The 488,849-nt window shown below is 36.1% G+C and overlaps 12 protein-coding genes, 1 long non-coding RNA gene and 1 other non-coding gene across 25 annotated transcripts; 5 read left to right on the plus strand and 9 right to left on the minus strand.

Annotated features, from left to right (window-relative positions):
- Positions 1-4,049: 4,049 nt before the first annotated feature.
- On the minus strand, positions 4,050-65,203 carry LOC121733565 (monocarboxylate transporter 3). Of its 3 annotated transcripts, none has more exons than XM_042123853.1 (14): positions 65,074-65,203; positions 36,123-36,405; positions 25,051-25,194; positions 11,686-11,933; positions 10,508-10,636; positions 9,968-10,117; positions 9,435-9,580; positions 9,024-9,093; positions 8,191-8,407; positions 7,670-7,848; positions 6,882-7,025; positions 6,554-6,632; positions 5,212-5,443; positions 4,050-4,440 (listed from the first exon to the last, which is right to left on the minus strand). In XM_042123853.1, exons 1-14 carry the CDS (start codon positions 65,155-65,157, stop codon positions 4,227-4,229), a joined length of 2,319 nt encoding a protein of 772 aa, XP_041979787.1. In that variant the 5' UTR covers positions 65,158-65,203; the 3' UTR covers positions 4,050-4,226. The 3 variants fall into 3 exon arrangements, with proteins under 3 accessions (XP_041979787.1, XP_041979789.1, XP_041979790.1); XM_042123855.1 differs by lacking the exon at positions 65,074-65,203 and adding an exon at positions 59,050-59,567; XM_042123856.1 differs by lacking the exon at positions 65,074-65,203 and adding an exon at positions 49,253-49,405.
- Positions 65,204-67,917: 2,714 nt separating this feature from the next.
- On the plus strand, positions 67,918-69,147 carry LOC121733928. Its single transcript, XM_042124330.1, has one exon. It carries the CDS (start codon positions 67,918-67,920, stop codon positions 69,145-69,147), a length of 1,230 nt encoding a protein of 409 aa, XP_041980264.1.
- Positions 69,148-70,621: 1,474 nt separating this feature from the next.
- On the minus strand, positions 70,622-73,223 carry LOC121733761 (translation initiation factor IF-2-like). Its single transcript, XM_042124110.1, has 3 exons — positions 73,123-73,223; positions 71,147-71,224; positions 70,622-70,943 (listed from the first exon to the last, which is right to left on the minus strand). Exons 1-3 carry the CDS (start codon positions 73,151-73,153, stop codon positions 70,660-70,662), a joined length of 393 nt encoding a protein of 130 aa, XP_041980044.1. The 5' UTR covers positions 73,154-73,223; the 3' UTR covers positions 70,622-70,659.
- A 1,337-nt stretch (positions 73,224-74,560) lies between these two features.
- On the minus strand, positions 74,561-80,793 carry LOC121733872 (glutenin, high molecular weight subunit DY10-like). The gene is made up of 4 exons (XM_042124271.1): positions 80,666-80,793; positions 79,127-79,655; positions 75,913-76,049; positions 74,561-74,704 (listed from the first exon to the last, which is right to left on the minus strand). Exons 1-4 carry the CDS (start codon positions 80,694-80,696, stop codon positions 74,643-74,645), a joined length of 759 nt encoding a protein of 252 aa, XP_041980205.1. The 5' UTR covers positions 80,697-80,793; the 3' UTR covers positions 74,561-74,642.
- Positions 80,794-86,866: 6,073 nt separating this feature from the next.
- On the minus strand, positions 86,867-111,988 carry LOC121733873. The gene is made up of 3 exons (XM_042124272.1): positions 111,875-111,988; positions 89,857-90,060; positions 86,867-87,044 (listed from the first exon to the last, which is right to left on the minus strand). The coding sequence occupies exons 1-3, from the start codon at positions 111,900-111,902 to the stop codon at positions 86,986-86,988; spliced, it is 291 nt and encodes a 96-aa protein (XP_041980206.1). The 5' UTR covers positions 111,903-111,988; the 3' UTR covers positions 86,867-86,985.
- A 1,075-nt stretch (positions 111,989-113,063) lies between these two features.
- On the minus strand, positions 113,064-313,310 carry LOC121733870 (lysine-specific demethylase 3A). Of its 7 annotated transcripts, none has more exons than XM_042124265.1 (17): positions 313,044-313,310; positions 264,048-264,197; positions 263,200-263,313; positions 239,185-239,406; positions 233,265-233,349; positions 230,245-230,312; positions 211,449-211,560; positions 172,188-172,229; positions 138,092-138,542; positions 121,467-121,653; positions 119,187-121,319; positions 118,900-119,047; positions 117,599-117,729; positions 117,035-117,123; positions 115,748-115,961; positions 114,768-115,250; positions 113,064-114,653 (listed from the first exon to the last, which is right to left on the minus strand). In XM_042124265.1, exons 1-17 carry the CDS (start codon positions 313,197-313,199, stop codon positions 113,616-113,618), a joined length of 5,823 nt encoding a protein of 1,940 aa, XP_041980199.1. In that variant the 5' UTR covers positions 313,200-313,310; the 3' UTR covers positions 113,064-113,615. The 7 variants fall into 7 exon arrangements, with proteins under 7 accessions (XP_041980199.1, XP_041980198.1, XP_041980203.1 ...); XM_042124264.1 differs by having other exon boundaries at positions 121,455-121,653; XM_042124269.1 differs by lacking the exons at positions 230,245-230,312; positions 233,265-233,349; positions 239,185-239,406; ... (1 more) ...; positions 264,048-264,197; positions 313,044-313,310 and adding an exon at positions 222,045-222,073 and having other exon boundaries at positions 121,455-121,653.
- Positions 313,311-314,478: 1,168 nt separating this feature from the next.
- LOC121733860 lies at positions 314,479-349,304 on the plus strand. 2 transcript variants are annotated; one of them, XM_042124246.1, is made up of 9 exons: positions 314,479-314,620; positions 325,530-325,602; positions 332,603-332,800; positions 335,374-335,487; positions 339,451-339,590; positions 340,655-340,771; positions 343,592-343,739; positions 344,805-345,933; positions 349,207-349,304. In XM_042124246.1, exons 1-8 carry the CDS (start codon positions 314,589-314,591, stop codon positions 345,906-345,908), a joined length of 1,926 nt encoding a protein of 641 aa, XP_041980180.1. In that variant the 5' UTR covers positions 314,479-314,588; the 3' UTR covers positions 345,909-345,933; positions 349,207-349,304. The 2 variants fall into 2 exon arrangements, with proteins under 2 accessions (XP_041980180.1, XP_041980182.1); XM_042124248.1 differs by lacking the exon at positions 340,655-340,771.
- Positions 333,725-349,661, minus strand: LOC121733865. Its single transcript, XR_006036623.1, has 3 exons — positions 349,603-349,661; positions 339,490-339,496; positions 333,725-333,735 (listed from the first exon to the last, which is right to left on the minus strand). It is a non-coding gene; the product is annotated as an uncharacterized LOC121733865 (long non-coding RNA).
- Positions 349,662-352,390: 2,729 nt separating this feature from the next.
- LOC121733861 (testis-expressed protein 10) lies at positions 352,391-354,640 on the minus strand. Its single transcript, XM_042124249.1, has 2 exons — positions 354,128-354,640; positions 352,391-353,975 (listed from the first exon to the last, which is right to left on the minus strand). The coding sequence occupies exons 1-2, from the start codon at positions 354,491-354,493 to the stop codon at positions 352,416-352,418; spliced, it is 1,926 nt and encodes a 641-aa protein (XP_041980183.1). The 5' UTR covers positions 354,494-354,640; the 3' UTR covers positions 352,391-352,415.
- A 2,297-nt stretch (positions 354,641-356,937) lies between these two features.
- Positions 356,938-358,119, plus strand: LOC121733864 (nucleolar protein 16). The gene is made up of 3 exons (XM_042124254.1): positions 356,938-357,160; positions 357,287-357,547; positions 357,836-358,119. The coding sequence occupies exons 1-3, from the start codon at positions 357,063-357,065 to the stop codon at positions 358,089-358,091; spliced, it is 615 nt and encodes a 204-aa protein (XP_041980188.1). The 5' UTR covers positions 356,938-357,062; the 3' UTR covers positions 358,092-358,119.
- A 353-nt stretch (positions 358,120-358,472) lies between these two features.
- On the minus strand, positions 358,473-360,100 carry LOC121733863 (protein DPCD). Its single transcript, XM_042124253.1, has 3 exons — positions 359,498-360,100; positions 359,004-359,240; positions 358,473-358,692 (listed from the first exon to the last, which is right to left on the minus strand). The coding sequence occupies exons 1-3, from the start codon at positions 359,855-359,857 to the stop codon at positions 358,588-358,590; spliced, it is 702 nt and encodes a 233-aa protein (XP_041980187.1). The 5' UTR covers positions 359,858-360,100; the 3' UTR covers positions 358,473-358,587.
- A 202-nt stretch (positions 360,101-360,302) lies between these two features.
- On the plus strand, positions 360,303-422,983 carry LOC121733862 (RNA/RNP complex-1-interacting phosphatase). Of its 3 annotated transcripts, none has more exons than XM_042124251.1 (9): positions 360,303-360,490; positions 360,638-360,713; positions 386,377-386,411; positions 386,530-386,617; positions 388,190-388,269; positions 409,098-409,138; positions 421,496-421,603; positions 422,292-422,586; positions 422,701-422,983. In XM_042124251.1, exons 1-9 carry the CDS (start codon positions 360,348-360,350, stop codon positions 422,912-422,914), a joined length of 1,080 nt encoding a protein of 359 aa, XP_041980185.1. In that variant the 5' UTR covers positions 360,303-360,347; the 3' UTR covers positions 422,915-422,983. The 3 variants fall into 3 exon arrangements, with proteins under 3 accessions (XP_041980185.1, XP_041980186.1, XP_041980184.1); XM_042124252.1 differs by having other exon boundaries at positions 422,292-422,498; positions 422,613-422,983; XM_042124250.1 differs by having other exon boundaries at positions 422,292-422,983.
- Positions 422,984-432,313: 9,330 nt separating this feature from the next.
- Trnap-cgg lies at positions 432,314-432,385 on the minus strand. The gene has a single exon. It is a non-coding gene; the product is annotated as a tRNA-Pro (tRNA).
- Positions 432,386-457,823: 25,438 nt separating this feature from the next.
- On the plus strand, positions 457,824-458,473 carry LOC121733639. Its single transcript, XM_042123953.1, has one exon. The coding sequence runs from the start codon at positions 457,846-457,848 to the stop codon at positions 458,395-458,397; it is 552 nt and encodes a 183-aa protein (XP_041979887.1). The 5' UTR covers positions 457,824-457,845; the 3' UTR covers positions 458,398-458,473.
- Positions 458,474-488,849: the final 30,376 nt, after the last annotated feature.

Genomic DNA, 488,849 nt, shown 5'->3' on the forward strand with positions numbered 1-488,849 from the left:
TAAATAATTTATATTCAATGAAACAGTATTATATCAAAAATAGTTACAAAAATTAGGCATTTTCGTTGGCACTTATGGCATAAGAATTTTTATTAACGTGAAGGAATGATGGATTCTTTGATTAAAGTGTGTGAAATAGAGAATAAATAATATTATCATTACACTTTATGACAATTCTGCAAATTATATTATGCTTAAATTATTGCAAGTTTTTGACACGAAGGGCTATTATAGAAATCCTTATTTTTTTGTCACTTTATAGAAATTTTATTTTATAAAACTCTATATTTATATTTTAATACTACCCTATCTAGTTTGTAAAATTAGGCATCACATGGCTAGCTTAAACACAAAAACGGAACGTTTAGTAATCAAAAATATACTATTTTGATAATCTTTAAGAAATAATAAATATAATAATATTTTAACAATTACATTGTACCGTTTTTGTGTTTACTCTAAATACTATACAAGCTGTGAGAAAGTATTGAATAAAACGTAAATAAAAGTAACAACAATAGGACACCCGCAAATATTATTAGGCACACTTAGCGGTATAGGCACACACGCTTGGAGTAAAGTCAAATGTGGATAAAATATCATGCTATGGCACTCGTTTTTGTTACATTTTGACGAACGATTATCACTCACCGAAAATAGCTCAAATGGTCCTCAACCTTCTATACATTTAAAGAAAGACGTTTTACTGTTTCAGTACCATGAAGTTAATATACCTAGCGGAATAGAGCAACAATCTCGAGCTGTCTAACGTAACCAAAATTGGTTTACATCTGAGTGAAAAATATGTGTACGTATACACTTACACAGGCATGATTTATACGTGGGAGAGCCATGCTTCGGCACGAATGGGCCGGCTCGACCGGATAAATACCACGTTCTCACAGAAAACCGGCGTGAAACAGCGCTAGCGCTGTGTTTCGCCGAGTGAGTGAGTTTACCGGAGGCCTAATCCCCTAACCCCTACCCTATTCCCTTCCCTACCCTCAACTATTCCCTTCCCTTCCCTTCCCTACCCTCCCCTATTCCCTCTTAAAAGGCCGTCAACGCACTTGCAGCTCTTCTGATGCTGCGAGTGTCCATGGGCGACGGAAGTTGCTTTCCATCAGGTGACCCGTTTGCTCGTTTGCCCCCTTATTTCATAAAAAAAAAACATGAATTCTATGAGATTAAATTGTCAAAGTGCGGCACGTGCCGACTGGACGTCAAAAAAAGAGTGCTGCTGTCATGAATCACACGTCTCTTTACCACGCAGTGTTACTGATAGTGACATCTCTCTTGCTCAGGTATATTAACTTTATGTTCAATACATTCTCACACTTGTTCCAAATCAACACTTGAATCATCATCATCATATTTAACACAATACAAACTGCTATTGATGAAAATTACAAAATATTTTGTCTGGCAGCACCTAAATATATGATTTCATCCACTTTTATTACTTGAAAACAATTTTTAATATGTAAAATAATACACACAATATGGTTGACAAGACACTCATTTACGCGTAATACTATTCCTGTCTCACTTACTCATATAGATAAACAATAACTTCGTCTTGGAGTCGGTTATCCGAACAGATGCGTGTGAAGTATCAAATTATGTTAATTTATCAATGTGTATCCTTTAGCCAAACGATTTATTATGCAATATCAGCTATGTTATGCTGTGGAAAAACTACAAAATCTTTCAAAAAGCGTCTACGATACAATTTAATATGCTGCAAACATTACTGAGATCGTATTGAAAAATTAATTTAAAATACATTTTTGGTACTTATATTTTTATTGTTAAATACTTTTTTGTTTGTTTTTTTTTTCACTTTTTTTTTGCAAGGCGCCTGCGCCGCAGCTTGTATTATTTGATTTAAAATAATTACTTTTTTATCACCTGTTATTAGAAAATGATTTTAAACTGTGATCTTTACTTCTTAGTTTATAAATCAGAGTATATACTTACTGATTATTTTACTTTAACTGTCGGACATGTTACAGAAGAGTCTTTTAAGTTCAAGTAAGTTATCAAATAGTTTTAAGCTACGTAATTCGTCAACTACATTATTATGTCACTCACTTCGTTACGTTCGGATGCAAAAAGTATTTTTTAATTTTTAATCATCTAGTTGAGTCAATCATTTTAGGAAATTTTATAATTATGACAATAGCATCCAAATTGTAATTGACGTTTATAAGCTTTATGTAAAAATTGTAGCACATTTTAATGGATTTTCCCTAACAGCTTATCATTTAGGGCCCGATTACACGTACCGAGTACAGTGGCGATACAGTGCCCTCGGCCGAGCACTTAATTTAGTATGCTCTCGGCCAATCAAATTGTCTGTTTGTACTGTTGCGCCACTCGACTCGGTAAGTGAAATCGAGGCATTACTTACTACTTAGCATTAACAAATCAGTTCGTTCAGTGGACAATACGGAAGACCGACATGAGGTCCTTGTTGGAAGTTGACAACAAATCCCCATTTACTGATGACAAATCTTGCATTTCAACTTGCAGCATGGCTTTGGTGTCTCGTGAGAGTGAGATAAAATATATGGTCATACTGCGAATTGAAATGTTACGAGAATTAGCGCCAATTTCACCAAAGCTTGTTATAACTTATAAGTCAGCACATTCTTGTATGTCATGTTAAAATGTCAATATTTTAACAAACAACTTACACATACTTTAGTGAAATTGTGATGAAGCCTTCAGATTTTTAATCTCAGTAAAACATCACTTAAGCTTTGCTGTGTATGTTTTGTCGCAAAAGTGTATCTTTTGATTTTAATATAATAATGAGATTAAAAATCTAAGTATATGTCATTATAATGCCAATAAACTATCGAGCAATGTAAAGAACTTACGATTTTTCAAAATTCCACAAGTAACTTTACAGCTAGATATACTTTACTGATATTGGTTTTATAACTTTGGATTAGTAAAGAGGGAGTTTGGTGGAAGGACACAGAATGGGGACAGTCAGTACAGCTTGTGGTAAAAATTATGGCTTACAATATAGCACGCAAAAATTCGTAGCGGACATGATTTCTTATTGGTTACAACTTGCACTTCAATGTGATACGCGGGTAAGGGAGGGGTTTTAAGATAAACTGTGCTGTCTTATCGTATACAGCAAACTATAGCGCAATTCCGCCGTATGCTAAGTTGCATGCGGTTTAGCCCGATAGTTTTACTCCAAATCGAGTAATAATTACTGTGTGGACCGCAAAACCGACAGCTCGAAGGTACGCATCGAGCCGGCTTAATGGAATTAAATATATCGATTTAGAATAAAACTATCGAGCAATGCTGAATGTGTGGACGAAAGCCGCGGGTTTTGCTCGACGTTATTGTTCGATCGAGCAAAACCGTATGTGAGTACTTAGCATTACGGATAACACTGCACAGTCCAATCTTTACCCTTTACCAATAAAGATATTGCGTATTCAAGATCCGCTGTCTGTCAATATAGCAGACAAGATAAGCAGTTTAAATATTTTTATTGATAAGAGAGTTACTCCTTATGTCAGATAAATTGAACCGTAGGCAGATGCCGACGTGCATTTTACGATCGGTTTATGTCGCTGACAGATCCTAACTTACATAGTTTTGACATAACCAAATAACGTAGGTCTGCTATGATTTATGAATCAACTTCTATTTACTATCAGAGAAGTTTATTCCTAGGCAGATGGCAGACCTAAGTAATTTGGTCACGTTACATCAGCCGACAATCACAAATTACATTGAATTGACAGAACCCAAATGATCCGACATCTGCATATGAATCAACTTCTATTCAAACCGTAAAGTTAATATACCTAGTGGAATAGAGCAACAAACTCGAGCTGTCAAACGAAACCGAAATTGATTAACATCTGTGTGTAAAAATATGTGTACGTATACTACACTAGCATCTTTCTATGAGATTTAATTGTCAACGTGCCAATAAGTGCCGCATGGACGTCAAAAAAGAATTCTGCTGTCATATATCACACGTCTTTTTTTACCACGCAGTGTTACTGACAGTGACATCTCAATTTGTTTCTCTATTCCGCTAGGTATATTAACTTTATTATTCAAACACGAAAGCTACCGTTGACCTTTTTAACAATTCCTGATCAAATGATCCGTCACCTGCCTATGTATCAACTTCTATCCAAACACGAAAGCTGCCAATGACCTCTTTAACAATTTTATCGGTCTCATAGCACGCTCTCTCTCTGCGACAGCTCCTGCGGCGAGGCGGGGGATGCGGGCGAGGGCGGGTCGGAGGGCGAGGGGGCGGTGCGCACTATCGAGGGGGTGGGGCGCGCCCCCATCGTGATGGGCGTGTCGTCGGGGTCCTCTTCGCCCTCTTCGAGGTCCTCGTCTATGGGGGTCAACACGTCCATCGGTTGCTGGACTTCTTCGACTTTCCTGAACGATATTGTCTTGTTTAAGTATTATTATACGTTTCATTAATTTTATTGAGCTCGGTCGATAAAAAGAGACGCCTATTAACGACCAAACTCAATAAAATTACTATAACAAAAAATTGACGACAAAAAGCACTTTGCTTATAGAGCCAACTGTTGACAAAATATTACTACTTCTATTTTGTTAAAACGGAGAAGGAAGACAGCAGAGTACTTGTACTACAGTCTGAGACTAACGCAAGTAGACAAGTGCAGTGAAAATTAAAAGTTCTTATTACAAGATCACGGTGAACGGAACGTACAAAGAACGCAGACTGCAGACACTATGTAGAACGTCGCGTCGTACGACTTAGTTTCATCGTTAATTCAGCCCGTAAAATAATACGCTAAAGTATCCGCACAATAGACTCAACTACTTAGGTTATTAAATTACTAAACTATGGAACATAGGCAAGGCGAACGACGACAACGTGGCCACTAGGAAGAAAAAGGACGTCATATGGAACGACGCGTCATACGACTTAGTCGCATCTTATACCGCACCGGCTAAAGGCGACTTAACAATAGCCAAACCACGGACTATATCGTTAGTAATTAAAATACCTTACCCATGGAACAAAATAGCGAACGACGTCAGCGTATCCGCTAGGAAGAAAGCGGACGCCAGAACGACGAGTCATACGACTTAGTCGCGTCGTACACCGCTCCCGCTAAAGGCGAATTAACAATAACCACACTACAGACTGTAACGTTAGCAATTAAAATAACTAACCTTCGGAGCAAAGGCGAGGCGAACGACGTCAGCGTGGCCACTAGGAAGAACGCGGACGCCATGTAAAACGACGCGTCGTACGACTTAGTCGCGTCGTACACCGCGCCCGCTAAAGGCGATCCGACGATAGCGGCCGCACCACGGAACAGGATGAGCAGACCAAACGCGTTCGTCAGTTTGTCCAACCCCAGTAAGTCGACGAGGATGATCGACGTGAGAGAGATGTAGCCCGCTGAAATTGAAATTACTCTTAGGGCCTGTTTCACCACTTCCTGATAAAGTGCCGGATATTCACAACTTATATGACAGATTCTCCATACTCTGTCAAGTTAAGTGATGGATAGCCTATCCGACACTTATCAGGAAGTGGTGAAACAGGCCCTCTATCTGTCAAGTTAAGTGGTGGATAGCCTATCCGGCACTTTATCAGAAAGTGGTGAAACAGGCCCTAATTAATACAAATATTTGCATCGTTTATAATTAATAAAGTATCTCAATTTGCTAAAGAAAGACAAACAGATATTCACTGTTTAAATATTTTTATGTGATGATAAGTGCCGGAATGCCTATACATAACTTATCTGATAGATTCTATTTACTTTATCTGTCAGATAATTTGTGGAAAGCCTATCCGACACTTTTCAGGAAGTGGTGAAACAGGCCCTTACTCAACTATAGTTTGTGCGTTTTACACACATTATAATTGACAATAGTAGGGAAGCTACCTAACAAAAATTAATCGATAATTTAAAAATATCGAATCACTTCGTAAAAGAATTGCAATCGAAATTATCGATTTCGTACCGACATTTCAGTGGTGCCGGCGATTTAAGATGGTCGCCCTTTTTTAATCGATTTGATTTCGATTCAACAGAGTCAATCTCTATTGACATAAGTTCCGTTTCATGCATCTGACATTTTTCAAATGTTTTCGTAACAATAATTTTATACTCCTATTTCACAGTTACTTTTCATTTTTATTCATTTACAATTATAGGGAACATTTGTTTTTGTAGATGGAATATAATTTATTACATTTTGTTTTTTTTTTTGTTTTCTTGTACAAAAAACCCGTAGCAAGGAATATAAAAACTGTCACCCATATCATCTTAAAACGCACAAGCTATAATAACAACATTGCTCTCCTCGCCTAAAACTAATAATAAAGCTAGTCACGTTGTGAACGTATTTTCATGTGAGGTTTTAAAAAGGTGGACGTTTTGGGGGTCGTCAGTTTTCAAAAATTATTTATGCGGCTTATAACTCTAATATATTTATATTTCCGTATTTGTTTTTAAACTGTTCTTATAAGAATTAGTTAAAATAACAAAAATATACTCACATATAGCCAGACCGAACGCCATAGCAACCGCTACGAATGCGCCATACGAAGAGCAGAAGGGAATCAAACCAACCGCTACCTGAAATATTTAAAACAAAAGAGATATTAATGACACTGGTATTATAAAATATCTATGCCACCGCTGAAATCTGCTGATTGACTAAGTCGGGTAAAACATAAACCTTTTACTTCAGGGATACCCGAAGACAAACAAGAATCAACAGAATCGGTTCTTAAGAAACGAACTTATTCGCGACCAAAAAAGCATATACGTAACGGTCGTACTGAGAAACCTCTTTTTTTAAGTCGATTAAAAATGCTTTATTACCGTGGCAATAATTAGGCACACATTGTTGAGCAGTAACGAGTCCATCCAGGGGAAGTCAGCCACCCATCCGCACATGATACGGCCCACAGTGTTCGTTATACCGATGATAGACAACAGGAACGATGCTTGAGACTGTTCCACACCCTGAAATGAGATATTTGGATGATTAGTTGTTATATTAGAAAATATTATGTAGGTTGGTAAATTGATTAAATTCGTCTGAGCCCTTATAATAATAATCATTAATATTTCTAGTGTCACAATAATTCTTAAAAAATATGGTATAGTCCGTCAAGAAAGTGAAGAAATTAAAAAGTGGCAACATCGCGTAGTGTCATCCCTTTTTTCTTAGATTGATTTAAAAAGGATGACACTAATATGTTACCACTTTTTAATTTCTTCACTTTCTTGACAGACTATACGTAAGTCTCAGATTTATGAAATTCGGTCCAATTTCAGCAATCTGTAACTTACGTACGTACGAATATATTGCTATCGCATTTACGCGTTGGACTGTGATAATATCGCGGTATATAATCATTATATTGAGGCAATGAAAGTAAGAACTAAGAAGGAATGACGGTTAAAGAATTTGAGCATTTCTACGTACACTGCGACTACACTGACCGGCGTCAAAGAAACATACCGGCCACGTAGGAGACAGAAAAAATAAAAGGAAGAATGCGTCTTAGTTATGTTGTCTCGCTTGCACAACAGCTGATGACAGAATCGAGTCCTGCTCCGAGCGAGACGGCGGGATAGCGGCGTCTCGCTCGCACAATACTCACTGCGGTGTGCGCGGCGTCGACGATATATACGAAGGGCACGTACAGGCCCGCCATGCCGAACACGTTGGACACGCCCATCAGCATGAAGGCGGGGTCGCGCAGCAGGCTCACGTCCAGCATCGAAGCCAGCGCCGACCGGAATGACGCGGGCAGTGACAGGCACGGACATAGGGAGTATTCTGAAAATTGTGATACAGGCATTGTTAAGATGGCGGTCTCAGAGAGTCGTAGATACAGCCTTGCAAGGATCTTTTGCCAACTCGATAGTCTTTTCGCGCCATAATTCATGTCAAATGATATAAATAAGTGAATAACGGTTGTGGCGCAAGTGGCACTTTACAAGATGGCGGCCTTCGTTTTTATTTTGGCTGAGTGTCAAAATACGCACGATTGTATTATCAATTAAATACGCGCTGTGCAGACGGATAAATACGTATCATGTCAAAATATAGTTGTTTGATTGGTTCATTCGAAAACTTGTTAATTTTTTTACATTTCCATAAACTATAAACGTTACTCACGTTCTTGCCTCTCCAGATCTCCCGTCTGTCTGCTCTGCGGCAAGCTGAGTACGGAGTTCCTGTAACCTTGGAGCGACTTCTGGCTCTGGTACTGCGGGAGATTGAGCACGGAGCCGGAATAGAAGATGTCCTTGCGCGACATCGGCCGAACCATCCGCGACGGTTCGCGCGGCGCCGCCACAGACAGCTTAGAGTTGTAGACGCCGCTTTCTGCGTCCTGGAAAAATAACAATTTACGTTAGTTATTTGAAAACAATAAATAAAACTTGAGTGGTGCCAAGGGACACCCGGATGGAACGAAGTTATTAAAACGCCATCTAGTTGAAGCCTAGGAATACTATCAACGCTCTCTGCCCATACTATGCAGGTACTAATAAAAAAGTGTCGTTCCAACTTTTTCCATCTAGCCCCCTTTCGCAACGCGCGATAAGGAACTTCGTTCTAATAAAATCCCCCTTAGGGTCAATTCAGACCGCAACGTGACTCGTAGATGCATTTCTAAAGTAAGAATTTGACAGATTTGCAAACGTTTCACGCAATTGAAATCTGTCAATTCAGTACACGTTGCGTATTCTTTGTATCAAATTATTTAATTAGTAAGATGGATAGAGTATTCTGATGACAGATGTTTTAAAATTGTAACTCTAGTTTATAAGTTTTCATAAAATGGGTTATTTAATGGGACATTGAAATTCGATGTCCCGAAACAATATGGCTTCGCTCTTAAACACTTGCTTTACAATTTTTTAGAGTTACTCATAAGTCATAAACTTATAAATCATAATATTATTATAAATACATAGATTAAAAATATGGTCACGGGGTTTACTTACATCGTTTCGATATTGACTACTCATAGAAGTTTTGGACGTTGCTTTTATTGCTGCTAAGGACGGTTTAAATCTGAAAAAAACAACACATACATTTTATTTACAATTTGAATTCATAGTATCAATCGTAAGGAATACAACTATTCAGCTAGAGGCCGTAAATTCATTGTAAAGTAATACCAATAAATAGAGTTAAACGTTATTTTTTTTTTCAAATAATAAACAAGATGTTTCATTCTTTCATCTGATTCATTCATTCATTTTATGGCGAAAAAGTCTTCTAGACTAGACTAGTCCGTCCCAGTCCAGTGTCCACTCTATATGTGTGCCTATTTACATCAAAAGCCCGGTACTTTCTGAGCCTATTCCATACAGACAAACATCTCCATAAAACATAACTATACATTAACTAACCTATCGCCAGTACTCTGTTTCCTTTGTCTGTCGAAGAACGGCACGGAGCCGTTTTTGGGCAGGCCCGGCGCCTGCGCGCTGAACGCCGGCGACGACACGTTGCGCGACATCTGTGTGGCCGCGCCGTTGCCGTTCTCAGCGATTTTCTGTAATAGACGTTATTAGTTTACTAGAAAATTTAAGTAGTTGAACAAATACATTTTAATATTTGAAACCGGGTCAAACAACGTTTGCCGGGTCAGCTAACCCGGCAAATGTTGTTTTGCCATATAAATTATTTCTAGTATCAATATATTAAAAGAGATAAAAACCTGAACCTGAAGAAGGGAAGAAGTAATGTAGTACATACATACAAAATTCCATTATCCGCGTCCTAGCATATATCCATGCTAGAAAGCGGACGCCCCCTAAGACGCCATAGGACGCTGCCGCCCATAGGCCATGGCCTGTAATGCCTATACAATCATAGGCAGTATGGGCCAGGGTCATAGGATTATGGGCATGGTCATAAGATTATGGAGGTATGCCAATACCTTCTTATCATCATCAGGCACTCTGGCTTCAGTAATAGTGGGCAACGTAGGCACGGTGGGCACGCCGTGCATGTTGGGCACCGTGGGCACGCGCGCCAGAGCCTCCAGGTTGAGGGAGGAGTGGACACCTGGGTCGATGTTAAGCGGCGCCTGGAAATGTTTTTTGTAAGATACACGCGGGAGTTTAGATCTATGATTAATCCCAACGCAATATAAATTATATCCTATGTTACACAAAAAATAACCTATGATCCTTCACGTGGTATACTTTTTATCTGTTCTAAATAACATAAAAATTGCTCCAGTAGTTCGTGAGATAAGCCCTTTCAAATAATTTTCCCCGTTTTTTTCACATTTTCCTGTTTCTTCGCTCCTATTAGTCTTAGCGTTATATATAATATTTTAGAATTCGTTGTATGAAATTATGTGACACCTAATTCGTCCGCACTCTACGCGTCGCATTTCGTGTACTATGCGGTGCGCTCGACGCGTACACTAGTATTTTTCTAGCATTGTACTGTTAGTTCCAGAATATTCTACCTTCATCCGTTTCTCCATAGTGCCGTCTGGCAGCTGCACCACGAAGTATGACCCGCCGATGGAACCGCGCTCCATCTGTAGCCGTTTCTCCTCAGCCATGCGCTGCAGAAGGGGCTTCTCGCCGGAGTTCTGGCATTTATATGGTATCAATCAATTAATCAATCACTATCTTTGTATGCTGGATATCGATAGACAATTAAGGTTAAGTAATAAATAAAAAATAAAATAAAAATAATTTATTTTCAGACAAAGAAGCCCATAAGTATTATAAATAATGTAATAGGTTCTCAGGGCGAGAGAAGCAAGCCCTAGTATATCCCACAACCTTTACATTTTGTGGTATACTTTACGGAAAAACTACCACGCCTATTGATTTGTGCTTTAACATAGTAATTTTTATTTACATGTAGATGTGTTATCATCAGTCAGATGTTTTTATATGTAGGTGTGTTATCATCAGTCAGTATGACTCTTTACACACACGCCGCGGCGGCGGCGCGGCTGCATACATTTCTATGGGCCCTTTTCACACGGCCGCGGCACCGCCGCGTCGGCGCCGTGTGTAAACACGCTCATGGTATAACGACGCGAGCCCTCACAAAGCTCGGCTTTAAGCTACCATAATAAGTGGGTTACTGATCGCGGTGGGAAAATGATGAAGGAATGCGCAGGGTAAGTTTTTAAAGTTTCTTTGGTGGGGTAAGCGGGGCGTATGGAGCGCGCTATTGGTAGATAATTTAAAACCGTCCGTAAGCTCAGTCAGATCAAACAGGACGCTTTAGGTAGATTACAATGAGATGGTAACTCGTTATTGGTACCTATTGTATGATACTGGTAAATATTGTTTAGCGTTTGAGTTTCTAAGATTTAAGGCGTCGCTACATCAAGCGACGCTCACTTTTGGATACACCAGCGGCCTCATGAGGGCTCCGAATATAGCGCAGTTTAGGATAAGGCTAGTTAGCAGCAAGTTCGAGTTCTGCCACGATCCAAACTTTCCTAGAAGGATCGCAGCCAGAGGTGCGAAACTGAAGGTGGTCGAAGTCCACAGGGAACAGACTATCTAGGTCTCTTTCTAATTTTTAACCCATCAATTCCCAAGCGGCAGCCGGTTGAAAATCGATTGTGTCTGCGATACCCACGATGGAGGTGTTAACTCAGCATTAGCCTATACTCACTTTTGGGTACACCAACGGCCTCATAAGAGCTCCGAATATCGCGCAGTTGAGGATGAGGCCAGCGAGCAGCAGGTTCGCGTTCTGCCACGATCCGAACTGTTCGAGAAGGATCGCAGCCAGGGGCGCGAAACTGAAGGTGCCGACTCCAGAGCCACATACTGCGATGCCCGTGGCCAGGGATCTCCGCGTCTCGAAGTAGTATCCAACAGCTACGACTGACGGCAGGTAGATCATACCGAAGCCGATACCTGGAAAGGCAGATGATAGTCATAAGAATAATGGAACAGGGGGGTGAGATAAGATCTTTTCTTTATCGCTTCTTTATAGAATCGATGATCAAAATGTATGGAATTGAAAGACGAGTCATCGAACGTCAACGTCATATTAACGAACGCTTATTATGTCAATTCCATACATTTTGGTTAGTGATTCTATAACGAAGCGATAACGAAAAATTTTGGCTAAATGGCCAGTATCTGGACCAGTATCAGGAGATGGTGCGAAAAAAATGTCTAAAATCGGTCCCGTTAAATTAATCAAATGTAAGCTTAACATGGGTAGACTTTTGCTGTAGGTACAGCTTTTTCGGCAAAGTCTGCCTATATCGTAAGGTGATCATGCAACTTCTCAAGGGACTTTCCGCCCTGTGAAAATCAACCCTGTAAATCCCGAGTATCTTTTAATAGCCATCTAATAGCTATAAGTAAAACATATTAGTCCTCTGCTTTGTAAAAGCGGGAAGAGTCGTTTGGTAACTGTCAGCTGCAGTTTAATTGGCAAAGAAGCCGTATGCAGCCAGCCATTTAAATATCAAAGAGCACCAGCAATCATCTAAATTCCTCGCAAACGTGAGTCAGAGGTTAAATAGGGAATAAAACCGTGTGGCAACAAAAATGTGTCGTTTATCCAATTGATAGCAACGCCTGCTATAGTGTCACATTTCCATCATCTGACATGATGGACTCAAATGAGATCATTGTCACACCAATTGGCGCTGTATGTTTGGGCAATTTGTTCCGTAGATACCGTACTCCTGAGTACGTAGTAATTTTTATTAGCTTCCTATTGAATGGGCGTCTGAGTGTTTTGTTGTGACTTGTGCCCAAATTGTGGCAAAGCGTGAATTGCGAAGAATAATATGTCTCATTCTCATAAAATACGACTTTACTACTACTTGCTGTAAATCATGTATTGACAGCGGTAAACAACAAAAACCTTTTCATATTATTTAAGAGGAGCCTAAGAGACATTTTAAGCCGTCTTTTAGGACCCACAACGAAAAAATCCAGAAGAAGTCATTCATTCCTGATCTTTTATAAATAAGGAAAACAAAAGTGATAACATGGTATAACTTCGAGAAAACAAAAGGTACATTTCCGATATCATCGAAGCCAGGACAACAACCCCTTATGGGAATCCATATGACAGGAAACAGCATTTTTATTAAAAATGCAAGTAAACAACGTGAGTAGCGGAAAGTTTTAAATCAGGAATAATTGATGAGCTATAGCGAATATTCCCTAGCAACTAATAAACAAGTAACTATACTCCACTCGGGCTAACTTTTCGCTAGCGGTCGTTGACTCCTGTCAAAAACTTGTCATTTTCCATATAAAACCACGATTGACAATATCTGACAGTTCATTATCAATCGCGGTTTATATGGAAAATGACAAGTTTTGACAGGGAGTCAATGACCGCTAGCGACAAGTTAGCCCGAGTGGAGTATAGTAAATAAATAAATAAATTCTTTATTGAGAGCTACTAAGGCCCAAATTGTTAGTAACAAATATCTAAAAAACAAGGTTAGTGAGTAGTATTTTATTATTTTTGAGTAACATTTATTTTCTAACTAGAACCCTTAAATGGTGTTCTAGTATCGGCGAGTCGTATTTTTCAGCCAGCATCTTTAGAATACCAAGTGATCTTCGGTTCGTTTACGGGGGACCTTAAATATCAGTATTTCGCTCTTTACAACTTTTTTTAAGTAAAGTTACAACAACTTTTTTTTAACGGGCGTTGGCCCAGCACACATTCTCACCACCGTATCTCTTGTGTCGCCAGGATCGACAGCGGTATCCAACCACGAATACCCTTTGATATGATCTCAAGGATATAACTACAACTAATATGTAGGTATTTCCTACTATAATATTATGTATGTAGGTCGAAGTAAACAAAGAGATAATAAAACCATATAATTAGCTACATAAACACCGAAACGCCAGAAATAAAGGTCCAATTCGTACGAACAAAGTCTTTGTATGAGCAGAGTATAAATACAGAAAAATAAAACACTGTCAGATGTAAGGGAAAAAAATAACAAATGTATTTGTCTTTCCTGCCGTAGTAAAGAACTCTTTCAGTACTGGCCATTCTAAGGCTCGATTTTTAATAGGCTTCCGCGCGTACGAGCGCTACATCGCGAGATCACAAGCAATAGGGATGCAATGGTGACAAGGTCAAAGATTAGTGGATTTTTTAAATAAAATAAAGATATAACGGTAAATAATCGGCCAAGTGCGAGTCGGACTCGCACACGAAGGGTTCCGTACCATCATAGAGCAAAATTAGGCCAAAAATTATGTTTTTTGTATGGGAGCCCCCTTAATTTTTTATTTTATTGTAATATTATTATTTAATATTTAAGTACACATATAATTAAGGATTTTGACAAAAATTCAAGTACCTACCTGTTGCCAATATTGATATAGAGCAAAAAAGACCAAAAAAGTCACGTTTGTTGTAATTAATTTTATTTTCTTTTTAGTATTTGTTGTTATAGCGGCAGCAGATATACATAATCTGTGAAAATTTCAACTCTCTAGCTAATACCGTTCTTAAGTTACAGCCTGGAGACAGTCGGATAGACATCCATGTCTCAGTAATAGGGTCCCGATTTTACCCTTTGGGTACGGAACCCTAAAAATAAGTTTTAACGTGGGAGAGCCATGCTTCGGCACGAATGGGCCGGCTCGACCGGAGAAATACCACGTCCTCACAGAAAACCGGCGTGAAACAGCGCTTGCGCTGTGTTTCGCCGAGTGAGTGAGTTTACCGGAGGCCCAATCCCCTACCCTATTCCCTTCCCTATCCTCCCTTATTCCGTTCCCTTTCCATCCCTACCTTCCCCTATTACCCTATTCCCTCTTAAAAGGCCGGCAACGCACCTGCAGCTCTTCTGATGCTGCGAGTGTCCATAGGCGATGGAAGTTGCTTTCCATTCCGGTGACCCGTTTGCTCGTTTGCCCCCTTATTTCATAAAAAAAAAAAATTCCAAGATTTGAGCTTGCTATGAGCCTTCAAACTTCAAAGTTAGTCAGTGACGTCAAATTTCGTAGCACTTTGTATGGGGCATTTCGGGAAGGTCTATTTTATTAGATTTTTTAATTGTGATAACTTGGAAAGTTTTTATTAAGCTAACATAGTAATTATTTCACTGACGTTTCTACTTTTGAATGGTCCTTTAATTACCAAGAAGAAAAAAAAGTCATCATGCCTATTAACTATTGTATGTAACGCGGTCGGGCCACTGTATACAATTGCTTGGGATTTCGTGATGCAGCGGCCAAACCGCCCGTTCGAGCGGATGCAATCAAGATTCGAGCATAAACGTGCTGAATAACGTAAAATAACAATATTTATTAATTTATTTAAACCATTCTAACACATGCGGTGTCATATCGATAATGAGTCAGTGTTTGTAGGGCAGGCAAATTGAACCAAACAAAGGATTTTGGGGTCAGTCACTCGTGCGTCATTTCCCGGTCGGAATCCATATCAACACAAACCATACTTCAGCCAAGTCTTTGTGTCTTTCAGAAGCTTACAGCTGAGTAAATAAATCAAAATATTTGAATTAGTAATCAATTACTATTTTAAGAAGTTAAACGTAAAGGTAAATTGATTATTATTATTAGGGTGCGATCAGCTGTTATAGTGAGGTCCTGCGCAACTCTAAGATCGGACGGAAAAAATGAAAAAAAAAACGCTGTTGGATTTTTAGGTCTCTTTTGAGCTGTAAGCTTTTTGTTGTAAGTACTTAAGTAGCCTACCTATTATATGTACGTTATTGGTAGATACTTTACGAGTATTAGATAGGTACTTATGTATATTATTGCCCAGTGCCAGATTTATATTTTTGCTGAGTGTAGCCCACACTGCCCACTTTATTTTCGCTGCCCCATCCATGTACGAAATCTGCCACCCCCTAGGACGCTGCCGTCCTTAGGCCGCGGCCTATACGGCCTATTTATAAATCCAGAGCAGTTATTGCCTCCTCCAGTTCCATCAAGGGATCGTATGTGTGGCCTATATTCAATACTGGAAACAAAGTATTATTCTCAGTAGCGTATATTTTTAAACGATATAACTCATAGTGGATAAGGGAGACTAATAAATATTATTAAATCCTATTTATGAATGTCCATAGTACATACGTGTTGCATAAGTAATAATAGTAAGTTTTGTTGGCACCATCGAAATAGAACGTTATTTGTGTTGTATTTTAAATCGTATAATAATATTATGAAGCTTTGATAACATTTTAGGAGCTGTTTCACCATTGCCTTTATTTATCTCGGTCGGCCAGTTTAGAGTAAACAGCAACAAATTGTTGAGAGACCAATTTGTATGCCATCTACAAATAGACCTTGATGGATAACCATGATAGCAGAGCATGCACAATCAACGTCGATCACGGCCAAATTATTATAGAAGAAATTACTCATTTACACGTTCGTAGTCGCTTGTTATCCAACGTAGACATTGCGTAGCGCGTAGAATGTAGATGGACATTAACAATAATCAAACGTCGCAATACTGATTTACGTAATCTACACTGTAACCCAGTAGTAATTACACTGCAGTGTATTATTGATTGAAAAAGCTGCATAAATTGCCTGGGGAGTGGATTTTTAAGTTAATTCGTAGTTGGCATGCTAATGGATGTGTGCGAAATAGCTTTTAAATTACTGGGGCATTTTAAATTCTACCGCCTTTGATGAGAATGGAATTCCTTATGTCCTTTGCATAATTTATTATTCCAATTCAAAGACGGAGTACGTAAGTAACGTAAGCCTTTGTCTACAAAGTTCATTATTTAATATTTTATAATGTCGAATTTTGCATTTCAAATTGCCAATCAAAGGGCTAAATTGCAAACGGACAGAGATAATGACAATGCCATTAAATATTTGCTTCTTAACGACAAAAAAAAGCTGTACGAAAAAAATATTATGCAGCCGAACAAAAAACTTTTCTAGCAGCCAGTTAAAAAATGAAAGTTGTTTCCTTTGCTCCACTAAACTTTCAGCGTTACGTAACATTGCGATCGTTACTAGGACAGGAGTTGGAAACCTAGGGCTATAAATACTAGCGCTTAAAGTTTGAATACTAGATGACGACGTTGCGTCATGCGTCTTAAAACTATCCTATGTTCTTTCCCGTATTTCAAAATATCTCCATAGTCCATACTATCTCGTTTCAGCTGTTTAAAACTCCAATTTCACCAACGACATGTTAGTTAACGCTCGAATTAGTATCACGTTACCTCTTTCGTTTTTCTTATGAATGAAAGAGAAGACATGACATTTTTGCAAGCAGTAAACACTAACAGACGTTGGTGAAATGGAGGATAAGCGTGAAGAGATAACAGACGGACGGACAGATAGATATTTTCGAATTTAAAATCTATATATATAAAACTCAAAGGCATCTCAAAGGTGACTGACTGACATGGTGATCTATCAACGCACAGCCCAAACCACTGGACGGATCGGGCTGAAATTTTACATGCAGGTAGATGTTATGACGAAGGCATCCGCTAAGAAAGGATTTTGATTCCAACCCCAAGGGGTTAAAATAGGGGATGAAAGTTTGTACTTATATAGTAATACTTCTTAACGCGAGCGAAGCCAAGGGCAAAAGCTCGTATTAGAATATATGCTCTCTTTCTCTATCTAACCTTAGTCGATTTGCTACATAACATTCACAGTTTATCACTTCTATTTTCATGAAAATGTTCAGACTTCAGGGCGATTAGCATTGATTTCATTTGGCTCCAGCTAACACCGTTTTCAACACGATCCGCCACTCTCCTTTGTATCTCGAGACGATATTGACTCTGCACTCGAGCCTCGTGATTGTCCCTCACGACCGCTAAAGAATTAACAATATCTACTTAGTACTTAAATATTTACCGGTAAATACGTCTGAAATCCATTTGGCAATCACGTAGCCAGTCAAAAATAAATATTATGTCACTGGCAAATATATTTACGGCTGACAAGCCACAGTTATCCTCCTGTGAAATTGGCTTTTACGCGACGATGGAATTTCTAACACCACATTTAAGCTAAATATTAGTTTTGGGATTTCTCGCGTACCGACATAATATTGTGTAACAGAATTTAATATGAGCTTAGTTCTATTTTTTTGAATACAAACTCATTTAACCCCATCTTCTAATTTTCAAGAAAATGTCATGTTCTTGCAAAATTTCGATTCTTAAAAAGCAGCTCGATGATTTAAATAATTAGGCGTGCTGCGTGCAGTGAATGGAGGAGGACTGCCCTGATATCAGGATAGTTAACGCTCGTTGAGTTCGTTCTACGTTTAGCAGTGGATGGCGCTAGTCTGATGACCATGACTTTTTTTTAATGAAAACGATGTTTATATAATATTGGCGTTGCAAAGCAGAGATTTTTCCCGGTTCTCATTCAATACTTTGTCGCATAGCAGCACTGCTGCAGTCAGTATAAAGTCATTTAAGTTGTCTCTTTAAGAACACGGTAGAATAGAACTTAGTTGTTTGTAGACAAGCATGTGGGCGAATACTTTTTATCGCTATGTTTGTATATAATAATGACATAAATATTTACTATGCTATACTGCTGTTTAAACCACCGCATTAATAATGTATCTAATGTTCATCGCGTTAATTACATATATTACGAATTTATATTACGAACTTGTCATAAATGTCTGGCCAACATAATTAAGTCGAGTTATGACTTATGTCACGCCCAGTCGTCGGAATATCATTCCGATTAACCTTAACATAGCCCGACCATGCAACATATGAATAAACTTCTCTGATGGTCATTCTTTTGTATATAACTTATTTTCTATAGAAAAAACGTGTCTGGGCCAATAGCAACAACCTATCATACTATAATATAGTCAGTAGCATGAAGCGTCACAATTCACAATATAGTCCAGTATGATCGTTTGGCCTGGTCGACCACGCTCGCGCAGTGTGACAAATTACGATCATTAACATTGCAAATTGCTTCATTACGCTCAGTTCCACAATGAAGTCAATGATACTCGTACATTTATTGCCATTTTTGTATTGTAATTTACAGGACTGGGTGTAACGCGCAAACTTCAAGGAACTTGGCCTATCAACAATCAGAAAACATTGGTAATATCTCATATTATAAACCTAAATATGCTACGTATTTGTTAATATATTATATGCTTGCAACTTGCAAGTTTAATATTCTTCACACAATATTGTTTGTGGTTAATTTTTCAGCTTAATCTGGAAAATTACATTCATAAATAAGCATTTCAATCAAAATACAATCAAAATGAAATATTAAATATTCATGTATTTATTTACAAAAGCTAAGCTAGTCTCTGGTGAGAATAGAGGTTTTTATAAAATAGAAAACACTGCAATACGGCAAACATTTTGTTCTATTAAATGATAAGAATCGAGGATGCTCGGCTCATAGAATGTTTACGAAGTTTGAATATAAACGACAGTAGTTTAAACGAAAGTAAAAGTAAGTAAACGAAAAATATAGTACAAAGGGGAAAAAAGATTAAATCCCACAGAAGCTGTGTAATTATATTTATAACGTTGGAGAGCCATGCTTCGGCACGAATGGGCCGGCTCGACCGGAGAAATACCACGTTCTCACAGAAAACCGGCGTGAAACAGCGCTTGCGCTGTTTCACGCCGAGTGAGTGAGTTTACCGGAGGCCCAATCCCTTACCCTATTCCCTTTCCTACCCTCCCCTATTCTATTCCCTTCCCTTCCCTTCCCATCCCTACCCTCCCCTATTACCGTATTCTCTCTTAAAAGGCCGGCAACGCACATGCAGCTCTTCTGATGCTGCGAGTGTCCATGGGCGACGGAAGTTGCTTTCCATCAGGTGACCCGTTAGTTCGTTTGCCCCCTTATTTCATAAAAAAAAAATTGCGGCTATCAAAAACAGCCTACTATGTTCTTCCACGTGGTCTCTATATCTGAGCCCATTAAAATCAGCACGGTAGTTTCAGAGCCAATGCAAACAAACATACTATCTAAACTAATATTATAAAGCGGAAGAGTTTGTTTGTTTAAACGCGCTAATCTCAGGAACTACTGGTCCGATTTCAAAAATTCTTTCAGTGTTAGATAGCCCAATTTTATCGAAGAAGGATATAGGCTATATTTTATCAGTTATCATGCTAGGACTAATAGGAGCGAAATATTTAAATATTTAATTTATTTTGTTTTTTGTATATTTTGTTGTGACGTCTTGTGATAGCGGCAACATAAATACATAACCTGTGAAAATTTCAACTCTCTAGCTATTACCGTTCTTGAGTTACAGCCTGGAGACTTACAGACAGACGGACAGACATCGAAGTCTCAGGAATAGGGTCCCGTTTTTACCTTTCGGGTACGGAACTCTAAAAAGGGATTCGAGACAGGATTTGATGAAGTATTGATTAAGAAATTCATCAGGTATCACCATGGCGCCGCCACGTCTGTGGCACTTGGCAAACCTCCAAATGTACATGACCTTCGCACAAATGTAGTGACAAAAAAATATTAAAATAGATCTCATACGCACACAAATCATTGCCCTATTTATTGAAGGTAATGCCGTATTGCAATCTTGCGTGAAATTACCGTTCGCGCTGGTTACCGCGGCAATTTTCATTCAAATCGTGGAATTCTAAAATAAAACTGAGAGAACGGCGCCATTGAAAGCTTTTGACTTTTGCCAATCAAATATTAATTGAGGGGCTAGGAGGGAAACAATAATCTGAAAACTCAGAGCTTAAAATAAATATGAGAAGCAATTAGAGAGATGTTTGGAAATTGGCAAGAAAATCACCTACTCATAACATGTTTTTCAATTATTTTTCCTTAAAAATAAATGAAAGAAGAAGAAGATGCGGCTCAGAAATCGGTTTTTGCTAAAATCAATAGAAGAAAAAATATTGATACACGTACATAACGTACAGGTTTATTGCAAACAAAGCAGCTGGGTTTAAAAGCTTTGGGTATTCCCAAACAACCCGTATATTTTCAGGTAAGCGATGCAATTTATTCGGAAAGTCCTAAGCCCTTCCCTGGGAAAATCCTGGTAGCTATTAATACCCGAGGGTTGTTCGGGAAACCCGGATAATTGACAAAGGGCTCACGACCATCGATATGAGTGTTTTTAGCACCGATGCTGGCAATCGTCCAATTTCTGTTGCCACCGTTTCTGAATGACTCAAAGGCAATTTGTTGTTATTTTCAGTTTTACGTGGGGCGTATATCACCTGGTATTAACCAGAGTCAGGTATTGCAAAGTTTATTGACTCGATAAAAGAGTGAATTGGCAATATTATTGTCTTTGTCTACCTTTTTGGACGTTGGGCGCAATGCTGTAAGCTCTCATAGAAATATTATTGGAGTGATAAGTTACACGACAAAAGCAGAACATAGAATGATAGGACATAATAAACATATAATATGAATTCAATCTAGAGACACAAAAAGTTTTTCTTGCTCTATCCACAAAGAGGCACAAAGAGGATTTACGCAGAAGGGAGGCAAACACCTATCAATCATTTTCGTGAACATCATCACGTGTTATTGACTGAAATACGTCAAGATCAGGGTTAGATGGCGTTCAATGATTTACGGTCGTAACTGACGCCTGCAACTGAAGCGACTAGTTTGAGTTTATGGATAAATATTATTGAATAGTTTAGAATAATACGAGTATTTGAACATTTACGTGATTGCAGATTCCTATAATACCAATTAATTTCTTGTTTAGTTAGGTATTTCTGTGACTTTCATACAAATCTGACCAATACTTCATAAAATAATCGTTATAACTTCCTTAACTATTATTTACGTACTTAGACTTAGAGCTAAGAAATAATGGAATTTATTTAAAATAAAAACCTCCTCTATATATTTTTTTAAATAAAAAAGAACGGTAGTTTAAAGTGCTAGATTTTTCACAAAAAGCCATTAATACACAATAAAATCAAAAATACACAATTTTGGTTTTTCTATGTTTTATTCCACAAAATTTATAACATATTGTCTGTATAAGCGTAGTTCACAAGTTTAGCTATCAAATGAGAACTTTTTTAACTTCATAGGATATTTACAAGAGAAGTACCGGTCAGATTAGTGTGAAAAGTGAAAGCCCGAGAAAAACTAAAATGGCTGCCATTTTACAACCGTGAGAGACAGAAAAAAAGAGCCAATTTGTTGATAAAATATACATGTTATAAGTAATGACATAAAAGGATCGAACACCGGTGTCGGGACACATTGTATAACTTAGATAACAATTATGTTAGTGAGAGGGGAATCCATACTAATAGTTATTATAGTGTATCTCTGTCTTCCTGTTACCTCTTGACGCCCAAACCGCTGAGCCGATTTTGCTGAAATTTGGCATGGAGATACTTTGAGTCCCGGGAAAGGACATAGCATACTTTTTATCCCGGAAAAATGCACGATTCCTGCAAAATAAACGAATTTCGGCGCAACGGATTTGCGGGCGTCATCTGGTATACCCTAATAATTTAAATACATCGCGTACCTCATACGACGGGAATGCACTAACAGTATCATGACAGTCGACATAGACAAATGATTTCGATTTAATTGTCCGATAGTTGGCTGTAAAGCTCTAGGAAGGATGCCGCCAGCGAGTCGGAACGGCCGCATATTGTGCCAATGTGCCAAGGTCTGGTCATCATTGCGTCTTCTATTGACATACATACGCGCTATTAAATTCCTATTACGACCCATCATTTCGATTTGAGGAATTTGAGAACAGATGCGTAAAGAGGGTATATTATGTTTGTAGCTAAGGACACTACATCATTCTGAAAATAACAACAAAGTGCTTGCTAACCAAACAAAGAAGACGACATAGATGAAATTGTCGCTGTTAAGCATTAGTGTCCTGACCCACAATTTTTGTTGTTAAATTTTGAATACAATCTTGTTATAAAAAAAATCATCTAAAGAACATAACTGTATTCATAACTCAATATGTAATCTTTTTGTGGGCTTGCTGAAATGACAGTCGACGACGAACGAAGAATATTGTGGTCGTGCCAGAATGGCGCAAAATCGTTTGGATATTATGAGGATTGAGGACTACTCACGTTGGCAACACAAGCGGTTACGAATGTGGAAAAATGCATCTTCGTTTATGATTTTCCAGGATCGCCGTCAATCGCATGGTTATGCATCATGACTTAGGGTGGCTTTTTAACTTTTAATTTCTAAGGAAATTGCTATTGCTATGGTGAATCCAGAAGACACTGACATTTGAAACTTGGCACCATTATAGCTATTATTCAGCTCATGACCTACGTTAAGTACTATGTTTTAGCTGAGTTGAAGACAGGCGGAAGTTTTGTAGCATCACATTTTTTTAAACAATACTTCAGATATCAAAAACACAATAGGACTATTCTTTTGCAGTCACATTTTATATATTTTACATTTTAAAAATATAATATTTGTTGTGTACGAGTATTTTTGGCACAACAAAGCCTCTCGAGTCCAAAGGAGCAAGTACAATAGCTGGGAACAGACTCTATAGTCTCTACACAGCACAGAGCGACTCTAAATGTACAAATGCCTTGATTACAGCGACTTTACAACTCTAGAAAATAACAAGTAAATAAAGCTTCTAAGGTAGTCAGTCTGAAAATAATTTTATATATCTTATCGATTTCGATAACGGCGACTTTTGATTAAAAATAATGTGCAGAAAATTATACGTCATTTACCGTCTGATTTTGAGAAACAAGAACTAGTAGTAGGGGAGGTGCTATTTGTGTAGTCAATCGAGAGTCGAGCGTCATGGACACCTAGTAGGTTTTTTACATTAGGTAAAGCTGATAAAAAAATAATAAAAGCGTTTTTTATTTTACCGGTGGGTTCAGAAACTGCATCATTTTAAAGTTTTGAAAAAGAAAATATACTCAGAAAATTGCTTATTTAGGTAAATTATAAACATATTTTAGACAAGGACTAAATCTTAAACAAAAACAAAAAAACAAAAAATCATTTATTTTAGTGCAAAATAAAATATCTACGAATCTTAGTTAGAAAAATATGAAGCTATATTTTTTTATAATTTTAAAATGTCCCTAATACAGGCTTACCTAACCTTTAAATCGTCAGTGCTTTATATGGAAGCTTCTTTGGGGTAAACTAAACATCCCCTATCTTAATCTGACACTTGACAGATCCGAGATGACATTTCAATATTAAAAAAAATTAACCCACCACGTAAGAAATTTGATAACTAGACACATGTCGGAAGCCTATACAACCTTAATCTGACACCCTCGAGCTTGTCCCGAAATCCTCTCTTCCTTTCCCCAACTATAGTAAAGGCCAGTTTTTGCAACTAAGGCCAGTGACCTCAAATCAGCTGACATCGAAATGCATAATTAAAGTGCAGATTAATGAGGAATGCAACTTAAGCGGTAGGATTCAGCTGTACCTCTGTTGATCACATATGTTTCTAGGGAAGTATATTTTCTCTGTTCGTACCGGTTCAATGTTATCAAAATGTAAATAAAAAAATCTTTACCTTGACATTTAAATAGGTCATCTAAAGGCAGCTCATATTATTACTTTCTTTATAATATTACTAGATGACCCGGCAAATGTTGTTTTGCCATATGGATTGTTTCCAGCAACAATATAAAAAGTCAATAAAAACCTATTCGCAGGCCTATCGGATGTACATACAAATACAAAATTTTATTAAAATCGATTGAGCCGTTTTGGACGAGTTCAACCACACGCACCGTGACACGAGAATAAGAAAGCTCAATATAGGCTGCTATATATTGAGTTCATATAAATTACTAGCTAAAAGCCGAGCTTTGTGAGGGCTCGCGTCGTCACACCTTGGCTGACTGATGATAACACATCTACATATAAATAAAAAATACTACAGTATGTTAAAGCACAAATCAATAGGCGTGATGGTTTTTCCGTAGTGTACCACAAAATGTAAAGGTTATAACTTGAGGGATAAGTATACTAGGGCTCACTTCTCTCGCCCTAATTAATTTTGAACTACAGTACTCACCTCCAATAAGACCGTAGGTCACCATCATCATGGTAACACTCTTGCTTAAGGTGGACAGGACGAAGCCGGTGGTGGCCACCAGCGAGCCCGCTATACACACCGCGCGGCAACCGTACTTGTTGCATAGCGCTGATACCACCGGACCTAGAACAATAGACATACAACGTTAAAGACAGAAGATATAGGTATTTCAGGTATTTCATATATATATATATATATATATATATATATATATATATATATATATATATATATATATATATATATATATATATATATATATATATATATATATATATATATATATATATATATATATATATATAGGGGGTTTCGGGGGCGATAAATCGATCTAGCTAGGAATCATTTTTAGAAAATGTCATTTTATTCGTGTTTTATTGAATACCGAGCAAAGCTCGGTCAAACAGCTAGTTTATATTTTATACCAATATTATGGTAAGGAGGTGATGAATATTATAGTGGTTGTAGTGTTGAAATCCAGCTTAATATTATACTAAAGGTGCTGTATCAATATAAAACATCCTTATCTAGGCTAACATAATTATAGATAAGGAACATTATGGTTTCAAACAAAATAATTAACTCGTATGTGATCTATACAATGTAATCTTTTAAATAACAAGCTGATTCGCAAAAACGCATAGTTTCAATAAAAATATATATAAATTAGTGAAGACAATGCTCGACTATGTCACTACAAGTATCGTATATCTTTCCGTTTCATTCAATCTTTCATAATATTGTTTCAGCACGTGTGATAAACAGCTACTGAACAACTGTTTAGTAATCTCTTACAAGTGTATAATCAATTTGTATTGGATGATAGAGCAAAAGAAACTTGTAAACATATTATTTTGCCGAGTTGATATTTCTTGGAAACATGTAGTCATTTTAAAACCACAGAAAAAACAACAATTTTAAAATAACATACAAACAGTAATAATAATAATATAATATCTATGGACGCTTCACACCACGTCAGTCTGGCCCCGTGCTAACAACCCGAAGGACTTGTGTTATGGGTACCAGACAACGGAAATATATTTACTTAATACTTTTATACTATACATAATATATTTAAGATTTTTATTAAAATGATACACATTTTTATTACACATCCATGACCCAGAAACTTTGAAAACTTTTTGTTCCATCGGCGGGATTCAAACCAGCGACCCCTGGCTTGAGCTACCAACAGCCCACCAACTGAGCCAAAGAGGTCGTCTACTAACGACTTGCATGTGTACAATGTACATACAAGGTGTAACAAAACTAAGTGAGAATACTTTAGGGTGTATACTGTATAGGGCCTCTATGTAGAGTTCGCTGTGAAACTTGCAGTGCTGAAAGAGAAACTTTTTTACTTTTGTATGGGAAAATTCATGACGCTGGGGCGTTTTGCTCATACAAATCTTAAAAAAAAACTTGCTCTTTCAGCGTTGCAACTTTTACAGTGAACTATATACTTACCCCCTTACTAATAAACGCTGTATAAGCTTTGAATAGTTATACAGTGTTTTGTCTTCTTCAATCCAATTAAAAATGTCACTTGTGTGACAGGAACAAAACACTGTTTAACTAACTATTCAAAGCTTATACAACGTTTATTAATAAGGGGGTATATATATTGTTACACCTTGTATAAGGTTTTTCAACTTTACAGAGGTCACTAAAGGTAAAAAGTCTCCCCACGATTGAGTTCAATGACTTTTATAACGCACTACAATCGCACGCATAGTCACTAGTTTTCACGAAACGCGTGTTGAAAAAAGCTGTAAAAGTTACAATCTTTTTGTACGTCATTAGAGTGAGACCCTATTGTTACGCCTCCGTGGTCTAGTGGTATAGCGCGGCTCTCGACTCGGAGGTCATGGGTTGGATTCCCGCGTTGGAAACATGTTATTTCCAAATTTGGTTAGGACAGTGCAGGCTGATCACCTGATTGTCTGACAAGTAAGCTGATCCATGCGTCGGATGGGCATGTAAAAAGTCGGTCTTCCGTCCCACTGGGTTATGAGAGTAAAGGAAAAGAGAGTGCTCTTGTGTACTGCGCACACACTTGGGCACTATAAAATTACTGTCTGGGCTGGCCTAGTTTCAATGAAACCGGCCACCGTCACCGAAACCGGTGTGGGAGCTATTATTATTATTTATTATTATTATTGTTACGATTTACGCTGCGATGCGTTGTCGCAACGGAATAATGCTTTGTAAGTTGAATGTCAAATCTGCGTTGCGTTTACGCGCGAAAAGCAATAACGGCCGGTTTTTCTAATCCAGTGATTGCTACTGAAATAATGTAAACGGCTACTGGAATGCACTGAATTGCACTCCACCTCTAGATTGGATCACTGGATTAGAATAAGACCTAGTGCTTTGCAAGTTTATCGACTTGTGATATCGATAGCGGAATGAAGAAACATATTTTATGAAAAAAATGTGCGTTGCTTTGACGCACGACAAACAAAGACGTGGTAAAAAGTCAAAACGCGCTGCTGAGATGGCGGAAATCGCAACTTTTCCTCAAATATTGGACACTGCACAACAATAATATGAGGTACCTCATTTTCAGAAAATAATATTGTCTTTGTCTTATCGACTCTACATAACAAAATATTGTCTAAAATAAGTTATACCGAGATATTTCGTACTTGGACAAGTCAAATTATCTTTATTTTAATCATAATCCTGCGATTTACCTTAATCTTATGAAACATGAGACCTCAATACATTGATGCAGTATGTACCAGTAGCGCCATCGTACCTTGGGCTAAAACCTAAATAAAACTCGTCATGTTATTTGAATACTCGATGCAGTTCAAGGAATTTTCGTAATTATTCGGCTTACGCTCCTCCAAAGTACCTACAACCTTAAACCGTGCTGTTATGTTTTCACGCTCAAACTGCTGAACGGGTTTTGCTGAAAAATGCTAAAGTGTGTCTGTCAGCCTGTTACGTCTTCATGCTCCAACTGCTGAACCGATTTTCTGAAATTTAGCATGAGAACACTTCGCGTCGCGGTTCCCGTCCGATAAACGAATTTTGGCGCAACGGAGTTGCGGGCGTCATCTGTAGCCCTAGCACGGTAACCAGTGGAAATGCGAAAGTATAGACAAACTGGAGTTATGGTGGAGATAAACTTAAGGTGTCGTTCCAAACTTTTTTCGTTCCGATAAATTCAATTAAAATGCCACTTTATGACAGACTATGTCACAAACTGTGGAGATAAACTTAAGGTGCCGTTCCGATATTTTTTCGTTCCAAAAAATTCAATTCAAATGCCACTAAAAATTTAAATAACACCTTACTTTATGACATATACTATAGTCTGTCATAAAGTGGCATTTTAATTGAATTTTTGTCGGTCGCGATTAGCCGCGGTAAAGATCGGAATTCGGAACGGCACCTTAAGTTTACCACACCACAGTTTGTCTATACTTTCGCATTTCTACTTTTCGCCGTGCTAGCACTACAGGACTAGTCATATATAATTTACGCAAACGATTCAATTAATTTGACCCACTTTATTAAGTAGGAAAAATTCTCGTTAGCTCGTAGTAAATTGCACGGCGCGAAATTAAAATATGGACAAAAGGTGAGGTCAACAAAGGAGATGGATTATTTTAAAGAGATATTAATGAACATTTTTCATCCCCTTCGCGTTAGTCGTCGAAGAATGATCTATTTTGTTCTGTATCTATACACCACTCGGGCTAACTTGTCGCTAGCGGTCATTGACTCCCTGTCAAAAACTTATCATTTTCCATATAAAACCACGATTGACAATATCTGACACTCTATTGTCAATCGCGGTTTGTATGGAAAATGACAAGCTAGCGACAAGTTAGCCCGAGTGGAGTATAGAAGAAATGACGAATCTCAATTTTGATTATTAATGCTATGTACACCGTAGTTGTCGTATGCATTAGATATAATGCAAAATTATTATTTTAGTTTGAAGTAAAAAATTAATGCGATGGAAGTAAATAGTTATTTGCTGTATAATTTTGATCATTAAGAAAGCTAGTTTTAGAAAATATTTCGGTTTAAAAATGTATAAATAAGTTACTATTAAATTTCTAAACAATTTCCGTTTTAAAAATTACCAAGCGTTCCTAATTCATCATTAACAATGTATGAGTTTAACCACAGATTATAGAAGAGTATAACACATAAATATGTATAAATATATTTCTCTGTAACATGGTAATTGGTACCTAAACGTAACGAATATGGTAAGTGTAACACATAATATCTAATTAGTTATTAGTTAATGTGCGCCGACGCATATCGCGGACGTCATCTGGGGAACTAACCTCTATTGAGGTTGAAACAACCAGACATACAATATAACATATAGGCCGGCACTGATTAGAACTAAGGGGATGATAACGCATAAATTTACTACCTCAATAAGAGCTATTCGACACAAAGGAGACAGCTGGGCCGGATAAATACAACAGCCTTGCAGAAACCCAGTGTAATGAAACGGAGAAGTTCATTTTCGCCAAGTTTCAGTGAAGTTATTGGAGTCCTAGAGGGTTGCAGATTTTAAGAAACACACGCAATTCGAATGCAAAAGTAATAAGTTAAAGGCCGGCAACGCACCTCTTCTAATGTTGCGAGTGTCCATGGGCGACGGAAGTTGCTTTCCATCAGGTGACCCGTTTGCTAGTTTGTCCCCTTATTTTACAAAAAAAGTATAAATTTTCGGCGGTATTCGCTTACTATAATGCAGTGAGTCTGTTAATACTGGTTCATTTTCATTCGAGGAAAACATCTCCATTTATTTTATTGACCTCGTTACATATTTTGATAGTAAATAGACATTGCAGTTAGGATATAACACCTCGTTTTGGACGCCCCCCAAGATGGATATTTGAATTACCTAATTTAAGAAGAGATTGACGTCATCGTTTCAATAGACAATAATTGTATCAACTAATATTTACTCACAAATCCTACCTAACATATTTAACATAGTAATACTAATCAGGAAGTGTCAAAATGCCTTGCTGTCGAATTACCTAGAGTTGGTACAAAAACGTTAAATGTGGCTAAACATGTGTGAGGTCTAGCCCCAATTTCACCAACAACTGTTAACGTAACACTCGAATTAATATCACGCTACCTCTTTTGTTTTTCTTATGAATAAAAGAGAAGACATGACATTTTAACAAGCTGATAACACTAAAAAACGTTGGTGAAATTGGGACTTAGCCTCACACATCTTAGCAAAAATTACGGGAGTTTGGCTAGGAGATGTTAATGCATCCGCCGTATAGTCCTGACCTTGCACTTTCGGATTTCCACCTATTTCGGTCGCTGCAGAATTCCTTAGGCAGTGTCAGGTTGACATCACAAGAGGACTGTTAAACCACTTGTCGCAGTTTTTACATCAGAAGCCCCAAAATTTTTCTAGCAATGGGATAGAATGGGATGTCCCTACCAAGAAGATGGCAAAAAGTTATCGAACAAAATGGCACCTACATACTTTAGTCAATTGTAAATAAAGTTTATAAAATAAAAGCTTTTAAAAACCTTTTGAATTTTTATATAAAAAATGCGAAGAAACTTTTTCCCCAACATAATATAACGATGCTATGCCTTCACTTTTTTAATTGCTCTAAGTTTACATGACAAGAGTTTAGAGAACGGCCACTGGTCATTCTTTATGTCCTGACTCCTGTCCTCACCAAATCGGCCCATTCGTTAACGGCTATCACGATTTTGATAACGTGATAGAACAGTTACGAGTTCGATTCCAATCGTTTTATTGAGGTCAATAACAACACTGATAAAGATGGTACGGGTTGTTGAAATTTTGCAACCTCACTCAATTGGTTACACAATTATGTACAACCATAAAACAAACAATTTATTTGTTATTGTAAAAACGAAAAAGGTAAACAATCAGCCATTAGTCGTAAATATGCTACCGAATGGAACTCTTTATTATTTCAACTTTATTTTTTAAGGTTTCACCAGAGGCGTGGTTAAAGTTAAGGTTAAAATTATGGTTATAGTTAAGGCTAAGTTTAGCTTTAACTTTAACTTTGAACCGGAGAAATTGATAGATGACAGCTGGTCCAACAAGGTTATAAATGAACGTGGGCGGGGACGCTGCTGGTAAAGGAGAACTGTCAAAAATGGCGTTTTTGTATGATGACAGCTTTAGTTCCTTTTCTCGCCACGTGCATTTAAAACCTTGTCGAGCTCTATGGTTATGGTTAAATATGGCGTCTTGATGGGGTCCATTTTTAGCTTTAACCAAAGATTTGACATTTCGCATTGTAGTTGAAGTTAAAGTTATAGTTAAAGTTAGTTGGTGCAACCCAACCTAAATGAGAAAATTAATTGATTGCAAAGAAATTAACGACTTCAGACCTGCCATTGCCATCATGGGGTTCTTATAATTTCTTTCCAATTGGCTTCCCCACCTTATAAATTATAAATATCGTCATCCAAATCCTCCATACGTATAGGGAAAGGCTTTAAAGAATTACTAGCCTGCGCCATCGAAACCTACACTTAATTTAGAACAGTGCAGTGCCATAACTTCAACATGTCTACAATGTGCGAGTTTTGATGATGAATAACATCAATAATAATATAACACTTCAAAAATGTGCTAAAATTATAAATCTAATCTAGTAATCAAGCAAATTCTCTGTTTGCCTGTTTGCTATCTTCTGATAGACGAATTATCTGTTAAGACTACACGACTTTATTATTATTATTCTACTGTATATTCGCGAAACATAAATAATAGTATAATTTAGTACATTGTAGTATGTTAAGTTCTCACATACGGTTTTGCTCGATAGTTTTACTCCAAATCGAGTAATAATTACTGTGGATCGCAAAACTCACAGCTCGAAGGCTCGCATCGAGCCAGCTCGATGGTGTTGAATATATCGATTTAGAGTAAAACTATCGAGCAGGTCCCTATGGACCCGTTTTTACCCTTTGGGTAGGGAACCCTAAAAACATGCTGGTCCTTTTACTTAGATATGCCTATTTTTAACACATTTAAATACACAAAGTACTCTCTGGCGCTCTTTGACAAAGGAGTTTCTTTGCAACTTCCATTAGCAACAAGGCGAAGTTTGTGAAAGCACCACGTGACACCAGGTACAGCTGGCGAACTTTTAATAGGGCACAACGCTTCTAGGGCGAAGGGATTGCGACCAACACGTGACGTATTCAAGAATTGGGGTTACATAATACATTGTTAATTTACAGTCACCTATATCAACATCAGTTGACAACAAAATCTGTAGGAGTTTTATATAACACTAGCTGTCCCGGTGAACTTCGTGTCACTTTAAAACCTTCCCTGGACTTCTACGAATATTTTAAGACTAAAATCAGCCCAATCCGTTCAGCCGTTTTCGAGTTTTAGCGCGACTAACACATTTGAAAATCCATTTTTATATATAAGAAAATACTTGACGCGACGCGATGGCCGCAACTCGCAACAACAACAAAACCATATATTTTTCGCAACAACAATAATACGTGGGAGAGCCATGCTTCGGCACGAATGGGCCGGCTCGACCGGATAAATACCACGTTCTCACAGCAAACCGTGAGTGAGTGAGTTTACCGGAGGCCCAATCCCCTAACCCCTACAATATTCCCTTCCCTACCCTCAACTATTCCCTTCCCTTCCCTTCCCTACCCTCCCCTATTACCCTACTCCCTCTTAAAAGGCTGGCAACGCACTTGCAGCTCTTCTGATGCTACGAGTGTCCATGGGCGACGGAAGTTGCTTTACATCAGGTGACCCGTTTGCTCGTTTGCCCCCTTATTTCATAAAAAAAAATAAAAAAAAATCTTATGTTCTTTCCCGTCTCCCAAAGTATATCCTTACTTCATCTTAATCGGTTAGGTAAGGTTTACTCGTGAAGAGGTCAGACAAACAGTTTGACAGACAGACCAACAGGCACACTTTCGCATTTATAATAGAAGTAAAAATGTAGGGTATCGCGAATGCCATGTCACTAACGCCTGCCGGGCCCGCATGGACAAACTGTGGACATAAACTTAAGGTCCGTTCCAATCTTTACCGCGGCTAATCGCGACCATAAATTTAATTAGTTAGAATAGAGAAACAAAGGCCTGAGCAAGAGAGATGTCACTATCAGTAACGACAAAAATTCAATTGAAATGCCACTTTATGACAAACTATAATATAATATGTCATAAAGTAGGATATATTATTTGAATTTTAGGACTATATATTTATGTCATAAAGTGGCATTTTAATTTAATCTTTCGGAACGAAAAAAGATCGGAACTTCACCTCAAGTTTATCTCCACAGTTTGTCTATACTTTCGCATTTCTACTAGTGGCCATGCTAGTCCAGCTCGTTTCTAAAATTTGCGTATAAATAGAAAAGTTTAGGAAACGTCGGCATTGGCGGTTACCCTGAAATATTAGAAAACCATAACATAACCTCTGGTGGAATTAGCTACCGTAATAGCAGTGTTTATCAAACAATAGACGCTACCTAGAACTAGCCAGTAACTGGTAAATACTAAATAATCTAAATATACAACTGTCGACTGGTAATATCCTGTACTATGATCAATGTAGCCACTACTACAGAAGGAGTAGATGTTTTTCCCACACCACCTAAAATTACGATGCTCTTATCATAATATATGAGATTTGTTACGTGATAGGTATCAGTATTTTCATTGTGTTAAATAGTAAATTAAGATAAAACCTACAGATTAGATATATTTGCAAAAAAGTTCAAGGCACAGTGAAAAATGTAGGATTTTAATCCATTGCGATTGGAATTCGATAAACTCTATGCCGATAAGTTGCCTTATCATGGAGTTGTCAAGCACAATCCTTATTATCTAGAATCTAGATTCTAGAGCTACTGCGAGTGGATCTATTGAAAATATTAATCAGATCTATTATAAGGTCAATGATTTCATAAACGATGGCACATCTTGGGAGTAGGATGGCTGCTTGCAAGGCTACTTCTACATTATTTTATGACTTACCATTATGTATGTATATTGACATTGTACAATTTTAAGTTACAACATTGTAAATAGGGATTGCAATCCGGAAAACCGGATCCGGAAATTTGCCGGATCCGGCGTCATTTTTCGGGTACCGGATCCGGTACCAATATACCGGATCCGGAGACCGGATCCGGAGTTAGCGATTTGTGGCAATAGTTAATAGAATCAGGCGTTACTTTGCGGAAATCCTTAAAATTTTGTATATTAATATTTTAGCAAAATTCCGCGAAATAAACATCAACTTGTAAGTAAATGAGTGAGTGTATGCCGTGCTGCGCATGAATATGCGTACAGTCAGTTTGCTAAAAATAATAATATACTTTAATTTGTGGCAAACTGATATGGTTGTTACATGAATAACTTACGTTAAATGCGTTACCCCTGGATAAGCTTTTTCTCACTTTTCTAGGGTTCTGTAGTGAACAATGAACCGTTATAGTTTAGTCTATCTGTCCGCGGTTTTGCTCAGAGACTATGTATAGGACCTACAAAGCTGTGTAACAAAATGGTATATAAAATCTTAAAAATATTTTTTTTTATGGTACCTCCCGGCTCCCATGCACATGAAGCGGGGAAGATTTTTTTTTGCGTCCACCCCACCGTGCGGGGTGTTCGTTGGATAGGTTTTAAAAAATATTACGAGTATTCTTAGATCATTTTCCGATTCAGTGATCCTTTTGTGTAATATAAAGTTTTAAAGTGGAAAAAAATCGTTCGAGCCCAGTGCCCCCCCCCCTCTACCAACTAAGCGGTTGCTTCTAGAAATGTGAAAAAATCACGGGAGTAGGAAATGTGCTCAATTTAAAAGGAAAATTATCACGGCTAAGAAGACTTCAAAGTTATTGAGTAATAGTCGACCAACAAAAAAAAAAAATGTATTCGACGAAGTATAAAGGAACTTTTCGTTCAAATTCCTTTGAACGTGACTGAGATGTTGTTGTTAGTAGTGTAAAATACGTCATGAATGTATATTCATTGACTATACAAAAATTATCAAAAACTAGCGGTACTACGGAACCGCAGCAGCTCTATTAGAAGTTATTTGCTAAGTAACGCTTTTAAATGATGAGCAACAAATAAATGTATATTGTTAAATATCAACTCGCCATTGACAACAGCTACGTATGGTGGTGGGGAGGGTGCAATTAACCTGCTGATTCTCCTAGGCTAGGCCGACTCGGTTACGATAATGCCGTAATGAGCTTGAGCAACTATACGGACATTTAAAATATTATTCCATGCTCTACAGTTTTTAAAGAGTGGTTATCTCGCTTTGAAAATATTGCATTAATCAGCTACAAGTATATGCCTTGTTTTTGAATTAGAAAACAAAAATACGATGATTTTCAGTTTTTAGTTCAATTTCATCAATCCGGCCGGATCCGACCGGATCCGGCCGGATTGACAGTAATCCCGTCAAATCCGGTCCGGATTGAAAATGACGCCGGATTGCAATTCCTAATTGTAAACCTTATTTTAAAAGGTTAATTTTTTTTCTCACTTTTTTTGGTAAAAAAGGTGGGCCCCGTGCGCGTTTCTCACGCCGGTTTTTCTCGCCGGGTTAGTTTCCAAGTGGTAGGCATCATGTAGACTTTCAGAGATGTTTTGCAAAAATTTATTCTGAATAAAAAAAATTAAGTTTGAGTTTGAGTTTACAGGATAGTACGTCGTCAGAAAGATGCGAGTAGATTTTCTTTTACTTAAATAGAAGAAACTCTAACTCTTAAAATACACAGTCTCTACCTCTTTCTCAATCCTAATATAGAATAGGTCTCCGAAAGAAACGGATTATTCTATGAAAATCTAAGTACGTATGTACGTATGTAGTTACGTATCGATTTTCAACCCCACAAAACACCGTTATAAGAAAAAAAAAAAAATTTGGGATTAATTGAAAATAACCGTTCTTTTCTTAGATTAGATTCATATGGTTTTAGAACAGTAAGTACTGCAATCTTGTTATTATTGGTTTCCGAGGGAATACTTAATATACAATGACTTACCAGCGGCCAAATACACTCCGGACAGCAGGCTGCCGACCCATGCTACCGTGCCCTTCCCCTCGCCGAAGTATGTCACCAGCTCTGGCAGGAAGATGCCGAAGGTGTACGCTATGCCGTCCACCACCAGGTTGCACATGAACGAGGCGAACACCACCACCCAGCCGTAGCCTCCGTCGGGCGGCGGGGGCAGCTCCCCGTAGTCGTAAGCCTCATCATCATCAGCTTCGGCTGCACCCTCCGCCGTCAGTCTTGCCGCTTCCTCGCATGACGTTTCGCTTTCCGTCTGGAACAAAAGTTAGTGTTTATTTTGGTGTTAAAACTGTTAAGGTGGAAGATGGAACAATTCATAGTAAACCCATGACTTAGCTTGGTGTTTATTTTGAGTGTTAAAATAATTGAGGTGGAGGATGTACTAATTAGTAATTCATGATACAAGATTAATCATTAACCAATTCATCGCATTAAGAGGGTATTAATTTTGGATGTTACAATAGTTGAGATAGATGGGCCAATTCATTATTCACCATTTATGGACCAAGAAAATGCATGGCTTCATGGTTCAAAACAAGCTACAAGAAATAAGAATGAACAACTATAAATAAAGATGACACTCAAAACAAAATCTCAGCAACTAGATATTACCCGCGGATACCGAAGGACGAATACAACTTCCTTCAGCACCAAGTTAGTTGGCAGAAGTTTTAACAAGGTTAGGTCCAATTATTTACATTACTATAAAAGTGTGTCGATCATAAAGAAAACAAACAAAACCCAATACGAGAACCACCGCGGTTACGTGTTGAAACTCCGAACAAATTAAAACTTCAGCGAAGTTTCGAGACTCGAGGGTTGGATGAATCTCAGGAAAAACTCGAAACAACTATCCGTTCACAGTTACTTTACCTGCGGGGCTAAAATGGTCGCTTTAAAGAATCATATTATGAATCGTGTTATGATTCATATTTAAAATCTCAAAATGCAAGTCTGCTTGCAATTCATATTTAGTAATTTGTACTAATTTGACATTTGTCAGTTTTGACAATTCATTTGCTGAATTGATTGAGAGGAATTGCTAAATGTGACCATTTTAGCCCCGCTGGTCACATAGCAATTCCTCTCAATCAATTCAGCAAATGAATTGTCAAAACTGATAAATGTCAAATTAGTACGAATTAATGAATTGCAACTTGCAAGCAGACTTGCATTTTGCGATTTTAAAAAAGTGAATCATATTATGATCCATTATATGATTCTCCAAGCGACCATTTTAGCTCCGCTGTAAGGACTTTTATTATAACCGTTAGGTTTACTCTCATGGAAAATCAAGGATAAAAATTACTCTTCGCATTAGCTGGATACGCCACAAGTCACAACCTTCTCTTCAAGGAAGTTTGTAACGCAAGGAATATGCCTGTGACCTTTACATAGTCGATAGTGTTGAATAATAATCAATAAGTTTCCTTGTTTCCAGTAATTCAGTTATTAAATCATTTAGTTGGCATTTAGAAATTAGAATTCTATAGGTATGGGTTATGAATTGGCATAATGGTTTTTAAGTTTGGCTTTTGTGAACTGTTGGGTGGTTATTACATTAAAAAATTAATCACTGTTTTTTTCTACCAATTTTTATAACATTAGGAGCAGACATAGAGTACGTCGCAGGAAAGGACATAAGTCACTTTTTTCGAGAGGACGTATGTAGTCGCATTACCTACATACAAATGAAACAGTATAATATTTAATGAAAAATGAAAATATGCCAACCAGACAAACTACCAAATTTGAAATCATTACAGGCACCAAAATATGCGATAAAACCTGCCAGTAACACTTAGCCGAAATATGGTCGATAACTTTGTCTTTATGTGCATTAATTCGAGCGCGTCGTAAAATTAAAAGCTTTACGTCATCCCACGTAATCTCATCAAAATGTGTTGTTAAATTAACGACGAGGAGGGACGTGCTCATTATTTTACTCATGCCTGAATCTCACAGGCAGGGCCGGATTTATACGGTCTTACTACAAAAGATTTAAACACTTGTTGAACAGTTGATTAGAGAAAAAATCAGTACAAAACGGTCTCAAAATAAATTTTAGTTTTTTGTGGTAAGACCGATATTTTTATGAGGCGACTTTAATTCTGCCGCCATCCTAGGACGCTGCCGCCCCCCTAGGATGCCATAGGACGCTGCCGCCCATAGGCCATAGCCTATACTGCCTAATGCCTTTTGCCTATACATAAATCCAGAGCTGCGTTGGCACGAGGCACGTGATCTAGACGTACCGTACTTGCATTATTACTACTACGCGCTACGCCTTCATACGTGTTACAACTTACAGTAGCAATACATTAAAAAAATGTTTTATTTCTGAGTAAAGAATCAAATCTTTTCACAAAGTCTACGTGATGAACCACCGACCTAAAGATAGAAATGCACAGTTTTGTACCTTTGGTCTCAGATATGAATGGGATAAGAAATAAGTAGAAGAACTGCCCAGTTATATTGGGGGTAGGAAGGAGGTTTAAACTCTCTCTAATGTCCTAAAACATTTTAATCAGTTTTTTGTAAATAAAAAAAAACAAAAATTTTGAAAATCGGTTCACAAACGGCGGAGTTATAGTTGAAAATACATAAAAAAAATATGCACAGCCGAACATAGAACTTCCTCCTTTTTGGAAGTCGGTTAAAAATAGCTCTTACTGGATCATAGACCACGGTTCACATTATGTATTTTAAATTTTTACACACTTAGTGAAGAAAGTTACTCTGATCAAACCTCAGATGTTAGATAAATATAATATAATGTCACCAAATAATGATCTTAGTGGCAACCATGAAAAGTCATTTATTGGTCCTTTATACCAATTCATACGGATGTTATCGTAAACTTTTAATCGATCACGTTTACCGTCCGAGATTTCCATTGTCCTTTATTACACGTCGTTAGAATATTAATGAGTTAATAATGGTAATATTTACAGATGCCATTTCATAATTTTTATACTTATGATTATTATCGCTATTTTGGTAAATTCTAAATTATAAACAACAGAGCAAATAGGTACAAAAAATATAAAGCCTCCAATTTAAAAGTTAGAAGGGGTACCGCGCCAATGTCCTGTTAACAGGGATGCAGGATGGCACAAGCATTTTTATTAATAAAAAATTTAAAACACCAGACACCAACAACACAGGTACATAGTGTAAATATATAATCTATCAAATTCATGGTCATTGTCAAAGACAACATAGTGAAACCAGTTAAGGTCGAGCACGTGGTATGATAATACTTTGTTTACATAGCGCACGCCCGTGGCCTACAGATATTGCTTAATACAATGCGGTAATACTATGAATCTCACGCAAAACGTTCCATACAAACCGACCGTTACTTTTGTAAATAACAATCTTCATTAATTATGTTGTTAATTGATAAAAATATTTAGTGAAGAGAGGACAGAACTTAGAAGTGCCCAAGGAGTAGTAGCCAAGATTCCTACTGTTTCAAAGTATTGTCATTAGGTACACTAGGATGCTAGGAAATAATAATGCAAGAACTAAAGGAATAAACACATCTTCTGTAGAAAACATGAGTATTGAGTACGTAACGTTTGTATGCGCGGTTTTAGGTGTTTGTATAGTAACTTATTGAACGTTCAATGGCAATAACTGAAACATGGAAAAACTGATTTTCTAAGAATCGGGAAATCTAAAGGTGGCTGTCGAATTATTTTGAGAATTAAAAAAAATACAGTCATAACTCGTACATGATTTAAACCAAGATGAATATTGTTCCATGTTGTTGTAGAGGGAAAGTGTTAAAATAGTCAATAACGTTAGATTTATAACTCACATTAGCTGTGTTTGCAGATAATAATATCAAACATCATAAATTCAAGGCAAACCAACAATGACGGTACAACACAAAGTACCGAGACTAGTAGTGTTTAGTAGCAACTAGTACCGTTGTGCCTTGAGCCCTTTAGATAATCTTTCAAATAATACATATATAGATAATATTCGTTTATCTAATTCAAAAAGTAGGTACATGGCTTCTTAACTTTTACTATACACAAACTTAAATTTTAAATGGAGTACCTATAATCTGTGAGTCAAGTATGACATCCTTAATTGTCATTATAAAAATCTCGGCTAGGTCCACTCGCAAATTAGTGTTTGCAAAAAGTCTCTGATTTCAACAAAACTATGAATTGTACAATACTACCAAGGCGAAAATGATTAGTACTGCGGCTAGAAGTTCACAACATGATATCATAAAGGAGACTAATAATAAATCACTTATTCATTCCACATCAACAGCGCTGGACAATGATCACGTTTTGTTCTTTCCTTATTATGATAAAGATTTATGAAACTTTACATCTTTATTCAATTAAATAAGGATATCACAAATCTCTAAATTATAATAATGTCAAACAAAAAGGATAGATTCTTTACTGGAAGTAATAAACCATTTTTTTTTTTCATTTTTTATGCCATATTACACAAAAGTAATCACGTATTTGCTCCCAAATTGAATTCGCCTTGAAATATGTGACTTTCATACAAAATAAACAAAATCGGTCCCAGTACATATCCTTGCAGAAGCCCATATTTCGCAGAAATACGAAGCAGCCTAATAACAAATACATAGGAAGAGTAGCTGTGTCAAAAAATTTGTCCACGAGTCGACAAAATGTGACCCGAATACATGCATACTTTATGCATGAATTCGGTAGATATACAATTTTGTGTAAATTATAGAAGTGACAATTAATATCAACGGCTTTATTTCGTTTTGAGTGTTAGTTAGGGTTTCCAACCCTCCCGGATTGCCCGGGAGACTCCGGTAATAATGCTTAACCTCCCGTCGTCCCGGAGAACAATAATTTTTCCGGTTAGTTATAACCTAACCTACCCCCTCCCCCCCCTACAATTCTCCCGGGTTGGTCCTTTCAAGAGTTGACAACCCTAGTGTTAGTGTTTCGTTGCTACTGCCATAATATTTTAATGTGCAAAAAGGAACCAAATTCAAAACGGTAGAAGTATGGGAGTTACGTTTCCTTAGTTTTTAGGGTTCCGTACCCAAAGGGTAAAAACGGGAATCCCATAAAGAAATACAATTTTTTTTCTATTTTTGCTCTTAAATGGTACGGAACCCTTTATGCGCGAGTCCGACTCGCATTTGGCCGATTATTATTGTTCGTAGGAAGTAGCATTATATATTTATCCTACTATCCTACTAATATTATAACGGCGAAAGTTTGTTTGGATGTACATAATTATATAGATGTATGGATGTATAGATGTATGGATGTTTGTTACTCTTTCACGCAAAAACTACTAAACGGATTTTAATGAAACTTTACAATAATATAGCTTATACATCAGAATAACACATAGGCTACAATTTTAACCGACTTTCAAAATGGGGCAGGTGTTATGTTCGTTTTCTTATGTTCAACGATTACTCCGCCGTTTGTTAACCTATTTTCAAAACTTTTCTTTTGATATATAGGGTATCATCCCAATTTGGTATTATATTCACAAAAGTGGTGATCTGATGAAGGATCCATAAGTAATCGAGGGAACTCCTCAAAATTTATAAGGAAACATGTGGTGTCTTCGGTTTCGTGAGAAGTATTCTAAGCATATGCTACCAACAAGTAAGATTTTGCACCGAGGTGTACCTAGTATACCGTGGTTCGGAAGGTGCTGAGAGAACTCCTGATTCTTTATAGATACAAGTTTGAGAGTTTCGGCGTTGTTTTAAGAACGGAAAGCATATGCTACTATGCAAATTACATTCATCATCAACATCATCATCACTACAATATTATACCATGTTATTGGTACTTTTCATAGTCTTTTAGATCGAGATTCGAGTTTGTCAAGCGATAATTAAAAAAAAACTATACCTACCTAATATTAAAAACCTGAAGAGTATGTTTGCTTGAACGGAATCGGAGGAACTACAGGTCCGATTTAAAAACTTATTTCAGTGTTAGATAGCTCATTTATCGAGTAAGACTTATAGGCTAAGACTAATACGACCGAAGAAACTCAGGAAATGTGGGAAAAACGGGGGAAATATTAGAAATTACGAACTACTGGAGCAATTTTATGGCAATATTTGGCACAGATATAGAGTAGACCAAGTGAAGGGAGTAGGGTCATAAGAGCTATTTTATATGGGAAAATGTACGGTTTCCGTAAAATTTCTAATTTACGCGGGCGAAGCCGCGCGGGAAATCTAGTTACAAAATATTTTACATAGTAACACCGCGTCTGTAGATAAGAATCAATTAAGGATTAGCTGGCGACGTTGCGATATACATCAATGAAGAATTGAAGATAAACTATCGTTTATCATACATTTGTATTACGTCGCGGTGAAAAATAGAAATACCACACTGCACCTTTTGCGATTGTTCTAACGAGTAATTACTTATCTAGCAGGGCATTTTCAAAAAAATGTGTACCCCTGGTTTTTACCTTGTCCCTTGACTTCGCTACAGATTATTTGTAAAAAATTACATACTAACATTTTGTAATTTTAATGTAGGAGCATAAACAAGTTTTCTTTTATTAAAATACATTCACGTTTGTATATAATTTTATTTAGTATGAGATTTATAAGGGTTTTTAAGTACCGAAACCTATTAAATTCACCTGTCCCCTTCCCAGAAGTTGTAACAAAATCTTTAATAACTATTTTTTTTCTTAAAGTAAGTTACTTAAAAAACATATGTTAGATTCTTAAATACTTAATGTATCAATTGAATGTCTTGTTATTGAAAAATCTAACATAATTTAACTACAAATTAATTAAAATTATAATCATGAAAAAACAACCCGGCCGGAATGTTCGGTTTAGTGACCGTTTTTTTTAGTTTTATAAACATACTACAAAAATATTTTCGGCACTAAATGATAGCACTATATTTCATTGTACATCGAGAAACTTCAATTTAAATTTAGTAGTTAAAAATCTGCTACAAGACGCGGACGCAGGTTGGATGGTTTTTCAGGAACGGTTTATTTGTTCAGATAAGTGACCATATTTTGTAAGCATTATTATACTTTCTCCAACTGTTTTTACTGTTGACACGTTGCAAAATTAGTTTAGTATTTAGTATAAAAAATGAAATTGTGATAACTATTATCGGTTATTTACAAACACTTTAAAAGTAAAAGAAAGTAATATTACGTGACTTCCGACTTGTGACTTTTCGTATGGTCACATATAATGGAACGGACAAGTCACAACAGGCGGAAAGCATAAGGCTTAGTTCACATTTTAAATAAATTATTTTTTTATTCACAGATTTTATTAAGAAAATTGGAGATTTTTAAACTGGTACGATTAACGTACAAATATATTTTTTATTACTTATGTGTTAAGGTGACGCCGCGTTAAAGTAAAAAACCGTTTTGGATATGTTTTAGATTGCTAGTTTTCTATGAAAGGCCGGCCCGGCCTCTCACAGAAAACAAGCAATGGAACAGCAAAAAATGGAAAGGGCGTAAGCGACAAAATAGTTTTGTCGCGTAATTTAAAAACCATAAATACATTTCATATAAGCTATGGGCAAATTAAAGTGTATGCTTGAACCAATCCATGTACATTTTTGGAAGCTTAAATCACTCTCCTCTGTAGGGAAAAATAGGAATCCTTTTTTTTTACACAGGTCTATTTGATTGATTATTCTGTTTTATAAAAGTTGACCAATCGTGTTATGCTATGGGTAAATCAAAGACAAAGACATGATAAATACTGACAATGAACTTTAATTTCTTAGCTTTAGTTATTGCTGAGAAAAATCGATATCGCTACAGCCAAATCATAAAGGCGTCGACTTTACTTAACAATAACAAATATACTATTTAAAATTTAAGTACCTAAAAGTTTTATGTTTTTTAAAAATTTTGATTTTATTTCCACTACTTTTCTATCAGTAAAGTTGAAAATCATTTTGTGTCGTTGATATTTGCAGATTTATAATAACTAGACATCAGATTATATGCATTTGCATACTTGCATATGCAAATGCATATAATCACTTTTTAGGCGATAGTGCATATTTTGGCAATTTTTCGTTGATAGTGCATATTTCGGTAGTTTAACTTCCATGGGCATTAAGATTGCAATCGGAAAATGTTGGTAGAAAATTATTATTGGCGTATAATAAATAAATAAAAAGTCTTTATTTCAAGAAATTAAAAATCCTGTATTTTATGAAATTATAAAAATTGGCGCTTTTATTAATGTCACTACCGGAAAAGTCTTCAAAAAAATAATAAATTTTAATATTAAGTGACTTTTGATTGTGCATATTTTGTGCATATTTCGACCATTTTTCGTGCATATTTGCATGGATATTTCGGCACTTTGATCGTGCATATAATCCGATGTCATTAATAACTTAGGAATTCGTAGACATGTGAACACATCTTTATGATTATGAGATGTTCGTCCCTCTAATTATTGAAGTTAAATCTATGAAATCAAAGAATTTTTTACTTTTATAAGTAGTGCAACAATAAAAATGTTTAAATAAAAGGTTTTTGTGTTATAAAAACTCCTTTAAATATGTTAAATATTACTTACTCATGTAAAAAAATTAAAAATAACCTAGTGGTTGGGTCACATAGTCACACTATGGATTAAAAATAATTGCTACTCTTGTTGATCCTTGAAATTATCAAAATTTTTTTTAATAAACAATTAAATATGCATTTCACTAGATTAAATTAACGAAGAAATCCATTTATTGCTGTATTTTTTTGTATTAAATTATATTTTACATTTAGTCGCACAACGGAATCTGTTTCGTCGAAAATTCGATTTTGTTTCAATAATATCAGAATAATATAACGTTTTCAGCGTTCTTTTTAACTTATTCCATTAGTTCAATATTTTTCCTTGTATATGACATTCAAAAAAAGGTAAATAAATGACCTTAAAAAATATAGACATATTTTTGCAAGGGTACACGTTTTTTTGAAAATGCCCAGCAACGTTTTACTCCTCGTTAGCCCTTTTTCCCACTTCTGCTACAGTTGCCGTGGTTATAATATTACTGAAGTATCGTTATATTAGTTAGGTGAATTCAGGTCAATTTAGGTTCATTTGAGTTCCTTTGATGCCTACTCTAGGCTTGGCATTTTTGTTGATTTTCTATGCCCAGGGGCCATATCACGAAACCGTTTTAAGACTCATACGAACGAATCAGAATGCCGCCTCCTACTTTAACAAACTATGAAATGACGTTGTAAGACTTTAGAGTAGGATTCCGGCATTCCGATTCGATCTTTTGAGTCTCAAAACGGTTTCGTTGTGGGCCTCCTGTTTCTACATTCCGTAATATAGTTGTAAGCTTCAATTTCGACACATGAAACAAACTTTATTTCTAAGAACGCTTTAATTCCTAAGCGGCTTGGTACGTTTACAATTTAAATCGTTGTTTATTTTGGTAATTTATCTGAATCAAAACTTAATTTAACTCGATAAACCTTTGATTTATAAGGCTCGATTAAAAAGTACCTTGGTATTGCTTTGCAACGAATTAAGTTTAGAGAAAGTAATTTTCGAGGAGCTTTATAAGTCCAAGAAGAGATTTAAGCCTGCCCACTGCTCCAGACAAATTATTACCCTACGCTTTCGACGCTTAAAAAACAATACTGATAAAATCCAATAAAAATTTTCACATTTTAAGGAAAAGATAAAGATCTTAAAACGAAACAGTATAATCTGAGAGAAGTAAACAATATTAACTTTCCTGCGATGTTTGCTTAGAGCTCAGCCAACGTATCAGCATGGTATCAGCATATTCAAAGGGACATATTGAAATGTACCGCAGCTCTGCGGTAGGAGCGACCTTGTGATGTTTACACCCATTAGGTACTTGCCCACAACAAAGCCATAGTCATTGAGAACTACAAAATACTCTCATGGTATTAAATCACACTCAGAAGTGAAAAAATAGACGTGGGGTCTTATTGTATCGTTCAATAACAAAAGGAACCGAATATCAACTTCCTACTGTTGCTAGGTCGCTTTAATTGCTCGTTTTCACTAACTTTAGGGAGGCGGGTGGTGAAATAGCTCCTTTAAGCTTAAGGTGGTCAAACTCTAGAGCATATATATCAGCCGATTTCCTTAGACGTTACGTTAAATATTCGTTAATAATTCGGTTCGTTATATGTTTAAATTGTGAAAGCAATATAGATTACGGTAAATTCACAGTTATTTTTCAAGCGCAACGCTAAACCAAACTTTTTTATATTTAAACAAATATAGGACCAATTAAATCATTGTTCAAAGTACTATGAAGAGGATAATTATGACAGAACAATTATTACCGTTTTTATTATTACCGTTATTAGAAATTTGCAAAGACTCGACAAAAATTGCCTTGAAAGTTGAACTTTTAACAGGCATCAGGCACTAACTCGAGGTGGCCACTTAGCTCATTAGCAGGATTTCTTTGATACCAATGCTGATGGATCGAGCAATCTGCTGCTGATGAATCATTTTATTAAATTGACAATAAAATAATATTGTCAATTTAATAAAATGAGTAGTCAATACATTATTACAAAATTTCTCCGCATTCATGAAATTGCTCCGTGGTTTATTAGATGACGGAAGCCAGTCAAGGAAGCGTAACCTTCAGAAGGGTTTGAATTTTTCATTAAGCGCTAGAATGCGGCTTATGAAAAGGAATCTAAGATTTCTAGGACGACATAATTACTACTTTATTATGCAGCCTGTCCAATTTGTCACATGATGGACAACTATTTGCCTTTTATTGCCAATGATCTTCGTCGGTTATGCATACTGTAGACATATCAATCATGGTTTTCCATTATAGACCAACATCAAGTCAAGCCCTTACATAGAGACAGAAAACAGATGCGCCAAACCATTCGCTTAAGGCGACACCTTGATAATTTGGCGGTATCGATTTTTCTCAGCAATGACTAAAGTTAAGAAATTAAAGTTCATTGTCAGTATTCGTCAAGTCTTTGTCTTTGAATTACCCATAGCATAACACGATTGGTCAACTTTTATAAAACAGAATAATCAATCAAAAAGACTTTTTAAAAAAGGGATTCCTATTTTGCCAACAGAGAAGAGTGATTGAAGCTTTCAAAATTTGTACATAGATTGGTTCAAGCATACGCTTTGATTTGCCCATAGCTTATAAGTTATATGAAATATATTTATAGTTTTTAAATTACGCGACAAAAACCATTTTGTCGCTTATATGCCCTTTCCATTTCTTGCTGTTCCATTTCTTGTTTTCTATGATAGGCACATATCCAAAGTTTTTTACTTTAACGCGGCGTCACCATATCATAACAAAGATATTCAGAAAGGTCGATTATCCATGCTCATGCATGTGGCCACTAAACATTTGATAATGACGATAGCTCGTTGAGACGCATGTAAATTACTTTTAATTGATTATAACCGCTCGCTGACTTCCTTCTACATGCATCTCGGATACTCGCCATTACTACACGGAACAAAGAAAATTCTTGGAACAAAAGATAAGGTGTAAAGTTAAGTAAGTAAACCGAAGGAGAGTACGTTTAAACCACTAGCGTTATCTAGGTTTTCTATATATATTTTTTTAAAGTGCCTGAAATTATCTATAGCTTAGTAGAGAAGGCTTCAAACAAAAAGAATTCAGAAAAGAGATAATCGTGACCTACCTCTTCGCATGAAAATATATCTCTTTCGCGTCTATATCTCTGTAGTGCTTGGTACTACTAATATATATTCTGTGGCACAGAATATATATTAGTAGTACCAATCTGTGGTAGTGCGCAAATGCAAGAAGTAATACGCCCATGGCCAAATGTCTTCATTAAAGTTTGACTCTTAGAGCCACCGCAGATTACAGACTTTTAGTCAGCCGATAGTTTGACCAAATTAGGGTTTCAGTACCTTATTATCGGCCGATACAAATCGTTAAGTGGGCGCACCTTCATACATCTTCGTACTTACCTATTAAGCTTTCGATCAAACTATCGACCGACTAAAAATATGCAGTCTGCGGGGGCTCTTAAAATATAAGGTATCAAATAATGTTCTGAAAATGTTAGCTGTAGCTAGGTACTTAGTATATTCATTAATTTTTACTATAATTAAATTATCGCATAAGTTACACGTGTCCAAACATAGTTGCACACTCCTTATATGACACGAAAACACCTATCTCTGTTACTAATGCCCAGTGACTAATGCACGTAATGTATCAACATTAGAACATGCATACAGTTGCATCAACACATACATTTAATATTTACATTGCACTTATATCAAATGCAAAAGTTTGTTTGTAACAAACTTTGTCCCGCGTACAACGAACGTCCGTTTTTATATTATGCCAGACTTTACAATTAATGATCATGACAAAGATTTAACATTATTAGAGCCTTGTAAACTCTATGGTTTATGTTAACTTTTTAGGGCAATTCATCAGTAACCAAAATGATAATTAATTCTTCGATCGTGGATTCTTGGAAATCTATTGTTATTCTATTCACTATTGTGTCTCGCTCGCCGGTGAGCTTATGGGGCTTGATAGGTTAATATTAGATAGATACACTCACAAAGGTTATAGATAACTTTAATACAGTGAATATTTGACATAAACTATAATAATAGATATAATTCGCCATACCCTTTAATAAACAAAGTTAAGTAATTATCACATGTATCCGTATAAATCCGACCAAGGCCGGGAATTATACAGCTGTAATTTTAAAAATATATTAAACAGATAAGCTGCCTAAATGAAATTTCAGATAAAGACGTAAAATAGTAGTTTTCATGATTTTATTACGAACGAGCATATTCTGGCATTCTAACTCTGGCTTTGTTTTGTCCCTCGTATGTTTATTAGGGAGGTTTTGATTTATTCCTTTAATTCATATCCTAATAACAACATTCACGAATAAGGACATTAAAAAAAAATAACTTTAGTCACATTACTAACTTCAGGTGCATACTCAATATAATTTAAGAATTTATATTAGAAACTTCCAAAACTTATATAAGTATTATCTACAACCGCAATTTTTCTTACATCAATATAAAAAGAAAATCTTACCATATTTCAGCGCGAAAACACTTTAATACCCACTTAAACCGCGTAGTCGTCTGATAAGACGAATCGAACCACGATAAATTACTAATCAACCTATCTATTATCAACGTTACATAACCACTTTTTTGGTAGTCGGTTATAGATAATTATTTAGCACACTGCACAGTTCTACGTCCGTTTACCAACTGGTGTAGATAGGGCAAGTAAACTCTTGTGATAATCCACATAATCGCTAGAACATTAATGGTACTTAATGTAGGGCTATTTACTATCGGTAAACAAATATTGTTGTGTAAGTGAAATCATTACGTTTATAGAACTCATTACACCAAAAAGTGCTAAGCTTAATTTGTTTTTAATGTGCTTTTTAAACTAATTAGGTGCCTACTTAATTAATCTATACATATTAATAACAAAGTCGCTTTTTTCCCTCATGTCCCTTTGTTCCCTTTAATCTTTAAGGGGAGGTTATTCCTAAATTAGCAGGCCGATGTCTGTCAGTGCGAATATCGACGTAAAAGACATTACAATAACATTCATATCAGCGCGCCTTGTACAGTGGCGGTTACGACGATCGCCGCGTCCATGATAGGGCGAAATAGGAGAAAAAACCTTTTTACTTAGATAAAAAATAGTATAACTAAACATGTATCCGTACATTTCCCTGTAAAATTTTAATAGTAATCGAACTATCCAAATTATTTTTTGATTGAGTCCCTGTAAGTCCTATAAAACTGAAAATGTTTTTAAAATCGAGGTTGTTTCGGAATTTTTTTTTATCGAGTAAAATTATCTGTATTGTGTTTCTAACCGTAAAAGTCACTAGTTAAAAGATGTATCTATACATGTATATATTTTTCAGTTTTTTTTAATGACGCTTTCTTTAAAAATTACTCATTCTAGAAACGTGAATTTGGAATAACCTAGCCTTAAAACTACGCAACGGATTTTGATGATTCTTTCATTGTTAGGTATCCCATTTATCGAAGAATAGGCTATATATTTTATCATGCTAAGACTAAAAGGAGAATGTGGAAAAAAACGGGGGAAATTATTTGAAAGGGCTTAGATCTCGCGAACTACTGGAGCAATTTTTATGTTATTTGGCACAGATAAGAAGTAGACCACGTAAAGGATCATAGCCCATAGGCTATCGATTTTTCACCATTTTCAGTGGCTATATATTTTATACCCATGCGACGCCGGGGTAGTAGTCAATATCATGAAGTATTTTTATGAATTTTTAAGTACCTAATAGTCAATAGATGGCGCCCGCAACTCCGTTGCGCCAAAATTAGTTAATCGCGCGAGAACCGTACATTTTTCCGTGATGAAAAATATCTTATGTCCTTTCCCGGGACTCAAAGTATCTCCATGCCTTTCAGCAAAATCGGTTTAGCGGTTTGGGTGTAAAGAAGTGCCACACAGACAGACACATTTTCAAGATAAATTATCACATAAAGTTTAAAAAATGCAACATTTTAGGACATATTGTTCTAAATTATTACAATATACTAACAGTATATATTATATCTACTGTATTAATTAGGTAGGTGATATTTTTCTACCAATGTCGAAAAGAAGATATTATAGTATAATCTATACTAATATTATAATTTTGCAGTTTGTTTGTTTGTTTGTTTGAACGCGCTAATCTCAGGAACTACTGGTCCGATTTGAAAAATTCTTTTACTGTTTGATAGCCCATTTATCGAGGAAGGCTTATAGGCTATATTTTATCACGTTAAGACTAATAGGAGCGAAGAAATAGAGGAAAATGTGGAAAAAAACGGAGGGAAATTATTTGAAAGGGCTTATTTGAACGAGCTAATCTCAGGAACTACTGGTTCGATTTGAAAAATTCTTTCAGTGTTAGATAGCCCATTGATCGAGGAAGGCTATAGATTATATTTAATCACGCTAAGACTAATAGGAGCGAAGAAATACAGGAAAATGTGGAAAAACGGGGGAAATTATATGAAAGAGCTTATTTGAACGCGCTAATCTCAGGAACTACTGATCGGATTTGAAATTTTCTTTCAGTATTAGATAGCCCATTTATCGAGGAAGGCTATAGGCTATATTTTATTACGCTAAGACTAATAGAAACGAAGAAATAGAGGAAAATGTGGAAAAACGGGGGAAATTATATGAAATTCCTTATTATCTTAAGAACTACTGGAGTAATTGTATTCTACTATCGTGCCGAAGCATGGCTCTACCACGTAAAAAATTTTACGTGGTAGAACCATGCTTCGGCACGAATGGGCCGGCTCGACCGGTGAAATATCACGGGCTCACAGAAAACCGACGTGAAACAGCGCTTGCGCTGTGTTTCGCCGAGTGAGTGAGTTTACTGGAGGCCCAATCCCCTACCCTATTCCCTTCCCTACCCTGCCCTATTCCCTCCCCTTCCCTACCCTCCCCTATTGCGTGAAATTCCTAAATAACGCAAGCGAAGCCGCGCGGAACATATATATTAATATAATAAAGCGTAGGAAAGTCAATTCTGTACATTGAATATTTTTGTACAATAAATAATACTTGGGATGTGATCTATTATGCTAACGCGGACGAAGTTGCGGGCAACAGCTAGTTATTAATAATTATGTACTTACAGCAATTCTGCAGTGGGACTCCTACTATGGTTACAAGAGGCTAGGCAAATCCGCCGGCAAAACTGGTATTATTTGTATTAGGATTAACAAAAGATAAATGATTTAAAATAAAAGGTTACAACAAAGTGCTAACTGCATTTTTATAACCTTAGTGTTTTCTCATACCTCTTATAGAGGTCATATAAAGTTACGTATAGGTACCTGCTATAAATACTTATTATATTCTTAGAAAACTTGCACAATATAACTATTTTCCTTGACGATAATCCTTCGTAGTCATCTTTATTGTACTGCTGTACGTGTACCTAAAACATGTTAGTACTAAAAGACGGTCAATGAAGCCAACTACCAAAGTCCATGTACCATATTATGTTAGGTAGGTAGATTCTCTGCCGAGAAGTTCATATTGTGAGAAATCTGGGTGTACAGTATACAACCAAGAAAAAAAAATCAAACTTATAGCTTTCACCCCCCATCCCCTAAAATGAGGGGGGGTGGAGGTTTATTCAATTCAATTCATTTATTTCAGATTTAAATGTCAGTAGACCGCATAATATTTTGTCGTAGCTGCAGAAGACACGACGTCCGAATACTTAAGTTTACTTGAATTTAAATATTTTATAAACAGAAAATTGATGTCTTGAGAATTTGTCTGTTAAATCTACAGCTGCTTAACCAATTTAGATTATACTCCAGAAATGGCACAGAATTCATAATTCCAAAAACTTTAGGGTGGGTTGCACCAACTTACTTTAACTATAATTTAACTTTAACCATAACAAAATGTCAAATTAACTGTCAAACCTTAGTAAAAGTCCATAATGGACGCCATATTTGACGATAACTAAAACTACGCCTCTGGTGCAAGTTGCAACCCACCCATAGAGTTTACCTTTAACGAAAATATTATTAACGAAAATTTGAATTTCTTCAAAAGCAAAACCGATTTTTTTTACATACAGCAGATATTTTGCAATATGCTGCCAAATTCCTGTTGTATAGCTGTCGCAAAATACATTATCGTCCTGCGGAATGATCGATTTCCCCGTTAATGGGGGGCTGAAGTAAAATTTGATTGAGACGAGGTAAACGACCGAATCCACTTACTAAACAAACACAACATAAAAGAGGTTAAATTACTCATTTGTTTGGCACTACATTTGTTATTCAATTCACGGAATTATTAAAATACGAAAAATTCTACTGAAATAGTTAATGTAGATTTAATTTGCGTGACAAACCAACCTTTGAATGTTTGTCGTCTTTTGACCTGATTGAAGAAGGAGACATCTAATCTTTATAAATTTATAATAAAGAGAAGGGATACTGGTAATATTCATAATCATTTCCAGGTCTTAACTGCTACTAATTTCGTATCAAAATCATAATTTCAACGCTACACGTTCCTTGGGTTACTTGCTTTTGAGTTTTGGCTCACAATAGATGCAAATGTTTGTAACAAACCTGATTCTGCGACACCTAAGCGTGAGAGTCGAGGTGTCAATCATATGACACTGCTTTTAAACTGCTCATGTTGACACTGGACACTTCGCTTCGCACTTATCACGGGAAATTATGACCGTGTAACTTTATTGGCCAAATATCTACTAATATAAAACTCAAAGGTGACTGACTGACATGGTGATCTATCAACGCACAGCCCAAACCACTGGACGGATCGGGCCTAAATTTTGCGGGTCTTTCGCTGGTTCGCACCACAGAATTTCGAACCGCGGTTCGAAACAGCGAAGAACCGTTTTTGAAATATTTTGTATTCCCGATTCATACCGCGGTGATTGGAGTGGTGTGAAACCACTAATAATTTTTTGCTATGGGTGGATTCGGACCACGAATTTAAGCCAATAATTATAGTAACAAACTTTTTTTAAGTCTCATTTATTTATTTGTACAGACGTATAGAAAAGTGGTTTCAAAAAGGAATAAAAACACATTCAGAAACACACAGAAATTACATTTCTTTCAAAATCATAAAAAATGGGAAACTTTAATAATAATAATAAGGTTTTAATTACATAAAATCACAGTCGTAAATTTTAAATACTCAAAAAGAAAATAATCTTTATAAAAATAATTAAAACTATATAATTGTATAAAAAAACAGTAAAAAAATTAAACAAATCAAAAAAGAATAATATTTAATGTAAATAAAAAAATTTAAATTTAAATTTTAAACTGTATAAAATCTTAGTCGAAAAATTAAAATAATCAAAAAAAAACATAGGAGTAAAACAATCAAAAGGAGTAAAACTATTATTATTATAAATTTAAACCCTTAATTTTTCCAGGCAGTGACCGATTGTTATTTCACCCGCTAATAACTCTTTTCATCATAAAAGAGTTAGATACCTATTCTTTTAAGTCGGGAATTTTTTGCGCCCATCTCGCATATTTTTACATTAGTTTGGTCTTAAGACTTAAAATTAATATTTTCGATTTCTTAATAATTATGTTGAGCTTAACTGTACTTAAAGGAATATGTAATAATAGAACTATCTACACTGCGGTTCGAATCCACTAATTCAAAAACAGGTCTTCTCTGTTTCGAACCGCGGTATGAATCGGGTAATTAAAAAACAATCCTTCGCTGTTTCGAACCGCGGTTCGAAAAACTGTGGTGTGAACCAGCGACAGACCCAATTTTACATGCAGGTAGATGTTATGATGAAGGCATCCGCTAAGAATGGATTTTGATAAATTCCAACCCCAAGGGGTTAAAATAGGGGATGAAAGTTTGTATATAATAATACTTCTTAACGCGATCGAAGCCGCGGGCAAAAGCTCGCGTCTACTAAATTAAACGAAGAAACGTTGTGGTTAGACAAAAATAAAATAATAATGGAAGACTTTGTAATATTTCTTAAATTCTTTAAACGTTGTTTCTTCATTCTTGTAAAAAACACGCCGTTAAAATACTCTAAACACCTCGTTGATAGTTTTATTGACAGTGTTATCTCTACGTAAACCAATCGTTTTCTCTCACAATCCACTGCATAATCATTGTTTTTGGACATTTGCCCAACGTTACACAATTGATCCCACATCTAGACAGTATAGGTTATTTCATAAAATAGCCGGCAAATTAGTAGATTTTTTTATGCAAATATATAATATGAACGACCACTGATCATTAATTTCATCCATGAATAATAATGCATGGATGGACCATCCGTTGAAAAAGAACTGGAAACGAGAGGCCGTTCGGAGGCTTCAAATCAATGTAATTTAAATACTTGACATGAAATTCTTAGGGTGGGTTGCACCAAAGGCGTGGTTAAAGTTAAAGTTATGGTCAAAGTTATGGTTATAGTTAAGGCTAACTTTAACTACAGAATTTGACAGATGACAGCTGGTCCGAGAAGGCTTGAAATGAACGTGGGCAGGGGCGCTGCTGGTAAAGGAGAACTGTCAAAAATGGCGTTTTTGCATGATGACAGCGTTAGCTTTTTTCGCCACGTTCATTCAAAGCCTTGTCGAGCTCAAGGTTATGGTTAAATATGGCGTCCATTTTCGACTTTAACCAAAGATTTGACATTTTGCATTGTAGTTATAGTTAAAGTTACAGTTATAGTTAAAGTAAGTTGGTGCAACCCACTCTTAGAAACTGTGATGCAAATGAAATAATTAATGGCTTTACATTTTACAACATGATATTGTACGCGCATAAATCATAATATTACTATATAACCTCTAAGCGCGAACTATTGATCATACTCGAGTATTATTTAAATCCCAATTATTGTCGCAATATTTTTTAAGACTTACCTATGGCAAAATTTTAGACCCGTAACTTCGTTGTTCTGAAGTTCGTCTATCGCGACTTGCACGCGAGTCCTCATTTTTCCGGGATAAAAATTAAGTAATTATCCCGTGTCCTTTCCTAGGGGCCAGAAATTTCAGCCAGAAATTAATTCCATACACAATTCAGTTCAGAATCTATACTAATCTATACTAATATTATAAAGTGGAAGAGTTTGTTTGTTTGAACGCGCTAATCTCAGGAACTACTGGTCCGATTTGAAAAATTATTTCAGTGTTAGATAGCCCATTTATCGAGGAAGGCTATAGGCTATATTTTATCACGATAAGACTAATAGGAGCTAGGAAATAGAGGATAATGTGGAAAAAACGGGGGGAAATTATTTGAAAGGGCTTTTTTAAACGCGCTAATCTCAGGAACTACTGGTCCGATTTAAAAAATTATTTCAGTGTTAGATAGCCCAGTTATCGAGAAAGGTTATACCTAAGCTATATTTTATCACGCTAAGACTAATAGGAGCCAAGAAATGGAGGAAAATATGAAAAAAGGAGGGAAATTATTTGAAAGGGCTTATCTCACGAACTACTAGAGCATTTTTCTGTTATTTGGATCAGATAAGAAGTAGACCACGTGAAGGATTCAAGGGCTTTTTTTTTTGGACTAATTTTTCTGTGAAATATCTAATTTACGCGGGCGAAGCCGCGCGGAACGTCTCGTCTTTTAATATTTAAACTAAACACCAATAAAATTAAATTAAGAAATTTAAAAAAACCCCCGCCAAACAACTTTAAAAAGTAATGAAATAATATTTACCATCTTTAAGTTCAAATAATTCCTAACTTGTGTAAAGTAATATTTTAATCCATAATTGTTGTCAAGGTGTGTCGGGGGACCGCTAATGTAGATGTTTGATTTCGCATAACATGTTTAAGGATCAATTCACAGCGATCTGAATCGAGATAGGTAATCACCGACTTGGCGGTTGTAGGTTGTAGTTTACTTGGCGGTCCCCCGACACACCGTCCGAGGGACTCCACGGGGTACGTTACGCAGGTATATAGTCACCGGGTAAATCAAGGGTTAAAGTTATCACTGAGGTCGCCATAATAAAAGCAGAAGTTAAAGTTAAATTTAGCCTTAACTTTAACCATAACTTTAACTTTAACCACGCCTCTGGTGCAACCCAACCTTAATGTATAACACCATTTTTTTATCTTTTTATCATACACAGGAAACAGTGATTAATGTAGTTTAAATATGTATTGCAGAAGGTGACAACTGACAATAAAGTGAAATGATCTTTTAATGAAATAAGGGGGCAAACGAGCAAACGGGTCACCTGATGGAAAGCAACTTCCGTCGCCCATGGACACTCGCAGCATCAGAAGAGCTGCAGGTGCGTTGCCGGCCTTTTAAGAGGGAATAGGGTAATAGGGGAGGGTAGGGATGGGAAGGGTAGGGAAGGGAATAGGGTAGGGGATTGGGCCACCGGTAAACTCACTCACTCGGCGAAACACAACGCTAGCGCTGTTTCACGCCGGTTTTCTGTGAGAACGTGGTATTACTCCGGTCGAGCCGACCCATTCGTGCCGAAGCATGGCTCTCCCACGTATAAAATATAGGTATCCATCTATAATATATAGGTATTCAATCCAAGGACAAAAAATATATTGTACACCATAACATGTTTACAAGATTGAGGAAACTTCCATTGATAATAATTGAAGACATGAGTGGATAAACTGGGTAACTAACATTTTAAAACATAAGAGCAATTACTCATTTTTTCCCTTGTAGTTTAAACAAACCTTGTAATTTATCTACTTCATCATCTGGCTAATATCGAATCTAAGCTATACAATATACATCAAATTCACATTTTTTTTTATTATTTCAAATCATTCCGGTCCTAAGTCTCCATTTATGCGAAGAAACAACAATTTTCAAATTGTTACTATTAATAATATTTACAATAAAAGTAAGTCAACCTAATTGTTTTTAAATATCTCAGTAACCACACATAACTTTGCAGAAATTAAATTATTTTGCTAACATGCATTACTAAGTATTTCAATGCTAGACAGTTAATAATAATTATAATCTAGAATACATAATGCACATCCTATCTGCTATCTTTATCCATCTCTCTACGTAGGGCTGCTGGGACAGATTTCTATTAGAAATAAGCAGATCCTTTGTGTCGTCCTACTGTGTAAATTATTGTTTTTTTTATTTCTTGTGCACAATAAATCATTATTCATTACATAAATAACCAGAATAGGAATTTAAAATAATTTATCAGAAATTTTTATTAAAATTTTTCCCATCATTTATTTTCATAGTTTTGAAGCATTAAGGTTAAATTGTACTTTGTAAAAAATGGTGGATTTTTTAGTAAGTAATGATTAAAAAATATAGCACTAGTATTTACACATTCATCACTTCAAAAGAAAGATTATAGAAACTATGTTATTGTTACATGTAGGTAAATCAGTCATTGTTTTATTTAATTCATTAAATCAGTTTTTAAGTAACAAAGGCCATTGTAGCTACAATACAAAACACTTTGTTTGCATTTAGGTTATTGATATAATTTGATTCCTTGTAGTGCATACTATGGGAGCCAAAACAAAATAATAATAATACACATTCTTATTTCACTAATAGTGACACTAGACTTCTTGTAACTATACTCTATCTGATGCCTCCGTGGTCTAGTGGTATTAGAGCACAGCTCTTGACACAGATGGTTATGGGTTCGATTCCAGCGTTGGAAACAAGTTATTTCCAAGTTTGGTTAGGACAATGCAGGCTGATCACCTGATCGTCCGACAAGTAAGATGATCTATGCGTCGGATGGGCATGTAAAAAGTTGGTCCTGCGCCTGATCTCTCGCCGGTCGTGTCGGTCTTCTGTCCCACTGGGTTATGAGAGCAAAGGAATAGAGAGTGCTCTTGTGTACTGCGCACTCACTTGGGCACTATAAAATTACTCCTGCGTAGCTGGCCTGGTTTCAATGAAACTGGCCACCGTCACCGAAACCGGTGTGGGAGCTATTATTATTATATAAGTATATTTTATATATAATATATACTCAGCTTGAGCTCCGATGAATTATAAGGAATGTTGAGGATTGTGAAGTGATCTGTTTAAATCTAGATGAGATCATATCCGTGTACTATTCCTTTCCTATTACTGATTACTCGGGGCTCGCAAATGGCATAATTTGAATGTATGGAATGTCTATAAAATATTTAGTCTTTGGTGCTATGAAATAATACAGACTGTAAGCTGTACTCTGTGTCAAGTGCTGAGTTATGAGCGTGTTAATTAAAATAACCTCAAATCATGGCTGAAAAACTAACCCTGGATTTCAGACAGTAATAAATTACAAATACACTCACTCTGGAAAATGTGCGTAATCGGTTTATTCGTGGGTTCGATGGAATGTTACTCAGTGACACTCTCGACATTTTCGAGTTTTAAAATTTTTCAAAATGTATGAATAATATCACTCCACACGCTATTTATTCGTCAGCAAACTAATAATAGAGGGCAAGGTTTAATAGTTTCCCATTTTAAATGTTCACTTTAAAACACTTCACTGCAAATACGTTATAGAAGCTGGCTTCTACTGGCTATTTCAGTCCAGAGATCTTATGTTATTATTCACAATACACAGTCAAAACCCTGGAGAAGAAAAGCTTTGTTATTGTAATTGACAGATGCCTTCAGCATCCACCTTTCAACTATCACTCGCATTGGTCCTTTCTTCCACAAACGTTTAGCTTTTGGTTCACTGCACTGATTATTTAATCACCAGACATAACATTGAATTCAAATTATAATAACAAATTCAATACACAGGCCACTCTTCGCAACACTCAGCTGGGTGCTGTGAATTTTTATTACGACAGACGACTTTACAAATTACAACTTTACTTCAAATGGACTGTCGTCTGTCAAGACTCAAGTGTCAAATTGTGACCAGTGACAATGACGTTTAAAGTTTAAGATGGTGTTAGTACATTTTACGGACAATAGATGGCGCTCTAAAGACCAAAGTCTAATTTATCAGCCTTTCCCAAGGTGGGCGATAACGTCCGCAGCGTTGCCAGAATGTTACTTTTGTAACATTTTACGTTACTTTTGACCCTTGCATGTTACATTCATGTGACATGACTACAGATGTTACTTTTACGTTACTTTTGGTAATTGAAAATAAAAGATGTTTGAAACCAAAAATGCGAAAACGAAACACACTAGTTTTATTGAGTTTAGTCGTTACAGCTGACAATGCTTTGAATGAACGTGGCGAAAAAAGCAACTAACGCTGCCATCATACAAAAACAAATTTTTGACAGTTCTCCTTTATCAGCAACGCCCCCGTCCACGAGTCTGACTCGCTCATAAAGGGTTCCGTACCGTGATAGAGCCAAAATAGGCCAAAAATTGTGTTTTTTTGTATAAGAGCTTATGTTAATTATTTTCATTTTAATAGGTATATAAATAATTTTAATAATAAAATAATTATACGGAATCCAAAAAATCACTTCATCTCTATATGTATAGTATGTTTTCGTGCATTCTGAATACACCTCCCCCCCCTCCCCCCTCCCCCCCCCCCCCCCCCCCCCCTCCCCCCCATAATCTTTCCTCCATAATATATTCCGAAAAAGGACATAGACAGTGGCGTAACTATAAGATCCGGGGCCCGTGGCAAATTGATGGGGCTCTATATTGCTTTGGAATTAGTTTGTGCTCTATAATTTTTAATTAGGTAAACAACCTGTTTTTAGTAATATAAGTAATAACTAAGAAGATGATCTTACAAATAAATAAATACAAAGTAAAAATCATATTCAATGAATTTGAAAGAATATTTCATGATCGTGTATATTTAATTAAATACAGCTTTCGATAAGTACTGATTTTCCGCGGAAAAAGTCTGCGGAAATATTATTATGAAGTCCACAATCAATAATAATTTGGCTCATTACTTTTTATTGTGCTAAAAATATAAACAATTACCAAAAAAGTGCAGTGACTTGTATGAGAATCATATGAGAAAAGCGCCCGTGAGTAGCTTAGCAACGATATCCAAGAGGCCTCTTCTTACCGACTATCTATAATATTATAACTAACTTTGATACCGTAATGAAAGTTAAAATTTGTTTAAATTACAGAACATAATTGAATGTGACGCCGCGTTAAAGTAAAAAACCGTGTTGGATATTTTTTAGATTGCTTGTTTTCTATGAGAGGCCGCAATGGAACAGCAACAAATGGAAAGGGTGTAAGCGACAAAATGGCTTTTGTCGCGTAATTTAAAAACCATAAATACATTTCATATAAGCTATCCAGGGCAAATTAAAGTGTATGCTTGAACCAGTGCCGGAAATAGGGCGGTGCCACCGGTGCCCAGGCACAGGGCGTAGACTCTGTCACTCTGGGGGGCGCAAGAATGGCCATACCAGACAGATCCTTATTTTTCGAATTGCTCCCGATAAGTTCCCGCTGCGTCCCAGAGATGTTTCCCAATGTAGTAAAAACATATCCACAGCCGAACATATAACCTCCTCCTTTTTGGATGTCGGCTAAAAAACAAAGGTGTAGTTATATAGAAGGCGCAAAAAAGGCTATTTACGGCACTGGCTTGAACCAATTTTTGTACAAATTTTGGAAGCTTAAATCACTCTCCTCTGTTGGCAAAATAGGAATCCCTTTTTTACAGAGGTCTTTTTGATTGATTATTCTGTGTTATAAAAGTTGGCCAATCGTGTTATTCTATGGGTAATTCAAAGAGAAAGACATGATAAATACTGAAAATGAACTTTAATTTCTTAGCTTTAGTCATTGCTGAGAAAAATCGATATCGCTACAGCCAAATTATCAAGGCGTCGCCTTAATATTGTAAGAACTGAAAGCTGTATGGTTCAGTAGTAATAGTGTAGTATTAAATATTAATTGAGTATAATTGCCAACATGTTGCTAACAAATACAACTAGGCGCTCCTAATAAATAAAAAAAGATAATAAGCTACTATACAATAATAATATAGGTAAGTATAAGTGACTCTGATAATAAGTGTGTTGTACTTGTATAATGGAGATCAGTGGTGTTCAGTCACTTTAATAAATTGTATTAATGGGCAAAGCAAGCATAAGTCTGTCATTTCCATAAAGTTAATATTCCGCTAGGTATATTTACTTTATGGTCATTTCACGTATAAAATAGTGATCTGCCAACCCAAAGCCCATAGGTAGCTCTTACTTAACCATACGCCAACTATTTATACGGGCCTGCAGTAGTACAATTACTTATTAAGTTATTAACTTATTACCCTGTACAATAAAAATAGAGACCTACCTGTCTACACTCAGGCAATTGAAGTGGTGCGGCCATCTCTCTCGTATGCCTAACACTGCTGTGGCCAAGCGCGTCTTTTATTCTGAACTTAGTAATGGCAAGCGAAAACAAGGCGGCCAATTCATGCGCCACATGAAGAAGTGTGACTTAGATCCGTCACAATGGGAGACAATGGCTGCGGACCGATCACTATGGAAGCGGACCGTGAGCAAGTGTCAGAGTATGAGAAAGTGCGTGTGGCCGAGCTAGATGCTAAACGCGACGCGCTCAAGGCCACGACGACCACCTGCAGCCATACACTATCATTATGTAGGAGGGGTACTGACTTGCGCTCAATGTTCTCGCACATTTAGTGCAAAAATCGGTTACGTCAGTCACCTGCGAGCACACGAACGACGCTTGCAATAGCCGTAGACCCAAAGTCGCTGTGGCCGAAATCGGTCAGGATAGATATATATATATATATATATATATATATATATATATATATATATATATATATATATATATATATATATATATATATATATATATATATATATATATATATATATATATATATATATATATATATATATATATATATATATATATATATATATATATATATATATATATATATATATATATATATATAATTAATAATAATTTTATGATCTGTCGGCTGGGTTTGACGTAACGCGACCAAGCTACGTAGGTCTCCCGTCTGCCTAGGAATCAACTTCTCTGATAGTAGATACCTGGTGTCACAATTTGTTTGCTGTGGGAAATGGGAATTGTAGAATGTAGAGTTGATGAGGAAATGGCATTTAAAATAAACGAACCTAAATATTGTTTATTGTTACCACTTGTTAAATTGGTGTAATATTGTACAATTCATTTTAGCCTTGAAAATTATGCTAAAAACGATATTGAACTATATTCGTGAGCCCATAGCGCGATGTTATATTATGTATTTCACTTTTATCCCCACTCACTCCTAAAGAAACATTCGTTACAATATGTAGAGATCACCCCTTAATAGCAGTTCTTTATGCGTGCCCCGAGTTGGGGATGTGCAGTGTGCTTTGTAGGTACTGAAGCACGGGGGTACGTACTGGGTCTTATTATTGTCAAGTACACAGGACCACCCTCCACGACCAGCCGGTCATAAGGGACCGGACTTCCACAAAAATAAAGGAACTGTTATATCGAAAGTCAAATGGGGCTATATGTATATTAAAAACGCTTAGTTTTCACTTGCATTTCATAGAATTGCAATTGCAAACTTTTGCTATTTCATTATTTCATTTTGCGGTGTTTTTCATCAGATCGAATTGGACCTTCGTCGGGTGCAGGTTTTCTCTTAAGATTAATTATTAAGTTTTATAAATAAAATATTCCAGTTTTAATAAAAGTTATTTTTTTTAAAGTCTCTCAAGACCCACCAAGTAACAGAACGCTTCGGCAAATTGAAGCCTCGGCGCCGGGACTGGCGGGGAGGTTCCCATCCTCTCCCGGAGCTAAGTTAGACGGACCGGAAGTTAGAAGAATAACGTAGCAACGCGACGTCGCCTTCGCACTCCCGTCCTACGCCGCTGGAACGGAGGATTGGATCATCCTCTAACGCTTTGCGGCCTCTTTTTGTGAATAGACGATTTCACGGAAAGAGACCGCCGCCTGCCAGGCCTTATTTACTCTCGAGCATGCAGCGAACCATGGTCGAGGGCGAGAGGTCCCGCCATAGATAATACAATATTATATGGGTCCCGCCCAAGCACTGCCATGAGATCATGGCGCTGCACCACTGCACGACCCAACGATCGCACACCTCTAGGAGGTGCTGGGCCGTCTTCTGGTTTTAGTTGTAGCAGTTCCCACAATAACTAATAAATAATATATAATATAAATATTTTTTGGAGACATGAACCAGCTTGCAGAATGGAAGAAACCTATTATATTATTAAATTATTATGTACCCGTACGTGAGTTGTCACAATAACGAATGTTTGAAAATTGATTTTTTTATAATAATTAATAAATAATAATACTTAGATAATAATTATATTATAGAATATTATGCATTATATCATACAGGGTATAATAAAAATACTTAAGTGATAATACTTTAGGGTGTGTACGTATTCCTTGTAGAGAGCTCACTGTGAAAGTAGCAGCGCTGAAAGACCAAAATTTTTTTCACTTTTGTATGGGGAAACTCGTGACGCTCGGGCCTTTTCCCATACAAAAGAGAAAAAAAAATGTTCGTCTTTCAGCGCTGCTACTTTCACAGTGAACGCTCTACAAGGAACACGTACACACCCTAAAGTATTATCACTTATTATATTTTTGTTATACACTGTATACTTACTCAGCACTAATTACTCAAAATGTGTTTTATTGACACGTAGGAATGGTACGATAATAATTATTACCAAGTATTAAAAACTACTTAATTATAATGTCTTTTGCTTTTAACCCGCGAAGCACTAAGTTTAACTGCACCACATTAGTGGCTGCTGCATAGTGCAGAGTGCTGCATTTCCTTCACAGCAATGTTTCAAAATATATTTTTTAAATTGATTCTACTGAGTCGATAACATTAATAATTACAGTATAACCAATTTTCCCTCGGCCTACAGTTTATTAACTGTTCTGTTTTATAACACTGGAACTGAAATTGCATGGACCTAACAGGAACTAAGTTATTAAAAACCTTTTTTTTGTCGTCAAGGCTTGGCACATAAAATCGTTATTTAGTCCAAAAAGCACAGAAAAGGCCTTGATGTAGGTATCGACAACATTAATTTCGTTCCGATGCCCAAATGATGTCACAAAAGTAGGCTAGGCTTAGGTGTATTCTTTATTTAACGAACTTTGTCCCTTTAGCTCGATCCTGCATACAAAATATTGTACTTTAAAGCTTAAATCCACTTTAATCATAATATAACGTTTTGCCTATTCAAATTAGGGATGGCATATTCACTAGGTAACCGTATGTTTACATCACTAAATTTCCTACGCAACGGCAAATTCTCGCTCAATTTTGAAGGAAAGCTTCCGTAGGCTTCCCCACTTACCAGAGACCGTTCGGTGGGGTTGACGTGGATGCGGGGCTCCTGGTCATCATCAGGCGTGACCTCGGCGCCAGCTGTCTGTCCCATGGTCACTGGCGACTGTGCGCCGGCCGCGAGCGACCGCCGCGCGTGTGTCGCGCGACTGACGTTTGCCGCGGACGCTACACGGCTCTATCCCTTGCTTTAGGGATTGACGCACGCACCTCGATAAACTGAATTAATCTACTATTAAGAGGAGGTCCACAGACCACACCATTTTTTTCATACAAACGTTGTCCCCTGTTTCCTCCCTGGATAATGCTTTATTATATATTATCGATTTTTTTTTCCTGAATATCTACGGCCACTAATACTATGTTTTCTTTTTTTCATAATTTAATTATTAAATTAGATATGAACGTTCAAAAACCCAAAAAAATGGCCAGATTTTCCGCTGTCCAGAAAACAGATTTGGCTAGATTATAAGTAGAAAAAAAAAATAAACATAGGAGCACAGCTCAGGCCTTTCTCTAATCTTTAATGAAAAAAGTACTTAAATCGGTTAAGTTTTGGAGAAGGAATCAGGGGACAACGAATCGTTTATTTTCTGCAGTTGTCTCTATCGTGTTCTGCTTGAGGTAAGGGAGACAGCTATAGATATTACACGTACTTTTTTTCCATTTCTCCAGCCCCTGGTGTATCCTCGTATTTTTTTTTTCATTTCTCCAGCCCCTGGTGTATCCTCGTACTTTTTTTTCATTTCTCCAGCCCCTGGTGTATCCTCGTACTTTTTTTTCCTTTCTCCAGCCCCTGGGGTATCCTCGTACTTTTTTTTCATTTCTCCAGCCCCTGGTGTATCCTCTTAAATAAAGGATCTATCTACATGACGCCCGCAACTCCGTTGCGCCAAAAATCGTTACACGCGCTGGAACTGTAAATTTTCCCCCGACAGAAAGTATCCTATATTCCCAGGACTCAAAGTATCTCCATACCAAATTTCAGCAAAATCGGTTTAGCGATTTGGACGTGAAGAGGTTGAATTAGATGTGTAGATAATAGTCAGCACATTTTCTCTCATTTATAATATTAGTCAGTATAGAAGTATGGATGTTATCAGATTCAAATGCTGTTAGGATGGGATTCTTTGGAGTTAAGCTACGTCATCGGTCATACATACGGCATACCTACTATAATTGGTCGCTACTTTACCTAACTTTATGTTACAGCACTTTATTTTATATGTCGTATTCTAATAAAATTAAAATAGACAACGAAACAGTAGAGCCTTATCATTTATAACCTGCAGTGGGCGGACTAGGGTTAAAACTTAAAAGGCGGCCACCCTTGAAACTCCATTCAGTACGATCACGAACTCAATTTCGGGAATCATCGGTTAAACTTGTACACTACATACAAAAAAGATACAAAACAACTTGCGGTTTTTTTTAAAACTGGCCAAGTGCGTGTCGAGCCACGCGCAATATAAGGTTCCGTTATCCGCGGTAGTACTTACCGCTAGTTTTTTTAATTTTTGTACGTTCAATGAATTTACATTTATAACGTGTTTTACACTACTTACAATATCATATCAGTTACTTTCAACGGAATTTGAACGAAAAGTTCCTTTATACTTCGCCGAATACATTTTTTTTAGTTGATCGACTATTACTCAATAACTTATGAAGTCTTCTTAGCCGTGATAGTTTTCCTTTTAAATTCAGCATATTTCCTACTCCCGTGAATTTTTTCACATTTCCAGAAGCAACAGTTTAGCTGGTAAAAGGGGGGGGGGGGGGGGACCCTGGACTCTAACGATTTTTTCCACTTTAAAACTTCATATTTTACAAATGGATCCCTAAATCGGAGCCAAATCAAAGTACCATTTTGTCGGCACCATTAACATGTGCCGAATTACAGCTTTGTAGGTCCTATAGTCTCTGAGCAAAACCGCGGACAGACAGACAGACGGACAGACGGACGGACAGACCGAAACTATAAGGGTTCCTTGTTGACTACGGGACTCTAATAAAACAATTGTGATCTCACCAAAAAACCAACACTACAGTCGCATCAATCCTAAGACATCGATAACACCCGTCGTGAGCTAGAGCTTTTATCGACTTCAGGACATGCCTAGCGATAGTGGGTCGATACAGTGAGCGCAGGTCTAAACCGATTCGGGACTCCTCACGACATAATAGAGCTGCTAAATACCGCTCGAGCGGTGCTAGAGGCCACGCGTGTATTTTTTTCTTTTTTTAAACACACAGTTGGTAAGCTACGAAAATTTCCCTAAGGATAACTATTATATTTTATTATATTTTCATAATGCCCGACTGGTAGGTTTAGATTTTTTAAGCGAAAAGATTATGAAAAACGAAGCCCTACTTTAATATTTTTTATGCAATAATTTATAATATCATGATTATGAATCTAGAAAGTTGTTAACCCTCTATCTGAGAATCTGAAATCAAAATTATCAGAATTATAAAGGCTTAATCATAAAGAAGTGACATACAGACACACTTCCGCATTTGTAATATTAATGAATTATTTTTCAAAATTACAATAAAGTAAGTAGAGCTTCTAGGAAATTATATTTTTAAATATATAATTAAACTAATGAACGTGAGTAACAGCTGGGCAGACTTCACTAAGTATTATTCTTCTATGTTCTGAAGGCTATTGTAACTACGTAGTTCTATATCTATGGGATTCGATCAAATTACTTAATGGTTATACAACACACGTTTAATATTCTTGATGTGTCAAAGATAAACAAATTGAACTAATGCTTATTAATAAGTTAATAACTAAATGCACTGCACTCGTCCAACAATATAGGTGAAGACTAGCTGCTTCGAAATAATGTCTCAACAAAACATGAGTGTAATAGTACACAACGTATCTGGGGAAAGTAAGGCAAGAAGGAAAGACAAAAACATGATTCTATTCATATTAAAACCTCTTCTGATCGTCGAGAATTGCTTCGGGGTGTTTCGATTTGGAATAGACGAAGATGATGTTAGAGAACCAAGCAGAAGAATCAAAATCTACAGCGCATTCTTTGTTCTACTCACTACTTCTGTCTACTTGTACTTCTTTAGATACTTCATTATTTTAATAGTGAAGACATTCAATACAGATATACTTATGGAATCACTTGAGGAATTGACGATTGCACTACAACATTTACAACACGTTTTGATGTTTTTCGACCAACTACACCAAAGTAAAAGGAACATTACCATCATCAAGCTTTTGGTGAAAATTGATAAAATACTCGGATTAGACCAAAATCATAATTTCTACGTAAAATTTCGTGGAAAAGTTTGTGTTATTTTATTTATGTTCTTCTGTTTTATTCTCTTGTCGAATATTATTGATGTAATCACAGTGCCCGATCCACGACCTACTGAGTACAACGTGGATGCTATAACAGAATGCAAGAGGTACCTCAGCATTTGTACCCTGTACTTTTATTTCAAAATCATTTTCGTAAGACTAGAAGTAATCAGCAATCATTTGATTAATATCGTACAAAAATTTCAAAGAACTGGGAATTTGGAGGTAGCCTTTGCCGACTGTAAAGGCACAGAAAGTGAGCAATCAGAGAAGAGCCTAAAATTTTTAATCGAAGCCTACATATTACTTGGCAAAGCTTGTTCCTTAATCAATAAGGTTTTCAATTTCCAAATAATGATTTCACTGGTGTTCACATTTGTGTACGTGGTAACACTGCTGTTGGTATCTCTTTATGAGTTTGGTATAACGCACAACTCGTTGTATTTATCGAGTGTATTCATTTATTGTGTATTCCAAATACTGTGTATTCTAATAATGGCATACAGTTGTGAAGGCCTGCTGTCGATGCAAAGTAAAATTAAGGTGCTACTCAATAAAATTGTTATCGATTACAACTTTCCCCAAACATTGAGGGAGCAAGCTAAGATTTTCATCGATTTCATAGATGTGTGGAGGTTTGAAATTAGTGCCTATGACATGTTTTCTATTAATATAGAGTTGATGTTACGATTCCTTAGTATATCTACCACTTATCTTATTCTCATAATTCAAGTATTTCACTTAAAAGTTTGAATTTTTGTTTCATTAAATCAATCGTATTTACCGGCGGCCCAATCCCCTACCCTATTCCCTTCTCTACCCTCCCCTCTTACCCTATTTCCTCTTAAAAGGCCGGCAACGCACTTGCAGTTCTTCTGATGCTGCGAGTGTCCATGGGCGACGGAAGTTGCTTTCGATCAGGTGACCCGTTTGCTCCTTTGCCCCCTTATTTCATTAAAAAAAAGTGATCTGTCGTAACTCGTATGTGTTCTTTTACGTTGATTTATTATTATAATAGTATGTAATACATGTGAAAAAAATGTAAATCACTTTTATTGACTTGAGAGTTTATTGTTTTTACATTTCCCAAAAAAATAGTACAGCTCGACAAGGCTTGGGTGACATTAACGGAGAGCTGCTGCTAAAGGAGAACTGTCAAACACATGTCAAAATGACGTTTTTGTATGATAGAAGCGTTTAGTGCCTTTTCTCGCCACGTTCATATAAAGCCTTGTCGAACTTTAAATAAATATCTACTACCAACAGTACCAACGCATTCCCATATAGTCACGATATAAACTTACAACAGTATATAATCCTTTGAAAAAGGCAGCCTATAATCACTAATTATTTACTGTTTACTTTAGTTTCGTCGGTTTTCGATTGTATAATATTATCACTGACGTAACATAGCACAGTAACAAAATACTAGTACAGTAAATGAAGGCAAAAATCAGGTGCAACCTCCGATTTTGTGGAACCTCCATCGATTTGGATGAAATTTTGGTATTAAGTACGTTAAACTCTCTACTTTAAAAGTACTACGCTCGTATTGCGCTTTTTTATTTTAGCGATGAAATCTTTTGTTAAACCTTTTGTTAAAATAGAAAAAATGCAGATTTAACTATTATGGCTTGTGTAATTGTGTTTAATTTGGTAAATGTTTTTAATGTTTTTATTCATGATTAATGACAAAACATGAGTGCACTGTATAGTGCAGAGGACAGAAAGTCAACAGGAAATGACACATGCGTTTTAAAAAATATCAGCCATTTGTTTGGCAAATAGCCGGACGTAACTGAGTAAAAGGTTATGTTACCCTTTATTCTAACTTTTAGCCAACTTCATAAGGCTTACTTTTAAAAACTCAGAGGTAATACAAGTCTGAATGGACTGCACAGGTAGAGCCCACAGGTAGTTGACAAGGGTACAGAATTTGACATTAGACCTTCGTGCTTTTGAATTTACGTCAAATTATTTTCTTCACCTTAATATTTTGTAACTACCCACGTTACGTGATATTTTGAAAGCTCGTAATTAATAGTAATAGAGAATTTTGGGTTTAATAGATTTAATAACTATTACTAAAACGGTAACATACGTAACTGCAGTATACCATTAAAAACTGACTTAATAACAAATGTTTTGCGTTTACGTTATAAATATTATGTAGAATAATATAGATTATAATTATTATTAAAATAAATTAAAGATTTGTGAAAATATAATATGTCGTTCATTTATTTATTATTTAAAATTCGTGTTTTAATTGTTAAACTGTCCCTGGTCCGAATATTGGCCTTGATTAGAATACTGTCCTTGTTGGCCCTGGAATTGGTCTTGCTGGCCTTGGTTTGGATACTGGTCTTGGTTACCGTATTGACCATTTCCATTTTGATAGCCTTGCTGGTCCTGATTATATTGGTCTTGGTTGGAATACTGGCCTTGTCCTTGGAAATCCTGATTTTGGCCTTGTCCTTGGAAATCTTGATTTTGAACTTGTAAATTTTGGAAACCTTGGAAATTTTGGTTTTGGCCTTGGCCTTGATCTGAAGCGTAAATATTTTTTAATATATTATTTATAGCTATACCTCAAGTCATGATTGAGGACTCTAAAATTACCAAAATTTTGCATCAAAAATCTGTTACTAATAGTTTTATTTTTGAAATTGTTGTAAACATTTTTTAATTTTGAATGTTAATATCATCAACACAAGACTGATAATATTGTATTATTTTAAGAGTACTGTACCATCAGGGACGTTTTCATAGTCGTTTGACTGTCGTTTGTGTCTTGCCAGCATTCCAAACGCTTCACTACATACCAAACCTGGAAAACAAAGTACAAAATATTATATTACAACTAGATGACGCCCGTAACCCCGTTGCGCCAAATTTCGATTATAACGCTAGGAGTCAGGACCGTACATTTTTCCGGGATAAAAAGTATCCTATGTCCTATCCCGAGAATCAAAGTATCTCTATAATTTTCAGCAAAATCGGCACAGCGGTTTGGCCATGAAGAGGTAACAATTTTAGGACATTGTTGAGGTTACTAAAGTTTGAGAGGGTAAAAATTTCGATGCAATAAAACAATTTAAAAAGTAAAATCATGTTGATGTAAAATTTTTCTTACAAAAGTACTTTCGTGCATGCACGAAAAGAGACCTTCTTTTATAGATCGTAGCCCCGTAGCCCGTAGCCCGTAGTACGTAGCCCTCTACGTTCTACGAGCTACGTCGAGCGTAGCCGTAGCGTATCGTAGAACTCAAATAATACGAGTACGTAGAAAGAATTGGATAATTCTACCTTACATACAATAACGTACAATTATAGGGGAGATGCGATATTTTTATTTTTGTGTTTATTTTGAAGAACTCCATGCAGAACAGGCCACAAGTGTATTAAAAAATTAAAACATTGGAATTTACTGCAAAAAATGGGCAATTTAAATTTTGGCGCCAAAACGGGTCTGTATGACGTCACTACTGTTTAACAATAATTATTGACAATGGCCCCACCTGATCATACCTCTCAAAAAGTTGTTATGCCCCGCGTTCCATTTAGCGTTAAAAACGATCAAAACACTCAAAATGAAGGCATTTTGATCGTTTTTAACGCTAAATGGAACGCGGGGATAGCACGTGTGACGTCACTGAACGCTGATTGGTGTTTTGAAATCCGTTCCGTTTCAAGTTTCTTTTATTTCGTAATTTTTGTAAAAAAAAACAACATTTTATAAAATATGAACCTTGCAGTGGCCCTTCTTTTATATTTTTTTAACGTTTTAATAGCAAAATTTTCATAAATATTATATTTGCATGTATGTTCCCTATTGTTTCAAGGAAATTTTAACGTTCAAGAACGCCGTTGCTTTGAAACAACAGAAATTTTAATTACCTACCTTCATGCATTGCTTTGAGAAATTAATGTTAATTAAATTAATTATTATTCAAGGTTTTTCAAATTATTGTATAACAGAACAATAGTTGTTTTGTATGTTTTCTATTTTAAGAAGTTTTTTTTTATTAATTTTAAACAAAAATATTTTCAAGTATTGAAACTTTTTTTCCGCTTGCCTCACTTTAAAAGTATTTATGGTGGATGTCACTATTGTATGCTACATATACATAATGTTATAAGTTACTGGTAACATGTAGAAAAGACAACATAATAATAGTTAAAAATAAAATATGTTTCATAGAATTGCATACATTTTATAAAGTTAAAGTATTTTAATAAAAGACGTGTTAGTAAAATTGATTGTTTAGAGGCCTAAACAATCATTACATAACCTAAACAATTATATTGTGCAATATCACTGAACAATATTATTTGACAATAATATTGAAAGGCGGTCACGTTCAATACTAACCCTAGACGGTCAATGATACTGCGCAATACGTGATATTTCGCAATAACATGGATCTATGGTCTAGGGGCCCGCTAATAGAAATTATACAAGGTGTAACAAAATTAAGTGATAATACTTTAAGGTGACGTACGAGTCCCTTGTATACAGTTCACTATGAAAGTAGCAGCGCGCACAGAGCATTTTTGCCATACATAAATTAAAACATTAGTTACTCTTTCTGCGCTGCTATTTTTTTGTTACAATACATCAAATTTTTTTGTTACACCATGTATAAAAAAACCGCAAAACGCCTAATACTTAAAAATAAACCATTAAAAAAATCAAAAATGTAAGTACTTAACAAAAATTCTTACCAAAAATTAACAGTAGTAATAATTTATTCATTTTGTAAATTCTTACTATAGACAACCGTAACTTAGAAGTTTTCTTCGGTAACTGAAACTGTGTGGACGAAAATATTGTTCTGTATTCGACCTTTACGAGAGTAATAAAATTAATTAACATTTTGTGTGCAAATACGTGAGTGCTACTTATCTTATAGGGAAATACAGTAATTTATTTATTTATTTAATAATAAATAAATAAAGTAATAAATAATAACAATTTTATTCTGGGATGCGAAGGAGAAACCGTTCAAGATTTCTATATAGGTTGTAACAAAATAAAGCAGTGTTTTTCAACCTTCGGGTTGTGAAATTTCTGTATGGGTCGCCAGAAGTTGAGAGAAATATGTTAGGAAAAATAAATTAAACAAATAATTGATGTATAAAGTAAAAGGATTTAAACAAAATATAGGATTCCGCAGTACCGCTAATTTTTTATTGGACTAAGGAGACGCCTTGACAATTTGGCTGTGGCGATATCGATTTTTCACAGCAATGACTAAAGCTAAGAAATTAAAGTCAACTTTTATAACACAGAATAATCAATCAAAAAGACCTCTGTAAAAAAGGGATTCTGATTTTGCCAACAGAGGAGAGTGATTTAAGCTTCCAAAATTTGTGCATAGATTGGTTCAAGCATACACTTTAATTTGCCCATAGCTTACATGAAATATATTTATGGTTTTTAATTTACCCAACAAAACCCATTTTGTCGCTTACGCCAAAGACTTCTATTTAAACTGTTGAATAGATTCTTTGGCTTACGCCCTTTCCATTTCTTCGGCTTCTCATAGAAAACAAGCAATCTAAAACATATCCAACCCGGTTTTTTACTTTACCGCGGCGTCCCCTTAAGGGGGCGACTAACCCAAAGTTTTCGATTTTATACAATTCATTTTTATACTTGAAAATAAGCCCCGAATTGTGTCATTTTCTAAAATTAGATACTACATTATATTTCCGAGAATTCGATCTGAGTAAAAACACAATATCTTAAAAAAAATCACAAAGAAGCATCTAATTTTCACGAATTTTTCATTTATTGCCATAACCGTGCATTGAACTAAGTTAATATTTTAACACATTGTATAAAATTCTATCATTGAGAAACCGACCTAGCGGATTTTCAAAATGTTGTATATTTATTGAGTTATTGAGAAAAAAGTAATTTGGCGATGAATCCGCGTCGTTCTTTTTCACCCGGCATATGAAAGACGGGTGTGAGTGTGAAGAGAGAAGGACGATGTTTGATTTTTTTGGGTTAGTCGCCCTCTTAACACCTTAGTTAGTAATCAAATTCGATACTTTGAGCTTTACGGTGAAATTAACTTTCTGCCATAACCGTTATTCCTCCTTTGACTTCACAGTAGGCTGATTAAAACGACAAACAAATAATTAACAACTAAAATTGGTATCAAAATATATATTTTACGAAAATGTATAAATCAGTCTGTTTAGTATGACATTATTAAGTGACTAATATAATGCGACTAAGAAGTGGGCGTGGCCGCGGTGGTGGCGGGGCAGCGAGAGGTTCTGAACTGGGTGATACCTGAAAAAATAAAAAAATAACTTTATAAAAACTACTGAGTCATAAGAAGTCATGAGAAATACTATTTTTTGGCGCGTGACCGCTGATTCCTCTGTATTGTAACATGTCATTTTATACAGAGAATTCCCGACAGAATCAGAATCGACAATCGAATCAGCTCGATCTCAAAGCTTTTGCTACTTCCAAGATAGTATAATACTAGCTATTTGACCGAGCTTTGCTCGATATTGATAAAACACGAATAAAATGACATTTTCTAAAAATGATTCCTAGCTAAATCGATTTATCGCCCCGAAATCCCCTATATACTAAATTTCATGAAAATCGTTGGAGCCTATATATATTATATACAAGAATTGCTCGTTTAAAGATATAAGATACTAGCACAAAATCGGGCTGCGGCTCAATTTGGAACTAATTCGATCTCAACGGCTTTCCCCACTCCTGACAGCTATACTAGCGCACGATCCTGCTACGGCTCAATTTAAAACTAATCAGACTCGTCAATCAAAATCGTATCAGTTTCGGGGGTAAGACTGCAGTAAGTGATTTTGAATCATGTTAAATACGATAGTTACTATATTATTCTTAATGTCTGCTGCAAATTGTGATGGTAAACAACATAAGATTTTACGCAAGGTTCAAAACAGAATAACTGCAGATGGCGGCATGTCGCTGATCTTAAACATCCCATTTAATGCCATCACTATCATAATTAATATTATGCATAAATCCAGCGCCTTCATGGTAAGACCGAGTCAAAAGTCCACCTCCAGGCTATTTCTGTGGCTTAGAGGTGGGCATTATATGCATTAAAATATCAGAGATTAGAGAGACAAAAACTACATAAGCTGTAAATTCTCCATGGCATTAAATAAAAATCAACCAAATGCGATTTGGACTCGCTCACGAAGGGTTCCGTACCGCAATCACCGCAATAGAGCAAAAATTGGCTGAAAATAGTGTTTTTTGTATGGGAGCCCCCCTTAATTATTTAAGTAGTTTATTTTGTTTTTAGTATTTGCTGTAATAACGGCAACAGATATACACAATCTGTGAAAATTTCAGAAGTCTAGCTATAGTTCTTGAGTTACAGCCTGGAGACACACAGACAGACAGACATACGGACAGACATCGAGTCTTAGTATTAGGGTCCCGTTTTTACCCTTTTTACGGAGCCCTAAAAATTATTTTAAAAAAACACTCACCCATCCCACAGGTCTGCGCGCAGATCAGTCTGCCGGGGTTGTCGTAGGTGACGAAGTCTGAGCCGCACACGGGGTTGTACTCCGACGTCACCGGGCACCGCCTGATGCAGTCCTGGTATTCCGTGCTCTGGGTCAGGCTGGAAAGACAAAGAAAAATTTTTTTTGAAGAAGAATGTAATACTGCGTGAAATTTTAATTGTTGTTTTCCCGCAGTAAAATGATTCTATCTTAGTAACTTACAATAGATTTGTGAAGTTTTTTTTATTCAAATCATAAATAAAATTCGGCCGGGTCACGTCACGGGTCACGGTCAAAGTTGAAAAAAAATAACTTGCATAATTCGATAGTAAATCGTTCTGCTACCGGAAAACAACCCCTAACGTTCAATATAAAATTCTCGTGTCACAGTGGTTGTGCGCAGAACTCCTCCAAAACAGCTCAACCGATTTTAATGAAATTTTGTATGTACATTCGTTACGCCTGAGAATTTTCCTCGGTTTTTACCTATTTTTTTATATTGACACTAGAAATAATTTATTATATGGCAAAATAACATTTGCCGGGTCAGCTAGTTTTTATATAAAACTATATGACCCCCATGTATTTTGATCTATCATACTTCTGTTTCGCAGCCTCAGTGTGTATTATGATAGCTAGTTTGGAAACTACGAGGGCATAATATGGCCGAATGCACTATCAACGAAAAAATGCCAAAATGTGCACTATCGCCTAAAAAGCCCCATTATCTGCATTTGCAAATGCAAGTATGCAAATGCATATAATCCCATGTCTAGTAATAACTAATATGAAACGTCGAACGTCGAATCTGCAATGATGATTTGCATTTCATATTGAATAATTTAAAGGATCTTGGGCATTTTGGTATATTGCTCAACAGAGATAAAATATATACCATTAGATAGCTCTTAGTGAGTAGGTAAGAAAGTTATATGGCGCCCAGCCCCTAGCAACTGTACTTTTTGAAATAATGTACAGTCAACGTACAAGGCCGGCGTTACCGATGTAGTTTTTGTCGTCTATGTGGTAAGATTTATTTGCGCTTAGAAAGGTTACGGATGTCTTGTCTTAGACAGTACACCTTAGATTTACGCTCACAGTAGTAGTTTAACCCCTCCCTCATACTGCTCACCCTTGGATGGCGGAGCAGGTAACGATGACAGAACAGAAAATATAAATAGGAGATAAGTGTAGACATAAGACTGTATTAGTGTTACATAAATTGTATTAAGAACATAAATCCCTCAACTTAAAATCAGGGACAAGAGCATATTTTTCAAATTTCAAATTTCAAATTTTTATTTGCAACCAAGTACATAATATATAAATCAACATACATTGACGAAATATACAACTTATGCCTTGTTCGGGCGTTTGCAAAACAATTACAAAATTATAATTTTAATAATTATTATTCAAGTATATTCTTATTTTTATGGTATTCTAAATTATTAAACTAAATTATCTTGTACATTAGTATTATTACAGCGGTATTATATTATCATAAAATATTAATAATACCTACTTAATATATTTTATGAACTTAACTTTAAATACTCAAATCGATACTAAAATATTCTTCTAATGAGTAGAAGCAGTGTTTTATTAGATATGTGTTTAGTTTTCTTTTAAACGAGGGTAATTTATTTTCTTTTTTTAGGAAATCTGGTAATTTATTGTAAATTTTGACGGACATATAATAGGGACTTTCGTTAAGCATTTTTATTCTAGAGTAGGGTAGGTGTAATTTGTTTTTGTGTCTAGTATTGATGTTGTGAGTCTCTTCTATTTTTGTGAAATGATCTTTATTTTTAAAAACAAATAAACAAATATCCTGGATGTATATTGAAGGGAGTGTTAGAAGGTTATATTTTATAAAATATGGTCTGCAACTGTCTCGTTTTTTTTATTTGGGCTATTATTCGGATGCATTTTTTTTGTAATATAAATAGTTCGTTGCTATTGACACTATTGCCCCACAAAATAACTCCGTATCTCAACCAAGAATATGCGTATGCATAATATGCTGAAAGAGCTGTTTTTGTATCCGTACTGTGTTTTAGATGATATAGTGCGTAGGTAAATTTTGATAGTTTTATTTTAGTTTTTTCTATGTGAGATTTCCAGTTTATGTGTGTATCAATGTTTATTCCGAGTAAATTAAATGTTTCTACTGTTTCTAGGTTTGTATTTTGGAAGGTGGTATTTATATTGAGAGGGGGTTTTTTGTATGATCTAAATTGAATAGTTTTAGTTTTGCTATAGTTTATTTCTAAGTTGTGATCCTGAAGCCAATCATTAATTTTTTTTAGCGTATCTTGAAGTATAGTTCTCAATTTACTATTATTTTCGTATGTCATAAGTATGGATATGTCGTCTGCAAATAAAATTGGTAAAGCTATCTTTCTGTTCAAAATTTTAGGTAGGTCATTTATATATAGTAGAAATAATATGCATCCTAGCACACTGCCCTGTGGGATGGAACATTTTATTTTCTGTTTTCGCGATCTTATTATTGTGATTTCGTTAGTTTTATCGTTGTAATGCTCTATTTGTACTATTTGAACTCTATTTTCGAGGTATGATTTAAACCAGGAGTATGCCGGTCCCCTTATTCCAGAGCCTTGTAATTTTTTAAGGAGAATATCATATTGGACTTTATCGTAAGCTTTTGTCATGTCCAATAGGACACCAATGACATGTTTTTGGTCATTAACATGTTGGAGTGCCATTTGTACATATTTATATACAGCTAAAGTCGTGGACCTAGCTTTCCTGAAACCATTTTGACTGTCATCCAATATGTTATTTTTCTCTAAGAATTTATATATTAAAAAAATATTAAAAAAAAACGTTTGATGTGTAGAGAAAAGGGGGATAGGGGAGTATCATATAAGGGTTCCTTGTTGACTACGGAACCCTAAAAATAATCATGCTATAATGTAACGTGATGTTATCAGCATAAAATGTATGAGCGCTGATGTCACTTTTAACATGGCTTTACTCAAAAAGTACAACGAATCTTGACAAGCGCCCTATTGGTCATTAATGTACATGGGTATACCTTCCTAAAAATATACAATCCATTTCTGTTGAGCCATATACCAGAGCCCATTCATTTTTGCCCATCATCATTTGAGAGTTATTTAGTTATGATCCTCAAATGTATAGAAAATATATGATATAAATTGCTCACCTTCCACTTGTGTTTCCATTGGTACCCTGTTGGTTGTTGTTTTGTTGCCCTTGGTTAGGCTGTTGACCTTGGTTAGGCTGTTGGCCTTGGTTAGGCTGTTGGCCTTGGTTGGGGAATTGACCCTGGTTGGGGAATTGACCCTGGTTGGGGAATTGACCCTGATTGGGGAATTGACCTTGGTTTGGAAATTGGCCTTGATTAGGGAACTGTCCTTGGTTGGGGAACTGGCCTTGGTTAGGGAACTGGCCTTGGTTAGGGAACTGACCTTGGTTCGGGAATTGGCCTTGGTTAGGGAATTGGCCTTGGTTCGGGAACTGTCCCTGGTTCGGGAACTGTCCCTGGTTTGGGAATTGGTTAGGGAACTGATTAGGGAATTGGTTCGGGAATTGGCTAGGGAACCGGTTCTGGTTTCCTTGTGGGTACCGGTTCCAGCCGTAGCGATCTTCCAACTCGCCTGACTCATCGCTGTCATCGGGAGACTGACGTTTTTGTCTGAAGCTCATGCCGAGTGCCTCGCTACTGAGGAGACCTGAAATTATTTAATAAATAAAGCTAAAAACATGCATAAATCGAACCGCTTACTTTTAGGCAATTGCAACAGCTAAAGTTGCAATGGGTTTTTTTTGCGAGTTGAAATGGTCTCTCTAAAAATTGCAACTTCAATTATTAATACTTATTTAAAATAATTATAAATAAGTGTATTTTGAGAGCTCTATGTTTCCTACTGCTATCTTAATTGCAAGTTAAAGTTTTTTGTCTCTTTAAAAAATAGTCATTTTAAAATTCTTTTTAAATATAATTTGGTTCTTTTCGGTAGAAACGCTAGAAACGTTACGTTCGTCTTAGTGGAGCTATAATATTTTAAGATAAATAAAATTGATTTCACATTTCGCTAAACCCGCTACAAGTCAATAGCCTCATTTCACCCTATTCTGTGACTACACTTATTAAAATAAAACTGACAGGTCGCTTGGAACCAGAGTCATAAAAATCAAGATTGTAATAGAACCGGGAACTGAGAACCCAAGACTGATATTATATTATGTTCTATTTTAATGACAAATAACCTGCTTAAGCCAGTAATTTTCAAACATTTTCCTTATTCAGCGTTTAACTTAGACAAATTAGTTTATAAACATATTTTAATGATATCAATAAGCTAATACTTTGTCAAGGTAATAACATGAAGTCAACACAATATATTTTGTCAATTTCTTCATTTAATAAGTACTTAAGTAATCGTTCATTGTCTCTGTGTGCGGCTATTAGTGGCCTAAAGTTATTAAATATAGATGTAGTTAAATTTAATAAATGTAATAAGAAATGGAAAATACACACATATTAGTTAAGTCACACTATAAACATTATATAAACAAGTGTTGCTGATAACCATTTAAACTTCACGATAAAAAAATACCAACACACCCGTAGGTAAGTATAGCGAAAAAAAAGTAAACAAAAAATATTTCAAAACTTTTAAATATAACAAAAATGTATAATCCTTTAGTATTTAATTTAATCTTATAAAGTATAACTTACCGACAATTAAAAACAAGCACAGCTTCTCCATTTTAATTAATTTATTTAAGTTAATTTAGGATGTACGTGGTGTTGTGATGTGCTCTGATGCGACACTGCTTGACCCTGGCTGATACGTTTATAAATATACCATTAACTCGCTTTTCGACCTGCTCTGCAACCGGTTAAGTGATGTGCAAGGCACTTGTCGATATCGATAAAAATAAACTATCGTGCTTATGTTATGTTATTATCGAAAACGTTCCTTTTTTTAATTTGATAAACACGCAATAATTTAAATTTTAATGTATGTCACACAGATATATTTTAGAAATACAACCAATTTAATGTTTTATGTTACTGACGGTAACCTGCAACTAACTTCAAATCAGTGGGGAACCAATCAAATCAACCAAAAAAATCTGACCTGCCTGTAGTATTTAACTAACTAGTAAGTTCTATAACTTCTTCTGTAGTACAACTGGGACAGCACTAGTTAGGAAATAAATGCAATAAATGGTGTGGAACAATCAGTAGTGTGACAAACAAGTTTGTATTTTCTTGTTTGTCTTACTGGTGTGATAACCGGTGTGACCACGAGTCCGGAAGGAAATCTAGAAGTGTCTAACGTCACGCCATCTGGTGCAGATTCTAAAAATTAAAAGAAATGAAAAAAACCCATTATTCAACACTGAACGGGCTGATTTTGAAGAACAAAATAATGAGAAAAACTTATAAAACACTAGAAGTTGCTTCAAACCTTCAATGAAACGGATCAACCCAAATTTGTCAATAAATGAGCAGGATAAGAATGATTTTAGCTATTAGTAATAGACTTAGAACACTGTCGATCATGTGAGCTTTCAAACTAAATAAAACTAGATTAAAATCGGTCCATCCGTTTGGATGCCAAAGCGACGGATATGACTTGTACTGAACGATATTTGAAATCTGAAAATAGCTATACTTTTTAAATAAATTCAAAATAATTAAAGAGCTATAAATTACAGTATTTTATGCTACGAAATAAAAACTAAGGAAACGTAACTCCCATACTTCAACCGTTTTGAATTTGGTTCGCACACAAAAATATGACAATAGCTACGAAACACTTTAACACTCAAAACGAAATAAAGCCGTTGACAATAATTGTCATTTCTATAAATACACAAAATTGTGTACCGAATACATCCACTTAGTACGCATGTATTCGGGTCTCATTTTGTAGACTCGTGAAACAATTTTTTGAGTTTTTGACACAGTTATAACTTATAACTCTTCCTTAGTTTTTATGATTTCTTTGAAGGCGGTACCAGCCCAAAAATGAGATACTTGACATAGAACTTAGCTAGTACCGACTTGAAAAGAATGAAAATTGAGTACAGAATTCGAGATTTAGTCGAATTTTTAAAAAGGCACTAATGAAGAAAAGGAATTATTTCATACTTCTTAAGTCATTTTAAGAATATTGTTTTTTCCTTGGAAGTCGGGTTCAATTTTTTGTTAAAAAATAATATTTTTTTTTTTTTTAGTTATCTACAATACAAGGCTTTATGCGTAGATATAACTATTTGTATTATGTATATTACTTATTTAAAAAATGAAATAAAGTACCGCATTTAAAGTAGTTAGATTTGCAATAATAGTTTTTACTATCGACATAAATCTGACGTATCTCTGTAAGCATTTAGCACATCACTACACTGTACACGCATTTTGACCTACGTAAATTCCCTCAGTATTCTTTCTTTATCACAGGGAAATACATTTAATATTTACATCTACGTATTGAGGACAAACACTGAATTTATCATTATTACTCTTAATTTAGTAGTTTTCGGCTAACTTTGATTAAGTAGATAAAAGTAGAAATAATAATTTAGATGTAATTTGATCGAAGTTGATACAAACTTAGGTATAGTTCATTAAAAACCAATAATAGCCATTCATTCAGTCATAAATTTTCAAAATAAAAAGACTAAAGAGAGATTTTTAAAATCCCACCTCCCATTTTTCCTGAGCAATCTTAAACCTTTACATAAACGTGTCGTTGGTCAATTTTGACCTTGAAATGTCAAAATTGGTCATTGTCTTCTTAACCCGAAAAGATTGTAGCCTACTGCCTAGCTCTATATTTGTAACCAGTTGTAGTAAATTGCACCAGTGATGACTGTCAACCGGTTACACGACCAACGGAAGTGAGGCCATCAAGTTTTGTCACTTTTGACTTATCCTTATACCTACTTACTACTAGTTGACGATGGGCGTGGTCACAATTAACGTGTTATTTCATTACAAGGTGTAACAAATTACGAAACTAAGCGATAATACTTTAGGGTGTGTATGTGTCCCTTGTATAAAGTTTACTGTGCAAATACCAGCGCCGAAAGAACTTTTTTTTTGTATCCAAGATGAGAAAAAATTTACGCTATCAAAACTGCACTTTTACAGTTAAAGGTCAATGTATTCTAGCGCTGAGCGCAGAGTCAAAGCGTAAGCGTATTCCTAAAACAATTCAACCGCTCCAGCGGGGCTAAAATGGTCGCTTTGGAGAATCATATTATGAATCATAATATGACACATTTTTTAAAAACGCAAAATGCAAGTCTGCCTGCAATTCATGTCTAGTAATTCGTACAGTTTTGACAATTCATTTGCTGTATTGATTGAGAGGAATTGCTGGGTCAAGCGCAGAGTCGAAGGCGAAGCGCATCGAAGCGAATTATTAAAACTGAACATAACAAATTCAAACGCGTTAACGCACTTTATTACTTCTGAGAATTTAAAAAGGCATGCGCCCGACCAACGCTGATTGGAACACCTTATTCAGTAAATCAGTACAGAATACTGTAATTTGCAGGCGTCTTAGAATGAAAGTAATCTTGTTAGCAATAGCAAGGAATTGCTAAGGCGAATAATAGGTGTAATAGCATTAATTATTATAGCGTATATAAAATATGTGTGTCAGAACTAGACGTTTAATTTTGTAAAGACTGAGCGTGACTGAGCGGGGTGACTGGAAAATAGATAAAATATATAACATAGCATAATAATATATAGACAATATAAGGTAACATACAGTAGGACAATGTCGATAGACAGTATAAAATAACATACAGTAGTACAAAGTCGATAGAGAATGTCGCTACAATTTAATGAATTGTCAAAAACCATTTAAATAAATTAAAACTTAAAAGCTCTACCGACTGGCGACTACGTAAGGACATAAAAAAAGAACCGTATTCTAAGAAATAGCAATTAGCAACCGTTTACCGTTAATATGTTATGACTTCAGAGTGATGACATGTAAAAACTTAGCTGTCTGGAAACCCCTGCTCTAATTATTCTATAAAAGAAAAAAAAAAAAAGTTGTCTTACCTATATTCGTTTAGTAAACTGTGCCCTGGGATTTCCCTTTGTACATAATATTCGTAATTTGTTTAAGGGTATCTCGTTAAAACCGAATGTTTTTACATTGCATTTAATAATTTTAATTAAAATGACAACGGGACAAAAAAGGTGAAAATTTGTATTAAAAACTCGAATTTCTGTGGTTGTAAATGTTAGTAAATTAACGCTAAAACGGTGATGATAAAGTATAGGTATGTGGGCTGGGGTCATCCATGCTAATATCCATACTTTCATATTAATATTATGTATTATAAATGCGAAAGTATGCCTGTCTGTCTGTTACCTCTTCATGCCGAAACCGCTGAACCGATTTGGCTGAAATTTGGTATGGAGGTACTTTGAGTCCCGGGACCTTGACATAGGATACTTTTGATTCCGGAAAATGTACGGTTCCCGCGCGATAAACGAATTTTGGCGCAACGGAGTTGCGGGCGTCATCTAGTAGTTTATTATTAATTTAGCTCACTAAAGAGCTTCAAAAAATTATTTTTTTGTTTGAATTCAAGATTTTGCTTCATTAAAACATTATAAGCCCTCAGTTAAAAGACAGTAAGTTATTACATTTACGGCCGCACTCAGCGCGCGCTTAATGATGATTAAACTTTGAATTTAATGACGATTTAATGCGGACTTTGACAGATAATTGGTTTATGTCAAAATCTTCCTTTCATTACAGTTAAGAAATTAATATTCGTCTCTGAGTGCAGCAGTGAAGTTTTAAAATAAGTAAGCAAATTGGTTTTTAATCTGTCCCGGTTCCTAGTAAACTCAGAGATAATGTTGAAGAGTTCAATGTCATACTTTGTTATTTAACTTTGTTATTATACTTTGCATCCTACGAATAATAAAAACTATTTGCATCATTTATTGCACCATCAAAGAAATTGATTCATAGGCAGTTGAGTGTTGACATACGGACCTACGTCTTGGTTGGATTATGTCAACTTAATGATAAGTATAGTTTTCACAGAGCCAGTACTGGCTGCTAATTAGACTGGCAGCCAGTATTGGCTTGGCATATGCCGCGTGTGAACAGTTTGGCCTGGCTTGAGAAACTGTTCACACGCGGCATTTACCAAGCCAATACTGGCTGCCAGTCTTATTGGCAGCCACTACTGACTCTGTGAAAACTATACTTAAGTCATCATTTTTGTCGGCTGGGTTTGACAGCGACCAAAATACATAGGTCCGCCTTCTGCCTATGAATCAACTTCTCTGATACATACGCATTAGAGCCAGTCCACACAGCGCTTTGCGTCAGCGCTACGTCGACGCAGCGCTGCCGTTGCGTTGTTTTACATACAAGTAACCAAGGTGTTCAACGCACACATGGCGGACAGCAGCCCCATAAAACTCAAAGGTGACTGACTGATTGACATAGTGATCTATCAACAAACAGCCCAAACCACTGGACGGATCGGGCTGAAATTTGGCATGCGGGTAGATGTTATAACGTAGGCATGCGCTAAGAAAGGATTTTGATAAATTCCAACCCCATGGGGTTCAAATAGGGGATGAAAGTTTGTATATAATAATACTTCTTAACGCGAGCGAAGCCGCGGGCAAAAGCTCGTTTAGTATATAGGGGGTTTCGGGGGCGATAAATCGATCTGGCTAGGAATCATTTTCAGAAAATGTCTTTTTATTCGTGTTTTATCGATAATCGATAAACTGAAAAATATGACTCTTCCTGACATCTATTGGCGAATAATAATACTATGTTGTTAGCAACTAATTGTTTTAACGACCAGCAGATGGCGATATTAAGTAACACGTAGTCAATGAGTGTTTGCTATACCGAGCAAAGCTCGGTCATCCAGGTACTAACTAATAACGCTGCGATGACGCAGCGCCCGTGTGGCCGACTAGACTATGCGTCAAACGGCAGCGGAGAGCGCTGCGTCGACGCAACGCGCCGTGTGGACTGGCTCTTACACACAGGTATTATTTTGTTTGTGTTTTCACAGTGAGTAGTATACTAGGGGACCCATACACATTACACACCCTTAAGTATTGATCTCTTAAGTTTTGTTACACCACGTAATCTGTAGGTATAGAGTTCATTGTATTAAGGTGTTTTTAGAGTAAACTGTAAACTCTTTCTACTGAATTTTTGTTCCCAACTTTAATTTATCGAAATTATATTCGATAATAGATAATATTTATATAATTAAGTAATTAAGGTAACTATAACTTTAACTACAATGCAAAATGTCAAATATTAGGTTAAAGTCAATAACGGACACCATATTCAACGATAACCTTGAGCTCGACAAGGCTTTAAATGAACGTGGCGAAAAAAGGAACTAACGCTGTCATCATACAAAAACGCCATTTTTGACAGTTCTTTACCAGCAGCGCCCCCGCCCACGTTCATTTAAAGCCTTGTCGGACCAGCTGTCATCTGTCAAATTCTGTGGTCGAAATTTAAAAAGTTAAAGTTTAACTTGGCTTTAACTATAACCATAACTTTGACCATTACTGTAAATATAACCACGCCTCCGGTTTTTTTTTATGAAATAAGGGCAAACGAGCAAACGGTGACCCGCACCTGATGGAAAGCAACTACCGTCGCCCATGGACACGCGCAGCATCAGAAGAGCTGCAGATGCGTTGCCGGCCTTTTAACAGGGAATAGGGTAATAGGGGAGGGTAGGGAAGGGAATAGGGGAGGGTAGGGAAGGAATAGGAGAGGGTAGGGAAGAGAAAAGGGTAGGGCATTGGGCCTCCGGTAAACTCACTCACTCGGCACTCATTATTATAGGCTAGGTATAATGATCTTAACTATTTTGCGTGATAATAAAACAAACAATCAAAAAGCAGTTATATACTAAAAGTTTTCATAGTTAGCATACTAGTTAGACAAAGATGAGTATGTTAAAGTAGGTAAAAGGTATAGCAGAAATTTTATAGTTTTGTAGCTGTTTGGTTTAAGACAGGCGGATTCCGTCAGACCCAGTACACTCGCTTTTGCTGATCTTCTTCAGGGCTGAAAATAAAAAAAATGCGTTTAGTAATCTCTTAACCATCTACAAGATAAGTTACAACTATATGACGGCCGCAACTCTGTTGCGCCAAAACTTGTTTATCGCGCGGGAACCGTACATTTTTTCAGGATTAAAAGCATCCTTTGTCTTTTGCCGGGACACAAAAGTATCTCCATACTAAACTTCAGAAAAATCGGCTCAGCGGTTAACAGACAGACATATTTTATAACTGTATTAGTATGGATACCAACATGCGTAATTTAAATTTATAAAGGGTTACAATTTTCTACTCTGCTATCTAAGTACATTGAGTAGTGAGTACTCTTTATTATATTAATACTAGCTGTTGCCCGCGACTTCGTCCGCGTGGACTTTAGTTTATAGCGCGCGGTGTCAACAAAATTTGTGTCAAATTTAAAAACTTTTTAAAACCCTGGTAAGTGGTACCCCTGTTAGGGCCGCGCTACACCGGAATGGCAGCGCTGAAAGTGCTCGCCTCGCCGCTGCCATTCCGGTGTAGAGCGGCCCTTAATTAATCGAAATACCCAAAAACAGCTGTGCAGTGTGCACATAATCTATACTAATATTATAAATGCGAAAGTCTGTCTGTCTGTCTGTCAGACTCGCTTTCACGCCAAACGCCAAAACTACCGAACCGATTGTAATGAAATTTTGTATACAGATAGTCTAAAGTCTGAGAAAGGACATAGGCTACTTTTTTACTGGAAAAAAGGGTTGTCAGGGGGTGAAAATGCGTAAATTTGTTCAAATTAAGTTAGCTCAAAAGTCTTTCTATAAGAGGTGGTATCATCTTACATTTAAGTTTCGATTTTCTTTCGATTGTTATATCTATTCTACGGTATTTAAATAACTCAGTACTTTATCTGTGCAGTGACGTAACCTTAAACCTATCAATGATAAATAGTTTATGGGTAAAGTTGTGTAATTGGGAGCTAAATAAGCTTTACAATTTGGCATAAAATATAAAGTTTAATATAAAAAAATGAAATACTTATTGTGTGCACACTGCACAGCTGTATTGATTTAAGGGGTACCAGGGTTTTTTTATAAAAGCTTTTGACACCAATTTTGTTGATATCGCGCTTTATAAACTGAAGTCCACGCGGACGAAGTCGCGGGCAACAGCTAGTAACTAATAAGTATGATTAGTTCTATGTTACAATGAAGTAAAAAATAAAACGCCATCTGTTGAATCGTATTAGAACTAAAATGTTCATCGCATCGATATATTCCTGAATTTTTCATAATATTAAGTATACATAAAATACATTTAAGATTTTTGAAATTTTATTTTAATACACATCCAAGACCCAGGAACATTTAAAACTTTTTGTTCCGCCTGCGGGACTCGAACCCAGGACCCCCGGGATGAGCGCTGGCCACGCGTAATGCGAATTAATTTTCATCGATATTTTCATGGAAATAAGATATTTTCCCACATCAAAATGTAGCCTATGTCCTTTCTCAGACTCTAGAATAACTGAGTACAAAATTTTATTGCAATTGGTTCAGTAGTTTTGGCGTGAAAGTGAGACAGACAGACAGACAGAGATACTTTCGCATTTATAATATTAGTATGGAAGTATGGATTATGTTAACGCCTCCGTGGTCTAGTGGTACAGAGCGCAGCTCTTGACTCGGAGGTCGTGGGTTCGATTCCCGCGTTGGAAACATGTTATTTCCAAGTTTGGTTAGGACAATGCAGGCTGATCACCTGATTGTCTGACAAAGACAAAGATGATCCATGCGTCGGATGGGCATGTAAAAAGTTGGTCCTGCGCCTGATCTCTCGACGGTCGTGTCGGTCTTCCGTTCCACTGGGTAGTAAAGGAATAGAGAGTGTTCTTGTATACTGCGCACACACTTGGGCACTATAAAATTACTCCTGCGTAGCTGGCCTGGTTTCAATGAAACCGCCCACCGTCACAGAAACCGGTGTGAAAGCTCTCTTTCTTATAAAGTTACATAATATTGTAAGTACAATATGTTTTTTGTGCGACTTGAACTACAGCATTCCTTCAGATTTCTGAATTACATATTAAACTTAAAACTACACAAGATGATAGAATACTACTCGAAAAACTTTATATATACACGAATAAAATATATGGTAGCCATTGCAATGTCATATGAGTATGTTCTGGCGGGTAGTCAAGAACAAAAGCTGTGACGACATGTGTCGTGTCACACTCTACTGAGTACTGACCATGGGGTTGCCCGATGACCGTCATGGCCGTATATTAATATTTTAGACAAGTAAAAGGGATTTAGTAATTCCCAGGATTCTTCTTCACACCTACAATTGCTTGTGTTTTGGTTGTTTGCGGCCAAACCGCTCTCTCGTGCGGACTCATAAATTGAGCCTTTAGGAGTGAGCACACTGAGAAGGGCCGTGCCGGGGCTCAGCGTGCCGGGGCGCACGTGGCGAACCTTAGGAGACTAGCTCTTATGTTCATGCTTACATCTTAATAATTCATGCAGATTACAGACGCTCAGGCTGAACAATAATGATTTTACTCATGTAAAATTATCCTTAATTAAAATTCATCTGATTTATCCAATGACATTCTAGTAAGTACTTATACCCCGGCCGATGTCCCCAATCCGCCGCCCCATGTAAAAAAAAGGTATAGTCTCTACTCTATGCAAACTTTCCCATATTGACGTCGATTCTTAATTCTTATGGTATTTTCCTTTTTCAGTTAAAATACTAGTCCGATCATTTCTTTCGAGATCTTTCCAGATCTTATGCCCAAAATATCCTAAGTAGATTTCTCCGTTAAAACTACTCACTATCTTTGTGCTCGCAGTTGTAGTTGTTCATGACGCACTCGCTGCCGAAGGACTTGGGCTTCTCTCCCGTCTTCCCGGCGCACACCGGGTCGAACGCGACTGAGGTACAGTCGTGGAGACAGGCCTTCTTGCGCGCCGCCTCCGCCTTCAGCTGCTTGAGATCCGGCTTGTCCGGCCTGCAGCTCACCGCCACGATCAGCACGGCTGGAATTACAGATTAGGGATGTCAGAAATCGGTCATGAAAGTGTGATTAAAGAATTGAAGAGTCAATGAGGGGAGAAGAGTAAGCAGGGTTGGAATTACAGAATAGGAATGTCAGAAATTGAATTTAGAAAATTTGGCAGTCAAAAATCGGTCTTACCAGTTGAATTAGAATAAAAGTAAAAAATCGATAATACCAGTACAGTGCCGTAGGGCGGTGCCACCGGTGCCCAGGCACAGGGCGCAGACTCTGAAGGGCGCAAGAATGGCCAGACCAGACAGATCCTTATTTTTCGAATTACTCCCGATAAGTTCCCCCTGCGCCCCAGAGATGTTTCCCAATGTAGTAAAAAAATATCCACAGCCGATCATATTATAACCTCCTCCTTTTTGGAAGTCGGTTAAAAAAAAGGTGCAGTTATATAGAAGCTCGCACAGGGCGCAAAAAAGGCTATTTACGGCACTGTACTAGTAGGTAAAAGAATGTTAAAGAATCGATCATTCTAGATAACATGGCTAGAATTAGAGAGTTTAGCAATGTAAGAAACCGTGCCTAGTACCCACGACAGAATTTTTAAGGTAAAACACGCGTTCCCGTGCAATTTACGAAATTCTCTAGATTGTTATTTAAATTTTATCTATGGATTGACTGCTTTGTACGTTGTTAATGATTTTCTGGAACATTATTTGTTTGTGAGTTCCTACATCGTACTCTTATGTTGCAGTAAATTGATCGTACGTCCGGAACTATGCCTAAGCAAGCCTAAGGGGAGTGGAGCACCATGGGGTTCTAGTAGCTAGACCCGAGGAGAGTCCCACATACCCCGGCCGATGTCCCCAATCCGCCGAGGATGCGCAAAGGCCAAAGCTTTTCTCCATGTAAAAAAACTCTTGTGATATTCCACAAAATAATTGCGTAAAGTTTCTAGCTCTAATGGTTTGTCCTGTGCGATGAACTATCAGTCAATCAGATCTACAATCTATATTTATGGATTTTAGTAATGCTGGCTTTGTTTAGCATGATTCATCCATCGTATCAAATTAATTATTATTTCCGTTGAGTTCTTGTGTATTTTGAACAAAAAACAGGAAAATACCAGAGGTGTAAAGGCTACTAGAGTAAAGTAAAGGCTAGTAGAGTATTTATCAGATATCTACCGATATTAATTAAAGCTAACTTTTTGTGCGGTTTCTGAGAAGCCGCTCGACTCTAGCATTATTGGCAATTTTTTTTATATACGTGTATTATTTAAGGCCATCCCCTGAGCAAACTTGATCATTGGATAAATTTTTATAGGAGAAAAAAGATCAAAATGTCTTATTCCAATTACCCAGGTATTGCTAGTCAATTTATTTTTCTCACTTTTTGCCATCAGATTCTGGTAGACCTATATTACATTTTACACGATTCGTCTTCATGGCAGGAAGCCAAAAGAGAAAATAAAGATATTGCAAGAAATACAAGATTTCCTTGTTTTTTGACAAACGACAAAACTTCTAACCAGACACAGTATTTTGTAAAAAATAATTTTAAGCTGCATTGTAATTATTATAAGTATTATATTTCTTCGCTTCATTCTTCGATATATAATTAACCAAAAGTAGTGCTTTGCATCCCGCTAGGCAATACGCGTTTTTTTTCTTTAGAGTATGTGGGTACTCGACAAAAATATCTCGTCTGGTCACTCGCTCGTCAGCGCCCTCATTCTTTGTTAACGCGAGGCAACGCGAACACAGCGCTCAGAAGAAAATTGGTTATTATTATTAAGATGATTGAGTCAGTGTTATAAGTAACTAAAGTCAGTGTTATTTTATCATGTAACAAGAAAATAAATGTAAGTACTATTAAATTCTTAAATAAACGGCAGGCACTACCGAGGCCTAGACGAGCCAATTATATTCAATACTAACCGGCATGTACTACGACCGCGAGTCAATTAAACGTACAATGTGTTTGGACTGCGAGTCTATCACAATTTATAATATTATGTATGCTTTATCTGTTCTATAAATAGAATTATAAGACTATATGTTTTCCGGATTGGGGGAAACAACTGCAGGTGATTACTGCAATCATTTTATTAACCGGCATGTACTGCGACTGTGAGTCAATAAGTACAGTGTGTTTGGACCGCGAGACCTTTTACACAATCTATATTCTATATGCATCGGAATTGATTGCGGATCTCTGACGATGTTTTACCTATTCTATAAATAGAACTATATGTTTGCCCGATTGGGGTAAATAACTGCAAGTAAAATAACTGCAAGTGTTTAATTATATTAAGTTATTTAATAAACTGCCATAATGTGTGGATTGACTGCGGGTCTCTAAACACAATTTATATGCATCGGAATTGACTGCGAGTCTCTGACGATGTTTTATCTGTTCTATAAATAGAACTATGCGTTGGCTGGTTTGAGGGTTAACAGCGAGTTATTTTATAAACCGCCATAATGTGTGGATTGACCGCGAGTCTAAACACATTCCTTATGCATCGGAATTGACTGCGGGTCTTTCTTCTTCTTTTATCTAAAAATAGAAGTATAATATGTTGGCTGGTTTACGAGGGTTAACTGAGAGTTAATTACTATTTAAATTTAAAATATATTGATATTTCTTAAATCAACATAATGTATGGATTGACTACAAGTCTCCGACAATGTTTAAAAATAAAAATTAGCAACTACCGCACGTTTTCCCGCGCTCTTAGTTTTATAAATAGAACTACATATCTTTGCCGTTTTATAGAGAACAGCTACTTTGAGCTAATAACTAGATTGACTGCGAGTCTCATCAGTTAACAAACAATGCGCGTCCCGCGCGATTCTTTTATTCTAAATATAGAATTACAATTATAATTTATTATGTCTGCCGGTATATAATTATTATTATTAAATAAGTTTTGCACCAATGTTGGGACTCGGGATACACCGCGAGTGTATAACGAAACCTACTTAATATCTACGTAACGTGATAGTTACTACCCTCAATATTTTTTGTAACATATTTTATCGAAAAATAAGTCGATTATAACAAGCAATTAAGCTACCCCAATATTTATTTTTTTGAGGTCACTAAGACCAGACAATCGGGGAAATATAACTAGAAGTGACCGGGGAGGAGCTGGTAACCGTCGGCTGGCGCCGCTAGTACTGTACCGCTACAAAACCTTCGAGTTCGAAGAGCGTTGAGTCGACTAAACGCTCAACACCGCAGCAGTAGTGCTGACAGTTATTTTTATATTTATATGTTTTACAGATGTTACTATTATGATTATTGTGGGCTTAATACAGCTATCAACCCGCAGCCCGCGGGCTGCATGCGGGCCGCCGCGCCGGGACTTTATTTGTAGCCCGCGTGATGTTAAACCATTTTGAAATTCACGCCCACCGGAAAAATCAAAGTCAACGTGAAACATGTAAATCGTTAATTTTGAAAAACGTTATTTTTAAACCTAAAAATATTTGTTGCGGCCCGCGACACCAAGACCAAAAATGTTTGCGGCCCGCATGACAAAAAACAAATAAATTAGGGAACTTCGTTCCAAAAACAAAAAAACAGATTGGGGACCACTAGCTTAATATATTATACATCATGACATCAATAAATTATTAGAATTTAAAACTATATCTTCGTGTTAGGTTACCTTATTTCAAAGATTTTCTTTTCCCCAAACAAAGCGGCGGAAAATATTGTATTATATTTTAAATATTATTTTCGAATTATTTTAAATTTGAAACCACGTCGTAAGTTTATTTCGAAATTACATTTTAATTTGTAAAATTACTGGACAACTTTAAAGCCAATACCCAAAAGTGGATATCTAGCAAAAACAGATTTAAAAGCCTACTTCTTGGTTCCTATTAACTCACTAATCCATCGAAAGATTTTCCGAATTTACAAAATTTTAAGAGCCGTAAGTCTTGACGTACAGACTCTAATCATCTAACTCAGATGCGCTAATATATCTATACTAATCTATACTAATATTATAAATGCGAAAGTATCTCTGTCTGTCTGTCTGTCTGTCTGTCTGTCTGTCTGTCTCGCTTTCACGCCAAAACTACTGAACCGATTGCAATGAAATTTTGTACACAGTTATTCTAGAGTCTGAGAAAGGACATAGGCTACATTTTGATGTGGGAAAATATCTTATTTCCATGAAAATATCGATGAAAATTACTTCGCATTGCGCGTGGCCAGCGCTCATCCCGGGGGTCCTGGGTTCGAGTCCCGCAGGCGGAACAAAAAGTTTTCAATGTTCCTGGGTCTTGGATGTGTATTAAAATAATATTTCAAAAATCTTAAATATATTTTATGTATAATATTATAAAAAATCCAGAAATATATCGACGCGATGCAATGAACATTTTAGTTCTAATACGATTCAACAGATGGCGCTTTTTTTTACTTCGTTGTTACATAGAACTAATCATACTTATTAGTTATTATGTTTTTGTTTATAGTTTTTAATACGTTAGAATATTATGTTTAATAATATTATCACTTGCTATAATAATAATCAATCTATCTTATCTTATAGAACTCCTACTGCATTTCTAAGGAGTTCGAGTGTGTTGTGTTGGCCTATATTCCATCCAGAAAATATATCAATGCAATCAGCAATCAACATTTTAATTCTAATATATGAAAACAGATGGCGCTTTATTTTTTTACTTCATTATTATAACAGAACTAATCATACCTACTTTATTATAAGTATATTATTGTTTTTATTCATAACTAGCTGTTGCCCGCGACTTATAAATACTGCGAAATATACTGCGAAAGTATCTCTGTCTGTCTGTCTGTCTGTCTGCCTGTCTGTCTCGCTTTCACGCCAAAACTACTGAACCGATTGCAATGAAATTTTGTACACAGTTATTCTAGAGTCTGAGAAAGGACATAGGCTACATTTTGATGTGGGAAAATATCTTATTTCCATGAAAATATCGATGAAAATTACTTCGCATTGCGCGTGACCAGCGCTCATCCCGGGGGTCCTGGGTTCGAGTCCCGCAGGCGGAACAAAAAGTTTTTAATGTTCCTGAATCCTGGGTCTTGGATGTGTATTAAAATAATATTTCAAAAATCTTAAATATATTTTATGTGTAATATTATAAAAAATCCAGAAATATATCGACGCGATGCAATGAACATTTTAGTTCTAATACGATTCAACAGATGGCGCTTTTTTTTACTTCGTTGTAACATAGAACTAATCATACTTTTTAGTTGTTATGTTTTTGTTTATAGTTTTTAATACGTTAGAATATTATGTTTAATAATGTTATCACTTGCTATAATAATAATCAATCTATCTTATCTTATAGAACTCCTACTGCATTTCTAAGGAGTTCGAGTGTGTTGTGTTGGCCTATATTCCATCCAGAAAATATATCAATGCAATCAGCAATCAACATTTTAATTCTAATATATGAAAACAGATGGCGCTTTATTTTTTTACTTCATTATTATAACAGAACTAATCATACCTACTTTATTATATATTATTGTTTTTATTCATAACTAGCTGTTGCCCGCGACTTCGTCCGCGTGGACTTTAGTTTATAGCGCGCGGTGTCAACAAAATTTGTGTCAAATTTAAAAACTTTTTAAAACCCTGGTAAGTGGTACCCCTCTTAGGGCCGCGCAGCGCGCTACACCGGAATGGCAGCGCTGAAAGTGCTTGCCTCGCCGCTGCCATTCCGGTGTAGCGCGGCCCTTAAGAGGATACAACAGCGGCTAGAGAAATGAAAAAAAAGTACGTGTAATATCTATAGCTGTCTCCCTTACCTCAAGCCTCTACCGCAGAACGCGATAGAGACAACTGCAGAAAATCCAGAAAATCAACGATTCGTTGTCCCCTGATTCCTTCTCCAAAACTTAACCGATTTAAGTACTTTTTTCATTAAAGATTAAAAAAAGGCTTGAGCTGTGTTCCTATGTTTTGCTTTTTTTGTATTATCTAGCGAAATCTGTTTTCTGGACGTTTGAACACAGTGGAAAATCTGGCCATTTTTTGGGTTTTTGAACGTTCATATCTTATTTAATAATTAAATTATGAAAAAAAAAAAAAACATAGTGACATTGTATTAGTGGCCGTAGATATTCAAGAAAAAAAATATAACTCTACTAGCATTATCTAGGGAGGAAACAGGGGACAACGTTTGTATGGAAAAAAGGGCGGTGTGGAATCCTCTTAATTAATCAAAATACCCAAAAACAGCTGTGCAGTGTGCACATAATCTGTACTAATATTATGAATGCGAAAGTATCTCTGTCTGTCAGTCTCGCTTTCACGCCAAACGCCAAAACTACCGAACCGATTGTAATGAAATTTTGTATACTGATAGTCTAAAGCCTGAGAAAGGACATGGGCTACTTTTTTACTGGAAAAAAGGGTTGTAAGGGTCGTAAATTTGTTCAAAAAATTCATAATAGATGGCGCCGTGCGTCTTCTACATCGCGCTGACGCTTGCTCAAAAGTCTTTCTATAAGAGGTGGTATCATCTTACATTTAAGTCTCGATTTTTTTCGATTGTTATATCTATTCTACGGTATTAAATAACTCAGTACTTTATCTGTGCAGGCAGTGACGTAACCTTAATACCAAATTTCACCAACGACTGTTAAAGTTAATGCTCGAATTAGTATCACGTTAGCTGTTTCGTTTTTCATATGAATGAAAGAGAAGACAGGATATTTTTAACAAGCTGTTAACACTAACAGACGTTGGTGAAATTGGGGCTAAACCTATCAATGATAAATAGTTTATGGGTAAAGTTGTGTAATTGGGGGGCTAAATAAGCTTTAAAATTTGGCATAATATATAAAGTTTAACATACAAAAATGAAGTACTTATTGTTTGCACACTGCACAGCTGTATTGATTTAATGGGTACCAGGGTTTTTTTATAAAAGCTTTTGACACCAATTTTGTTGACATCGCGCGCTATAAACTGAAGTCCACGCGGACGAAGTCGCGGGCAACAGCTAGTATATATATATCTACACTACTATTATAAAGAGGAAAGATTTGATTTTTTGTTTCTTTGTTTGTTTGAGTCGAATAGGCTCCGAAACTACTGGACCGATTTGAAAAATTCTTTTACCATTGGAATCCTGCATTATTTCTGCTGAACATAGGCTAATTTTTATTTTGGAAATATATAAGGTTCCGTAAGATATTTGGGATTTTCGGACGCAAGGTTTAAAAAATCAACCAGAAAAGTTACTTATTTTGCGTACGCTGCCTAAACTATAAAAGATAGAGGCATAAAATGTTCTAAGTAATTATAGATCTTTTAAATATCTACAAAAAAGTCCGCGACACACTATACCTATCTATGTTGAGTGAGGCACAATAACCATTTTTTTATTAAAAAATCTAGATTTTTTTTGGACTATATTTAAATGCGTTTATTTAAATCATGCTATTGACCCTTATCAAAATAAATTATTTCATCACTAAGTACAGTTAATGTAGATAATATTTGGTCTTTGAATGATTAAAATTGGACGTTTGGTTTTAATGTTATGGCGAAATTAAAATATTACGATTTCTGCTGCACGTTGCGAATTGGGCGTCAAGGCGCGATGCGCGGGTGTGCGTGCGGTAGGGGAGAGATTTAATTATCAGTGCCACAGACTCGCCCGGAGAGTCCACGTAAATATTACCTCGATCGTGGGAATCGCAGACACAATAGATTTTCAATAGTTATGCGACAGCCGGGTGCTGCTTTATTGATTTGATATAGACTATCGTGCTTCATTATTATAATCCTAATTTCAAAAAAGCTTTAAAAGTTATGACTACGAAAGTAATATTTTTAGAACTTTTTAAAATAAGTTTTGAATGACTATTATTTTTGATTGCTATTATAATTAATTAATTTCTTTAACTATAAATCTCCAATAGCGGCAGCCGGCTGCCAACATAACAATTGAAGATCTATTGTGTCTGCGATACCCACGATGCCGATGCACGATGGAAGTATTAATGCATATTTTTTAATCCACACTTTTTCTGCTGAATATAGGCTTAGATATTTAATGAGAGAAAAAAGGGAACCGTATTAAGTGTTAATAATTGTGTGAAAAATCTACCAAAATATTCCTTCTTGCTTATGCTTTATAAATTATAGACTATACTTACTTATCGCAAAGTGATGTACTATGGTCTTATAGTTCTGCAGGTAAGGATAAAATAATCAAACATAACACTTAAAATATAAAAATATAAAAAAAAATACAATAAAAATGTGTTATATGTAGGTACATAATAATTATAATATAGTAGTTGCAGGCTAAATAATGTAAACTATTTTTATGTTCTGCTTAACTTAAAGATTGACTACCTTTATTTAAAAAAAATAATTTAAAAACCAATGTCCACCCGTGCGAAGCCGGGCCGGGCCGCTATATATATATATATATATATATATATATATTTAAATCGCCGAAGACTTGTTGCGTCTTTTCAAAGTCGAACCCTATGGCGTCTACCATTCCCAATGACTTTTTAATTGTTGTTCGTGCGAATATAGTTACATTGCTGTCATGTGAATTCTATTGTCGACGAGAAATTTTGTTTACGTACGAAAATAAGATATTCAATTTGAAATAATTCTCGCTGGTTTATTGCTTCCGTTCTCGATGGAAATCATGTGACACATTGTATATTTTTGTATTCGTTCCATGCATTTAATCGTTTTTCCTACATCCATTTAAATGTATGGTTATATTGATACCGTATATTGTACTATATTAATTCCATGCATTCTACTAATTAAATGACTCCTTACTATATTTGAGATTATATCGGTACCGTATATTATTTTTGTATGTACGCCATAAACTGTTGAGTTTGTTGCTTCCTCCTAACCTTATATGTTATATCGATACATACATAGGTACCTATATAATAGATCCCAATAAATTCATACCGTCTACCCCATAGAGGGACAGGAGTGACGATATGTATGTATAAATAGAGAATCATCCCTCTTTATGAAGTCGATTAAAATGAAATACTTATTTCTATAACTTGGAGTACATAACAGACATTAAAAACAAATTATCCCTATATTACATAGATTAATTAAATTTTAAATTATAATTAGGTAAGTCCGCTAGGCTAACTAAAAAATATTAAGAATAATTATGATAGATATGATCATTTTATTTATGTGAGCGTGTTTCTTCTGAACTTAAGTATGAACACAAAATAAAACAATTGTTTCGGTAGTAGGTATTTTTAAGTTTTATTGTTTAAAATCAAGTAGGTATAATAATAAACCCATAGTCATAATAATCAAAGTGTCGGACAGATCAAATACACCGAAATAGGAACATAAAAGTAATTTAAGAAATTAACAATTTTAAGAACGACCAGTTGAGAGGCTAATTTACTCTGACATTGACTATAGTTAACTTGTGTATGTAAGCAATACTAGTTTTCAATCGTGGCTCTGCCCACGTGACAAGTTGATAAAATTTAATAAATTGAAATTCGTTATTAGCCGTTTAGACGTTAAAAAAATAAAACAAAAATGCTTAGAAAAATATTAACCTGAAGAATCACATGTCAGACATACCTATCAGTACAAAGTCTCAAAAAAAGGCCCTTTAGGCGTCGAAAAGAAAAATAAAAACGTTTAAAAAATTATTAACGTACCTATCAAAAATAAGATAAAACAGTCCAAAATCTCAAAAAATTACACAACTACACAAAAATTACACAACAATATATATACTTTGTTTGTAAATTTAAATTATGGTTATTATCTATAATAGTACCTATTATTTCTGTTTATTTGTTTTGTACAAAAAGAGGACGGTATTTGATTATAATACAAGTTCACAATAATAATAAATTTTTTCGTAAGTAGTTGGTTAACGCGCGCGCGTAAACAAACACGACGCGACGTTGCGTTGATAGTCATAGTCAATCATGGTTGTCGTGATTGATGTAGATCGTTTCGATCGTTTTTTGTATTGTTTATTGTATCTTCTTCTTCCTAGTCGTATCCTCATGGCTGAGGGACGTGACCACCAAAATTTGCTTTTTGGGATAGGGCTCTCCACTTGTCTCTATTTTTGGCCTGATGAAATGCCTCCTGGAACGTGCAGTCAGCAGCCTTGACAATCGCGTCTGTCCATCGTGTAGCCACTCTGCCTCTGCCTCTTTTCCCCTCTTATTACCCAGCTAGTATGAGACTCTCAAGATTATTAGGCTCCCGGCGGGCTATGTGGCCAAAAAAGGCAAGTGATCGTTGTAGACAAAGCGTGGACAGGCGGGTGGTAATTTTGAGTTGCTGAAGTATAGGCGTGTTGGTCCGGTATGCGGTCCAAGGGATGCCGAGCATTTTACGCCAGCACCACATTTCAAAAGCGTCAATCTTAGCTCGAGTACGTGCTTTTGGTGTCCATGTCTCGGAGGCATATAAAAATATTGAAAAGATTAGGGAACGCATTAGTGTTATTTTTGTGCTACGATAGATGTTCTTATTCTTCCATATCTTTTCTAAGCGCCCAACCGCAGATTTAGCCATCTGAGCCCGTCGGACAACCTCCCTCTCGCAGTTACCATTGTTGCTAATCAACGATCCCAGGTAGACAAACTCCTCTACGGGTTGGAGATCTTGTAGTAAGGATATCTTTTGTATTTGGTTCAGCTTATCGACGTACATCAGTTTGGTTTTATTGCGATTGATTTGGAGGCCAAATTCTCGACTAATCTTTTCGAGCCGCGCTAGAAGTTTATCAAGTTTCACTTCGCAAGTACTTATAAGCGTGGTGTCGTCAGCGAACCTTAGGTTGTTGAGAAGGTATCCGTTAATTTTAATACCATCCTCCCAATCTTCCAACACTCGACGCATTATATATTCGCCTACGAGGTTGAACAGCTGTGGAGAGAGGATGCAACCCTGTCTGACACCACGCTCTGTAGCAAACGGCTCTGACAGATCATTGTCTAATCGCACCCTTGATCGACATTCCAGATAGAGGTTTTGTACCAAAAATATGAGATGATCGGGGACGCCCAACTCTCTCATCACCTCCAGCATTTTGGACCAGACGATGCAGTCAAAGGCCTTAGCGTAATCCACAAAACAGAGTACTATTGGGACATTGAATTCTCTGCTCTTTTCTATCAGCTGACGGATGTTTAGGGTACCCCTGCCCTTTACGAATCCCGCCTGCTCTTTGGATATCTGTCTAGTTATATAGTGTGCCAATCTGTTGTTTAAAACATGGAGAAGAATCTTACTGGCGTGTGAAATTAGTGAGATGGTCCGATAATTTCCACACTTTTTAGTCGACCCTTTCTTATGTAGTGGTATCACGAGAGATTCTGTCCAATCGTCTGGCCACTGTCCTGTTCTCCATACTTTAAGACATATTGAATGCATTACTCTGATTCCACACTTACCCAAGCTCTTAAGCACTTGTGCCTGTATACCATCTCCACCGCAAGCTTTTGTTTTTAGCTTATTTATAGCTGCTTCTACTTCATGGAGAACGATGTCGGGTTCTTTATCTGTAAAATCTAATCTAGTGTCAGGTTCATCAGCGTCATATTTGTACAGGTCTTGGCAGTAGTTCCTCCATCTTGTCATCACTTGGTTCTTGTCTAAAATCAGGTTACCCTTTTCATCTTCTATGTTCCAAGATTTTGATTTTCGTTCCCGTGTGAGAATTTTTACCTTTTGGAACATGTCTCTTGGATGTAGGGTATCAGAGTGTGTTTGTATATCTCTACATATAGAATTGATATATGCATTCTTGTCATGTCTACAGAGACGCTGTACTAGTGAGTCAAGTTCAGAGTATCGCTGTTGTTCTTCCTTTGAACGAATTCCTCCAGTCTTTAGAGCCTTTCTTTGTGCGATTGCCTCCCAAGTGGTCATCCACTCAGATCTAGGGTGTTTTACTTTCCGTCCATTTGTGATTGTTCTAGTTGTCTCTTCTAATGCGGCCTTAAGCTGATTCCATGATGTATTGGCTGAGTCAAATGGGCAATACGTTTCACTGTCCAGTCGAGTTTGTAGTGTGTCCTCAAAAGCTTTCGCTTCTTGTGTTAGAAGAATATTTTTGGATGGTGGAGGCTTTGAAACTACTTTGAGGCGGACTCTGTATTGAGCTATTAACAGCTGATGGTCGCTGCCACAATCTGCACCCGGAAAAGTCTTTGAGAGAGTTATGCACGACTTCCATCTGCTGCTGATTAATATGAAGTCAATCTGATTTTTATGACCTGTTGGCGATCGCCATGTCCATAAGCGTCTTGGATGTTGTTTATATGCCGTGTTAGTTACGAATAGTCCTTTTTCAATGCAAAACTCTAACAACATCTCACCTCGACTGTTGCGGGCTCCTAAGCCGTATTCCCCAATAACATTCCTTAGGTGTTGATCATTATCAGTGTGCCCTATCTTAGCATTAAAGTCTCCCAGGATGATAGTACATTCCTTCTTTGGTAACGCTTTGCAGGTTAATTCTAGCTCGTGGTAAAATTCCTCCATCTCTTCTTCGGTGGCTGCAGTGGTCGGCGCATAGACCTGTACAAAGTTAATTGGGTGTGGATGGGCTGAAATTTTTAAGGATATAATTCTATTGTTGATGGTATTATACCCCAATACCTTGTCTCGTAGCCAGCTAGCAACTATGAAGCCCACACCACTAAAACTATTGTCTTGCCTGTCAGAGTAGATTACCATATTTCCTTCAGGTGTGATGTGGTATCCGTTATCTTTGACATGGATCTCACTCAATCCTAGTATAGCCAGATTATAGCGCTCCATCTCCGCTTCAACAACTTCGATTTTTCCTGGCCTTGAAAGTCCACGGACATTCCAGGTTCCTATTGTTATTGCCCTTCCCTTGGGTGTTAGTTTGCTAGAGTAAGATGTTATGTTTCCAACTGCAGCCGGTAGCCAATTTCACACCAGTCGGCCCGGAACCAAGCTGGCGCCGAGCGTTAGTCGGGTCGCATGACATCATATTATCTCTGGTGGCGTTCTTAATCATGGTGGTTTTCTTGGGATTATAGTCGCGGTAGTTTCCCGTTGCTTTCCGCGCTAGACTTTTTGAGGGTATTTAGTCCTCAAGGCCACTACTGCCTAGGAGTCAGGTTATCATATCCGCCGCCTGAGACTCGGCGTTGTTACTCGTTTAGCACCACCCGGGAGACACGTGTAGGGTAGTAAAAGGTAATTCCTACGGACGCGAGTAACCACCGCCCCCGTTTATTGTATCAAGTTTGATTAATTTTAAACATTGATTTGATTTGTAATCTAATTTTAATTGCCTGAAATGTAAAATCAGCGATATGCGATCAGTAGTTGGGAAAGGGTCCGGTGGCTTTAACACAGGTTATACTGTAACCTAGCTAAGCTGCCGGTTGCGATCTTAACATTCTAATATAAAAAACCATTGAAAATAAAATAATTTGCATGTTGTAATTGTCTAGATTAAGGTTTTTATGTTATCGAGCTGAATAAAAGTACATTATTATTATTATAAGTATGCCATCACAGTTACTATAAATCTTGTCAAGGGTGTCGATTTATGAATGAACAAAGTCAAGATTTAAAAAAAATCTCAGAACACTGTACAGTGTACAGCCTAGCCCATGACCCGGTAACCACTTGACGTTGAGTTTCGATGCACTTTGGGCTATTTTCTCATTACCGTGGCTTTCTAATAGCGAAAGAATTATTTAAATTGGTTCAGTAGTCTCGTAACTCGTAAGTTAAATAGTAATAAGCAAACGATTAAATATTTCGTGTCTACAATATTAGTAAGTATAGATATTTAAAAATACATTAGTCCCAACCCAATTCGCAGTCTAAACTCAGTCACTGATGGGCTTTTGTTTAAAATATACAATAGGTAAGTAGTTATCAAAGAAAATCATATACGTAGGTATGTAGGTAGGGACATAGTAGTTAATACAATCGATCCAAAATACTTTTAGACAGGTAAGTATATAAACAGTTCAACAACAAACAGGACACTGGACGTCAGGATAATGATCGTAAATTGCATATTTATTTGTAAATAAATATGCTGCACCAGAAAAATGAAGATTTATAAAGCGATTTTATGTTCTTTCGTTTCATAGGTAGAACAAAATTATTTGTAATAATATTGATATTATTCCTGGTCGTTGCACCACAATTAAAACATTTTTTTTGTATTACAAAATGGGTCGACGGCCAAGGCCATTTTATTTTGTCTTTAAAATAGTTTTTAAAATCACTTCTTTTAAAAAAAACGATCTACATCAATCACGACAACAATAGACACGACAATCTAACACTGAAAGAATTTTTCAAATCGGACCAGTAGTTCCTGAGATAAGCGCGTTCAAATAAGCCCTTTCAAATAATTTCCCTCCGTTTTTTCCACATTTTCCTCTATTTCTTCGCTTCTATTATTCTTAGCGTGATAAAATATTGCTTATAGCCTTCCTCGATAAATGGGCTATCTAACACTGAAAGAATTTTTCAAATCGGACTAGTAGTTCCTGAGATTAACGCGTTCAAACAAACAAACAACCTCTCCTGCTTTATAATATTGAAGTGTAGATAACATTTTTACTACTTTTCTTACTATTCTACTACTATTTTTCGAAAATGTGTCAAATAACTACCTAATTGTAATATCGACATTGCATCGATTCGATATATTTGTTCCTGTTTTCCTGAAATACAGTTACAGATTTAATCATTATTCTGAATGATCGTCATTATGTTTTTAGGGCTATTCAGGAAAAAGACGTTCAGGAAAATGAGGAATTCACTAAATTCGTTTATAATTAAGTATTGATATAAAGAAAATTATTAAGAACTTAGAAATGTTGCGGGCCTTTATAACTTGGTATAAAAAAAGTAGTGAAAAACAGACAAATGTTGGCACAGTCGAGAAATGTAAATGACGTCTTATTTGGAAATTTTTGTAGAACGTATTTCAAAGAGAGAGAGAGCATAAAACGAAGACCTCTATCCACACCAAAGCACTGCGATCAAATAAAGTGAGCCAGCAGATTTTATCGCAAAATAGGTTTCAACCCGTCACGTTGAGTATATCGGCAAGGCATTCAAAACAAACAATGCGCAGGACAATGACGCGAATTTTATGAACATTTTAAAAATATAATTTTTAGTTATTTAATGTAAGTTGATGTGTTATTTGTTGGTATCGGATTCTTCTCTTCTTTATCTTCAAATTAACATTAAATTTTTAATCCTTTCTAGCTCATTTTTTTTATAAATAATAAATTGTAAGTATCGAAACGACACGCAAAAATTTCATAATTTGGTACTTTTTTTTATAATAACTTTTGAAATATTAACTCTACTTTCAAATAGTTTTAGCAGCATTTTTGTAAGTTAATTAGACATTGAAATGTGTAATGTTACATCAAATTTACGAAGGCGTTGTGAACCCAACTTTGAAGACATGAATTTAGTCTCTCTCAAATATTCGCCCCACTACACAATATTTATACCACAAGCGTCATTACGTCCGCGCTGGCCGGCAAAAAATATAAACAAAAACATGCCCTTGCATGTCGCGTGCGAACTCCGCCCCCTCGCCTCTGTCACCCCCGCGTCTCCTCTGGGACGATGTCGTTTTGTGGGACGTAATTAAATCACACATTAGAATTGATAAAAACTTTATTATATACAGGAATCCACATTATCGGCGTGTTATACGTAAACAAAGTATCGAATATACGCCACCGATATACGGCGCACAGTAGCGACCTCCAAAATTTGCGCGCCAAATAGCGGAACTAAGAAATACGCCGAAAAGCACTCCGGTGACAAAACAACGTCCATGCCAATATTTCACCCAGCCATTGTACTAACCTTAACACTACTTCTGGCTGAATTTGAGAGATGGTCAATCTTGCGTCCGTATACAGGATGCAACAAGTCAGTCGGACGCAATATCATCGGTAAAAACCGCCATGTAGGACGCGATATCAACTCCGGGGTGGAAATATATATATATATATAATTTTTTTTTTTTTTTTTTGACAAAAAATATAAAAAGGGAAACCAAACCAAGCGTATGCTTTATCACTACTACACTTACCACGCTTTAACAATATTAGTGTTCTAGGCGACAATTCTCCCATGGGACCTGGACGCAAGAGCCCTCGCCGATGTGTACTGGCGTAGCGCAGAAGTCCGCGCGGGGGGCAGCCATCCCCTTCCGGACGCCGTACGTCGGTGGAGGGACGAAGCCAGAGACAGGGCCCTGGAGTTGTGGGAGGAGCGTCTCTTGGAGCCGCGTGTAAGCGTAGACCTCATAGGGGCTATTCGCCCAGTATTCAGAGAGTGGGTGGACCGAAAGAAAGGCGCCCTCTCGTTCCGCCTCACACAGGTGCTGACCGGGCACGGCTGCTTCGGTCGGTACCTGTGCGAGATCGTCGGAAAGGAGGAGACGACGCGGTGCCACCACTGTGACGACGAAAGGGACACGGCCGCGCACACCTTAACGGCTTGTCCCTCTTGGACACGACAACGTGCGGCATTAACGGCCGCCATCGGACCGGACTTATCACTGCCAGCGTTGGTAAGTGCCATGCTGAGCAGTGAGCAAAACTGGAGGGACGTGGAGAAGTTCGCCGAAGAGGTGATCTCCAACAAAGAAGAGGCAGAGCGCGATAGAGAAAGGCGGGCGCTGGACCCTCTTCGACGAAGACGACCAAGGCGACGTGTCATCCGGAATGATAACTTGCCGCCGTAAATGGGGAGCTCAGGGTGGCGGTATGGGGATGCCGTCACTCATTGCACCGAGTCCCCGAGAGGGTCGCGATGCGCAGTGTACTCTTCGCGCATCGCGACGACAGAGAGAGTCGCCAAGCCCCGAAAGGGCTCTGTTTGGTGACAGAAGCATAGCGACAGTGCTTCAAAGAGGACGGGCCCGCCATTGATACGCGGGCGGTCGATTGTCGAGCCACGGAGTAGAGCTCACGCGTTCTCGCGACTCGGCAACGGGAAGACGAAGAGTACCGACGGGTTTTAGTGGGTAGGGCTGCGGTCACTTACCATCCTTACGGCCGCAGCGAGCCCCACATACTCGTGGGGGAGTCCCCAATTCCCCCGGGATGCGTCAATGCATTTCCCGTCGAAAAAAAAAAAAAAAAAAAAAGGCGACAATTCTTCAGCGTTAGGCGCCCCTTTTTTGTTTACTTTGTTGATTGTTAATAGTGCAATGGGTGTATTAAATCCACAACAAATATGTAATAATAAGTCTTAACGTCTATAATTTAAATTATTATAATATAACTAGCTGTCCCGGCAAATGCTGTTTTGCCATATAAAGTATTTCGCCCATATTATTATTTTATTGAAGTGACTAAATAAGTACCTATGCCACCAAGGCAAAGTCCATGATTGCTATCCCGTCACACAAACAATGGTCGCCGTCAGTCTCGAGTTGTAACAATTTACTATTATTTATTCAACAAATTAATATACTTACCAATAATATAAAGAGTGGATGTTGTCCGATTCTCAACCCTAGCCGATATGCTCGCTAAGATTCACGAAAATCGGTCGAGCCGTTTCAGAAGGGTTCAACCACGCACACCGTGACAGGAGAATTTTATATATTAGATATATTACATAATAATATATGCCTATTAAAACGGAATAATATAGAACAGTTAAATCAGTGTACTATTCGTGAGCTAGCTCAACTGATAGGTGTTTTGACACCTTCATATCCTGATTCCTGACTCCCGCCGCGGAATGCAACTGGTTTTTCAGCGATTAAAATTTTTAATACTAAATAAAATATGCAATGATAAATACGATAACAGAATCACACTTATTTTTGAATAATAATTGTTAAAATATTCAGCCTGCAGGTGGACCGAGAACACAATATTCTCAACTTTCAATCATAATAATATTAATATGCAATAATCACATTATCGACGACCACAGAGCCGGACCCAGTTAAAGCAGTAGACTCCTTAAAATTTATTCTAAAATACTTTACTTCGACTTAGATTTTAGATAAATACTCTTTTCAATCTTATTAGTTAATAGACTTATTACAGAGATCTTCGTCCGCTCCATCGGAACCTTAGCCAAAGAATTTGACAATGGCTGTAATACAATATCTTCTACAGCCATCACTGTGCACTGTCATTGTTTATGAACAATGTTGACATTATTAGTTGGTCACAGATGAATGTGTGAAGCATCTTTCGAAAGAAGCTTTCCGGTAATAAAAATCCTAGCCCATACCTGGGTAGTATAGTACCCGGGATCCACTTATAAATTATTTGCTTTTTCTTGCACTCTGTACCTACTGAATACTGGTCATTGACTTAAAACTTTCTGCCTAATACATCTCGGCAAAATAAGAATTAATACGGTTTTAAATAGCGATATCAAAATTTATATTACAAGGACACCAACTCCCGGGCGTGATCGGATCGGTGATGTTATTAAATTATGTAATTCTTTTTTATTAAAAAAGAAGTTATACTTAAATTAGGTACTACGCCGGGCGATGGTTATTCAAGATTATATTAAATAGGATAATGCTACAGTACGGGATATTATTGCTAACGTTTAACGCTCTGCACAGAACAGCCACTTCCCAGTTGGTTAGCCGCTGGATAAAGCAGACCGTGCTGTGCGAGAGCGGCGCGGCGTCGATACGAGCGTCGACACGGGGACTGAGACTCGACACGATTAGTAAGACGACAGTCGACAGGCAGGACTAGCGACTCCAATACTTCCCCTATTTTCCTTAGCCATAATTTTATCGACGAACAAAGTTTCGATGAATCAGTTATAATATAATCACCATGATCCCAGTATGTTATCATTTGAATCACAAACCAAAGAGGTCTGTTAAGTTTTGTTTCTACTGACTATAATTTTTATTTATGGCCATAATGTTAAATTCTTTCTCGAATATAATGATTACTATTTAATTCATAATGTACCAGTACATAATATAATATATTGTATTTTGTAAAAAAAAAAAGATCTTTCTTTCGTTACTCTGAAAATCTACTTTTGGTTAATTATATATCGAAGAATGAAGCGAAGAAATATAATAAATGATCAAACGAACTTACCAAGTGTAGTTCGATCATTATTATATGAGTCGCTTCATTCGAAGATATAATCTCCCTCCCACCCAGTCTGCACGAAACTATGTTTGCTGCAGTACCCAAAGAAAGAAAGAAAGATTTTTTGCATTATCTCTCTCTAAACATAATGAGGGCGCTGACGAGCGAGTGACCAGACGAGATATTTTTGTCGAGTACCCACATACTCTAAAGAAAAAAACGCGTATTGCCTAGCGGGATGCAAAGCACTACTTTTGGTTAATTATATATCTTCGAATGAAGCGACTCATATAATAATGATCGAACTTCACTTGGTAAGTTCGTTTGATCATTTATTATATATCAGAAAAACTGCACAGCAAGTATAAAATTTGTATCAAATTCCGTTTAGTTACAAAGAGTAGCTAACTAACGTTTGAAAGAATAAGGTTGGGTTGCACCAGAGGTGTGGTTAAAGTTAAAGTTATGGTTATAGTTAAATATGGCTTTAGCTTTAACTTAACATAATTATGTCTGTTGCGTTTAATTTTTTTTATTGAAGCTACAGGTAACGGGATTGAGGGTATAAAAACGGGATTGAATTATCCGTAAAAATCGACAGGAAAAATGTAACACTGTAAAACATAGTAAATTTTCAGATATACGTATAAGCGGAGGATATGGCGTCCTTGGACGCCATAGCCCATATTTAACTTTAACCAAAGATTTGACATTTGGCACTTCACACAACAAAAATCTTCATTCCGGGACGCGCGCTTCATTCCGGGAGACTCCGGAATGAAGCGCGCGTCACGTCGCCGTTAATTCGTGATAATTTGTAGTTGTTAAGTTTATATAATTTTTATGTATGTTAGTCATTAAGGTATACATTGTATGGGCCTACGTAGCCTGATTTAAATAAATAAATAAAAATAAAAAAAACAAGTGATAATACTTAAGGGTGTGTATGTGTTCCTTATAGAGAGTTCACTGTGAAAGTAGCAGCGCTGAAAGACCAAAAATTTTTTCACTTTTGTATGGGCAAGCGCCCGAACGTCACGAGTTTCCCCATACAAAAGTGAAAAAAAATATGGTCTTTCAGCGCTGCTACTTTCACAGTGAACTCTCTATAAGGAACACATACACACCCTTAAGTATTATCACTTACTTTTGTTACACCTTGTTTATTCTGTGACTGTAGTTAAAGTTAAAGTTACAGTTAAAGTTAGTTGGTGCAACCCAACCTAAAATCCATAAGCAAACATTCGCCATTATACTATATATAATCTAGTACTACGTTCTAAATTATTACTAACATCCACGTAACGATGAATGATAGACGTAATGCCCAGTAAATAGTTCTGGCCTTAACCACTAGCTCTTAACCTTAGTCAGAAGTTGTATAAAGTTAATCAGATAAACGCAGGAAACTATTTCGTCTACTCGTCTAGGTCGCAGAGATACTTGGCCATTACGTTGAGTATGAGGTCACTTCTATAGAAAAAATTGGCTAAGTGCGAGTCGGATTACTCATGAAGGGTTCCGTAGCCAAAAAAATTGTCGTCGTTCCAAATTGTTGTTTACCAGCTTCATTCATATCAGTGTACTTATTCAGTTATGCCAAACGATAGTTACTAGTTTATATTCGTTTTAATACCTAGTGTAAAACCATCTTTACCGGGAATGAAAAGATAACTCCAAAAACCGAGAAATCAATGTTTCTCGAAATTTTTAGGATTAATAATATAAACACAGCCTACCATAATGGCGCCTAACTACACGGAGTAAAAACAAAGCCAAATCACGACCATATTTCTTTAAAATATATGAGATTTACCATCCGAAAAACCCGTTATAGTCGTTTGGTTTTTATTTACCAACAAACACGGCTTGAGCAAATATTAGGTATCTCGAGTTTTACCGTTATATTCAAATTGTAGGCTATAATAAGTAATGACGTTTTGACGTGGGAGAGCCATGCCTCGGCACGAATGGGCCGGCTCGACCGGAGAAATACCACGTCCTCACAGAAAACCGGCGTGAAACAGCGCTTCCGCTGTGTTTCGCCGAGTGAGTGAAAACTCACTCACTCATTGGGCCTCCGGTAAACACCGGAGGCCCAATCCCCTACCCTTTTCCTTTCCCTACCCTTCCCTATTTCCTTCCGTACCCTCCCCTATTCCCTTCCGTACCCTCCCCTATTCCCTTCCCTACCCTCCCCTATTACCCCTTAAAAGGCCGGCAAAAAAAAAAAAAAAAATTGTCTGTTGACCATAATATTGTCAATAATGCTTAGAATGCATTTCCTTATTCATTGTTAGAATGACATTATTTTACCAAAAGCTTTTTAAAAAGTATGTAGGTACTTATATTAGTACTAACTACTAAGTACTTATGTTGTTGTCAAAAAAACTATCACGGCAACTACTTACACAATAGACATATAATTCTGTCTACTTATTTATGGAATTAGAAAAACAAAAGTTTGTTCAGAACTCTATTAAAAACTAGAGCTCAATACTAGGCTTGCTTTACCAATACTCGTTCCGAGATAGGTACATACATATTATTTTATTAGCAAATATATCAAATACCTAATGCGCAAAAGGTAATCTATATAATTTTAGCCTTAGGTTTCAAATCTAATAATCGATTCCCAATAGCTTGGACGAAAACAAACTATTAAGCCTGTTTTTATAGCAAAAAATACTCACCAAAGAGAACCAAGGTTAGAGACTTCATTTTCGAGATATCAGTGCACCGCGATAGCCTATTGTGTAGACTGACAACGGCCGGCGAGGGGCCTGACTTTATAACCTGTTGGTTCGACCTGAACTTCGCGCTGATTAGAGAGTAGAGATAGCCACGGGCTAGCTCTATTGAATGTAAATACATTTATTTGAGCACAGTCACATACTATTATTAGGATGAAAAGTTTTTTATATTCTTATTTTGCGGCTGACCCTTATTGGGGTCAAGTTAATTAAAGATAATATCGTACTGGTTAGGACTTAGGTATTATACGGATACCTGACGTGTTTGACTTATATACCTACAAATCTTTAAGTATTTTAAATATCTTACCGACAGCAAACTAAGTATATGAAACATTGAATGCTTTTTTATTATATCCTATTCTATTTAGTTTTCGGTTAGGAGCATGATGATATTATCTATTTTTTTAACTATTTTAAAAATTAGTTTCTTAGTTGCTTGAAAAAGCGTCATCTAATAGACTTGTTGAGAACTACTAAAACATTGAGCGACACCTGCCATCTAGCGTGCAGTAGCATCACTAATAATTTTGTTATCATATCTTAGATGGCGCTGATACATACAGTTTTCAGGTTTATCATTTTTAAAATTAATATTTTGTTCTACAGTGATATTATTATTATAGACTTTTTAACATAATATCAAGCCACCGAGGCGTCATTGTATACTTAAATACCAGCGTAGCGTGGCTGATGGCCGGGGTGTACCCATTATATAAATAAATAGACGCCTATACGGTCCTAAGCTTTCATTTATATTTAGACAAAATTAACCCCCAAGCGGCAGCCGGCTGCCGCATAACAATTGAAAATCTATTACGTCTGCGATACCCACGATGGAGGTGGTATATGAAATTGAGGTTCAAGAGTATAATTAATCATTTCTTACCATATTTTTTAGCAATAAACCCTTCTTGTTATCCACTTTACTTACTTGCAATGCTATCACTAGCTGTTCACCCCGACTTCATACGCGCAAAATAAGATCCAGCAGGAATCGTGTATTTAACAAAAGTATATCAATATCTGCGCCGAATTTTATTAAAAACGGTCTAACCGTTTTCACATGACGCTGTGACCAAAAATTTGTAAAGTACTTAACAGTAAAATAATTGAAAATGAAACAAACTTTTAATATAAACATCTTTTTTATTCCAACTTATAACCATACATAATATACACAGTACAAAAAAAAACTCGTTTTCTTCTAATACAGTTAATAAGGACAAAATAAAATTGTCGCTTCTCGTTTAACTATTCACTTTCATTACCGACCAAATTGAGAAATCTAATATAGGAGAAACTTATCTACACGCGCTTCGTTCAATGTACAACGCTTCCAGCGAATACGTTCACTTCAATACAATAACTTAAACGTAACTCTCAGTATGCACTCGATGGAATTCGAATTAAAAAATGTACACATTACATACATAACACTATAACTACTTAAGCTGCTACAATAATCAGAAGAGTTTTTGTATTTCGATTAAGGAACATAAAACATATCCACATCTCGATATCACCATATTCAGACTAATTTACATTGCACTCGCTCCGGCCGCGCGCGGCCGACACTCGCTCCAATCTTACGGTAAATGCGGAACTTAGCTAACGTTACGTTCGAAGTTGAGATCAAATGCCGTCAGTGCGGCGCGTCAGGGCTGCGCGTCGCCGCGCGTCACTGTGACGCCGCCAGCGCCTCCTCGAGGCAGCACAGCGAGTCCTTGACCGCGTGGTAGACGATGTTCTTTATCTGCAGCTTGTCCTCCTTGTTGGCGTGCGCACGCGACAGGCGGCGGAACTGCTGCGCCAGCTCGAAGCAGCGCGACACGTTCTCCGGCGACACGAAGTCCTCGGCCACCTTGATGCAGTCGAGCAGATTGCGGACCTGGTGCGGCGCGCCGGCGGGAACGAACACGGCGTCGCCCGGGCACTGCAGAATGGCGTACCCCTCCACGTCGTACTCGTCGTACAGGCGGCGGCGCAGCGCGGCGTCCAGGTACCAGGTCTGGTCGTGCACGGGGTCGTGCTGCGGCCGCGGGCGCGCGCCGCGCTCCAGCTCCGCGCGCACTAGGAAGTCGCGGATCTTGTCTGCGTCCCTGGCGGCGTAGATGTGCCACAGCGCGGCGGGCGGCCGCTGGCGCGCGCGCCTCCGCGACAGCACGTCCACGCCGGCCTCGTCGGCCGCGCGCTGCGCCTCGCGCGCCCGCTCGGGCGCGTCGGCGGGCGCGCTGGCGTGCACCATCACGTTGACGGCGTCGCTCACGTCGAGGTGCAGGTTGGTGGTGCCGCCGGCGCCGCCGTACGCGGTGTACATCTTGGGGCCGAGGTCAGGGCGCACGAAGCAGTCGGGCAGGCGCGCGGCGAGGTTGAGGCGGCCGGCGCGCGAGGTGTACTCGGCGAGGGGCAGGGCGCGCATGAGGTCGTCGAAACGCGCGGGCAGGAGCTCGGCGAAGTCGTCGCCGGGCGGCCAGTCCTTGAGCTTGAGCACCATAGGGGCGCCGCGCTCGTCGCGCAGCCGCTCCCCGGCCAGCTCGAAACCGTCCCAGAACTTGCGGGCGGGCTGGTTGGGCACCACGAGGCCGGACGCGCAGTTGACGAGGTCGACGCGCGTGTCGCCGAAGTCGCGGGAGAAGGACTCGGGAGACCAAAGCCCGCGGTCCAGCAGCGTCGACAGGTCCGACACCAGCACCGGCTGGCCCAGCTTCCACTGGTCCTGCGACGACAGACAATACGTTCATTAACATTGCATTGAGATAGGAAGAAATAAAAAACCAGCATAATAGTCAACGCGATACTGAACACTGCAACATAATAATATGAGGCCTACCTGGAACGGCTTGTAGTTGCCGGGATGCGCCGGATCAGTGAGATGCAGCAGCTTGCCGTCGCACAGCCAGGCGTGCGGCACGTCGGGGTACAATAGCTTGGACTCTGTCAGCGTCATAATACGAGTGGGAAGCTCCGCGCCCGCCGCGCGATCGTATCGCTTCACCGCGTCCGATATCGCGAACGGTTTATCGTTATCGTCCTTCTTATCGATTATGCTGGAGATGACTTCGTCTAGAAGGTCGTTGTTCTTCTTCTGCTTCTTCTTGGGCGTCGCTTCCCCCTCGGGCGCGGGACGGATGAGCAGCTCTCGGAGCGTGGAGTAGTTCCCCTCGTCGGAGTCGGACGAGCTGGAGTCGGACTTTTCGTCTTTGGTGTCCTTCATCGGCACGTCCGTCAGCCAGCTGATGCCGGTCTTGCCGTTCTCCGACTTGACGGGCGAGCCGTTCGTATTCTCCTCTTTAACTTCCTCTTTCTTAACGTTCTGTAAAAAGAATTAGTGGACGTTTATAAAAAAAAAACAGTAAGTGTCTAAACACACCATGCCGAAGTTCCGCGGCGGAAGTTCGGCATGATTACGTCAGCACTCAGCAATGTCAAACGCATACAATATAAAGCGACATAATTTCGGCATGGTGTGTCATCGGTAATTTAAAATACATTGCAGACGGAATCAAGCCGAACTTCCGCCGTAGAACTTCGGCATGGTGTGTTTAGACACTAACTGCATGGCATCGTCAAGTGACGTCACAAGTCACAACCCTACTAGTATTACAAATGCGAAAGTGTGTCTGCCCGTCTGTTACTTCTGCACGCTTAAACGGCTGAACCGATTTCATCTTTTGGTATGATATTATTGCGGAAAATTTTGCGGTTTCCTCGCATCGAACAAACGGCGCAACAGAGTTGTAGACGTCATCAAGTATAAATCTGAATATCTACATAAAACAGAGGGGAAAACATATAAATATTATAATTTACCTTATTTAGCGCATCGCTGAGTAACCTCCTCGCAGCGGCCTTCTTCTCCGCGTCGACAGGTGGCTGGTGTCCGCAGGCGCAGGGCGGGAGGGCGAAGGCCGCGCGCGCCGCGTGCGCCCGCGCCGCCGCCGCCGCCAGCGCCCCGCCCGCCGCTATCTGCGTCAGCAGTAACCGCCGCGCGGGGTGCGCCGCCCCCGACGTGCATAGTAACCAGCTGAGGACAAACATATTGTTAGTTCACTTTGTGTGATATGCGTGAAGGCCGCAAAGGAAGATCTTCCGACCGAGCGAGGTGATATGCTCGGTCAGGCCGAAGCCCACGTGATACATTTCAGCTGTCGTATATAGTTTAAACAAAGGACTGATAAGTGATATCGTACTTTTTTAATTTATTTTATTTTATTCAGAAAACTCACAGCTTTTCAAAAATTTCACTAAGAGTACAATTATAGAAACATAAAGCCATTTATAAAGTTTTCACATATAAGGATGTAAAATATGTATGTAAATATTCAGTCAATACCTACAGTAAAATATATTAACCTTTTTGAATTTTAAATTAAAGAACAAAACGTTTAATTAAAGTACCTAAATAAATAACGAACTCCAAATTCCGTAATAAATAATTCCACCTTTAAAGTATACAATATAAAGTTTTTCCTTACATTTTAATTATTCATAAGATATCATCGAATAATGTCAAGGGCGTTAGTAATTTGAATACTTTATAGCTATTGTTTATCTTCCGTTAATTCTTTAGAAGCTGCACTATTATGATGTAAAAATGCTATTTTATATTCCTTCCTCGTTTTATTATTAAGTTCCACAGTAATTTGAATTTTAATTACTTATAAATAAACTGATAAGTTTAACTTATTTATCAAATCTTCTACCCAATTTTACACATATGTATACAGGATGTAACGAAACTAAGAGATAATACTTTAGGGTATGTGTTCCTTGTAGAGAGTTCACTGTGAAAGTAGCAGCGTTGAAAGACCATTTTTTTTGTATCGTCAAGCGCCCCAGCGTCACGAGTTTCCCATACAAAAGTGAAAAAAAATTGGTCTTTCAGCGATGCTACTTTCACAGTGAACTCTCTACAAGGAACACTTCATTTTGTTACAATAAAGTATTATCACTTCGTTTTGTTACACCCTGTATATAATATGAACTGCAGTGCAACATCACAAATATCTTTAGGTAATGTAGTAGGCGAGTAGTATAATAATGTGATTATGATAATATGATGATATTAGTGTAAATAAAGTGTGACAAGATATTTACCCGAAAGAATCTCTCTCTCCGTTGGTTGTGACGTTGTTTGTGTTGTTGGTCTCACTTGTTGTGTTGCCAGCTTCACCGGACGTTCTTTGCTATAATAATGCAAAAAGTTTTTATGAGTATTATTTTACTAATAATAGCATGGATTAAATGTTTAATTACTAAAACCTAAAAGTCTATTTGACAGCAACATTATTTCTAATTGCATGCCGCCTAACATGCTGCTAGGATCTTTTGGCACTTGAATGATAGTGATAGTTGGATCTTTCAAAATAACGTTACCCTGAGGTTTAAATTTGGTTACATTAAAAATATACTCATATACATTGACAAGATGGGTAAAAGACGTTCTGATTTTTGGTCAAGATATTGGTCAAGATACATGATCATTCAGTCTCTCATGAGTCAAGTAGCAGTGGTCTTAATCGCTTAGGATAGCTTGGGTACAGAAATGTCAGCAACGCGAAAGCTTTCTGCGAAGTCTATAGATGGGTTATGCCCCTGCATAATGCGCTTTAATGGGCATATTTCCCACTACGACTATTTATATATCCATCTCTCTCTCACCTTGTAGCAGTCGAGACAGACGACGAAGCCGCACTTGCCGCACGTCCAGTGGAAGTTGAACAGCGTGGTCTCGCACACGTCGCACATCTCGCGCACGCCCTGCACCACGCGCTTCCACGCTATCGTCTTGTCTGAAACGTACATGAGTCACTGTCATATATTTTATTTGTTAATTGCTTGATCTTGCAATCAGTTCTCCAACTATAAGCTTTGTCATAGTAAAAATAGGGGAAGTAAGTTATCTTCATACAAAGGTACCGCGCGCGGCTTGTATGTGTGCGTCATAGTATCAATGCGTCGCCACACGGCACTCAACAAAATCTCGGACAATATTTCGGCATAACCAGTCGGGGCTAACACTTTACGCTGCACGCTCGCGCCGCGCCGCGCCACGGCTAAACGAATCAAAAATGTCCGATCATAATCGCAGGAGTAATAGATATTGCTGTGTGTTCGGGTGTTTTTGTGTTTTAATAGTAATGCAACAATTCCAGAATTGTCTTTGTTTAAATTACCTGTTGAACAGGAAAGGTCAGTACTACTCACTTATTCTAGCATAATATAATAATTTTTACTTGATGATCAGATACCTACTTACTTCTTTTTTATTGTATTAGTTTTCTATTACACAAAGGAACTAGGTAGGTAGGTAGGTAGATCTACTTTCCCACTAGAACATAGTATAAATAAGATAATGTTTTATGTACTTTTGATCCGTCAACTAATTTGCCGTTATTGCTTTGTTTACGTAATAGTAATTTGCCGATTTCTCTGTGTTATAGTCTGTAGACCGTATATTAACTAACTACTTACAGTCAATTACTTATTTTAAATCGTAATTAAAAATAAGTAATTGACTAATTGTAAATCACAATACACAGAAAGCATAGTTCGAATCATAACAACAGATTATTCCCACACCAACCCGCCGCGCCTCCGCGCCGCCTAAAATTGATAACCCTAAGACAGTAAGTATATATCGCGGATTGGGCCGGAGTTATCCTACTTCCCCTCCTTTTACTATGGCTTTGTAGTGTGGCTGAAATCACGTCATATATCTTTTTTAATTTTTGCTAAAAACCCGCACTGCATGTTTTGCGTTAGACTATCTACGTTAGCAAAGTAACTTGAAAGACAGTGTCATAACATTCTCTAAGTAAACTATAGTTAAAATGAAATAAGATGGCACCACCGGTCATTGCCCTTTTGTCTAGGAGCGATGAGTAAAATACTTGCACTGTATTCTGTTAGCTTTAACAAAGTCATCATTTCTCATCGAGATATTCCCACAGATCTCTCACCTTCATTTAGATGATGTGACTCCGCTTCCTTCTCCTGTTGTATTAATTGACAGAACTGGTCTCCGATCTCTCGCAGTAGGAAGCAACTCATCTCTATGTCTAACTCCGCGGCGCCCGGCGACGCCGATAACCATAACTTCTTATCATCCTGTAACAAAGGGCAGAGCGCTATTAATAAATCGCCTAGGAGCTTAATGATATTATTAGACATTGATTTTGCTTAAAAAAATTAATGTTTAAAAAAATCTGTCACTGAAATTTAAATTAGATATGGAAATAATAATTACCTCTTCGGCGTCCTTGTAGGGATCCGAAAATCCGGCTATAGCTAATTGCCTATTTTTGGCGTATTTCAGTCTTCGGAAAGCGTAGAAGCGGCAGAATATGTTGAGCATGTCCTTGTCACGCTGCGCGGGCGACCAGCGGCACTCGCGGCACTTGGCCAGGCGCGGCGCCACCTCGAAGCACGGCCCGTTCTGCAGAAACGAGTCGGGCGCGGGCTTGGCGCGGGGCGCGGAGGGCGCGCGGCGCGGGGGCGGCTCCTCCCGCCGCCGCCCGCCTCGCCCTCCGCCCCGCCCCGCGCGCCGTCCCCGCGCCCGCCCCCCGACGCCGCGCCGGCTCGACGTGCTGCCGCTCCCGCTGCCGCTGCCGCCAGACTCAGAGTCTTTGTCGTCGCTCTCCTTGTCGCTTTCGCTGCCGCTCTCGGCGGCGCGCCGCCGTTTGGGATCGTCGTTGGCGCGCCGCACGGCCCCCTTTTTCCGCTTCGCCTTCGGGGGCTTCCTCTTGGGCGGCGACGTCGCCTCGCGCTCTGAGCTCGAGCTGTCGGGGTCGCCAGGCTCACCGCGCCCGTTCGGTTCCTTCGGCTTCCGGGGCTTGGCGGTCTTGCGCGCGCCTCGCGGAATCGAGTCGGTGGCCACGGGGACGACGACGTTGGGGACGGAGTCCTCGGGCTCCGGGGGCCGCGCGATGGTCATCGGCAGCGTGATGCAGGTGCCGCCGCCGCCGGAGCAGTCGCCCTCGCCGATGGGCGCCGTCTCGTGCCTCTGCAGCCAGGCTTTCTTACCGAGGTGGCGGACCGGCGCCGCTCCGTCGCGCGGCGTCGGCGAGGCAATCTTCGCCGGCGTGTCGGCGTCCGCCCCTGTCGTTACGGGGGGCGTGGCGGGTGGCGCGGGGGGCGTCGCCGCAGGGGGCGGCATCGGCGCGAGCGTCGCGGGTGGCGACGTCGAGGGGACGGGGGTGGCGGGCGCGGGGCTCGCCGCGGGCGTCACACGCGGCGCCGGCGAGGCCCCCGCGGCCTTCTCGGGGGTCTCGACGCTGCCGTCGGCGGAGGGTACGCGCACGTCGCAGGGCGGGCCGGGAGCCTGCGGCGCGGGCTCGGAGCCCAGCGGCGTCCGGCCGACGCTCGCCGCGGCCGCGATGAGGGGCTCGGGCGCGGGGCTCGCGAGCCGCCGCCGCTTGGCGTCGGTGTCGGCGGGCTCGAAGGGGTGCCGCCGGCGAGGCGAGCGGGCGGGGTCCTCCCGGCTGACGCCGAGGTCGAGCGGTTGCGTCTGGCAGGGCGAGGCGGAGCCGGCGGCGTCGACGTGCACGCGCAGCTGCGGGCGCGGCTCGGGCGTGCGCGAGTGCGCGGCGGGCGGAGGCCGGGCGCGCGGCGCGGGCGAGTAGGCGGCCGGCGGGGGGTAGGGGACGGGCGGGGGGTCGGCCTTGGTGAGCTGCAGCGCGGGCTCGGCGGCGACGGCGAAGTGGGCGGGGCCGGGCGAGTTGCCGCCGGGCTTTCCGTATATGTGCGGCGGCGCGGGGCTGGACACCTTGGGCTTGGCGGGCGCGGCCTGGTAGTACTGCGCGGGCGAGCGCTGCGGCGGCGGCGGCTGGTAGGCGCGGCGGCCCTTGTCCTGCGGTGGCAGCGCGGCGTGCGGCGCGGACTGCAGCGCGGGGTGCGGCGGCGCGTGCGGCGAGAGGCCGGTCCGGTACGGCCGGGAGGGGAGGTAGTGGGGGGATGGCTCGCTCCGGGGCTTGCTCGGGTACGGATGCTTCTGCTCCAGGTGGATTTGTTTGGCGTCGTGTTTGACTATCACAGAATTCTTCTCGGGGACGAGGGGCGGCGGGGCGGGGAGGTGCTGGTCCTTCAGCTTGTCGTACCGGTAGGGGGGATAGTTGTAGGGCGCGAAGTTGGGCTCGCCCTTGGGGAGGGGGTGGGGCTTGTCCTTAGGCGGGGCGGCGCGGGGCGGGTGCTGGGGATGGGGGGCGTGGTGGGGGTAGTCGGGGTGGGGCAGGCGGTCAGTGGGGTGGGGCGGGTGCGGCGGGTGCGCGGGCGGGGAGTAGTAGGCCCGCTCGGCGGCGCGCAGGCGGTCGTGGTCGGCGCCGGCGCTGCCGCGGTTGGGCGCGAGGCTGTTCAGCAGCGACCACGACATCGACCGGTCCCGCTGCGACAAAAATTTGCCTTATTAATTTGTTACTGGATTCGACGTAATAATAATATATTTTATTCAAATTCTAGTGGTTTACTTATGAAATAAATAAATTGACATAGAAGAAAGGTTGATATTTTTAGTTTTTACCATATTAATCACCTTTTGAGCAAGCCTGAGGGATTCTTCGAAGTGCCTTGATACAAGTTTCGAAGCCGCATTCTCCTGCTCCCGCCTCTCCTTATCCTCCCTCTCCTGCTTCTCCCTCTCTCTTTCTCTTTCCCGCTCTATTCGTTCTCTTTCTTTCTCTTTTTGTTGTTTATCTAAAATTTCTCTTTGCTCCCTCTCTCTGTGGACAATAAAGTAATTTAATTAGAAGAGTCAAAAGAAAGTAAGAATTTAGATGCTTACATTATAACCTCGATCTGAACAAACGCTGTGGACGTGCGTAAGTCACTAGGGTGCATAATGTAAATTTCTGTACTTGCTACCATTATTAATAATTATGAATTATATTAGTTTAATTATAAAATTAACCTTTATATGTTGAAACAAAACACTTTACATTTCAAATATCATTGAATGTCGAAAAATTACGTAATGTGTTGTGTATTTGAAAGAAATCTTGGAAATTGGAATAAGCACTTTTATCTATGTTGATAGTGTATTATTGTATTATCTTATCGTTTATCTGTAAAGTGCTGATACAGTGGGTAAATGTTTTCGATGTTGCGACTTACGTGTCATAGTTATATCTGAATACTTAGATGGTGACTATGAACAGTAATATTTTAAAGACAACAGACAGGAAATAGATAAGTGTATGTTTTGTGTTATTACTCATTTAGTATTAACTATTAAGGCCCTTTTTAACGTTGGGTAAATGGGTCATGAAGCCTTCATGACCCATTACTCTCTCACTGTCTTAGACTGCAGTAAGTAAGATTTTAACTGAATGCACCTCATTCACTAAATGTTCGTCTACGACAGTTGGATAATACGCCAACCTTATTTTTTTTTGATTCTAGATGATTGGATTTTTTTTTAATTCTAGATAATTTTTATTATTGACAATATCGTCTATTGGTTTCAGTTCGGTTGGGGGCCCTCTGTATTCGCGGGGCCCTGTGCCGCAGCCCAAAAAGCCTTATAGTAGATCCGCCCCTGCATGAAGGATACCCATGATTGCAGATGTATTACATTTAAACACAATCGACGTCGATTATGATTCATTGGTAATTGAAAATGTTACGCAAATGTCGGAGTAGAGCTGGTAGGGTGACCAGATGTCAGGAATTTTCCTGACATGTCAGGAATGCGGCCAGAAAAGGGAAATGTCAGGATTTTCGGCAAACAATTGAAACAATAAAATTTAATACACTAAACTTTTTTTTTACAATAACAAAAAAGGTTAAGGCACAAGTACCTACTTTGCCTTACCTTATTAATAATCGTAATAATCTTTTTACGATATAAACATAATAATCGTAATAATCTTTTTACGATATAAACATAAATCAATCAACTATGGGAGTTACGTTTGTTACTTTATTATTCTTAGCATCGAACAAAACTTTATGTTTACTGTCTATGCTGGTGCTGCCTCTAGCGTGAAAACATTGCAATAATTTATTCTATTAAGAGGATACACCAGGGGCTAGAGAAATGAAAAAAAGTAAGTGTAATATCTATAGCTGTCTCCCTTACCTCAAGCCTATAATAATAGCTCCCACACCGGTTTCGGTGACGGTGGCCGGTTTCATTGAAACCAGGCCAGCTACGCAGGAGTATTTTTATAGTGCCCAAGTGTGTGCGCAGTACACAAGAGCACTCTCTATTCCTTTACTCTCATAACCCAGTGGGACAGCAGGCCGACACGACCGGCGAGAGATCAGGCGCAGGACCGACTTTTTACATGCCCATCCGACTTATGGATCATCTTACTTGTCAGACAATCAGGTGATCAGCCTGCATTGTCCTAACCAAACTTGGAAATAACATGTTTCCAACGCGGGAATCGAACCCACGACCTCCGAGTCAAGAGCCGCGCTCTGTACCACTAGACCACGGAGGCGTTACCGCATTCAAGCCTATACCGCAGAACGCGAAAGAGACAACTGCAGAAAATCAACGATTCGTTGTCCCCTGATTCCTTCTCCAAAACTTAACCGATATAAGTACTTTTTTCATTAAAGATTAAGGAAAGGCTTGAGCTGTGTTCCTATGTTTTTTTTTGTATAATCTAGCCAAATCTGTTTTCTGGATGTTTGAACACAGCGGAAAATCTGGCCATTTTTTTGGGTTTTTGAAAAAAAAAAAAGAAAACATAGGGACATTGGGCATGGAGATAGTAGCCGTGGATATTCAGGAAAAAAATTATATTATACTTATTACACAGTATAGCAATATGACATATCCCTACAGTAGTGAAACGAATGTACTTGCGCAGAGCAACGGAGGGGTACCCGCGGGGAAGCGGGCGGCGCGGGCCCGCGTACACTAACTCGCGGAGTTTGTGTACCTGCGCCCACAGGGGTGACGTTGGCGAGTTGTCTACGAATTTTGTGTTGTAAAACGATAATTTATCTTATAAATAATGGGATATTATAATAAATGTTCAGTGTACGGATGTAAATCTGATTCAAAAAACAAAAAGGATTTAAATTTTCATAAATATCGGCTCACAGTTTACACTAATATTGTGTTGGCCTTGGCGGCATGCATTTGCATCTCTGTTTTGTTGTTTACGTTGTAAGAAGTGTAACAAGGAGAGAAACAATATAGAATAAATTAAAAATCTGTCAAATACCCTGTTTACAGTTGTGCTAACATTCTGAAACTATTTAGTGTTTTAGTAGAAACGGCGCACATACCTCACTATTACATCACTCTGTCGCAATAAAACGTTTGCGAACATTAACTACAAAGTTGACGTGTCCGGTCGTGCGCATTTCATACATCCATAATAAACAATATACCGTAAGTACTAATATTATAAATGTTTTTCTGTCTCTCTGCGTCTTCACGCCCAAACCGTTGAACCGTTTTTGCTGGGCATGGAGATAGTTTGAATACCGAGAAAGGACATAGGATACTTCTTATCCCGGAAAAATTTACGGTTTCCACGCGATAAACAAATTTTGGCGCAACGGAGTTGCGGGCGTCATGCATCTCTAGCTAATGTAGACTCAAAGTATGTTCATAGCAAAGAGTAAAATCGGTCCAGCGTTTTGGGCCTAATAAACAGACATACAGACAGGCAGACACACTTTCGCATTTATAATGTTATTATGGATTACAATAATAATAATATAATGTACTATACGTTCGGCATTATTTTTAACTGTGGTAGGACCTATGTCCCAATGACATAGGTAATAATCACCCTTACCTATGTCAATCCTCAAACCAACCAAACCTCAAATATCTTTAGAATGTCGCATTTATAACTCTATTAACGAAAGTGGTAACATACCTAGACGAAATTAAATGTTAAGCAAAATGACCTTCTTCTGAAATTGGTACCTATCTAGTTTGGTCGCGTTACCTCAAACCCAGCCGACAGATCATAATTATTAACTTTGGTGGGAAAATGATCTGACATGATCCGACCAAATGAAGTTGTTTTTGCTCAGATCCAATTCTTGGAAATATTATAATGTAGTACCTAATTTTAGAAAATGAAACAATTCGGGGCTTATTTTCAAGTATAAAAATGAATTATAAAATCGAAAATTTTGGGTTAGTCGCCCCCTTAAGTGGGGTGACACTCAGAGACATTTAGTTACGATTAACCTTCAATTTAATGAAGAGTTTGACAAATAATGTATGGGGCTTATGTCAAAATTTTAAATTAATTACGTAGGTAATTAATGTTCCACTCTGAGTGCCACAGGACCATAAAGTTAATATACCTAGCGGAATAGAGCAACAATCTCGAGCTGTCAAACGTAACCAAAAATGGTATGGTTTTCATCTGTGTGAAAAATATGTGTACGTATACACTTACACAAACATGATTGAACATGAATTCTATGAGATTTAAATTGTCAACGTGCGGCACGTGCCGACTGGACGTCAAAAAAAGAGTGCAGCTGTCATGTATCACACATCTCTTAACTACGCGGTGTTACTGATAGTGACATCCCTCTTGCTTAGGCCTTTGTTTCTCTATTCCGCTAGGCATATAAACTTTATGGACAGGACACACAAAATAATCGGTCGCCCATTAAATACATTGTCGTTTATCACCAGTCACCACACACAAGTCGCTACACTTTGTTAATTATAATGTTGAGAGAATAAGTTTCAAATTATCTCTTTTAAATTTTGTTAGTCTCACTAAAACTCAACTGCTGAACCGAATTGCCAAATTTTAGTATTGAAATATTCGTAGATGTCCAGGAAAGGTTTTTTTTTGTTATGAAATAAGGGGGCAAACGAGCAAACGGGTCACCTGATGGAAAGCAACTTACGTCGCCCATGGACACTCGCAGTATCAGAAGAGCTGCAGGTGCGTTGCCAGCCTTTTAAGAGGGAATAGGGTAATAGGGGAAGGTAGGGATGGAAAGGGAACGGAATAAGGAAGGATAGGGAAGGGAATAGGGTAGGGGATTGGGCCTCCGGTAAACTCACTCACTCGGCGAAACACAGCGCAAGCGCTGTTTCACGCCGGTTTTCTGTGAGGACGTGGTATTTCTCCGGTCGAGCCGGCCCATTCGTGCCGAAGCATGGCTCTCCCACGTCAAAATTAAAAAAGGTTTTTATTAGGATGAAAGTGATACGAAGTTCACCCGGTCATATGGTTTCAAATAGAATCCATACCTCCATACTAATATTATAAATGCCTGTATGTCAGTCTGTCCGTCTGTACTGTGTCTGTCTCCCTGTTATCTCTTAACGCTAAAACCGCTGACCCTATTTTGCTGAAATTTGGTATATTAGATACCAAATTTCAGCAATTTGTGATGTTTATGGACCCAATGCAGTATCTGTGAGAATAGCGCAAATTTGGTTCAAGCGTTTTCAATCCGGAAATTTTGATATCAAAGATGCACGTCGCTCCGGTCGCCCTGTTACGGACAAAACTGATGCAATTTTTGAAAAAGTGGAGCAAGATCGGCATATCAGTATTAACGATGTAGCTGAAGAACTGGGGATTGACCACAATAATTTCATATTAACTAGTATGCCATAATACTATTAACCCAGACCTTTTTCACATAATATTTTAAAAATATAGCTGAAGAACTGGGGATTGACCACAATAATTTCATATTAACTAGTATGCCATAATACTATTAACCCAGACCTATTTCACATAATATTTTAAAAATATAGCTGAAGAACTGGGGATTGACCACAATAATTTCATATTAACTAGTATGCCATAATACTATTAACCCAGACCTATTTCACATAATATTTTAAAAATATAGCTGAAGAACTGGGGATTGACCACAATAATTTCATATTAACTAGTATGCCATAATACTTTTAACCCAGACCTATTTCACATAATATTTTAAAAATATAGCTGAAGAACTGGGGATTGACCACAATAATTTCATATTAACTAGTATGCCATAATACTATTAACCCAGACCTTTTTCACATAATATTTTAAAAATATAGCTGAAGAACTGGGGATTGACCACAATAATTTCATATTAACTAGTATGCCATAATACTATTAACCCAGACCTATTTCACATAATATTTTAAAAATATAGCTGAAGAACTGGGGATTGACCACAATAATTTCATATTAACTAGTATGCCATAATACTATTAACCCAGACCTTTTTCACATAATATTTTAAAAATATAGCTGAAGAACTGGGGATTGACCACAATAATTTCATATTAACTAGTATGCCATAATACTATTAACCCAGACCTATTTCACATAATATTTTAAAAATATAGCTGAAGAACTGGGGATTGACCACAATAATTTCATATTAACTAGTATGCCATAATACTTTTAACCCAGACCTATTTCACATAATATTTTAAAAATAACTTTGTCTATTGTGTTCGAAATAATCGGTTTATTAATTCAATGAAAGTAACTAGAAGGTTTATGCGTAAAAAGTAGAGAAAACAATAGTTTTATCTCATTATTGAAATATTTTAGTAATATGTAATCAAAAAAATTTAATAATATCTACTGCAATAATTGAGTGACGATTCACAAAGATTCGTAGAACCTTCCTAAGGCTTGTATTGACTCAAGGTCAAAAGCTTTGTCAAAAAAACTGTTTTGGCATAAGCTAACTTCTTCGTCGTGGATAAGCAATTTGAAAAGGGCAAATTATTAAAATACTGTTTATTTTTTGATAAAAATGCTTAGACTGTCGATTTAAAATGATAAGAGCTTTCTAAGAATCGACTTTGGTTTATTGACCTTGAGTTTCGTGTCAAGGTCACTAGGGTTGTTGTAAGAATGACTGGTGCGAAATTAATTAGTCACTCTTATAATAGCTAAGCAAATCAACGAACAAAATAAACTTTTGATACCTGCGCTAATACCAAAAAAAGCAAAAAAAAAAGTTTGAGAAGCTACTTCTTTTTGCTTTTTTTGGTATTAGCGCAAGTATCAAAAGTTTATTTTGTTCTTTGATTTGCTTAGCTATTATAAGATTTTGTTCATTGCAACAAACCGTGCTATGTTTTTAATTATTTTATTATATTATGTTATAGATATGTGTATATATATATATATATATATATATATATATATATATATATATATGTATATATATATATATATATATATATATATATATATATATATATATATATATATATATATATATATATATATATATATATATATATATATATATATATATATATATATATATATATATATATATATATATATATATATATATATATATATATATATATATATATATATATATATATATATATATATATATATATATGTATATATATATATATATTTTTGTTCTACTTTAATTACACACACAAATTATATTTTCATGTATATATTATAATGCTTATATTATTATTTACAGTCAATGTTATCTATTTTATTTATGTTTATAATATTTATTAACTATCTTACACACAACCCATACATTTACTACACATAATATTATAATTATTTATTGTGTGCCTCAAGAGTCAAGACGTAGTCTGTCCAACGCCGACAAAATGGGTCCACAGAATATCAGGGACTGTGGAGCCCACAGTCATGAACCTGAGTGGATTCCACTTCAATAGTTTGGGCATTACACCACCAACCAATTCGTATCTGGCGCCTTGCTTAATGCATTATTATGTTTTGTTTTATGGTTATTATTATTATTATTTTTTTTTTCTCTTGCATTGTTGTTGTTGTTTTTTTTTTTTTTTTTTTTTTGTATTTCTGATTACTATCAAGCTACTTGTATTGTGTGGTGTTTTTAAATTTAAATGTACAGAACTTTGTGTAATGTCCAGATTACTGAATAAACGTTTATTTATTTATTTATTTATTTATTTATTTATTTATATCTGTACTCAGTCACTACTCACTCTCTGTCTGTCTATACACTCCTGTGTTTTGACGAAACTCAGACCTCGTTTAATAAACAGTAATAACTAATACCACATCAGCCATCTTCACAAATCACAAAATTAAAAATATAAAGAATAGTTACATTTTCGAGACTTGCGTATGCTTAAATAAAAATAACTTTGGAACCCAAACTAAAATAATTATGTTAGCAGACGTCCAAACTCCAATACAAGGTCAAACAAGTATAATCTAGGTCAAGTGTAAAATAAGGGAACAACCTGCCAAGGAAAATAAAACTGTAAATAATATCTCCTATTACTGATTTTCGGAATGTATTAATAATGATAATAATCTTAATGTGTGGGTACTTTGTCAAAGCGCATTCAATACTTTTACAGCGAATACTAAATAGGGAACACGAAAATATGAAAAAATCGGCCAAATGCGAGTTAGACTTGCACACGAAGGGTTCTTTACCGTCAAAGACCGAAAGTAGGCAAAAAATATGTTTTTTTTTGTATGGGAGCCCCCCCTTAAATAATTCTTTTATTTTAATTTTATCATTAATGTACTTAATTAAGGATTTTGAAAACATTTCAAGCACGTAGCTATTGCCATTATTGATTACGTGCAAAAAAGGCCAAAAAAAAACACGTTTGTTGTATGGGAGCCCCCTTAAATATTAATTTTATTTTGTTTTTAGTATTTGTTGTTATAGCGGCAACAGATATGTACATAATCTGTGAAAATTTCAGAAGTCTAGCTATAGCGGTTCTTGAGCTACAGCCTGGACACACACAGACGGTCAGACAACGAAGTCTTAGTAGTAGGGTCCCGTTTTTAACCTTTGGGTACGGAACCCTAAAAATGATTAGATTTTGTCCATAAAAATGATTAGATGTTGACTTAATGCATAATATCTCTAATATTATGCATTAAGTCAACACCTAGTCTCTGAGGTTGTTCTGTAATGCAATATTCATCTTTCTATCGTATTGCACTACACAGTTAAGTGTTCAGAGCTCGTCTACAAACAAGTAAGCCATCAATACTCAACTCGAACTCACTCCTGACAAAGTTCGAACTAAGTTTGCAAAGAAAACTTCGCACAACTTTGTCAGTTACGTTTGACTCACCGAGACACTCAGAGACATTTAATGATGACTAAAATTCAATTTAATGAAGAGTTTGACAGGTAAGAATATGTTTATTCAGAGAAGTTGATAATTCCTAGGCAGATGGCGGACCTACATAATTTGGTACAAAATGTCGAATTGACATGACCCGACCAACTGTCTGCCTTGGAACCAAGATCTTAATTTAATAACAGTTAAGTAGTCTTGAAAATATAACTGGCGCACTCAAAGACGAATATAAATTACTTAACCATAATGAAGATTTTGGCATAAAAATTTTGGCATAAAAATAATAAAATAAATAAATAAATTATAATGTCTGGAAATATACATAGTACAATGTAACGGTTTAAAAAGATTTTCATTATTAATTTGAACAGCAAGAGCATTACATATTATCAGCAATCCCATCTGACTTACGTTTAGGGTGGGTTGCACCAACTAACTATAACTGTAACTTTAACTACAATGCAAAATGTCAAATCTTTGGTTAAAGTCAAAAATAGACGCCATATTTAACTATAACCTTGAGATCGACAAGGTTTTAAATGAACGTGGCGAAAAAAGGAACTAACGCTGTCATCATACAAAAACGCCATTTTTGAAAGATCTCCTTTACCAGCAGCGCCCCCGCCCACGTTCATTTATAGCCTTGTCGGACCAGCTGTCCATCTGTCAAATTATGTGGTCAAAGTTAAGGTTAAAGTTAAATTTAGCCTTAACTATAATCATAACTTTAACTACGCCTCTGGTGCAACCCACCCTTAAAAATGTTATTATATTTTATGCTGTAGTTTTTAACACGCTTTCAGTAGCGTCGGATAGTAAAAGCGTGTTAATTTATGTAACGGAATCTTTGAGCACGATTTTTATCTATCTACAGTAGTCTAATTAATTCGAAACTTTGCATACGTATTAAAAGACAACGCAATCATGTATTAAATATCTTAACCGACTTCAAAAAAGGAGGTTATCAATTCCACGCGTACTTAATATTTCCGGAACAGCACAGTTTTTGTATGTTAATCTATTTCAGTGTCTGAACAAAATATGTGCCAAATTTCAAGTGTATGTATGACGTAAATAATGTATGTACTCGTATGTATTGTATGTTTTTATGTTTGTTTTCGCATATCTCCGGAACTACAAGTCCGATTTAAGTGATTCTTTTTTTTGTTGTACAAGGTATTGTTCAACTTAGGGAACGCTACAAGTTTCATTAAAATCTGTTCAGTAGTTTTTGAGATAGGGAATTTTAATTCTCAATTACGTACAATTTTGAAGTCAGTTTTATCTTTTTAAAATACTATTTGAAAATAAAATTTTATAAAGCGATTACGTCTATTCTTCATTTTAATTAAAAGCCAATAAATATTTGTAGACTATAGTAAGGCTCTATTAATCAATCTTCCTAAAGTTGTTACCCAGATTTATCATACTAAGTTAGAGAATAATAATTGAAAACGTGAGTGGAAGAAGTAATTTGCCGACATAAAAAACTGCATTTTATGTATAGCCAGATATATTAGCCAGGTGATGAAGTAGATAAGTTACAAGATTTGTTCAAATTACAAGTTCGAATCAAACTCGCGCACGAAGAGTTCCGTATGTAGAGAGAAAATAGGCCAAGAATTGTGTATGGGAGCGCCCAATATTTTTTTATTTTAATTTTAGTATCAATTGTTAAAGTACATATACATTTTATATAATATAATATATTCAAAGATTCTGAAAAAAAAAATGCGGTCTACGTGTTGCCATAATTGATTACGTTATAAGACACGTGGTAATTATTTTAATTGCTCCACTTGAGTAAGTTCCACATGTCGACGGGTGCAAAGTAAAAAAAGTCATCTGCAATTTTGAGTTTTTCGTTTTTTTGTAGAAACTAGCTTAAAATATCATGTTCTACAACATACCAAAAACAAAAATTCAAATATCACCTTATTTTTGGTACTTTTGTCACGTAAAAGAAGACATCTACTCTTGTTTTGTGAAATTGCACGATGTAGATGCGGATAACTACCGCTGGTCGTCTATACGCGGGACGCGCGGGGGTCATGTTATGCGGCATAAGCGGCTATCTGCCATATAGCTTTTTCTACGTTGCGATTGTGATTTAGATGTCTCAATTTACTTTTGCAAATTAGTATTGTTTATTATGTTTATGAGTACCTATTTATGTTAATTCTTATTGTTAGCTATATTAATTGACTTCTAATTTGTTACTGTTATTTTTTACTGTTTTTTCATGTTCAGAAAGTCCAAAACGACTTTTTAAAGAAGTTGAAAGTTTCCGGAACATAAGTGATAGATTTATCGAGCAAAATACTGTGTTGCCCGATGAAATTATTGAACATCTTATAGAAAACCTTGATGTGTCACCGATGAAGACAAATGAATATAAGTTAACTTTGTAAGATAAGTCCCCATGATCTGAATACTCTAGGCCAGTCACACCAGTTCACTCTCAGTCTGAAATATAAAATGATTTTGAAAATTTGTCGATCTCAGCAAATTAACAAATACGCCAACACCCTCAGAATACAGTTCATCACTTCAAGTCCGCCGCGTCCATTATCAGTATTAGATCAAAATATTATATATTCTTTTTTATTAAACAGATACTTTGATCTCATATAATCTATGACCTGCTTGAGTTTATTAACTCAAACAGGCCATCGAGTATATTGTCCCTCTCAAACTTTAAATCTTCTATAGACAACACCATTGATGCTTCTTCGGCAGTGGAGGCATCAAGTGAATGTTCTACGCCTTCCTCGTTAAACGGTAGAAAAAGACGTCAGTTAAATATTGATCTAAAGAAAAGGCGATTGAGAAATAAAGACACGTGTATTGATACGAGACGTAAATTACGACAAAATTTAGGTAAACAATTACATCAGTCCAGAAATGGTAAATTGCAACCTGCGTAACATCATATCCCGGCATTTGCAAGTTCTCGCGAAGTTTTTCTATTAACTTATCTTTGACCGGTTTTGGGATCTCTGTGATCACGAGAAGCAATTGAGAAATCGTTGAAATAAAATTTCATTTTGTGTTTTGAAGAATCGTATGCACCCCTCCGATGGTGTAAAACGTCCGGCGATGCTTATGATGTTATAATGAACCCATCATGCTTACAAGTGCCAAGTACAAAGACTTAATAAGCCTCTGCCTAAATTATAATAATTTACAACATAGTTCCTGTACTGATAATGATACTGAATAACTTTTAAATTAGTTTAAAATAATTAAAGTATTGACACAGAATTTCATTTTAGTTGTGAGAAAATACGATTTTTACGAAAGTAAATGAATGATTCCTAAGTATATCCATACTAATATTATAAATGGGAAAGTATGTTTATTTATTTATTTGTTTGTTTGTCCTTCCTTCACGCTCTAACGAAGAAACAAATCGTATTGTTTTTTGGCATAAACTTAATTGAAAGGATGAAAAGTAACATAGGCTACTTTTGGTCTTGGAAAAACATCATGTTTCTAAGGGAGCTTACGGGAATATTTGCAATTTACGCGATTTTCAAATTCCACGCGAGCGAAGCCGCGAGCAAAAGCTAGTATTTCATATTTTAACTCCCTTCTAAATCGTGTACCTTGCACCGAATCGACAACGTAGAAAAAGATATCTACGCAATTATGTTCTGAACTTGGTGTGTTTAAGATGTAAAACGTTTAACTACATATTTTAATAATATAACTTACTTTTAATAATAATTTTAATAATATAAAGTGTTACACTTTACGTAGTTACTGATAATCGTACTAGTAATCGGTAAAAATACTTTAATAAATATAATTTTTAATTCCCACGTAGAAACGACCAAGTGGTAGTTAACTCAGTTGTCATATTTTCAAGCGCAATGTAGATGCAGACAACTACAATATCTCGTAAATTAAACATAATTAGAAGAAATTAAATATACATGTGGATTCATTAATAAATAATGAAACAATGATGAAAATTTCAATAAATTTGATCGGAAATTGACAAAATGGGAGCATTTTTTCCTATTATGCGCTCTCCTGAAAAGTTGCTGTTTTGTAGATGACTCTTTTTACTTTGCACCCGTCGATGTGTTCTCAATTACATACAGCTGACACAGATGCTGCATAATACAAATATATACCACTACTATAATACGTAGGTATTAAACAAAATAGTAGTATTTACCATTGCACAATACTAATAAACAATTACATCCTTACTAATATTATCAATCTCTGTATGTCTGTCTGTTTCCACTTTACGCCCAAATCGCTGAACCGATTTTGCTGAGATTTAGTATGGAAAGTATTTAACCCACTAATTAATAAAAGTTGCAATATTAACTTTGAAACTAGCTTTTTAGATCTTATTATAATAGTAGATTTACCTACATGACCCAAATAAAACTGTTCTAGCAAAATGTTTGATGTCGCGTTTCTAATCAGAAAAGTTCAATTTTTTTTTTACTAAAATACTAAATGAAATGTGAGAAAAATAAGTAAAAAGAAGAAATAGTACTGCTTCATAATAACTGTTAACATAATATTGTGTAGGTCGTCGTTGTGGTTTATTAACCCAGTTACATCACAAGAGTCAAGGCCAAATATTTTTCTGCTCTACATAAAAAATAAGTCTTGCAAACTAACAAATGTTAAAATATTATAAAGCGAAAGAGTCTGTTTGAAAGCAATAATCTAACGAACACGGCCGGTTTTTATAAAATTTGGCACAAATATACTTAGATCACGAGGAAGAACATAGGCAACTTTTTTGCGGGAAAATATAGGGATCCCGAAATTTTCACAAAACAAATTATGTTTCTCTCGTCATAATGGAAAATTGTAATTGTAAAATGTATTGAATCACAATAAAAGAGCGAAAAAGCTAATTTCGACTTAGAAAACAAAACAAAATCTGGTGCATCAAAACAAAACAATATAAAAACAACAAAAGGAAATGAAAGTGAAAGTGTTCAGAGCTGATACGACAAAACGTATTTCGTCTTCGACTTACGACTTACGAGGCTCTATTTAATGCCGAGGAAACGAATTTCCGCTGAACCCTCGACCACTTCCTATCGATAAGTCAATAACCTATAGAGCGTTTAAAGTTTCTTTGTAAGTCTCTAAGGTTTTTGACTAGAGTTTGTCTTTTCAATAACGTTGTTGATTGGTTAATGTTTTGACGGCTAACAATCATAATAAATCAACGCTGGTGAATAAAAAAACAGCCATTCAACACCCATTATAATCTATCTTGTCAGTTATGGATAAAATAAGGCGTTGAAACATGTTTTTTCACAAATAAAAATTTCATAACATTGGACGTGAAATGTGAATGAAATTACAGCGGCCATGCTCAAAAAGATCCTTGGAAATTAGGCACAGCACAGACCGTTAGGCTTAGCTTTGTCCTTATCACAGTTAAGCGTACTGAGAGTTATCGAATATCTAACTAGCTATTTTGATAACGAACGTAACTCTGAACACCATACAACCTACAATCTCATACAAATCCTGCAAAACCTTCGTAAGAAGCAAATATAGCTCACACGCATACTAATTAATATCCACTTATTAAAGCGAAGGTTAGCCAAACCGGGTAACTCTGATAGCATGCGGTACGATTTACTGGTTACCAGCTAATAGATCCTATTGTCTACCCACTTACCGCTCGCGTGCGGTCACGCGATTCCGCGAAAATAAAACGTAACATACTGCATACTTTTTATATTATCGCATAAAGGGCACAAAGATGACGCCCGCAACTCCGTTGCGCCAAAATTCGTTTATCGCGCGGGAACCGTACATTTATACCGGGATAAAAAGTATCCTATGTTCTTTCCTGGGACTCAAAGTTTGGTATAGAAAAACAAATTTCGGCAAAATCGGTTCAGCGGTTTGGGAAAGAGGTCAGACAGACAGACACACTTTCGCAATTATAATATTAAGTATGGATTGGCATTTTTACAGATAACTGGTGTATACTTCCTTTTATATTATACTTAAGTATATTAAAACGAAATGTCTGTCTGCTACCTCTTAACGCGCTCAAACAGTTCAGTGTTTTAGCCTTCAAAGTGATTACGATGTTTGGATGAAGATACTTTGGCTCCCGGTGAGGACAGGACAGTTCCTAAAGTGAAAAATGCACGGTTCTCGCACGTTAAATGGAAATTAAATCTCATTTACAAATAATTACAATAAAACGAATTAGCGATACTAAATGAATATATGACTCATGACCTACATTAAGCCTGTGATAAAGCTAAGAAATTATCGCGTCTATTTAATACGAATAACCATAAAAGATACTAATCATAATAAACTATAATAAACTAATCATAAAAAATACTAATCATAATAAACTATAATAAACTAATCATAAAAAATACTAATCATAATAAACAATAAACTAATGCAATAAAATCGATTTCAGTGGACGTTTTGGCATTGGCATAGTTATTGTAGAAAAATCCATGCTACGTAGTATTACTACGCCGTAGACGCGCTACGAAGTGCTCACAAGTTACTGTCTTATTGTAAGAAATGAGGATATTTCAAAAACTGGTTTACAATTTGTATAATGTATTTAAGGACTAACTCTGACTAAAAAAAGTACTTGAGAAAGGCTAAGGGCCTGTTTCACCACTTTCTGATAAAGTGCCTAATAGGCTAATCACAACTTTTTTGACAGATTCTCCATACTTCATCTGTCAATTTAATTGGTGGATAGCCTTATCAGGAAGTGGTGAAACAGGCCCTAAGGTAAATAAAGGTCTAGGATAAAAATATGTCATACTAAGGCCTAAACATGTAAATTGTAAACATTTGATGTAAGTACCTAAATTCATTAACGTACTGGAATTTTACACTTATGTTTTATTTTAAGCTTGTTAAAAAGTCTATTTATAATCATATAACCTCGTTCTTAGAGTCGCTTATCAGAGGAATTTGGTCCGGCAATCGCGGCGATAAGAAGGTCAATGACCCACATACAGCGGACTTCTATTTCAGCGTTGTATTACAAGGCCTTCATACATAGCAACAAGAGTTTATGTCTAAGTGTAAACTGTAAACGAGCAAACCGATCGCATAATAAAAAACCACTGTCGCCTAATTAGGTGTGTGACCTAATTCGTCAGTCGTGACATTGGAAGGGCCACAAGAAAGCACATTTCCGGTACTTAACTTTAATGTGCATAATATGGAGTTTATTTTTTGGTTAGATAGCTTTGGTTTCATTGTTACAAAATCACGAAAATTGAATCTTAACTTTTATTTCCGTTTTATACGCACATCAAGGCGAGGCTAGGGGACTTATTCCCAATCGTTTCGGAAAAGTAATTCGACATGAGTTCGATAACTTCTCGCACGGCAACCGATAAGCCTGGCGCGCTCAGTGTTATCGATTGACGTGCGAAAAGGTAACGAATCCGGGGCGAAGCGATTACGAGACGATTGTAATTACAACAACAATGTATCAATACGGCAATCAATACGGCATAATTGCCGTATTCATAGTTCATTGTCTTTGACACCTAGATTGCCCTTGGGATGACCTTGACAAATTATTATAGGAATATCCGTACTAACTAGGACTGTTTTTGGTCAACGTCAAACAAATTCATTTCCTTCTATGTTTAGACATCAACAGTGTCTTGTTCAACTGTTGTAAGCCTGTGGACAAGAGTTAAGTGTAAACTGTACTGTTTAGTGTCTAAACACACAAGTTACGCGGCGTAAATTCCGCATGATTACATCCACGCATACAAAATACAGACGGAACGCGTCGGAATCGTGCGTCGTCGGTAATTTAAAATACATTGCGGGCGTAATCATGCGGAATTAACGCCGGCGTAACTTCTGCCTATAATGTGTTTAGACACTTAGGTGTATAAGTGTAGTCCTATCCGTTCTTGTCAAAACTATTAGGGCTTCAATCCTAACACCTGCCATAGGGGATTTACGCAGCTGACTCAAGCCGCACGGCTAGCAAATCACAGTCTTTTGAGTAGGTCGTTACTTCTTTAACATTCATGAAGCAACCGCAGTCGTGCAGCGAAAATCAACCGCGGCCTATCCCTAGCCATAAAAAGGTTAGGACATACCTTAACAGTCTTTCTTGTCTCTCTCTATCGTAGGTCGCCGCGGCGAGATAGTCGTCGGCGATCGCATGGTGCAGCGGCGCGTGCAGCGGCGGCTGGTAGCGCTGCTTCCACAGCAGCTCGCCGTACATCGCCGGCGGCGGCGGCGGCGGCAGGTGCATCAGCGGCGGCGGCGGGCCGTTGTAGTGCGCCATGCCTCGCCACTCGTCCACCGAGCTGGCGGACCCCCCCGAGCCCCCCCGCACGCCGCTCACGCCCGAGTCGCTGCGCTCGTCCGCATCCCGCGCGCACACTATCACACAGTCGTCCTCCTCGGAGGCCACGGCGCCGGCCACATCCGCGGCACTCACTTCACCCTTCACTTCACCACTGGGGCACTCCGTCTCCTTCGCGCACTTGTTCGTCTCACTTATCTCCACCACATCACCACTCGCACTCACACTTTCAGCGACACCTGAAACAATACAAAACGGCACGTTAGTTATGCAATGAGGAGCCTTTGGCAGAATGTTTCGTTGTTTATATTCACAGTCTTAGAAGTGTTCCGAATTGGGAACGGAAGTAGGTAGATTAACCTAAATTAACGATTCATTAGGAAAACTTTTCATACTAATTATCTCCTGTCATTGGAGTCATTTTGTAATTCGATCGGCGCTAGCGTCTAGCCGCACCGCATTATACAGTATACACGCTCCTGGCAGATCGCCAGCTGAGCTCATTCACACTAAGCCCACGCCCAATTAATCTATATTCATAATCGTCAACAATTTCAACATCCATATCAACATAACAACAAAAAAATACTTTAATAATCTCAGCTAGCATCACCTTGATATTTCATCGGCATTTTTTTTGTTTCGGCAGTTTCGGATATATCTGTCGGCAAAATTGATTGCGTCTTTGGAGCCCGTAAAATGTAGTGTGGCATTTATTTCGGCGGAACAGGAAGTGGACGATACTTAGTCCGGCGCTGGCATATGTTTGGCAATGGCACGGCGTTTTATGCAGCGTGGCACACGTGTACCCCTGGCCTCGTGCCAGACGCGGGCCGGCCAAACGACCGCCTGGCATCGCACCAGAACGGGGGCAATGTGACACAAAGTTTGGACATCCCCTAAGGTCTACGCGAGAATGTTTACTTTGAAACTGTTTACGACACGACTGTATTGGGGTCACGTAAACTCCGCAGACCGCAGTATGGCGATATCTTTTAGGAGGAGCAGATAATATAAACACTAAACAGTACACATCTGTAAACCGACCTCTACGAATTAGTCGTAGTACCGTTATAAACAAATACCGACATTAAACAGCACAAATGTTGTTAAACATCTCAAGGAGGCAATTACCAACAAAATCACATCAAAAATTCCAACGAAAGTCACAAACGCGTATCATAATGGCATAGAAACTGGAGTTACACGTAAATTAATCTCTCAAACGAGCAAAATGGAAACATAAAAATTGCAAATGAGGTTAAAAACGTAAAAAGTCACATCATTATCATAATCGAATAAATTATAAAGTCCATTGGCAATACTTAATTCGATACTACCCACACAGAGCGGCGCTCGGTGAAATTCAAATGAGGTGCCGCTAACGACGTGTATTTACATAATCGCATATTTGAATAATTTATTCATCTATACTAATATTATAAAGAGGTAAACTTTGTTTGTTTGTTTGTTTAATTGTAATGAATAGGCTCAAAAACTACTGGACCGATTTTAAAAATTCTTTCACCATTCGAAAGCTACATTATTTACGAGTAACATAGGCTACTTTTTATTTTGGAGAATATAGGGTTCCGTAAGATATTTCAGTTTTTCGGAAACAACCAGAAAATTTACTAATTTGCGTACGCTGCCTAAACTATAAAAGATAGAACTATACAATGTTATTATATAGGGAAGGGAATAGGGTAGGGGATTGGGCCTCCGGTAAACTCACTCACTCGGCGAAACACAGCGCAAGCGCTGCTTCACGCCCGTTTTCTGTGAGAACGTGGTATTTCTCCGGTCGAGCCGGCCCATTCGTGCCGAAGTATGGCTCTCCCACGTATGAAAGGGTATAAAGCATATTATGATTTAAATTTTAAATGAATATTTTCGAAGATATTACAGATTTAAAAATTGCGGGACGTAGCTTTTGCGGTAGTAGGTACCGACCAATGCGGGCCACGGGTAGTAATTAATATATAAATTATTTATCAAAACTACTGAATCGATTTTAATCATTTTTTAGTGACATAGGCTGTAATATATTTTATACCCGTGCGAAGCCGGGGCGGGTCGCTAGTAACAAATATAAACATGACGCGAATATTTTTAAACGCACACCGATCGAACGCGTTCGAATGGGGAATGCCAATTTTCGTGTCGTGAGCGTGGCAATTCGATTACTCACCGAGATACTTGCGCGTTTTCCTTGTACGTTCGTAAATAACTTACGTAATAGTGTTGTTACAATATTTACCAATATACAAAGTTGAAATCGATCCGCTATTTAAGATTATTTATTGCAGCGATTATTTTAATTATCGTTTTGTATATCTCCGGCGTGACATAAAACTGTTCTGTTCGCAGAAAAAGAGCAAAGCGCCCGAAAACAATGGAAACTACGAGCTAGCCGAACAATACAATGATGACTAGTGAGGATAGAGCACAGCGTAGTAACAACGAGTCCACAGTGTTGGGGTATCGACAAAAAACTATCGATATTCCATAACGTTTACCGGTAAATCCAGATAGTCGTTGAATAATCATGAATGCGGATTTCTGAGAACGGACGAGCTATTTCAGTTAATAAAACTGGTTCCTATAAATGGATATGTCATTGAAACAAACTTGCGTATGTTATTTAGGTTGAACATAATATGCATTTTATTTTTTATAATTAAAATCCACTTTATGGGCAATTAATTGCATATATTCCTTAATACTTTGAATAAAGATAAGGCAGTCGTATCGTTCGGGTTTTATTACGTAGTATAATATTATGCACATAAAATTTGTTTTTGATTCCATATTTAAATGTGCATCATACCTACACGAATGAGGAAATCAAAATTAGCAGGATGATGTTATTGACACATCTGCATTGACTCAATCAATTATCTGAATATTTTTCTGGTAAAACACGTAATATTTGAGCAAATAATATGTATTTATCTTTGTTAGTACTATAACACGACTAGTTCTACAAGTCACGATCTCATAAAAGCTACTAGAGCATGACTGTTCAACATGCGTATAATGATCACTTCCACTCGAACAATAACCACGGAATTGTTGACCTTATAATGACTTTCACCACAATTTGGTAACAATGGTAACATAATACAATAATGTTATCGAAAACGAACCTTCGAAGCAACGAACATCACTAATCATTTACGGGCCTAATCGAAGTTCTGATTTCGTCGCAAAAATTTTGAACAAATTACACAAATATCTTTACACAAAATATTAATAAAAAATCTCTAGTTGAAACTTTGAGTAAACTTTGAAATTATATTAAGCCCTTCATTAAGCATTGGAAAGAAGGTATAGTTTGACTAAATAAGACAGTACAAAGGACGTTCGCCAATCTCTTTAATAGAAATCCCTTTTTAAACCCTTTCAAATAAATCTTATAAGTAGGAGCCATCGGAGTTTAAAGTCGCATCACGATTCACGATTCCTGGCGCTTGGTGGCGCTTTAAAGTACTTCACCTATCTAGATTCTAGAATATACAATAGCCTAGAATAGGCTCTAGAAATTTCCTCGCTGCGGCGGACGATTATGTCGTTACATATTAATTATTATCATTTATCTCACATTCATTGAATTACGAAGTACAATAATTCATACAGACAGATCAGTGGCTGAAAATCAAATGAAAAGTAGGAACTGTTACTGCACCTTTAATTAAATTATCTAGCGTTTAAATTCCAATATTTCAACTATGAGACACGAATTTCTTATTTAAATACTATAGGTCATACTAAGTCGTAGATTACTTTAAAAAGTTTGAGGTAACTTGCACAAAATGAAATCAATGTGAAAGATGAGCAATTCAAAACGACATTAGATACCTAGGTATGTGTGTATTGTATAATCGAGTAATGATTAATGATTATGTTGTTGGATGCGTGACCGATAAAATACGAGACATGTAATTGTGTTAAATTACACGTACTTAGGCCGATATTGAACATGATAACCCCGAGGTTATCGCAACAGCTATGTTGGTGATGTAGCAATTGCTAGATAGTTTCGAAGCAGACGTTTCGATTATAAGGATAGCAAATTTAGTAGCTACAACAAGGTAATTTAATAAATTTTAAATATTGGATTATTACGACAGAGGGCTAGACAGTAGACAAGTGGCAAGCGATTATCGTAAACGCCAACAAAATGTATGGGATTTGTCATTAGTATGAACGCTAGCGAAACGATGACTTATGTCAAATCGCATACAATTTATTGGCGTTTACGATATTCGCTTGCCACTTGTCTAGTAGGGCAGCAGTAGCTACGAAGAGGAAATTTAATAATTTTTAATTTTCGATCTACCAACTATTAACGATGTTATGTAAAATTAAAATAAAATTGGTGGACTATTTAAAATATTGACTATATAAAATGTGCTATTTAAAATATTGTTCAACTAATTACATTAACACAATTATTTATAATAAAAATTTAGAAATTTAGATAATAATATCACTTCAATTCATTATTATTTATTATTCTGAGACTCAGTAAAATCCTCACGATTATTTCTAAAATTCCAGTATACCGTCACTTTTGGAATAGAATTGAAAATAAAAGCCAGCAAAATTATTATAAAAAACACCAAAAATGCACGGATACTCACGTTTGAGAACAAGGTAAAACTCAACAAAATCCTTTCAACAAATATTAATCTTCGCACACTAAAATCACTTGCAAATTCTTCACAATATTTTCTTCCAGAAAACCGATAGTAATCACTCACAAAAATCACAATATCCTCCAAATCCAGAAAGTAGAATCCAATCCGATTCCTGTCCTTGAGGGGTCAGCGTGTGCTACTCGTTCACCTGCAGATACACTGTGTACTGTGTAGTTCGAGCCGATCGCTAGCGGAACAACTCGACGTGCAAAAGTATCGGAGGCGCACAAAGAACTGAAACGCGCGTCGAAATGGCTCGGAGGGGAGGAAGGGCAGGCATGAGGCAGACCGTACTTCTGCGTAGCATTACGTAGCAACAAGTGAACGGATATGCGGGTGTGAGGAGGCCGGAGGGGGGGGAGAGGTCCCCCCGTGCCTCCCCGCGCCCGTCTCGCCCCGCGCGCTACCTGAAAGCGATGCATGCAGCTCCGTCAGGTTCCGTTGCCTGCCCATCTACAATCCATTTGTGTACACACATTACACGTCCCCATTTGATAGCAGGCTCCAGGAAGGACTAAATTATGATTACATGTTGTATTGCCACATTATTTCGTTTCCTAGCGAGTTTAGATATTATAAATATTTAATTCTGCGATGATAAGTGGCCGCAGGAAGGCAAATAATAGTTCCAATGTAACCTTGTTTTAAAAACGATTGTTCATAAAATGTCGGTAAATGAATGTGAATAACAATAGAATTAATTAAAATAAGTAATCGCTATAAGGAAATTATTTGTACGAAGTAATAAAATTAATTAATTCCGACCCAGCAACGACGTAAATATTTAGGATAAACAAAGGAAAATCGACAAAGAAATAACAAGGCAAAATTAAGAATAATAATATGAGAGATGACATAAATTTAAAAGCCTGTCGTACGCAAAGAAATTAATGCAGTAAAACGGAACATTGCATAAATGCAAAATGTATTACAAAACTCGAACGCAATATAAATAATTATGGGTGCGTTGCAGTAATTAAAGGTAAATGTAATTGCTAATGAGGGTATGTATTTAAAGATCATCGTAACACGTCTAATAATAGTCGAGTCGATAACATTTCAGAACATAAACAATATATTGCTGGACTGCATTCTGCGCTCGTTAAACTTTTGGCACGCCTTCAACAATTCACAGGCTATCACTCACGAGCAATAATAAATAAATTCTTTAAATATAATATTATGAAGCTTCATGTTACCGATGAAAATAAAAGTAAATAATACCGAAATAGCTTTTCCGAGAACATCCTACGTAAACTTATTATAGACAGAAATAAACACAACTAGAACGATTTAGGACGTGCCCAAATATTTTGTTTTATATTAATTGGAGATGAAAAATTGACAGTGAATAGTCGTCTACCTGCTTACAGAAAGTCGGGCATGGAACGACCCGAATATAAAAATGGGGAATCAATAAGCCCAGTCTGAAGTCTCATCTGCGATTCCGAGGACATTTATAGGGGTGACCTTTTGCAAAAATAGCTTCGCCTGTTTGAATAACGGACACGTTTTATTTAAATTACATCTGAGATTTATCACTACCCCGATTCTATTTTAATATAACATTAAAGCATTCGTCCCTTCGTCCTAGACCCTAGTCCGTTTCTAAAACAAAACTAAATTGTGATTATCTTATGGCAAGCCAACGTCAAACGCCAGAAACGACGTTAGACGTCGATCTTGGATAGAAAATGGACCAGTCCATCGAAGACAATCAAGGAATAGGATCAACTGTCAACAGGACAATCAGGTCAATTAGGGCGGGATCAAACAACCTAGAACAAAGCTGCATTGACGTTGCACTAAATAATAAAATCAGAGTAGGTATGTTTCATGTGATGTTGGTTCTCATTTGTTTACTGCGAGTTATTAATATGAAGCATCGTTAAGATAACATATCTAAACACGTTTTGAAGTACCCACAAAGAGGTCATGTATCTAATATCTATTACGCCCTTGTGTTAACTGTGCTAGTATTAACAATAAACATCTACTGGCAGAGTTATTTGGCGTGTAATATTTCATTATACTTTATCGCAGTAGCTACTACAAAATAATAATATAGTTCCAGTTTGTCAACAACAAAATATATATCTAGATGTTGGCACTTGGCTATAAGTTTCGCACGTTTTTTCCGCAAGTCATTAATAATAATTATTATTACTACATGATTCCCCAAATTCCATTCGTTTGCGATAAAACAATGTCCTTTTCAAGGACTGAAGGCAGAAACTAAATTTCAATCCAAATCTAATCAGAATTCAAATTCTGATATTTGGATGAGTTCTGTCTGTTACCTCTTTACGCTCAGGCGTAAAAAGGTAACAGACAGGGCGATACTTGCCTAATTATATAAAGTACTGATGACGACACAAAATCTCCAAACCTCTGGCAATTCTTTAACAATGTACAGCGGGGCTAAAATGGTCGCTTTAAAGAATCATGATATAAATCATAATATGATTCATTTTTCTAAGATCGCAAAATGCAACTCTGCTTGCAATTCATTTCTGTATTTTTGTGCTGATTTGACAGTTTTGACAATTCATTTGCTGAATTGATTGAGAGGAATTGTTAAATTGTTAATTGTTAATTGTCAAATTGCTTAAATCATTTTAGCCCCGCAGGCCTGTTTCGACGAATGAAATAATAGCTAAACAGCACGTAACTAAAAATAAGCGTTTATCATGTTTTCTAGATGGATTAGATAACGCACACAAGGTACCCGTTGATAGGAAGCTCAAACACGATAACCTGGTTGCAGCGACTGATAAACAGCTATGTGTACACTGTTCAGCCTATCTAAATAGCGCTAATAACATTGATAAGGTACGGTGCTGTACGCACTAGGAGACACCAAATCATATAATCAGGGTTATACGATTGTGTCTTCAGGCGCAAAATCCAACTAAACTACTAAAAAGGTATACTATAGCGTCCATAGCTTTGGTAAAGTTTTGATGCAGTCTTAAACAATTCAAAGTCAAACTAACATCAAACGCATTTTGATTGGCCAAAACTGCAAAAATAATTGTAGTTTACATTTTGACGATCACTATGAAAAATGAAAATACAATTATTGATCTGTTTGATTAGATCGGAGCCGTAATATTAATGTTGTAATTCCGGGATTTTAGTTTCATCAACTTTTAATTAACTTAACTTTGTGTCTTCTGACTATCAATATGAATTCACCGCTTTTACGTAGTTTACTTTAGATCTATCTCATATAAAGCCCTAAGTACATTTGTCACCTAGTGTGTACTAATAGCTGATAACATAACTTAACGGATTGGGTTTTTTTCTCCGCAAACTGTGACGAGGTTACAACTGTATCGTGTTGAACGATCAAGGTGAGCGTGTACATTTCAATACAATACTAATTAACCGCTAATAATATAATTCAATACGATCGTGAGTCGTGACTGTAGTCCGGACTTCGGTTAGACTGACCTTCACCCATCTCATGTTGGACGGCGTTAGCATAAGACGACCCTTTTGCGATCGATCGTTGCGATATATCGCAAGTGGTGTGAACTGGTTTGTAATGGGGAAGAAACCTGTTCATTCCAATTAACCGGCCGCCAAGTGACCGCCCAAAGCGTTTAGTATTAGTTAACGCGATTAATATCAAAGAACAAGAAGATTCGAGTTATAGCAAATAAGATGCTTTGGATCCGCCTTAATTTTGATCACGTGTTACGACTATTATTTATATCCGCATTATACAATAGAAAGAAAAGAACCGTTCCGTGTATGGAAGTGGTTCATATATAATTCTAATCGCGTGCATTGAACAATGAGTTATTTAAACTATAGATAATAATACAAAGCGGACGCAGGCTGATAGAACACGTCGATTTAAAAACCAAATGTGATGCAATCATATTATGAATCATGCTCATAATTTAGTTAATATTATGTATAATTCTGCACTCAGCTCTTATTCGACTGAATATAGTCGTTATCGCCGAATGCTTACCTACTTATTATAAGACCGTCGTTATAATTCTCGATGATAAACTCAAGGCAAACAATCTAAAACCTTATCTGAAGATAAACGACACTCGAAACATAACGGTTTTCGACTTTGATTAAGTAGCAAGTATTCCGATTCCGTCACTAGCAAATATAACACTAAAGCGAATATTTAGTAGCAATTCAGGTAATATAACACGCGTTGCCAACGTAAGAATGCCAACGCGTGTAGAGTTACAAAGTGCGAAACAATACTATGCTAGGATCGAATGTCAAAAACCGCACGAGGCAATAAGTCGTTGTCTCGTGGAAGTAAACATCTAAGGCGTACTTTGGTCGCATTCATGCATAATTGATGAGGGTTCGTGGCCGCGGCGGGCGGACGGCCGGAATCCAGTCGGTCACGACCGCCGCCATCTTGTGGAGCCGACCACATGGCCGGAGTCATGCCGACAACTCTGGATAACCGGAATCATTCCGACTATGCACTCCGGGTAGCCGGAATCACTTCGAGTACTTATTCTAGATAACCAGTATCATTCCGTTGGATAATTTCGAATACTCCTACTTCCGTTCCGCACGACCGGCCGCACGGACGTATCGCTATCGGCCGCGTGGCACGCAACGCGCAATTAATATCATTATTAGTTTCTTTTGTTGCCGGCTGGGTAAATAGAGCGGATCCGCGATACATAATAAATTTAAAGACAATACGGCCGGCTCTCACGGGCGCCCATTGTGCGCGGTAATTGTAATCAAAAGTATTTTCTCTCGGAACAGACGAGTCGTTAGCGATGATGTGAAACACATTCAATGTAACAGTTTCTTGCGCCTTTACATAAATAACATCACATTATGTTCTCCTACGCTAAGACAATAGAGATCATCAATGGCTTATAGCGAGCTTTTTTACGTTAGCGAAGTCTACGAATTCTACGCACGACCTCAATGAAAAGGAGGACAAGATAAAAGAATTTAATAAAATTGGCAGACATAAAGTTAAATAAGTGGTAATTTGAAAATAAAATGAGCGTGAATTTCGTTGAAAGGTCACCCTCGCAACCTTCAACGCTCCACTTAATACCACTATCGTTTCAGACGACTTCAGACTAAATTGAAAAGACTACAAAGGGATTAGAAACGTAAATAATATCTGAAATAAAATACGATTGTAATTACATAAAACGGACTCGTTCAAGGCAAAATTCGCAGTCTTTCGCAATCGTTACGTAAATGTAGCATAAAAAGAAGACAGCTTTTAGTCTACGTATAGATTATTTTGCCAAGAGCACGCTGCCGCTGCAGTGAGTGTGCACGAGCGGAGCGTACGCAAAAAACTAATGAAGCCGAAGCCCCCGCTCTCGCTATCGGCTATTACATTCGTGCATAATGTCTGGCTCGGTTTGCGATTCAGACGTTGCGGTTTTTGCCGAGGGCGAACACTTATCGTGGATGAAAACAGGGCTGCCAACTGCCAAGTATTGAAGCATCCTGCTCTGATTTATTGATATCCAATGCAGTAAATAAATCTGGCATTGCTTTTGTATTACGTAACAGTCATAGACATAATTATACCAATCAATCAGACGTCGAATGTATAGTATTTACTAACGCCACTTGCACGGATGTTGTTTCAAAATTAAATTTAAACTGGGGATATCTTGTTACATCTTTCACTCTTCGTTCAAAGAGATGTAGCACAGGGTTAGGTTAGATCTATCATCTATACAAATATACTTAAGAATATCACCATTAATGCCCAAAACCATGCTCACAACGACCTTAAAAGGCACGGAATTGCCTCACGTTCCGCACATTAAGTTGACAACCCTGGACGAAAGCGTACCTTCGCCGTAGAATATGAATCGCACCATCGCGCGCATTCGCGACGCGTAGCCATGAACTACGAATTAGTATTCCACGCGGCCTCTGGGAGAATGTTGTATGTATAATTAATTATACGAAATGGGTTTTACGAGTTAATAATAATACTGATATCCGTTTCATTGTTCGATGGCATCATCGAGTCGTTTTAACGACTGCGGTAACTGAAGCCCGAGTACACGCAGTAAATTTATTGACTGAACATTATGAAAGCTGCGTCTATCTATGCACTTTCATTCGACGTTACGAATATCGTCGTGCTTGGGCTAGCGAGGTACAATATGGTTATCTTGGTTGAATGTTTTTTTAATAAACTTTATCTTAAATCTTTATAGTGTATTTTAAATAGCCAGAACTAATCATGATATTAAACACGAAACCTAGATAATTTTAGTTTAAAACAAAATTGGAAATCACAACCTAGTTAATTGAGAGTTCAAATTATTGTATTCGTTACCATTTCACTTTGCATTTAATTTGGTCATGTTGATACAAATCTAACTCATCTGATATTTCAAACTAAGTATGTATAATTTATTAATTAGTGCAGTGTATTACGTGATCACAGAATTGTAAACATTTTATTACATAACAACTATGTGAACTGAATTATATTATTATGTATATGCAAATACGATAGTAAAATACCCGTATGTATGTAGGTATAATTATGATATTTAATTGTTTAGACCTGATAATGATACTGGTTTTCCTTAAACGTTCATCTAGAATCGCGGTTAAAGATCATCTAGTATTAAAAATAACTAGCTATTTGACCGAGCTTTGCTCGGTATTCGATAAAACACGAATAAAATGACATTTTCTAAAAATGATTCCTAGCTAGATCGATTTATCGCCCCCGAAACCCCCTATATGCTAAATTTCATGAAAATCGTTGCAGCCGATTCCGAGATTCCAATTATATATATATATATATATATATATATATATATATATATATATATATACAAGAATTGCTCGTTTAAAGATATAAGATGTGTACTTATCTACTATGCAAGTATGTACTAATATTATGTAGGAATAATCATACGATTAAAATTATTAACATTTGCAAGTAATTGGCTATATCATATTATATTTTGTAATGAATACAAGAGTTTGATTATTTTTGATAATAATAAAAACCAACATTTTAGTTGCCTCAATACGCTTCATTATATAATTAATTAACTTCTTTTTTAATGCCTAAAATAAGCAAAGGATTTTTACTACATCTGTAACAAAGAATAGAATACAATATCTATTCTGGTCTTTATTGATCGCTAAATTGCAGACTAGGTCACCGGAACAGAGCCACTTAAACTTTTACGGCATTATTAATGAACAAAGAAAATACAGGACTACCTATTCCATATTATTGGACGTGTCTTTGTCATATTTTGAAATCCTGGATATAAGTCTTCATAACGGGGCAGCTAAAGGTTTCATAACATTATAGGTAATAACTTTAACACAAAGGTAAAGAGTCTTGTAATTTAATTACGAAAGCTTAAATCCTCTCATAAATATAAGCTTCCGTTTCTGTCGTTGCCATGGCGACGGTGGCCCCAAATCCCCTTCATTTCTCACAAGGGGCCGCCCGAGCAGCTGATTCCCGCAAGAATAATTCCGCTCCTTTTGATACGCTTTTCGGAGTTATTGAAACGTCACAAAAACGAATTATTTTGGTGAGTTTTGTAAAATGAAAATCAATTCTAGCTGCACGCCCCGGCGTCTCATTAATGCTTTGACTACGTTTCTATTGTGACGTCAATGTTTCGATAGTACAATATTGTAATAACATGAACTGTACGCAAGATTTCTATGAAATTTATGTCTGAATAATGTAGCCGTCGAAATTATGATAGCAAAATTTAGATCCCCTAAAGCAGGGGTTCCCAAACTTATTTTGTCTACTGCCCACTTTGAGAAAAATATGTTTTAGGGGCTAGGGCCCATTGTTTTATTCATTACGGCAGTAATCATAACACATACGAAAGTTGTTCAAAGTTCACGCTAGCCTGCAGCGCTGAGTCAGCTCAACATATCGATTATTCAGTCAAAACATACAGTTATGTAAACATCGAATGTAATTTACACGTATCGGATTACATAGAAAAAGTTATATTCAAATTCGATGAAGTGAGCTATTTTCATAAACCTAATTGATGTCCAGTATCCGAATTTGTTTGGACAGATGTTAGAATAGTTTCGTTGATTGGCCAACTTTTTGGTTTTAGTCAATCAAAAGCACTAGTGAATATATAAATTCCGCCTAAAACTGTGAAACCAGACCAGATCAGTTATACAATATATACATTATACAGACATCATTGCCTAAACAAGTACCTACAGCAACTTTTTTACATACTTAGGTTTGAAAATAATAAATTGATTACTGTCATCCAAACATTGAATTCTGAATATTCAAAAATGGAGACAAGATTCATATCATCCGCAGTCTAGACGAATGTATATCCGACTATTAACCTTTAGAATCTGCTCTACATGCTAATATGGGCCAACCGAATCGAGATTCGAACCCACTTAAAGTTGGAACGTTTAACAGAACCGGTTACGGAATTGCGCGGTCAAAACTTCGTGCAATTTAAATGTCAGTCTAAACGGCAAGGCCAGCGCTGGCGCTATCATGCGAAAATCGACAAGTTTTATGTATGCCAGTAGGTAGCTGCTGGCATTCCTTCGCATTCGCGGGCGATTTACGAGCGTGATACTTCCATTTTCACGTTCCAATGAGTTCGGTTCGCGCTTTGTCCGTTTTCGTTCCTTCAATGCGTGACCAATCGCAGCTGGACACATTGGCAAATTGCATTCGATAGATTCGACAGCGAATGTAGACAATCAAAAATGTATGGGATTAGACATGAGGAATCGCAAGCGCCACGTCAATCGAGGATTTTGAAGTTTGTGACATATGACAGCTGTTCGGCACAATAAAAGACACGTCAAAGACCCTATTTATACGAAGCTTCGCCTGGTGGTAGATGGTAGAAAATTGTCGGAAAATTATTTTAAACCGTTTTTGAAAACACGTGTTGATCAGGCAGCGCGACAAATGAAATATCGAAAACCCTCATCTGACTAAGTAGGTACCCAGATCTTTGAGAGATCAATAGGTCGCTTATTTACGGCGTAAATTAGCCGTCTGCGAAGGGGTCCGTCGGTTCCGCCACCGTTTTTTGCTGCGCATGACAGCCGTGACGCGCTAATCTACGGCACAGTTACGCAACCGGTCAGCCGCTTTGTATGCAGCGGACATTGAACACTTCACTTTCTAAGTCCAATAATAAAAGCCGATTATGAATCACGAATACACAACGTGGATTTCCATAAAGTTTGTGGTAACGTTGTTTTGATACTCCAATAGGATCGTCAACAAAAACGAGGATATACGTGGAGACGTTATAAAAACGTTTAACTCAGACACGATAAGGACAAAGTCGATTCCTACCCTTGACACGATGCAAATGAAGAAGGAGCTAAACGAGATACAACTAGTAGCACAAGAGCTATCTACTGTGAACCTTGAGCTTAGATGTCTAAAAACGCGCATACTAATTCTATACCGGTTCATACTGCATCGTCCATTATAATACAAAGCGTAATTTATTTAAATAAATAATAGCACTTATATAAATATTAAAATTAATGACCGTATAAAACTGGTTTCGTGAAACCGGGTCTCGGCTCATTTAAATTGCAAATGAACGGAGTGATTCACTTAATATTTGTTACGTTAAGTTTAAAGGCTAATAAACGGCGAGAAAAGAAAGCAAATGTGACGAGATTGTTGAGAAACGATAATACGGGACCGTTAGTTGCCGGAGATTTAAATTCGTAATGCTCTATCTAACGCCGGGGAGGAAATAAATCGACGAATCACCGCTCGATGTTAATGACCATAATATTATCTGTATTATACTCGTTAGGCGTGAGAACTAAGAACTCGTCGATATGCTAAATTTTCAACATTTTCATCTAAATGTCAGCAGAAAAAGCTAGCAAACTGACGAACCTGTATTATGCAATCCATACTTAATATTATAAATGCGGAAGTGTGTCTATCTGTCCGTTTGTCTGTCTGTCTGTTACCTCTCCACGCCCAAAAGGTAAAACCGATTTTGCTAGCTATAGAGATACTTTGTGTCCCAGGAAAGGACAAAGGATACTTTTATCCCGAAAAAAATTTTGGCGCAACGGAGTTGCGGGCTTCGTTTAGTTTCATTTAAATGTAAGCAAAAACGACTACGAAATTAACGAGCCCGTATTATGTCATACTTCATAAGTTGATATCGAAAATTATAATTATTTACAAAATATACAATATTAAGGGCCTGTTTCACCACTTTCTGATAAAGTGCCTAATAGGCTACTTACTTTTTTGACAGATTCTCATACTTGATCCGTCAAGTTAATTGGTGAATAGCCTTATCAGGAAGTGGTGAAACAGGCCCTAAGTATTTAGTCTAAACTCAAAATAAAATCCGATTATCAGCATAAAGAACATTCTTAGACATAAAGCAAAAAATATGTATTAGAATTTAATCTTATTTCCTGTTACATTTATATATTATAGCAAGACATTTTATTACATCGAGATATCTATCGCAAACATTACTTTCCTCGTCCTCATTTGGGACGAGAAATCAATTTTAGTTGTTTCAACTTCCCACTAAAATTAATAAACAGAGATTTCCTCGCTCAGCAACAGATTTTAAAATCGGTGACAAACACTTACGTGGGTAAAATCATTTTCCTTATGAACCAGTTTCCACGAACAACAAAATCATTTTAATTTCCACGTAAAACCGACCCGTTATGTAATATATTATATTCCAAACGGCGGTTATGACAGATAAGCGGCTGGATACGACGTTCTGAGATGGGATGGACGTAGGTAAGGAAACTATTTTTGTGCGATGACGATTGAAATCATGAAATGAAATCATTCCCCAGATTCTACTGTTGTAGCTTCGTAGGACTAGGAACGAACGAGGACATTCAATTAAGTTCTTTTCCGACTGGATGGAACAAGGAACAAAGACGTATTAAAATTACTGCTCTATTCTTTACCTGTTCTTACGCTAACTTATCATGTAAAAGTACCATGACTGTTATCTGTAGGTATGCAGATTGTAGATACATATTATGTACTAGTATCAATATTAACGTTTAATTACTGTATTAATTTAACTGGATGTCTAATATCCGAGCATTCTGCTTGTAGCGGGAACCACAATATAATTATTAATCATGTCTTCTCTAATCGTAGGCGTTCATAATTCACATTTTATTGAAGAGGTATTCAGCTTTTAAACCTTCTAGTATAGTTTGGATTCTTCATCTGGAAAGAGAGAGTGGATTTTGTGTATTACGACGATGAAGGGACCACTCTAATTTCATCGTTATATTTGAAAGTCGTTACCTCCGTTTTTCGAAATTGTGTAATAGGCCTTTTTGTTTGTTTCGTAATCAAGATTTACGATTTTTGAAATGCCTGGGTTTCTTACCTTGCATATGAGTGAGTAAATAAGTTAATAAAAGTAGATTTGAATAGGTCCCTACCAAAATTTAATCATTCCTTAAATTCCAACATATTTCCTCGTACTTCTAAAAGTGCCTATAATAACTTCAACATTTCAAGAATTCACCAACCTCATCCTCATGTTAATATACTTATACCATTACATACGTAGGCAATTACCGTAACAGTCATTACAATAGTAAATTGTTCCGTACCAAGACCCACATAAATCTAGACCTATTGTCCTAGCTTATCGGCACGAGACCTGAGCTGTCAAAAGGTCATCGACGTTACGGGCGTGGGTTGGACGCAATAACTAAATTGCTATTCATGCCACTCTCTATACGGCTTTGTGCTTACTACATAATATAATACTCTACGTGAAACCGATAGAAGCCATCGTCCTTTGATCTTTCGGCTAGTAGTCAAACCTATTTTGTAATGGAAAGCCGATGATACGTCTACAAATTGGCGTGAAATTCACAATTCAAGCTCGATACAGGTTATTCGTATTATCATAATAGTAGGTAGATATGTAAGATATTCGTAGATGAGATAGAGCTGTCTTACTAGCGAATTGAATTTAAGATTAAAGAAATTCTCTTCTTCGACTTTAAACTCGACTTTTCTTGGATCAGCGGGGTGATTCACAATTTCCGTTCGAATGCAAAAATTTTAAAGTGCGTTTAGTCAGCGCTAGGCGCGGGGCGTTTTTATTGACCGACTTCTAAAAAGGAGGAGGTAATACGTTCGGCTGTGTGTATTTTTTTGTCTGTCTGATCAAAGTCCAGTAAATAGTAATTGTAAATCAGATTCAGGCCTCTGAACACATCGAGTTCAGATGACCAATTTAGAAAAATCGTTTCAAACGTAGCTTCGTTTACGTTAAAAAAATAAGCATCTCCGTTTATAACGTATCTATATTCTATTTACGTCGGGCGGCAACAGTTTATTTGCCAAAAGCCATTAATTACGGTGAATAGAATATCTAAAGACTGTCCAGAGTTATTTCACCTCTGCCGGGACCTTATTCCAATGGCATAAGGATCATAGGAGGAAAATAACGGCCTGTAGCCAGTATCTAATCCCTCCCAGACACTCGCTGCAGACAACGCTGATTAATGCATGCGGGAGGCGTTTAGCCCATTGTACGCCATCTTGTTACGTCATATCACCGGCCCATCATTAAAATCGCAAGAAAGAGAAAGGAAGGAGGATCTTTTGAATTGAAATATAAAATTGCAATAAAGGTGAATAAAATTTAGGTTCACAAAAAATATTCATTGTGAATATATTATGTGACTTCGCAACAAAACAAATATACATCATCACAAAATTTTCCATCTATTACATATTCAAAATAAATAAAACATGATTTTAATCCGGCATCGGGCATTTAAATGCAAAAAAGAAAGTGTCCTACATTATAGGCGCCATTACCGATCGCCGTCAATGCCAATTAACGTAATGTTTTCACTCGGCTGTGGCAATCGGTTGCCTAGCAACGAGCCGGTTGCCTGGCAACGTGCATACGTAGTGCACGCATATGCGAGCATATGCTCGGTCAAGCGTAAGTGCAGTTGAATTCCATATGGTCGTCCAGATTTCCAGACAGAAGCGCGATTTGGACACGCGCTAGCTTTTTTAGCTCAACCTGGGTGGCAATTCTCGTCGAAAAGCTCTTTCATTAATCAATTTGGTTCCAATTGGACCGAATTTGCTGTTGCTCTTACACATAATATTCCATTTGACGAGTGTGTAAGTAGAGATAGTGCTTATGAAGACATTGCAAATGTAAAGGAAGACGAATGATAGAAGTATTTTGCTAATAAGCTGGTTTTAGAACTTGTTATTTTAATTCATAATTAATTTACCATATTACATAATCAGACTTAGTTTCTACTTTAGGTCCTACACTAGGCGCAGGTGTTATTGTTAAAAGTAATTTATTCAAAGTTTCAAATCATTTAATAAAAATGAGAATAAAACTACTGATTATGATGCAGCAACTGATTAGGCTTTAATTATAAATAAACATACTCTAATGAATACGGATTTGATAAACAGAGATTTACTCTAGTTAATCATTGCATATTTGTTATGTTACAACAAACATAACTGCGTATTGTGTGTTATCTAGTTCTATTAACATTCGATTGGGGTGTGTACTGTGTATAGATGATAACTTACTAAGAACAGTTGAATAGTACCCTTTAAATATCAACAACACGTCTTGATAAGACGCACAAACAACAATATGACGACTAAATGGGTACTTACTACTTAGTTGAATAACTTCTAGGTTAATCATTTTATTAGGTACTTGAAGATGCATCAGCGCTCGTGTAAATTATGCTTATGTGTGCGTGTGCCATTTGTAACGGTGAAGTATGAAGTTATAAAAGTGCATATTAATCCACAACAGTGATTTTAAGACAGTGATTTTAAGCAAACGCGATTAATTATTAATGAGTAATGATGTAATTCATTGTTATTTTCGGCAGTGGGATAAATTTACATATTATATGGAATATACAGCGGCGTCACGGGTTTTCCGGACGGAAAACCCGTGAGTTTTCCGGACTGAGTTCTGCCTTTTTAAGCATTGTTTAAAATGGGTTTTACCAAATCGCTGTCGATTTATCGGACGAGACAATCTGTCGTAATATGTGTGATAAAGTGTATAAAAACCCTGAAATGACGATATTTAAAATTATTTAGGTTCTTGTGCCACATTTGGCGCAGATATGGATTCAAAGTTTACGGACTTCTTTCATACAAAATGGCTTCCTTTAGAGATTCAGAAACATCTATCCAAATATCCTGCTTTGAATCTTACAAAAACAACTCCGTGCATATTTGTGCACCTATTTGTGTACATCACAGCGCGAGCGATATAGGTCACCCGGGAGAGGAGGTAAATAAATACGAGTCTCGCTAGACAGGCGGCGCGGCGACGGACGACGAACATTCGTATTCACCTTTATCATCAATCACGTTAATAGTCGAATACTTTGAACGAGACAATCTTATGTTCTATACATATGTATTTCAGCAACGGCTGTAATTTTTTGCAAGAAAAGCATGTAGGTTGTTTTAGGGGAGGAAAAATCTTTAACTTTCGTCTTTGAAAGCGCGCATTTTTGAGTTATTTATGCTTCTTCATTCTTATAGCAAAGGCGACCTGGGACCTGGGTGCTAGCTCAGGTAGGTACATGAGAAAATTAATACTGTATGCTGACAGACGCGGCAGTAAAAATTACCATTTCTCATCTACAACAAGAAACACAAGCGTAATCAAATTATAAACTTTTAAATCAAGTTAGTTTCTTTATCCGTATAATATTATGTACTTTGTTATTGCATACGAGGAAAAATCTTGAATTAATTTAACTCAAGCAAAGAGGATAAACTTTATTATTCTACTCGGCTACATAGTCTGTCCCAAATATCCATATATGTATAGCTACAGCTACGGAAAACAACTGTGATGAATCTGCATTGGCAACAGCTAAAATTAGCATAGAATATCTTGTATTACAATTTACATTACCGAAAGTACTATATATTGTTACATAATTTTTAAGCACCATAAAATTATCATACAGGATACTTTTTGCTATTTCTTGTCATAGGTAACGCCGCGTAATCTTGCTGTAAAAAACTATGAATCTTTGCTTCTACTTTTAAAAACAGTTGAAAACTTGGATCTACCTAAAAATATGTCAATTTAAATATTATCAGGCGCATAACTAGTCGTTCACGTTTTGCAGTTCGTGAGTAAATGAATTCTCATGAATTTTATTTCGTTATGTATACGCGAGTTGCGACCCTTCTGTATAATTATCTCATAAACATATTATTGTGTCACTGAGGTCGTTCTTGATTTACTTACCCGCGATTTTGAAGAACATTTTGAGGTGAAACAAAAATATAATGCTATTTTATAATGCTGATGTCAGTGGCTCATAATAAAACCGTAATTAGAAAAATTAATTATTCAATTAGGATATTTATAAAATTATTATGTTAATTCTAATTCCTATAAGATATTTTAAAAGATAAGAATAACGTAACTAGTGACGTTATTCTTATCTTTTATATGTTTTTTTTTTTCCTATGTCTCTAATAATTCCGTAACTGTGCTGAAATGAAAATGAAAACGGTGATTTGTACCATAGGCTTCTGGCCTAACACAAACACCAGCTCCTCACAGATCTATGAATGTACTATGACGACCCATTGATCGTGGAATAACGAGACACAATAGCTTATATTAAAAATGTTATCTAGCCCTTAAGATTGTTTGTGAGGAAAAATAAAGAATTATTATTATTATTATAATCATCACCCAAAAATCTCTTTCGATCTGCCAGTGAAATATATTTCGATTGGATTTGAGATGAGAGTTATAACTTATAAAACACGTCACGATTCACAAGTAAGAAACAGAGAAAAAACCGATCAATACACGTGTGTTTCGTTGAGCCTGTATTCTATACAATATATTTGGTTTACTGTTACGTAAACAGAATTGCTTTCCCGGAAAATTTTGATAAAGCGCCTACTTTTTATGATAAAGCCCTTGTATTGACGCGAATATCACTCAATCCGAGTAAAGTAAATCTGCTACATAATTAGCTATTTGTAACGGGTTGAATTCATCTTTAGAATTTGACTCACTTTCCGAAAAAAGGCTGAATGAATCTCGAACATTAACCCTTAATTAGGAGCATCAAGAAAGTCACACAAGTAGTCGCATGGGGTCTTTAAATAAAATAGTGAAAATTAAGTTGAAAAAATGAATGAAACGAAGTATCAATTATGCAAATTGTTAGAGGGCCTTATTGTAATTAATATTATTAAACAAAAACCCTGGTTTACCTCTTTAAAACAAAAAAAAATCACTCAACCTCTTTTCTGCCTCGAAATCTCCAAAATATCACCATAGCTGAGATCGAGATGAATAAAAATACTTTTCACTCTGATAACCAGATTTTTTTTGCAGCACCGAAGGAATTAGATCTTGAGATAATATTGACAAACATATTTTACTCACTTTATGGTTTTTTACGCACTTTTGGTCATCACACTCTGATCATCATCATCATCACTATCCGGTGGTCAGAGATAATTTTAATCATTAATGAACCCTTCAATCTTGCTTCCCGATTCATGGCCATGACAAATCGGTGTATAGTTTCGAAGTTCGGAGGCTAGTCTCACAAAATATCTTTCATCTTCAGAAACCTTCCAGCCGCTATCGTACTTTACTGTCTTGACTCATATTGACATTTTTATAAAGCAATTATGTAAAAAAATGCTTTCAATAGAATGATATACTCCTATATTTATGAAACATCCTAAATTATAACAAAAATTAAACATAATATTACAACAATAGAAACTTATCTTGTGCCAAAAAAGTTGCGTAAGTGGTCGCATGGGGTCAGCGCTCAAGAGAATAGCGACGCATGCACCAGCGCTAGCTGACCGGCTACCACTTATTAGTATACCTCGATAGGAGTTAGGAGACTACCAAAAGCGTCATTGCATTCCTAGAATTCTAGCACATATTTTTTTCGGTTTGAAAGTCATTTGACCCCATGCGACTAATTAAGGGTTAAAACTTGAACTTAATAACATAAAAACTTGCAATTACGCAAGTAATTTAGTAAATTGTAAATAATACTGACAAAACATTTCTGAAACAACCCTAGTCTCTGTCTGATTACACAATTTCCTTTAATACATCGATCTTGATGGGTTAATAGATAGATCACTTTATTCAAGTGGTATCGAATATATCAAAACGATCGTTCCCCTTGTATCACATCGCCGGCTATTGTGCAAATAGAGTTGCGTAATCGATCACACACTTTATAGACGACGGCGGCGGCAAGGTTAACACGTCGCATATCAACGACAATTACAACTAAAACTCCGGAAACCAACTGATAATTTAATAAAACCCGATATTCGTGCCATGTAAACTATGTCAGCGATAACGCTGATGGCTGAAGAGATCGCGCCAAAATATCTGTGAAAGCTTAACGTCGGATAAATATCCGCCTCTGCCGGTTATAAATTAGACTCGCATAAAAGACGGTTGAGAATAAAACGAGATGTCGTATAGTGAAAAGTTTACGAGGGCCGCGAGCCTCGCGCCGTCTACGCACTCAGTTGGCGCGCGCTCAACTCCTGTTTGAAGTATTTTGGGAAACTTCGGCGCTGACTGCATGTTTACAAATACTAGCGCACTCGATTCCTTTCCAGAATTTGTAAACACTGTACCAGTAGGAATTGGCTCGCACGATCTGGTCCTCACAACATAGCGCAATATTGAGGAACGCAACGTTAAACAAGAACACAAAACGTCGGTGGAGCCAAATATTATGATTAAAAATAAATAAAAAATGTTTTGTTTTTGAGTAAAACTGAACCAAAATTTTTCAGAGTGTCTACCTGATGCCTACCACCGGTTCGGGAACAACCCCGGCGAGAAGAACCGGCGTAAGAAACTCGCACGGGTAATTGTAAAAATTATCGATCACCTGATTGACAGTCTACTTATGGCTTCTTCAAATATATTAGAAGCTTTTTAGTTGACAACAAAAACAACACAGTAGAAGAACTGGTTACGCAACAGCGACAAGAATATTAACAGACAACCGGTCGAAACTAATTGAGTATTACCAAGTCAATAACTTGAGTAATCGGACGCGTCACAATACGAGCTGCTACATTATTCATATTTTGCCGAATGAATATATTGAAGGACAGACATTTGAATTGCTATTAAAATGTGCAATGATTATTAAGCGTAGCCAGTACGACTCATATTGCGCAAATCAAATTTGAAAGTCATTTAAGACCATTTCATACCTATAATACTAAATCCTAACTTGAAAAAGACGTTCTCAATGTAAAATACGTATTAAATAAACAAACAAAAATCCCACACCGAGTGTAAGAATCGGTCTTAACAAGCAGTTGTGCATTTAAAGTTAGTCACGTTGCAAATTAAAAAGGGAGCGGTAAGCAAAAAACTAAATGCCGTAAATATTTCGACAGAGCCGCAGGCGAGTGCGTTTATATTGCCAGCTTTGATAGTCCCACTAAAGATTCTAGAGCATTGAACCTCGACGCGCCATTATACAAGGTGTGCCATCGACATAAACACACAGATATTACCGGTAATTTATAACATCGCTGAAAAGACTAGAATGCTAAATGACGTCAATGAAGACTTTCTATAAAACATTGCAAAAAATAGTAAAGAACATTAAAAATAGAGCTTACCGTCAATGCTACGATTTACGAAGAATACCCTGCCAAAAGTTACAGTAACAATAAAAAGACAACTGTCGTGCAAAAACTCCCAATAAAACCAGACAACGATCACAAAAACGTTAAAAGTAGAATGCCAACAGAAAAGACATACGGTTCATGTCGCGGTACAATAAAACAGCTGCGTAACCTTGAAAGTGGAAACCTGATTTTATCGTCTAATCAGCCCTAGCTGGAACATGTGTCGGCTCACGCGAAGGGGTATTAATAACCCAACTTTAATTGCCTCTTCGCCGAACTTTATCAGCTCGAATCTCGACAGTTTCGTGTATGAAATTAGTTGGAGCAACGAAACAGGTCGAAGCATTCCTAGTGCCCCCCGAATAGAGGTCAGTGACTCAACGGGGTGGTTAGGAAGCGGGGGGGGGAGGTCGGGGGAGGTAATCACACAGAAAGAGCCCCGAACATCTGCCGCACATGTGCGCTTCAACGAATAATGCAACTTGCCTACCCATTGACTGGATCAAAGTTTTTATGTTTTTATCTGCATCGGAGTCGGAGGGTTATGAATTGTCTCATTTGGGATCGGTTATTAGTTATTACTTTTTAAAAACCGAATTCGTTGATAAGAAGAAATATGTATTACAAATTAATCAGCAGACATTTGGCAAAATTCAAGAACTTCAACGAACATTTGCGAAAGAAAACAAAGGAAGCGCCTAGAAACTAGAGGCAGAAAAACACGAATTTTAAAAAGACGCGAATGAAATGCGCGGCATTTCCGCATAAGTTTGTTATAAATAAAATATTGTAGATGATTTAAACATGTGAATCGGTATGGCGGGCATGACATGAATAATTTAGTGGAGGCGCGTAGTTCCGAGAAGCCGGGCTCGATTTGGACCGGCGCCAATTATCTTTTTATTTGGCTGTGGAGGTCAAGGAGAGAGCACCCAGCTCCCCATATAGTTAGTAGTTTTGACTCACAAACATTAATTGAGTTTTTATTGCTCCTACTACCGTAAACGGTAAACATAACATTTTTATTTTAGGTATTATGTTACATAAAATCATCACTTTCGTTTTTGTGTGCTTCATATTTATTGTGATCTTTTGAAGATAATGATTATGCTCGAGTATTTTGCACCTAAAAGGAGACAAAAATTACTATTCAGTTTTGACAAATTGAATTGATTAGCGATAATGCTTATCAATTCAACTTTCTATCTTCTGTAGCAAATTTTAACAATGTTTAAAATAATTAAATTATATTTTTCGTAATAATAACATAACTTAAGTTGTTTACAAAAAACACTGCGAGCCACACGCACGAAGTCACCCTGCTGTTTAATCATACAGCGAAGCCGGTAAATGTAATCAAATTTATGGCAGCTAAAAATAGAGCCAGCGCTCCCCACGTAAATGTGTTGCTACTGTAAACATGAAGTTTAATAACTCAGCACCAAGTACTCGTTTTTGATCAAAACCACGTACAGAAATAAAAGAATAGCCTCTTACAAAAATATTATAAGCGCTTTAGAGGTGATGATTCTTTGAGGGGTATAAAATGAATAAAAACTTAAAAGATAATATAATTTTATTTTGTAACCTACGACTGAAGGCTAATTACTAAACTGAATAATATTAGGTGAATATATTATAATAAAGACGTCACTTTACGGATGTAGATCGTAGTAAAAAAGTGTGATCGGCAAAAATATTTGTCAAATTTACTTAAAAAACATGTTTTTGTTATTTTTAGATACGACAAGTCTATCTATAATTTTAATAAAATATATTATCAAAAGACGAAGTCGTGATTCGTGAATAAATGATTATAAAGTGTTTTGTTAAGATAGAAGTGAAATACACGGTCCAAAATATTAACAAGCATAATAGAGCACGCATAGAAGGCAAAACAAAAATAAATAGAAAGTACGTACGTCAATCATGCATGTAATCTTATTTGAGATATGGAGATATAAACAAGGTTAAGACATTAATAACGAATTCAAAGCAAAAAATAGACGAATTTATCGAGTGCTCCAAGCTCATTCGGTTTTTTGTGTAGAAACTCTGAGAACTTGTGAGTTTAGTTCGTGAGTCCCCCGGGGCGAAGTCGGGTTTAAGTTTCACTTGTTTTTGTTATCACGAATATTCGTAAGTATCGTCTTACGACTGCGTTCTTCTTGCAATAATAACATTTATATTTTCTATGTATGAAGCTACAAAGTAGTCTGCGGTAGGGCTAGCTGTAACCCTGCCAAGAAATCGGTTCCCAGGTTGATGTTCTGTGAATTACCATTATTTGGGAACTCTACTGCTTTTTTGGAATCTACTAGAATACGTATCACGTCCAAATGGTATTCATATTATCTATACTATTATTAAAGTAAATTTACAGCCTCTGTTTTCTGTGTTATATATCCATATTCCATAGGTCACATCTACCTGGCTTGTCATCTGCCTCATTGATATGCACGTTATTATTTATCCTCATTATGCGCTCAAAACCTGTCCCATTAATTTCATCAAAAAAGGAAGCGACAGAATAAATTAATCCCATAAAATTACATTTATTAAGATAAGTATCGTACTTCGGAGCCGGTATATAATTGGCTGTAAATAAAATTGTTGTAATATTACCTCACGACATAATCTCCCGATCACTATGATTCGATGGCAGACCAGCGCGGGAGGCAGGCGGGGGAGAGGAGATTCCGTTAGGAGAAAGTAGTCGCCCATACCCGGCCCGATCGAACAACGCCATATTAAAACTTGATTCGAAACATTGTAATAAAACTGTTAAGTGATTTTATAATTTTTGAGTATGAAGATTTTGAAATGCAAACTTTGTTATGTTTTATATTAGTTATACTAAATGCTTTTAAGTTCTAATGAGTACATGAATAATTAAGAAATCCGGAAGTAAACTAGAATCTAAAGGACTCAACAACAATAGAGCGATTTAGTAACTTTCATTGTATACTATAGAATGAATAATAACCGGTGGTAATAACAACAGTTAACTATACATAGAAGAAGGAAATGAATTTTCATAAAAACAGTTAATATGATTAGGCGTTAATGATACTTTAGTTCTTGCCACGACATCATTATGCATATTGCTGTCATCAATTTGCCGATGTATCATTACTGGGTAAAGTCCATTTAACATGACAGATGCTTACTGTAATTAAATTTTATGCACTTTTTAAGGTAATGACAAAGTGAAATCCAAAAGAAACAGCTGTTGTTATAAAGTAAATAAAATATGCAGTAGTAATATTTCATAATTGTATAAGTGGAACCAGTAAAACCGGTCTGGCTGGAACCGCAGGTGGCTACGTCGACTTCAAGACACATTATACCACTAAGCTTAACTACCAATCATAAATAAATGGCTGAACATTATTATTTAATAGCTCCAACTCGGTTGTACAAAAGTTTTAGTCTTCGAGAAAGTGCAGGCAATTAGTAATGTTTTATGGCATTCGGATTATCAATTTGGAAGTTTATTGCGGACAAAGAAATATTAAGTTTTATTGTTATTTCTTCGCGTAAAGTTTTATTTTACATACATTGAATTATGTATTTCGCATATTATCTAACATTTAAATAACAAAGAGGACCTTAATTTAGCAATAGAATATGATAAAGTACAAAGCGACAATGAATTATACAAATTGCAAAATGAATTAGGTAGGGCAATCATAAATTCAAACTTAATACAACTTTAGCCGATAGTAGCAGGAGATTAAGGTAACTTAACATTTACTTAAGAGGACAATTGCCTGCTGATTTATTGCTTGGAGATAATGAAAGCAACAACCGAATGACTGAGCAAAGTTTTAGAGTAAATAATGATTGGAGAACAGATAGTCATGTCAGATAAGAATAAATGAATAACGATACTGAACTTGATGTTATCCGAGACATTAATGCTATTGAGTACATTATTGACAAAAGTATAAAATCGATGTTCTTAAGATAATAAATCATAACTACAGCATTATTAATATCAACTTATTAAGGCTATGTCGAAAATGTAGTACAAGTATTCTACATAAAATGTATTTTATAGTTTTTTAAAAGTATATTCATCATGCATAGGCTTTACTGTGCACCTACAAGGGTGTACAAAACTTTACGAATACGTATACCAAAGAATTTAGTTAATATCACAATAACTGCATTAGTCACAATTTAATGGTTGCGTAAATTTTAAAAAGCTAAATAAATAATAAGTGCACATTTGTTTGGCAAGCTCTCAAAAATTGTTCTTTTCAAAACAAAACATATCATGGCAACATAATTTACTAAGTTGCCAGAGATAGATTCAGCACTTTGTAAATACATGATGCTAAATATTTTTATTCGAAAAAATGCTTTGTGTAATAGTTGTCTGACTTCTCGCACCTATTCACTTAGTAGTTACACAAAACATAGCAACATTAAAAAAAAGCAAATAAAATTTGTCATGGTAGACAACATGAATTGTACGTGTTATTCATTTCTTGTAATTCCCCAAGTATTTATCCACGAGTGCATGCGTAACTCATGTATATTTTACTTCTTAGGAATTTCTTACAAAAAATAATTTACTTTGCTTTGTTAAGCTAAACCATTTACATAAAATCCCCGAGGTAGCCTTTAAACTCGCGTACACGCCAATTAGGAGCTACGCATATTATACAATACAAATAGAGACCGTAAAGTGTATAATATATTATATAATATACAAATTGAAGTAAAATATAATTGGCAAGTCATGTAGGAGCGAGGGCGACCGACATGAACGTTGATAGAAAGTCATGCGAAATTGCATGTTCCGCGAACCGGTTGCGGGGGTCGATGCCAGCACTGCCAGCATTGCCAGCATGTGAAACTTGAGTATTAGCCATGTAAACCAATTTTGATGAAACAAATACTACGCTCAATTATCATAAAACGAAAATATGTGTTGCTGATCAAGATTTAAAATCGAACGTCATCTTAAGCATTTAAAATAATGGCGGAGGAGAGGCAGCCGCAAAAAGAATTGAAACTTATAAAAATTCCACACGAGACTTCGTATAAAATAAATGACTCCTTTCATTGGCAAAGATAAACCCGTTACTGAAATCAAACAACCAATTTTCTGGCAAATGATACACGTTAAAACTTTTTTGGCACATTCGTAAACGCTGATGACGCAAACGTGTTAGTATCACTCATCAATGAAAATTGGACCGAAAATAATATCTCATTTCCTTTACAATTCTTCTTTCTATCTAAATATTTATTTAATGCTACCAAAATTCAAATAACATAACCAAAGGACATTTCTTCTACGACTGCTATAAAATGTAGAGAAATTCTCGTCACGTTGACAGTACCGTAGCGTTCGCAATAATGCCGCGAGAATTGGGCTAACAGCCTAGTCGCGAAGATAAAATTTAAATGGAATTTAAAATAATATGACTTTATATCCGGCAGCGGGTCGATAAACTCCGCGATGCGGGTTCATTAAGAGGAGTCCACACCGCCGTTTTTCCATACAAACGCTGTCCCCTGTTTCCTCCCTGGATAATGCCGGTAGAGTTATGATTTTTTTCCTGAATATCTATGGCCACTATAAGCATGTCCCTATGTTTTCTTTTTTTTCATAATTTTATTATTAAAAAAGATAAGAACGTCCAAAAACCCAAAAAAATGGCCAGATTTTCCTCTGTGTTCAAACACCCAGAAAACAAAACTGGCTAGAATATACAAAAAAAATAAAACATAGGAACACAGCTCAAGCCTTGCTTTAATTCTTAATGAAAAAAGTACTCAAATCGGTTAAGTTTTGGAGAAGGAATCAGCGGACAACGAATCGAAGATTTTCTGTTCTTTTATTAGAACTTTTGTCGTGTTGTCTTTATCGCGCTCTGCGGTGGGAGACTTGAGATTGGTGAGACAGCAATACATTTTCAAATACCTATTTTCAATTTCTCTCGCCCCTGGTGTATCCTCTTAATGCTATAAACACGGAGCTTCCAGTGCGGGAGCCTGCCAATTATAACGGTATCGTAACTGCTATCGATTCTTACCTTCCTGACAACATTAATAAAGACTTTTTGTATCGCCTTTGTGCCGTACGCCATTAACGCAGCACACGTCGAAGCGTGGAATGAGCTCGACGTTTGGAACAGATGATTGGAGTGTTTGGAGCGAAGCACTTCCCGTTTCTACGCAAATTACAGCTTCGTGCATGCTCGTTGCGTTCTTTTGCATTTTTGTGTTTTACAATTCCGATCCGTCATTTTGATTTTGGATTGCAAATCCGGGACAATAAATATAAGCCCTCTGTTTTCGAAAATGAATTCTAACAAACGAGTTTCTGACGAGCCAATCGCTTGAGCTAGATTCAGTATTCACTTATTTATTCTGTATCGATCTACATATTTTATTCATTGTTTGCTATTCACTGTTACCGTGCTACAAAATAAACATTGGAAATAGGTAATGGCATTGAGAGTTGGGAATCGAGACTGATCGTTTCGTGATAAATCCCCCATTAATTTACTCACGCGTGGACGCAAACGACCATCTATTAGTCAACACATCTAATGACGATCAATAATGTTGGATTTTCCCGGGTTATTATATGCACATAATATTATAATGTTGTTAAGATTTATATGATATTGAATGTACCGTAACTTCTTGGTGGAAATTCATGTTTCACAGTAATAATATACACTTTTCATGCACTTTTTCCACTTTTATTAATAACAATTATGTTTTACACGACCAAAAATACGACCCGGTCTCAAGACGCGTCCAAATTTTGACAGCTAACCAATCACATAGCCTGAACCGTGTCTTGAGACCGAGATGCATCATGAGTACTGACCAAAATACGGGCCTAAATACATAGAATTAGAACGTAGCCTGAATACATAGAATCAGAACGTAATTAGTATTTTGATATCGTTGCATAAATAAACCTCGTCTGAGCCGATGATTATAGCTGTCAGCCATTTTGTTGAAATGGACAACATTTAAAAAGTCGTGATGTCGGAGTGAACGTCAACGGTTTACGTAAACATAAATAAATGTATTTTTGAAGTTGACAAAAATATCTTTATCTGCCAATTAAAAGCTCTCTCGTCGCTGTCGCAACACTGTCCAGTTTCCGGAAACATTATGTTTATCTTCATCTTTTATTAATTAAACTACATTTGCATTAAACGGGTTTCAAGCATCGGCTATATTTACTGTATCTTTAATAAATCCTCTCTGACAAAAATAATAGAGAAGAATCGTTCACACATCTATTGAGTAAATTGAAGTCCATTCTCAGCAATCACGGTTACGTCTATTAAATCATCAGTTACGTAACGCATACGGACCGGTAGTTTATGACATAAAATTATTCATTTGCCGAGGGAATTAGTGGGTCGCACTTTCACCGTCGACTTTCTTAAACCGGCTTCGGCAAAAACTCGTTCAGCTGACCCCGAACACGCTATTGTGGACATTCTTTTGTCAATCCACTGTCGACATCTTTTTGACTTAAAAATAATTCTTGTGATTGGTGATAAGATAAACTTGATTGATGAATTAATGATGACACATTACAATTTTCAGCAAGCCATAAATTATAATCCTGAACATGTTAATTTTGAAGAATAATAATTAAGACAATTTATTAGATACAAACATTTAAAATATTTATTACAGTCCAACATTACTACACAAAAATTTGCTAATTTATGTATGTACTGAAGACTGAGGTACAAACTTATTATTTCACATACTTAACTGGAATTATATTAAATAATAACCTCATTCCATCTTTGCATAAATAAGAAATAACTATTATAAAATTAATTAAGGTAGCCACAACAAAAATGAAAATGAAGTGTTTTGAATAAATTAACGTTATTATTCGTATGTTGAAATTGTAATAGGATACAGAATCTCCACAATATTCTGCTGAACAAGTTTTATACGATATTAAAATAATTTAGTTCGGAATTGGTGTATACTATAATAACGAAATAATTTAGATGCGGAAACAATAAATTATCAGTATTTACTATTCATGAGAACATTATAAACAAGATTGGAATTTTGTATTTGTGAATGTATAATAATTTATAAAAGGACTGGTTTATGATGGGCGCCAATTCTGTTATTGATATCATTTTATATTTCATATTTATTATATTCATTAATCTTACTATATTTCATAGTTATTTATCACTTTGTTTTAATTTCTTGTATTCTTTAGATCTAAAAATTGTACACCATTAGCATATTTTTAGTTTTTATAGATGAACCCCTAGTTACTAGTAATTACTTTAATTATGGCAAAAATAACTTTTTTATTTCTTCATCACATACCATTAGAATTCTCTTCGATTCATTTACATTACTAAGGGCTTGTTTCACCACTTCCTGATAAGTGCCGAATAGGCTATCCACCAATTATCTTGACAGATCAAGTATGGAGAATCTGTCAAAATAGTTGTGAATAGCCTATTCGGCACTTTGTCAGAAAGTGGTGAAACAGGCTCTTAGTATTCAAAGTTATACCACAGAAATAAATAATAGTTTATTATACATCGTAAGTATTGTAGCATTCAGACTAAGAACTCGAAGAATGGAGTTTAATTTATTCAACACCATGTTAATCGCTATAAATAATTACAACAATTTTACGTCAAAAGCAGTTAGCGTCATACATGGAAATAAAAAAATTGCATATTAACCGCCAAAAAAATAGTGTTTCCATATTGATTACTAATAATTTAAGTTTAATTACTTCTAAACTTAGACGCAATAACATTACGTACTTTACATATCGTATCTTTACTTCTTGTACATTCGTCTTTTTCATTTACTTTAATTATTCTATCATCTAAATCTTGTTCGTAAGCTTCAGCTAAATTTTAAGCTAAGTTATGTAAAGCCGTACCGCCCGCGCCATATTGAACGCTCGCAATAAATTAATCATATGGTATATATTAATCATATCCGCCGAAGCAACACTCAAGCATATAAAAGCAGCTGGTCATACTATCGTAGCCATAACAGGCATAATTGCTCGACGCACGACGAACAAAAAACCATAGACCGGTTCGCCTCGCCATAAAATTGTTTCGGGGCGTATCGCGTTGAATATTCATACGTTATACGAGATTCGTGATGACGCATCCCCGCCGCTGGTATCTGTAGGCCTACTACGAAACCGTTTTGAGACTTAAACAATCGAACGAGAATGCAGCGTCCTGCTCTAACAACGTCATCTCACGTTTGAGTAGGACGAGGTATTCGTACGATTGTTTGAGTCTCAAAATGGTTTCGTGGTACGGCCCCTGTTCCTTGGAACTGTTCCCTTTCTTGTTATTTATGAGTCGGATCGATCGTTAATCGTTAGCGGCACAACTGAAGTCTCCCGTCATACATTTTACATGTCATTGTAATTTGGTCGATATTTTGCATTTACATACGAACTAGGCCGCACCGGTTAGTTTCTCTAATCGATAGAATTGCTAATGTACGTTGCTATTTTTAGCTTCCCTAAAGAATGTCTTTTTGGACATCATATACTATGTAGATACGCATTAACAAATGTTACTCTATATATTATTATTTCCATAGATTTTTCTATATCTGATGCAAATTAAACGCGTACTCCTGATATAGTATTCTAGGTAGTCGCTATTACTAAATAATTACATACGCAAATTGCAGTTCATGGAAGTTTATGAGTAGAAGTTAGAACAGTTTCCACTGTTCATAATGTATTTGAACGTAACGATATTCAATTGAAACGCATACATATGTAACGCACGTTTTACATTAGTAACGCCTCGCAGCGTTTACATACACAAAGAATTATGTAAAAATTATTCATCGAAAACGACGTGACCCCGTTACTTCGAGTTCCAATTGAAATTTAGATCTCAAAATGATAATAACAAATTTATTTTTGTCGAAGTGACCTCCGTTATTAAACTGTGGATGAGTAAAATGTGAGCGGCTCATACATACGCAAAACGACTTCGTGAACAAACAAAGTCTTATTTGAATGTTAAATTAGCGGCGGTTGGTCTCGTTTTTAAACCGGTTTCAGATTAAGAAATGTATTTCATGGTAGGTACAAAACATGATAGCCTTCTTACTATACGTTACAATTATTTTTGAAATAACACGTCTTATTTTTTATTTTGGTCTTTCAATTTTTAATCTTATCGAAAGCCACATCAAAAGCAAACATGTAATAAAACTTTTAATGATCTTCATAAGCCTTTTTTCCATACTCAAACGAAAAGAATTCGAAAATGTCGAACCCAAAGTCTTTCAAGTTTACTTTGAATATCGTATATAACTACATCGACAACAAGCCTGCGCGGTGTGCCGCGGTGCTTATTAAAATTCGACAGCAGCTCAAAACGGTGTCGGACCGATGAATAATGTATAGCGGTGGAAATAAACAAGTTTACCTTTTTTACTAATCTCGACGGCTTCACGCTCCGGTGGTGAACCTGAAAAAGAGAAATCCAATTAATACTATTTCAGCTATTTATAGACGATACTTTCACATACTACAAACTGCCGATAACAATTCACGAAATAGACAAAATGTTGCCAGAAACTAAAACAATTTTTTTAGCAATTTAATTTTCACATTCTAGCAACTGCGCAAAGTCTTTATAAAATATGATTTATGATAGCATAAATTGAGAAGAACAATTAATGTAGAATTAAAAGTTTTACACAAGTCAAGGTATATCTATAAAACGTAACGTTCGAAACTCAAATATTATTAAAATTGTAAAATTTAAAAGAACTGACACAGAAGCCGCAAAGGAAAATCGAAGAGTAATACAACGAATTTCCGCTTAAAGAAGAGAATTCATCAAAGCAAAAGCCCAATAATTGGCCACAGAATATTTTAATGTTGGCGAAACCGGTTATGACAATGCTTCCAAGAAAAGTAATCTCCTTAATTTTTGTTTTATATTTGGAAATACAATAGAAATGAAATTCAAATGATTGTTAAAAATTTCCTTTATCTACTTGAGATCAACTGTTGTTTTACCTAATTTCAATCTTCTAGTACTTCATTGGTATTTTTACCATTTTAGAATCGCTTCACCTGTTATCGTGGACAAAGAAAATTACTCCTCATTCAGAAAAAGGTCGCTTACGCAATATCTATATAATTTAAAAAGTTAGCCTTATTTTTTTTATTTCGCGCTCCTAATTATTGTAATATATTTCTTATTTTATCATCTACGTAACAGATATTTTACGATCGGAATATTTTCGGTGTTATTTGTTACATTTTTGTCCGGTAGGTTGGGTTTTTTGTTCGCAGAGGAGGTGTTTACGATCGGTTATGTTATTTGCGTCACATTTGTCACATTTTATATGGTTTTATTCAGTCTACAACAGATTTTTGGAGCTGTTGTTATTTTGAGTAAATATTTTCTGTATTTGGAATGCAATTTTTTTCTGGTTTCAAAAGCAAACTACGGCTAACGGCATAGATAAAAGTATTTCATAAATTTTAATTTATCTAGCTCCAAGTAGAACTCACATAAGCCAAGCTAAATGACGTGTATTTTGAAGACCAGACATAACATTATGATGTTCAACACCCCACCGCAAACAAAAATCCTACGCTCTGTTTGACTTTGAACCAACGGAGACTAATAACAATTGTCTTGAATGATTGATCGTGAATTAGCTCAAGCAAATGACCTCCAAATTCCAAACACGTGTCTGTTATTATTAGAAGGAATTGTGGCCCACTTAAAATTATTTTTAACCGACTTAAAAAAAGGAGGTTATCAATTCGACGCGTATGTATATGTAATATTTCCAGAGCTGCCCAGTTTTTGTATATTATGTTAGTCTATTTCAGTGTCTGAACTCTGAACAAATGTGCCAAATTTCAAAAGTGTATAATATGTATATTTAATTTTTATGTTTGTGTTCGCATATCTCCGGAACTACAAGCCCGATTTAAGTGATTCTTTTTTTGTTGTACTAGGTATTGTTCAACTTAGGGAATACTGCGAGTTTCATCAAAATTGGTTCTGTACTTTTTAAGATAGAGAATTTTAATTCTTAATAATTACGATTTACGTACAATTTTGAAGTCGGTTTTATCTTTTTTAAGTACTATTTTTTTCTACCAAATATTTAATTGTATTGTTTCTATTATACGCTACTAAGGTAAATCGTTTTATTAGGAAAATAAAAGCTTAATCATTTAGATACCTACATCAACATCAACTATATATATATAAAAATTATATTGATCCAGTTTTGCTTAAAGAAACGTATTTTATAGAACAAGTTTTTACGATGAAAAGTATAAACAGAGAGCGTGGAGCCGTAATGAACAGTAAATATAAACAATTTAGAAAAAATAGAATCAAGAACAGTCGACGCGGAGTCATTGTCCTCGTAGCAGCTTTAAAAAGCGGGATTAATGTATCCTCCCCGTATCAAGGGCATAGCAGGTGTTTAGATAACCACATAGTTTCTATTTCTGCCGCCCGGGTGCCCGCATCGGCTGTCATCCTGTCGCCTGCACCTGGCCGGCCACTAACCCATGCGTCACCCAGCGCACCCGAGCCCCGACACCCTATTGGTCTCGTGATTGCGCTATAAATAAGGGGGCGAACGCCCTTCATGCGTACGGCAAAAAAAAAACGCTCGCGTGTAAAATGGCTAGCATTAAAACGCGAATTCTGAATTTATTTCTGGGATATTATTCGAAAACATGCCATCGCTATCGTGAAACGAAATCACGCCATTCCGATGTAATCTTGGGAAAATATCTTTATACAAAAAAATTAACAACAGCCCGAAATGAATGTTATTGCGAAACATTTCCCCGGTCGGGGACCGGTATCGAAACGTAGCCATAATATGTGTCCACAGTCCACTTCACAACCTCAATTTAGCGTCCACATATGGAAGGACTCGGGGGGATAATTATAATGCGAGGTAGGCGCGACAGTCATCTGGTTAAAATTTATGGCTCGGGCGAATCTCGATTCTCGTGACATTTCATCGAAACAGGTTTTAAAGTTATGCAACGCCGTTAATGTTATTCGTCGTCTGGGTGTTTAGCATAATCACCTGTCAATTGACGTGAAATATACAGGCGGCTTTGATACGAGCACGCTGCACGACTGGTCTATTTCGAGCGGGGAACCGGGGGAAGTGTATGTCTGGCCAATTTATTTTTTATTCCGCCTCGTATCGACTCTAGTCTCTGGGCCTGCCCGTGTTTCTCACGCCGAGCCCGCACTGTGATGAATTGTTAATTGATGGTAATGATGATAACATCTATAGCCAATATCCCATAACGCTAGTAGAACGTTGGCTGCTCGTTGTAAAAATGGACCATAACTTTGATACGGGTTAAGATTATTCAGGTGATAGTTATGTCGCAGTCATCTGGTTTAATCTGCGATTCGATTGAATGACTAGCGCATGAATCTTTGAATGACACCATTTAATTGAATGACTTAAGGACAACTCGTCAAGACGTTGACTGTGACGTTTAACGTCTTGACTATAAGTCATATATGTATATATATATAATGAAGTCGTTAAATGGGATGCTATAATTTTTTTTTAGTAGCCATTGACGCTATCTTCAAAGGGCTATATTACAAATCCCTAACTAGTTGGACGTTGAGTGACGATTGTTCAATCAACGTTCGGCCGAGTCATTTAATTGAATGGTGACATTCAATGAATGCGCTAGTCATTCAATCGAATCGCAGATTGAACCAGATGACTGCGACAGTTATAAACAAGATAGAATTCGGAAAGTTATTTTCTGTTTTGGTCTGAATAATAAAGAAAACGTCACTATGATATGTTTAATCAGTTGTTGCGTTATTATAAAATACTTTTAATAACATAAATCAGTGTCAGCAATAAACGATGAACATAGTAAGTAATAATGTAGAAAACAAAAAGCAAACAGTTAAGTACTTGAAATAAAAATAGGCAGTTTATTGACCACATAACAATAATGTTACCACAACACATACACCACATATTAGTGACTAATATCGTGATGGTGCACTAGAATATGAAGGAATAACCCCTTAATTTTAATAATAACTCCACCGCCTACCTCCTGCGGTGAGCCACAATAAAATAATGACCCAACCCAGAAATAATCGCGCTCATTAAACAACAAAAACCTTAATTAAATTAAAATGTGAAACTCGTATGTTATGTACATAATATTATATGTTGACACACTGCCGTATGTGTTTTATTTAAGACAACAAGGTCCATACAGGGTCGACTTGTTTTTAAGGACAATACTTAATGTTTAAATAAATGTATACAATCTCTACCTGAACAAATACACTTTATTAAGTATCAACATAATTTTGACGACGATGAACTTTTGAATCCTTTTCGTAATGTGCTATAAAACTTGTTAATAAAACTTCATGACACACATAATCGCTACTTTTCGACAGTAATACAATTATCTATACGCAGTATCTGCAGCGGTAGATAATTAATCGATTGCATATCAAAACAAATTATTATCGATCCGTCTGATTTGCGATAAGGTTCCTAGTATCGTAATGTTACCACATTGTGTTCAGATTTCAATATAAAATATAGTTTCCTGTTGTCCTCGTTCCTGGTAAAATGCAGAGGTACAGTACAGAGTTGAGAAACATCTAAAAGATAAGAATCTATCCCTCGTTTATTACTTTATCTTTTAATTTCCTCTTCTATTCGTCTAATTCACCTTCTGATATAACAAGCCAAATCCGATTCAAGACAATATTGATTAGATTAAGAGCGGAAGTGTAGGGAATTAAAATTACAATAAAGCAGATGGCACCTTACTTTACAATTTACGGGCCTTTATAGTTCTCGATAAATTTGATATGGGGGTAACCACAACATCTGTCTTAGACAGATGGTTGAAAACGATTGCAAGGATGATCGGCCGATTATAACCTGTGTGGGTAGTATTAAACAAGTTCTATTACCAAATCAAGCACTAGACAGACTACAAAAGCAGGTGGATACAAACCGGTGAGCCAACATTCAACTATGAATTTAGAATCAGCTTCTTGAGTCAGGTGAATAATTTCAAGCAAACAATCCTCATTTTATTATTCTTGACTTTTAATGATTACTCTTTGTTGGTAAACTTTCCGACACTTCATTTTTTACTTTCTACGACAAAGAATAGTCAGGAAGATCACTATTTAACCAAACCACATTTTATTTCTAGACGCTCATCAAAACCCTTATTCGTACCAGGCACGTAAAACAAATGAATTTGAATGAGATCATATCCTTACTGAGAATGTAAAATATCCTCTATCAGATAATTTATAACGAACAACAATCTACCTGCGGGCAAAAAAAGGGCTGCCATTTTCCCTTGTGGTGGCGCGGGCGCCTTTCTTGTTCGGTATGCAGACCGACCGCTCGGAACCGGTCCTGCGAGAAATGGGCAGCCCGCGGCGAGCATTGCCCGATAAACCTGTGGGTGGACTAATTTCTTCTTCGTCTCAAGTGGGAAGCTATATATAACCCGTTTAAACCTCCATTCTTGAGCGTAATCGAGACCCGTGGAATGTACTCTAAACGATATTAAATCGATGAGTAATACTTATGATATAGCCATAAATACAGATCGGAAATTCGAGATAGAAAGTGCTTTATATAAGTAGGAGTTATTCGATTTGGTTTTGAGATAATCATTATTTATAACGAGGATTGCGTGGTTAAAGAGTATTCAAAAGTTTGTAAACTTTAGGCAACAAGGTAAAAGTTTTGGAATACATAGCTCTTTTTGTTTGTTTTTTTTACCTCAGTTTGGCCCAGTTACACTTTTATTACACGTTGCATATCCAATCTTAGAACAAATTATTTTATGGCAATGTAAAGCAACTTTGTTATTAATTCCCTAACTATCCGAAGAACAATGTTGGAGCAACAAAAGGCTCAAATCCCATTTGGAATGTGTGTAGAAAATATACGCTGAAACAACGAGTAAGTTGGAAACAACATTACATAATGAAATCGATCGAGGTGAATACTGAACAAAGAACACACCCAAGAGAGTAAAAAATATTTTGGGATTCTTTATAAAATGGTAATTATTACTTTGTAGACTTTGTTTAATTTATTAATAATACTTTTTGGATGACGAGGAGTATATTTAAAAAAAGTAGAGAGCATTTGATGAATAATCCAACAAGATTAAAATATGTGTGATTAGTGAAAATAGCTACAAGTAAAACCACACACGCTAATACAGATGAAAGAATAACAACGAGACATTATTTAAGTAGACGTTAATCCGGTAATGAATAAGCAGTTTAGCCAGGCACGTTGTTAGTAATGTTACAATTTGTGGGATTAACAATATTAATGGATATCGTGACACATATGCTCACGTTCTAACTTAACTTATTTAAAAACATTGTTATCCATCTTGGCAATGACGAATGCAGAAGTCATTACGAAAATAATTTTACTAATGCCATAAAAAGTACCACCTTTGTTATAAGGGACGCCGAATTGTATAATATAGAATACTCACAAAAACATTAGTGTTTATATTTTACTTCAAGAAACATAAAGAATGTTTAATGTCAAGACAAAGTTTACAACTCACAAGTGGAGGAGTTCCAAACTTAATGAAATAAAAAAGTTACCATAATTAAAAAGAATAGAATTCTTACAAAAGTTAAATCGACTTTCATAAAACAAAAAACAAGTTCGCAACGAGGAGTCAGAAACTTAAACCTCGGCAGTCTGTTAAAATATTCTGCTTGAGAACTGTGTGTTCTTGCTTCGAGAGCATAATATGGAATATTTCAAAGCGTATTCGAATGAGATGGAATAGGTACAGGGATCAGTTCTCGCATCGATTCATATACATAATAGATACACGATCCACATACTCTCGTAGTTTGTACCTATCAGTCGTCACATTGTGTTTATCGTAAATTCAGCTGGAGATGATAAGTAGCTATCGAAAACCGCTTCGCTTGGCACACGCTCCAGCTGTAAAACAGACAAATTATCCAGTGGTGGTCTGGTGCAGATACGGACTAAAAATAGTAATGTTTTCATAAACCCAATATGAGTTTACGCCGAGCTAGCGTTCACGAATGAGGTCAAACGAATTGGCATACGTCCCCGGTCTTAAGTCTGTTGAAATTAAATCAACATGGCGCATTACGTCACTACACTCTGACTCATAGATAAAAGTAATGAAAGAATATTTATCGATTTAACCCTCCGTTTGGTCATTAATTACTAGTTAAGAAGCGACAGCAGATGATGCGCGTATTCATTTCGTCTTCATTTGTTTCAATTAAACGGGAAGCTATTGTTAGAGCTTACAGTGTTAGCTCGTTTGCGAAGCTTCATTGCTGTTGAGGGTTTGTAAATAAATTTATGTACGTACCTACTTACTATCTGCATAATTTACTTTCGCAGAAACAACCGAAGGCTATAAAAAGTATTTCATTAATAAAAACAGCAAATGTGAGTGACATTTACGTCCACATGCATGTAAATATCAGCATGAAATTATCTTAAACGAGGCCAACATACCCGTTTGCAAATAGGCAGTAAATAAGACCACATGTGTCGCATTATTTCACGTGCAACGATAACACGGTGGCCATGAATTCTAATTAATGTATTCGAAAACTTATCAGCATGTTTTAACCTTTTACATAATATTAACCACCGCCAACTGAAAAGAAAAACTTTACTGAAATAATTACACATTGAAATCAAGAAAATCTAGATATTTAACATTTGAAATAATACAAAAAGTATGTATGTAGAAATGAGAAATAGGTAAATGAGAAATTTGTTTAAGTTAATATAAATATTTTATCCATGTAGTAACAATTTAAAACAATATACCACATACTAAAGATGTTTTTGCCGCAAATACATACGATATCGATATAATGTAAATAGATCAAGGTAGAAGAAATTTTCCAGTATCATCACAGCCTCTGTTGACTGAATTACAATGATTTGCGTCAATCGCACATTAGAATTTCAATCATATACAACACGGAGTGCTAAGATAGCGTAATTATATTCAAATATCAGAATATCAAATCTGACTGTTTTAAAAAAACAACATTTGTTATTCAAATATTTATGTAACGTCTCTGTAACATGTCTTCGATGTCTGCGAAACAGACAAATATTCTTTATAACATTTTAGTTAAGTAGGTAAGTATATTAAAGGGAGCCCATATGACCCTAACTTGACTACATACTTTAACCTAGATCTCAAAATCTGTAAGGTCTAGAAAACTGATTTTTGGACACAAGTAACTTCAGTTCATAAAGATTAAATGCTCAAGACGAAAACACGATTACTCAAAAAATGCTCGATAGTTTCTTTTTTACAAAAAACCTTGTTTTAGACACATTTTTGCTTGGATCTTCGAAGTTTGCTGTCTTTTCTTTAATATTTTTTAATATCTAAAAAGGTATTGATAAAACCTAAATTTGCTCAAAACACTTTTTTCGTAATCATTATAGTTCGTCTTTTATTCAAGTAAAACTAACTCGGCGATAATTCCGTCCTTTTTCACCTGGCATATGAAAGACGGGCGTGAGTGTGAAGAGAGAAGGACGATGTTTGATTTTTAGAGTCAGGTGAGCTCTTAACCGAAGTTTTAACATTTTATTTCATCGTCGAAACAAACCTTTCGTCTTTAAAGTAAATTCATTGATGACTGTTTTCCACTAAGCAAGTTACTTACTATAGATTAGCAAATGACGGTAAAAACATTTATAGTACTTCAAATAGCAATGAAATAATAATGGTTACGTGGGAGGTATAGAGGCAATAAAGGTCAACGATACTCCTTCGCAGGTTTATTACTGCACCATCGAGAACAATAACAAAATTGGAGTTCGGAGCGCATAAAACAGAACAATCGCCCGGCTGGAAACAGGAGACCGGGGAGCAAAATAAATCAAAGCGAGCATTGCGTGTACTGAGCCTGCCATAGATTTTCGCATTTCGTTCTGCACGCCTTCCGCCGCCCGCTCATAATTACGAAGTACTTTCGCCAATCAACGGCACGACGCCATATTGCTATTTATACTACAAAATGGCGGTGTGTGCAACACGTGCTCCTTTTCTTGGGTTATTTGCGGACATTTACAAAAACATTGGATGTTATTGTGCACTTCGTCGGCGTGTTAAATTATTTAGCACTCGATATTGTGAATTCTCTCACAATTTGCACGGCGCGGCGTGGCGTTCTAAGTGATCGTCGACGAAGGTCACCTTGAGCACCAGACCGTAGTGTTTGTATGCCGCAGAATTTATCTGACATATTTTTTTAATTTAATACAGATTACACCATTAGCAACAATTTATTGATAACAGCTCTAACGGAAGGCTACATGGACACAATTTACATATAACCATATATAAATATCTGAATCATGTTTATTATTAATATTATTCGAGTCATGTAAAATGCAAGAATTTGCATCAATAACTCGTCAGTGTTTTTATTGCTTACTTAGATGGTACAACAACCTTTCCACTAAACATATCTTTAGCACGCAAGTGATTTGTGTCTTTAATGCGAACAACAATTTATTTTGATCAATAATTGTTTATTTTGATCATAAATTGAATTTAGTAGTAATAGATTCCAGTTCCACTTATAAGTATATCGACAATTATTATAGCTGTTGGTAGATTCATTCGTAACATTATGTGAGTCTATTGTACAGGGTACTGTAATTTTTGTGAGAGCTTCCACTCGAGTGACTTGGATGATAAATTTAAGGTTAGTGCCGAATGTACTTAAATCAAAATTATCATTATTAACTCTACTGTCTATTGTAGCTTCTCTTTCGAAACTAACATTACTTTTCGAAGTCATATTTCCTCCGGCATCATATCAATATGAATTCGCGTTAGCATTACGTGAATGTTGATAATTCTTATCAACTTGTCGCTAACTGGGTCACACAAACAACATAATACGGATAAAACCTTCGCATGTCCCGCTATAGTATTTTATTAAATAACGTATTACACTGAACTCGTCGGAGGAATTCGTATTCCAATACTTCGAATGTTTTCGTTCCCCGTTTCGATAGAGCTATTTCTTTGTACACATTATTTGCACAAAAATGCCTGAGAGGCTTTTGTAACGGAGTTATTTTGTAACCTTTTGAGCGTATATTTCTGTTCCATACCTACGAGGTTTAGAATACATATTATAATGTATCATGTATTGTAGATGGAAAATTTTATCTTATATTATTATAGTTGGTACGTAGGTTCGGTGCAAACATAATGATTGTAATATGTATAGAACGCAATTATTTTTTTGTATCCAACTTCTCATAGCTCAAAGTGCAAATATGGCACCTGACAAAATATTATAGTCTGAACGATTTCCTGCAGCGAAGTTCGCAATTGCGATACAGGAAACCGAATCCGAAGACCATTTCTATGCAGATCTTGCAGAGACGATTGTTTAGTATTCTGCGAGTTTTGCGGGCCAATGGCGGGCGAGGAGCACCGTCCAGCCATGTCCAGCGTCACTGAATATGTATGAGGGGGCACTTAAACACTCAGTACACACGCCGCGCAACCATGACACACATCCTTACAATGAATTCAATATAGTGACTTGAAAGCGTGATTTTTATTGCGAGCCGATTCGAATGCTCACTTTTAATCCTTGACGTAAGTTCGCAATGAGGTTAAACTGTGAATCCGTATAAATAAATTGTACCTCAACTTGAATTGGCTATTTAAAGTTTACCGTACGATTCGTACGTTGAGGGATATCTATTATTTCATGTTGTAAAACTTTATTTCAATCACGAAACTCCAATAAATTAGGATGTAATCGCGTAGAGTATTTTTAGAGTTGATCACGACTTAATTACTGTACAAATAAATGATATGTACTTATATAATATATAAGTTCAGTGCTAACGAGAAGCAAACATCCTTCTACAGAAAACTCATAAACACCAACTATCCAAGGCAGTTTACATATTTACAGATGTGAGCTGTGAGTTGTGACGCACGATAAAATAATCTGACAATAGGGCGTAGAGATAAAAGCCGATATCTCTAGTGAACCTCTAATTTAGGTTAACGAGCTACAGTTGCCGAGGAATTAGCCTCGGTAGTACGTGCACGACGAAATTAATGCAAAAAAAGTAAACAACGACGATGCAACACAAAAGGAACGAGAATAAAGCATGCAGCATGGCGTGCGACGTGGGAAAGCGAATGGCGTGCGGCGGCCATCTTGGAGCCGGTTCAGAAACCATCACGTGTCCACACATCCGCCTAGCAACAGAGTAAACGGAGCGGAACAATTTGTGCACACAACCACGTGCTTTATTTGTGCAACATTCCTCTCGCTGGAGCACAATTGATTGGCGGCGGCGACGGTTTCATTTATATGTTTTATCTTTTGTTATTTATGAGTTACGTGCTCGCCAATATGTATGACGACAACGAGCAGAAATAAACTTCCGAATGAAATACCTATCGTGTTTTATGATACGACGCATGTTTTGTCACTTCATGCCAAACGCTATTTAATGTTTGTTTCGCAAACTATTTTAACACAGTCATAATAGAGTAAGAGCCTGCAATGGTCAGACACCTTCCTCCGTTTCGTAAACCTGAAAGTTTACTGGTTTGTGGCCTTTACAGAGGTAAGAACGACCAGCAACTATGAAGTTTCGGTCGCCGTTATTTTAAGAGGTACCCAGTTCTGAAGATCTACCTGACCTTCCAGAAAGAGTAAAGCTCAATTTCATAGCTTATATTCTTCTACTAAAGGTCTACCTGACCTTCCAGAAAGAGTAAAGCTCAATTTCATAGCTTATATTCTTCGCAGTAAGTGGAGGAATCTCGTCTTCCAGTGCCGGACATTTTTGACAGCTGCCAGACACCCTTTAACTTTAAAGTATTAAACTTTGAGGGTGTCTAGCAATGGTAAGCAACTGTCAAAAATGTCTGGCAATGGAAGACGATATTCCTTCACTTACCACGAATAATATGAGCAATGAAATTGAGCTTTACTCTTTCTGGAAGGTCAGGTAGACCACCAGAAGTAGATAGTAGATACCTCCTAAAATAACCGCGACCGAAACTCCATAGTTGCTGGTCGTTCGTACCGAAGTAAAGGCCACAAACAGGTAAACTTTCAGCTTTACGAAACGGAGAAAGGCTATCGCAGGCTCTTGGTCCATAAACGTAAGTAGTTTGTATGAAATATAATAATATTATGTATTATTAATGTTGCCGTTAATTCTTGTGATAACTTTACTAACCGTTTTAATATTTCTATCTAATTATTTAATCATTTCAAGTTATAATTTCCGTGCTGTTAGTTGTGACCTATTTATACATTAGATATAAATTGAAATAATAATAATCATTTGTACCTATTTGTTGACTAAAACCATTGTTGACTAAAACCACTGTCATAAAAATACGTTCGTTTAAATGAGATCTTTACTGTTAATACCAAAATGTTTATCTACATGAGCAGAATCGTCTAGTGCTCCAATCATTTAGAGTTCACGAACTTCGAAGTAATTTATCCGACATCAAAAAAAGTTGATGACAATGTTGCGTGTGGGCACTGGGCGTATATTTTAACGATCGAACAACAACGTTTCTCGTGACAAACATTTTCTCGTTCTATCCGTGATCGAAGCCGCGCGTGACTCGCGCTTTACAATTTTTTCCCCGAACAGGCAAAGTTTAGAAGGTTGGGTGAGGAATTCGTGATACCGTCTCGTTCGTCCTCGGTCCAGACATGAATATTAACGTTCCCTTCTGAGGTAACGGACTCGAATTATGCATATTCAAGTATTCACGACTTCGTGGAAAAGAATCTACTTTAGAATCTGTGAGAATAAAAAGACGGTTAGTTAAACATCGCTAAATGCCAACTGTGCCAACAATTGAAACTTTATAATTAGCGACTGCTATTTTAGTCCCATTTCTTTTATTTCTTTTCCTGCGAGTGGCGTCGGTTTTCAAGTCGTTTCTTTGTCTTTGTAAAACTTGAAGTTCTATTTCATCTTTTTAAGGCTATACACTATACAGTATACACTATATCAATCCTAACATATTATTCGTCCGTCCTGTAATTTTCTCAGTATACAGACCCTCGTGGTTTATGCAAAGAGTGTATATAGAGAACGGACCCTCTTTGTAACTGCAAAGGCATTCATTACGTGAAGTCTCGCTTTAGCTCTAATGTATAATGCTTTTGTAAATATGCATAATGACTGCATATTTGTACTTATTAAAACATTTTCATGTTATTGTGGATATTTACAGTGTGTTCAGTCTCATCTGAGTTAAACTGGTCGTCACTGACAGTAAACTTAAAGACTTTGTTGCTTTAATAGGTGTCTAAAAGGTTTGTCATTTACCTCTATATTTTCTTAGAACAATAATAATTCAGAATTCATGGAAATATTCTTGAATTCCACGCCACGGTTTAATGGACAAATTAAGTTCCCATTAAAAACATTGTTGGCTTGTATTAATTCCATGCTATCTATATACTAACGACACTCTATTTCTTGTATTTATTTATCTAATAAGTAACATAAATCTTAATAAGTATAAGTATTTGTAACTAGTGATCAAACAATATCATCTGACGCCATTTCATATCGCAACAATCATCACGTGACGGACCTATTTATTCTCGTTACAATTTAACTTCGAAGTTGTATCGTTATCAAATAGCTATTAATAATAAAAATATTTCGCTTGTCGAATGTTGTGAACCAGGCAAACCGATAACCTTCGATCACATTTACCAATGTTGAGCCACTATTGCGATACTTTTTGATAAAATAAGATCAAATTCAGAAGCAATATCTTTTCATTCTGTTTGACTCTTAAATAATGATTGAAATGACACTTTTACGAGTGCACAAAGTGGTAAAATAAAAAAGGAAGATAAAATTCAACTATAACGTAAAAAAATTCCTAAATTATGTTTGCAATTGTACAATTTTTTTTTATGAGATAAGGGGGCAAACGAGCAAACGGGTCACCTGATGGAAAGCAACTTCAGTCGCCCATGGACACTCGCAGCATCAGAAGAGCTGCAGGTGCGTTGCCGGCCTTTTAAGAGGGAATAGGGAAGGGTAGGGATGGGAAGGGAAGGGAATAGGGTAGGGTAGGGAATAGGGGATTGGGCCTCCGGTAAACTCACTCACTCGGCGAAACACAGCGCAAGCGCTGTTTCACGCCGGTGTTTTGTGAGAACGTGGTATTTCTCCGGTCGAGCCGGCCCATTCGTGCCGAAGCATGGCTCTCCCACGTATAAATACAAGGATAACCATAAAAGTATTAACTCTTTAACTGATAAATGGTGTGAAAAGATACGTTACAAAAGCAAATATTGCTGTTTTTAAAAAGCCGCCACTTTTGCACATTAGTCATTACTCATTACATAACATGATCCAATGCAACACAGTTGTCAACGCGTACTGTATAATGCCCGATGCACGCGAGTTACTGTAGTGCGTTGCTCCACTTACGAGTTAACTCCACTGTCCACTTAACCCCATTAACGTCCCAACTGGAAGTCAATTAGCGAGCCAATAGTTTTGAACTTTTGACAGCCGCCAATGAACACAATTGCTTTCGAAGCGGCAATAATGGCTAGCGAATGGCGATTCTAACTCGGTCATGGATATCGGTGATCTAAGCAAACGGTTGTGATTTTTTCCCTCTTAATTGCAGCCGATTTAAAAGCGAGGCTTATCACACAGATAAACGAAGGTCGCGTATAACACGACTCTATTACGGACTGAATGTTTGCGTTTACGAATTCGTGACTGAGGTTATTCCTTTGTTTAATGAATACCTTATGAATTATGATTGGAAGGTTAATAGCTCTTGCCTCGTCGGAACGACTCGTACATTTCGTATTACATAATTAAGACAGGTCAGTACTCAGTGATCACAGAAGTGTTATTTAAATATTTATTATAACTACTAGTTAAATTACATCATACTAGAAAAGATAAATTTTGTAATGATGGCAAACGTTCTGTTTGCCATTAAATACGTTCTATCTTTTGAACTTGCCAAGGTCTGAATGTTTACTTGCACTTCATAAGATTTATCGTTGTCAAATACCACCCTACATTATTTAAGCCGTACAACTGCAAATAAACTCAGACCATTGAAATCAAAACTGAGAGAATAAAGGGACTATAAATTAACTCTAGTAATGTAATACAAAGTTTACTCTCAGCCAGACAGCAATTACTAGGGAAGTTTAAGCGCTGTTCGCGAGCGTAGAGATGACGAAACTCCCCACACGGGTGACGGGCCCCACCTCACCCCTTTCAAAAGATTCAAAGTGGGAGCTAAAATTGACAAAGTTTCACCCTCGCTTCTATCCAATTATTTTAGAATCTTTAAGATATAACTTTCTTTGACAGAGTAACGCCGGCGACTATTAAATTTTTATTAAACTTCCTAACTTGTATATTTATGACACTGATTATAATGTACAAAAGGGAGGTAATAAAGTTACCTACAAAGATTGAAACGAATAAAATTTCCATCCGAATATATTTTAATGAAGTTATAAACTCTGATTCGAACAATTCCGATGTTTAATAGGACCCCCAATCGGCAATCCCCATCCTAAAAAAATTTACAAAATCTTTCCTTATGGTCGTAAAGAAAGATTTATAAGCTTAAAGATAAATATGAATATTAAAGGAGTATTAATTATTCGCGTGTGTTTGTGTTTGTTTGTTGCACATTGTACATACCCAAATTAAAAATTTTTAGGCACAGCTAGGGAATGTTATTATTCGACAAATTTACTATTTGAATAATTCGAATATTTTACAAAACTTTTCGAATAATTCGAATATTATTCGAATAATTAAAAAATATTGAAAAACGCTGAAAACTCTGAATAAAAGTAACAAAAAGCTTCGTACAGCCATGTACAACCTATTTTGTTAATACTATAAAGTAAGCAATTCTTATTTTTACTTTTATCAACATAAATCTTTATAAATGACATAGTTAATTTTTATTGTTAAACACTTTAAAAATGTATATTTGAAGGTAACAGCTGGGCAATAAAAGAAAGGCTGTAAAGTGTAAACCGTTTTCGATCGTAGCACCTTTTACTTTTCTCATGCGATTATTGCTTAAGTCTTGCTAGGTAGCAGTTGAGATTAAATAATAATTTGATATTCAACGTTATGATATCAGTTCATTAATACTAAGCCAGCTTACCCGTCTTTTTGATATTTATATATATTGAAATTATAAAAAAGGGCCACTAGAAAACCAACCCCACAACAAAGAAAAAAAATGAAGCCCTGGTGAAACAATCCTAGAGCTGGTGAATTTAGTAACTTGAAGTTTGATAACACCAATGACATGATATTAAGGAGCCATCGACATTTTTTGATACTGTACTAACTGTTTCAATTATCAGTCGAGGACTGCCGATTATTCGAATAATAAAATCGTCGAATATTCGAATAACATACCCTAGGCACAGCATAAAAAGATGTAAAGACGTTGTCTTTCTTGATTGAATTCTATGATTAATAATAATAATTATTATATTTATTCCAACGTTATAACTTTTACTTCCTTCGATGAAAGGATTATCTCATTCAATAAATTAACATGTGCAGTTTTTGTTTTTATTACTTAGGCGACGTCTACGTAAGGTTCTTATAATAGAATTGGAAAAGCGCCAAGTTCAATTTGTGGTAATCGTGTTCCAAGTGGCTGTATCAAATAAATGTTGATTGATGGTTTCCCTTCCCAGTAGCTCCTATTGACCTCTAGGTTCGGTCGACCACTTTCAAATCTTTTTACGATCGTCGTCGAAATTGGTTATGGCATTAGATTAATCTTATACGTCACAGCAGCAGTAACTCATGTCATCAATTTTAGAACCATTTAAAGGCGAAGAGTTTGTACAACTTTAACAGTAAAATGCAATAAGTACTCCAGGGAAAATAACGAGAACAAAGAAACTAGAAGATATAATTTTAATTACTTCAAGAAAGCTGTACGCGTTCACATAAAGCAAAACTTTTCCTTTCAGCTATTGTTTCATAAACACAAAAACCAATAAAATCGTTTCGAAAACAATTTATGTAGCGACCATAAATTGTTCAATTGAAGTTTGGCAGCGTAAAATACTATTAGTATTTACTGGAACATTCCAGCACTCCCCAACTAAGCCGAGACTTTAATGAGCTTCGGGCTTAATTTACTGTTATTGTTTTATCCTTTCGACCGTTGACTTTAAACACAAAACATCCGTTGAACAACTCCCACAAACTTCAAATGGTCACGTTTAGTTACATGTTTGGGACTACTCTCGCGTACAATACAATCACCTTTTGTTATCCCCGACTACCTGATAACGAAACTATTTTGAAAAGTTATTGTATTCCTGCAATTGCCATGAATATACGAATAGCAATATTTCTGTGGTTAACGCACATTGTCAGGGTTTTTCACAAGACCTGTTTTTACAACCATTTTGTTAACAACTTCGGAAATAAAAGATCAAACACCTACAACGCGACGGTCAGTTGATTTATTCTAAATCCATTATAATTTGAACAAATATAAACAGCAAATCAAAAAGATTGAACGTTGCAATCAATATTTACTCACGATTAGCGTTTGTTATTTCATCAAACTAAATTATTACAAATCAATAATGAGTCAACTTGTAAACAAAATATGTAGTAAAATTCTTGAAGTAAGTATCCGGGAAGGATCGTGATTCAGATTGTTGAATGTTTACGCTCGAGCCTGACTTAGCACAAATCTTAATAGTAAAGAATACAGAACAGTGACTTATTTACAAAACATTGGAGTCGTAACTACAATCATCCATTTCGAGAAACATTTATTTCGATCTAACTTAATTCTTTGCATAAATCTAGAGAAACGCCCTCCCACTTATATCAATCTTGTAGCATTACAGTTAGGAAGGTGCAAATTTTGTCGGAAACTTTCAGTTCCCAACTTTGTTCCAGAAGTCGACTTTGGTAAAGTTTGGGCAACTAAAGTTGTTTGTTGAATTTGATAAAGTACTTAATATCTTGGTTCGGCACTGTCGCGGAGGTTATAAAAGCAATTATAAATGATTAATCGGCTCAAATTTATGCTCAAGTCTAATCGCATTAACCAGCTGAGCTAACAAACATCTGATCATTATCAGTATCACGTTTACAACCTGTTTCCCGACTTGGCTTGTTTATGTAGGCTCTACATTAGGTAGCAATAGCAACCTCCTTTATTTACGGACCCATAATATTCCTTATTGTGTCACAAATAATATCACAAAAGAAGAATGTTGAAACACCACCTTTTCATCCTCCGGCTTATCAATTTCCTCTTAAATTTCGATTTAGACGACCTTCGGTGTTATCACACAAAAAATATCTCATTTTATTCATGTCAAATTTCGATAGCCGGGCGACCTCTATTTAGAGGTATCATAATAATTGTCCATTTTGCGCTCGGCGATGTGGAAACATATAAACAAGCTAAATTAAAATGTTGATAACATTATGTTTGAGGTTATTAAATATCTAGATTCCAGATCGGTTAATATAAACATTTACATTAAACACTCGTAAATTTTTAGTGCCCTTGAGTCGGTATAATCGCGTTGGCTTCACGCCAGCCCACGCTAGATCCGGCCACGATTTCCTTATTATTAATATTATTTACATTTTTTATCATATGAACATTAATAGTAATATTTAATAATTTTAAAAACCGGTGGAGCTGGTATTCGTCGGAAAATATTATCATCGTCAACACTTCATTTGCGTCACATGAATTATGTTATTTCCACTACATCTATTGACTTGGCTGTTCTTATCTTGTTATATTTTTTGTATGGCAATCCATACAAAAAAGATATTGAACAACATCAACATTTACAATATAATCGACAAAAACTGACAGCTCAGTGAATGCTTCGTCTTTGGAAATAACACCAATTTTTCCTAAAAAATAAACAGCAATTCTAAAATCAAAATAGGCTATGCTCATAATCAGTGAACTGTAAATCTACAGTAAGAAGTTCGTTGCGAAGTCACATCGAATTATAATCGTATCACCGACCGAGACTAATCCAGATTAACAATAAACTAGGATGAATAAATTAATGTCCACTTAATTTATGTCCGCGCGGATTACAGTGTAGTAAAAAGCGAGAGAGTTTTATTTTTGTACAGGTGCGTCACGTTTGCGTCACAAGTCACAAATGTGTTTAATCACAAGCGTCTGGCATGCAGCCACGGTCACCGATTACTTATCCTTGACCAAGTTCGCGATAACTTGACAGGTCCGCAGTAAATTTCATCGCATTGTGTGTGCAGCCGCGCAGACTGACAAAAATGTATTGTATGGTTCTTGAACATATTATTTAAAGCTTTATTTTTCCTGTTATGTGTTGCCAATGTCGCATTTCAAAATTTTTTCATGCAAATCGTAATAACCAGAACGACCTGTAGGTTTTTAGTTATAACTAGATGTCCCGGTGAACTTCGTGTCACTTCAAAACCTTCCCTGGGCTTCTACGAATATTTTAAGACTAAAATCAGCCCAATCCGTCCAGCCGTTTTGGAGTTTTAGCGCGACTAACACATTTGAAAATCCATTTTTATATATATATAACTCTTATATTATGATTCTATTTTATACCGAGGTTTGTACTATCCAAAATATGAATTTGTATTTAGACTAGTTAACTATTAAACCACTGTTTCATGTTAGTCATAGAGACTTGCAGCATTTACAAGCGAGTCACGTAATTGGCTGTGTTTGGCACAGATAAGGACAGCAATCAGGTCAGCGACCAGCCTACACGGCCTCATGGGAAATTAATCGCAGCCTCTCGCAGCCGCTACTCTACGTGGACGACCTCGCGCCTCGCGGTGAACACCACGATCGGCGATAAATCGACGATTTACCACTTTCGTACTAAAATTTACTCGCTTGTTCATTTGATATTTACAATCGTATGGGTCAAAAACCAGCCAGTTCAAATGCTATAACTTCATTAAAGTAAAAAAAGAACATTTAACACTTTGGAGAATTGTTTTAATCGCTTATGTAAATTTGATGAAAAGACTACAAAGGCTTTTAAATTAAAATGTAACGACCATTTAAACGTGTAAACTAAAATAAATCGGCAAGTAAACTTGAATAACATTGTTCAAACGGCATTTTTGCACACTACTAAAATTACGAAACACGTTTTTAGGATATTAAATACGAACTAGAGCACAAACGCGATAAAAGGTAAAATAAAACGCTTTAAACGTTCTCAGGGGTAAAATATGAAAAGTATTTCGTAATACATATTGCACATAGCCGCCACTGCAATGCAGTAAGGCGCTTATCTGTGCTCATAACGCCATACGATGGGTGAAGGACGAAGGTCGGTTTCGTGCCATACGCGATAGAGGAAATTTAATTATGTTCCAGTATGACTGTCACTCGGCTATCATTTGCGAATGGTTCTCCTCGCACGTAGGAACTATCGATATCAATGATTAGATTATAATGTACCCTGATACCTTTTTTTGAAACGTAAAATATAAAATCCCCACCGAATATCTATCTAAAAGTAGATAAAAAAACGTTTGGAGTAAAATTATACATAAAATCAAATTGAAAAATATAAGGTTAACCCAAATAACGCAGAATTATTATGACCAACAAGTTAAAGTGGGAGAGCCATACTTCGGCACGTGTGGGCCGGCTCGACCGGAGAAATACCACGTTCTCACAGAAAACCGGCGTGAAACAGCGCTTGCGCTGTGTTTCGCCGAGTGAGTGAGTTTACCGGAGGGCCAATTCCCTACCCTATTCCCTTCCCTACCCTCCCCTATTCCCTTCCCTTCCCTCCCCTATTACCCTATTCCCTCTTAAAAACCGGCAACGCACCTATAGCTCTTCTGATGCTGCGAGTGTCCATGGGCGACGAAAGTTGCTTTCCATCAGGTGACCCGTTTGCTCGTTTGTTTTTATTTCATTAAAAAAAACCCAAATAGTAATTAAAATATATTCACGTCTTACGAATCTTATTATGAAGTCTCTAACATACCTGCAACAAAAACACAGTCATTAATAAAATAACCTTTGTACGTCTTATTATTACGATAAAATTAAATATCTTTGATATTAATACCAACTCTTTATATGCGGACGAACAGGTTATACCACAACATTAGCATATTTCTATCTAACAACTTAATGATACGATGAATGTTCTTTGATATTGTGAGGGGTCAAAAGAAGTCATCGGAAAAGGTAAAACGACTATGGGCGGAGACCGTCATAACAACAAAGAAATCGTGTGAATAAGTTCAACAGAGGTTCAAAACGACAAAGTTTATTGAAAGAGAGATTTTGAAATGGCAGGAGCTGAAGAGGTGATTCGTAATTTACACCTTAAATAATAGGTAGAAGATATTTCAAATAATACATGACTATTTCATTAATAATTAATTAAGTATGACAAATTGTTGTGTAGGTAATAGTAATACAGAAAACTATTTTCAAAAACGCTAGAGATAATGAAGCAATTAAGATTTTTATTGATAACACAAAATTATATTTCACAATAAATAGAGTTTTAATATCTTATCTGGAGTGTACAATATCAACAGTTATTATCAGGCCGTATCTTGTGATAACGTAGATAGCACCTTATTAAAGGCACTCTTGTTAGTACGAGATATTGTGTTTACTTTAATAAACATTTGCTTATGAATCAAATTTTTAAGGTCGACATTCCATGTTACCACTTACACTATTTTCAATGTTAGAAAGTATTTTGAGATACGCTTCACTTCGTAATACAATAAATTTTACCTAACATTTTAATGTAAACTGATACATATTATTTTTATAGTTGATAAGATTTTAAATACAAATTCCTAATATTATAAATAGTGTGTTTTTACTGCAAGCGACGTTTAGAAACATACGGTCTTACTACAAAAGATTTAAACGCCTGTTGAACATTATTTTGATTAGAAAAAAAATCAGGACAAAATGGCCCCAAAACAGCTGTTCTGTTGTTTAAATCTTTTGTGGTAAGACCATTAAAGTCTTGTTTAAAACATAAGATTCACTATGTCGCTATTTTGCTTGAAATGTTAAAATAATTATTATCAAGATTCTAAGAATTCAGAAGCAACACCGTAACGACAACGACTCACGGCTGAGTATAAGATTATATTTTCAAAGGCAGCTGGAAATTGATACCATTAAGAACGTGTGAACGAACAACAATGGCGATGTAAGAAAATAGGAGGATATTGTTCGCAAGTAAACAACACTTATTAATTAACAACTCGTTAAAGAGGTTTCACCTGCATTAGAGATTCATAAGACCTCTTAACGTTACTACTTTTACCTATTTTTATAAATCCGTTGAATATTATTAATTATAAAAATAGCAACGTGTAGGTTAGGTTAGGTTATTGAGTATAGAAAACACTTTGTCGTATCGTTTGAAGAAATAGTGAACAATAATGAGACCTTGGAGTACGCCTAACGTGATACCAAGGATTTATCACTTGCTAAACGACGCGAGTTACATTCCTATAAATCGAAATTTTGCTTATCGCCATAATATGACTAAGCTCAACTAATTAAACGCCATAGAAATCGAAAAAGCAAGTCTAAACTCAACTATTATGCTGAATACAAAGTATGCCTAGTAAGTCCTGGCCATAAAAATTGTGATCGCTCATGTTTGAATGATTCTGTTACCTTTAGTACTCCTCTTGAATGATTCTGTTACCTTTAGATACTTGTAGCTGTGATACTTATTGTTTATGTGAAATTGCTAGCCACTTAAATGCGATGCCATTCTAAAAGATCACGTTACAAATGCGGAATCAACTGAACAATAGAATTTCTGGTTGACCAACGCTGACTCCGGTTGCCCAATCAATAGTTTAGCAATATATTGTAAACATTGATCTAATGACACGACACGTGTAACAATAGCTGAATTTTCAGACAATGGTATGAGGTTATTCGACAAAGTTCCTTATTAGAAATACACGTGAATAATGAATAAATTACAATTATGACCTTCGCCTTTGTTAACGTTCTTAGTTATTTTTAAAACGTATAAATCACTCGGTCACAGTGACAATGTTTCAAGAAAACTTGCATAACTAAGTAAATATGCATAAGTAAGAAATATGTATAGGCAATAAATCATGTCCATAGCAAAATGTATGCCTGTGCGCTACGTACAACTATCTGGATATCTTGGTATCTACAAAGACTTTACTATCTGCCTGTACAGGTTGAATAGGTCAATACAACCAACAACCACAATTGCCACTTGTCAATAGTAACTTAACACGGTAAAGGTTACTAAGTAGTTCTCTATATTTTATTCGTCGGTCGTATTCTTATGCCAGTCATTCCGCTTTCTCGAAGGGTCGAGACCTAAGCCCGAAGCAGGGCCGTTTGATAAATTGTAAAAGCTTCATGCAGGCCATTAGGGCTAACAATATATATAAGCTAGGAATAATTTTTAGAAAATCTAATTTTATTCGTGTTTAAGCGAATACCGAGCAAAGCTCGGTCAAATAGCTATACTTGATATAAAGCAAAAACATCAGACGTCATGTATTGTATTTAGACATGATAATTTTGCGTCAGCATCATATCAAGTATCACAAAAATTCTTTAAAATATCTTTATGATGTGATACGCAATGAGATTACATAAGGAAAATGCATGATTCAAGGACACCAAAGAGCAAACTTAGTTTGAGGCAGCAATTAAATAGTAAGTACAAATGTGTAGAGTTGTTTTGAACATTTCATTGAAACTATTTTATAATGTTTTTGAAATGTTTAATATGTATTAAGAAGGAAAACCGATCACTACCCCACTTGCCATAATGTTGTATATTTGTCAATTGATTATATTTTTGAATTACCTGCAGAAACATGATAAGCATGAATTGAATTTTTAGAACATTTTCATCATTATTCCGATTATAAAACACCTATCCCAATATCATCATTATTCCGATTATAAAAATAAATAATCCTGTAATTAATATGATAATATCGTTATCTGGTATTATGTGCACGTCACTCAAACATGTTGCATTAGTTATTTTTGTATCGAGTTCAGTGTTTACAGATAATTATCTCATAGTATTAGCGTACAATTCCAAAAATTATAGCAGTTTTTATCAGGGCAACATTAATAATTTTATTACGTTTATTTTAATAAAAATGTTTATCGTCGTATTATATATAATATAAAGAGTATAAATTGCATTCGTTGGATGCAGAAATATGATACGTAATAATACTTTTAGATTACATTTAAAACGTTAATGGGTTTAACGAATATTATGTATCTCTATTCTCTACCAATAATTTTCGAATGTATTATTAATTTAAAACAACTTTTAAGCAGCTTATTATTTTAGGAGCTGGGATGAAAAAAAGCATTAACACCCCACGAAGCAACTTTGTTTTATGACAGTTCACACAAAAACTAAAATCCATAAAAACAGCAGAACATAGAAAAACGAGTTCTCATCCCTTCTGAAACGAATTGTTTACATTTTTTACACTCGGACAAAAACGCAAGAGCAGATTTACGGGTCATGTTAATACGAAGAATGCCCTTTCCGTAGCGAAGGGCACTTTTTGCCGGCGAACAAAAAATTATGCTTTCCTCACACAATGGCTTCGGGCATAATTATAAGAATAATAATAACTTTGGGGATGTCTTTTGTTGGGAGGGGAGATTTTACCGAGCGGGCGACCGTGGCAGGTGGCACATGAGCGGTTGTGCTCCAACAAAGAAAAAAACGCCACAAAAACCGGTCGAAATGTGTCTGCTCGGTGCTCACTCGCCAATGTCATTTAAAGGTCATCACTACGATATCATACCGACTGTTTAAACTTGCAAATTGAGTACTTATTGTACTACAATTAAATCGCTTTCAAGGATATTGAATAATTAATTTCGTCAGCAAGCGGAACCGTCGCCCATTTTACATTGAAATAAACAGGCTTAAATAATTACCATTAATTAAAATTGTTGTAATCTTTAAGCAATTTGTATCAATCATCATTCGTATATTCATTTAGTATAATTACCTTCTTTGAGAGAATTATCGTAACTCTTAATCAGAATGAGGAAATATCAGACTTTTAAGTAAATCTAAAACAATTCAAAGTCATATAACTAACAACTGCAACGTCTATTACAGATGCAACACCAGGCGACATTATAGTGCACGTATCGTACACGCAATAAAGTTTAAAGTCCTCGTGTATTCATCCTGCGGGGCCCATTAATATAATGAAGCATCACGTTCGCCGCGGCCCACGTCCGCATGAGCCACAAAAGGAATGCTCACTATTATTACCACTAAAAAAACCCTGACACTATATTTTTTCCAGACATCCAGGTAGCGCAACGAAACAGAACCGGTCCGGGTGAAAAAACTCTTTGTAAATGTGAAGGCATAAATCATCCGCACTCACGATCTCTCAAACCTAATGAGACTTCAATCAAGGTCGACTCTTTCAAATGCCAGTGAATAGTCTCTCGATATTAAAACCAGTCCACTTTATCGCGTAGTTATTCAGTTTTTATAATTGAATCTTTTTATAGCATCTGGAGGTCTGGCAAGGTTAAATACAACACTATCATGTATTATGCAAACAAAATACGATATGATAAATTCTGTAGCCAAGGTTGTTAAAATCGTTTGTGTTATGAATTATGATATCGCACTATTGAATACATACAAGGACTTTATTAGCGTCTCCCTGAATTTGGCTGTTCAAAATCATAGATATGCTAAATTGTCACAAATACTAAATGTTCAAGGCGAGAAACAAGAGTCAAATTAAACTTAAATAGCACCTCGAAGAACAAGTAATTAACTCCTATATAAGCCTAATTGACACAAAAAAGGAAATATCGTAAGATAAAGAATATGAAACTGGAATTTTAAATAAAGCACAACTTGAAGCTGAGCGCTAAGAGCAAAAACACGATACTTTTAATTAATGCTTCGGGTACTTAAGTCGAAGTGCTAGAGTGGATTAGCTGATGTTTTCAAAAGACAATATTATTAACGTTTTAAAACGAGAGAGCTCTCCAGGAGGTAATAATGAATACGGCAATAAGAGCAGCCATTGTGTAAAATTGAAAAACAAACATTTCTCATTAGGCGAGTAGCTCGAACCCGACCATTGTTCTCCGAGGACATAACGGACCGTGTCGGATTTACGTCGACGCTTCGACCGACGACCTATGAAATCACACAACCTTTTTACATATTACTTCTTCTGCACTTCCGCATATTCAAATTTTACGTCGATCTACGCTGTCGACTTAAATGCATGATTCGTTGGTATTTGAACGTAATATTTAACGACAAAACTATAAATTGTATTACTACATCGAAAGTAATCTCATCGACGTTATGTAACTCTCTCTCCACGAACAGAAAATATCACAACGAGCATCGCGGCTGGCATCTACATTGTCGTAAGTCGTGACTGTACATTTGTTTTATCAATATTCTACCGGAACACGAACAAATGGAATGGTTATGTCGGTTCAACGGCCGACAGACCTCGGACCAATTCGCGACATGAGATTGAATAATAAGTTGATTGCTAACAGAACCAAGGCCGGCGGCCATTACCGAGCGCGCCGCCATCTTGCGCACTCACCAGCCTCGTTAATATTAACATCTATTCCAATAATAGACCACATATTAACATTTTAATAGAGTAGGATACTACAAAATTGAAGATCCAGAACACGATTTAACTTTATTACGGAAATGTACTTGAGGGCGTTGGAATCAAGAGCGGTTTTAACTTTTAGTAGCATATATCATTTCCAGGCAATTGTGTACGTATTTCATATTTAAAGTTTTTGAATTTTGAACAGTGAATTTTTTTTACATAAATAATAATCTATACTAATATTATAAATGCGAAAGTATCTCTGTCTGTCTGTCTGTCTCGCTTTCACGCCAAAAATACCGAACCGATTGTAATGAAATTTTGTATACAGATAGTCTAAAGCCTGAGAAAGGACATAGGTTACTTTTTCACTGGAAAAAAGGGTTGTAAGGGAGTGAAAATACGAAAATTTGTTCAAATTAAGTTAGTTCCAAAAATTCATACTAGATGGCGCCGTGCGTCTCTTACATCGCGCTAACGCTTGCCCAACATCTTTCTATACGACGTGGTATCATCATACATTCGAGTTCCGATTTTTTTAGATTGATATTTCTTTTTTACGTTATTTAATAAGTCAGTACTTTATATTATATACAGTGACGTAACCTTAAACCTATCAATGATAAATAGTTTATGGGTAAAGTTGTTTAATTGGGGGGCTAAATAAGCTTTAAAATTTGGCATAAAATAAAAAGTTTAATTTTAAAAAATGAAATATTATGTGCACACTGCACAGCTGTTTTGATTTAGAGGTATCAGGGTTTTTTTTTTATAAAAGCTTTTGACACCAATTTTGTTGACATCGCGCGCTATAAACTGAAGTCCACGCGGACGTAGTCGCGGGCAACAGCTAGTCTAATATAAGTAGATTATTTATCCTCTTATGCCCTAAGCGATCGCATGCGACCGCGATAACAATAGAATAATAATAGATTTCCAAGAATAAGAAGAATTAATTCGAATTTTATGTTTTATTTTTATGATGTTAGGCTAGGTACCTAAGTATTTCAGCCTATGCCGTTTATGAAATCTTAGGATGATGAAATTACTATGAATAATTGATTGAGTCTGATAAAGTGTTATTAAAAAGTAAATCATAAAATAAAAATATTGTGCTGGCTTAGTTTACAAAATGTACTTTGTCAGTTGTTTCTACCTATCATCAAATGCAGCGTACCTGAAATATAACATGCAGACATGTAGATTTTTTAAGATAATAAGAGACAAGCTTTAAATTCCCTAAATATCAAAATTTATCATACACATAAAATAATAATAATTGATATATCACCAGCCAACAAAACCTATTTAAGACATACTGAAGTAAAAGCAGGAGAATGGTTGACGTCTGAAAATTCAAACAGTAGGTACAGACTCGGAATGATACGCTATATGGCGCATAATATTCTTATAAGTTGTAACAGACCTAGTAGACTGACTCCCTGTATTAAGCGCTATTATGCAGGATGTGTGGCCTTAATTAATCAATTACAATCACCCACGTATAGGTCGTAGTAATAATAATAGTTGCATAAGTGTCGAATACACTTACATATGTGATCTAAACGAATCCTATTAATAAACATTTTATTTGTGCAATGCCTCATTTGTTGCATGACTAACGACGCACGGCAGTCCTGTTAGCATTTTAAACGACTTATCGTATAATCTAGAAGTCTTCGAACATGTTACGGTCCTAGCATAATTAACCCAAGGGCCAGCTACAGCCAGGTTTTCATCATTTTATAAAAGCTGTAAATGTCTCCTGTAGTTTCGGTCGCGGTTACCTTAGTAGTTTCCATTACTAGAGGTCTACCTAACTTTCGGTAAAGTGTAAATCTCATTTTTTTCTTATTTTCTTTGGGATAGATGTAGGAATCTCGCCTCATACTGCAGGCCATTTTTGACACTTGCTTTCCATAGCCAGACACTCTTCAAGTACTAACGAGTAGTTAAGAGGATACAACAGGGGCTAGAGAAATGAAAAAAAAGTACGTGTAATATCTATAGCTGTCTCCCTTACCTCAAGCCTATACCGCAGAACGCGATAGAGACAACTGCAGAAAATCCAGAAAATCAACGATTCGTTGTCCCCTGATTCCTTCTCCAAAACTTAACCGATTTAAGTACTTTTTTCATTAAAGATTAAAAAAAGGCTTGAGTTGTGTTCCTATGTTTTGCTTTTTTTTGTATAATCTAGCCAAATCTGTTTTCTGGACGTTTGAACACAGTGGAAAAACTGGCCATTTTTTTTGGGTTTTTGAACGTTCATATCTTGTTTAATAATTAAATTATGAAAAAAAAGAAAACATAGGGACATTGTATTAGTGGCCGTAGATATTCAGGAAAAAAATTATAACTCTACTAGCATTATCCAGGGAGGAAACAGGGGACAACGTTTGTATGGAAAAAAGGGCGGTGTGGAATCCTCTTAAGTGACCTACTTTAGAAATAGAAGTAGAAAAGGTCAAACGTCTATTTACATATTCGCCTCGCTTTGTCTGAAAATTAATCAATATTACATAGCACCGTCTACTACCAATCATTTAAATAAAGCCTCGGATAATAAAAATAAAAAAAAAAAAATAAAAAAAATAAAAAATGTTTTATTTCTGAGTAAATTTGAATCAATTTTTTTCAGAATGTCTACCTGATGCCTACCACCGGTTCGGGAACTACCCCGGCGAGAAGAACCGGCGTAAGAAACTCGCACGGGTTCCACTTTTTACCAAAAAAGTGAGAGAAAAATTATTCTTTTAAAATAAAGTTTACAATTTTGTAACTTAATATTATATACAATGTCAACATACATAATTGTAAGTCATAATATAATAATGTAGAAGTAGCCAAGCAAGAAGCCATCCTACTCCCAAGATGTGCCATCTTCTATGAAATCATTGACCTTATAATAAGCTTTGGCACACAAACGCTCTTTGACTACTTTTTTAAATTTATTAATGGAAAGATTTTGAACGTTTTCTGGGATTTTATTGTAAAGGCGTATACATTGACCTTTAAAAGATTTACTGACTTTACTAAGTCTGATCACTGGCATGTCCAGCTTGTGCTTATTTCTAGTATTTCTACAGTGGATGTCACTTTTAACTTTAAATTTATTTATATTTTTTCTAACATATATTACATTATCCAAAATGTATTGAGAAGCAACAGTTAGAATACCAATTTCTTTAAATTTATCTCTCAGAGATTCTAAAGCAGACATTTTATAAATAGAACGTATGGCTCGCTTCTGCAGCACAAATATTGTATTAATGTCGGCAGCGTTTCCCCATAAAAGGATTCCATATGACATCCTACTATGAAAATAACTAAAATATACTAATCGTGCCGTGTCTTCGTCAGAAATTTCTCTAATTTTTCTGACTGCATATGCTGCAGAACTGAGCCTACCTGCTAGATTAGCAATGTGAGGACCCCACTGTAATTTACTATCAAGTGTAATACCTAGGAATACAGTGTTATCTACCAAATTCATCTTCTCATCATTTAATAGCACATTGGTTTGGACTTGCCTAACATTGGGCAAAGTAAACTTTATACATTTAGTTTTACTAGAATTTAAAAGTAAGTTATTAACATTAAACCAATGTACTATTTTTGAGAGAGCACTGTTTACCTCGTCGTAGTTCGACTGTTGTCGCTTCACTTTAAAAATAAGTGAAGTGTCATCAGCAAAAAGCACTATCTCATTATTATTATCCTTTACTAGATAAGGTAAGTCATTTATATAGATGAGAAAAAGAAATGGGCCTAAGATAGATCCCTGTGGGACACCTAATTCTATTTTGGTTCCATTGGACCTTTTACTATTTACCTCAACCCTTTGAGTCCTATTTTTAAGGTAAGAAGTCAAAAGGCTGAGAGCAGAGTCCTTTATGCCGTAGTGGCGCAGTTTCCTGATCAATGTAGCATGCTCAACACAATCGAAGGCTTTGGAGAGATCGCAAAACACACCTAAGGCATCCTGCGACTCCTCCCAAGCTTCAAAAATACTACAAAGAAGTCCTATACCAGCATCCGTTGTGGATCGACCCTTAGTAAATCCGTATTGGTTATCGTGCAGCAAATTATTTGAATTAAAATGCACTAGTAATTGTTTTAAAATAATTTTTTCAAATATTTTACTAAAGGTCGGTAGAATCGATATAGGCCTGAAATTAGTGGGATCCGATTTAGTCCCGGCTTTAAATAAAGGAACAATCTTGCTATGCTTCATCAAGTCAGGAAAAACACCATTTTTTATGCAGTTATTAAAAATCATTGCTAGATGAGGAGCTACGATATCAATTATTGATTTAATAATTTTTGTAGACATGCCCCAGAGATCTGCAGTATTTTTAATATTCAACAATTTAAAGGTATCAATAATATCTCTGGGGTTAATTTCTCTAAACTTAAAATTGACATCACACTCCTTTACATTGTCTCTGAGTAGCTTTTCGGCAGCTTCAGGTGAAGAATTTAAATTTTTAGTCGTTGAGACCGGAATGTAAAAACTAATAATATAATATAATATCTATGGACGCTTCACACCACGTAAGTCTGGCCCTGTGGTAAGTACCTGAAGGACTTGTGTTACAGGTACCAGACAACGGAAATATATTTAATACTTTTATACTATACAAATGTTTAAGATTTTTATTATATGATACACATATTTAATACACATCCATGACCCAGGAACTTTAAAAACTTTTTGTTCCGTCGGCGGGACTCGAACCCGCGACCCCCGGCTTCACCTACCAACGCGCTCACTACTGAGCCACAGAGGTCATCAAAAACATTTAACATTGCGTGAAGGACTTTTAGGCTGTGTAATTATAACAAAAAAATCAATACATATATTATTTAAAACAATCTAACTCATTTTCTAATCCAGTTACGAATGGCCGAAGCAGAAAAGGTGTATTTTATGGTAATTTTAATATCAATAATTCACGAGGTACAAATAACTAATGTAATCGAAATAATAAAACCATAGACACTAATAAAATACAGAATGCAGAAAAAATTGTATTAAACAATGACTACCACTGCAGTCTCCCATTTTCGTGCAAACGAATGTGGCTTTAAACAACGATAACAGCTAAAAGCACATAAAAAGTGCATAAAGTAGTTTTCGACTGCAATGAAACTAAAGTTTTATTGCAGCCATTTATAATGGAACAAGCAATCACTCGAAATCCCCAAAGACTTAGAAAGGTCAACAAAAAAACAAAAAAAATCCATCTAAAACTAAACCAAGTGGATCGTTTACAAAACGGATCCCGGGTATTATGTTCCCTAATCCCCAGCCAACTTCAGTCGTTACGTCTATTCAAACTCGCCTCTTTTGTGAAAAGGACAATAAGTTCCCTGAATGAATGCAGAAAAATACTATAGACATAAATACAGGTGGAACTATAACAATGCGACGAAAGAAACTTAAGTTATAATTATTTTTTTATGCATTGATATTAAATTGCAATATAATCTTTTGAAAAGTGCACTCATCTACAGGTCGATTAAGTATAATATGTATTTAAATGATCTAAGTCAAGAATCTATAGAGAAAAGCAAAGTGTTGTATCACAGATTTTACACTTAAGTAATGTTTACACTCGAATTTAAAGTGACAGAATTAGTATTCGTCATTCTAACTTGACCTCCTTATTTAGTTCGTGTAACTTATACTAAACGAATACACAACATGAATAGAAATTAGGATTCTTAAGCATTTATTCTTTTGTTTATTGAATTTAATTCTGGCATTATGTCGAATGTAAATAATAATTGTAAGTGGACATTGTATCACTAATTTTCATAAAATAATTTATGCATTAACATGCACTTACACGTCACTATTTGATAAAATTCAATTCAAGTTGAATCATAAAGGTCAAACATCTTTTAAAACTATAAAATTCGCACACACTCGTAACAGGAAACCAACTGGTTTGAAAGGAAATGACAAAAATACATATTAAATATTTATATAACACACTTTCTAAAACAAGTTAGGTGGGTACTTTAATGTTATTGATTCCGATCGCAGCCAATAAATATTGTTGGTTTCCTGTGCTCTTATTAAATTAAAAGATATTTGAGAACCGTTTCTTCTTTATCCAAAGCATTGTTTTTCGATATCTTACCGTTTATTGCAGTTTGTTGTGATCTCATCCAATTTTTTAATAATTTTCATTATAATATTTATTAATTTTCATTACCATCGCAGAATATTCTCCAAGTATTTCATAACTTTTAAGGATCATCTCATCTCTTCATGCGTTATGAAATACAAGGAGAATATTCTCACGAGCATAATAAATCCAGCCAAAATAATATGACGAGAAAGCGCTATAATATCAGGTCGGGTAACATTGAATAATCGATCCACTATCGGGTTCTAAATTATGCGGCGGGCGTTCAATCCATCATCAGCGGACGTGTTTCGTATATTTCATGCGCACTTAGCTATAACAACATAGGTGAAACAACACGCCCCTGTAGTATCTACGAAGCTAAGGGATGAGCGCGGAAAATGGGTTAAAATACCCAAACAAGATATATTGTGGATTAAAGAGATATGCCATGACCGTATTGAAAATCAGGCCGAGTGGAAAACCTATGGAGGGCTGCTTAAATGTGGAGCCTGAAAATCTGTTTCGCACACTTTTACAAAGTATATAATATTATCTACTTCAAAAATGTTTCGTTTATCATTGGTCTTTACATTTCTGCTAATACTTTAGTTTCACATAGTTTCTCCCCCTTCTCTTGCGTTATTTAATATTCAATATTTACTTTAATGTAAACTGCTACTCGTATATCACAATAATCAATAATGTATATAACGTGGTGTCACAGATACCATATAAGCGTGATAACAGCTCGTATAAGGTGACGATCATTATCGCCGACCACCGTTTTGGTTACGTAATGTCCGCCATCTTGGCCAACATTTATCGATTTCGCTAACAATACCGACGGTGGGCTCATTAAAAAAACGAACACTTTCTACACTTAACTTATGAAATAATATTCTAAAGGACTAAAGGATCTAAAACTTTTTCAAGATAAAACTTGTGTAATAGTTATTTTTTTTAGACGTAAAAGATAGTCATAGTTTGTTACATTTATATAACTTAATATCCAAGAAGAATACCTTGTAGAAACTTTTTATATCCTTTTTTGATTTCGAATTTTTCATGATTAAAGATAATAATTAATAATAGTCGTAAAAAGCGAATAAATAAAAAATCTGAATACCAAGAAATCTCATTAAAAGTTAAAACTTAGCCTTTAAAACTGTAACAAGAACACAACAAACAAAAGCGAATGGGTCTGTAAAGTGTAAAGGGTTGTGATAAATTCTCCCGAGGAACGATTAGGAGTAGACGGCGAAATTCCTTTTACGTGCACCATGAATCTTCCCGTTCGGGGCGATTAGAGAGGGACGGGAACAAAGAGATGATCCCGATAGGGACCGCATACCCCACACCGGTTATAAATCCGGTCGGACATGCGGAGGACAAATAAAAGTCATAACGGAGAGTAACAGCCATAGCTGTATGAATAATGTATTAACACAACTCTGTTGAATTCCTAGAACGCGTTGTTTGTGAAGCGAGTGCCACGTAGACCTGAAATTGCTGTCAAAACAACTAGTAAATTCCACGGAAGTGCAAAAAGAATACACATGGAAGGTAAAAATTTTAAAGAATAAGGCATCATGGCAAAAAGCCACTTATATAAATAAAAACAAACACCAATGAAAGACTTCAACAGTAACCAAAGAACTGTGTGGGTATAATTATTGTATGCAAACTATCCTTATTTAAATACGCATTGCTGAGTATATGTTACGCTCAAAGACCGAAATCGCTCAGTGAGCGAAAAAATAGCTCACAACCCGTTGTGGTCACAGAAAACAGCCACGACGCGAAATTCGCGTCGCGGCTCTAATGAAAACGGCCACGACGCATTCTGGCAATCACAAAATGACCATAACGCGAAATTCGTCTTGTGGCTGATATGCTATTCGTTTTTCTTGATTTGTTCTTGATTGATTAATAATTAATCCATAGGTATAGAAGATTATATTTGAATTACCACGCGTACTACAAAATATTTTTTCTTTTACTTATTATTTTTTTTTTTAATGAAATAAGGGGGCAAACGAGCAAACGGGTCACCTGATGGAAAGCAACATCCGTCGCCCATGGACACTCGCAGCATCAGAAGAGCTGCAAGTGCGTTACCGGCCTTTTAAGAGGGAATAGGGTAATAGGAGAGGGAAGGGAAGGGAATAGGGGAGGACAGGGAAGGGAATAGGGTAGGGGATTAGGCCTCCGGTAAACTCACTCACTCGGCGAAACACAGCGCAAGCGCTGTTTCACGCCGGTTTTCTGTGAGAACGTGGTATTTCTCCGGTCGAGCCGGCCCATTCGTGCCGAAGCATGGCTCTCCCACGTATAAAATTCGTGTCGTGGCTGTTTCACTGTGACCACAACGCGTTGTGAGCCATTTTTCGCTCATTGAGCGATTTCGGTCTTTGAGCGTAACATATATACTATTACGGAAGACTTAGGCAATATCCGAGAGGCAGCGGCGTGTGACAGAGATGGAAGATATCAGGTTAAAATAACTGTAAAGCGAGGTGAAAGTACCAGCACAGCACAGTAGCTAACAACAGACCTTAGTTAGAATTAACCAATAAATATAAATTAAGCCGAGTCCGACGTGTCTACTTCCTCCTGTAGTTTACAATTTAACAGTTTGCATAAATTATTGTAACCTTGAATTTGAGTTTCCCGTGTAATAAACTCATCTACATACTCAAGTATATTAATTTGAATAATGTATTCTTCAACACCCAAATTAAGTTAGAACGAGAAAAACTGTGAATCGAGGTGGAACGATGTGGATCGATACTGGAATTTAAGTGCTAACGAACAACCGAGTGATTGTCGAAGACGATCACGCGTCAAAAATATGCAAATCTGTTTATACATCGACCAGTCGGCGGAAACGGTATACCCGATCGCAATTCACAAACGATATCAAATAAAACAGTGGCCCGTATGAATAAATAAACAGAATAACAAGTAAGAATTCGCGTCGCGTTCACGGTCGCGCTCCCAGCCGGCCATTGTTCTTTACGTAACGTGAACGTGACGCGGCCGATGCGACTCGCGTTTATTATGCTTACGCAGGTGCCTACTGCCTGCCGCCTGCTCCTCGTCCGCGTTTCACACCGCCGATTTCCCTCACTATTGTTCTCGTAATCTCGAGCTAGTGATGTTTATGTTCTCAGTTTTACATATCCATTGTGATTTTTTGCTTATTGATTACATTTTCCTAACATAAATGCATTGATGATGTATTTGTGCGCATTATGCCGTATGCGAAGACGACACAAAGAATCTGCTTTACATATATTCAAAAGTGTCACCAATCGAAGAACGGAAAAATACTACGATCAAGTTTTGCATATTATGATCGGACGTCGGGCGATATTTTTTATTCAGAGACAAAAGTACAGTTAGATTTAACGTTAGGCCATAAATCATTTAAATCACTCTCATTTTGTTCAATATGGAATGGAATTGTTTATGAAATATATACCTCTGTCGTAATAAGCGAGTTAAATTCATGATTCGAGTATTTGTGAATATTTCGAGAACAGCTTAACAACATAATTTGAATATTTAAATTAAAGTCACGATTATTCAAAACATCGACAATAACTTGTAGTAAAATCAGGTGGCCATTTATATAATTCTCTATGTCGCAACCCACATCCTTATTAGGTCGAAATGTTTGTATTCAAAGTTAATTCCCGATTCTGAATAGAATGTAGATACAAAAATCCATTTAATAAATGCTCATGCCGCTATTATTCTCAAATGCGAGTATAAACTCAGCGTGTTTTATAAATTAGTATTTTCGTGTTACTGACCTTCTCGTAATTATATCCGGACGCGATTGTCAATCCTGCCGACTGCACCGAATGCCACGTTCCGTTTCACACGAGTGAGCTCACAAACAAAATTCATTTGGGTCGTTCCGACTTGCCGCGTTTCAAAATTTTAATCCACATCATTAAAGTCAGGTGGCATCGGGGTACATTCCTGCACGATTCGTGAGGCCACCCCTGAAAACGTGCATTTGACGTGTCACAATTTTCCCCTACCTCCCTAACATCCATTTAAGCCCGAGGGAGCCACCCCGCCCTGCTTCGTTTCGTCTGAATGCAAATTTAATTTTGTTATCTTTTTTGACTTTACAAGGGCACTGGGGAATATTAAGGCGGTGAAAATTTAAAGTAATGAACAGGTTTGAAATAAATTAAACTAAACGTTAATGGTGATGAAAAATACTCATCATTCTGACTTTTATTTAACAGTGTTTTAATTTGTCCACCGTCCAACAAAAATGTCGGTGCCCTAGCATTATTTCATGAAACAAAAACTTCAATTCGCAATTACAAACCACAAACTTGCAGTTTATGAGCTGCACGAGATTTCACAAGAATATTCAAATGTTATATCGCAGTTCTAGTTGATATGAATTTACATTTAAATTTCCGCCGAAGCTCAAACTCTCGAATATTATACAAGTTGGATCCTATCTAAATTTCGTATGTAAAATACACTAAAGCCACCGATACGGTGGTGCATTTAACGGTAAATATGTAAAGTTATGCAGAACACGTCGAGGTAGGCATGCACGCAAAATTCGACGTGGGTACACCTCGCCGACGGAATGCAGATAGCTTCGTTAGCGAATAAAATTATTTTATCAAACATTCTAAATCATTCTGCGCGTAGATAATTGAGCTACGTGGTTCAGATACTGTTGTATCTAGATGATCATTTGTTTCAGCTGACACAGGGCTAGATTATTTGCCAAATGGGCCATCTAATGATGATCCTTTTCTATAGTGATTTCTAGTTTCATTGCTCTAAAATCTAGTCTCTTTAAAGCAATTCCTAGTTCCTTGGCTCAAATATCTCGTTTCTTTATTATAATAAAACTTATTCTGTTGAACTGTCATCCCATAATGCCCCAACGACAGCTGACAGGACAAAGGTGGAACAGGTATGGAATTGCTGACGTAAAACATCCCCAAAGCTTTAGGGTCATTCAACTTTTATTTAGAACAGCTGTTCTATTATTTTCCGTTTTACATTAAAGTTTAGTCTCGAGTAAATATTTTGTGACTTTGGATTTAAATTAATAAAGCAGCAAATTAAGCATTTAATCATGCCGGTTAGGTCTACATCCACTCAGACTTCGATTGGGCCTAAAATATCACTTAATCAGGCATTAAATGATAGTAATATAAATATCATGCTCTTTTTAATCAACCAGTAGAATGTACGTAAAGAGTAGTTACTATGCTTATTACTATAAATTATGCAAAACAAATTCAAACGCAACGTAGACTAACACTTAATACTGACATAATTGAATAAAATATTATGTAGAGTAATGTACACAAAGAATCCAATTAGCGTACGCGAATCGATCACACAAGTGATTACAATAACACGGCAATGGCTCTGCAGAAAGCAATTAAAATGAAATTGTTCAGTAAACAAGCGGAGCGCGGTCGGTGATCCAATATCCGAATCCCGCTTACGGACACCGAATTCCGAACGGACACAAAGGGCTGTCGTTTCCACGCCGCTTTGTGAATCCACAAATTACGTAGGTACTCGTTAGTCTGTTTAATTAATACACGTCTAATTGAGGCAGTGTGTGTTCTGTCTGTATTATATTATCGTCATTATTATGATCATCCCTAGCAACATTATTATCGTCCACTTAGATACTGCTAAGACTATATTCTCTGCTATACCCAACCTAACATAATCTTCATCGATTGGATGTACCCTATAAATAGCACCTAATCCTAATTACATTTCCCAAATTCTAATTTAAATTGTTTCCTTACCCTTTTACCGTCTGAGTAGTGACAAACAACCTAAAATACTCTACAATTAGAGAAACCTTGTTTTGATAGATGATAATACATACCAATCTAGTATTAAAATACTTCGTATAAATCTAATCTATTTTCTATAACCAGCTCCAAAATTACACTATCTCCATAATTGAGAATCGTGGGTTTAACTTGGCCTTCGCTGAATAACCAATTTGCAATATACTGTTAGTTGAGAGTTTGGCGAATTTGGTTCTCAAACTTCAAACAATTCGTATATTGCTGTTGATCGCAATTTACGATCAACTATGTGTTAAGATCTATTTCAACTTCTAATTTCTTAATAAATTAGAAGAGTTGCTAATTAATTCGAAGGAATGTCACTACTCAAATACTTGGAAGATCACATTCTAAATGGTCTAAGTTACAGATCTAAAAGGACAAATCATTTAAATTCCTTTCTACCATAAACACAGTTAGGTATTTGGTTTCACGACGCATTCTCTGAGGTCAAAAAGGTATAAATGAGTTCTAAGAATCATTGTGAAACAGGTCTCAAATGCCTGATGCTAGAAACTGTAAACCGGTTACACTTTATAAAGATAATAAATGAGTAACTATTTATAAGACAATAAGAAGGTATGCATATTATATTAATATTATGGTAATAAAGTTGTAAAGTAGGTAAAAAAGATATAATAGAGCAATTATAATATTAAGTATACTAGAAGTTTTATTATTTTTCATTTCATCAATCTCATTATTCATCGAATTTCAAAAATATACAAAGAAATTCTTAAATACCTATATAGATTGTGGGAGTATCATGTTGGATTGATCGTTTGACCCATGTCTCTTTTCCATGTCTATTACCCTAACAATATTGAGATGTAATTCTCAAATTCTTTTCTCTTACCTGCAGGCTGCGGCGCAGGCTCTGATGATGTGATCTGTCCGTTGTTCCTCACGGCTGCCTTTTTCCTGCCCCCTGTGGTCGCTGGACTCTTCGTCACTTCTCTGTCCACCCGCTGAAACAATTCAAATTTGCATAAGTAATTTTGCTTTAGATAAAGAAGTATGAATGCTCATTGCACGAAGGAAAAAAAAACATTTAACGCCAATGGTTAAAATAAAAAACTTATTGTTCTCTGTTCTCTACCTGTACTAGTAGATTCTACAACGACAACGATTTTTGGCATTTTTTATTTAAATTAACCATGCACCCTGTTTTAGGATTTATAGCGTATTATATTTTATAGAGCAGTAAAACGAAGTAAGCAACGTAAAGTAAGACAACTATGTGTTTTTATGATGTTAACATTACTCATGATATCAAAGTCGTCAACTCTGTCGTATTACATAACAAAACAAAGATAATGTTACACTTATCGCTGATCGAACGAGTTCACGGTAAAAGTAAACATCAGCATTCAGCTTTGTCGACCAACGCTTAGTGTTACGTCATGATGGCCGTTACACGTGACCACGAGTCATTCGGCTCAAAGTTCCAACATTACCTTTAACATGTGGTTACAGTAACAAGAACTTTGTTACACGTTTATGTTAATTGCTGCAGCAACATTAACGTTAAACTAGCAGCAAAATTCTGGGCAACGCATCAATAACGTTTTAACGCTACGCTTGCGCCGCGCTGCAACGCTACAATAACATTTACGGTAGCACAACTTTTCAATGTTAATTATTTTCCTAGCCACGATTAACAGACCGTTGATTCTGCGCTGTTTCATTAAAATGCAATTGAGGTCAACATCTAATCCGGCGTGTGTACTTTGTATTATTATTAATGGAACATAAACACCCACTGTGTACACGGCATAATTTACTGTGAAAGCATACGAGTGTTCCGCCCGACGTTTTGTATGGAATCCTTAATGAAAGTTTACTTAACATTTCAGACACTTAATTAGAACGCTTAATTAAAAATTAAAAAACAACATCATAATTAATTTTTATTATGGCCTTATTGACCTTATAAAATTTAATGAATTGCTATATTCGTAATATTTATATAATTTTTTTTTCACAATTTATTAAAAACGGAAGCGAGAGACAAAAAATACTAAGGTTGGGTTTCACCAGAGGCGTGGTTAAAGTTAAAGTTAAGCTCAAAGTTACGGTTATAGTTAAGCTAAATTTAACTTTAACCTTAACTTTGACCGGAGAAATTGACAGATGACAGCTGGTCCAACAAGGTTATAAATGAACGTGGGCGGAGGGGCTGCTGGTAAAGGAGAACTGTCAAATATGGCGTTTTTTTTTCACAATGTATGATGACAGCGTTAATTCCTTTTTTCGCCACGTGCATTTAAAACCTTGTCGAGCTCTATGGTTATGGTTAAATATGGCGTCTTGATGGCGTCCATTTTTAACTTTAACCAATAATTTGACATTTTGCATTGTAGTTAAAGTTACAGTTATAGTTAAAGTTAGTTGGTGCAACTCAACCTAAATCTCTAAGACACCGCGTGACATTATATTAACAAGTGAACTGTAATTATATTTTATAATCGATGTAGTTAGATTTACCCCGCCAGAGCCACAACAAAATAAATTAAACGAGTTGCATGAGAGGCTCGCGTTTGACGTTCGTATTTTCTCCCGACCCGTTTCCCGATCGAACAATAGAACAATGGGAGAGCTCGTAATGTATGAAGCATCGAACGGGAAATGTCAATAACATTTCAAGGGTACCAACTACCAAATAAAAAGCAATTTTAACTACGTAGCAAATATTGCAAACGAATAAAGAGAATGCTGTAGTGTTTCCATCAATATTTATGATGATAAAAAATATATGAGGATGTAAATCCATTATACACACACTGGCAAAATTAGCGGAACATAGGTAAAAAGGGCCAAAACTTGAACTCAAGTGGGTCGGGCTGTCTGAAAGCCTTTTTTATAGCTTCTAAGCTCATTCAAGAAATAAAATATTGAACAAAACTGGCAAGTTGACAGGTTTTTATAGCAATTATGCCCTAATAAGTGTTTTTCGATTATTGACGTTGTAAGTGTTCCTGATAAGAATGGCGTTTTAGCGGGGTGCAAGGTGTGCTCAGCTCATTTGATTGTTTGGTTTTTGGAAGAACACATTGCTTAGATACAAAATTAGTGATTTCCCAGCATCTGCAACAGCTAGAGCTGTAACCAGGATAGAGAAAGGTCACACCTACCGTTCGGTCAGTCAGGCCTTAGGTATGTCAGTTTCCGTGGTTCATCGTAACTTTCAACGCTTCAGAGAGACTGGATCTTACGTTCGGAGACGAGAACAAGGCAGATATCGGGTGACAATGGTTCAGGATGACCATTTTGTAAGGAAACAAAACTTAAGAAATCGACCTCAAACTGCTATGCAGACACGAAACCTGTCGGAACAGGTCCAAGATGAACGTGTAAGTGATTGTACAGTAAGAAGAAGACTCAAAGAAGTTAAATTAAACTCAAAAGTGCCAGCAAGGGCACCAAAACTTGAGACAGGACACCGAAGAGCCAGGCTAAGATTTGCGCGTGAACATCAAAATTAGACAAGTGAGTGAAATCTTGTGCTGTACAGTGATGGGAGCAAATTCTGTGTACATTGTATTGACAGGCGATAAAGAATGTGGATAAATCATAAGGAAAGCTACAGGGCATCAAACTTACCGGAAACAGTGGCCTATGATGCAGGCTTCGTAATGGTTTGGAGTTGCATATGATTTGGAGCCCGCATGGAGCTGATGATTATAAATGATGGTACTTTGACAGTACAGGGCTATAGCACCGACATCCTGGAACTGCATGGTGTGCCTTTTACACAGTTTTAGGTAGTAATTTCAATTTTATGTGCATCCATAGAGTAAGAAAATCGGGCATTGTTACCTAAACGATGCTGGCGTAGCCCAGGTGGAGAGGCCAGCGTGGTCTACGGATGTGGATCCGATTGAAGACGTGTGGCACATCAATGGGTGAACGGTACGAGTTAAAACTCCAGTCCAAAATGTGTCCAGGAGCTCGAGTTGGCGCTACTGGAGGAGTAGGAGAATATCCAACAGGAAATGATTGACAATTAAAATGCAAGCATGGAATGGCGTATCCAGGCCCTCTTGAGATCCATAGAAGGCATTACACGCTTTTAACATGGCATTTCTTTAATAAAAATGGAGAATTTATCCTAAAAACTTACTACTGAAATTTCAAAGATTTTCTTAATTTTTTGATTTTTGCTGATTTTTTTCTAGTTTTCACGTTTTTATGCCCTAAATTTATATAAAATTTATTTTTTAATAATCAATTAGTAAATAAATAAATAAATATATAAAAATCAGTGAACAATTAAAAAAAATTTTAATATTTTGTTATGTTCCTCTAATTTTGCCGGTGTGTTTATTATATTTTTTGTATAAACTAGAATAAACTCAGTATTAAGGAAGGAAACTCTCAAACAATATTTAAAAGGTGCATTTTTCACTCTAAGACAAACAAGAAGACAAGACCTTGGAGTAGAACCACATATAAATATTATAATAAAGATTAATCCGAAAAGCCACATTTAAAGCAAGTCGACGAAACAGACGAAAAAACTCCCAAATTACAGCAGCGGCGTGCCATCCATGACAACTTAGTCACTGCTTACACAATATTGCGAGCATCAACTTATGGCTCATTAAGTAACCATTATGAGAGACGTAATACCCATCAAGCTGAAACAACACAAAGAATTATTACCAAAGAGTTTTAAAACAGAATCGTTGGATCGTGAAGGCGTAATCCACTTATTTCGTCCGACGATCTAGGGACGAATCGCGCTGAGTCATGTCTCGTGCTTTCTAGCTGAGTCACGAGCGATCTCCACGGCACGATTATTATGCTGACTGGACGAAAACTTCACATTGCAAAGGACGGTTGATATGAGAATGACGAATTACATATCAGCATCATCTGTTATCGTACTCTACTGTGTGTTGCTCTTGTAGTTTTAAATACCATTTTTCTGGTTTTGGGCCGATGGGTTTTTATGAAGTCTTTTCTAACAACATATTGTAATAATCAAAATTCTTAAAAGCAAGCGTCACTACTCACTAGAAAGTTGACATTAGATACACCCATAATTTCAACATTGCAGCTACTTAGTATATTATGGGACAGTGATAAAGTTTTAGAATTTATGACCACCGATAAAATCTTAATCGAAAACGATAGGGTTGTTTACATTGTTCAAAACGGTAAATTAAGTAGATGCTATCATTTAAACTATTAATAGGAAGTGATTCACCGAAAACGCTAGAATATATCAACATGACTCACCAGCTAAATATATTGTCTTTTACATTAATGAACTCGTTAAAGGCATAGCACTCTATCAAGGAACAATTAAGAAAGACTTAATACAATGACCCGTCAATATAAGATTGGATACGAGCCAACTATTCGTGTGCTATTTGACATCAAGGTAGAGACTAGAGAATAAATTCTGGTGGCCTACGTTTAAATTTGGTTATTGGTTACCTAGCCCGAAATTTAAAATCGACGATAAACATGACAAGAACAACTCAACACTTAGTAGAGTGATTAAACTGTCATTAATCAGTGTCAGCTCTATACATATACGAAGATTGTAGACTATCTATAACAGCTCCTCTAATTAGGCTTGGTGTAAAAACAAAATGAACAATGAAGTGTTAGCTGTCACTAAACGTTTCTGACTTTAGAGTTAGACCTTTTGACCTTCAACGTTTCCGCTTAACTTCAGATAAAAACTTGTTTTTGTTACCCGATGACGCGCGATTGTGCATGTAAGGTAAAATGTATAAATTCCTTTTAAGTTTCGTACCTCAGTTTTCTTTAGAAAACTTCTTTAGAAATGTAACTGTATACTAATGAAAGAAATTATTAAAATAATAAATAAACAGTATTTTACAGGCCAAAATTAGTCGAAAGGAGTTACTTGACTTTAGTTTCCTGTACACAAGATCTTAATTAAGCGTATCGTGCAACTGCCTGCAACTTACCACAATGATACAATATTTAAGAGGAAACACTGTTGTTCGTAAGATAAGGTTTCGACACAGAATTTACTTGTGGGAGCGACTATTATCAGATTGACCTCATTAAAATTATCAGAAACATACTTCCATGTGTATGAAAATCAATTCGATTGAGTGTGTATCATATCAAATAAATCCATCAGATATCGAGTGAAAGTGAAATGCAGAGAAAGTGTGCCCATTTGCTATATGACTGACCTACGCAATGTGAGTTGTGACTCGCGAACTGGGACAGCTACTTATGAACCGACTAGCGATTAATTACCATTAATAAATGCACCTACTGTATAATATATGCCTTTAACTAGGATCTTTACAAGGTGCAATATTATTTTATCGTGTTGCAATCGCACGACATGAAGTATTTATGCCCGCTTATATGCACGTAACTTGACTAACCTGTTGGCAAAGACAACTTAATACATAATTAATGCTGAGAAACTGTGAATTTATGTAAAACGATTTAGGGACAGCTGTCCTACTTAAATATCATAAAAATCTAAAGCCTATCAAGTCAGACCAATTAATATCGATCTATCAAAATCACACGTGAAATCTGTTGCATAAAAGCAATCACCAACAATACAAAACTTAATTGATACTACAATATAACACAGTGAATTAAAAATCATCGATCCCACACACGTATCAGAAGTAATTTCGGCTGACAATGGCGAAGCGTACACAGACGTGAGAGGTAACGATGCCATACATCGTAGGAGTCTGCTTTGTGCGGCCTTTGATATGCACAATAAACAAGCCGGGCGTTGTGGGTGTGGGTGTAGTGAACCGTACAGGTACAGTTCAGAGCAATTTTACCCCTGACAGCACCTTTATGCCAACGACATAAGTATTACTCTCAGAATCTCATCGAGGTAAAATAAGTTTGAACGGTCCGTTAGTTGTAACGTAGAGCTCACAACAACAGAATCCATTAGCGATGCTCAAATCAACGATGATGAGATAGCTTCCTTCGTTTCAAATTAGCTAGAGTTTGGCCGTTGGCGTTTGAATTCTATTATAAGCAACTCTAAAAGTTTTGAGTATTAAGTTAGTAAGTTGTTCTCAGATTTTAGTCGTGTAATTTTGACTTTTAGTTCGTCTTAACTTTTAACTCTTAACAAGTGTTAACTTTTAAGTTCTTTACTTCATATTCTCAGCAGTATTGACCCAAAAACAAATGTTCCTTAAAATTATATCCGTACCTACGTTACCAAAGTTTAAAAGTCAAAATTGAAACGCTCATACATCCAAATTGAACGATGAAAATTGAAAACCCTACACGATATCCATCACATAAATTTACAAAGTATGTTTACGCATACATTTTAACGTTCCTGCGTATAAATCGTAAACGGTTGGCAAGTTTAATATTAGATCAATAAACAACGTCTAATAGCTAGTGAATGGGCCTGTAAATTCTCCGGGTGATTTATTTTATTTTGCCCCTCGCTCCGGTGACTCGATACTCGATAGCCCCATCAGGCCATCACACTAAATGCGTGACTTTAATTAAAATAAGTAGCGTTCTGTTGACTCACTATAATTGTAATCCACGGAACGATTTCCGTTGAACACAAAACCTACTTGGATTATGTATTACAATTTACAACCCTAAATTCCTAACATGTACCGTTTGATATGTACTGTATGTAATAATAATTGTGAAAATTACCTGCAACTGAAAAGCAATAAAATTACTTCTGATGATAGACTTTAAAACACCGATTTAAATTGTCTTTTATTAGGTAACAGGTTGCTAAACAAGCAACCTGTTACCTAATAAAAGACAATTTAACAACAAAAATATCATCGGTATAAATAAGAAAAGGAAGCAAAACAAAAATGGAATAGAGCTCTCAAAGGCATTAAGTACATTCATAGCCATATGTTATAACTTATAACTTAATAATATATCCGTTCATTTCAAACGCATTAATATAAATTTTAATGCGTTTGAAATGAACGGAGCTACATTGAATTTTCTACATACAATATTGCAGTTTTAGAATGAATTGACAACTCTATCACGATTCACGAAGAAACTACTTGAGAATGGATTTATCAAACATTGAAATATATTAAGCAATAGTCCGACATTTAATTAAAAGACACATAAACTTTAGTAGTAGAAATAATCGGCCAAGTGCGAGCAGGACTCGCGCATGAAGGGTTCCGTACCATTATAGAGCAAAAATAGACCAAAAATTGTGTTTTTGTATGGGATTAAATTTTTATTTTATTATAATATTACTATTAATTATTGAAGTAGATATATAATTAAGGCCTTTGTGAAAATATCAAGTGCCTCCCTGTTGCCATTATTGATATCGAGCAAAAAAGGCCAAAAAAAATCACGTTTGTTGTATAGGATATTAATTTTATAGGACCTTAAATATTAATTTTATTTTGTTTTTAGTATTTGTTGTTATAGCGGCAACAGAAATACACAATCTGTAAAAATTTCAGAAGTCTAGCTATAGCGATTTTTGAGATACAGCCTGGAGACAGACGGACAGACATCGAAGTCTCAGTAATAGGGTCCCGTTTTTACCCTTTGGGTACGGAACCCTAAAAAGGAAAGGAAGAAACAGAAAGAACAGGTTATAACTTATAAGTGATCGAAAACACAAAAAACCCATAAAAAACATTTGCTCCACTCCATCATCGTGAATTGATGCTGTAAAAATTACATAATAACAACTATTAAGTTAAAATGATTACATAATAGCAGCGCTGCCGGCTGCACGAGTCGTTTGACCTTTCTCTACTAGTTATAACGGTATACATCCATGTACATTGTACAATGCGATGACTCTTCACCATACAACTTTCGCCTTTACACCATCGTGATAAGGTTCAGAGCGGAATGTTCAACAAACTCTCCGGCTAATGCTGTATCATCTAAATGCACTTAATATATAGCCTCGGCTCGGTTGTATTATAAACGTTAACGTTGTTAGAACGAGCATCATATCTCTCATTATCTACAATTAGTGACTTTTACTTTAGGTAATGATTTGCTTTTGTAGCACCAAATGGATATTCCTATTAGTAGCATTAGGATTTGTAAACAGAATTCTGTTTTGAAAATATGTGCATACATATTAGAGAATGTTTAAAAATGGAAGTGTTAAAAGACGTATCACGTAAAGATTGACGCCATTTTTTCACATGTAACATTAGCAATAATATTTGATGATGTTAATTATAAACATTAAACTAAATTGTTGTGTGACATCAAGACATAACTGGATATTTAAATGTCATTGTGCATCTAGCATGTAATAAGGTCAACACTCTTTTGTATACACTCGTTCTTACATTAACACTTATTATAGAAAAAGAAGAAGAAGAAAATAAGTTTATAAGTAAGAGATTAATTCAAGAAACTTTGTAACCATCACTTACTGTACACGACAGATCACTTAAAGCAAAAACTCCGTACATCTCCGAGCAATCGTAAGCACAATTTCACAAAAACTTTCCCAAGCACATAAAAAGAAAAACCATCCAGCCTCGGGCCGTACCATATTATGTTCGTACGAGCGTCGTATTCCCGGTACATTTATCTCAATCTCGGAGGAGTGCCCGAGGGCAGGAGTGCAACACGACTCGCCCGACCGGTACCTCCCTCCCGAGCCTCACAACCGGTCCTAGAGCACTCCCAAGACCTTCCGAGCTAGTTAGAGAAACTGGAATCTCGTTATAGCGTTTTAGCTACCGCCGGTCTCGTTTCGACACTCATTAAACGTAAGCTTCCCTCGCATGCACGGATAAATTAGACGATTTACGACGGTCTCGCGTGAGATACGAATAGTAAAAGTATACCTAATGACGCCACACGTCACGCAGAACAGACGAAATTTGGAATCGTCCCAAATATATTTCGTAGACGATTTATGCAGATGTCCGAATTGGAAATGGCTAATTAATTTACAGAAACGGTAGTGTAAAGTGGGTCGAGCGAGTACAGTTAAATCGTACAAACAATGTACATAAAATACTTACACGTGGCATATAGCGCAGTCGTGAGTCAACGTCAGACCACGGTTCAAGACTTCAATTACGACTTACGACTTGTGTTGTAGATTATTTCCGTAGTGCTCACAACTGTGAAATTGTTGATGCACGTGATTTATTACATACCAACATGAAGATAATAAATGAAATTGCAAATAATGATGGCCATGACGAAAAGGGTGGCAATTACAAAAGTTACAAAAATGAATGCTCACGAGATCTAAACAAATTGAAACAATCCAATATGTATAACCAAGTTATTGTATAAAATTAACTTGTTTAACAAATTCTCAAAAATTCGAGACAATAATGTCTTTATTAAATACATTGTGAAAGATCAAAGTAAATAAATCACAAAAGCAGAAAACACTTTCTAATGTTGAGATTAAAAGTAAATTCACCCACACAATTCGAAGCAATAACCTTCAAACGTCCAAGTTATTGGAAATGTGAAGAAAGCAATATAACAATCGTGTGTAATTTATATAGCGTGGTATGTTGTCAGGTGAGATTTATTCACGTAAGTGATCCGGTGGGCGGACGTGGGAAGCCGGCGGACGGTGTAGTGTAGACAGCAAAAGTAAGAAACGCCTCTGCGATGTCGTGTCTGGACTGTTTAAATGCATTTATAGTTCCACCGCCTTCAACGGAAACCATTTTTATAGTCCGCGTCGACGGATGTTTGATTAATGTTAATATAAACATCGGGAATGTAAAACAAAAGAGGAACTTTGATAGTTTTCATTCGAATTGCATTAAGAAAGTTACGACGATACAAAGGATTCCAATTAACGAGCGAATGTTTATAAATAGAGCCTGATGGCGGTCGCTTTATAGCACCGAACAAAAGAACAATAATGATTTACAAAGATGTTAGAAAAGAACAAAAGCAAACATCGAGGCGAGTTAAACAGCCCGTTTCCAATGCGACGTAATAAGAATAACAATATGGCCGACCGTAATGTGTCTGCGATGCGCTTATTATGCAACAGACTCTTTAATAGCATTCAAATTAAAGTCTCAATCAGTCATGGGTAACGTCAGTAATTAAAAAGAGATAGTATCACGTTTTGCATGAGTGGGAGGGAGATAGAGCTTTATCAGGGTGTGGCTATCAGGAGGTGCTTTGTATGCGCTGCAATAATTTTACGGGTGCACTGTAGTGCATACTATGTAGTATGCGCTACAGCTATATGGCTATGTATATATATAGATTTATACAGTAGATCGTTAAAGATTACTGAGCTTATTATACGCTTACAAGTAATAAACAATAATATTTATAATAAAATTAATAGAACGTTAAACCTATAGTAATAAAGCAGAATTTTCTACAATATCGAAAAAAGAAAATTTAGTGCTGACTCTACAAACAAAAGAGACAGATATGAGGATATTATTTCAGAGCAAGCAAAATAAGTATACAACGTCAATGACCAACTAACCGGCGCCAGTTGTCGTTTGCTAGGCTTCGCTCCTGGCGTCTCCAAGGCCACAAATCACCAAAATCACTTCACAATGTCATGCGGAACATTCGGTAAGAGCATGCGACGATATTGTGGTGAAAGGTAAGGTGCGTTCCGTAAACCGTTCCGTGTAACGAGTCACCGAGTGTAGTGCCGGCGCGGGAGAATGGCGCAAACTGGGGCTCGCGGGGGAGCGGGGGCAGGGGGCCGGCCCCCCGCGCCCGCGCGCATCCAGACCTGACCGGGCTACCAGACAGGCCTGCATAATTAATTACTACACTTCCAGTATTGTACCTTTCTCACACAAGGTCACCGTTATCGTCAATAAGGAATTAACACCGCATTATCGCGAAGTACGTGACATAATGTTATTGTTGGGAAACGTAATGCTAGAGATAAAGATAAAAAAGCCGTAACTAGTCACTTTATTGCCGCGATATAAAATAAAAACAAAATAAATACCGAAAGATATATATGTTAGCTCAAAACAAATATAATAAATGTAAGATACCCAGCATATCTAACAACGAAGCGTAAAAGAAATCTTATGATTCCTAATTTTTTGGAAGATGAGGCTTCAGGTTAAACGAATACATAATATTAACCTTCAAACAAAACAAGAACAAAGTAGTGGCACGTTCGAGCGGGGTCCTGTGGGATGGGTGCGGGGGCGCGCCAGACGAATCCCGGCGTCCCGGCCGTCGCGATCGATATCCATATCCACTGCACGGGAACTCGCATTAACTAACTGATAGAGCCGGAAAGTCGGAAAGGTGTTGCAAACTTTGTCGATTACATTTACGCAACTCTGCCCGTGTTGTCGGGCAAAATAAGCGAAAACTATCCAATGTAGTTCTATCAGACATGCTTTCTATACATCGTTATGATGAAGTATAGCAAGGGCAAGAAGTTATTAATATTGATACTAATAATATTATATCCAAAGTTCTGTTTACTAAAGCACATTAAGCTAGAGAAAATAATGGTAAGATTTTTTTTTATGAAATAAGGGGCAAACGAGCAAACGGGTCACCTGATGGAAAGCAACTTCCGTCGCCCATGGACACTCGCAGCTTCAGAAGAGCTGCAGGTGCGTTGCCGGCCTTTTAAGAGGGAATAGGGTAATAGGGGAGGGTAGGGTTGGGAAGGGAAGGGAATAGGGGAGGGTAGGGAAGGGAATAGGGTAGGGGATTGGGCCTCCGGTAAACTCACTCACTCGGCGAAACACAGCGCAAGCGCTGTTTCACGCCGGTTTTCTGTGAGAACGTGGTATTTCTCCGGTCGAGCCGGCCCATTCGTGCCGAAGCATGGCTCTCCCACGTATAAATTTATTATTATTCTTTCAGAAATGATTTTAAAATCTATTTAATAGGATACGAATATTGAATGCACAAAGCGAAGCTTTATAAGGACTACAAAGGGAAGATAAGTAACTGCAGGAGGAGAAGGTTTATTGAATATAGGATAAGTATTTTATGAAAGAGGAGAAATTCTTCAATAAATTTATGTGTAACAAAAGTTTTAAGAACATTTTCGAAAATAAAACATTAAACAATAGAAGCACAACGACAAAGATAAGGAGAATGAAATTGATTAAGTGCCTAAAAGGTTATAATGAGCCTGGTTTTCTGGAAAATAGCACAGAGCGTGGAAAATAAATGTTGCAAGTTCCACGAAATAATAATTATTTATTTCGCTTATAGCTACTACACAAACTCACTAATCCTTTATCGGGCTAAGCTTATGATTCGACATTCCGATTTTAGAGTTGTCTGTCTATAAATAAGTTTATAATTATTACTTTCGAGATTTTGTGTAATATAACAGAAACTAAAGGATCCTCTTTTATCTACAACTCTATCTTCTTATGTATCTAGAATTATATCTAGAATCTTCTTAATATATCCAGAATATATCTAGAATCTTTTACCCACTACTCTTACGTTTTTTTTATTTTTATATATCTATGGACGCTTCACACCACGTCAGTCTGGCCCCGTGGTGCTAAGTACCTAAAGGACTAGTGTTACAGGTACCAGACAACGGAAATATATTTAATACTTTTATACTATACATATATTTAAGATTTTTATTATATCATACACATCCAGACCCGGGAACATTGAAAACTTTTTGTTCCGTCGGCGGGATTCGAACCCGCGACCCCCGGCTTGAGCTACCAAAGCGCTCACCACTGAGCCACAGAGGTCGTCATTTCACACGTTTGAGATGATGTTGCAATTATTTTTATTTATGCTACCATCTTATCCTTTTAAGATTCTGATTATTTATCACTCTTATATTCAACGTAAGACAGAAACTGTTTATACTTCATTATTACAGACTAAGAGATTAGCATATAACGAAGAACACAAGTAGACGAGAGTCGAGCAAAAACAAAGGCAGAACTGAAGCCAATTCCGCAGTAATAGGAAAAGTTTGGATCGATCCGGCGACTCTCACGGAGCGCTGTTATGAGAAACTTGCTTGCATTTTAATGTACACTTCTCGCTTCCAATGAGAACGTTTATATTGATTTTACTGCTGACATTGAACTTTATTTAACACTTATTTTAGTTCGACTACTTTTACACCACTCCAGGTTAGCTTTGTTTATGATTGTAATTTTTGCTCATAATATGTAAAATTTCTAAATCTACTCAATTTGGGTTATTTCATAACTTAATATTTTCATAGTCTGTGGTCTGTCTGTACCTTTGTCTAATTTATTACATTGATCGGTGATCTTGTGAAAATATTAAATTTAAAATTTTAATTTATCCGAGGTAGAGGAACAAGTTGATATCATTAAAAAACAATACAAAAATTCTGAAACCAAACGAAATTCTAAAATTAGAAACAAACAGAAATATTACAAAACAAGCAGATTAAAAGTTTAAAGCACAAAGAAGAGTGTTAAATATCAAAAACAAACATGTATAATGTATATGTATATCATAAATAATTTATTTGAACTGGCCACGAGGTGGAAAGTGCTGTTGGCATCTCTCCAATAGTTCTCTGAAAATGTTTCTGTTAATGCAAGTTAAGATGACTTCCTCGGCGAACGCTGCATGAGATGTATATTTAGATTATTTAATGCATTGCACAATTGCGATGATTCACTCCGTTTTACGATACTATTAATCCCAATTTGAGAATTTATGTTCTAACAATTCATTAAACAGAACCAAATGATGTTGAATTCGTTTTGTGATTGCTAATTGACTGGCTTTTACAAGCCTCAATTCAAAAGCGCTAAATCTATTACAATGCGCAGCATTTTACGAAAAGAAATAAAAATCACTACATATTTCTGTCATTTTTTTATGTGAAAAGTGGACCATAATTAATACAAACTCTGTTATGTATAAATTTTTAAGTTAGGTTAAAATCAATTAGATAAAGTACCTACTAACCTACGCACATAATCAGCACGAAACAAAAAGCAGTGACAACTTCAGTCGTGCTCCAACCATGAATAGGTCGGATGATTTAAGCGCACTTTACAAGTAAGATGAACATTTATTATGCTCGTTCGTGACGCGTAGGTTTGGGAAGATGAATTGTTTATGGATTTGTTCCAAAAGGGTACATTGAACCGGACAAATTGTCCCCCTCCCTGTCACGAGACTTAATCGCATTAGCGCGGGATTTGTGTCGAGCTTCAATTGCAGCGCTATGCGAATTGCGAATATGACCCAACATGTTTAATCCATTAATCTCTTTAGCACTAACGTTTTTCAAAATAAACCTATTCATTATAGTATCACTTGTTTTATAAGCAAATTGTAAATGCTCTACAGCAGCCTTTCCCAAAGTTGGCGATTTCATTTGATCTGGATGCATTTTGAATTGAACCAATGGGGGCAGTATAACATAATTTTTTCTCAAAGTGGGCAGTAGACAAAATAAGTTTGGAAACCCCTGCTCTACAGAATCAGTAGCATCTAAACTCGATACATAATTACGACTAAAACTAATTTCATCTGAAAAAACTCGCAAACTTGATGAAATAGGAAATAAACATTCAAATCAAAAATCTATCTTGATGAAGAACGCTTAGCTTAAGAGCTATTATTCTAAATTCTAACAGATGATGGATGTTATCAACGAAGATTGATCAATAATGGGGGGCAGTGAACGCTGAAGCACTATCACTTATCAGTGGCATACGTGACACACATACGGACTGTACAGTCTGTTCGCTGTTATTTTACCTTGAAGCTTCTATCAGAGTAATCCTTACGTCGTTTACATAAAGGTCCTGTCAGATAAGCCTGGACAGACTGTGTACGCTCTCAATGTATTGGTGACACGTGCCTCGCTCGTCCCTGTTTCTGCGATAATCTCTATTTATGCCCCTTTCATGTCTGCAATGGCTATGTACGGAGATAAAACGTGTATTATAATGCTGGAATCTAGATAGAGCGGTATGTTGATATAATAAACATGATTAGGTGTACATCGTGTCTTCTCTTTCTCACTCACACACGTGTACTTTAGGCAAAGAGAGAAAGAGGCCCCTTTCAAAACTCGAAGTCTGAAATCTAGATTTGGATGGGACTTAAGGCGACGCCTTGATAATTTGGCTGTAGCGATGTCGATTTTTCTCAGCAATGACTAAAGCTAAGAAATTAAAGTTCATTGTCATTTGTATTCATCATGTATTTTACCCATAGCATAACACGATTGGTCAACTTTTATAACACAGAATAATCAATCAAAAAGACGTCTGTAAAAAAGGGATTACTATTTTGCCAACAGAGGAGAGTGATTTAAGCTTCCAAAATTTGTAAAGTAAATATAAATTGGTTCAAGCATACACTTAAATTTGCCCATAGCTTATATGAAATGTATTTATGGTTTTTAAATTACGCGACAAAAACCATTTTGTCGCTTACGCCCTTTCCATTTTTTGCTTGTTTTCTATGAGAGGCCGGGCCGACTTCTCATAGAAAACAAGCAATCTAAAACATATCCAACACGATTTTTTACTTTAACGCGGCGTCACCATAAAGCATTTTTACTGATTGCATCGTAGTCTCGTTGATAAAAAAAAAATTAACTTTTTTGCATTAAAACTTAATTCAGTAGCTATCTGATCTGATAAAATCATTACTTTTACCTGTTATCCACGTCCCTTATCATGCTATAAAATATCTTAAAACAAAATTCTTTGAAATCTTAAAAGAGAAAATTGTCAAAAAAAATGATAGTAATTCTTTAATTAAATGTTTACAACAACGTACTTGTTACACAAAGTCTCCTTGAGAGTTCCGAACAAAGATGAATACGATTTCAAGGATTTATAAGATTAAATCCTGTCTAACCTTCAAGGAGACTGGAAAATTTATGCTTTGAACGTGTTTGGGAAATATATTTAATTAAACATGTAGTTATAGAAGCTATATAATCTGTCATTCATACTTTGTAAATAAGTGACACTTTTAAAGACTCATAAATTGAAAAAACGTAAAACTACAAGTATTAATATGATAATAATACATATTGTATATATAACAATAAAACAATCAACAATACATTGTCCTAATACGCGAACCAAACAGTAAAATACGTATATAAGCACTAAGCAGCTTTACACAATCCAACAAATACCAAGCAAATACAAAATCTGACGATTTAATTAATCAAAACTTTGCTGTATACATCATTAAAGTGGAATTTAAACATTTTCGTATATCAAAAAGCGGGCATATTTTTGTAACAATAGAGCCAAGCCATATAATTAGCAGTCAGCGACCGGCGTGAATGGGCGCTTTATGACTAATAAATTTGCGCAGTTCAGCGAACTACGGACGAATCGATATCGAAAAACCGTAATAATTTGAATCCTCTATTCATTTACGTAAAGGTATTTTCTCATTGAGAGAAATATAACGTTACGTAGAGCCTTACATATGATAGAGAAGAACCAAGTATTACTGAAAGTAATGTCACAGATTGGAGTTTGGAGTATGAAAAGCATTACGTTGGTGACAGTTAAGTAGCCGAAAAAAGAGAAGAGGCAATGCATGACAGCGCTTAATCTTTGATGTTGTACTGTATCCGTATTCTCTAGAACCAGGCATTAAGATACATGAATATTATTATATCGATGCTCAAAATCTTATCCACAACCGTGAGGAAGCACCTTAACTTCCAAGAAACCAACATGATTCATAGCATAAATGAGTTTGCACGTCAAAACACAAAACGTGTGTGGCGTCAACTGAAGTACTGCTCGTGTGATGTTACAGCTAATTATGCCCCGCATGCGATCTAAATTAGATTTTCGCAAGTTTTCCAACTAATTGGAGGGGTTTATTCCGCTTGCGTCCAACTCAAACACCCGCCGATTAACATAAGTTTGGAACAATGCCGAACCCTAAACTAAGTTCCGGCTGCTTCTATATTCAAATGAGTTCAGTAGCGCAGAAACTCAATCGTTTAGTGCTCGCTCCATATGTGATGCTACTTGTACTACTTGGACTCGAGTGTTGCAATATTAGCACAATATGAAAGGTATTTTATGATAAAAATACTTTATATCTAGGAGATGTGTGCATCTAACAGTAGAACGGGCTTTTTAACCGACTTCCAAAAAACGAGGAGGTTATATGTTCGGCTGTGGATATTTTTTTTTGCGCTTAGATTTAGATATTTTATAGTTGTACTCATATTTTGTATGTTTATCCAGTAAATCCAAAAAATTAGCAGACAGAGTAGTTAAAAAGACAAATAAAAAGAGAATTAGTTCCACGTTTATGTTTAAATTGAGTCCTCAAATCTTTAAATAAGCTTAGGCAACTTCATCGACATAAATTCAAGCGCCTGGTGGATCAAAGCTGATTAGACAGATATTAGTCACAAATGCCATATTTAGCTAAGCCAGCGCTCGGGCTACAACTGTCGCGTGATTCACCGACCGCCCATCTCTCACAGTTGACACATTCAATCTCCCACAATATCGAAATCCACGATTTGAATAAAAACCAATTTACTTTTATACGCCAATACCAACCGGAACGTAAAAATAGGCTATGGTGTGTCTATCATCACCAGTGTTGTTTGTTGACGTTTATAAAATGGAAAAATATTCGTTTAAAAAACGTTCACATTCGGGAATGAAGGAATCCGTGCTCTAGGATTGGGGAATTCAGAAACCGTTAACGACGATGATAGTGATAATGAAGATCATGCCAAAAACGAAGCTGATAATGATAATTCCATCGAGCTTCAAGTTCAGGTTAACACAACTCATGAGTTGCAGAATTTAAACAGTGTACTATATAAATAAAGGATAGTTCGAAATACGAACCCTGTAGAACCGTGGCGATCTCCGGTCATCCGGTTATTGTAACTAAACCGGTAGCACCGAAATAGCACATTTGTAAATCAATTCCAGACATCAAAATTCTTAAAAGGTGTTTAATTTACATAAACAGGTCGTCCCAGACGAGTCAAGTAACATTAATTAACATGCATATTCATCAGACGCGAGGTTCACGCTCAAGCCGGTTTCGGTTTTGAACTGTGTTGGCATTTGTGTAACCATTAACTCCGATATTTTGAGTACAAATAATGATCTCAAACGAGTTTTTTGCCGTATTTGTACAACTCTAACAGACCTCTCGTTTTTTGTTTCGAATGAATAAAGTTTGTATAGCTCTCGTACCAGTTTCTTGGAAATCATCTGTATATTCAACAAAGGCATTTTAAGCCTCGAGTAAGCCTGTTTGATTTGCAAAATGTTTCTGAATAATTCTATTGTCTGTAGTCATAATCGGCATTATTATTCAAAAGTGAAAACGTTATGAACATTTAACGATGAATTGTCAGTGTTTTCTTTATAGGTTGGAAATAAAATTTTAACAATTCATCGTTAAATGTTTCAGAAAAATTTTAGTATAGCAAATTTCACAGCGCCTCTAGCGGTTACTTGCGGAACTAAAATCGCCATACTAAATATTAACGCAGTCGGTATCGAGTACCGATAAATACTAGTCTATAGCTTTAAACTCATGGTAGAGCTACAAAAGGTTGCAGTAAATACCCATATCACGTAATTTCTAACCATCAGACGTTGTGATTGATGGTATCGATCATGGCAACTCGGTCCATGCAGCTAGCCAACTACATAGAATATTTGAATGTGGTATAAATAAATACTACTCACTTGTAAATTCGAGCGAGATCGCCTTGGCATTACACCAACAACCTCCCCTCGCATTATTGATTCGATAACTGCAAATAAAAATATCAATGTTAGCAACTCTATATTATTATTGACTAGCCGGTGGCCAATGGACTGTAACACACAACATACATCGATATAGATAGCTTCATACATGCACTGAACCGTGATGCAAATAGGTAAACATTTGATAGTGTGCAAGTTAACGTGGAAAATAATCAATCAAATTGGATAGTAAACAATGTTGAAAAAATGTTGCCAAAGCAATTTGCGGAATTGACGTACGTTAAAAACATTCGATAATTCTACATCAGAATTAGCCTGTACTATTACGAAACGTTATCTCGTGATAAGAGATAGTGCTATCAGTTATCACAATAGTAGATTCCATTCCCCGAGCTGAGCACGCACCGCACAATAGTTTGTATTGGGGATTTGCTAACTCAGTGCATATTGTCGGCGTACGGCTTCCTATATCCAATTATGCGAGAGTCGAGTTCTTGTTACCCTAACAGGATGTCTGTTGTACTCTGAACATCGAGGACATACCCCAATAGTGTCGTTAGAGCATTCATTTTGTATAACTATTCGGCAATCTGCAGTAACGACGAATTGTTCCTAGATTTATAGTGTTTTTAACAATTTTAATTTGCCGGCAATCAATAGGGATTTTTTGGTTTTTCGAGCAGCCATTCTTCTCTATTCGCGAACATTACAAAAACTTACGATGCTTTAGTTGATTAATTATTACTATCGTGCTTAACACAGAAAAAAAATCAAGACCGAAACTTTCTCCGCATTGGCTTACTATAGGTAAAGAGTTGTTTTGAATACAATTTAATTTGTCATAATTATAACCAAGTATCACAATTACGTTTCAATCTTACTGGAAAGTCTCTACAATTTTCCTTCTAGAAAATAAAACTATTTCAATATAAAGTATTTTTATTGCGCGCTGCACTACAAAGAGAGAATTTTATAGAGTAAAAATTTTAGTTTTAAAGCTCTATGCTTTGTATTTTATCGTAGAAAGTGTATATCGTAAAACACTATGTTTTAGAATCAATTGTTTTTAGATGTTATCAAATCATTGTCTATTACTGTTATTGTTTTCCTATTAAATAATTATTTATTTTTAGTAATTGGAGGTTGGAATTTTTTGTTACAGTTTTATTTCTCCTTACAAGTTACAGGTATCTCCTTTTTATAACGTCAAAAATATTATAAAATTGTGAATCACTTTTATGCAAATATAGTCAATATCTATTTCCTCCATTACCCTTTCTTTTAGCTTAGCCATAGTCAAATAAGAAGATACACGTGTCCACAATAACCCCAATACATAATAATTCAGTTTTGCATGTTATAATTTAGCAAATTTATTTAAATTATGAAAGTTATGTAAATATTTAACATGTAACATGACTAACGATTAACGGGAAAAAGGAAACAACTGTTTGTACCATTGGCCTTTTAATTTGTGGTATTCTAATTTAAAGGAACGAACAACATCATAACTTTCTGATGTTATATGTATATGTTATAGAGTTTAGACATGTTTAGACCATAATTCTTGGTCAAGATTCGCCAATATTCTTTTTAAGTAGTTTTACTCCACACTATAATTATTATATTCCATTTAAAAGATATCATATTCCGTACTCTATTTATTTATTCATTCTCTTTATTTATCAATTTATTGTACACAAGATTACATCACAATCTCTACGAAGAGAGATGTCTTATCTTTCCAATTACTACCAAATTTTAAATAAGAGTTTAACTTTAAATCCTTGACGAGAATAATTACATTCAGGTATAAGGAAAATCGCAGAAGCCTCTTAAACGGTGTTAAAGGAAAACTTGGTTCTTTGCATAAATACATAATGAATCGTCCTCGCAGATGATGCAATCGCTATCATACTGCAGACACACGTGATACATACAATTGCAAACACTTAAAGGCTTGTTTATTGCCTACTTCACCTTATCTCGACTATTTATTGAAACGAGCGCTATCGCTAACCCCATAATCGACCTTAGTTGTTTATTTGCAGCCTGTCCAATTGCGAATAGCTTTGGCTTCGTAGTTTTTCGTTTCGTTCTCTTTAATTTTGTTTTCTTCGTTTAGAATAGTTAAGAGTGTGAGATTATCACTTCTAAGGTTGGGTTGCACCAGAGGCGTGCTTAAAGTTAAAGTTGTGGTCAAAATTATGGTTATAGTTAAGGCTAATTTAACTTTGACCTTAACTTTGACCACAGAATTTGACAGAAGACGTTGTTGGTCCGACAAGGCCATATAAGAACGTGGGCGGGGGCGCTGCTGGTAAAGGAGAACTGTAAAAAATTGCGTTTTTGTATGATGACAGCGGTAGTTCCTTTTTTCGCCACGTGCATTTAAAGCCCTGTCGAGCTCTATGGTTATGGTTAAATATGGCGTCTTGATGATGTCCATTTTTAACTTTAACCAAAGATTTGACATTTTGCATTATAGTTAAAGTTATAGCTAAAGTTACAGTCATAGTTAAAGTTAGTTGGTGCAACCCAACCTAAATTTTAACATTACTAAATCACACTATTTAAGTTTTGTCTGCCACTATGGTACTGTTATAAATTCTAAATTATATTCTTTTTACGGCTTAGCAACCCAAAAAGTCCCTTGTTTTAGCAAACTTACAATAGGTACGTCTTATAACAGCATAACTTTTGGATATTTTGCCAAGGAACTAAAAGTGACTCTATTAACTATTGTAAATGCTATCGTGTTGGCCTCGTAAGAGCATTGTGCATCACAATTGTAGTATTTTATTGACCTGCATTTAACTGTTGTGTAGGACTATCCTATTTAATCTTTATTATTAACTTCTCCCACAATACAAAAAAGTAGTACAATCATTAGGATGTAGTTACAAATTATCGTAGGAGACTGGTGCCCTAACTAGGTTGCCCTTGTAAATGGGTAACCAAGCCCCCCATTTAATTAAGTGAACTAGGTTTTTTACCTCCATCACCAAGGAGTTTCATCTGCACCAGGGCGGGGTCTTCGCTGTGCTCCTCCAATACCGTGTCGTCAGTCACAGTGAGCTCCTGTGAAGAACAAAACGTCAAATTTATTTTAGAGTCTGTGCACTAAACAGTTGTCTTATTATGCAAGATATACGCTTATTGCTTAATCATTATCGTTCCTAAATTATGTGGCAGTTGGAGGTCAATGTCCTCAGTGCTTAAAAGATCTACATATTTAATTATAAGTACTAAACTTTAGAACATAATGCAGTAAGTCAACAAAATTAACAAAATGACTACTTACTTAAATTTTACCCAACTACTATGTAACAGTATGTACCTACCTTTTTATTTGGTTTTAAATTTAGGTAGTATAATATACTATAATAATAATTTTTAAATAGATATTTAGCCTTATCATTATTGGTAACCTCACCATATTATTCGTACTATTCACTAGTCTCAAACAGACTTGAGCAAACAATATTGAAATCGATTTTCGCCAAGTTTAAACAAAGGCGGAGTTTTACGAGCGCCTCGAGCCGAGATCAAAGGGCTCAAACCTGACAAGTGACTGTTGAACGTCGAAATGGCAATTAAAGATAAGTAAAGATGTCGGAACGTGGAAATTGGAATTAATTCTGTTGTTGATATTGAGATAAAGGCCTTGAGAAGTCTGTAGTTGTGTTGAACAAACTTGTGTATTAGACTCTGCATTAAGGGGGGTTGAATGTGGACTAAAGTCGTTTTCTACCCTTGGGCAACATATTGGAGTTTAGGTGGGACAGGAGTAGAAACTAAAAATAAAGTTAAACGCTAACAATCCTCATCTATATTGGAAATTGGCTATGTTGACGTAATAACGGTAACGGAAGTTTATCAAGTAATAGAGTAAAAAGTAAAGTTTATTCATCTTTCAAATCAATGGGACAATAACTGAATAGATAAAAACCTGTTAAAAAACCTCGAAACTAGTCTCCGAAGATATTTATAATAGTATAAGTAAGTACAAAAATTCCAACAAATCAAGCAGACCTAGGCATTCACCTAAACACTGCAAGTTTATCTCATTCGCACAGCTATTTAGTTTAAACGAAATCCCCACATTCTCGGATGTAAATAAAAACATTGTTTGAAACTTTCTCACGCGGGAATTAACATAAACAGAGTCTGTTTCGTGTTCGTTATATCCAATCAATAACAAATTACCCTCGCTCTATTGCGCAACTATGATTGATGAAGCGCTACTGAAAATATTGATAGCCAAAGTTTGTTAGTAATAAAATGTATCAAATAGCGTTGTAAAGTACCAATTTAGGGTACCTGTTTGTTTAGTGTTAGGTGTATACTTGGTAGGTTATTTATGTTGTAGGTACAAAATGTTTCTTTTTGATCTAATTTATTTAATAAAATCACATCATGGTTGAACGATATACAAAATATTGTAAGTGATATAACATAAAAACCATAAAAAAGCCATACCCTACACTATATAATATATTATATACCCTAGTCCTTTAAAAATCTAGGATCTAATGTCTGACTATGATAAATTATTACTACAAAGAAAAATAGAGATCACTCATAAATAATTATTCTAAATCATGGAGAATCACAAAGTAAAATTACAATACAAGTTATCAAAATTCAAATTACACCCACAACATAATAACCTTGATACAAAAATACAACTTCAATAGAGTTGAGCCCTCGATAAACATATTTGTGAGCCAAAGACAAAGTTACGGAAACTTTGTTGAAACAAAGAGAGAACTTTCGGAAAGTTACTTGGGTTACCAGATCCCCATCCCCCCCTCCTCCGGGGCAACGGGCGAAATGCTCCGAAACTTTGACATCTCAGATGGACAAACTTTGCTACTCGCTAATTCGAAATATAAATTTGTTTAATGCCCTAACTTTTTAACTATAATTACAAAGCAAAGTTCGAGATTAATTTAAGTGCTTTGCGATCTTATCCCGAACTTTTGCTATCGACGAGATCGGGATAAAAATAGCACTTAATGTTATGATTGGGAAAGTTCGGAAGCCTTTTGTATGATGTATTATTTAAACTTACAAATTATTTTGTTATTACACTTGTTCTCAACATTATTCTAGTATTTAGACTTGGTACAATACGCAACTCGAAAGTACCATGTCACTTATGACCTGTTTAGATCATTCCAATCCAGTGATCCAATCCAAAGCTGGATTGATCACTGGATTGACGCATTATGTCTTATCCCATAAATTGGATTACTTTGCTGATGAAATTATCGATGCGATTATTTAACTACCTCCAAAACGTTGCTGTTGGACGCACGGTTGGATACTCAAAGGAAATACTTATATCGCCTCGGGACTCAGGTACATAAGGTAATAGGATTAAATTTGATTTGTAAACATCACATAACCTTTGGTAAATTTGAAGAAAAATACCCCCGGCGCAAGATATTCCGGTTCAAAGGGAAGGATGAAAGAAAAATAATAAAGTGTTTCAATAACGCAAAACAAAGTTTCTCTTTGAGTTCGTCTCACCCCCTTGAGGTGGAATCGAGGGAGTTATATTTATATAACGACATTTCTCCGACATAATTTAATACAACCCATCTTTGCTAAACATGTAACGTATTATAAAGTTGAAGGGTTATTTAGTAACTTGATTACTGTTTATGACAAAACTGTGAGCTTATAGCAAATACGGAAGAGTCTAGGCTAATTTTACATATTTTAAGTTTTACACTAGTCAGCTCGATCAACATACGTATTTTAGACTAGGCTACCTCACAGGTAGGAGTAGAATTAAACGTACTTGCATCTGAGTTCATTAAATGCGAATGCGTTATAAATTATAATATACTAGCTGTCCCGGTGAACTTCGTGTCACTTTAAAACCTTCCCTGGACTTCTACGAATATTTTAAGACTAAAATTAGCCCAATCCGTTCAGCCGTTTTCGAGTTTTAGCGTTACTAACATAATTGAAAATCCATTTTTATATATTTGACTTTTAAGTATTATCACAAATCTTTTGTATGGGAGTATAGAAAAGTGTTGTTTTAGACTTTTTCAGGAAAAAAAAAAAATTTTTTTTAGAATTTTTCTCTCCGTAAGAACCATCCTCGTACTTCAAGGAATATTTTAAAAAAAGAATTAGCGAAATCGGTCCAACCGTTCTCGAGTTTTGAGCTTAGCAACACATTCAGCGACTCATTTTTATATTATAGAAGATAGATTATAACATATTATGTAGAATGCGCTACATAATATTTGCAATTCTCCAAGGATTTATTGAGAACCAAATTAACGCCGCCATTTTGTTGCTACGTCATGTGATCCTTGTAGATCTGTATCAATTAACATAAAAAAAATCTAAAACAGTGATCCTTTTGTTGTGGGTTTCTTTGGAGTAACATAGTTCTAACTCTATCTACCAAACATACTTTAGCAATAATTGACAATAACATGACTATTACAAGAATACAATTATTATTATCTAGTAATTCTAGCATAATAATAGCTCCTTGTATGACACCGAGCATTGTCCGGCATCCGAGGTATTTTAAGCCGCCATAACACTCGAACCAGTTTGTTGATTAATTCAACGATCAAGCCTAATAAGTCCATGCGTATAAAAACCTGGGCGAATGGAAAGCGGCATTTATGTCTGGTCGTCCGCTTATCTTCATTTAACGACTTTCTTAAAAGTGCCTCGTAGTACCCCGATCACACTTCTTCGATTTCTAGTATGACCTTTGATATTTACAAGAGAGTCCATGCAAAAGAGTTATCTTATCGGACTCAAGAAATTCAGAATACAGAGCCGCTTCTTTGTGTAAAATCTCGTTATCGAAATATTTTACTTCAGGTTACAGGAAATACTTTAGGTAACATGAAATACTTTTTCAGTGAAAAAAGTATCCATATCCTTTCCATACCAAACTTCAACGAAGTCCTTTCAATGATTTAAATATGAAGAGGTTAGAGAAAAAGGTGCGAACAGACAGAATTCACACTTATAATAATTATAACTATGAAAATGTGGATATTATGCAAACAGTTCCCGTGTAATGGAAGCATAAGGCGTACGTCCTTATAAAATACCATCATTACTAAGCTGGATAGCGTCGTTCAACAAACAGGTTTAAAACAACTTCCCGCTTTGGACTTGTAGAATGGCTTTACAGTTACCTATACACGCTTATGGCCATTCTAGAAACAGGACATGATTATTGATAAACGCCGTATGCGGTCGTATCGCATGCGTTATCTAAATCGTTGCCATTTCGACATTCATTTATTCAAATCGAAACACCGATTTTGGAGCTTATTTAAATTGGTATGGCGAACCGCGAAAACTGGTGAGACTAGACTAGATTTTATAGTCCTAGCTAGGCAAATCTTGTATATTTATAAGATCATCTTATTTTTTACGATATGTTTTTGTACATTTTATACATTTTTTTTACGGGATGATCTTTATTACTATATAACGTAACAATTTGGTTTTTGGACTCTCTGCAACGGATGTATGTTGGTAGAGATTGACGAAAGAGTAATTTGTGCGTATAACGTGCGTGTAAAGTGGACCTTTTACCTTTGTTCGACCAAACTTTTTATGTAATAAGAATGAAAGTCCCATTTCTATGCAAAAATATGATTTTAATCGTCACTCAAGCAAGCTGCTATTTCTACTAAAACTCCTTGCATCGATCTCCTAGGTACTTAGTTTAATAATATAACATTTAAGGCCTACTAAGCACCACGTAAAATCAATACAAACAAGCTATTTTAGGAGCGCCTATCAAGTGTAATACCGTCCAATTTTGTCAAAACGTCGATGTCTAATTTAGTCCCATTCTCCCCCGGGAAAAACCATCTGTAAATAATAATTCACACGCATTGATGACTATATTAGATGCCCTCGTTTCTTGTGGAACAACAAATTAACAGAAAGTAAAAGCGAAATATGTACTTCTTCTAAGTATAACAAAAACTCGCGATATTTTTTTAATTGACATTGGCAGTAAATATATATTGACTTTTTAGTTGTAGCAAGTAAATAATTAATAATTAGACTTTGTAAATAACTCATTAGTCATTACACAGTGTTTTTATTTTATTTTGATAATAAAGGTAAGGCTGAACAAGAAATTAATAAATTTTTAGACTTTTGGACGAAAAAAGGCCGTTTCTTTATCAAAAACATCTGCTTTAACAGTTTTCCGATAAATACGATAAGAAATAGAAATCTGATTTCCATTAACCGGTTTACTAAATTTTTGGATATTTTCGTTAATTTATTTTGGGAAAGTAATTGGTTATTTAGGTTCGGGTCTTATAATCTAATCTGGATGAAATATAGCCTAACTTAGGCCTCGTTCGACGGGCGATATAGTTTAATCTGACGATAAATTTTCAATTTCATCTAATCTTTAGGATACCTTCCATATTTTATTGTAAATATTTGAATTTTTATCTGGTAGCTTTTTTCTTAAGCACCACAACCGTAGGAATCTACGATTGTGCTGCTATGAATTTTATGTTTCCGTCGATTAAACCTACTAAGTAGGTTAGGTTAGATCTTTCTTTACGATTCATTTAGTTTTCTAAAATGTAAATAAAGCTTAGTATAATGATACCAATTTGTTTACCGCGCAATTTAGGAAACTTGCAGAACCCACGGATGTAATAGTTCTGAATTTTTGACGCCATAGGTACAGTAGACGGCACTTTGTATAAGATACGTTTAGGATCTGTTATATTTATGTGGCCACTGGCAGCACTTAGTACGTTTTGGATTGGCGATAACAGTTCACAGCACCTTCGTTGCGTTGCGTCCGAGATAAATTGAAAGGTAAACCTAACTTTAGTAAATGAAAGGTAAAGGGCCTCATTTGAGGACAGTACCACCTACCCCGGTATGCTCATTGACGCCAACGATGACCGCGGTGTACCACTGCGTGGCGCCGGCGACGCGGTACACCTGGGCTCGGCAGCCGCCCAGCACAGACGGGGTGGTGGTGAGGATGCGCTGGCCGTCCTGGCTGGTCCGCCACTCCGCCGCCTCTGCGGCGAGGGCGGTGATGGTAGCGGCCTCCACGCCAGCCTCCGCCCCCGCTAGTTTCGGCTCCCAGTTCTGAAAGAGAACAATGTTACATGGTAGACTTTGGGAGACGCTTAGCAGTTATTGACTAATGGACGATCAACACAGGGAAATACATAGGAAATTGAAGATTTTTCTAAAGCACAGAAAATTTGTCATTGGGCAGCTACTAATTTGCGATAGATCGTTTCGATCAGTCGTAAAGGAACTAGATAGAACTGAGTTTCTATGACTACTGAGGGTTTCACAATAACATCAATCAATGGTTTCTAAAAAGCAAAGGAACCACTTCATACTTTCATTGTAAATGAACTATTTACAATGAACAGAAAGGATCTAATAATACCTATCCTAAACGACGTGTTTAACTATTATAGAGGTGCTACTATCCAGATTCTAGATTTTAGATGTCTGTAGATGTCTTTGTAGATGTCTGTCTAACTATAAAATTATTCCTCAGACAACATTTAATAAGTTATCAGACAATCAAAATCGCATTACAAATGCATCCATAACATTTTATGAAGTCTGCTCCGTGTAATACATTACACAAGCACTTGACCTTTCGCTTAAGTGCCGCGGGTCACGACCTCACGACAAGTGTGACCTCAGTCAGACCCACCGGCCACAGCTGTCTTATTGAGCAGCCATTTTTCAAAACAAATGATAATCTTAATAATGAAAGTATGCTCAGAGTTCAGACCAATTACTGATAATGTTAATAATGAAAGTATGTTCAGACCAGTTTAACAATTTTCTGAACAATTACTATAGATAGGTCTTCTTTTTTCACTAGTCTTGTTGAGCTTAAATACGTTTTTGATTAACTATTGTAGGAGAAAAAAGAAGACTTTTTTCTTTAGTAAACTACTTCACAAGCACGATTATTAGTGTATACTTTATATTAAATGCGAGTACGGTGTAGTATAATAATAATATATTGCAAAATAAGCAACCCCATTTAGACACATACTACGAGAAGACTAAAGAAAATATGGGCCACATAAAAACATTCAAGATACTTCTGGGAAAGGCATTTTACTGCAACTTTAAATTTAAAACTTAGCGAACAGATAGAGCCCTAAAATTTATGTATCTGTTAGAAACTGCAGTTATCTGACCCAATTTAATATATTGCCGCACTCCCTGCACATTTGACCGCGCTGGCCTTATTTCAAGATAATTACTCTACTCCACGAGTTCTAAATGCGGAACTCCAATATATCAATCGTCATGTACCTAATTACTCTTATAAGTATAGTGTACAAAATGATACTAATTCAAACCCAAGGAGTTTTAATTTCATATTAAAATGAGACTGATAAAAAAACTAAAAGGATAATGAATTCCCTATCATTGAATTACATAATCTTTTGAATTACTTACAAGTCTTCAATCTTTGTAACTTTTCGGGACAAAAATATTTTAATCGAGACTCCAACTAAACCTGTATGCTATGCCTGTTAAGTAGTAAAAAACCGCATAGTCAAATAGTCAATAGTGGATAGTACGTATATAGCCATATTTACAAACTGTCATAATGATATAATACTTTGATAAAATCCAATTCATGTCAAGAGAGGCAGACATAATAAGCCAGTAGGCAACATACGGGCAATCGTAAATGTCCATAAATAGTGCAATTACCTCAGCCGATAGTTAGCTATGTGACCTCGTAATCTGCGACCCACATTATCAATCACCCACATACAATTATCGGCCTATCTGTTTACACTTTACTGAACGTTCGGAAAGGTACTTCAGTGGAAAACTAGTGATTAGATACGTGTGAATATGCATCAGTTTCTGGCAGTGCCGTAAACAGTCTTTTTTGCGCCCTGTGCGAGCTTTTACAACTGCGCCCTTGCTTTTTTAGATAATATTATAGTACCCAAAATATAGGTCTACATATTTTACTGTTGGAATCGTGCTCTAGGCGCGCAACGGGAACTATTATCGGGAGCAAACCGAAAAAATAATACTCCTGCCTGGTTTTGCCATTTTTGCGCCCCCCCCCCCAGAGTCTACGCCCTGTTACTGGGCACCGGTGGCACCGCCCTATTTACAGCACTGGTTTCTAGACACTTAGATTATGTTTGATGTTTTCTATACTAAAGTTATATCATAAGACTTGTTTATATAAATATTTGTTTTTAATTATGTGCGTGGCGACCGAAAAGAAAGATCTTCCAAGTTCCGACCGAGCGAGCTCGGTCAGGCCGAAGCCCACTAACGTCATTCTAAGTGTACACATGCGGTTTTCCTCGATAGTTTTACTCCAAATCGAGTAATAATTACTGTGTGGACCGCAAAACTGACAGCTCGAAGGCTCGCATCGAGCCGGCTCGATGGAATTAAATATATCGATTTAGAAAAAAACTATCGAGCAATGCTGAATGTGTGGACGAAATCTCGAGCCGCTGGTTTTGCTCGACGTTATTGCTTGATCGAGCAAAACCGTATGTGAGTACTTAGCATAAAGCTACGGTTTTGCTCGATAGTTTTACTCCAAATCGAGCAATAACCACCGTGTGGACCGCAAAACTGACAGCTCGAAGGCTCGCTTCGAGCCGGCTCGCTAGAATTAAATATGTAAAATAATATGTCATTTCCTTCGATTCGGAGTAAAACTAGCGAGCAAAACCGTATGTGAGTTAGTAGTTAGCATAAGACGTTGTATATGCCGTTGTATTGCCGTGTTGCGATGTTATATCTTGCCGTGCTCAGAAACTGCGATAGCGCGATGCAGGATTATGGAGCTTGTAGGTACCGTCACAGATATATATCAGTTATGCAATTGCATTGGAAATCGTGTAAAGACGCATATTAGTCTACAGTTGCCCAAGATCGATGTCAATTAAAAAAGGTACAGACAGCTACGCCATCATGGTAGCACCGTAGCAATCATGCAACAGCTGTGGTTAAACGTGAAAAAAGGCCTTTAAAAATGCAAATAACCTTTATATACAATTGTAATAGAATATAATGCGTACATATTTATGTCAATGTTACAGCAGGCACCTGTGTGTGACGTGTCCGGTACGTTGAACCCGCTGGTCTTCTATAATAACATGTAGCTCTTTCTAATCTACAAAGCTAGGTACCTAGGTATTGCTAGGTATTATGCTAATACTTAGGGTGGGTTCACAAGTGTACTGTGAACCCACCCTAAGAGCGTCCGTGGCCTAATGAGTAGAACTTCGGTTCGCACTCCTAGAGGGTGCAGGTTCGAACCCGGGTGGAGGCGTGTACCTATGAGACATTTTCTGATCTCAAGTACATAATACGGACGCTCGTACGGTGAAGGAAAAACATCGTGAGGAAACCCGCACATAGTTGGTCCCAGACGTATTGACTAGTTCTTTCCTCTGGACTAGGCCGACTATGATGCGAGAATGCCGTATGCGCTTGGGCAACCATACGGACATTTAAATCTTGTCCCAGGCACTACAGTATTTGAGGAGTGGTTACTTCGCTCTGAAAAATACTGTATAAATCATCCACAACGGATGTAAAGGCCTAGTTTTTTTTTTAGGGTGGGTTGCACCAACTTACTTTAACCATAACAAAATGTCAAATGAACTGTCCCTGTGAAATCCCTAGTAAAAGTCTACAATGGACGCCATATTTGACCATAACCTTAACCTAAACTATAACTACGCCTCTGGTGCAACCCACCCTTAGGGTTATAAATACGAAAGTGTGTCTGTCTGTATCTGTTACCTCTTCAAGTCTTCACGCTTCAGCTGAAGAGATTAAGATGGATATGGAGATAATATTATGGTATGCTTGAAAGCCTGACCGCTTATGTTAATAGCCATTTATGATAAGAAAAAATCAGCCAAGTGCGAGTTGGACTCGCGCACGAAGGGTTCCGTTATCCGTACCGTTATTGAGCGAAAGTTAGCAAAAAATTGTGTATTTTGTATGGGAGCCCCCCTTAAATATTTATTTAATACTTTTTTTATTAATTATTAAAGAACAAATATAAATAAGAATTTTGTGAGTATATCAAGTGCCTACCTGCTACCATTATTGATTACGAGCAAAAAAAGCCAAAGAAAATACGTTTATTGTATGGGAGCCCCCCCCTTAAATGTTCATTTTATTTTGTTTTTAACCGACTTCTTAGTATTTGTTGTTATAGCGGCAACAGGAATACACAATTTGTGAAAATTACAGAAGTCTAACTTATAGCTATAGCGGTTCTTGAGTTATAGCCTGGAGACAGACGGACAGACATCGAAATCTCAGTAACAGGGTCCCGTTTTTTACCCTTTGGGTACGGAACCCTAAAAAGATTCCGACAAATGGGGAACCTTCGCCAATCGTTAAAAAGGCGTGATCATTACAAATTGCATTAAAACAGCACGAGTAACATTACAATGAGAGCCTAACTTTTGTTCGGTTAAAAATACACTTGCTGCTCACAAAGGTATTGCACTGTCATCTTATTTGACGCTCCCGGCTTCCATAGCCAGGGAGGTTCGCTTAAATTATCGACTAACCATGACAAGCTAACAAAATCCTGACCGAGCTTTTTTAATCCGCTAAAAGGCAGTAAGTAATTGTAATTAATAATTAAATGCTTAAAGTAACATTTTTAAGATTACTTAAAGTTTTGTGTTTTATGTTTCATTATTAATATTACATAATATTAGGCATAATTAAAAAAAAGGATAGACGCAGACTGGCGAATGACTCCACGATAAAACTATGATGAGACTGTCTGCCTGATGATTGAGGTCCATGAAGATATTTCATAAAAATTAAAATTACTGATTAATAATTGAAGTAAATCCCACAACAAAACTTTCTCAATATTAATAACAATTAGTTAGAAAACGAAAGCCGAAAGCCCTTCAAAGTCTTACAATACAAATTAATTAAGTTCGAACTTCCAATAATTATTACATTCACCCATTAGACAAGAGAATTAATATTTTGCAATTTACTTTCTGGACAATAGCCTACGCAGCACGCAGCTCGCATCACGCAGCACGCATCACGCAGTAGGCTTACCGCTAAGTACTAACTGTGAAAAAACTAGTAGTTAGACAGCTTAGAGTGTGATTTTTGCAATGCAAAGTTTTGTATGAAAGTTAAAATAGCTGTGGCTATACGACACAAAAACCACATAGACGAATCTATCTTAAAAACCAAAGCTGCCGTGAGAAGTCTGAATAGCGCTTGTCGACATTTTTCAGGCTGTCACAAAACTTGTCACTATACCAAGTCAAGACTGACTAAATATGTATTGTCCTACTCCTACCTTTAAGGTGAGCGCCAAGCCTACGTCTCTCACTTACTTGAAACGCGAAAATCTTAAAATTTAAAGGTGCACATAGAAACAAATATCTTGTAAATTAATAACTTTACAAGATATTTTTTTCTATGTGCATCTTTATGTGATTTTTATGATATACTATATAATACCTACTAAATATTCCGCGCGGCTTCGCCCGCGTAAATTAGGAATTTCGCGGAAACCGTACATTTTTCCGCAAAAAAAAATGCATATGTCCCTTCACGTGGTGTATTATTCATGTGTGCCAAAAACATAAAAATAGCTCCAGTAGTTCTTAAATAAGCAATTTCATATAATTTTCCCCGTTTTTTCCACGTTTTTCTCTGCTTCTTCGCTGCAATTGATCATAATAATATATAGCCTATAGTTTTCCTCGATAAATGGGGCTATCAAACACTGAAAGAATTTTTCAAATCGGACCAGTAGTTCCTGAGATTAGCGCGTTCAAACAAACAAACAAACTCTTCAGCTTTATAATATTATAGTAAAGATCACTGAGGTATAAGTACTACGTACGTAGTACTTAATCTCAGTGGTATAGATATAGATATTAGTATACGTCTGACCTCGTGTCTGTCTGTCTGAAGTGAACGACTTAAGCAGCCTCCACACGTTGGCCGTGTTTGCCGAACAGAAGAGGACGGCGCTATACTAAAAAAGAGATCGAATTATTTGCGTCTTTCTTTCTGGTATAGCGCCATCCCCTTCTGTTCGGCAAACACGGCCAACGTGTGGAGGCTGCTAAAGGTATCGTGCTCAAAAAACCAATACAACTTTCTCCAACACAAACAATAAGCTAATATGGCGCGCGTTTTTCACGGTCAAAGCAATTTCGCTTCTACCCACGTAACTCGTGTCACGCTCCGCGGACCCTTTCCCTGTGATTCAGCATTACGCAACGCTGACTCGTGAATCGTGGCTTCAATGTTTCATTCCTCCTCATGGCTTGATTACACCTACCGAGTAGCCTAGCGTGACAGTGCACTCTGCCAAGGGCACTGTCTCGCCATTCTACTCGGTAGGTGTAATCAAGCAATAATTATTAATTAGTATAGTCGGTCAAAAACGTACATAAACATCATTCTGTAAAGAAATTGAACGATTTAATATTCTATTTACAGTCCCTATGTTGTTATGTCTCGCAGTGCTTTTGCCTTTGAGTTTGTTATCGCAAGGTTTTTGCTGATACCTAATAGGAATAAGCGATTATGGAGTTGGATTGCGTTATTTTTGCTAAGACATTGATTAAGATATATGTATAGAAAATAAAGCCGCAGACCTGATTTTATTTGCAGTAAGAGTGCACTGTGAAGACATGACAGGTTAGAACAATAAATTGCAATACAACAAGACGCGCTACGGAAAAGCTTCATTCATAAGAAGAAGAACTATCAAGGAAGACAACAGATCGAATCCATAATATGGACTTCTAACTGCAAAACCTATAAAAGTAACATCGGTTAGTGAATAAAATAAACTCATCTAAAGTCTGTAATTCGAAAAGCCAAAGGTTAATGAAATTCAAATATTATTTTAGGTGCTTCGTTCCATGACCACCTATGACAGTTTTTACGCCTACGTAAGTTCATGACTTTGAAGATACAAATTATGAAAGCGACTGTTCAAACGTTTTAAGTATCTAATAATTTATTTTACCCAAAAATTGGTAAATTGATACTTAATTAAAATTAGCAGGTTTTTAAATATTAATCACGAAATAATATTTATTAAGCTTTAATCTTGCTTATTAAAAACTGTCTCGAATTTTTCTCTGGAAATAAGTTTTTAAATTCAGATTATTATAAAATTATTTTAGGCTCCAATTTTTTATATAAATGTATCATCATCACAGCACAATAAGAATAATCTTATATCTTTAAACGAGCAACTCTGTGGTTCAAAAAAGGTGGCTGTGATGGTACAGTTGTGAATATAGTTGTTATGAGGTGCCCCAACCCAATTGAAAATTCGAAAAATACGAATTTTTTGAAAACATTGGTTTAGTTTTGACAAATAGTATTTTTCTATATTTGCTGTTTCTTGTAAAAAAAAACTACATTGTAATACAAACCTGATGCCTTAGCCAAGACCTTTTCTTTATCGCTTTTCTATAGAATCGCCGCCAACAAAATTTAAGGAATTGACTTAAAAATTCGCGAATATGACGTTGACGTTCGACTCGTCTAATGTCAATTCTATACATTTTGATCGACGATTATATAAAGAATCGATAAAGAAAAGGTCTTGACTACAGGCTCTGGTTAGTGGTATCAAAGTATATATATATATATATATATATATATATATATATATATATATATATATATATATATTTATTATATATATATATAATTGGAATCTCGGAATCGGCTCCAACGATTTTTATGAATTTTTTTTTTTTTTTCAATTTATTATTTTTAAGTATATAGGGGGTTTCGGGGGCGATAAATCGATCTAGCTAGGAATCATTTCTAGAAAATGTCATTTTCATCGGATACCGAGCAAAGCTCGGTCAAACAGCTAGTTATAATTATTATGGCACAGAAATCTGCTTTTTAAAAAAACTTCGACTAAATTTGGTATTTGTACTGTTTTATGCAGCTATGGACCGAAAAACATATAGGCTACACTTTTGATCCCAGTAAAAAATGGATTGTTTTAAATCTTTTTAACAATTATACTACCTATGTAATATACTTAGCCTTAATGGGCAACAATTTTTGCGGTACAACAAGCCTGTTATGAATATCGATTGTAGTCTGTTATGATAGCAATACCGCCCACACTGCTGCTACGTCAGTTCGTTCGGAACTATATTACCTCCTCCGGAACCCTTATGCCAAGGAGATAGGAACCACTCTAATAGGTTCAGAGGTAAAATATTTGTGAACACACGCGAAAGGGTGTCGAGCTATATTACCTCTGACAGGACCCTTATGCCATGGAGATAGGAACCACTGTAATAGACTCCGAGGTAAAATATTTCTGAACACAAACGAAAGGGTATCTCGTTACTAATGGGATGTACGTTATAACGTTACCTATTCCACGTTATGTAATCGAATAACAATGGTCGAGTGGGCTGAGGTGATGATAACATCAGCCTAATATAGTCTAATCATGTTAAGAAGGCATCGTGCGAACATTATATTATAATGTCGAAATAATTCATTGCTCCATGAATGTTGACATGCATACTGCATAGGCAATTTTGTTATTTAATATCCGTATTGTTTTTTTCTTTTGCTCAGTAATATACTGAGAAAAACAGAGTAGATTAAAGAAGAATATTTAAATATTATTGGGCAGCCAACTTGATTCTAGTATTATATTGAAAACCGGTGTAAATCCTACTCCTAACATTAGTTACGACTAGGTAATGATAGGAATACACAATATGATGTAATATTATGTATACTTACTTAGTTAAGAAATCATCCTCGGTAGATAAAGTTTATATTACTTGATCATGCAAAAACCACTTTAATACTTTTGCTTTGGATTTAATTTGGCATAAATTGATTATTTGCATCTTACCAATATTTTTTGTTCACCTAAAATACTTGCCATTGATCTTTTCTTCTTATTCTAAACAAAAAAAAAAACAATACCTATACACTACTATACAGCTCGAAGGATAACCGTATAAATAGCGGTTATTTGTTCCCCTGATAAATTGTTTGAAACCGAGACGACACGTACCCCCATTAATCATATCAAAGGTCTGAGAGCTACGAAGGGTCTTAGGGAGAAAATGTCCTTGAATATAAAGAAAATTGTGAGCAGTGAGACGAAACAACGGGAAAATTTGGATTTTCTGGATCGCTTTGCGGCTATTTTTAGTAGTACTAATAATATTAATTCCATTTTTTACGCCATTAAAATATTAAGTAAACTTGCACCCATAAGTAAAAATAAGCCAAATCACCTTACGTTCCTCAACGTTTTGGAACATCATCTGTATTTTATATTTTTATGAGCTTTGTGTTGAAAGGCAATAATGGATTACCATGATTGCGAAATTGTTTATAGCGTACAGTCTAAGTCGATCGCAGGCAATCGATCGAATAAGCGAATAATGCTCCTCTTCAGTTCACGTTGGTAAAGAATGCTTGTTTTAAGCCTTCAGAATATGACGACGCAAACCAAATTGTATACGCAAAACGCAACGCAAAAAATGCTTGTTAAGCCTTCATAAGGACGCGAACATAACATTGCGCTAATCCTAGATAATAGTAAACAGAACATTAAAAAATCATAGTTTCATCTATGATTTTTTAATGTATTTTATTACGTAATGTAACATCCAGTATCTTTTGCTCCACTTCTAATATCCTCTTCTAAATGGCTTTTAGCCGTTTGTGCATTCAAGGTACACCTGGCCATTCCTCAGTCCTTTAACTGGGTCTCTATTGGGAGAGTGGAACGTGCACAACATTTTAATAAGCCCTTGGTTATAAAACTGTCAAAACTCTCCCCCTATTTTGATTTTTTGCAGATTTTAGGAGTGTCCCTCCAATGCCTACCTCCTTTTTATACCTGACACAGTATACTGTATACTGTTATGTACATATTGCAGTAGATCTGATGAAATAAGACGTTATGCCAATAGTTTGAAAAAAGTAGAAACTCCCGATGTATTATTATTCAATTCATATATTTCGGACTTACAATAAGTTTGCATAGCCAATATAAATTATTGATGTCACTCTGGCAGTAACTCTTTTAAATGACCTGTCACTTGTCAGTCAGTCTGTCTGTCAGGCTAAAACCGCTGAACCAACTTCGAAGAAAAGTATTTTAGTCCATAGATAAAATACATACTGACACTTAATAAGGACTTATATACTGATAGTTTTTTTCCCGAAAACTGTAACCGTGCGACAAACATATTCTGACGCGACTAAGATGCTAGCAAGTCCTAGTCATAAAAATACGTAAAACACTGACCATAATATACATAACTCAATGTGCAAAGTACACGGATGACATATCCGTGGGAAAAGATAAGGACATTCTTGACAAACATAGAAGCTTTTACTCGGCAAACAGCCCGAACAGGAAACACCCAAGCTCGAAGAAAACATTAAACGTGCCTTATCGCTGACCCCAGCTCAATTCGCAAATTATCTCTTAGCTAAGCCTCTGCAAATGTACACGGTTCACAATCGTCTAAAATGTCACTTCAATCGCAGGCTGTCTCTCTCGCACTTTTATATGCTGCCTCACGAGAGAGTGACATAGCCACTATTATATATTCCGTGGGCATAGCCTAGGATCGTAGCAACATTCCATGAATGAGAATTGGGCCTGCTAAGCACGATCCGCCATTAGATGGCCCAAAATCCAAAATGAAAAATCTAAAGACATTTATTTATTGTAAACTCCAACCAAAATAATGGCTTAGCTACAGTGCTGTCAGACAATCAATAATATTAAGGTAAGCAATTCCTTCAACAATGTTTTACAAACCATTTCTCAAATGATACCAAGGACTAACGTTTCCACAATCCTATCACCATTTATATTTGCACCAAATATTTTACCAAAAAAGTGTAACGACTTTCGTCAGTACCACTAGCCACTGTTGTACGCCACGCTCGAGTGCCCCGCCCATCGAACCTTGTACCCCGTGTGCCCAACAAACGGAAACGTTTTTTGTACCCTGAGGCAATTTTAAGTATCCTCGCTTTTTGCTGGGAATTACGTAAGTGGAATTGGTCTCAAATCGAAGAAATTTGGGTCTCATTTTTGATAGATTAGGTAACCCGTAAAGCTCTTTATGTATTAACATGGTCCATGATAGATATTATCTAACATGGACCATAGTTATTAATACATAAATTATGTATGTATAATAAAAAAATGGTTTTAAACCATGATTGCAAGCAGACGTCGATCTTGGACAATCATAGAGGAATATGCCCTTGTTGATGTTCGTGATAACTTGTAATTAATAATTTTATTGTTTTCTTTTAAAAAGTTTAAATATGTATAATGCTAATTTTTGAAGGTGTTGAAAAAAAGTAATGACCAACATATTGTCAGCAAAAAATTACACAAAATACACCCTGTATTAAGTAACCTGTAACAAAAACAAGTGATAATACTTTAGGATGTGTACGTGTTCCTTGTAGAGAGTTCACTGTGAAAGTAGCAGCCCTGAAAGACCAACTTTTTTTTTCACTTTTGTATGGGGAAACTCGTGACGCTCGGGCCCTTGCCCATACAAAAGTGAAAAATTTTTTTCGTCTTTCAGCGCTGCTACTTTCACAGTGAAGTCTCTACAAGGAACACGTACACACCCTAAAGTATTATCACTTATTTTTGTTACACCTTGTATATATACGAAACCCCCTATATAATATATATATTATATAGGGGGTTTCGGGGGCGATAAATCGATCTAGCTAAGAATCATTTTTAGAAAATGTCATTATAATTGTGTTTTATCGAATACCGAGCAAAGCTCGGTCAAACAGCTAGTAAATATAATATGAAAAAGTAATGGAGATTATTATATATTACTTAATGCGAATTGCGATAAATTACATATACATTAGACGACATAAAAATACAAACCTAGCCAAAAAACAAAAGCAACTATCATGAATATAAACATTATGATATTATGTATAACTATTTACTACATTATATTATGTACAACTACATTAGTATTATTATTACCTTATGTAAGCATAACAAACACCTCATAATATTCCTACTACAAAAACACTAAAATATTTAAATCTCACTGAAACATTATCATACAAAATTGAACGTTCGTCGTAAAGGCATCAACAAATTACCCCTATCTGCGGCCGCTCTCACACCTACATCAATGTCACGTTGTCCCACTTGCCCCCCTACACGCGCCCGAGGGGGGTCCGGATACTGGGGTAAGAGTACACACTACGCGATCAAGTGTCGCGGCAAATAACTTTTGCTATTACAGTACAATATTGGCATTACATCTACAGAGCGAATAATAAATAACTTTTTGTATAATTTGGAAATCTCGTAGTAAGATATAGTAGAAGATACATAGATTACTTATGTAGAATATTATACTAGATTGTAATAGAAATGTATAATATTATGCTGATATCAAATCAACGTAATTTGATCCGGTTAAAACTTATGACAAGCCCAGCAGATCATGTAAACGTAACGTACGTCCGTCGAGTGCCTACTACCTACGCCAGTATTATAGTACTCTGTGCTACTATATAATAGTGTCAATTTCCTAACAACTTGTGTGTGTAGAATAATGTACTACATAAATATAGAGAGGCGGTCGATTGTTACATAGCCGAGTGCAAACTTCGACCCGGGTAAAGTACCCGGGTCGAAGTTAACTCGTTTAGTGTAGCAGGCAAAACCTTATTAATAAGGTCATATAAGTAACCAAGGTAATACATAGCCAAGTTCAACTTGTAGTCCAAAAACTTAATAATAATATGTCGATTGTAAATTTCCTGTATTGTCTATGGAACATTCGATTGTTATTTGTTGCATAGCCGAGTGCAAAAACTCACTTTACCCGGGTCGAAGTTTACTCGTTTAACGTTGCGGACAACTGTCTGCGTACCGAGCTCGCCGTGATAAACTTTTATTGGCGGTCTATTCCGTTTTTAACGATTGTTTGTCTGGTACTTTTGGCTATCGTTTAATTATGATTAGAGTTAGGTACTTGGATGTTACATAAAGTATAAATCGCAGCATGTATTTGGCTCGTTCTAAGAATTTCGTTCGTTGTACGCACGATTTTTACATGATATTATGTACAATGTGCAATGTACATGCCATCACATGATATATAGAATTATTGCAATAGTTAGTTTTAAGTTTTTAAAACTGAGAATTTTAAAATATTACGTAACTTTTAAAAGTAGTGTTAGTCTGTTACAAATACCATTTAATTAAAATTTCTATCATCACGAAATAAACTTTTAGTAAGTTTCACCCTTCATGGTTTCACCAGCGTCCCTGTTGTTATTTCTATTTTATATAATTTTTATATGTATACCGATATTATATATAATATTGCCGAAGTCGAACTTAAAATCCTTTTTTGTGAAGCGTAAAACATTGACAGTAAAATTGGAAATAAAAGTAATAAAAATTGGGGATGAAAAGTTCAATAAAGAATATTCATTTTTATTCCACTTACAACACATTTTCCATGTTAATAAAAAGAGAACAGTTTTCGCAATACTACACATAATAAAAACCATATTTTATCGAGTACTATTTGACGCCCGTAACTGCGTTGCGCCAAAATTTGTTCATCGCGCGTGAACCGTACATTTTCCGGGATAAAAAGTATATTTTGTCCTTTCTCGAGACTCAAAGTATTTCCATACAGAATTTCAACAAAACGGTTCAGCGGTTTGGGCGTGAAGAGCTAATAGACAGACACACTTTCGCATTTATAATAACTATTAGAGTATACAACGTGACATTTTAGTGGTTGCTTTCCCGCAGCAGAACGATTTGCCTATAGCTGTTATATTGATAGTACCTAGTACTATCGAATCATGCAAGCTATTTTTTGAAAATAAAAAATATTTTGTACGACGTACGTGGCAACTTTATGCCGATAGGCGCGAGCGGCTATGACCCGGCCGAATTTTATTTATGATTTTAATAAAAAAAAGCTGCACAAATCTATTATACTACTAAGATAGAGTAATTTCACTGCGAGAAAACAACCATTAAAATGTCACGTAGTACAGTTGTATCATACACAAAATTAGAAACGTGCATCCCATTAACTTATCGACTATCGTCATAATTAACAAACTAATTAAACCAACAAGACGTATCAAACAAGTTACGACAATTACAACACGCGTAAGGTAACCGTTGACAAGAGAGTCAGAAGCTAATCAATCATAGCTTTACCCGGGAGCTCCCCGAAATAGCGTAACCACCTGGTGTGAGGGTGGGGACAGGGTACGGAAAATCAATATAGCGGGCGACGACCATCAAAACATGCCCCTTCCCCGGGACTAGGGCTGCCAGCGCGACGTAACTCGTAGCTGGTTAAAACACTTTATGACCATTTCTGGGGTTTTTGCAAAGGAGTTTATCTATTCAACAGCTTTGATTGGTTAATATTTTGACGTTTGACAATCAAAAGCGGGAGTGATGATATAAAGAAAACTCAAACTGTTTTCAGATAAAGACAGCTCAACTTTTGACTCAACAGTACGTTAATGGGTTCAAAATTGAGCGTACAGATTATCTGTCTAATATTAATTGTAAAACCTCCTAACATTCGTAGGATTTTCATATTATCAAACTAAAATATAATAAAAAGCAGCTCAATGAATTAAGTCGTACATAATTTGGGTATTGTAGAGCTCGATATAGAGTTCGATACCTATTACCTACCATAGAAATACTTCTACGTCTATTTAGAACCGTATTTTCACGGGTTAATATATTGCGAAACTACTATATCCGGCTCTGGCAACCCTACCCGGGACTGCCCCCCGTCGCCAGGGGAACCCCCCTTGTTTGGCAGACGCCGGCCTTGATGCCCCCGCGCCCCCCGCACCCCCCGCGCCGCCCGGGACCGCAAGTTTGGATAAACACTCGTGTCGTCTCGAAATTGGGTTATACGAGTTTTTATCTACGAATTATTTCACTTGTTTTGACTGGGGCGAGCGATTTAAAATTATGTTATGATTTATGAGTTGTGCTTATGAGTTATAACGCCTTTGTATGTTTTACTTTGCTATGGTATTTGCTAGCATTGTTACTTCTATGTCCATACTAATTTTGTAAATGTGAAAGTGTCTGTCTGTCCATCTGTCTGTCTGTCTGTGTGTTACCTATTCACGCCCAAACCGCTGAAGTCTGAACCGATTTTGCTGAAATTTGGTATGGACTATGGAAATACATAATAATTATATGTATGTACCTTGAGTACATACATATAATTATTATGTATTTCCATAGTCACAAAACAAAGGATTGAAAATTATTTCAATTTCAATAGATGGCGTTAAGATTATATATTTTAGAGTTCGGGTCATTAGACCCGAACTCTAAAATAGATAATCTTAACGCCATCTATTGGCTTTACAGTAAGGTTTATAGTTGGGGAGGGGAAGAGGGGATTTCGGACAAGCTCGAGCGCGTCAGATTAAGCTTGTATAGGCTTCCGACATTGTGTCTAGTTATCATGGTACAGAAATCAGATTTCTCACGTGGTGACTGGTGGGTTAAGATTTTTTTTTAAATATTGAAATGTCATCGGATCTGTCAGATTTAAGATAGGGGATGTTTAGTTTACCCCAAAGAACTTACCTTACCATTGAATTGTCAGTGCTTTATCACTGACGATTCAATGGTTAGGTAAGACGGTAGCCTGTTTTAAAATAAAAAAAAAATAAAGCTTCATATTTTCCTAACTAAGCTTCGCAAATATTTCATTTTGCACTAAACTAAATGATTTAGTCCGTGTTGTCTAAAATATATTTATGATTTAATTTAAATAAGCAATTTTCTGAATATATTTTCCTTTTCAAAACTTTAAAATGGCTGCAGTTTCTGAACCCACCGCTAAAATAAAAAAAGCTCTTATTATTGTTACGGTACATGGTATACGGACACGTGGTGCGCAAGTACATACTCGAACCTTCTGGGAAGGTCCAGTGTTTGTTTACGTGTTTACCCTTTATTTGTTAGCGTGTTTGAATTTAGACCTTATGACTGAGTACATAAGGTCTAAATTAAATTCAACTTACTGCACTTATCGCAGGGACGGCAGTTTTATTGTGGTACATTCCCGGGCCTCCTAGAAATTTCCCACGGTTGTTTACTTGTTTGCGTGAATCGGGAAATTTCTGGAATTCGTCTCGCCATATAAAAAGAGCCGCAGGCGCGCCCGGCTAGTCAGTTTGTTTCGAGCTTTCATCAAGGCGATTTCGGAGTGAACACAAGTGATCAATAGTGAGTGAACCAGTGAAACCTGCGACTTGGCTACGACCTAGGACAGTGATAGTGCTTAGTGATTGGACCTAGTGCTAAGTGTTGTGACCTAGTGTTTAGTGCAGTGTTAATAAAGTCTTCAAGAGAGTCACCAGGTCTTTCTCTCCAAATCCTCGAACCCTAGCACGTAACAACTGGTGTCAGAAGTGCGATTTGGAGATGCCATTGACTCCGAGAGAGGACTTCAAGGGGAGTGTCAGGACAAGGGCGCAGCGAGCTGCTGCCATTGACTCCGAGAGAGGAGTTGCGGAGGCCACACCCACTGGGGACCAAGCTCCGCCCACTGAGGGACAGGCCCCACATACTGGCCCCGCCCACATGGCTCCGCCCACTGGCCACGCCCACCAGGATCCGCCCACTGGCTCCGCCCACCGGGACACGCCCACTGGCCACGCCCCTCTGGCTCCGCCCACCAGGCCACGCCCACTCAGGCCACGCCCACTGGCCCCGCCCACCAGGCCCCACCCGTAGCTCCTACAGCCCCCCAAGTGGCCCTTCATTTAGAAAGTTTAATTGAATTAATGGAGCTGCAAAGGGCTGAAATCAGAGCGATTCGAGAGGCACAAGACCGCAAGCTCGGCGCTTTACAGGAGTCTCAAGAGCAACAAAAGGACCTCCAAGAGAAAGCGCTTCTGGCCATAAAGGATGTCAGTGACACGGTGACTAAGCTTCGTAAAGATGTCGACGTAATGGACGAACGCGTTACCGGGTTAGGAGTGGATGTGGAAAATGTGAAAACCGGCCTCACTGAACTACAGAAGAAAGTAGTGCGCCTGGAAACCACAGGAATCGCGGCGTCTAGTGGAGCTTCCGTAGTGGTACAAGGACCAAGAGTTAAAGTGCCACCATACGACGGTACTACTTCCTGGAACGCTTATCGTCAGCAATTCCAGACGGTTGCTTCTGCCAACGGGTGGACTGACGAACAATGCCTGACCGCTCTCACTGTCGCGCTCAGAGGGCAAGCCTTGTCAGTCCTGGAAGCACATACAGGAAATGGGTTCAAAGACCTGATGGAAGCCCTTGAATCCAGATACGGGGAGCGACACCTGGAGCACGTGTTCCGTGCTCAACTTCGTGACAGAGTCCAACGCTCAGGAGAAGGATTACAACAATGGGCGTTGGAAATTGAAAAACTCGTCAAGAAGGCACACCCAGGAGCTGACGCCAAGATGGTCGACACGAATATTGTGCAAGCATTTGTCGACGGAATCAGGGATCTGGAGGTCAGAGCGGCGGTGAGGCTTCGTCACCACACCTCGCTTAAGGAAGCATTGGCGCATGCCTTGGAAGTCGAGGCTGTTCGCCGTGACATACGACAGACCCATAAGATCCACGAGGTCTCTGAGGAAGTCAAGGAGGTCAAGGCTCCCATGAAGAAAAGTTTTGGAGCCATGTGCTACAAGTGCGGCGAGAGGGGCCATCTTCAGCTCAACTGCCCGCAGAAGGAGACCCAGATGGCAAGAATGAAAAGGCTCGAGGAACAAATGGAGGAGCTGAAGAAGCAAGGGGCTTCGTCCCCTGTCCGGGAGCAGGGAAACGAATAAAAGCCAGGACTAAGGGGCGAGTGCTGGCTGACACGGAGGAAGCCCCAATAACGGTTGTCTCCCAAGCAAGTAGCGGGAATAGTCTGGTGATTCAGGGGACTATTAACGGGATGGACTGCAAAATGACTCTAGACACAGGAGCCTCTAGAACAATAGTGAACCCAAATTTGATAAAAGCCGCAAGGAGGCACAAGAGGAGAATTAACTGTCAGCTTCTTACCGCCTCCGGTCAGCCAATACCCGTCCTGGGAGAAATGTCAGTTACGATGAATGTGGGGGAGTCCTCATACCCTCATGACGTTATCGTGGCTGAGATTATGGATGATTGCATCTTGGGTTTGGATTTCATGAAGAAGCACAACTGCAGAATTAATGTCGCTGACGGAGTTTTCAAGTGTGGTGAAGAAGAAATTTTCATCCTTGGAGGGGCCTGCGGGAAAGTTGAATGTGTAAAGAAAGTCATAATACCTGGACGTGCGGAAGCTCGGGTGCTGGTGAAACTACCGCCAGCTGGAAAGAAGAAGTTGAATAGATGCGTGTTGATCGAAGACACACCTACCAAGACATCAGCGCAAAAACTGATGACGGCGAGAACCCTTGTTAGTGGAAGCAGTAACGCTGTGGTCAGGGTTCTGAATCTTGCTGATCGCGAGATCTGCTTGAACAAAGGTGACGTCATTGGAAAGTGCGAGGAAGTTGTCTGGATGAGAAAGTGTAGTTCGATCACAGGCTCAGACTCAGCAAACACCAGCAACTATGGAATAGTGACTGAGCTACTCGATGACTGCAAGAGTAATCTGACTTATTCGCAGGGCATGAAAGCTAAGAAGTTTTTACAACGCCACGCGAATATCTTCTCCAGTCAGGAAGGCGACCTTGGAAGAACGTCGATGGTTCAGCACAGGATAGATACCGGAAGCGAGAACCCAATTCGTCAACGAGCAAGACGGATACCCATTGCAAAGGAAAAAGAAGTTGAAGGCCTTTTGGAGGACATGAGAAGGAATAAGATAATTGAACCGTCTGCAAGTCCGTGGTGCTCACCAGTTGTATTAGTGAAGAAGAAAGATGGCAGCACAAGATTTTGTGTGGACTACAGACGTCTCAATGATGTCACTAAGAAGGACAGCTATCCATTACCTCGAATCGACGACACTCTGGATACCTTGAGTGGCATGAAATGGTCTGAAATCTGGATACTGGCAGGTGGAAATACATCCAAAAGACAAAGAGAAGACAGCGTTCTCCACCGGTAAAGGTCTATGGCAGTTTAACGTCATGCCCTTTGGATTGTGCAACGCACCTGCCACATTTGAGCGACTCATGGAGTGTGTACTGGCAGGCTTAGTTGGAGAGGCTTGCTTAGTCTACTTGGATGACGTCATCATTGTTGGCCGCGACTTCGAGGACCATTTGCGAAACTTAGAACGAGTTTTCGCCAAAATAGAGGGGGCCAAGTTAAAGTTGAATCCGAAAAAGTGTCGTTTATTCAGGAGTAAGGTGAACTATCTCGGCCATGTTATCTCCAGTGATGGAATTCAGACGGACCCGGAGAAACTAGAAGCAGTCCAAAATTGGCCAACCCCTAAGAACAAAACCGAAGTGCGGGCATTTCTCGGCCTATGCTCCTACTACAGGCGTTTTGTTAAGGGATTCTCAGAGATAGCCAAGCCATTACATCGGCTGACAGAAGATAAACGACAGTTTATTTGGGACGAGACTTCCGAAGATTCTTTTCAGAAACTAAAGAAACATCTGTGTGAAACACCAATCCTGGGGTATCCACAACCTGAAGGTCAGTTTATAGTCGACACGGACGCAAGCAACACGGCCATTGGAGGGGTGTTATCTCAAAAACAGGGTGAAAGAGAAGTTGTAATTGCATATTTCAGCAAATCTTTATCTAAGCCAGAGAGAAACTACTGTGTGACAAGAAGAGAACTCTTGGCTGTCGTAAAGACGCTACAACATTTCAGCAAGTATCTCATCGGCAGACAGTTTCTACTGCGAACTGATCACGCAGCCTTGAAGTGGCTACTACAATTCAAGAACCCAGAAGGCCAAGTAGCTCGATGGATAGAACAACTCCAGGAGTATGACTTTAAGACGGAACACCGCAGCGGAAAGTCGCATGGGAATGCCGACGCACTCTCACGAAGGCCGTGTTCAGAAGACTGCAAACATTGTGTTAAGCAGGAATCTAATGAAGTAACATTAAAGTTAACGAAAACAAGTCCTTTGGGTCCATGGGAGAATGATGGTATGAGAGAGGCTCAAGAAAGAGATGACGACCTTCGACACATCATCACATGGAAGAAACGGGATGACGTAAAGCCAATCTGGAGTGAGGTTGCACCCACTGGCGCTGTCACTAAGGCGTACTGGGCGCAATGGGACAGTCTGATTCTTCAAAACGGAATACTTTACCGGAAATGGGAGAAGACCAACGGCAGAGAGTTCCATCTTCAGATAGTTGTCCCAAGAACGAGAGTACCGGATGTTCTCCGTGAAATGCATGATGGCGTATCAGGAGGTCATCTAGGAGTAAAGAGGACGTTAACGAAAGTGCGAGAACGATTCTACTGGTTGCATTGTCGAGATGATGTACAGGATTGGTGCCGCAAATGCACTACTTGCGCTGCAGTGAAGGGACCACTGACAAGGAGCCGTGGGAGCCTGCGCTTGTATAACGTTGGCGCACCGTGGGAACGAATCGCAGTTGACGTAGCTGGGCCATTTCCTGTAACGGAATCAGGAAACAAGTATTTCATGGTTGTCATGGATTACTTCACCAAATGGCCCGAAGTGTTCGCCATACCAAACCAGGAAGCTACAACAGTTGCTTCTAAGCTAGTCGAAGAAGTAATATCTCGCTTTGGTGTGCCTCTAGAAATCCATTCCGATCAGGGCAGGAATTTCGAATCGCAGGTCTTCCAGGAAGTGTGCAGAATTTTGGGAATGCATAAAACGAGGACCACCGCGTACCATCCACAGTCTGATGGAATGGTTGAGAGATTTAACCAGACCCTTGAGAGGCATTTGGCGAAATTGGTAGATGACAAACAAAAGGACTGGGACAAGTATATACCACTCTTCCTTCTGTCGTACCGTACCGCCGAGCATGAGAGCATAAAAGCTACCCCGGCGTATGTCAATTACGGTAGAGAACTACGAGTACCAGTAGACCTTTTGACAGGAGGATCACCGGAAGAACCAAAGACCGTACCAGATTATGTCTGCGATTTAAGGGAAAAGATGCGTTATATACACGCCATGGTTCGGGAAAATGGGTTACAGTCAAGTGAGAACATGAAGACCAGATACGACCGGAAATCGAATACAAGCGGCTTCGAAGAAGGGTCACTGGTGTGGCTGCATAACCCAACTCGCCGAAAAGGCAAATCTCCAAAGTTGCAGACCAAGTGGGACGGCCCATACAAAGTGGTTACCCGATTGAATGACGTGACTTACAGGATTCAAAAGCAACCAAGAGGGACATTCAAAGTGGTACACATAGACCGTCTGGCGCGTTACCATGGCAGTAACAATGATGCTCGGGACGAGCATCTCTAAGAGGGGAGTAGTGTTACGGTACATGGTATACGGACACGTGGTGCGCAAGTACATACTCGAACCTTCTGGGAAGGTCCAGTGTTTGTTTACGTGTTTACCCTTTATTTGTTAGCGTGTTTGAATTTAGACCTTATGACTGAGTACATAAGGTCTAAATTAAATTCAACTTACTGCACTTATCGCAGGGACGGCAGTTTTATTGTGGTACATTCCCGGGCCTCCTAGAAATTTCCCACGGTTGTTTACTTGTTTGCGTGAATCGGGAAATTTCTGGAATTCGTCTCGCCATATAAAAAGAGCCGCAGGCGCGCCCGGCTAGTCAGTTTGTTTCGAGCTTTCATCAAGGCGATTTCGGAGTGAACACAAGTGATCAATAGTGAGTGAACCAGTGAAACCTGCGACTTGGCTACGACCTAGGACAGTGATAGTGCTTAGTGATTGGACCTAGTGCTAAGTGTTGTGACCTAGTGTTTAGTGCAGTGTTAATAAAGTCTTCAAGAGAGTCACCAGGTCTTTCTCTCCAAATCCTCGAACCCTAGCACGTAACATTATTTTTCAGTTTTACCTAATGTAAAAAACCTACTAGGTCTCCATGACGCTCGAGTGACGACTAAATTAGCACCTTCCCCTCCCCTACTATTATTAAATGATATTGTAGTACACTGAGTATACAGATTAAAGAACGATTTAGAAACCAATTACGAGACATTTAAAAATCCAGTTCACATATAAACTAATCATACTTGAAATTGAATATAGAGTAAATAGTAATGTTATGTTGCCTGTACCAAATAAAATAAAAAACAAAAACGTCGTCGCACTGCAGCTGCTAACATCATTTTAATTCAATCCATCCGGCTTTTGCAACGGTTTTACCAGGTAACTAGATTCCCAAAATTTCGTTCACGCTGAATTTTTTTATCTCGCAGAAACTATGCCTTTTGCCACATAAAACCATTAAAACTTGTGTTTGTATGTGTATATAAATGTATTTTTAATTTTGCATGTGAAGCAAAATAAATAAAACTGATGATATTGTGATTATTGTTTGTTTAGCTAAATTGTTTCCACAAATTCTCAGTCTCATCAAAGCAATTATGAAGTTAAACAAAAACAAAGCATTATAAAGGTAAAAATAATAAATATTTTACATTATTTTTGGCAAATTGATTCGTCTGAAAATAAAATATCAAATTTTATTCGTTATTTCGTTGGTAAAATATAAGAGGTCAACAAACGTTATTCCTTGACTGAATATAAAAACATAATATTAATGTTTGAGCAGTATCATGGTCTGACCGTGCCAGATGATGAATATTTGAATTTTTCATTTTGAGATTGCTAACAATAAGATCTATACAGATTGATTGTCTAGTAGGGCATGATATGTGTGAAGTTAAATTGTAATTTTTAAGTAAACTCAGTAATTCTCGTGTATTTTTATTGTTTTTAAGAGTGTCTAAATTCCAATCACCCTGACACAGTTAGGGGGATGAGAAATTATAAAAAAAAAAAAAAAAAATTCCAATCACCACATAAAACTGTACTTTTTTCTTTTCTTTTGTTATTTATGTTATGTAGTTTGTTATTTATGTCATGTATAATAATATATTTTATACTCATCTTGTGTGTTTTGGTTTATAAAATAAAAGGGGATCTATAAAAACCTTTTTTTATTTAGGGAATGGCAAAGTAGAATGTGGTAAATGAAGCTAAAAAGAGTTGCCATAGCCGCCTCTAATAATTTAACATTACATTCTTGCAATGTTACACCTTATAGTCCTTAGGAAACTGACATTGTGTACCAATCAGGAAAGCTGTGGAAGACCCTTAACCTGGGTACATAGTCCTTGATCATAATTCTTACCGTCCTGATAAAAAGAGCTTCGCACGGAATCAGACAAAAATATGAAAAATTAAAAAATGTGCGGTTACACTTAGGAAGTTAGGATGCCGGGGAACTACTTTTACACCCCAAGAACTCGATATAATCTCAATTTCACGGTAATGCTTGCAGTCGTTGCCTAATAATATGCCATATAAGACTATCTCTAAAATAGTATAAGTCATAACTCATAATATATGTATAGTTAATCAGGGTAAGTTCGGATACAGGATAAGTCCGAATAATCTGTGTCCGAACTTACCCTGATTAGGTTTAAATGCTGGCTGTACTCTGTCGGTAGTACATTTAGGGCCTGTTTCACCACTTCCTAATAAGACTATCCACCACTTAACTTGACAGATGAAGTATGGAGAATCTGTCAAAAAAGTTGTAAATAGCCTATTCGACATTTTATCAGAAAGTGGTGAAACAGGGCCTTAGAATATTATTTTACCCCTAACATGACCTTTATTCTAAGGATATAAGGGTCACTATTCAATATGCCTCACCTGATAAGCCTGCAGTTTGGCATAGTCTAGGAACTGCAGGCTCTTGTCGTGTAAGAACTCCACAGGCTGAGCGTCCGCCTGCAGCGTCACGTCCGGCGTTAGCTGGGTGAACGTCTGAAATGTACAAAATACAAATACAAATAATTTACTTCACAAAAAAAACACAATTCAACGCCCCCAAGCTAGGGCTAATGGCATCAAATGTTCATCATTCCAACCCAGTAGAATGGTAATAATAAAGGTTCACTGGAAATATATAAAAATAGTTAAAAACAAATGTTTTTAAATCCTGAAAATTTTCAGTTTTTCGATTACTGGGTTATTGCTCGTAGGCGTCAAATTATATTATTGTAATTCAGTTTATATCATTGTGTACGTGACACGCTAGGCGTAAACTGTCCTGTGGTATGTGGGGCATATTAAAATATTTTCTTCAAAAGGATTAAAACATAATATTATTATACTTAAATATTTAATGTAAAGGGTTAGTTTAAATTGCAACATGACGAGACGATGCGATGCGTAATTTTATTCAACTCACGAGGGGACATTGAATTGACAGACTTGTCGTCGAGGTACGTGAATACTGAATATCAACATTATAATATCAATGCAATAGAAAAAATCCAATAAAAAAAATGAAACAAATAACGCATTTTTCGTCAATTTGTGTTATGTAGTGCCATCTAGTTTTTGTTTACGCAATTAGCGATTGAGGATTCGAACCTCCTAGCGCCATCTAATTACAGAACATAGCAACTTAGCAACATTAATTGGAAACATAATATTATTATCTTAAAATTAATGCAGATTTGCAGAAATTATTATGCAGAAAACAAATAACTCACCAACGCCGGCCATTTTATGTCTTCATTTTCTAATTTACGAGGTGCCCACACTAAAGTTCGCTCCACTAGAAACACACGAAACGTTTTACGCGAATACACTGGCACCCATTCCCGACGCTGCCAATCTACACCGTCGTATTCCACTAACACCTGAAACAAGAAAACACCAATTAAGGTGACCAAATAATGAAAAATTCAATTTATTTAATGTCTAGTTCGAATTGAGGTTTGAAAGCAGGGCGCTATCTAAGCCCGCTGCAGCGCCATCTAGTAGCGAGTAGCAAAAGTAAAACGGATGACTGTGTGCTTTGACTCTTCAAGTTTAATATCATGTGACGATAGATGGCGTTGCAGGAAGCATTTCTTGTTGTAAATACTGCAATACCCCGCCCATTTGAAATGTTCCACCTATAAAAACAAAACTTAATAGCGACTTTAATGAATTAAACAATTAATTATAAATGTTTTATCATACGTAATTATAACTTAAAACAAGGTTAATGCATGTCCCCAGCATAAAAATGCATTTAATGACATAGTTATTAAGTATTTAAATTTAAGGCAAAAAACACGTACACTCGTACTTTTATTCACACACGTAGGTATTGTGTTTTAAAATAACTTGCAAATGCGAACCGTGGTCCGTGTCAATCAATTTAGGTAAGAACACAAAACTTTTAGATAAAAAATTTACAATAATAATATCAACATGGCTATTGCCTATTACATATATATATTTTAAACTTGGATATATATTATTTCAATTAAATTTAAAACTATAGAATACCCACTCCTATCCTTTTTTTGCGATGACATTAAGCCTAAGGTCCTGTCAGACGGGTTAGTGAAAAGGTTTTGTAGTTTAAAAAATAATAATTAATGAAAAAATAATAATTTCTTAACTGAAATTGTATCCTCATTGGCCCATGATCCATTACAAACGTTAACAAACGTACTATATTCATCTACGATCGTCGATTACGTGTGGCAAACATGGCTATCATGGCAAACATGGCATTTCCAAGGATCCGCGATCAAAGGATTAATTACTACCAGAGACCAGACAAAGATGTATGAAGGTGTGCACACTAAACGATGTGTATCGGCCGATAATAATGTATTGAAAGTTAAAACTGCGGGGTTCTAAATAGTGAATGTGGCCTTACAAATGTGTAGGCGTGGCTGGTACCAACCCCGTAAAAACCCTCGATTAAAGATACCGCATCCATTAGGACGGATGAAAGGACGGATGTAATATTTGATTAATTTTGATATGTTCAAGAAATCAATGCGTGAGTCTAGAGAACGCCGTACTGTGTGGTCCTCACACCGCCATTTTTCCATACAAACGTTGTCCCCTGTTTCCTCCCTGGATAATGGTAGAGTTATGATTTTTTTCCTGAATATCTATGGCCACTATAAGCATGTCCCTATGTTTTCTTTTTTTTTCATAATTTTATTATTAAAAAGATAAGGACGTCCAAAAATCCTAAAAAATGGCCAGATTTTCCTCTGTGTTCAAACTCCCAGAAAACAAAACTGGCTAAAATATAAAAAATAAAATAAAACATAGGAACACAGCTCAAGCCTTGCTTTTATTTTTAATGAAAAAAGTACTTAAATCGGTTAAGTTTTGGAGAAGGAATCAGCGGATAGCGAATCGAAGATTTTCTGTTCTTTTATTAGAACTTTTGTCGTGTTGTCTCTATCGCGCTCTGCGGTGGGAGACTTGAGATTGGTGAGACAGCAATACATTTTCAAAGGGATATTATTAAATGCACATCAGAATAATTTTGCAGCACACTAGCTTAACTCCGCTAATTAACTGAATGCATACCAGAAAAACTAATGCTGATCAAAAAAACAATTGATTAACTGAACATGTCCTTAAAAAAAAAACTTAAACATCATACAAAACGAAACGACCTTTATAACCGAATTCACACCAAAAATATGGTTCATACATCGGATATATTATTTGTAAAACTAAAATTTAAATTGTTTATCAAAAATACAAACTTGCACTCTAAATTGGACAATCTTACAACGGAATTTCTAAAAACGATATCGAAAGGTGCATCACAATAAAATCAATTTCTATTATCAAAACAAGTCTACAAATTGACAAATCGTGCAACTAAAATATTTTTAGCCTAACTTTATTTTCTTTTTGTTTCTCTGCTTTACTGAAAAACATGTTGGGGCCTCCTCATCTAACGCTGCACTCACTCCTTTGCGCTCGCTCTTTACTCTTTAGCGACCACAGATATATCTTGATCTATTTCTGTGTTAGCGACAAAGATTTTTGGTAATTATGATGAGATATGGTGAAAGATTTTATCATTCCAAAACTATATAATTCAAGGTTTCTTGATAAAAATTAAGAAAAATTATCAAAATTTACAACTGTATTGTAATTGTAGGTTAATAAATTTATTAATGATTCTTAAACAATTAATAGCTATGTTGGCCCAATACGACTTGATTGGGTTAGGTTAGATGGCTAAGGCAGGAGCGAAGCGCAGCGTATCTCCCGCCTTAGCCATCGTGGTTATTTTTTTGTGAACCACCCAGAAATAGGAGCCCAGCGTAGCGTTGTTTTTCTTTTTTTTTTCTTTAGTAGCTTGTCAACCCCTAGAGTGCAATTCCTAAGCCAGAGGCTTAATTATTTTGCAATATATCGGTAAGGAACCCTTTGTGCGCGAATCCGACTCGCTCTTTGCCGATTGTTTGTTATTATTGTTTATAAACTGAGTTACCATTCACTGTGCCAAAGTTTAGTCCATGTTAAGTTAGCACTTGATGATTTTTATTTGTTCTTAATTATATTATGAAGATAACAGATTAAATTGGGTTTTATTTAGAATAAATGATGTTCCTAAAAGTAATTTAGGTGATGGTTTTCCTTTAAAAAGTTGTAGTATGTTTGTTGAACTAAGGAATTGTTAGATATACAATTTTAATAATAGTTATTTGTTCAGTAAAATAGTTTTGCAAATAACTTTAAATAGTATGCTGAATTCGCATTATTTAGGGTGCATAGTTAGTGTGCAAGTCAGTATTTTTGGTGAAACTTTCAAATATTTTGATCGAGAAAAGGGAATATACAGATATTGATTTAAATACATGCCATTTTCAAATACCTATTTTCAATTTCTCTCGCCCTTGGTCCTCTTAAGAGGAGTCCACACCGCCCTTTTTTCCATACAAACGCTGTCCCCTGTTTCCTCCCTGGATAATGCTAGTAAAGTTATATTTTTTTTCCTGAATATCTACGGCCACTAATACAATGTCCCTATGTTTTTCTTTGTTTCATAATTTAATTATTAAATAAGATATGAACGTTCAAAAACCCCAAAAAAATGGCCAGATTTTCCGCTGTATTCAAACGTCCAGAAAACAGATTTGGCTAGATTATACAAAAAAAGCCAAACATAGGAACACAACTCAAGCCTTTCTTTAATCTTTAGTGAAAAAAGTACTTAAATCGGTTAAGTTTTGGAGAAGGAATCAGGGGACAACGAATCGTTGATTTTCTGCAGTTGTCTCTATCGTTTTCTGCGGTATATCATGCGGCAGTCAATTCAGTTCGTTTCGAGCTATCATCAAGGCGATTTCGGAGTGACAACAAGTGATCAATAGTGAGTGAACCAGTGAAACCTGCGACTTGGCTACGACCTAGGACAGTGATAGTGCTTAATGTTTGGAGTTAGTGCTAAGTGTTGTGACCTAGTGTTTAGTGCAGTGTTAATAAAGTCTTCAAGTGAGTCACCAGGTCTTTCTCTCCAAATCCTCGAACCCTAGCACGTAACAACTGGTGTCAGAAGTGGGATTTGGAGATGCCATTGACTCCGAGAGAGGACTTCAAGGGGAGTGTCAGGACAAGGGCGCAGCGAGCTGCTGCCATTGACTTAGCTGACTTAGGACTCGGTAAGTTTCGCTGGTTTGTCGTTAGATGGCACTACGTGTCCGTATACCATGTACCGTAACACTACTCCCCTCTTAGAGATGCTCGTCCCGAGCATCATTGTTACTGCCATGGTAACGCGCCAGACGGTCTATGTGTACCACTTTGAATGTCCCTCTTGGTTGCTTTTGAATCCTGTAAGTCACATCATTCAATCGGGTAACCACTTTGTATGGGCCGTCCTACTTGGTCTGCAACTTTGTAGAATTCCCTTTTCGGCGAGTCGGGTTATACAGCCACACCAGTGTCTCTTCTTCGAAGCCGCTTGTATTCGATTTCCGGTCGTATCTGGTCTTCATGTTCTCACTTGACCGTAACCCATTTTCCCGAACCATGGCGTGTATATAGCGCATTTTTTCCCTTAAATCGCAGACATAATCTGGTACGGTCTTTGGTTCTTCCGGTGATCCTCCTGTCAAGAGGTCTACTGGTACTCGTAGTTCTCTACCGTAATTGACATACGCCGGGGTAGCTTTTATGCTCTCATGCTCGGCGGCACGGTACGACAGAAGGAAGAGTGGTATGTACTTATCCCAATCCTTTTGTTTGTCATCTACCAATTTCGCCAAATGCCTCTCAAGGGTCTGGTTAAATCTCTCAACCATTCCATCAGACTGTGGATGGTACGCTGTGGTCCTCGTAGAGAACTACGAGTACCAGTAGACCTCTTGGTCAATAGGGGGTTTCGGGGGCGATAAATCGATATAGCTAGGAATCATTTTTAGAAAATGTCATTTAATTCGTGTTTTATCGAATACCGAGCAAAGCTCGGTGAAACAGCTAGTTATGTTTACACTCTACGTGCTATCGGCGCGGGCCTCTGATTCCCTATACCATCAGCACTAGTGTGAAGCCACAGAATAGATAATAGTACAAGTACCTAAACTACTGAACTACGAGTAGTTCGCCCTCAATCCTAATGTTGTGATAGGCCATAGCTCGTTACCTGTCTAGTCTATACACTTGTCTATCGTAATCACCTATTATTGCATTGTCACTAGTTTATCCACGAATCACGATTGTTTATCAAGTGCGATAGTGGGTATCATATTATTGGTGTTGTCAATAACTCTTTAGATGGAAGCCCCTAGCCTGCTGTGATTATTGCGAACTTCAGCCAGCGGCCAGTCACATTAAAATAGATGTTTCTATAGCTAGCAAGCGACGAGAAGGAGAAGCCAAAGCAACATTGATGTTGATGCAGTTTTGGCTGCACTCCTAAAGTCCAATGGTCGACGAATGGCATGTCTGCGGGGCTAAAATGGCCGCTTTGTAGAATCATAATATGATTCGTAATAATATGATGATTCATTTCTTAAAATTGCAAAGTGGTCACTCTGCTTGCAATTCATGTCTACAACCCAGTAGGTATACTAGCCAGTGCTAACGACGCGACGCGACGTCTAGAATCGACGCCATACTAGTAACTGTTTTTTTTTTTTATAAAATAAGGGGGCAAACGAGCAAACGGGTCACCTCATGAAAATCAACTGCCGTCGCCCATGGACACACGTAACATCAGAAGAGCTGCAGATGCGTTGCCGGCACTGACATATAATAATAATAATATCTATGGACGCTTCACAAATCACACCACGTCAGTCTGACCCCGTGCTAAGTACCTGAAGGACTTGTGTTACGGGTACCAGACAACGGAGATATATTTAATACTTTTATACTATACTTACATATATTTAAGATTTTTATTATACATAATACACATATTTAATACTCATCCATGACCCAGGAACTTTGAAAACTTTTTGTTCCGTCGGCAGGATTCGAACCCGCGACCCCCGGCTTGAGCTACCGACAGCCCACCCACTGAGCCAGAGCGGTCGTCAACCTCATAGGTTGCCGGCCATTTAATAGGGAACACGCTTTCTACTAGTTTATTAATCTGTGTCCATACCTAACTACATCATCTACATCTGAAAACGCCAATTGCATTGACTTTGTGGGGATGTCCATAAAATAACCTCATGACTTATCAGTTATCATACCAGTGGCACACCTACAGTACCCAGTATTACCCAGTAACGGAAATTCGGAACCCAGGCATCTTATACCGTTAATCGTTATTATAATAATATCTGTCACTAGTTCACACATCACTCCCATTTTTGGACCTAAAGCAAGTAGTAGTATAATAACATAGACTGATAGTTTTTCTCTTTTTGTCGTTAATTATACAAAGGGTAAAAACGGGACCCAATTGCAATGACTTGGCTGTTTATCTGTCTCCAGGCTGTATTCTCAACTCTCAAGAACTCCGCTAGCCAAATAGTTGAAATTTTTACAAATTATGTTTTTCTGTAGCCGCTATAACAACAAATACTAAAATTAATTCGACAAGATAGATCTGGCAATTTAGCTAATAGCTATAGGTCTGACTTTAAAGCGCATGCAAACGCGCAAACGGGTCACCTGATGGAAAGCAACTTCCGTCGCCCATAGACACTCGCAGCATCAGAAGAGCTGCAGAATAGGGGAGGGGAGGGAAGGGAATAGGGGAGGGTATGGAAGGAAATGAGGGTAGGGAAGGGAAAAGGGTAGGGGATTGGGTCTCTGGTAAACTCACTCACTCGCCGAAACACAGCGCAAGCGCTGTTTCACGCCTGTATATAATAAGTATATAATAATTGAACCCATCAATCCCCAAGCGGAACCCGGCTGTCGCATAACAATTGAAAATCTATTGACTGCGATTCCCACAATCGAGGTATTAATTAATAACGACAGAATTTCATCGAATAAATTTAACTTAATGAAGATGAAGCTAGATAAATATAACTTTATATTTTAATAATAAATAACTTAACTTCGATTCAGTTATAAATTCTAACTTGGATACAGTTTAAATCCACTTAGCATTCCAGCTTATTGTAGTTCAAGGTCATTAATTCATCCTTCATTTCATCATCATTGTTACGAATTTATGTATGTATATTAGTTTTTTCCTGATGTACAGAAGTCGGATTTGTTCCACTTCTGAACATCGGCTGCGCTTTGCCAAAGGGAACCAGGAAACAGTATGGAGAAATGGATAAATAAAAATTTATACCAATACCTGCGTTTGTGCCATTTCAATCCAACATTTTTACAGATTCGATCCAGTTCGTATTTACAGCAACATAGAACTTAATATCATGTACTTCAAGCTTCAAGCAATTGATTTCTGGAGTTAACAAGAATAGTTTTGATTAACTAGAACGCGTCACACATTAGTTTGTCCGACAAACTTTGTCGTCTACATAATGCGTTTCGTTGAGAGGTTTGTCAATGACGTCTGTCAATAAACCAAGACAGCATAGAAGCTGTAGGTAATGTCGGATCATACCAGCAGAATAACTGATATCCTCTTAAAGTAAACAATGTAACATAACGATAATAACTATTATGAATGTCATCACGAATGCACGTTTGCACGTGCATTCGGGATGACGCTCCACGACATCGGATCCTCTATTTATAATCGCAACTGAAGTCTGTCTAAACATCCCTACTAGAGGTACAATAATTAATAATTATAATTTACTAAATCGTAAGACTAGTCATACACACACAATTTCATACACATTTCATAATAGTTTCGGTACAAAGCACAAACATTCAGAACGTGTATTCGTCGACAGACAGATCTGCCGTTCCATTTGTTACCTCTTCACTGATAAGGATGAAAATAGGTACAAGTATTTTTTTACCGGATAAATGTTACTTTCCACGCGGTAAACATCTTTCTAGTATTAAATACAAGAGATAGGTTTTTATACATAATATATAATATTATCACAGATATGATCATAGTTTCAAGAGCTAGAGGTACACCCACAAAGCCAAGAACCTCTCATAGTCATCAAAACAAACTACGCACTAAACGGTGGACAAAAAATATAAACATTCAAGTTCACCTTGCTCATTTTATAGTTATCTTGAATCGTATGATTACGTAAGGTTTAAATACCTTATATCTGCATAGTACTATTTAGAGTACGTACTACGTGCTAATAGTATCTGTTAGGGTTGTTCATGGGGGCTTAATTTTTCCAAGTAACTTCGAAAATATTCCTTCAAAACGAGGCATTTACTTTCATAGTTCTTCCCCAGCCTTTCTTAAAGGTTCCAGTAACTTTTCCCTATATTTTCCTCTGCTGAATAGAAGTTTATACGTGGTAAACCACATGAAGGTGTCAGCCCTGGCGCCGCCGTCCTACTTCTCGAAGCCCTACCATTAGCGGCGACCTTGTCACCGTATCAGTTACACGTTACTGCATATACTATAGAACGATCCACTCACGATATTATGTACTTTATTACCTTTCGTTTATTATTATCACACCTGACTTCTTCAGATTTCAAAGATTAGAAAAAACTAAAATATCTATATCAAGGTCGTTGTAGTTCAAGGTCCACCAATCCTTCATCATCATTGTTACGAATTTATGTACATACTAGATGTCCCGCGCGGCTTCGCCCGCGTAAATTAGGAATTTTACGGAAACCGTACATTTTCCCATAAAAATAGCTCTTATGTCCCTACTCCCTTCACTTGGTCTACTCTATATCTGTGCCAAATATTGCCATAAAAATTGCTCCAGTAGTTCGTAATTTCTAATATTTCCCCCGTTTTTCCCACATTTTCCTGAGTTTCTTCGGTCGTATTAGTCTTAGCCTATAGTCTTAGTTCTTACTCGATAAATGAGCTATCTAACACTGAAATAAGTTTTTAAATCGGATCTGTAGTTCCTCCGATTCCGTTCAAGCAAACATACTCTTCAGGTTTATAATATTAGGTAGGTATAGATTTTTTTAAATTATCGCTTGACAAACTCGAGTCTCGATCTAAAAGACTATGAAAAGTATTTACCAATAACATGGTATAATATGGTAGTGATGATGATGACGATGTTGATGATGAATGTAATTTGCATAGAAGCATATGCTTTCCGTTCTTAAAACAACGCCGAAACTCCCAAACTTGTATCTATAAAGAATCAGGAGTTCTCTCAGCACCTTCCGAACCACGGTATACCAGGTATACCTCGGTTCAAAATCTTACTTGTTGGTAGCATATGCTTAGAATACTTCTCACGAAACCGAAGTCACCACATATTTCCCTATAATTTTTGAGGAGTTCCCTCGTTTACTTATGGATCCTTCATCAGATCACCACTTTTGTGAATATAATACCGAATTGGGATGATACCCTATATTTATGATGATACCCAAAAGAAAAATTTTGAAAATCGGTTAACAAACGACGGAGTAATCGTTGAACATAAGAAAACGAACATAACACCTCCCCCATTTTGAAAGTCGGTTAAAATTGTAGCCTATGTGTTATTATGATGTTTAAGCTATATTATTGCAAAGTTTCATTAAAATCCGTTCAGTAGTTTTTGCGTGAAAGAGTAACAAACATCCATACATCTACATATACATCCATGCATCTATACATCTGTGGGATAATGCGTGGCGACGCTAAAGGAAGATCTTCCGACCGAGCGAGGTGTTATGCTCGGTCAGGCCGAAGCCCACGTGATACATTTCAGCTGTCGTATATATACCGACGCGCTCAGAAAACTTCGATAGCGCGATGCAGGAATGTTAGGCGATTTGTGGGTACCGCCACACATCCAAAATTTTTCTCACCTTTTAAACCTTCCCTAGACCTCCACGAATAATTCAAGACCAAGATAAGATAAATCCGTTCAGCCGTTCTCGAGTTTTAGCGAGACTAACGAACAGCAATTGATTTTTATATATATAGACTAGCTGTCCCGGTGAACTTCGTGTCACTTTAAAACCTTCCCTGGACTTCTACGAATATTTTAAGACTAAAATCAACCCAATCCGTCCAGCCGTTTTCGAGTTTTTTGAAAATCCATTTTTATTTCATTACTAGATGTCCCGCGCGGCTTCGCCCGCGTAAATTAGAAATTTTACAGAATCCGTAGGTACATTTTCCCATAAAAAATATTTCCCCCGTTTTTCCCACATTTTCCTGAGTTTCTTCTGTCGTATTAGTCTTAGAGTAATCTATATATATAAAAATCAATTGCTGTTCGTTAGTCTCGCTAAAACTCGAGAACGGCTGAACGGATTTATCTTATCTTGGTCTTGAATTATTCGTGGAGGTCTAGGGAAGGTTTAAAAGGTGAGAAAAATTCGAATAATTGCCGGGAAAATCCTCAAAACAGCATTTTTCTATTTCCCATACAAACGTTTTCTAAATAAAACGGAGAGTCAATTTGTAATTTATTACCGCTGCATAAAGTTCAAATTCGCGTGCGCGTTGGAGGACCTAATATCGCGTTCTGAAACTCAACAAAAGTGAAAGTGAATCGCGAACGCGACAAAATTGCATAGTCTCAAAATACATAGTACATAAATAAACACAATTTTAGCTAACTTCAGTTGTTACTCTGTCCGATTATTTTTTTATTTTAGCTAACTTAAGTTGTTACTCTGTCCGATTATTTTTTTAATAAGACTATATAGAAATCGAAAGATAAATCTTCTATATATATAAAAATCAATTGCTGTTCGTTAGTCTCGCTAAAACTCGAGAACGGCTGAACGGATTTATCTTATCTTGGCCAATTTTGATGAAATTTTTTGTGTGTGTTCGTGGAGATTCGAGAATGGTTTAGATTTACAGTTTGGTCTACTGGAAAATGTTTTTTCAATTAATTTCTTATTTATAAGGAGTTGTTGATTTTGGAATGTTTTACATTAGATCCGGCGGACGGCGTTATCATCGCATTCAATATTATTCTATTTCAATTTTAGTTTGTCCTGACAGATGGTGCTACGATTAATTTGAAAAAAATTTTGTTATTCAATTCATGTGCTGATTAAAATATTAAATAAATAACACATAGGCTACAATTTTAACCGACTTTCAAAATGGGGGAGGTGTTATGTTCGTTTTCTTATATTCAACGATTACTCCGCCGTTGGTTAACCGATTTTCAAAATTTTTCTTTTGGTATATAGGGTATCATCCCAATTTGGTATTATATTCAGAAAAGTGATGATCTGATGAAGGATCCATAAGTAATCGAGGGAACTCCTCAAAACTTATAGGGAAACATATGGTGACTTCGGTTTCGTGAGAAGTATTCTAAGCATATGCTACCAACAAGTAAGATTTTGCACCGAGATATACCTGGTATACTGTGGTTCGGAAGGTGCTGAGAGAATTCCTGATTCTTTATAGATACAAGTTTGGGAGTTTCGGCGTTGTTTTAAGAACAGAAAGCATATGCTACTATGCAAATTACATTCTTCATCATCATCATCATCATCATCATCATCACTACCATATCATAGTCTTTTAGATCGAGACTCGAGTTTGTCAAGCGATAATTAAAAAAAATCTATATCTACCTAATATTATAAACCTGAAGAGTATGTTTGCTTGAACGCGTCAATCTCAGAAACTACAGGTCCGATTTAAAAACTTATCTCAGTGTTAGATAGATCATTTATCGAGTAAGACTCATCATTTATCGAGAAGGTTATATTATATTATTACTCTAAGACTAATACGACAGAAGAAACTCAGGAAAATGTGGGAAAAACGGGGGAAATATTTTTTATGGGAAAATGTACCTACGGATTCTGTAAAATTTCTAATTTACGCGGGCGAAGCCGCGCGGGACATCTAGTAATGAAATAAAAATGGATTTTCAAAAAACTCGAAAACGGCTGGACGGATTGGGTTGATTTTAGTCTTAAAATATTCGTAGAAGTCCAGGGAAGGTTTTAAAGTGACACGAAGTTCACCGGGACAGCTAGTAATATAATATAACCTTCTCGATAAATGATGAGTCTTACTCGATAAATGATCTATCTAACACTGAGATAAGTTTTTAAATCGGACCTGTAGTTTCTGAGATTGACGCGTTCAAGCAAACATACTCTTCAGGTTTATAATATTAGGTAGATATAGATTTTTTTTAATTATCGCTTGACAAACTCGAGTCTCGATCTAAAAGACTATGATATGGTAGTGATGATGATGATGATGATGATGATGATGAAGAATGTAATTTGCATAGTAGCATATGCTTTCTGTTCTTAAAACAACGCCGAAACTCCCAAACTTGTATCTATAAAGAATCAGGAATTCTCTCAGCACCTTCCGAACCACAGTATACCAGGTATATCTCGGTGCAAAATCTTACTTGTTGGTAGCATATGCTTAGAATACTTCTCACGAAACCGAAGTCACCATATGTTTCCCTATAAGTTTTGAGGAGTTCCCTCGATTACTTATGGATCCTTCATCAGATCATCACTTTTCTGAATATAATACCAAATTGGGATGATACCCTATATACCAAAAGAAAAATTTTGAAAATCGGTTAACCAACGGCGGAGTAATCGTTGAATATAAGAAAACGAACATAACACCTCCCCCATTTTGAAAGTCGGTTAAAATTGTAGCCTATGTGTTATTTATTTAATATTTTAATCAGCACATGAATTGAATAACAAAATTTTTTTCAAATTAATCGTAGCACCATCTGTCAGGACAAACTAAAATTGAAATAGAATAATATTGAATGCGATGATAACGCCGTCCGCCGGATCTAATGTAAAACATTCCAAAATCAACAACTCCTTATAAATAAGAAATTAATTGAAAAAACATTTTCCAGTAGACCAAACTGTAAATCTAAACCATTCTCGAATCTCCACGAACACACACAAAAAATTTCATCAAAATTGGCCAAGATAAGATAAATCCGTTCAGCCGTTCTCGAGTTTTAGCGAGACTAACGAACAGCAATTGATTTTTATATATATAGAAGATTTATCTTTCGATTTCTATATAGTCTTATTAAAAAAATAATCGGACAGAGTAACAACTTAAGTTAGCTAAAATAAAAAAATAATCGGACAGAGTAACAACTGAAGTTAGCTAAAATTGTGTTTATTTATGTACTATGTATTTTGAGACTATGCAATTTTGTCGCGTTCGCGATTCACTTTCACTTTTGTTGAGTTTCAGAACGCGATATTAGGTCCTCCAACGCGCACGCGAATTTGAACTTTATGCAGCGGTAATAAATTACAAATTGACTCTCCGTTTTATTTAGAAAACGTTTGTATGGGAAATAGAAAAATGCTGTTTTGAGGATTTTCCCGGCAATTATTCGAATTTTTCTCACCTTTTAAACCTTCCCTAGACCTCCACGAATAATTCAAGACCAAGATAAGATAAATCCGTTCAGCCGTTCTCGAGTTTTAGCGAGACTAACGAACAGCAATTGATTTTTATATATATAGATTAGTTTTTTCCTGATGTACGGAAGTCGGTTCGGCAACATCAGTTGCGCTTTGGCGAAGGAAACCAGGAAACAGTATGGAGAAACGGATAAACAAAAATTAATACTATCAAGCGGTATAATAGTTCCCACATTATGGAACAAACGTCAAATTACTGTTTTGAGGACTTTTCTTCAAAAAAACGCCCACCGGTAGTGTCTTGACAGAGCGAATGCGTATAGACTATAGAGAAAGACCATTTTACGGAGATAATAATAATAAACAAAATACAAACCCCTAACAGAGTAGACAGTGCCCCTAAGATCTCTAAATGACGTTCATCTCTAAAGTACTTACATGAGACACGATATTTCACAAAACGAAAGCGTCTGATTGAAACCATCGTAATGAGGAAATAAGAATATAGACGTCTGCCGTCGCGCGTCGTGGACGTTACGCAACGATGGAACCGACGACAGAAGGAAATGATTCAAAAAGTGGACTAAGGAATTGAATCACCGCTGCAGATCGAAGGCCGGTACTGTCCACTCCACACTCCACACTCCACACGAGTCCACTGAACTAAGTTCAGTGGACTCAAAACCTGAAAATCGCGAAAATCACTTAGCGGCCTTTTTTCTTATGACGGCAGGGTAGGTTTTGTATTAGCCTGTATTCGATGTTTTCTACACAAACGTTTACAGATTTTAATGCCTTAGAAGGTATCCTACTTATTCATCATAAGTTAAATCAAATTTTGAGGTACTTAAGTTCCTAATTCCTACTTCCTACTTCCTAGTACCCACCTAAACTTCGGTGTTTCATTTTTAAGCTAAGTATGACCCAGTACCTATAATTGTGAGAATATAGTATAAAATCTGCTGTTTTTCTTAGACTTAGGAACTTTTTAGATTTTAGATATTTTATAAATGAAAGTAATAATATGTGACCTCTTTGTTTTAAAATGTACTTCGAGTAACCTGTACAAGAATCAAGATAATTAAAGCGCACACGTAAATATGGAAACCCGCAGGCCGCACTACTACAACATAAAGGAGTGCCTTGTGAAAGAAAACGCTGATTAAGAAACCCAAAGCTTTGCATGCTGCTGTAAATAGTTGTGTTGATACAGGCCACGTACACCATTCATTAAAATCCAGGTTTTATTACTTGAAGATCTGAAAAACACAGCGACCTAAATTACAGTAATAACGCGCCTGTTCAAGAATGGAGCTGAGGAATTTTTAAGCAAATCCTCAACATGAGTTATTTATTTCTTAGCCTAGCGTGGTAGACGGATTCTGTTATTTAAATTTAACATTAGCACAGCTCTGATCTATTCAGAATCCAAAAAACGAACAGAAATATACCTCAACAATCAACATATTATGATACATACATAATATTACAATATTATATGATACGAGTATATCCTATAAAGTAATTTCGTAAAGACCATTCGACTATGATGAATTATTAAAGAAGCAGATTGAGAGTTGAAATTAAATTAAATTCGAGAAGGACTAAAAAGAAAGTCAATCAAAATTAATAAGGACGGATTCTTCTCTGGACTTTAAAATATTTTTACTCCCCACGCCAAAGCGCGTTAGAAATAGAATACCGTTCACGTTGGCTTATCAATAGGTCCCAGAGGGCAGGTCGCAGGAGGCAAAAAACACATCAAAAGCGGGGGAGGGTAAAATTTGGGTCAATGCGAGTTTCCCCTACCTCAGCCCTTAAATATATTACTCCAAATTGACAGTATCACAGACGCAGGACAAACCAACCTCAATGTAGCTAAGCACCAAAATATTTCAGAAAGATTTTGGCAAACATTTTTGAATTTTTTGGTCAACGTTGTGTGTACAAAAAAACTATTTACCTTTGAAGAAAATATGAAATGATATAAAGGATCCTGGACTAAAGAAAAAAGGGAAAGATGTTGGTAATGTTTTAAAAAATGTCTGTGCTCAGCAGGCTTTTAGACGGGCCTTTTCATAGGGATTACTGAGACGCTCTTCAGTCCGAAAAAGTGTTTCCGCGCAATTTGTGATTTGCCTCTGATAGGATTATTTTATAAAGCAAAAAGTAAACGTAAATAGGTGGGTTCTTATTGGTAGGTTTAAACCTGAAACTTTTAGCCCAACAAATTTTTGCGACTGAAATTCCCTGACTCACAACTCACAAAACTACGCTCGTGTGGCAGTCCAACAGCATTTCTGCTGGGCAGAATTTCTGCTGGAAATTCTGCGACTCACAACTCACAAACTACGCTCGTTTGGCTTCACCCTTATGGTTTGAAGAAATTCCTTCCGTAAGGCTGCGTTTCCACCGGAGCTGAGCTAAGCTGCGTTGCGAGGAATGTGTTTCTAAGAACCAATAGAAACGCTTCATTTGACTGGCCTCGTTCAGCGCAACGATTTTATTGGTTCTTGTAAAACACATCCCTCGTAACGCAGCTTGGCTCATCTCCGGTGGAAACGCAGCCTAATTCGAGTGTTCGAGAATCGAGAATTATCGGTACAAGTTGGAAGCCGGCTACATGAAGTTGCAGCAGACAACGTGACGTCGCGACACTACTGGTTTCTATGTATTTCTATGAATAAGTGTCGCTAGCTTCGTGTCGCTAGCTGCGGACCTGCGGAGGGTATTTCATAAAAATATTTTTCACGACAAACCAGTTGTATCGCTGCGACAGGTCGTCTGCGGTTGCTTCAAGTCGCCCGCTGCCAACCACCGCCTTTAAAGCTTACGGAGGTTTGTCAAAGAAATCCCTTGAAACCAGTAGTGTCGCCACTGCACTTTGTTTGTTGCAGCTTCATGTCGTTCGTTTCGTGCACCTTAAAAATACCATGGCAACTATACCAAAACTTTAACCACACGTTTATATTCCATTTAGCACTATGTAGCAGATATTGGTTTGGTTCCAAAATAGCGCATTCGGGATGCGGCTACGTAAGCCGGCGTAAACAGACGGCACTACAGTGCAGCGCAAGCCCACGCCTCGCCGTTGCCAAACCCTTGACTGGATACACCGGTTATCTATAAAGCGTCAGCCAACACGAAGCTAGCACCTTTATCGGCTCTAAAAGATGGGTAGGGGATTAGGAATTCAGACTGTTTTGCACTTGGAAACAATAGCCAAAATCTTAAGCAATTTTCTACCATATTTGACTGTTTTACTCCAGGAAAATCCGATCTAGTGTTTTGGGTATGATCTCATCATTGGTATTATGTGATAGTACAAAATCAAAAACCGCAATTTGCTATATATATATAACTGATACAGCAAGTTCCGAGGATTCCGAGAAGTCAATTAATTCTTATCTACGCTTTCTTTACTAACACAATACATAACATATTAATCAATGAGCATAAAAAATCCATCCGCGGCGGTGACTGATAATTACTCTCGTCGAGAATTTCTATTTGTGGTATCATGGAGAGCATTTTTGTATCTGACAATCAGCTGGAGATGACAATAAGCCCTTGTGCCTGCTCTCGTTGAGCATCATTATACAATCTATTTGTGTTCCAGATCTGTGTTACGTACTGCCAGGTAACAGAATGACCTATTTGACGCAAATCGTAACATTGAAATATTTAAAGCTCCCATTTCAACTACTGATGTAGCTTGCTATTTGGACTTGACTATGTAACAAGCTAAATAGTCCAAATCCTTAGGTACGATGAAGGGTACGATGCTGTTTATTCTTGAAAAACATGTAAACAATACTTGTCTCCAAAAAAAAAAGGCAAAACCACATCAAAGGTGACTTTTAACAAGGGCTTTTATTCTTTTCAGCAAACCCATAAAACATTATTTGCGCCTTTTGACCTGAGCTTAAAATCATTTTACATTACGTTTACTTTTGTTCCACTTTGGTATTTGGATCAAAGTCGCTAAAAAATCTTTTGTATGGAGTATGGACAATAAGCTTCTGGCAAAGAATTCAATTAAAGTTTCTACTTAACTACCACTAGGCCCGGGCCTAAAGAAAATATGCGTTGCCAATGGAAGTACCTGCTTAGAATGTTTAGATTCGCGGATGCAAGCAGCAAGACCATCAGACAAGAATGCGAACGTACGAGCACCTGCGTTTATAATAACACGAAATCTGCTTCGTGTTATTCCATCGGTACTTCTTTGCGGGCGTGCGGAGAAACTGGTTCTAATAATAGAAACAGTGAGTACTTAGTCAAGGTTGTGAAACTAGGCCGCAGCAAATGCAAAAGATTTTAAAAGCAGCTGCGCCGGGCGTAGTGCAACTCGACGCGACGTCGCATTCAGACGATTTACACAGCCGTCAACTTATATCATAGAATGGAGATGCATGTGCCGAGTAACTACTTGCGCTGCTACCTACATGAGCAAGCTTCTCAAAGCATTATACAAGCAGATTTGCCCAAACTTTGCTGGGACTTGAGGATCTTTTTAGGGATATGTTATCGTGAGTTGTTGACGCGCGGAAATCCTACTCATGTTTGAGAAGAAACTATGATCCTACGTCTGGATTCAAAGTACCTTCATACACAATTTCCAACCCATCAATCCCCAAGCGGCACCTTCCTTCTATTGTGTCTGCCATACCAACGATAAAGTTTAAAAATTAATATGAAACAGTATTATAGGCAAGTATGGATTTTTAAGTAACCGGGGAACGCGTAAAAGCATTCCCCTAGCTAACGAAAAAAAGTATGGATTTTATAATACAGTCGTAATTAGGGTACTTATATCTGACTTTCTTAAACTCAGTCGTTATCAAAATCTTAATTCGATAACTATTCAATACTAAGTTCAAACATTCCCAATTCCTACGTAATAAGCCTTTAGAAGAAATACTTAAAATTGTCTCCGTCGAAACTATTGTACGGAATATTCTAAATTTCAAATAAACGACCGGTCTGTTACAAAGGACGTCTCTTGGTCCCTGGATGGAGCCATCAGGATCGTCGGATCGATAATTCTCGCCTCGTGTTTGCTATCGTAAATGTAAGTGAACAATTACATTAACTTACACATAAGTTGCAATTATTATAAAGTAATTATAATGTATAGCATTAAAATATGTTAAGAGATCAATCGAGGATCATCGGACGTAAAATTTTTTCTTCATTTGAAACAAGCACAAAAGCTCAGAAACATGTCAGGTGGAATTTTATTACTATATTTCTATATTTTAATCAAAAATTAATTTAAAATTTTGTTTATTGAAATTGAAAAACTCGAGAAGTGCTTAACCAATTTTGTTAATTTTAATCTTGAATAATCTTGAATTTTGTAGAAGTCTAAGGGTAATATTATAATTTAATACAGGAAAGGAAAGGACAAGGTATGTAGATACTTTGAGCCCAGGAAAGGACAAGGTCGCGGGCAACATAATTATAGTTTACAATAGATTTGGTTCTGAGTCTCCTAAAACAGAAATGATTGATAACTTGTCATAACCACGACTCATACAAAACATTAATTTATTAGGAGGCTTCTATTTGTGTAAATACCCCTCTGTCGTTCACTATAAATGCTCCTTATATTAATTCAGCATCTAATAATAATAATCAGCCCATTACCACAGAATTCATATTAGTACAAGTACCATTACCAACAAAGGAATCTCTAATCTTGCCTACAAAGGGAGCTACTGCATTCTGATGACATAAATAACGAACCCGATAGTATATTCTTCATAGTAATTACTCGGACTATCAGAATATAAATGGTGCAATCACATGCAACGATTTGTATTAACAACGGGGTGTTGATAATAAATACGAGGGAAAATTAGATATAAGACAGGCTATTATTAACTAACTGTGAAGTGGTTTAGTGGAGGTAATACTTTCGCTAGAGGTTTGAATCAGATATAAAGTTAGAGATCTATTCGATTCTAACTCAAAAATAAAATATCATACGTCACCGATTGTTTAAACCCTGTGTTTTAAGCATTTTGATGATATACCTTCGTCCATAATATGATGAATCGTAGAAATCAAAGATGTACTGCTGCATTACCTGCAAAAGAATAAATTTATATTAATAAGGGTAAACATGTAAGTATTTATGAGACCTAGGATAAATGGTTATGCACTGGAATGACATTTCCCTTAAAAACATGATTCTCCAGCATTCATTTGCAAAGTGACAACAGCTAATTATAAATGTAGGATTGATGTAGGTATATTGTGGCATTGCATGACGAGATAATGTTTGTCTTCAAAACAAGTGAAAACGACAAAGCTGGCAAACGTGCTTGTTTTTAAATTGACAAAATGTAATGTTATGGTAAAATTTACAGAGCCTTCGCCTTGATACTATCCTTCCTTTGTACTGCTGCCGTGTGAATAAAATAATAATCAATTATTTTAGAAATAAACAGTGCCTCAACCTACGTGTTTTACAAGAAAAAATATTATGGGATAACGCAATATTAGTGATCGAAGGATAACGCATGCGGCATGCGTTGTTAAAGGACACAATATTGAACATACAAATGTCAACAGTAGGATGCATAATATTTAAAAAGCCTGTTGTTACCATTATGGTAGCTAAATAAAAATAATTAAGTAAACTTATTTGCTGTTGCACAATACAAGAGAAAGTAGAAAGTTAAACAATGAAACTATTACTAAGTCTCGAATGTGCGTCAGGTGAACAACTTGTAAACAATCATAATTACTTTATTAGTCATGTTATTGACTGATGATGGAACTGAATAGCAGTAAGATTTTTAAAAAATCTGACTAAAGAATCAAGAAATGACGTAAATGGTCAAATAACTAAAAATGCAGACTCTTCACAAGAAATCTACCTCTAGAATAACTTTTGAGTTTCTATGTGAGTGATCAGGAGTGATCCTAATATCATTGGTATAAGGCTGTGAGGTCTAGTCAGAGGCAGAATGACTCCAAATGGAGCATAATGACGCCAAACTTCTCTCCACCACTATCTAACTGTATCTTATATCTCACTTTTATATTTATTTTCTTATGTGCAAAAACTGTATAGTTTTCATGGTTTCGATTTTTGACAAAGTAAAACCAAAACTGACATACTATGTTGATTCTGAAGAGATAACTACATATAATAAAAAGATGATCATAAAATATTTCATTAGTCGACAGCTGTTGGCAACGTGTTCATTTCCTTATCTCTAAATCAGAGGACAAATCCATCATTTTCAATTATTTATGATTCATTAATTATACCACATAATATAGGTAGCTTAATCATTTGTTAAACTATAGATAAATGCTCTAACATCTAGCATCATAAATCTATCTTTCTTTCATAAAGCAACATCAAAACATGTTTTATAATTATTCCGAGCGTCCCTCGTAACGCATCCCTTGCTTTCAACTGCGGAAAAAAAGGGGTGAAGAATTTTTCCCGCGCAATCATTTCCGAGTGACAGCTCTAGACGAGACCGTTTCCCGCTCGCGGGTTCACTGGGTCAACGAACGCGAGAAGCGGACCTGTCGTACGATCGGTTGCGAAACACAACCTTGTGTTTTGGTACCGCGACTCGACTCTATCAGACCTCTTTTTGTTATCCATATTAATACTTTCTCTTTATCAATTTTTAACGTGCATGGGCGTTTAATTGCCAAAATCATTAGTGTGTAAACGAAAAGAACATTTAAAAACTAATAAGTTTAAAACTACAAAAAATATATAAAATGTAGAAAAAATATTATAGCCTATCATGTCACCCGCGGCATCCGAGTCTATGGACATCTCATAATATGTTGTTAAAATCGGTCCAGTAATTTAACAACTACGAAAGCACAGGCTACTACTGCAGATTGCCAAAATCATTAGATACCCTTCTTTTTGTCTTGACAGTAGTCGAGTAAAAGAAAGAACATCTCAGAGATAAAAGTAACCTAAAAATACAATGTAGCTCAGCCATAAATATCTAGTTATGTCTAATTTTATAACATGTTATGTCACTGATAATGCCTAGTAGATAAGTTATCAATATTTGCATAGCCACGACTAAAATAGGGATCAGTGAAAATACACAATGCTTCACAATATTTAAATAGAGCATTTTAAAAATAAAATAAACCATTTGAAATAAAACCAATTAAGTCACCACTAAACCAGTTTTGTTTTGAGCTGTGAACAACATCTGGATAGAGCAAGTCGTTTTTGAAAACTTAGTGAACTTTAATATTAGAGTGATGATGATGGATCATAGTGCTCAAAGTTAAATCCATTTCTCCGGAAAACTCGGAGCCGTTACATAAACATACAAGAAATAAATAACAGATGGAAAACCAGAAACACGTACGAAATAGTGAAAGTACCAGAGGAATTTGCTTTTACATCAGCCTCAAGACGCACAATAGAGGACTTTATAGAATAAACGAGATACTGTCGTAGTAGTAGGAAATAAACTTTAATAACTGGGTAGTAGCTTTCCCGTTCAGACAAGTTTACGTGTACAACTTCACAATTTATACACCAACGTAGTAAAATAACTTGTAAATGCCCAACACAAAGTAATTTAAAACATACAAGCACAAGACGAAAACCACAGCAGTCAAGACTGTTTTAAGAATATTAAAATTCAAGAGAAACCATAAAAAGTCATAAGTTGCTTTATTTACAGAAATTGCGAAACCTCGAAAGAAAATCACAAGAAATAATGGAAGAACACATCATAATTAGTTCTTCCGGGCAATTGTTCAAAATTAAAATACTTTATGAGGAGTAGAACAGAATTTTTCAATTTCCCGCCGCTCTTTTTACGACTTGGTCTTATTGGGCGCCATGGAACCTTGGAATAAATAATTTAGTGGTGTTTAGGGATAAAAAAGAAGGCGCCTCGTGATGGCTGACTGCAAATAGAAATGAAAGCGAGTATAAAGGCGAGCTGTACAGTGTACATTAATTTGGGGAACAGACTCTAAATAGAGGAAGCGTTGAATTGAGAACACGACGTAGCAGTATTAAATTCTCCGCTAAGGTGTGTTACTGTCGACTTGTAACTTGTAAGCAAGTAACAGTATGAATCACTAATCGATATTAATATTCACTGATTGATAGTCAATAATCAAATAATGATAAATGCAATTAGTTTGGTTGATGAACTAATGACAAAACTTCTTTCATAGACAAGGAACATTAAACAAGACCAACAATTTAATCTGGTAACGACTAACGATAAAGTAAATCCTCAAATACGGAAGTAAAATCTTCATTAAGTTTTTACTTCCTAGAATAAGCAAGATCGAGGCTTAGAAGAACTTTGAATCCAATGCCCATACAGCCTTTTATTTAAATAGAATCGAAGGCTCTTGAGTGGGCACTTACTATGTTTAGCACGTTTGGAGGCGAAGGGAACAGTATGCGGCGTAATCATGATTCATGCTGCTCAGGATTTTCTTGTCTCTATACTGGCGCTGCATAAAATGGGTCTATTGGATATAGACCGCTTAGTACTTCTACGGTGTATACATCATAGAAGTACTAACCGCCTTCATAATATTATTAGGTGGTACAATATTTTGAAGTCACAACATGATGTACGGATATTTTACTGTTCAATTTAAACTTTTACTCGGTATGTCCTAAATCCTAATCGATACGCGTCTACCTAAATCGCTCTATTGTTGTGACGTTTTGATTTAATGTCCTAGAGTTGTCACAGGACGTATCTTGAGCAAAATATCGCTGAAGATAATTGACTGTTTTAATTTAGTTATTTTTATGATAATAAAAAAAATCTGGTGATTTGATAAATTATGAGTTTTGAAGATATAAAGGAACATTCTGGAAAGGAGAACGAAAATTGAGAGAAGGCGATATTGGTATTATGGTCACGTTGGTTATGACTCAGACGAGAGATTGATGCAATACTACCTTGACCTCGTAAGCAGTGAGCTGTGTACGCAAACTTATCAAGTTAAATAATATTATTACATTCTTATAATACAATTATTTGTCGGAGATCCATTCTATGTCCTTGATAGTAAAACAAAGACGGCTGAAATATAATTAAACAATAAAGCTGTACAGATAGGCGATAAGATTTTGCAACATCCATTTATGTTAGATATATTATAATAAAGATTTATTTAGAACATTGAGTTAAACTACCTTTAACTATAATATTATTACTTATAATATTCCGAACAAACACTGCACATATCGTGTTATTTTCCGTGATTCATTTCAAAGTAAAGGTACGTATGGTAGCATGAATTACTCGCAGTGACACTACAGTTTTCATAGTCAAGTTGCGGATAGATTCAAGTCTACAATGAATAGAAATTACTCTCAAAGATCCCCAATGGAATGAAACGCTCCAGAGAAAATGTCTAGTTTTTACAAGATTATGGAGGCGAGGCCTTTATAATCTTTAGAAAAAGGGCAGGCTGATGGACACGCTGGATGGCTCCGATTATCTCGCTTCACTGATTGACATAATTGCTCAGAGGCAGCGGTCGAAAAAATGAGCTCTTTGACGGTTTAATGAGGAGGCGCTAAATTTTTCAAACCTCCTTACGGATTAATAAAGTATGAATAATTAATTCATTGTTTCATACTAGCTAACATTCAAATATGTCTAGATATCATTATCGTTTTGTATTTTATGGTTCGCTATTTAGATAATTTATTCCATTTATATTATTAATTGCGGCTGATGTAAAATATTATGATCATTTAAAGGTGATTGACTCGTTGGCTCTTTAAACTTCACGCTACTCTGCAAATGTATAAATAAATCTTGAACTCTAGGTAGACAATTTATTTACAGTTATGAACTAACTTACTAAAAAACCTAATGTAAGCAGCCAATCTCTTTTATGATTTGTATTGCAAATTGCCGTTATGAAAAGTTGCAGGCATATAGAAAGATCATTAACATGCAATCTACACGATGATATTATGAACTGTGAAATATTGTTTTAGTAGCGGCACTGTGCTTCGTCGATATTATGATTTTAACAGTGGATGAAGCTCTAAATTAATTTTCCTGCAAAAGAATAACTACCAAAGTGTCTTTAAGATTTACTTGAAGTACACAAATCCTTGAAACGTAATTAATATCCTTCCTTTACCGTTTATCCTATCCGTATTCCCTATAAATCCATTAATACGAGAAATACCCAAGATAGCTATAAAACTAGACAGAGCGAAGTATATTGTCAACTATTTCGTTGCAGGTCCCAGTCTCGCGAAGAGTTTTCTCGTTATTCTATCGTCTAGACTTTAGACTCCATCGTCTAGACTCTACATTTTGTAGAATGTATTCTGTTAATAGTATATCTAGCGAATAAACAAATTATTGCCTAGCCGAAGCATTTAGAGGTAAAATTGAATAATACTTGGGCTGTAGTTATCGTGAATGTTTAATTATTATTGATCAAATACTAAACATGACAAGTAAAAAATGATATTAGGTGATCCATAGAGCTATTGCAAAGCAGAAAAACATTTACCCAGCGATTCCAAAGCAATCACTCAAGTCGCCACTTTAGATATGTATCTGTGAGCATTAAGTTTATCTATTTAAATATCAAGATCGAGATTTGTGAGGACGTCATTGGAGCGGCGAGAAACAGCTGTGGATGCGCGTGCGCTGCATACATTCTTTGCGGTCAACGCACGCAGCGCTTGGCGCGCGCCCGTTCCGATTGCGTTCACATACGTATATTTATATCAATCTTGTAAGCATTTTCTCCTTGTATTCCTGGTTGGTCATGACTTGGATAATGTGGAAGGGCTCTGACTTCTGCTCTATCTCAGCGAAATCAATAATAATTAATAAATATCGCACCAGCAAGACCAGAAGTTCTTAGATTTAAATATATCTGGTATCTCAAATGATGTCTTCTATTGAATAAGTTAGTGATAACTGGTGCCTTACTCCCGAAACTGATATCGATTTCGATTTTCGATTTCAACGGTTTTTTTACACTTTAGACATCTAAAATATATGTCTAAAAAATGACAAAAAACCGTTGAAATCAATAATCGAAATCGATGTCAGTTTCGGCAGTAAGGCACCTGATATCAAAAAAGGAAGTGAAAAGTTTCCTAATACAGTTTACATATTTTAGATGAACTCAAACTAAGAAAATACCAAAGACAGGTTAGTGACTTCTCTCTGTTCCGTATGCTCTTATTTTTCAAGCAATACCTTTTCTGAGTTCACGACAAACAAACCAATAAAGTGGTTTTAAAATACTCTATAATATATTATTATACTTATCAAGGTTGGATATCAGCGGGGTTTTGTAAATTATTGGTCTGTTTACGTGACTCCAGAAGACTTAAATCCGGATGTGCATGCACGAGACACTAATATATTCAATATTCAGCAACCTGTTTTATAAAACCTTGGATCTCATGATACGGTTAGCACGTAAATAAAAATCAGAGAAGCAAACAAAACTCGTATCCATAATATTTAAACAGGCCCTTCAAAGGAATTTCATAGTGGAAAATACCTCAGACATGTCAAAATCATGACACAAGAATTTTAAATTTTACAATTTTGCTTAGACCAAATATTTAAAATGTTTAGACAAAATTAATAGATAGATAAATTGAGATATTATTGCGATTTATGAAAGATAAAAAACGCTAAAAATGTAATAAGCATCAGAAACACAGGAATATAAAACAATTTAACACACTTTCAATACCGTAATAGTCACAATTGTATCAAAGAGGAAGAAAAAACAGAAACCATAAAAGTGACCTTCAAGGTTACCGTTTACAACTCATAATAAAGACAAACGTAAAGCAAGTATTATATCAAATAGACATCAATGAATTATTCAACTCAATGTTTGGAATGAAAATAGAAGGAATACTTCTCAGACTTTACAATAGCTAGATGACTTTATTACTTCTTATAGTAAGTTTCTTTTGGAGACTGCGAAGATATTTAGTGGCTTATTAATATTCGCGGTTGTGTAAGGCATTATGTAAGTTTACGCGACTAGTTACTACGAGCCGTCTACTTCCTATGTTACGTATGTACCAGTGAGGAAGTCGATTCCTAGGCAGTTGACAGACCAACGTCATTTGGTCGGATCATGGCAATTCAATGTTATTTCATATTTGTGATCTGTCGGCAGTGTCGGCTGGATTTGACGTAACGCGACCAAATTACGTTGGTCCCCAATCTGCTTAGGAATCAACTTCTCTGTTAGTACATCGAGACACTCATTTATCAATGCAATTTACTTTAGATAAAATTCCACGTTATCTTCCAAGAATTGTATGAGAACTCTGCAATTATACGTATTGTCAATATAACTATGATGTCCCAGTCGTTTGTGATTAATAGCTAAACAAAGAGGAGGCTAATGCCCTGAAACGGACGACAATTTGAAGATCCGAAAGGGGACTGAGCCCATTATTGGATTATGCTCAACAACATCCGGCAGACAAGTGAGAAGTCTCGTTAGTACAACCTAAATGTATAAGGTGATTTGCAGGTACCCTAAACATGCGAAGTATGTAATTTGAAGACGCATTATGTAAGTACATGGAAGAAAAAAAATCCAAGGTCAAACCAAAACTAGAAAATTATTCGTCTCATCCGTCATTAAAGATATGTTGAAAAGTAGGTTAAAATTCGGACTCTTAACAAGACTCGAATTCCAAAATCTTATATAAATTCTGCCTGATCTACGATTTATTCAAATACGCCAATAATACAATTGCTGCGCAAGGTAAATTTAAGAATTTTCATGACGAATCAATTAAAATTCTTTAACAATGCCTGTAGACACGCCTTTCAAGGCAATCATTTATCAATTTTTCTTTTATTTTTCATATAATATTATGTGTTTTAGAAGTAAACATGCTAGAATCTCTAAATATCTTTAAAAACCTCGTCTATAACCACTTACAACCACAATAAAAGAAAGATAATAACAGCACACAAAGCGAAAATTATATTATTATATTCAACACTAGAATATAAGGCTATATTTAATTTAAACTCGGCGTGGAGTGAACCCTTTGAGCCGATGTCCACAGTCTCCCCTAGAGCCGACCCAAATTCAGCCCTCCGCGTTTTGACCTACTTTAAAAGAACCGCTCAATGAGAACGGGCGGCATAAATTGGAGTTTCGCTACCTTGTCTCTATAAGTGTAGTGTACATTTGTGATAAGCTTCGCTATTAATAAATATGGAATCTCTACTCTCTACTCATTTTATTTAAAAGAGGAATTAAGTAAGATTTTGCATAGAAATGGCTCTGACACTATTAAGCCGATTTTGGCGAAATTTCTAAGGACATAGGATACTTGATAAAGATTGCATTTTTTAAGGAATATCATATTATGGATATATGCAAAGGTACCACAGAGTCAAACTTCGGTAAGCAAATTGCCCGCATAAATTAGGTACATTAAAAGTTTACAACTTTACGTTGGCTATGAATCAAGTGGTGGACCGGTTCTTGGTGGAGGCCGCATTTGGGATGGCAAATAAGTGATAGCAACTGATCAAGTGATCGAGTCACCCAATGCAAATGTAAGAGAAATCCATGTGTCAAGTCAAGCAGTCAACAATAATACTCGTATATAAATAAAGAATCGTCGTGAAAAACGAAAAACCAAAAGAAACAACCATTAGCGACAAAAAAGAAATACATGTTCAAGGGAAATTAGTTTGAAACAGCGTTGAATTCAAAGCACATATAAAAACATGGTCACTAACCCCAGCTAATGTCTCAAAAGCATTTATTACAGTGTCGTAACAATCCACAAGGCCGCCACTATTTTCGATGGACGTTGCAACACAGACATTATGGACGGTTGTAAATGTTCTCGTTAATTCGTTTTCATTCATTACACTCGAGTTATATACTCGTGATTCGCCAGTGTCTTCATTACGTAATAAACTAATAACTTAGCGTACTACTTGAGAAATATGGAGCGGAGCAGAGAAAGTACGCGAAATGTAATAGTCCATTCAGGTTTAAATAATTTTAAACTTGGAATTTTTAAGATGCCTCTTGACTCAAAGTCAGTCATAAATAGGGGATGATAAGACTAACGATAAGACTCGTTGTAAAATAACTTTGAAATCTGTATCTGTAAGGCATAATATCACTTCTTAGAAAATAATTTGATGAATTCCTGTGTGAAATTACACATCTACAGTTATAACAATCATCAATTAACAAAGCTGTGAGTCTTGGAACAAAAAACATAAATAATTTGAATTCAAAGTAACAATACCTAGATGTGAATAAGCAATTTGCTATCACTATTATCACCTATTATTCGCAATCAAAATATGACGTATAAGTTATAAGTTATATCAAGCAAGTGTACTAAAACCAGAACACTTTCTCATGGTTAGACTTTCTCTAGAAATGAGGATTCTTTTAAAAGACAGTCTTTGGCTGCATAGCGAGAACTACAGAAATAAATCAAGATAGAACGGCTAAGCGGGTAGAGTACGCGTGTTTCAATCTTGCACAAGTGAGCAAGATTTGTTGAACGTTCATTTAGTCAGCGCGCACGTCTCGACTTGTTTACACCGGAGCGGTTGTGCAAAAATGCCTCATTGTGCAGTTTCTAATTATTGTAAAAACAGAAGTACGAAAGTGAATCGGTCAAAAGGAGGTATTTCTTTCCACGGGTAAGTTATTTGTTCGTACTAAATGCAAAGCAAAAATTGACACGACCGATTCCTTAGCAACGCACGCGCGTCGCCGTTCTATCTTGATTTATTTCTGTGGCGAGAACCGTCACTCTAGTAACGAGTAACGACATCCGCTTGAGAGAGAGCTTCATCAGGTCACACAAAAGACTTGCTTTTGCAACTTTATGTAAAAATGCTACACTAACAAACCCAGCCTTTTCTATTTACTCAGTAAAACGTGTAATAGACTTCTATGCTGGAAACTGTTGACATAAATACTTTTTATATTAACGAGGCCTCTATTCATTTTGCTTCCACCTCTACTTGTTCTAGCAGTGTTAATTAAGAGGAGACTTCACTATATTTTGCCGTAACTAGGGAGATTCTTAATTATCTACGTATTTTACTTTTTCGATTTAAATTTATAACATAACTAGCGACCCGCCCCGGCGTCGCACAGGTATAAAATATAAAGCCACTAAAATTATTAAAATCGATAGCCTATGATCCTTCACGTGGTCTACTTCTTATCTGTGCCAAATAACATAAAAATTGCTCCAGTAGTTCGCGAGATAAGCCCTTTCAAATAATTTCCCCCGTTTTTTCCACATTCTCCTATTAGTCTTAGCGTGATGAAATATAGCCTATAGCCTTCCCCGATAAATGGGCTATCTCACACTGAAAGAATCATCAAAATCCGTTGCGTAGTTTTAAAGATTAAAGGGAACAAAGGGACATGAGGGAATAAAACGACTTTGTTTTATAACATGTATAGATTTACGTATACTTATTGTTTTTCTGAAAATCTCAAAAATTGCATATAGACTAGCACGAGTCGGCGCATGAGTACCGAAAACTATTCCACCTCAATTTTTTTTATGCGATCCTCTTCAAATTGCCCTCCTGATGATATAAATGCATGTTGCCAGGGCGCAACCCGGTGCCATATTGTTTAAACAAACATTGTTTAAAAAGCGGTGACGTAGTCAAGCAAGTTTAGTCATTCAACAATGCAAATCTGTTATTTTTCTTTTCTTTTATGATCTCTTATTGTTCCAACACGCTCAGCCGAAAGCCTTTATCGTATTTATGAATATATCTTAGCTATAATTCATCATCATCAGCCTGCTCAGTCCTGGACAATCAGGGTTTATCTGGTTCATGAAAGGCCGTTAGCAACTTGTAGTCGTTTGATAGGTTTTATATTTCCTTCTAGTTCGTGATATTTGTGAATATACAATATACGTATATACATAATAATGGAAAGGTAACCTGGTAATCAATAGGATATCCAACTCCTCGCCAACTAAGAGCAGAGGTTTCGTGTTTGGGCTCATTTTAATTGTGACAACCAGTAAGAAGTAGATAATGTATAAACAGTAAATATTTACATGCTGCTGCTGCAGCATCACCTGGATTCTATAGGAACCGAGCTTCGTATGAACCCAAAGTGGAGGTTTCATGTTTGGGCTCATTTTAACGGCCTCATCGAAAAGGACATTGATAGATGGTAATCATGAGAATATGATTCTGTTGATAGGAATTATTCTGCACTATAACCAACACAAGTTTAAAAAGTATGAAATAAAATTAAATTAAGAAATTTAAAAAACCCCCGCCAAAACAACTTTAAAAAGTAATGAAATAATATTTACTCCCTTTAAGTTCAAATGATTCCTAACTTGTGTAAAGTAATAATTATTTTAGTCCATAATTGTTGTCAAGGTGTGTCGGGGGACCGCTAATGTAGATGTTTAATTTCACTTAACAAGTTTAAGGATCAATTCACAGCGATCTGAATCGGGATAGGTAATCAGCGACTTGGCGGTTGTAGGTTGTAGTTTACTTGGCGGTCCCCCGACACACCGTGACAACAATTATGGACTAAAATAATTATTACTTTACACAAGTTAGGAATCATTTGAACTTAAAGGCAGTAAATATTATTTCATTACTTTTTAAAGTTGTTTTGGCGGGTTTTTTTTTTAATTTCTTAATTATATTCTTTATTGAAATACCAATAAAAAAGGTCCTATGACTTTTTACGATAAAGGTAATATTTTTAAAGATATGAATTTTTAAAGGATCGAAAAACCTCAAATTTGGGTACTTTCGACCGATGAAAAATATATAAAAAAAATAATAATGTCAATGTAATATATTTTTTTGAATTCTATATACAATAGTTAATAATATTGTTAATAAAGATTTCTAAAAATTTAATTGTTTATATCTTTTTGTTATCTTAGCAAAAAAAGACAAAAAATTGTGTTTTTTGTATGGGACAATTACCTATACCCTTAAACAACATATTTATTTTTCATCGGTCGAAAATACCCAAATTTGAGGTTTTTCGAACCTTTAAAAATTCATATCTTTAAAAATATTAACTTTATCGTAAAAAGTCATGGGTCCTTTTTTATTGGTATTTCAATAGAGAATATAGAAAAAAATTGTTCGGTTGAAAAATAACAATTCCTTGCAATTGTTTAAACAATGTTTGTTTAAACAATATGGCACCGGGTTGCGCCCTGGCAACATGCATTTATATTATCAGGAGGGCAATCTGAAGAGGATCGCAAAAAAAAATGAGGTGGAATAGTTTTCGGTACTCATGCGCCGACTCGTCCTAGTCTAATAATAGCATTGCAAATATGAAATAAGATTCTTGAGGACGATTTGACTGTCAAATGTGTCAATGTCTGGATAACCTATGTGAGATTAAGACAATGGAATGAAATAACAATTGATTACAATTGCAATAAGATTTATGTTACAGACTTCAAGAGACTAACAAGATAATGACACCAAGGCCATGTAACCGAGTAGATATGGGCGGATGGTGTATCATATGATCACGAATCCATACAATTCATATACAATTCTTCATGTTTGATATTAGACATACCATTATTACTTCCTTTGTTATAGGAAATATTACGCAAAGGTGCAGAGGGTGCTACTACCACATAAGTACAGTAAATCATTCAACTAAAATCTGACACGTCATATCAGAATACTGACAAAAACATTGTCAAACGCGTAACAAACATTTTGTTTACTGTATAATATGGAGTGCGGCGGTCTAGCGTGAAAACATTACAGGAATATATAATTTTCTCAGTTTTTAGGTACTTTTAAAGAAACTGATTCATAGCATGGTGAATCTACGTAATTAGGTCTGATGTTGACTTGACTTAACCCAAGTCCCAACCTAAAACCGTCCACCATCCTATGAATCATTTGTCTGACAAGTACATTAGGTTTTTTTTTATGAAATAAGGGGGCAAACAAGCAAACGGGTCACCTGATGGAAAGCAACTTCCGTCGCCCATGGACACTCGCAGCATCAGAAGAGCTGCAAGTGCGTTGCCGGCCTTTTAAGAGGGAATAGAGTAATAGGGGAGGGTAGGAATGGGAAGGGAATAGGGGAGGGTAGGGAAGGGAATAGGGTAGGGGCTTGGGCCTCCGGTAAACTCACTCACTCGGCGAAACACAGCGCAAGCGCTGTTTCACGCCGGTTTTCTGTGAGAACGTGGTATTTATCCTGTCGAGCCGGCCCATTCGTGCCGAAGCATGTCTCTCCCACGTGTAAAGGTATAGAAGGAATCATTCTCTACATTCAATATCATTGGGACTTGAATTGTATATTGTTAACTCTTGCTCCTATTTCTCAAATTTCCTAAATCCTAGATTTACCTAATTTAAAATATAATATATGCTACGATCTAAGACACGTTTAGATATTCGCTGTTATACTTTCTCAAGTCTGAAGTCTGAGCACCAAGAATTCAATCTTGCTAAGTACATATTTGCTGAAGCTTTCAAACTATTTACTCACGAGTCTCAACACCATTGTTTTACGTACTTATTTACTTAATATTTAATACATAGTTGCATTGCGTAGGTGGATTACTTTGTAGAACAAGAAAATTTACTTTATGCTATGATGAAAGTACCAAAAACCGTTTTAATAGATAATATTTTTCAATTCGATTTTGTAATTAAAAATATTTTTATTGAAAGATTATAATTACTTGCAATAACGGCGTTTAAAATTTTAATAGAATGAAATTTAGTTTAAAATGGAATAAAAAAAAATTAAAGTTTAAAGAGACCTTTGAAATTTTAAGACGGTTTTGGTTTTAACTTCATTCTTCTCGATAAATGGGCTATCTAACACTGAAATAATTTATCGAATCAGATTTCTGAGATTAGCGGGTTCAAATAAACCAAACAAACTCTTCCGCTTTATAATATTAATTATTAAGTATGGACAAGATTTTACGATACTTGAATAAATATGTATTGTACTTAATTGAATATTAAAACAGTTTTATAGCTGTGTTCACTGCTGTGTAGTACTGACTACTGAGTGAATTTATAAGGTTACAAGATGACCCTATGAACTTTGTATCATTTCTTTCCTAACACAAACCTTTCCTGGACATCCAAGAAATATTTGAAGACTAAAATTAGCCAAATCGCTTCAGCCGTGCTCGAGTTTTAGCGGGACTAAGCAAAACATAAAATTTGAGAGGTGTCAAGGGACACCCGAATGGAACGAAGTTATTTCTTATGTTCAAAAAAACCTGTAAATTATACATAATACAATAAACATGACTCAATAAAAATATTTAAAAAAGCCATCAATTGACGCCCAGGAATAATACTAACAACGCGTCGCTGTTTATTTAAAAAAACGAACGCCATCTAGTTGACGCACAGGAATACTTACTATCAATAATCTGATAAACACGCAGGTACTAATAAAAAAGTGTCGAGGTCAAATCAAGGTCAAATATCGTTCTGTCTAGCCTTCAGATTTACGCCGAATGCGCGTTAAGGAACTTCGTTCCAAAATTCATTTTTATTTATTTAAAGATAGATAGATCCTTCAATATTGTCATTCATAATATGAACGACTAGAACATAGACGTGAATGCACAAGTAACCTCTGTTCTCGTGATAACTATAAATAATGTCTAGATAAGGGCGTTATCACACAATTCAATGAACGCACAAACACGCAACAGTTACATCTTACGTCTTTCAAAATAAAAACACAACGAGCAACGAGCAATGTCAAATAATATAATATGTTATTAATCGCTTCATTTTAGTTTAAAAATTCTGTTTAGAAATAACTCCAGCTAAGTATTAGTCTTTAGTGCGTTGTTCAAATAAGACCTAGGTATTTCATTTTCCTTTTTTTTTAATTTACTTACCAAATAAGACATACAATTATAAACTTAATTTAAACAACAATAAAAACCAATGAGGTTTGTACAATGCTGCGAATTGCGATACAGTCCTGTTCACAGGTGTAGTTATAAATTAAACAAACTACAAAATATATTAGCAGTTGGTACTGTAAAGTTATTTTATACGTTAATGATTAGGAACAAGATAGATAAATATTAGGTACTTAAATGTTTATTTGAAGGAAAAAGGTTTTTAGTTTAGATTTGATGCTATCCTCAGCTAAGTTATTTGTTACATCTTTAGGTACTGAGTTTCTGTTTGTGAAGATAAATCCGTGGAATAATTATTTTTACCAGTTACTTCTTTAACGAATGAAGATTTTGCAAATTCATCCACAATAGAGCATAATTGATACGCTGACATCCAAGTGTAATTCAAGGGTATTTTCGGGCATTTGATTAGGTTGTTTAATTTATTTTTAATTGATGATTGTAACTAGGAAGATGGCCATGTTCATTCACCTTCTTCTATCTCTATCATAGTATTATCTTTAATCAACAACCATCATCATCATCAGTTCTCTAGACTCTTTCTTTATGTTCGTTTACAATTTACATCACAAAATGCTCCCAACGAAGAACTTAACATTGTAAAGGGCTCTTATCGGGCAGTTATTTGCGACATCGACTCAGCGAAGCAATTTAAATTCCATGTAATGATCACTGCATTAGTGCTACCTTAACGATACATTGTTTTTAATTGTAGAATGGCATCATGATTATGCACGGTATTAAAAGGTACTAAGTACTATTTGTCTTAAACTCTATAAAAGTCTCTTTTAACGATTTTTCACGCAGGTTTTCCATAACTTTGTACAATGTCACCCTCAATTGTTTTAGTGATAAGCAAAATTGCTTGATTGGTCTTGCAAAAAAAGTAAGACCAAGAACAATTTTGCTCGACACCATAGAGCAAACTGTACACTGCTTTTTACGTTTTCATTTACGAGCATTAAAGGGTTCGTAAGAAGGCTCAACATTTTACATTTTGGTTATTGAATACTACCAATTAATGTCTTGAAACAATTTCGCTGTACTAAAAGCTATGGATCTCACGAAAAAGTAAAACAGCTAATCTTAACAGTTTCAAATTTTAATATATAAACGTTTAAATATTAAAATACTATGGTCGTGAAAGAACTTAATAAATTAGGGGCGTGTCTTACTGGTTTCATTAATGTAACCGGTATATTAACTGTATCCGTCCGCGAATAGCAAATTCTAAGCTCTTTTCTCTGTTAAAGAATGTCATTGTTATTTAAAACACCTTTTTTAACTTTAAGACAATGATATTTTTCTAATTGTTTCAAGGTTTTCTCTCTAAAATCACCATAGCCTGACATAATATTGCTTTACTATAATATAAGAATTTTGTAATCACTATTCTTTATCCCTTGCGTAATCAATAGGTTAAAAGAAAGACTATTTTGCCTTTTCAAACATTAGCACAGAAAACATATTAGTACAAACATTAGCCTCGTGGAAAAACGAGACACAATAGAATTTCTATTGTGTCTCGGTCACCGGTGACCATACGGTCACCCCATCCCATACGGTGCTTGATGGGTTAAAGATAAATTGTTCGCAATGTCTAGGCTTCTAAGCGTTGCATAAAAATATATCGTGCTTTCCATATTTTCTAAGAATATGATTTTCTATGGAGTAAAAAAAAACTTTTCAATGGACTTTTTGGTATTTAAAGGTATTTTACGCATGCTGCAATGCTGTGCAAAGTCTCTTATTCCAAAAAAGAAAACATTAACAAACACGGAAAATCAAAACATTCAAATTGTTGTATTTTGTCGTACCAACACAGCTTGCTTAGCTATCATACTTAAAAAAACTTAGTTGAGTCATACTGTGTGACAACAAAGCTACGTAAATAAATCATTTTGTACTTAAGTCATGAGTCATTTGGTAGAGGTCTGACTTAATAATCCACTCAAAAACAGGTGTCACGTTGTAGATCAATAAAATCCTCTCCTCTCTCCCCTCTTCTCGATCCAGTTAGCAAATCCAGCATCAGCCTGTAGTGCTAATTCTCCATCAATTCCGATATTACTGGCAGCAGCTTCTGGATTCACAAACAGTAAACATGACCTTATTAGAAAGATCACACAAGTTCTTAACATTGCTCTGGATGTGGCTTACTGCTTACATTGTTTGTTCCAAACAAACTTATTTCCACAATTAATTACCAAGTCTCCCCGCAAAGTAAAACCTTGGCCTTTGACGCGTCCCTGTACCTAATGGTCTCCCTAGCGTATAGTGTGCAACATGAACAGTAAGGGACTTTACGTTATTTCTTCGTACATTGCCATTAGCTACGTAGGTACGTTTAAGTAACAGTTAATTTCTACTGTCACGCTCCGTTAGGTGGCGTCGCGTGGCCAATACGCTTCCTACATACTTCAATATTCTTAATGCCTTGTTATTTTATAAGTCTGTAGCGGCAAAAACAATACGATATGAACTTTTTTCATTGTCTTGTTATCTGTTACCCACCATACCATTGTAACCTTGTTATAAAGTGTAAAAATTGACATCAACTTCTTAATTTAGACACTCAGTAGTTACAACATAATAAAGTTCTTACCTTTTTTAAAGAAGTTTAAAATTGGTTAGTGTAGAATCATCTAATTTACAAACAATACTTTGAACCAATTCCTAGTTCAGTAAGGCGTTGTAAATTAAATTAAGTAGATCACTGATTTGGGTAAACGAATAATGTCGAACCGTCTTGAAATCTTGATCCGTTCGCGCAAAAACGTTTGTTTTTTAAATCAATACGACATTGTTAATTATGGACCCGACCAATTCCACATATCTTTGCTTTTAAAAATATTTATGTTTTTTAGTAATCAGACAGTCGCGAGACTCTTTTGAAATTTTTGCCAGGAAACTGTCATGTCGACTTGGAACTGAAGTAAGCACTACGCATAATATATTCCAGTGCCAATCTCCAACCTCACTATATTATTATAACGAGCTTTTGCCCGCGGCTTCGCTCGCGTTAAGAAGCATTATTATTTATTATATACAAACTTTCATCCCCTATTTGAACCCCTTGGCGTTGGAATTTATCAAAATCCTTTCTTAGCGGATGCCTACGTTATAACATCTACCTGCATGCCAAATTTCAGCCCAATCCGTCCAGTGGTTTAGGCTGTGCGTTGATAGATCACTATGTTAATCAGTCAGTCACCTTTGAGTTTTATATATATAGAAGAAGAAGATATAACGTTTTCTAATTGATGTGGAGTTGATGTGTGAAGTGAGCCGGTTATTACGGAGTATTCTATAATAATTCTGGCTGCGTTACCTTTTGGCACGCGATCAGTATCAAAGACCCAAATACTGACGTCAAAACAATTCTCATACCTTGAGAACACCTTTCAAGGTCACTACAATTACACCTTTTTTACGAATCTTATGTTTTAATGACATAACATGTTTTAAAGATAGATAATATTTTGGAATTCACTCTATACGGCATCAATGAAGTAAATACTTCGTCACTCAGCTTTCAGATAGCTAAAGAATAGTACTTTTTATGTGCGCTCAACCATACTAAGACAAAGAACATCCCACAAATTACGCGTTTGAAATGGAAACTCCCACATAAGAAAAATTGTGCAATCTGCCCTGAATACTCCGAAAGGTACGTTGACAACCGGTTAGACTACACTGTACAAGAATAAATTATACCATTCTCAGCGCCTTAAACGTATAAATATTCCATAAATACTCGTTTTCATGACAAAGAAATCCACGACATGAGAACAGAGAATGTAATACTGAACATCCGATTTTCGATGAATATTCAATTGAACTCGTAGACAGCTTACACTCCTGATTGCTGCAGTTACAATAGCATACTCCTGATAAGGTTATCTATCATCTATCTTGAGCTGAACACGAGATTCCATCACATTAATGATTAAATGCTTCTTCAACGTTGGATCCGCAATTTCAGGTTTTATTGCGTTCAACTTTGTAGACAGAAAAAAACGAAGGGCAAAAGCGTCACTACACAAAAAAAACAATTAGTAAATATTCAAGACAAAGCAAGATTTTAAAAACATACAAAAGTACGTAGGTATTAATACGAACTACGAAGCAACCTTGACACAGACCCAAGAAATTTAAGAATTATAATTGACCGACATACGGGACACGTAATACTCGACGATTTTTTACGTCAATAAAATGTTTTGTATTACCACTGAGTTAATAAAACATTAATTAATGCAAATATCTACGCAATTCCTTTATTTGAAACACATTATGCCAAAGAAGACAAATGATTTGTTTGTAGGAAACACCTGTGTGACCTATACTGTATTGTATCCGTAATCGCCCATCAGTGTTTATTTTTATAAATTGGTAGGAAAAGCTGAATTAGTATGATAAATCTACTATGATGTTTGTAAAAAGAAGAACGCTACACAATAGGAAAGCAAGAAACCGCTTCAGAACTAGGTAGATCATGAAACTATTTCTTCCATAAATATACATATACTACTTGAGGCGATAATAATATTACATGAGGTTATGGTTAAAGTTCTTCTGATAGCAGTTTAAACTAAGTTTCACATGTTCATGGTTAACCATTTCTTAAGATTTAAAAACTAATAAAGAACGCAAATTTTGAATTACATGATACAAAAGATCCTTAGTTACATAAGTCTTGCGATCATCGTGCATGATAAGAATTAATGACCTACAGCAAAGCTAGCTGGGATCAGCATTTCTTTTACTTGTAATAAGTAATAACCGTTAAGTCATAAAAGGGCAATAAAGTCCAAGGCCATACGAAGAGGCACGATAGCCAGAGAACAATCCTTATCTTGGAGGGCTATTATCTAATATATTCCTGCGCATGCCTGGTACCATTTCTGTACATCGTTCTGGGAACAAAGAAAGGTTTTTGTGAAAGTATAATCGTATCAATTTAATGCCCACTTAAAAATTCACACAAGCAAAGTCCACAGCGGCTGAATTGGCCAATCGGAGCAGAGACGTTTATTTATTATAATAAAATCGCATTGTCTTCAGTAGATGTCGGTACTGGGTAGAATGAGGACAGAGTGTGACCTCGCCCAAGCCCTTCGGCTTCTGTGGACTGTGACCTTAACGTTTATGTCCAAACAAGTTTTTATTGATCTTTTTTGCTTGTCATTAACAGAAAATATGTTTTTATTTGAAACAGTTTTGTATTTTACAGTTATTATCATATTAATTTATGTAACGCGTTTCATGCTACTGCGTGCTGTGTAATGTTTTCTGAGGTATTTTATGAATGTCATAACCGTTAAGTCATCGGTAGAGAATAGAAACATGAAGTGGGTATGGGCACAACACACAAGATTTACTTACTGTATAATAAAGGAAAAATTAAAATATTTAAAGTTTTAAGTAGTGTAGTGGAGTACAGCACTCAACGCCGTATGTTCACCAAAAGTGTTAAGTAAATTTTCAAGGAATATTCCTAATTTAAAACTACAGGGCCCGTTTCTGATAAGTGTCAGATAGGTTAGCCTATGACCTATCCAGCACTTATCAGGAAGTGGTGAAACAGGCCCTTAGTAATTTAATTTTTAGTATGTGATTCATCAACCTAAAACAAATAATTTGTTTAAAGTCTTCTTAAGTTTTGAATCTTAATTCTTGGGTATGCCGTATGGCTCTCGAATTGCGAACCTATAATTATTTGCCCTAGCCAGCTGAAGATCTAAAGACAGAGTTGGACTAATTGAAAATAAATTAAGATGAAATTGCTACAGGCACTTAATTCTAGAATTTAGTAGCGGTAAACAAGCCAGTCGTAAAACAATAAGAAATCTTTTACGACATAGACGAATCGCGGAGGAAGTACTATTTGTTTTATGCCCGTCAAAGAATAGAGAGTGATTACTATTCTCTTCAATTATTTATAGACGTGACTCGTGACTATTCTGCACGTAGTATAGGTATTCTAATACAATAAAATACGTAATATATCACTCGAGATCTCCCACATTCGACATCTAGGTTATCGTCGGTATTGCAAAATCGTCAGCGATTTATGAGAGAAAAATCATAAGGTGCGTCTGAAATAGACTCCGCTGATGTCAACGAGGTTGGAGATCTTGCGTAAATATATGGATTTTTTAATAAAAAGATAGATCTGGATATATATATAGTGTTTTGGTAGCAAACACTTAAAATTGTAGTGACCTTAGATATAATTTCTTCAATTTTTTTTTATCTTCCAGGATGAAGTTAATCTCTTAGATATCTTTTAGACTGTCATTAATTAAATAAAGGGAAACGTTTAGATTACGGAAACCAAACTTAAAAGAAATACCGACTAGCATATCGGGCCTCTTACAATAAAACACGTCTATAAATTCTTATCAAATATTCATCTTAAAAGATCGTCGATTGAAAAATACCAATTTTAAATAGTTTTAAAAGCTATTTTTATGTTCCAGCCAAATTCCGAAGTAATATTTTACCATACCATGAGGTATAAGGGAGAAATTACTTCAAAGTTCAAAATAGTTATAATTTGAAGTAGCTTTTACTAACACAGCATTCCTACCGCATATATGAGGTACAGGTACCGACACGATTCCTGAACAGGTAACAGGTTCTACAGGGCAAAGACCACAACGTATGACCAAATTAGAGCACAGGTCTGCAAGTCATTTTGCAAGTCATAATTGAATGAAAACGATTATAAGATGCACAATAATGTGAGGAGTAATTGCAACCTTACAATATTGTAGTGTTAAAAATTCTTATATAAGTTAGTGATCAACTTGAAGATACATCAAAAAGGTCATCCACATAAAAATCAAAACATTTAACAAATATTTGAATAACTTCTATTCGTAGGAAAGTTTTAAACAGCATCACTGATCAGTGATCACAGTGAAATTAACGGGCAGACAAACCTTCAAAGACACGCTTTCCCCGCTAGCCGCGGCCCCGCTCGTTTGATAAGTGGCCTAAAGGGCTCCTCCGCCGCCCGCGCCTCTCTGACCCACTTCCCTCCCTCGCCCTAGCGATCTTTGTGCACGCCATCGCTACTTGCACAACACCGCTCATATCAGCTGAATGATTACGGCGAATCCACTGTACAATACACGTCGGAATACCGTTCCACAGATACAAAAAATGTATATTACACTTGTTACCATCCATAGTACTTATATGGTAATGTATATAACAGTTGCAATGGTAATTACCAATAAGTAGGTATTTATATGTACATGAAGGTAAATGGGCAAAACAGAGATTTTACTAAATAGCTATATCCACGGATTTGGCAGAGATACTGAAAACGCTTCTCAAGACGCTAAACCTTCTAACTCTGAATTCATGTAAACTTCTCCACATAAATCCGACGCAAACGGAGGATCGGATGTGGAATACCAGAACAGAAATAAACCCGATGAGCCACGAACAATTACAAACGAAATTATTGTTTGGGAAAGTTGTTTACAAACTCGCAGCGCTGCAACAGTGCGAGTTGCGACCCACGAGAGTGTGAGAGCGAAGTTCAGGTTGCGTAACCAATGAATACACGTGCCATACAGCTACCTGTGTGTTTTAATGTTTAAATAATGTTTAACTGTGTAGCAGCATCATACCATTGTTTAAAAAAATTAACTTCGTTCATCAGAAACATGACTGAAAAACGATCTCGTCTATCCTTTATTCCAAATCGTACATCGTTAATTTTATAGATTTTATTGAAATAGAATTTTAAATATTAGGTCCTTACTCCTTAGTAAGTATATGAAATTGGCGTTTTGTTTTACAGGCCACTATGATCTCAAATTCATTTATTTGGTACATTTGAGTTTCCAAAACAGTCATTCATTTGTTTTTTTCTTGAATATTTTTTCTTTGGAGTCGTTCATATATCGTACAATGGAAAAATTGAAATATCGCTTTATTTACGTATATGAGTTACCGTGGCACGAGTGCTGCAGAAACAGCCAATGTGTATGGCGCTGGTGTCGCAAAAGAAAACACGGTACGGTTTTGGTTCTAACGTTTTCGTTCTGGAAATTTCGACCTTCAGAACAAGCCCCGTGGACGACCCGAGACCAAAATGAATAATGAAGAATTAAAGGCTATAATTAATTGTGCAAGCGGATCAATCGCAAACCACTTCATAGTTAGCAGCATGCTTCGGTGTAAGTGATAAAACTGCTTTAATCTACTTGAAGCAAATTGGGAAGATAAAAAAACCTGAAAGGCAAACCAGAAAACATGCGTCGACTGCTGCGTTACATTGTTAAACCGACACAATAATGAAGGGAGTTTAAATCGGATCATTACTGGTGATGAAAAATGGATCCTTTACGATAATCGGAAGCATTCGTCGCAATGGCTGTCCCCTGGATAATCAGCCAAATCCTGCCCTAAGCGAAAATTTACTCATATAAAGTTACTTGTGAGTGTTTGGTGGACTATGCTGGTGTCGTTCACTACAGCTTTCTAAAATCTGGCCAAACGGTTACGGCAGATATCTATTGTCAGCAACTGAAAACCATGATGGAAGAACTACCTGCTAAACAACCAAGGCTGGTCAATCGCACTAGGCCACTGCTACTTCAGGACAATGCTAGCCCATACACTGCACAACAGACGGCCGCAAAACTGGATGAGCTGCAATTGGAATGTCTGCGACATCCACCGTTGTTCCCCGGACCTTGCTCCAATAGATTACCATTTTTTTCGAAATTTGGATAACTTCCAAGGAAAAAAATTAACTCTGATGTTGCAGTCCAAACCGCATTCAAAGAATTTATTGACTCTCGTCCCTCTGTTTTTTTTAATAGTAAAGGGATCAACGAACTACCCTGAAGATGGCAAATATGCTATGAAAACAATGGTACATTAATTTGATTAATTTTATATTTTATACAAAAAAAAACAACTTTATATTCCTCCGATACAAAACGCAAATTTCATATGTAGGACCTAATTACTTTAGAATCTGACCTTACTAGTTAAGCCAAACAATAATAGTTTAAGCCTAGGATTTTCTGCTTAATGTATTTGTGGCTTCGTAGTTAATCTAGCTGCGATTAGCAGAAACAATAGCGCAATTTTATTTACAAAGAAACATAAACATTATCTTTACAAAATCGTACCTAGTAAATTATATATACCACCGACACGTTCCAATAACGTTTCAAGGTCTAATCCGAATACAAAAATGTAATAGTTAGGTCTTAAACGGTCAGACTTAAATGAGGACACGATAGTCACGGTAATCATTGCTAAATAAAACAAAAAGCTTTAAATGACACAGTCGTGAGGGAACTTAACATTGAAGTAGGACATTTTTTACAGATCAAGTGTCTACTTAGAATTCTGTGGTACATAACATAGAAGGACCTCAATATCCAAATGTGCAATCGGGCAAAAAATTATCTCAAGTTTTTGCTGATTTAGTATTCACTATAGATGAACCTTTTTCTAAATATGACGATGACTTTCAATAACGCGTACATATTATTAGAAAAAATTCAGCAGCAAACAGATACGGCCATTTTGGAGGCAGGTAGCCAGGGGCCGGTGGCCTCATTCCGAATGCGCATTGCAATCACTCAGCTGAGCTACATTACCATTTCTAACTCATTCCAAATGAAAGTCTTAATGTCAACTTTCCCATTTCATATTCATGATATGCCGTGTTATGAAGTAATTTAAATTGTAAAGGCTCAGCATGCACATATTTTGGAAATGCTTCATATTTCGGATGTCTGTTGTTTACAAAATGCTAAAAACGTTGCGTTTCTTTGTTTTAATTTATTCAAAAGACAATGATACAGATTGGATCACTTCCTAACTTTATGAAAATGCAATCATCCTTAATGGGTCATAACTCATAAGTCATAAGTAAACTGTTCCAAAATTGTACAATCTTACATTAGTCTTGGCTTTCATTGGGAAAAATCTTTAAAGAGCATTTAGCATCTTTAAAACATTAAACAATGCACTAGCCGTAGCGTGCATTTCTGTGACACATTCCTCCCCTGCTTTCCATCCCATGTAAATTGCGGGGCCCACATTCGTTAATCTATGTAATGATGTCATTGATGTCAACAAGTTCGAGTCTATCAAGATCCAATTGCTTGTAAATGTTACGTCCGTACAAGGTTATCAATTAATTGCTACCACTTGTTACTACTAGATATGAGATACTAGTCACAAGGCAAGCCATATCTTCATTTCCAATTTGGAAACTGATTTGATGCAACAGCCGTACAGATCATAAAAGGAATCTTTTGAGTATCCCTTTATGGGTTTTCTACTATTGATTGGATCCAAAGAGTTCCCGTCTGTGATATACCTTCTGGTTGCGAATTAACATGCTTTACTCGAAGGAATCCAATACCCATAGTAATAATGATAACTTTTATAATGAACAGTAATTATGGCATTAAGAGGAGTCCACACCGCCCTTTTTTTCCATACAAACGTTGTCCCCTGTTTCCTCCCAGGATAATGCTAGTAGAGTTATAATTTTTTTCCTGAATATCTACGGCCACTAATACAATGTCCCTATGTTTTCTTTTTTTTTCATAATTTAATTATTAAATAAGATATGAACGTTCAAAAACCCAAAAAAATGGCCAGATTTTCCGCTGTGTTCAAACGTCCAGAAAACAGATTTGGCTAGATTATACAAAAAAAAGCAAAACATAGGAACACAGCGCAATCCTTTTTTTAATCTTTAATGAAAAAAACTACTTAAATCGGTTAAGTTTTGGAGAAGGAATCAGGGGACAACGAATCGTTGATTTTCTGGATTTTCTGCAGTTGTCTCTATCGCGTTCTGCGGTATAGGCTTGAGGTAAGGGAGACAGCTATAGATATTACAAGTACTTTTTTTTCATTTCTCTAGCCCCTGGTGTATCCTCTTAAAAACATCTCTGCCTTTAGTCATTTGAAGTCTCTATTTCCCGAGGCAGGAAGTTGTTTGCCAAGACATTTTCATTAAATTACACTAGTACGAGATTTTTATACGCATAATATTTGTAGGAATTTTAATAAGGAGCAAGTGCGCCTTCAGCTGCCGGATCTGCTCTGAATTATTAAAAGAAAAGCTGATATATAGCGTATTAGAAATGAGAACTGCAAGAAGTCATGAAGACTTGTTACTTGGCCTAATCGAAGTAAGGCATATTCTACTCCTTAGAAAAGACCTTGAGAGTTGAAGTCCACGTCCTTATATCAGAAAGTCTTCGGAGTCGTCGTGAAGATTGAATCACAAACAAATTGTATGCAGTAGTCAGATAAAAGGTCAATTCAAATGGTATGTTTGCAAGCAAGCCCAGTCTACAATGCAAGCAATGATTCAAACAAACTGGTATTTGTACGAATCGGTACTTTCACAACGCCGTATTGGATATACATATCTGTTATATTACAGCATTGTTTAGCTGACCAAAGCAACTTCGAGATAATATACTGACATTTCCGTGTGCCAGGGGGATAAAATATAGCCGAGCCCACCGGGAATGTTGGTTTTAATAGTTGTCTTTAGCTTGGAACAATCTAGAATTTTGCGCTAAAGCCTATTTATTAGATATTAGGTATCTTGTGAATAAGTAAAGTGCTTGTTTGGTGTGTCTTGCTAGCAAGCACCTAAAATTGTAAGGCGTACCGCAATAACCAGACTAAAGAAATGTCTCATACGGTTTAAAGATCTTTATTTCCCATTAAGGCATTTCGTCACTTGTATGAGAACAATAATAGGTACTCATTTCTCGAACATACTCATTACTTATCTATATGCGCTTTACTGCATTATCTTCTTATTTCTCGTAATTTCAATATTCTTAATTACTTCTTGATAGAAATCTACTTGGTTATGCGACACCCCTTTTAAATAGACATCCTAATATTTCTTGATCTTCTACCACATTTTTATCATCTTTTATCACGGCGTCAATAATTACAAGGTAATAGCTCGATTTCTCTACATTAAATAAAAAACCAGTTATAGTTTCTGGTTGTTACGAAACATACTCGGTATAACCTACTGTATCTAGCACGCGTCTGCTGTCTTGGCGGGAGGCGTACGCCGAAGGATATCGTCTATTTATACCGGCGTAGCGGGCGATCACTACACCTATGACCTATAACTAGAATATACTCATTAATCATCATCATCGCTCATCAAAATCTGTCAGCCACGCTCCAATTTTTAATTTGCGAAAAACTTAAAAAAACATACTAAATTACTAACCTAACCTAAGTTTTAAATCTGATAGTGTCTAATCAGCTGTCGGCAGAATCGAAAAAATTCCATTAGCTCAGATATTATAATATAAGATTACCTGCCCGAAATCGATATCAGTATCACAATTTATAACGCATTTGAATCTCCAAGATGTCAATGCCTTTATCGCGGCTGATACGAATCTAAAAAAAAAACGGGTATCATCGGGCCTGTTTTTTTACAGGACTTTGGGCAAGTCCGGTGCGGCGAGTCTCGCTCGGTGCATCGAACGAGGAGCCGGCCTGGCATCAGGTCAACGAACTTCCAGTCATGTGCATTCGGTTTTCTTGTTACGCTTATAAATAATCTCGATTCTATATGCGGGGCAGGTGCCAATTAATGACGTAACTATAGTCGAAACCATGAGACATGAAACGGGAGATAGGACTTATAAAATTGTTGCGTACTGTGCGGTGTGAATACAGGCGCCAAAAAGTGGGCGCGTAAATTACATTATACATTATGTGGTTTCACGGTTTTTACTATGGTAAAACAAGGTTTAAAGTTTAAACCTGCAACGTATACCGTTCGGCGTACACCTTCAGGTTCACTTGTGCGTACGTTGCGTGCAACGTAATGTGCCCTTCTACTTTAACCCACGATAGAAGAAATGGTCTGAAATGCATCATTGTTTCACGACGGATGACGAATGACGATTGCGGATTGATGGAGTTGGAGAAAGCTAATATTACGAAAATTTAGAGGGCCATATTACATAAAAATGATTACCCATGATCGGCGTATAATGCATATTATGCATGCTATAGAGTATAGACAGCTTCGCAATCATGGCAAATGCTAATCATAGTTATACTTATCCTCTACGTGAACTGTGAAGAGACACAGAGAAAACATGACCGCGTCTTACTCAAAGGAATGCCAATAAATTCCGTTTACTGGTCGATAAGAATTTAGATTCTTAATTTAAACTTAACAAAACTTCGAAAAATTTAAAAGTCGTTAAATAAATGAAACTCGTTAATTTGCCTATTGGCCAATTTCAACTAACTTTCCCTCCTATTCAACAGATTTCATAGAAAGAGGTTAGAGTAAACCATACTCTTTATAATTTGTGTTCTTTTTTTTTTGAAGACATCTTCCCCTATCCCCATACTTCCAGTGTACCGCTAATAATAATCATTATACTTACCCACCCAGTGTTGCCAACTTAGTGGAATTTCCACTAGATCTGGTGGTTTAGACGTACCTTTCGGCGGGAAAAATTTGGTTTTAGTGGCTAGTGGATTTCTCAGTGGATTAGATTATTTAAGTTAGTGGTAGCTTCGACGTTAAACCACTAGTTTTTTTATTATGTTTCTAACACTTGAAGACGCACACTGGAAACTTAATTATATTATTATCATCTTTATTCGTTTTGCCGCATTCTAACGCTGATATAGAGAAATTATTAAGCATGATGGATGTTGTCAAGACTTAACAGAGAAACCGGATGAAGTTTGATCGCCTTTCTTTCGTGCAAACTGCAAGGTTAGCACGCGAAGGCGAATGCTGTAATAACAACATAATACCAAATACCGTATTACAAAAATTAGAACTAAAGAAATTTATTCCTCACAAACTGAACAAGTAAATGATAATGATTCCTCGAAAGACGTTCGACTTTACTCTTTAGTTATGTACCTACTTATACATAGGTACATAGGCAACTAAAGTTTTCCTTTTTGTAGTAACAAAAATAATTATTTCATAATAATAATGACGTTGTTGTTGTATTATTTTCAAATTATATACAGATAGGTTGTTGTTGTCTTTACATTATTTCGTGGAATTCTGGTGGTTTGAGAGGCCATTTAGGTTTTAGCGGTTTCTGGTGGTTTACGCTGCTGAATTTGGTGGGTTGGTAAAAAAAAAGTTGGCAACACGTACCCACCTAATTGATTTCCAAGACTGGCAAATCATAATGGTACCTTGATGGTACCTAGTTTTAAATCGTGGCCAACTGGAATACGATAATATCTACTAGATACATAGGTACTTACTAAGTAACTAGGGAGTTACTACACTTCCAGAATTTTCTGATCTACTCAAATAGAATGCATACATTTTCCTAAATATCACAATTCACAATGCAATCATGCGCATTTTATAGTAAGTATAAAATAGGTTGATAGGCGGCCGCCATTTCAAAATTCCATTTTCGATCTTCTCATATAGAAATTAGAATAGAACCCGAAACGATTGTGGAATCTGAATTAGTAACCAGATTATATTATTATAATTTATAAGTAATTAAATACCTATAAAATTACAACTGGTTACTGTGGTCTATTAGAGTAAGGTTTGTTGTAGGCAAATGGAATGCGCGCGCTCTTTCAAACCTGAATTCGTAATCACGAAAACGTTTCTGTAATTAACTATACGTGACGTGTACGTGACTTGTTAAATATTGCAGTAACATTAAAGTATTTTAATGCAAACAGATTTAAAAGTGCATAGGTACCTAAAATCATTTTAAAACAATTGTACGAAACTCTCGTACCACAAAATATGACTGAAAAGTATAGTTTTACTAGATAATTTTGCTTTATTATACATTATTATTACCTGAAGTTCCTTATTCTTGTTATCTTTCAGCGATGCTGCTCTGATAACACCAGCTTTCCATCCCCATTCGGAAACTTTATTCACGTTTATTTTTGCAACACCACTCACTGAGAGAAATCTCTTGCCAACTAAATCTTCGCGATATCTAAATGCCATAACGAACACAATCACATTATTCACGGTAAAAAACTACACAAACGTTAGGAAAACACAAAACTCAAACGCATAACACACTGCACTATACGTCGAGCAGGGGAAAACTAGGTGGAAATCGAAATACAAACGACAGCTATCAATTGCAATAATACGAATAAATAGAAAAGGTACCTTATCTACGGCACTAATGTGTAAAACTTGGGACTTTTTACATAGTCGGATAATCGGTTAGGCCTTGTGTAAAGCGACCGAATGAAATAGAACATCAAACAACAATTTGGTCCGTATAAGAAGTTACATTTTGATTTTGTGGCATTATATTTGCATTGTAGTTCTGCTACTCAACAATAGGTAGCGCTTTTACAATAATGTTATATACTTATATCTCTGTAAATTAAGGATGTATATAACATTTATAAATTCAAAGATTCTGACCCAAATTCGAAATATATAGTAGAATAAAACATCCTGCATCGATTGATACCAAAAAATCAATACCATACCGACAAGTTACGTGAAATAATTCATTTTAAAATTTCCATTTATCATACGTAATGTTTGTCGGAAGTGTTACAATTTTTGAGAATTCGTCAGAATTGGGAACTTTGTATCAAAGATAAACAGCTAAAAAACTGCTTGTTAATTTCTTTGTACGATTAGCGATTTTTGAAGCCCAAAAAAAAGTGGGTTCACCGGTAATTCTGAGGAAATATTTTAAATTGAAATTTATGAAAATTATTCTTCGAAGGGTGCGACAAGACTTTATATGAACTTGGGCCGGGGCGCTGCTGGTAAAGAAGAACTGTCAAATATGTCGTTTTTGTATGTGCCAGCGTTAGTTCCTTTTTTCGCCACCTGCATTTAAAGCTTTGCCGATCTTTCTTGGGCCGCCATTTGCGGTAGTCAAATTACAACAATTTTCTTTCAATAATAATTAAATATCGAATAGTTCTTTAAAAATCTATTATAAAAATCATTATAATTAATAATAAGTGTCTGGGTGTCCAATTTTTTACATATTTAGTACTTTCATAATTTAATTGGATGTAGTACGGAATTTGACCTTATATACATCCTTAAGTATTTCCTATATAGTATAGTACTAAATGTACTAAGTTTTATTAAAAAAGGGTTTATTTTTAAGTATTTATACAAATATTTGATTTATTCTATTACAATGTACTACTGCAGGTACTTAGTACTTACTATTTAGTTTTTAAACGAAGTTAAATTTCTGAACGTAAACTAATATTGATTATTGACGTCACGTGATCAAAACACAGGCTAAATTCAATATGGCGGACGTGACTTACTGCTGAGCGGTTGTGTTTTTGTCATGTTTACCTTGGTTAATATTTTAAACTAGATTTTTCTTATGTGATTATTAATATGATATCGTCTATAATTTCCCGACTGGTCATGTAAGTCCTTTTTAATTTTTATCAGTATAAAAATATTTTACATAATTTTTGTGCGTATTTGATTAAGTAATTATTATTGTGACATAAATTTCCAATAATGAGTAATGGAATCCTTTGTTTGAATTTTTGCGGTTATTCTATAAAATAGGCTTTTGATTTTGTAACTGCAAAACAAATAATATTATTTGAACGAAGACCGAAGTCTTGCACTTTGGGCAAACATGTCAATATTATGTGTAGGTAACCAAAAAAGTAATCGCATTTTAAAATTAGATTTTTCATATTGAGATTACAATACAAGATTCTTATGGTTTTGCCAAGCACTAGGTTTTATCTCATTAGTATAACATCACCAATCCCATTTGCTAGGATTCCAATATGAAAGCCTTCTGAGATTAATTAAAGCAATTAAACTTAATACAATTAAAATTAATATCAAGCTCTAGTATTCATTAAGCAATTTTAATACTATAATTTGCCTACCATATTATTTTCTATCTTTATGAAGACACTACACAATAAATTTCATATCTATATAGTGCATGTAAACATGTCTAGTCTGAAATGGATGGAAACGTTGATTTTAATTCATTAAGCCCTATACGGTCACCGGTGACCGAGACACAATAGGAATTCTATTGTGTCTCATTTTTCCGCGATCGGCGGGTTAGTTCGAACCCATATTAGTCCTTAAAAAACTTATAGGAATGTATTTGGAACATAAACAGTCAGTGAAGCTTGGAATGGTATAGTCCAGAGAGAAGCTCTATTGGTGCGATGAGCCTTAAGGCCTGATTATGAGCAGCGGCAGCATACTAGGGGGTGACAGCATCCTAAAGGGGCTACATTGTTCTAGGGGGTGGCAGATTTCATAAAGTGGCACATAAAAAAAATATAAATCCGGCATAGTCAAGTGGCGAGTCATTGCCTTCGACCTATTACATCCACAATAAACATACCAAGTGCTTTGCCGAATGCACTGTCTCTTTACTTGATAGGCGTAAGGCATATGTTTTAAGAAATAATAATTTGTATATTAGGTACATTGTTAAAAATGCTGCACCTAAGTAGCTATTTTAATACTTCAATACTAAATCTTTATATTGGCAGTTGGTCAAATTTCATGACATTCAATTCAGTCAAGGTAACATTTAACATGCTGTTAAGAAAATAATAACCATCAATTATTCATTGAGTTCTGTAAGGTTGATTGAATTTTTTAAATACCTTGTACAATTTTATGCTAACTTGTAAAACCAAATCCCCTACAGACAATCTAATAACTATGAGTAGTGTCAAATCTTTATTGGCTGATAAAACTTAAGTTTAGAATTTATTTAAGTAAAGTCCGAATGTTATTATGTGACAATCGGCAAACCACGGTAACAGCTTCTTTCAATTAGCTAGATCCATTGCTTATTGGCATTTTCCAAATCCTTTTAGGGTTCCATGCCCACAGGGTAAAATTGGGATCATATTACTGAAACGTTTACTATCTGTCTGTCTGTCACCAGGGTGTATCTCAAGAACCGTGATAGCTAGACAGTTCTTATTTATAACCTTAGAGCATTAAAAATGTAGTATGACAATACTTTATAGAGTGTATTAACATTTTCATTGTTGCCAGTAATAATTTTTGAATCTCTTTAGAAAATTGGTTGGAATGCAATTAAAAATATTATTTTCTATTATGTCCAGTTTATATTATTGCATATAAAATTAGTGTTAGCTACTTGCCAAACCTAAATTATGCATTTTTTGTTTGTCCTATAAATATTATGTTACTGAATAGCTGTGCGTTCACCACAGTTGGCTGTGATCCAAATATGTTTGAAATGGAACAACTATCCATCGTAAAGTTTGGCAGGCTCCCTGTGCACATGTGTTTTGCTCTTATTTTCACCTTTACGCATCTTTTTGTAGACCAAGTCTTTGTTCTCTGCATATTTTAATTTAAGTGGTGGATTAGCAATTGCTGTAACAAGTGTCACAATTCACTTGCTGTGATTGGCTAATTAGTGAAGTTTGTTTTGTGGATGGAACTCGAGATTTCAAGAATTGAAATTTGTTCCAAGTGTTGAAATTTACTTGAAGAGTTGAAGTTTGGTTTCCCAGTGGGCTACTGCACTGCCGGGTGCTATTTTCGTTTAGTTCTGGCGCGGGGCGTGCAGTTGGGCTCTTACTTCGTGACGATTGCTGCGCATACGCACAGTGCATTGACTCCTAACTGTATTGTATTGTGAATCATTGATTGTCATACCGTGGATATAAGTGTAGTGTATTTTTCATAAGGCTCGGTCTACCTTGACAATGTTCATAACGAGAACACTTGTCTTACCTTTTTAGGTGTAACCTCGTTGTGTACCTTTACCTAGTTTTGCGGTGACGTAGCCTTTATGTCTTCTCGGTCGAGACTTGAAATTCGAATAACAATTTATTATGAGGACCATGTGGTCGTTATTTATATCTGATAAAATATTGTGATTTGTGTGTATTCCTTTCGTAAGTTTACTAACGTACTAATATTGTGTAAATGCAGTAATAAAGGGGCAAAAACATGGCCTTTAGGTACGCCAATCCACGTCACTGGGTATTTAGAACGAAACAACAAAATAAATGTAAATTAGTTTTTACTTTTTATATTCATTTGGGTAGGTAAAAATGTAAAATGATACAACTGCACATACCATGTACCTAATCTTTCAAATTCCTTAAGTTTTATGAGTGCATAATTTTAATAAATTTTATTTTATAATGGGTTAATACTTTTTCAAAATTTTCTTGTAAGTAACTAATTTTAATAAAATTCACCCATAATCTAGCTAGCTGGATATAAAACCACAAATAGGAGTAGGGACTCAAAAACATAGTAAAAAATTCTTATTTCCTTCTTAACTTCATCATTGTAAGATTGGTTCCAAATATGGTTCCCAATTAGTGTCAATTTCAAAGGTTGAGGTCATACTGATTACTGACCTTAATATACACCTACAACCTACGGTCTTAAAGCAGCACTAACACTATTATATTGACTTCTTTACAACGATTATAAGCCTTAAAAGTATTAAAGATTTTTTTATTACACATTTAAAACATTTTGTAAATGAAACAAAGACTTTTCCTTTTAAAATTCTTTTTAGTTTGGATACATTTTAAATTTTACACCATTCTTTTTACATTACTGTCTTCTATACATCTTATTGTAATTAATGTATATTTCTGTAAGTATTATATTTATGTAATAATATGTATTATATAATATATTTATTATTTAATAAAGTCTTTAAAGTATTAAGTTTTCATATTTTCTCGCTAATATTTAGTACAATTGCAACGCTTATTAAAGTTTATAGTTATAGAAAGTGGGATCTATGCTTCAGTTGATGTTACCGCATTGAATTCGGAATGCACTGTGCACTCCATATTAGGAGGCGTACGTGTTTATAGTAGGGTTACCAACCTTCAATTTTTTGTCAGGATTTTAAATGGGATAACCGCGAAGTTTCGGTCAAAACAGGACGCTTAATCTATACTAATATTATAAATGCGAAAGTATCTCTGTCTGTCTGTCTCGCTTTCACGCCAAAACTACTGAACCGATTGTAATGAAATTTTGTACACATATAGTCTAAAGCCTGAGAAAGGACATAAGCTACTTTTTAACCGGAAAAAAGGGTTGTAAGAGGGTGAAAATGCGTAAATTTGTTCAAATTAAGTTAGTTCCAATAATTTATAACAGATGGCGCTAAGAGTCGTCTACATTGCTCTATCGCTTGCTCTTACGTGTTTCTACAAGAGGTGGTACCATCTCGAATTAGATTTTTCGATTCTTTAGATTGTTTTAACTCTTACACGCTTTTGTATAACTCACTACTCAGTACTTTATCTATGTACTGAGTAGTGAGTTAGTGACGTAACCTTCAACCTATCAATGATAAATTATAGTTTATGGGTAAAGTTGTGTAATGGGGGGCTAAATAAGCTTTAAAATTTGGCATAAATAAAGTTTAATTTAAAACAGTGAAAAGAAATGAAATGTTCTTCTTACCAAATTTGATCAGAATCGGTTCAGTGGTTTGAGCGTGATGAGGTTACAGACAGACATAAAATAGACGGGCATACTAGCATGATTATTATAAAGTTTTGATAGATTGCGTCCGCAAATTCATGCGCTCAAAAGGAAGTACCATAAGATACGTGAATCTTATTGCTTAAAAAAGTAGCCTGTGGGCTGTGTCCTTGGGCTGTCTCCAGGGTAACTCTATATTCTATGCCAAATTTTATTGAAATCGGTTCAGAGGTTTTCCAGCATTTTTAATACTGTATACAAATTATTTCTTTAAATTTATAGTATAACTTAGTAATACACTGTCGATTGACTTGAATGATATATAGTATATACCCTCAATACGAAAATAACTTCAGTAATCCCCAATACCCTGTAAAGTGCATGGAACTTATGACAATAACCAGTAAACGCTGAAGGCAAACAAAGCTAAAATACAGTTGGAATAATTAATATGCACGGAGCATCGCTCTGCCTTCTAATGAGGATGGCTGTTTCTTTTTAAAGATAACCTATATATCGTTTGCAGCACGTTATTTTAGTCGTAAATCATGTTCTGCTAACCGATAGGCGTAAAAGTTTAAGGATGTTGTAACATGCGTATAGTTTCGGGTTAATGTAACCAGCTGATATTTTTTGACGCTAAAAGTATCGATTTAGCAATCCCATCCTGGATATTAGTCATTCTGTTGCGGTTTTTACCGTCTTAATCATCAGTATTTTTAATTCCTTTTTCACTGGTCCCAACAGCTGTTTTACCATGTCCGAACTCACTGTCATTTTGATTCTGATGCCTGGCTTTTTCTGCAGCAGTAATTACTTCTGTAAGTAAGTACAGTAAGATAAGTTACTATGATTTTATTATCATCAAAGTTTTGTTCTTGAAAGTCTGTCTGTATAAATTATTAGTGCTAATAAGTACCAATAAAAATTACTGAACATTGTTTAAAATGTTGCCTCTATCTTTAATGCCGTGTACAGCATTATTTTTAGAAGAATAGGAAGCAGTTAAATCGTGCATGCGTGATAACCACGCTCATGATTTTCGACCCAGTTGACTGAGTTTCGTGTTCAGTGATCCTTTGTTCAAACCAATTAATACAGAAAAATCGACTCAAATGTTACACTGGCCTAGAATTTCGTTCCTTACTTTCCAACAATTTATTCGTTCGGTGTAATTTTTCTTTAATTGTTACGCCTTTTTCTGGTCGACTCATTAGTCTGCAATCGCGCCGGAAAATTCTTTTAATAGTTGCGCTTAGACTTTAGACTCGAGTGATTTTGCGAAATTCTTTGTTCATTATCTTCTGCCTGCATTATGAAATATTTAATGTTGCTTGCAGCTTTGTTGAGCAGTTGTGCTGAAATTCGTTCGGTTATAAAACTGTATGTTTGATACATTTGTATTAAATATTGTGAGCAATGATTTGGATCATAGCTAACTAGAAAAGTGTGACGGTCAAAACCTCAAGACGGATCGTTATACTTCATATGTCAAAATGTAAATGGTGTCTACCTTCATGACTTCCACCATGTTAGCTCGGTACAAATCTTGATTCAATGCTCCTATTCATTTCTCGCGGAGCAACTTTGTGCATAGTATACAATGCAGCATGCACGACAAGTGGGTGTGTGCTTTCAGACTCAAGACACTTGTCCGTGCATCTGTGCAGTCTTGTTATTTATTTATAAAACAAGCCAGCCAGGCCGACAGTCTTGCTCTCAACTCGTTGATCCGTACTAATATTATGAAGAGGATTTGGTTCTTTCGAATAGAGAAAAGGTATGAGACGGTGAACTTTTTGTTCACTTTTCTTTTTGGGCATCCGTCAATCCAACTAACGCTTCAAAGAAATGTAAAATATTTATTCAAAGAAAAATTAATTCGTTCCAAATTAAATAGTTGGAATCCGTCTAGTATTACACATCGTGGACTAAATTTGATTGGGCACCGATAAACTATTAGGTAGACCATCAGAAAATACTATTTAAACCAACAACGCACGTTCTGTATTGTAGACCATCAGAAAATACTGTTTGAAGCAACAAAATGTACGATTCTTGCCAGTAGCCTGTAACATCTAGTATCCTCATACCCATAAAATGCAGAATTACGGCTGAAATAAAACGGGTTGCGTGATGATGCTCCGGGTTTTATTGGCCGTCTCATCTCCTATAAACATTTTCTTCCTTACCGGATCAATTTTCTCAAGTCCACGTTGGATGCCCACTTAATGCTTTATCAATAGATTTTCTATCAGTCTTTAATTACACGTTATCGTGCTCGATCCTAACTGCGCATATCAAACGAATTTGGTAGCCAACTGACTGTGGAGAAATGGTCACGCCAGCAGTCGTTTATGTTCTAATTACTCTGCTTGAAATATGATACCTCGTTTGCCGTGAACATTACAATAAATAGTAGCAAGTGTGCTAAATCCCGGTCGCGGGATGGAAAATTTAAAAAACACTGAACTCTACTTTGTCTCGTTTCGTCGAGGCTGCATAAATCTGTGAGCGGTTACGCAGGAGTAATTTTTACAGTGCCCAAGTGTGTGCGCAGTACAGAAGAGCACTCTCTATTCCTTTACTCTCATAACCCAGTGGGACGGAAGACACACAGAGATCAGGCGCAAGACTGACTTTTTACATACCCATCCGACGCATGGATCATCTTGCCTGTCAGAAAATCAGGTGATCCGTGATCAGCCTGCATTGTCCTAAGCAAACTTGGAAATAACATGGTTCCAATGCGGGAATCGAACCCACGACCTCCGAGTCAAGAGCCGAGCTCTAGATCACTGGACCACGGAGGCGAAGATAGCCTAGTGTGCTAGTGTTAGAGATAAGTAGCGTTAAAAACTATCAAAATTTCTCCTAGGTGACGGATGTCGATGTTCTCTATTGTCTTTTGTGGTGTTCTCTAAAAGTTTCAGCAGAACCCAGAAGAACAGTGTCAAATAATACTGTTAAAAGCTTTTTACAGGTTTAATGCCGTCGTTGGACTAGAGCCATATTACACGGGGATAATCCAATTGAGTACCATATAAGTTGTATCCATGTTGTGTCTGATTGAAATTATTGACGAATGACGTCATTATATTGTAATGTAGAGAGAGCGATTTTAATGTTGTTAATAATTGTTGCAAGTGAATGCTTATATCACACTGATTCTTCTCACCGGACTTCCGAAACGGTATTTAGTAGTTGGCACCCACTATCCACGAACCATTTTTAATTGGAATTTAAATGATCAAAATTTCATAAAATGTAACTACAGACATCTTGCAGGTATAAAAGTAGTTTCATAAATGAATGCGAAGACACAACCAACCATATGATAGCACTTAAGACTGCATCCTCCGTGCTAAAACACAACACTCGTAAAACAAGGAGCCCGCTCGTAGAGTTCAAGTGTAGCTAGGGTTGGTAATAGTTCAGAGTCTATCCTCTAGCTGCTATAAATAAGCTATATCAAAACATGAATGTTTTGTTATTTACAAAAATACATCTTTATACAGGGTGTAACAAAAATAAGTGATAATATTTTAGGGTGTGTACGTGTTCCTTGTAGAGAGTTCACTGTGAAAGTAGCAGCGTTGAAAGACCAAAATTTTTTTTCACTTTTGTATGGGTGAAAAAGGGGAGTTTAATAAGTCAAGATAATCTTGCTTGAAAAATTAGTTTTAATGATATTGATGAGCAAGATAATATTGCTATCAACATCATTAAAACTAATTTTTCAGCAGCAGTTTGAACTATTTGTTTAGGTGCACTTAACATAACTTTTTTAAATCTTTTAGGGCCTGTTTCACCACTTTCTGATAAAGTGCCTAATAGGCTATTCACAACTTTTTGACAGATTCTCCATACTTTATCTGTCAAGTTAAGTGGTGGATAGCCTATTCGGCACTTATCAGGAAGTGGTTGAAGCAGGCCCTTAATGAGTTAGTCTATCTGTCCCTTTGCTGACTGAAATTAAAAAGTTATTCTACATGAAGTACCAGCATATAAAACTGGCGATTTTCTGTGTCAGTACAGAACCGCTTCATGCAATTTAAATTGGAGACGATAAACGTACAGTCCGGTCGTTTATTGTTCATCATTCGTTGAATTGGTTGATTCCTCTTTTTTTATATGTATCATAAGCGGTTCTATTTGTGGACGATCCCTCTGTAGTTTCGAAGTGTTCATTCATCTATGGTCTTTTTCTAACTTTTTTTTTAATTCTCTGTAGTTTGTTCTATTTTTTCTTTCATCTATGATCTTTATATGTTTAGGGTTCCGTACCCGAAGGGTAAAAACGGGACCCTATAACTAAGACTTTGTTGTCTGTCCGTCTGTCTGTCTGTCTGTCTGTCTGTCTGTCTGTCTGTCTGTCTGTCTGTCTGTCTGTTTCCAGGCTGTAACTCAAGAACATTAATAGCTAGAGACTTGAAATTTTCACAGATTATGTATATCTGTTGCCGCTATAACAACAAATAGTAAAAACAAAATAAAATTAATATTTAAGGGGGGCTCCCATACATCAAACGTCATTTTTTGGCCTTTTTTGCTCTATATCAATAATTGCATCAGGTAGGTATTTGATTTTTTCTCAATGTCCTTAGTTATATGCTTACTTTAATATTTAATAATAATATTAAAATAAAATAAAAAATCAAGAGGGCTCTCATACAAAAAATTGAAAAAACACAATTTTTGGCCTAATTTTGCTCTTGATACGGAACCATTCGTGCGCGAGTCCGATTCGCACTTGGCCGATTATTTATTTATATCTTTGTATATTAAGAGACCTTTCACGCCCAACGGATGTCGGTCTCATCGTAACTGTTGTAAAATGTTCATCATTTGCTTCATCTTGTATGGGTCCAGGGTCTTCTTCCAGATGTCCTGAATTTTTTGTAGGTAAATTTCTCTACACGAGATCTATCAACAGCAGGAAATTAAAAAAATCGCGAAATCCAGTTCCCATTAGTATTTTTGCTCATAGTTAGGTTTGCTGGGCTGGGCTGTGAATAACACATACAAAATATTTCGCGTGTCCAGATATTATTACGTGTACTAAAATTAATATTTTATGTGCGAGTTTATTGTTTTAAAAGTATAACCTTACATGTTCTCTGTATTTGTTCCTACTTCCTATTAATTGCGTTCAATCAATTAGATTAAGTTTAGAACTGAGAGATTAAATTTTGTGGAAGCAAAACACTGAGTTATAGAATCTACAATATTTCTCTCAATTAGTAGATAATCCTCTCAAATATGTCTTCTCCAATCTACCTAAAGCTCTTGTTTCACCGTAGATCTATCTTCAAAGACTGGTTTTATTTTCCAAAACTCGTAAATTTCCGTAACTCGAATGCCCATAAAAGTTACTCTAAATAAAGTGTCACCTAAATATTTATATTCGGTATAATGTCACGCTTCTTGGTTAAGTCTATGTGGGGGATGTATACGTGTATAATTTGAATGAGAATAGCACCGGATGGTATAATTGAGAGAGGACTGACGTCTCTATTATTTTAACTTCAAAGTCCTAAATAACATGAAATATGGATGCCGATAGGCTGAGACGAGTAAGGAACTTATGGCATAGAAGACGCGCTAAAGCGAATATTAGGTATGTCTTCAGGTATATGGATATTGAATTCCAATTTTATGACGTTGGATCTACGACTTTATTGCATTATAATCTCGTTACCTTTCAATTAGTAGCGGTAGTAATTTTAGATACCAAACTGGGACACTCTTAGGAAAAAGCGAGCAGGAAAATATATGCCTTTCTCTTTCACTCTAATGGGTAAGGCCCTAGATGTATTGTAAAAAACTCACTGTTTAACTTTAAGTATGTATTACTTTTATGTTCTTATTTTTATCCTTCCGTGGGTAGAGATGATCACAAATGTCAAACTATTTATACGGTCGGCGTTTCTAAGTAGTCCTATGCTATATTTGTAAAATTCTTGTTAGTGTGTCCTGCCGCATTGCTGCATCTATTTCTATATGAGATTTGTTTCAAATAGGTCAGTGATTATTACTGATGCTAAACAATAGGAACCGCATAGCTCATCAGCTCTATTGTAGAGTATCTGATCAGTAAAATAAAAATGTGGATTAAAACATAGAATTGGATATTTAGAAACTGGTATTCGATCATTTCGACAGCTTAATTTAACTTTGCTGTTAAAATTATCAAATGCAAACTGCCAATCAATGCAAATATTGTTATGGATATGTGGTAACATATCCATAACAATAAAGATTCATACAGCGCTTCTTTTATATCCTACAAATCGTCATAATAACAATTAACAACGCTAAACACTGCTAACAGCCACCTGATTTGTTTACAAATGCGCATATGCACATGGACTGATTAAACGAATCTTCGAAATGGTCGGAGCACGCAATTACACGGAGCAATCTTGCTCAGTCTCGGTAGAACTTTAAGAGTGGTAGCATCTATTCGTGCGCTCTGAGATGTGACGGGCAGCGTATGCCGGCGTATATATAATCAGTACTAAATGTATCCATGGAGACGGCTCGTAACCGTGACAACGGCTTACCGACTCTCAGCCTCGGATTGTCCAGCGTACGGCAAATAGTCCGAACCTTAGAAGCTAAAAGCGCAAAAACTGACGCAGAAATCGTCAGATACGACCCAAATTTTGAATATCCTTTGAAAGGAAATGCTCTGAGTAGAATCGCTGTCGCTATATTCGATGGCCTCAGCAAGTGTATACCCAGTGTTACCTTCGGTAACTTTGGAGCTATAGCAGTTGCTACAGGAGTGTTAGCGCCGAGAATGATCTCTTATATGGTGATATATCCGTTTTGCAGATTGGTTTTTGGGACGTTGTATCCGGCGTATGCTTCCTACAAGGCTGTGAGGACGAAGAATTTGAAAGAATATGTAAGTAACTTGTATAATTTTTATGCAGAAAGATAAGATAATAATTTATTTTTTTGAGATTGGGTGCATAGTTGTAGATACGTAACTAACAAAACGTCAATATTTAGGTGGATAGTTTGTTTTAAAAAATGCGCTAATTGTTAAATATTACATCAATTTTAAATGTTTCATAAGTAACTAGTTTCGAGCCGCAAAATTACTGTCGTTATTTTTACACTTTCTAGTTTTAAAATAGTTATTGAAGTTGTAGAGTTTGAACAACGCTGAAATAAATGTAATGTACAGAAGATGTATCTTTAGTTAAAGAATGAATCTTTAGTTAAAGAATATGATAAATACGAAAGCTTTTCAAAAGCTCTAAAATCAACATTAACTTAGTTTTTCAAAAGCTCTAAAATAAAAAATTGTCCCCAATTAGTAGGCAACTTTTAAAGCTTCCACGATGTAAAGTTTGACCACGGTGGAAATGCGAATGAATCGACTTGCAGTGACTCAGTTGCACTTTGACTATTTTTAATTTTACTGTAGAGTAGCCCTCTCTTGGTAAAGTTGTGTGGGATTATATTATCGTCTTAGTTAATCGAAAGCGCGATTCAGCATTATGGCGCTGTAGATAATGATTGTAAATGAATGGCCAAAATGGGGGTCTGCTTGGAAAAGTCGAAAGCAGAAATTTTGACTTTGGTACTTTGTTTAGACTAGTTAGGAGATAAACATACTAAAAGTCCTGACCCCTCCGAGGTGAGCCCGAGGGAGAGGGGGGGGGGGGGGGGGCAAAGAATGTCCCGTTTTTTGTTTTTTTGCTTTTTTATCAAAAATAATAGCTATAATAAATAAGAAACTCATAGCGAGGCAATGATTGGAGATAGATACAAAGTGTAAAGGACAAAGTTGTAGAGAATTTAATTAGCTTTCATTATGTAGTACAAGAGAATTTCGTACGAAGCACCGTTTTTGAAGAGTAGGTAAGCAAAACACCAAAAAACGGGACCTTCTTTGACCGCCCCCTTCCTCGGGCTCACCTCGGAGGGGTCACGACTTTTAGTATGTTTATCTCCTAACTAGCCCAAACAAAGTTCTGAAGTCAAAGTTTCTGCTTTCGATTTTTCCAAGCAGAATCAATCGTTTACTAGGCTACTGATGGTCCGCTACAGGTGTTAATAATTAGAACAATAACAGAACTAAGAGCATTAATCAGCGAGGAACCAGTGGAGCGGTGAAGTTACAAAACGGCCTTGTATCGGGCGACGGGCGCTCGCAACCGAAACGCTTCAGTTACTGCCGTGTCCTTTGTATTACTTTTATTAGATTTCCTTTTACTGACACTCGATCTGCAAGTGTCTGTTACATACAAAATGTACATAACATGAAAAAAAGGCGAAAACTAAAAAAAATATTGATATACCTACGAGGTGTTAACTCAAGTTACAAATAAAGGAACATACACTAGTAAAAATGTTAAAATACTAAATAACCGTAGGATTTTGATGTCGAAAGCGCATGTTACTTTAAAAGAAAGGTAATCATTACCACTACCAATAGTAAAAATACCAAGTCCCTAACCCGTGGAACTTTTGAATTCTACGACTTTAAAAAATCCGGGATTGGCGGGATTTGTGGACTTTGTTTTTTATTACACTATTCGATCGTATTGCTAACAAGGAACAAATTCTGCGAAGTAACTATAGTTGTCAAACTCTAAAAAGTATCAATTTTCTAAGAGTGACATTTTTTGACGAAATATCTAAAGAAAATGTGTAAGAAGTTAAAAATTTGTATAGAATTTGTACACAAAGTTTTATTTCTGAGTATTTAAATACTTTTTTTCAGAATTTTACATGTTGACCTACCACCGGTTCGGGAACTAGCCCGTCGAGAAGAATCAGCGTAAGAATCTAGCACGGGGCCACTTTTTAAACAAAACTTTAAAATTATTCTTTTAAAAATAGGATTTACAACTTAATCTATAATATATATATATATATATATATATATATATATATATATATATATATATATATATATATATATATATATATATATATATATATATATATATATATATATATATATATATATATATATATATATATATATATATATATATATATATAGGTCTAATATATATATTAGGGTGTCCCAAAAAAAATAAAGTTGTTTTTTCATAACGCATACCCTCTTATTTTGTTCGAATAATGTCAAAACTACCGTATATAAAATTTCATGTCATTTGAAACACGGCAACCCGTGCCGACTTACATCGAAACATGTGGGTACTTGTTTACTAGGCGCGCGGCAGCGATCGTACCGATATTCATGTTAGTACTTGTTTGTTTAATCAGTGAACGCATTATTTTCGTACAATCAAGATGTCGGTCGAATTACGCAGTTCAAAAAAGGATATTTTTTTATTAGGGAACGTAAAACACCAAATTACTGGTTCAAAACTTCCCTCAAATGGACAAATACTCGCAGTTCTATTCTTTTTCTTTCTTTATACTCGCAGTTCTATTCTTTCTCTTTCTTCTCTTCTTATTATTAAGATTGACGAAGATAGGATGTTCTTACAACGACAGAGAGAACCAGGACGGCCTGGTCACTTAGCTGGAGTAGACAAAAAACTGGTTGAAAAGGAAGAAAAAGCGCGCGTTAGAAGCATCGAAGAGCAAAACCGTCGTGCTAAACACTATTCAAAAAATGTTCAAATTGTTCAAAAAATTCCGAGAAAACTGGAAAAACATAAATTCTGAGGGAATAGAGAGTCACAAAGAAAAGCTATCATGCCTGAGTGATGCAAAGATTAAGAAACTGTTAGGGTTTTACCGGAGAGAATTAACTAAATATATTGTTAGAGATGACTATCGCGAATTAATAGAGCTTCCAATAAAATTTCTTGGCGGTGATACAGAAAATAAATTTAAAATCCGGCCTCCAGGCGCTATGCACCAATCTAAGGTGGATAGCAAGAGCTATTTACTCTCTCAAAATATCATTTCTAAGCTCGCAATGCAGAATAGCAAAAAAGGAAAAAGAAGCCCTCCTCGACGTCTGTCTATTCATCGTCACATCTTATGTCAAACCTTGGTTGCAATGTATTTTGGCAGTGAAAGCTCCTTACCAAGACCTCTGCTTTTTAAAAGCCATGAAGGCCTACGAAGCAGTTCACAAAAGCATCTCAAAGGCAGCTTTACAGAAGTTCTGTCAGCACCTGTGGTATTTGACCGATGAGGTGACTATTTTGTCTCTTTTTGATGATGATGTAGACCAAGAAACTAAAACTAAAATGGTTGCTAACTTATCCAACACAATTCCATCAGCTCATGGTAAGCGCTACATGCCATCAAAACAAGAACTCTGTGGCCCACTTTACAAGAAAAGCCTCGAAGACTTTATTTCTGTCAAGAGCAAATCTTTGTTTATTCGCCTAAAACTTGATGACAGCTTTCTTAACGAGTCTCCCTCTTTGTGGTCAAATATTTCTTCGTTTCAACAGGCTAAAATGAAAGTACAGACCTTAAGAGCAGTAAACGATACCGCCGAAAGAGCAGTCAAGTTAATGCAAGACTTTCATGGCTTGGTCACTGTCGAAGAGGAACAAAAGCAATTTCTACTACATTGCGTACAAGAACACAAGCAAATGTATCCGGACTGTAAAAAGCTTACATTGAAAAGAAAATATGAAAAATAAAGCCCTGTTTATGTTTATTATGAGAAAAATACAAGTTACTGATAAAAATTTGTTTTATTAACTGAATTAAAATTAAGTTCTTAAATTCTCCTATATTACCTCCATACTAACTTTCTGGTTCAAACTTTGGTGCTAAGTCGGCACGGGTTATCATCATCCGATTGCAATAATATTTCATATTTAAGCCTTAAGGGTCAAATCGAAAAAATATAGTGGGTATGCGTACCCAAATTCACAAAAAAAAATTTCGCCCTTATAGCTTGGGACACCCTAATATATATTGATGGGACTTGATACACCAAGCCTACGTCATTAAATTGGGATGCTGTTAAACTCTTCCATGGGTCAATGTATGCGTTTTTATAATAAAACTTAAAAAATATTTCAAAATCTTTCCATTAATAAATTGAAAAAGGTAGTCAAAAGAACATTTTATTTTTGCTAATACATTCAACGATTTCATAGGCGATGGGCGATGGCACATCTTGGCAGTTGGTAGCTGCTAGCAAGTCTACCTTAAAAGAATATTTTTTATAATTTTGTGACTTACACTGTTTACTTATATGTTAATTTTTTACATTTTATAGATTAAGTTGTACATCCTATTTTACAACTTAATCTATAAACTGTTATAAAGTGGCTTTTTAATTGAATTATTCGGAACTAAAAAAGATCGGAACGGCTCCTTAAGTTTATCTCCACAGTTAGTAATTATAGTCTGTCATAAAGTGGCATTTTAATTGATTTTTTCGGAACGAAAAAAGATCGGAACGGCACCTTAGGTTTATTTCTACAGTTTGTCCATACTTTCGCATTTCCGCTGGTCGCCGTGCTAGCACTACTGGGTGTTTTACTCGGGGATTTGTAATTAAGTACTCTTTCGAATTAACAAATAAAAAGACGATGTCCGTTTTTTGGGCTACAATAAACACTGTGCGGCGCGATATACTAGCTCGGTCGCAATATCGCAATAATTATTATTAACTTATGAAGTGACCATTGTGCATCGATTTTTTTTGGGATAAAATATGTTATTGTAAAAATATTAACACCCTATTTTTTTTGGTTTAATGGACTCACCTAATGATACCTAAGCCCCAAAAAAAATTTGGCAGGTAGGTTGAATTGCACCCTGTATGATTCATTTTTATAAAATCGCAAAATGCAAGTCTGCTTGCAATTCATTCGTACTAATTTGACATTTGTCAGTTTGACAGTTTTGACAATTCATTTGCTGAATTGATTGAGAGAAATTGCTAAATGTGACCATTTTAGCCCCGTTGGGTGGAGAGCGTTCCAAATAACTATACAATATACACGCTCTCGAAAAACATAGCTATCCAGGTGCAGTCGGGTAAAAATTATCAAAATTGGTCCACCTACTGTGACAATACTCTAGAGGAGTTTCAAACGGAATTTCTAAGGAAACAGTTTAATTAAACTTTGTGCTTAAGAGGATACACCAGGGGCTAGAGAAATGAAAAAAAAAAAGTACGTGTAATATCTATAGCTGTCTCCCTTACCTCAAGCCCATACCGCAGAACGCGATAGAGACAACTGCAGAAAATCCAGAAAATCAACGATTCGTTCTCCCCTGATTCCTTCTCCAAAACTTAACCGATTTAAGTACTTTTTTCATTAAAGATTAAAAAAAGGCTTGAGCTGTGTTCCTATGTTTTGCTTTTTTTGTATAATCTAGCCAAATCTGTTTTCTGGACGTTTGAACACAGCGGAAAATCTGGCCATTTTTTTGGGTTTTTGAACGTTCATATCTTATTTAATAATTAAATTATGAAAAAAAAAGAAAACATAGGGACATTGTATTAGTGGCCGTAGATATTCAGGAAAAAAATTATAACTCTACTAGCATTATCCAGGGAGGAAACAGGGGACAACGTTTGTATGGAAAAAACGGCGGTGTGGACTCCTCTTAAAGACATACATAAAATGATTAAATATTGTACACTGGCTGTGCGTTAATCATAATGAAACAATTTTAGGGTTCCGTACCCAAAGGGTAAAAACGGGACCCTATATTTACTAAAACTTCGTTGTCTGTCCGTCCGTCTGTCTGTCTGTCTGTCTGTCTGTCTGTCTGTTTGTCTCTCTGTCTGTCTGTCTCCAGGCTGTAACTCAAGAACCGCTAGAGCTAGACTTCTGAAATCTTCACAGATTGTGTACTTATATCTGTTTCTGCTATAACAACAAATACTAAAAATAAAATAAAGTTAATAATATTTAAGGGTGGCTCTTATAGAAGAAACGTGATTTTTTGGCCTTTTTTGCTCGTAATCAATAATGATAACAGCTAGGCACTTGAAATTTTCTCAAAATCCTTAATTATATTTGTACTTTAATAATTAATACTAAAATTAAAATAAAATAAAATAGCTTCCATACAAAAAACAATATTTTGTCTACTTTCGCTCTATGCCGGTAAGGAACCCTTCGTGCGCGAGTCCGACTCGCATTTGGTCGATTATATGTATTTTCATTTTCTAGATGATCCAAAAACCTAGGTATTAGGAGATTAAAATACTTTCCCATATCTAAAATCTAGGTAAACAATTAATATTCAAGTACAAAAAGTTTTGAAAAATTGTTCCATAATTAGAGCCATTTTTAATAGTGCTTAACTATGCCAAACATAATAGTATATATATGGAAATGTTTAGATGTCGCTTTGCATAATGCAAAAATGATTTCAACCATTGTAACTCTACCATGGTCAGACCATTCACTGTGGTAGTGAAGGTCACCATATTGTTTTGGGTTTTGGTACCTCTACCGTCAAGCTGTGGTGGACAAAGTAATAATTCTCTTTGTAGACCATACCAGTCAAGATTTTCAATTCTATTTAAATAAAAATTCAGAATAGAGTAGGCCTAGGCCAATAGCAAAAATCAAAGAAAAGGGAAGTTGTTTTCTGGAGATGAAGGATCAGTCTGAATCATGTAATTTTTTCGCGTCGTAAGCATTGCTAACTTATCCTGTAAAATAAATTATAGTTTTCGCATCCAAAGTAATAATATTATATTATCTTTATATGTTCGAATATATTATATTCTACTGAGCGATCTACAAGTCATGAACGGTCTGTAACACTAGTTTTTCAAGTACAAAAAATATTCAAAATAGGATATTTCTCATCCATTTTGAAAGTTGAGTCTATATGATGCTTTTTTTAAGGAGGGAAAATAGAGTTTACATGGTAGGTACATACCTACCACCGATACTTAACTTTTATTAATAACTTCTTTCTATAATAAATAACTTTTTTCTATAATAAATAACTTCTTTCTAACTTTCCAGGTAAAATGGATGATGTACTGGATAGTGTTCGCGCTGTTCACCTGCACGGAGACTTTCACGGATGTCTTCCTATCATGGTTCCCCTTCTACTACGAGGTGAAGATCGTGCTGGTGCTGTGGCTGCTGTCACCAGCGACGAAGGGCTCCTCCATATTGTACAGGAAGTTCGTACATCCGGCGCTGTGCAGACGCGAGCAGGTGATAATCCTTGTCCATACTAATATCTAGTTGTTAAAGTGTGTCTGCAGTGTGTCTGTCTGATGGAACTTAGAATGGGGATATATTTTATACGAATGTCAGTGAAATCCGTTTTGCTGACATATTATATCTATTATCTACTACAAGACTCTAGTATGTATTATAGTAAAATCATTTGCAAAATGTGTGTACTAATAACTCCAGCACACGTGGCCGGTTTTATTGAAACCAGGCCAGTTACGCAGGAGTAATTTTATAGTGCCCAAGTGTGTGCGCAATACACAAGAGCACTCTCTATTCCTTTTACTCTCATAACCCAGTGGGACGGAAGACCGACACGACAGGCGCAGGACCGACTTTTTACTGTAGTCCATTCGATGCATGGATCATCTTATTTGTCAGACAATCAGGTGATCAGCCTGCATTGTCCTAACCAAACTTGGAAATATTTAACATGTTTCCAACGCGGGAATCGAACCCACGACCTCCGAGTCAAGAGCCACGCTCTTAACCACTGGACCACGGAGACGTAACGATATTAAAAATCCATGTGTGTACGATAAACCATTAATGATACAAAGAATATTAGAGAGGCTAAAAACTTTTATAAATGAGGCTGAGAGCAGAGAGATACTGAGAAATGTTGATAAAAACTAGGTAAAAACAAACTTCTGCTGCAAATAATATCACTTACTCAGCTGTGTGTAGTGTGACTGTGCCAGAGTTACATATAATGTCCCTCTTGGGAGATTTTGCAATTAGCTGTTTGAAGTCAATGACCGTCTCAGCCTGGAAATTTTATTGTTCTACCTCACAAGCCAGCAAAGAATGTAAAAAATGCTACAAAATTAAATATCACTATTATGTGATTACTTAGGTATCTCCATTCTAATTTCCACCTGTGGATAGCTTTAGAATCAAACAATATATAACATCTTCTGTAGTACAAAATGACACAGAATCACTTAGGTTTTAATTAATATAACAGTATTAATCAGGGTTTTAAAATCAATTAGTGCTACACGCCAGAAATATCTCCGTTAAAAGCTTTTAACTATAGTACAAAGTTGACTTTATGGGCGCTTCCCTTGCCAGGTAATTTCGTTTAAAGTACTTTAAAGTGTTTTACCTGATAGGTCTTTATAATAATAAAACTACCATCTTAATAGATTTGCTAAGGAAGCTATTTATTACGATTAAAATATGTTAGATTAAAAAGAACTATTAAGTAATTATTATGATTAAAATACTTTAATTAACGGTAATGAGACAGGCTGTTAATAATAATGATTATTTACAGCCTGCCTTTTAATTAAAACCTACTTATTATTATTTATACAGTAGGCATATCCTAATTCCTTATGTATATGAAAACCCATTTCGTGCTTTATAACGTTTACAAGATTCAATTTTAACCGACTTCCAAAAAGGAGCAGGTTATATGTTCGGCTGTGGAGATTTTTTATTTTTTTTTGTTTATAAGTAAGGTGTTATTGTAAAAAAATAATGAAAAGGGTACGTAAATGCGGTCCGAGAAAATTCTATAAATTGCATAAGTTCTTACTTGCAACTATAAACAAAGTGAAGTAATTTGACGTTCTCTTTAGTCTGATTCATTCGATACTTCCAGCCTCTAGGGTTGCCCTGTATTTCGACTACTGTTTGTACTAGAAAGTACAAACAGTATGGTTATAAAGCAACAAAGTGCTATAGTTAGTAGCCCTGGCTGATGGGTTTTCCACATCATAAAAATTAAAATATACAAGGACGCCGGTATATTTGACGACCTCTGTGGCTCAGTGCGTTGGTAGCTCAAGCCGGAGATCGCGGGTTCGAATCCCGCCGACGGAACAAAAAAGTTTTCAATGTTCCCGGGTCTGGATGTGTATTAAATATGTGTATAATGTAATAAAAATCTTAAATATATTATGTATAGTATAAAAGTATTAAATATATTTCCGTTGTCTGGTACCCGTAACACAAGTCCTTTAGGTAATTAGCACGGAGCCAGACTGACATCACACCATACGTCCATAGATATTATATTATTATTATAAAATAATAGTCTGTCCTTGTAGTAGCCAGTTTTTTCCTTTATTTGAATGTCGAATTATTACTAACTACTTTATCGAAGCCTTTAGTGTAAACATAATGAAAGCTAATTTGTAGTAGAGTTTAAGTTCTTACTTATTATGTTATGAATATAGAATAAATAATGAGAATATATTATGATGGATTATTTATAAGAATATATTAAGGCATAGATTACATTAAGTCATACTAAAACTGCGATTCATAGAGATTCTCAAACAAGAGTAAAGTGTTGCCAGAATATAAACATACAAACACTTCTAGTTTTGCAACCATTTATCATAGAATTATCTTCGGTTAAACAAGGACTTAAAACGATAGACACTCTAATTCTAGACAAACTGCTGTCGTCTTATTGAACATACTAATAAGTGTGATAATTAAACAGTATTTTCGCTAACACACCAGCTTCTGAAATTATTATACCAATATAATATAATGTGATAAGTACATAATTTAATACATTATTTATCACGTTTCAGGAAATCGATGAATATATAGCCAAAGCCAAAGACCAGGGTTACCACACCGTGCTGAATCTAGGCACGAAGGGTGTCAACTATGCCACCACTGTTATTATGCAGACTGCCATCAAGGTAAGAATAATATATTTTGATTATAATATTTATAATCTGTTTCCACATCGACGCCGCGAATCGCGATAAAGTTATTCCTTTTTCTCTCTATAATTGAGAGAGAGAGAGCGAGAGATATGTTGCATCTCGCCTAATAGAGATAACTAATAAGCGAGATACAAAATAAGTAATTTTTACTTCTATACCGATGTTACACTGCAAAAAATCGATAAAGCGAGATGCAACATAACGTTTTCTTGTTGGACACAATATGAGACAGCAAATGTGGCAAAAAATAATAGAGCGTGATGCAAGATATCGCTTCGCTGTTTCACATGAGACAGTAAATATGTTAGCCTCTTTTTCGCGGTTGGCAACTTCGGTGTGCAAATAGCCTTAGGTAAACGCATGTTTAAATGTCTATTAAAATCTAAATTGTTAATGTGACTGCAAAAAGGTAGAAAATAGCATATTTTGTATTTTTTGCAATACACTTAAACCTATAAACAAAAATACAACATTACATTAAAGATAAAATTTTACATTTTTAAATTACCTCTTGATTGAAATATTGCAGTTACAAGTTTATCACATTTACTTACATAAAAACTTCGTTTCATTTAACAAGCAAGGATTGCGGTTGTAACCCGTTAACTAAATTAATAGTCATTTCTAATTGTTGTTGCTGAGTAGCGAACGATGAACTAGATAAAAAAATACTCTTATGGCTTACTCAAACTAAAACTATACTGTAACTTATTAGTACGAGGTTTATGTTGTTTTAGTAAATTAGTTGTAGTGCTTTGTTTATCCAAGTAGAAGCTAACGGTCTTACTACAAAAGATTTAAACACCCGTTGAACAGTTGATTAGAGAAAAAATCAGTACAAAATGGTCTCAAAACAACTGTTCAACCGATGTTTAATCTTTTGCGGTAAGACCGTTAGAGTTTCCAATGTAAACCTAGAGGCTTATTTTTATCTAGATCACCGTAATTTTTTTGTTTTCACGATCTTGTGTGTAGCATGCTTGATCACGAAACACGAACACCGCTCGCGCTAGTCACAAAATGCTTGTAAATATTAATATAGAAAAGGCTTATAATATAGACCGATCGCAGAGCAGGTAGAAATGTGTTCGTTGACCCATACATCTCTTTCACTACCAAATATTGCATTGTTGTATCCATGGGAACGAGATAGCAAGATTATTTTGAGCGAATAAGAGAGGTAGCGATAGGACAATGGGTAAATACCTACGTGCTCTGCGACCGTACTCTAGCTACACAGCAAGCCGTTTCGTTATCATGCATACGCACATTCACTTATCCGTAACTTTTTTTTATTTTATTAACAAGCTTTTTTTAATTTCCTCCTACCCTCCCGACTCCCTAACCTTTTGAATTTAGAATCTCAACTTGCCAATTCAAGAAGACGGCGTTAGGCGAGCTATCGGTGACGTCACAGATTCGCCTCAGAGAGTCGAAAATGAGTACCAGAGATTCGAAGATAACTTAGGAGTAGTCGAAATAGTAGAATTGGACCCCGAAATCGATGTACCGGACGCCAGTGACCCAGACTATGTCCCGGAATCCTCGGCTCGAAGCCGCGGTGTACCTCGGAAAAGGAAGGTAGTTAAGGAAAAAAGACCAAGAAGTAAGTCAAGGGGCCGAAGAACTAGGAGTCAAGCGGCTAGTGAGGAAGTGACGGTCGACTGAACTGTGATTTAGTGCCTTAGTTTAGACCAAGTTCGTAGTTTAATGTTGGGTGTGTTCCCTTACCTAGGACAGTATACTGGCTAGTGCCATCTGACGTCTCGATAGCCAATCGAATCTCGTCTAATCGAACTGGTCAGTATACTGTTACGGCCCGAATAAACAAAGAAGAGAGTAGTGCCCGATTCCGAGGTATTTTGACAGTTTACATACTGTTTAGCACTTTTGATTGGCTGACGTCAAAACTGTAACTAATCAAAAAACCTGTTAAATACAAGTCATGTCAAGAAACCCCAGAAACTAGACATAACTAATTCATATTGCCATCGTTGTTTGTCTTCTTCGCTAATTAATAAGGACGGTTATAGTTTCGGAACACACTCATCTGTGGTACTTTTTGTTACATAGCTTTGGTAAATAAAAAGTAACATAGGTAAAATTAAGGTTGTAGGTAATAGGAATATTCCTTAATACCCTTTATGCGTTTTCTGTTTTTGTTGTTTTTCAAACCACATTTTCGTAACTTTTTCGAAGTTGTTTTCTTATAAACTTTTTATGTATAACCTCTATGTTTTCTGTCTGATAAGTATATTCCATAACCTGTAAATGATTTGACTTAAGTATAATAATTTTGTCAGTTTGATTTAATAGTTTGAGGCAGATGATTTAATGGATTAATAATGTGCTGCATGTTTGTCCAAACTTTTTACTTTTTAAACCGCTCTTTTTGGCTCCATCTTGATAAAATTTTATATTTTTACGCTTGAGTTACCTAATGTCACTACACTTGTTTTTTGTTTTAAAATCATAAGATTAATTTTAGAACAAACAAGTAATCTTACCTAATTGTCTTTTTCTAAATGAATTCTAAATTCAGAACTCAAAATTGGTGAGAGAGAAGTAAAAATCGCGCGTCTTTAAAAGCTTACACTTTATGTACTCACCATAGACTAAAATAAGACGGCATAATATTAGTTCAATTTTTATTTAAGGTGAAATGATCAGTGATTGGACAGTACTAGTCATTGGACAGAGCACAAAAACACAATATTAATTACATAAAGTTGCTTTAAAAACTACCTGTTTTTCTTTAAAATCAGGCGTTCTATTACTTTAAAAACAGGTAGTTTTTAAAGCAACCTTAATAAATATTATATTTTTGTGCTTTGTCCAATGACTAGTACTGCCCAATCACTAGTCATTTACCTTATGTATTTCTAGTAACTTATATGTCATTTTTGTTTCGTGTAATTTGGATAACGTTTTACGTAGGTCATGAATTAAAAACATATTTTTGTCTATGGTCGATTGAATGTTGTGTTCATAGCTTTATGCAACGTATGACTGATGTAGTTTTATATGTTTTGTAACTATAATAAATATATTTGTATTAAGTCGTTTATCCATTGCTTAATCGACACTTCACCACATTGGGTCTGGGCTCATAAGCCAATGAAAATTATGTAAGTAGCATTTTTCTTTTTTTTTTGCTAGCTAACCCTATTTGTAAGCATGTTAACTTTCCTAACACAAACGCCATATTAATTCAACACTTTAAATACACTGAGAATTGCACTGTGATAAATTTTATTATCTACAACGCCACTGATTGTGTTTCGTTCAAGGAAGCAAACATTTGACAAGTACCGATATAAAAACATAGTCTATTTGAGTTAAGATGTCATGTCAGCTGATTTCTACTGCGCAATGTGACCAATGACGCGTCCTTATCGACCACTGATTAAATTGCGTCTTTGGTCATAACTCATTATGAGTTATTAAAATATTATATGTATTATTATAAAGACGTTCCGTCATTGGTTTTTAAACTTGTAAAAACCTATACCCCCTCACTAATAAAAATATTTACACAGCGAATAATTGTTCTAGGTCTTTGTATATCAAGAAATCTTTCTTATGTGTCAGATAAACAGACATTGTCATACGCTACGCAAATATCTCTATTAGTAACAGGGATAGTAAATAACAGAGATGGCGAACTTTTTCGTATCGACGTGCACTTTTCTAAAGAAGTCTTGAACGTGACATTCAATTTTTGTTGTGAGTCGGTGCGTATTTCAAAATTTGTCTAATTTGGTGTTCACCATGTTATTGTAGAGGTGGATCTATAACCTTTATTTTAGTTTCGATACTAGTTTTGTGACCAGTAGCGTGCTCCTTTTATGTCACGTGCCACTGATGCCATTGGTTCGCCATCCCTGGTATACAACACAAATTATAAAATACTAATATTATGACGTCACGTTTCAGGGCGGCGGCGGTTTGGTTCAGCAGCTTCGCAAGAGCTACAGCCTGTCTGACCTGACTGAGTGTGATCCGCGCGACGAGAGAACTGACGAAGTCGACGATGTGCTGTCTGAACCGAGACTGTTACGACGTGCCATTAAAAGGTTGGTTAGAACTGAGTTTGGGAAAAATGTATGGTTATGTTGTACTAAAACTAACTTAAGACCCAATTTCACCAACGACTTAAAGTAATGCTCGAATTAGTATCACGTCAGCTCTTTCGATTTTCATATGAATGAAAGAGAGGAAATGACATTTTAACAAGCTGTTAACGCTAACAGACGTTGGTGAAATTAGGGCCTAAATAGGTAGCCCGCCCTGATTAGGGGAGACTTATGATTAGATGATATATGGTACCTATACCATATCAACTTTTATTCAAGAGGTTGGTAATTATATGTCGTAATAATTGATTGTCAGATCGGCTTTACATGTTATCCTGTGTGATGCTTAGTTATTATTCAAATTGATTGATTATAAAGGAGTGGTGGTACTAATAAGAATATGTCTGATAATTATTGCTACTAATAATACGTCAGGGTTTTAAATATGTTTGTAAGTATTAAAATTCGCTTCATATGGCATGGGTGATGGGATAATAAAACTAAAAAGCAACGCATCAAGTGCAAAAAGTGTTCTAGGGAAATATAAAGGTACAAGTTGGAAGCCGGCTACATGAAGCGGCAGCAGACGACGTGTCGTCGCGACACTACTGGTTTCTATGTCTTCTATGAAAAGTGTCGCTAGCTTCGGGTCGCTAGCTGCGAAGGGTATTTAATAGAAATACAGAGATACCAGTATTGTCGCTGCGACACGTCGTCTGCGGTTGCTTCATGTCGCTCGCTGCCAACCGGCACCTTAAGACAGAAAAGTTGTCAAAAGTCACTTGTGAGTTGTGGCCAATGTGCAAAGTTTCCACAGAACAGTGTTTTTAATATTTTTTATGATGCGAGCCGATTGGTATGAAAAAATATTTCGCGACCCCCTTTGCTTTTTTATCATGTTTAAAATTCTCCTACTTAATATATCGGTATATTTTATCATTATTTTTTTTACTTAAATATTTTTTTTAACCTCTGGCGGCTCCCCTACAGCTTTACGACCCACATGTAGAAAAACACTGGCATAGAATGATAGTTTAATTTGACATCATTGGTTGAAATTTTAGTGGGTACGCGGCCCGACGAAGCGCCTCAGAGTCTAACAGCAGACAACCAATGTACTTTCCCGAAGTCGATGTTGACGTAAGAACCACGAGGAATAGAATGGACGAGCCTGATTTTAGGTAATAGAAATTGTAATGTGGCAGATAAAATCGCTCACTTCACTGATTGTAGTTCGTTCGATGTCTTAAAAAAATCATGCACAAATTCATCCATAAAATATGTTTTTTAGGAAATCCTGTAGATTTTAAAAATTCCCTGCACTGAGTCCACGATTTTTTAAGTTAAAATGACGCTTAACACCACCTTTAATTATGAAAACTAAAAAAATAGTTTTATATCATAAATCTAACTATATCATAAAGCTTCCTTCTAACTTTATACATGTATGTAATTTAATATTGTATACTTATGAATTAATATCTAAAACAAAATTTATATTCTCCATAATATTATATCAGAAATTAAATACCCCAATCACATGTTTCACCGATAACCAAAATTATAACACTTACCGCCGTACTCAGAGACATTTAATTACGATTAACCTTAAATTTAATGAAGAGTATGACATAATGTATGGGGCTTATGTCAAAATTTTGAATTAATAACAATTAAGTAAATAATGTTCTACTCTGAGTGCGGCAGAAAGTCACCATAATTAAAGGCTATATTGATGGTTTCTGGGTTTGCATTACGCATATTAAGGGTCAATTTATACTAGCGCAGAGTCGAAGCGCATTGAAGCGAATTATTAAAACTGAACATTAACAAATTCAACCTTAAGAGGATACACCAGGGGCGAGAGAAATTGAAAATAGGTATTTGAAAATGTATTGCTGTCTCACCAATCTCAACCGCAGAGCGCGATAAAGACAACACGACAAAAGTTCTAATAAAAGAACAGAAAATCTTCGATTCTTTGTCCGCTGATTCCTTCTCCAAAACTCAACCGATTTAAGTACTTTTTTCATTAAGAATTAAAGCAAGGCTTGAGCTGTGTTCCTATGTTTTATTTTTTTTGTATATTTTAGCCAGTTTTGTTTTATGGGTGTTTGAACACAGAGGAAAATCTGGCCATTTTTTGGGTTTTTGGACGTTCTTATCTTTTTTATTAATAAAATTATGAAAAAAAAGAAAACATAGGGACATGCTAATAGTGGCCATAGATATTCAGGAAAAAATCATAACTCTACCGGCATTATCCAGGGAGGAAACAGGGGACAACGTTTGTATGGATAAACGGCGGTGTAGAATCCTCTTAACTCCAAAGCGTTAACACACATATTACTTCTGAGAATTTAAAAAGGCGCGCGCTTCCGTGCGCACTTTCGCGAATTCGCTTGACCACCGCTTTTTGGTGCGCACGTATTCTCGCGCATCCAAGCGCACACAAGCGAATCTACGCGTTATCACTGTGGGCACTCTGGCGAATCCGCGCGCATTCGCTCGACTTGTTGCGAATTCTACGCTTTGACGCGCTTCGACTCTGCGCTATTATGAATTGACCCTAAGTCGTTTTGACCCCAACTTGCACTTGCAACTCGCAACTTGTCTCTTTCTCTCGTCTACGAAAATAATACTATTGTGATCCTGTCGTGTGGGATACATTTTAGGGTTCCGTACCCAAAGGGTAAAAACGGGACACTATTACTGAGATTTCGATGTCTGTCCGTCTGTTTGTCTCCAGGCTGTATCTCAAGAACCTTTATAGCTGTACTTCTGAAATTTTCACAGATCGTGTATTTCTGTTGCCGCTATAACAACAAATACTAAAAACAAAATAAATTAAATATTTAAGGGGGGCTCCCATACAAGAAACGTAATTTTTTTGCTATTTTTTACTGGATATTAATAATGACAACAGGGGGCCACCTACAACCTCTTATAGCAGTATTATTTTAATCTTACTTTATGATTTCGTACCATCACCTTTTAAAAGTAAGATTACTTTATGATTGTTCCGTCAAGACGTTTTGTGACGTCATGTCCCGATATCATTCGCTCTCAGCGTACCAATGAGCTCCATTTTGACACCGTTTGACAGATGAGCATTATTACTTTAACGTCAAACTAGCGATCTTAAATCCGCTGTGAAATATCAACTTTTTTAAGATTGTTTTGCATTTTTTACTGTTTTTAAGTAAAATTATATTTGAAAATTGATTACGGTACGACTTTAAATTACGCATATTATGTGTTAACAAGAAAAGTCTTAACTTTATTTGTATTTAAAGTTAACCATTTACATAAAAAACGGCTTTTGTTTTGAGATAACCAATGAATTAAATATTTACGTACCTTCTATTTACCTTATAATAGAAAATATCGAAACAGTCTTCAAAGTCGCGCAACTCACACACCACTTAAAACTTTTTTGTTTTAGCGTACCACAACAACACTTCACGTCTTAATTGGGTTTCAGCATTGGTTTTTCAACAATTTCACTATTTGATTTAATTCTTATTCTTAACAATTTAGCGCTGAATCGGTTTAATTTATTGAAATATTTAGGTTTAGTACCATTCAAATTCTCTACAGTCACTAATAAGTTTTTTCTACATTTGTTTAGACTAATTAGACACTTCATTTGTTTACACAATCGTGTGAGAGTGACAAAAAGCTTTATAGCTGCTTATCTCGCTTCCACCCATAGCAAGATGTAAACAAATAATTTGATATCTTTCGTTCTTTCCCATCCCTAAGCCGGAATAAAACAGGATTGTTTTCATAGACTTTAAAAAGTTCATGGTACGAATCAAAGTAAGGTTATTGTAATCTTACAACAAAGTGTTCTGGAAACATGATAGTTTTAGGAAATCCAACCTGGCGGCCTACCACAAGGCCGCCAGGTAGGCACTTGATATTTGCACAAAGGCCTTAATTATGTCTAATTCAATAATTTTATAGTCATGCATGCTCTAATCCATGTAACTTTCCAGCCACATCAAGTCGACTGAAGACATCAGTTCGGGCTACTCGAGCGCGGAAAACTCTGCGTCGTTGACGCGCGCGGGCTCCATCGGCGCGCGGCGCGTGCGCACCTCGCGTACCACAGTCACTACCATCAAGCGCCCGCAGGCTGCTGAGGTCTGGTAACATTGGTTATAGTAGTGGCTTCCTTTCATATTTACTTTTCATATTAGGTATAACTAAGTGTACCTAGTAGGTACTACCTACCTACACTCTTTGAAATATAGTACAGAGTGTAACAAAACTAAGGGCCTGTTTCACCACTTCCTGATAAGTGCTGGATCTATTCTATCTATCCACAACTTTTTTGACAGATTCTCCATACTTGATCTGTCAAGTTAATTGTTGGATAGCCTATCCGGCACATATCAGGAAGTGGTGAAACAGGCCCTAAGTGTTATAAGTTTATAAGTTATAACCAATACTTTAGAGTTTAGGGTATATTCACTCCTTACTCTTTATGACTTATGTGTTTACTGTAATAGAAGCAGCTTTGAAAAAGTTACTGTTGATTTCTATAGGGCATAGGCTATAGTTTGACCAAATGTAGGTCTGCCATTTCCCTATGAATTAATTTCTTTCATGGTACTTTGTAACTCATGTTGTATTAACGTGTAGGATGTATTGGACTAAAATGATTGTTGGGGGTTGGTACTGATTCTTAGATAATGGTAAAGTATTACACTGCAAGATGTAGCAACTTATATCACCCAAAATTTTAACGATTATATTTCTAATGTCATATTTTTTATTCTAATAATAAAATAATCTAAAATGTTTGCAGTGTGATGCCTTGCCGCCAGCCCCAGCTTAATTTGACTTATGTGAACTGGAAAATGGGAAATTTTATAAACGTACAAAATAGGTACGTACTTGTGTAGAACTTAAGGGTATTTTATTCTTGTAACATTACTTAGTATGTAGATAAGTTGCCTTTGGATTACCCTGACAGCCACTATTTAGTTCTACACTTTCAAGTACGTTTTTATATACGTTTACTTATAATTAGTTGAAAATAAACACTGGAATTTAGTTGAAAGAAAGTGTCATAATATTCCATACTCTAAAAATGCATTTATTCTTTTAGGCTAAAGTCTGATTACTGCATTTAATATTATATTATGTAGGTATTTATGTATTTATGCTTATTTATGATTAGGACTCAAATACTTTTATTTAAAGGACAACGAAGTTATCATCGAGGAGTTGCAAGACATGGAGCCATTTGATTATTCCACCATGCCTTCTCTTATTGATTTGCAGTCACAGATATTCGTATCAAACACCATCCCACGATTTCTATATCAATACATCGGAGATCAAGTCAAAATATTACAAGTATTGAGCAATTCAGTACCTACAGATAGCCCTGTTAGTATTTCTGACTTAAAAGAGGATATAGAAATCAAATCTGACGGTACAGATAAATCTACAACGACAGAAGTAGCTACGACCGTTGATGTTCCTAACATTCCCAATGAATCACTTACTAAACCAATGGAAAATATAACAGACGATCAATTCAATAATACTACTGTTAAAGTGGATCCTGCAAATAAAAATTTAGGTGATAATAAAGAAAAAAATAAAGTAGAGGATGAAAAAAAAGATAGTACGCCCCCTGAAGAATCAATAGATTCTTCTAGTGTTTATACATCCGAACACGATAACGATTTCGAAGATGGCGACGACGAAGCGTCTTTTGGGACGCCCGATCCATCGCCAAAGAGTGAAAGAAAACACAAAGGTAAATATGGCAAAAACAAAGCTCCACCACCGCCTAAAATTACAGACGATAAGAAATCCACTGATGTAGTAACAGAAATAAAATCTGCCAATGAAGATATAAATAAAGTAGAATCTAAATCAAATATAGAAGTGCAAAATATTGAAAGAAGGAATTCGTTAGACGTGGGACGCGAAAGACAAAAGTCAAAATCGCCAGTAAGACAAAAAGACGGGTCTGCGTTTGGTAAGCTTTTACAACTGCCTGGAAAATTAGCGTTTTGGAACAAAGATTTGAAATCTGATGCTTCGAGTGAGGACGATGTAAGTCGTCAGTCTATTGAACGACAAATAGATGAATTCCAAAGTTGCGTGGACATTAGTAAATTGGCACCTACTAATGAGAATTTGGAGGATGTAAAAGTATTAAAGAATGAAATAATCGAAACGAGCGAAGAGCTACAGAAACTTATTGATGCGAAGTTACAAACGCATCCAGAGTACAAGTTCATACCGCTGCATGAAGAGATACCGTCAACATCAAAAAGTACTGATGTGTAGCCAACGTTTTAGTTGAAGCCAAATAGTATGTTGACTTTGTGTGACATTGCATGGATTTCTCAGTGAAAATAAACATGTTGTGTATTGGATATGAAATAATAATACTAATTGTTGATTGTTTTCTGATCATGAAATTATATTTTGAAATTGCTGGTGTTATAAAAATATTAATTACAAAAAAAATGTATTTACAGCGACATTTTGTAAATTTTTTTGGTCCTCGTTTGATAAGTTAGAGAAGACAAGACCTTTATAGCGTCCTTATTTTAGCGCCCGTGGCTTTTTTGTTCGTGAAGGACATAATATATTTTTATACTAGCTGTTGCCCGCGACTTCGTCAATAATAATATTATAGTAGTGTGTTTGCAGGCTGATATATCTCAAGCATCGCGCTAGCTAGAAAGTTAAAATTACAAAATATGTATGAACAAATATAAAAATTTAAAATATATCCTCCTCCTTTATTGAAAGTCGGTTAAAAGGTAGCCTAAGTTACTCCTTATTATATCTGCTATCTGCCGAAAAAAGTCCCGTTAAAATGGCCCCAGCCGTTTCAGAGATTAGCCGGAACAAACAGACAGACAAAAATTGTAAAAAGTGCTATTTTGGTATATGTGTTGCAGCCAACTGGTTTAAATAGCCGTTCAATCAAACAGCTAGTGACTGAACAACGTCATTCAATCACACGGCTATACGTCCTTTAGCCGACTTGTTGACTACAACGTTCAACACTACAGCTAGACGACGCCTAGCCAACTGGTTTAATGGCAAATTAACTATGGCGACCATGACGACGACGGCGACTATAGCTTAATATGACGTAATTTGGGAGAATAGGAAAACTTTTTGTATTTTATTGAAAGATTATTCTCGAATTAAGTTTAAGGGGTGACCAAAAGTTTAATGCAATAAGTAAAAATAAAAAATTCTGAGGCGTGTTTTGTGACGGTCGCCGGCTGCTGCCGCAGCACGCTCGCTGCGCTCGCTCGGCGCTGTGTTGTAGTCTAAGTTCTAACCTAACCTAACCAACTTTTGGACTTTCTGGATTGTTTTTGTTTTGACGAGGGGCTGTGCCCCCCGAGCCCTTTCGGGGGGGGCTGCGTCCATCCATTTCATAATCCCGTAATGTCTCCTCGAATATTTGTTGAAATTTTGATTCACTCGTATGTGCCTCCACAATTTTTGTCTCTTTAATAACACTTGTAACTTTCATTAACTACTTTCTTTCCGAAAAACAACCACAAACACCAACAAACACCTGTTAGTTGACGCCATATTGTAAATAAAACGCACCTAGCGCCGCAGCGGTGCGCGCTGAACTACTTCAATTAGACAGCGGCTTTTGAATCAGCTGTAGTGTTGGACGTTTTGAGCGACTAAAATGTTCAATATAAAAGCTAGACGTGTGATTGAATGGCGTTGTTCAGTCAAAGGGTTAGCTGTTTGATTGAACGGCTATTTAAACCAGTCGGCTGCGACATATGTACCGTATGTACATTCATATGCATGTAGTAAAAAACGGTTCTTTCAATATTACAAACAGACACTCTAATTTTATTTATATGTATAGATTATTTATATGTATGGATAAAACACTAACAGCCTAGCAGTTTTAAAATTATTGTTATGGACTACACAGGTTTATAATTTTATAGACAGTTGTAGTTGTATTTATAACATAAAGTTAATATACCTAGCGGAATAGAGCAACAATTTCGAGCTGTCAAACGAAACCGAAATTGGTTTTCATCTGTGTAAAAAGTATGTGTATATGTTATAGGCAAACTCCGAAGCTCCGGCGCTCCTAGGTTGGACTGGTCAATCCTCAGGTCAGACTGAATGACTTAGTCAAAGCCCAAACAAATGTAAATTTTCGGCCTTTGACTAAACAATTTTCGTCAAACCTGGGAGGGACTAACTTGGTCAGGCAAACGTCAAAACACAATTTTATTAAATCGGGGTTTGACGAGTCAAACTCCGATATAGGTATGTAGTGTCTTATCTTCGTATATTTGGAAGCATTTTATCATTTAAGCAGCTTTCAAGTCTTAACCGCTTAACTCTGCCAGTTCTGACACCTGATTGGTCAGCTTACGTGATTTTCACTTTTATATTTTAGATGCTTTGAGAGAATGCCGTGTGGCATTAGGCCCGCCTTTTGTACGATGTGCAATAAAGTATAAAATAAATAAATAAATGCTTTGGAATATACGGAGGTTAGTTTGTAAGATTAGGTAGGTATAAAAAATAACATTTTTAAAATTTTGATGTTTATTGTTTTAATAATTTCTTAAGTAATTAAAATGGAAAATTAATCATTTTTCTGGCATGGTGAGGCATTAACTTTAATGTTAATTGTTTTAATAATTTCTTAGGTAGTTAAAGTGGCAAATTAATCATTTTTCTGACATGGTGAGGCATTAATGTTAATGTTAATTGTTTTAATAAACTTCTTTATCCACGTTTTTAGTAACAACAACACCGTTTGATTCACTCATCTTCAATTTTACACAATTACACGCCCGCACGCTCAATGAACGAACATGAAATGACAAAACAATCGGTTCGAACACCGCGAGAGACATTATGAACCTGTTTAAACATGTTCAGATCAACGTTTGACCGAGTTTTGCAGTCGCTTCTAGGATTGACTAGGCCAAAACCGAAACAGAATAATTTACTTTCGACGTTTGACTGAAAAGTTAGGAGCTCCTGGGTTTGACTAAAAATACTTCAGGCAAAGAACGAAATTGAAATGTATTTCGGGGATCGCCTGACGGCTTTGGCCAAACCTAGGATAAACCAGTCCTTCCGCGAAGAGACTGTGTATCGGACTTTGACTATAACATATACACACTTACACAAGCATGATTGAACATGAATTCTATGAGATTAAATTGTCAACGTGCGGCACGTGCCGACTGGGCGTCAAAAAAAGAGTGCTACTGTCATGTATCACACATCTCTTTTTACCACGCAGTGTTACTGTTAGTGACATCTCTCTTGCTCAGGCCTGTTTCTCTATTCAGCTAGGTATATTAATAACTTTATGATTTATAATTATTTTAACTTGGATTTTAATATAAGTACAGACAACGCCATCTATGGTTTACTTTGTGTAATTTTCCAGTGTTAACTCATTTAGAACTAACGATTTAAGCATTATAACTATGCCTTAGCATGTTAACAACATTTGTTTTTACTAATTTGTTTGGAACTTGGTTTATACCTACCCTTTGTTACTATGTACAGTTTACACCTATTGTCTATTATCGCTTTCATTATAATTTTTTTTCAGGCCATGATGTCGGCATCGGCTACGATCCCTCGCACAAAGAAAGCCTCCAATAAAAGAAAAACTCAGTAAGAGAGCATACATCACATTAGGTGTTACCAATTTCAAGATGGCGGTTTGTAGCTATTCAGTTTGAATCTCAAAGCCAAGAGGCTAAAAATGGTGAGCCAGTTGAGAAATGAATGAGCCCTGAGGTAGCATTTTTGTATGCTAAATATTTTTTTATTTAAAAATTTATTCCTTCCTAAAGCCAGAGTTTTCGTTGAAAATCAAGTATGAAATATTGTAAATACTATAATTATATATTTTATTTGTAACAAAATAAATTAACCACTCAGACGCACTTACTTACTATGAATATCTATAATATAGTAATAATATTAATAATATCTATATGACGAGCTCAAGTCACAACTTAAGTTACCAATAGGTACCAAAGCATTAAATGCACAAATTATGCAGTGCTATAATATTATATTTATTATGAGAACTCAATTCTCAAAAATGTTGTTTTTGTAATAGTTAATACATGATCATATCTAATGAAATCAACATAGTATTAATTATGATTCGCATTCCTATGAGTTTGCATGTGATGTGTCAAATTATGACATGTATATTGTATAGGGATATAAAAATGCTAATATACAGGGTGATTCAGACATGATATCACTATGTGAAAAATATAATAATATTATGAAAGACTGTTCGAAATAAATGGCAGAAGAATGTTCGCTTAGGATAAACATTAGTTATCAGTTCCTTTCGTATTGCTTTTATTAATTAAACATTGGAAAATTTTAATTTCGCCAAAAATTGCCAAATCTTCGAACGAGTAGTGAAATTATTGTAAGATAGAAAATAGGTAAAATAAAGGCTAGTCGTTATTTATTTCAGCAAAGGACTTTATTTTACATAGTAGGAGCTGAAATAGGTTCATGTCAATAAAATATAATGTTTCCTTAAAGTTAAATATAATTTCGTTTTCTATTTTTTAAATGAATGTTACATTGTTAAACTTGTATAAATCTTAGTACTAGTAAAGAGGTCACAATAAATGTCACAAATCCATTGTATTGTTGGGGTTCTAGTTTTCGATAAGCACGTGTTATAAGGAAATCATAATAGGAAATGATCATGTTATCAAGAAAAAATATTATGGAAAATCCATCATGCATTTTAATTGTTGTAATAATATGTTAATGAATAATGTTGATAATGATTAAGGGGTATAATATTAGAAGTTAACAAAACTTCCACATTTCCTTCCGTAAATCGCTAGTTCTGTTTAAAAAGTAATGTCACATAATAAATGTAGGTCACATGCATCTTTAAGATAGTTTGCCAAAATTTGAAGGGAAGGCAGTGTTTGATTTTTAGGTATATTTGATGGGGCGCGGAGTGAGTGCATGTACGCTATTTGTAGATATTCATTGATCAGACGTGTCGTTATCGGTAACTATTGTAGTGGTATATTTTTTAAGTATTATACAGGATGTAACGAAACTAAGTGATAAATTATAATACTTTAGGTGTGTATGTCTCCCTTGTATAGAGTTCACTGAGTTTTTTTCATCTTTGTATTTTTTTTTAATGAAATAAGGGGGCAAACGAGCAAACGGGTCACCTGATGGTAAGCAACTTCCGTCGCCCATGGACACTCGCAGCATCAGAAGAGATGCAGGTGCGTTGCCGGCCTTCTAAGGGGTAATAGGGGAGGGTAGGGAAGGGAATAGGGGAGGGTATGGAAGGGAATAGGGGTGGGTACGGAAGAGAATAGGGGAGGGTACGGAAGGAAATAGGGGAGGATAGGGAAAGGAAAAGGGTAGGGGATTGGGCCTCCGGTAAACTCACTTACTCGGCGAAACACAGCGGAAGCGCTGTTTCACGCCGGTTTTCAAATTCATGAAGTGTGGTCACTTGCCCATATAGAAAAAATTGTTCTTTCAGCGTTGCTACTACATATACAGGGGTCAAACAGACCCTAAAGCTACGAATAATAAAAACTAAGGAAGAGTAAATGTGTCAAAAATTTTGTCCGTGAGTCTGCAAAATGTGACCCGAAATACATGCATACTTTATGCATGGATTTGGTACACAATTTTGTGTTTTTATACAAGTGACAATTATTATTGTCAACGGCTTTATTTCCTAAAATTAAATGTTAGTGTTTCGTAGCCATTGTCATATTTTAGTGTGCGAAAAAGAACCAAATTCAAAACAGTTGATGTATGGGAGTTACGTTTCTTTAGTTATTATTATTCTTAGCCCTGAAGTATGTATTATCACTTAGTTCTGTTACACTCTGTATACAGCGACATTGTCCTCTCCAGTTTTGTCAAGCGATTTTAAAATCGAGTGTGGCCTTTATCATCAATTATTAATGAATATTTAAAATATTAGAAATGTTCGAAAACAATAAAAAGAAATTAATGAAATTAATGTGTTGGTAAATATAAAATAATAATAAATAAACATTGTGTAATATCCAGATTCTTATAATTTTTTATTTGATGTAAGTAGTTCCTAAATGGATGTAATGTTATTTTTATCTTGGCGGATTGTAATATTTTATAAATATTTAAACTTAGATTTCTTGACATTTATTGAATTATTAGTTCGACTTTTGATTGTAATACTCATTTATCTTTTAGTAAAATGATTGTACAAAAAAATTGTGAAGAGAACTATCTCACATTAGTTTGATTGTTTTATTTTGTGTTATTTTTTTAATTTTCATAAATAGAAAATGTGAAGCATGCATTGCTGGCAATAGTTTTTCCTATGCTAATGAATTTTATTTGTAATAGAATCTATATTTTGTTATATGCTTAGGGTCAATTTATACTAGCGCAGGGTCGAAGCGAACTATTAATACTGAATATAACAAATATAACAAAGCGTTAACGCACTTTATTACTTCTGAGAATTTAAAAAAAGCGTGCGCATCCGCGCGAAATCGCGTCGATGTGCCCGACCAACGCTGATTGGCCTCGCAGAAGTAATGTATGTGTTACGCTCTGGAGTTAAGGTTGAATTTTCTGTGTTCAGTTTTTGGGAATTCGCTTCGCTTCGACTGCGCTATTATCAATTGACCCTAAATGTATTATAATATGTGCAATATAATATGTTTGAGCTTAATGTTTGTGTTTCTCCCCAGATGCAATTTATAAAATAAAATAAATAATTGAAATATAATAATCATTTATTTTTTACACGTGTATTCCGCTACGAAGCCTTAAAGTATCGAAAATGTATTTTCCACTATCACCTTTGTAAACATTATTTAAGAGCTGATTCTCTAAAAGATTTAATGAGTCTTTATCCCATGTTTTGATCCAATAGAAAGTGGATAAAAGTTTGTGATAGGCGATATCATCTTCAGAATCAGATATTGAAATCTTTGGAAGGTTTTCAATAATACTCAGTAACTTGGGCTTGACAACTGTGTTGAAAACATTATTATTAGTGGCAGCAAATCGATGGATAATGTTAATTGTATCGTTGTTTACACTTTCACTTAGCAAAATATCTGGTAAATGTTTTAGCCACATCTCAAAAGCCTCACTGCTATGGAAATGCGAAAGCTTGTCGTTCAAAGCTATCTTACAAAGCAGACCAAATATCTTCTGCTTATAAGAATTGGTGATAGCTTTGTTAAAATACACCCAAATTATTTTTCTGAACAATGCATCCAAAACCAGCAATGTTTTACTCCAACCCACAGATTCTATTGAGAAAAGTGATAGTAAAATATTGATAACAACATCATCAATATAATCATTAATATTCTGGCCAAATATTTTCTCAATGTAACCAAGCACAGCTGAAATTTCTTTTCCCTGATGCTTTTTATCAACATTTGGATTAAACTGAATGAATAATTGGCATATTTTGAGATTTTCCTCTACCAACTTTGGGTCTAAAACAGTTTCTTCGTCACTTTTACCCTGCTTTGATCGTATAACAGTTGCATATGGAAACGAATTGACAAAATGTTGGCTGAACGAATTCCTATATTTTTGTGAGAATATACTGCCTATATTTGATGCAGAGTTCTTTTTATTGAAATGCTTGACAAAGTTCCAAGTTAAAAAAATAATCTCTAGTATATGTTTTAAAAGCAAAGCAGAATCTTCACCTACAACCATCTCGAAATTTGTTTCTGATTTCTTATTTGGGCACATCTCAACCCATGTTTCAAAAAGCAATGGAAATAGTATGTCTATATACTCTCTGAACCTTTCAATGTCATCTGTGACTAGGGAGATTTCAGAATTTTTGGAGGAAAAGCATGAAATGTAACAATTAGCTATATAAGTTTTATCAAAAAGAGGATAGTAGTTCATTGGATTGTTATCCTTGAAGTAATGGGTATTGGCTGCCATGCTGATTTCTTGATTGATGTTGTTATATTCTGCAAACTTCTGCATCAAATCTCTTAGTCGTTGGAAAACTTTGCCCCTCCACTTCACACTTGTGATTTGACTGTTCATATTGACGGTGAGAGTTCTACCAGGTTGATCTGAGCGTAACTTTGATATCATGTCTAGGAAGTTGGGTATTATTTTGTTGAAATCTTCAGCTAACTTTGTAGGAGTACATAAAAGGAGAATATCTAAGAACAATAATGAATCCTCTTGAATTCTACTGTCTATGTGGGTCATAGCATTTCTCAGATATGTGGACATGACATCAAAAAATGGCTCAATGTTCTCTTGAGATATGTTCGAAAGAACCAAGTGTAAAACTTTAAGGGCCGATTGTCGCACCTGAAAGTATAAGGGAAATTCATAATTAGATTTATTACAATGTAATAGCCTTTTGAATATCTATAAAACATTATTCATAACTTAAAGTTAACTAAAAATTGAGTATGTGTTATGTAGCATTTGAATAGAATCAATAAAATTCAAATACTTACATTTTTCTCAACATTTAGTGTTAAAGCAGTTACTCCGTTAATCAGTTGGCCCAGATTCTGTAGTAATACTTCAGGGTGAGAGGATATTAATTCTTTTATTCCATCAAGTGCGTCTACTCGTACGTTTGTGTTAAAGTGATTGAGGCGTGATAGAAGTTCCTTCACGTTAAGTTTTCTCGTCGACAAAACATCTGTTGATTCGTGTTTCTTCAGTTGTTCTCTTATTATGATTTTCTTTACTTTGAAATTGGTTTTGGTCACGTTTGTCCCTTTCGGCAGTTCCTTATCTTTTTTACCCTTTAGTTTCGTTTTACTTTTCTCAGCTTTCAGGAATTTCTGATATCGAGTTGCGCCAGTTTTATGCATTTTCTTTGATTAGCTAAGTATATGCTTTTACGTAATTACTTATTCGTGGTTTATATTTAATATTTGCAAATAAAATAAAAGTAAATAAAATTCGCCGAAGAACAGCATGAATTCTCCAACCAGCTCACCAACCAGTAACCACGTGAAATTGACGTTGACTGTGACGTTGACACAGATATGACAAATCTAATGTCATTTTGAAAGATAGAGGATATTTTTTCATATTATGGCACTTCGGCTATTTAGCCATGACCAGTGTCGAGTACATTATGGCGGGAAAATAATATTTGAGCATTGTTTTTCTATACAGGTCTAAAGTCTGATCAAAGTCTAACGGCCGGCCGTTCCCAATATTTGATCTATCTCTAGTTTTGCCCTACTAATCTCTAGTAGGGCAAAACCAGAGATAGATCAAATATTGGGAACGGCCGTAAGACGTAATCCATACTTCCATACTAATATTATAAATGCGAAAGTGTGCCTGTCTGTCTGTCTGTCCGTCTGTCTGTCTGTCTGTCTGTTGCCTCTTCACGCCCAAACCGCTGAACCGATTTTGATGAAATTTGGTGTGGGGATATTTCAAATCAGATTTTTTATAAGCTAGATGCTAGGTGTTTATCAAGAATGAAAAAAATAATTGGTTGTAAAATATTGTGTTGCAAACAATATAATAAATATTCGTTATTACAAATTACAATGGAATTAATATGTACTACGTTTATAGTCTGGCATAAAAGTGAAGAAATTAAAAAGTGGCACCATTGTAGTGTCATCCCTTTCAAATCAATCTAAGAAAAACCGGACAAGTGCGAGTTGGACTCGCTCATGAAGGGTTCCGCAGCAACAATAAGGTTTATTTTTTATGAAATTAAAAGGTTTTTGATTTATTTTTATGTTAATTTCTTCTAAATTCTAGTAGTTAAAAAAATACTAGCTAGATCTCGTTCAAACCAATTTTCGTTAGTAGTTTTTATTGTAATGTATACTTATCTTATATTTTTTTTAGACTTATATTATTTACTTTAGAAGTTAGAGGGGGGGAGGGGGACACACACACACATTTGACCACTTTGGAAGAGTCTGCGAGAGTTTGCGATCATGTAAGAAACTTCAATATGATTTTTGAAGACCTATTCATAGATACCCCACACGCATAGGTTAGATGGAATTTTTTTTTATGTTGGCTTAAGGCCAACCATTTATGATTATGACGTATAAAAAATAACTATTTCCTAGATTTCGTTCAAAATAATTTTCCTTGGTAGTTTTTATAGTAATGTACATCATATATATTTTTTTAGACTTATCATGCCTCTACTTCAGAAATTAGAGGGGGGGGGACACACATTTTACCACTTTGGAAGAGTCTCTCTAGCAAAATATTCAGGTTAGAAAAAAATGATATTAAAAACCTCAATATGATTTTTCAAGACCTATCCATAGATAGCATAGCATAGATGAAAAAAATTTTTTTTGTTCCAGTTGGGGGACACCTAAAATTTTTAATATTTTTTCCATTTTGGTTCATCAAAATCTTAATGCGGTTCACAGACTACATCTACTTACTAAGTTTCAATAGTATATCTCTTATAGTTTCGGAGAAAAGTGGCTGTGACATACGGACGGACAGACAGACAGACAGATAGACAGACATGACGAATCTATAAGGGTTCCGTTTTTTGCTATTTGGCTACGGAACCCTAAAAAAGGATGACACTACGCTACTTTTTAATTTCTTCACTATTATGCCAGAGGCAGACTATTAATAGTTATTAACTTATTACTTATTACACAGCTCACAAGTCACAGGACCGTGATAAGTATCGAAAAGTGGTACACCGTACAGACAGCTTCAAAAGACGTACCTACAGTTCGACAAGGCTTTAATTGAATGTGTCAATGTCAGTCAATGACCAATGTGCGCTGCAGGTAAAGGAGAACTGTTAAAAATGACGTTTTTGTATGATAGAAGCGTTAGTTCCTTTTCTCGCCACGTTCATAAACAGCCTTGTCGAACTCTATTACAATTTAGGTTGGGTTGCACCAACTAACTTTAACTATAACTACAGTGCAAAATGTCTAATCTTTGATTAAAGTTAAATATGGCGTCCAAGTACACCATATTTAACCTCCGCTCATACGTATGGTTAAAGTTAAAGCTAAAGGACGTCATATTTAACTATAACCATAACTTTAACCTTAACCACGCCTCTGGTGCAACTCAACCTTATAGTCTGTAAAGAAAGAGTAGACGCAGTACAAATTTATAAAATTTTCTAAACGTATGTCACGCTCAAAAGGTGTTTTTTTCTCTTTGTATATTTTTTTACACATTTATATTCCAAATTCATAAGTTTGGCAATAATTTCTTTGCTTTTTGGCGTATTACCAAAAAAGCAAATACTGTCAGCTGTCACTGTCAAGTGTCAGAATCCGCCACACGTGCTCGTACGTCAAAATCAAGTCAAAATTGAATAAATAAAAATATTCGGATTTTTACAGATTTTCAAGTATTAATTAGAAACGTTTTTTTGTAAAACGAAACGAACCCATTGAAGTAAATTAAATCATGAAGGTCAAGAAACAGCACCGCAAGAAGAAATATCTTCATAAATTGAACAGAAAGCGAATGCACCATAAACTGAAAAGTACAGGCACAGTAAAAAGGTATTTTATTAAAATACGAAAGCTATTCTTTTTTATTATATATTTTAAATATTCTTGCTCTAAATTAACTACCTGCTGTTGTAAATGAATAAAAAATTTTGACTTTGACTTTGTAATTTCTTCCAGCAAAATACTAAAAGAAGCTTGGAACAACAAAAAGTCTTCATATCGTAATTTAAGAGAAATGGGTCTTGCTAACGATCCCAACAAGGCCATAAAGATTCCAAGCTTTAAACAGGAGAAGTTGCAAATAGCCAAGAAGATCGTCAAAGGAGATGACACAGATTCAGAGCCTGAAGAGCCAGTACCGAGAAGAAAACCCCCAAAAATTGCAGTTGCCAAGGAATTAGAAAAGGAAGCAAAAGCACCAAGAGAAAGGAGATTTATGTATGTATAACCCCTTGAGTTAAGAAATCATTATAACCAATATTAATAAGGAAGATCGCAGACACAGACAGTTGGCATGGCTGCACCCCATGCAGTCTGCAGACTGTATGGGCACCGCAGACTCGATCGCACAAAAAGTCTGTCGTCTGCGATCTCCCTAATTGGAAAATCCAGATTGTTTAAAAATTACAGTTCTAATCTATAAAGTCTTTTATAGTGGCCAAAGTGTGTATTTAATATTTATAAATTAGTAATTTGTGACTTTCAACATTTTTTTGCTTGTTGCAGGTTACCCAAAGGGCAGGTAGAATTTATAACATATTTGTTAGATAAGTATGGACATGACTACAAAGCAATGGCAAGAGACAAGAAAAACTATTACCAAGAGACATGGAAACAACTTAGAGCAAAAGTAAAAACATTTATGGGAATACCAAAACAATATGGAGAGTATTTGGAGTCCAGAGGTTTATTAGATAAAGAAGACGATGAAGAAAAATTGAAACAGGATGTAAAAAATCTTATTATGGATGATAGTGATTAAGATTGTTTAATTATAACACAAAAAAGTATTATTTCTTTCATTTCCGACTGTTAACTTTATATATACCTAGTATAGTATAGGTATAATATGTACCTAGTAATTTACTTAAAATAACTCTAAAAGTTATTTCTGCAAAGCTGTGAATTTAAAGATGAAAGATAAAGCAATGTTAAAGATGTATTTTATTAAGTGCAGCACTAGTTACTAGTTTCCTTGGTTCTTGGTTTAAAGGGGATAATAAATAAGTATAAAAAATTAAACATTGTATTTTTATAAAACTCTTTCTTCTTAAAAATATTGTTTAACAATATTGCAACTCTTTGCAGTGGGTGTCCATTTGTAGTATTAATTTTTGACTATTAATCTATATCAAACATCAGCTGTGTGCAGATATAATAATATTTTTTGTCAAAATCAAAGCACAATGCACCTGTAAAAAATCTCAACTTCCATCATCAAATTAGCTCATGTTACGACTCCATTTGCACATAAAATCTTATTGTGTTTTACAATCATTTGGTATATCTTTCACAGCTTCTACAGTATTTAGTTCTTGGTACCAATCTTTCTCCATGTCTAAGAGTTGCTGTGGTTTTTTATACTGAAAGGAGAGATATTTAAGTTAGCATTAAATGAACTATTTATTGCCTGATTATTTTGATGAGATTTTAGGTATTTGTACATTTTTCTGCAATAAAAACTGCCCTGAGCCCTTTTCAGGAAATCAAAGTATCTTCATACTTATCTCGTCTAAATCAGCTTAGCAGTTTAAGCAAGACGAGGTTACTTAGTAATGGGTTATAGACAATGAACATCAGAATTGCAAACAGTCTTAGACTTAATAAAAAAAAATCTGCTACCTCTTCAACTAGACAAAAACACCTTTGTATTTATAATTATTGTTATACTTACAGTTACAATTAAGGTATTAAATTGATGAGAAACTTGTATATTGCCTTGTTCAAATGGTAGTGCTAGTCTAGTCAACTCAGGAACATCTAGTTTTTTATAATACTTTTTGTTACTAGTACTTATAATTATTACTTTGTTCTCATTGTCAGCTTTCACTGAATATGTTTCAATAGGATACGGCAGATTTCGTATTCTCCATTCAATGTTTATTCTAGTATTTCTTTTTGTGATAATTGGCTATAAAAAACACAAAATGTTATCATCATCACAATAGTACAACATGATGTTATTCACTAGTTTGTAACTACATGCATGCATGCTCCCCGAGAAGTAGGAAACTTAAAAAAAGAGAGTATTTAACTTGACAAGACTACATGAAACGGGTTTATTATATAATATAACTTGTGAGTTGTGAATATTATTATAGAATATTCACAACTCACAAGCAAATCTTATGGTAATAAAATATGTTTACAGAGAAAATCATAAAATACCTGGTCTTTAGACTCAACAATTTCTGGAAGTTCAGTATTGGGTGTAGTTTCTGGTATTGGGTCTCCAACCTCTACCAACCACTTGCCATCTCCACCCAACTTGCCTTTAACTTTCCACGCTCTTCGTAGCAGCACCTTAGTATCACTGTTGTATTCCTCAACCATCTCTTTATTGTCCTCGAATTTGTAGTGAATTTTTCTCACTTTATCCTGCTTTAAACACGTTTTCTCCGCGTTTTGCAACGATCTGTACCAAATTGTGTTCCTATACATTTTTGCGGTTTGATTCTTATCAATATTATTGCTAAGCTTTCTTTGTATTGATTCGAAATCTTCGATTATACACAATTTTCGTTTCATTATTTCTATAGCAACCGTGATTATTTTGCTTTTATTTTGGTTATGTTTTTGTTTTGACTTTTGAGTTTTGATTTTTTAATCGTTTTCGTTGTTCTCTTGAGAATGAGACACAAATGGCAAAGGTCAAAACGTCGCTGATCGCACCGCGTTCATATTAAATATGATATACTTCATGAGAATTGAGAATATTTAAAACGTGAAACTCAGATTAGTCCTCACTCCTCACTTGGAGGAGTGAAGACTGAGGAGTGAGTCAACCCTCAGTCGGCACTCGGCATCTCTATATTATATATATCTGTATTATCTATGACTGGGCAGTCGGCAGTCCTCACTGAGTATAGGCAACAGTTTTAAATGCTATACTACAATAAAAATGGAAAAGAAGTATAATAATTGTCAATTTGTTACTGTCAACGTCAAGTGCCAGTTGTCAAAAGTCAAAACACAAGACGAAGAAGAAGGTGTAGCTTTGGTTTCGTGTTTAATTTTAATGGTAATAAATAAAATCTTGTGTAAAATCTCAAAACAAGATATTAATTACCTACCACCATTATTGAGAATAACATTAGTTTATCATAAAACGAATACAACACATAAGTCCTATACAACAATGCCTAGAGCTTTACCAGACAGGTGAGAATTTATTTATTACGTGTGCTATTAAAAAAATATGAAATTTAGGTAAAGGTTTAAAAAATCTGTTAATAAACAAACAAATTCTTATAACATTACATGTATTTTGTACAAAACATTTGTGTATTTTTTTTTTTATGTTTACAGATGGATACCATACAAAGCATGTGGAAAGGTTATAGAAGGCACAAGGATCATCTGCTTTAAAGTTCCTCTAAAAACGGTTAGTGTCTTAGAAAACTAGAAGATTTTTATCTGTTTTTGTACTCAATATTAACATGATCCACTAACACAGATAGGGTTGCCAGGTGAGTCACGAAAAACTACCGGAGACAACCCCAAATGGGATGGGGGGGGGGTTGGGGTTGTCTGTATGGTAGGTCGCAAAAATACACTTTTTTACATTATTAAGGCGGTTATAAAATTGTGGTTTCCTCAAAATACCGGACATTGTTCTGTCCGGTATGACCATTTATTTTTTACCGGACAGGCCTCGAAAATACCGGACTGTATGCTTAAATACCGGACATCTGGCAACCCTAAACACTGACTAAATAATTATAATGTGTTGGATAAAATAACTACTAATTGTAAGTGCTGAAAATAAGGCTATTGTAAGTATATGTATAATTACACGTCATCATACATAATACTCTTACGGCCGTTCCCAATATTTGATCTATCTCTGGTTTGGCCCTACTAGAGATAGGAATAGCTCAGATTAGACATTAGAGACATATATTTTATGTTAATTGTGAGCTATTCCTATCTCTAGTAGGGCAAAACCAGAGATAGATCAAATATTGGGAACGGCCGTTAGTAAGTAGAGTAGAGTTTTATATTTTTAGCGCCATATCAGTATAATGCAATTAGTGTTGCATTTCTGAGCAATAAATTATTATTACACTGTTATGACAAAAACTGAAATGTTTGTTAAACTCAAATTTTACAAAATATGTAATAAATAATTAAATTTAATTAGTAATAGTAGTCCCTATATAGGCTGCCAAACTGAAATTGGATTGGACAGGTCAAACTAGCCGCAGGCATCCTAACCGCTGGGCAATGATCGCCACAGACTGGGTACCCGATGAAGGATAACGCCGCCAAAGCCAATCTGGTTGAAAGAAGATGGCTCAATGAACTAGACACATACACGCCAGGTTGGCCTACAGTGGCATTAATGCGAGATGAATGAAAAACTGGGGAGACCTTTGCCCAGCAGTATAACGGCATAGGCTCTCAAAAAATAGTCCTTTAGGGGTTTTTAGATATCTATTTAATATTATGTTACAATATTACAATGTAATGCTGAAAGGTTGATCTATATTTTTATGTTACTGATGCATAGGTATCAGCCCCATCCGGCTGGGCCGAGCCATTCTATAACGGCCTATATATAAATCCTTACCCCGGGCGCGCACTAGCGGCCAAACCGCAGCGGCCAGGTCGCGACGGCCATTGAGATAATCATCTTAGTATGAAACCGCCATAGACCACGCGTACCTGGCCGCACGGCGGCCAGCGGCCACACCATACTTTCGATGGCCGCCGCGACCTGGCCGCTGCGGCCTGGCCGCTAGTGCACGCCTGGCCATATAAATAGGCCGTTATAGGCCAAGGCCTAGGCCTTGCCGCACCTAGGTGCGGCATCGTCCATTGATGCCCTACAGATTACGTGCATGGCGCGAATTAAAGTGGCCTATTCTCATAAAAAATATAAATTCGGCACTGATAGCTATAATAATATTAATATTATGCAGAATGAACTAAATCATAAGCCACGGTCTGGCACAGTTTGATAGAAGATAGTGTTAGTGATGACATCTAGTGGATGTTACAGTTGTTACATAGTGTTAAAGCTAATGAAGTAGTCTCGGACGACGGCCATAGATGGCGCTCTCTACATCATTTTTAACAATCTTCTTACAGTGTAGGTACAAATAAAAAAAAACCTGTTTTTGATGATGAAACTAGGTTATCTACAGTGAAGCTTAGATACACTACTTTTTGGCTTCCACAGGAACTACAAGGATCTTAATTTTTTTTGCTCTCAGGTCCGTCCGTAAACTCTCAATAACTTAGGAAATTACGAATACCTATAAATTGACGAAATTTTTAGAGCTACTAATTGCGAATTATAGACATTATTAGGTACGATGCTGAGGACAGGCTAACTTCAATATATTGATATTTCGCGTCGGCTAAAAGGGATAGGTCATAAACGAAATATTTACTCAGAAATCTCCATCCACTAGAAATTCCACAAATCGACGACGGCCCAAGTGAAAACATAGAAAATCTCTTCGCCGGTTAATAGAGCGTACTTGAATTAAAGGCATTTGCACCTGCAACGGCGGGCGCACAATACGATGCATTATGGCGGCCGTCACAATACCTACGTGTTTGTCTAACTGTTCGCCCGCTTGACCGGCCCACAGTTATGACAAACATTCGTTCATTTGTTCTGTATAACATTTGCATTGCTATTCTATCATTAGATAGGCAGGAAGTTGGTTTAGGAGCTCGACTTTTCGAAAGCTTTAGGCAGAACGATTGATAAACCCGATGTTGATTATTTGCAAGTTCCTAAAGTATCTATGTTTGAAATCCGAATTATTATGGTGCTCCCACACCGCAGTTAGAAAATGTTTAGTAACGTTAGTAAACATTTGTTAGCAAACATTTAATCACAAAATATGTTAAAAATGTTTTCATGTTAGAAAATGTTTAGTAAACGTAAGTTAACAAATTATAGCAAAACAAAATAAAACATAATATTGTGTTACCTTTTGTTTGTAAACCTTTTATAAAGGACGACGGGGTATGCAGTAAGCCAATACCAGATTTAAATGTTAGTAAACATTAGTAAACATTTCCTATTACTGTAGGAGCACAATTACATGTAACAGTTTCTAACAAAATGTAATAATTGGCAACATTTGTAAGTACATGTTTTTATGTTATAAAATGTTTACAAACATTTTCTAACGGCAGTGTGGGAGCACCATTACTATGCTTAAGATCTGGAAAAAAACGCTAGGAGCAACAAGACCGCCAAAGTAAACTAATTGTAAAATTTAATGCACGAATAAAGAACTTATCTATCTATTTAAACCTTTTATAACCGCTTTTGATATTTTAAATTTAAAATGCAGAGCTTAAAATTGAAATGTTGGATGAAGTGATTGTGGGCTAGCACCCACAATCACTTCATTCAACTAGAATTTTCCCAATGAATGCTATCTTCGAATCAAAAATAGAAAACCCATAATGAACTCATTAGACCTAATGTTCCAGCGTCCAATGAGTAGGTATTGAATAGAATCTCATAAAGGCCATACAAAGGCATCGTCTTCAATTCAGGCCGCATTGCGACCGCAGCCCCGTAAGCAGGAGCGGCTTTAGGGGAGCGCGGTTGGGCGACCGCCCAGGGCGCCGGCCAAAAAGGGGCGCTGAAGGCAAACAAAGGGAAACCGCAACACTCCATGCGGAAATCAGACTTGCAAGTTGAACTGGCCATTTTTTTGCACTTATAGCACAAATATCGCCCAGGGCGCTATTTGTGTTAAACCCGGCACTGCTCGCAAGTAATGCTGAGCTCAAACCGAAGATAACACACGTGCCATCTCCCTAAATTGCTGGACTGGAATGTATTATAAACCCAAATTGTTTGATCAGGTTAATATCAATTCATCTAGATTAATGTATTGGAATATTCAAGGCTTTAAGGGTTTTTGGTATCTAGCGATTTTTAACACAGAAATTGACTGAAATTGGATTGGATTGGATCAATTATGACAACAGCCGATTTTTTAACAGCAAGGTCTTGAATATGACTTGGTGGCTGTTATTCCAGATCCTCTATGATTCCTTTAACATGACCATCAGTAAGTAGTTACGAAATAGCATTCTTTATTTAAAATATTGTCATAAGTTTAGTTTTAGTTAAATACACGTAAACGTAATCCTTTAAACCCTTCTAGCTGCGGATGACCTTAATCCCGTTACTCATCTATTTTCTATTTGCTCAGCAACGTGTCAAAATATTTGTTCATATAAAGGAGCGGACCCGGCACGAAGGACTAATCCCGCATGTGATAAAGCGGTGCCTCATACTGTGCGTATGAATAGTTGAGCCTTTATCTCTAAATCTTTTGAATTTTTTTACCCCAAGAAATAGCCCTTTATTCGGCGTCCGTGGCGCTTTGATTTCGTTCTTTATTCAACGGGATCCGATCATAAATTATAATGTTTTGTTTAGGTTGAATTATAAAGGAATATTACCGTAATGGCAATCGGTAGACGTAATTTGATATCGCTCGGCTATGCAAGTGTTTTTATTGTTATTTAGTGTCCAGATTAGGTTACTTAAATTTTGAATGTTTGATCATCGTTTTGGACGTCCCGTGATTTGACTTGGGTTGTGGTCTGTGGACCTATTTTGTAGCCAATAAAACTAGAAATTGTAAGTGAATTTAATGAGGGTCGAATGTGGATAAGTATGTAAAGATAGAGATGACTGACTTAAATGAATGTTTGGGAAAATTAAGCAAGAAGTGTTCCGATGACGAAGTCTTTGGAGTACGCCGTTTAGACAGTCGCCAATCGCCCTAGACTGTAGATAAACGAAATTGCATTTTACTTCTTAAGAGCAGCCTGGACTAAGGAGAATATGATACGAGTAATAAATTCGAATGATAAGAAAGAAAGATTTATAGCAGCATTTTCTATTAGCTCTATAATACGTCGAGCCCTATTTATCTAAAGATTTAACCGTTCCAAACATGTCGCGAGAAATCATTCCCTCACTTGAGAGCCAATAAAGTCCGTGTGGTAGAATTATTGGAGTAACTACATTAATTTTTACGATTATCACTTTATTCGCTTAATCGATTGAACAGAAAGCGGACATTTCACTGAGTGATATGTCAAACACTTGTATTACACGAGACAATAATCGTAAGTTCGTGTGCGATCAACTTTTACGATATCACCTCTGGCGAGGGCGACAATTGGGACGACGATTTTGATCGCGAACCATTATGCGCGCACACGGAGTTGTATAGAGTTATAAACCTCATTGTCCGAGGGCCTTTTTATTTGTTTTTGGTCCGTTTAAAGGCTGAGTTAGTTGCTGCTCCCTTTATCTTTTATTTACGACCACAGTCAATTGAGCTTTTCTTGTATCTGACACTTTACGAGTTTTTAAGCATGCGTCTGCTGTGGGACTTAAATTGCTTCAAAGAAATTTTAACTAATATGCGCCTCCTATGAAATGATCGACAGAGCCGATGTTTGATTTCTTCTAGGTCATGGTGCTGTATCCTAAAACCTTTTTAGGTTCTATAATATCAATAGTTAGTTGTCCTGCAAGCATAATTTTGTCAATAAACCTTATAAATCATTATTCTAACAGGTGCAAGTATAAACTTTACAAAAACTTTGATGCTTGTATCGGTAAGATCAATATTTGTCGTTTTTATGTTAATCACATGCTCGGTCCATCCTTAATCTAATTATGTATCAAATTCGGCTCGTGAAAGCCGGAGAAATTAGAATTATGATTGATCACCCACGTAATGAATTGCAGGCAACTGTTGGACAAAAAATCATAATCAATCATTGATTTGGTAAATAAAAAAATCTTATTTGCATAAACAACGCCCAAAAACTTGTAGCAGAAGGCGACGTAACTTAATTCGGTTGCTTTGAAATTTTACAATTTAATTCACATTATATCAGACATATTTTGTTGATGGCCCATAGCCTATTATTATTTAATATTTTATTCCATTCAAATATAGTATCATAATCAGATTTAGTAGAATGTTGATCCTTTAGGTGCGATTTAAAGTTTTTGTTTACAGCTTAAACTATCCCATAATTTACGAAATTTGTCCCTACTAATACCTTTCCCTTACAATCAGGAATACTAATCTTTTATTTATGACACTTCCATATTTTTATACCGGAATTTGATTCATACGTAATCATTTAGATGAGACGATTAATATAAAATAGTGCTATGACAATTATAGTATTTTGGGATTCTTTAAAAAAAATCTTTAAAGGCCGGCAACGCGCCTGCAGCTCTTCTGATGTTGCGAGTGTCCATGGGCGACGGTAGTTGCTTGCCAGGTGACCTGTTTGCTCGTTTGCCCCCTTATTTAATAAAAAAAAAAAATAGTAAAATATTTTACCTTTCTCTACCCCAACTTTTGTTACGATAAAACGTTGCTCAAATAACAACATAAAAATAAACGCAATGCAAAATGTCATTCCATTGGTTGATAAAAATAAATGGACGACTGAAATCTGAATAGGTCAGCGGTGTTTCATTTCTCCAGCTATCGGACTATATAAAAATGTCATAAAAATTCCCCAGGCTGGGAACTGGACGACCAATATCGCATGAGCAGTGGACCGACTAATATATTGCACTTATCGTTTATCAACCAGTAATGGGCATGATGTTACATGATCGTAAAAAGTTCAAACTTTTAACAAGTCTTGTTCGTGTTTATCAGCTTCTTTCTCCCACATTTGTTCTTGTAATCATCTGTCAATAACAATGAGGCAGATCAAGATCTTATTAGCATTGCTCTCAGAAAGGAGTATAAGTTGTACCACAGAAGTTAATGTATTGACGTTTCTAGAATCCTCTTATAATTTATTATTCCAACATATAATGCCAATTTTCTTTGACTGGTTTCATTTAGGTTAGGTAAGCTTTATTTTATTGTATAGTTAAGGACTTATCACTCAACTAGCTATAAGCTTTTAAATTAACATTATAAACTAATTCTTAATTGATTAAGCATCTGATCTTTAAACCAAATTTCATCCGCATTCTTTGATATACTTAACATAAATCATCATCAACGTAATACTTAACTGCATCCAGAATTCAAATATTCGTAAGTGGACGTGTCAATTAACGAGTATTTTGACGCTCCCGCAGCCGTCTGCCGGAATTTTCTCGCATCATAATGAAAGGACTCCAACCGTGAAGCGCTGGATCGAGTTTTGCTAATCGATGCAAGCTGATTGCCAATTTGCACCGTGATATACCGCCGATTGGGGCACTAAATTGTCTGCTGTATGAATCGATTATGGTCGGTCATTGCCGATTCTCTGAAAAGAGAAATTGAATCAATTTAGGGCTCCGTTATTTAGTTTGCTATACCAGTATCGAGTTTCGTGTGTTATGCAATTTGAACTCGGATAGACGCAATCGCTTAACTATTTGACAACTTTAAGCCAAATTTATGGATGTATGTTTATTAAATACTAAACAATTTTGACGAAGCAACAGCACAAAGATTGCAAATGGGTGTTTCTCTAACGCTCGTTTCTAAGATTATTCATATCTCTATTAATATTCATGAAGGTATTCATTTTGACTTTCTCCTCTTCCTTCGGCGCGACTTAAATGACTCTTAAAATTTTAAAGCACACATTGTGCATCAAAGTGACATAATTGCCGCCAGGCGAGATAGCGTCCTTAAATGATTCAGTGTAAACGACAGGCGCGTGGGTGGCTTCTCCTCAATCAGCGACGGTCGTCGGCTGCACGCGCCAACGAATCACTCCACTATTATTATTGGCACTGTTTGTGGCAATAGTACCGGTGCACGCGGTGGCACGCTCACTATTGTGCCCCGAGTCCGGACAGATGCGCGTTTGCGGGACCACCGAGGGTTAGAGGAGTGGAACTAATTGTAACATTTTATACCTTCCCTTTATTGCTCATATTTAGATTCGTGGCCTTTTTTGATTGATATTATAAATTAAGATATTTGAAACAGGCCCCACCTTGAATGCTTGTCCGAGCCCGAAGTTAAATTTAGGCAATATGTATGCGCATGAAATATTGACCGTCTGATAAAAAATATGTCAACCTTAAAACTTCCTATAGAGATACGTGTGGCACACGGAAATACACGGTTTCCGACTCTCGGCTAACAGATTTTATGATCGATCGAGACATTTCAATAAAAAAATATCACGGCATAACTCTCGCTAAGACGAATGTAAGACAAAGACCAAGACATTAATTGTTACTGTGGTCAGATAATACCCGAGCACAAATCGAAGCCGGCCGGCATCAATCAACAGATCGAGCTGACCAATTAGCCCGTCGACTGGACGGGAGCTAATTAATATTTTCAATACAAATTAATACCGATTAGGTCATCCCAGACGTCGCGCACGGCACATTCATCATAATCGTCAGGAAGCATAATACATTATACTTAGCGGTAAAAAGGATACATTAAACCAGTATCTCGGCACGTGGACTCAATTCGAGGGTCCAGTATTTGTTTATGGAGGCGCAAGACCACACAGTGAGCGGGCAATCATCTGGCCATCTCGCCCGCCCCTGGTAATCACGCCATCATTACCTCTAATGACGTGTTAACGTTTCTTTATGGGAATGCCAAACATGACGTTCACATTTCGGTCATTTACATTTGTTTGTCCACTATCTTCATACTGTTTGCTTTCGTCTTCTAAAACAGAGGGCGGCGTTTGGGCCGTCACAGGTGCTGGTTTGAAGTGCAACTTGGATTTCTTTTTTTATCTACCCACTTGTTTGCGTTTTCCTTTTGTTGTAAGTTAATATTTTTTGTAGTAATTCTAGTAGGTTTATTTCTATTTAAGAGATAAAATTCAGTATCTACTTATTCAGTATCTTGATTTTTGATAAAAAAATCGAATTAAAAAAAAAACTTCATTTTCATAAAAAGTTTTTTAAAATAAACTATTTCCATTCCAATAACACAAATCATGTTCAATACGTTATTTAACTTATTGTAGAGAATAAGGTTATTTAATTTTGAAATTGGGTCACGCTCATGCATATGAATGCATGGATTTAAATTTGATTATTGAAATCAAAAATATTGTAGCCATTTCTATAGCAATATTTTGTTCTGAATACAGCATTGCGACGTATGCTATTGTGTTTATTTTCAAAACTAATAACATTATATTCACACACTACACGAAAGTAGAAACTGAGAAAAGCTAGTCTGGAACACCCACAGTCGCTTGCGTCGGAGCATCTCTCGTGGATTCTGTGCTATCCGACAAATCCGTTTTACGCCCGACGAAATCAATTATGGTCTTTATTATCAAAAGAATACTCGTTTCGTGTAAACCGTTGGACCGTGCGCGTTCACAGGCGGTGTCTAATTTACATGTGTTTAGCTGAACTTCGTGAAACACAACAAACACGTAATGATGTACATGGTAATGCATTTTTTCGTGTGCCTAAAGACGTCGCCGACGATGTTAATTGAATTATCAATGCAGACTTCCTCATTACTATAAAACTCGTTTGGAGCTAGGAGTAAAACGGCTTCTTTCTCGTCGTAAGTTTAAAAATTAATCGTTTTGTATTCACACGTCAATATTGAGTTATCTGCTCCCTTAAACAGGAAAGTCATGTTTATAATAACGTGTGTGTTAAAAAATCGACCTGCGTTGGAATTTTAGGTGTTGAGGGTTCCGTACTTAAGTTTTAATGCCAATTTCATATTTTGAAGGTGTTTCTCCTTTTCGCAATTTTTTAGCACTGTTTATTATTTAGAAAAAATACCTATAAGTAAAGTTTTACGTCTTTTCAAAATTGTACCAGTAATTGGAACTTTGTTTTCAATTATGTCATAATTAATTAATATAATACCAATTTTATTAGAAAAAAAAAGAAAATTAGGTGAAAATGCTGATGATCTATACTAATATTATTAATGAGCAAGTGTGTCTGTCTTTTACCTCTTCTTTTTTGGAGCAACGAAGTGCGGGCGTCATCTAGTCTCTTAATAATTTTGCGTCAAGCTGTATATTTGCGTTACCCTAAAAGGTTAAGGTCAGTGATAATAGAGTTCACGCACGCAGACTCCCTGTAGTCATCCCCAGGCGCCTATTGTGATATTACCTGCTGCGTTATAAACCTATCACGTCTTTATTCTTGCGGCTGGATAACTTATGAATTCCTTTCCAATTTAAAATCATATTGATAATGATTAAATTATGTTTTTTTTTTATTATTATAATGCTTTTGTCCCTTATTTTTATTCGAGGGATTTATGTTCTGAATACAATTTATACTGTCCTATGTCTACACACTTATCTCCTATTTCTATTTTCTGTTCTGTTAATACTATTTACTCCTTTTATTATTTTAACACAATATAGCAAAAATTCTTCCCTATTTTTCTTATCTTTTACAATTTTCTTTATGCTATCAACATTAATTTCTAGTCCTATTTTCATCTCCAGATCATATTTTGGCCTCGAGTATATTGGGCATTCTGTTAGAAGATGTGCTACATCTTCTATTTTACTAGGGTCACACCTGCACGATGGGCTCTCTTTGCACCTGAAGCGGTACAGATACCCAGAGAGCCCACCGTGCCCGGTCAGTGCCTGTGTTATTTCCTTATTGAGTTTAATCTCCTTAAAGACCTTATGAGCTGCCCCTATATCCTGTGCGAACATTTTAGTGACACCTCCAGTAGTACCCTCTTGGTACCTTCGATCGCACTCACGAAGAGTTTCCTCACGGATTAGCCTCTTCGCGTGTGAGACCGGACACAGGTCATAATGGGGTTTAACCCTCAGTCCAACTGCAGCTTCTTTGGCCAACTCGTCAGCGCGTTCGTTTCCCGTTAGTCCCATTAAATTATGTTAAATGTTTTTGACTTAGTTTCAATATTTTAGTGTAGTAAATAATACTACCAACTTACTTTGGTAAGATTACAACGGTAATCCAATCCAATCCAGATAAGAAAGTAATAATAAACAGTTGAAGTCATGAAGTGGCAGATACCAGATTATTCACTTTTATACGTGGGAGAGCCATGCTTCGGCACGAATGGGCCGGCTCGACCGGAGAAATACCACGTTCTCACAGAAAACCGGCGTGAAACAGCGCTTGCGCTGTGTTTCACCGAGTGAGTGAGTTTACCGCAGGCCCAATCCCCTACCCTATTTCCTTCCCTACCCTCCCCTATTCCCTTCCCTTCCCATCCCTACCCTCCCCTATTACCCTATTCCCTCTTAAAAGGCCGGCAACGCACCCGCAGCTCTTCTGATGCTGCGAGTGTCCATGGGCGACGGAAGTTGCTTTCCATCAGGTGACCCGTTTGCTCGTTTGCCCCCTTATTTCATAAAAAAAAAATCTTAAAGAAAAATTATACTATGCATGTAGACATAATTAAAGTTAAAATTTTATTAACAATTCCTGCATGTGTCTGAAATCTGAAGTCACATAACAAAACATGGTAGAGCTCTGATACAAACATATTTACGCGGAAACGTTCTGTATAATAAACGCCATGCGATAAATACTAAGTATTTGCTGAATGTACCTCCCGCACCGACCCCTCCTCGTTATAAATCAAAAGCAGGTATTCCCGCGTCTCGCGCATTCCCTTGTTAATGTTATGAACACTTGCAGGGGCGGTTCAGTGGATTACGACTCGGATTTCGGCTCGCTTACGCGGCGAGTCGACTTTAAAACCAAATATTTGAGGCATCAGTAAATTCACTTTGAAAATTTACCATTCCTATAATTGTTAGCTGTATCAAAGCAAACACCACCAGTAACAGATTTAATTTCTCTGAAAATTGCGATATCCCTGTTGTCGTCATAATAAAGCCAAATGTAACGTCAAATATTTTTATGCATGGTGATACTCAATGCTCTAATTTGGATGATCTAATTTTTCCATACACTCTTTCATTCCTTCCCCTGATACATTAACGTCCATACATTTGAGATTGTAAAGGTATGTACAATGAAGTTGCTAGTCAGCGGCTTTGAGCGGACCCTCCTCACGTGTGACGGCTATGCATTTGTTGCAGCTGCGGTGCCGACAACATATTTATTATCCTCATTAACCTTTAAGAACGTTATTTAATTGTCGCTCGTTTTTTATTCACTTCACCTCTGACCCGTCCGCTCCGTTGCTCCTCGGCCGCCCTTTGAAAGGCAACCTGGATGTTATTTATTATGCTCCGAGACAAGGATGCGTGTCTTTTCTAGCTTTGTGGCGCTTGTGAGCTCGTCTTCTATGATTTATTTAGTTATAAGGACGTGATTACTGTCACTGTGCGTGGTGCGAACCGGCTTTGTTGCGTTTCAAATTCTTTGGATAATGGGAATAAATATATATCATACTATTATAAATGAATGGTAATCTTTAAAAAGTTATTCCGAACGTAATGAATGGAGACAAGAGTAATTTCTGAGATAATCTATGATATTATGAATTGATTTAATGATCTCAAACGGGGCTAGTAACGGTTCGGTTAATGTTGTAATAGTTGTGATTAGCGATGCTTTAGTTTTCTTTATTGTATGTTTAAAGACTCAACGGTCCTATCGTCCACCAGTCGTATGCGCAATCATTCAAGTTCCCTCAACTATAACATGAAATTAATCTAAAAGAGTCGCATATCTAACGTCGCTCCCATTGTCCCCAGTGTTATTCACCCTGATGTCTTCATGTGGTGCAGTAATTGTGATATCATGTACGTCACCGGTACGTAACCGTTTATTGATTGGTATCGTCGTTTGTCCGCTGTTCGCTTTGAATAAAATTCGAATTATAATTAATCACAGGGCCGCGTGGGAGAGCACTATGTACCTGTCGGCGATCTATCATATTTTGTGATAACGCCACTATATGATCGTATTGACTGCATGGCTCCAGCTTATGATTTTTTAATACAGCGAAACATTTTGTAAAGAGAGCATTACCATTAGTGCGTGGGTGCACTATTTGTATGCAGGGCATTGTGCACGGTGCATTTTATTTTTAATATGATATAAGGGGGCAAACGAGCAAACGGGTCACCTGATGGAAAGCTACTTCCGTCGCCCATGGACACTCGCAGCATCAGAAGAGCTGCAGGTGCGTTGCCGGCCTTTTTATAGGGAATAGGGAAATAGGGGAGGGTAGGGAAGGGAAGGGAAGGGAATAGGGTAGGGGATTGGGCCTCCGGTAAACTCACTCACTCGGCGAAACACAGCGCAAGCGCTGTTTCACGCCGGTTTTCTGTGAGGACGTGGTATTTCTCCGGTCGAGCCGGCCCATTCGTGCCGAAGCATGGCTCTCCCACGTACAATATTGATGATTATCCATTTAAGTTATCTTGTAAAGAAGTGATTACATTAAATTGAATTGCAAGGTATATTTGCTATCTTTATCGTGAACGATTATACAGAAGCAAATTAAATCTCTTCACTTATCTGATTGCTTTGTCGTTAAAACTTATTTTTTACAACATTTTATGCAAATGCAATGGCTCAGATAGTTATTTATATAAGTATTTCATTTCTGTTAACACTTTCTTTACGTGGGAGAGCCATGCTTCGGCACGAATGGGCTGGCTCGACCGGAGAAACACCACGGGCTCACAGAAAACCGTTGTAAAACAGCGCCTCTTTTACAACGGTTTTCTGTGAGCCCGTGGTGTTTCTCCGGTTTTCTAGCCTAACCTACCCTATTCCCTTCCCTACCCTCCTCTATTCTCTTCCCTCCCCGATTCCCTTCAGTACCTTGCCCTACCCTATTACCCTTTTCCGTCTTAAAAGTCCGGCAACGCACCTGCAGCTCTTCTGATGCTGCGAGTGTCCATGGGCGACGGAAGTTGCTTTCCATCAGGTGACCCGTTCGCTCGTTTGTAGTTATTTAAATTTAATAATATTTTATGAATCCAAACTACCGAATTTCCGGAAACTCGTTACCGTAGAATGCGACCATCAATATCTAATTGCACAAGTTCAAAATTTGCGAAGGCGATATAAATAGATGGCGCTACGAACTGCGAAGGCACCCCGGGGTATGGACGCCTGTCAATTGAATTTGTCTGCAAGCGTCGAGCTTTAATGGCGTACTAAACTACTTTAAGCACTATCATTGCTATTACCATAGCGTATCTATTGTGAGACACTAAAACTCATTCCACGTCTACTTTTATACGCCATAACGCGAGTTATAATATTCCCAGTTTGAAGGTTTACCGTTGAATATGCGTGTTTTGTTATCGTTGTTTTATTTTTATTATCTCTTTCATATGACTTTACTGGTTCATTTTAAATAGATCTAAATATTATTGTCTTTAGATTTGGTATAGCTATAATTTACTATGCACAAAAAATTGGTTTTTTGAGTCTCTAATTGTAACTAGAGATCGCCCAATAGTCGAAATTCGACCTTAAATTTAATTATAAGTTTCAATGCTAATTATTAATAGCATTGAAACTATTTTCGTAATAGAATATTTTCTATTACGAAAATATTGATTTGGCACCCCGATTAAAGCATTGACTATTTCAGATTTAATAAAAAAAACAACACTCTATTTTAATTTGACAAAAGACTTCAACCATAAATAAAAGAGTATTCGTAGTGTGCACATTGTAGTGTATAAGTGCACATAGTTAAATAAAGTAAAAATTTAAAAAAAGGCATACCTTATTTTAATTTTTACCTTATTTAAATTAATTGTTTTATAATTATATGCTTTTGTCATAAAAAGCATAATTTTAAAACAATGTTGGCTCGATGCACAGTGCACTCCTTCTCCATATAAACTGTAACTGTGCGCATGCACGTCCTACGTTTCCGCATTTTTCGTAAGAAGGGGTCCAAAGTTTTTTGCTCGCGTATTAATATTATATAGATGAAAGCTATTTAAATTCCAAATACATCCAATATGATCTTCATGGTATAGGATGAATTGTTTTTATTGCTCGTAAGCCCTAAATATAAAAATTTACTTAGTTTCTTTCTCCGTGCAAAATTGTTCGCCTCAATAAATTAAGCCGGAAAGAAAAATAGACGCGCGCTGAGTCTGATATTACAATATTTATCGCGTACAAAAAGAAGTATTCAATAGGCCGCACTAGTGAATTGATGACACACAATTATGTACGGATATACACGAGATATTTGCTGTGGTATCACAATCGGCTTTTTTCTTTCTCTCTCTCTGTTCCCACGTTTTAGCCGCTTAATCACGTCAGCTCTGCGCCGTCTATCGTGCCGTAATGTGTTTATTAAGCGTCGTTCTATTTAATTGCACACCATTTAACATACATTGTGCAGTGATCCCTTTTACGTCCGTGTTAGTATGGATATGATCTCCACCAATAATGACCTCTGTGAGCGATAATGGAGCGTTAATTGTGCTTAAAACGGTTAGCGAGTGTAACTGTACAACGGGGGCCGTTGTTTCCCCCGGTGTTATGAGAATTCAGTACATTTTCATCTATAGGCGTATCTATGTGTTTACATCTTGTCGTCTTCTGGTCGAGTTTCGCTCGTTGCATTTCGTCATCGCTTGGTATGTCACTCTCGATACGGGAATGTCATGGGAGCGGTGATCAGCACTGTCATAATAATAATTATCAATAACAGATACGATATGTTACTCGTTAACTTAGTTATACTAGGGCATGTTATTTAAAAATACTTTTTACTATAAACGAAAACGAATAATTGTATATTCAAATGTTATTTAAAAGTTCCTATTTATGCTGCAGAGACAAAATGACTCACTAACTTTTCGAAAGAATTTAGGGCAAAGATAATTGTGCTGTCTGAAAATTAAATTATCAAATTACTCTTGAGGCAAAATATTGCCTCACTTTCAATGATTTCTAAACAGATAATAAATATTGCGCTAATAGAAAAATGCCAGTGTAATTTATTGTGTGCATGCTGTGGCAGCATTACTAAATATGGCACACCTTATTAGTATTTAAATATAATAGGTAACAAATTAATAATCTTCTGTTCCCACGAATGCTGTTCTAACGCGCGGGTTACAGACGTTGAAATGAATTAAGTGGATAGATATTATTGATGACCAGTTGAGTCATGGTCTGAAACACTAATATCTTTCACTTCTATCAAATAAATCTCGTAATGGAATAACTGGTAAGCACTCGCATAACCATTCCGTCTTCTTTTTACCACATGTAAAGAAAATTAAAAGGAAATGTATGATAATAATATGATGCATATTATAAACTTTATTAAAATTAAAATCTCAACCAAGAGAAACATCGTCATCAGTCATAAAGCATAAGGAAAATGAAAAGTTGTAGCGTTTAACTGCGTTTATCCAGTGATTATGTCAACATGAATAACTTAATAGCTGAACATAAGTTCTGGCCCGTTTGATAAATACCCCCATGTCACAATTACCTTGTGATCTACGCCTTTCATTACCTCCTTAAGTAAGATATCATAGTGATTTAGGTCCCGGACCAAGTCATTATTTTATTGCATTCCCTATTAAATACGTTTTAATCATTTAATTAACGGAAGAGTCATGCCACACATTTTTCAAGTTAATGTCCTCCATGTCATATTTGTAATCAAACATTGTATCCCGCTTAGATTGTTATAATCTGTGTTTTTTTTTTCAAATGTTTCACTTTATACTTTAAATTTTTTTGTACATATTGGGATTCATCGCATTATTTCTTTATCATAATATGTAAAGATAGGATTGCGAATGGTAAGCTTACACCTTTATTTGCTTCAATTGAATCTAAAGACTTCGGGATGCAAAATGCCTTTAGTCATGATATTATAATGAATTGCTATCATAACTGCCATGCGTTGCTGTCTGCTGATTTTTATTTATATCCAAAAAAATATTTCATCTGTTAATATTCATAGACCGTCTTTAATAACGTCGTCAAATAATTTTAAATGGTACGTTACGTTTTTAAATTGATATTTGATAGTTTAATATTGTTGTTTTCATTTGGACATCGTTAATGTCGTCGAGTAGCTTAAGGCGATGCAAATGAATACGTAAATGTTAAATTTACTTTGATTTATGTGGTTTTGAAGTGGCAAAGATTTTAATAAAACGCACATCGGGTCACGAACTGTGTTTGGTGTTAACAAGCCTTATTAATTGACTTTTCTCTCGCCAGAAAATATTTAATATTTTAATCAAGCTTCGGTTGTGTTTAATATATTTTTAGGTTTTGTTTTAGCAGAATTTGCTTTGTACCTCTGTTAAGTATACATTTCTGCATATTTTTTTTATTATTTGGAAATTTCCTTTTTAAATTAGATTCTATTTTTTAATATCCTCTTCAATGCATAACATCAAACCTTTTATAATTTTACTGCTATTTAATAATCATTACAAGATTCATTACCACAAGAAAACATTCCTTATATTAAAAGTGTTAATTATTATGTGGATTGGATGATTAAGTCATGCGTGGATAATTGAGTGCTTCGTCGATTTATTACAGGACATGCATATTCATTATGCTAGGAACTAATCAAATCGTTTAGCGATCATTTGCCGCATACATAATATCCTCTGGTAAAATATTACTACAACGGTCCACGTAAAGGCATTATGATTTAAATTTTAAATAAAAGACGGAAGTGTTAAAAATTTGCATATGCAGCACAGCTGGGCCAGACTCGTGGTATGTGCCGATATTTGTATGACAATTACTAGTTCCTAGTATTGCTTCGCTTCGGTTTGGCTAGACTGTAGACAGCCATTACTTGTTTTATTCACCTGAAAAATCTGTACAATTTGCAGTAATCTTTATAACAATCGCTATAAATATGTCATGTAGAGTTGTTTCTTAACCGAGATTTACTTTTAAATATCATCGAGATCACTACTTTCTCTTAACATCATATTGGAATTCTGTTTTCTGAATAAAATTTTATGGTAGTTCTAATCGCATTATGCATTAGTTTAAACTTATCTTAATTGCCGTGTATATGATACAGCAGATATAGCTCGAGTCGAGCCGACTTATTAATCGTTCTCGCGAACGTTTTTGCTTCAATTCTTATCTCATAATTTAATTTACGGTTACACTTCTCTTTGATATTTTAATTGAGTATCCATAAATCAATATATATATCAATTAAAATATTTACTTCTTAATTTTCTTATAGTTGCAACAAAATTTATAGTTTTCGATTAATCTTGTCGCGTTGGTTTTCGTTCGATTGTTTTTTTTTACTATTAACCAATTTCCTTGACAAACTTTTACGTCTCTTACTTTTACATTTCCTTATTTTACTAGTCTAGCTGGTTTCTTATCTTCAGCTATTACTCTAACTGCAGCTATTTTCCTAATAAGGTTTCTTCTGGTACGTATTGCACCTGCAGGGAGCTGTGCAGTGTGCAGTAATTGAGAGGTGTGTCGCCCCGCCCCATAGTGTCGACTACACGTTTCACAACTTGCCATATGTTGATTTTATGCTATGCGGACGTGTTGCCAAGAAATTGCTTTTTAATATCAAATTATCCTTTGACGGCAGAAAACAATTCGCCAACATTGGTCTCCTACAATTTAATTTGATTACAATCTGTATGGAATATTGTTTATCGAGCTTTGATCATTCTAAAACATTAATCTAGTATTTGGTTAAAATTGAGTTACGCAATTGCATGCAAGTGTAGGGTAGAGTTTTTTCATTAAAAAAGCAAAAAATATGAGCCAATTAATTTTATAACCAGACTTATATATTAATTACTTCTAATTCGACATGTTAAATTCTATTAGGTTTTCTATTAAATATATGGGTTAATACCGATAGGAATGTGCTTTTAATTAACTTGATGTGTTAGATTCATTAGCACCTAATTTTATAATTTCTTTATGATTTGGTTTCTACTATATTCGTATTTGAAAACTTGCGTTTTAGTTATCTCATTAGTTTAATTTAAAATAAGCATAAAATAAACTATATTCATTTCTTTCTTTAATTCTTTAATTTGACAAACATTTTCTCTTTATAGTTTCGGACCAGGTGCTTCCTTCCCTTTTTTTTTATGAGGTCTTCACCTATGAGTATGAGAATATTAATTTTCATATCGATATGTAATACTAGCGACCCGCCCCGGCTTCGCACGGGTATAAAATATATAGCCTATGTCACTCACTGAAAAAAATATTAAAATCTATTCAGTAGTTTTGAAATAACAGCATTTCTCCACTATTTTTTTTTTTTTTTATACTATTATACTTTTAATCCTTCCTCTTTAATCACTCTATCTATTAAAGAAAACCGCATCAAAATCCGTTGCGTATTTCTAAAGATTAGAGGGAACATAGGGACATAGGGGAAAATAAAGCGACTTTGTTTTATATTATGTAAGTGATACGTATTATACCTCTTGTACCTCTTGTACCTCTATAATGTAGTATTGCGCATTATAATTGTTCGGCGGCGCCGGAGTCTTCTCTCACGAATTTCGCTTCGTGGCGCCTACGCGTGGGCGGCCTATCATTCGCCGCCATCGCATGTCTTCTAACACTTGACTGCAACTACATGTGACCTATATCGGTCGGTATAAGGCGCAAAGTTGAATGCACGAGATGATAAAACTTTTCTCCAGACCTAACAACCTCCTTTGTTGGCTAGAGCGGCTAATTAGTCAGGCTGTTTAGTACTATACACGCCGCAGGCTAGCATTACGCGGTACGATATGGAACCATTTGATTTGTTGAGTTATGCTCACTATTTGTGGTGGCATTAACTCAATAGATTAAGCCCCAATTTCACCAACGTCTGTTAGTGTTAACAGCTTGTTAAAATGTCATGTCTTCTCTTTCATTCATAAGAAAAACGAAAGATGTAACGTGATACTAATTCGAGCGTTAACTTTAACAGTCGTTGGTGAAATTGGGGCTTAGTCGTATAATTAATTTTGTTGCATTTTTGTAATTTTGTTGCATTTTTGTTGTAAATGAAAAGTAATCTTTTGATATTTACGTATGTAATTTAAAAGCAAGTTGATAGTATTCACACACGTAGTGACACACATTGCCGGAGTTATCGTAGGAGATATTCCTTTTTTATGAGCATTACATGAATTTATATCTCGCGTACGGGGCGCCATCAATACGCCTACAAGGACATTATATTTTTAATATTATATTGAATGTCTCGTGGAGGCATTGTATTTCAAAAGTCGTGGCCAGATTCATCTTTCCGAGCATATTCATATAAATATTTTCATATTTACCGTAGCTATTAAATCTTGTCTGATGGTTTTGAGTACAGTCTCATTGACAAGGATATAAATAACAAAAATTACATGAAATATATCGCCCATGCTAGAGTTATCCTGCTTATCGTTTAAAGTTATTGTAAGTAACTGAAAATTTATTATTGCAATCTTATTCACAATTTCTTTTTTTTTGTATAATATAACTTATTTCAATATATTTTGACTAATATCTTATTTAATGCATAGTTATCGCGAGAAGTAAATTACCCACACCATCCGTCTTCATTCTTAACTTCATTAACATTTATTGCATTCTGTATCATTTGGTTACAAAGTAATAAGTTATCATTTACAACCTCTCGATTCACAGCCGTATTACCGGTGTATTCATTTGTACGTAAATGTAATGAACACGTTGGAGTATCGATCTGGTATTACCGAGCATTATCAGCTCCTGATTTGTCGCGATAAGGTGATTTATCTTCAATAAATTTATCGCTCAATCAACGTCGACGCTTACAGCCTTTCTGGTTCGCGCCGCTTGATTGGATTTCTTCATAATTACATCTTTTGACACGTACGCGCTAAGTTTCGTCCGCGAAGCCCGGCATGGGATCGTGGGAGCACCGTATAATCAGTTTCGTGATTGTCTTGTTTTAATTCCCCGGGTTAGTCCTGCTCGAAAAGTCGGTGTGATTAAAATAAGGCCGTAATCGCACTGTTGCTTAAATGTTAATTGATGTACGCATATGTTCAATCTGAGAGTTTTCTGGAGCCGTGTATTTTAAAATTAGTTTGTAAAATTGGAGTCATTTATATAGAGACTAATACATTTAATAGGTTTAAAAAATAGACTCATATTTTTGTACATACCCAGGGGTCTTAAATGATAAAAGTCCGATAACTATGTTCTGATTGCTGATTATGGTAGATGTCTATAATTTTTTTGTGTTCTTTTACCCATATAGCAATTGAATAAAAGGATTTTTAAGCTCATGTTAAAATGCAATGACAAAGGTGTGATACAAAATAAAAAATAAAAGCTTTTAAAATATATTTATACATGTTCATTGTTCATGTGTGTTCTACTTTACATTTACAATAAACGAATGCGTCGAGAAATTCTCATACAATTACATGTATGATGTGATGAAAGGCTCGCACTCACAGGCAGGTCTTGTATGACTATAATTTGTGTCCGAATCTGTCGTATTTACATGATTAAACTTTTAAATTTCGAATCTTTTTTTTTCGAAAACAGTTTAGTGTTTTAAACGGTTGTTATTAAGATTTAAGAGATGTAATACGAATTGTGTAGGATGAATAATTTATTCTCAAGCATTCAGATAATGAATTTTAAGAAAATGCCTCTACATTTAATGTGACGTAAATTAAAGATTTTATAAGGAGAAAGACAAGGATTTTTATCAACGTAGAGATGGTGTTACCAACATTACTACGACTGGCATAGAGATACGAACATATTATCTATAACGTGTCAAAGCTATTTATTTCAAAGGGTCCAAACGCGACCTTTAAACTAATAGTCCTATGGAATATCACACCGAGTCCAAACATTCGACGGTGGTCGCAATTAGAAACTATAAATGACTTCGTCATCCGATCTCGATTTCTATTAATCGCCTAAAATGAAAACGTATTTTCGATTCTTTATGTGATGTATCGTTACGGTTGACGTATAGATATCGATATTCTTATCTCGTCATTATTTTAATGCGTTCTATTGAGATCGTTAAGTTTTGTAACCGTAGTACCGGAATGTTCCAGATTTCTGATGAGAGCTTCAACAGTTTTTAGAATTCGTATGTTATGTTCAATTATTCGTATCCATACTAATATTATAAATGCGAAAGTGTGTCTGTCTGTCTGTCTGTCTGTTACCTCTTTACGCCCAAACAGCTGAACCGATTTTGCTGAAATTTGGCATGGAGATACTTTGAGTCCCGGGAAAGGACATAGCATACTTTTTATCCCGGAAAAATGTACGGTGCCCAAGCGATAAACGAATCTTGGTGTCATCTTGTAATATATAATTATGCTTTATATTCTAAAAGTTATTGAGTACCATTTTCATGATCTGGAACTTGTTAGGGATCAATAGCAATATTATCCTCAATTACCTCGAATTTGGGAGATGCATCGTAATTTTGTAGTGCTCATACCATTACCCGTATAATAACCATTGATTCTGTATTAGTAAAATATGATTTAAGGGCTTAGTAGTTGACAAAGCCCGCATAGTATGCGAGCCACATATCAATTACTCCGACAGGATTACGAAGTCATCCATACATTGTGTTAACTTTTATGTCTTAGTTATAATGAGCGGTTGAAAGCGGATGATTTGAACGCACTCCTTTATTTGTTACAATGATATTCTATTGTGCGTTTATTGAATTAATTGGTGTAATAAATTTCTTATCCAATTATAGGGCTGTTGTTGGTATGTCGATCGGTTACGTGTTAACATTTATCAATAGGTGGACTTAGTAACTAGTTTTTCTAAATGTAAAGAAGGCGGTAGTTGGAACGAAGTTCCTTATTGCGCGTTCGGCGTAAATCTGAAGGCTAGACAGAACGATATTTGACCGTGATTTGACCTCGACTCTTTTTTATTAGTACCTGCATGTTAGGGGCAGAGGGCGTTGATTAGTATGTCAGGAATACATACTAATCAACGCCCTCTGCCCCTAACTAAATGGCGTTTTTTTAATATAAACAGCGACACGTTGTTAGTATTCCTGGGCGTCAATAGATGGCGTTTTTTTTTAATAATTCTTTTGAGTGTATATTATACAGGTTTTTTGAACATAAGGAATAACTTCGTTCCATTCGGATGTCCCTTGGCACCTCCCAAGTTTTTTTGTCGTTCCAGGGGTATTGTCATAGGCGGTATTTTAGTACCTCTATGTTTTTCTGTTTAGACGCAGGCCGTAGCGTTTATTATACAGGGGAATCATACACACTCTAAACTCTAAAGTATTATCACTTAGTTTTGTTATAGCCTGTATATATTCACGATTCCCAACCCCAAATGCCAAAAAGCATTTCTTGTGTAAGAAGGTTGTAATTTGTCCTTTCGAGTCCTAAGTGCATCCAAATTAGGGCTGTTTTACCAGCTGACAGTGATGAAGGTATATTTAAATAGGCTCCACCTTTTTACCGTTCGGTCGATAGGTGTCAACGCTAAGGAGGAATGTAAGAACAATAAAGTTGATCCATTACAAGACGACGAAACTGTATCACGAACAATGGGAGTGTGTCCTCTGTCAGTTGCCATCGTTACCATTCGGATAAATCACAGAATAGAATGCTGCAGGGACGCACAACCTTTTGGTTCAGAAAAAAAATAAATAATGAAATTAAAGAAATACGTGATTAAATCGTTGCAGACGATTCAGATCATTCAGACAGATTCAGACAGATCCTAAATCGTTGTTACGATTTAGGATCTGGAATTAGAAGCAAATAATACAATTAATTCATCAAGCCCCATACGCTCACCGGTGAACGAGACACAATAGAATATCTATCGTGTCTCGTTTTCCCACGATAGGTCTATATTCTATAATAATAATAGACAATACTAAATACAGCAGAAATAATAGCCTATTCAGCGGTATTTTTTAGGATTAGTTAAGTTCTTTCATACATATACCTGACATAGTCTTCAATGAAAAACTTAGCTTGTCAAAGTGATCTGTTTTGTAGCGCTCTCAAATGTTGTTTATCCCTGAACTACGGCGTCAACACAAAGCGGTGATAGCACGAAATAGTTTGAACTACTTTTATTTATTTACAATGAAGACTAATGAATAATAGTGCAGGTGTCTACTAAAGGTAGATAAGCAAAATGTACTTTAAACGAACTTGATAAGCTAAAAATAGTAGATGTTAGAAGTAAGACAATAAACATAACTAACACCCTTTAACTAATAAAATATCAATGATATACGGTTATGGTTAAACAATGTTCTCTCCTAATCTGATGTGTTAGAAAAGTAGCTGCAACAAAAGCAATAAATATATACTAGGCGTTCCGCGCGGCTTCGGCCGCGTAAATTATATATTTCATAGACCAATTAGTCCACGAAAAATAGCCTATGCTCCTTCACGTGGTCTACTTCTTAACTGTGTCAAATAACAGAAAAATTGCTCCAGTAGTTCGTGAGATAAGTCATAAGCCGTTTCAAATAATTTCCCCCGTTTTTCCACATTTTCCTCTATGTTTTCGCTCCTAATAGTCTGAGCGTAATAAAATATAGCCTATAGCCTTCCTCGATAAATGAGCTATCTAACACTGAAATAATTTTTCAAAATCGGACCAGTAGTTCCTGAGATTAGCGTGTTCAAACAAACAAACAAACAAACTCTTCCAAACTCTTCTTATAATATTAGTATAGATAGATTCATCAAATTTGAAGAAGCGAATGATTCATCAAATTTGAAGAAGCAAATGCTTTAAATTTTAAAACAATGTGATGCTAGAACTGCACGTAGATTACATTATGATATGATAGACTTTCATCTGCGATCAGTAATATGATATTACGCCATAAATTCAATTTGGCACTGACAAGACTTGTCTGATACAATTGAAACTTTATACGTCCGACACTGTTGACTCACCATTTCTATTTCATGCATCGCTCCAAGAAAGACTTATTATAGAATATATATTTTAACTGTTTTAGTTTAAAATAACATAACAATTTAAGAAGTCTTCATATTAAGCATGCCAAAATTTCGGTTACCAGCAACGTTCGTACTGAATTAACCTCAAGAAAAGGATCTTGTTTAAGCAAATAGGGTTAATTGAATTGAAAGATATTAACCAAAACGTTCGGAAGCAATTCGGCAAACATTTTTTCAGTGGAGTCGTCCGCAAAACATAAATTAATTGAATTTCGAATTGCCTCTCGGTGATCATCAAAAGAAGACTCTACCGATTAATGTGAGCTTTCTCGTGTCAATATTTTGTTAAAAGCGAACATAAAAAGTTAATCAAACTTTAAATTAATCACCAATAAGTATTATTTATGGGCGATTCGCGGTATTTTAGGCTTTTATTTATAACGGCCACCGGCAGGTTCCGATTGAAAATTAACCCCTTGCTGACGGTCCAAATTGTTCGCCGCAATCTCCTCGATCTTGTCAACACGTGATAAAATATGGCCGCCCTAACCTGGTATTACGTCGGGATGCCTGTCATTTTATTGATATTTTTGAGCAAAATCGAATTTTTTTAACCGCTCGCCCGGGGTGCCATGGGTTTTGGCGATTTATGAGCACCGTTTTTCGAAGATTACAGTGATTTTGAATTATAACCGCCACCTTTTTAGTGTTAGGCCTGGAATTCGGCCCCCTAGTCAAAATGCATTCGCTAGTTTCGATATCGAAGTTAGATGTCAAAAATGTATGGGATTTGACGAATCTCTAGTCCCGTGGCTCTTAAGATTTGTCATACTTAGCGATGCGTTATGTCAAATAATACTTTTTTGACAGCTAGCTTCACTATCGAAACTGGCGAATGCATTTTAACTAAGGCACTCTGTTCCGAGAATCTTTAGTTCGTTTGGGTGTCGATAGGGAATAGGTGATTGGTTTTCGGATGTCCCGTGTTGGAGTGGTCAGGTGGGCCAAGCGGTCGTTGACCCCGGTGAGGTAGGGCTGGCCGATGATTGATCAGGTCCCTTATCAGTGCACTGTCGCCTACGTGCGGCGTTTTCAAAGAACAATTATTGTCTATGACCACGGGCTTGTGTTAATAGTGTTCAAATTGTCTTTGTACTATTTTATTATACCCAATTTTTGTTTTGTTGCAGAGCATTCAAACGAATAATCCTGAAATAAAAGAGATGTACGTATCTATTTTTTAAATTGATCTATCTACCTTTAGTATATCACCTTTAGTACATTTATTAATAATTCCAATGCGGATTTCAAATCAGTTGTAATGTTATTTTATCTTTTTTCAGATGGGACGTGAAAACGCTTCTACAGACATTACCCAACCTAGGATTGGTCATAGACCTAACAAATACAAAACGATATTATGATCCACAAGTAAGAAAACTAATACTATTTACACCACAGACATAGATCAAGATCTATGTCTGTGATTTACACGTAATATATTTAAGAATTTTTAAATTTTAACCCATAAATTTTCAACCTTTTCCAAACGAACAATCTTGTAGAACTCTTAGTACATATTATGTAGTAATGTTCCAAAAACTTTTCCGTTAAAAACTACCTGAGGTTTTCCTTTGTTGACGTCCTTTTCAAGACATATTATATTATGTGTTAGGATTTTTAAACGCGTCAATGTTTTTGTGTGTAACATCTAATAATGCAAAGTAGTAAAACGTGGTGTTGTGGACGTTAGTTACCGAGATAGCGCCTGTGGGACTCACGTCTTGTACGGGGAAGCAATAAAATTATGCTCACTTTTACGATTGAAAGTCACATTTTCCGCTACGATGCTTTGTTCGCGTTCGCGCCTGATTGCCTCGTATTCATCTCGCGCATAATTCGATCGTAAAAATATTCCCGAAGACACCACAAATGTTTGCGTGTGGCCTAATTAATACATTTCGAGTATTAGAAAATGTAGAGTCAAATCTTATATATATAAAATTCTCGTGTCACAATGTTAGTCCGCGTACTCCTCGGAAACGGCTTTACTGATTTTAACCAAATTTTATATGCATATTCAGTGGGTCTGAGAATCGGCTACTGGGTACTTTTTATATTGATAAGTGCATTTGTTGAATAAATAATAGTAAATTATTACAACTCGAGACTGACGGCGACCATTGTTTGTGCGACGGGATAGCGATGGACGTTGCCATGGTAACATACTTATTTAGTCACTTCATTAAAATAATACGGGCGAAATACTTTATATGGCAAAGAAACGTTTGCCGGGACAGCTAGTAACATATAAATTACTTTATTCGTGATTATTAGAAAGAGATGTAAATTGCATTACCCTTTGGGTACACCAAAAAGGCAATGGCTTTGCTGTACATTATTTTAAGTCCTCGTTTCTATTGCGCATTTGAGATCACTATTAAGTTCCGCAAGAGTTTCTTTCTCTACTTGAGTTTGACTTACGGTTAAACGAAAATAAGTTTGTCTTTACCTAAAAACCATAAGTTGATGATTTGTTATATTTTGTCGTTGGACCATACCACAAATTGAGTCGCGTAAGACAAGTTTCAGTCCAGATAGTTCATAGTTACGTGGGTTTTAATTACAATTAGCGTACGCCTGTTTTACGATGATCATTTCGTTTCGCGTGTTAATTTGTTAATGTTCTATTGTTGTACCGATATTTATTATTGTTTAACTAACACTAGCAATATGTTTGAAGTCTTTGAGCTATTGAATGCGAAGTCAGTATGTACGAAATAGTCTTAGCCTATATGCGCCGATCTGGTATAGAGTTCGTGTCTCTAGTCTCTCGTCTCTCTCGTTGTTTATATTTATGAAAGAGTAAGCAATATTTTATGTCAAAGGATTATTAATAAGTTCTTATTTGTGCGCGTAGACTATATTTTTATTCTTTAAATAAGTACTTCTTTTATTAGATGGTTCGAAATATGGGCAATTTTATGGCTTTTTCATTTGCAGCTAATAAAATCAGCGGGAGTGGATCATAAGAAAATTTTAATGCCTGGCCGGATGTTACCACCTGAAAATATAGTAGCGGAGTAAGTAAAGTTCTTACATACATTTGCATACATCTGTTAAGTATTTGATCGTCCATAATATAGCTCCTTGCTACCTCGTCTTTATAACACTACTGCTTAAGCGATTTGTTAACATTTTGCCAATTATTGTAATCAGGGCGAGCGAAGCGAGCCCTAGTATATCCCTTAATTAGTATATCACGCCTATTAATTTGTGCTTTGACATAGTTATTTTTATATAATATGTAGATGTGTTGTCATCAGTCAGTCAAGGTGTGACGACTCGAGCCCTTACAAAGCTCGGCTAAGTATAAAGTACGTGTTAAGTCTAGAAAATATATTATGTATTTCAAGCTCAGTGTGCATCTTTATGGAGGTACAATTAAACATACAATAAATGCGTAAAGCCTCAAGAAAAATAGCACCAATTTGTGTAGAACACTAAAAGGTTTTGTGTCTGGCGAGGATCCTCATGATTGATATCGACGTCAGGACGACAAGTGCTTTGGAAGTGGACGCGACTTCGACGCACTCGGAGTATCCTGCGTTATTTTGCCTCCGGCAAGACCTTTCTGCCAAGGACGTTAGGATCACTTTCATCAGAACAACTCCGAACTGTAAATCAGACGCTTCGCTAGCATCTATCAAATGCGATATCTTTTCGCATTCGCGGCGGATTTTAATTCGGAGCGTCGAATTGGCGCCACTCTAGACCGAATATGGGTAATGTTATAAATCTCGGCGCGCGTGGGCCGACGCCCGAGGCCTGCATAGTGGCATCGCGGTACGTTTTCGGATTCAATTGCCCGGTCACATCTAGCTAACGTTCGTGTGTTCGACGCCCACGCGCGATGCCGTTTGGAATTCGAAAGGTATTCGTCGCAGCGTCGTCGCACTCATTAGAAAATGATACTTCATAACCTTAGATCAACAACGTCTGAATTTTTACTGCACGATCTGTTTGTTCGTTGTCGGGCATTAACTAGGGGATTATCTCGGCCATTTGTCTAGTCTTTTGTTGGACGCTTTTCGACGATGTCGACTGTGTTCATCATAAATAACAATCGACATTTCTCAGATAGTTCGTCCTTGTTATCGCGCTCGGCGACTCGCATCTGTACGTCAGTTAAGGATAGATAAATGTACCACCCGTAAGGCTACCAGACCTTTTTATATACAAACGCCGACTTATTTCTCCAAAACGCTGTCGGATGCAATATTTAATCTTTTATGTTAGCAATGTTTATGATCAGATTTCACAAATATCCGACCCATTTTTCTAATAAAAACACAGCGAATAACTACGAATGAAAAGTTTGCTCCTCTATGGGTAAAGTCGCCTGACAGACCGAGTCAGCTAACCTTTAATCTATCTGAAAATTTTATACGCTTTGTGAATATATTTATTTAAGTAAAAGAGATAGAGCTATCGCTGTCGAATTTAATTTTTTATGAGAGTACTGAGTAGGCCACCTTTTATTTCCGCCGCCACATGTACGAAATCTTTCGCTGCCGCCCCTAGGCCATAGGGCGTAGGCGGCGTAGCCTATAACACCCTATTTATAAATCCGGGGCTGGTTTCAATAGTAGCTTATAGCAATTATTTTGGACAAAATCCGGTAGTGAAACACGTATTGATACTGTATGTTTCATGAATCATGACCCCGGCAGGGATCATCGGCGCTGCGCGTGCCTCGCCCGTCCATTTATCACGGCTGTATTTTTACTCGTTTTCCATGTCGGCTGTCCCCAATCATGTCGTCATTACCGGCCGTACCGATCGCGTATAAATAGTGACCACCGTCGAGGTACGCACGTCCGATTAATAGATTTTTACGGTCGAGCCCCCGACGAAAGGACATTTATTTATCTGCCGCTAATGAGTCGTCGCATAAACTTCGCGAGTGTATACGATAAAGGATGTGAGGAATATTCTCGATGATGTATCGATCGGTTCAATATTGGGACTTTGACATGTGCAGACGCTAAATCCGCCTGAGCTTTTTTATATTCTGTTTGTCGTTCTATTAGCGCATGATTGAGACGATACAATTCGCCGGCGTTAGGTCACAAATTATTTTTAGTGTATTCGCTCAGTTTATGGAAAATCCTGAGGTCTCCGTGAACTCGCTAATACGACGATGACGTCGGGTAAACAAAAAATGTGCGTATTGTTCACTGCCGAATAATGAGAAGCGGATGAACTTTGCCTTTTTATAATTTGTGACAAATTCGTGGCGGATACGCTAATAAATTAACTATTTGCCACTTATATTGCTTGCCTATTTTAGGCTTAATTGGGAAATCATTACAATGCGCCTCATTGAAAACTAGAAACATGATAGGAAAAAAAATACAATAAAAGTATTTATTTAATGGTATCAATATAACTTCTGAATATCTATATATTAATACGCAAGCGAAAAACTTTGTATCCCTTTTGACGCAAAATGGGGAAACGTAGGTGATTAAAATTTTGCACTGTTATAGTTTATATGGTGAAGGAGTGCATAGAGCTAATATTATTTTGAAATTATGATTTTATCATATGTTTTTTTAACAAATAAAACCTTACACACACTGCAACACACACACTAGGAAAGATGACAGATTTTTGAGTGACAAGCCTATACATACGAATTGTACTCAATTATTTATGGTTGAAGTCTGTTGACAACAAGGTGACAAATTGAAAATGGATTATAGTTTTTTATTGAATCTGAGATTAGACTTAGACAATAATGCTTTCACGGCCAGTCTGAGATCAGCTGAGTCCCAGAGACAAGAGTTGAAAAAAAATATGATATACTTAGTTAATATTTTTTATTAAATATAGGTAGTAGTCCTAATGTCGTTGATTCTAAGGTCGAATTTCGACCATTGGGCGATCTCTAGTAATATTAATAGCGCATAGAACTGTACAATTGGGCATATTAAATGTTTAGAAACGTCTCCATATTATAATCATGTGATTGATGCGGCAACATAAAAAGGGTAGGCCGTTTATTTTTTATGTGGAAAGGAGCCTAGGACAGGCCCCCCGCTAGCAGTGGTAGCTACGGATATTCTCAGTTATAAATTACTAATAAAAATTAGACTTCCGGAGAATATCGTGTTTCTGCAGTTCATACAGATTCAACTAGTGATACGTAAAATTACTAGCAACTATATATTATATTTAGGGTGATTAATGTAAATAAAGCTAGGAATCTGTCGTGAAGTCCAACCGGCGAATAGCTATGTCTGTGGCACTGTGCACTTTCATCTTCAATTTTCGTCATCAACTTTCATGTTGGCGCATTCAATAATTGAACGCGTCAAGGAACGCAACGCCAATATTGTAATTTTTTAAGTTTTGGATACGGTCAGCATGCGTCGCGGGCATGCCTCACGTTCGCTGTTGACTGCGCTATAACGCATGCCCTTGACGAACAGAAAGAGGCACAGTGTGGACAAAGCTACTCGAGGGCTTCGGTGTTTGATGCAATACATCATAATATCATAAAAATTTAAATGTCTTTGTATGAAATTCTGTGCTTTGTGATTTTGATGACAACCTCTATTAATTTTATAAGAAACTATCGCTGTGACAATTCAGCTACACATTTGTGTAGCTGAATTGTCACAGCGATAGATATTTCGTACTGGGATCATAGAGACGACGGCATATGATGCCCTGTTGCACCATTCTATGGTAAGCTTAACCAAGGTAATGCTATATTACCGTGACATAACCGTGGATTAACCAAATAAGTTGTCTCTCCAGTTTTTCGTATTTATGAAAGAGAAGGCATGACTTTTGACCAGCGATTGAACCCAGACTGGCGCAATTGGGCCCAGTGTCAAAACACATTTCCAGTATGTGACATCACTTGATACTAAATAAGCTCATTACGTATGTTCGTCTTGGGAGACCGTGGACCGTGGTACTATTGATTGATTTAATAATCATAAGCATTTAATTTCAATGTTAGACGTTTTTTGCTCGGCTGTAATAGCAGGTTTTTGCTCAATTGCTAGCTATAACAGTAGATGTAACAAATCGAATACGATATGCCTGGTATAAAAGCAAGATTTAAAGTTAGATTCTCGATTATGTTAATAGGGAAGAAGGTCGGAGCAGATGGCACTACTAGCACATTTTTTTATTTTTTTTAATGAAATAAGGGGGCAAACGAGCAAACGGGTCACCTGATGGAAAGCAACTTCCGTCGCCCATTGACACTAGCAGCATCAGAAGAGCTGCAGGTGCGTTGCCGGCCTTTTAAAAGGGAATAGGATAATTATAGGGGAGAGTAGGGATGGGAAAGGGAGAGAAAAGGGGAGGATAGGGAAGAGAATTGGGCCTCCGGTAAACTCACTCACTCGGCGTGAAACAGCGCACGCGCTGTTTCACGCTGGTTTTCTGTGAGAACGTGGTATTTCTCCGGTCGAGCCGGCCCATTCGTGCCGAAGCATGGCTCTCCCACGTATAATATATACATATGTATTATGTGCTAGTACGAATTTCTAGTACAAAAGTGTGCTAGTACAAAATTCATACTACGCCGGCAAATACACCGAACCTTGCATAGAACATTATCTATTCTGTGATAGAACTTATACTTTGCATAAATATCTTAGTAAGAGGGTAAGGGCTAAATGTGAATAGAACTCAAATAAAATGCCATTTAATGATATTTCATTTTCTACCGACATTGGTCTAGCAACCCATGGCGCCGCCCTTTGTAGTGGCGTTGAGCAAAAATGAAACCTATAAACCTATGTTGCTCAGTGGTGAGCGCATTGGTAGCTCAAGCCGGGGGTCGCGGCTTCGAATCCCGCCAACGGAACAAAAAGTTTTCAAAGTTCCTGGGTCATGGATGTTTATTAAATATGTGTATCATATAATAAAAATTTTAAATATATATATATATATATATATATATATATATATATATATATATATATATATATATATATATATATATATAAAGGTAACTGACTGATTGACATAGTGATCTATCAACGCACAGCTCAAACCACTGGACCGATCGGGCTGAAATTTGGCATGCAGGTAGATGATATGCCGTAGGCATCCGCTAAGAAAGGATTTTGATCAATTCTACCTCCAAGGGGTTAAAATAGGGGATGAAAGTTTGTATACAATAATACTTCTTAACGCGAGCGAAGCCGCGGGCAAAAGCTTGTGTATAGTATAAAAGTATTAAATATATTTCCGTTGTCTGGTACCTGTAACACAAGTCCTTCAGGTACTTAGCACGGGGCCAGACTGACGTGGTGTGAAGCGTCCATAGATATTATTATGTCATAATGTGGCATATTATTGGAACTAGAGATGTCATAATGTGGCATATTATTGGAACGCCCAATGGTCGAAATTCGACCTTCAATTTAATTATCTTCTTCTTTTGGTTCCCTGTTTAAAGTATTGACTATTTCAGATTTAATAAAAAAAAAACAATCCATTTTTTATTTGACAACATACTTCAACCAAGAGTATAATTCGTATGTATAGGCTTGTCATTCAAAAAGATGGTAGTGTCCACATTGTAGTGTGCGTAATTTTTTATTTGTTAAATAAATGCATGATAAAAGCAAAATTTCAAAATAATATTAGCTCGATGCACTCCTTCACCATATTAACTATAAGTTATAACTGTGCAAAATTTCAATTACCTACGTTTCCGCATTTTTCGTCAAAAGGGATCCAAAGTTTTTCGCTCGCGTATTAATATATAGATACTAGCTGTTGCCCCCGACTTCGTCCGCGTTAGCATAGTAGATCACATACCAAGTATTATTTATTGTACAAAAATATTCAATGTACAGAATTGACTTTCCTACGATTTTATTACTATGTAGATGTTCCGCGCGGCTTCGCTTGCGTAATTTAAAAATTTCACGAAACCGGAACTACTGGAACAATTTTTCCGCAAAAAATAGCCTATATCCCTTCACGTGGTATATTCTTCATGTTTGTCAAATAACATAAAAGTTGCTCCAGTAGTTCTTAAGATAATAAGCAATTTCATATAATTTCTCCCGTTTTTTCCACATTTTCTTCTATTTCTCCGCTCCTATTAGGCTTAGCGTGATAAAATATAAGTTATAGTCTTCCTCAATAAATATTATACAATTTTATACAATTATACAATTTTTCAAATCGGACCAGTAGCTCCTGAGATTAGCGCGTTCAAACAAACAAACAAACAAACTCTGCAGAATTATAATATTAAGTATAGATAGATTAGTATCGGTCGCGGTCGTTTGCCGCTTTGATCAAAATGGTACCTTAAGAACTTTAGGATTCAACTAAATCAAAACCTTAAGTATCTAATTACAGTTCGAGCATATTAATGGTATATTAGAACATGATTCCGCAGCCAAATCACATTGACGTTTCGTAACTCGAATTAAATTAAGTCCCACCGTCAGAAATTTCGTAAGTAATGTAAAGCAGGGTACTTAGTCAAATTGCATTTGGTAGATTTGTGAGCGAGGGTTGAGATTATTAATAATATTGGGTATCTGACATTAGATAATAATAGAAGACACAAGAGACAAACACATAAGCATTGGGTCACCTAGCGACGCGTTATGTCAAACCTCATACATTGTCAATATGAAATATCTAACTACGTTGATAAGTTTCGTAAGCGAAGTTAGATATCGAACCGATAACGAACCGATAATTTATCGAACACAATTTAACTAAGTACCCAGGACATAATAATATCTATGTCTCAATTACGTTTGTGTGGTCTCAGTGATTATAGTACGCCATTGTCGAGCCGATCGGCTATTACCAGAAATGAAATGTCGATAATAGTCACGTTAAAAGTCATACAAATTATATACATTTTGTTCTATAACTACTATGTGTATAGTGCCCGTTGCTATAGTTAATTGCCGGTCACAAACAATAGAAAGCGTTTTTGTTAGCTGATTATTTGTTATCCTTTATAAATATTCAGTATCTGTTGATTTCACTTCGTTATATTGCGCTGTAAGTTTGTGATTTTAGAAATATCTGCCCCAGAGCGTTGCTTAAATTTAAATCAAAATAAATTGTTGTAAAGGAATTTAGGGACATCCAAGATGATATCCTCTACGAGATCAATTTCAAAGAAAGATGGTTTCTACAATCATAAACACAAGTTAGTATTAAATAGCTGAGCTACGTAGTTTTCCTTGCCGCATTAAAGCTAGTAAGATCTGTCTACGAATATTTTAAGGATTGAGTATGATTTTTTGGTCACGTCGTCGTCGAATTAGTTTCCATTGTTTGCCATTAGGGGCGCTGATACGATCCACAATTTTACCGTACGTATTATTGGTTTCATAAAAACTAACACTCAGCTCACCTACATTTCAGAATTGGAAAGCCTCAATACCTTGTACTTTAACGTTCCAAAAAATAACTGTACAGTGTACTTGAATCATGTAGTGAGTCAAGCCTCATCTCAACACCATGGTTTGTCATTGGCGCCTGCTATTGGCGCCTGCAAATTAATTAGCACATCCGACTTGTTTATTAGGTGATGAATACGTTGCGGTTTCATTGTTTAATGTTTGTTTGCTTGCCCTTCTTGTGTGCCGTTGGATTACGCATCAGCTGTACCGATTGCTTCAATGACTGCGATGTTTTCTGCAGCTGTATCATTTGACGGATTTACATTGAGCCTTTTACTGCTGTTATTTTTCAGTATCTATGGTTTTTTCATTTCATAGTGCAGTTACTTTTCATTAAATGGAGTTATTTCCATCAGAGATCAGAGATCCTTCTTACTTTTTCTTCTTTTGCTGCCTCTCCACATCTGACCCTTGATTGACCAATACAGGGGATTGAACGTGTAGAGGGTCAATTTCGTGATGTCGACTGTACGTGCTACTGTTAGCTTCTTAATCTTGGATATCCAACATAACACAAGAAGAGCTTTAAGCCGGGTCCAGACGAGTGTAACGTGTAATGTAATTCACCGTGTAATGTAACACGAATTCTACGTATGGACGGCACTACGAGCATTACATGTAACGCTCGGTGTTTATTCATCGGCTGTCGGTTTTCGCGCGAGCATTAAGGCTCGTTTGGACAATTCGCTTTGAGATCGTGTGCCGTCCACACTGTTGACGCTAAATTACACGTAATCTTACATTACTCGTTACACTCGTCTGGACCCGGCTTTACGGCTTCTCAATCGTAGTGGTAATCATGTCAATAGACAATGCATCATGATTCAACAGAGAGATGCACCTTTTACCAACATATTATGATATATCGATGATTTAGACTCTCATATAATAAGGTCAAGTAGTAAAAGCTAAAATGGAGGTCCAGTGATGAAAACAATATTTGATCGGCGCGGTCCGCTTAGAAATGCTGACTCGATATCAAACACTTGTGCCGAGCTAAGTGAGCCTGTTCTATTTTACTGTCAAATTCATTCCATTAGGTCAAATTCGTTTTGATATGAGCAAATATTTAATCTATGTTTTATTACGGGAACTCCTTGATATATTATTGTTTAATTTAGAAGACTGTAGAATTTTGATCTTGATATCTGTGCATAAAGGGCCAATTTATAAAAAGTTGCATTCGATAATTTCGTCGGTGATATTTGAAATCAAATCTTGATATGGGCATTTTTCAAATCTTTTGACCACGGCGAAAACAAAATGTCCCCTGACTTTGTGCTTTTATATTATTTAATGAGAACTAGTAAAAATGTCGCGGTAAATGGCAATCGGTAGCAAATTTCATTTAAAGTAATATAAAATAGAAAAGTGATTGAAAAATAAATCATAATTTAAATAAAATAACAAAATGTTACAACAGGTGTGCCAATTTCACCATGTCCCCTGTATACCTTCTTAACTTTGTAATGCCATATCTTGAAATATTCTTAGAAACTTATATAAAAATCTTTAATTTTTTAGTAACACAATATATAATTTTGTTAATTTTATCTTTTGTTTATTTGTTGTTATATAAAAATATGAAAATAAATCAAATTTTGTTTTGTCCCGGATTTCGAGAAAACCGGAATTTCCGGTAGGTAACGTCGTTTTTTATCGACTTCCAAAAAGAAATCATAGCAATTTTAGTATTTTTTGTGATGTGGCAACTATTTTTTGACAGTTAACGTCATTCTGTTTCTGTTGTGGGCCTCTATCATTAGTAAAATTCGTTACTTTCGTCGTCGAGCAACGTGTCCACGAAAACATCTTCCAGTAAGTAGAGTGATATTTAATAGGTCAATGTAATTGTTTTAAGATGAAAATTATAGGAAGTTACGTATAAAGTATCCAAGAATAAGAAAAGTTTATTTGAATTGCATATAATAGTAAGTTAAATACAAAATTTTGTAATCTAAGCTCATGATATGTACTTTAGTAACGTCATGTAAATAACGTTACATATAACCGGAATGGATTTTGTTACTAATTGGAAGTATAAGGCCGAGTCCTCAGTAAAAAATTTACGGATTTTTAAAATGTAATAAAAATGATATTAAGTATAAGGCCGAGTCCTCAGTAAAAAATTTACGGATTTTTAAAATGTAATAAAAATGATATTATTTTTATTTTAGAAGCAGGTGTTTGTTACATATACAAACATCAGAACGACTGCCAATTTAGGAAATTTATCGTTTTATTTATTACTAGATGTCCCGCGCGGCTTCGCCCGCGTAAATTAGGGATTTTACAGAAACCGTACATTTTCCCATAAAAAATAGCTTATGTCCCTACTCCTTTCAGTTGGTCTACTCTATATCTGTGCTTAATATTGCCATAAAAATTGCTCCAGTAGTTGGTAATTTCTTATATTTCCTCCGTTTTTCCCACATTTTCCTGAGTTTCTTCGGTCGTATTAGTCTTAGCGTGATAATATTTAGCCTATAGTCTTACTCGATAAATGAGCTATCTAACACTGAAATAGGTTTTTAAATCGGACCTGTAGTTCCTGATATTAACGTGTTCAAGCAAACATACTCTTCAAGTTTATAATATTAGGTAGGTATAGATTTTTTTTAATTATCGCTTGACAAACTCGAGTCTCGATCTAAAAGACTATGAAAAGTACCAATAACAGGGTCATTATAGGCTCATAAGAGTCATAAGTCATAACCTTGGGACGATGCATGGTATAATATGGTAGTGATGATGTTGATGAATGTAATTTGCATAGTAGCATGTACTTTCCGTTCTTAAAATAACGCCGAAACTCCCAAACTTGGATCTATAAAGAATCAGGAGTTCTCTCAGCACCTTCCGAACCACGGCATACTAGGTATACCTCGGTGCAAAATCTTACTTGTTGGTAGCATATGCTTAGAATACTTTTCACGAAACCGAAGTCACCACATGTTTCCCTATAAATTTTGAGGAGTTCCCTCGATTACTTATGGATCCTTCATCAGATCACCACTTTTGTAAATATAATACCAAATTGGGATGATACCCTATATACCAAAAAAAAAATTTGAAAATCGGTTAACAAACGGCGGAGTAATCGTTGAACATAAGAAAACGAACATAACACCTCCCCCATTTTGAAAGTCGGTTAAAAGTTTAGCCTATGTGTTATTCTGATGTATAAGCTATATTATTGTAAAGCTTCATTAAAATCCGTTCAGTAGTTTTTGCGTGAAAGAGTAACGAACATCCATACATCCACACATCCATACATCCATACATCTATACATCTATACATCCAAACAAACTTTCGCCTTTATAATATTAGTAGGAAGTAGGATGTGTTACACATGTGATACATAGGTATCAAATAGTTTTAAAATGTATTATAATATTTTACAGCTGAGTGGTTATTTTGATCGGTCATTCTGATACGTACATATATATGTATATACGTGATAGTATCATACTTTTATGTATAATTTTTAGAGATGTGCCGACTAGTCGCCAAATATCCGGCCACTTTTGTAGTCGGCGACTAGTCGGCGAATAGTCGGCAAAAAGCGCCGGCTTTTTACTTTTTGCTATTATTGAAATTATATTAAAGAAAACCTTGATTATTATTTATATAATGTGTTCAGATCACATTCAATCAGTGTTACACATTTTAAAATTAAGTAAAAGAAGTGTTTCTGAAATTACTTGCTAGTTGTAAAGAAATTATTTTTGTAAATATAATTTTAACAACAAATTAAGTATGTAATATTAAATCGAGACTTCATGTACATGAAATATTTAATGAAAACCATCAACCATATCATAGCTAAACAAAATAAAGTAACGTACGCGAAGTACACATACCTACTTAACACGATTCGACACGTTTGCAGGCGGCGTACGTGCGACGCGAAACAGCAGTAAAAAGCGTTACGGAAACTTCCGAAACCATGATCGGCCGATTATTCGGCTTCTTTGCAGCCGACTAATCGGCCAGTCGGCCAAAGTCATGATCGGCACATCTCTAATAATTTTGTAATATATATTACAAAGTTATATGGCGTCATTTCGCCAACACTGTGTTATTAATTTAATATAACATTTGTGATTGATATTTTGTGATTCTAATTAAGAGGAGTCCACACCGCCCTATTTTCCATACAAACGTTGTCCCCTGTTTCCTCCCTGGATAATGCTAGTAGAGTTATAATTTTTTTCCTGAATATCTACGGCCACTAATACAATGTCCCTATGTTTTCTTTTTTTTCATAATTTAATTATTAAATAAGATATGAACGTTCAAAAACCCAAAAAAATGGTCAGATTTTCCGCTGTGTTCAAACGTCCAGAAAACAGATATGGCTAGATTATACAAAAAAAATCAAAACATAGGAACATAGCTCAAGCCTTTCTTTAATCATTAGTGAAAAAAGTACTTAAATCGGTTAAGTTTTGGAGAAGGAATCAGGGGACAACGAATCGTTGATTTTCTGGATTTTCTGCAGTTGTCTCTATCGCGTTCTGCGGTATAGGCTTGAGGTAAGGGAGACAGCTATAGATATTACACGTACTTTTTATTCATTTCTCTAGCCCCTGGTGTATCCTCTTAAGACTGATTAAATTGTAATAAGTAGACAAGTTTATAAAAAAAAGTTGTAATTGTGAACTCAACTTTATGTTCCTATTAGTAACTAAGAATTCCAATTAGTAATCTTTTTCAGTCTGATTTTTTCCAGAAAATGTTATTTTTCTTTGTTAATTTATAAGAAAATGAATAGAAGTAAAAAATAAATATTGTTTATTTGGATTTATTTCATCTAAATCACCAAGAGACTCTGTCGTATACCTTGCGATTTTTTAATAACAGAGTATAATTCGGGTACAAAATGAAACAAATGTTACTAATTGGAGATAATTTAATTATTATTTTATAGAAAAACGATAAAAATTGTTTTTGTTTGCTCTTATTGTCAATGAAACTGATAAAATTGATACGAAAAAATACAAAAAAATATAATATAATTGTTTCTTTTATTCAAAAACACATTTTAAAAGAGGTGCTAATTGGAACGACTTTTGTTCTAAGGGGTCTAGAAAAACATTTTTCCATTTAATTGCTCGTTCAAATATAGCATATTTAGCATCGATAAAAAGCTTATTAAAGGGGCTATCCAACAATATGAAAAAATTGCCATAATTAATACACAAAAAAATGACATTCCGGTTAGTAACTGGTCAAAAGATTTGAAAAATGCCCATATAACACATGGCTACTTTGACAATATGGCGCTTGCGATGTTTTATGTCAAATTCTGTGCATTTTATTTTTTAATTAGCTGTAATATTTATCGAATGCATATTGACTAAGGCCCCTGTTTTCGTTAGATGGATATTTATTTGAATTTCCAAGTAATGTGTGCACTTAATACTCGTAATAATAGTTAGTGTCCCCAATTTTAATATCTTCTCGTTAAAATTTTATTGCCTAGCTATTGCAATGACTACTACTGTTTTGCTAATAAAAATTGAAACTCAGATAAACTTCCAATGACATCAGCACTTTTAGTCAAGTAGCATTCGATAAATTTTACGTCGAAGTTAGAAATCAAAAGTGCCATCGAAGAAATCAATTCACAGTTTTTTTTTTCAATATTTATCGTGATCTGTTATCAGTTATCACTTATTAGCACGCACGCGCAGGACGCGCCACAATTTAGAATTCGTTGTATGAAATAATATTGTGAAACCTCACACATTCGTCCGCACCGTACGCGCCGCATTTCGTGTACTATGCGGTGCTAATATGCGGTATTAATAATATATAAAATGTAAATGTTAAACATAAAAAATAAGATAATGTAAAGAAATAGATATAAATTATGGAAACAAGTAGAATTTAAACGAAAATAAACAAAGTATTGAATTAACAAAATGTATTATGAAAATGGAAATTATATGTATTATAATAGCCAGATAAAGCAAAAAAGATAATGTAAAAATAAGAATATATGTTAGAAATTAAAAAAATAAATAAAGAGTAAACAATTGTCCCTTTTTATTGAAGGGGGAACAAGAGGTCCCATATAAGGGGCCATATTAATAATAATATAATATCTATGGACGCTTCACACCACGTCAGTCTGGCCCTGTGGTAAGTACCTGAAGGACTTGTGTTACAGGTACCAGACAACGGAAATATATTTAATACTTTTATACTATACATATATTTCAGATTTTTATTATATGATACACATATTTAATACACATCCATGACCCAGGAACTTTGAAAACTTTTTGTTCCGTCGGCGGGACTCGAACCCGCGACCCCCGGCTTGAGCTACGACGCGCTCACCACTGAGCCACAGAGGTCGTCAAATTCATATTATGTACGGCGCGTACCGTCCTGACAAATCTGCCTATGATACAACTTCTATACATTGGATTTATTTAAGGCATCGCATGTGACATACCACTTACATTTTTTATTTACTTACTCCAATTGCGGTTGGTAAAAATAACAATATACTATATTAAGCGGCTTATTTACGTTAACCACAAGGAAGACTTATTCTGAGAATTGCACATCGCGGGTGATTCACGTGTAATCGAGATGGCTATGGGGCTGGTGCGGTTGTGACTTGTGAGTTGTGACTCACTTGTGGGAATCTAAGGCCAATGTGCCAATCTGGGTTAGCTAATCCTCTGTTAAAACACGCCATCTTTTTTTAACTGATTTCCTAACGGGACGACGATTAATTAAACATTAACCCCCTTAGTAATAAACGTTGTTGTTTTGAATAGTTATACAGTGTTTTGTTCCTGTCACACAAGTGACATTTTTAATTGGATTGAAAATGACAAAACACTGTCTAACTATTCAAAGCATATACAGCGTTTATTAGTAAGGGGGTAAGTATTTACAAAGAATAACATATTTACCTAACTTATATAACCCATATTTAAATAACTACTACAGCTGAATTTGAATTTTATTGCGATAAAATTTATATCACAGTTTTAGGTCAATTGAGATGTTAACCTGATTATAACTTTTTAACTGGAGATTATTTTTTCACGTCTCATCACTTTTAGAAATAGTAATAGTTTAGAATTCGATAATAAGTTATATTATTGTTGATCTCAATATTAAGCTACATATTTAATAAAAAGCTCTCAAATATATCTCAAATATATAAGCCTTTGTCTGTCTTGTCTTGTGTCTGTAACCATCTGAATCGTGTAGGACTTTGTTCTAAAAATATAATATATTGACGTTACCAAGTATGTATATATTAGAAATATTTAAATTTGTAAGTAACAATAAACATGTCTTTACACAATTAATAGATCAAGTACCCACAAAATTTTTTAGAAACTCGAATAAGTTAATTATAGATAAAAAACCAAAGACAAATATTTTCTTAAATAATGCTTATGCAATGTGTGTAAAGATTTATAATAAGATACCCGCACATATAAAATCAATGACAACAACTCGTTCAATAAGGGAATTAAAGAAAATACTAATACAGAAGGCATATTATGACATCAAAGAATTTCTTAATAATAATTAATTAATAAAGTATACTGTGACTAATTAAATTTTATTTTATGACATTTAAAGCCATGTTTAATTGAATTTCTTTGACATTATAGTTTGCTTATTGTATCTTGACATAATATTGTATTTGACCATTGGAATTAATATTACCTTGTGATGACTAATGAAATTGACATATAAAATTATCTAGATTATTGTATAGTAGAATGTTTTTTTTTCTAATTATAAATAATTGTTAGTAGGTTAGTTTTAAGGTTATATTGACAATTCGCAGTCTTATTTAAATAATTTTGACATTTAGAATATTTTGACATTATTATTTTTTAACTTAATTTTGACTTGTAACGAGAAATTAGAAATTACAACTTTTACTAATAATTATTATGATTATGACTAATGAATGATATAATTACTTATAAATTGCCGAAACGATTTGGATGAAATTTAGTGTGTAGAGAAGTCTCTAGATCCGGAAAAGGAAGTTTATGTTTCGGAAAACTATACCGTTTCCGCGCGATAAACGAATTTTGGCAAAAAGAAGTTGCATCTCGCATCTAGGTCATAAATAAGTTTTATTTATAGAATACAAATCTATTAAAAACTATGATTCATAATGCATTGTCAATTTGTATTGCTCATATTCAAGTACTACTTACTCATACAAGAATTCCTAAGTAACGCTTCTAACTTCCGGCGAAACGCATACAAATGTTCCCACGCGGGCAACCTTATACTGTAACTGTGTTTTCCCGAAAGCCAGTGGCGGTCGTACCCATTGCGAGGCCCCGGGCGGCAGGTCTTTGCAAGGCCCCGAGTGGCAGGTTTTGCGAGGCCCCGGGCGGCAGTTTTGCGAGGCACTTTGTCTTACGAAAAAATACCTATGTGAAGCAAAAGTAGGGATGATAAACTTTAAAATTGATATTTGCGGCTCTTACTGAGATTATCTTTAATTTAAGCAAAATTTTCCAATTATTTTCCTTGACGCGAGGCCCCGGGCGATTGCCCCGTTCGTTACCCCTTTAGGCTGCCACTGCGGCCAAAGCCTCATATTTCGAAACATCAAGGTGAAACTGCACCAACCAGATCTGCACAATGCATATTGGGGGTATCGTTACAATGGCAAAAATTATGAGTGACAGATCACGCATGCGCTAACCTTTGCCCCGGGCTGGGTCTTGGGTTTCTGGGTTCCGTGGGAAACGCTGGTTGGGTCCCTTATCTGTTGTATCGGCCCTATCTCTTTTCGGCGCTTGTAGGACATGTACACGTATGTACCATGATGGATGGATCGTATGTGAGGTCTAATGAAAGTTGGGATTTATTCGGATATTTTAGGTGTTCCTTGTTTACAGAGTAGCGCAACGTAGAGATAGGATCGGTAATTAAAATATATGTTCCATTGTTGTTTATAGAATGTTTCTTAAATCTTTCTTGTATCTGACACATTCGAGTTTTATTTTCTCTATTTAAGTTCGATGTAGACTATATTGTATGTTAACTTATATTTTGAAAGACATTCATAACTATTCATACGCGCATTCATAAGTTATCGTAAATTATTTGTTAGAGAAAAATAATTATTGTGGCCGCACTTTAGTTACAATACAAGTATAAATAGTAACGTAACTCGGCTGCAGTTTTTAAATCAAATTCGTGCGACATCGAAATAAAATATTACGCGCGCGACGTGATACTACATTTTCTTTACATCGGTTATCTGAAGTCACGTCTACGTGTGCATGCACTGGATTCGGTAAGTCTAACATAAATATAGTCTACTGTAAATTAATAATACTATGCTTCTGTTATATAAATTTTCAAGTAGCGGCCGCTAGCCGCCGGAGGTAGGACTTGCATGAAAAATACTCGGATTATAAGTCCGGAGCGATCTACCGATAAGGCGCTCGTATAAATAACTAAGGCCGTTTGTCCACCGGCACCGTCACCGGGACGTGACCGATAAAATTTCAAATAAAATGCCACTTTATGACCTAGGCTGTAGGTTTAATTTTCTACCGACATTGGTCTAGCGACCCATGTCACCGCGCACAGAGCAAAATGAAACCTACAGCCTAGGTCAGGGGCTTCCAATCTTTTTCAGCCTGCGGCGCAGTTACACGTCACAATATTTTTTCACGGCGCGGCGCAGCGCTCTGCTGCGGCGTCTGCCTGGTCGTCTGGTCGTCGGCAGACACGCCTGTGGGGGCGTTTAGTCGCCCCCAGGCCGATCAAACGCCCTACTCTACGTAGCTATTACAAAAAGATAATGATTATTATAATATATACTTTAATGATTATTATTATAGGTGGATTAAGCTGGTAAATAATAATAAACAAATATTTAATCATCTGTCTGCTTTCCATAATTAAATTAATTAATTTTATATTATTTGTGGTTTCGGATAATGATGGATTATTATCGAGTCACGGCGCCCCTCTTGCCTTTCCGTCGGCGCACCAGGACGCCACGGTGCACACTTTGGGAACCCCTTGTGGCATTTTATTTGAGTTTTTGTCCGTGACGTCCCGGTGACGGTGGCGGTGAACAAATGGCCTAAGACCCGACTGATATTAAATAGGAAAGCATGTAATTCACATCGATGCGCACCCATAAAATACAATTCTGACAGTTTTTAAGCGAAGGAAGCGCTTAGAAAGTTATACAAATGATCGTATTATTGAAAGTTAAAAAGGTAACATTTAAAGGCTTTGTAACATGAGAAAGTGGATTTTTGCTGTATCGATAATGTTTCCATTGTAAAAGTCGGATTAAGGACGCACCTGATCAAAAATATTTATGTTCAAGTAATAATTTCGTGTTGAAACGATTTTTATGATGAGCTTTATTTCCGTCGATCCTGAAAAGTGAAACTGCGTGGTTAATGTGTAACATTCAAATCTGCAGCATTATAGTTGCTCCTTCAAAGCTGTCCTTCATAATAATATACAAGTTGTAACAAAACTAAGGGATAATACTTTAGTTTAGGGTGTTCCTTATCTAAGAGAGTTTACTGTGAAAGTAGCAGCTCTGCTCTGAAAGACCACATTTTTTTCACTTTTGTATAGGCAAACGCCCCAGCGCGGCGTCACGAGTTTCCCTATACAAAAGTGAAAAAAAAAAATTGGTCTTTCAGCCCTGCTACTTTCACAATGAATTCTAATCAATGAATAAGTACACACCCTAGTATTATCACTTAGTTTTGTTACACCTTGTCTAAAATTCGATAAAATTTTTAAACCAAGGTTTTTCTAGTAAGTTGTAAAGGACATTTACATACGATTTTTCTAAGTATCGAGGTAAACCCCGAATTTTATGATACACACGACATTGAGGTTTTCGTGTGTTTATCGGAAAACATTGGTTTTGATTCGTTTATTGTTTTTCACGGAATCGTGACTTGTATGTTAAATATTTATGTTTAATCGTTGGCGCCAGATTTTGTGAAGAACTAGTATTGTTGTGTTATGTTTGTTAATTGGTTGTTTGGATAGATCGTTTAATTATTGTCAAATTTCCACTTACTTACTTGAATGTTCGTCGTGAGGGTCGCCAATAAATTACGTAAGGGCCGGGACACATAAACACCCAGTAGTGTTGTACCCATAAAGTTAATATACCTAGCGGAATAGAGAAACAAAGGCCTGAGCAAGAGAGATGTTACTATCAGTAACGTCGTCGTCGGCCGGCGTCATTTCACTATGCGACGTCGCGTCGTGGAAATCTACGACGAGCATCGTATAAAACTACGTCGCGACATCGTAACGTGCCACGATACACGGCACGACGCCGTCGATACAATGCAGGGTGAATTGTCGCAATTAATTTCTTTGAATTTTGAATAACACGCATCGTGAGTTTCTACGACGCGAAGTCGTGCCGTGTATCGTGGCTCGTTACGATGTCGGGACGTAGTTTTTACGATACTCGTCGTAGATTCCCACGACCCGACGTCGCATCGTGTTTATGTGTCCCGGCCCTAAGACGTTTTTGAGGATTTTAGGCAGCCTGCATGTGTGCACATACGATTTCCGTATTCGTTTTCCTAATGCGGGATTTCGATATGGAATTCCGTGAGACTAGCGCAAACGTTCGTTTTCCTTTACGAGCGAACGCACCGGCTTGCATTCGCAACCGTTCCGTTTGGAAAATTTGGAAAAAGAAAATGCATGCGGCAGTAAATGTATTTTCTAATTCCATGCAGTCGGATTTCCGAATACGGAAAACGTGTGTATGCGGCCAGCCTTATGGGGCCAGCCCCTGATAAAATTTCCTAAGATTCGCCATAAATTCCCCCTTTTCCTTTGCCTGATTTTTTGTAGCATTTACATCTAAATGACTCTCGTGAATTATAGATGCCCCCTTGTTATTTTTTTTGTATCTTGGAAAATTTCAGTATGAATGAATGTGAATTTGCAATTGAAGTGGTTCGTTCGTTGCTTTTAAATATTTACATAAGAATGCAGAGACCCTAAAGGTAGGGTCGTATTCATATAACAAAATATTTTGAGTTGTAATTTTAGTGCGTCGATTTCTTAAAGGTTTCAAAACATTTATAAAATTTAAGAGTCAGTCGTGTTAACAATAATAAAACATTATCGTTTTTATTTTAAAGTAGATGTTGCTTGTAACCTCATTCGCACAGAAATTTTATCACGTGGAATTGGTCCATTTGCTTATTGGTCCTTTCCAATACTTATCAGTTATAGTTTAGCTTACAGTTAAAAGGCGTTGAGACGTTTTTATCCGGGAAAATGCACGGTTTCCTTCCGCCTAACTAACTTCGGCGCAACATTCTTATTTATGATATTCATAGTAATTTGTATGCTGTTGTATGCTCCTGTATATTGGCGCCATATAGCTCGAGACATTGATATAAAAACAAACAGATATCATAAATCGGCAGAAATGTGTCGGCGCAGTCACTCGCCCACTGATGCGGTTTTAACACAGTATACGTTATATACAGTAGACCATCTTTATACTAGATCGGCTTTTTGGGGGCACGCACACATAAGCATGATTTCAGATAACTTTAGTAAGCAAAAAATACTATTAATAAATTATGATGTCGCGCTTGCGTAAGGTCGCGTGTGCATTGGGTATTGAGTATTGACCTTAATCATAGACAAAAAACCAAAGACAAGCGTTTTCTTAAATAATGCTTATGCAATGTGTGTAAAGATTTATAACAAGGTACTTGCACACATAAAAAATGTATGAAAAACTTTATAATTAATTTTCTATATTAAATTTAATAATTTCATTGCACGCCATTGTTATGGCAGAATGTTAGAAGTTTGAACTATAAGAAGCTAATTGGTCGCTGTTAAGCATTAGCGTCCTAACCCACAATTTTTTTTGTTGTTAAATTTTGAATGCAGTCTTGTTCTAAATCATCTACAGAACGTAACTGCATTCATAACTCAATACGTAATTTTTGTGTGGGTTAGTACACGAATGCTTAACAGCGTCCAATTAATAATACCTTTATATTAACAACATTCTGGCAATAAAGACGTTTGATTTGATTTGGTTCACGCTACTGTTTATTTATGTATTGTGGTTTTGGCTTAGGTGTAAAAAAATCGATTAAGGTATGGCGACACGCTGGGATCCATACATCGACATAACTCATAGCGGACGGGCGCGCCGGTTTCAACATTTTTGTGAAAATCAATTAAATCGATAATGTATTGTAAAATATAATAATATAATGTATTGTAAAATACACCATTATAACCCAAACGATTATATTTCAATTAAATACGCGTAATGGGTTCTAAATTTATTGGATAGTTTATGTATAGCTTAGTTCTTGCATAATATATCTGCTACTTAGCATAGCGTCTTACATTATTTATTTGTTTTCAGATTTATGGGTGCCGTAGATGAGTTTCTTCAAAATGACAAAGGTGAGATTAAGTCTAATTATGCTTTTGAATGACTGTATACAAATAAATCACACAATATTAAAATACATTGTAATTAGTTCAAACACTAAAGGAAAAAAACTAAATAAATACTTCAATAGGAATCAGTAATATGAATAAAAGTTACCTTTTTAGAAAACTGCAAGGCAAGTGAAATACACGTTTTATAGAGATGGTATTAAATATAAATTGTACATGGAACATGTATTTTGCACATTTTGTACATCCTCATCATACAGTATAATTAATGTTTTGCAGTAAACTATCCATATAATAGAGCGACCGTACGTCGCAAACAGACATAAACGTCGACAACTTCAGAGAACAGTGACTGAACAAAAATACTGTTGATGAGTTACACTATTGTATATATTTGTACTGTGCTTATACAAAATTGCAAGCCCGCTGCGTAGGCGATTTCTTTATACAGGGTGTTAAAAATGTTACAACTCGTACAAGACGTAAAGGTTCGATTATGGTAGGCACTAGGTACTAATTTGGCCTGACATTTCACCGGCCTTTACACGACTTATTGTTGAAACCGACTATGTAATAGGGGCCGTTCATTTTGTACCTAAATTTTGACGATTTTATACCGCGCTTCTCTGTGTAAATGTATTGCACATTAACATTTTTCATTCAAAGACTTCTATTTAAACAGTCTTTGTTTTCATTAGCCTAACCTGATGAAAATACACTACCCCTTCCCTTTTTTCTGATGATTTTTGCCTTAAAACTTAAAAGTCAGTTATGTTATGAATTATGTTGGAAAACATCACGAAAAAATTATAAAATACCTTTGATAATAATAATTTCAATTAGGCTGTTAAAAAAAGGCTGTTTATGCCCCTCATTATCACGCTTTACAACCCCTCCCCCCTCCTCCCCTTAAACGTATTACGTAACATATGAATGCTCCCCGTGTAATAGTTGCCACATGCCATATAATGTGTCCACAAACAATGCTGGACATTAAAGGTGTTTTATTCGGTGTCATTGTATTGACCAGTGTAAAATGTTTAGATCATTACTTCTCAGCGGTGCCTCTTGATGTTTATATTAGCTATAACAGTCAATATTTTGGACACAGTATAAATAAAACAGTATAATAACTTATGTCCTAATCAACGTCACTCAACAGAGACAAATGCTGCTCGGTTTGCTGCTTTCATGTTATCTCAAATCACGCTTATGTGTGTGTGCACAATTTCAGGCGGTCTAACAAGATGGTCAACTGCATATATTTATATTGTGACCCGGTCTACGGTTAGCGTAAACCGTGTAAATTATTAGATATTCAAAGTTACCTGTAATAACACACACACACACATTGCGCCGCTTCGGGAGGTCTATGAAGATGGTCTACTCACTACTGTATATTTATATTGTGTCTTAGTTCTCACTGGGACGACATTTTCACAAATGTCCAAGTGGGTTTTGTCTGTATTGGTGAGTAGGAGACTAGGTGCTAATGCAGTTGCCTTATTACTTGGATCATAAAAAATCTAGTAATCCATTCGTTTTATTCTAATATTCGACCCTTTTAGTTACAGAGTCAGAAATCAAATAATTTGTCACAAAAAGAAGCCTGATTCATTCAAATCAAACATGCTTTATTGTAGCCAAAAGAATTAAAACATAATGAAAACATATAGATACAATCACACATTTAATAATATCTCTAAACTAATTATTAAATTTTAAGTAGGAATTATACAGTAAAAGTGCGAAATAACAAAAAATAATTTTAGCAGTGAATTCGTCTCTAGGTAGCTTGTTATAGACCGCATAGTGGCACAGTTTTTTTCAAAAATGTAATTTATAAAACTAGTCATGGGGTTACTCAATGAATCATCGAAACAGGATTCGTATGACTAAATCCTGATCCTAATCTGTTATAATTTTAATAGTAAATTAATTGTCACGTATCATTAAATCAGATTCAACTTCGACTATCTTGAGAATCTTGCGTAAAAGAACTATAAAATAGATGGGACGTTTATCAATAATACGGGACACAACATACGATTTCAATTAGAGATAAGTTCGGTTTCTATTTCAAATTGGTAACATGTTTTCGACGGAGAATTTCGTCGCTCGTCACACCTCCGTCGGTGCTTCGATAAACGCGCCAGCAACTTGCTTGTAATCATGCTAGTAGCTGGCAAACGTAAGTAAGCGTTGGAATGTGAGATTAGAGCGTTTCTTATAAATAGTAATCATTAAAAATGATTCACTGAATTGTATAAAGAATTCCTTGCATAATATCAACAAAGAGTGTTTCTTGTCATCTTTGTTGAGAATTGTTTAATATTTGATTGACTTCACTTTGAAAAATAAAGCTCCTAAAATCTGACGGACCACAAATAGTATAATTTTCGCTAACGCTTTATTTTCCGTAAAAAAATATTTAGATCTAAACCTAAAGCAATGCTACCAAATTCCTTTTATTGCACCAGCGTTACAAGCCACTGGCGCCAGTCACTAGCACATTTAAGTGCACATCACACACAATGAAATCGACGACAGTTCGGCAATGAAATCTGTCTCGATGGCCGAACTTTTAATTACGTTGACACAATTGGTTATCGGCGGGTTCTCACGGCTGTGTTCATTAGTTCTAATTACTGAGTGCGCTTGTTTGTCGCGTCGCGTCGCGCTCGCGAGATAAAGGTAGTTCAATTAATTGTGAATATCTGTTTGGTTATGCCGCTAAGATGACGGTAGACGTTAAAACTGGTAGATATGCGTAATTTCTAAATAGAAGCCAATTGCCTCTGTGTTGTAAAAAACTAAATCCATTCGAAACCATCAAACGACGTGGGAGAGCCATGCTTCGGCACGAATGGGCCGGCTCGACCGGAGAAATACCACGTCCTCACAGAAAACCGGCGTGAAACAGCGCTTGCGCTGTGTTTCGCCGAGTGAGTGAGTTTACCGGAGGCCCAATCCCCTACCCTATTCTCTTTCCTACCCTCCCTTATTCCGTTTCCTTTCCATCCCTACCTTCCCCTATTACCCTATTCCCTCTTAAAAGGCCGGCAACGCACCTGCAGCTCTTCTGATGCTGCGAGTGTCCATGGGCGACGGAAGTTGCTTTCCATCTGGTGACCCGTTTGCTCGTTTGCCCCCTTATTTCATAAAAAAAAAAACGAAATCTGATTTCGATTCAATATCTTTGCGGGATTTTCATCTTAGGTTTATGCGGGCAAACGCCGAAATTTTATACGAGCAGCCTTTTCTGAGATCTTGGGATGAACTAGTCAAACCTAGAACCGTCAAACTTTAGAACCCACTCCGAAATAAAATACATATGAATATCAAGGCTGTAAGAGATCTAGGAATTGACTAGTAAACACAGGTTTCATCATTCAGACAGCTAAGCTTTGAATAGTCAATGCTTAGGCTGAATGGTAGATAAAAGTATCTATAATACGAATTAAAACTGCGGCCCAGGCTGCTCCATCTTTGCACCTTTATGTCTCTGAAATCCTGAAGAATGTAGGTGCTAGAATATACCAAGTTTTATACTGAATCCCTTGCCATGTCTACCACATCCTCTGCTCTATACGAGTGAGGTGTACAACAGGTTCTGCGCTAGCGCCAGATATTCAGGTCGGCGCTATTTATTCCTCTGATTAGGCCGATTGTTTAATAATTGAGATGTCGTTAGATTTCGTAATCCCTGACCACAGTATAAACAATATGTAGTAGGGTAATTACCCCGCGTCTTTGAAATTAAACTTGCTGAACACAGAAACAAATTTTACAAGTGCGTAATGAGATGTTTCAACAATTTGCAACTTAAAGTTGTCTGAAATCATGCTTATGTGTGCGTGCGTCCGATTCGGACGGTCCAGTAAGAAGGTGATCTACTGTATTTTATTATACTGTGGCACTGCCCACGGCACACGCGTAAACCGGTGATTTGCATTATTAATGTAAACTTTTAAATATTATTAAGATTATATGGTGTAATAATGTTGATAATTAACTTAAGAATTAAGTAGCACTTATGTTGAAACTGGTCAAAATATTATCTGTATACCGAATTTAACGTCAGTGGGGCTAAAATGGTCACATTTTCAATTCATCAAATGAATTGTCAAAACTGTCAAACTGACAAATGTCAAATCAGTACAAAAATACATAAAAAATACAGAAATGAATTGCAAGCAGAGTTGCATTTTGCGATTTTAGAAAAATGAATCATATTATGATTCATAACATGATTCTTCAAAGCGACCATTTTAGCCCCGCTGTTCTTTTCATGTAATAGCAATCTGCAGTATTTTGACTGTGTGGTAAATGAAAAAAAAGGTTGTCTCCACTGCCTAGATCAGGATTGACGACCATGATTGACTATGACCAGCTGAACCGATGTCGATCATAGGCGATCGACGACGTTCGTAATCGCTTGCCCAGGCCTTTGAGGCCAGTGTCCAGCAGAGGACGAATATAGGCTGATTTGATTGAATCGCTTGTCCATAGTGATTATAGTGAGTCAACGTAGGGGGGCAACCTAATCTAATTAGTAAGTAGCCAGTAGGCATAAGAGAAAAGCTACTTTGGAAAATACGTTTACAAAATTTTACAATCTTTACCTTACATATTATAGGAAACCCTTGACTGTTTTTATTTTTTTATTTTGTCCACATTTTATTATGGACGAAATTCTCGTGTAACGTAATAAAATAGTATGACAAATGCCCGTAGGAATTTTTCTTACGGCAGAATACTAAGTTCACAAGAAAAATACGCGAAAAAGAATAGTATCGTTGTTATTTTATTACAGTGTGCGTATATATTTATAATACAAATAGTGTGAGAAGCGCGAATAAGACGTTAGTGAGCATAGACGTATCATACTAGTGAGTATTGAAGTCTGCACACTCTACAAATTAACTTAAGGCGGGGATTAATCTCAAACAAAAACGATAACCTTGCACACAACCAAATACCAAGCGTATACGCATCGCAATAAGATTCATTTTAGCTTAGCATAAAACTGTAACAACTCGGGCGGATCTTCTCTATTTTTCATGTTTTTTTTTAAATATCTTTGGAAATAAATATTAAGAAACAAAATTGTTCGGTTAAAGAGAAAGAAATTAAGTTTTAATATAGATTTACTAACAATTTATTCAAATAAAATGTATAATTATCCTAGTTAATACTTATATTTCGATGAAATAGAGTTTTTTCGGAGGTGAGTTTGTAAATTAATTACAGCCAAAGTATTACGTTTTATTAAAATGTTCACGGTTTAAGGTTTTTTAAATATTGTGCTTTATATCTCATTTTTTTTAAAACTTCGTTATTATATTGGAACTAGGTAAACCGGGAGTCACGGAATAACAAATTGGGGTTTATCCTCGCCTTAATGCTACGAGTCAATGCAAACATTAAACTGACATTAAATAGAAGTTTAATTAAATCCTTCGATCATGGATTCTTGGAAATCTATTGTTATTCTATTGTGTCTCGCTCACCGGTGAGCTTATGGGGCTTGATGGGTTAATTAATTAATTCAATAGCTCCTCAGTACTTATATTTAACTAGATGACTCCCGCAACTCCGTTCTGCCAAAATAAATTTATCGCGTGGGAACCGTACATTTTTCCAGGATAAAAAGTCCTACTTTTCCGGGGACTCAAAGTATCTCTACCAAATTTCAGCCCAATCGGTTCAGCCGCTTAGGCGTGAAAAGGGTAACAGACAGACAGACATACTTTCGCATTTATAATATTAATATTTAGTATGGATGTAATTTGGGTGACAGAAAAATTAACTCTATTTTTATTAAGAATCATAATAGATATGATATTTAGGATCTACTTAGTGCAAATTGCAGCAAAAATCAGTTTATTGAAAGCATGCCAAATCAATTGTTACGAGTGCTCAAAATAAATGCGACTTCCCTATTTCCTTAACTGGTACGTCGATGTTCGTTCGTCGTAATGTTAGTAAGTCAGGCGTATCGCGCGGATCTCGGCAGATTTACAAGATATCGTACCGGGAACGTTTGCCGCACTCGCTACCGTGCGCCGGGGGTGGCCATACTGGGGTTATGTAAACTTAAGCTGGCTAGATGTTTGTTTGTATCGTAACGCCTAAACTATCAGATTTTAACATAACGATGTCTTTATTTATATTCGTCTACTGCCCACTTAGAGAACAAAATATTATTTATTAGCGCCCCCTTTTAATTCAACTACTTTCTTCTCTTTATTTTAATAAACCCCTTTTGCCGCAAATTTCATAAAAAGTACTAAGTCTATACTAGTCGTTTTCAAACCATATTTTCACCATCATCACCGACTTAATTTGCATTCCCGAATTTTCTCCAATCCCGCAATTCCGGGATTTTGTTTAACTAAATATAATATTCTAAGATGTCGCCTCCAAAACTTGCTAGCCAAAAATTAAAACTAACGTGAGGGAATAGATGCATTTAATTTAAAATGCATTCAGATGAAATGAAATAACAAATCACCCCCTAAGCCTCTACACAACGTCCCCATTTTTTATAGGTCCCACAACGCCCCCCTTTAGGCCTTCAGCGCCCACAAGGGGGCGTTATCGCCCACTTTGGGAAAGACTGCTCTACATGAACAGATACCTAAGTAATCGCTTGTGTTTGTCCATCATAAGCAAACGTGGAGAGGCTGCATTATATTTTTAAGTTGTTATATTTTAATTATCAAGTATCAGTCTGAGACTAACCAAACAAATAATTTAAATTCCGAGAAATATGATTGGCTTGCTAAAAACCTCTTCACACCACTATGACTCAAGTCACAATAATTAATTTTACAACAATATGTCAAAGTAAACATTGCGGTTCTGATTAATGATCTATAGATTCGCTATGGACAGATGACTTGCTACTAATAGGCCGTTTACAACAAATATTTTTGTTCTTTTTTATAAGGAAACGAGCAGACATATCGTCTGATGGATTGCGAGTATGTTTTATATTTATTTTAGTTTTTTTACTAACTTAACAATAACACATAGAAATAGCTTGTTTTAACATACTTGCATAGTTTAATCATAACATTTGTGTTTATCCTTCTCGATTCTTGAAGTCAATATAATATGCGAAAATTGTATGTTTTCAAACCTTACACTCTCTCACGAATCTCAAATAGACTTTACGTTGCTTTTATATGAGGCTGGGATCGACTCATTCGTGCCGATCATGGTTCTCCCATGGTAATTTATCGTACGAATTTCTTGTTCTTCTGGGGCCTGATTCTCAAGCATCGAAAGTCTATCGCCGGCCACCTGTCTCACTCGCGCGTAAGACAGTAGGTAAGCACGCAAGTGAATCTCACTTGTGGGCGCATATAATATAATCTGCGATCGAAACGAAATTCGATGCTCGGGAATCGGGCCCCTGTTTGTTTCTGGGCAAAGTTGCAACGTTGATAGCGCAGTCGCATTTTGTTTGGCTGACTTGTTATAAATGAGTTTCGGGACGCCGAACTTCCCAGATAAAACGTATTTTTCGATTTCTACCCTGATTTTGCTATTTTGATCCAACTACAGCTTCGGTTACGTTTCGATACAGTATCGGTGAAAAAACCCTAGAAAATGGTAATCTCATGAAATGACAAACTAACGTCAAATGCTTTCTAATATTACTCCAGAGAACAGTCGTATGACGTTTTTTTTGCTTTTTGGATCCGGCGCTAACCAAAGCTGTATCTAGAAAGTAGAATCTATTTTAACTACTTGAATGCAGCGTTGTTTCTATCAAACTGTAAAATATACTTACTTGTCTAAACTCACGTCACACTACTGACTTTTAGAGTTTTGACTAATAATAACGCGTTTGAAATTCATTAGAATACCACTTTGTAGTTTGGTAGAAAACGTACTCCACCGAACAAGGATTAAAGCTATGTTAAAGTTGGAGTAAAATAACAGAATCAGGGTATTGAGTTTTGAAATTATTCGAGACATTGTTGTTTTGTGCTGACTGTAAGTTATTTGAAAAGCGATATTACTGATTGAGATAATGTTGTTACCGTTTTAGTCTGGGAATTTTGTTGAAAAACTCTACATTGATGTTAGAGGCGAAGATTAAGACAGTCTGGGATCGATTCTTGTGCTTCAAAATTAAATTCGATTGTGGGCGCGAATAAGACACCTCGAAATTGAAATTCTTTGTATGAGAGTCGGGAAGCCGCAGACCTAAACTGGCCACTTTTAGTGTTTCATATTATGCTGGTCTTAATTTATTTTCATCCAGGACTTAAAGTAGATGATTCTTGTGACTTTTGGGGATTATTGTCGCAGTACTTAAGGAGTTACGGCGTTGCACGTCACATTACGTTACGTCACGTTACGTAACGACGAATCCGCCAGAACTGACGTCAGTTCGGCTTGATCGGACTCGTGCATTTTAGGCTCCCAGTCACGGGTAGGCCGACCACAACCGGTACTCGGTAGGACTGATCACAGGCCGATCCGAATAGATTTGTGTGACGATTCGATCGATCTTGAATATGTACAAAGGTATTTACACGCTAATAGCATGAAGTTTAACTTACTAAAATATATACTTAGCATCTCTACCACAATCTCTACTAAGCGTAAAATGAACCGTCATTTTACATAAGTTTTCTATAAGCAAGAGCTCACAACAAAGGTGTCACATGGTCATTTCTGCCACGAATAACGATAATGTATGTACATTGTACAACCTATAATAGTAAACCAGTATAAACCTTGTAGTAGTTGTAGTACAACAGTTACGTTGGGCAATCGGTCACGATCTGCCGAGTGCCGCCCACGCGCCTCGTCAGCTGGTCATCTATTGAATACTTTTGTAATTATCTTATTAATAATGATCTATAATAGTGGTCTTGGTATTTGTGTCGTTGGATAAGGTTTCGAAGCTTTTGTATGACAAGTGCCACTATAGTTATTGTAATAGTTGTATTTTGTAATTGTTATACCAGTTAGACAATTAACAAAGCGTCTGCTTATAATATTACCTTGTAATTTATTATGAGCCTTTAGGATTATTAAAAGAAATACAATAAAATATAATTGAACCAAAATTACTTTAATACTTAAGAATGTACCTAACCCTAACTTGATTGATTTTTTTACACAAGTAACTTCAGTTCATGAAGATTAAATTCTCAAAATGAAAACACGATTACTGAAAAAATGCTCGATAGTTTCTTTTTTACAAAAAAAAAATTGTTTTAGACACATTTTTGCTTGGATCTTCGAAGTTTGCTGTCTTTTCTTTAATATTTTTTAATATCTAAAAAGGCATTGATAAATCCTAAATTTGCTCAAAATACTTTTTTCATCATCATTATAGTTCGTCTTTTATTCAAGTAAAACTAAGTTGACGATGATTCCGCGTCGTCTTTTTTCATCTAGTGAAAGACGGGCGTGAGTGTGAAGAGAGAAGGACGATGTTTAATTTTTTGGGTCAGTAGCCCTCTTAAAATTATACGCATTTTGTGGACGCATTGATATAACTGTTAAGTGTTTATTTTGCCACCTAAGTTTTCGAGATTCTTATCCTAGTTTTGTAGGCTCTACGATGGACGCTGAAACAACAACCAACTTTGCCGGGTGAACATAATCGTAAGTTGTTTAACGTCTGTATTCAATCAATGAAATAAAATAAAAAAGCCTCTTTCAGTGACAAGATAATACGCTATGTATGTTAATTCTAAATAAGTTTAAATTACTCTCAATAAGTTCATAGCTTAATGTAAATATTGGTAAACAGTTTACTTACACTTAATGGAGCCATTATCGAATTGAAGTAAGCCGATTAAGCCATTAGCGTGCGTAGGCGCAGTTGTATTTCATTATCTGTGTCCTACTACATGTGTGGCATTCTCGGAATTTTTAACGGAAAACTGGCGTGAAATTATGTTTGAGCTGTAGTTAATAAGGGTATCAGACGCGCGCAGAAAACGCGCCCTAAGATGTTCACTTTTCTCGTTATTCGTCGAACTTTAGTTAAAAGAAAATCTTACTAATTCTCGTTTGTTTCCCGCGAGATACAAGTATAAGGATTCGCAAGTATAAGGACACGTATAAGGATTCGCAATTATTATTCGTTAAAAAGATAAAGAAGTTTATCCTTTTATAAACAACAAACTAAGTAAAATATTACTTGATAAAGCATTTGCGGGAAAGTAAAGAATTAAAAAGCACGCGTGTTTGGGAGAGGATATTTTTCTTTCCTTGACTTTTTTTCTTTTTGTCGCGTGTGTGAATATTTAAATGAAATTCATGATGAATATATTTAACACCGATATGTGGCGGACCGCTTAATATTATTGTCAGTTCACGGTTTTCGGGTTGGTGATTAATTTCTTCCGACCTCAATATTGATACTGACTAATACGAGTGTTTATTCGCCAATAATGTTGATAAATGTTTAGTCGGTTTCGCTAATAGATATTTATTGATTAAATTTGAATATATTATGTAAAGGCCTCTCTTTACATATTTTTTGGATAACAATGATAGTCACTATAATGGCACAGCTGTCACGGAAGAATATCGTGTACGTATAAGCTTAATGTTAGAAATACTAAGAAAGAACAAAAAACTACACATTGCTACGTCGCTTGCTACGCGAACGCTACAAAAGTGAGAACCGTAGCAAACCTACGAATCTTCGGGATACAGATTTGATAACATTAAAAATCATCTACCACTACTTTACAACTTTGTTACATTATTCACAATATTCCGTCATCAAATTGTAATTTGCAAGTACCGTAAGATTGTAAAACAAAAATTATTGCGTATAAACTAAATAAAAATATAGCCGTAGATTTTTTCGCGTCTCTACCTGATATTTCGTACATTTATCGTGTTTCTTGCGAGCTCGTCTTACTTCAAAGGTCTTCCTGAGGAAGTGTCAAACCACGGCCGCGACGTCCTGCCCCACCCCCACTCCCACTCCCCATTCACCCCATGGGGACGGGGTCGGTGAACTCTGCGGCGACGAAAACATGTTGTTCCGAATTTTTTAATTTACTGCTCAGAGAACGTACGTCGAATAGTTTACGAACACAAGTTTGGTCTTAGCGTATAATGGTTATGTTATTATATTCTTGCTTATCGTTGCAGTAGGTATACTATTGTAGAATTCATGTAAGATTAGGGGAAAATATTTTTGTACAGTCATTATGATCTTAGAGGTATTTTTTTACAAACAGAATTGGAAATCCCAACGGCTGATTTTGATAAAATACAGTATTAAATCCTTAATAAGCTACGTTTCAGGCAAAAAAAGGAAATCAATTAGTTTCTTTGAGAGATACGTTTTGTGTGGCAGGCTGCCTGACACGCAGAACGCAAATGAAACGACAAACTTATAACACCCTTAAGTTTAAATGGGGGGTAAAATAGATGATGTGATGATTGATAAAATAGATAATTTTGTACCCTCAGGGTAACAACGACAACTTCCCAAAACGACAACTTCCGAAAATGCCAATTTCCGAGAACGTGTATTCTAAACTCGTCAACTTCCGAAAATGGCAAATTCCTGAAATGGCAAATTCCTAAAATGTCAAATTCCTAAATTGACAGATTCCGAAAAAATAAATTCCTGAAATGACAAATTCCGAAAATGATAAATGTCTAATTTATACTAGATTGCGTCTCAAGTGAAAAGTCCCCTAGATGCGGCGCGGTGCCACAGTCGTGCGACGGAATGTTGCAAACCACTGCTAATTAGACTCCCCAAAAATATTGGAACGAAGTTCCATATCGCGCGTTCGGCATAAATCTGAAGGCTGAAGCGGAAGGAAAATAATTTTTTTGTATTTGTTGTTATAGATGCCACAGAAATAAATAATTTGTGAAATATTTCAATGTCTTGCAATGCGGTTTTTGAGCTACAGCCTGGTGACAGACAGACGGACAGACAGACAGCACAGTCTTAGTAATAGCGTCCCGTTTTTACCATTTGGGTACGGATTACGGAACCCTAAAAACGAATGAAAATAGGTACAGTCAGCGGCAAAAGTCCTTTAAAAAAGGATCGAACGCGTTGTCGTTCCAGGAAGATCTCAATTTTGGCGGTTGTCAATTTAGGTAGTTGACGATTTAGGATGTTGTCATTTTCGAATGTTGACATTTTAGAAAGTTGTCGTTTTCGGAAGTTGACATTCTAGAAAGTTGTCGTTTTCGGAAGTTGTTGTTTTCGGAAGTTGTCGTTTTAAGAAGTTGTCGTTGTCACCCTGAGGGTTCTAGAAATACCAAAAACTATTAGTAAGTAGTAACCCTCTCCCCCCTATACCCACTACAAGTTGCTCATCAACAATTTTGTTGCAGACCGTGTAGTCGGTGTTCACTGCACGCACGGCCTGAACAGGACCGGCTACATGGTGTGCCGGTACATGCGCGACCGTCTGACTATTCCCGCCAAGGAGGCTATCAAACGTGAGTACAACAGGGACCGTCCTTATCACCCAAAACATTCACATCAAATGTAATCGGTCCTAGTCCTTAGGACCCTTTTTGTGTCATGCGTATTATCGCCGATACCGATCCATCATAATTGGAGTATATTTATTAAACATTATAAATAAAGCTCCGAAGCTGCTATATCAGGAAGCACAAGATAACTTTTTATTGCTAGAAATTATACGTTTTCTGAACGCCTCCGTGGTCTAGTGGTTAGAGCGTCGCTCTCGACTCCGGAGGTTGTGGGTTCGAATCCCGCGTTGGAAACATGTTATTTCCAAGTTTGGTTAGGACAATGCAGGCTGATCACCTGATTGTCTGACAAGTAAGATGATCCATGCGTCGGATGGGCATGTAAAAAGTCGGTCCTGCGCCTGATCTCTCGCCAGTCGTGTCGGTCTTCCGTCCCACTGGGTTATGAGAGTAAAAGGAATAGAGAGTGCTCTTGTGTACTGCGCACACACTTGGGCACTATAAAATTACTCCTGCGTACCTGGCCTGGTTTCAATGAAACCGGCCACCGTCACCGAAACCGGTGTGGGGAGTATTATTACGTTTTCTTTGCAATTAAATTTTTCGCGTACAGAGTCATTAGTATAATGATGTGCAGTGCAGTGCAGTATGGTTTGGTATACATTTTATTGATTTAGTAAATTGTTTACAGGTTTTGAGTTAGCGCGCGGGTACAAGATGGAGAGGAGAGTTTACATTGATGACATCCTACAAACTAGATCCAGCCCTGAAAACTGGAGGGAGAAAGAAGATAGCGTGACAGAGAAAGACAGGTCGCCGCACTATCGAAGAGAGAGAACAGATAGCATGACAGAAAGAGAAAACGTTGGGTCTCAGTGTGATAGGAAAAAAGAAAGAGGTAGCATAACAGAAGAAGATACGAGTAGATCTCCGCATGACCGGAGAAATAAAAAACATAGTTGGAGGTCTTCGAACGGACAGAGAAGGACAGAAGAGAATAAAAAAGAAAGAGATAGCATAACAGAAGAAGATACGAGTAGATCTCCGCATGACCGGAGAAATGACAAACATAGTTGGAGATCTCAGAACGGACAGAGAAGGACAGAAGAGAACTGGAGGTCGAATAAGGACAGAGAAACAGATAACTGGAGGTCGAATAAGGACAGAGAAAGTGATAACTGTAGGTCGTCCTTTAACAGACAAGGAAGAGTTAAGAGAGATAGCAGAAGGTCCCTGTTCGAAAGAGAGAAGAGAGAAAGGAAGAATAGTAGAAGGTCATCGTGCGATGAAATAGATTATACATTTGATTATTGACGTTTTAATAGTACTTAATGAAATGCTTTAGAACAATTTTTATACACCACAATATATTTAAAGCATAATATTCTAGGTTTAATTTTACAATTTAAGTTACGTTTAAGTATAATTTTAATAAAGTATTTCATTGTAATATGTACTAGTTACAATTATTATTGTAACCGATAACTTTATTTTATGTTTTTAACAGATTATGACAAAAAGTCAAAAGAGGTTGTTATAATTTGTGCAATTGATGAACTTTTCGTCCCAATGTTTTTTTATTAATAATTTACTCGGTTTTTAACCCTTGTTACCGAAAACGTCTAGTTTGTACATACTAGTTTATATTAAGGTTTTAAGGTTTAAATATACAAAATTATTTTTACAGTTTTTGTTTTCATTACCCTATTTTCAAGAACGAGCTTTTTCCAGCAGTCGATCTTGGTCAGCTAAGATGATAATGACGATATGATGAGTGATGACTGATAATGATGATGATAACTATTTAATATAAAACGGAACATCTAAGCATGCATTTCCTGATGCGTCACCCAGTACATACAGATGTTGTAAGAAACAAGTAACCTTTGACATACAACGTAGTTTGATAACGTAGTAAAAAAGGTGATCCATGTTAGATAAAAACTTTGACATTGTTAAAAGCAGTGTCAAATTTGGAGTGGTCTCCCATTACCTTATTTTCCTGTTCTGAGCCCATGACCTACATAGGCATTTCTGGGTTTAACTGAAAGAGTAAATAATGTCTTCCTAAAATAGTTTTTCTAAACATAGCTTGTAGACAAAAAAATCGAATTCATACTGTACTAAAATATACTATCAGTGATTACTAATACTATTTAAATACGAAAGCACATATTACTAAATACTTAGCTTTAAAAGGAGTAGCAGCGGTAAATATCTAGTCTTTTGTTTAAATTCTACACAAACAAACCATAGATATATAAATAGGCAGCCTAATGTTTGTTGTAGGTAATTGTTATTAAGTCCTAATCCTTATTCACCAGATAGACAAGTACTGGTGAATTTGATCATATTTATTGATTCATAGGCTACTACGTAATCTATGTCAAACCCGGGCTTGTACCACGAAACCGTTTTGAGACTCAAACAATCGAACGAGAATGCCGCATCCTACTCTAACAAACGTGAAATGACGTTTTTAGAGCAGGACGCGGCATTCTCGTCCGATTGTAGGCCTACAGGCTGAAAATTACCCACTAAAGATAGTTAAAGACTCCAACAAAGTTCAACTTAACGCAAAACTAATCTAACCTACATAAGTAGTGTTTACTACTAGTACCTCAATCCTGCCACTTTCTACCTCCAATTGAGCCATGAGAACAAGTCTAATTAGGTGGGGACGGTGGTATCACGTACGTGGTAGATACCATCGTGATGACACTGAGATACAGGGAGACGCTGCATGACAATGACTCATCTAGGTTTTTATATCAATGGAAAATTTTGATATGCGGAAAACACATGTTTTTGATGGTAAATTGTGCGACATTTCTCAGAATTATGACGTTGCGGCACTGCACCGGCAAAATCGCCAGCAAAACTCAGAGGTAAAAAAAATCGGTGGTATGTATTATGTGTGGTGTTCTTAAAATAAACCTTAAAAATTGGTTCTTATGCAGTTTTGTTATTTGAAAGGAGTAAGGATAAAGTCCTTATAAGTCTTGAATCGTCTGAAAAACGACCAAAGTTTTTATTAGGTTCTGCCATCTGTTTTTCTGATAGTACTAACTAGAACTTTAATAAGTACTTTGTTTGCTTATTAACTTATCATGAGGCTCTTTATCATTTCATTCCGATGCCCTTTAGATTTCAACTGCAATTGTTCGTGTAAGAATTTTTATGTTTCTAGCGGCATTATGATTTGACTATGTGTAACTTTAACAACGGCATTTTAAATGCTCTGTTCCATTTTGTTTAAAATGGTATAAGATCTCAAGACCATTTTTCTATATATTTTGATGCAAGAATTCGTTAAGAAATTGTTTATAGTAAAAAAATGTGGCCAGAAGCTACAAGCAACTTTAGTTTTTTTAAAGATTTTTTCTTATATAAATGCACTACGATCTGGCCCTTTAGCCAAGACGTTTTTTATATTGCTTCTTTATAGAATCGCCGATCAAAAGTACATGGATGATGGAACGTCTTGGCTTTGGAACTTTAGTTTTTTTTTAATTTTTTCTTATATAATATAGATATGCACTGTCGGTACTACAGAAGATGCTGATCCCATTTTAATGAAAAAATGCCTAAAATTTGCGTAGGTACAAGAAATATGCCCTCACTTTTTATTATATTGCATACCAAGAAAGGGTTACCAAAATCCAAGGCTATTATCAAGATCCAAGATGAGAGAGGAAACGATAAAGAAAACGTCTTGGCCAGGGGCTCAGTTTAATTATCTGTATGCTACGTGTTTCTGTAGTTTGAGGTTGTCTCCGATACTTGCGTTCGGCTCGTCTCTTCTTATTGCTCTATTGTTTACCAACACTGAACGCAGCATACGCCTTAAGGAGTGAGCACACTGAGACGGGCCGTGCCGGGGCTCAGCGTGCCGGGGCTCATCGCAAAAATCTGCCTCCATACAATTACAAAACTACATGTGTTGTTACAAAATATAACAAGTAATGGGCATTGTCCAAAAAAAATCACATGTACTTTTTATTTTTTTTTCGTTAAAATAGGGTATTTTAAGAATATAAATTAAATAATTTTGAAATTCATTGGCTAGTTTTTTCTCAATAAATTTTTAAAGTTTCGCTCTGACGTCATCATGGGCCGCCAATTGACCTCTGCATATGTTTTAAATTTCCTTTCAATCTTATTTATAATGGCTGTTTCGTCAAATGCAAGTTCTCATTATGTGAAAGCTGATACGAGAAGCTTACCAAAAGTTCGAAACGTAATGTTGGTCGAATTTATTGCTAATTTAACGCCATTGAAGGTCAAACAAAGGTTAAACGTATTTGTTCAAAAATATAAGTAACTAGTGGGTATGTTTTTCGTTTATATACAGAAAAACGATCACTGACCTTATTCCTCGAAATGTTTTTGTAATGAGCAAAATTAAAAAAAAATGGACAATCCCCATTATAATCACCAAACTTTGACGTTTGAAGGCGAGATTGTGTCCGTAGCTCTACTTGCTTACGGCCACCGCGTATTGTGGCGGCGCGCGGCGTGCAACGCTGTCATAATGAATCTGTTCGGTGAGGAATTAGGTATCTCTCAGATTTTATGCGACGTAAACCGAGGAATTCTCTACAGACACGTACATAGATACGCGTTTTTGTAAAATATACAATGCAACATTAAAAGCTAAAGCCGGCAAAATATTTAAACAATACCTTTGTTAACGAAATGTAACGTTAATGGTAGTTTAAGAAGCAAACCCATAGGTAGTAAGCTTTGTAACAGCCAACAGCTAGCTAGTGTTGCCATTGCAATTCAAAATCTGTATAAGTTTTAGTCCGCGTACCTTAGCTGTAAAATAGTTACAGAGAGTGTAACTCCGCGTTTAAGTCTATTGCACCGTGCATCATTATTTACGGTATTTTATGAAGTAGCAGAAAAAAAACTTTTAATCAGCAACCTTTAAACGACAGACAATAAATTGAAATTATACAGCTTCGGAATTCTAAATCTTTTGTATTTTGGCGAAATAAGATAAACAAGGCAATAAATTAGTCCGTTCGTTAGTAACTCATAAAACTTAACGTCTTAACTAGTTATCTAATCCAGATCTTTACTACCTGTAGTCTACCTGGCTTCCGCCAAAGTGACATGTAATTTATGTGCTTTGTTTTACTGCGCATGCGCTCGTCCACTCCGGTGACAGTTCGTGACGCTTTGGGCGCCATCTTGATCGTTATCTCACTATCGAGAAGGTCTATGACGAGCGTTTTATATTGACACCACTATTAATTGCTACATGAGTTTACAATATTGTGCAATGTTTTCACCGGAATGCAGGCTGAGGTTGCAGGTGTCATTTTTTGTAGTCTTTGACAGAGTTCAAGGACTGCCGCGAAAAAAATACAGCGCGGGATATACAGGCATATAATTATGATGTTTTACAATATTTGGGGGGCAATATCACATTAAACGCTGCCTTATCGCCAATTTAATTGGGAAATAAATTATAAACAAAAAACTTTTTGAGAAAAAGCTTTTATTTAAACACTCTAAAATGAAGAAAATAAATTTCTCCTTAAAATGTTTAACTATTAAGTTATAACTTATAACCTCAATATATTATACAATTTGCATGATAATAAAAGCTTATCGCTCGATTTGTGAATAAACTAGTATATTTTTATTTTAATAAAATTAAATACTGACAGCACACTGACATGATTGTTAAGTCTCGCGACAAGCTTTTATTATCATGCAAATTGTATAATATATTGAGGTTATAAGTTATAACTTAATAGTTAAACATTTTAAGGAGAAATTTATTTTCTTCATTTTAGAGTGTTTAAATAAAAGCTTTTTCTCAAAAAGTTTTTTGTTTATAATTTATTTTTTGTTTTTTAGTTATTCTCTGGCTAGATAAATTTTTAGTCTGTTTGATTGTAGTTTGTTTTGTTTCAAGAATTTGTTAACCGTGTCTATATTTAGCGAGTTCCGTGGGTTCCGTTTATTTCTGCGTGACTAAAAAATTCAATTTCACTTAACAAAAGTGACCGAATTCACCCGAGCATTTTCTAAAACCCGGCTGGATTTGACCTGACATTTAAACATTCAGCCCGAGCCCTTTCATTTGATACCCATATTGCAGAAGTGCATTAACAATAACTATTCCCGTGTCTTGGATGAGCCGCCATATTTGATGTAGAGTGACATTACATTCGTTTTCATGTTACTCTCAATGAGCCTTTCCATTTGATACCCATATTGCAGTAGTGCAACTATTCCCCTATCTTGGACGAGTCGCCATATTGGATGCAGAATTACATTACATTAGTTTTCGAGTTACTCTCAAAAAGCCCTTTCATTAAGTATCCATATTGTAGGACTACATAGAAAATAACTATTTCGCCATCTTGGATGGTCGGCCATATTGGATTTAGAGTGATGTCACATACCATATCGTGCATTGTCATCCAAACTAAATGTGTATGCAAAATTTCAGCTCAATCGGTTAAATATATCTACTCCAAAATTTAGTTGCAAGATTTCACCCGAACATACATACATACATACATACAGAGCAAGTTAAATAAAAGCTTTTAAAAACAGCGCCAAATTGAAATGAAAACCAATGCTGCGTTTTTTGACACTTGTCAATCAAATCGCCAAATCATAACGGTGCCACTTCATCTTTCGCTTTGTCGCTTCTATGAACTATTCTTTGCCACTAAAAAGATTAACAAACGGCATTAACATCGGATAAAACATGCTCGTATTTCCGTGCAGTGATACTATGGCACTGGGTCATTTATAAATCAATGGATACCGGTAATTATTGATACGTTTGTTCAACGGTACGGCTTCCTTTGGTTACAGTGTTGTTTAGATAAATTGTAATTGTTGGCTGCGAACGCGCTAGAGGCGTTTTGGTCCATTGGTAATGATTAGGAGCGAGTAACTGAATATTTTTAAAGCAATGCTTCTACATTATAGTCGGTAGATAAGTTTTTGAGTTAAACTTTCAACTCATCTGAAATAATTTTGTTAAGATTTATACTAACTGATTATTATTTTTAACAAAAAATTAAAACCGACTTCCATGGTAATTTAAAACAATAATAATGTGAACTAAAAAGTATTAAATAACTCTTACTCTATAATAGTGCCTTTTTCAGAATTCGTCTAAATCTCAACTATTTCTGTACATATTACAGTCTTCACTACTTTGAAGTCGGTACCAGCTAATTTTATCGTGAGTTCAGTCAATGTCAGAATATCTGAAGCTTTTAAGAAGTAATGAAGACTGTAGTATGTACAGAAATAGTTGAGATTTAGCCGAATTCTGAAAAATGCCATCATCAGATCACCACTTTCGTAATTATTATACAAAAGCAAGATGTTGTATAGGATATAAATCCTATACAACAACACAATAATTTTGAAAATTGGTCCACAAACAGCGAAATAATCATCAAAAACATCTGCTTCGATGCAAAATATCACGAAAAGCATCAATAATTGGGTCATAATGTGATGATCCATGGCATAATTATGATTGTGATGATGATGATCAATAAAATTGATGTGTTGGCTTATGCTTTCAGTTGTTTAAACAACGCCGAAATCCCCGAATCTGTATCTATAAGGATTCAAAAGTTCTGTTGGGTACCTTCGGATCCAGGGTATAACCTGATGCGAAATCTTACTTTTTGGTAGCATTTACCTCGAATGCTTCAGAAAAAATTGAAATCACTATATGTTTCCCTACAAATTTCAATTCCCCTCGATTCCTTCAGGATCCCATCATCAGATTACCATTTTTGTTAACATGGTACCAAATTCGAGTTAAACCCTATACAACACAAAAAGAATTTTGAAAATCGGATCACAAACGGCTGAGTTATCGTTGAACATACAAATAATAAAAAAAAGATACATACAGCCGAATGTATTAGGGGAAGGTTGCTATGATTAGACCACTTAACTTCCGTGCCACATAACTTCTTTAATTTTGATGATTAAATAAAAACAGTTGCTGGTTTTGTTTCCAATCAACTTTATTAATATAATATTTCACGGAGGGGTGAATAAAATTGACGGTTTCACAGAAAATTGAGGTAAAGCGTTTTTGTGGTCGTTGCCTTCTTTGGACCATAGTCGCTTTGATTGGACCACTAAGTTGCTATCAATGGACTTAGACAAAAAACGATAGTGGTCCATTCAAGGCTACTTACAAAAATCAATAAAAATAAAATGTCGAATATCTAAAGGTGTGACACCATAAAAACTACTTTCCATCTCGAGGATATCTTGACATAGATCATTTTCCAGTTCTGGTGGTAGATCTCCTTCAGACCCTGCTATTTGAACATGGTCCTTGGCTCTTTTATTAACTCCATCCAGTCTTCGTTTAAGGGTGGCCTTAGGAACTCCATACATCCGACTTGCCTCATTCAAACCTGCTTTATTTTTTCTAACTGCTTCAATGACTAAGTTCATGCTCATTTCATTCCACGCATAATATTTTCGTTTTGCCTCCATTCTGGAATAGTGAATTACAATAAACATATTATTATCAAATAATTTATATTTTGAAATCATCAATAGAAAAAGTTTCTATCATTAGACCGGTCCAATGATCGAGCCATGCTAGTGGTCCGATGATGGCAACAGGGTCCTTACGTAAAAATAGGATTATAAAAAAATAACCGCGGTCTTGAGACAAAAATAACTCATTCCAACGCAAGCACAAACAACTTCTCAAAAAATTTTAACATCTACTATTAATCAAATCAAGGTATTAAAATACTTACATCAAAGTTAAGCTGTCGTATTTTTTCTATCCGGAGCGCCGCAATCACACTTGCACACGTCACACACTCGCGGGCGCCGCGGCGAAACTGAGGTAGCGGGGAGCCGCTTTTACCGCGCGGAGCAAGGATTTTAATGTACCTACACGTCGCTGGAGTTGATATTTTACGAAATATTTAAGCGGTCCGATGAAGGAAGCGGTCCAATGGTTGCAACCTTCCCCTACCTCCTCCTTTTTGGAAGTCGGTAAAAAGCCCTGAAAAACGCAGACTCTCGAGAAGCATTCTTACTCAAGAATCTATACATATTTGCAAAACTTTTATCTGGCTATATTATACAACTTATAAAAGCTAAGTGCACATATTTGTATGTACGGTTTACCTAAGAGTATATTAGGCTGCCAACCTACTGAAGTGCGTTTTTGCCGAAATTTCTTACGAATATAATACGATATTGCGGCAAAATCGTAGGCGAAATGTAACTTACATGTGTTTAAACTATGTTACCTTTTACCTAGTAACTAGTTGCATCTCTATAGCCACCTACCTAGCGTTCCATTTGATGTTAAAAACGATCAAAACGCGCAATTTTGAGCGTTTTGATCGTTCGATCAAATGGAACGCGGGTCTTCGCGGCTACTCGCATCTCATAATATTATAGTATTATATATTATGACAATAATCGTACTGTTTCGTGTCGATCGGGGTCAGCTGACATAATTAAACGAGTAATTTGTTTAACATAAATAAATAAAAAGCGCACGGCGCCGGCGCCAACAAGAATGCGGATTCACATTATTGTTGTGTTTATAAATTTGTTCTGCCTAGTTAATATGGCAAAAGAATATTGATTGTCAGCTTATTGTTGATTAAATGATTTTTTTTCTAAATTAATCACGGGTGTTTTTCTGTACATTCCGAGATTCCATGCTATGCTGACGAAAAATTGAAACGCGCAGAAAATAATTATACATACTGTGTAGTAACTTCAAAGTCATCTTTTCAAGTCAAGTTCGCAAACAAACGCACGGAATTAGACTTAACGCAATACAATGTCGCTTGCGATGTCTTATGTCAAACCTACAGATTTTTATATCTAGTCTCCATTTAATCCAACTTGACTAAAAGCCCAGAGGGAATAAGGGAATATTCCAAAATAAAACTGGACATCAAACGAACTTTCACATCTGATTCTAGACGAAAAATCCTATACTAGATGTAAGTCTTTCTCCTGAAAAAATGGAGCCTATAAATTCGTACATCCACTATAAAAATGGTAATTAATAATTGTCTTCTATCTATAACACTGTCAATGAAGTCCATGCATAGCCTCGTCAATTTATTATCAAACTCTATTGTCTCTACCAATGGAAGATGATTCGATAATAATTTTAATAAAGCACATCGATACAATAAAACCGATGGGCAGGAAGCGATGTATTAAAACTTGATCACTTGATCATAGACCAGGATAAAAAATGTATTGATGTTATCTCAATCCAAACTTATACTGTTTGTTTAAAGTTTATTGTGTTATAAATTTTACAGTTTGAATATTTTAGTTTTACATTCCTTGAAAGTATCCTTAGTACTGACTACCGACAAGATACCACGTTGAAATAGTAAAAGTTTCAATATCAGTTTTATGAGTCTTTCGATTATGATTCGATGTTACTCGTAACGCTTTTGCTTAAAAATTCGCGCCGCAGTTGTTTATTTTTGCAGGATAAAAATTCTATGTTGTTTCGTGGAACTTAATATATCTCCATACCCGTCAAAATCGGTCAGCCGTTTAAGCACAAAGAGACAGACATTTTTATCCCATAGCAACGTACTACATAGGTATATTATTACTTTCTCGAATAATATCGGATTTAAAAATAAGTTACTTGTTTTTGAAACATGAAAATAAGCAAAAAATCTAGTCAATGAAGGGCTCGTCCGGGATTTGAACCCGGGACCTCTCACACCCGAAGCGAGAATCATACCACTAGACCAACGAGCCGCTTGTCTAGCTCCTGAAATAGGGCAGCGGAAAATCTGGGAAACCTAGACACGTTTTCCACCGCTATAAACGGGATGATAGTCGGAAAAACTTCAAGAAAATCAGTAAGATGTCTAGCGGTAAAAAAACGTAACTTAAACGCCTTCATTTTAAACATCTGAGGGCCTAGACAAGCGGCAAGCGATTATCGTAAACGCCAACGCCACAAAATGTATGGGATTTGACATTAGTATTCGCTAGCGAAGCGATGGCTTATGTCAAATCCCATACATTTTGTTAGCGTTTACGATAATCGCTTGCCACTTGTCTACTAGGGCTGATAGGAAAGTAAAGAAAGTAGATTTTTAAATCGACCCTCTTTAAATTTTAATAATATGTCTAGAGGACTTTACCAAAAGGCAAGGAGATCTATAAAGTGTCTTGCATTGTAAAAAATTACACATGTTAATCCATACAACATATTATGTTCTTATATCGTATATCTTTCAGCAAATGAAGAGGGCTAAAATAATATATTCTTCCGCGTTCTTTTCTTTGCCATAATATAATAAAAATTGAAATAAAAAATAAACATAATCTACATATATACAGTTTCTAGAAAAGACGTAGAGACTAGACTCTCAGTAAGCACTAAGCAGTAAGTTGGCAAACAGTTAAATAACACATTAATCAATGATCATTGATCACAAACATTAAGTTTTTGCTTTTAAGTTTTTACTATTTTACTCGTACTACTGGTAGCTGGTCAATTCTTGTTATTATCACGTTTATTATTTTATTTTAAAGCCATAATATTGTATGTCTAAAAATTGAATGGAAAGATGAACTTTACGACGTTGTAATCACGTTTTTTTGTCATCACTAGCTATACAAATTATAATAGCCTATATTGCTCTATCTATTAATAATGATATAATAATAATGTTTATTTTTCTCTCCACAATAAACAATTTACATATTTTATAACATTTACAATACAGTGCACATATGTTGTGGGGAGACTGGCGTCTTAAACTAAGCAGTTTCCTGCTTGTATTTCAAGACACCAGGCCTCCAACCCTCGTACTCTAATAAATGTTAACAATAATAGCATGATTAATTATAATGACATGTGACATTTTATTAACAATCCTAAAAAATATTTCAATCGAAATCTCATTAATTAAAATATATTTTTTTTAAACTTTGTATTTCCTATGTAGTTGGTGATTGTTCTCCACTATTAAAATGCGTTCTTGTATAATTACTGTAGGTAGGACGGTGAAACGGTAAAACATCTGTAATCTTGAAATTGTGATTGGTACATCCTATCGGTACTAATAAAGCGTCGATAAGTATAATCTATGAGTAATTAGGCAGTAATATATTGAGTACACATGTTTGTATCTCATCAACGATCGTTTTTCTTACTTTACGAATTCTGGGCCGGCTTAGTTATGTAAGAAAACGTACCGATACTAAATGCCTTTTGAGCGTGTGACTTTGAACTTGTACTCCGATTTTATACGTCAAAGCTTTTCATGATTTGTAATTTGATAGAAAACAGACTAAATTCAAAGAGGAACTTTATGAAAGTTAGTCAAAGCCTTTTCATTTTGCCATTTTGTAAAATCTCCTTTATAGCCTCAACCACCACAAACCACATCGCTCAATTAATGAGCAGGCAGCGACGTCAGGGCTACAATGACCTGCCTTCAGGACAAAAAGTTAATACAATTTTAAAAAATCTACATGGATACATCTTATTTAATCCATGTGTGTCTTCCTGGGGGCATAAGAAGTAAGAATGAAAAATGAACACTTGTTACAGGTACGTTCCCTAATTCATACTCGTATATTAATTCCCGAATATTATTTACACTCATATATTATGTTGTCGCAGTGTTGACGTAGATATGAAATTATTGAATGTCTTACACAGTGTTTGATAACACTTTCTCTTTATGCTAACGTGTGACCATAATTTTGAGGCTTCGAATATGATTTATGTGGTATTAAGGCTATTTAAATTTGGACATAGGCGTTAATAAGTAAGAGGTGCATACAATTCGCCTAGTGAAAATAATGTTAAGAAACGACTGTATTTTGTAGTTTTTCTGACAAAAGTGTATTCATTCACTAACGCTTACAAAATTTTAACGTTACCCAATAGAGGGCGCTTCTAGCACACACAGTAAATAATCCGACCAAAATCTGACATGTTTCAAAACTTTTTGTTTACTGTCTAATGTCTATGCTGGTGCTGCATTCTAGTGTGAAAACATTGCATTAATAAATTCTATTGAAGTGATAAACTCCTATCGCAGAACTAATAATAAGAAACCACCCTGTGTATTATCCTTGTCTGTCAAGCTATGTTTTTATTAGTATTTATATTTCGTCTCCCACTTTCGTTGCTTTGGCTAAATCGGCGATTTCGAAACCACACGAACTTTTGCCTTAATCATAAAATATTATATTATATTATGTATTTTGTGAAACCGCATTATGTTATTGTTATTTGGTGGGAAAGCTGGAAAACTCAGTAACAGTCGTAACAGTCTCAGAACAGGAAAATAAGGTAACAGGAGAGACATTTCTTGACATCAACAAATTGAAAGTGTTACTTAATGTTTTTCAGAAAGACAATATTTTGAATAATTATTGCATTAAGATTAACATATTCTGTGCTTAAGAGATTTGATTATTGGTGAAAACTTAAATTTGTTTACCGAAGGCCTAATCCTCTACCCTATTCCCTTCCCTTCCCATCCCTACCCTCCCCTATTACTTCTTAAAAGGACGGCAATGCACCTGCAGCTCTTCTGATGCTGCGAGTGTCCATGGGCGACGGAAGTTGCTTTCCATCCGACCCGTTTTGCTCGTTTGCCTCCTTATTTCATTAAAAAAAAAACTTTTTATACCTAATGCGACCTTTATGTGTCGTGACTCGTGTTGCGTCTACTTAAATTTTTTCTAGGATTTTGTCACAAACCTTTAATAGAATCCATTATACAATTATTTTTCCACTTTTAAAAGCAATATCGCAACTTGATACCAAAATTCCAAACCGTGTAATATGGTAATACGCAACTACCAAATTCCCATGACATCATTGGGAATATAAAAAGTTCTTTTTATATTGACGTCCACAATACATTATTGATGACGTAGTTTGAATATCTTTACCGTAGTTTTACTGTGTATTAACGGTTATTTGTCAATTTTTTATCTCCGTTATCTAGATACCGGAAACAATAAAATATTAATGCGCACGACTGTACAGTTGCTGGAATACCTGATGGTCACAATTGGACCTTATCGTCATAGTAATGGAGTCGAAATGTGGTTAGCTGCGTACGTAAACTTCGGTAGGCCTTTAGTCTTTGATTTCGGAGATAACCTATGATCTGTATTGTCTTAATAATCATTAAACTGTTTTGGTGACCAGGTTAGAGGTCATGTTTGACCGTACAGTTATGTCTCATGGCCGAATATCTTTATTTGGCCATGAGGTTGCTTATAAAGAAATCATGAAGTAAATATAATATCTTCTTCTTATATATAAAATTCTCGTGTCAAAATGTTAGTTACCGTACTCCTCCGAAACGATTTTACTGATTTTTACCAAATCTTATATGCATATTCAGTAGGTCTGAGAATCGGCTACTGGGTACTTTTTATATTGATAAGTGCCTTTGTAAAATAATTAATAGTAAATTATTACAACTCGAAACTGACGGCGACCATTGTTTGTGCGACGGGATAGCGATGGACGTTGCCGTTTTGCCATATTTATTTCTCACTTTAATAAAATAATATGGGCGAAATACTTTATATGGTTAACAAACTACTAACGAATACTTTAAATGGCTTATAACAATGTTTGCCGGGTCAGCTAGGAACTTATAAAATTAATTTTCATTCAAGATGTTTAGTCATTTTTCAAATTTTTAATGGTTCAAAATAGAGACATTCTTCGACAGTTGTATAAATTATAAAATGAAGAGGAGATTTTCTCACGCTGACTTAATCATTTTCATAAAGTTTAAGATTTACAGATTCTTCATATTATAACTTTAGACCGTTCGACTCTTTAACCTTTATGCTAAAAGCATAAGGATTATTCTCATAGTAATACAGGTATTATAACTGTGAACGAATAACGGCCTATAGTCAGTGGTTCGTGGCTGCAGCTTGCGGTGTTTTCAAATCAAAGTATCGGTAAGGTGGTGAGGTAACGCAGGAGTAATGGAGTATACCATAGGCTTACGACGTTCTATAGAGCTTTTCCTTTAGCCCTAGCACGGTAACCAGTAGAAATACGAAAGTATAGACAAACTGTGGAGATATGGTGGAGATAAACTTAAGGTGTCGTTCCAAACTTTTTTCGTTCCGGAAAATTCAATTAAAATGCCACTTTATGAGTTATGGCAGACTATAGTCACAAACTGTGGAGATAAACTTAAGGTGCCATTCCGATCTAATTTCGTTCAGAAAAATTCAATTCAAATGCCACTTTATGCCAGAATATAGTCCTAAAAATTCAAATAACATCTTACTTTATGACATATACTGTCTGTCTGTCATAAAGTGGCATTTTAATTGAATATTTGTCGGTCGCGATGAGCTCCGCGGTAAAGATCGGAACGACACCTTAAGTTTACGTCCACAGTTTGTCTATACTTTTGAATTTCGACTTTTCGCCGTGCTAGCACTACTTGTGATACATATTATTAGTATATAATATGTGATATACAGGGTGTAACAAAAATAAGTGATCATACTTTAGGGTGTGTACGTGTTCCTTGTAGATAGTTCACTGTGAAAGTAGCAGCGCTGAAAGACCAAATTTTTTTTTACTTTTGTATGGGGAAACTCGTGACGCTGGGGCCCTTGCCCAAAAGTGAAAAAAAATTCGTCTTTCAGCGCTGCTACTTTCACAGTCAACTCTCTACAAGGAACACGTACACACCCTAAAGTATTATCACTCATTTTTGTTACACACTGTATATAAATACTAATAATAATATATAGTGTGTCTGCCTGCGGCGATGGCCCTTCTGTTCAGGGAATTGTTTGTTTGTTACCATTTAAACCAATTCAAAGAGTATAGGCAGCTAGAAAAAAAATTGAACTTCATCATGAAAATTCTAGAGAATCACTAACATATTTTCCATGTCTATATAGGTGTAACAAAACTAAGTAATGTAGGGTATATTTTATGAGTCTCGTAATCTTGTCATAATGTAATAGAGTTCACTATGAATGTTTTAGCGCTACATAGAGTGACTTCCATGTTTCTATAAGAAACACCCCGGCATTATGAATTTGCCATAAAGTTAATATACCTAGCGGAATATATTAACGTTATGGAATTTGCCTAAACAAAAATAAACGTAACTCCTTCATCACTACTACTTTCACAGTTAACTCTATCTGAAGTATTATCACTTAGTTTTGTTACATTTTGTAATATATTGTAACAATTAACAAACCGTACGTTACTAAGAAAATTATAACTTGATGATGTCGATTCATTTATCCCCAAAGACTTCTTTTTATTTCTATTTACTTCTATTTATTTTCTATTTATTTGTTTATCCCAACATGTCCTAGATTTCTTTGCCCCGCAATATGGGTATTAATCCGAGATTAGCCTCGGCTTATGTGCTGCCGGGGCAATTTTGGCCCCATACCAACCCGCGCAGACTGAACCTCAAATAGCGGAGACGCGAGACTGTCATATTTTATGTTTTCGTATTATTCACCAAATGTCCTCCTGTTGCCGTCGCTGAGTTGATTCCGACAATATAGGACTTTTCTAGTCGCTGATTGTCAAATTATTTTTCCTGTGTTTATTTCGATAGCATGAAAGTTTCCTAGTTGCATAAGTTTCTTAGATTTGTTTCGGATCTCAGTAATTGAAGTTAAAAATCTGCTGCATTTACTACTAGGATATACAAAAGGATATTATACAGGGAAAAACAAAGTTCTACAAAGGAGACTGGTTTATCATTAATGTGTTAGTCAAAATTTGCCGTTGCCTAGGCGTAGTTTTATATGTGTATACAGTACAGTGTACAGTGTACACACACTAGGACGTCTACATAAAGCGGCTCCAATTTTGCTTTTTTATTTTATGAAGTTTATGCTTATTCGTATTATTCATAATAATGATATGCGAATTTTCTTCAACAAGGTGAAAACTTTAATCTTCTACGTTAATCACGTACAGCGCTATTGATTTACACTATTTATTTATGGACAATTTTGAAGTAAGAGAGAAAACCTTAATTTTTTTACAATTGATTATACTTTATGAAAATTGACAAGTTTCCACTAATACCGTAACTATTTAACGCTCATAGTACGCGTATGTAATGCGCGCTTTATAGCCCATATCAACTTTGGTTTACGGAATTATTCGAAATAAGTGGCAACTGTATTTTTACGACGTCTCGCTGCAAACCGCGTATGGTGGAAAATTGTAAATGAGACAATTTTGTGGTGCAATTAAAATTGCTTGGTAGTCTTTCTGCTGTGTAATGTGTTCATTACGTAAATTATAAAGTCTATTTCTAGTCATCTAGTCTGATATGTTAGTTGAGAATGCAAACTTCTACACTGTATTGTGCCTGTAATATTATTTAAAATGAGAAAGTTTGTCTTTCTGTTAACTAAATTTTCTGTTAATAATTAAACTTTCTGTTAATTGGTATAAGCGTATAAGTAAATACATTAAAACTGGAAAAACTGGCAAGGGATACTTTTTATTGTGAACTATGTGAAGAGACGAAGTTGCATCTAGTAATATATTACCTAATATATTACCTTCATAAAATTTTCTTTTAGCTCATGAGGCATTACCTTTTTGACTGCTAGAGTATGCTAGAAAATTGACATGCCAATTTCACCAATGTTTATTAGAGTTAATCGTTGATTAAATAAAATGTATTTTGCTGTAACCCATAACCGGTGAGACCTAATTGGTTAATAAAGAGAAATACTTAACAAATATTATCTTTAACAGGCGTTAGTAAGATAAGCACTAAAGGATTTGCCGGTAAATCATATTTTACCCAAGAGGACCAAGAAAAAGTTGTGACAGGCAATGATCTAAATAGAATTTACCGTCGTCCGAGTGAGTTCTCAGTAATACAATTACCAAGACGGCCCCATTGATGATATAGATTACTAGTTTTATGTTACCGGCGTGATTTAAACGTTTATGTCCAATGAAAAATGTTTATGCGTCGAATAAACCGGCATGTTGTGGAGATTGACACGTCGCCATATTGTCCGCTGTCAGCTGTCAATCAATAACTGTCAGCTTAAATCAATCACTAGTGTTGTAGTCGGCCTCGATGGACCGTGGCTTTAAGGGGCATTTAACCCTAGAGCCACCGATAGTCAGTCTCTCGTCATTTTATAAAAGCTGAAAGTACTTCTGTATGTGACTCCTATAGGGGTAAGAATTACTAGCAACTATGGAGTTTCAGTCGCGGTTACTTTAAGGGTCAATTCAGACCGCAACGAGACGCGAAGATGCATTTCTAAATTGTATGGATTTGACAGATTTGCATGACGTCTCACGCAATTGAAATCTGTCAATTCAGTACAAAATTTAGAAATGCATCTACGCGTCGCGTTGCGGTCTGAATTAACCTTAAGAGTTTCCTGAGACCTTCTCCTTCTGAAGGTCTACCTAACCTTCGATAAAGTATATAGCTCAATTTTTTATTTTATTTTCTTCGGGATAGCTGGAAAAATCTCATCTCCCGACTCCCACTGCCAGTTATTCTTGACAGTCGCTTTCAACTGACGGACACCCCTGAAGACTTTGAGGTGGTCTGGCAGTGTGACACAAAATGACGGAAGTCTGTCGCGGGCTCTTGTGTTATTTCGGATTCAATTGGATTTGTTAATGATGCACCTTCTGTATTGATCGGCGCCGTTATCGATAATCATAAAATCGATTACGGGATAATAAAAGTGTTGAATTGATTCGTGTCACTACAAATGGGGATGTTTTTATGGTCATATAAATTTTCTTCGAGGGAATCGATAAAATAAACTGAATCAGTTTCAATTAAAATTGTTATTACTGATTTCTGTTATTGGCGTGTAGCTAATAGTATATTAAACTATCGCTCGATAGCGGTATTCGTAAATTTTTTTCTGATGTTGTGAATTTATTCTACGAATAGGATGATAACGTCAAATATTGTACAAAATATAATTGCGCCACCAGGCCGTTAAACTATTATACTCGTATAATAACCCAGGGTTAACTTTAATCCGGTTTTGTGCAAGTGGGCCTGAGATGAAAGTAAAAGACTTTTTATTTACAACCTACGAATAAGTTTTTATTATTCGTAGTTTACAACTCATTGATAAAAAAGTACTTATTGCAATGCATGCACGAAAGTATGCCGAAGCTGAGTTTTAAAATTCAATTAAAATTTTGATTGAAAAATTTTCGTTACCGATGCGATACTTCACGAAATCCAAACTGATGGAAATGAACCTTGATTTATGGGAAAAATTCTCAATCGGATTGTTGTATGACTTGTATGAGTCCGGACGCATGACATTGTTTTTAATGGTCTGTTTTAAGACCCCTCTAGACGCAAGATGGTATTATAATATAATTGGCTCTTGACTCGGAGGTCGTGGGTTCGAATCCCGCGTTGGAAACATGTTATTTCCAAGTTTGGTTAGGACAATGCAGGCTGATCACCTGATTGTCTGACAAGTAAGATGATCCATGCGTCGGATGGGCATGTAAAAAGTCGGTCCTGCGCCTGATCTCTCGCCGGTCGTGTCGGTCTTCCGTCCCACTGGGTTATGAGAGTAAAGGAATAGAGAGTGCTCTTGTGTACTGCGCACACACTTGGGCACTATAAAGTTACTCCTGCGTAGCTGGCCTAGTATCAATGAAACCGGCCACCGTCACCGAAATCGGTGTGCGAGCTATTATTATTATAATATAATTACAGTTGCCACTATGATTACGAATATGTCTTAGATAGCATGCACAATCGACGCGATAATGGACAATCATAGACCAATATTAAGCGACTTGAAGATAACTTTATAATCGACTAGCGACCCGCCCCGGCTTCGCAGGGGTAAAAAATATATAGCCTATGTCACTCACTGAAAAAATGATTAAAATCGATTCAGTAGTTTTTAATCTATACTAATATTATAAAGAGGAAAACTTTGTTTGTTTACTCATAGATCTTCTACTACTACTCGACTAAGAGCTGACAACCAAATCAGTCATGTAGCTTCAGCCGTGTTAAAACTCCGTTAGATACTTCCCTGAACAACTCTTTCTGATAATCTGCGTGCTGGCAGGCCGTAGGCGGTAGGTGTGGGAGTGGTGGGGTGGGGAAAAATGAAAAAAATATGACTGTCTGTCTGACTGTATGACTCCAGGCTGTATCACAAGGGCCGCTATAGATAGACTTCTGAAATTTATATCTATAGATAGACTTCTGAAATACGGAACCCTTCGTGCGTGAGTCCGTCTCGCACTTGGCCGGTTATTCTTTATTATCTATGTGAAAAAATTATAAATTAACATTTACCATCGCAAACACTATTAAGTAGTTGAAACTACATTTTTTCAAATTTTTTCCCCACCCCACTACACCCACACCCACTGCCCACGGCCTGCCAGCACGCAGATTATCAGAAAGGGTTGTTCAGGGAAGTAGCTAACGGAGTTTTAACACAGTTGAAGCTACATGACTGATTTGGTGGTCAGCTCTCCGTCGTACTACTGATAGATCTACATTACTACTCAATAGTCAAAATAGATCTAATTATAGGGACTGAATAACCGGAAAATATAGGTAGAGAAATTTAGCGGTATGACGTCATACCTTTAAATTACGGTAACCTTTAAATAACGGTACTGATATATATCGGTATTGCAAAAATACGGAATCGTTATTTTTTTAGATATCTAAATCTGTAAAATAAAGGTTTTCTTTCCACCCGGCTACGCCTCCCGCCGAAATATCACGTCAGGGCTCGCAATAATAATTATTGTAATATTCATCCCGTCCATTTACAGTTCAACACACACCACGTGGCACGCGCACGTACGTGCCTTATTCAAATTTTTTGAGTTGCATTTATATTTTCTTAAAGGTTACAGTCAAGCAGGACGTTAATTTTAAAACAATACCTAATAATATAGTGTTGCCGCTCCATTCAAGTGCAGGAAGAGTTTGAAATGAATATTAATTGTACCCTCGATTGTACAATATTTTGATATGATAGTTGCGAATAGGCAACGCCGCACCGGTGCGTAGGTACTTACGTCGCGCGTCGTCACCTAGCATTATTTCGGTACCGAAATAATTTCGGTTGGGGTAGCAATAAAATAAAGAGATATATCGGTACCGTAAAAATAAAGTTATATTTCATTATTTTGCGGTACCGCAATGGTGAAGTTCAACCGTTTTGACTCAACCTTTAAATCAAAGCAATACCGTAATTTTATACCGGTATATACCCTTTATAACGGTACCGCTTTCAGTCCCATTCTAAACTGCCGCGAGTGCACCCCCGACCCCGCCTTGGTAGCAGCGGCCACTTCGAAACGGGCGTAAATCGCAATATTTTAATTTCGCCATAACTTCTAAACCAAACGTCCAATTTTAATCAATTAAAGACCAAATATTGTCTACATAAACTGTACTTAGAGATGAAATAATTTATTTTGATAAGGATTATCAGCATAAGTAAAATAAATGCGTTTAAATGTAGTCCAAAAAAAAAATCAAGATTTTTAAATAAAAAAAAGATTGTTGTGACTTGACATAGATAGGTATAGTGTGTCGCGGACATTTTTGTAGATATTTATAAGATCTACACTTATTTAGAATATTGTATGGTTCTATCTCTTATAGTTTAGGCAACGTACGCAAAATAAGTAAATTTTCTGGTTGTTTCCGAAAAACTGAAATATCTTACGGAACCCTATATTTTCTAAAATAAAATGTAGCCTATGTTACTCGTAAATAATGTAGCTTTCGAATGGTGAAAGAATTTTTAAAATCGGTCCAGTAGTTTTTTAAACCTATTCATTACAATTAAACAAACAAACAAACAAACAAAGTTTACCTCTTTATAATATTAGTATAGACTAGCTGTGAACTTCGTGTCACTTTAAAACCTTTCCTGGACTTCTACGAATATTTTAAGACTAAAATCAGCCCATTCCGTTAAGCCGTTTTCGAGTTTCAGCGCGACTAACACATTTGGAAATACATTTTTATGTATAAGAAAATTGCTGTCGTGAAGAAGCCGCAAAACAGCCGCTTTTTCAGCTACCACAGTCCACACCTTATTAGAACTATTCGTTGCTACTTATTTCATAAGAGAAAATGGTTCTTAATAATTATTAATGGTTCTTAATATAAATTTGAAATAAATAGATATCCTGTTTACCAATATCATTTCTATTAGTTTTTAACTTATTGTATTTGGCAATATTTTTTATCGGTAGGGTTAAAAACAATTTTTTACGTTTACTAACTTTAATTTAACCTGTAAATGGTCGTTGTACAAATACGTCCATTCTGTATTTATCGCTAGTTCTCACCTCGGTGTTCCGAGGAGGGCACAAAAACGTCTACCTGCCGTAATGCGTTCCCGGAATATGAAATTGTAAAGACAAACACACGCCTCCCGTACTGACCGGTGTGCGGACACTAATTCGATTTAATACAGTCTTTTTAACATTCTTGTATGAAGGAATTTTGTATTGTAGATCCGGTCTGCTTCGAAAGTGGTTTAAGTTTTGAAGTTTTACTAGTGGCTTTGGAGTTTTTTTTTTAAATATATTTTGCACTATATTTTGCCTGGTACACGGTGTTAATCTTTACAAAGATTAACACCGTGGCTCGTGCACTCCTCCATTTTACCCCACAATTTTTTATTTAGTCCTCTAAGAGTCACAGTAATGATAAACACTGGTTTCGACAAAGTTATGATGATTTTGTCGAAACCGATCGTGTGAAACATAAAAATTGTAATAAATAAATTAATAGAAGTGGAATAAGTGCATGAAAAATGTATATTATTACTGTGAAACATGAATTTCCACCAAGAAGTTGCTGTACATTTAATATCATACATTATCTTCTAACGGCCGTTCCCAATATTTGATCTATCTCTGGTTTTGCCCTACTAGAGATAGGAATAGCTCACAATTGACATAAAATATATGTCTCTAATGTCTAATGTGAGCTATTCCTATCTCTAGTAGGGCAAAACCAGAGATAGATCAAATATTGGGAACGGCCGTAAGTGTACGTTTTGAATAAAATATTATAATTATGTACTGTAATGTAAGAAATGTGTTCTTCCAGTAGGTTAAGGGTATGCGTCAAACGTCAGTCAGTCAGTGGGATCATCTTTTTAGGTTTGTCATATGGACTATGTAGATTACCACTCCGAAATTTAGAGTTGGCGTGAAACTTATTTATTTTCGAGAAATATAGGCATCGAAGGGTTAAGATTTTGGCTACGTTACGGTACATCAAATATTAATTATTAATATGTATGTATTAGAATCGGAACCATGATGCAACTCTACCATTATGTTTTTGCAGCACCAGACGACCACCCTAGTCGAAATTTGCATTCAGAATAAATGTAGTTGTCAACTTTTTGCCCGCGGCTGTAATCCCATTTGTTCCGTTTTTGTGCCAATTCGAGCTTCAGTCGTAACTCACTTACAATTTGTCGGAACGACATCGGAAGGTTAATTTTTGCAAAGTGATTCTAGTAATTCACCTTATTATCAGTGTGTAAATTTTTCGATGATGATCATAAAAGCATTCTCCCAAAATTAAGCAGCTCAAAACTAAATGGGAATAGTCGATTTTTTTGTAATAATGAAATTCCTACACTAAGTACGTAGGGATTTTATTTAATAAGCACAACTGCATTCTAACAAATAAATATAATATACTTAGTTGTGATAATAATAATTTATAAATAAAGCGATTGGTCAATAAATAAATAATTAAAACATATCAATCACATTTAAGAAGCAAAAGTCATGTCTTTACCATAAAGTTAATATACCTAGCGAAATAGAGCAACAATCTCGAGCTGTCAAACGTAACCAAAATTGGTTTTCATCTGTGTGAAAAATATGTGTACGTATACACTTACACAAGCATGATTGAACATGAATTCTATGAGATTAAATTGTCAACGTGTGGCACGTGCCGACTGGACGTCGAAATAAGAGTGCTGCTGTCATGTATCACACGTCTCTTTTTACCACGCAGTGTTACTGATAGTAACATCTCTTTTCCGCTAGGTATATTAACTTTATGGTCTTTACCAGCTCATATCCTTCAAACTCTTTTACAGCCATTTAAGTTATCCGATTTGTCGTACGACTCCTCGTGAGTTCTTGACGACCTCGACGTCACCGCCGCTAATCCTGACGAGGATACGGAGGTGTAAATCCTCTAAATACCCCTAAGTGTTGTGTTAGGTAACGGTCGTCATTGTCATCCTCGAATGGACGAAAAAACTACCTGAATGACTCATCGGTACGTCTTTTGATATTGGAGATATTGTTACTTGACAGTTGACCAGGAGTTTAGCGGATTTAACGCGATTTGAGATAAGCCTTTAAATACAAAATTATTAGAAAGCAATGATTTTTATCCTGACTTTATGTGTCTTTGGCACCGTAGATCACAAATGGAAGAACCCTATTTTGATCTAATTTGCTGGAACAATGCTGACAGACTTTATCAATTCAAGTGTTATTTACTTAAGGGGATTCCACACCGCCCTTTTTTCCATACAAACGTTGTCCCCTGTTTCCTCCCTGGATAATGCTAGTTGAGTTATAATTTTTTTCCTGAATATCCACGGCCACTATCTCCATGCCCAATGTCCCTATGTTTTCTTTTTTTTTTTTTCATAATTTAATTATTAAATAAGATATGAACGTTCAAAAACCCAAAAAAATGGCCAGATTTTCCGCTGTGTTCAAACATCCAGAAAACAGATTTGGCTAGATTATACAAAAAAAAAAAACATAGGAACACAGCTCCAGCCTTTCTTTAATATTTAATGAAAAAAGTACTTAAATCGGTTAAGTTTTGGAGAAGGAAGCAGGGGGCAGCGAATCGTTGATTTTCTACAGTTGTCTCTATCGCGTTTTGTGATATAGGCTTGAGGTAAGGGAGACAGCTATAGATATTACACGTACTTTTTTTTCATTTCTCTAGTCCCTGGTGTATCCTCTTAATTCATCATAATTTGCTGTCGAGGCTTACTTAAATTTTTTTAACTGATTTAAAGCTTAAGAATTTAAAAGGCGCTGATAAAAACAATCATCAGTAATTGAAGTACAAAAGAACACAACACAACAAAGGACAACAGCATGAAAATTAAAGGAATTCTTCTAAGACATAATATCCAATATTATGTCAATATTCATATCCAATATTATGTCACTATTACCCTCATCATAACATCCCAAATAGACTATCTAGAAGACTAGGACAATAAAACATTACTTTTATCTCTTTATTTAAGGACTATATTCTCACAATTTATGCGAAAAACATGACATAAAGTAAAGAAAACAACGTTATTGGAGTGTATCGAGGACGACAAGTGCGAACAGGAGCACCAACTGACAAATAACTATCCCATTACTCTGATTTATTCCCCCCAAGTTTGGTTATTTGCTAATGTATGCAAAATAAACATAGACATTAGTTACAATAACAGTGACCAGTATCATCATCAGAGGTAGCGTTTTAAGAGTGGGTATATTATATAAGTTGGTTTTATTTTTATACCCATCTCCACTTTATTATTTTATATTTAAATTATAGACTTTATGTATTACAAAGGGTCTGGTAGAAAAAAAAACATTAAATTTCAAAAATTGCTCGGTAGAATTCACCTGAAATCTACGATTTTTAGATTAGAGAATTTTACTAAAAATCTTCTTTGAGTAAGGAACATTCTTTTAAAATAAAAATGAGATGAATAACAAAGCAAATAAAAAACAAAAGTTAAGTGAACATCATTACAGATATCGATATTCTGACAAAAGCTCCATCAAGCTGAAGTTTGACAAATTACTTGAGCTCCACTTAATAAATAACACCCGTTAAATATAATTATTACTTTTACGAACGAACTTTTGGCAGGACCAAAAACATTCAAATATATGCAATGCACGAAATATTGTAATCGTAAAGATTACAAAATTACTGAGCCGATTTTAATAAAAATTATATACGTAAGTATGTATTAGTAGAAATTAAAATTGTGTCTACTAGAGCTAAGGCTGGATTTATATGTGATATATATTATAAGAGGCAAAACTATAACTAAACGTTTTTACCATTGATGGATTTTTAGTTGTATAATATGCCTCTTTACTAGTCTAGAGGCTCTATACAAGTCGGCTATAATTATGCTATATTCCAAAGTACTTTACCACACACAGGCTTTTCTCGCATTCACAATAAAGAAATTCAATATGCTAATAGCAGAACGCTTTCCGTGCATTCTATTTTTAGCTGACCAGCGCTGGGCGGCGCGGGGCGGCGCGGGGCGGCGCGGGGCGGGCGGCGAGAGTTCAGACTGAATTAGGACAGGGGCTGCTACCCCGTCAATGGAAACTGTGCCGGTGACCCGCCGCTGTGGCGCATTATACAGCGTGTTTGTTGATTGATGGTTTGTGGATTGATATCGATTATGAATAATGAATATGTGATTTTAATGATCAATAATAATTAAATGCAAATGCAATTCAGATGTACTTGAATATATATTTTTATTAATAGAACTTTCCACTTTACTTCGACTTCGCCGACAATTTATAATAATTGTCGGTGAAGTCGAAGTAAAGTGGAATGACGATAATTATTTTATACGTCGCGTCGCTACCCAATTTTCATACGATCAGAATTCAGATTATTTTTTTAGTTTTGATATTATATTGTAAAATTTATAGCTTTTTGGCACTATTTTATAAAATAATACTAATCACTGTGAAAACTCAAAATAGGGACATTATCAAATTTTTTAGACTACAATTCAAAGTAGGTTAATTTTGCCTCTCGTTTTAATCTATGTATATTTTCACATATTTCTTTAATATTTTTTCTATCAGTGTATGTTTTGTGTTAATAATAACGAACTTTAAAATGTTATCATTTTTAAAATTCAATCTCTAATATTATTTAAAAAAAACTCGTAGCATCCTGTATAAGCGATTAGGCTTCACCGATTTGCCAGTGAGTGTCTACATGTCTTGTTCATTGTCTGGCTGTCCATTTTAGAGCCGAGGCTTACTATAGTATCTATATTAGTATATTGCTATGTTGCTGTAGCCTGTATGTCACTGATTTATATATAAGCACGTTGCGTAATGAACCGAATTTTGATGCAATGCCTGTATATGTTTAATATTATATATATCTAACTATTTGACCGAGCTTAGCTCGGTATTCGATAAAACACGAATAATGTAAAAAAATATATTTTCTAAAAATGATTCCATGCTAGATAGATTTATCGCCCCCGAAACCCCCTATATACAAAATTTCATGAAAATCGTTGGAGCCGATTCCGAGATTCCAATTATATATATTATATTATATATAATGGAGAATCAGGCCGGACGATGCATTACGTTCCATAATGATTTTAGAAAAAAAAATCCGCTGTTGCACTAAAAACTGGCATTGAAATACACAATAGATACTAAATACGTATGCAAGTATCTTTTAAAATATATCCCATAAGCTTCTCCATAAAAAGTACAGCTGTGATAGTCTTAAAAAGCTGCTAAATAAATAGTGCGATGCCATTAAATTAGTAACTATTAAAATCGAATTCTCAATTTTCCCGAAAAATCAAGTTTTTCAGCAACATTGCTAGTAAATTAAAACTTTTTAATCGGGACTTAAAAAGTTTTAATTATAATGCAACGCGAAAGTTTAAAATGTTAACATTGCTAGTAGTTATGTAATAAAACCCCATGCGTAATAAGTTTTAATGTAAATCTGATAGGGATGAGTCTGTACATTGTGAAGTATTGACTCCCACGCGGTGGCGTGGGCGGGCGACGCACCAGGACGCGCGGCGCCGTAGCGGCCTTGCCTAAATGACCATCCTTGAAATGCGTTGGCGTTTTAATGTGGAACTATGATTTGGAAAATAAGGATGAATCTCTACGAACACTTTGTATTATTGAGCTATTATATTGGCCGTTCTCGTGAAAATTTATTACGACTATTTTTATAAAAATATGTTGCCGTAAAGATTCTGGGGTGAGTCTTACAAGTATGTTTGAGATATTCTTTTTAGCCTAGTATCCATTTTTTCATTTAGACGTTCCTTAGGGTAAAGCCCCTAGAATAATAATAGGTCGCAAAACTCGACTTATTTTCGGCCGTAGGCTCGCAACTGAAAAGTTGTTACTTGTTAGCGCTCTACAATCTATAGGACACAATCGTAGACATTTCACGTATGAACAAGGCCTGTCCTTACGGGACTTATAGTGATTGTGCGTTTGTGTTTTACTGCTGCGAAACTTCTAGATTTTTATGACAATCTGGTTCAGTTAACGACAGTATGTTAGAATGGCTGAATTTGCATGAGTCCAAAGTTTACGATCGAAAAATAACAAATTTTAAAGAAACAGTAAAGTTTATGTTTCTGGTCTTCGATTTGTACTGAGTTATGACTTATGACTGAACTATACTAGGTTTGTGACATAGAAAGTTAAGAAGACTAAAATATTTATGAAAATTTTTTCTTGCAGTAGCTTATTCGAACTCTACATTTTCTGTTGTCATAAAATAGGTCATATAAATCGTTGAAATAGAAGAACTACGAGAGCTTCAGAAATTGCAGTATAATGCTTTTCACTCACAATTTTTGTGCACATCGAAATATAATAATATGGAAATTTAAGGGGAGACTAACCCTAAATTGACGATTTTATAATTTATTTTTATTACTTTTTCACCTGGCATATGGAAGACTTGCGTGAGTGTGAAGAGAGACGGACGATGTTTGATTTTTTGCGTGAGTCGCCCTCTGAACTCTTGTACATCTACCACTTTACGTAGGTACAGGAAAATTTAGCAATGACAACGAACACTTACACTCCCTCAGTGCATGTTTAGTTGCAGTTAGTAACGCTTATATCTTTTCCCAGGATACTTAACAAATCCCTGCGCGCCGAATAACTTACATTATGAACTAAAGTCAATGATACATAGATGACATGACGGGCTACCGCAAAAGCCTTTTTATGGTGATTTTCGACACAGTTACGTTTCTTTAGTATTGTATTTCGATGGTCGTACAAAACGCTTTAGCGCTAGCAAAACGTTTTTATGACAAATAACATGTCGTAAAAATAATTTCCTGGTGGATTTGGTCTATTACGCGCTGTTTTGTTGTTTCTGTACTGTCATGTCGTTGATAAAATCGTTAAGGTTCGGCTACACTAATGCGATTTTTAAACATCCCTTACTTGATGTTTATCGCGCGGAACTGTACATATTCCGGGACAAAATTTCCTTTACCGGGATTCAAGCCCAATTTCATTAAAATCGGTTTAGCGGTAAGCGTGAAGAGGTGACGGATAGCCTATACAGTTTTGCATTATCAATTTTGAAAACATAATAATTATAATACGAATCGTTATTCTGTGCTAGAGATGGTGGCAACTTCTAGCTGAAACTAAATAATTTATACTTAGCTGTTATTTATTCTTTTGGAATTACCAATACATTATTTGATATTATTATTATTGCTTCCACAGTACAAAACAAATAAAAACTGTGACAAATTGTTATTGAAGACGATAATAAATTCAGTTGTTTGTTTAATATTTTTTCTACACCTACATATCTTATATCTTTAAACGAGCAATTCTTGTATATATATATTACTAGCTGTTTGACCGAGCTTTGCTCGGTATTCGATAAAACACATGACATTTTCTAAAAATGATTCCTAGCTAGATCGATTTATCGCCCCCGAAACCCCCTATATACTAAATTTAATGAAAATCGTTGGAGCCGATTCCGAGATGTATATATGTATATATACAAGAATTGCTCGTTTAAAGGTATTTAAAGATATAATTGGAATTAGGTTAGGAGGCGGTTGGTGAAAACAGGCATGAGTCCCGGGAAAAGATACAAGATTTTGTCACATAAAATAACGGGAAGCATACTGGATCTGTATCCAGATATAACGCAAATCCAGTATTCTTCTGAAATAACGTCAAACCGAAAGAAAATATTATTAAGATTTACATCTCCAGAAATTGATGTTTTTGTTGTCGCTCTACTTACAGGACTATGATCCCTAAAACAGTAAGAAATAAGTGAGATTAATGATGATTATGATTGTAAACAACTGGGGGATTTCTGGCAACTCCTAGCTTTATCCACCGACTCAGTGGCGTAGCGAGGTAGCTGAGGACCCAAAAAAGTACCCAACCAGTGGCGACGCAACTGGCAAAACATAAATAGTACACATACTCACCCACAGGTGAGGCCCTGTAATCAGAGGCGGCCCTGTATTAAGAACGTCCCGTGCCAATTAACTAATACAAATACAAATATCTTTATTGTAGACTACTGTGGTCCATTGGTTAGTATTACATACATAAAAAAATAGGGTTAGTTAAAAAGAACAAAACATAACTTAAAATAAATAATTAACACTAAACTAAATCATGCCCCCAATTAGAACTATGAGCGGATGTATCCTGAATGTCTGCTCTCGAATTCGTTCATATTAATCCAAAGACACTCGAACTGTATGTTTAGTATAGTTTAGAATAAATTCACTTGTAATTAAAACTTAGTTTGTTCCTAAAGAAGGAGAATTGAATCTCAACACTAACGACGCGACACCATTCTGCTTAGGGAAAATACCAGGAGGGGGGGGGGGTCTCTTGAGTTCGGAGGCCCCGTGGCACCCCCATCTTGCCCGTTAGTAGCTACGCCACTGCATCGACCTTTTCAGCCAGTGCCAGCCCACGCTGTCTCGTTGGATGGCGGCCAGGATTTTACTCTTCATTCATACTTTCTACTACTTAAAGTCAAAATGATTACGTCATTCTGTGTGGGAGTATTTTAGTTCTATTGTGCTTTAGTTTTGTGATATATTTAATACGACGACTAACTAAATATATATGGGGAGGTTGAAAAATAATTTCTTATGACTTTAACCAACTTTAAGACCGGTGGAGGTTTCCAATCATTTTAGGCATTGAAGTCAGGTTTTTCAGTGAGGATTTTCTTATGCTTCTTTCACTGTTGCTCTTTGCTAAGTTACAATGCAGTGGCGGCATGATGGGTCACTAGACTAATGTCGGCAGAAAATGAAACCTATAGGCTAGAGTCTAGACTCTAGTTTATAAACGCAGACATTTTATTAGAATTTTTGTTGGTCACTGTTACCTGCCGCGTTGATCTGCACGGTACCTTTATCTGATAATATCGAAAAATTACGTGTATATTGCAGGCGATATTTGGGTCTGTACGTTTCAGTTTCCCTGAACTATGACCTTTTTAATCTGACTGCCCACGGATTTGGCAATTTGCCAGGCCACCGAAAATATTCATTCATAAATCCCCTGATCTAAATGTTTAATCTTCACGTTATTGATGGTAACATTTCCATTATTGTGGTAACTACACTATACATGGTGAATTTCGTTTGAAGATTTGGCGGAATGGGTACAAGTTACAAGTATTATTAAAGGGACAGAAATTATGGGGGTACATACGAGTGAATCAAAATTTAAACTAATATTCGTGGAGAAATTATGGAATTATGAAATGAATCACCCAAGGTATTTATTGCAATTGTGTTCAAAATGAGTTTCAAAATCTGCTTTTTATCATTACGCTTGTGTAAAAATAGCACTAAACTATCACCTTAGTTAATTTACCATTTAACAAGTTCGCTAAGCGTCATCTAGCTGTATGTTGAACGTCGCAGTCAACAAGTCGGCTAAACGACGTATAGCCGTGTGATTGAATGGCTTTTTTAACCAGTCGTCTGCGACAGATACACTACTGAATAAAAGTACATTACGTACTGGTTTCTACGAAAGTGTTGAGGCACTTAGGCTCAACTCGCACTGGGACAAAGTCGAAGAGTCTCTACGGGTCATGTTTTGGTATACGGCATCATCTCTATTATTCTAGCCTTACGGAAAGTTGCTTCTTGAGTGGATGAAAAACATATGGACAACGAAAACGTATCATTTTCACATCTTAAATACACCTAATATTTTTTTATTAACCTAATAAACCTATAACCGACATAATTTATATCCCCATTTGTAATAATTGTTATTATCACACATTAGTCCATCATACCTACTTCGAAAATGATCATATAATTCATTAAAACATTTTAATATAATCATATGTGTCAAAATATATATTCTGGGTAATATATTTATGGTATTAAAATATTTTTATGTTGGCAACATTGCGATGGCGCCAACTAGTTCCGCGATGCATAAATAACCACTTCATTATAATTTTTGAGGAATATCTCGAATTCTTGAAACTTTTTATTGTTAAGTAATAAACTTACAAGGTCACGGGAAAACCGACTTAAAGGTTGTCAGTTTATGGTCTTGTTAGAGGTGGTCTTTATGTTAGAGCTCGACAAGGCGTTAAATGAATGTGGCGAAAAAGGAACTAACGTTGTCAACACACAAAAACGCAATTTTTGACAGTTCTACTTTACCAGCAGCTCCCCGGGCACGTTCATATAATATCGCACTTTATACATGACGCCCGTTACTCCGTTGTGCCAACATTCGTTTCTCGCGCGGCAATCGGACATTTTTCGAGGAAAAAAGTATCTTATGTCCCTTTCCGGGACTCACAGTATCTCCATACCATATTTCAGCAAAATCGGTTCAGCGGTTTGGGCGTGAAGAGGCAACGGACAGAAAGACAGACACACGTTCACATTTATAATATTAGTATGGATTGAGTTTGATTATAATAGTTTAAATCGTTCTATTTTTGTCATTACAGGGCATTCTGAATACGGTTGTGTTGATATCGGAAAAAAAATTATAGGATAAACAATAAACATGTTTTGGTAAGATCCATGTTCTGCAGGCCGTCGAATATACGGAAAAGGCAAATATTACTTTTTATATAGCCAAATATTTAGTACGTGCGGTTTTCTCTATCGCAATCAAAATGCAAGCACAAGAAGATTCTCGTGCGGCCTATGAATTATTGGTTAATTTAAAGAAGATATCAAATGAAATAGGCAGTAAACTTTTAATACATATTTTAGATTAACCCGAATAGTTTATATCAATAAAAGTCAGTTAAAACTTACTAATGAGGTGTTAATGCTCGCTGAGAAGAACGGTACACTAATTTTATTTAATTAATTCCAAAGAATTCTGGTTCGAATTTACGCATTTGTTTATTAATTTATTGGCTATTATATTTTATTATTTACCAGTTTTATGTATTTATAATTATACTATTGGAATATTTTAGAAACTTGTTTATATAGGCCGACTAAAGCTCTGTTTTGGTTTTGGGAAGAGTTGCTTACGCAACTTGATGAGCCACTGGTTGCTAAGAGCAAAATATTGTGGCGATAGTATTTTTTTATATTCATACGAGTTTTTGCCCGCGGCTTCGCTCGCGTTAAGAAGTATTATTATATACAAACTTTCATCCCCTATTTTAACCCCTTGGAGGTAGAATTGATCAAAATCCTTTCTTATCGGATGCCTACGTCATCTACCTGCATGCCAAATTTCAGCCCGATCGGTCCAGTGGTATGGGCTGTGCGTTCATAGATCACCATGTCAGTCAGACACCTTTAAGTTTTATATATATAGATTTCGAATATAATACGGAAGTCTATCTGACAGTTACTTCTTTGTACACTTGAGGTGGTAAAACGATTTTGTTAACATTTGGAAGACAATTAGATAAAAATAAACATATTCAATAATATCATTGTCTCGGCTTTGATTTTAGACTTTAGATTTTCTAGACATTTAAAACTCTTCCTTTTTCGAAGTTGGTTAAAAAGACAAACAGACTTTGCATTTATTATTTTTTACGTTTATAACGTTGAAAGTTTTCTAAGACCTCCAGCATTGACAGCCTTTTAAAATTCATACTAAAACAACTTTATTTCACCACATCATATCAAATAACAGCTATCACACTGTGCTTACCATTAATTCCTAGGTGGCATTCGACTTGTCGAAATATGTAAATATTAATAATATAATTCATAATAAAATCGATAGTAACAACGATCTTACGACGTGTATTCTGTGGCGAATATCCATACTGGTATAATAAATCCGAAAGTGTGTCTGTCTGTCTGTTACCTCTTTACGCCCGAACCGCTAAACCGATTATGCTGAGATTTGGTGTAGAGATACTTTGAGTCCATAGGAAAGAACATAGGACACTTTATACCCCGGAAATACGGGTTCTCCGCCATAAACTAATTTTGGCGCAACGGAGTTGAATTTTCCATAGAACTTGGCACTCATTTAGATCTCCATCCTTTTTACGGCGAAGTCCATAGACAAGAATAATGTTTGTATTGAACTTGGCTCTCCATTTTTACATTTATATTTTTGGTGGGATAAATAATAATCGTTCTATTACAGAGCATTCTCAATACGGTTGCGTTGATAATTAATTTTGGCGCAACGGAGTTGCGGGCGTCATCTAGTTATTTCTTAAGAGGGATTACGAAAGCACTCGCCTGTTTACATAGGAGTGACAATCGTGAAAATTGAAGAGAAGAAATATGAATGAAGGTGGAAGAAATAATGCTTACAAGATGGCGGCAGAGCCTTGTAGAGCTGTATTACTATCATGAGGAATGGTAATAATTTTTCCAGTTTTAAAATTTTCATGATTAATAAATTTATACGTGGGAGAGCCATGCTTCGGCACGAATGGGCCGGCTCGACCGGAGAAATAGCACGTTCTCACAGAAAAACGGCGTGAAACAGCGCTTGCGCTGTGTTTCGCCGAGTGAGTGAGTTTACCGGAGGCCCAATCCCCTACCCTATTGCCTTCCCTACCCTCCCCTATTCCCTTCCCTATCCTCCCCTATTCCCTTCCCTACCCTCCCCTATTCCCTTCCCTACCCTCCCCTATTCCCTTCCCTTCCCATCCCTACCCTCCCCTATTACCATATTCCCTCTTAAAAGGCCGGCAACGCACCTGCAGCTCTTCTGATGCTGCGAGTGTCCATGGGCGACGGAAGTTGCTTTCCATCAGGTGACCCGTTTGCTCGTTTGCCCCCTTATTTCATAAAAAAAAATAGAGGACGTGCGGAATAATATTGATCTACGAACCGTTATCGACAATAAGAAAATTAATATTGATTATTTCATTGATATGTGCTGTTGCCTATAGTTTCTGCACAGTCCTTATACTCTGTAGTACCTATTATAGCGGATTTACGTGATTCCAATCCAGTAATCATATGTAGCGCTGGATTGCTACTGGAAGAGTGGAAACGGGTACTGCAGGGCTAAAATGGTCGCATTTAGCAACTCCTCTCAATCAATTCAGGAAATGAATTGTCAAAACTGTCAAACTGACAAATGTCAAATTAGTACGAATTATTACAGATCGACAAGGCTTTTTGTGACCATTTTGCAATTAAAAGAAAATAAATCATATTATGATTCGTATTATGATTCTACAAAGCTACCATTGTAGCCCCGCTGGAATGCATTGGAATGCGCTGAATTGCTTTCCAGTAGCCGTTTACATTACTCCAGTAGCAATCCAGTGCTAGATTTTACTGGATTGGAATAATCCAAACCGGCCATTAAGCAACTCTCCCTTGTTATTTTATGCCGTGTGCCAACACAGTAGCGTGTATTTCAACAAACTACAAATTTTTATTACACCTATCATGAACGTACTATGCACATTTAAAGTAATAAACTCATGTTATTTATGCCGAATTGTTATATAATATCGACGATAAATTTGTTAAGAACCTGACAAATAATTATTTTACTGCGTGATTTGTGTTTATTTGAATATCATGAATTATACATGAAATATCTTTAGTTTTCGTTAGGACTTTATTTTCTTGAAGGAATGATATTTGCAAAAATAATGTTTTCGAAGTTTCTGAAGAATTTATTCTTATTACTACCAGTACAAGCCGAGTGCCGTATCTTAGGAAACATCAAAATATCATAATAAAGTATATTTATAACATGTAGTTGTTTTGGCAAAGCAAATCAGAGGCGCCAGTCACGACCTTTGTTAGAAATTGTAAACAAATAAGTATTTCTTTCCGATAACCTTTGGATATCATCTATACTCCACCGCGCCGGACACTGGGCAGACAGTACTGTGCGAGTAGCGAATGGCAAAATGTCTCTCAGTTGGGGTATCTGTATAATTCTTCTTTCAACACCTATAGCGGTGGTGTGTAGCGAAACGAAACAAACATTTAGGCAGTGTCCAAAAGAGTTGAAACCTGGAAAAGAATTAAATTTGGAACGGTTGACCGGCGATTGGTACCCGGTGTACTACTGGCCGAAGAAGTTTGCGCCGAATGAGTGTTATAAAGTGACATTCAAGGAGGTCGCCCATGCGGACGCGGGGCCATGTAGAGACAAGATTCCAGAGGGTGAGAAAATTATCCAATCGACGTTCACGACGCAGCAGAAAACATGGACCCAATATTTCTACGGAGCGGGTGAGGTGACACATTTCTCTATGAGCGTAGAAATCATTAAAGAATGTGTGTTCGTCGATGCGATGTGGAGAGACCTGGGCAACGGGTACACGCTAGTCACTGCCTGTCCAATTGGTGCTAATGCTCTGATGGCGAGGAATCTGACGTCATCTTCTGAACTACAGGTGGTCGTCGACAGCATTGATGCTTTGAAGGACACTGAAGGAGGTTCCAGTTGTATATAGTCCTTTATTGAAGGACTTTGTCCTTTGTGGGCTTATATAATTTTGTAATCATTAATAAAGAGTATATTTAGATAAAGATGTTTTATTTTTACGCTTATCTGTGTTTTGTTGTATTTTAATTTGTATCTGTATCTACTATCATATTTCCAAAGTTTAGGCTGAACATTACCAAATAACATGAGAATCCGGTCAGTAATTTTTGCAAGTTAGAGTTGTTACTGCTTAGACTTATCACTTACCCATAGTAATCAGAACCCACAGACTAAGAAGAGATACTACGTATCAGAACCTTAACACAAGAAATAAAACTAAACATAATAAACCTACACTCCACTCGGGCTAACTTGTCGATAGCGGTCATTGACTCCCTGTCAGAAACTTGTCATTTTCCATATAAAACCACGATTGACAATATCTGACACTTTATTGTCAATCGCTGTTTATATGGAAAATGACAAGATTTTGACAGGGAGTCAATGACCGCTAGCGACAAGTTAGCCCGAGTGGAGTATAGTAATTTTGAATTTAATTTTCTAGCAATGAGAAATAAATATAGGCATTAGGCATAATTTAATTTAGCTTTGAGTTACCATTAAGATGTATCATTATTATGGATAACCAGATCACGAAATCGATCTAATTATTTGAACTAATTTTATTGTCATAGATTACTATGAGATTTTTTTGCTAATATTATCTGTCTGAGTTAGTTTTTAGGGTTCAACAAAACACATCTTACTTTACGCTCCACACAACTTTAAGATTACTCAGCAGTCAGCGTAACTGCCCATTGTTTAATTCATAGGACTCTTTGGCGAGATGAGGAGTGAGCAGAGCGAGTGCGAGGGTGACACGTCATTGGTAGATCGGCGATAAAACGACGTGCTATTGGTAGATCTGTGATTAGACCGTGAAAGGTTATTGGTAGACGGTAGTCTATAACCTATTACCGTCAATAATACATGCTCTGTCCACTTGTCTAGTTAGTATACGTAATACGAACTAGACAGATGGACTTTCACAATAGAACATTTCAAAATCTGAAGTAAGTATTTACTCCAGTTGGACTAACAAAATGACTTTCAAACAAAATGTATGTCTGTTGTTATGAATGAAGGACTTCATCCATGTTATTATGAATGAATCCAGATGGACATCTGAATTCATTTGGTTTCATCTGAATGGATTATTAATTATTATTTATCTTGATTCTAAAGGTTCATCCTTTCTTATTATTTGTACGGAACTTTTCGTATGCAAGTTGTACTCGCACTTACCAGTTTTTTTACTGATCTAGATTTTGATTCATAGAATCAATCATATACAGTTAAGTCATTGTTAAAACCACTATTGTCATTGAGCAAAAAGTTGTAATTAACGGTTTTAAGCTATTCTTGATGATCATTTTTGGAATTAGCTACTATAAATCATATTATTCATCAATTATGTATAATACGAAGAGTTTTTTCTCTTGCCTAAATGAGTTACCAGTATTTACTAGTTACTTACTTTGACTCTGTTTTGAGTTTTCCATCTGCATCTTACCTTGTTATAAATTTAAAAAAAAAGATAGTAATGGTCTAGCTCATGATCGACATGATCGAAGCCTATTGTGTATGAAAATATGTAGTAATCATGGTTATTTATCATGGCCCAAGTCCCTAGACTAGACCTTTGACTAGGGTTACACGGTCAGTCTGCTATCAGTCTCAGACTGACGCCAGAATGATCGCCGGAAAGTACATAATAAAAAATGATCAGTCAGTCAATTACACGATCATTCTTTCGACAGTCTGGATCAGACTGATGGACTGAACTGATGCCTGACAGACCGTGTAACCTGACATACAAACTGACAGTCGTGCTGTAGTTAGTATACGTATTTTTTGTTCTAGACGGAGGACAAAGACGTGGCCCTGAGCATCGTCGAGCAGTCTGCGGCGACGTTAGTTTTTGTTACAATTACTGTAAAAACTCTAGCTCCTACATACTAATATTATAATAGTGTATGTCTGTCTCTCTGTCTGTTACTTCTACATGCTTAGCTAAAGCTATTTAGATTAAATATAACATAATGAAGCTACTTTAAATCCTAGCAAAGGACAAGGGATGGTTTTTACCCCCGGAAAATATAGGATTCTCGAAATAAGTGTGTATATTTTTTTTACATAAATATTCCTAAATTTAATATTAATGTCGCCGGCTTTCTATAAGTGTCACGTACTACGCAAAAACAGTCGTGTACCTATATTATAAAGTAATTAATTATCTGTTATACATTTAGGTTTTCCAAAAGTTTTGATTTCAACGGATTAAACTTCTAGAATTATTATTCAAAGCTTACTGCTTACCTTCATATCAAAGCCTACGTCTAAATCTAAATCCATATTAATCCGTAATTTAATCTAATACAGATATTATATCACTAAGATAAGTTTGGATATCAAATTCTTCGATATTTTCCCATAAAACCTGATATTAAGATGATGAAAAAATTTAAGAGGACGCGTAGGCCGTGATATAGTAGTGATAAGTGTATCGCCCTAGATAACACTGTGACGATGTGAAGATAGGCAATATCGACTATATGTATATTGTATAGGTACCGTCGTTTGATGGATTAGTCGGCGGTTTTCACACGAGGATAAAAAATTCGAATTTATAGGCGCAGCGCAGACGACAGACTATCCGTGACGCACTTTTTAGTCCGTGGAAATAGAACCTATGCAATAATTATATGCAGTAACGCACACATCTGCGCTGCGCGTCGTGTGCATATAATTGCATAGGTTCTATTTCCACAGACTACAAAAGTGCGTCACGGATAGTCTGTCGTCTGCGCTGCGCCATAAAGAGACTAGCCGATCCGACTGATGTTTTCCGTACACACGTCATAAATAATAACATTATTAAATAAAGTATTACAAACTGGACTAAAATATAATTCGTGATTAATAAAATATAGTATAACTGTGGTATAACTAACTCGACTTTCTGTTTTTGGGATTTCGGATTATCAGTTAACTAGATGTTCCACGCGGCTTCGCCCGCGTAATTTAGGTATTTCATGGAAACCGTACATTTTTCCGCGAAAAATAGCCTATGTCCCTTCACATAGTCTATTCTTCATGTGCCACATAACATAAAAATTGCTCCAGTAGTTCTCAAGATTATAAGCAATTTCATATAATTTTCCCCGTTTTTTCCACATTTTCCTTTGTTTCTTCGCTCCAATTGATCTTAGCTTAATATTATATAGCCTATACCTATAGCCTTCCTCGGGCTATCTAACATTGAAATAATTAGGGTTCCGTAGTCAACAAGGAACTGTCTGTCCGTCTGTCTGTCCGCGGTTTTGCTCAGAGACTATAGGACCTTTTTTTTACATGGGGAAATGTTTTGCGCATCCCCGGCAGTTGGGAACATCGGCCGGGGTATGTGGGACTCTCCGAAAAACTACCCACTAAACCCCCATGGTGCTCCACTCCCCTAGGCACAGTCACGGGCACGATTAACCCACCGCAACTCTACCAGCGGTTGTCCGCGTCTCACAGACTCATCTATGCATGTAGAATTTTCTAGGTCGTCCCGCGGGGTGGCCTAGAAAAGCCCACATGTGTGCCGATGTGCAGGAGCACCATGCGCATCACGGCTCTCTCTGGAATGCAATCAATCTCGGTGCAATGGGCAGCAGTGTCCCCACACTGCTACCCCGAGTAAGAGATTATAAGACCTACAAAGCTGTAATTTGGCATGAATATACGTATATTAATGATGCCGACAAAATGGTACATGAAATCTTAAAAAAATATTTTTTATGGTACCTTCCCTACACATCAAGCGGGGATGAATATTTTTTTTCGCGTCCACCCCATCGTGTGGGATGTCGTTGGATAAGGTTTTTTTAAATATGAGTATTCATAGATAATTTTCCGATTTAGGGATTCGTTTGTGAAATATTAAGTTTTAAAGTGGAAAAAATCGTTAGAGTCCAGTGTTACCCCCTTCTACCAGCTAAACGGTTGCTTCTGGAAATGTGAAAAAATTCACGGGAGTAGAAAATATGCTGAATTTAAAAGGAAAACTATCACGGGTAAGAAGACTTCATAAGTTTTTGAGTTATAGTCGATCAACTAAAAAAAATGTATTCGGTGAAGTATATAGGAACTTTTAGTTCAAATTCCTTTAAACGTAACTGAGATGATGTTGTTAGTACGTAGTGTAAAACACGTTATAAATGTACATTCATTGACCATACAAAAAATATCAAAAACTAGTGGTAATACGGAACCCTATATTGCGCGTGGCCCGACACGCACTTGGCAGGTTTTTTTTCAAATCGGACTAGTAGTTCCTGAGATTAGCACGTTCAAACAAACAAACAAACAAACTCTTTAGCTTTATAATATTAAAAGTATAGATATAAACCAAGACAGCTGCCTTAGTTGCGTAGCTACGCAGAAGTTAGTCTTATAGTGCTAAAGCGTGTGCGCAATACACAAGGTCACATCACGGTCACCAATCCTCAGCGGGACGGATAAACCAACACTGACAGACTTTCAACATGTCCATCCGACGCTTGGATCATCTTACTTATCAATCAGGTGATCAGCCTGCATTGTCCTTATCAAACTTAATAATGTTTCGAGCCCACGAATTCTGAGTTGAGAGCCAAGCTTTAACCACTGGACCACGGAGGCGTTTGAGTAATGTTGTCTTAAGTTAATGGTGTATGAGGAAGCCAGAAGGTCAGCACCAAGTTTTGGGCAGTGCTAAAAGGGGACTGGTAATTTTATAATTGTGTTTTACTAGCGTTGGCGGTGAGCGATTTCTTCATACGTTATAGTCCAAGCGCCAGATACATAGTTTGATATTTTATTTCCGCATTCAAATCGGTGAGCATTAATCGAAAGCTGGAAAAATATGAGATGTTATATTAAAATATTGATATGTATGATATTTTAAAATGATTTATGTGAAATACTTATATATTGCCTTAAGCACACTTTGGCATGACTTTTAAAATAAAAATGTATTAATAAAGTTTAAAATCTGATTGTGTAATTTAATTTTTTAATGTAATTTAATGAAGCTTCATTTCTTGTATGAGTCAGTCCATTTCCTACCATATAGTTTATTTAGACTTAAAGTATAATATTATGAAAAAACTATTTTGCTCTTGAAAAGCAAATAATATATAGGGTCGAATAAAGAACGAAGGTACATTAATGTTGAAATGAAATAGAAGTATCGATAAAAATATTTTCGATTACTATTTAAGTATTAATTAGATTTTGTGCCCAGATCTTAGACTATAAAACTGGTGTGTTTGTTTAAGTCTTAAAATGTTTGCATCATGATAATTATCACACCTTGGAAAGATCAAAACAATTGCAAATTCGAAAAATGCAAGCATTTTTAAGTAAGGTCTGATATTTTTTTGTAAGTTTTTTTTATAATGTATAACAGTACCTACTACTATAAGTAGTCATTAAAAAATTAATATTACATTAAAATGCTGAATTTAATAATATTGTTACATATTGAACCAAAAATTTAAGGCTCTGTATCCGCTTTGGAAAAGTCATAAGTTTTCAAGTCATAAAGTTACTAAATGTGAAAATAGGTTGGTATTAAATAGGTATCAAACTAAATATTTAGATTGGCTTTAATATAAGCTACATCAATCTTATTAACTGCGATGAAAAAGTACAATACTGTAATAACTAATAAAGTTTATAAGTTATGGACCATTTGTCAGCCATCGACGCGTCGAATCTAATGCGATTTAGCCATTGTGTCCCAAACCACGTGTATTCTTCCGTAAGCAGATGGCGCTCGCAAACTGCTATTCAGTAGATTATCCCGAACCTTTATGCTATTAATAAAATAATTGACAAGCGATGGATTGTATAAAATACAATTTTTTTTCATAAAAGTATTTTGGACTTTATATCATTAAGATAGAAGAGGTTTTGCAATGGTAAGTCGTGTCGTTAATTGGCCAACGATTTGTCCACTCCGTGACGAATTGGTTCGCCTTTTCTCCGGAAATGGAACGATTTTGCAGTGAATTTATTCGTTTCCTATTTGAGGTCGAAATGGATGATCATTTGATGTCTGTTGGCAGTCTGGTAGGTAAATCGGGGTTTGATAGAGGGTTTTATTTGGACAAATAAAATGTCACCGCAAATTTGGGGTTCCTAATGGTGTTGGAATTTATGACAAATATTTAAAAGTTTTGCTTTATAAAAACTATTAATCCATAATTCGTACTATTATGAATTTATGATCTTAACATTTTGGCAAGATTTGATTCCTTGCTTTAATAGTGTTTGGAAATAACTTAGCCGATTACGAACAAAATAAAATGACACAGAAAATGTTGAATTTATCAAAATATAAAACAAAATACTATCAAATAGCCTATTTTTAATCATAATCAATAAACCGCGATTACTAGTAACTTTTCTCTTTCGATGACTGGCAAAGTGGCAACACGTGAATACAACAGTTGATTGACAGATCATAAAATACTATTGGCTATTGACGGTTTTATTACTTTTCCTTAAAACAATGGTTTTATTATTTTCGCGTGGGTGGTCGTCGGAAAGTATCAAATTCGCCCATAAACGCAAATATATTGATAGAAATCGTTTATGCCCTGGCGCCTAGCCTTAACGGCCTCATACTTATCACATAAATTTTAGATCACCCATTATTTTACGCCTATGTATTATTCCTAAACGATATTTAATACACCGATGAGCTGCTAAAATAGCTGTTAAGTTTATGAAGTATTTTATGATTGTAATTTATTTTACAATGTTATAATTCTGATTGGCCACTTGTTTAGAGTTATAACATTTAGGGCTTGTTTCACCACTTCCTGATAAAGTGCCGGATAGGCTATCCACAACTTATTTGACAGATTCTCTATACTCTATCTGTCAAGTTAAGTGGTGGATAGCCTATCTGGCACTTATCAGGAAGTCGTGAAATAGCCCCTTAATATTGTCAATAGCATAGTAGTATGATTTTTAATATTAAAAAAAATCGGCCAAGTGCGAGTCGGACTCGCGCACGAAGGGTTCCGTACCGGTATAGAGCGAAAATAGGTATTATATACAAAAATTGTGTTTTTTGTATGGGAGTACAATAAATTTACGAATCGGCGAACCCCTTAAACATTTACTTTATTTTAATTTTATCTTATATCTTTAAACGAGCAATTCTTGTATCATCATCATTATCATATCAGCCTATAGTCATCCACTGCTGGACATAGGCCTCTCTCAATGAACGCCAAGATGACCGATCTCCTGTTACTCGCATCCAACATGGGCCTGCAACTAAGCGGTAATCGTCGTCCCACCTAGTTGGAGGTCGACCTACACCCCGATTTCCTAGCCTTGGTCTCCATTCCAGAGTAAGTTTACTCCAGCGATCGTCTGTTCTTCGAGCTACGTGACCAGCCCAGTTCCACTTCAGCGTACTGATTCTCTGCACTATGTCGGTGACTTTAGTTCTTTGACGAATTGTTTCATTTCGAAGCTTATCCGCCAAAGATAAGGATAATATATATTATATACATATACATATGATATAATTGGAATCTCAGAATCGACTCAAATGATTTTCATGAAATTTAGTATATAGGGGGTTTCGGGGGCGATAAATCGGTCTAGCTAGGAATCATTTTTAGAAATTGTCATTTAATTCGTGTTTTATCGAATACCGAGCCAAGCTTGGTCAAATAGCTAGTTTTTAATTATTACAGTACAAATATAAATTTCAAGTGCTTAGCTGTTACCATTATTGATTACGAGCAAAAAAGGCCAAAATAATCACGTTTCTTATATAGAGCCCCCCTTAAAAATTAAATTTAATTCCTCAAGCCCCATAAGAGCACCGGTGATCGCGACAACAATAGAATACAATAGCATTTCCTGGAATCCGCGATCGAAGTAGGTACATATTAATTTATTTTTAGTATTTGTTGTTATAGCAGCAACAGATATACACAATCTGTGAAAATTTCAGAAGTCTAGCTATAGCGGTTCTTGAGTTACAGCCTGGAGACAGAGTACAGACAGACGGACAGACAACGAAGTCTTAGTAATAGGTGGTAATAGGGTCCCGTTTTTACCCTTTGGGTACGGAACCATAAAAATTAGACTTGTCTTATGAATTATATATAATGAATAATGATGATTACTGGCGCCAGTTACTTTTATCAGACGTCATGTCAAAAATAATGAACGGTGGCGAAATATGTAACCGAAAACGACATTGTAAAGGTCTGTTCACAATTTCTATAAATATATTTTAAGTTTATAAGTTGAAACTTAAATATTTTTATAGGATATTTGATTTAATAAGAGAAACGTTGTAGACGTGATTGCCAAGTGCCGATGTAAATATTATAATAATGATAAAATCTACAATGAATTTACCTTTTGGAAAACTTAAATAAATACTAGAAGAATAAAATATTATATTATTTTCCTTAAAATTTAAATAAAAATAAAAACTCGAATTCCAAACACGTGTAGACGCGTCTTTTGCGTACGTTCGATTTTCGTGACCATTTAATTTTAAACGTCGCAACTCGCAAGCGTGTACAACTGTACATGACTGCACTGTACAGAATTGTACTACCGCTGATATCACCCTTTGAGACAACCACATAAATATCATTTTACAGAAGTTTACAGGTAAAATAATATAGGTGTAGACTGTAGAGCCAAAATAATAACTTCCCCCGGAAAACCCGCCAATGACGCACAACGTCAACTTTTCAAATATTTAAGTAAAAACCAATCTATACTAATATTATAATTGGGAAGAGTTTGTTTGTTTGTTTGAACGCGCTAATCTCAGGAACTACTGGTCCGATTTGAAAAATTCTTTCAGTGCTAGATAGCCTATTTATCGAGAAAAGCTATAGGCTATATTATATCACGCTAAGACTAATAGGAGCGAAGAAATAGAGGAAAATGTGGAAAAAACGGGGGAAAATTATTTGAACGTGCTAGTCTCAAGAACTACTGGTCTGATTTAAAAAAAATCTTTCAGTATTATAGGTAGCCCATTTATCGAGGAAGGCTATAGGCTATATTTTATCACGCTAAGATTTACAAAAGCGGAGAAATAGAGAAAAATGTGGAAAAAACGGGGGAAATTATTTGAAAGGGCTTATCGTACGAACTACTGGAGCAATTTTTCTGTTATTTGGCACAGATAAGAAGTAGACAACGTTAAGGATTATAGGCTATTTTTTTTTAACTAATTTGTCTGTGAAATATCTAATTTACGCGGGCGCAGCCGCGCGGAACGTCTAGTGTAAAATACATGAGTACCTTCTATTTGCTTTTACTTATCTTTAAAAATAATCTAAAAATGTTTTCGTTGAAGGAGGACTACGAGGTTATATATTATTAAGTTTAATCTTTGTGTAATGGTTGGTTTGGAAAAATACGTTTTTTGGAACAAATAAATTGGGGAAAGATGCATTTTTATTCCCGCGTTCCACACGTTAAAAATTTGCATTTGATGCATTTTGAGCGTTTTGTTCGTTTTTAAGGCTGCCTTCACAATTCACATTAAGTCGCAAGAAGTGCGACAGCCGCGCGACTTCTATATTAATTACCAGAGATCGGAATTGGGTGTGTGAAAATACCTAAAGTTTGCAGCGGGACATAATATGGAGCTATTACAACCACTTAAGTTAAACCGGTTTTGGATTTTACCGGTTCAGTTTTGTATTTTTTTTTAACATGTTCCTTACCTTTGAAACACCGAACTATAAACATTTACAAGCTGCTTATACAGTTCTAAATTAATTTTTTAGTCTCAATTCTGTGTTTGGCCGACAAAGAAAAATTGAGGTTAAAAAATTAATTTAGAACTGTATAAGCAGCTTGTAAATGTTTATAGTTCGGTGTTTTCATGTTAAAAAAAAATACAAAAATGAACCGGTAAAATCCAAAACCGGTTTAACTTAAGTGGTTGTAACAGCTCCATATTATGTCCCGCTGCAAACTTTAGGTATTTTCACACACCCAATTCCGATCTCTGTTAATTACTTACTTTTGTATAGATTTTTTTTTAATAAAATGTGCGGATCGCGAAGGTCAGGTTCATTCCTGAAAATGGACCCCGAGCGAAACTAATTGGTGACCCCTGATCTAGTTACTTTATAGTGTTGGACTCTATGCTCTATTTCTATTTTAATATTATAGAATATTAGTATCTAGATATAAACTACATAACTACTTTACACTTATGATTAGAGAACTATTTGCTTTTTATCTCGTACTCAAGTTAAATTGCTCTTGTGATAATAATAATTACAATAAATTACCGATCATAACAACAAAATCCCCAACGTCACTAGTAATAAATAAATACACTGTATGTTGGTTTGTATTTTTTTTTTGTTGCTTAAGAGTTATGATTGAGCATTCCTGGTATAGAAACTTTGAAATTATATTAAACGCCTTTAGGAGTGGAATTTCGATAAATATATTTTTTAAGTATTACGAGTACTTATAAGTACGAAATTTCATGTTAAAGCTTCAATTTTCCATCTGTGGCTTGTGCTTAGTATTTATTTTTTTATTTTTTTTTATTCGGAGAAGCAATAAATGTCAGAAAAACGCTTTTCCGAGTACCATTCGGTTCAGTTCAATAGGGGAACAACCGATAGGAAATGTAGGCCAAGATCCCGCGAGTAAGAAGTTTGATAACATCCGGCCTTGTCAAAAAACAAGGACAAGGTTTTCCATTAGCCACAGGAAATGTTACACACGACACCGTTATTAGCTTTTTTAATTATTATCTTTTATAGAATTTACTGATATGCCATGAAAAACTGTGAACAAAAATTAACTTCTTTGGGCCACCTTTAATCTGCTGAATAGAAGAAATAGCTTTACCGGAAACTCTGCGAACCAGGAAAGTAAATTCAATTCAATTCTACTCTATTCATTTATTTCAGATCTTCATCCATAGTGTTAGTAACAATAAGTCCTTATTTAGTGTAAGTAAAGATACAAAATAAATTAGAATTACATTATTTAAAATTATGTATTATATGGGAATCGAGCTATCGGAGTATGGAGGTGCACCCAATGCTTCAACACCATGGAATCCGACTCAACACATTCAGGAGTCTGTAAAGCCTGACATCCTTGACAAAACAGACGTTTATACATCTTAATAATTCCAATGCGAAATAAGAAATCAAGATGAGATTTCTCCTAAAGTATGGCTAAGTGATACGGCGCTTATTGCATGTTATGTTAAGCCCTATACATTTTAACTTCTAACTTTGCTGTATAATAATTAATTATTGATACAGATGTATCTAATATTATTTCGCTCTAGTAGAATCCTACGCATATTATGGCTACCGTGCGGTCAAGACTCAAGAGGAGTCCTACGCAGAACAAAATCGTCAAGTAGAGTAGAGCGTATTAGCACATCCTGTATGTGCATGACTGGCGATACAGAAGCACTCTTGAGGAGACGTAACATGTTTTTAAATACAACGCTATTGGCATGTAAGTGAGGCCACATTGCTGCGAGGCGTCGCGTTCCATCGAAGCGACGATGACGTTAAACAAACTTATTGTATGACATGCCGATCAGACTGCAACATGACGCGTAGATGCATTTTGACATGCACAGATGTTTTATACTGAATTGACAGATTTGCATGATATCTCCAGCAATAGAAGTCTGCCAAATCCATACAAATTTAGAAATACATCTACTCGTCGTGTTGCGGTCTGAATGAAGAGGATACACCAGGGGCGAGAGAAATTGAAAATAGGCATTTGAAAATGTATTGCTGCCTCACCAATCTCAAGTCTCCCACCGCAGAGCGCGATAGAGACAATACGACAAAAGTTCTAATAAAAGAACAGAAAATCTTCGATTCGTTGTCCGCTGATTCCTTCTCCAAAACTTAACCGATTTAAGTACTTTTTTCATTAAGAATTAAAGCAAGACCTGAACTGTATTCCTATGTTTTATTTTTTGTGTATATTTTAGCCAGTTTTGTTTTCCGGGTGTTTGAACACAGAGGAAAATCTGGCCATTTTTTTTAGGACGTTCTTATCTTTTTTAATAATAAAATTATGAAAAAAAAAAAGAAAACATAGGGACATGCTAATAGTGGCCATAGATATTCAGGAAAAAAATTATAACACTACCGGCATTATCCAGGGAGGAAACTGGGGACAGCGTTTGTATGGAAAAACGGCGGTGTGGACTTAACCCTTAAGCTAAGTACTCACGTACGGTTTTGTTCGATCGAGCCATAACGTTGAGCAAAACCCGCGGCTCGGGCTTTCGTCCACACATTCAGCATTGCTCGATAGTTTTATTCTAAATCGATATATTTCATTCCATCAAACCGGCTCGATGCGAGCCTTCGAGCTGTCAGTTTTGCGGTCCACACAGTAATTATTACTCGATTTGGAGTAAAACTATCGAGCAAAACCGCATGTCAGTACTTAGCATTAAGTCTTCGGTGGAGCTTTCTTGATGGATATGTAGGATATGAAATGAGGATATCTACATCGGTCGGGCTTCGGCCTGCTTGGCCCGGCTCTAGCACCGCGTTGTTTTTAAGGTACTAGTTACGATGGACAGAAGATGAAGCGGATGAATGGCTCTTACCGTCTGTATTGTGTTCTCGTTCGTCGCCGCAAGTTGTTACGCAGATGTGGCATACAATGCGTTATGGCATTGCGACGACGCAACGCAACTGAGCAATATGGCCTCATTATATACATGTAGTGCGACCACCATATTTTGTGTTAGGTGCATTTGAACTTTTGCATTTATATCTGTATAGTAACGTAAATTTTCACGAAATCAGTATGTACTTACTAGCCGTAAATGCTACTTTATTCGCGCTAGAAAAAGTACGGCAATATGGCACATTCGTTTGTTAAAAACTTAAACTTTATTAATTGTTTACAGACTTCATAGCCTAAATTGTCCTATGTTGACCTCCGAAGTCTGGTACATGCTAAATGAAATATATTTTGCTAGCATAACTAAAGTGGCTGTAAGCGCTGTACCTTCATACTTTATACTAGTATGAAGGTACAGCAGCGTCGTTAGGGTGCTTTCACACAAATAAAGCAAAACAATGCAGTATTTCTATCATGCATAAAAAAAATTACGCTTCAGTCTGACGCCCAAAACTTCGTTACGCCAAAATCGTTTATCGCGCGAGAACTCTACATTTCCGAGATAAAAAGTATCCTATGTCCTTCCCGGGACTCAAAGTATCTCTACAACGAATTTCAACAAAATCAGCTCCGCGGTTTGAGCATGGAGAGGTAACAGATAGACACACTTTCGCATTTATAATAAAATATTGCTAATAAGCATGGATTTTATTGGAACGAAGTTCCTTATGGCGCGTTCGTTTGCTAAAGGAGGCTAGACAGAACGATATTTAACCTCGACATTTTTTATTAGTACCTGCATAGCAGGGGCAGAGGGCGTTGATAGTATTCCTGTGCGTCAACTAGATGGCGTTTTTGAGAATAAACAGTGACGCGTTGTTAGTATTCCTGGGCGTCAATAGATGACATTTTTTTTAATAATTTTTTTGAGTGTATATGTATTCAGGGTTTTTTAACATAAGAAATAACTTCGTCCCATTCGGGTGTCCCTTGACACCTCTCAAGTTTTTATAAATGTGAAAATGTGTCTGTCTGTCAGCTGACAGACAGACACATTTTCACATTTTGAGCTCAAGTCCACAGTTTGGTGGTCTCTACATCTAAGTCCACCGCTACTCGACATGCCTCGAGATAAGGGTTTTCCAACGAAACAACTTCAGCGCTCATTTCCGATAACGATTTGTAAGGAAATTCGCTGCCAGAGTAAACATGTTATTCGCTACACTGTTTGTGGCACTGTGATTGATTTTGTCTATGTCAATAATATGGTGACTGCGATGCATCGTGATGATGTAACACGATTTGGTCACTTTTAAATTAGATGTTGCCAAGATTCGTTAATCGCGCAATATTGTATATTATTCTGGATAAATATTATAACATATCCTTTCCGGGACTGTATGTAAAAAATAATTTATATTTAACGGTCCCCCAAACTAGACGAGGCCTGCCCTTTGAACGAGTATCTAAAATCAACTATTGCCGTTCGCCTATCTTTAATAGCTATAATATTATTACAAATATTATAAAAAAGTCTGTCTGTTACCGCTTGAGTCCCGGGAAAGGACGCAGGCACTATCCTGCTTCCTTTCCCAGGACATACGTTTTCTTTGCGTTTATGTCCAATTACGTGTTCGGGAGACATCTAGGCTAATAAATTAAGCTATTTTTAATATTTGACCTATTTAACAACGGAAAAGTTTGACCTCAATATCTGAAGTTTGTTTTCGTGCAAATTGTTTACCGCGAACAACGTTATTCACGGATTAGCGCTAATTACAATTAATTACGCCATGGATCTTGTATCACACATGACACTACTCATTAACACATGATCACTTCACAGACACATCCTGGACAATGTAATAAAGATGTGTCATAGACCATAGTCCATAGCTGCATAAGATTTCTATTGAGAATAATAATAATCATTAAAATTTATGATCTTGTCATGAAAATGGATGCCCCACAGAGGAACAGCTTAAAGAAAAAAAAATTAAAGGTAAAATTAAGACCAGTAATTTTCAACCTGTAGGTTGCGAAGCCTTATTGGGAGGTCATGCAATGAATTAGAATTTAAAGCGAAAGCATAAGGAAAGGTAGTATTGAAAAAAAAACATGGAAATAAAAGAAACGCGTGGTTAATATCTACCAATATTAATATTCCAAAGGAATCTGTGAAGTCTCTCTGTTAACTATTCACGTCAATTTTACTCAACGGACGTAACATATTTTCATCAAGCTCTGAGTAAGACCCAGGCTTCTTAAGCTATGTTCCACGGACTACTGCTAACATCTAGTGAAAAACAAAAAGGGTTTGTTTTATAAAAAAAGTTAAAAAGCTAAAGTTTAAAAGCTAAGCCCAGGCTCCTCAAAGCGTGTAAATGCCTAGGCTCGGAACAGTGTACACAGACTATATAGTATGTAATTAGTCTGTGCAACTGTAATGTAGGTTCGCCGAGGACCGACGAGAATAAACAATGGTGTGTCAACACTCCACCGAGCGATGACTTGCGCCGGCGCACCGCGATGAAACACATTTCATGTTCGACGAATCACATTTCGTATTCGACGAAATAGAACATTTATGTTATGAAACATTTTTGGAACGAAGTTCCTTATCGCGCGTTGCGAAAGGGGGCTAGAGAAAAAATTAAGACGAAAGGTTGTAACGACACAAAAGTGCGTTTGTAGACCTAAAAATGCTATAGTTGTAAGTCGTGTGGTACGTGTTTCTGTTTTTTGAGTGTACAGGTTTTTTGTACATCATCATTGGCCTTTACGTCTGTGTCAGACGATTTACGGCGTATTGGTCTGTGTAACAGCTCTTTTCATGGCTGTGCAAGCCGATACGTGAACGACATAGACGACCACAGTAACGACAGGATAAAATTAGAGGTTGATGGTACCAACAGAACTTTGTACATAAGAAATCATAAACTGGAACTTCGTTCCATCCGGGTGTCGCTTGACACCTCTCAAGTTTTTTTTCATATTTTTTTCCTAATTTAATGTGAAAATTAGCTACGAACGCCTATACCAATCTCGTAATATTAAAATGTACAAAATGTAATCCTCCATCTCATCATCCTTAAGGCAGTAAATCAAATCCTAAGTATATTGTGTAACCTGTATGTTAAAATTTAAATAGATTATTCCAATCTACTACACGTAACAATTTTCTTTAATTGTAGCATGAAATATTGTATCATATACAACGTATTGAATATACAATCGAAAATTACGAAAATCCGTATTTACGATACTATAAATATTTGACGTGATGTACAAACCAATGAACAAATTGTTCATTACAAAGGCGCCGACGATTTGGTCGGTAATCGCTAGATTAACGCCCACTTAACTTCCCGGTGAGATCTCAAATAACTTATTGACATACAAGTTTTCCCTACGGGTTTCCATAGAAATATAAAAGAGGCAGAGTTAATTTACTTACTGGCAACACTGCACAGTCGTGAACAAGAAAAATACTTACTTATGTACCTGAAAAAAAAAACAACAAATAATTTAAAAATTAACAATAATTTATTAAATTGTCACGGCTATAGCGGTGTAATTGTGTTTTATTTTACGCGCTTTAGCGCGTAAAAAAAACAGGACTTACGCCACCATAATAATAATATTATGATAAAAAAATACTCTCTTGTCAATACCAAAGAAAGTTATTTTAAATAACAATCGCTTTATTAGCAAAATTATTATTATTCAGTAATCAAAAAAGGTTGCTGTTTGTTGTTTCATTTCATGTTTCAACTTTCAACATTATTTTAAAATACACTACTAGTACTACTAAAAAATATACTAAATATACTACAGATATCTTACAAAAGTTTAAAAATAAACAAACCAAAAATTTAATATAGACGTGACTTTTAATTGGAAAGCCCGGCGAGATTATATTTTGAAAGTTGAATATCTTGATTATTTTTATTAATCATATTATACGCATAATTAAAGAGAGGTGCGAGATTATTAATTGTACCCTAAAAACGGAATAAATTAATTTAGTCGGGTTATGCCTTATCAATATGTATGATAATAACAAGCGTTTTCCTCTTACTGCACTTGAGCTTCGGATGACCATTGCTTTGGTTATTCGGTAGACTTTGATATAAAAAATTATGTACTTAACAGTTTTATTGTGCTATTTTAGTTCATCTACTCAGATCTGACGTCTCTGACGATTACAAGCTAAGCCATAAAATATCTATTTCATGGACCCGAACGACATAAGGAGGTATCATGAATCATGATAGACCCAGGGCTAATTTTGTCCCAGATCTGCACAAGGCACAAGAGAACCTTAGCAATCAACATTATGCACCTACTTTTCTAATATTTGTTAAGTGTTTTTTTTAACAATCAATGTTATTATTATTATTATAGTTGTTGTATTTTTGACACAATGCTAATAGTCATGGTACATCCTACATCTTATTTGATTTTTGCCTGTGAGAATAACAATACACAGTGTTAAGATTTAAAAAAAATAAAGGACACTGTCTTTAAAAATTACAAAAGTTGGTAATCCTAGTCACGCCTGTGTTGAATGAATTAATGTATGATTCAATGCATTTTTATATTGTTTTATTAGTATGAAAGTTGGGTTTTGAATATTATATGATGCAACATATTTTATGTTCCCGATAGTTGTATGATATATGGAATGTACGATAACGCGTCGATTGTAATACTCATAGCTTTTCATACGCCGATCATATAATAATATATCTTAGATTATCCAGAAACGAAAGTGTTATAATCTGAGACGATAAATAAAAGTGTGAAATATTTTTATTTGATAAGACCTAGCATTTTGTAATTCAAATATGCAGGTGCTAACTGGTTATAAAAACTTATGCTGTAAATAATCTTCAAATCACTTTAAGATTTTACAAGCTTAGACAGTAAAAAACCGAATTGTCTTGATTTACTTTGTAAAAAAGGGAAAATTCAGAGCAAGAGAAAATTACGTTTTATGATTTAATTTGAAATATACGAAGCAAAACTGGATTGAAATACTATATTACTACGCGTGCTACGTCGTAGCACTATCTGTTAATAAGGATTAATTTTAATTTGTATTCGATACGTACTTAAAAAATTAAGATTTAATGCAGTTTCTGATAGAGTGAAAATAATTTTGTCAAATTAAATATTGTGAAATATTAATTTTGCCAGTTTTCTAAAGCAAAATAATTTGAAATTTAGTATAATAACTAACTAACTCGGCACATTGTTTTGCCATATAAATTATATCTAGTAAGTGTCAATACAAAAAGTAGATAAAACCTATTCTCAGGCCTAACGAATGTACATACAATATTTCATTAAAATCGGTTAAGCCGTTTTGGAGGAGTTCGAGCACAAACATAGTGACACGAGAATTTTATATAACTAGAGATCGCCCAATGGTCGAAATTCGACCTTACTTGCAACGACACTGGGACCTGTATTTTGTAAAAAATATTGACTTCATCATAGTTTTTTTCAATTCTTGTCTCTGGGACTCAGCTGATCTCAGACTGGCCGTTTAATCATTGTCTAATAGTATCTAAAATTAAATAAAAAAAAAAACAATAAACCATTTTCAATTTGTCAACTTGTTGTCAACAGCTTCAAGTATAAATAAAAGAGTATAATTCGTATGTATAGGCTTGTCACTCAAATCTGTTATTTTTCTTAGTAGTAGTGTCGTAGTGTGTGTAACGTTTTATTTGTTAAATATATATATGATAAAAGCATAATTTTAAAATAATATTAGCTCGATGCACTCCTTCACCATATAAACTATAACTGTGCAAAATTTCGTGCACCTACGTTTCCCCATTTTTCGTAAAAAGGGTTACAAAGTTTTTTCTCTCACGTATTAATATATAGATATTAAATTATAACGTATAATAATTTGTATTACTTTTATATTAACCAGGTGTGGAAATCATGTGGACTATAATTTCACTTATGCTGGAGTTTATCTATTAACTGCAGTTTAAAAGATAAACTCCTGCTAAAATAACCGTACGAACCGGGCATTAATATCTTTCAACCCTCTCTTATATTGAACTAGATGCGTTCTCCGTTGCGCTTAAATTCGTTCATCGCACGGGAACTGTTCATCTTTCTTAGTAAAAAAAGTATAATACGTCCTTTCCGGGATTCAAAGTATCTCCATATTAAATTTCAGAAAAGTCGGTTCAGCGGTTTGTTCGTGAAGAGGTAACAGACAGACAGACTTTCGCGGTTATAATATTATTATGGATAAGGGATATGGAAGAGATTTTCCATCTTTTTAATAAAAGATCGCCCCGTGCGAGTTTGTTACGCCGGTTCTTCTCGCCGGGTTAATTCCCGAACCGGTGGTAGGCCTCATGTAGACGTTCTAAAAGTGTTAACTTTGTTAACCTCTTTAGCAATCAATATTTTGATATTGATTTTTGATTTTGATGATTGAAAATCGTCAATATTCAAAGAATGAACTCGCGATGAATTGAGTAACCAGTCAAAAGTGTTCCTCTGTTTGTGTGAACAGTTTCCATTTCCGTTTCAGTTCCGTTACACACTCAATGTATTTGTTTTCCGACTTCTTATAACGCTATATTCAAATATGGTTATAGCAATGTTTGTTTTCGATAAGATTAAGCTTAAGCTATATTAAACCGTATGCTTAAAGCTCGAAAGAGCAATTTTGGATGTACTATAAATATCACAGGAATTATAGGGTAACCACACTCGATTACACAATGCAGGAATTCCATTATAACTCTCCCGTTTATAGGGTTTTTAATCATTCTTTAAATATAACTATAAATGTTTTTATTTATTGCTCATCACTGTACAATATTTTATGATAAATATATTTATTGCTAGTAGCTATAGTTATAGAATGATTAAAATTTTAATAGTGAACTATTAAAATATGTTCATCATCGTTATCAATGTATTTTTATTAATATTAATATTTTATATATCATATTTTTCGTTAGTTAATTCGATAGAAATCGAGTAAATAGAAGTCTCTGTAGACCGTACATTTTTCTTTAGCTCACAGAAAAACCGAACTCTGTCACAAAGTTACGTCAAGACGTATGAGCATTTAATTTAATTAATTGCCATTCAGAATAAATCTCTTTATTTGTAAGCAGCGTTAGAAATAAATTTAATATGCAACGATCAAATTTCACATTTAAATTATAACATTGCTTACTGCAATTTAAATTACATTCTTAGATTTCTATCAAATAATAAGAGTAATCGAAATGTTTGTGACCCCTGGCGCACGTTGATCCGGGTGGGTCCAATTAAAATGTTGACAATAGCTGACTCAACCGGTTTGGCACAAGCGGCGCTTACATCTTAATCGCATTGCATGGGGGTTCGCGGATTAATATTGGACATGATATATTATATTTAATAGATATAATTAATGGTCGTTCTTAGACTTATTTAAGCCATATACTCTACAGTCTACCGGAGAGGTCACCTGTGCAGGTTAAAAAATTGATTTTCGATTTTGCGCCGGTCACCTGCGCAGGCCTAAAAAAATTGCACAGGTCTATTCCCACACACATTCCGGTCTACCTGCGCAGGCATACCTGCCCAGGTGGAACTCTCCGGTAGACCGTAGCTGTAGCGTGTATGGCAGCCATTACTTAATATTATAATCTCAAGGGTCGCAGTGACAATCACTTCAGGAAAAAAACTTATTTTGCTGATTTTGCTGAAATTTTGCATAGAGATACTTTGAGTCCCAGAAAAAGACAAAATGTGATACTTTTTATCCCGAAAAAATGTACGGTCCCAGTGCGGTAAACTATTTTGGCGTACTTAAAATTTAATAATAAATAATAAATAATTATTTGAACTCTCTGTCGATTTTTTTTTGCGTAAGTTATCTGTGTGCCTCTGAGTGCTCATGAAAACTCCAAATTAACCTAAGCATAAACTAAGTTCTTGTACTAATTTTTTTTTATGAAATAAGGGGGCAAACGTGAAACGAGTAAACGGGTCACCTGATGGAAAGCAACTACCGTCGCCCATGGACACTTGCAACATCAGAAGAGCTGCAGGTGCGTTGTCGGCCTTTTAAGAGGGAATACGCCCTTTAAAGCGACGGTCGAGTAGGTCGTGGACTACATCAGGAGCAAGACCCACTTCGTCTTGAGGGTCGAGCGCTTGGAGTCCCGCCACAAAGTGAATTTTAGCCCCTTTGTGGTGAGAGTCCCGACGCACCATCTACCGACCTTCGAGAAGGAGGAGTTCTGGCCGATTGGAGTCGTCTACAGGAGGTTCCGAGGACGACTTCTGAACACGTCGCGCCCCACGTCGCAGACAATATGTTTAGTGTTTTAGTGTTAGTGTTAGTTTTTAGTATAATTGTATGTAAACTATGTATGTTAGTCTATAGGGTATTTATAATATGGGCTAAGATGCCTGAATTAAATAAATACATTAAAAAAATAATAATAAAGAAGGTTTAACTTTTAAAGGAACTAATGTATGTTTGCCAACCTTTGAAGCTTTCACAGTCTAACTGAAATGAAATTCAGTACGGTAATACTTTGATTTACGTGTTATCTTATTATGCGTATTTTTACGCAAAATATACGGTTCCTATGCGATAATTGTTAAACGAAATTATACATATTTAAAAGAAGTGACGAGCAATATCACTTGATATTGCTCGTCACAAAATTTTGGTTTCCAAAATATAAAAGCGTTGTTACTTAAAACGCTTTTATATTTTGGAAACCAAAATTTTCGAAAATATTTTTCAAGTTTATGTGTCTATAATTTTATTTTACATCGTTGTGATATTCAAATATTCCTTCAAAACAACCCTAACTGCGCTACATGTTTTACCAGTCTATACAGTTGTGCTTTCGCTGCACATAACTAAATAATGACTTCATTAACGGTACGGCTTCGCTCATAAATTGTACGACTGAAAGATAAGACGCAATATTATGTAAAAAAAATAGATATTCAAAAATTTTCGAAAACGATATTAGAAAATTATTTTAGTCAAAATCATTAATGATATACATAATATTATTATATTATGGCATTTCAAGGCAAAACGTGGCCAAAAATAATGTAAAATTGATATTTTGAAATAATTTAGCATTGACGTCAATTACAGTGTACCTGTCTTGTATATTTTTTCGGTTGTTAACATACATTACGAGTAATATTATACTGAGGTTGGAAATAGTCGAAAGATTTTGTTCACTTTCTTATACTTGGTCAGCACTCGGCACCAATTCCGGCTATGATAACGATCTGTCATCGGCGCAGAATTAATGTTTTCCCAAAGTTCAACGACCGAATTCGCAACCGTTAATGCTAGGAAAGCATTTTTCGTGAAATGTCGTCTATGGTAGTGGGTCAGCCTACCGTACTCTTCTAGCTACGATAGCGATCTGTCATGTATGGAATAAGTCATAAGGTTCAACGGCCAAAACCGTCCTGTAGGCCATATTGCGATTTGCGTAGCGTTGTTACGTGAGAAAGTTTTAGGACCGAAACACATAACCGCGCACCGCAACGCATAAATTGCCGGAATTTTTTAGTTTTTTTTTAGTTTGCAATGATTTTGCGTTCTATTTTGGCGGTGCGGTGCCGTTACTCGGTTAGGTGTGTCGCCCTTAATAACGCAGTGTCTAAGTTGTGTTGACGCACGATAACTCACTAAATGTAGCGCCTCATCCACGCTAGCGTCCTTCATAGTGCAAAACGAAACCGCATTGCGACGCGATGCCTCAATTTTTTTGAAAGCGAAATTTTTAATTATTTTAACAACGAATGTTAATGTTTTTTCCCTGCATGGTTTTCGGCGGTGGCGCAAAAAAATCCGGCACCATTCAATGTTTTATATACTTAAATAAAATATTTATATAAAACATTAAAGCAACGACGTTGCAACGCGCGACGACACCGCAACGCAATTAAACAACGTGGCTTCCCTAAGGATCTAGTCAAAATAAATTCACAAATGAACAAAGCGCGAAGGGGTGCATCAATCAATGCGTTGTGACGACTCTGCGGTGAGATCGATGTAGGGGGAAGTGAAACCAGTGTCACTTCCGACTTCCCCTCATAAGGGTCTTTATACTAGTGGTTGCTTTATGACTTTTGGGTATAGCGAAAAATTGAGCGTTGAGTATAATATAATAATTTGCAATGCAGAAGGAAGAATGTACTAACTGCTATCCATTCTAAGGCCCAGTACACATTGGGCGTACATAAAGCGTACACATGCAAGCGCACGTAACGCGCGCTTGCATGTGTACGCTTTATGTACTGATGCGTACGGGTTTGATTTAGACTAGTAGATATGCATTTCTAAATTTATATGGATTTGACAGATTCGCGAGACGTATCACGCAATTGAAATCTGTCAAATCCATACAAAATGCCGCGCCGCGCCTCGCCCATAAAGTTTATATATCTAGCGGAATAGAGAAACAAAGGCCTGAGTAAACGAGATGTCACTATCAGTAACACTGTACGGTAAAAAGAGACCCGTGGCACATGACAGCAGATTGCAGAACTATTTTTTCATCTGTTTGACGTCCAGTCAGCACTTATCGGCACGTTAACAATTTAATCTCTTAGAAAGATGCTTGTGTAAGTGTATTAGTAAACAAATTTTTACACACAGATGTAAGTCAATTTCGGTGTCATTTGACAGCTCGAGATTGTTGCTCTATTCTACTAGGTATATTAACTTTATGGCCTCGCCTCGCCTCGTCGCGTTGCGGTCTGAATTGACCCTAATAATAAAGAACATTTTCTGGCCGTTGAAACGATTTTAATGAAACTTCTTAAAGGATTCTCCGAGTCCCAGGAAAGGACGTAAAACAGTTTGCATCCCAAAAAAATCTGCGGCTACACACGAAATTTGGCAGTACAAATCTGCAAGCTTCCTACATGATCCAAGTTCACGGTGATCTAGAATGATCCACAATGATCTATAAATCACGGGCGCACGTGGTAGAATCGATTAGGCGCGCGTCGCTGATGACTGATCGACCCTAGCGAGTGGCGTGAGGGGTAAATGAATATATTAATTGCACCATCAGCAGCTGTGTACCGGCCAGAGAGCTAGGAAGGGGTTGCTGGCAGAACTGACCGGGTGTGACAAAACTAAGTAATAAGACTTTAGGATATGTAATTTGTCCCTTAAATAAACTACTTATATCGTAGTAAAGTGCAGCGATGAAATAGATAGGTACATACTTTGACTTTTACGTTTGTTAAAAATGCCCCAAGTCCCGACGCGACGTATTCAACGTAACGTAAGAAATATACTCTTTTAGCACCGCTTATTTCACAGTAAACACTATAAAAATATTATGAGATTCATACATATTACACACCCAAAATTTTTATCATTTTTTTATAACACCCTTTCCCTAAGGAATAATTGTCAGTACTGTATTAATTATTAATATAATTTACAAATTAAATGTTGATTCATGAAGGACACTTCCATTTGCCAAGTCTAGAAGTTTGTTTGATCTATGGTCTATAAATTCGTTTGTGATTTGTATAAAACTATCGTGTTAGGGTTATTATGAGACAGAAAAACACTGAAATCATCTCATTTGTAATTCATTTTATTAATACCGACTACCGTATATAAAATATAATATATTTTATGTAATTATTACCGCCGCCTTGCTGATTAAAGATGTGGATATTATCCACACAGTGTATAATGTTTGCCCTCGTCCGATACGTTAGAAAAGTAGCTTAACAGAAGATACTGAAGCTACATAGAGTGAATCTTTAATGAGCAAGGCGGCGATATAACAATTATGCAACTGCAACGATTGTAAGGGCCTGTTTCACCACTTCCTGGTAAAGGCTATCCACAATTTTTTTGACAGATGCTCCATACCCTATCTGTCAAGTATCCGGCACTTATCAGGCAGTGGTGAAACAGGCTCTTAGTATTGTAAAATTTAAACTTAATAAAGTGCAGTAGCGAAACATAAACTTTTTCTCAATCGTAAAAAATTATTGCGCACCCGCAATAAATAATGTAGCATTAATAACTTTTAGATCGGACAGATTGTAAGCGATCCGCTTATCTCCGATCAGCAGTTAGCCGGCTGTCTGCTCCGATGTCGGTGGATTGGCGAGATATACCTTGGACTTTACAAAATAACCCATAAGTAGTTGGCATAAGGACTACAGAGGTAAATGCATGAAGTGTAGTAGCGAGTAAGATGTCGCAGATTGCGCGATTACTGTAAACAACAGATACAAAATGACCAGAAGTGAACGAGTGAATAAGTTTTGATGTTTTTAAATCTCTGAGGGCACGTGGCATTAAATAAAACTGATAAGATTGTTAAGCATAGAACAACATACCTACGATATCTAAATGAATGTTCAAAATTCAAAAAATTCAAACATGTATAATGTTTGAATTTTTTGAATTTTTGTTCACGCACTAAGCAAAAACTACCAAACCGATTTTGACAATTTTGTCACAATTGTAATGATCTTATATATATTATATACATAATATACAGGCTGTTTATCGCCATAGTCATCACTCATCACAATAAATAAAATTGATTTTCAGTTTTATTCCCCAACAGCTGTAAAGAGATGCTTAGATAAGACTGAATATTTTGTATATAAGTAGTTGTTTGTAATTTGCGTTACAACTTAGGAGTTACGTTAATTCATCACGTCGGTGTTACACTCAGCAAACTTGTTGCTATGGCATATCTATGATTACTTCGCTCTTTATTTATGTACTGCGTTTTAGAGATAATTGTTTTGATTCTAAGATTATTTAGCATTAAGCCAATTCTCGTATGCTTTATCTTAAACGGTATCTTTATGAAGGTGTTTGTGAATTCCATATTAAATTGTAATTAATTAGACATTGGCTAAGCGTGAGTCGACTATAATTTACATATTGGTTCTGTTGAAATTAGGAGGCACAAAAATCTTGCAAATTAGAGACAGAAGACGAAAATATAAAAAAAAATTGAATTGGTTAAGTTAAGAAGTCAATCTTATACGGCCTCTCAATGTTGGTTCATGATAATTGATGGAAAAACGATTACAAATGTGTAAAAAAGCATTTCATGCGTCTATTATTGCCCATACCTGACTCGATTGTGCATTCTCGCAATCATGGTTAACCATCAAGTACTATCACGAAGAGGCCGTATGAGAGACAAGAACCAGCTAAAGACCTGTCAATTTACACTTACAATCAATAATTATTTTACTAACATTTTAATACTGAACTCTAATTATATTATAAATAATTATGCAAGAATGCTAATGTAATATATCAGTATCTGCAATCGAAATCTAAGTCTTTTTAACTTAGATCCTGGTATAATCGTTGTGCAATTTCTTGGTTATGTATCAAATGTGTTTTAAATCTATCATTTGTATTCATTGGTTTTCCCACTTAAGTTTTTTTGTATTTTTAACTAGCTGCAGCGGCTTTCCAAACGTAAAATAGTATTCCTGAAATTCAAATTTTGGATCTGTCCCCCTCTAGAGGTGCAATTAAAAAAAATCGGATTGGACTTTTATGCAAACTACACACACTGGCAAAATTAGCGGAACATAGGTAAAAAGGGCCAAAACTTGAACTCAAGTGGGTCGGGCTGTCTGAAAGCCTTTTTTATAGCTTCTAAGCTCATTCAAGAAATAAAATATTGAACAAAACTGGCAAGTTGACAGGTTTTTATAGCAATTATGCCCTAATAAGTGTTTTTCGATTATTGACGTTGTAAGTGTTCCTGATAAGAATGGCGTTTTAGCGGGGTGAAAAGTATGCTCAGCTCATTTGATTGTTTGGTTTTTGGAAGAACACATTGCTTAGATACAAAATTAGTGATTTCCCAGCATCTACGACAGCTAGAGCTGTAACCACGATAGAGAAAGGTCACACCTACCGTTCGGTCAGTCAGGCCTTAGGTGTGTCGGCTTCCGTGGTTCATCGTAACTTTTAACGCTTCAGAGAGACTGGATCTCACGTTCGGAGACGAGAACAAGGCAGATATCGGGTGACAATGGTTCAGGATGACCATTTTGTAAGGAAACAAAACTTAAGAAATCGACCTCAAACTGCTATGCAGACACGAAACCTGTCGGAACAGGTCCAAGATGAACGTGTAAGTGATTGTACAGTAAGAAGAAGACTCAAAGAAGTTAAATTAAACTCAAAAGTGCCAGCAAGGTCACCAAAACTTGAGACAGGACACCGAAGAGCCAGGCTAAGATTTGCGCGTGAACATCAAAATTAGACAAGTGAGTGAAATCTTGTGCTGTACAGTGATGGGAGCAAATTCTGTGTACATTGTATTGACAGGCGATAAAGAATGTGGATACATCATAAGGAAAGCTACAGGCCATCAAACTTACCGGAAACAGTGGCCTATGATGCAGGCTTCGTAATGGTTTGGAGTTGCATATGATTTGGAGCCCGCATGGAGCTGATGATTATAGATGATGGTACTTTGACAGTACAGTGCTATAGCACCGACATCCTGGAACTCCATGGTGTGCCTTTTACACAGTTTTAGGTAGTTATTTAAATTTTATGTGCGTCCATAGAGTAAGAAAATCGGGCATTATTACCTAAACGATGCTGGCGTAGCCCAGGTGGAGAGGCCAGCGTGGTCTACAGATGTGGATCCGATTGAAGACGTGTGGCACATCAATGGGTGAACGGTACGAGTCAAACTCCAGCTCCAAAATGTGTCCAGGAGCTCGAGTTGGCGGTACTGGAGGAGTAGGAGAATATCCCACAGGAAATGATTGACAATTAAAATGCAAGCATGGAATGGCGTATCCAGGCCCTCTTGAGATCCATAGAAGGCATTACACGCTTTTAACATGGCATTTCTTTAATAAAAATGGAGAATTTATCTTAAAAACTTACTACTGAAATTTCAAAGATTTTCTTAATTTTTTGATTTTTGCTGATTTTTTTTTATTTTTCACGTTTTTATGCCCTAAATTTATATAAAATTTATTTTTTAATAATCAATTAGTAAATAAATAAATAAATATATTAAAATCAGTGAACAATTTAAAAAAAATTGAAAATTTTGTTATGTTCCTCTAATTTTGCCGGTGTGTCTTTTTCTTTTATTGCCTCTTCAGTTACTGTTTTGCTCCACTTGTCTTTGCCTCGTATAAGTTGGCCGGCCCATCTCCATTTTTAACCGACTTCCAAAAACGAGGAGGTTATACGTTCGGCTGTGGATATGTTTTTTTTTTTAATATATGTTCAACGCTTACTCCACCGTTTTTATCATAATTGCCCGTTTGAAGTCCTACGTACGTTATGTATTAGTTGGTTAGTGACTTTAACATCAATTCTCTTACCATCAGGTATAAGCTAGCTCATTGTCCCCGCTATCGGTAACCTAGTTAGCAACTATGAAGGATGCGCAGGAAGCGACAGGAGCAGGATGCGACAACAACAACAGAATTGTTGTTGTGTTGTTGTTGCAATGTTGCCCGGACTATGCCCAGGTACAGTTGGGTAAGTTAATGACTTTTGGTCCGATTGTACCACGATTGTACATTATACCACAGATATATTAGTTATACCATATGATACAACGTTTTGGTACTTTCATGTAGGAAATTGTTGTGATGTGAAAAAAGTTTGTAGAAATAAAGTAGAAAAAAAAAATATGTTTTATTTCTGAGTAAATTTGAATCAATTTTTTTCAGAATTTCAGAAATTTTAATTATTAAGCCTAAGTTAATTCTCGTATTCAAAATTAAACTATTTTCTTATTTTATGTATATTATATAATATAATATTATAATTTTTTGGAATAAAATCTACCTTTCGAGTGAAAATAAAAGAATTAATATTATATTTTTTATTATTATTATTTTTCGAAACTTTTGTATATTTTAAAACATTTAACATTTCTATTCCTATTATTAGGTCTTTATTTGTCGTTTTTTCAAAAGATTTCATTCACTTCATCATAGTAACTACATGTATATGAAATATTATCCACGTTGTCTCCAGATTCTATCCATTCTTCTTCCATGCTAAAACTATCTTTCCTTTTATATTTTTATTTTTCATATATTTTTTCCTAGCAAATTTATTTTCAGTCTTTAGTCTCCATGCTTCTCTTGCCTCTTCTTTTTTCTTCTTTATTTTCTCAGCTCTCCTTTTTCTTCTTTTTATTGCTAAAAAACTAAAGCAATCGATTTTTAGATCAGACAAGGTCTAATATGTCAATTTTCAGGTACCAATTTGTTAGCTTGTTTATAGAATTATATTTTCAGAGAATATTGATGATATTTGCAGTAGAATAAACTACAAAATAACTTTAGTATGTATTGCAAAATGATGATATGAGTTCCATGTCATCTATTAGGTTTTTTAACATTTTCAAGAACGAATAGTAGACACCCTTTATATTGTTAGGGAAAATGGATAAAAAATCATAAATAAACATTAATTAGTGTAAACAACATGACCATTAATCCAATGAAATCAATAGAAATTACAAAAAATCAAATAAATGTATTCAAAACTTACGTGCACAATTTCGCCTTCCTTATCCTATTTACTAAGAAACTGCCGAGCGCGAGTTGACGCGGTCACATTTTTTACGAAAACTGATCCCATTTTAAAATTTTGTTCCCGAAGGCGTCCCTAATATATTTTTTCACGTCAACAGATAGCTTGAGAAGCTTATAAAATTTATATTGCTGAGAAAAAATTACACTAATTCTTATTTTTATGGTATTTTTGTCGTAAGTTCCGAGTCTACCATTAGTGCTCTTACCTTATACTATAATATAATTATGGAATCTTCTTTTATTTTAATTAAGTACATAATATTTTTTATTGCAAATTATGTTACTGCCTTTAAATTAAAATGTCTTAGTTTTCCCGTAAACGCACGCAATACATTTATTTCTGTTTATGAGTGAATAATAATAATTACGTGTAAAATGATAATATTATTTCCTTGTAAGACTTATGTAAGAGGTAATTCGGAGCTTGCGGGTTTCACATACCACGAGTTATACGTATTAAAACTGAATTCATGAGTCACTTTGCACAATATAAGCTATTAATACTTATATTATTAATATGTTATTATGTCTGGCTTTTATCTGAGATATCGTTGTATTATATATAATTGTTTTTTATCTACGACGTCAAAGCAAATAATTCTCGGAATAAACATTTATTATAAGAATAAAACATAGTATCGAGGCATATTCATATTTAAATTATTAAATTATTTTACAATAATAAATCTAAATTTAAAAAAAAATTGTGACACCACGTTTCTACAATATGTTAAAAATTGTCGTAAGAAAATATTTATTTTCGGTGTCACAACAAAAAGTTACATTCATAAAACAACCCTGTTCAAATTAGCCAACACTCCCCTTACATTTTTATTTCTAGTGGTAATAAAAATGACAATGCGTTTCCTACTTTTTGCGATATACACATGGCTATAACAATATGGCTATTTCACACCTCAACAATGATTGCAAAAAATAATGCATCGGATGCCGTGTGAGTTACCCCTTTGGTTACCCTTGTAGTACTCTCGCGAGCTCAAAAGGGAACACAAGTCTTGACTGTACAAATAAAAAACCCCTCAAATTATACACAAGCCGCAAAATTATATTTTTTGTAATTAAATGTAGTACTTTTCATTGTAATTATACTGTACA

The sequence above is a fragment of the Aricia agestis genome, chromosome 14, assembly GCF_905147365.1.
Source record: "Aricia agestis chromosome 14, ilAriAges1.1, whole genome shotgun sequence".
NCBI lineage: Eukaryota > Metazoa > Arthropoda > Insecta > Lepidoptera > Lycaenidae > Aricia > Aricia agestis.

Bases quoted from the DNA above. Each gene is read 5' to 3' on its own strand.
- LOC121733565 (XM_042123853.1), bottom strand. From the start codon at position 65,157: ATGGGACAGACAGCTGGCGCCGAGGTCACGCCTGATGATGACCAGGAG. The intron at 9,581-9,967 runs GTATTGGCATAC...CGTCTATTACAG, and splicing joins TGCCTGATGATGATAAGAAG to AAAATCGCTGAGAACGGCAA. The intron at 5,444-6,553 runs GTGAGTATATTT...TTTCAATTTCAG, and splicing joins GGCGTTCGGTCTGGCTATAT to CGGGCTACATCTCTCTCACG.
- LOC121733928 (XM_042124330.1), top strand. From the start codon at position 67,918: ATGTCTCAACAAAACATGAGTGTAATAGTACACAACGTATCTGGGGAA.
- LOC121733761 (XM_042124110.1), bottom strand. From the start codon at position 73,153: ATGAATAAATTATTACTACTGTTAATTTTTG. The intron at 71,225-73,122 runs GTAAGAATTTTT...TTTGTTTTCCAG, and splicing joins ATTACTACTGTTAATTTTTG to GTTTGGTATGTAGTGAAGCG. The intron at 70,944-71,146 runs GTACAGTACTCT...TTTACGCTTCAG, and splicing joins CTATGAAAACGTCCCTGATG to ATCAAGGCCAAGGCCAAAAC.
- LOC121733872 (XM_042124271.1), bottom strand. From the start codon at position 80,696: ATGGAGAAGCTGTGCTTGTTTTTAATTGTCG. The intron at 79,656-80,665 runs GTAAGTTATACT...AAATAATTTCAG, and splicing joins GTGCTTGTTTTTAATTGTCG to GTCTCCTCAGTAGCGAGGCA. The intron at 74,705-75,912 runs GTGAGTGTTTTT...TTATTTTTTCAG, and splicing joins CGCGCAGACCTGTGGGATGG to GTATCACCCAGTTCAGAACC.
- LOC121733873 (XM_042124272.1), bottom strand. From the start codon at position 111,902: ATGAAGTCTCTAACCTTGGTTCTCTTTG. The intron at 90,061-111,874 runs GTGAGTATTTTT...CTGTAATTCCAG, and splicing joins TCTAACCTTGGTTCTCTTTG to CCGTGCTGATCGTGGCGGTG. The intron at 87,045-89,856 runs GTGAGTAGTTTT...TTTTATTTTCAG, and splicing joins CAACTGCGAGCACAAAGATA to CCCTGAAGAAGATCAGCAAA.
- LOC121733870 (XM_042124264.1), bottom strand. From the start codon at position 313,199: ATGGCATTTAGATATCGCGAAGATTTAGTTGGCAAGAGATTTCTCTCA. The intron at 172,230-211,448 runs GTAAGAGAAAAG...TCTCTTTTTCAG, and splicing joins GCCTGCGCCGCAGCCTGCAG to GTTCACCACCGGAGCGTGAA. The intron at 119,048-119,186 runs GTAATTATTATT...CCTTTGTTACAG, and splicing joins CCTACAAGGACGCCGAAGAG to GATGATAAGAAGTTATGGTT.
- LOC121733860 (XM_042124246.1), top strand. From the start codon at position 314,589: ATGATATCGTCTATAATTTCCCGACTGGTCAT. The intron at 314,621-325,529 runs GTAAGTCCTTTT...TCCGTTTTGCAG, and splicing joins ATAATTTCCCGACTGGTCAT to ATTGGTTTTTGGGACGTTGT. The intron at 339,591-340,654 runs GTTGGTTAGAAC...TTGAAATTTTAG, and splicing joins TTACGACGTGCCATTAAAAG to TGGGTACGCGGCCCGACGAA.
- LOC121733861 (XM_042124249.1), bottom strand. From the start codon at position 354,493: ATGCATAAAACTGGCGCAACTCGATATCAGAAATTCCTGAAAGCTGAG. The intron at 353,976-354,127 runs GTAAGTATTTGA...TTATACTTTCAG, and splicing joins CACTAAATGTTGAGAAAAAT to GTGCGACAATCGGCCCTTAA.
- LOC121733864 (XM_042124254.1), top strand. From the start codon at position 357,063: ATGAAGGTCAAGAAACAGCACCGCAAGAAGAAATATCTTCATAAATTG. The intron at 357,161-357,286 runs GTATTTTATTAA...AATTTCTTCCAG, and splicing joins AGTACAGGCACAGTAAAAAG to CAAAATACTAAAAGAAGCTT. The intron at 357,548-357,835 runs GTATGTATAACC...TGCTTGTTGCAG, and splicing joins CCAAGAGAAAGGAGATTTAT to GTTACCCAAAGGGCAGGTAG.
- LOC121733863 (XM_042124253.1), bottom strand. From the start codon at position 359,857: ATGAAACGAAAATTGTGTATAATCGAAGATTTCGAATCAATACAAAGA. The intron at 359,241-359,497 runs GTATTTTATGAT...TGTTTTTTATAG, and splicing joins TTGTTGAGTCTAAAGACCAG to CCAATTATCACAAAAAGAAA. The intron at 358,693-359,003 runs GTAAGTATAACA...CTCTCCTTTCAG, and splicing joins TTAATACCTTAATTGTAACT to TATAAAAAACCACAGCAACT.
- LOC121733862 (XM_042124250.1), top strand. From the start codon at position 360,348: ATGGTAATAAATAAAATCTTGTGTAAAATCTCAAAACAAGATATTAAT. The intron at 360,491-360,637 runs GTGAGAATTTAT...TTATGTTTACAG, and splicing joins CCTAGAGCTTTACCAGACAG to ATGGATACCATACAAAGCAT. The intron at 360,714-386,376 runs GTTAGTGTCTTA...GTTTTGTTGCAG, and splicing joins TTAAAGTTCCTCTAAAAACG to AGCATTCAAACGAATAATCC.
- LOC121733639 (XM_042123953.1), top strand. From the start codon at position 457,846: ATGTCTCTCAGTTGGGGTATCTGTATAATTCTTCTTTCAACACCTATA.